At 38.9% G+C, this 576716-nt stretch overlaps 1 long non-coding RNA gene and 1 pseudogene across 1 annotated transcript; both read left to right on the forward strand.

Annotated features, from left to right (window-relative positions):
• Positions 1–9907: 9907 nt before the first annotated feature.
• Positions 9908–449312, forward strand: LOC145545350 (uncharacterized). The gene is made up of 7 exons (XR_014082017.1): positions 9908–9953; positions 21806–21923; positions 78096–78164; positions 98777–98977; positions 180502–180658; positions 372410–372502; positions 447297–449312. It is a non-coding gene; the product is annotated as an uncharacterized LOC145545350 (long non-coding RNA).
• On the forward strand, positions 124221–125719 carry LOC145544507 (E3 ubiquitin-protein ligase RNF185-like; annotated as a pseudogene).
• Positions 449313–576716: the final 127404 nt, after the last annotated feature.

The following is a 576716-nucleotide window of genomic DNA, read 5'->3' on the forward strand; positions in this document are numbered from 1 at the left end:
TCTCTATTTATAATAGTTTGTATCTGTTAATCTCAAACTCCCAATCCTTCCCTCCCCTACTCACCTTCCCCTTTGCCAACCACAAGTCTGTCCTCTATGTCTATGAAGTCTGTTTCTCTTTTGTAGGTAAGGTAGTTTATGTCATATTTTAGATTCCACATATAACTGATACTATGTGGTATTTGTGTCTCTCTTTCTGACTTACTTAGTATGATAATCTTCCTTCCATGTTGCCACAATGATGTTATTGAATTAGTTTTTCTGGCTGGGTAGTATTCCATTGTATATATGTGCCACATCATCTTTATCCATTCCTCTGTCAACAGACATTTATGTTGCTTCCGTGTCTTGGCTACTGCAAACAGTGCTGCAATGAACATAGGGATGCAAGCATCCTTTTGAATTCTAGTTTTGTTCAGATATTGCCCAGGGGTGGGATTTCAGGGTTATATGGCAACTCTATTGTTAGTTGTTTGAGGAATCTCCATACTGTTTTCCACAGTGGTTGTAACAATTTACATTCCCACCAACAGTGTGGGAGAGTCCCCTTTTCACTATACCCTCTCCAAGCATTTGAAGATTTTTTCTAATGATGGTCATTCTGACTGGTGTGAGGTGGAACTTCATTGTAGGTTTGAGTATGCATTTCTCTAGTAGTTAGCGATATTCAGCATCTTTTTATGTTAACTGCGTTACTCTTAAAAACAAATAAAAAAGACAGTAGTAGACTATTACAATCAACTTCCAATGCATGACATGCTTTGAAGCCAAAAGGCCTCTGATGACAGCTCTGAAGGAGGCTGTCGCCACTTGCAGATTCAGGAAGGCTGCATGGAATTGTAAGGATCTTGTTAGAAGGGTGGCAGAGCTACAAATGAGGCTGAATGAGTAAGCCCAGCAGGCCTTTTTGTCAGAGTCAAGGCCCTGGTTGAAAACAAGTGCGGCCCAAAAGCTTGAGATGGACCCATTTTGTAGATGTGTCTGAGAACAGTACATTCCCAGATTGTCCTGAAGCCTGCAGGATGGCAGAAGTAGCCCCTGTAGTCTGTGAAAATGACCTCACCTGAGGCGGATCCTTGAAAGAAGATGCTCATTCCCAAGATCTGCCCCTCCCACACTTGTAAATCTCCAGCTGCTAAAGTAAGGTTTTAGTACAGCCTAAAAAGGGAAGAAATAGCTTAGATACCAAAGGTATTGCAGATCTTGGAGGAACCTGTATAGGAGGGGATCTTGTGGGTGGGTGACTGCAGAGTCTGGATGGAGAGACTTTATTGACACAGGGCACTCACCTGTGCCTCTAGGCTCAATGTTCTGGCAGTAACATCTGGAATCGGTGCAGAAAGCCATGGGAACTGTCTCTGCCTCACTTCTCTTAGCACTTCCTCCTCTGATCTTACTGATAATTTCACTTGTGCCTGGAGCACCCGTTTTGCCTGATGGTCTTACATCTTAAGAATTTGCTCAGAATGCAAAGTAACCGCTGGCTGATATTTGTTCTGCCTTATTTTTGTGAGTCTGTAGGAGAGAAGGATGGTGTACGCTGTTCTGCGTTTTCTAACACATCCTCATCTCAACCCTGGCGCGTGTGCCTCCCTTCTCTGTGAACAGCCTTGGCCAGCAGCCTCAGGAGGCGTTGAGGATGTAACTCATAGCAAGCAGAATGTGGCACTGTCACGGAGGTTCAGGATTTCCAGCTGGGTATGTGACATCTCAGAAGGTGGGAAGAATTCTGTTCCAAATCTGATCTCAGGATTGGAACCAGGTTCTAGCAATCCCTTCTCACAGAGACACAGGGATGGTGAGAAAAAATAAATGAGGAATATCATGGTAAAGCAGGATGCCCTCTCTTGCTCTGGCCTAGTGCCTTAAAGGGAAAGTATACTGCTCACAGCTACCCTGTTTCCCAGCTAATGTTGGTGTGAATAATTATTACTTTCCCTCCAGTAATTGTCCTTCCAGCTCATTTACCCAGCAGTAAAGATTCTGATTCAGCATTGTCTCTTTTTTTTTTGAAACCAGCCTCTAGAATTTTTCTATTACTTTTCTTGATCGTATTAGTTTCATGCTTCAGCTGTTCATGCTTCTATAACTGCATCTGCATTTTTGTCTCCGGTCCCAGGCTGATTTCAAACAATATCATCAGTGTTAGAGCATTGGAAGGGGTAAAAAAGAAAAGCTCCAAGTAGATTGAGTGGCAAGAAAAGAATGAGACAACATCTGGGCCATCAAAAGCCCCTACTGCTCAAACCTCCTGGTTCGCAAATGAATTTATAGTGAGTTTATCCATATATTTTCATTTGAATGTGTCCCCTAACCTCATTCCTAGTTTTGGGGCAATGATAAAATATATTTTTTCCCAGCTTGGTTTTTTCCTTCCTAATGAGCTTCAATTAGAGGCTCTAAACTTCTTAGGGCTTGTTGAAAAGCTATGAACTTTGTTACCTTGAAACCTACTTGATGAGAACAAAAGAAGTTGTGCTTAACCTCTCTTAGCAGCTAATCAGTTGCTTTTATTCAAAGGTTCAGCCCTGAGTTTGGCTCTTGTAGTCAGAAAAATTCACCAGATTGGAAATACATGTTAACCTGAAGTGCCACAAATACATTCCAATCTCAAAACTATGACCATACCATTATTTTCATCTCTATTTTATGGTAATCCATGAGAAAAAGAAAGGAAGTATTCATAATGCCCGAACAGGACAATGTTCAAGTCTTCATTGTACCATTATTAGTTGTGTTATATTAAGTAAGTTATTTCACCTCTCTGAGCTTCCTTCTGTCAGGTGTAAAATCTTACTGAACTGGCGCAAGGTTAAAGTTTATTAAGCAACTCACATAGTAGGTATACAGTGTATGTGTTTATATTAGATAAGAGGACAAGTTGTGTATATGTTGATGCTTCTGCACCTAGTGTCTGCTAACTTGCAGCCTTGGATTGGGTTTGCACAGTACATCAAAAAACAGACTTTAAAAGAGCAATAAGAATTTCATGGAGAGAAAGAAAAAGCATTGGTACTATTTATTTATTACTATCAAACAAATTTGTTTTTTATATGCTGAGCAGATCCTCCTCAAGCAAAATTATCAATGAAATAGGCACACCATTAGATTAGGAGATACATCGTCAAATACAATCAACTTATTTGCCTATCACAGCTAAGTATTACACAACACACAGAAGAATACCAACTAATATTTATAGGTCACTTTATATGTTCCAAGTGCTTGATGATTAATATTTCATCTAATCCTCACAACTATCCTGGGAAGCAGGCACTGTTTACCTCCTGTGTGTTCCCAGGGAGGACCCTGAGCCTGAGAGAAGATGGATAACTGAGTCACCTGAAGCCTCACGGCCTGTGGTTGAGGAGCAGCTGTACCTCAGCCCAGGTCTCTTTGACTCAAAGTTCTTACCCAGGATGCCCTGCTGCTCCCTTCTCTGGTGTGTTATCATGGAGACCTTTAACATCAGGCAAGCACCAGTACTGCCTTAGCTGCAGCCCTACTGGGGACCCTGCAAGCCATGTTGGAGCCTGGGGCACAACGCAAATGTGTATCTCTAGATACACTGATCAAAATATCTTCCTACATTTTGAAACACTCTATTGTCAACTGTCAAAAACATGCAGAGTTGGGGACACAATGGCTCCTCTGCCTGGAAACCTTGGGCTAATTGGAAACTAGTGTTTATGTTGCAAAATAAGAGTTGTAAGCAAACAAACAACAGCAGCCTACTTTATTTAAAATTTTGATATTTTGTTCATCATAAAATTTTTCAGTATTAACTTTGATTTTTAAAAATACCACATTAAAATATTACATATCACGATTATATAGTTTTTGGTGTCTCTTCAAATTTTTGTGCTTGAGATAAGAGCCTCACACACCTCACCCTGAATCTTGGCCCTGCTTAGTTGGCATCAAATTTCAAAGAGAGAATTGTCTGTTTTTTTGTTTTTTTAAACCTAGCTGAGGGGAAGATGAGCGATGAGACTCCCGAGGGCAGAAGCAGCCAACAGTGACCACTAAATTGAGCTACAGGGCTAAGCAGGGGAATTCGATTTTGTTTTCTTTCTCTGAAAGAAAGAGGGAAAGAGAGAAGGAAGGAAGGATGGTGATACAGAGCCAGTGATGTGAAGAGCAGCTGGGCTGGGTGGGGAGCAGGGCCAGGAACACTCCCAGGTCTTACTGTGGCTGCAGACAGTTGTGAATGATGCCACAAATGGTTCCATTTGAAAAGGCATGTGTCCTTGTGGTGCGAACCATCTTTGCCTCACTGAAATCTTCACTAAATCAGATTTAACCCATATACATTTCAGGTTGTACAGATTAAAAAAGGGACTAAGTTCATCCTTCATGGGTGTTGTGGGGAACAGATCAATTTCAGCAGGAACCTGGAGGCAGAGGGCCTAGGTGAACCTGATTCCCTGGGAATTTGTACAAATTGTGGGAAAGTCTGTGTATATCCATGGAGAGAGAAAGTGGGATGAGGTTGAAAAGTCAGTCGTATAGAATTCTTGAGAGTTAGGGAATGGTGCTAGTGGTAAAGAACCTGCCTGCCAATGCAGGAGACACAGAAGATGCGAGTTCGATCCCTGAGTCGGGAAGATCCCCTGGAAGAGGGCATGGCAACCCACTCCAGTATTCTTGCCTGGAGAATCCCATGGACAGAGATGCTTGGCAGGCTATAGTCCATAGTGTTGCAAAGAGTCGGACATGACCGAAGTGACTTATCACACATCATGCAGGGAAGGCCCTAGGGCCCTGATTTTTTTCCTGAAAATAATTCAGGCATAAATTCAGTGTATGAGAATCTAGAAAGGGTTATAGCTTGGATCTAGCTGTTGGCTCACAGGATTTCAGATTTGCTAAGTATTTTTCTATTTCTCTTACATTTAGGTTCAGGAACACTTAATGCCTGGTATGTGCTTGGAGAATCAGTAGATTGTCCTGCCCTTCCTGCTCCTCTTCACTTTGATCTTACTTATCAGTGCCCCTTTGTTCTACCAAAACTTGTTCCTCCCTAACTTGGGTGAGGGGACCCTATGTGGGAGCACAGTGTTCCTCAGGACACAGGGGTCTTCTCCACACCCTTTCATTTAATTTAGTGATCCACGGAGATGCGGGGGAAGACAGCCCTGCAGCCTCTCTCTGGTGGAGTTCTGTGGGATGGTGGAAGTGGATGAATCCCTCCTCTTTCTGGAGTCTCCCTGCTGCTCTGCTCTCCGCTCAATAAAATTCACTGGACTATTAGGCAAGTTTATGAAACTTTTATTGAAGGGACAAGGAAGTCTCAGAAGAGTGGTTCTGTGGGAGCCTTATCTTACTCTGCTGCTGCTGCTGCTAAGTATCTTACTCAGAACCGCACAAATGGGGAGGCCTTTTCAGGCTGAGAACTTGGCTAGGAGAGCATTTTGTCCTTATCTCCAATCTCACTCCCACGGGACACCCCTCTTCAAGGCCCTGAGTCAGGCATGCTCCCAAGCCACACTCTGTGATGTTCAGCAGCAGCTCTGCTGTTGGGGGCTTCCTGCAACTGCAACAATGATCAGTGTCTTAGGCTTTTGCCAAGGGCTGTGGTGAGGTATGGGGTGGCCCCTGGGCCTGTACGTGAGGATCAGTGTGGGTGCTCTGAATGAGGATCTGTTTTTCTAGGAAGGCATTTCCATGGCTGATTTTCTTACTCACCTCCTTAAGAAGTAAGCCCCCTTGGCAGGGTAAGCATTCATTTTTCTTAGAAACCACACAGTTCAGTCTCACAGGGCAAGGAATGTTTTCCCTATCCAGCTTGGCTTTGGCTTTTCAGTTTTCAGAAGAGTAAGTCCCATTATTGCTGGGCTGAGAAAACATTTGGCTCTTTCCTGCCTCACCTGGGCCTGACTTGTTTTCAGAGAGAAACCATATTATCTGATCCAATCACACCTCATTAATTCCACTCATTCCTTTGCAAGTTAATATTAAAACCACACATGATTTGGGAGTGAATAACCTTTTACACCCCTTACCTGAAGTAAAAGTTCTTATAAGCACAAATATCTGGCCAGTCACTGTTTCAGTCATGAAGTAATTCTTGTCCCAAGTTGATCATTTCTTCTTGGAAATAAAATTAAATGTATAATAGAGTGACCTTGTGTTCCCCAGTTGGTCCCTTAACACTCACACATACTTCTTTTACCTGCCATACTCCAGTGGGGATATTCTATGCCAGCCAAGCCATTTTCCTTTCTGTTCCCCAAATGTGCTATTTTTATTCCTTTATAGATGAATGTAAACTTCTCTAGCAGCAGACCTACAAGCACAGTTTCCTTTACCATTCAAAGTGGATGTACGCTGTCCTCTGAAATTATTGGTTGGGATTATGTTGCTTCTCTTGCACTTATTAAACATTTCTAACCAATACCTCAAGACTCTACCCTTTCTTCTGTAAATATTTGACCATTATAGAATTGCAATAGTAACATAAATGGAGTGTTTACAATATGCCAGGCACTGAGACCAGACTTTTATGTGTTGAGAGACATCCTGATTGAATAACAATCTCTGGAGTCAGAGAGTGTAAGATTCAAGCGGAGGCCCTGCCATGTACTTTGATCACCTTGAGATAACGCTTAAACTCTTTAGTTTATGCATCTGTAAAATGAGGATTCTTACAAGTATCTTGTACAGAACATAAGACCTTCAAGATCTGGTTGCCACTTCCCCTTCTTAGTCACTCATATGCTCAAGAAGCCTCTGTTCCAACCAGTTATGTTCTTGGACACAGTAGGTTCTTCCTTTTCTCCATGGCTTTGCAGGTGCAGGTACCGTTTCCTCACTGTAGAATGTTCTTCCCTCTGTTCATGGCTGTCATGAATTCTCCAGTCGTTAGCCTAAGGGTTGTTTCCCCTAGAAAGCCTTCCCCTACCCATTGAGTCCTGTCGTCTTTCAACTTGGTTTGCAGAGTTACTGATGTTTTTCCTTGTCTGTCTGTCCTTCTAGATAGTAGGATCTTTAATACTGAGCCCTGAGTTCCAGTTTTTTTGTCCTCAGGAGTAGTCATGTATTTATATGTTTTAGGCTCAAATTGATGAACAGACAAATCACAGAAAAGGAAATCTGAGTAGTTGAATAAACTTATGAAAAGCAGCAGCCCAGCCTTACTGGTGATGAGGAAAAGTTTAAATTAAAACCACAGTTGGATGTCATTCCATACTTTTCAGAGTGACAAAAATTAAAAAGTCTGATAAAACCTTTTTTTATCTGCAAAGATATGGGCAGCAGATCCTGCCATGCACTGGTGATGGGAGTGGCAACTAGAACAATCACTTTGGAATAATTCTACAACAGAAAGTAAATATGGAGATGTGAGTGTGTTAAGATCCAACAGTTCTAGTTATAAATATTGCATAAGAAGAAAAGTACAAGTGTTTTCATTGTGGCATTATTTGCAATGATAAAAGTCAAAGATGATTTAAATGCTCATCACCAAGAGAACAGATAAAATATCATGATGTGTTCATGAAGTGGGATATTATATAGCAGAGAATATAAATAAGCTAGAGGTAAATTTATCAGCATGATAAATTTCACACACTCACCATGAGTAAAAAAATAAATTGTAAAAGATACAGTGTATCATTTACTTAAAGTTTAAATAAGCATGCAAAACAATATCAAATATTATTTAAGTACACCAGCATATGTAGAAAAAATATAAAGGGATGCTCATGAATGATAAACCAAATTAAAGTTTATGGTCATCTCTGTGAGAGAGGGAGCAAAATGAACGTAAGAGCCTAATGTATTTGAAATGTTTTATTCTTAATCTGAGTAGTGGGGACATAGATGTTCACTCTATTGTTCTTAATTACTCTGTTATCTCTGGTACTTAATTTTTTTCAAATGAACAAATCTTTCATTATTAAAATAACTTTTAAGGTCCAGGTATTGGACTTGGACTTGAATTAAAATCCTTGTTCTTCTCTTTGATATCATGACTTGACTATGTTTTAACAGGATATCTGTTAAATAGACTGAAAAGCATCGAAAGAAGAAGCAGGAAGACCAGACAGGAAACTTTTGTGGGAATCAAGGTGAATCTTAATTTCCCCATCAATAAAATGAAGATAGTAAGTCCTTATTCCACAGGGTTATGTTAAGGTCAAATGAGATTAACTTAGGTCAGGAAGATAACTCAGCATCTGGCACATATACTGAATATTCAATTAATACTACCTGTGATAAACCTATAAGACTCTTACACATTTGTTAAATTTCAAATGAAATAATGTCAATTGCTATAGGGAATCAAGGAGTGGGAGGAATGGGTAAAGGTGGTCAAAAGGTATAAACTTCCAGTTAGAAGATAAATAAGTTCTGGGGATGTAATATCTACCATAGTAACTATAGCTGACAATACAGAATTATATATTTGGAAGTTTCAAGAGAATAGATCTTAAAAATTCTCATAATTAGAAAAAAAATTATGTTCATGTGAGATGATGGATGTTGACTGGAGTTATTGTGGTGATCGTTGTACAATATATGCATATAAGTCATTACGTTGTACATCTTAAACTATACAATGTTATGTGTCAGTTATATTCACAATAAAACTGGAAGAAAAATGATATTAGTTATCAATAAAAAATATATCAGTTATATCAAATATATAATATCAAATATATCAGTTTGCTTTCTGCCCACCAGACTCCTCAAACCCTCAATCCTAAAGGTGAATGTTGCATCCAGTTTTTCAGGTTTAGAGTTTCATTATGTCTTTTCTTTAGGTCATGGCCACACAGGTCAATATTTATCTTTAAAGTTGAGTTAATGTCCCTGACTTCTTGGCTAATTTGGATAATTGAGGTGCTCTGGGCAGGGTCTATGTAAATACATGGTTTGTTCAACTCAGAGGAGAGTATTGACACATTAAATGTTCTCTCTGTTTCACCCACCTGCACACCCTTTGCAGTTCATCCTGCCCTTTGCATTACTCTTCTTGCTTTAAGTTTTTATTGGCTTTCAGGTTACTGCAAACTGAATCCCCTTAGCCCACGCCACTCTGTTGCCCATGCTAGCCTTCCTTTCCAACCTTTCTCTGCCCCAGCAAAACTGCTTCCACCGCTGCATCAACAATCAGGTGTCAGGACAGCCCTGGAACGTGCAGGTCTGTTGTCAGTCTGACCTCTCATGGAGGGATAGAAAAATCAAGGAACCAAGGAAAGATCTCCCGTGTCTGCTGCAGAGGAGAATAATATAAAGAATAGTACAGTAGTAACCAGGCAGACATCAGAAGGCTGGGTCAGGCAACATGCCGAATTTTGTAATAATTCTCTCCTACCATTTAATTGAATAATAGCTGTAAAATCAATTATGAACATCATGACTTAATTTTCTAATTAATTGAAACTACATGGAGAATCTAAAAGTCTTAGGAAACAAATCTTTCTGTGCTGCAAAGCTTGCTCAACTATTCTGGAGCTGAAATTCCAGGATTCAAATCCCAGCTCTGCCTCTACACAGAGAGGTAAGTGTTTAACTTGTGACCTTTGGTAAATCGTTTTATCTCTGTGCCTCTTTAAAATAGGGGGAATAAATACTGTCTATTTCACAGGTTTGTTGTAAAGATTAAGTAATTGATTATGTATAATTTTAAGTGATATGTGTATCTTAAATGAAGATTATATGTAAATCATATAATCCCTAATAATAGAAAGTATGCAATAATTATTAGCTATTATATTCTGCCTGCAATGTGGGAGACTCAGGTTCAGTTCCTGGGTTGGGAAGATCCCCTGGAAAAGGGCATGGCAACCCACTCCAGTATTCTTGCCTGGAGAACTCCATGGACAAAGCAGCCTGGTGAGCTACAGTCCATGAAGTCACAAAGAGTTGGACATGACCCAATGACTAACACTTCTCTTCATTGTATGCCTAATCTGATTGGACCAGAAAGTCTTTTGTGTCTTCATGTAAGTTGTTCATATTTTAAAAACACAAGCATGAACACTATGAGGCTAATCATTTTGCAATATATAAGTATATTGAATCAACCTTATACTCCTTAAAACTATACAATATTATATGTCAAATTTTATCCCAGTAAAGCTGGAAAAAAAGAGAAAAGCACAAGCATGATTTGGTTATGTTCTAACAGGATCACTGTTAAATAGACTGAAGAGTATCTAAGGAAAAAGGAAGACCAGAGGGGAGGTTTTTATGGGAATCAAGGTGAAGGATTATGGTGGTTTTGACAGGGTGTAACAATTGAGGTGGTGAGAGGTCTACACAACAGCATCTACTAAATCTGTGCTTTGTGGTACCCATCTTTATCACAAATCAAATGTCTCTCTGTGAGTGTGTGTGTGTGTGTTATATGTATGCATGTGTATGTGTATCTCTGAGCTCTATTCAGTTTATATATTTCTCGGTGAGCACCATATTATTTTTAATACTAAGGTTTTGTGAAATGCATTAATATCTGGTAGAGTAAGTACTACCTTTTTGCTCTTCTTTTTCAAAGTTAACTTAGCTGTCTATGTTCTTTTATTTTGCTATAAGTGTTTGTAGTAAATTTATCAAGTTCCTCAAGCCAAGTTTTGTTTGGGATTATACTAAGTCTGGAAGTTAATTTGGAGAAAACTGGCATCTTTAGCATGTTGCTATCACATCCATGAACATGGTTGAGCTCCTCAATTTATTCATGTCTTCTAAAAAATGTTTTTATTGAAGTATAGTTGATTTATAATCTTGTGTTAGTTTCAGGTGTACAGCTAGATGAATCATTTATACATATATCCTCTCTCTTTCTCTTTTTTTTTAACATTCTTTCCCCATCTAGGCCATTACAAAGTATTGAGTAGAGTTCCCTGTGCTAACAATAGGTCCTTATTAGTTATCTATTTTATGTATAGTAGTGTGTATATGTTAGTCCCAATCTTCCAATTTAACGCTGCCCGCCTTATCCCCTGGTAACCGTAAATTTGTTTTCTACATCTGTGACTCTACTTCTGTTTTATAAATAAGTTCATTAGTACCCCCTTTTTTTTTTAAGATTCCACACATAAGTCATATCTTATATAACTTATAATTAGAATCTTAAAATATTCTCTTTAAAGGTCTTATATGTTCTTTCTTAAGTTGATAATTCATAAATATTTTCTTGTAAAGAGTTTTTAGTAAATTTATTTTGTTTCTAGAAACCTTCTCTAGATTTCTTATTGGAGTTCATAATAGATCTTTTTATTTTCTTATGTTTTCATATTTTCTGTAATGTATTAGTTTGGAACTGAAGTTTATAGTTCTTGGCCTGAAAATTGAATTTCTAATTTTAATAAAAATGAAAAATTCAATATTCCTACTTTTCATAAGGATAAACAAGATTTACAATTCTCAGCTCAGTTCAACCGCTCAGTCGTGTCCGACTCTTTGCGACCCCATGGACTGCAGCACTCCAGGCTTCCCTGTCCATCACTGACTGCCGGAGGTTACTCAAACTCATGTCCATAGAGTCGGTGATGCCATCCAACCATCTCATCCTCTGTTGTCCCCTTCTCCTCCTGCTTTCAATCTTATGTACAATTCTAGGATCTTAGCAAAACAGCAATTAGGAATAAGCATTTATCCCATTATATTCTACCAAACCACATCCCCAAACATAGTATATTTCCTACTGTGGTGGTGTTAACAGCAGTAACAAAACAATTCTAATCTTTCAGCTTATATGTATTCTCAACATAGTAATTCAGAAGCAGATTTGAATATCTCAATTCCTTATGTGTTTAATTACACAGCAGTTAAATGTCGTATTTTTATTTTTATTCATAATACATAATTGTCTTTACTGATAATAATGTTATATTGTTTTCGATTTTGCTCATATATTGTATATATCAATTTAATGCAAGGCAAGATTTAGAATTATTTATCAACAGTAAAATTCACCAGGTTTCTAAATATTTAAACACAGTCTATGAAAGGAATCTATCTTCCATTTTATTTATTTACATATTCTCTCACATAAAAGGATACAGAAATCCATCAGTTTTTAACCAAATCAGAATTACAGTTTTTCAGATTTAAAAAGGTCACCCATTTGTGTAGATTTACAGAGAAGAATAATTGTGAATTTCTGTGAGTTATTCAAATAACAAATTATATGTCATATAACATTTTAGTAAACATAAATATTCAAACTTGGTAGTAATTTAAAAATATTTCTAACAGTACTAATTATTTTTCTGCTTAATAAAATGCCAACTGATATCATTTCTAGTTGGGGATAGTCCAATGAAAACACTGGCATAATACTTTGTTTCTAGGCCATTTATAAGAACACTTACACAGATTCATTCTCTGGGACATGATATTCTTCCATTTAGGAGTTTGAAATGTTCCAAAGGAAAGGAATACATCATATGCCAAAGATGTCTCTTGAAAAATTAGAAGCAGCATAATTAGTCAAAACCAAGGAAACAACTAATTTATGGCATGTCCACCTGATGAAATTCTGGGCAACCATTGAAATTTGAATGCTGTACAGCTTGTGAAAAAGTATCTGTGTTGCTGAGTAAAGAAGGAAAATCCATCAAAACTGAACAATTACAAGAATTTGACTATATGTCTAAAACAGCAAATTTCTTAATTGTTACTAGGTGAGGAGATCTTGGGAGACTCCTTCATTCTTCAGATTTTTTGTGGTGATGAAAGTGAAAGTGAAAAAAGGAAGCCCAAGAATACTAGAGTGGGTAGCCTATCCCTTCTCCAGTGGATCTTCCTGACCCAGGAATTGAACCAGGTTCTCCTGCATTGTGGGCGGGTTCTTTACCGACTGAGCTATTAGGGAAGCCCAAAAGTGTCTTGGGTATCTGCTTTTGTGCTGGGTGCTATACCAGACACATTATATATGTAATTTATTATCTTCACAACAACCTATCAATATTTCTCAATCTTTAGTGAGCATCAGAATACTCTGGAAGGCATCTTAAAATACAGGTTGCTGAGCTCAATCTTCAGAACTTCCAGTTTAGAAGGGTTATTGTATGGTTTAAGAATTTGCATTTGTAATAAATTCTTTAAAATGTTGGTGCTGCCTGTCCAGTGCTATGTTGTTGTTCAGTCACTAAGTTGTGTCTGACTGTTTGTGACCCTACTCTTTGTAGCGTGCTGCAGCATGCCAGGCTTCCCTTTATTATCTCCTAAAGTTTGCTCAAATTCACATCCATTGAGTTGGTGATGCCATCCAACCATCTCATCCTCTGTTACCCCTGTCTCTTCCTGTCCTTAATCTTTCCCAACATCAGGGTCTTTACCAATGAGTCGTGCTTTGCATCAGATGGCCAAAATATTGAAGCTGAAGCTTCAGCATCAGTCCTTCCAATGAATATTCAGGGTTGATTTCCTTTAGGATTGACTGATTTGATCTCCTTGCAGTCCAACGGACTCTCAAGAGTCTTCTCCAACACCACCTCTGTTCAAAAGCATCAATTCTTTGGCACTCAGCCTTCTTTATAGTACAACTCTCACATCTCTATATGACTACTGGAAAAACCACAGCTTTGACTATATGGACCTTTGTCGGCAAAGTGATGTCTCTGCTTTTTAATATGCTGTCTAGGTTTGCAATAGCTTTTCTTCCAAGGAGCAAGCGTCTTTTAATTTCATGGCTGCACTCACCATCTGCAGTGATTTTTGGAGCCCAAGAAAATAAAATCTGTCACTGTGTCCATTGTTTCCCCATCCATTTGCCATGAAGTGATGGAACTGGATGCCATGATCTTAGTTTTTGAATGTTTAATTTTAAGCCAGCTTTTTCACTCTCCTCTTTCACTTTCATCAAGAGGCTCTTTAGTTCCTGTTCACTTTCTGCCATTAGGGTGGTATCACCTGCATATCTGAGGTTGTTGGTATTTTTCCCAGCAACCTTGATTCCAGCTTATGATTCATCCAGCCCAACACTTCTCATGATGTACTCTGCATATAAGTAAAATGAGCAGGGTGACAATATACAGCCTTGTCGTCCTCCTTCCCAGTTTTGAGCCAGTCTGCTGTTCCATGTCTGGTTCTAACTGTTGCTTCTTGACCCACTTACAGGTTTCTCAGGAGACAGGTAAGGTGTTCTGGTATTCCCATCTTTTAAGAATTTGAATGTACACCTAATATTTGTATGTTAAAATCCTAATCCTCACCATGATGGTACTAGGAAGGGGGCCTTTGAGAGATGATTAGGTCATGAGAGCTGTGTCCTCATGAGTGGGATTAGCCCTAATAAAAGAGGCCTAAGAGAGTTACCTTGTCTCTTTTGCCTTGTGAAAACACAGCAGAAAGATCTGTGTGTGAAACACAGCTGTCTGTGAACTAGGACACCAAATTTACCAGTGCCTTGATCTTAGACTTCCCAGCCTCCAGAACTGTGAGAAATAAATTGCTGTTGTTTATAAGACACCCAGTCTATAGTAGTAGTCTTTTATAGCAGCCTGAGCAGACTAAGGTATCCAGGGTCTATACTTTCAGAACCACTGATTTTTTAATAAAGGTATTTCTTCTGCTTTACAAGTGAGAAAATTGACAGTCAGAGGTTAAACAACAAAGCTAGTAAGTTGTAGGGCTGAGATTTAATCACAAGTTTGTCTAACTCCAAAGTTTGTTCTTTTTCCTTTATGCTTCACTTGTTCTTTAAGTGTGATCCTATTGCTCAGCCACAAAGTGTGTCACTTATGTTGTCAGGATCATCCATCCAGGGTGCTGCACAACTAGATTATTGGTCACTCGGAGATTCCACAAGATGGCATATACTTGGAGGAATCAGAGTCTGGCTCTCTGGGCTCCAAAATTCAGAGATCTTGTTGGTATTCCTGAGTTGATTGGGCTGATGGGAGATTCTTTTCATGAAAACTCTCAACAGGCTGACATATAAAGTCTGGATACCAGCTTAATAATTTACTATGACAAATGCAATTGCCTTGGGACCAGAAATTCCTGGTTGACCTGACAGGTATGCTTTCCCTGGAGACATATTATGTGCATGAGACACAAGATTATCAGAAGGCCGCTTGTCAACTATGGAAGCAGGACTAAGGGACTTAATATGGCTCAGATAGTTCATGTTGTTAGCTCTGTTGATATGTTCCAGTGCATATATTTCCAGAAAAGAGATAACACATCAGGTGGATTAGCATTCACGTTGGATTGAGCAAGTGCTTCACTGGTCCCTGGATGCTCATCAAGTGGGTCCACACTATTGGCTGCTGGGAGTCCCCTCTCTCCCATGCTTCTAAGACCAGTTTTTCTTCTTTCCTTCATAGCTTAAATGTGACGAAAATCTGCACTTGTGAATCTATGACCATTATGAGCTGAATATTTATGCCCTTTCCAAGTTCATACATTGAATCCTAACCACCGAGTTAAGTAGGTGATGATCATGACCAAAGAGGGTTATTGGTCTTTCACACTTATGCAGAGCAGTGTATACTTAAGAGCTTGAACAATATGCATTCAAATCATTTATGAGCTGTGTGACCTTAGGCAAGTTACTTAGTCTCTCTGTGCCCAGTATCCTTATTTACACAATAGGGATAGTGAAAGTATCTAAAAGGACTGTGTAAATGTCTATTAAATAAAGTGACTAAATGATTTTGAGCTTCCTTTGTGGCTCAGATGGTAAAGTATCTGCCTGCAGTGCAGGAGACCCAGGTTCTATCCCTGGGTCGGGAAGAGCCCTTGAAGAAGGGAATGGCAACCCACGCTAGTTTTCTTACCTGGAGAATTCCATGGACAGAGGAGCCTGGTGGGCTACAGTCCACGGGGTCACAAAAAGTTGGACATGACTGAGTAACTGACACACACAAATTACTTCATTAGTAAAAGGAATAATTTTTTGAGCAGTTTAGAAAGCAACTGGAAAGGTTTGGGTAGGCTTTGGTGACTTCTCTTGGAGCTAGTCTGAAGGTATTTCCATGCTTTCTATTTTATCACCTCCTAAGGATGACTTGCCAGTGAGCACTTGATAATTTGTTGTTGTTGTTCAGTTGCTAAGTTGTATCCGACTCTCTGCAACCCCATGGACTGCAGCATGCCAGGCTTACCTGTCCTTCACCATCTCCCAGAGCTTGCTCAAACTCATCTCCATTGAGTTGGTGATGCCATCCAACCATCTCATCATCTGTTGTCCCCTTCTCCTCCTGCCTTCATTCTTTCCCAGCATCAGAGTCTAGAAGGCCACTTTCTTAGGTGTTCCTCAGAAGTTCCACTAGAGGTGACAGAACCTCAACATGGTTGGTGTAAAGCAGTAACAGTGTGTTTCAATCATTTGTCTGTGGTCGATGGTGGTTAAGAATTGCAGATTTTCCCTCAGAGAAAATACTTTCTTGGTTTGGTATGGATCAATGTAGGCATCTGTATTCTGTCTCCAGAATACTCAAAAATTACCTCTTCCTGAGAAAGGACACAGACTGATATATGTGTGACTGCTTCACTAATGCTCTTGCAATATGTGTTTGTTCAGAAAAAGTCTTCACCTTGTCAGCTCCCATTTAGAGGAACATTTAGAGCTTGAATTTCAGGACATTCCAGTTTAGAAGTTTCTTTAATTTGTTATGCTTCCCTTTATGTCTAGAACTGCATTTTTTAATATCAAGGCAGATGGTGTGTAAACTCTTAGGAACTTTACACCCACAGTTTGCTTGGTATGCTCGTAGGGCATTTCTTTAGAGTATAAACTTTCTTCATTCTTATTATGACATAACTGCTAGATTTTCATCAACCAGCTTAGCGGAATTTAGGTATATCCTACCTGTGTTTGTACCTTAAGCAGTTATTTCCAGCTCTTATTTTTTGTAACCTGATATGTATTTCTTTTTCTCTTTCAAGCAAATCCTGCAATATTTTCGATAGATATTTCATTAAGGAGGAATAGACATTGAGGTCCCGAGTGTGTGAAAAATGAACTTATGCCAAGTTATGCTCAAAGTCTTTGGATGGTAATGTGCTATGAATAATGAAATAGAGGTTTGTTTGTTTTTTTCTTTGTTACAATAGAGAAGAAGCCTGCATGGTTTCAGGTCAGGTCTTTTGTATATGAAGTTTTAAGATGAGATAGAGATTCACCCTGGCCAACCTATTGATGAAGCAGATTAGAATTTCAAAGGTTTAGTTGTTTGTTGTTTTTTGTTTTTTTACAAGTGTGAAGAATTAACTTTCTACAATCCCTGTTCTTACTGTCAGTCTTTTCAAGGACAAATATTTATTAAATACTCATTATTTACCTAGCATTGTATTTACTTTCGTGAGGAACTTAAGACTCCTCTGTCCATGGAATACTAGAGGCAAGAATACTGAAGTGGGTAGCCATTCCCTTCTCCGGGGAATCTTCCCAACCCAAGGATTGAACCCAGGCCTCCTGTGTTGCAGGCAGGTTCTTTACCATCTGAGCCACCAAGGACGCCTTAAAAATATTTATTGTTGTTGTTGTTCAGTTACTAAGCTGTGCCAACTCTCTGCAACCCTGTGAACGGCAGCATGCCAGGCTTTCTTGTCCTTCACTGTCTTCCTGAGTTTGTGCAAACTCTTGTCTATTGAGTTGGTGATGCCATCCAACAATCTTATCCTCTGTAGACTCCCCCCCCCCCCCCATTGCCTTCAATCTTTCCTACCTTCAGGGTCTTTTCCAGTGAATCAGCTCTTTGCATCAGGTGGCTAAAGTATTGGAGCTTCAGCTTCAGCATCAGTCCTTCCAATGAATATTTGGATTGATTTCCTTTAGGCTTGACTGGTTTGATCTCTTTGCAGTCCAAGGGACTCTCAAGAGTCTTCTCCAACACCCCAGTTCAAAAGCATCAATTCTTCAGTGCTCAGCTTTCTTTATGGTCCATCTATCACATCTGTACATGTCTACTGGAAAAACCATAGCTTTGACTGTATGACCTTGGTCAGCAAAGTGATGTCTCTGCTTTTTAACACACTGTATAGGGCAGACACTGAGAATCAGTTGCCAAACATAGCATGCCTTTTGAAGACATATTTGGAGGAGTCTCCTCTGGCCACTGTGGAATTGTGGGCAGATCGGCTAAACACTTCTGATCTTACTCCTCTTCAGTCAGACGTTGGAGTACAGGTTCCTGAAGACCACTACCAGCTCCTGGACAGAGCTTTTGTTAGAAAATTTGTGTCCCCAACAAGTTCCTGGAATTGTATACAATCTCATGGATTTGAATGCAAAAAAAGGGAAAATGTTTACTATCTCTAGATTAACCTTCCTGCTGGGCTTTCAAATGGATCTGAAATCTCCATTTACATGCTACAACAGTAAAAAGCTTCTCAAAGGTTATTTGAAATCTGAGCTGATTGCAAAAGGATTGATTACCAGCAAATGTGGCAAAATGACCAAGAGGGATTCAGGACAATGTCTAACACTATGATGCTCAATAAAAGGTCATTGACTAGAGATGAGATTAAGAATTTCTTAGCAGATCATGAACATTCATGTGCTTTACTGCTTTCCTGACTTCCTCTGTGCCCCAAATCTTTCCTCATTTCATGCCCAAACTAGTTACCAAATCTTGGCAGAGGAAAACTGGATTCCTGCTGTGTTTATTTTGCTTTTATTTGTTCTGGATTTAGAGTTAAAACCTTCCAGTAGATGAACTGTATCAAGGGCTTTTCATTTCATATCGTGAAGTGTGTTGTTATGCACAGTTCATTCTATTAAAAACCGAAACATGTAGACCTAAATTAAAATGCAGACTGTGGATCCCTCAGAGGGGGCTTCTGAAACATCGGGCATGAAATGTTGCATAGATTTCTTGTTAACCAGAAAATGATTTTTTAGCAAGCAACCCTTCCTGCGGCCTCGGGAAGGAGCTGGGATGTTGTGAGCCTCTGAAGCTGCAAGGTGGGTGCTGGATATTACGCACATTTATCTCGGTTGCCAGGAGCTCTACATTGCCATCTGTCTCAAGCCTCACTAGAGCTACCTGTGGTTTAAAGGCTGGAAAAGTCTGGACAACAAGGGAGCTTTGGGAAGTAATGTGGCAATAAAATATTTGCAATTTTTTGGTAAACTCTCCTCTTGACACTGTGTGAGGTGTTCAGCTCTTTCTCAGATTTCATGCTGTGAGGATACCTTCGTGATGATTTTTTTAAAAGACAGCATCAGCTTCCTATGGTGGACACAGTCATAACATGGTGTCTAGGAATACAGTTATCAGCCCTTATATTTAAGCTATTTGGTAGTCCTCTCAATGGAAAGAGGTCTGGGGAAAGGGGTCTCCGTTAGAGGAGCTGAAATTGTTCACTAACATCGGGCTCCTCTATAGCCAAAGGTAATAACAGCACTAAAACTGTCATCAGTAGAGTTCAGAAAAATCCTCCTTCAGGCTACATTTCCCGTAATTGTCTCAATGCAGTGGCATTAATACTGACACCTGCCCCTTCTGTCTTCTGCAACTGCATTCTAAAGTCACAGCTTTGGGAATCAGATTGAAAATTGTGGTTACTCAGTGAACTGTGGACCACTAAGGCCTTAACTAGGTATGTGAAAAGGAAATGGAAATTGCCCATGTAAATGAAAATGTCACAGTAAATATGTTGTGTTTTTATTTCAGCCTTAAAAACCAAAGCCTGAGTCATGCAGTATAATCTGAAAAAATGAAGCAGAAACTTGTAATGGTAATTGGCTAGCAGCTCTAAAAGATCAAGTATGGGCTAGTTACGCTGTTACTTGCTCTGTGACCTTGGTCAGGATCCTCTGTGAGTCCTCTTTCCAGATTTCTACAATGAAGAGCAGTGAGGATCCCATGACACATACTCACCAAGCCCAGGGCTTGGCACGTTGAGAGGTTCAATATTTCTACTTTTTATTTCCATCTCTTTTCCTGTCCCTCTTTTGTATTGTTTTCTGGAGACAAGGTTAAACAGTAGAAATAGCAAGGTGACATCAGAAGTCATGCTTTCATGTTTATTTAAAAACAAAAATCATAGTATTGAAGAGATTTTCCTTGATGACACCAAGTAAAGAAGTTATCCAATTATGGACAGTAACCATAATAAAAATAATTTTACTTTTTGCACGATCACATGATTTCAAGATGTTCTGTTCTGACCCTTAGCACCTTGCTTGTCCTTCTGCATTTCCTCCATGACATTCCTTGCATCCTTCATCAATAAATGCTTATTGAACATCCAATTGATTAGAAGTAGAGGTAACTTTAGGACCTTTGAAAGGCCTGGGCACTAGGAAATGGGGATACTAAGTCTCAGGGCTCCCTCTGACTTGCTGTGGTTCCTTGGGCAGCTTCAGTGAGATAATTATTATAAAAGCTGCTGTCAAAGTCCTTTTTGCACTCTCTCCTTCTAGACGGAGACATTGTGAGCCTATGTCCTTAAAGGGCTTCCGGTGTTCAGCTTGGTGATAGAAAGAGAGTAGTATTTCATGAGTTCTTGAAAGGCAGGTGTGTGGGTTAGAGGTCCCAAGCCCATGCAGTTGGGTAGGTAAATGATGGAGGGTAGGAGCCCAAGAAGAGCAGAATAGTGGAGACTCATGAGTTGGAGGGCATAGTGCTTGTAACCTTTGCTCTAAATTCTTCTGAACTTGTTTAAATGCTAACCTATAAGAATGGCATCTGTTGCTGGACTGGCTTCAGGTTGCTGGTTGACAGATTCTAGTAGGAATGGCAGGTTGGAAACTCAGGTGAACCTGAGAAAGGTGCTGACCTGCCTCTTCTGGGTATTGTTCTTTGGGGGAGGGATGGGCCCCAGTCTGAGTTGTTTTTTTTTTCCCCCTGTTTCTAAAGGTTTCAGCCTCATTAGAGCCTCTTATCCTGGGAAAGCAGCAGAATCTTAACTGCTGAAATTTCTCTGAGTCAGCATGAAATGCTGATGAGCTCCCAGTAACACCTTTGGTTTGTTTTGCAAGTCAGAATTGGGTTTCCCTGCTGTGGCTGAGGCAGTTGGCTTTGGTTATAGTGTAATAAATTCAAATAAACATTTATGAGGGTAAGTAATCATATTTTATGCAAACAAATTATTCTTCCTTAAAAGTCACTTTTAAAAAATGCATGCTATTTCTTTTCTCAGTCAGCATATCAAGCTAATAAAAGTTATTGTATCATCAAAATTCCCTCACGACTGTTTATTGTCCCATTTATGTTAAATTTAGAAGACTGGTCTCCATTTTGTTTCTCCCCTCCTTGCCTATTAAAATTTTATACTCTTACCACTTGTATAAGAAATCATGATTAGTTAATGTATCCCATAATTATGGCAAAAAACTAGATATAGCTCCTTCTGAGAGAGGACAATGTCCATTAAAAATGTACATAGTTTCCAAATTCAAGGAACATGATTTACTAGCTTATTAAAATTGAAATTCAGTTTGAGTGCCCAAGAATTTATGCTTTTGAATTGTGGTGAGGGAGAAGACTCTTGCAAGTCCCTTGGACAGCAAAGAGATCAAACCAGTCAATCTTAAAGGAAATAAACTCTGAATATTTATTGGAAGGATTGATGCTAAAGCTGAAGATTCAATATTTTGGTCACCTAATGCAAAGAGCCGACTCATTGGAAAAGACCCTGATGATGGTAAAGATTGAGGGCAGGAGGAGAAGGGAGAGATAGAGGTTGGGATGGTTGGATGTCATCACTGAATCAATGGACATGAATTTGAGCAAACTCCAGGAGACCATGAAAGACAGGATGGTGTGCTGCAGTCCACGGGGTCACAAAGAGTTGGGCACAACTTAGTGACTAAACAACAAATTAAAGCTAATGGCTTTGTGATGCCAAGTGTCTTCTTGGTCAAATGGTCTAATACTTTCTTGGCCTATTTTAGGTATCCGGTTTGCTTCCCTATGGAGGAATGCCTGGTTGTTGCTGAGGGATTTATGCAGGATGTTATGGAGAACATTCTTCAGTCCCCTCCTAGGAAGGAAGAACATAGTGAAGTTCAGGTTTGTCACCTTGATATACTCATTTGAACATGTGCATTTGAATCCTGGAAAGTGCGTCTAGGGAAGAGAGTGAGAGAAGCTTTTGTTTCTACAGGAATCTGGAAGGGAGGTTAGGAAAATGAAATTATGAAAATGAGGGATTGGGGGAAAATCTTTGTAGGGCACAACTCTTCTGAAGTATTCTGCTGGGAGGGACCTGCAGGGGAACAAAATTTGTCACCCCAAAATGTCTCTTTGGCATGGGGTTATTCCTAGCTGAAAGCAATCAAGGCTCAAAGACTCGAGAAGAACCTTTGATCTTCCTCCTGGCTGTATAAAGAATGTAGACAGAGGACCTGTTCCAGGAAGGAAGCGATCATTACACCATGACCTAGGTGTGTAGACAAGAAAGAACCCAGCAAAGTCTGTTAGAATTCCTCTCTGTGTCCCGGACACGACTGAGCACACACTGTGTCCCATTGTCTCTGCAGGGCCTGGCAAACGTTTATTTAGCAAACACTTGCTTTTTCATCTCTATGTCAATTGCCTTCCTTCCCTTCAACTCTCAAACCACTACCCCCAATATCCTCTTTAGTCTTTAGCTGAAGATGGTAGTTAAGGGGAGGTTTTCAGCCATTTTTGTAAACTACTCAATTTTCCTATGACTCTCCCATGTATTCAGTTCAGTTCAGTTCACTCAGTCATGTCCAGCTCTTTGTGACCCCTTAGACTGCAGGCTTCCCTGTCTATCACCAGCTTCCTGTCTATCACCAGCTCACAGAGCTTGCTCAAACTCATGTCCATCACGTCGCTGGTGGCATCCAACCATCTCATCCTCTGTCGTCCACTTCTCCTGCCTTCAATCTTTCCCAGCATCAGGGTCTTTTCCAAGGAGAAGTCAGTTCTTCGCATCAGGTGGCAAAATTATTGGAGTTTCAGCTTCAGCATCAGTCCTTCCAAAGAACATTCAGGATTGATTTCCTTTAGGATTGACTGGTTTGATCTCCTTGCAGTCCAAGGGACTCCCAAGAGTCTTCTCCAATACCACAGTTCAAAAGCATCAATTTTTCAGTGCTCAGCTTTCTTTATAGTCCAACTCTCACATCCATACATGACCACTGGAAAAACCATAGCTCTGACTAGACAGACCTTTGTCAGCAAAGTAATGTCTCAGCTTTTTAATATGCTGAATATGTTTCTCATAGCTTTTCTTCCAAGGAGCAAGCGTCTTTTAATTTCATGGCTGCTGTCAACATCTGCAGTGATTTTGGAGGCCAAAAACATAAAGTCTGTCACTGTTTCCATTGTTTCCCCATCTATTGTCCATGATCTTCGTTTTTTAAATGTTGAATTTTAAGCCAGCTTTTTCACTCTCCTCTTTCACTTTCATCAAGGGGCTCTTTAGTTCTTTGTTTTCTGCCATAAGGGTGGTGTCATCTGCTTTATCTGAGGTTATTGATATTTCTCCCGGCAATCTTGATTCAGGCTTGCGCTTCATCCTCCCCGTCATTTCGCATGATGGACTCTGCATCTAAGTTAAATAAGCAGGGTGACAATATACAGCCTTGACGTACTCCTTTCCCAATTTGGAACCAGTCTGCTGTTCCATGTCTGGAACTAACGGTTGCTTCTTGACCTGCATACAGATTTCTCAGGAGGCAGGTAAGGTGGTCTGGCATTCCCATCTCCTTAAGAATTTTCCATAGTTTCTTGTGATCTACACAGTCAAAGGCTTTGGCATAATCAATAAAGCAGAAGTAGATGTTTTTCTGGAATTCTCTTGCTTTTTTGATGATCCAACAGACGTTGGCAGTTTGATTTCTGGTTCCTCTGCCTTTTCTAAATCCAGCTTCAACATCTGGAATTTCATGGTTCACGTACTGTTGAAGCCTGGCTTGGAGAATTTTGAGCATTACTTTGCTAGCGTGTGAGATGAGTGCAATTGTGTGGTAGTTTGAGCATTCTTTAGCATTGCCTTTCTTTGGGACAGGAGTGAAAACTGACCTTTTCCAGTCCTGAGGCCACTGCTGAGTTTTCCAAATTTGCTGGCATATTGAGTACAGCACTTTCACAGCATTATCTTTTAGGATTAGAAATAGCTCAACTGGAATTCCATCACTTCCACTAGCTTTGTTCATAGTGATGCTTCCTAAGGCCCACTTGACTTTGAACTCCAGAATGTCTGGCTTTACGTGAGGGATCACACCATTATGGTTATCTGTGTCATGAAGATCTTTTTTGTATAGTTCCTCTGTGTATTCTTGCCATCTGTTCTTAATATCTTCTACTTCCATTAGGTTTATACCATTTCTGTCCTTTATTGTGCCCATCTTTGCATGATATGTTTCCTTGGTATCTCTAATTTTCTTGAAGAGATCTCTAGTCTTTTCCATTCTATTGTTTTCTTCTGTTTCTTTGCATTGATCACTATATACATGTTATTAAACTCTTGTTTGATTTTTTTCTCTTTATCTGTCTCATGTCAGTTTAATTCCTAGATCAGACAGAAGAACCTAGAAGAAAGACCCTAGAAGAAAGGAGGAAAATTTCTTGCTCCCTTACAGAACCTAAGCAGATAATCATGATTTATAAGTGTCCTCAGTGGGTGGTCCACTCTGTGCTACCTACTGTGTTCTCTAAGGAGCATGCAGTCTGCTGAGGGAAACATTCACAGCCATGTGAAACCACAGGCTAAACCAGACTCCCCAGAAATTGCAGTGGTGTAGAAGGCTTCTGCTGAGAACGCAGTTCTCTGAGAAGAAACCCCCTGAAACCCACTTGAGTTCAGCTTGCAACCCACATGAGTGAGTATCAGTTCAGTTCTGTCGCTCAGTCGTGTGCAACACCTTGCGACCCATTGAACTGCAGCACGCCAGGCCTCCCTGTCCATCACCAACTCCCGGAGTCCACCCAAACCCATGTCCATTGAGGCAATGATGTCATCCAACCATCTCATCCTCTGTCATCCTCTTCTCCTCCTGCCCTCAATCTTTTCCAGCATCAGGGTCTTTTGCAATGAGTCAGCACTTTGCATCAGGTGGCCAAAGAACTGGAGTTTCAGCTTCAATATCAGTCCTTCCAATGAACACTCAGGACTGACCTCCTTTAGGATGGACTGGTTGGATCTCCTTGCAGGCCAAGGGACTCTCAAGAGTCTTCTCCAACACCACAGTTCAAAAGCATCAATTCTTTGGCGCTCGAATTCTTTTTAGTCCAACTGTCACATCCATACATGACCACTGGAAAAACCATAGCCTTGACTAGATGGACCTTTGTTGGCAAAGTATAGCTCTGCTTTTTAATATGCTGTCTAGGTTGGTCATAACTTTCCTTCCAAGGAGTAAGTGTCTTTTAATTTCATTGCTGCAATCACCATCTGTAGTGATTTTGGAACCCAGAAAAATAAAGTCAGCCACTGTTTCCACTGTTAGCCCATCTATTTGCCATGAAGTGATGGGACTAGATGCCATGATCTTAGTTTTCTGAATGTTGAGTTTTAAGCCAACTTTTTCACTCTCCTCTTTCACTTTCATCAAGCAGCTCTTTAGTTCTTCTTCACTTTCTGCCATAAGGGTGGTGTCATCTGCATATATGAGTTTATTGATATTTCTCCCGGCAATCTTGATTCCAGCTTGTGCTTCCTCCAGCCCAGCATTTCTCATGATGTACTCTGCATATAAGTGAAATAAGCAGGGTGAAAATATACAGCCTTGATGTACTCCTTTTCCTATTTGGAACCAGTCTGTTGTTCCATGTCCAGTTCTAACTGGTGCTTCCTGACCTGCATATGAATTTCTCAAGAGGCAGGTCAGATGGTGTGGTATTCCCATCTCTTTAAGAATTTTCCACAGTTTGTTGTGATCCACACAGTCAAAGGCTTTGGCATAGTCAACAAAGCACAAGTAGATGTTTTTCTGGAACTCTCTTGCTCTTTCAATGATCCATCGGATGTTGGCAATTTGATCTCTGGTTCCTCTGCCTTTTCTAAAACCAGCTTGAAGATCTGGAAGTGCATGGTTCACGTACTGCTGAAGCCTGGCTTGGAGAATCTTAAGCATTACTTTACTACTGTGTGAGATGAGTGCAATTGTGTGGTAGTTTGAGCATTCTTTGGCATTGCCTTTCTTTGGGATTGCAATGAAAACTGACCTTTTCCAGTCCTGTGGCCACTGCTGAGTTTTCCATATTTGCTGGCATATTGAGTGCAGCACTTTCACAGCATCATCTTTGAGGATTTGAAATAGCTCAACTGGAATTCCATCACTCCACTAGCTTTGTTCGTAGTGATGCTTCCTAAGGCCCACTTGACTTCACATTCCAGGATGTCTGGCTCTAGGTGAGTGATCACACCATCATGATTATCTGGGTCATGAAGATCTTTTTTGTACAGTTCTTCTGTGTATTCTTGCCACCTCTTCTTAATATCTTCTGCTTCTGTTAGGTCCATACCATTTCTGTCCTTTATCGAGCCCATCTTTGCATGAAATGTTCCCTTGGTATCTCTAATTTTCTTGAAGGGATCTCTAGTCTTTCCCATTCTGTTGTTTTACTCTAGTTCTTTGCATTGATTGCTGAGGAAGGCTTTCTTATCTCTCCTTGCTATTCTTTGGAAGTCTTCATTCAAATGGGTATATCTTTCCTTTTCTCCTTTGCTTTTCACTTCCCGTCTTTTCACGGCTATTTGTAAGGCCTCCTCAGAAAGCCATTTTGCTGTTTTTGCATTTCTTTTTCTTGGGGATGGTCTTGATTCCTGTCTTCTGTACAGTGTCACAAACCTCCGTCCATAGTTCATCAGGCACTCTGTCTATCAGATCTAGTCCCTTAAATCTATTTCTCACTTCCACTGTGTAGTCATAAGGGATTTGATATAGGTCATACCTGAATGGTGCAGTAGTTTTCTCCACTTTCTTCAATTTCAGTCTGAATTTGGCAATAAGGAGTTCATGATCTGAGCCACAGTCAGCTCCCGGTCTTGTTTGTGCTGACTGTATAGAGCTTCTCCATCTTTGGCTGCAAAGAATATAATATATTTGATTTCAGTGTCAACCATCTGGTGATGTCCACGTGTAGAGTCTTCTCTTGTGTTGTTGGAAGAAGGTGTTTGTGATGGCCAGTGCATTCTCTTGGCAGAACCCTATTAGCCTTTGCCCTGCTTCATTCTGTGCTCCAAATTTGACTGTTACTCCAGGTGTTTCTTGACTTCCTATTTTTTCATTACAGTCCCCTATAATGAAAAAGACATCTTTTTTGAGGGTTAGTTCTAGAAGGTCTTCTAGGTCTTCATAGAACTGTTCAACTTCAGCTTCTTCAGCATTACTGGTCAGGGCATAGACTTGAATTACCATGATATTGAATGGTTTGCCTTGGAAACAAACAAGGGATCATTTTGTCGTTTTTGAGATTGCATCCAAGTACTGCAGTTCAGACTCTTTTGTTGACTATGGTGGCTACTCCATTTCTTCTAAGGGATTCCTGCCCACAGTAGTATATATAATGGTCATCTGAGTTAAATTCACCCATTCCAGTCCATCTTAGTTCGCTAATTCCTAGAATGTCAGTGTTCACTCTTGTCATCTCCTGTTTGACCACTTCCAATTTGCCTTGATTCATGGACCTAAGATTCCAGGTTCGTATGCAATATTGCTCTTTACAGCATCGAATCTTGCTTCTATCACCTGTCCCATTCACAACTGGGTGTTGTTTTTGCTTTGGCTCCATCCCTTCATTCTTTCTGGAGTTATTTCTCCACTGATCTCCAGTAGCATATTGGGCTACTGACCTGGGGATTTCACCTTTCAGTGTCCTATCTTTTTGCCTTTTTATACTGTTCATGGGGTTCTCAAGGCAAGAATACTGAAGTGGTTTGCCAATGCCTTCTCCAGTAGACCACGTTTTGTCAGAACTCTCCACAATGACCCGTCCATCTTGGGTGGCCCCATACGGTATGGCTTAGTTTCACTGAGTTAAACAAGGCTGTGGTCCATGTGATCAGATTGGCTAGTTGTTCGGGACTGTAGTTTCAGTCTGTCTGACCCCTGATCCCCTCTCTCAGTGCCTACTGTCTTACCTGGGTTTCTCTTACCTTGGACTCAGGGTTTCTCTACATGGCTGCTCCAGCAAAGCGCAGCCACTGCTCCTTAGCTCAGACGTGGGATAGCTCCTCTTGGCCGTGCTCATGTGCCATCGCAGTGAGTGAGTGTACAGTGTGGTTACTTCTTGGCAGTAGAACATAACTCTCTAGAGTCACTGCTTCTGTATATGACAGGTTCCATTCATAAGATGATGGCATCTTACTGGACAAAACCTTGTATACCCAGAATAAGCACCTGCATATTATCCCCCAAAAGCCTGAGATGGAGGAGATCATGTCAGAGCACAAAACGTGTTTAGGCTTGTGCCAGGTAATAGGAGTCTCATTCGTATTTGGATACTTAATGGCTCTGTGACCTTGGGCAGATCACTTAATTGTTCTGCACTTTGGTTTCCTCATCTACAAAATAGGGTTAATAGAACGTACTTTCTGGGGCTGTTGTATTAAATAAGAGAACATATGTAAAATATCCATGATGGTACTTGGAATAAAATAGGTACTCAAAAATTGTACCTTTATTACTTTTATTGTGGTGATTTCCCATAATAGTAACTCTAACATAAAACAGTTAAACTGATTTGCATGTACTACTTAGATATGCAGTTCACTCTGGTTATTTAAATCCATTTTTATTCCATATTCAGTTTGAGGTATAGTTCCTGTCATGAATATTACTTTCAGTCTTTATACCAGAAACACTCAGAAAATTATTGCTAACAATGTATAATAATTATAGTATATTTGAATTCATGTTTTAAAAAATAACCAGTCATAGTTATAAGTATCTAAGTGTAATATTTCCCTTTCTACTGAAGGGAAAATATTTTTTATTTATTGCAGTTCTACCTCTGAAAATGAACACCACAGTGTAAACATACCAGCAAGCCTGTCTTGAGTTTAAAAATCAGTGAAAATAAATTTAATTCCAGGGACAGATAATGAATGAACACCTCAAACCTCTCTTTGAGACTAGATAAATTCTAAGGGTAAAGGTGCTGAAAAGTAACTAATCAAAATTAAATGCTTTCTCAAATTCTGGCTGAAACCAGTGTGTTATCACCATCATTGTTAAGTTTGCTGGGCTTTTGTTGTTGTTGTTAAGTCACTAAGTCATATCCAACTCTTTTGCAACCACGTGGACTATAGCCTGCCACGCGTCTCTGTCCATCAGGTTTCCCAGGCAAGTATACTGGAGTGAGTTGCTGTTTTCTTCTCCAGGGGATCTTCCTGATCTAGGGGTTGAACCCACATATCCTTCATTGGCAGATAGATTCATTACCATTGAGCCATGGTGGAAGCTCTTGCTGGGCTTAATAATGTATCATAATTTGGCTTTGCCTTTCATAGAAATGAGGTCTCACCCTGCAAAAATATCAGGGGTCTTCACATTCACAAGTGGACTTTCCGGCTCAGAGAAGAACTGCTGATGCATTGATATTTGTAAGTAACTCCAGCCGGGGACTTCCCTGGTGTTCCAGTGGTTTAGAATTTGCCTTGCAATAAACAGGATTCAGGTTCAATCCCTGGTCAGGGAACTAAGATCCCACATGCTACAGAGCAACTAAACCCTTGTGCCCCAAATACTGAGCCTGTGTGCTCTGGAGACTATGTGTCACAACTAGAGAATCTGTGTACCTCTCCGAAAGATCTCTCATGATGCACTGAAGATCTCGAGTGCTGCAACTAAGACCTGATGCAGTCAAGTAAATAAATAAATATTAAAAAAGAAAGCACACCCATTTCCCACAGGACCCACAGTTTCTGATTCTGGAGACAGAGTAATTATCACTACACCTGTGTAGCTTCTACCCCTCTATCCCCAGCTGTCTCTGTTCCTGGGGTCATTCCTCCCTCTGTTCTTTCCACCAACCACCTTTTCTCCTCTATTTTGACACTGACTCCCTTGAGCTGTCCTATTTGTTGCTATGGTCCCATTATTCTTGATTTTGCTTAATTGCATTCTCCCACCTCCTATGTTGTATACTTCTTGGGTCATTGGATTCTTCGCTTCTGTCCCTGGAGACCACTGCAGTCACATTCTGAGTCACCTCTGATCTGGCCCTCAACTTACTCCACCTTTGGCCGAGCTTCAACTCCCTCCACCTGCAAGGAAATCCTTCACATGAACTGATCACCGTGTGAATTGATGATCTGTTTTGAGCCTTGCTACAATAGGGTGAGTCCATGTTGCTTATATAACCTAGAGCTAAGAGGAGTTCATTTACTCTTTTTTCTCTCTTGAATTAATCCTCTGGCTTCGGAACCCACTGCATGGGCCAGATGATGCCTCAGGTGGGCATGTGTGTGTATGTCACTGTAAGAGTTCTCTCTCTACATATGGTGGAAAAATTTTTTTGTCAGTTTAAATGCTGTTGCTTTAGGAGATTGTGTTCAAGTTACAATCTGTGATCCATTAGTGGGTCATGAAATCAACATGACAGGTTGCAGCCAAGTAGAAGTTTTTCATTAAACAATAAAGTAGAATAAAAAAAATATCAGAGAGCATCTTAATGAGGATGTAGTGTCTTTACATCTCTTTCTCTCTTCCTATCGTCTATCATGTTTGTATGTGTATATATATACTGGGTTGCCATAGAAATGTATTTCTCACTGAGGTTCCCAACGAAGAAAGTTTGAACTAGAAGAGTTCAAATTCTAATAGAATTAGAGCAGAATTTCACCAGGAAGAATATTTTCTTTTGTTTTGAAAATTAAATACCTCCTTGAGATTATGGCTTCATAAAAATTGTGATCTCTCTGTGTACCCTTTCCCCCAGCTTCATTCCAACCACAACATGACCTGCTCAGAAGAAGGCATTCAAGAGAGAAAATGACATGTGTAATAAAGTTACTACCTCCACTGCCACTATCCTAACCTCTTTCCACGGTGAAGAAAGCCCAGGGTTTGGGGTCCCTGCAAATACATAAGAGAGGAATATGGGAGACATTGCTGGAGGCTGAGGTTTGGGGGTACAGAGAACAGAAGGCCATATGGATGGAAGGATAGAAAAACATGTAAGCAAAGCTGGTATCATGAAGGTAAGAGAGCGAGGAGAACCCATATGCAAAATTTTAAGCAGTGATGGGGTTGGAGGAGGGTGGCAGTGGAGAGGAGGTGAGAGAGAGTACCTGAAAAACTTTAGCACATGGATGTACATTAGTCAGCTTTAAGTTACATGTTCTATGCTGCACTCCATTACTTTCAAATCCTCACACAAAATCTTGTTTTGCTCACAGCCTTGCATTCGTGGTGTTCTTCAGAAAGAAGTCAAAAGATAATGGTCCTAGAGCTCCTAAGGTAGAAGAACTAAGAGTACCAGTTAGCATCTAGAGAACTTCTGTGAAGCAGGATTGATCCAGGTGTGGAAGCCAGATAAACCTCTTTACCTCAAAGACACCAGGTGCCATTTGAAAAGGCAGGAAGGATAAGTACTGATATCTTGTGGTGTTGATGTCCTCTAGCCAAAGGCCACCAGGAACAGAAAAGCAGTGAAACAAGCTGAGGCTATTTCTTGTTAAACTGTGTGGCATCCCAGGGAGAGGATGTTCAGTTACAGGATTTGAGCTTGTGTTGGTGATGTGTGGGGAGGTTTTAAGGAAACAGAGCTTTGCTCTGATTGGATGCTGTCAGAAGGAGGGGTAATTCTCTGATTGGGTATCTTAACCAGACTAAAGGAGAGGCTCAAGGTGTAACTGGTAAAGAAACAGCAGTCACTTTTGTTACCAGGGATGGGGGGATGTTTCGGTGTTTTGTGGGTTGGACAATGTTCATGGTTTAATCTGTGTTTATATATATAGAGTTGTCCTGTTTCTGTCTTTACCCATCATGTCCACCGAGTGGCCTTGTCTGATATTGATGTTCCATTAAATTGTTTATGTTCAGCAGAAGAACACCCACCTGTGTGTGCCAAGCCAGTTCCTGGATTTCAGGGGCTGGTTTTCTGTTTCTCAAGGGTATTATTGTTTGAATCATTTTACTTGAGTATTAAGATAGGCTTTAAGATTGGGGACATCAAGGTGACAAACATACTTGTGTGCTTAATATGTAATGATTTTATATATACATAAAAGTTGCCTAGGTAGTTGTCATGCGTGTTAAGTACTAAGCTCCCTCCTTGAAAGGAGGGGACATTCCCCCATCCTCTCATTAATTAAAGGAAATTCCCCATCTCTCTTGTGAATCTCATTCATACCATCAAACTTGCAAATTAAAAAGCTGTGCCCCTAACTTAAAGGTTTTCTAGTGTAATTTGAGCCACAAGGTCATATGTCTTTAATGATGAATAGAACTGATTACCTCCATACATTATAATGGGATCCTGTGGCTATGGAGTTGTAGCATTCTTTACTAAAAACCAGAAACCCAGGGGATAGTCTGAAGCAGGCAGCTTCCTCGAGGCAGCTGGTGGTGCTGGGGAATGGTGCTGGCAACACAACACGTCTGCGCTAAATTCAGCTGAGCTCCATTTGAAAGACAGCTGCCTGGGCTGCAAAGGCAAACTTAGATCTATAATGAATCACTGCACAGCAGAGTGGGTTAATACAATGTTATCACCAAGAAATCATTTATAATGATGGTGGATTATACAATGCAGCAATATGCTGACTTTAATCCTAGTGCCATATGGCTTTAGGTTTAAGTTTATGCCTTTGAGGGGGTGGGATGAGATGGTTTAAGACTTTTTACATAGAGAAGATCATAAAAACATGATGTTATTCTGTTAGTAGAGTGGAAATCTCAATAAAATATAGACCCAAGACAGAAAATAAAGATGGAGGGGAATCTAGCAAATGCAAGATGACTTTTATTATTTTGTAGTCAGTAAGAACTGTGGGATATTTGTGGCTTCTTTTCATGATTCCTGAAATAGTAGGTGACTTCAGAATGCCCAGCTTCAACTGTGGGGCTGTAGCATTAAGTGCAAACCTGTCTCTGAGTACTTGGATTAGGGGTGGCATGGAATGTGTATGTCCAAATCAAGAATCTTGCTGGAGTAATGCTGAATTGAGTGATGATAATTCCAGTAATAGCTAATATTTTTGAAGTATCCAGTATCAGATACTGGGCTAAAGGTTTTCATGCATATCTGAATTAATTCTCAACACAAATCTTTAAGGTTGAAGATTGGAATATTTCCTGTCATATCAATAAACAAGGATGTTACAGTCATTAGCAATTCCAGCCCTCCAGGGCACTCAGGAAGGAGAATTCCTGTGATTGACAGCTATTAGGCTGCAGCCACTCCCTCTGGGGAGCCCTGAGGAACTCAGGATGTGAAAAACACAGGATACTGGCCCCAAATATACCTGAGATGCATATGGAAGAAATGATTTCAATGAGCCCAGACTCTTGCATCTTCCCATACATAGAAAAGCACTAAATTCCTTAACTTGGGATATCTGATTTTTTGTTGCAAGCTTCTATATAACCTAGTTCCTCCCCCTGCCTCCTTGGAGCAGTTCTCTGAAGGCTACTTGAGATGCTGCCTCCTGGGCTTAAGTCCTAAAAATTTCACTGGATAAAACATAACTCTCAACTTTTAGGTTGTGACTATTTTTTAAGTCAACAAGGTACTAATGCTCTTATTTTACAGGATGGACACACTGAGGCTTTGAATAGTTAAATCATTTGTTCAAAGTCACACAGCTAATAAATACAAGGCTTAAACTGATATAAATAGAAGAGAAAATGAAAATATTCAGTGATTGGAGTACCAAGAAGTGTTTCAGAGGTAGAAACATCTGTTTGGATTTCTTGGTTCAGTTAAGGCATTCCTTGAGGATTCACCCTGCAAGGTGTCAACATAGGCACTGGATCCCCGCTGTCCTGTAAACAAGCCACCTACATGAGTGAGAGTGCAATGAGCCTTGAGGAGCAGTGGGGGAGCCTGGACACAGAGGCCATGGGGCCCATGGCAGTAGAGACGGTTACCAAGAAAATGACAGGCTTCCATGAAGACACCTGTAGGCCACATTCCACTTTGACATATATCTTATGATTTAAAATGCTACCTACAAGTGCTTACAAAGGTTACGGGCTCCCCGTTTCTCAGAAAAGACCTTTGGAGTTGAGAGGTTTCACTCAACTTCCTTTAAGTACATGGGACAAAAAGCTGTGTCTTCTAAGTGTAAAACTCATTTTGGATCACAGCAGGTGCCGGTCAGCTGCACTGAGATAAAAGACTTCACCAGCTGCCCTTCTCTACCTCTTTTCCCTGTTCTAGCCAAATGCTCACCCCTGTGTCAGCTGTGAGCCTTGGGTCTGCCAGATGTTGGGACTGATGCCCGCATCTCCCCAGATGCTACAAACGGCAGGGCTACAAGCTCAGTTGTGTGTCATCTGGTACCTGGCTGATGACTCTGTCTAAACTCCTGGGCTCTGCTTCTACTCCTTGTTCACCCTCCTGAGCTCTGGTCTGTGGTAGCCTCTGACCTGGGATTCCTGTGTGTCCTTCAAATCCTGTCTGCTTCCTGTTCTCCATCCCAGCCACTCCACTCATCTAGGACCTGCCTCAGGTCCCAAGCCCTGTGGTTCATTATCTCTTAGCTCTCCAGGGATAAATCAGTCTTTTATTCTTAATTTGGGGAGTAGTTTATGATATAAAGAGCTACCCTGGTGGCACAGCTGGTAAAGAAGCTGCCTGCAATGCAGGAGACTTAGGTTCAATCCCTGGGTCAGGAAGATCCTCTGGAGAAGGGAATGGCTATCCACCCCAGTATTCTTGCCCAGAGAATCCCATGGACAGAGGAGCCTAGCAGGTTGCAGTCCATAGGGTCGCCAAGAGTCGATAAAATATTGACTTAATTTTTTCAAATATAAAGTTACATTAAAATATTGAATATGCTTTGAAAAATACATGTATTTCGCTACCACTAGACCCAAGACATATCTGATATACCTCTCTGAAATTTTACACTGAAGTCAGTAAAATCCTCTAGCATAGTGGTTCTGAAACTTGATGTCCCATTAGAACCTTTGGGAAGCTTGAAAGAATGTTTGTGCCCCACCACTCCGCACTCCAGAGACTTTGATTTAGCTACTCTAAAGGGTGGGCTCAGGAAACCACAGATAATTCTAACATGTAGCCAGGATTAGAAACTATTAATCTAGGACTATCAGTGTTTTTAATGTTAGGTGAAGCTTAAGATTTGCCTTAGAATGTAGGACTGCCAGATTTAGCAAATAAAAGTCCAAGACACCAAGTTGAATTTTAATTTCAGATAAATGACAAATAATTTTTATTGTAAGTATATCCCACACAATATTTAGGGCATATTTTCTCTAAAACTTATTTTTATTTCACTAGGCATCTTGCATTTTATTTGACAAACTTAATTTTAGGGAGAATCCCTATAGTTTACAAAATGTATTTTCCTTTTTCTTGTTTGGTTGATACTCAAATTAATGCTGTTTTTTGTACTCATGTTCTATTGAGAATGTGTATGAAACCAAGGGTTCCTGCTTACACTCTCGCAGAAATTTCTCCAGGAGAAAGCCTTACATATTCAAAGAAATCAGCGTTTCATCTAGTGGTAAATTTCTCACTGTCTAGTTTCCTCTCACTTTTGCATGCTCTGGTTGGTGGCTTATCCAGCCAACTTTATAATCAGACCAATATGCTAGTTTCTTTTTTGAAACAAATTAGCTCATAAGTCAATTTTCCTAGCTTAGAACAAGAAAGTATTCCAAACAGCTCTTTTTGGAAGAACTATGGGAGACCTAGGAACAAAGTGTTGTAGTTGAAGAGGGAGGAGCGTGTGATGGAATATGGAGAAAGCATGTGTTATATTGGCTTTGCCAAATGGAAGCAAAGTGATTGTAAACCAAGATTTCATCAATAATGCATCTTTGTTTTGAAGACATTAGAGGTAACTAAGTGTTTACAAGCTTTATGACAGTTCTGACATTTTAATGGACCCTTAAATGAAATGAATTATTCAAAAGCATACTTTGGATGAGGTCATGGACTCTTTAAGTTTAGGAATCAATAGAAATAGACTGTGTATGCCAATATGCTACAGCTATGCCAGTAATTTGTGCTCTCAGGTTATTATATTATAACGGAACAATGAGAACCTGCCTTCTTCCCCTTACTGCCCACCCCTCTAACATTTGTCGAGATGATCAGATACACAACAGGGATCCAATACTGAAAGCCTCATCTTTTTCAGTTCTCATTTGGAAAATATACCTATGTGTTGATTAAATCATTAGGCTGAAAATAGCAAGAATAAAAATAAAAAGAAGATAGAGATAGTATCTGTCTCTTCCTGTCTTTTTCTTAATGATCTGATTGTTTTTTGCCTGATTGCAAACATCTGGATTTTTTTCAGTTCTCATTTGGAAAATATACCTATGTGTTGATTAAATCATTAGGCTGAAAATAGCAAGAATGAAAATAAAAAGAAGATAGAGATAGTATCTGTCTTTTCCTGTGTATTTCTTAATGATCTGATTGTTTTTTTGCCTGATTGTAAACATCTGGATTGCTCCAAACATCAAGTGTTACTAGTATTTCAAAATTTAAAAAAGAAATCTTTTCTCCAAGTGGAATATTCTGTACAAGACCAATCTATATGTTATAGATAAAAAAAGCAAAGCTTTTCAATTGAAGAGGGGGCCAGAACCAAGCTCTACTTTCTCAATTTCTCCTATTTTCATCTGAGATATTTCTGCAGAACCCTTAGCATTCTATGGAGCTCATGTGCTTAGTTGCTCAGTCGTGTCCTACTCTTTGTGACCCTGTGGACTGTAGCCCGCCAGCCTCCTCTGTCCATGGGATTCTCCGGGCAAGAATACTGGAGTGGGTTGCCATGCCCTCCTCTAGGGGATCTTCCCAACCCAGAGATCAAACCCAGGTTTTCTGCATTGCAGGCAGATTCTTTACTGTCTGAACTATCAGGGAAGCCCATGGAGCTCATAGAATCTATGAAAACCACTTATATAGATCATCAAATTTATTTTAATTTGTTATTTAACTTCAAGTTGTTTGGATATTTGCAATCATTCAAATGGTTGTTAATAGGACCAACCATTGTTCATTTGTGACAGGATCTGTAGAATATGGCAGTTTAGTGCTCTTACTATCAAAATCTTGACAGAGTGCTCAATTTTCAATGTATTGTTGGAGAAAAACAGATGTCAAGAGATTTGCATTCAATGGCAGTAGCAAATGCCACTTGCCATTCATTTTAACTCATCCTTTTGAATTGGAGGCTCTGAGGGCTTAGTGTTCTGTACTTGTATCTGAGAAAGAAGGTAAGCACCCTGAGCACAAAGGCATCTGGGACATGGGAGAGAAACAGTTATGCAAACTCTTGGTGTGGTGAAAACTGAGGGAGGTTCATGGAATACCCTCTCCTAGATGTGCACTGGCTATTGAACACTTTCACAATTCAGAAATCAGGTTCTTAAACTTAAACCACATTTTCTAAATGTTATGAGAGAAATAAGTGAGCAAGGAGAAAAATAGCAAACAGGTTTTAAAATTTAGAATTCCTTCAGCTGAAAATAACAGAAAAGACATCTAAAAGTGACTTAAAAGTAGGAATATGTATTCTCTCATAGAACATGTTCTTAGGGAGGGCAGTTCTGGACTTGATTAATTCTGTGGCTCAGCATCATCTAGAACCCAAGTCTTACCATTTGTTGCTCCGCCATCTCTATCTAGTATTTTCTCTCTAACCTGTCTTCTTGTGATCACAAGGTGACCGACATGTTTCAGGCATCACATGTAGGTAACCACTTTGATGGAAAGATCTTTTTCTGTCGTTGAGAAAAACTTCTAGAGCTGCTCCCCCCTGCCCCCCCCACCGCTGCATATTTCTCCTAACATATCATTGGCCAACATGGTGAGACAAGCCCAAGCTTAAAATAATCATAGCAAAAGGAACTAATTGTCTTGGGCCAGTCATGACTAACCACCTGGAGCTGGGGAAGAGCTCAGTAACCCTAGAAGCACTTGTCTCTTCTGTGGTTATCAGGAAAGAAAGGGAAGAGATTTCAATCAGTAACATCTATCACCAGCTCCAGATTTGTTACCTTTGCCATTTTTTTGTGGAGGGACACTCAGTGATCTCTAATGAGCCCTAGAAACATTGTAAAAAATTTAAAGCTAAGCTCCTGTGAACTAATTTTAATTTAAAAATGAATAAGCTAAAGAACAATTTTTTAAAAATCTAATAGGTATATATCAAAACAAACTCCAGATGGATTTGAGGTAAATACAAGAAACAAAACAAAACATCTCTTCATAAGTTCTAAAAAACTAGAAGAAAATAGAAGATCATATCAGAGGAAAAATGTGAACTGTCTTAGCTTTGCAGCAATAGAAAGTAATAGAATAAATAACATAAAAGTATTGATACATTTGAATGTAAAAAATTATGAATTTTTGTATCATGAGAAAGCTAATAAAACTGGACAACTGGCTGGAAAAGCATTTTAATCAAAGATTTTTACAAAAGGTTAATGTTTCTCCCTAAGAAAGGCAATGCCAAAGAATGTTCAAACTACCACACAATTGCACTCATCTCACACGCTAGTGAAGTAATGCTTGAAATTTCCAAGCCAGGCTTCAACAGTACATGAACCGTGAGCGTCCAGATGTTCAAGCTGGTTTTAGAAAAGGCAGAGGAACCAGAGATCAAATTGCCAACATTTGCTGGATCATCGCAAAAGCAAGAAAAACATCTACTTCTGCTTTATTGACTATGCCAAAGCCTTTGACTGTGTGGACCACAATAAACTGTGGAAAATTCTGAAAGAGATGGAAATACCAGACCACCTGACCTGCCTCTTGAGAAATCTTTATGCAGGTCAGGAAGCACCAGTTAGAACTGGACATGGAACAACAGACTGGTTCCAAATAGGAAAAGGAGTACATCAAGGCTGTATATTGTCACCCTGCTTATTTAATTTATATTAGGAGTACATAATGAGGAATGCTGGGCTGGATGAAGCACAATCTGGAATCAAGATTGCCGGGAGAAATATCAATAACCTCATAAATGCAGATGACATCACCCTTATGGCAGAAAGTGAAGAAGAACTAATGAGCCTCTTGATGAAAGTGAAAGAGGAGAGTGAAAAGGTTGGCTTAAAGCTCAACATTCAGAAAACTAAGATCATGGCATCTAGTCCCATCACTTCATGGCAAATAGATGGAGAAACAGTGGAAATAGTGACAGACTTTTGTTTTTTGGGGGGCTCCAAAATCACTGCAGATGGTGACTGCAGCCATGAAATTAAAAGATGCTTACTCCTTGGAAGGAAAGTTACGACCAAGACAGCATTTTAAAAACCAGAGACATTACTTTGCCAATAAAGGTCCATCTAGTCAAGACTATGGTTTTTCCAGTGGTCATGTATGGATGTGAGAGTTGGACGGTGAAGAAAGCTGAGTGCAGAAGAATTAATGCTTTTGAACTGTGGTGTTGGAGCAGACTCTTGAGAGTCCCTTGGACTGCAAGGAGATCCAACCAGTCCATCCTAAAGGAAATCAGTCCTGGGTGTTCATTAGAAGGACTGATGTTGAAGTTGAAACTCCAATACTTTGGCCACCTGATGAGAAGAGCTGACTCATTTGAAAAGACCCTGATGCTGGGAAAGATTGAAGGCAAGAGGAGAAGGGGACAACATAGGATGAGATGGTTGGATGGCATCACTGACTCAATGGACATGAGTTTGAGTAAATTCTGGGAGTTGGTGATGGACAGGAAAGCCTGGCGTGCTGTGGTCCATGGGGTTGCAAAGAGTCGGACACGACTGAGCGACTGAACTGAACTGAATATTTCTAATCTTTAATTTTATATTCAAATTTATAAGAAAGGGTATACATTAAGACTAGAATAAGCATAAAATACAGGAGGAGATAATTCACAAGAGGGGAAACAAGTAATAATTAAATATGCAAAAAACTCCTACAACCTCGTTAGAAATCAAAGAAATTCAAATGAAAGCAAACTTGAGATGCAATTTTGTACTTCCCAGCAAAACTTTAAAATATTATAGTACAATCATGATTGTAGTATAGCTGATATATCTGCTCATTTTTGAGGAATTGATGTATCTTTTTGAAGAAATACATATGACAATATGTAATGATAGCCACAAAGATGGTCACAATCTTTTTATTGTAATTCAAATATAAAAAGTTAATTCTGACCAAATAAATCAAGAGAAGCAGGATGCTATATATTCAAAGATATTCACTGCAATAAAAGCTCTAGTAGGAAAAACTGGAAACAACTGAAATGTACAATACATGGAAATGGTTTAATAAGTTATGATCAAATGTTAATCAAATATTTTAAATGGTAACTTTGAAGACAATAACTAGGGAAATGTTTCTGACAAAATATGAGAAAATGGCAGAAGTCAGAATTGTATTTGCATTATGATAATTATATAAAGCATTTCCATATGGAAGTGTGAAATGGAATGCTGTGCTGTGCTAAGTCGCTTCAGTTGTGTCCGACTCTTTGTGATCCTGTAGATTGTAGCCTGCCGGGCTCCTCTGTCCATGGGATTCTCCAGGCAAGAATATTGGAGTGAGTTATCATTCCCTTCTCCAGGGGATCTTCCAGACCCAGGAATCGAGCCCTCATCTCTTACATCTCCTGCATTGGCAGGTAGGTTCTTTACCACTAGCACCACCTGGGAAGCCCATGAAATGGAATATTTACTGCAATATCAATAAACAAGGATGTAACAGCCATCAGCGATTTTGGACCTCCAAGTGTGAATGAGGGCTACCAAAAGGGAAAAGAAAGCCTGTGATCCAGCAGATGTGCCTACCCCCTCCCAGGTGATTGCTGAGTGATCAGGGGGATGTGAGAAATCAAAAAAACAGGTTGCTGGCCCTAGATAGCTGAGATCATATGAAAGGGATGACTTTAATAATCCCAGACTCCTGCATCTTCCCATACATGAAGTGGAAGTGTTTGTCACTCAGTCGTGTCTGACTCTTTGACCCCATGGACTGGAAGAGTGCTAAATTCCCTAACTTGAGATATCTGGTTTTCCTTAATTAATAGTAATCTTTGATATTCAGACTGCCTGCCTTCCTTTGTTATAAGCTTCTATATATCCTTATTCCCTCTCCTGCCTCCTCGGAGCAGTCTCTCAGGGCTACCTGAGATGCTGTATCTCAGGCTTGAATTCCTAAAATTTTCCCACCAAATAAAATAACTCTATTTTCAGACTGTGAACATATTTTAGTCAACAGAACATAATATGCAAACAGAAGATAATACGCAAAAATGAAAATAATATTGAGAGGAAGGGCTATTTGTATATATTAATTGTACAAAATATTTTTTTATTGTAGCTGTTTCAGTCATCTATTCCTATGTAATAAATTAGTGGCTTAAATAACAAGCATTTTTAATTTCTCAGTTTCTGTGATCAGAAATTTGTAAGCAGCTTGGATCAACCTGGCTCACGGTCCCTCACAAGGTTGCAGTCATTTGAGACTTGGCTGAGGTTGGAAGATCTGCTTCCAAGCTCACATATATGACCTAAGTTCCTTATTTGCATGGGTCTCTCTATAAGGTTTCTTGAGCGTCTCATGGACCTTCTCCCAGAGTGAGTGATAAGAGAAAAAGAGAGACAGAGAAAGAAAGGATGAAAGGAAGGAAGAAAGGAAGGTAAAGAGAAAGGAAGTAAGTAAGAAAGAAAGAAAGATGACAGAGGAAGAGAAGATAGTGCCTTTTATGACCTGGTCTTCCATTCTTCTACTGTCATTTCCTTTGTGTTCTATTTGTCAGAAGTGGGTCACTAAGTATAGCCCGCATTCAAAGGGAAGGGAAATAAGCTATACTTTTTGAAAGGAGGCATGTCAAAACATCTGTGAATATATTTTAGATTGCCAGAGTTATTTAGATTTCTTTCATTAGCAATATGCTGAGACAGAAAAGTAGATGACCCATTTAACATGTATGAGGTATATGTGTTGAGTTAACATGTATGAGGTTTATCTATTAACATGTATGAGATATATGTGTTGAGTGAGGGGAAGTATTAAAACAAAAAGAGGAAGTGACCTATCATGACAAAATTAAAAAGACAAAGAAAACAGACTGTACTCCCAGGTAAAGATAATGATTTCTGTACTTGTGGTGGCTGCAGCAGTGGGTATTGCTGGTTTGCCCCTCTTTAAGGTCCATAGGAATAGGTAGAGGAACAGTGTCTTGCCAGCAGATGGCAAGAAGTTTCCTTTCTTTCTAACAACACTACATAGGATAAGCATAATATTTTCTTAGCCACCTCTGAGGGGCCTTGTCTGCCTTGAAAGCTCTGTTTGTTGGGTGTACAGTTCATCTAAATGAACAATTACCTCTGAGTCATCACAATCCATTTGGAATTCAATTTTTTTTTTTAATCACAGAACATGAGTTATAGTCTGTAATTACTAAACACACATGGAAATATGAAAAGCAAATGCCAGTTAGTGCTAAAGCTACAATTGAGTAGACCAAACCATCCTGCTTAAATTCTGAACTGTTTTCATTATTTATATTCAGCTTTCAATTTTCTTTGGTACTGGGCACTAGACACCTCACTGGGCTATTTTTAAGGCTCTGGTTTCCTCCTGCTCAACTCTTGGTGACTTTAAATGTTTCTGGGTCTTCTACTTAGACAACATGTGGGAAATGTGATAATGATGATGTTGAGAGGAAAACTCCATGGTGTCTCTGAAGGGGAAGGTTGGAGAACTTTCAGTGGATTTATTTATGTATTTGGCTGTGTCCAGTCTTAGCTGAGGCATGCAGGATCTTGACTGCATCATGTAGGATCTTTCCTTGTGGTGCATGGGCTTAGTAGTTGTGGCACGCAGGCTTACTTGCTCCATTGCATGTGAGGTCTTAGTTTCTCGACCAGAGATCGAATCAGAATCACCTGAATTGCCAGGCAAATTCCCAACCACTGGACCACCAGGGAAGTCTCTTCAATGGATTTTTGAAAGGTTGTTTAATCCTAGGAGTCAATGTTATCTAGTGGACAGAGCATGGACTTTGGAACTGAAATGATCAGAATTTGATGCCTTGCTTCATCCTTTACTCATTCAGTAAAGGTTTATTGAGTCAGACATTGTGATGGATGCCAGGGATATCGCAAGGAAGAAGATGTGGCACCATTCTCAAAGAGTTTGGTCTAGAAGAGAATACAGACGAGAAAAAAGGCAGGTCAGTCCAAGGCACTAATAGGAAGCATTTACCCACTCTTGGTGGTGGGAAGTTCCAAGTCAAGAAGGATTTCACGATGCATGAGACAAATGCTCAGGGCTGGGGCAGTGGGATGACCCAGAGGGATGGGATGGGGAGGGAGGTGGGAGGGGGTTTCAGGATGGGGAACACATGTAAACCCATGGCTGATTCATGTCAATGTATGGCAAAAACTACTACCATATTGTAAAGTAATTAGCCCCCAACTAAAATAAATTAAAAAATAAATAAATAAATAAAAAAGAAGGATTTCAAAAAAAAAGGAAACATTTGCACTGAGCTGAAAAGCAGAGCAGGAAGAACAGGTACAAGATCTGGAAACAAGAGTGAGTATTGACATATTGTGCATCTGAAGTAGGTCTGGATGGTTGGATGGCAGACATTGCTGATTAGCTGACCTGAGAGCTATTTCTGTCTTCTGTTTTCTTTATCATCTTCTCTCATAGAGGCCTCTCTTGCAGCTAATGATGACTATGTGGTAAAAGTTCTGAGCAATGAGATATTAGCACAGTTTGCTGGAGGAAATCTGGAAAGTTTTTGTTTTTAGGATTAAGGAGGAAAACTTGGTTGCCATGGACTTTTGCCCTTCCTCCTCCTTCTTCCTCTGAATGCTGATAGAATGCTTGCAAGAACATCTACCATTTGTGATCCTGAAGTAACAACACAGCATATTGGAATAGTGTGAAAAAGAAAAAAAGAAGGAGCTGATATCATAGAGTTATTGTGATAGCCCTGCATTTCCTACCTGGACTTCTTAGATGAAAAAATAAATATGGTAAGCTACCATATGCTACAGTTCTAACTGACAGAGAATGTAGCATCAGTTTGAAGTTTGAGCTAAGAAAAAAGATGAGGTTGTCAACCATATTAAGAAATCTAAGCCCTGTCTCAAGGGTGATTGAAAACCTTTAGCAAACAAGTTAATTTCTCTAAGCCCCAGTTTCCTCATCTGTAGAGCAGGGAGAGTAATATTACTTGTGAAGATTAAATGGGATAATTTGTTTAAAATGCCCAATAGTGTTGGCAATTAATAGGCAACTTAATAATCTACAGTTGTTTCTGTGGTAATAACAATAATGAAGAAGAAAAAGAATTCAATTATCTGTGCAACCCCGAATTGGCAGACATAATATACAACTGCTTTGTTTTCTGTGGCTTTCTTCTTCATTTATTCATTCATTTACCAAATATAAATTAAGCAACATTTGGGTGTCAGGTACCATGTTAGGCCAAGATTGAAATGATCCTTGTGAGAGAGTCATTTCCTAGGCAGGTTGATAAGAAGTCTAGGGGTCCCCAAGGAGAGAGGGTTCTGGAATTCTGAAGGAGGAAGAAAGGACAAACTTTTTCTTTTCTCTCTACATTCCTTAGGATTATATAACAATAATGTATCCCGCCTGAGGACAGTCTCTGGATTAAACTTTCTGGCTAATTCTGTTATCTTAAAATGTAAATTATGGGAATAGGTCTGTCTTTACAAGGATTATAACAATAATATATCCTGCCTGAAGGACAGTCTCTAGATTAAACCTTCTGGCTAATCCTGTTATTTTAGAGTATATAATTCCACTGCTAACACTAGCAAGGGAGTACTCTTTCTGCTCCCTTCTGATGCCTATGTCAGAAGCTTTCTCTATCCCTTTTATACTTTAATAAACTTTATTACACAAAAGCTCTGAGCAATCAAGCCTCGTCTCTGGCCCTGGAATTCTTCTCCTCCGGAGGCCAAGAATCCCGACGTCTTTTTGTGATTCAGCAAACAACCTTTCACTTGTTCTCATAGAATTTAACAGTCTAGAGAGAAGAGACAAAAATAAGCAAGCAAACTGGGAAACAAGATAATTTCAACTACGATTAACTTGCTGTACAGGTTGTATACTAAGCTGGTTACAGAGCTTGGAAGTGGGTCTCTCATAGACAAAGAAAAGAGTTTCTAATGAGTTAAAAATACCAGAGAGTCTAAAAAGACCAAGGGAAACACATGGTAAGATAAATGTGCTTCCTTAAACAGCATTATTAGATGCTATGGAGTGTACATTGTGGAGAAAGGAAGGTTACAGAGAGGGAGAAAGAGCTGGGGGGGCCTAAGAAGCCCTCTCTTTAGGCTGTTTCTTGGGCTTTTAGTGAGGTTGCTTCTCTGTCTTGAACACAGACCAAGCCCAGTGGCACTCCCTGGTCTGGGAGTCTAACTATACCTTAGCCTGCATGAAGGAGCTAGCATTTTATAGGAAAATAGGGATAATTTTAAGGGAGTATTAGTATGGACTCTAGAATCAGACTGTCTGGGCTGAATCTGAACCCCAACCCTTTACAGCTGTGTGATTTTAAGAAAGTAACTTAATCTTGCTAACTCTTGGTTTCCTAACTATACAATGAGCAACAAGAATGCTTATTAACTGCCTAAGGTCATTTTGAAGATTGAATGAACTAACCTATTCCAAACGTTGTAAGCATTCAATAGATCTTAGTTCTTTTGTTGTTGTCAGCTTCCCCAGTGGCAGAATCTGACCTACTATCTCACCCATCAAACTCAACCATCGGTTTGGGGAATTCACAATCTCCCTCTCTGTTTTTAATTTTTTAAAAGAAGTGTTCTATTTTAATATGAATGATCTTGTCCTCTTAGATCTTATAAGGAGTCTCTAATGATTACTGGAAGTCGTTTGGTGCTCTCAGAGGAAAGTTCTCTCTGCTGGGATATAAGTCTTTCAGCCCAGGACACTTGGATTTCTCTGCTAGCCCTCCACTGGGAGTTTGTTCAGAAACCAGGATATGTCGCCATGGTATGTGAATTGTCATTTCTACCTGCTCATTTGTTTCTTCTAAATAAGCTTGAATGTGGCCAGTGTCACTTTGCAGGGGCTTTCTCTTTTTTTTTTTAAGCCAGAAAATGTGGTATACATTGATCAAATATTTATTGAGCACTTACTATGCTCTGGCAATGTTTTTTAGAGCACACAGTATCCAACTCTTCTGGTGCCTTTCTCAGACAGACCGTGGAATTTGGATGGCCACTTGATAGTTGTGTATGATCGAGGCAAGACTGCCTGTAACCAGATGAGCAGCTTGTTTGCCTGTGAATGATCATTGGGCCCTGGAGGAATGCCTGTCTTTCCTCAATTTCATCAATTGTTGAAAGATATCAGCCTTTCATTTAGTTTGGCAAATTTTTCTTCCCTCTATGAGAGACTACTCTTGCACAAACTTTACTGTTGTGACACTGTGATTTTAAGATCCACCACCTCCTTATTGGCATCTCTATGAGTCTGTTTTTATGGAGAATAACTTTTCCTTCTGTACCTGAGCCTCCTGCCACACCATGATGTTAACCAGTTGTGAAAACCATTTTTCTGTGTGTGACCAGCGGGGACCCAGGCAGGTGGACCAATGTAATTTCTCTTGTCTTGAGTTGTGAAGGTAAAACACCATTGTCATCTCTTTACGGGTTGGTCCTTCATGAGGACAAGTTCTTGTGGACCTGATGTATTATAAAACTGAAAAATAATGGATTATAAGAAAAATCCCAAATAAACAGGAAGACAATTTAAGGACCGGTGTTCCTCAAGAGAAACTGCTCCATTCTCAAAGCCATAGAAGGTGAGCAGATATTTTAAACTCAGAAATTATTTCTGTGAACAAGGGAAATCCAGACATAGGCACATTTCCCCCCTGTATCAAGCTGGCATTGTTAGCTCAGTGACTCAGTGTCAGAGCTGGCGTGTCGAAGAGTCTCTTGGCCTCTTTGTTTTTTCATAGTAGCAGAACGTCCAAGCTTATGATGCCGTATCTGTGTTCAAGGCAGGAAGAAAAGGGAGAGAAAAGGGTAGTGCCAAACACATTTTTCTCACTTACTAGAAAAGTGAAACTTTCCCCAAAGGCCCCTGCCTTAGACAAGTCATTACCACGACTGAGACACATTCCCCTCAGCACAAGAATGTCTGGAAAAGTGACAGTGGGTGGTCATGACTGATTTACACAATCAAAATTCATTCCATGGGATGGGGACGTATTTCCACCCCAATCAAAATTAAGGTTTTATTAGCCAGAAAGAGAAATACACATCGCTTAGACATGTGTGCCCACAGTTTATTTTTCCTGTCATTTTTGCCATCAGAAGCCACAGGGAATGGGCCGTGGGGAAGTACTTCAGAGCACAATTCTTCCAACATTATTCCCACTGTGATCCCAAGCACAGCACGAACCAGGAACCCCACCTGGTAAGTGGGGATATGTTCTCATGTTGCAGTTCCTGTCTTCAGGGGCACTTCCTCCTCCAGTGCACTCCTACATGGAGACCAGCAGGCTTACCTCATTCCCCAGCCTCCCTCTGAGCTCTGTTCCAAAACCTTTTGATGGCTGCAGAGTAAACAGCAGAGGCTTTCTGCCTGTGGCAGCCACACAAAACTTTTTGGGCTGATAATAGAAGGGAAAATGGGATGTCAGTAATAGGCAATTATTTCAGCCAACAGATGTTCTTTGTGTTTAAAACGAAAAGCAAAGCAAATCCCTAAACCCTCAACATTAGAGATTCAAAAATAGTGTCTGATGAAAGAATTTAAAGTTAGTATCAGAGTTCTACCCGGCAGAAGGGAAACAGATTTCATCATCCGTAGTAGGTAAGTGTAAGGGATAGTTCAGGCTGAGGCAGAAAAGAAGGAGAGATGACCTCAACGGAGGTAGGTTACCTCTATTCAAGCAAGGAGGGGTGACAGTCAGCCTAACAACCAGGCTGAGCACGAGAGGGATCATGGAGGCTTCATATTTAAAGGAAGGTTTGTGGAAGCGATAAGGGAAACGTTAGTCAGGCGGGAAGTTTTGGGTATTCTTTAGTTGAGATGGCATTTGTAGTTGAACAGGGGGTGGGAAGTTTCTGGGCAGGGGGTGATAAGTCCCTGGTGGATACAACCAGCCTGGAGCATCAGGGCAGGACCTAAAGTTCGGTTTTGTTTTCTCCAAAGTTAGATGATTCAGCAAGGGCCTTTGAGACCGTTGTTTTCTTTTCTAGGCCCCAGAGACTCCTTCAGTAAGTATAGTGTCTACACTGCTAAGTCGCTTCAGTCGTGTCTGACTCTGTGCGACCCCATAGACGGCAGCCCACCAGGCTCTGCCGTCCCTGGGATTCTCCATGCAAGAACACTGGAGTGGGTTGCCATTTCCTTCTCCAATGCATGAAAGTGAAAAGTGAAAGTGAAGTCGCTCAGTCGTGTCCGACCCTTAGTGACCCCACGGACTGAAGCCTGCCAGGCTCCTCCGTCCATGGGATTCTCCAGGCAAAAGAGTACTGGAGTGGGGTGCCATTTAATTTCAGCCTCATCTTACATTAACGTTCTCTTGTTCTAGCATGTTTCCTCCCCGGTAGCAATAAGTTAGAATTATGACCAGTTGGTTTGTCCTCCTATTTTGGGGATTGAAGGCTGGAGGTAGTTGTGAGGAGGTGGAGTAAGACAGACTGGGGATACTAAAGACACGGTTTGTCACCATGTACTTCCAAGGGCCACCTCTTCACCAGGACCACACTCACATCAGTGTGGGCGAGAGCTGCCATCTGCTGTGTGCTGCTCCTGCTTGGCTGTTTGACAGCTATAAACACTTAAATTGGCATTGACATTACCTTTCCAGAGTGGAGGTTGGCCATGCATTCAGTATGAGAAAAGCCTTCTCATGACTTACAAAGGAGTGTTAATCTTGGCCCCTTTCATGATATTTTCTCCCTCCTGCTTTGGGGGCAGCCATGTTGAACTCAACTGAAGGAGTTCTATGTAACAGGTTCTTTATTTTCCTATCTGGTCTTCTATTTTCTACTGGCTTCTGACTGAAGTTTGCAATTATATTCCAAATGTCCAGAGCGGCCCCATTACTGATGTTGTCCTGAGCGGGGGCTGGACAGTTTGACTGTGTTTCTGTCTTTGTCAGTTGTGAGCTGTTGAGGACTAGCCAGAAACATTAATGAAGCTGGGGCAGTACCCTTCTTCTCAGGATAGAAGCACATTCATCTACATGGAAATCTACGGTGAGCTGTCAGCCTTACCCTCGATGACAAAGACCCAGACTTACAGTGTTCTTCTAGAAATGAATGAAGGATTGCGGAGAAGTCCCCAGGCAAGTGATCCATTCCTCTGTTTAAAAGCAGAGGTGAAGTTTTCTTTCAGGATTTATATTTTAACTAACTCGCAATTGAGTGAAAACACAAATTCAGGCTTTTTAGTAAAGAAGCTTCGATTATTGTTATGCCTTTTATACATTTAATAGAAAGCACTAAGAAACATGGAACTTAAGCACTACTTTTGGCTGCAGGTAATTTTAAATGAAAAAATGAGGTTGGTGCTGTTTTCTTCCTTCCTTCATAATTTGCTTATAAATGTAAAAATTTTAAACTTACCACGAAGAGAATACTTGAAACAAAATGACTGAAAGACAAAAAAGACAAAAACAAAACTGCAAACATGAAACTCTAGTATCTTTCTTTTTTTCCTTTAAAAAATTTTTTTATTCTTTATTTTCTTTAAAACCAAAAACATTTTGTTTTGGGGTATAACTAATTGACAGTGTTGTGATAGTTTCAGGTGAACAGTAAAGGGACTCAGTCATACATACAATACATGTATCCATACATATACATGTAACTCAGACACACTTCTTCTCAGGATAGAAACACGTTCATTGTGTGCTCCCCCAAGCACATCCCATCTCGGATGGCACGTGCTCCCCCAAGCACATCCCATCCCGGATGGCACATAATACTGAGCAGAGTTCCATATGCTATACAATAGCTTTTTGTTGGTTATCCATTTTAAATACAACAGCGTGTACATGACCTTCCTGAAGTTCTTAACTATCCCTTCCCCCCAGCAACCATGAGTTTGTTTTCTAAGTCTGTGAGTCTCTTTCTGTTTTGTAAGTAAGTTCATTTTTATCATTTCTTTTTAAATTCCACATGTAAGAGATGTCAAATGATATTTCTCCTTCTCTGTCTGACTTACTTCAATCCGTATGACACTGTCTAGGTCCATCCATGTTGCTGAAAAAGGCCTTATTTCATTCTCTTTAATGGCTGAGTAATATATATGTACACACACACACACACACACACATACCACATCTTCTTTATCCATTTCTCTGTTGATGGACATTTAGGTTGTTTCCATGTCTTGGCCATTGTGAACAGTGCTGCAATGAACATTCAGATGCATGTATCCTTTTGTGCCATGTTTTTCTCTGGATATATGCCCAGGAATGGGATTGCAGGGTCATATGGTAGCTCTATTTTTAGTTTTTTAAGGGACGTGCATACTGTTCTCCATAGTGGCTGTATCAATTTACATTCCCACCAACAGAGCAGGAGGGTTCCCTTCTCTCCACACCTTCTCCAGAATTTGTTTGTGGATTTTTTGACGATAGCCATTATGATCGGTGTGAGATGATATCTCATTGTAGTTTTGATTTGCATTTCTCTAATAGCTAGAGATTTTGAACAATTTTTCATGTGCCTGTTGGCCATCTGTATGTCCCCTTTAGAGAATTGTCTATCGAATCTTCTGCCTATTTTTTGACTGGGTTGTTTATTTTGATGCTATTAAGTGTTATAAGTTGTTTATAAATTTTGGAGTTTAATTTCTTACCAGTCATATCATTTGCAAATATTTTCTTTCAGTCTGTGGGTTGTCTTTTTGTTTTGTTTATTGTTTCCTTTGCTGTGCAAAAGCTTTTGAGTTTAAGTAGGTCCCATTTGTTTATTTTTGCTTTTATTTCCATTATTCTGGGAAATGGATTAAAAAAGATTTTGCTGTGATTTATGTCTGAGAGTGTTCTGCCTATGTTTTCCTCTAAGAGTTTTATAGTGTCTGATCTAACATTTAGGTCTTTAATCCATTTTGAGCTTTTCTTTTATGGAGTTAATTGATGATCTAATTTCATTCTTTTACATGTGGCTGTCCAGTTTTCCCAATGCCATTTATTGAAGAGACTGTCTTCCCAGCATCATGTAGTCTTGCCTCTGTTGTCATAGATTAATTGACTATAGGTGTGTGGGCTTATTTCTGGGTTTTCCATCCTGTTCCATTGACTTGTAGCTTCTTGATTCCCATTTCTTTTGATTCCTTTAAGTTTTCCCTTATCTGCCTTGCAGGTGAAAACCCTAGAATGGCAGAAGGAAGGAATCATCTTTCAGTAATTCCAGAAAAAGCCAGTGTTTATATCCTTGATGGAATGGACCTATTTCCCACAGGAACCTGTGTGTCCCTGACTCTGCATCCCCCAGTTCCTTGTTGGGTAGGTTTGTCAGCCCCAACCCACTGCCTGAGATGATGATACTGGGACTTCGGGCCTGTTTAGTGTTTATAGGAAAGTCTGCCCTGGGGGCTTTGCGGGAAAGGATGTTGTGGGTAGAAATTGTCAGTTTTAACCTTTCTAGACTCTATTATCTTATTTCTATTGTATGTTATTTCCTGATATGAGGTTTTACAAGTATGGTTTCCAGAATCATTTTAACTTGACCTTTGCATGGATAATCACTTTCACAGGAACCTTCTGTGAGGAAGTGCCTTAAGCTTGCCGTGTGGTTTTGTCACTGTGGCATCCCAGTTCATAGATGACGAAACTGAGGTGGTCTTTTTGGGGGTATTTATCTTCATTGTAAGGGAGAACATGCAGCAAGTATGAGATGAGGCTTACTATAACCTATGCCTCTTGTTTTAGAGCTTGCTACCTTTACTCTTAATATGGTCATGAATAATAACATTTTCTCAGGAATATATTCTACTGAGCTAATTTAGGAAGAATCAAAATAATTTTTCTTTTATCTTGTAGAGTAAGAATATTGCTACTGTTTAGTACTGTTCAGTTCAGTTCAGTTCAGTCGCTCAGTCGTGTCCGACTCTTTGCGATCCCATGAAACGCAGCACGCCAGGCCTCCCTGTCTATCACCAACTCCCGGAGTTTACCCAAACCCATGTCCATCGAGTCGGTGATGCCATCCAACCATCTCATCCTCTGTCGTCCCCTTCTCCTCCTGCCTTCAATCTTTCCCAGCATAAAGGTCTTTTCCAATGAGTCAGCTCTTCGCATCAGGTGGCCAAAGGATTGGAGTTTCAGCTTCAACATCAGTCCTTCCAAAGAACACTCAGGGCTGATTTCCTTTAGGATGGACTGATTGGATCTCCTTGCAGTCCAAGGGACTCTCAAGAGTCTTCTCCAACACCACAGTTCAAAAACGTCAATTCTTTGGGGCTCAGCTTTCTTTATAGTCCAACTCTCACATCCATACATGACTACTGGAAAAACCATAGTCCTGACTAGACTGTCCTTTGTTGGCAAAGTAATGTCTCTGCTTTTTAATATGGTGTGTAGGTTGGTCATAACTTTCCTTCCAAGGAGTAAGCGTCTTTTAATTTCATGGCTGCAGCCACCATCTGCAGTGATTTTGGAGTCCCCAAAAATAAAATCTCTCACTGTTTCCATTGTTTCCCCATCTATTTGCCATGAAATGATGGGACCAGATGCCTTGATCTTAGTTTTCTGAATGTTGAGCTTTAAGCCAACTTTTTCATTCTCCTCTTTCACTTTCATCAAGAGGCTCTTTAATTCTTCTTCACTTTCTGCCATAAGCGTGGTGTCATCTGCGTATCTGAAGTTATTGATATTTCTCCCAGCAATCTTGATTCCAATCTTGAATCTTGAATCTTGCGGTTCATCCAGCCCAGTGTTTCTCATGATGTACTCTGCATATAAGTTAAATAAGCCGGGTGACAATATACAGCCTTGATGTACTCCTTTTCCTATTTGGAACCAGTCTGTTGTTCCATGTCTAATTCTAACTGTTGCTTCCTGACCTGCATACAGATTTCTCAAGAGGCAGGTCAGGTGGTCAATATAATTAAAAACCAGAACTTCTTCCAACCCAGAAAACCTCTTCACAAAAGTAGTAGAGAAATTAACCAGTTTTATTATTGAATAAGCATTAAGCCAGGATGTGATGCATATTATCAGGTAGACCACTAAGAGACTGCAAAGACAGGAAGGCATCTCATTTTTTACATAACCCAGCAGATACTACCCACTCCATACGTGTTCTGAGATAGACAATAGCTAGTCATCAAGGAAGAGGGACTTGATGGAGCCAGTTGCCACAAATAATTCATCCCAACTTTATCTGGTAACTAGGGCAACTGTCTCTGTTAGCGTCTTGGCTTGATCCAGAAGAAAACAGGCCTCATGTCTTTATGACAGGAAGTAGCTTTGCAAACTGGAGAAGCCCCCCTCCTCTGCCACACCCCCCCACCCCAATGAGTTTAGGCTCAGACTTTCCCACAGAAACTGGGAAGGAGGGGTGCTACCTCCCTAGATTTTTGCCTTTCAAAGGGATGGCTCCCAGGTCCTATGAGAAAGACATTTCTGGGTCCCAGAGCTGACAGATGGCCTATCTCATTTTCAGAAGGATGTATATACATCTCAGAAGGCGAAAGTGAAAGTGAAGTCACTCAGTCTTGTCTGACTCTTTGCGACCCCATGGACTGTAGCCACCAGGCTCCTCCATCCATGGAATTTTCCAGGCAAGAGTACTGAAGTGGGTTGCCATTTCCTTATCCAGGGGATCTTCCTGACCCAGGGATCAAACCCATGTCTCCCGCATTGCAGGCAGACGCTTTTACCATCTGAGCCACCAGGGAAGGAGAAAGTACTTAACGATTATAAATTTTCTAAAGTCAGTGTTCTAAGAAAAAGGAGGTAGGAGAGTCTCTTCTATTATTTTCTATGGGAAGAATTAGGCCTCATATTGAAAAGATTTTTGTCCTTACACTACTACTGCCTCCAGTAAAAAATGCCCTTGGCATTAGCCACAGACGAGCTAACCCTGCTAAACACAGGACAGCTTCCGAGAGGAGAAGCTGTGCCTTCCAGGCTCTAGCATGTTTTGGTCTTCCATCAGGAGGGCGTGACTGCCTGTTGGTTGATCTGAACCCAGGCAATTGGAGACTCCTCACTCCCTCCTTGGACTATATGTTCTGCCCACCATTTTCATAGCTGGAGTCATTGCAAGGATGCAACCTTCAGAAAGTAATGTGGTGTTGAGACCATCTGGATGGTATACATGACTAAACCCAGTTAAGGCCTCTATACATTCTTCTAAGATTCTGTCTCCTAAAGCAAAGGAGATAAAAAACAGAAATAAGCAAATGGGACCTAATTAAACTTAAAAGCTTTTGCACTACAAAGGAAGCCATCAACAAAACGAAGACTACCTACTGAATTGGAGAAAATATTTGCAAATAATATGACTGATAAGGGGTTACTATCCAACATATATAAATGGTTCATACAATTCAACATCAAAAATAAACAAAAACAAAAAGAAACATTTTCTGATTAAAAAATGTTCAGAAAAACTGAACTGACATTTTTTCCAAAAGGGAAATGCGGGTGGCCAACAGGCACATTAAAAGATGCTCAACATCGATAATCATGAAGGAAATGCAAATCAAAACAACAATGAGATTTCACCTCACATCTGTCAGAATGGCTTTCATCAAAAAGAATATAAATAACAAATGTTGGGGAGGATATAGAGGAAAGGAACCCTAGTGCACTGTTGGTAGGAATGTACACTGGTATAGCCACTGTGGAAAACAGTCCAGAGGTTTCTCAAAAAGCTAAAATTAGAACTACCACATGACCTAGAAATTCTACTCCTGGATATATATCTGAAAGAAACAAAAATGCTAGTTCAAAAAGATAAGTGTACCCTAATATTTGTAACAGCGTTCTTTACAATGGCCAAAACATGGAAGTAACCTAAGTGTCCATCAACAGATGAATGGATAAAAAAGATGAGGTGTATATATCAATATATACAATGGAATACTGTGTGTGTGTGCTCAGATGCTGTCTGACTCCTTTGTGACTCCATGGACTGTAGCCTGCCAAGCTCCTCTGTCCATGGGGTTTTCCAGGTGAGAATACTAGAGTGGGTGGTCATTTCCTTCTCTGGTGTATCTTCCCAATCCAGGGATCGAACCCATGTCTCCTGCCTTATCAGGCAGACAATGGAATACTACTAAGCCATAAAAAGAATGAAATTCTGCCCTTTGCAGCAACATGGAAGGCATTATGCTAAGTGAAATACATCAGAGAAATACAAATACTATATGATACCACTTATATATGGAATCTCAACAATACAACACACTAGTGAATATAACAAAAAAGAAGCTGACTCACAGATGTTGAGAACAAACTGCTGCTGTTGCTAAGTTGCTTCAGTCGTGTCCGACTCTGTGCGACTCCATAGACGGCAGCCCACCAGGCTCTACCGTCCCTGAGATTCTCCAGGCAAGAATACTGGAGTGGGTTGCCATTTCCTTCTCCAGTGCATGAAAGGGAAAAGTGAAAGTGAAGTCGCTTAGTCGTGTCCAACTCTTAGCGACCCCATGGACTATATAGCCTACCAGGCTCCTCCATCCATGGGATTTTCCAGGCAAGAGTACTGGAGTGGGGTGTCATTGCCTTCTCCAAGAGAACAATCTAGTGGTTACCAATAGGGAAAGGGAAGTCGGTAGAGGCAAGAGGTAGGGGATTAAGAGGTACAAGCAATTATGTACAAAATAAGCAACAAGGATATATTGCACAACACAGGGGATATAGCCAGTATTTTATAATAAGTATAAATAGAAAAAATTTATATATAAAATTTTAAAATTAAAATTTTAAATTTTAAAAAATATATAAAATTTATATATAAAAAACTATAAAAAAAATAGTGGATCACTGTATTGCTCACCTGTAACTTATATAATATTGTACATCAACTACATTTCGATTTTTAAAAAGAAGAGAAAGATACAGAGATTCCTTGTCTTATGGCCACTCAAGACAAACATTGCATGTGTGTTCCTTTGCTTATTAAAACTGTCACCTACCAACCTGGAGTGGTCTAGGGTCTCTTTTCATGGTCTCTCCCTGCCCTCTGTGTATGGGAGCCAGTTCCAGATTTCACTGGGAAGCTCCCATGGTTTAGAACTAATAGCCTGGAGAGGCAAGAAACTTGTCTAAACTGTAGATTCCTGAATTCTAACCTCCAGTCCCAACCCCAGAGAGTTTAAATCAGTCTGTTTGAAAAAAAGGACTCAGGAATTTGAATATTTAGTAATACCCAGAGTGAGTTTAATCCAGAAAACCCTCAGATCATAACTTCAAATAACCTTATCCAAGTGGACTGAGCTCTGGAGACAGAGGGGTCTGTCTATCCTTGGATCATTACTAGCTGAACAGGCTCAGGCAAGTTATTTCTCTGAGCATTAATACCTTTATGTACAAAGACACTTGTCAGGATGTGAGGGTGTTAAGAATGAGCATAAAATGCCTCAAACAGTGCCTGCAATGTATCATGCACTCAATAAATAGTGGCTATCATCCCTATTATTATTGCATAAGCCATTAAACATAATGTTTAGAAACAGATCTCCAACATAAAGTTGAAAGGCCACATAAACTCTGAGGTTTATGTATGTACGACTAAGGTGAACCTGACCTCATAAATACATTCGATCAGACTATTCTTTTTGCAAGTGACAGAAGAAGTGAAATTGAGCCAATATAATCAAGATAAAAGAAAATTAGTCACATTTATTATAAGGATGGTCTTCTCTGATGGCTCACTGGAAAAGTATCCACCTGCCAATGCAGAATTCATAGGTTCAATCCCTGGGTTGGGAAGATCCCCTGGAGAAGGAAATCACAACCCACACCAGTATTCTTGCCTGAAGAATCCCATGGACAGAGGAGCCTGGCAGGCTACAAACCATGGGGTTGCAAAGGGTCGGGCATGACTGAAATGACTAAATAGCAACAATTATTAGGATACTGGCTGTGGTCAGGAATGCATGCTTAGGAATCTAGTCGCTGAGTATTTGGTAGATCTGGGAGGATGAGAGCCTGTGATGGAGGTGCCTCTTGTCTCCGCTTGTGTTTGAGAAGCTGTTCCATTCTCCCTCCTCTGTAGACGCCCTTCTGCTTCAAATGTAAACCTGAGCCCCAGGATGAGGTGGGAGCCAGAACCTCTTGCTGGCAAGTAGGAAGTGACAAGCATGAAGATAAAGCCAAGGACTGGAGGGCGGAGAAGGGAAAACAGAGAGCTGGGGTTCCTGGCAGCTTGATCCAGTCACTGCATCATCTCAGGACCACCTGTGCTGATCTTCCTGTGATGAGAGGCAAATAAACTATTTCTGCTCAGGCCACCAAAAAGTGGGATTTTCTGCTACTGACGGCTGAGCACTCTCCTTACTGTGATGGGGATGTACGTAGTTAAGTCTTGTCACTGTCATTCCCAACGGCCCTGGGGCAATTGCGTTTGTTCTCCTCTGGCCACATGTTTCAGGGACATTGTGCCAGATTCAAACTCGATACTGAGTTTGTCTAGAGTCTCTCCTCCCTCAGGGGACACGTGCAGTCTGGCCTCTGTTAAGTGATTCTCTGGGTGGGCTGCAGTCAGCTCCCGAAGGTGGGCCTGCCTCTCCTCCCTGTCATGACCGAGAGGCAGTACAGAACTTTCCACAACAACAGTGTGTGTTTCTTCTCCTTAAACTGTGTCCTGCCCAGGGTCTCACCTCCCAGTTGGCTCCCCGAGACCTCTACTAAGTCTGGTTTCACTAAGGAGTGGTAATCCCCAGAGGGAACCATTTTGCCTTGTCTGGTTAACATTTCTGTTTTATAGTCTGGGCACTGGAATTGAGCTGAGGTAACCCCTGCACTGCAGAGGAGGTGTAATGGGTTTGGGGTCCCACTGTTATATTTACATCATTTGTTAAACACACATTATTTCCATTTCACCTTGATGCTGGGTGCCATTTTTGCATAGACATTTGCTTTTGCTTACTCACTGATGTTCTTGTCACCCTTCCCAAACCATCTTGTTTACACTATAACCAGGGAAGCCTTTATGAAGGATCTGGCAGAGGAATGCTCAAATTCCTGCACATATATTGGCTCACATTATCAACAGCTAGGTCCATGCCTGCTATTATGCTCTTTGGTCCTGTGTCCTGTGCAGGGTGGTGAGCTGAGTAGGAAGCTGCCTTCCCTGTCTGGGCATGGCCACCTTACTCTTTCTCTTCCTCTGAAGACTCTGTCGGGCTGTCAGTATCACTTGAACTCTGCCTTTTTGGAAGAGACCAGGAAAGACCTGCCTGTGTTAAGTCTAAACCGTGTGTTTTAGCCCAGTTTAATGAAAATCTCTGCAGTGGAATGAGGAGCACAAGTTTCCCTTATACTAATCAAATGGGTCATGTTCTCTTGTCTCATGGAGTTTATTTCCATCAAGAACATCTCAGGGGAGAGAATCCAAGATAGAATTCAGGTATCCTGAGTCCTCTAGTCAAATAGCAGTTAATAATATTCCTAAGCCATTCCAAACCCTACAACTTATTATCATTGCTAATATTACAAAGTATTATTATTATACCATCTTATTATCATGTTGATTCTTTCTGTCTAGGGAAGGGGTTACCAATCTAAGTTGATAACCTTTGGAGGCTAGGTAGGTACCATGAATGAAAAAATTATACTGTCGTGTGTCTCCCCCAGATTTCTTGTTCTCTTGTCTGTGACAGACACATGGGTTCAGAGAAACATTTCTCTCTACTGTAAGGAAAACAAGGTCAAGTTCAATGATAAATGGCAGCTGAGACTCATCCTGGTACTAGAAAGACCCAGGGGAATTTCAGAGACTGTGGCAAACTGAAAAGTGAATGCCCTGTGTAGGGAAGCTGCTCTGCTACTCATATCCAGCTGATTAAATCCATGGAAGAATACAGGCGTATTGTCACCAGAAGTTCTATATTAAAAAAAAAGCTGCAGATATTTTATTTTTGGGGGGGTACAGAAATTCCTCAATTTTAAATATTAGCTCAATGTTTTAAAAAACAAACAGTGTGTGGATTTAAACAAAAAAGAAAGAATGTCTGGGAGCCACCAGATTATGCCCTTTAGCTCAGAAGATGAAGTTCAGACCACTTCAGTTCAGTTCAGTCGCTCAGTCGTGTCCGACGCTGAGACCCCATGAATTGCAGCACACCAGGCCTCCCTGTCCATCACCAACTCCCGGAGTCTACACACACCCACGTCCATCGAGTCGGTGATGCCATCCAACCATCTCATCCTCTGTCGTCCCCTTCTCCTCCTGCCCCCAATCCTACCCAGCATTAGGGTCTTTTCCAATGAGTCAACTCTTCGCATGAGGTGGCCAAAGTATTGGAGTTTCAGCTTCAACATCAGTCCTTCCAATGAACACCCAGGATTGATCTCTTTTAGGATGGATTGATTGGATCTCCTTGCAGTCCAAGGGACTCTCAAGAGTCTTCTCCAACACCACAGTTCAAAAGCATCAATTCTACAGTGCTCAGCTTTCTTCACCGTCCAACTCTCACATCCATACCTGACCACTGGAAAAACCATAGCCTTGACTAGACGGACTTTTATTGGCAAAGTAATGTCTCTGCTTTTAAATATGCTATCTAGGTTGGCCATAACCTTCCTTCCAAGGAGTAAGCGTCTTTTAATTTCATGGCTGCAATCACCATCAGCAGAGATTTTGGAGCCCAAAAAAATAAAGTCTGACACTGTTTCCACTGTTTCCCCATCTATTTCCCATGAAGTGATGGGACCAGATGCCATGATCTTAGTTTTCTGAACGTTGAGCTTTAAGCCAACTTTTTCACTCTCCTCTTTCACTTTCATCAAGAGGCTCTTTAGTTCTTCTTCACTTTCTGCCATAAGGGTGATGTCATCTGCATATCTGAGGTTACTGATATTTCTCCTGGCAATCTTGATTCCAGCTTGTGCTTCTTCCAGCCCAGCATTTCTCATGATGTCCTCTGCATATAAGTTAAATAAGCAGGGTGACAATATACAGCCTTGACGTCCTCCTTTTCCTATTTGGAACCAGTCTGTTGTTCCATGTCCAGTTCTAACTGTTGCTTCCTGACCTGCATACAGGTTTCTCAAGAGACAGGTCAGATGGTCTGGTATTTCCATCTCTTTCAGAATGTTCCACAGTTTATTGTGATCCACACAGTCAAAGGCTTTGGCATAGTCAATAAAGCAGAAATAGATGATTTTCTGAAACTCTCGTGCTTTTTCGATGATCCAGTGGATATTGGCAATTTGATCTCTGGTTCCTCTGCCTTTTCTAAAACCAGCTTGAACAACTGGAAGTTCACGGTTCATGTATTGCTGAAGCCTGGCTTGGAAAATTTTGAGCATTACTTTACTAGCATGTGAGATGAGGGCAATTGTGCAGTAGTTTGTGCATTCTTTGGCATTGCCTTTTTTTGGGATTGGAACGAAAACTGACCTTTTCCAGTCCTGTGGCCACTGCTGAGTTTTCCAAATTTGCTGGCATATCGAGTGCAGCACTTTCACAGCATCACCTTTGAGGATTTGAAATAGCTCAACTGGAATTCCATCACTCCACTAGCTTTGTTCATAGTGATGCTTTCTAAGGCCCACTTGACTTCACATTCCAGGATGTCTGGCTCTAGGTGAGTGATCACACCATCGTGATTATCTGGGCCGTGAAGATCTTTTTTGTACAGTTCTTCTGTGTATTCTTGCCACCTCTTCTTAATATCTTCTGCTCCTGTTAGGTCCATACCATTTCTGTCCTTTATCGAGCCTATCTTTGCATGAAATGTTCCTTTGGTATCTCTAATTTTCTTGAAGAGATCTCTAGTCTTTCCCAATCTGTTGTTTTCCTCTATTTCTTTGCACTGATCACTGAGGAAGGCTTTCTTATCTCTCCTTGCTAGTCTTTGGAACTCTGCATTCAGATGGGAATATCTTTCCTTTTCTCCTTTGCTTTTTGCTTCTCTTCTCTTCCCAGCTATCTGTAAGGCCTCCTCAGACAGCCATTTTGCTTTTTTGCATTTCTTTTCCATGGGGATTGTCTTGATCCCTGTCTCCTGTACAATGTCATGAACCTCTGTCCATAGTTCATCAGGTACTCTGTCTATCAGATCTAGTCCCTTAAATCTATTTGTCATTTCTACTGTATACTCATAAGGGATTTGATGTAGGTCATACCTGAATGGACTAGTGGTTTTCCCTACTTTCTTCAATTTAAGTCTGAATTTGGCAATAAGCAGTTCATGATCTGAGCCACAGTCAGCTCCCGGTCTTGTTTTTGCTGACTGAATAGAGCTTCTCTATCTTTGGCTGTAAAGAATATAATCAATCTGATTTTGGTGTTGACCATCTGGTGATGTCCACGTGTAGAGTCTTCTCTTGTGTTGTTGGAATAGAGTGTTTGCTATGACCAGTGCGTTCTCTTGGCAAAACTCTATTAGCCTTTGCCCTGCTTCATTCTGTACTCCAAGGCCAAACTTGCCTGTTACGCCAGGTGTTTCTTGACTCCCTACTTTTGCATTCCAGTCCCCTGTAATGAAAAGGACATCTTTTTTGGGTGTTAGTTCTAGAAGGTCTTGTAGGTCTTCATAGAACCATTCAACTTCAGCTTTTTTGGTGTTTCTGGTCGGGGCATATGCCAGAGTCCAGCTCCCGCAGGTCCAGGGGCTCCCTCAGGATGGACGGCGTCGGCGATACGAATGAGAAGACACAGCGAGTCTCAGCGTTTCCAAGTGTCTTCCAACTTTATTATTTTTTTTAAGACAGCTTTTATATTTTTTGTGGTACATAGAAACAAATGTAAAGTATAGAGTCATACCAATTCAACTTAAGGGACATACCGATTCAGCTTAATGGGTATATCTTAATGGGCGTATCAAGTTAGCTCAATGGGCCAGCAGCTTCGACCCTCATCGAAGCCGTTTGCATGTCTTTAGTTACAAAAAAGCCTCATTTTGTTTACATCATCTTCTGGCCTGGTGGCCTGCTAACACCTTGTGACTCTCTATTGATAAAGGTTGATCAATTAGAACACTTTTGTATAGGGCACATCAGGAAAGAATTCATCCACAGGAAGTTTTAAGGTAAAACCTGTTTTTGGTAATTTACTCTATGCCTTGAGCTTAACAGAAAAGAATTTAGTTCCATAAAGTCAAAGAACAGCGAGCTGAAGTTCAGCTCTAAGTGAGAATCATCAGTTAAATCTACAATTGTCTTATTATTTGTATTAAAGCTAAACTTTTATTTATATAAATTTTTAACTATTATGCTTTTATTATATAGGCTGTTAAGAGTAAAAACATAGTGAGTAAATATAGACTAAGTAACAGTTTCATAAAGCAATATTTCTTATATTTCCTAACAAGCCTTTTTTCCTGCAAAGGGTTTTGTGCCCATTGGGGCTTTCTGTGCGGAGGCTCTCAATGCTGTTTTATTATTAAGGAATAGTCATGCACATTAGCTCCAAAGGCACAGGTACATTTATTAAACAAACCAATATGTTAGCAAAAGGAATTTAGATCAGCATACTCTATATCCCAGATAATTTTATTTAGGGTGCTACCGTTCAGGGGCCTTGTTGATATGAGGTTTCAGAATGATGTTTTTTAGAAGGGAATCAGGAAAGGCCTTTTACCTAAGTCATAGAAAATAAGAAGAGGTTTATTATAGCAAGCGTCAGAAAGAGAGATCTCATTTTTAAGGTGAGCGCTGAGGCAGCCTCTCGAGAATCCCTGAGGCCTGTGTTGCTCTGCTCGTCAGTCCTTCTCCTCATGACTCTGTCATGAGTGGGGATCTCGTGAGCTGGCTCCCGGCAGGCATAGACTTGGATTACTGTGATATTGAATGGTTTGCCTTGGAAACGAACAGAGATCATTCTATCATTTTTGAGACTGCATCCAAGTACTGCCTTTCAGACTCTTTTGTTGACTATGATGGCTACTCCATTTCTTCTAAGGGATTCTTGCCCACAGTAGTAGATATAATGGTCATCTGAGTTAAATTCACCCGTTCCAAACCACTTAGCTTGACTCATAACCTTCATGGTTCTACCTACACCACCTCTTGCTTCCTTTCTTACTTCTTTCTAGACGCACCACAGCCATTCAGTGCTACACTTTGCACTTTCCCCTTTCCTGGGCCTATACTTCTGCATGTGGCTTTTCCTCGGAAGGTCCTTCCCTGGCCAATTAATTCTGTAAGTAATTCACTCTTAAATGTCCATATCAAAACCATCTCCTGTTTCAAGTCTTTTATAACCTCCCTGCCACCTCCCAACCAGGCAGAGCTACAGTGTCTTATTTCTCTGGGATTTTTGAGCAAAGAAGAGTCTTCTTACAGGAACTTACCAGAGTCTCTTGTAATTATTGTGTGCATACTCATCTTTCCTGCTCAACACTGAGGCCTTGTTTATGTGTTCCTAGTACTCTGTGCCATGTTTGGCCCTGGGACATTGCTCAGTGACTAGATGTGTGAATAGATGAATAAACAAATTCATTCTGCACTGCACCTATGTTGGAGTTAATTTTCTTGCAAGATGCCTTCACATTTGTTGCAATAAAATATCTCTGTGCATGTGACATCAGTTATCACTTTACGGTGCCTGTTTTGAATGGTCTAAAACATAACTAACTTGTCTTAGGAATATTTATATGTTGCTGGCCTTTCAAGGTGATACTGCTCTTTTCCAAAGGAAGACATCTGAAGTGGTATCCTTACACCTGAGCTAAAACATTAAAATTTAATGCAATCGCTTCATCCTTTGTTAAGAGCTTATCTGATCAAGAAGGGATAAGTAAGTGAGGATGACATGGGGGACTTTTTTTTTTTATACTGCTCTTTTCCAATGCAATGGCAGAATTAATAGGGGAGTTAAAAAAAAGGATGAATATGTATGTTATATCCAGTTGGAGAAGACTCTTGAGAGTTCCTTGGACTGCAAGGAGATCAAACCAGTCAATCCTAAAGGAAATCAGTCCTGAATATTCATTGGAAGGACTGATGCTGAAGCTGAAGCTCTAATACTTTGGCCACCTGATGCGAAGAACCCACTCATTGGAAAGGACCCTGATGCTGGGAAAGATTGAAGGCGGGAGGAGAAGGGGACGACAGAGGATGAGATGGTTGGATGGCATCACTGACGTGATGCACATGAGTTTGAGTAGGCTCTGGGATTTGGTGATGGACAGGGAAGCCTGGCGTGCTGCAGTCCATGGGGTGGCAAAGAGTTGGACACGACTGAGTGACTGAACTGAGCTGAACTAATTCTAAGTACACTCTAATCCCTCCCTCTGACCATCCAAGCCACTTGACGTTTTTCTCATCTTACAGCTTGGAGGTAGGAAATTTTTAAGTGTCTCTTTTGGGCTTCCTTTGTGGCTCAGCTGGTAAAGAATCCGCCTACTATGTGGGAGACCTGGGTTTGATCCCTGGATTGGGAAGATTCCCTGGAGAAGGGAAAGGCTACCCACTCCAGTATTCTGGCCTGAAGAATTCCATGGACTAGATAATCCATGAAGTTGCAAAGAGTCAGACACGACTGAGTGAATTTCACTTTCACTTTGGTGTTAGTTTTTAAAGGAAATCATGCTAAGTACAATGGCTAAATTATAAATTTAATCAAATCTGTAATTTAAATAAGCCCCCAATAATAATAGGCTGAAAGCTTGTCAGGCTGTGTTGGGTCTGGTTTGTTTTACATCAACTATGACACTGGAACCGCAAAGCATAGCCTTTTAAGTGCTTTTACCCATTAGCTTCATCAAGTAATTGCAGGTTTGTAGCCATCAATAACAATGAAGCTTGACACCTTGGGAAGGAGAAGGGAATCTTTCCCCTTACAGATCTGACAGGAAAGAAAAGTGCCTTAAATGCATTGCAGGCATGTGAGTGTTCAGAGAAGAGAAAAAAAAGTCAGATGAGTGCATGATGCAGTAGCTGTGACCTGTTTAAATTAAGAACACTCATTTCATTCCTCCTTGGTCCCTTTGACTCATTTAGCATCCTATAGGATCTCAGTAGGCTCACTGCTGGTCATCTCAGCATGAGTAATCTTCAGAAAATGCTGTTTCTTGTAAATGTAAATTAAAAAAAACTGGTGCTGAGAGTGGGCAAACAGATAGCAAGAGATGGCTTCCTAATTCCAGTTTGTTTAAATGGGGAGGGAAAAAACCACAAAGAAATGAGAAAGTACAAAGGAAAAAAATTTCATTTATCTGAAACCAAGAATTTCTCCCCACTCCCAATTCATTTTTTAAAAAAATTTTATGTTCTTGGTTGACCCTCAGCTTGGACAGGTCATAGTTTTCTCTGATCAGAAATATTTGTTAGTGTCTCTGGAATGAACAAGTGTCTCTTTTGCTCTAAGACAAGTTTGTGTCAGTAAAAAAAGAGTCAAATATGTATCTAGGTTAACTTAGCATTAAAAAATGTTGAATTTGGGAGATTAAATTGCCAGATATTTTTCTCTTGGCTGAGATAAATTGTTGGGCACTTTCTTGATGTTATTAAAATAGGCAATTTTACTTTCAGTTCAAAATTTACTGAGGGAAACATAAGAGTTTGAGGTACCACTTAAAATTAGTTTAAGCTGGTTTGGAAGGGATGCATTTTGGAGAGAGGAGGTCATACTTAATGTCAGTTTAGTAGTTATTCTTCAAGGTTATGAAGTGTTATGGGCAGTGGATACATATGAGAATTACTCTAAAGTTTACTAATGCCCAGGCTTCCCTTAGATACTCAAATTTAATTTATAATGGCGAGAATGAAAGGAGCATTGGAGTATGTGTGTGTGTGTATATATGTGTGTGTTTAACATTCCCTCAAGTGATTCTAATGTGCGTTCAGAGTTGAGAACTTCTAGAATCATAAAGAGGAGAAGGCAATGGCACCCCACTCCAGTACTCTTGCCTGGAAAATCCCATGGTCGGAGGAGCCTGGTAGGCTGCAGTCCATGGGGTCGCTAAGAGTCGGACACGACCGAGCGACTTCACTTTCACTTTTCACTCTCATGCACTGGAGAAGGAAATGGCAACCCACTCCAGTGTTCTTGCCTGGAGAATCCCAGGGACGGCGGAGCCTGGTGGGCTGCCGTCTGTGGGGTCGCAGAGTCGGACACGACTGACGCGAGTTAGCAGCAGCAGCAGCAGCAGAATCATAAAGATGGGGTGACTTGCTATTGTGGATTAAATTATGTTTCCTCAAAAGATTTGTTGATGTCTATCCATCACAAAGCCATGGACATGAAGGTTTTTCCAGATAGATTTAACTGTTCTCAAGGGTTCAAGTAAAACCTGGCACCTTCTCTGCCACTGAAGGAGTGTCTCGGAAATTAAGTGCAAGGCATGTGTATGGTGATGAATTCCCAGGGACTTGAAAGTGACAGAAAGCCTAATCCCTACAATTGTTAGCCTTCTTGGAAATCATGCAGCCCATAAGCATATACTATTTAAAAAATAAAGGACAACAGAAACACTCCCCCCACCCCTCAATAATGACTTGAGTGGGTAGAGGAAGTGATGACTTCCTTGCCTCAATGGAGCTTTGTCTTTTGAGGGTGGGGAGACAGAATGTGGAGTGATGAGTTTCCACCACTTACTTACATGCCTCAAAAGTATATAGAATATATCCACAAGCCAGATGCCTTGTCTTCATGTTTGCAGACATCTGAGACCCTGGTTTGATTTCTGGGTTGGAAAGATCTGCTGGATAAGGGAGTCCACGGAGTTGCAAAGGGTCGGACACGACTGAGCCACTTTCAGCCCCCTTGCTAAAAACCCACTTCGTGTTTAATGTTCTTTTACGCTGACCTGCACTATCAACACTGCCCTCAAAATCTAACCACCATATAGGATATTCCATCATGTGGACTAGGTTCCTGGGAAGCTGGAAGTCATGATTCCTTTAACTTTCTAAACTGCCAGAATAGGAGGGAGAGAGAAAACATTCTTACCCTTTTGATCACCAGATCACCAGTATGAGCAGAATCTGGAACCCAGTTCAAGGATGACCTGCAGCCATTTGTGTTCACGGGATTTGACAGCTGGAAACCCAAGGTTACCCAAGGCTGCAAGGTTACCATTGTGAAGAAATGACTCAAAGGACTCCAGGTTCTCTCTTCAAGGGTTGTGATGTCTCCACAAAAAAGACTTCTTATGGATTGGGGTGGACCAGAAAGTATCCAAACATCCAGAAAAGGACATAATCAAAGCTGATCTTTTTATACTGTAGTACTTTGCTGTTAAATAACCCCAATATCATATTTGCATTTATCTTTTGTTCATCTACTTTCACTTACCAATAGTATTATGTAATAGAGGAAAATGGAAAAATGCAAATGAGCTCAACACACATACACACACATATTAGTTATTGTTGTTGAAGTTGTTTAGTCGCCAAGTTGTGTCTAACTCTTTGGCAACCCTGTGGACTGTAGCCCTCCAGGCTCCTTTATACAAGAGATTTCCCAGGCAAGAATACTTGGTTGCCAAGGGTTGCCATTTCCTTCTCCAGGAGTTCTTCCTGACCTAGGGATTCAACCTGTGTCTCCTGCATTGGCAGGTGGATTCTTCACTGCTGAGCCACCAGGGAAGTCCACATAAATGTGTGTGTGTGTGTGTGTGTATATATATATATACACACATATATATGTATATATTTATTTTTTAATGAATTATAGTTGATTTACATATTGTGTTAATTTCTGCTGTATAGCAAAGTGATTCTTCTTTTTCATATTCTTTTCCATTATGGTTTATCACAGGATATTGAATCTAGCTCCCTATTCTATATAATAGGACTTTGTCTTTTATCTATTCTATATATTATAGTGTTTAGTCACTTCAGTCATGTCCGACTCTCTGTGACCCCATGGACTGTGGCCTGCCAGACTCCTTTGTCCATGGGATTCTCCAGGCAAGAATACTGGAGTGGGTTGCCATTTCCTTCTCCAGTGAGAAAGTGTGAAGTGAGTGAAGTGAGTGAAGTGAAGTCGCTCAGCCATGTCTGACTCTTTGTGACCCCATGGACTGTAGCCTACCAGACTCCTCCGTCCATGGGATTTTCCAGGCAAGAGTTCTGGAGTGGGGTGCCATTGCCTTCTCCATTTATTATAGTTGCATCTGCTAATCCCAAACCATTCCTCCTCTACTTCCCTTCCCCCATGGCAACCACAGGTCTGTTTTTTATGTCTGCGAGTCTGCTGCTGTTTCATAGATGATTTCACTTGTGCCCTACTTTTGAATCCACATATGGGTGACATCATGTGGTATTTGTCTTCCTCTTTCTGACTTCCTTCATTTAGTATAATAAGCTCTAGGTCCATCCATGTTGCTGCAGATGGCCTTATTTCATTCTTTTTTATGGCTGAGTATGATTCCATTATATATATGTACCACATCTTCTTTATCCATCCTGCAGATATCATTAGTTAACTTAAAATGAGGTCACACTGGATTAGGGCCCTAAATCCAATATGAATGATTAGAAGAGGAGAGACACAAAGAGACATAGATACACATGAAAGATGACCATGTGAAGACAAAGGCAGAAACTGGAGTTATGCTACCATAAGCCAAGGAATACCAAGGATTGCTGGCCAGCACCAGAAGCTAGAAAACACAAGAAAGGATTGTTCCTTCATCTTTGGAGGGAAGATTTAGAACTTCTGGCCTCTTCCAGAACTCTGAGATAATACGCTCCTATTGTTTCAAGACACCTAGTTTGTGGTAATTTGTTATGGTGGCCCTAGGAAACTAGTACATCTATTGCTCTGCATCTTTTAGAAATATGGCATGAACTTGTAGGAAAGATACTAAAAGAAAATTCATCTTAATAAGATTTGTTAGATCTTAAAAGAGATTCCAGAATGAGATTCCAGGCTGTTAGCTATTAAAATAATGAGGCCAACCACACAAGTTTTCCCAGGACTAAGAAAGTTTTGGGGATGTGGAGCTTTCAGTGAGTGTAAAATTCAGAAAAGTCCCAGGAAATCCAGGACAAATTGTTCACTCCAAACAGGATGGAGGCTTGTCCAATCAGATTGTCAGAGAGTCCTGAATGACAGTAGCTAAGCCGATGTGGCTCTTAAATTGGGACAGAACTTAAGTAAACGCTTAAAGTTAAAACATGATTCTGAACTACTCTTGGGTTTGGTTTTTTATTTCTAGTATTAGTTTTCTGTGTTGAAGATCAATGTGCTGTTTTTAGACTTTTTAAACATGAAGGTTAGCAAATAACCAGATTTCTTTTAGCCAATGAACCTGTCACAGGTGAGTAGTTCTTCTGTTTCCTGTCTGTTATGAAAAGCAGGGATTAGATGTGGTTTCAGGAGAAGCCTAATGATCTGAGTCTGGCCAGATGATCCCCTTTCAAGAAACACATGGTCAGAGGAGGCAGGATGTCTATTACATGAATGAGAAATGAAAGGAGCCAGGACCCAAGGTGAGTGAGAGTACCACTCAAGGAATCGAGGAGATGAGCCACTTCTTGGTAAATCTCATTGGAGAGCCATCCTGATGCCTTTTAGGTAAAACTCCCTTATGAAAAAATTGTCTTGTCACAGGAGCCAAACCACTTGGCTGAGTTCTAAGATCCACTCTCCTCATATTGAGTCTGGTTATAGGATGAGTCATGTTACACTTTGTGTTTCTGTCTGTCACTTATGACAGTGCTTGTAAGAGTGTGCTAGGTTGGAACTATGATTCTTAAAAGAAAACAAATATGACTGTGGTGTCTTTGGAATGATGGGCCATTCATTTTCTTTGGTGGAAATTGCAAACTTTTCCCTAGTTAGCATTTTCTAATAGCAAGTAGCCCATGCATTTAGGACAAAATTTTAATTAAATATCTAGTCCAGTTAGATTATTGCCAAGAGGCGAAAGGTTTGCTTTCAAGGACACTCACATTTCAAGTGCTACCTTTGGGGAAATAGTGATATCATGTTTCATACACAGAAGTAACTGTGGGGGCCAGAATAGGACAAAGCCTATCATATTTTTAATGTTCCACGTTCCATATTGTTGTTGTTCAACGTGGACGCTCATTGGATAATGTTGATTTTGAAGAGCTATCAAGAGCATTTCATAGACTCTTTGTAGAGACTCATATTTTTAATTAAAAGTACTAAGTTTGGTCAGGACTGGGAAGAGGCAGTCTTGGGGACTAATGCTTGTCTATTCTTTGTGTAACTTTTCTATTCCTAGTCATCATCTTCTGAGATAAAATCAGAATAAAAGGATTGACTCAGCGTTTTTATTTTCAGCATATTCTGAAAATTGACCAATAGCTATAAAGCACTTTTCAACTTAGAAACAAAAAAAATTATTGATGCAGAATAGTGCTATTAACTGGAAGCATGTAACCTCAAGGCACCCAGCCACTGTGTTGGAATCTACACTCACAATCCTGTTGGTGGTTCTCTTTGTGTAATATGTAATTCCAGATTATGAATCTCTTCCTCACGTGACAAAGGCATCTCAGTCTTGGTCCTTTTTGGCCACAGTGGTAAATGGGGATGTCCTGACTGTCAGCCTTATTAGGCAGCATTCATTACTCTAGACACCTTCATTAACATTCCACTGCCCTCTGGTTCTAAGAAAGAATAATTGGTGCTATGTCAAAAGGCTACAGAATGTTCTTTAAGTTCAGTTCAGTTCAGTTGCTCAGTCGTGTCTGACTCTTTGCGACCCCATGAACTGCAGCATGCCAGGCCTCCCTGTCCATCACCAACTCCCGGAGTCCACCCAAACCTATGTCCATTGAGTCGATGATGCCATCCAACCATCTCATCCTCTGTCATCCCCTTCTTCTCCTACCCTCAATCTTTCCCAGCATCAGGGTCTTTTCAAATGAGTCAGCTCTTCTCATCAGGTGGCCAAAGTATTGGAATTTCAGCTTCAACATCAGTCTTACCAATTCACACCCAGGACTGATCTCCTTTAGGATGGACTGGTTGGATCTCCTTGTAGTCCAAGGGACTCTCAAGAGTCTTCTCCAACACCACAGTTCAAAAGCATCAATTCTTTGGCGCTCAGCTTTCTTTATAATCTAACTCTCACATCCATGTGTGACCACTGGAAAATTCAAAGCTGTTCCTTTTTCTAGGCAAGGGATGGTGGTAGAGATGGTATTTACACCTCTGATTTTCTGATTTCTATGTCATAACCAAAGTTGCCAAAGTTATTGGTTTTAGATTCCATTTGAACTTGGCTTTGTGCAATGCAAGAAAGCCTCTATATTTAAAACCCACTGCCACAAAGTAATAGATAAGTCTGAGGCAGATAATCCTCCCCTAGCACACAACTTCATAAATAAGCCATGCAACCCTCTGAATACTCACAATGATTTTTCCAATGAAATTCATTCTATTCAGTCTTTTAATTTCCCCAGTGTTCACAGCCATGCTGGCATTTTCAAGAGATAAGCCCATATACTTTTTTCCTTAGGAAAAAAAAGGTTTGACTAAAGCAAAATGTGTTCTGTGCTAAATCATTATTTTCAAGCAGTGACTTTTGTTTTCTTGTTTTTTGATATTGTCAAAGGAATGAATCTTAATCCTGTGAAGAGCATGGCTGCTGATCATGCCAAAACTGGAACTGCCTTAATGTGAACAACTGCTTTCCTCCCCCTAGTGCTGGTGAATGCCACCCAAGAGGATTTGGGGAACCCCAGAAACAAAGGGAAAGACCTGTTCAAGATTACTTTAGTAACATGCAGTTAATTGCAATACTGATTTACATAATACCCTCTCTTTTAGCAGTAATTTCACTGCTTAAACCAAGTGGTATTAAAAAAAAAAAATGTTTCCAGCTGTCTAAGCTTGGAGGCTAACTAAGGAATGATGCCCTTGTAACAAAAAGCATAACATCCCTTCTTGGCAGAGCCTCTGAAGACCTGCCTCTGGTCTAGGCAGCTAATTCATCTTTTGAGCATTCTTTTTTAAAAAATTTATTTTATTGAAGTATAGTTGATTTACAATGCTATGAGAGTTTCTGGTGTACAGCAAAGTGACTCAGCTATATATATACATATAAGCATATTTTCTTTTTTTGTTGTTTATTTTTAAAATTTTATTGGAAGTGGTTGGGATTGAGTTCTTAAAGCTGTCTTGCCAATGACAATCGAAGTTACTTATGAGAGCAGAAAGCAAGAAAGAAGAAAACATCTTAAATTATACATTATCTTTAGAATGGGCCTGTGGTTGGGGTCTGGCATGTAGTCATCAGTGGAAGAAATTGGAGGAGGTAGAAGTTTTCATGTAAAAAAATGCTCAGCAATTGCTTTTAATGTTATATCCTGTAACTACCCTGCAACTCAGCAAGCCTGCTTCTAGGTATTTACTTAAGAGAAATAAATCGTATGTTTACCAAAACAGTTGTACAAATATGTTCAGAGCAGCTTATTTTTCATAGCCTCAAACTGCAAACAGCTCAGTTGTCCATTACCAGGAGGGTAGAAAACAAACTCTGATATATTCACATAATAACCAATAAAATACAGACATGGATGAACTTTGAAAACACTGAGTGAAAGAAGCCAGATGCAAAATAGTACATACTGTATGATTCCGTTTACACGAAGCTCTAGAATAAGAAAGATTGATCTATGGTAATAGTAATTTATATTACTAATTAATTTCTATTACTAAATGAACATTAATAATAGTAATTTCTATTACTATTCCAATTTGAACCGGGGTTGCTTCTGGGTGGTAATGGTGAGATTCACTGGAATGAGCACCGGGAACTTTCTGTGGTGGTGGAAGTATTTTATATCTTAACCAGCATTATGGCTACACGGATATATACATTTATTAAAACTTATCAAATATATACCTAAAAATCTATGTGTTTTATTATTTATCAAAATAATCTCAATTCAAAAAAAGGAAAACAAAGGAAAAACTAGTTCAAACTTTCTCTTGTTCAAATTACTAACTGATTAATGTGGCAGCAGTCAGCTCATTAGCAGATCATTGCAGTGTGAAAAAAATTTTGTTCTCAACCTAATGGTTTGTTTAACTGTGCTCACCAGAAACTCTTAATCCATCAAAAGGATTTTAAGACCCTGATAATTAGTTTTAGCTCTGTAAGAGGACACACAGACGCAATTCATCTTCTTGCCAGGATTGACAGATGCTATTTTGATAAGTACAGGAACCATCAGTTCAAGTTATCTGTCATTAGACCAAGGTAGGGTTTAGATGAGTAGAATTTTTTTATTTGTTAAGAGTTGATAGGCTGACAGTCGCACACACAGTTTTTCTTTCACTCTTTGCTTGTACTAAAATTCTGAATCTAAAATTTTAGAAGAGTTAGATACATCTCCGCTGTACTGGGCATTTTGCTTCTGAAAGTCCTGTCTGAAAACTCAACTGCATTTGGCTGTAGGAATTACGCAGGGCATCTGGTCCCACCTTGAGCAGTTGTCTTCTTAGAGTCATGGGAATTAAGTAGATTCAGGAACATAAAACCAGAGGTTCCAGTGAGATCCAGCTGCTTTTAAATTCCAGATTTGTGAATCTAGAAGTCTCAGGAAGCTAAGAGACACCTGAAGATTCATATATGTTCTTTGGACATGAGCTGTAACAAATTAGAGCACCTTCTTTTTAGTACTTAGTGTTTTAATTCCTTGTTTAATATTTGGCTACAGTTGTCACTGAAATAAAGTTATATATTTGGGGACTCTGTTGGATGCTGGAAGATTTGCTAGGTTATTTTTGTTCCTGTTTATTTCATAAAACCATTCATTTGTCTGTTCAGGAGTTTCATGTGGAATTGCAGGTGTGATTTGAAAGCCAGATGTAAACTAAATCATAACATATGCAGAAGGGACCCCTTACAGATGGCAAATGCATATTTTTCAGCTGACCTGCTCCTCAAGTAATAGTTGAGCGGAGTGAAATATTTACTGGAGACCATGTAATTTCCATTTTATTATTATTTTTTTAAAGCTTCAAATTTGTAATTCAACAGCATTGATGGGATTGAGTAGCCGAGAAAGAGAAAGGGGAAGAAAAATTTGACCCAGAAACAAGTTCATTGAGGAACATGTATGAAGCTTGTGGGAACTCAGATGAGATCTTCTTGCTGGGGTAATGGGCAGGGAGAGGGGATGTGAAGACACAGGAGTTTACACTAACTGGAACACATACAAAAGCAGTCAATAGGATAAGCAGAGTGGGACTGCAGCCTCAGAAACACCAGCAGTATCCTAATAATTATACAATGGAAACATGGTGGTTGGTTGCACTACCAAACTTAACAACTTTAGGTCATTCAATATTTTTAGCAATAATTCTAGGAGATGAAAGGAATTACAATTTAAAAAGCTATACTTTAAAACATTTGAATACTTAACTCCTAAAGCTTAAAACATGACATTTTCTACAGTAATTCACAATAGAGTTAAAAAGGAGTTTATGACTCTCCTGATTGGAATTGGCCTGATCAGATTTGGGAAATTTAACCCAAGATAGCAGGTGCCAAACATATAATTTAGGGAAACAAATTATAATCCTGAAAGTCAAAAGTCCACACAGAATTTGATCCTGCAAGCTGAGAAGCTTTATTTTAATGACAACCCCTGGACACTTGTTTGGCCACTTGTCCTGAGGTGGAATCCAACTTGCCTGTTCTGAGGGCTCAGTCTGCTGTGACAAGGAAGGGAAGCTTATTTTACCTCATGCTGGGTATGGGAGTGCCCTGAGTGGTTGTCTTTCTCATGTAAAACTCACATGACCATTCTGGCTTTGGTAAATCTCCACTGACACCCTGACTGAGGGAGCTATAGACCCAGGCAGCTTCTGTGCTTCTTGAGGCTGCTAAGAGCTCTGTGTCATATTTGTTTTCTTAAGAAGTGGCCTTCCAAAGGGTGAGTCCCCAAAGCCCATGTTTCCCCTGTCATGTGGGTAAAACTTTAGGCTTTATCTTTATTTTCTAGTGCTATGACTCTTTCCATGTGTAGAATCTTCTCTTATGTTGTTGGAAGAGGGTGTTTGCTATGACCAGTGCATTCTCTTGGCAAAACTCTATTAGCCTTTGCCCTTCTTCGTTCTGTACTCCAAGGCCAAATTTGCCTGTTACTCCAGGTGTTTCTTGACTTCCTACTTTTGCATTCCAGTCCCCTATAATGAAAAGGGCATCTTTTTTGCATGTTAGTTCTAGAAGGTCTTGTAGGTCTTCATGGAACCATTCAACTTCAGCTTCTTCAGCATTACTGGTCTGGGCATAGACTTGGATTCAGTTCAGTTCAGTCACTCAGTTGTGTCCGACTCTTTGTGACCCCATGAACCGCAGCACGCCAGGCCTCCCTGTCCATCACCAACTCCCTGAGTCCACCCAAACCCATGTCCATTGAGTCAGTGATGCCATCCAGCCATCTCATCCTCTGTCGTCCCCTTCTCCTCCTGCCCTCAATCTTTCCTGGCATCAGGGTCTTTTCCAATGTGTCCACTCTTTGCATGAAGTGGCCAAAGTATTGGAGTTTCAGCTTCAACATCAGTCCTTCCAATGAACACCCAGGACTGATCTCCTTTAGGATGGACTGGTTGGATCTTCTTGCAGTCCAAGGGACTCTCAAGAGTCTTCTCCAACACCACAGTTCAAAAGCATCAATTCTTCGGTGCTCAGCTTTCTTCATAGTCCAACTCTCACATCCATACATGACCACTGGAAAAACCATAGCCTTGACTAGACAGACCTTTGTTAGCAAAGTAATGTCTCTGCTTTTTAATATGCTGTGTAGGTTGGTCATAACTTTCCTTTCAAGGAGTAAACGTCTTTCAGTTTCATGGCTGCAATCACCATCTGCAGTGATTTTGGAGCCCAGAAAAATAAAGTCAGCCACTGTATCCACTGTCTCTCCATCTATTTGCCATGATGTGATGGGACCAGATGCCATGATCTTAGTTTTCTGAATGTTGAGCTTTAAGCCAACTTTTTCACTCTCCACTTTCACTTTCATCAAGAGGCTCTTTAGTTCTTCTTCACTTTCTGCCATAAGGGTGATGTCATCTGCATATCTGAGGTTATTGATATTTCTCCTGGCAATCTTGATTCCAGCTTGTGCTTCATCCATCCCAGCGTTTCTCATGATGTACTCTGCATATAAGTTAAATGAGACTTGGATTACTGTGATAGTAAATGGTTTGCCTTGGAAACTAACAGAGGTCATTCTGTTGTTTTTGAGATTGTATCTGAGTACTCACAAAGAGTTGGACACGACTGAGCAATTGAACTGAACTGCATTTTAGACTCTTTTGTTGATTATGATGGCTACTCTATTTCTTCTAAGGGATTCTTGCCCACAGTAGTAGATATAATGGTCATCTGAGTTAAATTCACCCATTCCAGTCCATTTTAGTTTGCTGATTCCTAAAATGTTTAGGTTCACTCTTGCCATCTCCTGTTTGACCACTTCCAATTTGCCTTGATTCATGGACCTAACATTCCAGATTCCTATGCAGTATTGCTTACTTCCATTACCAGTCACACCCACAACTGGGTATTGTTTTTGCTTTGGTTCCATCTCTTCATTCTTTCTGGAGTTATTTCTCCACTGATCTCCAGTAGCATATTGGGCACCTGCTGACCTGGGGAGTTCATCTTTCAGTGTTCTATCTTTTTGCTTTTTCATACTGTTGATGGCATTCTCCAGGCAAGAATACTGAAGTGGTTTGCCACTCCCTTCTCCAGTGGACCACATTTTGCCCACCTGATGCGGAGAGCTGACTCATTTGAAAAGACCCTGATGCTGGGAAAGATTGAAGGCAGGAGGAGAAGGGGACGACAGAAGATGAGATGGTTGGATGGCATCACTGACTCAATGGACATGAGTTTGAGTAAACTCTGGGAGTTGATGATGGACAGGGAGGCCTGGTGTGCTGAAGTCCGTGGGGTCACAGACATGACTAAGCGACTGACCTGATAGAGCCACAGCTCTATCATCACCAAGACTCCTGCCAGGCCTGAGCCAGCCAGTGCTCAGCAACGTGCTGGGCAGCCCAACACAGCTGCCTCTAGATCAAGCCCCATTCAGAAGAGGAGCACAGCCAGACACTCTCCAGTGGCTCTCACCTTTGGTAAAAATTTAGCTCATTTTTGTTAAAAACGCAAACGAACTTCTTGGCCAACTCAATGGCTTCTTTTTTTTTTTCTCTCTGCTCAGAGAACTACTTTGAGTACCTTAGACCATTTCATTGTTGCCTGCAATTTTTCGGGGTTGTAGAAAACAGTTCTTCTGCCTCAATTAAGGAAATAAATGGATCTTTCTAGGTTTTTCTAATTTTATTTTATCTGCTCAGTGTTCTGAGGTATTTCGATTTCTTTCATTTTGATGAAACACTAAAGTCTCTCAAGTTCTTTTTCCTTCCAAATATGATTTTCAAATAAATTGATGTATTCCATTGCCTCCTGTCCAGATAGTCACATTCTGAACCACAATGCCATTCCTGTTGGAGATAAAATAGAAGGCTTTTGTTAGCAAAGTGGTTCCATTTTTATGAAGTGGTACTTTTCAATCAGCTGAATCAGTAGCCACAGCTTCAGGCCTGACCTAGGTAAAATTGTAAAGTGGCTGACATCCACTACTTTTTGATTCAACGTGTATTTTTCCTCCTTGAAAAGCTAACTCATGCCCACAAAAGGATCTGACACTCATTAACATTAAGCTGCAAATGTCTGTGAACCTTAACATAAAGTCTTCATGGTGCAATTGGCATTTTAACATCCATCCTGTCAGAAGATCAGTAGGATGTTGATTATCAGCCAGCATGAGTGTTTCTAGGGCAACAGGAGCTCTAGTCCCTAAAACACCTTGAGCTGTGAGGTCCTCCGAGGTCTACCTGCTTAGTTAGGGCTCCCTGTGACATTCCAGGTGTTCTGGATTTTGAAGACTTTGAGGTAAATATTCTATGAGCGCCCTTTGTGGAAAGAATCTATTTCGAGAGTTGGTTGTTTTCCTTAATGTTCATTGTTCATCTCTTGCAGATGACTGGCAAATGCAGTGTTTTTCCAGGCATGGAAGAAAACCAAGTCCTAAGTCTGACCCCAGTACAGGTACATGAGAAATAAGAATGAGGCTCTTGCCAGATTTGGGTTTCAGTCCTCACTCTTTAGCTGAGGAGATGACAGTTTTAAAGGATGGTAAGTGACAAGACAATACCCATGGAGCCATTTCTGGTTTCATTTTGTGCTTCATTTCTCACCTTAATTCTGTGCTGCTAGAAGTGAGTTGCCACAGATATCCCTCCTGCCTGGGGATTACATTCTGTGACATTTCTACAGAATCCATCCCTTTAAGAAGCTTTCCATCCCCTATCTCACATCTCAGGCCAATGCTACAGAAAGGTCATTGGTGTTCCTAATTCGTGGGAGGGGAATACCAGATATTCTGTTTTGGGGTCCAGTATGTTTCCCTTAACTATGTATTTCTTGTCAAATTAGGGTATATGTAATTTTTAAAATTACTATTGCTATTAGTGGTTAACATTGTATAGTACTTTATAGTTTTTTAAAAATAATTTTATTTGCATATTTGGCTATGCCGGGTCTTCATTGCTGTGCAGGCATTTCTCTAGTTGTGCAGAGTGGGGGCTAGTCTTTAGTTGCAGTGCATGGGCTTCTCATTGCAGTGGCTTCTCTTGTTGGGGAACACAGGCTCTAGGGTGAGTGGGCTTCAGTAGTTGTGGTGCACGGGCTTAGTTGCTCTGCTGTATGTGGGATCTTCCTGGATCAGGGATTGAACCCATGTCTCCTGCATTGGCGGGTAGACTCTTTACTACTGAATCACCAGGGAAGCCCTTGTACAGTACTTTAAACTTTCCAACTCACTTCTATATTGACTGTCTGTTGATCCCTCCAAATGGAGGAAATGAGTTTGCATATGGATCATAATGTTAGAAGATGCTGAGTATTAAAGAAAATAAAACAAGGAAAGGAGAGAAAAAGAGGAATTATGCTTTATGTTATGTTTTAACATGAATTCCCAGTATGAGAAGATTTTTAATTATTAACTTATTCTCTTGTTATAAGTCTCTTCAGATTTTCTATTTTGTATTGAGTCAGTTTAATAATTTATGTCTTTTTAGGAATTTGTGAGATTCATCTAAGTTTTCTGATTTGTGGCATCAGGTTATTTATAATATTTTCCTTGTAATATTTTTAATTTTTGCAAGGTGAGTAGCAATGCTCCTTCTTTCATTTCTTTTTTTTTCTTTGTCAATATATTAGTTTCCTGTGGCTGCTGTAACAAATCACTGCAAACTGGACGGCATGATAATATTTTATATTGACTATGTATTGAAACAATAATTTTGGTATGCAAAACACTTTATTGAAATCAATTTCACTTTTTAAATGTGGCTTCTAAAAAAGTTAACATGATATCTGTGGCTCACCTTATATTTCTATCAGAGAGCATTGCATTAGAAGGTCTATTTCTTTCTTGAGAGTCTCAAAGGAGTATGATAAAAGGAGTCTGGTTCTATGGTTAAGAGCCTCTGTGGGTGGTTTAATTATCTGACCCTGGATCAAGCCACAGGGCTAGATGCCTATATAATAGGACTAAATTATCTTGTCCACTGGAATCACTTCACTATGGGAAACTGTAGCATGTCATAATAACATTGTTGAGAATTTGTCCACTTATTCATTCATTCAGTAAATTTCCCAGATACTGTTATAGGCCCTGGGATACAGTAGTGAACAAAATAAGAAAATCTGATTCCATGAAACTCATATTCTAGTTGGTTATGGGCCTGAAGTTAAAAACAATAAACAAAATGGATATATTTTATGTTATGTTAAAAAGTGGTAGAAACTATGTAGAAAAATAAACCAGAGAATGGCAGGGTGGGGAAGGAGGAGGTAATTGCAATTTTAAGCAGAGCTGTTGGGGCCTCACTGAGACTGTGACACTTGAGGTTAAGACCTGAGGCAGTGAGGGACTGAGCCATGTGACTGACAGGGGGAGAGTATTCTGAAGAGTAGACAGTGACTACAAAGGCCTGAGGCATGAGTGGATCTGGCTCCTTTTACCTCCTGCCCCCCAAACTAGCATGTTTTTGTAATAGCAGAATAGGGTTTTGCATATGAGCATATTGTTTTTAATACTAATGCTAACTTAGAACCTGACTTCTTCTAAGAAATTGAGATCTTTTATCCTTTCTGGTGACACAAGCGTGTGTGTTACTGGGCAGATTTTCTCTTTCTTTTGGGTCTCAGGAGGTTTGGAAGCAACTCAACAGGCTGTTATGACCTATACACAATGCTTTTTCATTGTTATCCTCACCTTGTTCTAGTTTAGTTCATACTTCCCTGATTTTCATGTTTAGTCCTTTTTAATATTTTTCCGCAGTGTGTGTGTGTGTGTGTGTGTGTGTGTGTGTGTGTGTGTGTGTGTGTGTGTGTATGATGATACCAACTGCATGTTGTAAGAGGCATTGAACACTTGGGGAAGCAAGAGAGACCAGTAGCAAGATCCACAATTTAACAGTGTTGTCACCCATTCATTCAAAGCATCCAGTAAACACCTATCATGTGCCTCTCACTGTGGAATGAAAGAAGCTGCCATGTTTAAAAACAAACTCACTTGTAGATAACTGTAACTTTGAAAATGTATTTAATTTCAGGCTGACTCGCCTATGCATCTGTGTCTTTATATTATCATGGGTCAGTTAAAGGTTGTAATCTGATTGTAAACCACAATGTGAAAGCACTCTGTACCATCAACTCTTCCCCTTTATGCTTTCCACGATGGCTACATGTAAAGTCTGTAGCTGCTGCATTAGCTTTAGAGTTTGAGGCTGGCTATCTGTTCAGATGGGGCTTCCTGGCTGGCTCAGCAGTAAAAAAAATCTGTCTGCAGTACAGGAGATGCAGGTTTGATCCCTGGGTCAGGAAGATCCCCTGGAGGAAGAAATGGCAACCCACTCCAGTATTCTTGCCTGGAAAATCCCATGGACAGAGGAGCCTGGTGAGCTACAATCCATAGAGTCTCACAGAGTCAGACATGACTGAGCATGCACGCATCACATCTTATCTGTTCAGATGACCAAGTTAATACAATCCCAGTTTCTCTTTCCAAAGATGTTCAGAAATCTTTCTTAGAAATACTTGGGGCTCCTTATCATGTGCTAACACACAAAAACTTTTAATTTGTTGATTTTTCTTTGGTGGGTAGAGCAGATGGGTTGCTAAGGAGTGAGGCACATTTATGACTGTGGGTGGATATTTTCTGTGTGGACATTATGCATCTCTTGGAGATTTTGTTGTTGTTGTTTTCACTGTTGTCACCCATGCATTTTCTTCTCCTGCTCCGTGGCTCAGACATATCTTTTGTGGACAAAAGGAGAAAAAATAATGACAGTTTTGGGTTTGCAGAATGTCTGAGGTCGTTCGTACCCAGAGAGATAAGAAAGTTTGTTAAGTGTGCACCTGCTGAGGTACTAAAGAGAGGCAGAAAGTGTTTGTCCTTCATCTTTATTCATGAAGCCCTTGAGGGTGACGGGAAAGGAGACTGGCGATTAGGAGACCAGGCAGCCTCACAGACAGTCAGCCTGCGCAGACACATTCAGTTGTGTGAGTCCCGGCTGCCTCCGTTGATGTATGTACAGGGCCTTGCCAGGCTGGTTACCCTGGTGTGCTCTGCATTATTAATGCCTTCCCAGGGCACTCATTGGTATGCTGTGGGCGAAGCTGGCTTGGCACAGTCTCATCTCCACCGAACCCATCCTATTCACTGTGGTGACACCAGGGCTCCCAGAATGAGGCAGAATTGAGCAAGCACAGCTGGAAGAGAGCAGATTGTCTGGAACTGAGAAAAACACGCATTTAGTCAATTTTAGATTAAGAGGCTTTGTTTACGTTTTCTCAGTTTCTCTTACAGAGTTAGTCAAATTTTAGATTCCCTCCAAAATTAAACAAGTGTCAGGAACAGATGGCAGGTTTATTTTACTTCATTCAACCTGTTCAAGGAGTGTGAACTCAGGGACTGAGCAGCATGACACAAATTTTCATGTTAAATTGTCAAAAGAAAGCTTGATGCATGGCTCCCCTAAAGAGAACGATTTACATACATATGAGGCAGTACCTTGGGTTTAGACTGGTTTGTCGTCTAGTGTGTGGGCTTCATCCTCTTGTCCCAGGGAGCCAGGCTGGTGGGAAGGCAGCTAAATAGGAGGGTAGAAAGACAGGTTTGTACTTGGATTTCTGGCTTCTATCTATCAGGTTTCTTTTAGGGGGAAAGCTTTAGTAAATGTGAATGGCATGGCTAAAATAAAGTTTATTGATGGTGTCAATGATCTCTGTATCAGTGATCCTAACTTCGCTGCCACTTTCAAACCAATTCAGATTGTCTTGTTGCCTTAACTTTTCTGTATCGCTTCTACCCTCCATGATCACACTGGAGGGAGGAGGGGAGGGAAGCTGCTTCACTGGCTTTTTAAACATGTCCAAGACCTTGTTGCTTTGCATTTGAGTTTATATTTGGGCAAGTCTGACAATGTGTGAAAAACCTAAATAATTTAGACAAAGTTTTACTTGTGATGCCATGGCTAGAGTTCCGCCCTTTTTACTGATGTGAATAATTGTTTTGCAAGCGCTTTGAAAAACAATTAGATATAATCACATTGAAATATTTTCTTTGCTTTGGAACTTCTTGTCTCCTAAATGAGGCATTTCATTTGGGAACTAATGGTGGTAAGTGGAAAGATAATGATTTTTTAAATGGATAATTTGAGTCTCCATTCCCTACTTCCCACCCTTTCCCCTTAATAGCATATCATGAGTTTTTAAATTATCCAGGTAACTACTTCAATCCCCGACGTAACATTGGATTTGTAGAAACAACACATAATATCAGGTTTTTAGGTAAACGTTGAAATACTCTAAATCTCCCGCTTGTTTTAATCTGTTAACTAATGTAAAATGACTTCAAAAGTCAATTTCTAATTAAAAATAGAAAAACACTCAGATCAATAGATGCTCAGTTGGTTGGTATTCAGCTAGGACTTCTCGCAAAGGTTCCCATTTCTTATTGAATATGCATGGCTGATGTTCTTAGCTACTCAGCAAGGCTTCAGTCATAAAGTAATTTAATACATTGCCATATAATTCTTACATGAGGTAAACAATTATCCAGATAGCTCAAAGCTTTTTAAAATCTTGTTAGTATCTATAAGCCTGTGACAAGCACTAAAAATGTAACAGACAATGTTAAATCTTTTCATTAATAATAATAGAAAGAAAATACTGACTGTGTCTTTAAAACATACACCCAGAGAAATGTTCTCATTGCTCACTGTTGCAGATTTGCAGAGAAGTGATAAGGTAAAAAGATGTAAGACAAATGGCTGGGGAGAGAAGTTGTCTATGAAAAGACTTGCCTCCAAATATTGATGGAATAATTTGTCACAGGATGATTATGGAGGTGTGCTTTCCTAGTTATAATCAGTTGTGTGTGGCCTGCCCTCGGCCTGATACTTATCAAGGTAAAAAGAAAGTGAACTCTTGAATTCTTGTAAGAAAGAAAAGATAAAAGGTTAAGAAAAAATTAATTGGTTTGTACTTAACTTTGGAAGAGCCCAAGACATGGTAGGTATATAAAGGTTAAAGTTCAGTTTAGTCGCTCAGTCGTATCCGACTCTTTGCAACCACCTGACTGAAGCATGCCAGGCCTCCCTGTCCATCACCAATTCCCGGAGTTTACTCAAACTCATGTCCATTGAGTGGGTGATGCCATCCAACCATCTCATCCTCTGTCGTCCCCTTCTCCTCCTGTCTTCAATCTTTCCCAGCATCAGGGTCTTTTCAAATGAGTCACTTCTTCGCTTCAGGTGGCCAAAGTATTGGAGTTTCAGCTTTGGCATCAGTCCTTCCAATGAATATTCAGAACTGATTTCCTTTAGGATGGACTGGTTGGATCTCCTTGCAGTCCAAGGGGCCCTCAAGAGTCTTCTCCAGCACCACAATTCAAAAGCATCAATTCTTTGGCTCTCAACTTTCTTTATAGTCCAACTCTCACATCCATACACGACTACTTATTTGAAAGCATAAACATGAACCTGAAGCCCACCTGATTAAACATAGTTTGTTTTTCAGTTCATGAATGTAAATATACTACACTGTATATTTTCATAAGTGTTACTTCATATATTTTAAGCATTTACTGATAAACAATAGAGTTAATGATAATGGCTATCATTTTCTGAGTTGCTTACTCTGCATCAGATATTATCTTCAGTGTCTATTGATTGGATCATCACAATGACCTTGGAGGTTATCATTTTATGAGTTAAAAAAATCTAGGTTCAGAGCATTAAAGACACTTTGGTCACAGTGAAGTTCAGAACATTTGAACTCAAATCTGATTGATTTTTTTATGCTGTCTTGATAGGAATCTAATCTATGGTTGAAAACTTAAAAAAGAATTTTACTTTTCTTATAGCTAGTACTATTTTAGAATTTTATTTTTGAAACTTGCCTGTCTCCATTTAAAATTTTCTGAAGATGTCGGACTGTTTTGTCTAAGCCCTAAAACACCCAGTGACTTCTCAGCTTGTGGCAAGAGTTGAGGGAGAAACTAAAGCTTCCAACAGGAGAGTGAAAGATCTAATTATCCCAAGTATCTAAATATCCTTAGAAAAAGTGGCAAACTGAGTCAGAAATATAAAGTCCCAACAAGTTGATTGAAATATGAAGGACTAACAACTAATATGTTAAAACCAAATTATTTTTATGCAATTATTAGTTTGCAGAGTATTTGCCTTCTCCTGGGAAGTTAAAATCCAAGCATGAGGAAGTGATTATTATGGTGATTTATAAAATTACCCCACATGTTTAAAAATCTCAGCTTCCTTCCATGGTTAGGACTTACATAAAAATTTGCAAGTAGGCTTAAATTTTCCCCGTAAGGGTCTTATTATGCTTTTGTAGCAAGTTTATTAAAGAATGAAAAGGACAAAATGTTATATAGGCAAAATACTGTTCACATTGTTGTCTAGGAATTATTTCCTTTTATACCTTTGAAATCATTCAGAGTGCTGGAAAAGTAGGAGGTGAAAGATAAACAGCAAAATTAAGCTTGAGTACTTAGAACTTTTGGAGGAAATTCAGTTTTACCAAAAATAGTCATCAATTCTTTTTCTGGTAAAATTTTGAGTAATGTGAGATATTTGTATGTTCTCATTGATGGAATCTAAGGCTGAGGGAGATAGACTGTTCTCAGTATTTCAGGGAAGCTCACCATGATTAAATGTTATTTGTTATTCTGTTCATGAATGTAAATAGACTATACTATATATTTTCATAGTTGACATTTCATATATTTTAAGCATTTACCCATAAATAGAGTTAATGATAATGGCTGTCATTTTCTGATTTGCTTACTCTGCGTCAGATATTTTCTTCAGTGTCTTCAGTGTAGCCATGAAGAAAGGAATGATGATATAGGCATCAGAAAAATATACTGATTAATTCAAGGAAAATATGGGCAGTTCTCTCTACAAAGGAAGGAACTAACATAGGAAAGGAAGTATTCATTTTCAGTTGGCTCCAGATTGTGAAAGATGCTGGGGGTCAGACTGAATCTCATTTCGATTCTCCAAGGCTATTTCTTGAACATCTACCAATGAATTGGTTTTGTTTTAAGAGCTATTGGGATAAAACAGTAAGGAAAAGGGGCAAGTTGCTCCCTCAAGGATATTTGAACCCAAGTGGACATGTCAAGAGAAATATTGAAAAATTAGTGTATACACACACTTTCCTTATATGCGTAAAAATGAAAGCCAGAGATATGTGAAAGGCCACATATTTGGCAGAGAGAAAGAGGGAGAAATCAAATGACTTATCTAATCATTGAGCTTCTGCATGGACTCTGTGCCTTCCGCTCTCTTTGGAGATGGTGTTAGCTGAAGGAAACTGCCTCACTCATTCTCATGCTTCCTTTCAGACATCCCTACATCTAATAAGTGTTCGGCACTTGTTATAAAGACGTGGCTCCCTTGTTCCAATTCAGAATGACTCAGAAGGGTCCTCCTGGCTCCAGACCTCCTTGTGAGGTAGGGGGAAGGCTTTGTTGGTCCCGCATTGCAGTGTAACTTCTTCCTCTTCCCAACCGCGCCTCCTTTCCCATGCTTCTGCAGATGCTGGTGCCTAGACATCTACACGCAAGCCTCCATCTCACCATCTTCTTTCCACAGGTTGAGAAAGACAACCAATGATAGCTTCTTGGGTCTATATGTGCCACACTGCTTGTTTTCAGCCACACTGCTTGTTTCTGACTTTCTTCCCATCTGCCATTCTCCGTGTATCTGTCCTTTTCCTGTCCATTCACTTTTCACTTTTCCTCTTTGTTCTTCCTCCAAAATATAGACATAAAATAAGTATATTTTATTATATTTATCAAGTAGTGTTAATTGTATCCTGACCTTAAAAAGTACTTTTTCTAGTTCTGTTTCTTTCATATTACACTCTCCTTTCATGCCTTCTCATTTCTCGCTCTCTTTTAAAAAAATCTATAACACACTCTCCCATCAAATATAAATTAAAAAATTAGTTCAAACAACTGCATCTTACTTTTGAAATTACCTCTTGGCCCTTAACTCGGGTGATGGTATGTTCTAGTTTACATTTTTACAGCTCAATTAATAATACTGTTCCCTTTTGCTCTCAAAAGTGTCCTGTTTGAGATGAAAAATTATTTATTCACTTTATCCTTAGTAGTATTTTGTGGGTTCCTTTTGATCTGCAATTGGAAAATATTCCCCTTTCTACTTTAAGTGGACATTTATCTAATAAAAATTTAATTTCAAAGGAAATCAAAGTTGATGTGTCATTATTGCTAAACAAAACAAAACAAAACAAAATGGCTTTGATCTGACTCAGAAATAAGCCCTTGGCCTTTTAGGATTAAATTAAACACTTTAAATGGTTGGGAAGAAATTTGATTTAAAACAGTAACCCAAGTAATGACTACCAATAGTCTTTATAATAATTCGTAACATTTCCTGAAGATTCATACATGTTAACTAAACTCACAGAGGCTTTATGTTGAAGAACTGCTTCACACTTTAAACTCTGAGGACAAAATTCGTTTATTCTTGCAAAAGGCCTTGACTTAGCACTATGGCAAGGCCCTATTCTAGACATTTTGGGAGGATAGTAGTGTTTCTGCTTAATAAATAATTGCACAAGAGAAGCTCAACTTATGAATAGATCAAAGGAAAAAGTTAAACAATGATAGAAAGTAACTGGTTGATGGAATTGATAGTCAAGGAAGGTCTTACAGAGGAGGCAATATTTGAATTATGATCTGGATGATACAGTTTGGTGTATAGAGTGTTCTATGAAGAAGAAACAGTGAGAGCAAAGGCCTAGAGGTGGAGATGAGCTTCTGTATCATGGAACAGAAAGAAGACCTGGGTGTTCGGAGGGCAGTGAGTAGGTGGGAAAGATTAAGTGAGTCTGGTAGTATGGAGGATTTGCAGGATTTTATTCCAAGCAGATTAGTAAGATACTGGGATATTTTAAGCAGAGTGTGACATAATTTGACTTACACTTTTTAGAAGATTACCTTGGCTCCTGGGTGGATGATGTAGTGTAGTGGGGCAAGAGTGGAAGCTGAGAGACAGTCAGGCTGTAGCAGAGATCTCAGCAAGTGAGGATGGTGGCTTGGTTCTATGCTGGGAGTGGAGGACATGGAGTCAAGAGGTTTCCTGTTGGATTGGATGTAGGGGAGAAGAGATGATGAGTCTGTCTTCTAGGTTTCTGGCTTGAGCAGCTGGTACGTTGGATAGTAGCATCATATAATGAGTTAAGGAGGACTGGAAGAAGACTGGCTTTTTATCTGTTGATGAAGGCAGTTAAAAAAAACTCTTGGAAAAACAAAAACAAAAACAAAAACTCTTGGGCTGTGTAAAAATTAGAATGTATCTAACAAGATGTTAAATGGGATTTTTTCCTGTTGTTTTGAATTTTTAGCTGACGCTCGAAGCTGAGAACAATAGGTGACCATTGTTCCCCTTTTCTAAAGAGATGTTAGGCCCACTCTCACTTGACATCTTAAGGAGGGAGGTGGGAGGGAGGTTCTGGGAGGGGAAAACATGTACACCCATGGTGGATTCATGTCAATGTATGGCAAAACAAATACAACATTGTAAAGTTAAAAAATAGATAAATAAACTAATTAAAAAAAAAAAAGAGGTGGTCAAAACTAGTCCTGTAATCTGCCTCTAGTATCTAACACAGAGAAGAATTTTTAAAAGGTGGTTCGTGGAAGCAGAATGCTGTGGCATTTTTTGTCTCTTTTTATGAAGGAGAGAGGTATTTTCTACCTCACAAACTGACAATGGGGACCCAGAGCCCCTTAGAGAGATTGCCAAAGGGAGTACACTAGCTTGCTCCTTCTCACTGGTAAACAACTTTGCAAGTACTGTGTTCCTTTATTGCCCAAGTCTGCTAGGTTGTAGACGTGGGAGGAAAGTATCGCTTGGGCTTGTTGTGTGTTTTGTTTGTTGCCTAGGATTTTATGCACATGTACTATGAAGCATTGCTTCCTATGATGCCAGCAAAGATTTCAAATTTCACAGGTAAGACAGAAGTTCAGCTGGGTAAATTTTCTTACATCAGATCAATATTGTGGTTGAATCCAATGTCCTCAACTTTTAAATAAGGTAATGAGGGCCAAAAACATTAATTGACATGCCCTAGATTATAGTCAGTGAAAGGTATAGCCAGGACTGGCACCCAGACATCCTGCATCTTGGTGATAGTTCTTGCCTTAACTGTCGTTGTTTTATCAGAGTGGAGGAAACAAAATAAATTCTCACTATTTTGGGATTCTTTTAGACGTTGACTAGTAATGGGTTTAAGAACAGGCATTTTTTGATCTTGTCTCCTCTGCTCAGAGACACTTACTCTTCACATCTCTAAAATCTTTAAGTGTGACAATTCTTTGACATTGTAGTAGAAAAAAATAATCGAAATGCTGCTGATAACTTATTACATTTTCTCCTTCCTCCTTATACTTTTCTACTATGTCTTCTCCTCCTTTTTTCTGTTTTTCTGGCTAACTGCTGAACCTCACTGCGTTAAATACCTTCTTCCTAAACTCTTCTTTAGCTGCCCCTTGCATAGAAAGGCGAAGGAAATAACATGTGTGTTTCATCTTCACAGTGACATATTTCCCTTGGCGTTGTATTTAATTAGATTACAGTGAATGCCATGCTGTGCGGTACTATGTTTTATTAAGACCAAAATGTGGTTCCATGATAAAATATGCTGTAAGCCCTGCAGTGCAGTGCAACACGGAATTTGTAGCAACACCTGTGTAGATGGTAAATACTAACTGAAATACCTTTGTAAGGGAGAAAAAGGCCAGAGGAGATGCTATTATCCAACTGAAAACACTGTCAGCTTGAAGAATAAAAGCACCATTTATAATAGAAAATTTCAACTTTTACAATAGTGTGAGAAAGGGCTATTTCATTGTGGGTTTAGCATTGTGGTCTAGGCAGGCATTGCTGTAGAGTGAGATCAGTGAAGCACCTGAGTGTTAAACTGTTCACGTATCCATTGTTTTAGTAAATATTTATTGATCACTTGCCTTTTACATACCATGGAGGAAATGCATGGGATGGTTTCTTGCCGGAAGCCAGCACACGAGATCCCACCCATGACAAGGTCATGAGGAGAAGACCTGATGAGCAAGGCAACTCAGGCCTCAGGGATTTCGATAAGCTGCCTTGGCGCTCACCTTAAAGATGATATCTTTCTGATGCTTGCTATAATAGACTGCTCCCTAATTTCTGTGACTCAGGCAGAAGGCCTTCCCTGATCCTTTCCTAACCAGGTCAATTTAAAACTCTAATCAACATGCCCCCCGAACGGTGGCACTCTATAAGATTATCCATAAAAAAGAGTATTTTAATCTAAACTCCTCTTGCTAGCATCTTAGTTTGCTTGACAAATGTGCCTGTGCCTTTAGAACTAGTATGCATGACTACTCCTCAACAATAAACAGCATTGAGAGCCTGAACGCATAAAAGGCCCCAATGGGCACAGAGCCCTTCGAGGGGGAGAAAGCCTATTAGAAAAACACAAAAAATATTACTTTACAAAACTGTTATTCGGTCTATATTTACTTGCTATGTTTTTGCTCTTAATGCCCTGAGCCTATATAATAAAGGTATAGTAGTTAGAGACTTATAAAAATAAAGGTTTAGCCTTATAAAAATAGTAAGACAGTTGTTAATCTAGCTGGTGATTTTTGTGAAAGAACTGACCTTTGTGCTACGTTGTTTCAGCCTGCCGTACCATGACTTTTTTTTTTTTTTTTGAAATGTGGTATATATTTTTATTTTTATTTATTTATTTATTTATTTTTAATAAATTTATTTATTTTAGTTGGGGGCTAATTACTTTACAATATTGTAATAGTTTTTGCCATACATTGACATGAATCAGCCATGAGTTTACATGTGTTCCCCTTCCCGGACCCCCCACCCACCTCCCTCCCCATCCCATCCCTCTGGGTCATCCCATTGCCCTGGCCCTGAGCCTTTGTCTCATGCATCGAACATGGAATGGTGTTCTGTTTCACATATGATAATATACATGTTTCAAAGCTATTCTCCCAGAACGTCCCACCCTCACCTTCTCCCTCAGAGTCCATAAAATTGTTCTATGCATCTGTGTCTCTTATTCTGTCTCGCATATAAGGTTATCGTTACCATCTTTCAAATTCCATATATATGCATTAGTATACTGTATTGTTGTTTTTCTTTCTGGCTTACTTCACTCTGTATAATGGGCTCCAGTTTCATCCATCTCAGTAGAACCGATTCAAATGTATTTTTTTTAATGGCTGAGTAATATTCCATTGTGTATATGTACCACAGCTTCCTTATCCATTCATCTGCTGATGGACATCTAGGTTGCTTCCATGTCCTGGCTATTGTAAACAGTGCTGCGATGAACATTGGGGTACACGCGTCTCTTTCAATTCTGGTTTCTTCGGTGTGTATGCCCAGCAGTGGGATTGCTGGATCATATGGCAGTTCTATGACTTTATGGGACCACATTCTTTTCCCTTAAGCTCAAGGCAAAAGATAGATTATAAAAAACAGGTTTTACTTTGAAACTTTGAGTTAATGAATCCTTTCTTTATCATAATCCACTGTGCCTGTATTCTTTAAAAAAATGTAGCTCTGGCACGTTCTGTGCTTGATACAAAAATACTTTTAGAAAAAGTGTTCTGGCTGATCAACCCTTATCAATGAAGAGTCATAAGATGTTAGCAGGCCTCCAGGCCAGAAGATGATGTAAACAACATGAGACTTTTGTAAATAAGATATACAAAAAAGTATCCTGGTTTCGATAAAGGCCAAAAACTGCTGACCCGTTGAGCTAATTTGGCATGACTCTATGTTTTACATTTTCCTCTATGTACAACTTAAGATATAAAAGCTCCCTTCGAAAAATAAAGCTCAGACGCTGACGCTGCTTCACACCCGCCTAGTCTCACTGTGTCTTCTCTTCTCTCCGCTGACGCCGTCCATCCTGAGGGAACCCCTGGACCAGCTGGAGCAGGACTCCGGCAGTTTCTCTCTCAAGGATCTTGCATTGCTGATCCACTTGTGAGCCTTGTTTTCTGTATTACTGAAGTGAACTCTGGCCCAATGGTATGACTTTCAAGAATGAGTGTAATCCAACCAATGTTTGTTGACTGGCTATGGGACAAAAATTAGACTAGTTTCTTTCTCTGTTCTACTCAGAGCGTTGGCTGTTTTTTAAAGGTAAATATTTGCTTTTCCCCTCTTATTTTCATGTTTTTTTTTTCCTTTGGCCATGATTTGTGTTAAAGGATATGTGGACATTTTTTTATGTGAGGTTGCCTTAACCATTGGCTCTGCTTTATCTTTTTCCATGGCATAACTGGGGACTCATAGGAAAATATCCAAAGAGACAAAAAAAAATATGGCATGGGAAGAAGCCATATGTGAGAATGTGTCACTCTCTTAGTCAAAGGATGCTGTGCTGGTTGCTGGTATCCATGGAGTGTACTCTGATTTTATGTAACCTGTGTTTAGTTCCGGGCTGCACCAGCCTCTCACAATGCAAATTTGCCTGGAGTCTGATGCCGTTAAGAAGTCAGAGTGAATGCTGATGATTGGCATGTGAGAGTTTTCACTTCAGAAGCCAGAACCAGTTAGTCTAGAGGACAGATTTTACAGGAGATTTTAAAAGCAGTATGGAGACTTTTCTGGTGCCATAGTGGGTAAGAATCCTTCTCCCAATGCAGGGGACATGGTCCCTTGTCTGGGTAGGCTTATTCCACATGCCTTGGAGCAACTAAGCCCATATGCCACGACTGCTGAATCCCTGTTCTACAGCCCACGTGCCACAGCTACTGAAGCCCATGTGCCCTAGAGCCAGTCGCAACTACTGAAGCCAGTACGCCTAGAGCCTGTGTTCTGCAACAAGAGAAGCCACCGCAATAAGCCTATGCACCACAGTTAGAGAGTAGCCCCTGCTCTCCACAACTAGAGAAAGCCTGCACTCAGCAACGAAGACCCAAGGCAGCCAAAATAAATAAATAAATAATGAAATAAATAAATAAAAGCAGTATTGAAATGGACATAATGAAATCACTATTTCAGGCCTTCCCTTCTATTTGAGACCTTGAAATACGATGAAATGGGGCTGTAGTGCACCTGCCCTGCCATGGACTCTGAAAAGCTTTTGTGGGCTGTGGATTTTCCTAAGTTAGGTAGAATCCAGTTTCCTTAAAGGGGCATTGGTCTAAATCTCCTAAAATATTTCTGAGAAGGCAGCTGGTAGTCCTCTTCAGTGGGAATTACAGAAACTAGATGGTGTCACAAGACTATTTAGGGATGAGGCACCATAGCTAGGTTACTAGGACAACAGAGTTTGATCTGTCCCAGCAGTGAGCCCCATCAGGGTTAACATTGGTAGCTGAAGAGCAGCAGTTCTGGTATTCATGAAAATTTCAGCTCAAAAGATGATCTATTGCTGTGATATGGGTACCACTAGAAAGAGAAGTTACTGACAAAATATGACAAATAACACAGCTAGATTATACATGAGAAGAGGCTTAAATCTTTTGAAAGCTAATGAATAGATAACAATGATAGCTCAGTCAATGCTTATAAATAATGACAAGTTGCTGGGTAGTGTAATACAGGATTAATTTGTGCACCATTCAGCATACCAGATTTTAAAAAGCCCAAGAGTCAAGTATGTGTAGCATTAAATGTGAATGACTGGAATGAAGATGGGACGAAGTGAAATTCAAATCTGTATGTGCCATTAAATGTGAGCCCACAGTACCTAAAAGCATTTTTTTCAATCTCTTGGAGGATCAAACGGTACCCGCCTCTTAATGTGTATGTATTTTTTAAATGGGAAAAAGAGTCAATGTAAATAAAAAAGAAAACTGAAAAATGGACAGCATATTCAGAAGGAATTGCTAATGTGACTTTTGATTCTGACTGTTTGGAACAGTGTGAGCAGTATTGATATTTGGGTCTGAGAATGAAAGGCAAAGCACCGAAGAACAAAGAGCAGCTCTGGTTGGCCATGGATGAGAGTAGGATGGTAGATAACGAGGCGAGGACAGCCAGACACGCAGGGCCTTAGATCTCTGGAAGGATGACAGATGAGAAAGAGTGCAGTCAGGGCAGAGAATGTAGAATCATGATGTCTTTGATGAAACTTCTTCACATCAGCCTAGGTATGCTATAAAGCAGACAGAAAGAAATGAAAAGCACTGTCCAAAGGCCCATCTTTGAGTTCCACTAATGACTAGACGGAAGACAGAACACCTACACGTCCATATGCAGACTCTTTGAAGACACCCATGAGGAAGATGTCATTGAATCTTTTACGCATTTATGAAATCGTTTGGAATCAAGTGTTTTGGTTAGAGGCAAAGATGTATGTCTAGCTAGCGAAAAAACAAAGAGACAAACTTACTTGTCTCAATCCAGGGAAAACTAGAGTGGGGACTATCACCATGTTCTGCGGTGTGGCGTTGGTATAGGACCTTTCTTCAGACATGTAAGCTCCCCAATCCATTAAACCTTTGATATCTCTGTTGCTAACTTGGGCCCTTTCTTTGGTCTTGAAGCTGGGCAAGGAGAGACCTTGTAGGCCTGCTGGGTACACCCCAACAATTGGCAAAGCCAAACAGGAAACTGAGGAAACTCCTGTGAGCACGGAGATGTCAGGAAACACAGGACAGGAAAAGGAAAGTTGTAGGGCCTGTCCACTAGCATGGGGGCCCCACAAGTTGTGGGCATGATCCCCGTCTGACTGTCCACTAACAAGTGGTACCCCCAAATTGCAGGGGTTATCCTGAGGTGGCTGTCTACTAACATGTGGGGCCCAAAAGTTCTAGGGGTGATCCCAGAGTTATGGGGGAAACCCTGAGGTGGCCGTCTTCTAGTGGGTTGGGCATTGTGTTGACTGTCCTTAATTAACGAGAGCTGCCAAGAGGTCTGGAGAGCAATGGCCTCTAATGGCTCTGCTATTGTATCAAGTGAGCATTTTGTAATTGGTATGTCTTTTGTGCCTTTGAGATATAAATCATGATTTACCTGGGCTCTCTGGAAGTTTAATCTTATGTGATCTCTAAGTAAAGGAGAAAAATAAGCTTTTAGGTAAACTCACCTGGCCTTCCCAGGTGTGCTAGTGGTAAAGAACCTGCCTTCGAATGTGGGAGACATAGAGACATAGAGAGGTGGGTTCCCTGGATCAGGAAGATCCCCTGGAGGAGGATATGGCAATCTACTCCAGTATTCTTACCTGGAGAATCCCATGGTCAGAGGAGCCTGGAGGGCTACAGTCCATGGGGTCCCAAAGAGTTGGATATGTGTGAAGCAACTTAGCACATAGCACTACAGAAATAATTATGTTTTGGAAATGTATAAATAAAAAGTCTCTCCAGATTTTGGTAACTTGAAACCGAATTCATTGACTATCTGGGTTATTACAAGTAGGATAAAATATTGGAACATTAATTGCTGGGTGGGTCTAACTTTACCTACCTTTGCCTTCTTACGAGAGGAAGACTAAAGCATAAGTTTTCCAATCAGGAAATGCAAAATTACTTGCTTCTTGGTTTTTGCCAGACAGTAAGATTTCTAAGGGTTAAGATTATAATTGGTCATAATTTTAATTAGTGTAACCAAGTTTCTTTATTGATTACATTGTAATCAGAAGCTTAACCCTGTCTTTTAAAGTCTTACCTTTTATAGGCAGTTATTATTTGACTCTAATGCTTTTGCAAAAGAACTTCATCTTTAAAAAGATTCATGGGAAGGACGTTTTGACAGTAAAAGATCTCTGAGAAATTGCTGAACTGGATAAGAATTTAAAGAAGGCTAATGGAAGGCCTGATGGCTTCATAAAAAGTTAACAAAATATTAGTTACTGAGTGAACTGGTGCATATGGTTATAATGTTTATGAATTTTGTCTGGAATAGTACTGGTTTTGATGTATGTTTTCCTGATATAGGGAAGGCCTTCCCTTCAAGTTGGGTATAATTTATAGCAACTTTGTAGAATTAAACCATTTCCCTGTTTCTCTCTGCCTTGTCCGTCCAGAAATTGGAGACTCTTGGGCTCTAAGCAGCCTTATCAGGTGAATGGAAAACTCTGTCTCCTGGCATGTATAAGAATCTTGCTATTTGGGGGACTTCTAGATGAGAGAGATCAACCAAGATGGAGTCTGATGGCAGGCCATTGGCATGGCTTTCCTGACCTTGAGAGACCCTTTGGGAATTCAGTCTGAGACTCCTGAGTTCCCCCTTGGCCATTTTGAAGGAGCTCATATGGTCAATTGACCAGACTTATTTTGCCAACAAATTAGTTTTTGTTGGCTGTTTGGTGGAGACAAGGGTATTTTCGAGAGAACAATAATATATTTCAGTGGATGTTAAATTCTAGTTCTGTTCATTGAGGCCTGTATCTATGAAAGTTATTGTGTTTGCTATACTTTTGCCCTGATTTTCTGGAAGGAAAGAAAATCCTATATGAAGTCGCCACAGAGTATAACTAGTCATGAAGTGTGACACTGCTTGCTTTAAAAGTGAAAGTGAAAGTGTTAGTCGCTCAGTCCTGACTCTTTGAGACCCCAAGAACTGTAGTCACCAGACTCCTCTGTCCATGGAATTCTCCAGGCAATAATACTGGAGTGGCTTGCCATTACCTTCTCGAGGGGATAATCCCGATCCAGGGGATCGAACTTGGGTCTCCTGCATTACAGGCAGGTTCTTCACCATCTGAGCCACCTAAGTCTGTTGCTAAAAGCACAGGTACAATGCTTGTGTGACAATTGGGTATAATATATAGCCTATATAGTATTTCCCCATTTACATACCTCTGAACCTGTTCACGAGATGTGATTAGTTTTCTCCCAACATATATAACTAGGCAAATGTAAAGGAGGCCTAGCACTGAGAAACGTGATTTGAACCTGGGTTATGAGCCAGCACCCCAGCAGGGAGGGATGAATATTTTGATCACAAGTGCTTTCTATTGAAAGATTTGCAATCAAAAGTGGAATTGATGGAAAAATCTGCATGTACTGAGGTATGGGGAAGTCATTCTGGCTTATACATGGTTGAACTTAAATTTTACTGATCAGAGAAGCCTATTTTGTGGTCTTTCTGACATGCATTGTACATCTGCTTTGGCCATTGAGGAAAAGAATGCATTTGAAAGTCAGAATGAAGTAGCTGTGGTTCAGACATCCAAGATAAAACTAAGTGGCCATTGTATATGTAACTTTGGACACATTCCTGTATTACTGAAAATTGAGTTTCCTGAACTGTATTGCAGACCAGGACAAAGAAAAAAAATGCAGGTGTGGTATTATCTCAGAACGTGGTTACTGCTTATACTTTGCTTAATTGTCATAATCTTCCCTGTGTTGTGCCTGTTATATGTCTTACGTTTCGTCTCTAGCCTGAGAGAGGAAATCTGTTTAAGGTCTGAGGAGCCACACTGGCCTCACTGTGAGATCAATCTAATTGCTGGGTCTACAGAGAGATGCTGTTGTCCTCATCCTTAGGATTTCCATGAAAAATTGACCCAGCTATTGTGACTATGTGTGGACTACTCACCGTGGGGGAGAAAGGCTCTCACCATCTTCCTGTCCTGCATGCCAGTGCATCAGAAAGACCTTTGCTAGTAAACATTACTGTACAACTGACTGCCCATGACCCTCCCTGGGCTATGCTGTGTTGAATGGAATAGGCTGTCTTCAGGACACACAAGTCCAACTAGTGGGATTAACTGTTTTTTGTTTGGAAAGACCTAATGGGTTTACCCCTAATGGTACTCAACATAACATACAGTGACAGATCTGTACTGTGACTGCTGACTCCTGGCTAGATCACCAGAATGTTTCTTTTAAGGATGAACCTTCCCCTCCCCTTGAGTGAGGTTCTGGTTTTGTGAAAACCAGGGGTGGCCTGTCTGTATTGTATTTGTGGTATCTGGTTGCCTTGCTCCTCTACATACCTGACCACAGGGGTGTCATGGAAGAGGGGCAGACCACAACTGTGCGGGCAATGTAGGGGTGGAGTGTATGGCCAGGCCACTCAAGATGGCTGCTCTTTCATTCTCTGTACCTCCCTGCCTGACCAGTGCCTGCTTTACCTACACCTACTCACAGGTCTACAACTGACCTGTCTCCTGAGAAATCTGTAACCAGATCAAGAAGCAACAGTTAGAACTGGACATGGAACAACAGACTGGTTCCAAATTGGGAAAGTTGTATACATCAAGGCTGTATATTGTCACCCTGCTTATTTAAATTATATGCAGAGTACATCATGTAAAATGCTGGACTGGATAAAGCACAAGCTGGAATCAAGATTGCCAGGAGAAATATCAATAACCTCAGATACGCAGATGACACCACCCTTATGGCAGAAAGTGAAGAAGAACTAAAGAGCCTCTTGATGAAAGTGAAAGAGCACAGTGAAAAAGTTGGCTGGAAACAGTGAGAGACTTTATTTTTTGGGGCTCCAAAATCACTGAAGATGGTACTGCAGCCATGAAATTAAAAGATACTTGCTCCTTGGAAGAAAAGCTATAACCAACCTAGACAGCATATTAAAAAGCAGAGACATTACTTTACCAACAAAGGTCCATCTAGTCAAAGCTATGGTTTTTCCAGTAGTCATGTATGGATATGAGAGTTGGACTATGAAGAAAGCTGAGCGCTGAAGAATTGATGCTTTTGAATTGTGGTGTTGGAGAAAATTCTTGAGTCCCTTGGACTGTAAGGAGATCCAACCAGTCCATCCTAAAGAAAATCAGTCCTGAATGTTCATTGGAAAGACTGATGTTGAAGCTGAAACTCCAATACTTTGTCCACCTGATGTGAAGAACCCACTTGTTGGAAAAGAGCCTGATGCTGGGAAAGATTGAGGGCAGGAGGAGAAGAGGATGACAGAGGATGAGATGGTTGGATGGCATCACCTATGTGATGGACACGAGTTTGAATAGGCTCCAGGAGTTGGTGATGGACAGGGAAGCCAGGCGTGCTGCAGTCCATGGGGTCACAAAGAGTCGGACACAACTGAGCGACTGAACTGAACTGAATGCACAGGACTGACCTTTCTGTATGCTTTCCCCAGGTCCCAGCTGGTGATTGTTCTTATCAAAGGGGCAGTGAGAGGCGTGATCCTTTCCGTGGTAACTAAGAAGCCCACATGATGTCAATTCCTCTAAAACTACTAACCTCCCCCTCTCCCCTGGAGAGTGAACATTGCCACAATGTCCTGCCTGCCCTCTGCTACACAGGATGGGGTGTTGCTCCAGGACCTTGCTTCAGACATGTAAGCTCCCCTATCTTTTAAACCATTGATGTTTCCAAAAAAAAAAAAAAATCCAAGGAAAACTAGTTGTTCACATCTAAATAATGTGGTTGAAATAGGTCTCCCTATTTAGTCAAATAAGCAGCATTGAGCATATTTGGATACCCTTGCATCCCTCCAGACATCATCTGAAGACAGAATTTGATGAATTTTGTCTAACAGTGTGATCAGAGAGACTCTCAGGAGTTACATTAAGTATAGCAAGATGTGACCCTTGTCTGTAGGTTGTTACTGCTACTGCTTAAAAAGTAAACATTTACTTAACTATTTCTGTTCCTTGGTTTATAATTAATGAAGCAATCAGTTTGGAGGTGTTTTAAATGGAAATGGGATAGTTAGAAGTAATGACTGTTTCTACATATAGGATACCGAAGTATCCAGCTGAGAGGAGAATGATTCAATCATGCTGCCTCCTTTCTTTCTCCTTTGCCTTTTCCCACCTTTCAAGAAAGGAATCTCGGAGCCCAGAAAGCTGCCTGCCTTCCATGCCCTAAGAATCTTTCAGTAATCTGCATCTCCCTTATCTCCCATGCAAAGATCTAGAATGAGGGAAAGGTACAAGAGATCCCTCAGTTGTGTCTCTTTTCAACCCCATGGACTATACAGTTCATGGAATTCTCCAGGCCAGAATACTGACCGGAGTAGGTAGCCTTTCCCTTCTCCAGGGGATCTTCCCAACCGAGAGATCAAACCCAGGTTTCCGACATTGCAGGCAGATTCTTTACCAGCTGAGCCACAAGGGAAGCCCACAAGAGATCCTAGGTCAGAGAATACTAGTGCCTTTTACCACTCACAGTAAATCTCAACCACCTGCCTCATTAGACAAAACCAACCAACCAAATAAGCTATTTTTGTCAGCAGACAAGAGGATGTTTTTCTTTGAAAGAGTGTGTTGCTTTGTATTACCAAGATTTGTTTCCCCTGACTTCCCTGGAAAAGTTGGAAGATTATTAGAAATGGCAAGAACCACAAAAGGGTTATCTAGTTTTCCTGATATAATATATTAAAACCATATTTTAGAAACATATCATTTGCTCATATATTTGTTTATTCATTCAATTATTTATATTTCAAGGTTTTAGGGCTATAGAGTTGAGTAAAAACATGGCTTTATAGACTTTATTCTAGTTGGGGATGTAACTAGTTGTGTATGTAACTAGGAACACACATGAGGATATGAGATCACCATAATAATGAAGGTACTGGAAGCTGGGCACCAAGTTCTGTAAGCATATAAAACAAAGAAGCTGAACCTAGACTTGTGGGTTAAGTAAGCCTTGACTTGGATGCTTACGGATGAATAGAAGGTAGTTAGATGTGGTGGGGGCTTCCCTGGTAGCTCAGTGGTAAAGAATCCACCTGCCAATGCAGGAGACACAGGTTCAATCCCTGGGTTGGGGAGATCCCCTAGAGAAGAAAATGGCAACCCATGCCAATATTCTTGCCTGGAAAATTCCATGGACAAAGGAGCCTGGCTTGCTATAGTCCATGGGGTTGCAAGGAGTCGGACAGGACTGAAGTGACTAAACAAAAACAAAGATGTGATGGGTTGGGGAAGAGTGTCCAGGTAGGAGAAATCCCACAAGTTCCACCCTCTAGAGGCAGCAAGGTTTTTCTTAAAATTCTCCAGACACAGTATTTAACTAGGTTCTAGGGCTCCTTGTACCATGAAAGCTTGGTTCCATTATTTACTAAGTGAATATATGTAGTTTCCTTCTCTGAGCTTCAATTGCTGAAAGGAAGATAAAAACAGCAAAGGATAAATGATAGTAGCAAGGTCATTGGGTTGTTTTGAATGAAATGAGCTAATGGTATAAACTATTTAGAACAGTGCATAGCACATTCTAAATAATTGCTGGTTATTTTTATTAGATGTTTGCATTCTAAATTCTTACAATTTTTCGAATCAGGAAAAATCTTTTTCATGTAGCTTAAAAGTTTATCAAAGTAATACATACACTATTCTTATTACTTCAAAGTTTAACATCCTTTACTAATTTCCTAATTTTCATTTATTTTCCTCTCATATTTTCTCTCTTTTATTTCTCTCTTTTTGTAATGTTTCTTCAAAATTATTTGCTCTCCTTTCTCTTCAATTTTTCATTTCCACTGTCATAATTTTAATTTCTAAGAACTTTTTTAAAATTGTTTTTTGAATGTTTATTTGTAAAAATAGAATACCTTTCTTGTTTTATTGGTGCAACTTATTATTTTATCTTTCTGATGATTATTAATTATAAGACTTTGGGTAAGTTTTCTTCCTCATAGCCTCCAAGTTGCCTTTTGATTTGTTTTATTATAGTGTCAGACTTTTATGTAGATGCATTCTTCAAATATCTGATGATTCTTTACTGTATGTTTAAATGTGAGGTCCTAAAGAAGATTAGAAGCTTTGTTTGAGCTTGTTTGCTATGGTCTTCACCACAGGGAGACCTGGTTGGGGTATTTATCTGGGAGGCCTCTGGTATCAGTTATTAGTCTGTTCTCTGGGACTAGTCAGATATGCAGAGAGGATCTTGTATCCTTTGTGTGTGTGTGTGTGTGCATGAACGTATGTGTGTTTATGTTTATGTTTGTATATGTGCTTGGCTGTCAGCATTCAGTAACCAAATAGGGGAAGAAATCTGGGAGTGTTAATATCAGTATGATCATTCCTTGGTGTCTGTGAGAAACTAGTTCCAGGACCATACCAAACTGGTTGACCCCCATAATCAGAATCCTTGGCTGCTCAAGTCCCATATATATAAAATGGCATTAGTATTTGTATATAACTTCCCCACATCCCTCTGTGTACTTTAAAGCATCTCTAGATCAACATTCAAAAAATGAAGATCATGGCATCTGATCCCATCACTTCATGTCAAATAGGTGGGGAAACAATGGAAGCAGTGACAGACTTTATTTTCTTGGGCTCCAAAATCACTGCAGATGGTGACTACAGCCATGAAATTAAAAGACCCTTGCTCCTTGGAAGAAAAGCTATGACAAACTTAGACATCTTATTATAAAGCAGAGACATTACTTTGCAGACAAATTTGCTTGTCAAAGCTATGGTTTTTCCAGTAGTCATGTATGGATGTGAGAGTTGGACCATAAAGAAAGCTGAGTGCCAAAGAATTGATGCCTTTGAACTGTGGTGTTGGAGAAGACTCTTGAGAATCCCTTGGACTGCAAGGAGATCCAACCAGTCCATCCTAAAGGAAATCAATCCTGAATATTCATTGGAAGGACTGATGTTGAAGCTGAAACTCCAATACTTCGGCTACCTGATGCGAAGAGCTGATTCATTAGAAAAGACCCTGATGCTGGGAAAGACTGAAGGCAGGATGAGAGGGGGATGACTGAGGGTGAGATGGTTGGATGACATCACCCACTCAATGGACATGAGTTTGAGCAAGCTCGGGAGATGGTGAAGGACAGGGAGGCCTGGTGTCTGCAATCCATGGGGTCGCAAAGAGTCAGACATGACTGAGCAACTGAAAAACAAAAGATCATTTATAACACCCAATAAAATATAAATGTAAAAAGGTATGTAAGTAAGTCAGAAAGAGAAAAACAAACATAATAACGAATATATATGGAATCTAGGAAAATGTACTGATGAACCTATTTCAGGACAGGACTAGAGATGCAGGCGTATGAACAGACTTCTGGACACAGCTGGGGAAAGAGAGGGTGGGACCAACTGAGAGAGTAACATTGAAACATATATATTACCATATGTAAAATGGATAGTCAGTGGGAATTTGCTGTATGGTGCAGGGAGCTCCATACAGTGCTCTGTAACAACCTAGAGGTGTGGGATGGGATGGGGGCATGGGAGGGAGGCTCAAGAGGGGATATATGTACACTTACGGCTGATTCATGTTGTCATATGGCAGAAACCAACACAACATTGTAAAGCAATTATCTGTCAATTAAAAAAAATTTTTTTAAAGATGTGTAAATAGTTGTAAATGTAAAGTAAATGTACTGCAATAGTTTCTGACACCCAGAAAATTCAAATTTTGATATTTGGAACTTTTTGGAAATTTTTTGATCTGTGGGTGGTTGAATGTGTGGATGTGGAACCTGAGGATATGAAGGACTGACTGTATGTATATATTTATTTAACTTCCTTTATTTCAGTACAGTGTCCTTTTCTTCAACTGGGCATGGTCTCCCCCAGTCCAAGGGCTCTTAAACAGAAAATAAACCTTTAGTCCTCCACCAGAGCTGGGGAAGAGGATTCACCTGGTTGTCATTGTATTTGCTCTTAAACAGATTTCCAACCAGTCATCTCACTTTTATCTTCACCTTCACCCTTATATCAAAAGGCACTGCTATTTTCTGGGCCTCTTGGAGGGGGGTCCGCGGTATAAATTGGACTTGTTCTTTGTTCTTTTCCTGCTGGCTAAGAGAATTCAGCTTATTTAGGGCCTGCTGAGCCAGAGAACTTGAATTTACTTGCTTTCCTAACTTCCAGTTTATAAAATACATTATTGCTTTCCCCATTGTTCTTTTGAGTTTGTACCTTTAAATTCTCCTTTATTGTGATTTTAGAGAGCTTGAGGGGAAGATACATGTGTTCAGTCTACCATCTTTAGCTGAAAGTGAAGATATTCCTTGACTCTAAGTATTTTCTTATACAGGGAACACTTAACATGGTTGAAGTTTTTTTCTGCTCCTTCGCCCCCCTTAATTTATATATATTTTCATGTAGAAAAACCAAAACCAGTTTTTAGTAACATTTCAGTATAACATTTTTATTACCACCAACACCGGTAGTATGTTTTATAATATAAATTCAACATGTTCAGACTTTATGGAAAGGCAAGTTCAAATCACGTTCTTTATGTTCTTTAGTAGCTGTTGGTTGGTTTTCATAAAACTGTAATTGTAGTTGAAAGAATGATAGTTAATTCTTTCTAGCTCAGGGACTCATTGCCAATCTGGGAATTGTTTAAATTCCTTGATTTCTATTTCCTTTCTTTAATGCTACTTTGCTCAACCTTTCATTTCTCACTAAGGTCTTCCTCCATTAAATTTTTAGAAAAGATAGGAAGTACTATAAATTCCAATTACTATCTTCGGTTTAGTTCAATAAAAGTTTCTCAAATGCTTATAGTTTTGTACCAGGCACTGAAGATATGAACATAAGACTTGGTCTCTACCCAGCCTAGATCCTTAACTAATAGCTCAGTACTGAGAAAGTTGAAATTAATATATACGAGAATTAGTTTCTGGTTATCTGTGTATTTTATTTGATCTACCCTTTCTGCTCATTTAAAATTTTTTATTATAACTTTTTGGTTTAATCTTTTCAAACAGAGTCAAAACATACAAAGCACTGCCTACCTCTATACACTTTCCCTAGTAAGTTAACAAATGGCTGAAATCCACCATTAATATTCATGGTGATTGCAGCCATGAAATTAAAAGACACTTACTCCTTGGAAGGAAGGTTATGACCAATCTAGATAGCATATTTAAAAGCAGAGACATTACTTGGCCAACAAGGTCCGTCTAGTCAAGGCTATGGTTTTTCCAGTGGTCATGTATGGATGTGAGAGTTGGACGGTGAAGAAAGCTGAGCACTGAAGAATTGATTCTTTTGAACTGTGGTGTTGGAGAAGACTCTTGAGAGTCCCTTGGACTGAAAGGAGATCCAACCAGTCCATCCTAAAGGAGATCAGTCCTGAGTGTTCATTGGAAAGACTGATGTTGAAGCTGAAACTCCAATACTTTGGCCACCTCATGCGAAGAGTTGACTCATTGGAAAAGACCCTAATGCTGGGAAGGATTGGGGGCAGGAGGAGAAGGGGACGACAGAGGATGAGATGGTTGGATAGCATCACTGACTCGATGGACACGGGTTTGGGTAGACTCCGGGAGTTGGTGATGGACAGGGAGGCCTGGTGTTCTGTGATTCATGGGGTTGCAAAGAGTTGGACACGACTGAGAGACTGAACTGAACTGAACTGAACTGAAATCCACCATTAATATTCATGCCTTTATTTAAAGATCTGAACCCCATTAAAATATAAAAAAGCATGGTCCAATTCATACCTCAGTACTCTCAGATTCCTTTCTATCAATAGATTTGGCAGGCTCACAAATGGAAAGAACATGGGGCTCTTGGTCATTATAGGGGATGGTAAGAGAGATATTAGAGGGGATTAAGAGAGAACAGTACACCTGAAAAGGAAGGCTGGAGGTGCCAAAAGTAGATCACTAATTTCTCAATGTTTCTTATTCACTTTTGGATTTAAAAAAAATCTGATCTATTTTGTTTTCTTTGGATTCTAGGAAATTAACAACCCTTGAATGATCTATGTAGCAATTCTCAACTAACTAGCATATTTGATTGACCAGAACATCTTTGTTGCCAACTATTATGGACTGTTGAATGTTTATGATGGATCATTAATTCCTAGAGGGAGGAGGCCGTGTGTGTCTTTTATTTCTCATATATCCCTTCTCAGTGCCAACACCTGTCCTCCCAGCAGGAGTGGTGGTGCCTTGGCTAAGGTTGTTGATTGACTCAAGATGTACTGCCATCCTGCTTCATTCTACCCAACATGTTTCCTCTAGGCCTAAATGTTTTCAAGGCTGTCTTTTCCTATTGAGCCCTCAGATCTGTCCTTTTTTCCAGCTTATTGGCCTGGCCCTTATTACCCCTTGCAGTTGGAATTGATCCCTAGAAGCTGAAAATAGCTCCAGTTAATAGTTCATGGATCACTGAGTTGTCAGTCCCTGCAACCTGTATTGACTATCATTAAGGGGAGACAGGATGTTGAAGGGGCTGAGGAGGCTTCTAAGTGTTTAGATGAGGAGGTTATAGTGTCCCTTACCTTTGCAGAGAGGCAGAACCTCTGCTGAGAATTGCCAGGAGTTGATCCTTTAGGATAGGTTTATTGAGGAATGATAGAAAGGTCCAGATTACCCATTCTTCAGCTATTCTCTTACTAGTTAAAAAAAAATGTTTGCACCAGAGTGGCTAGTGCTCAGGCTCCAGGGTCATTCTACTTGGGTTCAAATTCAAGCTTCAATATTCTCTACTGCAGTTTTTAGAAAAGTTACTTAACCTTTTTATAACTCAGTTTTCTCGTTTGCGAAATAGGGATAATAATACTAACTACCCCGTAGGGTCACTGGGTAGGAATGAAATGAGTTAATACCGGTTAAATGCTTAGAATGTAAGTGTCTGGTGTGTGTGGGTGCTCAGTCGTTAAGTTGTGTCCAATGCTTTGTGACCCCATGGGCTGTAGCCTGTCAGTCTCCTCTGTCCGTGGGGTTTTCCAGGCAAGAATGCTGGAGTGGGTTGCCATTTCCTCCTCCAGGGGATCTTCCCGACCTGAACCCGCATCTCCTGCCTTGTAGGCGAATTCTTTACCACTGAGCCACCTGGGGAAGCCCCAAGTGTCCAGTAGATGTTAGTAATCATCATTATTATCATCCAGATGATCAGATCAAAGGTGTAGTCAAGGATTAGGGGATTTGGAAAACCCCTGACCTCCACATCCCTTTGAATTGCTTCTTGCAAGGAAGAAAATAATGATCTGTTCTGTGTAAACCCTCACTGTCACAAGCTTACTAATTAGATTTCCAACTTATCATAGCCCAGAGGGTGACAGACAAAATTAGAGTGTGGAAGAAAAGAGTTGTGCCTAAAAATAATGAGAAATTTGCTAAAATGTGTTGTTGCTATGGAAGCAGCGCTGTGTAGTGTGTGTGGAAGCAGCAGCGGACATGCCCCGGGCAGACCACTTAACCTCTTGGACCTTCTGATTTCTCTCCTGTGAAATGATAATAAGAATATTTGCCTCACAGAGCATTTTTGAGGAATAATCACACAAACGTGGGTGCATGTGCATGTGTGTGTGTGTGTGTGTGTGTGTGTTGATGTGTGTGCATGTGATGTGCCAGGTACCCTGTTAACTGCTCAATAAGTAATAGCTAATATAGCTCAATAATAATAGCTAATATTTATTGAGCAATTAATAGGGTGCCTGGTGTATAACAACATTCATAAGTGTTAGCTGTTTTTCTTCTGATGTTACATTATAAACAGGTGTATGGCTTTTTTCCTGAGTCAGCCTGGCCTAAGAATACTTTATAAGAAGGCTCTGTGTATTTGCTCCTGCTGCTGCTGCTGCTGCTGCTAAGTCGCTTCAGTCGTGTCTGACTCTGTGCGACCCCATAGATGGCAGCCCACCAGGCTCCCCCATCTCTGGGATTCTCCAGGCAAGAACACTGGAGTGGGTTGCCATTTCCTTCTCCAGCGCATGCAAGTGAAAAGTGAAAGTGAAGTCGCTCAGTCGTGTCCGACTCTTCGCGACCCCATGGACTGCAGCCTACCAGGCTCCTCCATCCATGGGATTTTCCAGGCAAGAGTACTGGAGTGGGGTGCCATTGCCTTCTCCAATTTGCTCCTGAGACTGTAAGAATTCAAGGAACAAATAAGGCAAAGCAGTGAAGAACATAGGGAATATTGTGTCTGAGGGCTCTGAGGATAAGTAGGCATGAATGACCTTGTCTGGAATATTAACCTGGTAGAAAGCCCCCTCTGACAAGGTGGATTCTACCTGAGTATTGAGTTTAGGATAATCCTAAGCACATGGGTTTCCCTGGTGGCTCAAATGGTAAAGAATCTGCCTGCAGTGCAAGAGACCCAGGTTCGATCCCTGGGTTGGGAAGATCCCCTGGAGAAGGGAATGGTCAACCCACTCCAGTATTCCTGCCTGGAGAATCTCATGGACAGAGGAGCCTGGTGGGCTGCAGTCCATGGGGGTTGCAAAGAATCAGATGCAACTGAGCGACTAACACACACAAGCACCTGGGCAGAGTACAACAAAATAAATAGTCTGTAAAGTTTTGTTATTCAGAGATATACTTCCCTTGGACAATTGAGGTATAAATAAGAAACATTTTTTGGCCTCATCCTACCCTATCAACTATTCTCTTAGTATCAAAAATTCTTCCCTTGCTTTCCTTAACAATTCTTTCCCTGCTTTCCTCTTGGCCCACAGTGAAGATGCAATGGTGGATCTCTAGCAGCCCTCTTGGACCACAAGGTGGCCTTGAGGATGGAAGCCATGTTTTAGGGTGGTGGGGCAGAAAGACAAGACCCTGCCAGCCCTCAGTTGCCTTCCTCTGAAATTATTTTATATGAGAGAGAGAATTTCTACCTTGTTTAAGCTGTTGCTATTTAGCTATGTTAGGTTTTCCTCTAATATGCTTGGCACACTTCAAGGAACACGCAGGCATGGGTGATGAGGTGGTTTATAGGAGAAGATGATGGACTGAAGTGTAGGGGCCATATTTTATTTTGTGGGCACCATCTAAGGTTCTGAGAATCTTGTACAGATGTGGGCATATGATGTAGTATGCCTTGTTGTTGATTCAGATGGAACTTTCTGCCAGACTGGGGGCTCAAAGTTAGATCCAAGTTGGCGTGAAGAATGTGATGTTTCTTGTACATGTAAGTGAGTAAAGTCAGATTCATCTTGATACAGTCCTAGATGATCTTTATTTATTTATTTATTTTTGGCTATGCTAGGTCTGTTGCTGCACAGGCTTTTCTTTAGTTGTGAGCAGGGTGACTGTGTAGTTGTGGTGTGCATGCTTCTCATTGTGGTGGCTTCTCTTGGTGCTGAGCATGGGCTCTAGGGCTCGCAGGCTTTAGTAGTTGTGGTTTCTGGGTTCTAGAGCACAGGCTTTGTGGTTGTGGCTTAGCTGCTCTGTAGCGTGTGGGATCTTAGCTGCTCTGTAGCGTGTGGGATCTTCCTGGACAAGGGATCAAACCCATGTCTCCTGCATTGGTAGGTAGCTTCATTTACCACTAAGCCACCAAGGAAACCCCATAGATGATCTTTTACATAGACATTCTATAACTTCCTTTTTTCCTCCTTAGTATATTGAGAACCCCTTTCCATGACAATAAGTGCACATGTATATAATTTCTTTTAATGAGTGCAGCATAGTCTTCTCTGCAGATGTGCTATGATATATTTAACCAATCTTTCTTCTTTACCAGTCCTTGCCAGCTAGTAACTCAGATGGCATATTGGACTGTGGCACTTGCTGTCACTCATGCATATATTGGGTGACTTGTCCCTGAATGTGGCCCCACTTTCAGTCTAATGTCATATGACTCTTGACTAGCCTCTGGTAGGCATTCTCCTGACTCTTTTTTTTAGGTTTGGCTGGTCCCATGCTGGTCCCACCCTCTGAAAGGACCTCAGACTCTTTTTTTGTGTTATGAGGTATTCATGTCCAGATATGTTCATGTCTTACCCATGTTAAGCCCAACTCAAATACCATCAACTGCTCAAAGCCTTCTCTGACCCACACACCAAATGAGAGTCATCTCTCTTCCATCCTAATTGTATAGACCCTTTCTTATGCTTCCTGTGTGACCTCACAATTTCTCATCTATCTCTTTAGGTCCTAGCCCACCTCATCTCCTCTCTCTAGGGCTTGAGTTCCTTAAATAAAAAGATTGATGTTTGATTTATTTCCCAGCCCCAGTAATCACAACGTATTTTCACAGCTAGGGCTTAGGAGATGTTTGTGGGGATGAATAGCATTTCTTTTGATTTTCCTCAGGGTATTTCCTCGTGGTATTCTTGGTATCCTTGCATCTCAGTATCATTTACAGGCTTGCCATTTTGATAAAATCTCAGAACTCTAGAGATAAATTTTGAGTGTCTGAAATTATACCTACCATCCTGCAGAAACAGGTAGCAGGAAATCAGTTTTATAAATGACATAACCGCATGGTCCTGTGTTGTTTTGATGCTTCAAGAGACATGATTAAGGCAGTAAGAGTGGTTTTCCTACTGTCTCAGCATCTGGAGATTGTCTCAGATTGCTTTCGATCTAAACTCATCCACCTGCAGAATTCTTTAGCCCTGAAATATTCAGTTAAAACATGTAATGTCTTAAAGTGATCAGGCAGCCAGACTGCCCTAAACCAAAGCTTTTCAAATGGCTGACACGCTAGGAATCTAGGGCACTGCGTTTGGATGAGGTTCCTTTCAGTGCTAAGTGGGATAGAGAAGAAGTGGATTGTTGTTGGTTTTTTTTTGCTAGGTGGGGATGTCTAGAAAGCTTAACGAGGCCATCTCTGGGCTTTGCAGTCTGCTGATGGGAGACCTGGTGTGACAGGCAGTTAATGTTTAAGGACAATGAACTGTCTTGCTGCGTGATCTCTGCAAGATGGTCTTTTATGGTCTCATTGATGAGTCATCCTCTCTGGGCAATCAATTTTTAGCTTGCTGTACTCACTCTGTTTTCCCTATGAATAAGTTTATTTATAATCTTCAATCCTCTATTCCTGTGTGGTCTCTGGTTTTGAACTTTGGCTGGGCACTGACTGGGAAACTTTAGGCTGTTTAGGTGTGAGGTATGTATTTCAAAGTCAAATTGTCTAGACATCTGTTATAGAAGCTGGTGCAACTCTGCTGAGCATGTCACTTGGGAGATGAATTTCTTTATGGCTGGCCTGGCATCGTTAATTTTAGTAAAAAGTTTTTGCATTGTAGTTTTATCCACTAATAGTCTGAAAGTGCTCTGCATTACTAATCCCACAGGCATGGAGAGATGAAAGCTTCTGACAGAGTCTATGACAGGAAAATATCACCAGTTCCAACACCTGATTACTCACTGAAGTTTCCAGTGAATCTGCCAAGGTCTGAGCCATCTGCTCCACCTAGATGTTTTTCTTTTTCCACTTCATATGAGAATGTAAATATGCCAGTAATGCTGATATACATAAAAAGCATAACAAGAGTGATGATGGTGGTAATGGTGATGGCCACCATTTATCAAGCATCAAGTACCGACCAGGCACTGGACCAGATGCTCTGTGCATATCACTAGTTCCCATGCCTGACTGCATGTGAGGACCACCAGGGGTGATAAGACAACAAAAATATGCTGGAGTCCTACCCTCTATCAATTAAACCAGAATATCCTCCAGTGTTACTCCTGGAGTTCCCTTTTTAAAAATTAACATGAATTTTACATGATTATTAAAGCAATGGATAATCTTTGTAAGATATTTGGATTGGACAATAAAAAGTAAAATTAAAATCATATATGATTCTACTACCAGGAAATCTTCTGTTAACATTTTTAAACAAGTTCATTGAGTAGAATTGAGATGCAATAAACTGCATATATTTGGAGTGTACAAATTGAAGTTCTGACACACTATTAACATTTTGATATATTTCCTTCTGAGCCCTTCCTTCTCTTTTCCTCCCTCCCCTCTTCTCCATTTCCCTCAACACATATAATTGGTATTATAAGGCATATACATTTTTGTATCCTGTTCTTTAAAAAAATTTTTTTATTTATTTGGCTGCATCAGGTCTTAGTTGCAGCATGCAGGATCTTCAGTTTCATTGCAGCATGCAGGATCTTTTAATTCCAGTATGTGAACTCTTATTGCGGCATGTGGTATCCAGTTCCCTGACCAGGAATTGAACCTGGGCCCCTGTATTGGGAGCCTGGAGTCTTAGCCACTGGACCACCAGGGAAGTCCTTCCTGTTCTTTTTTAAATTAACATTTGTCATATGTATTTTCCTGTGTGATCTTATTTTCAATAACTGAATTTAATGGCTGCACAAAATTTTAGCCTTATGGTTCTCTTATAATTAGTTTAACATTTCTTTATTGTTGAATAATTACATAATTTCTGCCTTTTCATTATTAGAAACAAAGATTCAATGAACTGTTATAAACTATTGTTGTTGGATTAGAATTCTGTATTAAAGGCCTTTGGTCAAGTTAAAAAAATCGTTGCGTCTCAGCTTTCTCATCTGCAAATGGGGGCTAATGTTAATATCTACCATAAAAGGATGTTGTGACAAGTAAATAAAATATTGCTTTAGTATAGCAATATTTAGCACAGCACTCAGCACTTTATAAGTGTTTAATTTATAGTGGCTATTATTGTTATCATCACTGACATCCAGATATCTGTGTGTATGCCCTTCCTCCCATATTAAGTGGAGCCTCTTTGAACACAATAAGATATGTTATGTGTTTTTTTTTCTTTTGGAGGTGACCCCACAGTGACAGGCACATAACTTTTAATAAAGTCACTGAATAGATCCATCAGCCAATTAACTGACCTTTTAAAATGGGTTTTCAACTTCCTCAGACTGTTACAACTCCCCTCCAGCCTGAAGAATTGACACGGACCCCACCACTTGTCTCCTCTTCTGCCATGCTCATCCTCTTTTACTGTATTTTGGCTACAGGGGACTGAGGTCACGGGAGATCTGCAGCAGGGGTGCGCAGGAGAAAGAGAGTGTTCTCTCAGTGAGCACCTCAGTTAGTTTCCCTAGAAGCAACTGAGAGGGCAGGAGATGGGAAGAAAAAGATGACAGAATAGATGCTGGAAGGTAAGGTAAGAGAAAAACTGAAATGGCGGTAGGAGTCAGTTCGTAGTACTCTCTGGCCTGATAAGAGTGGGAGTGAAGTTATATCAGTGGCAGGGAACTGGGTTAGGGATGATTGCTGGATGCATGTGTTCCCCTCTTTCTGTGGCTAATCTATGTAAGTTGGAGCAATTGTACCACAGTCTCAAGTTATTGCAAGTCTCAGGATCTACTGATGAGTGAGAGGCAGCCATGAGCAGCAGGTACCTCCCAGAATTTGCCACCACATTTGGGGGTGTATAACCATATGGGGATTGGAGCAGAGCTCTTCCAGCGTTTCAGTTACTTCATCTCCAGGCAGGATAATCATTTTGGCTTCTAACTAGTATTTGTTCTCTATTTTTTCTTCTTTCTTTTAAGCAGGTTTCTAGGCCTTTAGTGAGTCTGGGAATCAAAGATTCAGAAAATTTTGGCTGTGTGAAAATAGAAGCTGCTGAAAGTCAGTTTCTCTTTTTTGGAATAGCTAAACCGAAAAACCAGATTATACCTTGTGTTCTTAACGGGGAAGGGAGAGAGGGGGGAGAGGTTTCCAGAATCTGAGATGATTTACCTTTATTACAAACCCATGCTTGGCTTCACAGTGGCACCCTGGAAAGTTTCAGTGGCTCAGAGGGGATGCCACATAACCAGCCTGTGAGGTGGGACTCGAGGCACCAGGAACCTAAGCCCCATACATGGCATAGACTGTATGTCTATGCCATACAGTCTTTCATTGTATGAAATGAAAGAAATGTGTATTTCTTGCAAGTCCAAGATTTCATATCCACTAAGATTATAATTCTTTTTGCATCTCAGAATTGAAGATGACATTTCCCCTTGTAACATGGAGGAGGTATAGTTACTCTGAAGGTGGAAGTGGAAATGATAAGGACTGTAAGTTCTATGAGGGCAGAGATCTAATCTGTAAGTCTTCAGTAAGCAGGTATTGAATACGTGATAAGTGAATAAATAAACCAAATATAAACAGTTATTTTTGCTTAACAGGTATAGGTAGAAAAACTGGGAGATATACTGGCTCATTCTTCATGTGGGGTGGCATCACCCTCTATTTCTGTAGCTACTTTAGTCCCGATTACTTTCAGCTCACACACCCCAAAAAGGACCAGCACAGCGGACCATCCAGAGGCTGGAGAATGTCCTCTGTGGTCCGCCTAGTAACAGTCTGCCCTGACACTGGAGAATCAGAGTCAGGGAAGGCAGACACATCCAGTGGCCTTTCTTTAGCCTTGCTGACTTGTCATCAGGCCTGTTGCCTAATTTCCCTTAGGCTGCTCCAGGTTCTTAAAAAGAACCTAGACATATGATCTAGGAGTTACACACCTGCCTGATCAATAACCCCAGGTCTCAGAAAAGGTCACATCATATCCCAAGCCCCTCACCAGCGACACAGCCTGTTTTGGGCTCAGCTCCTCTGTAGCTGGCACAGAAGCAGCCTTCTATTTCTTGTTGACCGCTCCCATTTTCCAACTTCATGGTGCAGAAAGCCCTGATTTAAGCCATTTTCCCCATTAGCACTACCTGTGCATGAATGCCTCATTGCTTTCCAAATGTCAAACTCTAATGGAATAATAGGCTTTAACCTAGAGCAGATAGCAAGGCTGATCAGGTGTTAAAGAAGGATTATTAATGAAAATGAGAAAAACAACATATTTAAGAGACAGAGTCAAATGAAGAGAACAGTGGGATGGCAATTTCCTACTGCTCAAGGGAAGCAGCTGTGAAGGCACAGCGTCTGCTTTCACAACAGCCATGGGGATGCTCTGTTTTGGGGAGTAATGAAGATTGCACCTTTCATCACAGGGGGGCAGCAAATTTCCTGAACATCAGCTCCTTGCTTCTCACTGAGTCCCTGAGACAGATGTCACAGAGGGTGGGGAGATATGCTGGCAGGAAGCTGTGTTCTGGAACTACCAAGAATGTGGGCTTGAAAAGTGAAGTGGAAAGTCAGAGTGATTGCAAGTTGCTTTGGGACCAAAAAGGCCCAGAACAGACTGAGGACCATGAGAACAGAGCGGAGCAAAAAAGCCCCACTTCAGTGCTGAAAGCAAGGATAAGTGGGTTTATCTGCCATGCCGTGTGTGTGTGTGTGTGTGTGTGTGTGTGTGTGTGTGTGTGTGTGGTGGTATCTAAGGAAAATTCCTTAATCTAAGGAAAATTCTTTCCTTTTTGGTCCTGGTTTTACTGGGACAAGAGTAGCTTTCTTCCTCCCTCAGGTAGTGGCCATGACTCAGTAATTCGTGTGATGAAAGTGCTCTCAGATTGAATAGTAGATTTTATCTGTTAACATTTATTTAACAATTTACTTAGTACTTTTGCACCGTGATGTAGGAGGCACTATGTTTAAGGCAAGGATGTGTGAAACAAGTCTTTTGAATCTACATGATGACATGGTAGGGCAGGCAATAACAAATCCTCATTTAAAGAGCAATTTAAATTTAGAATTATGAGACTTCAGAGGAAGAAGAGCTCATTTCTGGCTCAAGAGCCTAGTGGAAAGCTGCCCGTGGAAATAGGGGTCAGGAAAGCTAAGAGTCAAGACTGGGCAGATAGGTGGAGGTGGCATTCAGAAATAAGGATGAGAACGACATGGAATGGAAAAGGCCAAGTAATGTTCAGAGAGTGGAGGGTACCCTACGTGTGTGGAGTGAAGGGTGCAAGTGGAGTGGGTGTAAGATGAAGCTGGAGTATGAAGAAGCAGCATGAGAATGAGGGTCAGAGAAGCCAGGCAGAGAAGTGGAAAAAGGTCCCATTTGAAGCTAATGGGAACTTTGTCAAAGGAGTCTTTTCAGTGACTTGATTTTGTTGGATGGTATAGGGTGGATTAGAGCAAAGAAAGATGTGAAAGCACTGTTAGGAGGTTCCTGGAATAATCCAAATATGATATATAAGAGCTGGACTAGGTTGATGATAAGGAAATGAAAAGTGAAAGTGAAAGTCACTCAGTCATGTCTCACTCTTTGCAACCCCATGGATTATACAGTCCATGAAATTCTGCAGGTCAGAATAACTGGGGTGGGTAGCCTATCCTTTCTCCAGGGGGGATCTTCCCAACCCAGGGATTGAACCCAGGTCTCCCACATTGCAGGCGGATCCTTCACCAGCTGAGCCACTAGGGAAGCCCACTTTTGAAAAGAAAGGAAAAAAGGTAAGGAACGGAAAGAAAGAAACCTCATCAGGTACCCATTGGATATAATGATCCAAGGAGAGAAGAAGGTTAAGAATAGGAAGGAGAGAGGTTAGGAATGAGCCTGAAGAGAGGAGCTGGAGTGGCACTCAGAGGGTCTTGGGGCCATCCTCCAGTGCCCGGCTTCATTCATCAGGTACATGGAACCTGTGAACAGTCAAGTAAGATGAAGATGGGATCCACTTTGTGATTTAGGGTTTCTGTCTAGGCTGGAGTTCAGAAAACCTGGTGGCAGAGAGAGCTGTCAAAGATTTTATAATCTATTGTTCAGATAAAAAATTATGGGATATGATCAAGGACAACAGAAAAGGAGTTAAATTAGAATGTAGAGGGGAAGAGAGAGAATCACTGAAGATGACTCAGTTTTCTATCTGGGTAAATAGGTGAATGGTGACATCTATTACTGGAAACCAGGGAAATAGGTAAGGGAATGGCTTTGTGGAGGGTGGTGAGTGGTTCAGCTTTGGACAGGCTGAGTAGGAAGTGATATTAGGACATAGAGGTAAAGATATTCACAAGGTAGTTGGAAATAAAAACCAAGAGCTTACTAGAGAGACACAGGAAATGAAAATGGATTTGTGAGCGAGCTGCAGAGGTATGTAAGTAGCAGCAGAACTTAGAATATGATAATTGGACCAAGGATGGGCTCCTGGGTTAAACTTCAGCCATTATGAAGCATTTTATAGTCTTGGTAGAGTTCTAATAGCTGCTATATCTTTTGGTCATTAGAGCTCTGCCAGGTAGGTGGTCAAAGTTGCATTATAGGCTGAGAGTTTTGGCAGGGCAATCACAAAGATGGGGAGACTCAGTGGCCTGATATCCTATTTTGTGGAGAAAATTTGTCCATTTTTCTTTATTATCTCTTTATTGCTAATGGGTCTTTGGAGGAAACATTCTACTCTCTACTCTTTGAGCTGAACTTTTTATCTGAACAGATCACCAGGAGAGAAATTTCTTTTAGAAGACAAAGGGCCATGAAGTGGATAAGATATATGTTGTATTAGTCAGGAATGCTTTCAGCTGCAGGTAACTTAAAGAGGTTAGAAAAATAGCAATTTGTGTTCCTTACATAATCAGAAGTCTTTGAATAGGGAACTGAAGGTGTTGGTTCAGTGGTTCAGTGATGTTGAATCTACTGTTTCTAACTTTCTTGGCTTTTACCTCGTGGTTGTTAAGTGGTTTCCATACTCTGAGTATCAGGTCCACTTTCAATGCGGGAGAAAGGAAGGGTGACATCTATACTGATTTATTTTTAATCAAGAAAGCAGAAACCTAATCATAAATGCTACAGATTGCTCTTACTTTTTGTTGCTCAAAACTGTGCCATGCCTTCACTTCTAGCTTCTCAGTGTTTAGGAAAGTGAGTCTTTCATTTTCCAGCCTCTATACTAGAGCCAGGCAAGAAATAAGGAACTGGGAAATGACATTTGGTTGGCCAACCATATCACCTATCATGCTGCTTTGTCTCTATCACAGTGTTTGCTATTGTTGTAAGAACTGCAACCATAAAAACAATAGAGCAGTGAAAGTAATCCCTGGTTATTTTATAGCATGTTTCACTTAAAAATTTTTTTTCACATTTTCCAAAAATGTCATTCTTTCCTTACAATTCTAGGAGGCTGGTATTCTTTGATAGAGGAGGAAGCTGAGTCCAGGTGTGGCTGAATGGCTTGCCTGTGTCATCAAGTTGGTTGGTAGCAGAGCGGGAAGCATCTGATTCTGGTCACCTGCCCATGGGAGCAGGGCAAAATTGATCAGAACAAAGACCTCAAGTCTCCTGATCCTCCCAGCCCAAAGCACTCACCATTGGACCACAAGGCATTTTGTTCAAATGCTTATTATTCCAAGTTCTGATTTCTTCATATATTTACAGATGGGTTAAAATTTGTGCTCGGAGTTTCAAGATATCCTTCAGGGCTTCCCACATTGTCCTTGGTCATAGATGTGTATGGACAGTAGGAGCTGGAGAAACACTGCTGAGTCCTTTTCCTCTTTGTGATTATAATTTTCCCTCCTACTTTCCCGTACGGCTGAATAGAATTAGGTTGAGAGATAAAAAGGACTTTATTAGTCATAAAATATAATAAAGTATCTAGGAAACTTGAAAAATAGGAAATTGTAAATAAACAGCAACAAAAAGCACACATATAACTATAGCCCAACTGCTGGTCACCCAGATGTCCTGAGAGTCTCCAGGAGGCCAGGATCACTCTGCTAATAAATGAAGCAAAAGTTGCTCAGTTGTGTCCAACTCTTTGTGACCCCATGGACTGTGTAGCACACTAGGACCCTCTGTCCATGGAATTCTCCAGGCAGGAATACTGGAGTGGGTGGCTATTCCCTTCTCCAGGGGATCTTCCTGACCCAAGGACTGAACCCAGGTTTCCTGCATTGCAGGCAAATCCTTTTTACCATTTGAGCCAATTAAATTGGTCTGCAAACCCCAGATCATGAATAGTGAGACAGTGTCCCTCTTCATATCTCCTGAAATTCCTGGGGGAGGGACATATACTTTTCCAGTGAGCTCCTGTTCTAGTTTTTCTCCTTTTGCTTACTTATTTCAGTTTATGGGCCATTTCACCAAAAACGAATATCTATATACCAAACAGTGCTGTACTTGTGCTCAGTTGCTCAGTCGTGTCTGACTCTTGCAACCCCATGGACTGTAGCCTGCCAGGCTCCTCTGTCCATAGGAATTCACTAGGCAAGATACCAGAGTGGGTTGCCATGCCCTTCTCCAAGGGATCTTCCCAACCCAGGGATCGAACCCAGGTCTCCTGCATTGCAGGCAGATTCTTTACCTTCTGAGCCACGAGGGAAGCCCATCCCAAACACTGTGTAATCATATTTTGAATCTTATCACTTTGTGCTGGTTGCTGTTCTAATTCTTTCTTTCTCTCAAAATATCACCTACATGTGGCTGTGTATGTTTCAGACTTCACTGAAGCTTCAGTGTCCTGCTGGGAATTCCCAGAGCTTGGACTAGGCGGAGGTCAGTGCTGCACAACCCTGAAATTTTGCATCCTAGGTGCCTCTCTTACCATACCCTAGTCTGGCTCTGAGGATGACATTCTATCACAGAAAAGCGAACAACTTAGGACTGAGTGATAAACATTTCTGTGCTTTAAATATCCAAGTTGTCCATCTCCAGAGCGATTATTGACTATCTCCTGTGCAGAGCCTGGGCTACCTTTCTTTTGAACCCTCTCTGTGACTCATTCCTTATTATTGTTTAGAATGCTACCCTCCCCTGCCCCCTTCCTTGCTTTGTACTTCCCTTTAGCTCTTCAAGGCTGTACAACCAAATACTTTAGCCTTCATTTGTGAGAGGCTATTGAGAGTTTTGGCTAAACAAAGACCTTGTCCTACCTAAGAATAACTCTGGTGCAATCCTTAACTGCAGACTGTCAGGCTACAGAGAAGTGGCAGATCAATATACCTGGACCGAGTCTCTGAAGGTGGTAAAAGTCTACAATCAGCTGACCACACTCTGAAGGAGACCTTCCCAGTAGGAAGTACTGCTGTGAGGTGGACAAAGTCCTGACCTTGAAGCTGACGAGCTGGGGTGGTGGAACTGGGTACATGCTTGCAACATACAGATCATGTGAATTTGAACCAGTCTCTTAACTTCCTTGAGTCTCAGTTTACTTATCTGGAAATAGTGTGGCAATTATATGAGATAATGCCTATGATGTTGTTTTTTAAAACTATACAGTACCTGAGAATGGTGTGATTATTATAACAACAATAAAAATGAAGACAGGCTCAGGAACACTTGTTAAAGCAGACTTCTTATTATCTAGACACAGCTCATAGAGCTGTGTGACATGAGGAGCTGGACTGAGGTAAGGTACCTGATGTGATGGGCAGCAAAGCCCTGCACCAGGACAGGAGCCCACCAGATTTTCTGCTCAATGACTTACTGCAGGAGGTTGCCCCTCACAGAGCTCCGCTCTCAGAAGTTTCAATTAGGAAGGGGCTGAAGAGGCAAATCCAGTTAATGACTAATTGCTCAAAGTGACAGAAGAATTTTGACCACACTCCTAATAATGACTTAAGAGACAATTTGGTACATGGACGAGGGGGTCGGAGCAGCCTGAGGAAAACACACAAAACCCTCTTCTCTCTTGAGGGTCTGTCTCTCATTCAAGGGTATTTTGAAAGCACCCCTTGATTGGGAGTCTGTTGAGACTTGGCTGCAGAAATAATATTCAGGACTCCCTCTGTGTCCTGTGTGTGAATTTAATTCTCAATGTCAGCCAAAGAACAGGGTGGAATTCTCTGCAGTATTTAGTGCTAGTGCTGGGAAAATGGTTGCCACTTGGCTCTGTTACTTTCTTTTTATTTGTGAGAGGATATCATACACTTTAAAACAAATACTTTGCCTATTGTGACATCTCTTCTTTATTGGCTGATTGAAAACATGGAAAATTATAGCTAAAAATTCTATCCTAGTAGTTCAAATCAGAGGAGCTATATCACAAAAAATTAATTCTAGGAATGAAGCAAATACATTTGTTGTGAGTTAGGGTGGGAACATAGCTTCTTGTATGATGGAGGTATTCTTCAGAACTGCACGTTCAAAGAACAATAGAAATTACTCTCACTTTCCTCTGAGATGTACAGGAGAGTCTCAGCAAGCAGTGGCTTGCTGAAACGAGGAAGAGATTTTTCCATTGTTCTAGTTTTTTTTCCAGACATTTCTAACTAGAAATAACTGGGAAAATTATTTCTGAAATAATAAAATAAGGCACACATCTTATTAATTAATAACCAATGAAAAATTTTAAATTAACAAAAATCCTGAATTAAGACAGTGAGATAAAATATTAACTTTCTAGTTGTCTTAAATTTAAAGTTTTTTAACAGTAGTAATTAAATACTATTTTATTTAATGCAGAATAATTCATTTTCTCATGTCGCTGGGAAAACCTATTGGCCTATTAGCAATGAAAAGTACTGATGTATGCTCTAAATATTCCCAGGTCCAAATGCAGTAAGGAGGAACATTCCCATTTGTTGTTCAGGACTGAATAAGTGAGGTAAAATTCCTTTATCATTCATGGGGAATTGAAGTGTAAATTTTTAAAAATCACAGTAGCAGAAGAGTCAAATACATTTTCCACGGTCAGCCCTGCTTTATAATTAGGATGCTATACTTCAGTTGCAGTACATTTTCAATAAGTGGGACTGAATTTTAGGAACTGGTACAATCTATCAGATGATGCTTGCAGCTGTGATTCAGTAAAATGTCTGCATGTAGAGGAACTGCAAATACTGCTAGAATCAAGTCCTGCTGACTTAAGAATATTAAATCATTTTGACTGTAAATGTTGATATCAGTGGTTTATGATGTCTGTAATTCACTTTAAATACTTCAGCATAGATTGGATAACATTAAGAATGTTTGAATTAGTTTAAGCCACATTTTAAAGGGAACCAGTTGACCTAATCAAAAGTTCATGTTCCAGGAGTGATTTTAGTTAAGAATTCATCAGAAAAGCCATATTCCATATGAGGCTACTGGCGCCTTCTGTGATATTTATGATTTGGTCAACTCCAGAGACTGTGCTGCTTCCATGTGCATAGAAGGGAATTAGATAACCCTCCAGCATCTAGAAAATGTTAGCTGTTCTAACCTACCAACTTAATGGTTGTGTACGTTGTTTTGGCCTGAGCCGTGATCTCGGTCATGAGCTCTCTTAGATGATGGTCACGCTCTTTCTGTGATCCACGATGGTGCTGGCATGTGGTTTGTGCTCAGTGCAGATTTGTTGAATTAGAGAATGCATCAATTTTTGCTTGGCAATTTAGTTTTAGGTGAGTTATTTCTTAGGGCTCTGATGTACTTATCATTTAGCTATCAGTGTGAAAATGGAAAGTAGTAGACATATGGCTTAACAATTATGCAAATTTATAGTATTGGTGTTAGTAATATTGTCATAAGTTTAGCACTGATGTCCAGTTAAAGTCTGCTTGATATCAGAAGTAGAAAAATGAAACAAACTATTATGAACATTGTTTACAAACTATTTTTATGTCTGACATTGCTTGATTTAGTCAGTATGACTTGGAGATAAATTTTAATTTTGGAGGTAAGCCAACCCTCATTGTGGATAATCCACTAAAGATAGTTGAGGCAATCAATTGCCGGTTGTAACTAGGAAAATGGCACTGAATCTGTCCCTCTTTTTTTCTTTTTCAGCTTTTCTTCTCTCTGCTTTCCTCTATAGCCCTTCCCATTACAATGAGTTTTCTTGTTCTAATATCTGTCTTGTCATTTGCAAATTAAGCAAATATTTTAGAAGCCACTCTTCTGTACAAAGCACTGTACTAGTTGCCTAGGAGGCACAGAGATGAAAAAGGCACAGTCCCTGGCCCCTGGGTCAGATGGAAGAAATAAGGGAAAACTTTTTCTTTTGGGGAAAATCATGGGACAATTCATTTGATCTGGACCTTTAAGGACAGGTAGGGGCTTCTTGGATGATGGTAAGAGCTTCCTGGTAGAGAGAAGTGGGTGAATTGAGAATTACAGAGGGGGAATGTTCTGGGTGTGTTTGCATAAAAGTAAATAGTCTAAAGTCAGGTCTCCAGGAGGGGGTGGTGGGTGTCATGTTCATGTATAACTGTCCATGTTTTCAGTCAATAAAGAAGAGATGCCACAGTAGGCAAAGCATTTGTTTTAAGGTATATTGATATCCTCTCACAAATAAAAGGAAAATAACAGCGCTAAGTGGCAACCCAGAACGAGCCCTGAATTCTGCATAGAACTTCATCCTATTCTTTGGCTGACACTGAGAATTAAATCCACACACAGGACACAAACAAAGGGAGTCCTGAGAATTATTTCTTTTTTAAAAAAATAATTTGATTTATTTATTTATGACTGTGCTGGGTCTTTGCTGCTACATGGGCTTTTCTCTAGTTGTGGCAAGCAGAGGCTACTCTGTAGTTGTGGTGTGCAGGCTTCTCATTGCAGTGGCTTCTCTTGTTGCGGATCACAGGTTCTAGGACACTCAGGCTTCAGTAGTTGCAGTTCCCAGGCTCTAGAGCACAGGCTGTACAGTTGTGGTGCAAGAGCTTAGTTGCTCCTCAGTGTGTGGGATCTTCACCGACCAGGGATTGAACCTGTGTCTCCTGCATTTGTAGGCGGATTCTTAGCCACTGAGCTAAGAGGGAAGTCCCCTGAGCATTATTTCTGCAGCTGTGTCTCAACAGACTCTGGGTCAAGGGGTGCTTTCAAAATGCCCTTGAATGAGAGACAGACCCTCAAGAGAGAAGAGGTTTTTGTGTGTTTTCCTTAGGCTGCTTTTACCCCCTTGACCATGTACCAAATGGTTTCTTAAGTGATCATTAGGAGTATGGTTGAAATTTGTCTATTACTTTGAACCATTAGTCATTAATTGGACTCGCCTCTTCAGCCCCTTCCCAACTGATACTCCTGAGAGTAGAGCTCTGTGAGGGGTGACCTCCTGTAGCAATTCGTTGAGCAGAAAACATGGTGGGCTTCCCTACTGGAGGAGAGCTTCAGTGCCCACCACACCTCAGGTACCTCACCTCAGTCCAGTTCTAGATTTACTGTGTCCATAGGTTTTCTTCTTCCTGTTTATTATGGCTGTGGTCACAAAGATCTGAAAAAGGGCAGTAGAAGATGAACCAGTTGAGATGGGCAGTGGTGGGTGTAATAAAGCCTCTCATGCTATGCTGAGGAACTTGACTTTCAATTTGTAGGTGAAAGGGAGCCGGTGAAGAGTTCTGCTTGCAAGATGGCAGATGCATTGCTGAGGGGCCAGTATGAACTTGGGAAACTGCTTGGCCTTGAATCCAGGCTTTACCATTTACTATGGTGTGACCTTGGCAAGTCACTTAGCCTTCCTGTGCCTTTATAAATAGTACCTCTTCCCTAAGGTTTGCTGTGAATATTAAACAAGAAAATACATGGAATTAGGCTTCCCAAGTGGCGTGAGTGGTAAAGAATCTGCCTGCCAATGCAGGAGATATAAGAGACCCAGGTTTGATCCCTGAGTCAGGAATATCCTCTGCAGAAGGTCATGGCAACCCATTCCAGTATTCTTGCCTAGAGAATCCCATGGATAGAGGAGCCTGGAAGGCTATAGTCCATGGAGCCCCAAAGAATCAGACATGATTGAGCACACACACAGGGATACACAGGATACATGGAATGAACTAGAATCCTGTCTAGCTCATAAGTGCTCAGTAAATATTAGGATCAGCATGCTTTATATACTCATGCATGTTCTTCAGTAGTGTGTATAGAGAGTCGTATATGAACACAATTTAATCCTTGTGATAACATGGGGACAGGCTGGGCCAGGGTTATGTTGCATAACTCCAGGGCCCTCTGAACAAGTAAATGATCTAAGCAGGCCTCGTGCTAAGGCCATTTGGCTCCAATACTTTTTCTATGGCATCACTGTTGCCCTAGCAACAATAAGACCTTCTCTCCTCAACGATAGCTCTAAATATTTCTGAATGATGGCATGTTCTGGCTTTTTTTTAAAGATAAATACATTAGGAGACCGTAGGGATTATATCAAAGCAAAGATTTCTTTTCAGCACCTAAGGATGGGTACTAGTCATTCAAAAGTTTTCAAGAGAGAGGCAAAGGCAAAGGTATGCATATATATATATATATCCCCAGCTCCTGTTAAAATTACCTTGAATTTTGGAAGATTTTGTTCACGTTTCAGACCTCCTTTCCCTGAGGTGCTATTCTGGATGGTCAAGTGATGAGCAGGAGGTTTCAAAAGAAAGAATGGTATGTTTCAGGTGTGCTGCTTAATGATGTTCAAAAGAAGCTATTGTAGGTGATTGGAATGTGAACCCACGGGCAGGGTGCGTTTTAATTTCCATTTAAAGTGGGGAGCAAGCCTGTGGGGAGCCAGCCTGACCTCATTTAACTGGCAAAAGGTAGGTATGTGCATAGCTAATAATGAAAGTATCTTCCATCTGTAAAGGGTTTTATGCTTTGAAAATTTCTTTGACACACTTTATTATATTTTGATCCTTCCAATAGTTCCAGGGAGGCCAGAATTATTCTCTTTTTGGATACATGGAAAATGAGACTCAGAAAAATGCAGCAATGAGCCCAGTGTCACCAGGTTGCCCAAGATCACATGGACAAAACTGAAGCTCCAGAGGTCATGTCTGGTGCTGTTTCTCTTACAGTGAATCCACCCACGAGATAAGGTGGAATTCCCCCTTTTAAAGTCAAAATTAAATCATTATTATACTAGATATCACTTCTGACTGCACTGTGAATTCATGGCCCAGACAAGCAAAACACTTCATTTCTCTGGATCTTAAAATACTCTTTTGAAGAATCTCAGAGGAGCCTGAATTTCCCCCATATGTTAAAACTGTGTGATTCGGGCTCTGCTTCCGTTAACCATAGTCTTTGTTGGTTGGGATCTGAGGTTTGGCTGGACAGACTAATCCAGGATTTCTCTGGGGAGAAATGCCACTCCAAGCTTGCTGACAGCCAAGGAAGGCGAGCAAGGGGTCCTTGGCCTATGCGTCCCCTGAGAACTTGAGTGTTGGGGGCCCAGGGGCAGCAGCAATGGTGCTGGTGAGAGCGGAGGTCAGGACAGCACTTTTGAGTGCAGCATCTGTCTGGACACAGCCATGGAGGCCACCGTCAGTCTGGACGGTCTTCTCTTCTGTTGGCCGTGTTTACATCAGTGACTGGAGACAAGACCTAACAGACAGCTGTGTCCCACTGGCAAAGCTGGCATTGGCCGCAACAAAGTCATCCTGTTCCACAGCAGGGGCAGCACTGGGCAGCAGGCCCTCTGAGAGCAGACCCCTCCTCGCTCTCAAGGACAGAGGCCAGAGCCGGAGAACAGAAAGGGATTCAAGGGTGTGGATTTGGAGATGGTGGTTTCCAGATATATTTTGAAGTTGGGGTCTTTCCCTGTGGCTTGTTTGCCACAGCATTGACCATGAATGATGGGTGGCCTCCTGCAGCTGTCCTGGGAATGCCCCAGTACGTGGATAAGCAGTTTCTGTTATGCTGCTTCCTCTTTGCAGCACCGGTGATCATGTTCCGGTTATTGATTGCCTGATGCTGGGCTCCTGGCCCACATCCACGGCAGGGCCTCTGGACTGGTGATACTTCACCCCTTGATGTTTTGCTTCCTGGCTAATCCTGACCCTTGGAAACAGTAGGGTTGGTGACATGTCAAGGAGTCTTGCTTCACCATCAGAGTTTTGGGACTTAAGACCAATTGAGGACCCTGGAGTATGGCCACTGACCCTTCTGTAATCTCAGGCCTTAGCACTGAGTCGTCCTTTACCAGTTATACAGTGAAATCCCATTCCAGTGGGCTCAGCAGGTCTTGACTCTGCACAGGGAAGAGGCAGGAGGAGAACTGTCAGTACAATTTCACCTGAAGTTAATATTACATAAACTAAGGGATGAACCAAATATGGTAACTTCCTTCCATCTCTTTATCGCTTGGTGAGTGGCCTCTGAAGTCAATTGTTGTTCGGTCGCTAAGTCATGTCTGACTCTTTGTGACCCCATGGACTGTAGCACACCCGGCTCCTCTGTCCTTCACCATCTCCTGGAGTTTGCTCAAACTTATGACTGTTGATTTAGTGATGCCATCCAACTATCTCATTCTCTGTTGCCCACTTATCCTCCTGCCCTCAATCTTTCCCAGCTTCAGAGTCTTTTCCAGTGAGTCAGCTCTTCCCATCAGGTGGCCAAAGGATTGTGGCACTCCTCATACAGAGGTTCCCCTTCCAGATCCTAGTGCTGTTCTGTCTTATTTCCTCCTCCTCCTCCTCAGAAGAGATGCAAGAAATTGCTGTTCTGTTAAGATCATAATTACAGCAGCTGGAGCTGGAGTCGAGTCATGAACTCACCAAAGACCTAAAGATCTTTCATTGCCTCTGGGCCATGCTCAGTGTCTTTGGCTCCAGAATTGTTTGAATGACCTCCTGATTTCCTGGCATAGGTTATCCCCAGAGACATGTGGTTGCCCATCAGCTTTCCCCCCAGAACTATGCACACCTGCCTCCTGCCTGAGGACATCAATGTAGGTGACTGCCCAGGTCAGAACCGACTGTGTGTTAGGAAAGACCTTCTGTCTGGACTTAGGTGGGATTCTGAGCTTGGATGCAGGAATGACTGAGCAAGCAGCCCATCCCCAAGGCTGCAGAAGCTCCTGGTGTATTCCTTTTCCAAAGGAAAATGGGGGACTTGTCAAGTCATCCCAACAGCATATGGAAGACCACCCTCCTCAGAAGTCAAATTGTCCTTAATGAAGAGGGAGGGACAGGAGAGACCTGCGCATAACTCTGATTTTTGTATGGCTCCAAGAACCCCAATTGTGTGCTGAAACCAGGGAAACACACGACTCTAGAGCAGGCAGCCCCTGGTGGTTTGTAAAGCCAGGTGCAGAGCCTGGGAGCCTCAGCACGAGGATAGAATATATTCTTCCTGTGGAAGTTCTCCCCTGGAAACTTCCATGGAAGTTTTTCTTGTCAAACCCTTGATTTGATTTTCAACTTCACAAACTTAGGGCTTCCCTGGTTGCTCAGATGGTAAAGCATCTGCCTGCAGTGCAGGAGACCCAGGTTCGATTACTGCATTGGGAAGGTCCCCTGGAGAAGGGAATGGCAATCCACTCCAGTATTCTTGTCTGGAGAATCTCATGGACAGAGGAGCCTGGCAGGCTACAGTCCATGCGGTCACAAAGAGTCAGACACGACTGAGTAACTAACACTTTCACTTTTCACAAGCTTGCAGAGTGAAGTGGGTTAAAAAGAGTAAAAACAAATATTGCATATTAAAGTGTGACTTTCCAGGTGGTGCAGCGTGGTGGTGCAGTGTTAAAGACTCTACCTGCCAATGCAGGAGAAAGGAGATGTGGGTTTGGTCCCTGGGTCAGGAAGATTCCCTGGAGAAGGAAATTGCAACCCACTCCAGTATTCTTGCCAGGGAAATCCCGTGGACAAAGGAGCATGGCAGGCTACAGGCCATGGTGTCCCAAAGAGTTGGACATGATGGAACACAAACACATACATATTAATGCATATATATGGAGTCTAGAAAAATGGTATTGATGAATCTAACTGCAGGGAAGGGATGGAGACAAGATGTAGAAAATGGACTTGTGAATACAGTGGGGGCAGGGTAGAGTGGGACAAACGGAGAAAATAGGATCAACATATATACACTATGCTATGCTATGCTAAGTCGCTTCAGTCGTGTCCGACTCTTAGCGACCCCATGGACTGCAGCCTACCAGGCTCCTCCATCCATGGGATTTTCTAGGCAAGAGTACTGGAGTGGGGTGCCATTGCCTTCTCCGATATATATACACTACCAGGTGTAAAATAGACAGTTGCTGAGTTGCTAAATAACACAGGGACCCCAGCACAGTACTCTGTGATGACCTACAGGGGTGGGAATGGGTGGGGGGAAGGAGGCTGAATAAGGAGGTGATATATATATAATTATGGCTGATTTGTATTGTATGGCAGAAACCAACACGACATTGTAAAGCAATTTTCTTCCAATTAAAAAAAAACAACAAAAACAATATTGTAACAAATTCAATAAAGACTTTAAAAATGGTACACATCAAAAAAATTTTTTTTTAATTGTATGATTCTCTCAGTCATTTGGTTTCTGGAACACTAGGTTATGTGCTTCCTTACTTAACTTCCAGGAAGGACAAGGGCATTTTATTTTGCTTCCTAGGAATGGCTGACTATTTTGTATTTTGTAAGCATATCTAAAAAATCTTAAACATGTTTTCTTTTATCCCATGGTTTGTGGGGGGAGATTAACTCAACTAATGAGGTCCATCTTTTCCCCGAATAATGTGAGTAAACTAAAGTTACGGTGCTATTAAAAATGCATTCAAATTGATTGGCAGAGATGCCTGTAGGTATAAAGAACTGAAGGAAAATTGGAAAGATGGAAGGAAGGAAGAAAGAAAAAACAGACTGTCCTGGTAGAAGTTATAAAATGCAAAATATATGTATTAGAACAGAAAAAGGCATCAACAAAGTACAGCAGCAGAGAGTAGTAGGGAAACCTTTAAAATCCACGATTCTAGCCTCTTCTCTTTATAGGCATGGACCACATACTCAGAGAAATTAGATAACTTACCCAGAGTTTATGGTGGACAATGGCAGTGCCAGGACTGCGGAAAATCAGGAGCCAATTTTTGAATGCTCATTATGCCAAGGGCTTAAAAAATGTTCTCTTCCAGTGTGATGACTTGAATTGTAACCTCCTCCCCCAATTCACAGGTTCAAGTCCTAAGCCATAATACTCCAGAATGTACTGACTTTATTTGGAGATAGAGTTTTTATAGAAATAATCAAGTTAAAATAAGCAATAGGGTCCTAATCCAGTATGATTGGTGTTCTTATGAAAAGGAGTAATTTGGACACAGATATGGAGAGAACACCATAAGAACTTGAAGATGGCCACCTACAAGCCAAGGGGAAGGGCCTGGAACAGAGCCTTCCCTCACAGCTCTTAGAAGGAACCAAGCCTGCTAATCCCTTGACCTTAGATTTTAGTCTCCAGAACTGTGGGACAATGTTTTTGTTTTTTAAGCTACCCAATTTGTGATACTTTTTAATGACAGCTCTAGAAAATGATTGATCCCAGGACTTCCCTGATGGCTCAGTGGTAAAGAATCTGCCTGCCAATGCAGGAGACGCCAGAGATGCAGGTTCGATCCTTGGGTCAGCAAGATCCCCCAGAGTAGGAAATGACAACCCGCTCCAGTATTCTTGCCTGGAAAATTCCATGAACAGAGGAGCCTGGTGGGCTGTAGTCCATGGGGTCACAAAGAGCTGGACATGACTGAGCATGCATGCACACACATCCTGAATGGTGTTAACCTGGGGATTTGGGATCACAGTCTAGGTGAGTCAGATCTGGAGGTCCTACCTCTTCTGTTATGTGAGGTGGCTCCTCTGGGAGGGTGAGTTACAACGCAAATGGGTCTCCTGTGTCCCTCCTTTGTCCCATAGTGTTTCTGCATGAAACTGCCCATTAAAAACCTCATAGCATTTAGTGACCATTCAACTTCCTTCACAGTCGAGTTATATCGTCTTCCTTTCTTTTAAAGAGAGGGTTTTTTCATCAAGTGTTGCAGCTGTGAAAATAGGTAGGCCTTGGATAGAGAGAGCTAAGCCCTCAGCTTTAGCAGTTGGAGAATTTAAACACTTCACACTCTCCAGTGGTTCATTTCACTTTGAACCCAAATGCCTACAGCTACAACTAGAAATAGTATAATCAGTCAAGTGTCAGGTCACGTCCTGCAGAAGTTAAGATGCAGCACTTCTTTTCAACAGCAGAAAGCCCACTGTGAATGGGGCTCAAATGTGAGGTTAGGAGGCCTGCCGGAGTGATATTAAACAGTGTTAAAAGCAGTTTCGGTGCAGGAGATGTGTGTCTGTACCTAGGTGGTTCCACTTCTGGAAACAGAGTTCTAACAAATAGTTTCTCTCAATGGTAGTGCATAAGCTCTGGTAGATTTCTAAACTGAGGTAACGATTTTATTGAAAAATTATGTTTTATAGAATCGTGTTTTGTTTTAATGTATTTGAAATTTTTTTTTGTTTTGAAATGTCTTAATTTCAGCTTTCTAGCTGTGAAATGTGGTAAAAGCTCCTTTATGGGATTGTTGTGAGGGTGAAATGAGATGTGTGTTGGGAGGTTTGGGAAGGTTGAAAGCCCAACTCTAAACTAAGGGGAAGTTGTAACCAGACTGTAAGTTTATCCAGGTAAACATTAAAACAGCCATAGAATTCATTGATTCAAAGTTATAGCAAAACTTCCTTCCTCCTAATTTTGAGTCTGGACTGAGTGTACTTGTGTATGGCATGTTTTGACCCTTTGGGGAAAAAGTGAATTTAAGATCTTGATAATATTAACTGGTATCAACTCATAGTTGATAAATAACTTAAAGCTACATCTAAAGGTTTTCTATTTGTCTTTGTGTTCCTGGCTCTAATGAATCAGGCATGATTTGCCCTGGTCACTGTCCAAAGTTTGAGTGAAAAAAAAAAAACGGTTAAGAAGGCAACTGTCTATGTCATACCCACAGTGCCAAACCCAGCCACATAGCACAGTGTGTTCTTTCTTCCAAGCCACCTGGATGGGTTTATGGGAGTCTGGAGGAAAGAAGAGAGAGGTTGTACGAGATTTGGAGAAACTTGATGGGAGGAGGTGACAGAAGGTGCCTGCCAAAGTAGGGGTGTGGGATCAAAGTATATGGTGGTGGTTGAGACTGGCTCTGGAGATAAGCTTTCTGGGTTTAACTCTAAGCCTTGGTCTCCTCGTCCCTAAAATGGGAATGACAGAAGTGTGCTGATGAAATGAGTTACCTTTGTAAGCCTTGAGGCCATTCTCACTGTGCTCACTGCTGGCTTTCCTTACTCTCTTCTAGTGATGATCTGTTTGTATGTCCTCTCCCCCATTAGGCTCTGAGCTCCTTGAGGAGCCTCCTGGATTCTTCTTCATCTTTTTATCTTCTTACATAAATATTGTTGAGTGGATGAGCTATCAGAGCTCTGGAGTATTGTTCACCTTCACTCGCAGCCTCAGCTGACATTCCCACCATTGAGGATAAGGTGGAACTAAGTTAGAGGGGATTTGTTCAGTCAGAAAATTGCAGAGGTTAGAATGGATAATGGCTTACATTTTTGAAACTCTATAATTCTCGATGTAGACAAGACATACAAATATAACAGATCATGGATAGCACCTCAGTGTCAGGTGCAATTGTTTTAAAAGTTAAGGCTCAATGGTGGGTAGGAACTATAGTTAATATCTTGTAATAACCTATAATGGAAAAGAATCTGAAAAAGAATACATATATATAACTGAGGGTCAAAAGAGGCATTGAAGGTTTGTTACTATTTAGAGAGTGTAGCAAGTGTCTGCTTAGAACAAAGTGGCTGAATATAAAATTTGTCTTCAAGGAGCAGCATCAAGGGTAAGGTCATTCTTTTATGATATTGAACAGTTCATTTGTCATTATGGTCCTATGCTGTCCTGCCTGTGTCTTTCTTTCCGGCCTCGAGTGGCCTTGCTTTTGTCTCCATCCCATCCTTCCTCTCTTCTCGTGTTAGGGGTGTTGGTGTCATGCCGGTATTGTCATAAGGGAAGGACCACTTGTCCTGATACTTCCCAGCTTTCACTCTTTCCTTATCTCACATTGATCAAAGCAAAGTAAGCACTCAATAGATGTTGGTCCAATTTAGTTCCTGTCTCCCTCTCTTCTGCCCTCTCTTTTCCCCAAAGCCAAACAGGCCGAAACCAGACACATGTAGCTTTGAGGCTGATGCAATTCAACACATTTTCTAGGGTCAGAAATGAATTATTAGATTAGCTCATGTGCTGTGAGTAATAGTAAATAAGCATATAATTCAGTGGGTTTTATACCCACAGTGGATTTACATTTTCCCAGTTCTCAGTTTTGAAGTCTTATTGATCTGTAAAAGGAAACATAGGGCTATTATCATAAATCCCCTAGAACACAAGGGTCCTGCAGATAGATTCAATGGCATGAGCTTGCGTGCTGTGAACTGTTGTAGGGGAGCTGGACTTGGAAGTGGAGGGGTGGGCTGTTCTGTGGGGACAGTTTCCTCTTCTGCTGTCATTATTGGATCCACCAAGAAGTGGTGAAGCTCATGATCTATGTATTTCTGTGTCTGTCTCCTCATTCCTTGTTCATGTAGGATTTATGAAAATGGTTTATTGGAGGGTAGAGTCTGATTGTCCTTTAGAAATTATATTTTTAAAATTTCTTGTATGACTTGACTTTTTGCAGAAAGATTTATAAACTTAAAATTTAAATGGTGTGTGTGTGTGTGTGTGGTGTGTGTATGTTGGCAGTGTGTACTATGAAGGGCCTAGGAATGGTTTAGAACCAGCTGGGCCAGTTCTACATTCAAGAGAAAAACAAGAAAAGAACCATTTACTCTATTAAGGAAAAGAATCTGAAAAAGAATGCGCACACACACACACACACATAAGGAAAGAAGGAAGTGTTAGTTGCTCAGTTGTGTCTGACTCTTTGTGACCTTATGGACTGTAGCCCATTAGGCTCCTCTGTCCATGGAATTCTCCAGGCAAGAATACTGGAGTGGGTTGCCATTCCCTTCTGCAGGGGATTTTCCTGACCCAGGGATTGAACCCAGGTCTCCTGCATTGCAGGCAGATTCTTTACTGTCTGAGTCACCAGGGAAATGTGTGTGTGTGTATATTAGGGGTCGAAAGGGGCATTGAAGGGTCAATGGGGCATTGAAGGTTTGTTGCTATTTAGAGGTGGAGAAGGCTCTTGAGAGTCCCTTGGACTGCAAGGAGATCCAACCAGTCCATCCTAAAGGAGATCAGTCCTGAGTGTTCATTGGAAGGACTGATGTTGAAGCTGAAACTCCAATACTTTGGCCACCTGATGTGAAGAGCTGACTCATTGGAAAAGACCCTGGTGCTGGGAAAGATTGAAGGCAGGAGGAGAAGGGGACTACAGAGGATGAGATGGTTGGATGGCATCACCGACTCAATGGACATGAGTTTGAGTAAACTCCATGAGTTGGTGATGGACAGGGAGGCCTGGCGTGCTGCAGTCCATGGGGTCACAAAGACTCAGTCACGACTGAGTGACTGAACTGAACTGAGAGGGTGTAGCAAGTATCTACTTAGAACAAAGTGGTTGAATATAAAATTTGCCTTCCAGGAGAAACATCAAGGGTAAGGTCATTTTTTACAGATATTGAGCAGCAGTTGGGAAGGGCAGTTGGGAAACCTGTGTTCTACCTCTTTGGCTCTGTTCAGTGGAGCACATGGCCTGCTTCTTTGGTGCACCGTGTCTAGTGGATTAGGTTGTAGGCATTTTCTTATTCTGCCTTGTGAACAAGCTCCCTTGGAGGCAGAGCTGTGCTAAGCAGTACTTCCTCAGCTGTGTGCGTTCTTGCACAAAGAAGGGACCATGAATATCACTTGCATATATGAGTGGACATAACACTGATGCACAGTACAACTCCATATAAGGCAGCAATCAGTCTTTAAGCTGAAGAAATGTTTTTTTTATAAGATATATTAATAGAAAGTATTCATAAAGCAGCATTTCCCAAAGTGAGTTCCACAGAAGACCAGTCTCCCTCCCCTAAAAATGCACAAAAAGGGTGGGTTTGGAGCTCTATGGTTTAATATATTTGGGAAATGGTTGTGAACTAGATCCTCCTTTTGGAAATTCACGATGTAGACTAACTCGTCACAGGCTCTGAGAAGTCCTACAGTAAAGACTCTCATCTAACTTTGATTAGTGTTTCTCAAACATAGTTTACTTTGGAATAGTTCTTTTTTGCATAATCTCAATTAACATCCTGGATAATGATGTTCCTTGTAACATGCTTTTGAAAGTGCTGAAGTACAAGCCTTAGGCCTAGCAAGGAGGGGGATTATTTTGAATTGTACTGATTTGAATTGTACTGATGCCAAAATTATTTTCTTCCTGTCAAAATATAGAGAGGTCTACAAAATGCCTTGTACTCAGTACTACACAGAAGGCAATATTTTACAGTAGGTATTGTTGCCAAATGAGCATTAGGGAAGTGATGCATCTCAGGGTTTCTGCAGTGGTACTGAATCTATGCAAAAGCAAATGAAACAAGAATTGCTTTGAGTTACAGAGCTCTGGTACTGACTGAACTCTGAGCTGTTGCATAAATAGAATCTGAGGCTTCTCTGCAGCCACTCAACTAGTATTTACTAATTACCTACTAGTCTCCAACCCTCTGCTGAGCTCTGATGATGCAACTGAGAAAGGCTCAGTTCTTGTGGACTAGTGAGGAAGACCTGAAAGGACACAGGCAAAATCATCGTACCGTAAGGCACCCTGTGAACAGGGAAGCCTAGTGGGTCATTATCTGCAAAGGAGAAACCCCTAGTCAAACCTCACTGGGGCAGCAGAGTTTGTCATAAGAAGGTGGCAGGCGTGTAGAGGTGTGACGGATGGAGCGGGCATTGGGAAGAGCATCATGGACAGAGGCAATGGCCTGTGCAAAGCCTGGGAGGAGAGCCAATACGGCACGCTTGGAGAACTTAGAGTAGATGAGTGGGGCTAGAATGCTGTGTTTGAGGAGCACGACTGACTGGTAGACAGAGTGCTGCACATGTTACTGCTGGATCATGAGGGGCCCTGACCACCATGTTGATGAGTGTTCTTTATCTTTGTGATTAGTTCAAGGGACTGGTCCAAAGAGGTGAGCATCCTGTGGGGACATCCTGGCATGTAAATCGAACAGCTGAGAAATAGGTGGAACTGGATCAGTGGATGACGTAGGACGAGACAATAAGACAAAGATCTGGGTAAGAGTCTCTCCCCTAACCCACCCATCTATGGATTTCATTGACATTCTAGTGAGCAGAAATGAGCAGTTAGGCCAGAAACCCCCGAGAGCCATGCATAGTATTGGATGCTTGGTGGTTTATGTGAGTTCACACCTCTTTCTGTGGCCATATTATTTGTTAGCATTCTGTGTGTTATTTATTACAGAGTCTGCATTAATGAATTCTCAGCTAATCTTTCTTGTTTATCTCCTCATTTATTCTACAAGTGTTTACTGAGCGTCTGGCAGGGCCAGGTGCTGAGGATATAATACATGGCAAAACAGTTACAGTCTGCCCTACAGTCTAGAGTGGGAGGCTGACGTTACTCAACGAATCTTAGTAATAAACATAAAACCACAATTGTGATAAGTGCCAGGAAGGAGAAGCACATGGCAGTGTGAGATCAGAGTCTTCAGCATCAGGAAAGCCTTCCTTGACAAGGCAGGCTATAGGCTGACAACTGAAGAATGAACAGAAGTTAACTAAGTATACAGGAGGGGGGAGCAAATAGCACCTGTAGGAGGAGCTTGGTGCATTCAAGCAACTGAAGGGAGTGTGGCCGGAGCCTGGGGAGTAACGGGTGGTGGTGGTGCAGTAGAGGCTGGGAGTTAGAGGAGTCCAGTCTCTGTGGAGCCTCAGAGTTGTGGTAAGGAATTTGCTTTTGTTCTAAGAGCAATGCACAAGCTTTGAACACTTTTAAACAGGAGGTTACATCGTCAGATTTCTGTTTTATTTTTCTTTGAATGCCAAGTATCTTCTGTTTCCTTCTATTATCATCATAATCTTTGTTTGCATCAAGATACATAGCAATGACAGCAGGTTTCTTTTTAAGCTTTCTATTAAATATTAAATATCTTTCCCCATTTTTATTTTACATTACTCTGCTGAGAAAAAAATTAAAACAAGTTACCTGAAGCCCGGACGCACTTCCATGATTAGCTGGGCTATGTAAAAGTTGGTGACTTTGTTCTTCCTGCTGTGTGAATATGTCCAGGCTCTAGAAAGATGCGATCAGATTATAATTATTTTTGAAAAGTTTGCTACAAAATGGATGACATGTTAGAAGCCAGGTTTCAAGGTAAGGATGAAGGTAAGAGAGCGATATTTTCTTTCAGAAACAAAATTTCTGAAGAGTGCCAGTCCAAAATTGGTTAGAGAAAGGGTAGAATCTCAACATGAACTTCAAACTACTGTCTCTGTGAAGGGATAGTAGTGCCTTGCCAAAGCACAGTATGGTCAAGGAGGGGGTCCGCTAAGTTTGATTGTTCCCAACTGTCTTAGCTGGGGAATGGAGGAGTTTATTGCCCAGTGGGTGTCAAATGGTTTGAAGCTTGATTGGTACTGAATTCTCTAAGAAGTTTCTTCTCAGATTTGTGATTTGAGAAGGTTATGCTGGTTACATCATGGAGAATATATTAGAGGGAGCGAGAATGGATCAGAGTGTGTAGATCTGGTTATTGTGAAAATCCAGGCTAAAGATGGTGATACCTTGGACTAAAGTGGTGGCTGTGGAGGTGGAAAGAATTAAAGCCTTCAAGAGCCATTTAGGGAGTAACATTTATGGTCATGGTGATGCATTGTGTGTAGAGCAGGGAGAGAGAATAGGTCTCCTAGACTTTGTGCAACTAAGGTAGAGATTTTAGAGAAACGATTGTACGATCAGTTTTAGTTACATGGATATGGAGCTGAGAAAAGAGTTCTAGAGATTGAGATGTAATTTGAGAGCATTGGTGTTTGAAGAGTGATTGGTTCTGTGGTACATGTGAAGAGTGTTTGGAAGAGACTGAAGACAGGAGGAATCAAGCTGAGGAAAGACTTGAGGGGACCCAGTCTTCAGAGGAGCCTTAGAAGGACCAGCCAGAGACGTAAGAGAAAAATCAGAAACATGAAGTATGAAAGAAAAGGGAAGTGATTATTTAAAAACAAAAGATGTGGTCATCAGTGTTGATTTGCCACAGAAACATCAAATATGATGAGGAATAAAAATGAAAATTGGATCTAGTAACATGGAGGTGATTGTTGACCTTAATGAGAATTGTTTTTTTAGAGAGGGAGGGCAAGGGTCTGAATGGAACATCTTTTATGCTACCAGTCATAAGGATTTCCTCATGATTCTGGGTATTTTTGCTATAAGCGTCTTTGCTGTAGACATCTTTGCCACAAGCATTTTTGCCATATAACTTATTGTCTGTAAGGCAATTTTGCTGTGAAAGATAAAGTAACTGGCTGAGAGTCTGGTTTGACAGTTTGGTTGCAACTGTTTGGAATGTGTTAGCATGTCTTTGGTTAGAGACATTATTGATGGCTTTATTGAGCTGACAGAGAGTTGAACCCACATTTCCCATAGAACTTTGGAACATCTACCAATGGACATGTGACAATATGCCAAGAACAAATAATGGGATAGAAGCTTTCACAACATGACACAAACTTCAATTACCAATATGCATCCTAGTATTTGGAAATCGAGACTCCTCTTGATGAATAAAAAGAGTGTGATGCTGAATGAAGAGATGAATCAACAAGCAAAAAAAATAAAAGATTTTGAAGATTTTACTATCAATAAAAGATTTTGAAGACAAGTGCTTAGGTACAACTCACAAAATAAAATCAGTTATTTTCACAATATTGTTATGAATCTACATGTTTTAAGTGTATTCAAATATTTTGTGTTTTGCAACAAATTCTTTTTAGTTTTCTTGTTCCTTTCTCATGTTTCATTATTTCCATTTTAATGTCCCTCTTTTTTCATTATTTTAACTTTTATGGCAAAATTGCCTTATGGCTAATTAGTTATGTGATGAAAATGTTTGCTGCAAAATATACTTGCATCAGAGATCTTTAGGGCAAAGAAACTTACTTAAAATAAGTTTAGTGAAAATATTGGACACGTCCTTATACTGCAGTCTGCTGCTGCTGCTGCTGCTGAGTCGCGTCAGTCGTGTCCGACTCTGTGCGACCCCATAGACGGCAGCCCACCAGGCTCCACGTACTGCAGTCTAGAGGCAAGTAAACTGGATGGACTCAGTAGCTGTGTGTATTCCCAGGCCTGATACTCTGAGTGTAAGGTAAACAGTATCCTTTATACAGTGGTATGGAAATAAGCCCTTTCCTCTGGACTACATGTTGAACACACACACACACACATACTGAATGTGCTTTATTTAAGTACCCCGAGGTACATGATCGGAGAAGGCAATGGCACCCCACTCCAGTACTCTTGCCTGGAAAATCCCACGGATGGACGAGCCTGGTAGGCTGCAGTCCATGGGGTTGCGAAGAGTCGGACACGACTGAGCAACTTCATTTTCACTTTTCACTTTCATGCACTGGAGAAGGAAATGGCAACCCACTCCAGTGTTCTTGCCTGGAGAATCCCAGGGACGGCGGAGCCTGATGGGCTGCCGTCTATCGGGTCGCACAGAGTGGGACACGACTGCAGCGACTTAGCAGCAGCAGCAGAAGTACATGATTACCTTCTGTCTCACTTATCTTTAACTAAAGAGTATTCAATAGACTCTTGTTAGATTATAATTGCTTTTTTGTTTAAAATTATAATTGCTTGTTTGTTTAAAAGTCTTTTAAAATACACTAAAATGCTGAAAGTGCTTCATCAAATTTTTCTGTTTTGAAATGAAGTAGAATTATTAGACTTTATGTTGTTAAAAAAAACAAAATCCTCCACTTTTATAGCCATCCCACAGAGAACCTGAAAAAAAAATAGAAATGCCCCACTTTTTTCCCAGAAGGCTGTAGCTGATTAGTTTTGGTAGATACTGAATGCCTTCAAAATTCCTGCTTAGGTCAAACTCCTTGAAAATAATTTATCCTTTGTTTATCCTCTTGGGCAATGAGAATAAGAATTTGTCTCCAACTTATATTACCCCACTTTATTGAACCACTCTGCAAAAACTGAAGTGATTTACGGTAATGTTTCATAACAGCCAGTATTAATAAAGTGGGTAAAGGTTTTGCAGGCTCTAAATTTTGTAGGAAAAAATAATATTATAGATTGCAATTTAAAAAAGAACTGGGTTAAATTCAGTTCTCAGACACAAGGGTTATCTGTCTGCTGGTTGTGTAAAAAAATGCATTAAGTACCGCACGCTTATTTAAAAGCCATTTTAATCTTATATGACCAATGATAGAATGCCATATACTTTCAGAAGGCACATCCATTTTGTCTCATCCTCTAGGGTAGTAGTTCTGCCCATGTGGTCCTGGGACCAGCAGCGGTAACATCAACTGGAGACTGTTAGATGTAAATTCTGTAGCCCCACCCAGATCTATGGGCTTCCCAGGTGGCACAGTAGTAAAGAATTCGCCTGCCAAAGCAGGAGACAAAGGAGATTTGTCTTTTGATCCCTGGGTTGGGAAGATCCCCTGGAGGAGGAAGTGGCAACCCACTGCAGTGTTTTTTGCCTGGAAAATTCCATTGGCAGAGGAGCTTGGCGGGCTCCAATCCATAGAGTCACAGAGTCAGATAAGATTGACCACATGCATGCACAGGCACACACGCGCACACACACACGCACGCACACACCCCAGACCTACAGGAAGAGAAACTCAGGGACTGAGGCCCAGGAATTCCTGTTTCAACAAGCCCTGCACATGGTGCTGATTGATGTACAAGTTTGAGAGCCGCTGATTTTGGGGAAGAAATATCTCAGTGTATGTATATGTCTGCACATGTGTGTGTGTCCATACTAAAGTAAACATATTGTATTTTTATTTTAGTAAAATGTGAATAAACATTTACACCCCAAAATAAACATCAAAAACTGTCTCAAAGGGAGAGGCGAAATCAGAATATTTTGCTCGCTCTGTGAATGTATGCTCATTTCACTTCTGGCTCTTCATGGTTATAGTGTCCTGGGTTCTCTCTGAAGCAGTGGTTGTCCCTTGGATTCATCATTCAAGGATCCCAAGAACAGGGCTGTTGATGATTCAGTCTTTGTTACACTCACCAGGGAGCACGGAAATCATTTCTTTTAAGATTCCATCTAAAGAGCACTTACCACAAGCCAGGCACTGTGCTAAGTATACTTTACATTCAATATCTTGTTTAAGCCTCAAAACAACACTTTAAGTAGGTATTTTAATCTCTACATCACAGATTAGGATACTGAAGCTCAGAGAGGCTTAAAAATGTACTTCAGCTCACTCAGATGGTCAGCAGCAGACACAGAATTTAAACCTATGTATTTAGTTATTATATCTTGCCAGTGTGGACGGTCACCATCAGTGAAAGGGCTTTCTTGTTAGCTATTCCTTTCAACTTACGCCTTGAAGCCCAGGGCTCCAGCGTTCTTTTCCCAACCATGGTTGGCTTGGAGCTTTTGAATTTGATAATACCTTATACTCAGTTAAATAAAGAATCATTAGCAGGATACCCAAAGATGCTTTTGAGAAATGTGGAGAATGGAGGAGAGATGAACATGAACATGAAGAACACTTATGAGAAGCTGGAGGAAATGGGATCTTCATTATATAGTGGTTGAAAGCCCAGCAAAATTGTATCTTGCAATTCTGTGGAAAGTGGAATTTGGAAACAATGAAGGGTCATATTTAGCTGAGGAGTTTTCCACCACAGTGTTTGTTGAACACATAGCGTGGTTTCTTGTTTGCTACTTATAGTAAGATGTGAAAGGGAAAAGACAAATTGAGGTAAGAAATTTTAAATAAAAAGGAACCAAGACGATGATTTGGGAAATTCTCAGCTTATCTGGATTGCAAAAGATGTTAAAATTCAGAGATGAGCAGACAAAAAATCGTGTTTTCAAGAAAAAACTGAGAATGTGGCTGGACAAACTTCTGCTAATACCTCAGAAAAATCAAAAGGTCAACTTTCAGTCACAGAAGAACTTCTTTGAAGAGATTAAATCTCCTCAGAGAATGATTGGGGCTGTATTAGTTTCCTGGGATCACCATTTATATTTGTAAACCAGGGATGAGAAATTTGGGTATTTTCAATTTTTTTTTGTTTGTTTGTTCGTTTGTTTTTAGTTTCACACCCTCCTCCATTGCTATACTGAAGTACATTCTCTTTAGTCAGTGGTGCGTATATGGAGGGATGGAATTGGTTGGTGGGTGTTCAGGTGGTGCGCCTCCTTTGCTGCCATGGGACCCTTTATTTCCACAAGGTACCAGAGCATGCCTGTCCCCAGAAGGGTGCCTCCTCGGCTGTACACTCTCAAAACCTTTCCTTTTGATTTGCCAGATGCCAGTCTTCCCACCTGGGACCTGTTTTTAGCATGTTTCCCCCTAGGGTGTGTTCTCTCCTTCTGGGGTTTATCCTGCCCAGTTCCTACCACTCCTAGACCTTCTCTGCCTTCCCTCCTCTCCCCGCTTATCCCCTCCCTTCTCCTCTCTTTCCTCTCTTCTCTGCCCTGACTCTCCACTCTGGATTTGGATATTTATTTCCTTATCTACAAATAATTTGAAGTTTGTAATATTTTTGGACTCATGTTATTGGTTTGGATCATGAGCAGTTGTGTTTGTTCTTCTTGTTAATGTGTATATTTTTGTAGGAGGTGGAGAGATTCACATTTAGGTGACTGCGTTATTTTATGGCAGGGATTTTAAGCCTTGGTGTATCCTTGACATTTTGGGAGAGATCACTTTCTATAGTGGGGGACTGCCTTGTGCATTCTAGGAGGTGATGACAGGTTGAAATCATAATGGAGTCATCACACTTCAGGCATACAAAATAGAGTCGGGGTGGGGCATTGAGGACCTGGTCTCAGACACAACCCTGTCCCACTGAGAACTTGAACTTCCTGTGAACTGTACCAAAGTCAAGGAGGCTACCAGCCATTTTAAAAATTAGCATCTGTTAGCTGCAAACTTGTGGTCTCAAGGTTGTTTCCTGTTTTAACTGTTCAACCATTTCAGTCTGCAACCAATCCTTGCCTAACAAGCACCCTTGCTTCTTACCTGCTCCAATTATAATTCTCGATAAACAACTCATGTAACCAACTGTGACCTTGAGCTTTCTGCCTTTATAAGCACTCTCTATTTTGTAGTCCAGAGGAGCAGAGTTTAAGTGCTTCTTAAATCTGTGTCTCCCAGGCTGCAGTTCTAACAAACCCCAAGTAAACACCTCTTTACTTCAATAAGGGCTTCATTTCTGAAATTTTGGTTAATAGATGTTTAGCAGCATCCCTGGCCTTTATTCACTACATGACAGAAACAGCCATCTCCCTGGTGTGACAACTCAAGATGCCTTTGGACATTGCTAAATGTCCCCTGAAAGGGAAAATCACCCCTCAGTTGATCACCACTGTCTATAGGGATTCCTTATGTCTCCTTTAGCTTCACTTGTATAATTTATCGGAGATTTTCTCAATTTTATTTTTCATTTCTATCATCATGATTTAATATTTGTTGTTGCTCTCAGTGTTCCTTTTAAAAAAATTAAAACTATATCTTTATTTTTTCCATGAATGCAGTATCTTTTCTTTTAAAAGCATTATTTATAGCTATTTATTATTTTTAATACTTTATATTAAAATTAATTAGTTATTTAAAATTTTGACATATGGTTGATTTACAATGTGTTAATTTGTTCTGAACAGTAAAGGGACTCAGTTATACGTATATATATTTCATATTCTTTTCTATTATGGTTTGTCACAAGATATCGAATAAAGACCTTGTTGTCTATCCATCCTCTTTAAAATAGTTTGAGTTGTTTATTGTTTTGATTGCTGCTTTGACTAGCTTTGTTTCCTCTAAGTTCTCTTGCTCTATCAGTTTATTTTGCTGTCATTCTTCTGGGAGAGTTGTTCTAATGTTTGATCACCCTTGGGTAATAATTCATACCTAAGAGTGAGGTGCTGCAACACTAGCTGGAATCTGTTTGTGTGTGCATGGGGCATATTTGCTGGTCTTCATGTAGGGTCATTGGATGATAGTGATCCCATTTCATTGAAGAATCCTTAATATCAGTATCTAGTGGTCTTTTGACCTGATTAGTTTTGCCAGAGAGGATGTGTATCATCAATTTTCTGCTGGCCAGTTTGGGTGAGGCTCAAGAGAAGGGACCAGGGGTGGAGGGTAAGGTGGTGGTGGGTTGTGGTCTCACCTTTTAGTGTGTAGATTTTTCTTTTATGTCTCTGGCTTTTCAGTAATATACTTTCCGGCCTTTGCCAGGTTCTTCTGACACCAAATCCTTCATGGTTTAATTCTTTCTGATGGTAAACATGTGATCTTCTGCTGGGATATAGAAAGAGATCTGGGGATTTGTTGCCCCAGATTTTGAACTAATTCTCCTATTTTTCAGTCCTATTCCTTATCCTTAGAGACACCTGATGCGTGCAGTTTTCAAGCGTTGCATACTTCTTTTTTCTATCACCTATTCCCAAAGGAATAGCTTTTTGTTTTCTGTGGTCTTCTAGGTCAGCTGCCTCTTACCTGTTTTTCAGCTCTTAAAACATTTTTTTAAATGGGAAAGAGTTGAGATATATACAGATACACAGCAGCCTTTTGTGCAAATAGATGAATATATTCCATCCATTGTGTTCAACTGGAATGCCAAGATCTTTAATATAGGATGTTGGCTCACAAAGTGTCCTTGGATCAGCAGCATCAACATCTCCTTGAAATGTGTTACGAAAGCAAATTCTTGAGCTTCATCCCAGACCTTAGGGATCAGAAAACCTGGGAATGGGGCCCAACAATTGGTTATTATACCCTTCCAGGTGATTCTGAAGTTTGAGGATTACATCCATCATAGATGACCATTAGAATTTTCTAAAAATCAAGTTCAGTTTAGTTCAGTCGCTCAGTCGTGTCCGACTCTTTGCGACCCCATGAATTGCAGCACGCCAGGCCTCTCTGTCCATCACTAACTCCCGGAGTCTACCCAAACCCATGTCCATCGAGTTGGTTATGCCATCCAACCATCTCATCCTCTGTTGTCCCCTTCTCCTCCCGCCCCCAATCCTACCCAGCATTAGGGTCTTTTCCAATGAGTCAACCCTTTCCATGAGGTGGCCAAAGTATTGGAGTTTCAGCTTCAACATCAGACCTTCCAATGAACACCCAGGATTGATCTCTTTTAGGATGGATTGATTGGATCTCCTTGCAGTCCAAGGGACTCTCAAGAGTCTTCTCCAACACCACAGTTCAAAAGCATCAATTCTTCAGCACTCAGCTTTCTTCACCGTCCAACTCTCACATCCATACATGACCACTGGAAAAACCATAGCCTTGACTAGATGGACTTTTGTTGGCCAAGTAATGTCTCTGCTTTTAAATATGCTATCTAGGTTGGCCATAACCTTCCTTCCAAGGAGTAAGCGTCTTTTAATTTCATGGCTGCAATCACCATCAGCAGTGATTTTGGAGCCCCAAAAAATAAAGTCTGACACTGTTTCCACTGTTTCCCCATCTATTTCCCATGGAGTGATGGGACCAGATGCCATGATCTTAGTTTTCTGAACGTTGAGCTTTAAGCCAACTTTTTCACTCTCCTCTTTCACTTTCATCAAGCGGCTCTTTAGTTCTTCTTCACTTTCTGCCATAAGGGTGGTGTCATCTGCATATCTGAGGTTATTGATATTTCTCCCGGCAATCTTGATTCCAGCTTGTGTTTCTTCCAGCCCAGCATTTCTCATGATGTACTCTGCATATAAGTTAAATAAGCAGGGTGACAATATACAGCCTTGACGTCCTCCTTTTCCTATTTGGAACCAGTCTGTTGTTCCATGTCCAGTTCTAACTGTTGCTTCCTCACCTGCATACAGGTTTCTCAAGAGACAGGTCAGATGGTCTGGTATTTCCATCTCTTTCAGAATTGTCCACAGTTTATTGTGATCCACACAGTCAAAGGCTTTGGCATAGTCAATAAAGCAGAAATAGATGTTTTTCTGGAACTCTCTTGCTTTTTTGATGATCCAGCGGATATTGGCAATTTGATCTCTGGTTCCTCTGCCTTTTCTAAAGCCAGCTTGAACATCTGGAAGTTCACGGTTCACGTATTGCTGAAGCCTGGCTTGGAGAATTTTGAGCATTACTTTACTAGCATGTGAGATGAGTGCAATTGTGCGGTAGTTTGAGCATTCTTTGGCATTGCCTTTCTTTGGGATTGGAACGAAGACTGACCTCTTCCAGTACATCTGCCTAAATAACCTATTACAAGATCTACCATTCTTTCCAATCTTTTTTTCTGTTTTAGGGAAACAGTTTAGTTTTTCAGTTGTTTGGTTCCTATGAGCTCATTTCTAAGATATCTGGGAATTGAAAGGGCATTTTAATTTTAAATATATTTGATTTTGCATATTCACTGTTTTTGTAATGTCTGCTTCTTTCCCAAGCGAATATTTTGGTATTCCCTAAAAGGCTGCTCATAATTTTAAAATCATTTTTTATTCCTGTTTTTCCTTTATACCCTATTTAACTACATTGCCCTCTGTAACCCCTTAAATGGAATTCAAATGCACTTCAATTATTTATTTCAATGTTTTTTGAATATTTTTCATTTTTGTAGTTATATATTATAGAACACTATGTATCCTAGAACTCTAATTAAAATTCCTTGTTTACCTCTATTTCTTCTCAACTCACTTTCCAAATGTCAATATCTTCAGCTTTTCTTGCCTCAATTTGAAGCTACCTAACAAGAGTAAATATTGAGATGACTTTTTTCCTTTCTGTCCTGGAATGTTTATTATTATTTTTAGAGTTACAAGAAACAGGATGGGTTAGAGAACCTTTCTCCTACTCATACTTAATGTTTACCTGTCTTTGTCCTCACCTGTCAACAGCTTGAGCCAGGAGCATAAATCTGGGTCTCAAGAATCCACAACTTGCAGTGTGATCTTAGTGATGACACTGGGCATATCAGTGCCTCCTAATAGCTGACTTCAAATGTAGGAAAAGGAACACCAGGGCACTGCTTCTCAGAATAAACTGTCTTAGCGATTACATGTGTATAAACCTATTTGCAGTTAAAAAAAAAAAATCATAGTTAATCTTAACAATTAGGGTAGGGTAGGTAGGTAAGTAGGGTCAGTTGTGTCTTTATTTTCTTTACAGATGAGGGAACAAGATAATTAGGTAACTGGGACAAGGTTTTTTATCTTAGTTTACTAGGGCCAGCATAACAAACTACTACAGGCTGGGTGGCTTATACAATAGGAATTAATTTGTAGTTCTTATAGTTCTGGAGGTTAGAAGTCTAGAACCAAAGTGTCTGCAGACTTGGTTTCTTTTGAGGCCTCTCTTTGCAGATGTCCATCTTCTGTCTGTGTCTCAGTGATCTTTTCTCTCTATACGCACATCCCTGGTTTCTCTCTCTCTCTCTCTCTGTGTCCATATTCCCTCTTTTAAGGCTATTATTCACACTGGCTTGGGGCCCACCTAATGGTCTCCTTTAACTTAATCACCCTTCTAAGGCCCTGTTTCCAAACACAGTCATATTCTGAGGTTCTGGGGGCTAGACCTTCAACATAGAAATTTTGGGAAACATAATTAAGATCATAAAAATAATAGGGATCAGTGGTTCTTCTGATCGCAAGACCGGCTCTTTCTAATTGACCGAGATGGAGGAGAAAGTACAAGATGAAATTGGAGACAGACAAGAGAAGTAGAAAAATTAAAGAAAGTCCATTTAGGACAACTGCCAGTCAAGAGGGCTTCAGGCTACTCTCCAAGGAAACTTCCTCTTGTCTCAGTCTTTCTAAATTGTTAATTTACTTTCCTGTTCTTTAAAAAATCTTTTCTGTACCTAGCAGATGTTTGTGCTTCCTCTTTAAGCTCTATTGAAAAGCTTCTAATACTGCTGTCTGGCTCAGCTTGGGCTTTTGTAAGTAGAGACAAAGTTGCTCTTTCAAACTCAAGCAAATCGGCATCTAACTATTTTTAGCTGGTCTGTCTCCTAAAAACAACATAGAGCTTGAGGAAGTCTGTGATGTTTATGGCTTTCAGGTGCTAGAAAGTCTTGAGCTCCACATAGAAGAGCACTCCTGTTCTGTTGCTAAAAGCTTCAGGGTTTGTGAATTAATATAGTACCAGATTCTCTCTCTCTGCAAATTCCCAGCCAGTTTTCCTCCTCACTATTTTAGGATTTTAACAAAATAAGATTCTTCTCTCACTGAAGACAGTGAGAAATTACCCTTCTTTCCCCCAAATTATATAATAGAATTTAAGAATGACTGAGATTCATTTTTAAACTGTGTTTTACTGAAGAAGCACAGATGTGCCAAGAAAGTAGGGTTTAGTCTCTGGGAATATGGACATTTTCAGAAACTCTGTGTCCTTAAATCTCTTTCCTATTTCTTAAACTATGCACAGGAGTCATATGAGGATCAGATTTAATGTGTGATACATTAAAGCCCAGGTTTTAAATTGGAATTTCTGAAAGTGTGGACTGGGTCACATCAGAATCCCTTGGTGTTTACACGAAAATCACTTGGTGTGTTTGTTAAAAATGCATATATTAGACATAGACTTCCTGATTCAGATTCCAGGATTCTGAATATAACAAGCACCCGGGAACTCTTCCACACCCAAGTGTTAAGAAGTACTGCTTTGAATGAGAGTCTGTTAAAATTAATTTTTTTTCCTGCCTTTTTTCTTGTTCTAAATCTGCTTTCAGTTTTGACACATGGTTGTAATAGAACCAATCCAGTCTACTATGTACCTTAAGTTTACACCTTGCACATGTGATATTTGGTAAGTGCTAATGTTGATGGACAGGGAAGCCTAGTGTGCTGCAGTCAGACCATGGGGTCTCAGAGTTGGAGTCCGACAGGAGTGAGCCACTGAACTGAACTGAGGTGTATACACCAGGCTTCCCAGGTGCCACTAGTGATAAAGAACTCTTCTGCCAATGTGGGAGATGCAGGTTTGATCCCTGGGTTGGGAAAATCCCCTGGAGGGGGAAATGGCTACCCACTCCAGTATTCTTGCCTGGAGAATTCCACAGACAGAGGAGCCTAGTGGGCTACAGTCCATGGCGTTGCAAACGTCCAACATGACTGAAGCAACTTAGCACGCTTGCATGCAGGTATATACACATGTGTGCAACCCAAGGAATGGATGTGTTAGTCATGCAGTCGTGTCCAACTCTTTGTGACCCCATGGACTGTAGCCTGCCAGGCTCCTCTGTCCATGGAATTCTCCAAGCAAGAATACTGGAGTGGGTTGCCATTCCCTTCTCCAGGGGATCTTCCCGACCCAGTGATCGAACCCAGGTCTCCTGAATTGCAGGCAGATTCTTTACTGTTTGAGCCATGGAGTGCTTTACTTGAATAGAAGAGATAAACACAATATGTGAAGGAGTCCATCTGTGCTTTAGGTTTTATCCTATCTTAGTCTTTTTCTACTGGGAACCTGAGTTTTCTTTGGTAACTCCTCTGTGCATAAATAAAGCAATAGACTAATGGCTCTTGCAAAGTTCGTGGATACCTCTGAGGCGGGCTGGCTCATGATGCGTAACTCTCTACTTAAGGATCTGCTGATTCAGTAACTGTAGTGGAAGCATGTTCTACTTCCATTTGTTCTGTGACTTCTTGAACCCCATGTTCCATAGTGGCATGTACTGGCAATTTTACCAGCAGATAATTCAGCTATACCTTCTAAAATTATAGGTATAGGCTGTGCCTACTAACAAAATGCCAATGACTTGTGTTCCTGAGATTTCATTGTTTTTGTGATTTCTACTCCTACAAAGGAAAAGCCGAAGTCTTCTTTTCTTTCCTACCCCACAAGAGTATAAATGGTCTCAGGAGCTTCTGTGTTTCAGGGATTCTACAGGCAAATGGTAAGGCAGCTCTTGGGAAAGATTTGGTTTAGGAACCCTGTTTTAACTAGTCATTCATTGGACTGATCATTGAAAGAACAGTGAAAGGTGATCCCAGGGTCTGAGTCTGGATGCCTGGATCATCCTATGAATGGCAGTCCTATGAGGGTAGGTAAGTTTTATGGAGGAAGCATCCAAGAGGAGATATCCAACAGGATGTCTAGAGAGGGGGACACAGCCTTAGATATTTGGTAAAGTTAGACTTTCAGAGTTGGGAAAAGTTTATGACAGCTGCTGAAAGGAATGAAACAATGACTAAAGAATCGTCAGCCCTATTATGGGCTTCATTGGTTTTAGATACCTTGGTTCTAGAGTGCAATCAACAGAATAATTATAGAACTATCTCTAGCTATACTCCAGGGCCAGAACACGTGAAATATGATTCTCAAGCTATTGTATCTTGATTATTCTTCTAACTGAAGCTATTGATTCTAGTCATAAATGTTCTAGGTTTTCACTCTATTATGTATTCCAAGAGCTGGTGGAATAGCTATGAATAGGGGATGAAAAGGCCTTGGATACAGTTAATTGGTACTGAAAATTATTATAAATTACTTGCCTAAATGTTATAGTAAATCACTGTGTGCGTGCATGCTCAGTCATGCCAACTCTGCGAGCCCATGGACTGTAACAAGTCAGGCTCCACTGACCATGGAATTTTCCAGGCAAGCATACTGGAGTGGTTTGCCATGTCCTCCTCCAGGGGATGTTCCCAACCCATGGATCAAACCTGTGTCTCCTGCATTGGCAGGCAGATTCTTTACTACTGAGCCACCTGGGAAGCCCCATAGTAAATCATAAATCACTACATGAACACAAGTGAGATGAAACAATGAAAGAAAATAAAAGAAAAACAAAATAAAAAAGACTAATCTTAGCATTTCCCAGTTCACTCAAAGATGTAAATAATTTTAGTTTGGGCCTTCCACAGTGAGAAAGTAGCAAAGAATATGTGTTTTCTTTTTTTTCTTTTCTTTCTAAGACAAAAAGAAAATTTTGATCAATTGACAGGTCTTTATTATCTAGAAATATCTGATTACTTTGATTTAATATACAGGGTTCAGTTCTATATTATTGAGCTGAGTGCTTCCCAATAAAATATTAGCCACATGTGCACTTAAAAATTTTTAGTAGACTCATTTAAAAACTAAAAAAAAATGAGTAAAATAAATTTTAGCTATCTATTTTATTTATTTAACCTAATATATTCTAAACATTTTCATTTCAACATGTAATAAATATAAGATAATAATTGAGGTATTTTGCATTCTTTTTCTTACTAAATCTGTGAAATCAGATATGTATTTTAAACCTATGGCACATCTCAACTTGGACTTTCCATATTTAAAGTCCTCAAGAGCCACATGTGGCTATTGGCTATTATTTCGAATCTCAGATATAGAAGAAGTGTGTATTTCATATTAATGTAAAATATTATTATGTGTTCACAAGATTGCTTGCTGAAATTTGGTAATATACTCTGGAATTTTCCCAGCTAATATCTCTTTGAAGTTTGCCTAATTAGAAGCATCTAAGCTACAATGTTTTACCTTAAGGGTTTTTAGGGATCAAGTCTAAAACCATTTTCTAAAGTGAATTTCCTTTTTGGAAGATAGGAAAATCACAAGTGTTTGAACAAATGAGTTTGTTTTTCTTTTTGTTTGACTTTAGAGACAGTAAATTTTGAATTTTAATCTAATATTTGCATGATATCTTTTTTTTCTTGTGAAACAGAAAACATTGATAATCTTTGAAGATTTGGGGAATTACAGCTAGAATTACCACTCCATGTTGGATATGTTTATGTGATTACAATACTTGCTTCAGTGTATTGGGTGTGAGCGCAGCCTCCCAGGGATTTTCTACATCCCTATTTGACATGGAAGTAGTTGGATGATATCCTTGTTCTTGAGAATGAGTTATTAACAGGAAAATCCATTGGACTGGTGCAGCTATTTGGATAGAAACAAGGGACATTTTGTGTTTGGGTTGCAGACTGAGTCAGTTCAGATAGGGGTTTCAGTAGATGCCTTCACAATTAGATGGTATTTCTTTATTATTTATTTAACAAATAATTAAATAGTGCTTACTAAGCACCAAAAGCTGTTCAAGTGCTTAATAAATATTAACTCAATCCACATGACAACCCTGGACATAAGTACTATTATTATTCCCAGCTTACAGATGAGATGACGGAGGAGCAGAAGGGTTAAGTGCCTTGCTATGGTCTCATAGCTAGTTAGTAGTGGAGCTGGGATTCAAATCCAGGCTTCTGTCTCTACATCCACACCCTTCCTTCTTGCACTCCTATCAGCTGTTCCCACCGGTTGTCAGTGAGAGCTTTTCTCCAGACCACTTGGCAGATGTCCGTGCCCCACACTTCTGAAATCCTGGGAGAGAGGTCACTGAGATTTTATTTTCACCACCTCCTCAGAAGAGGATATTGAAGCAGGAATTTTAAGTTATTAAAAATAAAATTACCACATTTAAAGACAATTTGAGTTTCATAGCTGCCACACAATTTTTCAATGTCAATAACTGGCCTCTTGAGTCTGGTTTGTCTGGATGCAGGCTCTACAGTGTTTTGGAACTCTGAAGAACAATGGGAAACCATAGAGCCACTAGATGAGAGTGAGGATTTTGGGGGCTTAGGGCAGAGAGGAGCTCCTCTTCTATCATCTCCAGTGTTACCTAGATGTGCGTGGCAGTTCTCCTTGGCTTTTCCTGTCAAAGGGCAAACAGGACAAATCGGGCAATGTCTAAACAGGAAGTTCCTTCTATTGAATATATTTTTGGAAGAGCTAAGATTGTCTATAGTGCAGTATGAAAACAAGGGTTGTATATGGGCTAGCTCAAGATGGCAAGGTTGAAAGGCTTAAAAACTTCTGCAACAATGTCAAAAGACACAGAAACATTAAAAAAAATTTCCTTTTGTATACCTTAAAAAGAAGTCATCTTTGTAGCCAAAGATGGAGAAGGCCTATACAGTCAGCAAAAACAAGACTGGGAGCTGACTGTGGCTCAGATGATGAACTTCTTATTGCCAATTTCAGACCTAAATTGAAGAAAGTGGAGAAAACCACTAGACCATTCAGGTATGACCTAAATCAAATCCCTGACGATTATACAGTGGAAGTGAGAAATAGATTTAAAGGACTAGATCTGATAGACAGAGTGCCTGATGAACTATGGACAGAGGTTCGTGACATTGTACAGGAGACAGGGAGCAAGACCATCCCCAGGAAAAAGAAATGCAAAAAAACAAAATGGCTGTCTGAGGAGGCCATACAAATAGCTGTGAAAAGAAGAGATGCCAAAACCAAAGGAGAAAAGGAAAGATATACCCATTTGAATGCAGACTTCCAAAGAATAGCAAGGAGAGATAAGAAAGGCTTCCTCAGCGATCAATGCAAAGAAATAGAGGAAAACAATAGAATGGGGGAAGATTAAAGATCCCTTCAAGAAAATTAGAGATACCAAGGGAACATTTCATAAAAAGATGGGCACAATAAAGGACAGAAATGGTATGGACCTAACAGAAGCAGAAGATATTAAGAAGAGATGGCGAGAATACACAGAAGAACTGTACAAAAAGATCTTCATGACCCAGATAATCACGATGGTGTGATCACTCACCTAGAGCCAGATATCCTGGAATGTGAAGTCAAGTGGGCCTTAGGAAGCATCACTACGAACAAAGCTAGTGATGATGGAATTCCAGTAGAGCTATTTCAAATCCTGTAAGATGATGCTGTGAAAGTGGTGACCTCAGTATGCCAGCAAATATGGAAAACTCAGCAGTGGCCACAGGACTGGAAAAGATCAGTTTTCATTCCAATCCCTAAGAAAGGCAATTCTAAAGAATGCTCAAACTACCGCACAATTGCACTCATCTCACATGCTAGCAAAGTAATGCTGAAAATTCTCCAAGCCAGGCTTCAGCAATACATGAACCGTGAACTTCCAGATGTTTAAGCTGGATTTAGAAAAGGCAGAGGAGCCAGAGATCAAATTGCCAACATCTGCTGGATCATTGAAAAGGCAAGAGAATTCCAGAAAAACATCTATTTCTGCTTAAGCCTTTGACTGTATGGATCACAATAAACTGTGGAAAATTCTTAAAGAGATGGGAATACCAGACCACCTGACCTGCCTCCTGTGAAACCTGTATGCGTGTCAGGAAGCAACAGACTGGACATGGAACTGGACATGTACATGAACTGGACATGGAACAACAGACTGGTTCCAAATAGGAAAAGGAGTACGTCAAGGCTGTATCATGTCACCCTGCTTATTTAACTTATATGCAGAGTACATCATGAGAAATGCTGGGCTGGAGGAAGCACAAGCTGGAATCAAGATTGCTGGGAGAAATATCAATAACCTCAGATATGCAGATGACACCACCCTTACGGCAGAAAGTGAAAAAGAACTAAAGAGCCTCTTAATGAAAGTGAAAGAGGAGAGTGAAAAAGTTGGCTTAAAGCTCAACATTTAGAAAACTAAGATCATAGCATCCGGTCCCATCACTTCATGGCAAATAGATGCGGAAACCGTGGAAAAAGTGAGAGACTTTATCTTTTTGGGCTCCAAAATCACTGCAGATGGTGACTGCAGCCATGAAATAAAAAGACGCTTACTCCTTGGAAGAAAATTATGACCAACCTAGACAGCATATTAAAAAGCAGAGACATTACTTTCCCTACAAAGATCGGTCTAGTCAAGGTTATGGTTTTTTCAGTAGTCATGTATGGATGTGAGAGTTGGACTATGAAGAAAGCTGAGCGCCGCAGAATTGATGCTTTTGAACTGTGGTGTTGGAGAAGACTCTTGAGAGTCCCTTGGCCTGCAAGGAGATCCAACCAGTCCATCCTAAAGGAAATCAGTCCTGGTTGTTCATTGGAAGGACTGATGTTGAAGCTGAAACTCCAATACTTTGACCACCTGATGCGAAGAACTGACTCATTTGAAAAGACCCTTATTCTGGGAAAGATTGAAGAGAGGAGGAGAAGGGGACGACAGAGGATGAGATGGTTGGATGGCATCACCGACTCGATGGATATGAGTTTGGGTAAACTCCAGCAGTTGGTGATAGACATGGAGGCCTGGTGTGCTGCGGTCCATGGGGTCGCAAAGAGTTGGACACGACTGAGTGACTGAACTGAACTGAACTGAACTGAACTGAAAACAGAAGTCATGCTGAATCACCCCAGTATTATTTTTAACTGTGGATGCTGAGTCCAGTGGCTTCTGTTGTTGCCTGATTGAGCACACAATTACTCATTTATCCCGCATTTTGTGTAGGAATTGGTTGCTCTCATGTTGAATTATTTCACACAAAGGTCCAAATGCAATGGAGTTTTCACAGTTGTTGGGGAGGGCTGCTGAGTACCTTGACCCAGCTGCCCTGTAGTGTAGTATTGTTTCCTGAAACCTTTCTTAGAATACAGCCTTATTGATAGTTTTATGTTTTTATTATAGAAAAAGGTGAAAGGACTGTACTGTTGGGAACAGTAGCTTTTAGACACATTTGTTGTTGCTGTTCAGTTGCCAAGTTGTGTCTAACTCTTCTCAACCCCACAGATTGCAGCACACCAGTCTTCCCTGTCCCTCATCACATCCTGGAGTTTGCCCAAGTTTCAATTATCTCATCATCTGTTGCCTTCTTCTTCTGCCTTCAATCTTTCCCAGCATCAGGGTCTTTTCCAGTGAGATAATTCTTTGCATCAGGTGGCCAAATTATTGGAGCTTCAGCTTCAGCATCAGTCCTTCCAATGGGTATTCAGCATTGATTTTCTTTACGACTGAGTGGTTTGATCTCCTTGCTGTTCAAGGAACTTTCAAGAGTCTTCCCTGCACCATAGTTCAATTCTTCGGCACTCTGCCTTCTTTATGGTCCAGCTCTCATATCTATACATGACTACTAGAAAGACCATAGCCTTGACTATATGGACCTTTGTTGGCAAAGTGATGTCTTTGCTTTTTAACATAGTGTATAGTTTTGTCATAGCTTTCCCGCGAAGAAGCAATTATCTTCTAATTTCATGGCTGCAGTCACCATCCACAGTGATTTTAGAGCCCCAAAAGAGGAAATCTGTCATTGCTTCCACATTTTCCCCTTCCATTTGCCCTGAAGTGATGGGACCAGATGCCATGATCTTAGTTTTTTTAATATTGAGTTTTAATCTGGCTTTTTCACTCTCCTCCTTCACCCTCATCAAGAGGTTCTGTAGTTGCTCTTTGCTTTCTGCAATTAGAGTGGTATCATCCACATATCTGAGGTTGTTGATATTTCTCCTGTCAATCTTGATTCCAGCTTGTAACTCATCCAGCCCAGCATTTCTCATGATGTGCTCCGAGTATCAGTTAAATAAATATGGTGATAATAAACTCCCTTCTCAATCCTGAACCAGTTAGTTGTTCCATGTATGTGTGTCTTAGTCACTCAGTCGTGCCCGAGTCTTTGTGACCCCATGGACTGCAGCCCACCAGTCTCCTCTGTCCATGGGATTTTCCAGCCAGGGATACTGGAGTAGGTTGCCATTCTCTTCTCCAGGGGATCTTCCTGACCCAGGGATCAAACCCACGTCTCCTGCATTGGCAGGCAGATTCTTTACTGCTGAGCCAACAAGAAGCACATATTAATACACACACACACACGCACACACACACACACACACACACACACACACACACATACATATACAGGTATGCTACTGCTGCTGCTGCTAAGTTGCTTCAGTCGTGTCCGACTCTGTGCGACCCCATAGACGGCAGCCCCCCAGGCTCCGCCGTCCCTGGGATTCTCCAGGCAAGAACACTGGAGTGGGTTGCCATTTCCTTCTCCAGTGCATGAAAGGGAAAAGTGAAAGTGAAGTTGCTCAGTCGTGTCTGACTCTTCGCGACCCCATGGACTGCAGCCCACCAGGCTCCTCCGTCCATGGGATTTTCCAGGCAAGAGTACTGGAGTGCGGTATGCACAAATTGACATATATGAAATTGATTTCCCAATCTAGTACCCAGTCTATTTTCCTATAGGTTATACATTGGGAAAAACCGAAAATAGCTATGGAATAAAAATTTGGCGTGCATTATTGAGTTTCAGGAGGGGAAACACTAGGAAATTACATCCTTATGTTCTCTTCCAGGTTTTAACCCAATCAGGATAAAGGGGTTTGATGAAGATCAAAATGTTGGCTTTGTTACTGATAGGACTATGTGAAAGAACATAGTTTAGGTGTGAGTTTCTAATTATTGAACTTGGAAATTAGAATTGTACACCTTGTCTTTGGCTACACTGGATAACAACAGTCGTGCTTCCACAGGGCAAAATCTTTCCTGCTCTGTACCATATGCCTCAGAGAGGGTGGACCAAGGCAGTGTCTTCACAAGGAGGCAGATGTGGGTGAGAGAAGGAATGAGTTCTGCACATTGAATCTCCCTGCCCCTAACTTGACCATCACCCTATGAGAGCCAGAAGCAAGAGGCTTAGCCTGAGATTTCCAATTAAGGTATTAGTTTTAGTATCCAAAGTGGAGACAGACGCTGAATGGAAGAGTTGATGCTCAAGTGTGAAAGAAACACTGGAAGCTGTTTTATCATCTTTTTATGGGAAACTAGATGAAAACCCTAGATGTCAATTTCACCTTTTTTTTCTTAGCCTGGAAAGGTAAATCTGCTTGGTGCTTTGTGTGTTTTGTCCTGGTCAGTGACATAATGTCAATCTAATGATTTATTGCGCTGCTGAAGTGCTGGAAGTGATGTGGGCTTTGTCATTTGCTCTGGTGGTGGCTTGTCACCCAGGGGCAGGGATGTCTTACATCCAACCAAGCACCCGTCAGCGGCCCAGTGCCAGAACTACAGTCATTGTTTTCAGTGTGTTCAATTCTGGTCATCTAGGTCAGTAAGCCAACTGGTGGGGACAGAGGCTTGTTTGAGTTAAGCTTAAATCAAAGCATCAGAAGCAGAAAAGGATTAAATTGCGCTAGTATTTGCTCTTCCTAACACCAGCCATTGCACAACACAGAAAAACCACTGATTTTTCTCCTTTATCATTCCCAGCTCCTTGCTTTTACTGTATAATTGGAGTGTGGGGCTACAGGAGGGGTGGAGTCATCCTCTCAAGGTCAAGTGGTTCGCTCATTCCTCCCCTCCCCTTTACACACCCAAGAATCTCAATTACCTTCAAGTAGAAAAGAGCTGGCCTCTCCGCTGGCTCAGAAAGTAAAATATTTGTCTTCAAAGCAGGAGACCTGGGTACAATACCTAGGTCAGGAAGATCCCCTGGAGAAGGGAATGGCAATCCACTCCAGTATTTTTGCCTGAAAAATCCCGTGGACCTGATTGGTTATAGTCCATGGGGTCGGAAGAGCTGAACATGACTGAAAGACCAAACCACCACCAGACAAAAGCTACAATGGAGGTTTCAGCCTTTTGGATGCCCTCAGATTCTTGGATGAGTAGATTAATATGTTTTCATCAGATTTCACCTAGAAACTTAATCCTATATAATAGTTTGTCTGATTTGTGCATTTATTTAAATAGAAAGGATTTAAAAGTCATAAGATTGCATTTGTTTTGCATTTAATGAATTGTGTTTGTTAACCTGTATTAAGTTGTTTTTTTTTTTTTCAAAAAGAATAGGAAATAGCAATGTCATGAATTGGGCAGAACTGAGGGCCCCATTATAGTTAACAGGTACTGATCAAACATCCTCAGACAACAAAGTACAGCAATATCAGGGCTTCCTCAGGATGGGACACATGTTGTGTTCCTATCAGCTTCAGATTAGCCCTGTGCCTATATTTAGCCTACTAAAATGCAGTATTTCTGGTTTTTCTTTGTAAATGTGTTCATTCAGGAAGACATTTATTGTGAATGGCAGGAAGGCTGTGTTGAGAGTCAGAGATGAGATTTCTCTTGTGTCATTTAGAAATTCACAAGGAATGGAGGTGAACAGTAGCTGAGCATTGGAAGAAATTAGAGCATTTTGAGTCTGGGGTCCTCTTAGGTAATTTATGGCAGTCACAGAGAACTGATACTAAATGCCACCTCTGTCATAGGAATATAGTACCGGAGCTTTAGGGAGGTTTGAAATTAGTTTTTGCTCAAGGGGTGTGATTTCAGAAATTCACTTTTGCCTATTTGGTTATGAATCTCAATAGTTACACTTGAAATCACTGCTGACTGAAGTATCACTGCCTGGTCCCCTGAGAATGGCTTCTCCTATTCTTTGCTGTCCTTCCACATCTTTGAAGAATCATTCACCAAATGACAATTTCCGTATGAGTAACAAGGTAGCTTCTGATTTTCTCTTTTTCCTCTTTTCTCTGATATAACACTGGAATTGATTTACCTTCATTTTCAACTTGATATTTCACCCCCAGGGCATAAATGACTCATGGCTGATCATGCTCTTTCAGTGGATTTTTAACCTTTCTTTGCTTAATATATTTATGACAAGGGTCAGAGAGACTTCACTCAAAAGCAGATGGGGGTCTGATGGTTCTGGGAGTAAAAGATTTTTCTCTTGCTTTTTAATTTAAGAAAGTTGAAGACAAGTCAGCAGTAAAAGTGAGGCTGGAGAACAGAGCAATCTAAGATTTGGCCGCAGTACTTTGTTGCTCAGCAGGGCTGAAATGATTTAGTAGAGCACAGATGATGTTAAGTAATAAATAGGCAAGGTCCAAAAGATTAATTGATGGGTTACACACATCAGACATGCAGCCCTCCTCCTGGAAATGGGTCTCCTCTCCTCTCCATCCTAATAGGGAGGGGGACATGTCATCCAGCTCTCATGCTGAAATATGCCTCTTGGTAACAACTCCAGAATGGTATTTAAATAAATGCCTGTGTGAGAACCTCTCACTTTTTTCTTCTTAGTACAGTGATTGGGAATAGAGGGTGAATTACAAGCAATAAAAAAGATGAAGAAATGACATCTTCCCCTCACATCTAGCCTTCATGCAGACTCACAGAATGGTACAGCTGTTTCACAAAGTAGAACTGAAATTCCATTAGCCTCAGAAATGAAAATACTGTGTGTTTCTGGGTATAAGTCTGAATAGTTAGTTGCTAAAGAGCTAGTCAGTACAGAAATTTCTCTTTACTGTGTATCTAACAATATAATATGGTGTATATATATTTATTATCTATGGAAAGGCTTTATGATACACTTGTTAAGAGAGAGAAAAATCCTCAAATGGAATGAGATTTGTGATTCTACTTTGTATTGAGTTGGCAAAAAAAGTTCATTTTTTTTCATAAGAAAAACCCCAATAGAAAGCATACAACCTCAAAATATTAATAGATATTAAGAGCACTTATCATTTGGTGGGATTATGAGGAGTTTTGTTTTCTTTGTATTCTAGTTTTCTAAAAGGGACACGTTTGTGTGTTAAGAATAAAACACAATTATTAAATTAAGACGAAAACTCCGAGTTAGTGAGTTGCCCATCAATGGTTCATAAACCTGAGTTTCCTTGATGAATTGCAGGCGAAGCACAGAACCTTTGCACAGAGGTTCCCTGAGGCTTTACAACTTACGCTCATCATTTCTGAAGCTGCTGCCTCCTTTAACAGCTTGAAGGGCTGAGAGCCTGAATAGGGGAAATCTTAGAAGTCTCTCAGGCCCTAGTCAGGGCTTTGACTCAACTGCTTACCATTCTGGACAAAGTAAGTCATTTTCAGAAGGGAGAAGACAGGAGCCTGGAAATTATTCTTGGTGAAGACCTTTCTACCTCCACCTGTTCAAAATGATTGAGTTCCAGTTGCTCTACTTCCTCAAAGCTTTCTTTCATGTCTCTAGAAAAGACAGAAGAAGTTTTTGTCATGTGGCTATTTTCACTGAAAACAAATAGCAAGGATGACCAACTCAGAAAAGAGGGTGTATTTGCCTATTTAAATACATTCACATCTCTATGTTTTCTAATCATTTGCCCAAGGAGGTGCCCCAGAGAGCAGGAAGTCCATTACTTTCTACTGAAGGGTCACCTATCTCTATCCTAACATCCTCACCCCAACTTCCAAGAACTCAGGCTCATTCATTCAAAAGGGAACTGACTGTCTCCACCAGAGCCAAGCAAAGGAGTCCTCCATACCTAGGTCTCTCAGAGCCACAGGGTATTGCTGTTGAAGTAGGTTCCTGAGGTTGTGGTGCCTGGTCTGTATGGGAAACAGTGTGCCCAAGCTGGGACTCCAGGATGACTGTTTTCTTAGTGTCCTCTCAAGCTTGGCCAACCCCAAAGCACAGGACATAACTGTCTGTTCTTTCCAACCAGCCCTCCCTGTCCCAAACCCTTGAACTTGAGTCTCCAGCTTAGACTTGCCAGGGAAATTGATTTCATGGAGGTTTTTGTCTTCCCGTGCCACAGGGGTCTTGGTCAGAGCCTTCCTGGTCCACTCTGGCAGGTAGCTTTGAATGTCCAAATCAGGGATGCCATGTAGGTACTTCTCATCTCCTTTCTCCCAGTGCTCAGGGATCCTCTTGTAAAAGAATCTAGTGGGAGTTTGGTCAGTGTGATTAGGCTCTCTGTGTTTGCTAATTTTTGAAAATCAAAGTTAGGTTCCTACCCTCCCTTCCATGGAGACTTCCATCTTTCTTGATGATGACATTTTAAGGGGATGGCTTTCAGATCTTTGAGTTACACATTCCTGAGTTGTAGAAATTTTACATCTTAAAGTGGAGTAGCCTGTCTAAAATTTAGTTAAGCTTAGGGGAATATTAAGGAGAAGGCAATGGCACCCCACTCCAGTACTCTTGCCTGGAAAATCCCATGGATGGAGGAGCCTGGTAGGCTGCAGTCCATGGGGTCGCTAAGAGTCGGACACGAGTGAGCGACTTCACTTTTCACTTTCATGCATTGGAGAAGGAAATGGCAACTCACTCCAGTGTTCTTGCCTGGAGAATCCCAGGGACAGGGGAGCCTAGTGGGCTGCCGTCTATGGCGTCGCACAGAGTTGGACACGACTGAAGCGACTTAGCAGCAGCAGCAGCAGCAGCAGCAGGGGAATATTAAGGTTGTTTAGGTGAATAGCAGCCTTGATGTAATGAAAAAGTTCTATCTCACCTCCCCTCACTCGCCTCCTCCAGTAGGTAACTACTGTTCTGTTACCTACAGCTCAGGGAGTTTCTGAGGGTGAGTTTTCTATGGAAGGGGCTAACAGGGTTATAGCAAATTTTGTCATAAGATCATTCACAGCATAAAGTGCTTTTCCAACTTCGTTGTAATCCATGAATGGATACTTCATATAATGCTTTGGGTACAAAGGAACTTAAGAAATTATACCTCCTTAAGGAGATGCTAAACTACAAGCTGGGGAGTCTATATTTTTGTCTTTGTGACAACATTGTAGGTTTTCTGCCGCAACCTTATAAACAAACTAGCACCAATATTCCCTCTGCACCTCCAGGTTAGTAACTCAAAGAAAATTTACTTCACCACAATGTCATTTCTTATTGTATGCAAGTTTAAGATGTGTTGTAATGTGTCTTCATTTGCTTTTATTCCATATAAAGGAGTTAGTAAAATTTATTAGGCTGATAGGTTTTTAGAGACTGTTCTGAGTTCTGTATAAATTACTATAAGATCCACATGGGGAATTACAGCCAGAATTATTAGCTCTGTTTAGATCAAGACGTAATACAGAAACATCTGTCCAATAAGGAACTCATTCTGTTGTCTCTCTCTGCCTGTCAAGTTGGGTTCTACAAACAAGACTATTTCCAGAGTACCTTCACAAGGGACATACCATGTTGTTCTGTTCATCACCAGTGAGAAGTAACTTGATGTTTTCATTGCTAATACCTCTCTTGCAAAGTGTATTGACACTTCAGTCATTTGGGAGTCAAATCAACATATAAAGAGTGTTCCTCTTCTGTGAGACCCACCCACACACTTCTTGCCTGCAAATTACTCTATATCTTAAGAGCCAAGATATAGCCGTGTGGATAGTGAGGTCATGCTGGACTGCTTATATAAATCTTAGGAATATCAGCAGAGATTTCACCTTGAGGTATGTGACTCATTACAAAACAAACTCTGAAGATATTATTTATCACAAGAGGTGAGAGGATGGAAGAACATGTACAAAATAGACCTTGTGTTTCTGACAAAGCCTGCTTTGTTTTTCTTTCAATCTCTTTTGCATAGGGTAAACCTCCTGAAAAACTCCCCATGCATATACCTATTTCTTTTTGCCTTCTTTCCTATGTTCATTCTTTACTGCAGATAAATAAATCCATTCTTTTCTAAAATGGAAGTATGGTTGGTGTACAATATTATATAAGTTACAGATGTGCATGCATGTGTGCTCAGTTGTTTCAGTCGTGTCTGACTCTTTGTGACCCCATGAACTGTAACCCACCAGGCTCCTGTGTCCATGGGATATGCCAGGCAAGAATAATGGTGTGAGCTGCCATGCCCTCTTCCAGGGAATCTTCCTGATCCATGGATTGAAGCTGAGTCTCTTTCGTCCTGCATTGCAGGTGGATTCTTTACCCACTGAGCTGCCGGGGAAGCCCAAGTTCAGGTGTACAATATAGTAATTCACAATTTTTGAAGGTTATACTCTATTATTGTTCAGTTGCTCAGTAGAGTCTGACTCTTTGCAACCCCATGCACTGTAGCATGCCAGGCTTCCCTGTCCTTCATCATCTCCCAGAGCCTGCTCAAACTCATGTCAATTGTGTCGGTGATGCCATCCATCCAACCGTCTCATTCTCTGTTGTCCCCTTCTCTTCCTGCCTTCAATCTTCCCCAGAATAAGGGTCTTTTCAAATGAGTCAGTTCTTCACATCAGGTGGCCAAAGTATTGGAGTTTCAGCTTCAACATCAGTCCTTCCAGTGAATATTCAGGACTGATCTCCTTTAGGATGAACTGGTTGGATCTCCTTGCAGTCCAAGGGACTCTCAAGAGTCTTCTCCAACACCACAGTTCAAAAGCATCAATTCTTAGGTGTTCAGCCTTCTTTGTGGTCCAACTCACATTCATACACGACTACTGGAAAAACCATAGCTTTAACTAGTCGGACCTTTGTCAGCAGAGTAATGTCTCTGCTTTTTAATACATTGTCTGGGTTTGTCATAGCTTTTCTTCCAAGGAGCAAGTGTCTTTGAATTTCATGGCTTCAGTCACCATCTGCAGTGATTTTGGAGCCCAAGAAAACAAAGTCTGTCACTGTTTTCATTGTTTCCCCATCTATTTGCCATGAAGTGATGGTACCAGATGCCACGATCTCAGTTTTCTGAATATTGAATTTTAAGCCAGCTTTGTCACTCTCCTCTTTCATCTTTATCAGAGGCTCTTTAGTTCCTCTTCACTTTCTGCCGTAAGGGTGGTGTCATCTGTATATCTGAGGTTATTGATATTTCTCCCGGCAATCTTGATTCCAGCTTGTGCTTCAACAGTATGTGAACCAAGAACTTCCAGATGTTCAAACTGGATTTAGAAAAGTATTTAGAAGAGGATTTAGAAGATGAGCCAGAGATCAAATTGCCAACATCTATTGGATCATGGAAAAAGCAAGAGAATTCCAGAAAAACATCTACTTCTGCTTCATTGACTGTGCTAAAGCCTCTGACTGTGTGGTTCACAACAAACTGTGGAAAATTCTTAAAGAGATGGGAATACCAGACCACCTTACCTGCTTCCTGTGAAACCTCTATGCAGGTAAAGAAGCAACAGTTAGAGCTGGGCATGGAACAACAGAATGTTTCCAGATTGGGAAAGGAGTACCTCAAGGCTGTATATTGTCACCCTGCTTATTTAACTTATACTCTATTATAGTTATTATAAAATATTGGTTATATTCCCTGTGTTACATACTATATTCTTATAGCTTATTTTATTTACTTTTTAAAAATCAAATCTTTTTAATCATTAAATAAATCTGTCAATATTATAAGAACATCATCTGCCTTTTTTTCAAGAAACAAACAAATTTGTAGTGACATGATACTGAGTAAGAATAAATATGATTCAAATGTTAAGATGAAGATGGAATGTAAATGTTTGCCTTGTAGCTTGTTTTATATATAATAGTTTGTACCTCTTAATCCCCTACTTCCGTATCGCCCTTCCTCTCTTTCCTTTCCCCACTGGTTTGTTCTTTGTAATCCACGAGTCTGTTTCTTTTTTGTTATATTCACTAACTTGTTGTATTCTTTTAGATTCCACTTATAAGTGGAATCATACACAGTATTTTTATTTCTCTATCTGACCTATTTCACTTAGCATAATACCTTCCAAGTTAAACAGATTCTTTCTTAAACTCACTGTCATATGTAATGTTTCTGCCTCTACACCAGTGCTCCCCTCTGAAGGAATGTCTTCACTTCAACTCTTTCCCTCTTTTGCTCCCTCTACCTTGCTAACTTCTCTTAGTTAAAATAGGTAATGAAGGTTCATCCACTGTATCCTCTGTTCAGGCTCACAGTGGATTGATTAGATGGTGCCTGCCCACATTGGGAAGGACCATTTGCTTAACTCAGTCCACCAATTCAAATGTTAATCTCTTTTGGAAATACCTTTGTAGACATACCCAGAAAGAAGGTTTACTCAGATATCTGAGCATCCCACAACCCAGTTAAGATCACACGTAAAATTGAGCATCAGAGGAAGAATCAATATAACTGAACTCAGGTTTGGCAGCTGGCTGCTCCAAAGCTAATACTCAAGAAGTGAGTGTTGGCAGAAATTTACTCTAGTCAGAAAGGCTGGCAATCTTGGGAGAAGGTGGACTCATGTCCCAAAAGCAACTCAGAAGGTCTGCTCAGGGAAAAGGGAGAAAAAAGGAGAAAAGAATCTCAGTTAATCATTGAGGCAAGAGAACAACTCTGAGTCATCTTCCATTACCTGCAGGCTGGCTGACTCCTCATGATCTTTCTTCAGATGTTATCTCATCTACAGGATTGCTAAGTGGGCTGTTGCAGGTAAAAAGCTGATCATTCTTTAACTACTTGAATCTTCATTTCCACTTCTTTTAATCTAGGAAAAGAATCTACAGGTTAGGCAAGGTATTGTGAATTTAGTAGAGCTAAGTCAGGAGTTAGGTTTATTATTAAATAGTGATCTCATTTCTATAAGGTTTAAACAGAACAGAAATAGGCAAACAGAAAGGGGCAACAGAGCTGCTCCTCACAAATCCCTACTTGTCAGACATCATTCCATTTCTATGGAATTATGGGCAAAAGTCCATCTTCCACAACTTCATGTTGACATAGGGTGTGAACATGAGACTGTGGCATCTCTTTGCTGACCATTTTAGTTGCCTGCTTACATACAGGCAGAGCAAGTTATAATTATTTTGATGCCCACAAAGATATAGATGATTATGAGCAGTAAAATTAATCCCATTCTCTTGAGACAAGTTTTTGGAATTGTGCTAGCCATAGATGTAGTCGCTTATGTCATGACTGCAGTCTGGTCAACATGCGGGTAGCCTTTTCCTTCTTGTAGCAGTTATAGTATCTGTAAAACAACTCAGGAATGTGTATCAGACACTGATCTGTGACTCTGTTATCCTAGTCATTAGCTGCTTGAGCCTCCTCCTTTGTGACTCAGGGAGGGCTGAGAGATTTCAGTTTTTCTACAAATAAAAAGGCAGGGGGCATGGTGGAGCCTCTGTACTTGGAGTGGGGATGCAGGGTTCTCCTCCGTTTCATTAGCATCTTATAGATATTGTTAAAAATAAAAATTCTTGGACCACATCCCATACCTACTAAAGCCTCATCTCTGGAAGTGGGGCCCAGGAAACTATGTTCTAATTTGCTGTCCAGGTGATCCTCATGTACATGTACATGTTTGAAAAATACTGTGTTTAAATGTTCTGCTCTGTCCTCTTGATGGGGTATCTCTGTCCTCAGGCTTTAAAACTCTCTGTCCTGAGTCTGTTTCTGGAGCTTATATGGGTCTCTCCCCCAGGTCCATTGAAGGGCAATTTGCGGGGGGAGCTTTGGATGAACATGGACATGTGAAGGTGTCCACACACACGTATGCCAAGCCCCTTGATGGGCAGCATGGAGTTGAGGGCAGGAAGAGAAAGGCAGTGAGACACAGGCTAGGGGCTGGTTTTTCTGTTCTAGTTCTAGATTTGAGCCTACTTTCTGGGTTGTTTTGAAGTTAAATTTATTAAGATAGCTGTAGAGAACATGCTTTACTTGGTTTTTTGCTAGCTTGATATATGCACTTTCCCTGTGGCTCAGTGGTAAAGAATCTGCTTACCAATGCAGGAGATACAAGTTTGATCCCTGGGTTGGGAAGATCTCCTAGAGAAGGAAATGGCAATCCATTCCAGTATTCTTGCCTGGAGAATCCCATGGATCGAGGAGCCTGGAAGGCTACAGTCCATGGGGTCACAAAAGAGTCAGACATGACTTAGCAACTAAACAACAAAACAAGCTTGATATATACCATTTTGATATTTAGGTACATGGTATGAGGGCTTCTATTTGTACTCTCTGCCTGGGCCTGCAAATATTAAGGTGGAGTCTGAAGTAAAGTTTTAATATTAGTTTTCGTTTTGTGTCTTCCCCTGGACTGGAACTCCTCAGGGATAAGGACTCAGTTTTATTTGATCCTAACTCCCGCCTCCTGCTGTGCTGGGCATAAGTGACTTAGTGAATGTGTGCCAAATGGTGAATAAATAAATGAATGCCTTTGTGAAAACTGAGGCTGTTGGGGAAAGTTTGCTGGGGAGGTGCTGGGCCCACATGATGTTTGTTCCTTGATTAGAACCAATGAGACCACAGCAGGCAGATGGAGTGTCCTCAAGCAGGCAACACTCTCTGCTGTTAACACATAAATTGTTAGAATTAGGGAAAATAAAGGGGGTATAACAGTGACATGATGGCACCTGATGGAACTGATTTCTCAGACCAAACAAAACTAAGTGGATCTTAAAGTCCAAGCAAGGTGGCAAAGAGAACCAAATGCCACAGATTAATTATAAGTAATGAAAACAGCTGTCAAACTAGTCTGAAATCTTGGCCTATTACAATTAAGTGTTCAATACAAACTAATTAAATTAGCAGTTCCCAGGTGTTGGCTTTACAGACTGTATAAATTATTCATTGAGTCAAGAAGCTCTGTCTATACCAGGGCCTTATTTTGATGGTTCTTTTTGTTCTATGGTTTTCTGTGTGGCATTTGTTCCTTATTTTTTAAATTGAAGCATAGTTGATGTACAATACAATATTATGTTAGCTTCTGGTGTACTACATGATTTGACATTTGCATACCTTATGAAATGATCATCACACTAAGTCTAGTAACCATCTGTCCCTATACAAAGTTGTTATAATGTAATTGACCATATTCCTCAGATGGTATATTGCATCATTGTGGCTTGTTTATTATATAGCTGGAGTTTTGTATCTCTTAATCTCCTTCTCCTATTTCCACTACTTCAGCCCTGCTCCCTTCTGACAAGCACATTTGTTCTCTGTGTCTATGAATCTGTTTTTCCTGTCTTGTTTGTTATGCTTTTTAGGCTCCATGACTAAGTGAGATCATGCAGTACTGGTATTCTCTTTCTGACTTACTTCACTTAGCAAAATATACTTTAGATACATCCACACTGTTGCAATTGGCAAGATTTTGTTTTTTATGGCTGAGTAAATTCCATTTTGTGTATGTGTGTATCACATCTTCTGTATCCATTCGTGTATTAATGGACACTTTCATATCTTGGCTATTGCATGAACATTGGAATGTATATATCTGTTTAAATTAGTGTTTTTGTTTTCTTTGGGTAAGTACTCAGAAGTGAAATTGCTGGATTGTGTGACAGTTCTATTTTTAATTTTTTGAGATCCTCCATAGTATTTTCTATAGTTGCTGCACCAATTTATGATCCTACTAATAGAGCATCAGAGTTCCCTTTTCTCCATATCCTTTGCAACACTTGTTATTTCTTCTTTTTTTGATAGTAGCCATTCTGACAGATATGAGGTGTCATCTCAGAGTGGTTTGATTTGTGTTTCTCTGTTGATTAGTGATGTTAAACATCTTTTCATGTGTCTGTTGGCCATCTGTCATCTTTGGGAGAATATTTATTCAGGTCCTCTGCCCATTTTTTAATCATGTTGTCTGGTTGTTTTTTGTTTTTTTTTGGTGTTGACTTGTATTAATTCATTGTGTGCTTTGAATATTAACTCCATACTGGATTATTGCTTGCAAGTATCTTTTTCTATTCAGTAGATGGCCTTTTCATTTTGTTGATAGTTTCCTTCACTGTGCAAAGCTTATTAGTTTGATGTAGTCTCATTTGATTATTTTTGCTTTTATTTCCCTTGTCTGAAGAGACAGATCAAAAAAATATTACTAAGCAAATATTTTCTTCTAGAAGTTTTATGGTTGATTCTTTTGCATATAGCTGTCCTGTTTTTTTCAATGCCATTTATTAAACAGGTGATCTTTTCACCATTGTATAGTCTTGTCTCCTTTGTTGTAGATTTACCGTAGAAGAGTGGGTTTGTTTCTGGGCTCTCTGTTCTGTTCCATTGATCCACGTGTCTGTTTTTGTGTTACTACCATACTGTTTTGGTGATTGATCTTTGTAGCATAGTTTGAAACCAGGGAGCATGATACCTATAGCTCTGTTTTTCTTTCCGAAAAATTGTTCTGGCTATTTGGAATCTTTTGTGTTTCCATGAAGATTTTAGAATTATTTATTCTAGTTTTGTGGAAAATGCCATTGGTATTTTGATAGGGATTACATCATATCTGCAGATTGCCTTGGGTAGCACGGTCATTTTAACAACATCAGCTACATGAGCATGGTATATCTTTGCATTTATTTGTGTCATAGTCAATTTCTTCCACCAATGTCTTATAGTTTTCTGAGTATAGTTTTTTTTTACCTCCTTGGTTAGATTTACTCCTAAATCTAGGAGTAAATCCTAGTAACTCCTACATATCTTATTCTTTTTGATGCAATTATAAATGTTTTTTTCTTAATTTCTCTTTCTGATAGTTTGTTGCTAGTGCATAGAAATGGATCAAATTTCTGTATATTAATTTTGTATCCTTTGAATTTGCTGCTGCTGCTGCTAAGTCACTTCAGTCGTGTCCGACTCTGTGTGACCCCATAGATGGCAGCCCACCAGACTCCTCTGTCCCTGGGATTCTCCAGGCAAGAACACTGGAGTGAATTGCCATTTCCTTCTCCAATGCATGAAAGTGAAAAGTGAAAAGTGAAAGTGAAGTCGCTCAGTCGTGTCTGACTCTTCGTGACCCCATGGACTGCATCCTATCAGGCTCCTCCGTCCATGGGATTTTCCAGGCAAGAGTGCTGGAGTGGGGTGCCATTGCCTTCTCTAATCCTTTGAATTTACTGAATTTATTAATTTTGATAGCTTTTTGGGTTGCATTTTTAGAATTTTCTTAATGTGGTATCATTCATCTGCACAGTGATATTTTTACTTTCTTTCCAATTTGCATTACTTCTATTTCCTTTTCTTGTCTGATTGCTGTGACTAGGACTTGCAATGCTGTGTTGAATAATAATGGTGAGCGTGGATATCATTGTGTTAGTTCCAATCTTAGAGAAAAATGCTTTTAGTTTCATACTATTGAGTATGATGTTCGCTTTGGTCCTTTTATGTTGAGTTATATTTCCTCTATATACACTTTATTGAGAGTTTTAATCATAAATAAAACTTTTTTGACAAAATTTTGAATTTTGTCAAAAGTTTTCCTGCATCTATTGAGATGATCATGTGGTTATCTTTCTTTTTGTTAATGTGGTATATCATGTTAATTGGTTTGCAGATGTTGAACCATCCTTGCATCCCTGGGATAAATCCCATTTGGTCATCATAGTATATTATCTTTTTATTGTATTATTGAATTCAGTTTGCTAATATTATGGATATTTTTCACTTTGCTGATCAGAGATATTGGCCTGTAGTTTTCTTTTTTTGCAGTGTATTTGTCCGGTTTTAGTATCAGGGTAAGGATGGCCTCATAAGATGAGTTTGAAAGTGTTCTTCCTCTTCAATATTTTGGAATTGTTTTGAGAAGGATAAACATTAACTCTTAATTGTTTGGTAGTAACTCTTAAATGTTTCCTCTGTGAAGTCATCTGGTCCTAGACTTTTGTTTATTGGGAGTTTTAAAATTACTGATTCAATTTTATTATTGGTAATTGGTCTGTTGATATTTTCTATTTCTTCCTGATTCAGACTTGGGAGATTGTATGTTTCTAATTTGCTGTTAATTCTTTTAGTATATTTTTCATTTCAGTTACTTTATTCTTCAGTTCTGAGTAGTTCTTTTCTATATTTTCCAGTTCTTTATTGTTGAAGTTCTTACAGTGTTCCTTCATTCTTTTGCTGAGTTCAGTGAGCATTTTTATGACCATTGCTTTGCATTCTTTATTAGGTCAGTTATTTAGTTTTCATTTCATTAGTGGTTTTTCCCTGAGGTTTCATCTTGTTCCTTCATTTGGAACATATTCTTCTGTCTTCTCTCTCTTTTACTTTCTCTGTTTATCTCTATGAAATTAGGTGAAGCAGTTACTTATCCTGGTCTTGCAGATGTGTCCTTGTGTGGGCATGTCCCTGTGTACTCTCTGTGTGCCCAGTGGCTTTGATGGGAGAGTTGAATCTGAATTGAGTGTAGGCTGGGACTTTTTCCACCATGCACTGGGGCATTGCCTTATCAGAGTGGGATTGAGACAGAGGGAAAAGGCTAGAGCTGGAGTTTGGCATGGGCTAGACTTCTCCTGGGATACACAGGTAGCTGCAGCCTGGCCAGGGGTAGACTGGAGCCAGAAGGGCTAGAACCAGAGCTCAGTGTGAGCCACAGCTTCTCTCAGGGCATACTGGCAGTTGCTGCCTTGGCAAAGGATAGGATGGAGCTACAGGAGCTGGAGAAACAGCCTGGTGCAAGCCATGGCTGCTTCTGGGGTGTGATGATGGTTGCCTTTTTCATGGGGCATGGGGCTGGAGCCATGTGATGATGGTCACTGCTTTGGTGGGGGATGGGGCAGGAGCTGGATGGGGGGGCTGTGAGCTGTGGTTTCTCCTGGAGTTTATTGGCAACCAGAGCCCAGTGTACGTTGGGGACAAGCTGGGGTGGTCTGGGCAGATTGGTCAGAGAACAAGGCACTTTTTAATCTGCTGCCTCTGTGTTGGGACTGAAAGTGAGCAGTTTTGTATACACACCCTTTAAGAGTGGAGTTTCAGTTTCCCACAGCCGTGTAATAAGCCCACTGGTTTTCTAAACCAGCCTGGGGGGCTCATTTTCTCAGTGTTGATCTCCTGTGCTGGGATGTCCAATGTGGGGTTTGAACCCCTTGCTCGTTAGTGAGGATTCCTAACTTTGTGATATCCCCCTCCTCTTTGGGGTGACCCACCAGGCTTGGGACTTCCAAAGTGGTGCTAGTGGTAAAGAACCTTCCTACCAATGCAGGAGACGTAACAGAGGTGGGTTCAATGCCTAAGTCGGGAAGATCCCCTGGAGGAGGGCATGGCAGCCCACTCCAGTATTCTTGCCTGGAGAATCCCATGGACAGAGAAACCTGGCAGTCTGCAGTCCATAGGGCTGCACGGTCTTGGACACGACTGAAGCCACTTAGCATGCACACACACACCAGTCTTGTAGGTTCTGACTAGACCACTTTTCTTTTCCTCCTACCTGTCTCAGTGTGGTGTTTTCCTTATATCCTTGGTTGTAAAACTGTTCTGATAGTCTTCAGCTCATTCTATGTATTGCTCTCTATATTGTCCTATATGTTCTATATAACATGTAAGTTATAAGTTCTATGTTTCCTATATAACATTCTATATTTGCCCTATATATTGTTGTAGTTTTGGTGTGTTCATGGAAGGTGAGTCCAGGGTCTTCCTACTCTGCCATCTTGATCCTACCTTTTGTTTTTGTTGTTACTATTGTTCTGCTTGGGTATTTTTCACTACTCTCTCTTCCAGTTCATAGATCTATTCCTCTGTATCATTTGACCTGCTGTTGATTGCTTCTAGTATATCTTTATTTTACTTATTATATTTAGCTCTGTTTGGTTCTTCTTTATATTTTCTAAATTTTTGCTAAAATTCTCAGTGTGTTCATCTATTCTTGAGTTCATCGAGTATCTTTATGATCATTATCTTGAACTCTTTTTTAGCTAGATTGCTTATCTCCACTTCATTTATATTTTTTTCTGAAATTTTGTCTTGTTCCTTCATTTGGAACATATTCCTCACTGCGCCTAATTCTTTGTGTTTATTTCTGTATATTCAGTAGGCTGGTTACCTTTCCTGATCTTGGAGAAGTGGCCTTATGTCAGAGAAGTCCTAGGGGGCCCAGCAGCTTATATGCTCTAAGAGTGCCCCCTATGTGAGCTGCATGGGCTCTTTCGTTATGGCAGAGCCACCTACTGCGAGTGTGCTGGTAGGTGGGGCTGGCCCCAGCCCAGCTGATTGCCAGGCTCTGCCTGATGTAGTGGTTGCTGGTCTACTGGTCAGGCAAGGCCAGGTCCTGGGATGACTGGCTGCAGGGCCTGTGGGTGCTCAGGGCTAGTGTCAGCCCACTGGTGGGTGGATAAGACCCCCAGGGCTAATAGGCTGGCGAGAGCACTCCAAAATGGCACTTACCAGCATCAGTGTCCTTGTGGTAGAACGAGCTCCCCCAAATGGCTGCTACCCAGATCCCTAGGGGGATCCCAAATGCATGAGTGGATCTGACCCAGGCTTTTTCAAATTACTACTTCTGTCCTGGAACTTGAAGCCTGTGAGCTTTTGTATTGTGCTCTTAAAGATCAGTGTCACTGTTTTCCACAGCCCTCTGGATCTCCCATACATAGGGACTGTGGCTCACCAGGCTGCTCCATCCATGGGGTTTTCCAGGCAAGAATACTGGAGTGGGTTGCCATGCCCTTCTCCAGGAGATCTTCCTGACCCAGGGATCAAACCCTCGTCTCCTGTATTGCAGGCAGACTCTTTACCATCTGAGCCACCAGGAAAGTCCCCATACACAAGCCCTTCAGAGACTAGTCTTTTCAGGGCAGCTTCCCTGGGCTGGGCTCCTGATTGTAGCTTGGATCCCTTGCTCCTTGGGATTGTTGTTGTTTAGTCGCTAAGTTGTGTCTGACTCTTTGTGACCCCGTGGACTGTAACCCACCAAGCTCGTCTGTCCATGAGATTTCCTAGGCAAGAACACTGGAGTGGGTTGTCATTTTCTTCTTGAGAGGATCTTTCTGACCCAGGGATCGAACCTGCATCTCCTGCATTGCAGGCGGATTCTTTTATCACTGAGCCACTGGGGAAGCCCATGCTCCTTGGGAAAACCTCTGCAATTGTGCTGATTCTCCCGTTTGTGGATTGCCTACCTGGAAGTGTGGGTCTTGACTGTACCCCATATCTCTACCCCTCCTACCCATCTTGTTTGGTCCCTTCTTTATACCTTCTGTTGTGGAAAATCTTTTCCATTGGTATTCAAGTCATTCTCATAGATAATTGCTCTCTAAGTAGTTGTAATTTGGGTGTGCCAGTGGGAGGAGGTGAGTTTAGGGTCTTCCTACACTGTCTTCTTGGCATGTGCCCTGTTTCTGGTTTTATTATAATGCTTCATGTCAGATATACCCCCAAATAGCAGCATAATTGGACAATTAGGCGTGGATGCTGAATATTTAATAAATTCATACTCTTTCTTTGAAATTCTTCTTTTTCCTCTCTAAACATTTTACCTGAGTCTCTTAATAAATGATGGTTTGTATAATTCAGCCAACCCACCGATATTCATTAAAAATCTACTTTGTGTGCGAGGCCCTGGGCCAGGCTGGGAGGAAACTGTGGAGTGAAGGCTGTTCTGTTCCACAGAGAGCTGAGGGTGCAATTGAGAAGTTAGGACACATGTGCAAACAGTGAATCACGAGTCATGTGTGCCAAGTGCCAATTATATTGTGCAAAGCAGGCAGTCTTTTCAGGGTGAAATCCCTTCCAGCTGAGGAGATAACGGGTGTCCATGAGGGGTGTCCAGTGTCACTCCAACATCCCTTTGAGCAGTGTTTTTCCAACTGTATTGACCTTGAGTTGTAAGTAAAGTGAAGTGACCTTGACAGTAAGTGAAGTCTTTGATCTCAGAACCAAACAAATATGTGGGCATGAATCACTGAACTGAAGTTTCACTGACAATACTTAACCCTTTCTATGTGTTGCACACTTTCACCTATTCTATTTTTTAATACTCTTTTCTATAAAAAATATTCTCCCTTATGGAAAATAATGCAGGTTGTCCTCTCAATAAACTGTTAAATGCCCCACTAATTAGCTATCATCCACAACCTGAAAGACACTGCTTTAGAGACCTGACTTAAAACCTTTCTGCTTCTGTGTGGTCAGGCCATTCAAGATGGCTGTTCTCTTGTTTTCGTATGTCCCTTTTCCACCAGTGCCTCCTTCATCTGCGCCTGACTGACCTTCCTACATATTGGCTTGACCAACATGCTTGTTTGGGTTTTTTCCTAACATCTTATGGAAAAATCCAAACAAACGTTTTGGCCAACACAATACTTGCTGGAGGCAGGCCCCAGCTGGTGACTGTGCTCTTCAAAAAGGCAGTGAGGGGCGTGACCCTGTGCTGGTTTCCCTGGTAACTAACAAGCCCACCTGACATCAATTCCTTTATACTAACCTCCTGGTCGGGTGGAGTGCAGAGTGGGAGTGAAAACTGCGGCCTGGAAGTGCCCACTGTCTGCTATGCACAGTGAGGTGTTGCTCTAGGACCATGCTTCAGACAGGTAAGTTCCCTTGTCCATTAAACCGCTGAGTCTGTGTTGCTGACTCTGGGTTTTTTCCTTTGGTCCTAAAGCTGGGCAAGTGCAGGTCTCAGTTTGTAGGCCCACGGGCAGAAGCCCAACTGCTTCCTACTGTGCCATTTACTCTCCTCTCCTCTTTATACCCTTCGGTGATATGAAGCTTATGAAATCACCAGTATCTCTGCAGTGGACTAGCTGGTGGTAATTCTTTGTGTCTGCATAGGATAGGAGGTCCCTCTACAGCAGTTTGAGGACTTAACTTCTCCTCCTTTCCTCCCCACCCCACCAGGTCAGGTTGGGGCCGCTTGTGTGGAGTACACAATAAAGGAGAACTGTGGAACCCCTTTGCCAAGTTGACCCACATCCAGTTATTTGTTTCATGCCTTTTTGATCAGTTTCCAGATGGTTTTCAGGAGGGAGTAGTAGGATGTGTGAAGAAATAAGTTTGGGATGTGGGAGGAGGGTTTTTAACAATATTTGCTTGCCCTTGAGGGATTCCTTCTCATTGAAGATTAAGGTGATTATTCCTAGAGTCAATTGAATATTAATCTGTCTTCAGGAAAGCTTTTTTCTGGGCAAATTTATATAATGATAGTTGCTTTTAGCATATCACCAGGTATTTGAATGGAAGAATGCTTCATTAAATGTTATCATCTGTTTATACATCTGTTATCATCTGTTTATATCATCTGTTTATACTTAAACATTTGTGAAGAATCTTATGTTCCTAGCCCTCTATTTATTCTGGATTACTATTGTGCCAGGTTATCCTGGCACATGAAAGCTTCAGAGTCTGGGGTGAGAGATAGACATGTAAACTCAATCCCATGAAAGCTCTGTGTAGAAGTTTATGCAGGAGACCATGGGCCACAGGAGATGCAACCCTCAAGTTCCCATGAAGATCAGGGCAATGTTTTGGAGAAAGTAACATTATGAGGGAGGAGGTGGAGTTTGCCAGGAAAGAGGCTGAACTTTCCAGGGGGAGGGAAGAGCATGTGTGCTGCTGCTGCTGCTACTGCTGCTGCTAAGTCGCGTCAGTCGTGTCCGACTCTGTGCGACCCCATAGATGGCAGCCCACCAGGCTCCTCCGTCTCTGGGATTCTCCAGGCAAGAATGCTGGAGTGGGTTGCCATTTCCTCCTCCAGTGCATGAAAGGGAAAAGTGAAAGTGAAGTCGCTCAGTCGTGTCCGACTCTTGGCAACCCCGTGGGCTACAGCCTACCAGGCTCCTCCGTCCATGGGGTTTCCCAGGCAAGAGTACTGGAGTGGGGTGCCATTGCCTTCAAATACATGAAAGAGCCCAGAGCTGCAAGAAGCTTGCTGAGGGTGGTGGAGAGGAGAGAGATGGGAGAGATGTGCAGAGGTGAGATGAGGAAGGAGCTTTCATGCCATGCCTACATGTGTGGAGTTTAGTCAGTGAGACTTGGGGAGAGATGCATTTAAGGATTATTAGTAGAAGAGTGATGTAAGTAGAATTTACATTTTTGGGAAGATTACTCTGGTAAACAGCATATTTCTAAGGAATTAAATTGCTCCCAAAGGCCTTACATAAAGACCATGCAATCTTAGAGTGGAAAAGAGGAGGATAGATTAGTGTTTCTCAACCTTGAAAATGCATCACCTGGAAGGCTTGTTAAACCAGGTTGCTGGAACCCACTCACAGAGCTTTTTCTTCAGTAGATCCAGGGTGGGCCCTCAGAATTTGCTTTTCTAACAAGTTCACAGGTGATGCTGATGTTGCTGGTCCAGGGATCACACTTTGTTCATTGAATGATATTTTAGGAAAAACAGTGACCCCCAAAGATGTCTATCCTGATCCTTGGATTCATCACTTTATTATGCTGGCTGGAAAAAGGAAGTTAGGGTTTTGGACAGAATTAATTTATAATTAAGCTATTAATCAGTAAAGTAAGATTGCAAGAGAGCTGACCTGAAAATAGGGAAAGTAGCCTGGGTTATTCAGGTGGGTCCAATGTAATCACAAGGGTGCTTAAAATTGTAAGAGATACAGAAGAGTCGAGTCAGAGGGAGATGTGACATTGCTGGCTATGAGGATGGAGGAAGGTGGCTGTGAGTCAAGAAATGGGAGCTGCCTCTAGAAGTTGGAAAAGGTTAAAAGATAAATTCTCACTTAGAGTCTCCAGAAGAAACACGGCCTGCTGACACTTGATTGCAGCTGTCAGACTTTTAATCTGCAGAACTGTTGCATAGTACAGTTGCACTGTTTTAAGCCAGCTTCCCTGGTTTTTGCCCTCACGTCCAACTCAGGGCCAACAGAAAAAGCCAAATATGCTTCCAAAACAATCACATGAGGTGCCCTGCCTCCAGCTTCCTCATGTCAACAACTGCTCACCAGAGCACTGCTGAAACCTTCCTTTTTTTTTCTCCTCTTTTTTTCTCTATAAAGCCTTTCACTACCCTGCCAGTCTCTGAGTCTCTGCCAATTATAGAGGATGGGGCTGACTCCCTTGCTGTAGCAAGTTCTGAATAAATAGCCTCTGTTTGTTCTCATTTGGGTGGTCTGCACTGATTTCCATGAGAGATAGTGCTCTATTCTGCCCCCCTCCTTTTTTTTTACTCACTGATTATTCTAATGCAGGAATTTTCAGTGGAGGGGAGTTTTGTCCCTCATCCACCTCCCCAAACAAGGGACATTTAGCTATGTCTGCAGACGATTTGAGTTGTCACAGTTGGGGAATACTACCAGCATCTAGAGGGTAGAAGCCATTATAGGAAATCTGCTAAACATTGACTATGTATAGGAATGTCTCCAACAGAGAGTTCTCTGACAAAATGCAAATAGTTCTGATCTAATGACAGAAATTTCTAGTCCCTGTGCAGTAGAGAGGTGTTGTGTTGAGGTGTCTTTTTATATGAGTGAGACAGTGATACTAAAATAAGACAGATGTGGCCAGCAATCTGTGTGTTTATTCTGACTAGGCTTGGTCTTGTAACATAGATAGTCTTCATTTTTGCTTCCAAAAAAGAATATGACCTCCCTTACCCTGAAGGAGCAGGAAAGTCTAGCATTTAATTTTGCTCCTCTCCTTAGTAACTCCTAGAGATTTATAGTATATGTAAAAATATGCCAATATATTTGCATCTATTTATCTTTATAGATACACATAAAATATGACTATAACATGAAATTTCCATGTATGAGTTGTGGAAATGATCTCTTTACTTCATTGCTATATCATACACACAGACACATACATAAATTTGTTTCTAGTGGATTCTATTTGCAAAGCTACTTTCCTATTTCTCTCTGCGCACTGGTGCCCCAGTCCAATGGTGCAGTGCTTCATTTGACCTTTGTGTATCTTAGACTCTCTCATCTATGGATTTTCAGAGCTGATTTGGAATGCATGCTATCGAAGCCTTCACATCCTTCATGCATTTAAAATAGAGCTGTAGTTGGAGATTTCTTCCACAGATCAACCTCTAGTGTTTCCGACTGACATGCTCAGGAAGGAAGAGGTGAGGTAAGCTGTTAGCTGTGGAGCGAGGCATTTTCAATTCTTTTGCTCTGACATTTTTCAAGCTCACAGGCTAATTAATCAATTTCATTAAAAAAAAAGAGAGCATGTTGCCATGGTATCATGAGGCATGTTTATACTGCCACAGTAAGATTTCAAAGTATTTTTAATCTTTAATTACCTATTTCCATTTTTTTTTTGAATTGGTTAAGTCCTTAAAATTTTTTTCCCTTTTGATTATGTGATTTTTCTGGCAGTGTTTTCTGATATTGAGATACTAATTGAAACAGAGCTGCCTCTCTGAGAAGAAATAAGATCACCTCTGGAACCCTGGTTGTGTGCAAAATTTGATTAAAAAGTTCCACAGAGGGCATTGTACCAGCTGGCCTTCAGTGCCCGTGCTCATACACAAGAAACCACTCATTTATCTCCAGAGACATGACCTAGAAGGAGTTTTATCTATAATGGATGTAACATATGCTTGTAAGGATTCAGAATATTTCTAGAAACATATTCAATTCTAGCTTTTTCTTTCCCTATAGGATCACAGAAATGTTTAGTGTTCATGATAAAACAGGTAACTTTTTGCCTTTACAAATAATCTTCTGGGAATGTCAAGAGAATATGCCCAGATTCATTTAAAAAAGCTGTTAACTACTTGAAGTAACAAGTAACCCTGATTTAAAGAGCCCTTTTCTAACTCCTAGTCATTAAAGGGATGAGTGAAGTTATGGAGAGGATGCCATGGAGATTTTGAATTAGATCAGGCTGAAACTTTCTTATTAAAGTATACCAAGAATAACATAGCAAAAACAAGTCAGACAAAAACACTCTCCTGTATCTTATGAAGGATGTGAAAATGTATGCAGTAATTCTTTTCTTTTTCTTTTTGATTTACTATAAAGTGTCTGTGCTTAGGGGGCTTTGGAATCTTACTCAAAAATGAATACATGGAAAATATAAATGTGCATCTGTCTCTTATTAGGGGCAATCTAACTAGTCTGTCCTCCCCTGGGCCTTTTTTATGCATTGCTATTAATGTTTAATCTGTGGCTTGAATTGTAATGTTCGTTTATAAGGTGTGCCCATTTATAAGATCTACATTTCTGAAGCTGACACCTTAGATTTTTCATGAAGCTCAGCACCATTAGTGGTGCTTTTGTAAGAAGCCACTTCTTCAGGGACAAAGGTAGTATCCCAGCAAAGTGGTCTATAAAGACCATTTCAGAAACAGTGTCTTTCAGTGTGGAGGGGCTTCCCTGGTGGCTCAGATGGTAAAGAATCGATCCCTGGATCAGGAAGGTCCCCTGGAGAAGGGAATAGCAACCCACTCCAGTATTCTTGCCTGGAGAATTCTATGGACAAAGGAGCCTGGTGAGCTATAGGCCATGGGGTCCCAAAGAGCCAGATATGACTGAGCGACTAAAACTTTCAGGATGGAAGCCTCAGACACTATCACCAGAAATTCTTGTTTCTATTTGCAGACTGGCTTATGAGTTTCTGTGTGACCTGGGCTGGCCACTCTTAAGCTTGTGATGACTCTGTCATTTTAGATTCCATATGAGAACAACAACTGGAATTGCCTGATAGGATTACTAGACAGCCAGTCTAGTTGGTTGAGCTCTGTAGTATAAAAAGTGCTTTATTTTCAGCTATGTCCTGTGTTAAAAAAAAAAATCACACATTGAAAAAAGTACTAAAAAGCTGTCAACACATTTCTTCATGGAACATTTTAAGTATGATTGCTGCTTCTAGTAGCTTTTGAGAAAGGATAAAGGTATTATTACAAATTGGACTTTTGGCTAGAATGATCCATCTAGGTAAAATCGACGTCTAATATTGCATTTTGATCATATAGCAGTGACCTTTAGCTGTGACTCCAAAGACAATACAAATTCCGAACCCTCTGCAATCTAACAATATTAATTAAACTAGTATTGAGTGTCTCTTAAATGTCAGGGCGTGTGTTAGGGCTGGAGATGCTACTAAAAGGTAAGATATTGTTCCTGCTTTCAAGATATTAGACTCCTTGATAAGATGGACAAAAGGACACACATAAGAGAAGTAATTGAGGTACAGTGTTCATATAGCTAGCTTTTTTGACTTTGGTTTGCAGTTTTAGTGTTTATTGCACATCTATTCCAATTTGCAGTTTACAATAGGAAGTTCTCCTGGGAAGTGAGTATTTAGTTCCTCTCTCAGGACTTTTAGGAACATATTGGAGAGTTGATCTAGTTCAGCCCCTTGCCCTGTGACATCCTGAAGGGCAGGTTGGTATTAGTGTTGAAGGGTTGGGTTTGAGGGAGAAGAGGTATTGAGATGAAGGCTGGGACAGGCTGGCTTGGGGGGAGCTCTGCCCAGGTTGTACATTTGTCAAATGGGAGAGTGACATGGGGTTAAGAATCTCCTGTCTGTTGATTTACACAGGCAGAGGCTCTCCCCAGAGTGGCTCGGCTGCATGCAATGTACATGAACTCTGGACTGGGATCAGTAAGCTGAATGGTGGCAGACCAGCACACTTGGCTGAGTGAGTCCCTGTGGATTATGGACAGGGAGAAACCGTGAGCAGTCTTCGTTCAAGAAGGTAGGAGACATAGTGGGTGTCTGAGGCTGGCTGGCTGGCTCTGAAGCCAGATTTTGCTGTTGCTAAATGACCTTCCATGGAAGTCATGCATGGTCATTTTTTTTTTTTTTTGGTCTCCCAATTTAAGATTTATGTGTTAAACATAATCACATAATCCCAGTTCTATTGCTCACTTTCAAAGCAATTAGAAATCTTCAGCTAATGTTGTTCTAGGTGAGCCATAAATACACCTGAAGGTCAGCTTTCATCCCACTTTGGAGGAAGGTATATATGAGAAAGTGTGACGAGGACTCAGGAAGCTAGGGAAACTGACAAAACAGTTTACCCTTCACTTGTGTAGTTGGCAGAGTTACTATTCAGAGAAAGTGGTGATTTTTTTTTTCCTTGGCAATTACGTTTTACCTTCCTATAAAGAAAAATGATGCCAAGCCTGGGTGTGGTGCTGTCTGCACTCTGGGGTTTTGTGTAGGCATTTAACCCAGGCCCTTGGCAGTGTGCCAGGAGTTAGCATGCTGGCCTGTGGCTGGGGGCCAGTGTGTTTTGATACAGAGCCCTGTGATAGGAGTGCCAGTGGGGACAGAGGACCCAGTGTTTCCACAAGGACAGGTGCCTTCTCCCTGTGGGAGGCAGCAGTTCTGAGTGAGACAGCACTGGCTGGCGAGGAGCCAGACTCGGGAGTTGGCATCTCAGCCCAGGTGCAGTTATCTGATGGGTTGTCATTTAATCTCCTCGCCTCAGTTCGCTTCTTCTCTCATTGTTAAGACTGAGTGAGTAATAGCTGCCCGTCCCTCATTACAGGACGTTATAAGTTCCAATAGGATGGTGATTTAAGGTACTCAAAAAATGTAAGGTGAATCAGCACACATAAATACGTATAGTCACATTGTGGCATCGGGGTTCTATCAATTATTTTTACAGATAATTGAATATTATAAATAATTCAAGCAATTAAAAGTTACCATCCTTTAATTAAAAAAAAGAAAAACCTTTCAAAATATATGGCACTTTTTATAGCCATTAAAACTCAGATGACACTGAACCTGAGAGTAAACAAGGAGTTGGTAAGTATTTTTCTATAAAAGGCCAGACAGTAAATAATTTATGCTTTGTGGGCCATACAGTCTCTGTCAAAAGTACTCACCTCTGTTGTTGTAGCACTAAAGTAGCCATAGAAGCTTTGTCACCCAGGGAATGGGGTTGTGCTTCAAAAAACTTTATTTACACAAAGAGGCATTGAGTTGAATTTGGCTCATATGGGCTGTAGTTAGCTACCTCTTGGCCTAGTCTAACTTTAAGTGGATGCAGAAATGGTTTGGGAGAAGCACTGAAATATTTGTGAAGAAGATGTTTAGCTGATTGCGAGCAAGTCTGGGAGAGACAGCAGGTACAGGATTGCCAGTCTGGAGTTTTTGGAGGTGGTGATTATTAATGGGATATAACGGATGAGGATTAGGGAAATACCGTGTTTTTAGAGGAGTGATTATTTAAATGCTAAGCTGGGTTACCTAGAGAATGAGGAGGTAAGAGAGTGAGAGTGGTGAACATTGTTGGGATCAGTGGGTTGGTGTTTTTAATGAAATCAAGCAGTCTTGCAGTGGGAATAATACGAATACACTGGAAGGATAAATGATGGTGGTCGGTGGGCAGGAACTGAAAATTCCTGCAAGTGGTTCCACTAAGATTGGTGGGAGGGGGAGAGGTGAGATGAGATAGGGAAAAAAAAAAGCAAACTTGCTAGAGGTGAGGAGGTCAAGAAACAGAGAGGCTGTGATGGTGAACGGCTCATCCTTGGAGATATTGAAGATGTCAAGATTGATAGAGAAGTAGAGAGACAATAAACTAGGTGCTAAATCCACTGGTAAATGAAGGGGAGTTCCTGAGAGGCTTATAGGGGTGTGAGAAAGTCTGCAGCTAATGACTCGAAGTGTTTTGGACTGAAGGAAGAAAGATGACAAATGATCTGGAAGCAATTACTGTGACAAACACTACCTAGATAGGCACCGATCCTGGTAGTGCTTCTCCCCGGGCATACAAACAATATTTCTTAGCCTTCTCTGTCATTAAGAGTGGTCACGTGATGTAGTTCTGGTCCACAGAGTTAGAATGGAACTATGCTAAGCACTTCCAGTCCTGTCCCATAGAATCTCCTGTGTGCAAAGCCCCATTCTCTCCCTTCTCCTGTCTGCTTGATGGAGACAGAGGATCCTGGAGGACTCTCAGAACCTGGGGGATGAGCAGTCACTGAATGGAGGGATCCTGGGGTCCTGAATATCTGCTGCTTTTGGTTGCTAGTTTGGACTTTACAGGAGCAAGAAAAAAAACTTACATTGTGTTAAGTCCCTAGCATTACTCTCACACACATACCCTAACTTTCGCTTCTGAAGTACATGGAGTATGAGAAAAAAATTTAAAAAATCATAACAACCTAAACCTTAAGAGGGTTTTAAGGAAGGTGGTATCATCTGGAGACAACCAGATGCATAATTATAATATTATTGACTCCAACAATAACAGCAGCAGTGACAATTCCACCATCATCTATTTGACTGCAGGATGTAGGATGTGAGAACTCTGTCCTCGGTACTAGGGATACAGTTGGAAATAGTGATGGCTTTTGGTTTCGAATCTGTCGGCTCATTTCCTGTGAAGACCCAGACATTTTTCACTGGGACTTCTGTTTTTCCTTGTCTCTTTCATTTCCTGCTGGCTTAGTTGTGATTTTTCAGATTCCAAATGCAAACCCATTTGGTATTCTACTTGCTACCTCAGTTTCCCCAGAGATCACCATGGACTTGGCCTTCTCTTCTGCTATTCTCTTCATAATCTCCTTAAACTTTGGCTTCCTTACTTGTGAAAAAGAAATAATAACCAATACCTCAAAGAGCTAGTACCAGGAATAAATAACATGATTTCTGTGAGTAAATCACTTAGCACTTTCTGTCTAGCACATAGTAAATCCTTGATAAATGTCAAGTATTATTGCTATTGACGAGTCAAGAATTAAATTTATCCAAGCCAAGAAAAGAAAATTATTTCGTGCAGTTCTCGAAGTGTGGTCCCCAGACTAGCAGCATCAGTACCAAAATTCTTGGGCTCCACCCCAGTCCTTCTGAAAGAAACTCTGGAGCTGGGGCCCAGCAATCTGTGATTTAAGAAGCCCTCCAGGTAGTTCTGATGCTCACTGGAGTTTGAGAACCATTTTTTTTTTTTTTTTTTTTACAGATTTTGGCACTGTTATTTTCATTTGAGAACAGTTCTTCTGAAGAGAGTCCATTTAATTCCTTAAGCTGTTAAGAATAGGAGCAGAGAACATCCTTGAGACCATTAAACATTACTGCCTTCAGCTGAGAGCAGGGAGTGGTGGATTGTATGGGAGAGAATGAGACCCTGAGATCTGACCCTGGGTCTTGGACCACACATTGACCTCTGTAGTTTGCCTTGTTTTCACCAACACTACAGAATGTATTTCACAGGCCAGTGACCATGCAGTGTAAATGCCAGCAATGCCAGGGTGCTGGCAGGTTTATAGCTATAACCCCTCACTACAAAGGGGATGGTCAGATGGAATTATTTTGCCATTTGAAGTGGAGACGCTGGTTTAAAAGCAGCTGAACTCTTGGAGACATCCTCTTAAATTTCTTGGTGGATGGCTCAGAATCTGGGGCCGAGATCCAGAATGGCTTGTCTGAGACCTTTTTGGATCGATGTCCCATTTGTGCGTTCTGTCTGGCTGTCTTCTGCCTTTCGGCTAGATTAGGTCTTGAGATGTAATTTTTTTTTTAAAGCCACAAATACACACTGGTCAGTCTGAATCTTACTGGTCCTGATGTCGTATTTCTTTCCTCTCTTTGTGCCTTGGTGAGCACTGGAGCTTGGAAAGGAGGCGGGGCCTTCTAGCCTGACTTTCTTACTCCACAAAAGGGGAAACATGTCCTGAAATGTGAAATGACTCCTCCCAAGGCCACACAGTAGTTCTCATTTCCAGGATTATAAGCTGTCCTTTTGTATCTCCTCTCTCCATCCTTTCTTAGTTGATTTCTTCATGCACCTTATTTTGGCATGGATATTCCCCTTGGGAATGTGATTGTGTTGTTGAGTAATGATTTTTTTTCTACAGGAGTCAAAATGACTGTTTTCAGTCTACTGGTTTCGCTGGCGGCAAGAATTTGTGTCTGCAGAATTGGGTCAGATACTTGTGACTCAAATGTTCAGGTTTCAAACACTTTTTTCTTTAGAGTTGGGTTACTTTCCTTCTGTGAAGTTATGATTGGTTCCAGAGAGGCAACTTCATTGCTGGGGGAGAGCTGGTTGCTCCAATGGATTTTCTGACATTTAGAGACTTTCAGTGTGACCCACAGGTTGCAAGCCTGGTCTTCCAGGCTGTCCAGCTGGGCAGCGTTCCCACTGAACAGGTCTGAACCCTAAAATGGAGTTTCAAAGTTGGCTGCTAGAGCTGTTCTGGAATCAGGGTAGGTGGTAGATTTCCAGCTTCCTTTAACAGAACCTCTTTATCTCTCACTTGTGCTCTTTTCCCATTTATTTTCATGATTACTTCATCCCAGTTTAACTTATCAACTCCAAGGTTCAAGAAAGAGTTCTCACAGACTCTTTGTGTCTCCCTAAAATTCATATGTTGAAACCTAATTCCCAATATGATGATAATAGAAGGTGGGGTATTGGGAGGTGATGAGGTCATAGGGTAGACCCCTTATGAATGAGCTTCATGCCCTTACAAAAGAGACATGAGAGAGATCTAGTCATCTGAGGATACAGTGAGAAGACAGCCATCCATAAACTAGGAAGTGGGCATTCACCAGACGGCAGATCTCCAGACTTTCCAGCTTCCAAAACTGTGAGAAATACATTTCTGTTGTTTACAAGCCACCCAGTCTATGGTATTCTGTTAAAGCAGCCCAAATACAGTAAGGCAGAGTGATTTCAAAATCTATGTGCATTCTTAGTGAATGGGCTCTTGAAGGTTCAAAGGATTGAAGCTGTAGAGGTAAAATGACAGACACCATGTTTAAAATTTTTCCAGGATGAACTCAAGAGTGTGTGCTAAATAGGTGATCTCCATCATCTAAAGTACATCTCCTGTTATTATCCCCTGTGGTAATATACTCTGCCTTTGGGACCAGTGACCACTGTGATTCCTGTGTGAGAAGGAGAGTTTCAAATAGTCTGGGATGGGTAACACATTTGTATTTGTCTCATCAGAACATCAACCCAATTATAATGCATGGTCTGTGTGAAGTTCTGGTTTGTGTGAATGGGTTATGAGTACTTGTGCACTGGCTGCCAAGTGTTAGAATTAAAAACTGATTAAAGTTAAAGAAAATGAAGAGAAAGATGGAGTGAGATGGGGCAAAAGAGTGTGTGAGAAAGCCCTACAACTCAATGGCAAAAAATCCCTAAAAACCAAATTAAAAATTGGGCTAAGAACTTGAACAGACATTTCTCCAAAGAAGACATACAAATGGTCAATATGTATATGAAATAATGCTCAAGGTAACTAGTCATCAGGAACCTACAAATCAAAACCACAATGAGATACCATCTTCTACCTGTCAGCTCATATCAAAGAAATAAAACACAAGTGTTGGCAAGCACGCGGAGAAATTAGAACCCTTGGCCACTTTGATGGGAATGCAAAATGATGCAGCTGTTATGGAGGATAGAGGTGCATCAAAAAAATCAAAAATAGAACTAACATATGATCCATCAATCTCACTTCGGGGTGTTTATCCAAAAAGACAGAAATCAGAATCTCAAAGAGATAATTAGCCCTCCCAAATTCATTAAAGTAATATTCACAAGGGCCAAGATGTGAAAACAACCTATATGTCCATTGTCAGGTGAATGGATAAAGAAAATAATAGAAAAATATTTGGCCTTAAAAAAGGAGATTTTGCAATATGTAACAACATGGATGAATCTTGAGGTATGTTAACTGCAATAAGCTAGTCACAGAAAGACAAGTACTATATGATTCCATTTATAGGAGGTCTCTGAAATAGTCAAATTCATAGAAATAAATAGTGGAATGTTGATTGCCAAGGGTGGGGGGGGAGGGGGAAATGGGGAGTTATTAATACTAGGCAATGAGCATGAAGTTTCAGTTAAGCAAGATGAATACTTTCTAGAAATCTGCTATACAACATTGTACCTATAATCAATAATACTGTATTGCACATTAAACATGAGATCTACCCTCTTAATTTTAAAATTTATTGAAGTATAGTTGATTTACAGTGTTTTAATTTCTGCTGTACAGGAGAGTGACTCAGTTATATATATATATGTATTAAAACATTGTAAATGTATTAGCATTAATCCCAATCTCCCTTCCTTCCCCCTTGGCAACCACAAATCTGTTCTCTATGTCTGTGAGTCTGTTTCTATTTTGTAGATATGTTCATTTGTTTCATATTTTAAATTCCACATATAAGTGATATCATATGGTATTTGTCTTTCTCTTTCTGACTCACTTTGCTTAGTGTGATAATCTTTAGGTCCATCTATGTTGCTGCAAATTGCATTATTTCATTTTAAAATGGCTGCTTAATTTAGTGTGTATGTGTGTATATATGTTTGTGTATACACGCACACACACACACACATACACACCACATCTTCTTTACCCATTCATCTGTCCATGGATGTTGAGGTTGTTTTCATGTCTTGGCTATTGTAAATAGTGCTGCTGTGAACATAGAAGTACACGTATCATTTCCAATTAAAGTTTTGTCTGGGTATGTGCCCAGGAATGGGATTGTAGGATCATATGGCAACTCTGTTTTTAGTTTTTTGAGGAACCTCCATACTGTCTTTAGTAGTGGCTTAACCAATTTATAGTCCCACCAACACTGTAAAAGGGTTTCTTTTTCTCTACACCCTTTTTTGCGTTTATTATTTGTAGGTTTTTTAATGATAGCCATTCTGACCTGTGTAAAGTGGTACCTCATTGTAGTTTTGATTTGTATTTCTTTAATAATTAGTGATGATAAGCATCTTTACATGTAGCCATTGACCACTGGGAGAAATGCCTATTTATATCTTCTGCTCATTTTTCAGTTGGTTTTTTTTAAAAAAAATTATTGTATGAGCTGTTTGTATATTTTGGAAATTAAGACCTTGTGGGTCACTTGCAAATATTTTCGCTCAGATTGTCTTTTCATTTTGTTGATGCTTTCCTTTGCTATGCAAATGCTTATAATTTAGATTAGATCCCATTTGTTTATTTTTGCTTTTATTTCTATTACCTTGGGAGACTGACCTAAAACATTGGTACAATTTATGTCAGAGAATGTTTTGCCTATATTTTCTTCTAGGAGTTTTGTCGTTTCTTGCCTCACATTTAGGCCTTTAAGCCACTTTTATGTTTTTGTATGTGTGTGTGTATGAAGGTGTGTTCTAGCTTCATTGATTAACATGCAGCTGCCCAACTTTTCCCATCACCACTTGCTGAAGAGACTGTCTTTTGCCCATTGTATATTCTTGCCTCCTTTGTCAAAGGTTAATTGTCCATAAGTGTATGGATTTATTTATGAAGTCTCTACTTTGTTCTGTTGGTCCATATATTTGTTTTTGTGCCAATTCCATGCTGTTTAGATTACTGTAGTTTTATAGTATTGTTTGAAGTCTGGGAGGGTTATGCCTCCTGCTTTGTTCTTTTTCTCATTTGCTTTGGTAATTCTAGATCTTTTAGTTCCATATAAATTTTAGAATTATTTGTTCTAGTTCTGTGAAAATGTCATGGGTAATTTGAGAGGGACCTTGCTTTGTTGGTTTTACAGTGTTCTTACCACAGTGGAATTTAAAAAAATTAAATAAGTTGAAAATGCAAAGAAAGCATATGCTACCCTCAAAGCCAGAAAAAAAAGAGTCCATGCAATTCTACTTATATAAAAAATCTTAGAAAATGCATATTAGTCTCTAGTGACTGAGAGCAGATAATGTTTGCTTGAAAGTGGGCAGAGAGGGAAGGAGGGAGCACAAGAAGACCTGAGGACACTTTTGGCAGTGATGGATATGTTCATTATCTTGCTTGTGGTGATGGTTTCATGATTTGTACATATGTCAGAACATCAAGTTGTGCATCTCACAGAATCTCAGTTATATTTTAATAAAGCTCTGATAAGTATTTGCTATTTTTACTCTGTGACTAAATCTAGGAAAGCACATTTGTTCAAATGACAACCACATCCTCAGCCCAGGCCATTCCTTTATTCTCTAGGTACCACTTGTGTGATAGAGATAGATGAAAAGTGAGACAGAAATCTAGTAGGTTTTGTATCTTTGCTCCCCATCCCTCTCTCCCTTCTCTCTTTTTTCAGTCCCTTCTCATCCCTCCACTTTTTTCTTCCCAACCCTCCCCAAAGTCACCAGAATGTGAAAGGCTACATCTGTTTCTGCAAAGCTCTTTTGCAGTGCAATTAAGCATCCCTCACCTTAGCTCCCCAGGAAGCTAGAGACTTGTGCGATCACTGGCATAATGGATGGTACCCAAAGCCCTGGCCCAGGTGTGTGGAGGCAGCACACACATCCATTGGGTGAGAGGATGCAGCTTTCTGGTGCATGACGTAAGGCTGCCACTCCCCTCCGCGAGTCTCTTCAGAACTCAGAGCAGCTGCTACCCTCTAGGTGACCGACAAGTCCTGCCATTGTTCACCTGCACAGGCCAGCTGACGAACGGAGCTGGTGCATTGGAGCCTGAATAAATAGTCCTGTAGCCATCTCTGGTTTCAGGTTGAGGGAAGAGATGAACAAGATCAATGATCTGATGGAATTCTTTCAGTCTGGAGAGAAAAACTGTTTAGAATTTATATCCATGCTCTTTTCCTTTCAGAAAACTTGAATGGCTCCTAGATATTTTTCTGATATATGGTACCCATTTCCCCATCTGGATATAACAATGGCTAGAGTATCCAAATCCTTTGCAGATAATTATTTAGTTTCTGTTATTTTAGTTACTAAAAATAATGCATATATGTCTATAATCTAAAGGAATATTAAGCATAAATCAGCAATAAGTAGCTAATAAGTAGTGCATTAATTAGTTCAGTCTGACCATTCTGTTGCTTTTCAAAATGAATTAATGATAAAATAGGGATACAGTTAGAATTTTGGGTATTGAGTCCACATTGAACATTTTGAAACAACTATGTTCTCATCTGACTGGCTTGCCTGAACATTATACTATCTGAGACCTCAATTTTGTTCTCTAATGAATACCTCTATAAGAGGAGAAATTATATAGACTAACTTTCTTTATATGCTTCCAGCTTAATTATACAACTGTATTGTTACAAATTGACTGAAACAGCCTATTTCATTTTTTTTTCCCCTCCAAAACCAGCTTTGAATAGATGAACAGAAATAGCTCTCTTCATGTCAGAAACTTTAATTAAACCATTCTGAAAATAAGCATGTGGAAGTACTGGCAGGACCTTAATTTAATCACATTTCCTGCTCAAATGTTCCTGTTGCTTCCTTGAAGGGTTGAAGGTTAGGCTTAGTTCTGCCCCCATTGTTGGGGAAGTGGACAAGCAAAGTTTGTGAGATTCAGGAGATTGTGACTTTTGGTCTTTTGGTCTCTCACACTAAATTAAAATCAGGGTCAGAGGAAGGCTTATGGCTGATGAAATATTCTAAGAAATATTCATATGACTGGGTCACATGAAATTAATTGATCCCTATTTACATATTCATCTCATAAATCTTTTAATTTCTTCGATTTCATTTTATTGTTTAATAAAAGTTTATGTCATCATATATTTGCAAGGACTGCTTTAGGCACTTAAATAGTTACTCATTTAAATCTTATAACAGTCTATGAGGTAGAGCCTTTTGCTATTCTCATTTTATGTGTGGAGGCTTAAATAACTTTGTTGATAATTTTAGCTGGATTTGAACCCGAAAAACCAGTCTCCAGAATCTGGGTTGGTCAGCACTATTTCCTTCATCAAGAAGGAGTGCCTACTTGGCAGGAACCAGCTGCTGCTTCATGTCTTTGCTTATGCACTGGTGTTACCCCAGCATCCTGCCTTCAAAATAAATTTCTCCAGTGTAACTTTCCTAACTCAACCCACTGGCTGCCCATGTGCTGATTTCTAGATTGCGTGCAACATTCAATTTTCCTGTATATTTCTTCCAGAATTGTCTCGCTTTCTTGGCTTTAAAAAAATTTTTTTCCCTGTTTCCTAAGTATTAACTCTTGGGCTTCTCTGCCCTTTCTTCCCCAACTCTCCAGCAGTCACTTCTTCTGGAATAGTATAACTGTGCCCTTTCACAAGTCATTCAGGTAGGAGAATGAACGCAGATGTGAAATACAAAAAAAAAACAAAAACATAATAATATCATATTAGAGGATTATTTTTTTTTAAATCCCCGCACACATAAATAGCTTTCTAGCAAGAGATACCACATTCTTGAGAAGAAGGGGACGACAGAGGATGAGATGGTTGGATGACATCACCAACGCAATGAAAATGAGTTTGAGTAGGCTCTGGGAGTTGGTGACGGGCAGGGAAGCCTGGGGTGCTGCAGTCCATGGGTTCGCAAAGAGTCAGACACGACTTAGCAACTGAACTGAACCATATTCTTGTCCACATATATATTAAATGTTAGGTGGTATGTAGCTTTGAGATTTTACATTTTTTTCAATTGAAAAATAATGACACTTTCATGGTGGGATCAATACTTCCATTAGAAAAATAATCAATATTAAAGAACTTGTAATACAAAAATCAAATGCAGTGAAAAGCCAGGGAGAAAGTTTTTCAATATAACTGAATTTAATTAGCTTATAAACTGTCCTACTGGCATATGAAGCCTTGTTCACAGAGTGACACTAAAATAATTTGGGGTGTCGGATATACATTGACAAAGATCAGAATGCTCACAAGATTTATTGAATTACAGCGATTCCTCTGTGCTGTTATTCCCTTCTGTTCCCAGTGAACGCAAAGTTAGTTTAAATCAGAGTGAAGGTCATTAAACCATAGAATCTATTTTTTTTAAGATAGTTTGTTGGATTTTTCTGAAAAACACCTTCTGTAGGGAGCGATTCATTTATATGGCTCTGCAAGTCTAGGCCATCCATCTTGTTTTTTCTTAACCATCTGTGGTTATTTCACAGGAGTTCAAGTTGAGCCACTTCCTTAGACCTCTTTAAAATAGTGTGATGAGTTGCTTATAAAGAATCTAAGTTTCTGTAAGAGATTTTGGCTATTAAAAGCCCTACCTTTAAATAACTGTTGATCAATATGCCTTTTAAAAAAATGTTGGAGAAGGTTTGGCAGCATTGAATTAATTTACTCACTTATCTTTACTTAAAATAATGGGGGGAAACCCAAACCAGGAATGGCATCAGTCTGTATACTGTGGTTGAATTTTTCAGCAAGACCTTGCACAAAGTGTTGTGCTATGAGGGGTGTATGGGTCAGCCAGGTGGCTTCTCTCTGCTCCCCAGGAGTCCAGACCACCCTAGGACCCTCCCACCTTCCCTGTTTCCCTCAGCTTTGCAGTCGTTTGGGCCAGAGTTTCTCCTGCCTCCCAGGGCTCAACAGTGTCCCCTGGCTGCGTCTTCAACTGTAGGCACTACTGTCATAGTAGGTGCAAGTGTTTGGAGGAGTTTCTCTATCAAGTAATTTGTATTTAAATAGAGATTTCAAGACTCTGCCCTTACAACTGTCTTAACGTTTTTTTGTTAAATTTTATATTGTAGTTGATTTACAATGTTGTGTTAGTTTCAGGTGTACAGCAAACATTTTTAGTTATACATTTGCCTGTATCTATTTTTTTTCATTCTTTTCCCATATAGGTTATTACAAAATATTGAGTAGAGTTCCCTGTGTTATACAATAGGTCCTCGTTGACTATTTTATATATAGTGGTACATATATGTTAATCCCAACTTTCCTCTTTGGTAACCATAGTTTGTTTTTGAAGTCTGAGTCTGTTTCTATTTGGTAAATAAGTTCATTTGTATCCATTTTTAAGATTTTACATATAAGTGATGTAATATGATATTTATCTTTTTCTGTTTGACTCACTTCACTAGTATGACAATCTCTATGTCCATCTATGTTGCTACAAATGGCATTATTTCATTCTTTTTATGGCTGAGTAATATTCCCTCATATATGTACTATATCTTCTTTATCCATTCTTCTGTCAACAGACATTTAGGTTGTTTCCATATCTTGTAGTGTTCTCTGGATATGTGCCTGAGAATGGGATTGTTGGATCATAAGGTAGTTCTACTTTTAGTTTTTTTAAGGGACCCACATACTCTTCCCCATAATGATTGTACCAACTTATATTCCCACCCACAGTGTAGGAGGGGAACCCTTTTCTCCACACCCTCTCAAGCATTTGTTATTTGTAGACTTTTTGACAACTGGCCATTCTGACTGGTGTGAGGTGCTACCTCATTATAGTTTTGATTTACAAGCTGTAATAATTCGTGATGCTGAGCATCTTTTTGTGTACTTTTTGGCCATCTGTATGTCTTAAAACTGTCTTTTAATGTTGGGAACTTTAACTTCTTACATATTGGGTTCTTCATTTCTGTGATTTTTCATCAGGACAGCTATTGTCTTGAGCTTCCTGAGTGATGCCCATCATCTAGCTGTCATCCTGACCTTCTACCTGATCACTTCTTCAGAAGTAAAGAGCTGAAGACTGATCAGGGTAGTCCCCAGTACCCAGCTTGGGTCATTTGGTCAGCATCCCCTCTAACTAGTTGCTGAGCTATGTTGTTTTGTTTAGTTGTTTAGTCATGTGTGACTCTTTGAGACCTCATAGACTGTAGCCCACCAGGCTCCTCTGTGGGATTTCCCAGGCAAGAATACTGAAGTGGGTTGCCATTTCCTTCTCCAGGGTTATCTTCCCAATCCAGGGATTAAACCCACATCTCCTGCATTGGCAGGTAGATTCTTTACCTCTGAGCCACCAGGGAACCAACATTGGGTGTTAACTCTTTTGAATTTTTTTTTAATTAGTTTATTTATCTATTTTTTTAACTTTACAATATTGTATTTGTTTTGCCATACATTGACATGAATCCACCATGGGTGTACATGTTTTCCCCTTCCAGAACCCCCCTCCCACCTCCCTCCCCATCCCATCCCTCTGGGTCATCCTGGAAGATAACCCTGTATGTGAAACTCTTTTGAATTTTGACCCTGCTGATAGGAAGCTAACTTAAGGTGGAACTGGCTTTGGGGGAGCCAATCAGTGATCAGTGCAGATAGACACAAATTTGAAGATCAAACCACAGTGAAAGTTATATGACTTAGAAATATTCTAAGAAGCATTGTGAGAGTAACAACAAACTTCATAGCAGTCTTCTTTCTGGAGAGAGGAGTTAAACATGAGACATTTATTTGAAAGAGAATAGGCTGCTCCAAAGAGGAAGAGAATGGGCTTACCTGGTAGCTCAGTTGGTAAAGAATCTGCCTGCAGTGCAGGAGACCCAGGTTCAATCCCTGGGTCAGCAAGATCTCCTGGAGAAAGAAATGGCAAACCACTCCAGTATTTTTGCCTGGAAAATCCCATGGACAGCAGAGCCTGGTGGACTACAGTCCATGGGGTCGCAAGAGTTGAACATGACTTAGCAACTAAACACACTCTTCTCAATTGTCAGCTGTTTTTTGTTCTCTCATACTGTATGAAAGTGTGGAAAGTTCTGTCCTGAATATAGATGAGGATGAAGCAAGCATTAGCAGTTTATGTCTTAATAAAGTGATTCTTACTGATGTGTAGGTAGCTGATGATTCAGAATGAGGCCTTGTCTTAGCTACAAAAAATAGTAGGTCAAATTCATGGCAGGTTGGAAGTTTTCAAAGAGAATTGTCATATTTCAGGTATAGAGATCACCTAAGATGATATTATATATCTATCTATGAGAACATGAATATAGGGTAAAGCACTCATATTTATACCTTTAATATATGACACAGATTTTGATTTAGACACAAATGTGAGGAAAGGGGTCCTTATTACCTTGCCAGTCATGTGGAGGAAGTTGGAGGTTCAAGTCAATGATTTAAATAATGTATCACATACAGCCCAGCTACAGTTGCAGACATTTTCACATTCTCTCATTGATATTTCTAGTGATACTGTTAAGTAAGTATTGTTAATTTATTAATTTGAGAGATGAAGCTCAGAGAGGTTATGTGATTAGATGTTCAAGGTCCTTTACACAGCAAATGTCTTGAAGCATCTGCTGTGTGTGTGTCTATGTGCATCCATGTTGTAAAGATGAGTAAGTCACATCCTTTGCTCTTAGTAAGCTTCTCTGTTAACTCCTATTACCCATTTGGTCTTTGTTTTTTATTAAATGGATGTCTCAGCTCCATGTAAAGCAGAAATATTTGCTAAAGTGATCTACCATGATGTATATTGCGTGGGATTAGGAAGAGATTAGGAGTGGATTCAAGATGTGAAGGATATTGAGTTCAGGAGGCTGAACTCTCTAGGTCAAAGGAAATTCCTTGGGTTCTATCTGTCCTTATAGATCGAAAGCTAAGAGCAGAAAGATTTAAAAATCTTTATTGAAAAGTCTGTTCTCTATGTCTGCATCTGCACAGCTGCCCTGCAAAGAGGATAATTAGTACCATCTTTCTGGATTCCATGAATGAATGAAAGTTGCTCAGTCATATCTGACTCTTTGCGACCCCATGGACTACACAGTCCATGGAATTCTCTACTAGAATATTGGAATGGGTAGCCGTTCCCTTCTCTAGGAGATCTTCCCAACCCAGGGATTGAACCAGGGTCTTCTGCATTGCAGGCGGATTCTTTACTAACTGAACTATTAGCGAAGCCCATACACAGGCTTCCATATATGTGGATTCCATACACAGGTGTTAACATACAGTATTTGTCTTCTTCTTTCTAACTTGCTTCACTCTGTGCAATAGGCTCTGGGTTCATCTGTGGCTGATTCATGTTGATGGATGGCAGAAACCAGCACACTACTGTAAAGCAACTATCTTCCAATTAAAACAAAATAAAAATAAAATTTTGTTGAATGAATGTTCATTATCGATAGGTTCCTTTACATGTAATTTCCTATCCAATGCTTGAAACAACTCTATGAGAAAGTTAACCTTGTTTTCCTGATGAGGTGCCTGGAGCTGTGTGATGCTGTATAGATTGTATGGCTAATATTTGAAGAGATATGGGTTCAGTTTCAAAACTGCATCCTACCACAGCAGTTATATGAAATATTTCACTTTTGCAGATATGAAAAACTGAGGGGAAAGTTTTGACTGGAGATCTGTTCTTTCCAGTTTCCAATTAAATTTAGTACTGAGAGAAGAGTATTGGATTTGTAAACATTAATAGTTCATTTCATTGAAGTCAATAAGCAACTATGGTGCCAAGGTGTTTATCATATCATATTTTAAAGGTCTCTTATAATGTGAATACACTGTCAAAATTTCTAATGCTGGAGAAAAGTATGTTAAGATAAAGCAATTGAAAAATAATTGAAGCTGTTATTAAGCATAGAGCCCTATATCTGTGAGATAATATGCTGAGAACAAATACTCTACAAATTAAAAAATTTTCATTTATAAATAAATTACATGTGTAAGTTTCATAGCTAGACAGTAAGTTTTTTAACTCATTCTAGCCCAAGGTCCTAGTGAACACAGTTGATTGCATTGACCGCCTATAAGCAGCTGATTTTTGCAAAGCACTAACTCCGACAGGAACTTTCAAGCAGTTCTAATGCAGAGGTCACCGCTGCAAGGTGATTCATTAGCTCTTTAATCATACATATATGGCCAAAGCCACACTCCCCTGATGCACATAATGGGTATGGCAAACGTGTTCTGCCTGTGCCACCGTGGCTGACCTTTGAAAGAACTCTGCTACCCTTATAGGGTGAAGCTGCTTTTTTTTTTTTTTTTTTGAGTTTTCTATATTCTAGTGACCTTGACTCCCCAGTGTGATACCTCCATTAAATACTACTTTTATTCTAGTTGCTTAGTGTTGAGTTGCAGGCATTAGAGACAACTGGACGAGTCTTGCAAATTGTTTAAATAAGATGTAAAAATGTGAGCCTGCAGAATTTACATGGGCTTTGTCCACACTTCTACTAAATTTCTCAACTTTCACTGAGTCCTTTCAACGGCTAGAGAAACAGGAGATTCACAGAGTCCCTCTTTTAAAAAGAGTTATAGGCCCATGATGAGTAGGGTCCACAAGCCTAATGTATCCTCTTGCATGTGGCCATGGAGATACATTCATGCCTGCACACAGCCACAAAGAATTAGTAAGTTGGGGTCTGTTTCCTATTCTGTCTTGTCAAAGGGACACACCTCTTTGTTACTAAAATCACTTGAAATTCAGGAACTGATAATACTTCTGCAGAGTATTTTCTAAGTGGTTTTCCATACTAATAGCATCTGTCCATTTGCATCTCCTTTTCTGCTCTCTGAATTTTCTTTAACTGCTGTCTCTTCCTTTGTTAGATATAGAATTAGTGAGAAGAGTTGGAAGAAAGTTCTCAGAGTTTCAGGGGTAGGAGGAGTAACAGAACAGTGGAAGACCTGTCCCTCCTCCAAATAAGTGTTTGCTGTCTTAACACGTCTGCTATGTGACTGGGGTTACACATAAGAGGTGCGGTAGAACACAATGTGACATGAGTACTGTAGAGGTGGCATTAGCCTCATTAGCAGCAAGCCATGGAGGCAACATAAGAGGTCTGCCATAGAGTTACAGGATTCTTCTTCCCACAAAAACATCCAGAGTTATAATCCGAACTCTGCATAAAATAAAATAGGGGCTGCCAGTTTTCCACTTCTCTGAGGTCTGCTCCCAGGGTTTAACAGCTCTGTACACTGAGGGTTACTGTCTTTCTGGGAAACAGGAGCACAGAACTTGTCATCTGTAGTCAGTGTCTGTCCAAAAGAAGCTATACATTCTTCACTACCTAAGTAAAACGCAAAGTCAGGAGCATTCACTATTGCAGGAGGAAAGCGAACAGTTCTGTTTTCATGCAACAACCAAGGGAGTAAACATAGAAGTATGTTTTGCTTAGGATTATCTTTGATGGTTTAATGAGTCTTTATGAAATTTCAGGTGTATTCCCAATTCTCAGATTGGCCCATAAACTGCATGTTTTAATTACTTTGGAGCATAGAGGGAGGTTTTGTTAATCTTTAGCTGTAAGATGCTTGAGTGATTTGAATACTTCAGCCCCTTGGTCAGTAGCATGCATATTCTATATGGAGGCCGCATTAACTATGCAAGAAGCCAAATGAGGACCTGTGAGAATGGTTTCAAAACATGGTCTCAGCAAAAGGGATCTATTGTTGATAAAACTGCACCACAAACTCTCAATGAAGCCCACAGCCTCCTATACTCTCAGACCAAATATTCATGGCTAAGTCTCTCAGGATGGAAGCGTCACTACTGATAAGTTTTGAGGCATATTTTTTATTAAGTTTATCTTATTAAAAGTTGCAGAAAGAGACTGACATAAATTTATTATAGAAGTGTCATTCACTGGGGTCTTTTATCTGTGAAAGATCAAAATTTGCATCTTGAATCCAATTAAAGACATTACCTTGGAATTCAATTCTCCTGAAATGTTTTGGTGACCCTTTTGCTATCCCCACCATCATTTTTGCTTGGATTTGAAAGATTATTCATATTAGTAGGAGATAGGGGTGTGAATGTGGCTTCCCAGTTTATGCTAGTGGTAAAGAACCCGCTTGCCAGTGCATGAGACATAAGAGATGCGGGTTCAATCCCTGGGTGGGGCATATCCCTTGGTGGAGGGCATGGCAACCTACTCCAGTATTCTTGCCTGGAGAATTCCATGGACAGAGAGGCCTGACAGACTTCAGTCCATAGGGTCGCAAAGAGTTGGACACGACTGAAGCGATTTAGTGAGCACGTGTTCACACACACACACATGCACACAGAGGTGAGAATGCTTAAAAAGGGAGTTTAGAAATTAACACCTTAAGCTCTTTGCAAAAGTGATTGTCTACCTAATTCACATTGTTCTCCAGCAGAGTTAATTGGAAACCTGCTTTCCAATTCCACTGATACTGTCAGAGTTACCGTGTTTCTGGAACTCTCCTTTGGAAATGTCTGTAAATGTCAGTTTATAAGCCCCACAAGCCTTCTTCAGTTATTTATTTACATTAACTCTTTTTTGAAAACTCTATTTTTACCTTATTTACCAAATTTTATTTCAAATAATGTTTGGCTATTCAAAAAAAGCCAAAAATATTTAAATATGTTTTTTAAAAAATAATGTATTAGTTCATTAATTGTAACAAAAGTAAATATTGTACTAGTTTAGAATGTTGATAACAGAAACTGGGTGTAGGGCATCTGAAAATTCTCTAAAGTAACTTTGTCATTGTTCTGTAAGTGTGAAAGTATTCCAAAATAAAAGGACAGCTCTAATACCTGAGAAATGTTGCCTTTTCCTGATATTGACTCTCCTCATTGAGAAAAGAGGAAATGAAGAATAAGAGTAAAGAAACTGACCTTTTCTGAGTATCTCTTATGTTCCAGAATCTTACGTATATGTTCTCATTTACTTCTTGTGATAATCCAATGCCAATAGTTATTATTACAATCTTATATGAAAAGAAGAAGGATGCCTAGAAAGGTTAAATGATTTGGCTGAGGACAAATAGCTATAATGCATGGTAAACTTGAGAATTCAAGCCCATTTTACCTAAGTCTTACTTTTCTCCATCACATAACCATATTTGTTCTTTAAAAAATGTGTCATAGGCTTTGAAATTAATTTCCAAGAGCAATTTCTAAAACAATGTCAAGTACAAATCCCCCACAACTAATCACCTTGAACAGGGTAACAGTAGATAAAAAGTTTCTGGTATGTATATTCTTCAAAACTAGTCATTGTTTTATAATTAAAGTTGTTACTTTTCTGATGGTGTCCATGAGAGCAGCAGATCTTCCTCATTTGAGGGAATTGAGCTTTCACTTCAGGGACAGTGGATCTCTTAGACCAAGCCCCTCTCTGAACTTGTCATCAGGCCAAAGCCTCCATTTGGTAGAAAGGCCCAATGTGTGAGAAAATGAGGTTGGCTCTAGGAAACATAGGCCGAATAAGTGCTTCTGTGTTAATGGAAGGTTTGGGGCTTTTGCCAACATTATAGCTTATTCAGGTTACCGTGGAGAAATAGAGGATTCTGCTGATGAGGCCAAAGAATGACCTGCTGGCAGTGGGTTTTCACACCTGTGTGGCGCTGCCCAGGTGCTCCACTCTTCCAGCTGCTAGCTCACAGGTAGGTGCCTCCCCAGGAACTGCCCTCTGATGAAGGGAGCTGCCTTACCCAAATTTTGTACCTCCTTTGGGCTGCTGCTGCTGCTGCTGCTAAGTCGCTTCAGTCGTGTCCGACTCTGTGCAACCCCATAGACGGCAGCCCACCAGGCGCCCCCGTCCCTGGGATTCTCCAGGCAAGAACACTGGAGTGGGTTGCCATACCTGGTTCTAATACAGATAGATGTTGGGTTGCAAAGACCCAATCTCCTTGCCTCAGTATGAAGCGTCTTTGAAGGGCCTCCCCAGCCTCAGGACTCCCTTTGGGATTGGCTGACGCCTCTTTTTCAGCTCCCTCACACTTCTAACGTCACCCTTGCTTCAGGACTACTTCTTTTGCCCGAGTACAGGTATTGATCCAAGGGAGCCTTGAGAGCCATAATCTCAGAGCCAATTTCCTGGAGAGAATAATCTATGCCACTATCTCAATGTGTTGTTGTCCTATCTCCTTATGGGAAGAATCCAGTACTTTAAAATGCTCTCTTAAAAATATAGACATCACTCTTTCCAGGAGACCTCTTCTCACTAGGTTAGTGCCCTCTTAGCAGGTCCTTCAATCTTAGTTAGGTACCTGCCCCAGTAGAACATTTTTGTCACCAAATTGTAATTGAATTGTACTTAATTATGCCAAACTAGTCAAGCCCCCTTAAAGAATTTATATTGGTTTTGCTCCAAAGATAATTTGTCACATAACCACAAGCATTGGTGGGGTAAATCCTGGAAACTTTATTTCTTGCTTTTTCAATGCCAGTTATTTCTTTAAAAAACGGGCAAAGAATTGAAATGATTGACATCCTGAAGAGAGAAATCCAGAAAGAAAGCCTGGAAACAGATTTGCCTAGAGATAACATTTTTTCCTGTTTTATATGTGATTCTGAAACAGAGATGTATATACCACAGAATATTGATTCAGAATTCATGATGTTTCCTTCCAACCATGAAATGTCTACTTTAAACTGGAGGAAATCATACTGTGCTCCACATAATGTAACTATTTTTACAGATGGTGGAATTAGCACCTGTGAGTTAATGCTCCTAATGGCATCTTCTCAGATCCTTCCAGCTCATGGTCCCAATCCTTTTTGCTGACTCTCCATTGTCTGCTTTGTTTGTGCCACCTATTAAGAGTTAAACACAGATGGGCATTGAATACATTTGCAGAGGTACCTGTATTCAGAGACTCTGGCCTTGAATAAAGGACTAACTCAAACTAGACCGTAAATACTCCCCAACAGAAAACGTCCCTGTGGTTTCCCACATAGAGGTAAAGCCTAAGTGAAGATATGGATTTCATAAGCTCACTGTTTTTCAGTCTCTCAATTGTGTCTGACTCTTTGTGACCCCATGAACTGCCGTACACCAGGCTTCCCTGTCCTTCACTATCTTCTGGAGTTTAATCAAACTCATGTCCATTGAGTTGATCATGCCATCCAATTATCGGCTCATAGGGCCTTAATTTATGAGCTTTCCAGGAGCTTCCTACCATGGTCGGTGGTCTGGGAGTCAATCCCTTAATATCGGTATTGTTTTTCTCTCATGAAAGGTGTTTTATCTTGCCTCCTCCCTGTGAGAACACTCTTATTCCTCATTTATTTACTGTCCCAATTTTGCTTACTGCTTTACTTACTAATCTAGATTGTTGTGGTTTTCCTCATTATAGTCACCCTATAACCCAAGCACAAGAGAAGAACTGATTCTAATGATGGACTGCAGCCAGCCACACAGTCAATTCCTCTTGAAGATTTCACTTATTTTCAGAGCTAGGTAGATCTTGTTGAAGTTGCTGGTCTGCTTTAACTCTGGAGAGTCTTAAATCCCCATTCATCCCTCTATGCTAGCGATGCTCTCTTCATTACTGGAATTGTTTGAGCTAATAAAGAGAAGCAAGTAGTTTGTGTTTTAACACAAAGCCAATTTTCTTACTGCTAATCATTCTCATGAAACTTTATACTCAGTCCCATAACCACTTGTCTGTTGCATTGAATACCAATGACTCTCTTTTATTGATGTTTAACTCCTCACATATGTCTCTTGTCTCCTTAGTTAGAATAAGTGCTCACTGAGGGAAAGGTTCTTGCCTTGTATATTTTTTAATCTTTCAAGAAGCTTAGAATTCTGCTTTGTGTATTACTTGTTGGGCTAAATATACTTTATTATACTTAGCATTCACTTCCACTTCCTTTTTATCCCTCCAACCAATTCATGTAAAAGGGGTTAGGAGACTAAAAATGACATTTCTTAGACTCCTTTTTTTAAATTTTTGGATGGATGTGATTTATATTCATGCAATGAGATATCAATGCATGGGATTGTAAGGGAGGTGGAGGATTTCTTTCTTCAGAGGTGTCAGCTGACATGCAGACTCCTAAGGATGGAGACGTTTTCAGCATCCAGATGCCACGTTCTACTCTGGTCATCAGCTTGCGAGTGTGGAGCACACGGATGGGCACAGGAGTAGTTCAGTAACCTCTGGGTCACAGCTGAGGGGACATGATTTTGAAGCAAAAAAAAAAAGAAAATCCAGCCTGTGGCAGCATCCTGACTTTTCTTCTTTTCCAGTCCTTCCAACAATTTTGAAAATACCAAATTCCCTATTAAATCCTCCTCTTACTGAAACACCTAGAGTCTTCTCTGTTTCTTGCATTGAATCCCGACCTACATAATTGCTCCACATCATTTGTTGGTGTGTTAAAAATTTCTCATGCCTGTCCAGATTACACACAAAGAGCTTCTGCATGATAATTCTATTTCCTTTTATGTTTTTGATTTCTGATGGATTTCTGAGGGCTTTCAAAATGCTAGGGACTCACCTATATTCCTTTATTCACTTTAAGGGTGGCAAAATCAGCCCTTGCATTCTTCAAAACAAGTGCAAACACATTTAGTCGGTCAGTAACAGAATTATAGCAAATGGGATAATAAAGATAGAAGTTTTGAGTTTAAAAACCCAATTAATTATTGGCAGGTGAATCTTTTCGGAATCTGAAATTATTTACTCAATGCCCCAGTTTAACAGTGAACAATTTATTTCATTGGTCGCTAGTTTTATTTAAGTCTTGACTAAATCTCACATGAGTGCTTTTGATTGTGTGGTACAAATCCACATTCTAAATTGAATATTGTGGACTATTCAATTTTCTGAATGTAATTTTGCATATAACAGGCTTATCACAGAAAGAGCTCAAAACACATTGAAAGATGAGGATTAATGAGGCATGAATCCTAAATCATTTGGCTTGGCCCAAATTGCACTTCTGGTTGTAGAGTTAGGACCATATCCCAGTTGTCTTGATTCTAGTCTGCTGTGTTCTCCCCTGGCCTTCCTTTTGTCAGAGGTCTTTTGGGTCTGTGATTACTGAATCCTTTAATTTGAGCTTTCAGTCATTTTTTCTCATGCATATCTTCCCTTTGGGTCTGTAAATGAGAACTCCATCCATTGGCTTGGCAACCTGAGCTCTTGTGAGTACAACGATGACCGCTTTTATATACATATATATATATATACACATATGTATATATATATATGGGGGTTCTGACTTCTGATATTTTTATCTTTTTATTTTATATTGTGGTATAGCTGATTAACAATGTTGTGATAATTTCAGGTGGACAGAAAAGGCACTCAGCCACATATATACATGTATCCATTCTCCTCTAAACTCCTCTCCCATCTAGGCTGCCACATAACATTGAACACAGTTTGATGGGTGCTAATATTAACATGGCATTTTATAAAAATGCCTTTCACAAATTTTAGTTATTTGAGCCTCTCAAAACCTTATAAGTAAGTAAGGCAGGCAGGTATTATTACATTAACCTTGTTTTATAGACAAGGAGAGAATTTCTCGGAGAATCTATCTCTGAGAAAGATACAAATATTTTAAAATGAAGGACGGAATCAGTTTGGATTAAAAAACTACTTCAGTAGTACTTCTGTAGTTTAAAAATGCTTGTAGACATTTGAACCATGTGCCCCAGAATTTTAAGTCAATAGTATTAAAATGCCTAAGCCTCAAGCTAGTCTGTGGTAACAGTGACAGGGTCTTTCATTAACTGACTTCTGCAAGTTAGCATAGTTTACAAGCCAGAGAAGAGCTAAGAAAGATACTTTGCAGGCGAATTTGTGAGCTTTTGGCAATTTTAGCAGTCTAGATTTTGATTCCAAGGCAAAGGGATTCTTCCAGCCTCTAGTTTACTTTCCTTCCAGTCTCTAGTTTCCTGGTCCACTAGCTATGAATGACTCAAGGGCAAAAAGATCATGCTTTATTCATTTGTAAACCAAATTTCTTGAACACTGCAGAGAACACAGTCAAATGTCCACAGCTATGCTAGTGGCTCTTATTTCAAAGTTCCTCTGAATTAATTCATTATCTTTTAAAGTATCGTGTTTAATGCATAGCCTCAAATGCTAATGTGAATCTCCAGCCCTTCATTTGATATTCTTTCCTAGTATGAAGCAATCAATTTTATTGTCATGATGACTCTTTATAAATGCTTGCTATTTATTGCATCTGCTTCCATTCTCTCTCCTTCCACATTTAATTCACTCTTCTACTTTATTTCCCTTTTGTTAGATGCCGTTGGTAAATCACAAAGTACAGATAGAATATGAGTGGAACATGTCCCCACTCTGTTCTAGACAAATGCTCTTTAACCAGAACATTGTAAAAATTAAATTGAGATGAATAGATGGAACACTGAGTTATTTTCCAGGGCTTTGAGAAGACCCAGTGTTGTGGCAAGGGCTCCACTTTCCCCTCTGCACCTGTCACAGTTGTGTTCACATTGAGGTATAACAGAGTACTGACTGCCTTGGCTCTTCCAGTGAACTGAAATGGTTGACAACTGGTCGACAATTCTTCTGTGAGGACTTCCAAGGAACAAGCGTATCTGAGGCTGGCTCTGTCATCATCCAGTTGGTGTTCCGTTTTCATGCACTGCCTTCTCCTCTAAGAAAAAAAAGACTTTTTTTTCAAGAGTTTTACCCAGAATAGAATTCCTTTTTGATACGTAAGTTATAGGGCTTCCCAGGTGGCTCAGGTGGGTAAAAAACCTGCCTGTAATGCAGGAGACACAGGAGATGCTGGTTTGATCCCTGGTTTGGGAAGATCCCCTGGAGGAGGGCATGGCGATCCATTCCAGTATTCTTGCCTGTAGAATCTCATGAACTGAGGAGCCTGGGGGGCTGCAGTTCACCATGTTCCAGTTCCCAATGAAGTGACTGAGCATGCACTTAAGTTACGAGTATTCAAAAAGAAAAAAAAACTCCTCCTACCACATCCTCCCAAAGTCTAAGAGGAACTGACTTGGCAGTAAGTATAGCATTTATTTGCTTCTCCATTTACTAAGAAATTCCCAGAGGACCCTTTGCTCAGAAATACAAGCTTGAATTGTGCCCAGTCCTTGTTACTAATGCTCACTAAGAGAGAGAGTAATACTAAAGCAAGCAGCTATTACCAATGGCATTTGGGCTGTGAGTGGTTTGCAAATGCTGAGGGTGAAACATTTCAAAATGGAACTGAATGGAAAAGCCAATAAGGAGGCTGTACATGTGCTTCATTTAACTTCAGACAGACTTTTGACTACTTGTGTCATATGCAAATATGTACAACAATGCTTGAAATTGGATTTCCATTTTACTTAATTAGATTAGTGCAAGACCTGCATAATAATCAAGAGTAGTAACAGGGCTACTGCTGGGGTTCACAATCTCAAAATGATTGCTAGGTTTGAAATTTGGTCTGTCTTCTCGGAATGAGGTTAGTTGGTTGATTTTTGGCGTAGCTAAGGTTGGCTTTAGGCTTCCCTGTGGCTCAGTGGAAAAGAATCTGCCTGCCGAGCAGGAGACATAGGTTTGATTCCTGGGTCAGGAAGATCCCCTGAATAAGGAAATGTCAACCTACTCCAGTAATCTTGCTGGGAAATCCCATGGACAGAAAATCCTACAGTCCATGGGTTCACAAAAGAGTCAGACACAACTTAGTGACTAAACAACAACAAAGGCTGGTTTTACTTGTATTTGTGTGGTTCAACTAAAAGACCTCAATTTTCTTTAACTTGAGTAGATAGATAAAAATAGAATGTTTTAAAAATTCTGAAGAAGCAATTAAGGATTTTTTAAAAAAATTAGACTGCCTGCTCTAACAAAAATAAGTTCAAGTACTATTTTTTTCTAAGTTTTAAATGAAATGGGTAATGAAACCTCACTGCATGTTTTCTCTCCAACATGAATAATAGGAATTTGAAATCCATTATAATTGCAATTAGGGTGTTTTCTCTCCAGGTTTTAGATATCTACAGTGTGTGGCCTGCAAAGAGAACAGCTTTACATAATTACAAAAGACAAGGAAGATTGGTTTCAGAAAAGCCAATAGTGGAACAGACGATTACACATAAAATTCTGGGCAAGAAGACAATGACAATACCAAGAGAGAGAGCGCGCTCAAGAGAGCGATACTAAGAAACCATTCAGAAATCAAGAAAACCCAAATAGCATTTATCCAAGCAGAGAGCAGCTCTGCAGTGTTCTATTAAGCAAAAGGAAGGCAGATGTTCCATCTTGTCCCTATTGGGAAGATTTTCATTTGTAGCTGGGTGATGTTTTTAAATAAGACTTTCCTAAGTACTGCTTTGTAGAAGGAAATCGAATTTCATGACAGACAAGAGGAATTTGGGGCCACTCTGGTAGCTCTCAGATGTGCAGTTCAAACTTTGACTTAAAAAGCACATGTAGGAATGGAAAAAGTTTAAGCCTTAGAGTTAAGGACCTTATGCCTGCCTTCGCCATTAAGTCAGGCTATCTGCCTTTTCATGCTCCAGTTTCTTCATTGGCTGAGCAGATTATAATAACACACTGTGACTGTGAAATTGGTTGGTACACCTCTTAACTTCCTTGAATCTCAGTGGTTTTATCTACAAAGTGAGATCATTTATGACTTTAGAGAATTTCAAGGTAAGGGGCCTTCATTTTTCTTGTAAGCTAATTTTCAATTAACTCCATATTTCTCATATTCTGTGGCCCTGCTATTTGCCTTTTATGTTTCATGGAGTGTTTATGAAGATGAAATGAGACCATGTATAGGTCAGTGCTTTAAAGACTATAAGGGGCTACTTAAAAATCAAAGTGGGACTTATTGTTAATATAAAAGCAGATTTTGAAACAAGTTCCAATTTTTGGTCAAAAATGTTTATAAATCATATACCCAGTCTGGGGCAGAACGTTTAGGGGAAATTTCTTACCCTAATATTAGTAAGCATAGGGGATAGAATTTGGACCCTGGTCAGACTGACCTAAGTCTATGTGCCTGATGACTATCTATATTGATAGGTAGGTGACTGTTGTTAAAAGCTAAACTGTAGCGTATTAAAAATATTAAGAGTTTATTTGAGCAAGAATCTATTTGAATCAGGCAATGTTCAATCTAGCAGATAGAAAGGAGCTCTGAAGAGCTTTATAAAATGAAAGACTTTTATAGCGAGAAAGGAATGGGAATGAGGAAGTTATACTAAGCAAAATAGTGGGATGGTTATTGCAAGGTTACTTTCCTTTAGGGAATGACAGGGGTGCATCAGGCACATTGCTGCTGCTGCTGCTGCTAAGTCGCTTCAGTTGTGGGTGACTCTGTGCGACCCCATAGACGGCAGCCCACCAGGCTCCCCCATCCCTAGGATTCTCCAGGCAAGAACACTGGAGTGGGTTGCCATTTCCTTCTCCAATGTATGAAAGTGAAAAGTGAAAGTGAAGTTGCTCAGTCATGTCCGACTCTTTGCGACCCCATGGACTGCAGCCTACCAGGCTCCTCCATCCATGGGATTTTGCAGGCAAGGGTACTGGAGTGGGGTGCCATCACCTTCTCCATCAGGCACACTGCCTAACTGTTAATCAGATGATTCCTGGTTGACTGGCTTAAGATTCCATTTATGAGAGCTATAAGTGTAATTTAGTCTTGGTTTGGTGACTCAGCTGGTAAGGAATCTGCCTGCAATGAGGGAGACCTGGGTTCAACCCCTAGGTTGGGAAGAACCCTAGAGAAGGGAAAGGCTACCCACTCCAGTATTCTGGCCTGGAGAATTCCATGGACTGTTTAGTCCATGGAGTCACAAAGAGTTGGATACAACTGAGTGACTTTCACTTTCTTTTCTTTCTTTTGGTGACATGGGGCTTAGCCTGATGAACTCTATTTTGGGGCCTGTTGTCTTTTTTTTTTTTTTTTTAAAGCAGACAAACATTATCTATAATGGTGAGAATGTCCACTACTAAAACTGGTTTAAGGGAAGTGATGAAAAAGGGGTTTGAAACTTCTTCATCCATTTTCTTTGGGTTCTTAAAGGGTTTAGAAAGTCCCCAAAGCACTTTATTGCTTCTTTCAATGGCCTCCACAACATCAATAGAGGCTTCCCTGGTGGCTCAGATGGTAAAGAATCCACTTGCAATGCAGGAGACCTGAGTTTGATCCCTGGGTCAGGAAGATCCCTTGGAGAAGGGAATGGCAACCCACTCCAGTATCCTTGCCTGGGAAATCCCATGGATAGAGGAGCTTGGTGTGCTGCTATCCACGGTGGGGGGCGGGGGGGGGGTGTCACAAAAGAGTCAGACATGACTCAGTAACTAAACAACAACGGCATATCCCAATATGCCATACTATAATGGAATGGTTTGTTTAATTTTGGTCACCATCCTCTAAAATTACCAGCTTTAGGAGAGCAGGGACTCAGGGACTCTTGTTTACTTTGCACCTCTGGAATCACTGAGATTGCCTGGCACACAGTAGGAGCTCCAAAAATACTTCTTGAAAGAAAAAGTAGGCTCATAGAGACCTAAAGTTACAGCTGTCATGTAGAAATGCAGGAGGACCCAATTTTGGTTGGAAAATGAAAGAAAGATTATACACTAAGACTTTGTAACAGGAAACTTGAGGCTGCTTTTTGTGATTAGAAAATGTTTAAAGAAGACAAATAGCAAACCAATTTGTCTTCCAGAAAGGATAATTTAGAATATTAATGGTGCTGCTGATGTTAGTCAAGAAAATTAAGGATGCAGTCACAGTGTTTGTGCAGGTAAAGATTGATGACAAGAGAGCTGGTTTGGAGAGACATCACTGTGTCTGAAAATCAGCCAGGCTGTGACTTGGTTTCCATGGGCGTAGTGATCTCTCCTGTGTACTCAAGGTGGTTATAAGTGGTAGATCAGGCTTGATTTCTTAAAGTGCTTTTTCAAGAAAGGTCTCTAAAATTCAAAAAAATTAAAGATTAGAACAGAGAACTTATCTGAACTGATAAAATGAAGAGAATGAAGATACTGAACTCACTAGAACTTGAAATTAAGTCATTTTAGAGAAAATGAAATTTTCAGAATGATATAACTAAAATTAGAAGAAATTATTTAAAGATACATGGATATATATGAAAAACCCAGTTTAACATAACATTTTTTTATTGCAGAGTTTTTAAAAGATACAACTTAGTCGTGTATTAAGACCTTACAAGTTTTCCTCTTGGATTCTCAAAAGGTCCAGCTGGCTCACGGACTTCCTAAAAGTGCAACTTTGCACACTGGAAAGTTGCATTGATGTATAGGACCCCATCTGAGGTGGCCATTGCGTGGTGCTAGACAAATATCTGTGATGTGGTTTGAAGTCCAGGAGGAAAACGCTGGGTTTCTGTTCAAGTGATGAGCTTGCCAACATAATCTGTATTTAAAGCTTTTTTTCCTAAAACACCAATGACTGCCCTCAGGGCTCTTTGTTTGCAAGCAACACATACCAATTCTGACCAATTTACAACAAAATGGAATTTCTTGAAGGGTGAGAGTGAACACACAGGTTTGGAGAGAAGGTCCAATCATCAGGTGTGGAGCAGACAAGAACCAAGCAGGTCCAGGTAGTCTTGGTAGCAGAAATGTCTGAATAGGTTGAGCTCTCAAATTAATTTTCTCTAGCTGTTTTCAGCATTTGCATCATGATTCAATTCTTAAAAAGGATTGTCTGATTTGTCTAGCTTGATTAAGGAAGGATAAGACCTCTGATCCAGTGGTGAGGAGTTTATTTTCCTCAAAGAAATCAAGAATGTGAAATAGATAGTGGGCAATGAGAAAGTAACAAATATGCCCAAACCCTGTGGATTAAGAGAGAACTAAAAGCTAAGTAAACTGCTATGCCCTGTATGTACCATAGCAGTTTAATTTCTGTTCCTGACATTTAATTTTGAACACTTCCAGTTTCTTGATATTATTTTCTTCCCTAGTTTATCAGAGTGCTGGTAGACCATTAGTTGACTGTTTTTTTTTTGGTATCTCATGTGATGATATTATGGGCTCTGTAAAGTTTCAGTTTCCTAATCTGTGTCCTATAGGTGAATGAGAACAGAATTTGGAGTAAAACAATTTAGGTAAGAAGTTATTAAACAGTGTTCTAGAATTACCACTTCCAGTGGTTTTAATGTTGTAGCTTTATTGGTATATTTTCATCATGATACTTCATAGTGGGATATCTGCTTTCAGCTTGGTCCATATTGAGGAAGAGACTTCCTATCATAAGAATTTTTGTTGTTGTTAGTTTTGCTATAAGAACGCTGTGTATGTGTTAGTCACAGTCAAGTCTGACTCTTTGTAACTCCATGGACTGCAGCCCACCAGGCTCCTTGGTGCATGGAATTCTCCAGGCAAGAGTACTGGAGTAGGTAGCCATTCCCTTCTCTAGAATAATGCTGTGTAACTCCCCAAATTGCAGTGGCTAGCAACAAAATCTATTTCTCACTCCTTGGTTTGAAGGTCCAGGGACTCTGATGGGCTCTGCTATACTTGGTTGGGCTTAGCTGAGACAGGCCGAGTTTGGCTCCAGGCTGCACTTTGGGTTTAAATCTGGTCTAAAATTGTCCCTCTTTGAAACCAGTGGTTACGCAGAGTATCCTCTTCTCGTAGTGGATACAAGAATGCAAGGGGCTGGTGAAACTTGCTAGGACTCTTAAGCTCTCAGGTTGGAAGTGACATGTATCAGTTCTGCCCATGTTCCATTGGCCAAAGCAAGTCAGGTGACTAAGCTGAGTGGCAGAAAAACAATACTAGGGGTAGAGAGCAAAGAATAAACTGTAAACAAATCATACAGTCCTTCACAGGATTTAGAAATGCCTTGTTGTTTTCATGCAGCTGCACAGGGATCGCTGCAGAAGACAGCTGGCTGAATGTCCTGATTATAAAGAGAATAGAAAGCTGTGGTATCACACAGGCAGCATTAGCTGTGGTATGGGAAGGAAGAAAAGCTTTATATAGAAATCAATCATTCAAAAGTTTTGTATTTAAGTACACTAAACAAGTGTCTAGGCAGGGATCACGTACTCAGCAATTAACAACAGACATTTTGTAGATGGCAGAGGACCTGAGCAGCATGAAGTGAAGAAAAGAGGGGTTCAGATCAGACTCAAAGAAAACAGAGGCTATTCTTTTGGCCAAGCTGGTCAGATTTTAATCACACCCTGTGAAAAGGAATTAAAGATTTGTTTCAAGACCAATCATTTACCTTGTATGGTTTATACATAAACTTGTATTTTAAATTATTTGATTTAGAGAAAGTTGCAAAAATCTTTGACACAAAGCAGTGTCCACATGACAGCATATTCTCCAATATCTTTCAAATTCAGTATTTGTTTTCAGGGTAGCTCATTCAGTCATTTGCAATAAAAGTTTTGATTACCTTTTTGAAGCCCTTGATTGTAGTTACCACATGGCTGGATAGACACTGTTCAATCTTTTATTTTAACTTCTCATTTTGTATTTGGGTATAGCTGATTAACAATGTTGTGATAATTTCAGGTGAACAGCAAAGGGACTAAGCTATACATATACATGTATCCATTCTCTCCTAAACACCCGTCCCATCCAGGCTGCCGCATAACACTGAGCAGAGTTTCATGTGTTATGAAGTAGGTCCTAGTTGGCTATCCATTTAAAATATGTCAGTGTGTACATGTCTATCCCAAACTCCCTAACTATCCCTTTCCCCCAACCTTCCCCCAGCAGCCATAAGTTTGTTCTCTAAGTCTGGGGTACTGGTTAATTTTTTTTACAGAATAACATATGTATGTTTTTATGAATAACATTTTATTCTTTTATATTTCCAAGAATTGAAGTGCAGACACTCCAAATAAAATCAATTTATTTTAAATACAAAGTTAATAAGCAATATATATAGATATCAACCTAAATATTTGAGCACAAATGGCATGAAATTAATTCCTAAGTAATGTCCAAATAATACTCTAATCCAGTCAGACCTCATTTTAACTTGATCACATTTGGAAGACCTTCTGTTCAAATCAGCTCATATTCATAGGGATTAGAATTTAAACATATCTTTTTGGAAGATATAATTCAGCCCACTACAGATGTATATCAGAGTGAAGTGATAAGATGACAATCTCCTTAGTTGACAAGATGTTACCAACAGATCAGCAATACCCTGAAGCTGATCACTGCTCACTCCTTATAAATGGTGTAGTGGAAGCGTTACACTTCTAAATATTTTCAAAACAGTGAAAGATGCTGCTGATCAGGTTTGGAAGAATAAGGCGAACTGATTGTGAGTAGTCATAGCCTCCTTATTGTTTTCAGATAATAATTGAAAATTCAACTTACAAATAAAAGCAAAACAGTAAGACTAGGGTCAATAAACCCACTGAGAGAAAACAAATCAAATGATCATACAGCATACTAATTAGCAGTGGGATTACTATATAAAAACCTTTGAATTATCACCCTGCAGTATCCCTCCTTTTAAAAGAAGAAATTGATTAGGACAGAGATGGTGCAGAAGGAGAGAATACTATAAATAAGAAATAATGTTATCATGTAAGCTATCTGAGTTGACAGGTTTGCATTTAGACCTACAGCTATAAGAAAATCGATCCATTTCAGATGGTAGCCACAATAGAATGAAATTCTGTCATGGTTTGACTTAACGTGGTGAAAAATGCAGAAATCTTTTTACAATGTTCATAAGATTTTTAGCTAGTTCAGTAGGCAGTTTCATCTTCCATCCTAATTAACAATGAAATATTTCCAATAAATGCAAGGGAGGTTATTTCAGAGCTTCCGTTCAAATCGTAGAGCTGTTGTAATTTTACCACTTACAGTGTCCGTCTAGCTGAAGATGGTGTTTTAGAATATCATATATGCATGATGGCAGGGTTTTTATAAAGCATCATCTACATGCAGTCTGTATTCAGAGAGTAATGGACTCTGCAATGAAGCTGAAAATGTGTTAGTACAATGAGTTGTTAGAAATTTAAGGATTCCATGGTTTGGTTTAGCTTGACAGCCCCACCCTCTTATGGGTGGTGTGATGGTTAAATTTTATGTGTCAACCTAACTAGTCTATGTGCCTATTTGTGTGGTCAATCATTAGTCTAGATGTTGTTGTGACAGTACTTTGTAGATGTGATTGATATCTATATCTGACAACATGAAGGAGTTGCTGTGTTGTGCTCAGTCACAAGTAAAGGAGGTTACACTCCAAAATGAAGGTGGGCCTCATTTAATCAGTTGGAAATCTTAAGAGCAAAACTGGAGGTTTCCCAGAGGAGAAAGAATTCTGTCTCAAGACTGTAGCATAGGAATTCTGCCTGTGTTTCTCATCTATTGGCCTGGCCTACAAATTTTAGACTTGCCAAATGTTTCCTATTGTTTGTGTATCTCTCAAGAATCCTGACCAATGCAGTTGCTTTAGACTGCTACTGAGCATCTACTTGTGGTAATGGCTGCAAATGTGACAACAGGTACTCTGATCCCCACATCCACTGTGGGATAGTATACAGAGTGCTCAATCCCAAGTAGGAGCAAGTTTATTTGAACACCCTTTTGTAAGCAGTACCAGAATCTTGAAGGCCATTTCAGTTCTGTCCTTTCAGCTCAGCTGTCTTCTCTTCAGCAGTATTGAAGAGTTTCTTGATATTTAAGCTTTTTTAAAAAAAAAAAATTTAGGGCTTTATAATGATAACAAAAGAATACATTGAGAGTAATACTCCACGCTCCAGTATATGGTTACATATAAAATACACATATATTATTCACATGTAAAATAAGCATGATCACATATATAATAAACTACTATTTTGTGGTTCTAATATCTATCTTCCAACTTGGTAATGCAATCAATTAATAAAGCCCTACTAGGTGAGAATTCTTTCACTTCTGGTTCTGTCCACACCATCACTTTCATTGTCTTGGTTCTGTATGTAGACTGATTAGCTCTTGATTCTTGATGATCTTCTGTAGTATTCAGTCTCTGTATTGGCAGGGTTACCTCCTTATACATTAAGGTTCTTATACTAAATGTAGATAATTCTCAATATAAGTCTATAATTTCTTAAGGAAGTAAAGAGTTTACATCAGCTGTATTCTTTCTCTTACTCTCTTGCTATCCTTGAATGGTAATTTACCAAGACATATTTCTCAAATGCCTATGCTGGGTAGCATGCAAGATAGTGGATGAATAAAATACATGTGGTTTCTTGCACTTTTCACTTTCACAGCTCCTCCATAAATAAAGGCCCTGCTGAAACAGAAGTCATATCAGTCTTCCTCACTATGCCACCTTCCAAATGCCTGGGAATCGCTTGAGAAAGGATCTCTCTATGCATGGGCATCTCTTCTCCGCTTTGGAGGGCTTGGGATGGGGAAAAAGTCCTCCTTTCTTAAGAAGTTTGTTTGGGACATTAATGAGATTCTTTTGGTTGGTTTGGGATAGGTGATTGTTTATAGTTTAAATATTTCGTATGTGCCTGTGTAGAGTAGAATTCCTTTTTCATCTCTGAACTAAAACACTGTTTATAAGTGGACTCTTAAAAAACCTTATAAATCCTCATATTGAAAGGAAGATGTCTTTTTGAGAAGCAGTTGACCCTTGATAAATGTGGATGTTAGGATTGCCCACCCTCCATGCAGCTGAAAATCCACAGATAATTTATAGTCACTTTCTGTATATCCTGTGTAGTTCTTTCTGTATAGACTATTGCTCTGCATCTGCTGATTCAACCAACTGCCTATTGTTTAGTATTTACTGTTAAAAAAATCTGTGAAGTGAGCCTATGCATTTCAAACTTGTGTTGCTCAAGAGTCAGTGTACTATGTCCTAGGCTGTCAACTATATTTTGACTTTCTCCTCTGTGCTTGAGTCCAGATTACCAGGTGGAAGAACGATAGGGTAGTTAATTGAAATTCTTTTAAAGGAAAATAAAGCCCATGTGCAACCACTAGACTATTAAAATGTGTTCCTGTTAAGGAAGGAGTATTTGAATAAAAATTCAACTTACTTTTTTAAAAAGCCAAATTAGAAAAATTGAAGGTAAAATGAAAGGATATCTTAAAAAATATTCTGGAAGTTTCTAGTTACAATATTCCAAATTGATGATGTTAATATTCTAAAAAAATAATACCTACATGGTTTATTATTCTCCAGGGATACCTAGTCATTGGAGTTATGCTATTTATTGGTTAGATAGTGTTGGGGAAGTGAAAAAGAGGTGCTGACAGAGAAATTCATGAGTTGCTGAATTTTCCCTGAGGTTTCCAAGTGTATGTATACATAATGATTTTAGTTGCTTATTCTTTTTTCTTTCCACATTATTGCCAATGTCTACTTTGTTTTTGTACAAATTTTTGTATCTCAAGAAAAATTTCCAAACAATATCATTATTTCTCCAAACTTCTCTTAAAACCTTTTGTTTTAGTTTCCATTATGCATGATTTCATTTTTCTTTTGTCACTGCCAAGTATCTTAATTGAAATTTTAATAATCTCTTAGCTTTTCACTGTTCACCAGTTTACTGTCCTAAAAAATATGGATTTGATCCCTGGTGCTTTACAGAAACTACAATTGATTATTCTATTGCCTCAGAAAATAAACTTAACCTTTTTTTCAATAGAATTCTATTAATTATCTATTATTGCTTAACAAGTTATTACAAACTTAGTGGCTTAAACTATATACAATTTATTACACCAACATTTCTGTGGGCCAGGAATTTTGAGCACTGCCTAGCCATGGTCTTTGCTTTAGGGTGTCTCAGAAGGCTGCAATGAAATCATTAGCCAAGGTTTGGATCTCATCTGAAGGTTCAACTGGGGAAAGAGCTACTTCTGAGTTTGCATAGTTATTGGCAGGAGCTACTCCATCATCTTTGCCATATTCAATTGATTGGAAGCTAGTTGCTAGGCCAAGTGACTTTCAAGGGAAGGAGATTACACAAGGGCATAAATAGCAGGAGATGGAGGTCACTGGGGCCCATCTTAGAGCCTGTCTGCCACAGGGATTGTTTATTTGGGGGGGGGTATTTTTTATCTGACACTGATGTCATTATTTTCAAAGTTGTTCTGGCCTAAAACTTGAGAGTTCTTTATGATTTTGGTTTTTCTCTCTCTTTGTCTTACATTTTTCATCTATTTCTGGATTTGTGCCATAGTGGAAACAATAGAAAATCAAGTTATAGTCCTAGGAATTATAGGAATCTCTGGGAAGTCTCTTAAATTGTCCTGGCTACAGTTTGCTCATCTGTAAAATGAGGTCTAGTACTAAGATACAATTCTTATCAGTTATAACATTCTTTGATCTCAGATATCTTGAGTTTTCCTATGTGAATCTGTTTCTTTCTTTTCTTTTTCCATTTCACTCCACCCAGACCATCATTCCATTTTCATTTTGCCATTTGCCAACCCAGGACTTTATGGTAACTTTCAGTTGCTTATAGGATAAAAGCTAACTTGATCTACTGTTAAAGGCTGTCTTCATTCTAACAGAAATTATATCCTCAACTTTACCTTGCATCCTACTCCTTCATGGGCTTTCTACATATGGCTTCACTAAGCCATCCACTCATCACACCTTAATTTTCTTCTCTTTATTTTTTCACATTATACTCCTTGTCTGATTGTCCTTCATACTTTCCCTCTGCTTGTGTATTTCCTACCTATTCTTTGGAGTCCATCTGAACTCTCATCTTTATAACATAGATATTAGTATATTGGTTTTGAATTTAGAAAGACTAGGGTTCAAATTCTGGCATTTTATATATAAGCTTTGTTAATTAGGCATGTTTAAACACTTTGACGGAGAAGGCAATGGCACCCCACTCCAGTACTCTTGCCTGGAAAATCCCATGGACAGAGGAGCCTGGTAGGCTACAGTCCATGGGGTTGCTAAGAGTCGGACACGACTGAGCGACTTCGCTTTCACTTTTCCCTTTCATGCGCTGGAGAAGGAAATGGCAACCCACCCCAGTATTCTTGCCTGGAGAATCCCAGAGACGGGGGAGCCTGGTGGGCTGCCGTCAATGGGGTCGCACAGAGTCGGACACGACTGACGCGACTTAGCAGCAGCAGCAGCAAACACTTTGAGTCTCATCTTTAAAATGACTATTAATACCTTGCTCATTAGTTATTGTAAAGATTAGGTAAGATAACACATCAGGTGCTTAATACAGTCCCTAGTACATGACAAGGGACACGGAAATTATTATTGTCCCTTCTGATTTCTTCTAGTCTGTTTTAACTTTTCTTAATGTAATTTATGGCATGTTGTTGGTTGCTCTTACTCATTTAACACACTTTTTAAAATGCCTCTCATGGTTAGTTGACTATTTTTCTTTGGTACAAGTTTTATTATACCCTAAATTGTGCATTTCTAAATGGCAATGACCATGCTTTATACCCCTTTATATTCTCTTATCATCTAGAACAGTGATTTGCAGCACATTGATTACCTTCTCCTAAATATGTCACCCATGTTTATGCTGCTGTGACCGTGTACTTTTTCATCAGCTCTTCTTTTCATTCTCACCCTATCAATTTTTTTCATTTTTTTTGGCTCAGCCTTGAGCATCTCAATTATTCATTCAACAGATATTTATTGAGAGCTCATTACATGCTTGCCTGGAAAATCCCATGGACAGAGGAGCCTGGTAGGCTGCAGTCCATGGGGTTGCGAAGAGTCAGACACGACTGAGTGACTTCACTTTCACTTTTCACTTTCATGCATTGGAGAAGGAAATAGCAACCCACTCCAGTGTTCTTGCCTGGAGAATCCCAGGGACAGGGGAGCCTGGTGGGCTTCTGTCTGTGGGGTCGCACAGAGTCGGACACGACTAAAATGACTTGGCAGCAGCATTACATGCTAGCCACAGTGCTCTGCTCTGAGGGGATGTACTGAGGAGCTAAAACCAGCATCTTGTTTGACTTATGGAACATACAGTCTAGTTGGCAGAAAACTGACATTTATCAATATTCATGGCTCCATAAGAAAACTGACCTATTATCAAATAATCATACAAAGTTGCATGGCTTGATGAGTTACTCGGATAGGGATATTTGATAACTGAAGAATGAATAAATTCATCTGGATGAAGAGCTGATGGAAGAGCATCATGTAGAGGGAACATGGTTACAAAGATAGAGGGCAGTAGGTGAGGTGACATGGAAGAGCCACTTTTTGGTCACCTCCATTACACATATTATGATCCTGGCTTATTATGCTTTCTCTCATTGTAATCTTAATAGTTGTTGATTCTAAAATATCGAAGCAGTTGAGAAGCTACTACCTATTTTGGAGAATGTATTCTGCAATCACACGATCTGCTGCCTCCAAGTCCAGTTTTGAGCAACAGGAACTGAAAGACCAGTGTAGGGAGATGTCAGAGAGTATATGGGACCTCGGGAATAAATAGGCTTGGAGGGATAGCAGGGACTAGGTCACATAGGAAATTATATACCAGGTTAAGGAGATGTGTCCAAAAGGAAATCATATGACAGTTTTTTTCTTAAGCTTTTTTTTTTTTTTCCCTTTTTGGCTGCAGCATGTGGGATCTTAGTTCCCAAACCAGGAATCCAACTTGTACTCCCTGCCTTAGGAGCACAGAGTCTTAACCACTGCACTGCCAGGGAAGTCCCCATAGGATAGTTTTAAGCTGGGGAGTTATGTGATCAGGTTTGCATTTTGAAAGAGAAACTTTGGCTACTATGTGGGAGCAGAGGACTTCCCTGAATCACATTTTGTGGCTTGACTGTGTGTGAAAGGATGTTACTGTATAATTATACAATTAATGTTTATTTTAGTTTACATTGCATTATAGAATTATCCCCTACTCAACTGTATGTTACAATAAGTAGGATTTGATTTGCTGTTAGTAACAGAAGCTTAAACAAATAGCAGCTTAAATACGCAGAGTTTTTCTCTCATATAAAGGAACCTGGAAGTAGGCATTCCAGGATGGGTATGGAAGCTTAAGAATCATCAAGGAACAGTGACACCCTTTACTCCTCAACCATCTCAGTGTATACTGCCTCATGGCCCAAGAGGGCCATTTGAATTCCAGACATCACAGTGGTTTAGCAAAAAAGAGAAAGAATTGATGAAAGACAAGTCTTCTCCCTTTAAGGACATTTAATGGAAATTATACACAATGTTTTCATCTTCTAGAATTTAGTTACATGCCAGCACCCAGTTCTAAGGAATGCTGGGGTATACAGCAAATTTTCTATGGTGCCATGTGGCTAACTAAAAGTGAATTATTATATACCTATGGAAGAAGGGGAACATGAGTGTTTGGGACAAATTTGGATTCCATATTTTTGGCCACACTTTCTTCTTAGGGAAGTAGGGACAAATCCTATTAATCTTCTAAATCCAGGATCTGTGGAACATAGGCAAACCTATCCATCAGGTCTGGATATGAATCCTTATATTCTGGTGACCCAAAAACTAAAACTCATGTTGTCTTCCATAAGCACCTCCAATATTCAATAATGGAGAAGTAGCAGGCTAATTTCAATAAAATCTCCCATTTAGAAACGAGGAGAATCGGAAACACCCATCAGTCACCAGTTCTTAGAAATTCCAAATTCCCTATGGGCTGGAACAGTACAGGATAAGTTCCTTGAGTACCTGGACCCCTGGTTCTTTGGGAGGAACTCCCTTGTCCATTATACTCTGTGGTTCTGGCTTTGTTCCTGGTAAGTTTTTCATTTCCCTTTACCTTCAAGGACACCTCTGAGGACAATCATGGGTAGTAAACCCTTATTGAGGGCCTTGAAAGTTTTTCAGATTATGTACTGTTCTTGCTGTCTTTTGGGATGAGGAGCTCAGGAATTGTATTTTGGAGGCTAGACCACTATAGACTTGTATTTTCCAAAGTAAAGTGAAGTTGCTTAGTCGTGTTCTACTCTTAGCAACCTCATGGACTGTAGCCCACCAGGCTCCTCCATCTATGGAATTTTCCAGGCAAGAGTACTGGAGTGGGTTGCCATTGCCTTCTCCAGGGGATCTTCCTGACTCAGGGATTGAACCTGGGTTTCCCGCATTGCAGGCAGATGCTTTACCATCTGAGCCAACAGGCAAGCCCATTGTATTTTCCAAAGATGACTGTAATAATACCTCTCAGTACACCAATTCTTCTTAAAACCTTCCTATTAATTCCCCATCAAGAAATAGTCTGTGTCCTCTTCTCCATGAAACTTGGAACTTTTGGAGTGCCTCAAACAACAGTGTAGGGAAGAATGGTACCATGTGACTTCCAAAGCTAGGTCATAGATGATACAACTTCTGCCTGATTCACTGATAAACTTGCTCCCTGGAAACCAGCCACCAAATTAAAAGGAAGGCCAGGTCACATGGAGAGGCAGCAACATCCACTGTCTGGTTGCAACTACGTGAACAACTCTAAGTGTAAACCACCTAACTGAGCACAGCCATCTCCCAAAACTGTGAGGGGTAACTATAATAGCAATTAAAGTATTGTAGTTTCATACCACTAAGTTTAGTTCAGTTCAGTTGCTCAGTTGTGTCCATCTATTTGTGACCCCATGCACTGTAGCATGCTAGGCTTCCCTGTCCATCACCAACTCCCAGAGCTTGCTCAAACTGATGTCCATTGACTTGGTGATGCCATCCAACCATCTCATCCTCTGTTGTCCCCTCTCCTCCTGCCTTCAATCTTTCCCAGCATCAGAGTCTTTTCCAGTGAGTCAGTTTTTCGCACCAGGTGGCCAAAGTATTGGAGTTTCAGCTTCAACATCAGTCCTTCCAATGAACACCCAGGACTGATCTCCTTTAGGATGGACTGATTGGATCTCCTCGCTGCCCAAGGGACTCTCAAGAGTCTTCTCCAACTCCACAGTTCAAAAACATCGATTCTCTGATGCCCATCTTTTATAGTCCAGCTCTCAGCCACTAACTTAGGGGTTGTTTATTAGGCAGATGATTAATACAAGGCATATGCAGACTAGACATGAACATTTTGCCAATACAATTCTCTGACACAAAATAAAACAAAAAAGCAGCCTTTCAATGTGTTCGGTTTTGGTCAATTCATGTATAAATGACCACAGTCAAAGTTCTTGAATAAATCTAGTTTTTAAGACTGTGAATTTTAAGACTTTTAAAACTTTTAAGACTCCCCTTCCCCACCCCTCATGTTATTGGTGACTCTGCATCAGAGGTGAAGGAAACACCTATAATACCATCTTTGCCAGTATGTTCCATCTTTGTAGGGTGGGCTTAAATGTAATTTGCTGAACTCTTCAACCTCTCAGCTACTCCACCTCCCAATCTCCCCCTACTGCTTCAAAATAGTTAAACTGTAACATTCAAGATACTGAAGATGTAAAATTTTTCAACCTAGCAATGTTCTGAATCATTGAACTCTCCATAAACCTACATTTCAGGAGGTAGGTAGAGGGTGCCTCCCTTAGCAAAGTGATGAATTACCTTCCATCTCTGCTTGCATGCTGGCTGGCTCCAGCCTGAGTTTAACTTTTTATTGTAGGTCTCTGTTAAAAGTGGAAAACAGTAGCCAACAATCACCAGTCAGCATTCTGAAACTTTCCTATCATTTCCCCTAGAGCGGCAGCCTTGTTGAGCGTGTTATCTGCCTTGCAAGGTGAACAAGTTTCAGTTTGACTAAGAATTTAGACTGCCCTAAAAGCTGTGCTGTCATAAAACAGGGGTCACTCAGTTTTTGCTCTGCGGTAACTATATCCTTATTGCACCAGATGTCTACCACATCCATTAAATCAATGACTTTTTTTTTTTTTAAGTTCAGCACCTACTTCCAAGAACCTACCTTCTCAATCATTTTGGATTAGATACAGTTATGAGTAATTGATAAATCAAAATGAAAGTGCCCTACACAAGACAGAATTCTTTTTCTGCGTAACACAGTCAATGCAGGATTTGTGTTTTAGCTCCCTGGCTATCAAGATTCACTTCCTTCTACCTTGACACTCTGACATTCTTAACCTGCTGCCTCATGATCCAGAATAGCTGCTGGAGCTCTAATCATCACACCCACTTTCTAGCTCATAGTAAGGAAGAAGGGAGCAAAGAAGGGTATGACTTTTCCTTTGATGTTTGTTACTAGAAGCTGCACACAAAGCAACCACTTATATTCCATTTGTTAGCATTTAGTCACCTGACTGTACTTAACTGCGAAGGAAGAGGAGAAATGTCTTTATTGTGGGACTTTCCTGTAGTTCAGTTGGTAAAGAATCTGCCTGCCATGCAGGAGTAGTGAAGTAGTGAAAGTCACTCAGTCGTGTCTGACTCTTGCGACCTCATGGACTGTAGCCCGCCAGGCTCCTCTGTCCATGGGATACTCCAGGCAAGCATACTGGAGTGGGTTGCCATTTTCTTCTCCAGGGGATCTTCATGACCTGGGAACTGAACCCAAGTCTCCTGCATTGCAGGCAGTTTCTTTACCAACTGAGCTATGAGGGAAGCCCCACAATGCGGGAGACCCGAGTTCAATTCCTGGGTTGGGAAGATCCTCTGGAGAAGGGAATGGCAATCCACTCCAGTATTCTTGCCTGGAGAATCCCATGGACAGAGGATCCTGGTGGACTACAGTCCATGGGGTCTCAAAGAGTCACAACCAAGTGACTAACACCACCACCACCACCACCACCACCACCACCACCACCACCACCACTACTACTACTATGTACCCAGAGTAGCTCTTACATTCATTCTCTTTAAAATCACTGAACTCTGTTTTGTACTTCCTTTACTAGTTTTCTCATGCAGTTAAACTTTTAAATGAACTGTGCTATGAAAGGAAAACATTACTGGGAATTTTTCATCCCCAAATGCTTCCTTTCTGATTAAGCTAAGAAAATCAAGCCTTGCCTGTGTCTTTGGGATCCAGACTCCCAGGACTTCCCTCACCCCTGTTAACTAAATCCCCCAAACTGACCCTCATTAGCCATTCTCAAAGAAAGCACTGGTCCTCCCAGAAGGATTTATTATTTAAGTTTTGTGAAGGCAATTAGAAGTTTATAGTAAGATTTAAATTTGATAGGAACCCCAGTGGCCTTTTCTACATATCAGCTAAATAACCTGACCCAGGTTTCTCCCCCTCCGCCCCCAGAGTTTAACAAACTTTGTTGAATCTGACACTAGAAGAAGAAATTCTGTTTGCTCCAGTGAAAGCTTCTTTTTGTTTATCAACAGTAAGTTGATGGGAGATAATGACTTTTCTCTTATTGTATCTAAGAGGAAGATTAATGAGGTATTTAGGTGATAAAAGCTCACCAACTTCATTTGAAAATGTTAACTGATAGCTTACTATGTAACAGTGCTAGCTGTTGGGGCTAGAGTGATAAACAGAGCAGACCCTATCTTGACTACGGTAGGCTGAATAGTGGCCCACAGAGGGGATTCAAGTCCTAATCCAAGGAGCCTGTGAATATGTTACTGTACATGGCAGAAGAGATTTTGAAAATGTGATAAGTTAAGGATCTTGAGATAGGAGATGATTCTGGATTATTTGAGTGGTCTCTAAATGCAATTACAAGGGTCCTTTATAAGAGGGAGGCAGAGGGAGGTATGAGAGAAGGAGAAGGTAGTGTGCCGATGGAAGCTGGGATAGGAAAGGCAACCTGACGCAGAGCCATGAACCTAGGAGGGAGCAGCTTTCAGAGGTGTGGAAAAAGAATGAGAAGCATTCTCCTCTAGAGCCTCCAGTCTTCCATTGTTGTAAACCACTATGCTTGTGGCCATTTATTATGGCCACAGGGAACAAGCACTCTGCCTTTAAGAGAACTGACAATTTAGTTGGTTAAAAGGCAATTAAAATTAACTATGAAATAATACTTAATCATAGCCTTATGAAAGCAATATGAGTTAGCCTGGGAAAGACAGTGGTGGTAGTTTAATCACTCAGTCATGTCTGACTCTTGTGACCCCATGGACTGTAGTCCACCAGGTTCCTCTGTCCATGGGATTTTGCAGGCAAGGATACTGGAGTGGATAGCCATTCCCTTCTCCAGGGGATCTTCCCAACCCAGGAATGGAACCATGATCTCCTGAATTGCAGGTGGATTCTTCACTGTCTGAGCCACCAGGGAAGAAGCAAAATCAGAAAGAGACTGAAGCTCTGTGTTTCTAAAAATCATTCAGTCTCTTTGAAATGAAGAACACTTTATGAAAGTGATGGATAGTGGCAAGAAATGAGGCTGAATGAACCATTAAGCAGATGCTACATGATGAATACACAAGTCATACTAAGGAGTTTCTGCTTCCTTCTAAGACTTGGGGAGACATTAAAGAGTTCTGAGCACAGTTATGGCATAATTAGGCCTACATTAAAAAAAAAAAGTGCAAAACAACAACAACAAAAACCCCAAAGAAACCAAAAATCCAAACAACTTCTTAGCTATAGGGTTGAAGTATAGGTCTCAAGTATAGCTATATACTTGAGAGTTCCTAATTCCATATTATTATTTGCAGAACCCATTCTTGGACCATTGAGGTTCATATACATCAGACAATTTATATTTTTATTTGTCTCTTTTCCTAACAATTAAAATTCAATTGCAAATCTCTTGGTTTTACATATCTACCCTTCTACAATCTCTTGCTTGCTTCTTCTTCTCCTGAACTCAAGACATATATCTATATGTTTACTCAACATTGCTACTTGGATAGTAATACTGTTGTTGTTGTCAGTCACTAAACAGTGTACAATTCTTTGTGACCTCAAGAACTGTAGCATGCAAGGCTGCTCTGTCCTCCGCCATTTCAGAGTTTGCTCAGATTCATGTCCATTGAGTTGGTGATGCTATATAACCATCTCATCCTCTGCTGTCCCCTTTCCTTCCTTCCCTCACTCTTTCCCAGCATCAGGGTCTTTTCCAATAGGTCAGCTCTTCCCATCAGGTGGCCAAGGTGTTGGAGCTTCAGCAACAATACTTCCAATGAATATTCAGGGTTTATTTCCCTTAGGATTGACTAGTTTGATGTCCTTGCTGTCCCAGGAACTTTCAATAGTCTCCCCAGCACAATTTGAAAGCAACAATTCTTTGTTGCTCAGCTTTCTTTGTAGTCCAACTCTTACCTCCATACATGACTACTGGGAAAACCATAGCTTTGACTAGATGGACTTTGTTGGCAAAATGGTGTCTCTGCTTTTTAGTATGCTGTCTGGGTTTGTCATAGCTTTCCTTCAAAGGAGCAAGCATCTTTGAATTTCATGGCTGCAGTCATCATACACAGTGATTTTGGAGCCCAAGAAAGTAAAATCTGTCACTGCTTCCACTTTTCCCCTTTCTTTTTGCCATGAAGTGATGGGACCAAATGCTGTGATCTTAGTTTTTTGAATGTTGAGTTTCAAGCTTTTTCACTCTCTTCTTTCACCCTCAGCAAGAGGCTCTTTAGTTCCTCTTCATTTTCTGCCATTAGGGGAACAACAGACTGGTTCCGAATAGGAAAAGGAGTACGTCAAGGCTGTATATTGTCACCCTGCTTGTTTAACTTATATGCAGAGTACATCATGAGAAACGCTGGGCTAGAGGAAGCACAAGCTGGAATCAAGACTGCCGGGAGAAATATCAATAACCTCAGATACGCAGATGACACCACCTTTACGGCAGAAAGTGAAGAAGAACTAAAGAGCCTCTTGATGAAAGTGAAAGAGGAGAGTGCAAAAGTTGGCTTAAAGCTCAACATTCAGAAAACTAAGATCATGGCATCCAGTCCCATCACTTCATGGCAAATAGATGGGGAAACAGTGGAAACAGTGGCTGACTTTATTTTTCTGGCCTCCAAGATCACTGCTGATGGTGACTGCAGCCATGAAATTAAAAGATGCTTGCTCCTTGGAAGGAAAGTTATGACCAACCTAGACAGCATATTAAAAAGCAGAGACATTACTTTGCCAACAAAGGTCTGTCTAGTCAAGGCTATGTTTTTTCCAGTGGTCATGTATGGATGTGAGAGTTGGAGTATAAAGAAAGCTGAGTGCCGAAGAATTGATGGTTTTGAACTGTGATGTTGGAGAAGACTCTTGAGAGTCCCTTAGACTGCAAGGAGATCCAACCAGTCCATCCTAAAGGAGATCAGTCCTGAGTGTTCATTGGAAGGACTGATGTTGAAGCTGAAACTCCAATACTTTGGCCACCTCATGCGAAGAGTTGACTCATGTGAAAAGACCCTGATGCTGGGAAAGATTGAGGGCAGGAGGAGAAGGGGATGACAGAGGATGAGATGGTTGGATGACATCATCGACTTGATGGACATGGGTTTGGGTGGACTCAGGGAGTTGGTGATGGACAGGGAGGCCTGGCGTGCTATGGCTCATGGGGTCTCAAAGAGTTGGAAACGACTGAGCGGCTGAACTGAACTGAATCTGCATATCTGAGGTTGTTGATATTTCTCCTGACAGTCTTGATTCCAGCTTATGCTTAATCCAGCACGGCATTTCGCATGATGTACTCTGCATATAAGTTAAATAACAGAGTGACCACATACAGCTGTGTTGTACTCCTTTCCCAATTTTGAACCAGTCTGTTGTTCTGTGTTAGGTTCTAACTGTTGCTTCTTGACCCACGTACAGGCTTCTCAGGAGGCAGGTAATGTAGTCTGGTATTCTCATCCCCATAATTCTCCACAGTTTTGTTGGGATCCAAACAGTCAAAAGCTTTCCGATAGTCAGTGAAGCAGACATAGATGTTTCTTCCTGGAATTCCTTGCTTTCTCCACCATCCAGTTAATGCTGACAATTTGACCTCTTCTTCCTCTTTGAAACCCAGCTTGTATCATCTGGAAGTTCTTGGTTCACATACTGCAGAAGTCTAGCTTGAAGGATTTCGAGTGTAACCTTGCCAACATGTGAAATGAATGTGGTTGTACAGTAGTTTGAACATTCTTTGGTATTGCCCTTTTTTGATACTGGAATGAAAACTGACCTTTCCCAGTCCTGTGGCCACTGCTGACTTTTCACACTTGTTGATATGTTGAGTGCAACACTTTAACAGCATCATCTTTGAAGACTTTCAATAGCTCACCTGTAGTTCTGTCATTTCCACTAGCTTTGTTGGTAGTAATGCTTCCTATAGTCCACTGGACTTCACACTCCAGTATGTCCAGCTCTAAGTGAGTGGTCATACCATCGTGGTTATCCAGGTCAGTAAGACCTTTTTATACAGTTCTCCTGGGTATTCTTGCCACCTCTTCTTAATCGTTTCTGCTTCTGTTAGGTCCTTACCGTTTCTGTCCCTTATCGTGTCCATCCTTGCATGAAATGTTCCCTGATGTCTCCAGTTTTCTTGAAGAAATCTCCAGTCTTTCCCATTCTATTGTTTTCCTCTATTTCTTTGCATTGTTCATTTAAGAAGGCTTTCTTATCTCTCCTTGCTCTTCTCTGGAACTCTGCATTCAGTTCGGTATATCTTTTCGTTTCTCTCTTGCTTTTCACTTCTCTTCTTTCCTCAGCTATTTGTAAAACCTCCTCAGAAAACCACTTTGCCTTCTTGAATTTCTTTTCCTTTTGGGATGGTTTTGATGACTGCCTCTTGTACACTGTTACAAATCTCTATCTACAGTTACTCAGGCACTCTGTCTACCAGATCTAATCTCTTGAATCTATTTGTCACCTCCACTGTAAAGAGATTTGACTTAGGTCATACCTGAATGGCCTACTGATTTTCTCTACTTTCTTCAATTTAAGCTTGAATTTTGCAATAAACAACTCATGAACAGAGCCACAGTCAGCTCTAAGTCTTGTTTTTACTGACTGTATAGAGCTTCTCCATCTTTGGCTGCAAAGAACATAATCAGTCTGATTTTGGATATTGACTGTCTGGTGATGTTCATGTGTACAGTTGTCTCTTGTGTTTTTGGTAATGAGTGATTGTTATGACTAGTGTGTTCTCTTGACAAAACTCTGTTAGCCTTTGCCCTGCTTCATTTTGTACTCCAAGATCAAACTTGCAGCCCTGCCATGGCAAAGGGGCTTGGGTAACTCAATGAAGCTGTGAACCATGCCCTGCAGGGCTACCCAAGATGGGTGAGTCATAGTGAAGAGTTCTGACAAAATGTGGTCCATTGGAGGAGGAAATGGCAACACTCCAGTATTCTTATCTGGATAACCTCCCATGGAAAGTATGAAAAGGCAAAAAGGAATGATGCCAGAAAATAACCCCCTCAGGTTGGAAGGTGTCCGATATGCCTCTGGGAAAGAGCAGAGGGCAGTTACTAATATCTCTAGAAAGAATGAGCTTTCCTGGTGGCTCAGAAGATAAAGAATCTGCCTGCTGTGTAGGAAACCTGGGTTCGATCCCTGGGTTGGGAAGATCCCCTGGAGAAGAAAACGGCAACCCACTCCAGTATTCTTTCCTGGAGAATCCCATGGACCAAGGAGCCTGGTAGGTTATAGTCCATGGAGTCACAAAGAGTCAGACATGACTACGTGACTAACACACTAGAAAGAATGAAGCAACTGGCTAACGTGGAAATGATGCTCAGTTGTGGATGTGTCTGGTGGTGAAAGTAAAGTCCAATACTGTAAACAGCAATATTGCATAGAAACCTGGATTATTAGGTCCATGAATCAAAGTAAATTGGATGTGATCAATTAGGAGATGGCAAGAGTGAACATCAACATCTTAGGAATCAGTGAACTAAAATGGACAGGAATGGGTTAATTTAATTCAGATGACCGTTATAACTACTACTGTGTACAAGAATCCCTTGAAGAAATGGAATAGCTCACAGACTCAACACGAGAGCCCAAAATGCAGTACTTGGGTGCAACCTCAAAAACGACAGAATGATCTTGGTTTGTTTCCAAGGCAAAACCTTCAACATCACAGTAATCCAAGTCTATGCCCCAACCACTAATGCTGAAGAAGCTGAAGTTGAACAGTTCTATGAGACCTAGAACACATTCTAGAATTAATACCAAAAAAAATGTCCTTTTCATCATAGGGGATTGGAATTGATAGTAATCCATTTCTCAAATTTACCATTCCAAAACTCTTCATGTCCCTGCCCACTCTCCAGGAATTGCTAATCTTTTTACTATCTCTGTAGTTTTGCCTTTCTCAAAGTGTCATATATTTGGAATCATACAGTAAGCAGACTTTTCATACTGGCTTCTTTCACTTAGTAATATGCATTTAAGTTTTCTCCATGTCTTTTCACGGTTTGATGGCTCATTTCTTTTTAGGACTAAATAATATTCCATTGCCACCGCTAATCCATTCACCTATTGCAGGACAACTTTGTTTCCAGCCCTGTCATGGCAAAGGGGCTTGGCTAACTCAGTGAAGCTATGAGCCATGCTGACCAAGCTATGTCAAATTGCCGAATAAAGCTGATATAAATATCCATGTGCAGGTTTTTATGTGAACATGAGTTTTTAACTCATTTGGATAAATACCAAAGAGGGCATTTGCTGGAGTATATGGTAAGAGTATGTTTAGTTTTGTATGAAACCATTGAACTGCCTTCCAAAGTGGCTGTACCATTTTGCATTTCCACCAGCAATGTATGAGAATTCTTGTCGCTCCACATCCTCACCAGCATCTAATGTTGTCAGTGTTCCAGATTTTAGCCCTTGTAATAGGTCTGAGTAATATCTTATTTACTGCTTTAATTTGAAATTCCTTGATGACATATGATATTGAACATCTTTTCATGAGTTTATTTGCTCTCTGTATATAGTCTTTAATGAGGTGTCAGTTAAAGTGTTTGAGTCATTTTTTAGATCAGGTTGTTTGAATTTTACTATTGTTGGGTTTTAAGAATTCTTTGTTATTTTGAGTAACAGTTCTTTATCATATGTCTTTTGAAAATATTTCCCCCTACTCTGTGGCTTGTCCTCTAATTCTCTTGATTTTAACTTTTATAGAACAGAATTTTTTAATTTTAATGAAGTATAGTTCATGAATTTTTTTTTTTCTTAAGTTTTAAATTTTATATTGGAGTATAGTGGATTAACCATGTTGTGATAGCTTCAGGTGTACAGCAGAATGACTTAGCCTTTCATAAATATATGTATCCATTCACTCCAAACTCCCCACTCATCTAAACTGCCATATAACATTGAGCAGAGTTCCCTGTGCTACACAGGGAGTCCTTGTTGGTTTTCCATTTAAAATATAACAGTGTTTACATGTTGGTCTCAAACTCCCAAGCTATCCCTTCCTTCTTTCCTTCTCACCTAGTAATCATTAGTTCATTCTCGAAGTCTGTGAGTCTATTTCTGTTGTGTAAATAAGTTCATTTGTATCATTTCTTTTTAGATTCTGCATGTAAGGGATATCATGTGATATTTCTCTCTCTGACTTACTTCACTCAGTATGACACTCTCTAGGTCCATTCATGTTGCGGCAAATGGCATTACTCATTCTTTTCAATGGCTGAGTAATATTCCATTGTATACATGTACCCACATCTTCCTTATCCATTCTTCTGTCAATGGACATTTAGATTGCTCCCATTTCTTGGCTGTTGTAAACAGTGCTGCAATGAATATTGGGGTGCATATATCCTTTTGGACATGTTTTTGTCCAGACATATGCACAGGAGTGGGATTGCAGGGTCATATGGTAGCTCTGTTTTTAGGTTTTTAAGGAACCTCCATACTGTTCTCTACAATGGCTGTCCCAATTTACATTTCCACCAACATTATAGAGTTCCCTTCTCTCCACATCCTCTCCAGCATTTATTGTTGGTGGATTTTGGTGGCAGCTATTTTTACTGGTGTGAAGTGATACCTCATTGTATATTTGAATTATTTCTTTCATAGATCATGTCTTTAGTGTTATATGTAAAAAGTCATCACCATATTGCAGGTCATCTAGATTTTCTTGTTATCTTCTAGGTCTTTATAGTTTTGTGCTTTACATTAGATCTATGATACATTCTGAGTTATTTTTTGTGAAAAATGTCTGTTTATAGATTTTTGTTGTTGTTGTTATTTGGTTGTCCAGTAGCTCCAGCACCATTTGTTGAAGAGAGAGTACTGTCCCATCATGTTGCCTTTGTGCCTTTGTCAAAGACCAGTTGACTATATCTTTGGGGTTCTCTATTCTGTTCATTGGTCTGGTTGTGTATTCTTTCATGAATATTACACTGTCATGATTACTGTAGCTTTATAGTTAGTCTTGAAGTTGTGTGTCAGTTTTCCAATTTTGTTCAGTAGGCAACTACTTTTGCAATTGGTCAAGTCAAATACCTTGAAGTTGCCTTTGTCTCCTCCACTTTTCTCATATATATACAGTCCGACAGGAGAGTTTAGATAGAAAAGAGACCCAGAATCTGATCACTTCTTGCCATCTACACTATTACTTTCACGGTCCAAGCCATTGTTACTTCTCAGCTATGTTACTGCAGCTGCCTCTGAATTAAATAGTCTCTTCAATCCTACCTTGCCTCCTTATGGTTTATTCTTAATGCATCAAGTAGAATGATTCTGTCAAAACTTATCTCTCTCCTTAATATCCTCCAGTGGATCTCTAGCTCATGTAGAGTAGAGGTCAGTAGTCTATTGGGTTTTACATGATCTACTTTCCCTACTCTACTTGTGGATGTAACTTCATCCTCTACTGCTTCAGTCTCATCACATTAGCTTCCCTGGTGATTGTGAAAAATGCCAGGCATACTCTCATCACAGGGCCTTTCTGGTTCCTCTGTCTGTAATGATCTCTTCCAGCCTTGATACTCATGTGTCTGGCTTCCTCAGGCCCATCAAGTCTTTGCTCAAACATAATCTTCTCAGTGGGGCCTTCTCTGACCACTGTGTTTAAAATTGTAAACTCCCCCAAATTTCCTTCACTCTAGCACTCTTTCACGAAGAGTCGGACACGACTGAGCGACTTCACTTTCACTTTTCACTTTCGTGTACGGAGAAGGAAATGGCAACCCACTCCAGTATTCTTGCCTGGAGAATCCCAGGGACGGGGGAACCGGGTGGGCTGCCGTCTATGGGGTCGCACAGAGTCGGACACGACTGAAGCGACTTAGCAGCAGCAGCAGAAGCACTCTTTCTGTTTTGTTTGCTCCATAGCACACTTAATACTATGTAACTTCTTTCTTTATTATTATTTTAAAGATATATCTCTCCTCCACTCCCTTGGAAAGTAACTTCTATGAGGGAAGACATTTTGTCTGTTTTGTTCATTACTTTGTTTCTAGTTCCTGAAACATTTTCTGGCACATAGTAGGTGCTTACAAGTGAATGAATGAGTGAATGCTGTGTCCATGACAGCTTTATCTGGAGATATTTCTGTGTTTCTCATTCAGGTGTGGAAGCTCATTTGACATTCACAATATGCAACTAAGAACCAATTAGGTCTGCTGCCCTATTCCATTTTAGACAAAAGAAAGATGTGACACGGAAAGGCTGGTGTATAAGCAGTGAGCATCAGTATGTCTAAATATACACTGACAAAATAAACTTATATGACACATCTATTTAAAATAATTGTGTTTACTCCCTTATCCTGGAGCTTCTTACCGGGTTTGCCATGCATGCAGATACTGATCCCTTCATCCCCTAGGAAGCCTTGGTGACTAGAACTCCCAAGCAGCTCTCTCTAAAGGGAGCAATCTTGTCTGGGGCTTCTCAGAGTGGGGGTCAAGAGCAGAGAGTCTGGAGCATAGTCCCTGAATGTGCTGGGGATGGTAAAGGACCTCAGATACTCATCTGGCCTGGCTTCTGTACTGGGGCAGCCTATTGCTTCAACATCTCCTCCATCAAACTGCTGCAGAGCATTCTGCTGCCTCTCATACAAAGACATCCATGCACTACTGGGTGGTCTTATGCTCTAGGTATACTGGCCAAGGGTTCAGTTTAAGGTGATGCCTGTTGGGGGTGGGGAGGGTCACTGGGGTTCCTCATGACTGCACTTTTAGACAGGAATCCAAAAACTCCTTCTTGTCAAATACTAGACATTTCTGTCCATTCTTCTTAGATGGGTCCTATTAGTGTGTCCAAACTAGCTGGAGGGTGCTGTTTCACTAATATATGTGTTCTGCAAATCAGGGCTTCATCATTATTTTGAAATACTTGATATGAAAAGTTCAGTTGGATTTAAAATCTCTTCATGTTATTAAAAGAAATTGTACAGTTATATTTGTCAAGGGAAGAGCTCTTAAATTCTTTAAATATAATTTCAGCTGTTGTAAAATTTTGAATGGTTGCATAACAAGATTTATATTTTAAAAAATCATCTGCTAGTAAGAATAAAGTTTCTCTCTGGGCTGCCCATCAAAAATTTATAGAGACCATCATTAAAATGTCTTGAACAGGAATTGAATGAAACCATTTGAACTATAGCCATGCACATAACTTGTTAATCCAGGTTTTTTTCCCCCCAATGGTTAAAAGAGCTTCATTAAAAATGTTGAAAGATTTTAATTGGAAGTTCCATAAAAATTCTATGCTTAATACCCTCCCTGCCTTTTTGCATTTTATTTTTCTTACCCAATAATATGAGGAAAAGGTAATGACTTTTTAACCAGCTCATGTAGAGGTCTGTCAGTCTCCTTCAATTTACTTCAGTGTGTTGAACAAATATTACCATTTTCTGATGGTCTTTGGCATGAAAAAAGTTGGTGGGGGGGTGTACTACTGAGAGGCTAATAGGCAGGAAGGCCAGGGGTCTCCAAACGGAGGAAATAGGCTGCAAGTGTCAGGCATTTTTTATCTCTCTCTCAAGGGGCAGGAGGAAACAAACTAGTGTTGTATTTTTTCCCCTTCTCTATACAAATCTAAAAAGAGGTTTCTCTTAAAATTCTGTGTTGCCATAATGACGCCTGGTTCCACCTGAACTTTACTTTTCTCAAACCTTGAGCTAACCAATGCATTTTTTTAATGGAAATGTTTGTCTTAAGCTATGTTAATGTACTATGCATTTACCCCAGACTCTGTCTTCAAGTTGGTTCCCCTAATGGCTCAGAACTGACTTGACAAACCAGTATGTTATACTCATACATTGTTCTCTTAATCTATGTTAATGAAACTATATATTTGTATGGGAATCTGCCTTTCTTCAAGATTCATGTCAATTGTTTTATGGCCCGGGATGACTCACCTGGGGCCAAGATTATCTCAAAATGCATCTTGTGGGTGAGGGGACTGGGGCCATTCTCTGAGTTTTGAGACATTTCCTTTCTTTAATTAACAGACTGCTAGTAGCTTTATAACATCCAGCTAAAGACTAGCAGGGGGGTATTCTTTCTGCCCCCTTCTGATGTCTGTGTCAGAAGCTTTCTCTATCTCTTTTGTACTTTAATAAAACTCTATTACACAAAAGCTCTGAGCGATCAAGCCTCCTCTCTGGTCCTGGATTGAACTCTTCTCCTCTGGAGGCCAAGAATCCCGGCGTCTTTCATGGTTCAGCAACAACCTTTCACTACCCTATGCTGTCTGTTCCTTCTTTTCTTGATCAGGTAGACTTCTGACTTCAACAAGTAGCAATACAACTCAGCCTGTGAAAACCACCAGGAGAGGTGGCCCTGCCATTTCTGGGTCAGAGGTGCAGGTAGGCAGGACAGACAAAGCCATTTAAACTCATAAACTCTTGGATTATTCATACTATTAACAGGCTGCTAATGGGAGGCATGCACCCTGCCCCAAAGTCTCAAAATTCACCGGGCACAACCCATCCTTTTAAGTCTTCTGATTGACAATGCAACTCTTTCCTTATATGATCCTGGTAGTTGTCCTCTGTATTAGCGTATCCTCCATACTTATTTTTTCACTTGTGATTACAAGGATGTCAGAACTGAACACTTGCTTCCTTTTTTCATGTCTAATTCCCCTTGAGAATGTATTGACCAAGACACTTGTTCTTCTATAGGCTCGAATCATGCTTATCTAATTCTACAGATAGAAAACATCAAAATTTTGTAAAAGAAACGTGCGCTCTATTTCCAAATGTGCATTGTCTTATAACTATGCCTTTTATTTTTAAAATAATTTAATTTATTTATTGGCTGTGCTGGGTCTTCATTGCTGTGTGGTCTTTCTCTAGTTGTAGAGAGAGGGGGCTACTCTCTAGTTGTGGTGTGTGGGCTTCTCATTGTGGTGGCTTCACTTGTTGCAGACCACAGGCTCTAGGGCAACCAGGCTTCAGTAGTTCCAGTGCCTGGGGTCAGTAGTTGCAGCTCCCAGGCTTGAGAGCACAGGTTCAATAGTTGTGGCGCATGGGTTAGTTGCTCCGAGGCATGTGGGATCTTCCCATATCAGGGATTGAACCTGTGTCTGCTGCATTGGCAGATGGATTGTTTACCACTGTGCTACCATGGAAGCCCTGCCTTTTCTTTTAAAGACTCTAATCAAACACATTTTATACATTCATTATTTAATCCAATACATTTCCGCTTTCCTTGATCAGTACATTTCCCTTTGGCTATTGCCAATCAGACTATCTTTAGGCCTGGGGAGGGAGAAATCTGGTTCCTGGTAATGTTCAGAAGTCTGGTGTATCATTTCTGATTTAAAAATGTGTTATGAACTTGATAATTCCAATCAAAAGAGAAACCAAGGCAGTAGATATGCAAACAATTTAGGCAATGTGTAGTTAGTAAATGTTTTCAAATTCAAAAATAATTTCAATTATTCTCCTTTGGGTCTTTTTTTTGTTTGTTTTCTAGCTACTGTATTGCTTTATATAGATCTCATTCTTTTTGACTAGACTGACATTCCTTTTCATAAAGTAGCCTTTCTCTAATTACACCTAAATGCTTGACAAGATTAGAATACATTCTCTCTCCTCATTACCCATCTAAGAGAGAAACTCGCTTTGTGAAGATGTAATTTAATTTTTCCTTTTGAGGGGCAAATGAAGATTCACTGAAATGTGAGGAGTGGCAGCATCACTTTCTGTTTTGTTGTCTGCACAGCATTTGCAACAAATGAATTTTTGGATAAATTTTATTCATGAAGGAGACTATAGCTCACTTTTCACATTTTTAGGATATGATATGCCATGGCTGTTCCCCAATGCATTGTTAAAGGAATGCCTGCAAGATCCAATTCGTTTAGTCAGATCCTCACACTAAGAACTGTTCTCTGTGGAGGAGGCCCTTTGCCGTGTAGTTTGGATGTCGGAAAACAGCTGGTTGGTGACAGAATAGAGCTTGGATGTGGCAATTCTGCTTCCTAGAGGTTCGGCTCTCTTCCAAATATTATGCTAGTCTGAGCAGAGCTGATTTATAGGAAGCAATTCAGTTGGACGCATGTTGCATCAAATTTGAGTGTTCATCTCACTGCAGTCTATGGACCATGCTATCAGAATCACCAGGCGTGATTAAACACGCAGATTTCAAAATCCCGTTCCCGACTGAGTGACTGAGTCTCTTTGGAAGTGGGATAGGGAATCCGAACTTGCTGTTTGTATCCTCTCCCACTTTTCCAATGGCAACTAACATCTTGCAAGACTTTAGTATATTATGATAACCAGGATATTGATACTGATACAGTCAAGACAGAAAAGTTGAAAATCCTTCAAACTGACCTTTTTATAGCCACACCCACTTCCCTTCCATCTCCAACCTTCCTCTACCTCTTGGATCCACTTATCTACCTTCCATTCTATAATTTTATCATTTCAAACATTTTATATAAAAGAAATCATACACTATGTATCCTTTTGAGATTGACTTTTTAATTCAGGATAATTCTCTGTAGATTCAACCTGCTTATTGCATGCAGCGGTTGCTTCCTTTTTGTTACTGAGAAGTATTCTGTGGTATGGAGATCATCACAGTCTTAATCATTAGGTTTAATGATTAAGTTAGTTTTAACCATTCATTGACCACTGAAGTGCATTTCCAGTTTTTAGCTATTATGAATAAAGCTGCTGTAACATTTGTGTAAGGTTTTATGTGTGAATAACAGTCTTTTTTCTCTGAAATGAATACTCAGTCATGCAATTGCTGCGCTGCGTAGTATGGTAGTCGCAACTTTAGTTTTTTTTTTTTAAACTTGCCAGTCTTTCCCATAGCAGTTGTACTAATTTTAGATTGCCACCAGCAGTGTATGAGTGATCCACTTTCTTTGCGTCCTTGCCATCATGAGATATTGTCAGTATGTTTTATTTTAGCCATTTTGATAGGCAGATAATGGCCTTTCACTGTGGTTTTAACTTGCATTCCCGAATAGCTCCATGTTGAACCTCTTTTTTATGTGTTTGTCACCTGCATATTCTCTTTGGTGAAATATCCATTAATGTCTTTTGCCTGTTTTCTAACTAGAGTTTTTAAGACTTTTTTTAAAATGTGAAATGTAACATTAATAGCAAAATTGAAGGGAAAGTACAGAAACTTCGCTTGTACTCTCCAGGCAAGCAGAGCCTCCCCTATTATTAGCATCCCCCCTATACAAGGGTGTTAAATTTGTTACAAGTGATGATCCTACATTGATACATAATCATCACCCAAAGTCCATGCTTTGCATTATGGTTCACTCCTGTTATGAGATATTCTGTAGATTTGGACAAATATACAGTGACGTATATCCATCATTATATCACACAGTATTTTCAACACTCTAAAACCTTCTGTACTTCCCTGTTTATCCTTCTCACCCCTAACCTCTAGCAACCACTGATTTTTTTTTTTTTTTTTTTTTTGCTTTCTATGCTTTAGCCTTTTCTAGAATGTTACATAGTTGGATGATATAGTATGTAGTCTTTTCAGATTGGTTTCTTTTATTTAGTCATGTGTATTGTTTCCTCCATGTCTTTTCAAGACTTAATTTCTTGTTAACACTGAATAGTATTTCATCATCTGGATGCACAACAGTTTGTCCATTCACCTACAGAAGGGCATCTTGTTTGTTTCCAAGGTTTGGCAGTAAGCATAAAGCTGCCGTAAATATCTGTGTTCAGATTTTTGTGTGGACATAAGTGGCTCATCTGGGTGAATACCAAGGAGTGCAATCGATGAATTGTACCAGTGAGAGTGTGTTTACCCTTCTCCAGAGGATCTTCCTCAGCAATTGATCTGGGGTCTCCTGCATTGCAGGCGAATTCTTTACCAGCTGAGCTACCAGGGAAGCCCTTAGTTTTGTAAGAAACCACCAAATTGCCTTCCAAAGTGGCTGTACCATTTTGCAGTCTCACCAGTAACCTATTAGAATTCCTGTTGCTCCGCATCCTCACCAGTATTTGTTGTCATCCTTATCCTGGATTTTGACCATTCCAATATGTGAGTAATGCTATGTTGTTTTAATCTGCATTTCCTTGATGACATATGATATAGAACATGTTTTCATATGCTTATTTGCCATCTGTATGTCTTCTTTAATGAGCTTTCTTTGAGTATTTTTTTCCTGTTGAGATTTGAAAGTTCTCTCTATATTTTATACAGTAGTTTTTTTTTTTTGATATGTGGTTTGCCCATATTTTCTTCCAGGCTGTACCTTGTCTTTTCATTCTTTTTCTAAGTTCTTTCACAGAGTAAATATTTTTATTTTGATGAAGTTGAACTTGTCAGCTTTTCTCTGTATGGAATGTATTCTTGGTGTTAAGTTGAAAGAAATCAGCCTAGCTCTAGGTTCCTAACTTTTTCTCCTATATTTTTTTTTCTAAATGCCATGTAGTTGTATTTTTTATACTTGATTCTGTGATCCATCATGAGTTAATGTTTGCACAAGGGAAGAGACTTAGGTCAAGTTTTATTTTTGTTTTTGCCTTTGAATTCCCCTTTTGTTATGAAAAAGCTGTTTTCTACATTGAATTACTTTTGCATCTTTGTCAACAATCAGTTGGATATATTTGAGTGGGTCTGCTTCTGGGTTTTCTGTTTTGTTGCATTGATCTGTATCTGTCCTACTGGCAATACCACATTGTCTGATTTTGTGTAGCTATGTGATGTCTTAAAATCTGTTGGAGAGATTTCTTTCATTTTATTCTCTTTTCAAAGTAGTTTTAGTAATTCTAGTTCCTTTGCCTTTCTATATACATTTTAAAATAACCTTGTCTAGATCTACAAAATATTTGCCGAGATTTTTTTTTAAAGGAATTGCATTAAACCTGTGTACTAGTTTGGAGAAAATAGACATCTTTATTATTTTGAGTTTTCTGATTCATGAAGGGGGCTTCCCTGGTGGCTCAGTGGTAAAGAATCTGTCTGCCAATGCAGGAGATGCAAGTTTGATCCCTGGGTCAGGAAGATGCCCTGAGAAGGAAATGGCAACCCACTCCAGTATTCTTGCCTGGGAAATCATATGGACAGACGAGCCTGGTAGGCTACAGTCCATGGGGTCACAAAGAGTTTGACACGGATGGGAAACTAAACAACAACAATCCATGAACACATCTCTGTTTGTTTATATATTCTTTGAGTTCTTTTGTCATCATTTAGTAATTTTCAGCATATTTAATTGGATTTATACCTAGCTTATTATTACGTTTCTGGTGATTGGTAGTATTACATTTAATTTTGTTGTCCACATGTCCATTCTTAAAATATAGACATCCTCTTGATTTTTGTGTGTTTATCTTATATCCTGTTGTCTTAATGAATTCACTTATTTGTTCTAGGAGGTAGTTTTTTTGTTTCTGGTTTTTGTTTTGTCAATTACTTGGAATTCTCAACCTAGATAATCATGTCATCTGCAAGCAGGGGTAGTTTTATTTCTTCCTTTCTAATATGTATGCCTTTTATTTCCCTAATATAATAATTAGAAATTCACTATTTCTAGTCATGTGAAGAGGAGCAATGAGAGTGGGCATCCTTACCTTGTTCCCAATCTTAGCAGAAAAGCATTTAAATCTTGTGCTGTTATGTGTAATACTTACTCTAGGCTTTTTGTAGCTTATCATCATCAGTTGAGGATGTTACTCTCTGTTCTTATTTTTCTGCAGGTCTTTATTATTGTGAGTGAGTCACTCAGTTATTGTGAGATATTATTATTATTATTGTGAGGTAGTCACTCAGTCGTGACCAACTCTTTGTGACCCCATGGACTGTAGCCTGCCAGGCTCCTCTGTCTATGAAATTCTCTAGGCAAGAGTATTGGAGTGGGTTGCCATTTTCTTCTCTGGGGTATCTTCCTGACCCAGGGATCAAACATGGGTCTCCTGCATTGCTCGCATATTCTTTACCATCTGAGCCACCAGGGCAGCCTACTATTAAGAGACGTTTCTTAATGGGTGTTAAATTTTGTCAAATGTTTTTACTCTTTCTCTTTTCCTCAGTTTAGATATAATTGAATTATATATCATATTTTTTCTTCACTGAATATAGAATTGTGTTTTTTCTTCTTTAGCATGTTTATATGGTAGGTTACATTGATTAGTTTTCAATATTGAATTAGCCTTGCATTCCCCTATAATGCCCACTTGGTCTTGGTGTTAAACTCTTTCTATAGTTTTTGTTACATTATATTTGCTAATATTATGTTAGCCAGTCTCCTCTGTTCATAGAATTTTCCCGGAAAGGATACTGGAATAGGTTGCCATTTCCTAATCCAGGGGATCTACCTGACTCAGGGATCGAACCTGTGTCTCTTGTGCCTCTTGCATTGGCAGGTGGATTCTATTACTACTGTGCCACCTAGGAAGCCCTTCTAGTCTGTGTATTTAGTATAGAAATTTTGCTTTAGTACTGCTTTAATGGTGCACCACAAACTATAATACATTCAATTTTCTTTTTCATTCATTTTAATGTATGTTTTCAGTTCCCTTAAAACTTCCTTTTTTCTAATGGATTATTTATAAATGTCTTCATTAATTTCCAGTCATCTTTCTCTTACTGATTTCTAATTTGACTTAATTGTGGTCAGGGAGCACATTTTGTATGATTTCAATTGTTTTAAATTTGTTAAAGGTTGTTTTTTGGCCAGGTATATGGTCTATCTTGGGCTATATTTACTGAAAAATAATGTGTATTCACCTTTGGTTGGGTGGGATGTTCTATAAATATTGATTAGGTATTATTGGTTGGTGATGTTGAAGTCTGATATTTTAATTTTTGTTTTCTGTTTGTTATTTGTTTTTGTTTTTTTCCCCTTATTTTTGTGCCTCACATGGTTTACTTGAACATTTTTGGAGTTCCATTCTTATTCATCTATAATGTTTTTTAAATTGAAGTATAATTGATGTATGGAGAAGGCAATGGCACCCCACTCCAGTACTCTTGCCTGGAAAATCCCATGGACAGAGGAGCCTGGTAGGGCTAAGGGGTCGCTAGGAGTCGGACACGACTGAGCGACTTCACTTTCACTTTTCACTTCCATGCATTGGAGAAGGAAATGGCAACCCACTCCAGTGTTCTTACCTGGAGAATCCCAGGGATGGAGGAGCCTGGTGGGTTTCCATCAATGGGGTTGCACAGAGTCAGACACGACTGTAGTGACTTAGTAGCAGCATAGTTGATGTATGATATTATTTGTTACAGGTATACAATATGATGATTCACAATTTTTAAAGGTTATACTCCATTTATAGTTATTACAGAATATTGGCTATATTCCTTGCATTGTACAATATATCCTTGTAGCTTATTTTATACGTAATTGCTTGTACCTCTCAACCCCTACCCCTGTATAACCCCTCCCTCCTTCCTCCTATACACTGGGAACCAATCATTTCTTTTCTGTTTCTGTGAGTCTGTTTCTTTTTTGTTATATTCACTAATTTGTTGTCTTTTTTAGATTCCACATGTACATGCTATTATATGCCATTTGTCCTTCTTTATCTGACTTATTTCACTTAGCATAATACCATCCAAGTTGATTTATTTCAAACGGCAAAATTTCACCCTTTTTATAGTCGAGTAGTATTCCATTGTGTATACATATACATTTATATGTAAATATATACATACCACATCCTCTTATCCATTCATCTGTTGGTGGACACTGAAGTTGCTTCCATATCTTGGCAGTTGTAAATAATACTGCTATAAATATTGGGATGCACATATATCTTTTTGAATTCGTGTTTTTGTTTCTTTTCAATTTATATTGGAAGTGGAATCGATGAGTCATATGATAGTTAATGACTCATCAATTAATTTTTTAATTTAATTAGAATTAAATTGAATTGAATTTTAATTAATTTTTGGAGAAATCGCCATACTATTTTCCACAGCAGCTCCACCACTTTACACTGCCACTAATGGTACACAAGAATTCCTTTTTTCCCATGTCCTTGCCAATATTTGTTACTTGTGCTCTTTTTGATGATAGCTATCCAGATGTGAGGTGATACTGTGATTCTGAGTTGCATTTCCCTAATGATTCACAATATTGAGCACCTTTTCATGTGCCTGTTGGCCATCTATCTGTGTCCTCTTTGGGAAAATCTCTATTCATCTCTTCTGCCCATTTTTTTAATTGTTGTTTTTTTGTTGTTGTTGTTGAGTTGTATGAGCTATTTATATATCAGAAAGAGACATTAAGGAAGAATCCCATTGACCATTGTATCAAAAAGAACAAAATACCTAGGAGTAAAACTACCTAAGGAGGTAAAAGAGTAATACTCAGAAAACTATAAGACACTGATGAAAGAAGTTGGAGATGACCTAAACAGATGGACAGAGAAGGCAATGGCAACCCACTCCAGTACTCTTGCCTGGAAAATCCCATGGAGAGAGGAGCCTGGTGGGCTGCAGTCCATGGAGTCGCGAAGAGTCGGACACGACTGAGTGACTTCACTTTCACTTTTCACTTTCATGCATTGGAGAAGGAAATGGCAACCCACTCCAGTGTTCTTGCCTGGAGAATCCCAGGGACCAGGGAGCCTGGTGGGCTGCCGTCTATGGGGTCTCGCAGGGTTGGACTTGACTGAAGTGGCTTAGCTGCAGCAGCAAACAGTTGGAAATATATGCCATGTTCGTGGATTGAAAGAATTATTATTAAAGTGATTATTATTAAAGTGATTTTAGAGCCCATGAAAATTAAGTCTGTCACTGTTTCCATCTTTTCCCCATCTATTTACCATGAAATGATGGGACCAGATGCCATGATCTTACTTTTTTAAATTTTGGAGTTTTAAGCCAACTTTTTCACTCTCCTCTTTCATCTTCATCAAGAGGCTCTTTAGTTCTTCTTCACTTTCTGCCATTAAAGTGGTATCATCTGTATAACTGAGGTTGTTGATATTTCTTCTGGCAATCTTGATTCCAGGTTGTGATTCATCCAGCCCAGCATTTTGCATATTGTACATTGTACCCTGCATAGAAGTTAAATAGGTAGGGTGACAATATGCAGCCTTGATATACTCCTTTCCCAATTTTGAACCAGTCGTTTGTTCCATGTCCAGTTCTAATTGTCGCTTCTTGACCCACATACAGATTTCTCAAGAGGCAGGTCAGGTGGTCTGTTGTTCCCATCTCTTGAAGAATTTTCCAGTTTGTTGTGATCCACACAGTCAAAGGCTTTGGGATAGTCAATAAAGCAGAAGTAGATGTTTTTCTGGAACTCTTACTTTTTCTATGATCCAACAGATGTTGGCAATTTGATCTCTTGCTCCTCTGCCTTTTCTAAATCCAGCTTTTATATCTGGAAGTTCTTGGGTCACATAGTATGAAGCCTAACTTGAAGGATTTTGAGCATGACCTTGCTAATATGTGAGATGAATGCAGTTGTGCAGTTGTTTGAACATTCTTTGGCACTGCCCTTTTTTGGGATTGGAATGAATTAACTGACCTTTTCCAGTCCTGTGACCACTGATGAGTTTTCCAAATTTGCTGGCATATTAAGTGCACCACTTTAACAGGATCATCTTTTAGGATTTGAAATAGGTCAACTGGAATTCCATCACCTCCATTAGCTTTGTTCATAGTAATGCTTCCTAAGGCCCATTTGACTTCACACACCAGAATGTCTGGCTCTAGGCGAGAAATCACACCATCATGGTTATCCAGATGATTAACACTTTTTTGTATAGTTCTTCTATTTATTCTTGCCACCTCTTCTTAATCTCTTCTGCTTCTGTTAGGTTCATACCATTCCTGTCCTTTATTGTGCCCATCTTTGCATGAAATGTTCCCTTGCTGTCTCTAATTTGCTTGAAGAGATCTGTAGTCTTTCTCATGCTATTGTTCCCTCTATTTCTTTGCATTGTTCACTTAAGAAGCCTTTCTTATCTCTCCTTGCTATTCTATGGAACTAGATTCAGTGCAATCTCCAGCAAAATACCAATGGCATTTTTTTCACAGAAGTAACACATAATTTTAAAATTTGTGTGGAAACACAAAACACCATCTTGAGAAAGAAGAACAGAGCTGGAAGAATCATACTCCCTGATTTCAGACAATACTACAAAGCTACATTAGTCAAAGCAGAATGGCAGTGGCACAAAAACAGACACATGGATCAACACATAAAACAGGATAGAAAGCTCCAAAATAAACTCATGCATTCATGGTCAATTAATCTACAACAAAGGAGGCAAGAAGATACATTGGAGAAAGAGTCTTCAATAAATGACACAGGAAAACAGTATAGCTACATGTAAATGAAATTATACAACGTTCTCTAACACCATACACAAAAATAAACTCAAAATGGATTACAGACCAAAATGTAAGACCAGAAATTGTAAACTCCTAGAGGAAAATATAGACAGAATGCTCACTGATATAAATTGTAGTAATAATTTTTTAGATCTGTCTCCTAAGACAAAGGAAATAGAAATATTAAATGGGACCTAATGAAACTTAAAAGCCTTTGCACAGCAAAGGAAACCATTAACAAAATAAAAAGACAACCTACAGAATGTGAATAATATGACCAATAAGAGATTAATATCCAAAATATATCAATATGTATAGTGTTTTTGAGTATATCTCTTTATATAGTTCTTTTGTGGTTGCTCTAGATATAACATTACACATACAAAATGTTATAAGAACCTACTGGTGTAATCACTTTACCAGTTCAAGTGCCATATAGAAACCTTACTTCCCTTTACATTTTGTTTCTCCTCCCTTGTTTATAAATATATAAAAACAATTATGGTATCTGTTAACTTACCATATATGTTTATAATAAAATTATCTTATTCTTTTATATACATTTAGAACATCATTTAGAACATCAGATAGTTATATTTTTTTTCAACCATCAAACATAATTTAGAACTTTAGAGAAGAAGGAAAGTCGATTGTATTTATCCATATTTCTGCTTATCAAATTATTTATTCCTTATTTTTTCTTTCCACTTGCTGTTGGAATAAATCACCACAAATGCACTGGAATAAAACAACGCAAATTTATTTTCTTATATTTCTAGAGATCAGAAGTTTGAAATAAATTTCTCTGGATTAAAAGCTGAGGTATCAAGAAGGCTGCATTTTTTTTCTGAAGGCTCTTGGGGAGGATCTGTTTCCTTGACTTTTCCAGCTTTTAGAGGCCACCTGCATTTCTTGGCTCATTTTGTCTTTCTAATCTGGCGAGATTCAACCTTAATATCTTGTTGTTTTCCCCAGCCAAAGTTAGGATCTGTGGTGCTGGCTAATAAGTTCCCAGGTGGAGATATCCATGAATCTTACTTTAACTTTCCCTGGAAATCTTGTTTTCACTTTCCTTGGAATTTAGTCCCTCCAGTTATGATCAATGATACTTCATCACTTTCTCCTGAGACATAGCTTATCTCTATGTATTCTAATTCCTAAAATAAGATTTCTTTTTTTGTTTGTTTGTTTTTAGTACTGCTTCCCAGTTTTTCTCTAGCTACAACACAGGCTGATACATTTGGATGCATCTCTCTGATACCTGTCTGTTGCTTGGACTCCTGGTTATGTCTAGTCTTGATGTCATATCTTGGCACTGTATCCAACTTCTGGGAGTCTAGTATTCCCTTGAAATACTGCAGGCTTTAATACTGAACATGACTTTAACCCTGAACATGACTGAGCTTCTTGTGTCCTTTGAACATTTCCTTACTCCCACTGTCTAGGCATTATTTTGCTCTCATAGTTGAGTTTCATTTAACATAGAATTTTAACATTCAGTGAAAATGGAAAAAAATCTTGGAAAGAAACCTATCCCAAGAATGGCTAATTCAGCTCCATCAACTTTTTATACACCAAATTCTTCTTTTTAAAATTTGTAGTGGCCTAGCCACGACACATTCTTTAGTACAGTGGCTCTGGGATCTTGTGCAATTCTGTGCCTATGCTCATTAATTATTTCACATTTTGGTTTTAGAGGTTCACGTTTCAGTTTAGAGTTTGAGATGATAATTTTCACTGCTGATAGTCACTGTGCTATTTACTCAGGAGGCCATAGACTATAAGGCAAAATAAAACTCCAGTCTGGAGTCAGACGTCTTGGGTTGAAGCTTGCTTCCATCAATTACTAATGGTGTCAACTTTGGCAGTGATTTCACTTCTCTAAGAATATTTATTATTATAATCGGGAGTAACAATAATAATGAAATTTGTATATTAGATTTTTAATTAAGATTAAATCAAATGCTAGGCATTAAGATAAGTTGCACAGTTCCTGGCATGCAATGGCTTCTCAATAGATGCTATGATTTTTTATTACATATTTATAGCAAAAATGCAAACTTAGAATTCTGACTAAGCTTAACATTAAGATTAACTGTTAATCTTACCAATGATTAAAGTTTGATTAGAGTTACATATGGGCTTCTCTGGTGGCTCAGTGGTAAAGAATCCGCCTGCCAGTGCAGCATACATGGGCTCAATCCCTGGGTCAGAATGGGAGAAGGAAATGGCAACCCACTCCAGTGTTCTTGCCTGGGAAATCCCATGGACAGAGGAGCCTGGTGGGCTACAGTCAGTGGGGTCACAAAAGAGTTGGGTTCAGCTTAGCAACTAAACAACAGCAACAACAATTTTACATTTAGCAAATAACCAAAGAGATTTGTCTGTTAACTGTCTACCACACACTTGAAGGATAGTCCTCTATCAACAATGAATCCACTTATTGTTTATAAATAGCACATGGAAATTTGTAACTTCACTTCCAAAACCAGGCATAGATGTGGTTCACAGAGTGCATTGCCAGTGAAGGTAATTGAAATGCAAGTTCTTGGGCCACTCTCTTGAGTACTGAATCAGAAGCTTGGGTGTGTAGGTGTAGGGTTGGAGGTGGGCTTGAGGTTCACTAAGCTACGCTTCACAAGCCCTGCGGGGGATCCTGACACACAGTCAAGTTCAAGAACGGCATTTAGATGAAGGTTGAGCTGCTCTGTTCTGTTCCTGTCTCATTACTGTTGCTGTGGCGTTCACTGTTCTTCCTTTTGTCATGCTCATCATATACCAGTAGCTGATCAAAAAAACCAAAAGGCCTGCATAGAATTAAATGTTTATGTTAGATTTAGGGGAAAACTACTTTTTATCTAAAGATAGCTAATTTCTGAGCCAAGCAGTCACCTCTCCTGTGAACAGTCACTCGAAATGCCTTATTTCATTTGATTATCTGCTTTTCTGTTCAATAGCAACAGCCAAGGCCTCAGAATCTTCTCCTGAGAATGGATTTGCTAGTGTCTATGACTGTCTTGGGGATTGTTATTTTAAGGAGACTCTTAATTTAATCTTAGTATAATCCACTTTTTCTTTTTGTGTTAGTGTTTCAGTGCTTATTTCAACACATGAATAAACTTAGAGCGACTGCTTAAAAGCATTTTGGGCTGCTTAAAAGCATTTTTGGTACAGCCTGGGCAGTTGTAAATATAATTTCATTTATTTTCAACAGGTAATTTCTGGATAAACAGTAATTCAGTTGCTAAAAGCTATCATTGTCATGTTTTTACATTTTCTAAGCATGCAAAGTGAAGCATAAATATTACATAGAATTGAGAGTGGTGATATTGGGCTTATGTAAATTGAGTATATGAATTCTCAAGAAATAGCATGTTCTTTCTATTTACTTTACGGGAATCCTAATATATTCGGAAAGTTGAGAGAATTAGCTTTAGAGCAGACAAAGCTGCACAACATCAGCTCTGCCACCTCCTTCATGAGGAGTTTGGATAAGTTTTTTAATATCCCAAAACTCTGACTCCTCTTATTTAAAATCAAGGCAAGAAGGCCAATTTCAGAGGTGTTTGAGGATTAAATGAAATAATACAGGTAAAGCATCTGACGTAGGGTAAACGTTCAAAACATATTACCAGTATGTCTGAGGCTTTTTATACATTAGGTATTGTTTTGATTTGCATTTAGTAATCTTTGTATTTAATGCTGCTGCTGCTAAGTCACTCCAGTCGTGTCTGACTCCGTGCGACCCCATAGACTGCAGCCCACCAGGCTCCCCTGTCCCTGGGATTCTCCAGGCAAGAACACTGGAATGGGTTGCCATTTCCTTCTCCAATGCATGAAAGTGAAAAGTGAAAGTGAAATCGCTCAGTCATGTCCGACTCTTCGCGACCCCATGGACTGCAGCCTACCAGGCTCCTCCGTCCATGGGATTTTCCAGGCAAGAGTGCTGGAGTGGGTTGCCATTGCCTTCTCCGTGTATTTGATGAGGCAGTTTATATATCTTTCATTTTTGGTTCCTTGCTTGAGTTTTCAGTTTTTCTGAGTTATATAGGATAGATCTCTTTATTAGTTTCTTTTTTTTTTTTTTGCATAAGTGTTTAATGACACTGATTGCCAGATTTGACATTGCTCCATGAAACGTTAAATCAGACCCAGGAGTGGCTGATCTTGGAGGCTATCCATTAATAATTCAAGGTACCTCTTTAACAAGGTATCTGAGGCCCTGACAGAGGAAATGACATACCCAAGGCCTCAAAGCTAGTTGTAGGCATAATGCTATCTGTTCCTTATTAGCTGGTAACTTGTTAGGTGGCAGGGAGAAATGGATCTTTTTCCACATCTTTCCAGCTTTGTCTTGACCATTTTCTATCTCACACATCATGATTCTGCAATATGTATAATACTGAGGGTTTTCTTGATTCCAGTTCTGCTGATGTTATCTTCTTTGCCTGAAAGACCCTTTCTACTCTTTCCTATTTCCAACTCATTTCTAACTGTGATTCACAGAATAAGAGCTCTGGAAGCTCCCACAGTCCTGTCCCCATTCCTCACCCCGTCCACCCCACACAAGACCTCCCAGGGTGTGAGAGACCACACTGTGTTGTAATGATAAACTGATATATCTGTCTCACTATATTACAAAACTCTCAAGTGCTGGGAACGTGTCTTATTTATTTCTCTATTTTCAATATCTAGTGTAGGGTCTGGCACGTTTTATAAGCTCAGCTGATGCTTGTCGAACTGAGCTGTTGTTTGGCTTCTGTAAGTTGTATTTTGGATTATCTTTATGTATCATTGTGATCTTCTCCAGTCTAATACTTTCAGATCTTAGTTTTCATGACTCAAGGTTTATTTCTTAATTTTGTAGCCCATTAACTAGCTACAAAAATGGGCCCTGTGGTCTAGAGACCTGAGTTCTTTAGCTTTGTCACTTATAAGTTATGTGAAGACAGAAAACTTATAAGGTTTCAGTGCCTCGGTTTCTTTCTTTCAATATTTTTTTGTTCTGGTGGTAAAAAAAAAAATAACAGAAAAATGCATAACACATAGATTTACCCTTAACAGATTGTTATAATACAAATACCCCTGTCTCCACCACAGAGATTGGGAATCAGAACATCGCCAGCCTGCCAGAAGCTACTTTCGGTCCTTTCCTGATCACAACCCCTCTCTCCACACTAAAGCTAACCTGATTTTGACCTTATTGATAATTATTTCTGTAGTTTTCCTTCTTTCTTTCTTTCAAATATATATTCTTAAATATTTTAGATCAGTTTTGCCTCTCTTTGTACTTTATATAAATGGAGATATATGTTGAAAGTTACTTAGTGTATGACGTATTTAGAAATATAATTGACATTTTTTTATTGTGGTGAAAGACATGGAATTTACCATCTCAACCATTTTTATGTGTACAATTTAGCAGTGTTAAGTACACACATAATTGTGAAACACATCTCCAGAACTTTTTCATCTTCCAAATCTGAAACTTGATGTCCACTAAACAGTTCCCCTTTCCCTCCTCCCTCAGCCCCTGACAACCACCATTCTTGTTTCTGTGAATCTGACTACTTTAGATGCCTCATATAAGTGGAATTTTATAGTATTTACCTTTTTGTGCCTGGCTTATTTCATTTAGCATAACGTCCTCATCCATTTTGTAGCAAGTGACAGAATTTCCTTCCTATTAAAGGCTGAATGATACTCTACTGTATGTACATGCCATATTTTGCTTATCAATGCTTCTGTGGATGGACATTTGTGTTGCTTCTACCTCCTGCCTATTGTGAATGGTGCTGCTATAAACATTAGTAAGCAACTAATTCTTTGAGACTCTGCTTTCAATTTTTTGGTTAAACATCCAGAAGTGGAAACTTTAATCATTTTCTTGGTATGATTTAGTTTTGTAGTTCCTGTAGAAGTAAATATTACAGATAAAAATAACACTGACTACGAATTTACTGATCAGTCTGATCTACTTGCTAGCAATTGCGATGGGATGAAGTTAACTATTAGATAAATTTCAGGCAGCAGAGAAGCTAGGATTGGCTGCCATCACTTTCAACCTTGATAGGCTTTGTAGATAGACAAGAGAGATACTAGGAGAAACTGAGGGGATTTGAAGTCAGGAATCGTTTGAAGAACAGAAGGGCTAGAACAGCTGTTCCTAAATTGTAGTCCACAAAACCTGGGGTCTCTGAGATCCTTTGATAAGATGTTATCTGTTATTTTTACTGAACTGATATTTATACAATGGTGCAAAAGGAATGACAAAACTGTTGATACCTTAATTGTAAATCAAAGCTGTAGCTTTAAACTGCATTCTCCACCACCATACATGCAGTATTATTTAAAAAAAAAAAGATTGTTCTCAACAAAGCAGTAATAAATATTTTATTAAAATTTGGTCCCTGAGTACATGTCTTTTTAATATTTTATATTAAAAATAGAATACATACATGAAGCACACCAAAATATGTGAATTGTCTTTAGAAGAAGCATTTGTATGATTGAGTTGCCAGCTGCAATAGCCACTTATTGAACACCATTTTTGAAATACAGACAGGAAAACTATCAAACTTGTACATTTAGTCAGCTATTTTCATGAGACTAAATGAAATGAGGCTGTTTCTTCCATAAACAATACTCACCAGTGATGAAATTTGAGGCTTCAAGTGAAAATTAGAATTTTGGAAAACTTGTATTTGTCATTGTAAGGTTGATCAGTTCAGTTCAGTCACTCAGTCGTGTCCGACTCTTTCTGACCCCATGAACCACAGCATGCCAGGTCTTCCTGTCCATCACCAACTCCCTGAGTCCACCCAAACCCATGTCCATCGAGTCGATGATGCCATACAACCATCTCATCCTCTGTCGTCCATTTCTCCTCCTGCCCTCAATCTTTCCCAGCATCAGGGTCTTTTCACATGAGTCAACTCTTCACATGAGGTGGCCAAAGTATTGGAGTTTCAGCTTCAACATCAGTCCTTCCAATGAACACTCAGGACTGATCTCCTTTAGGATGGACTGGTTGGATCTCCTTGCAGTCCAAGGGACTCTCAAGAGTCTTCTCCAGCAACACAGTTCAAAACCATCAATTCTTCAGAGCTCAGCTTTCTTTATAGTCCAACTCTCATATCCATACATTACCACTGGAAAACCATAGCCTTGACTAGATGGACCTTTGTTGGCAAAGTAATGTCTCTGCTTTTAAATATGCTATCTAGGTTGGTCATAACTTTTCTTCCAAGGAGCAAGCGTCTTTTAATTTCATGGCTGCAGTCACCATCTGCAGTGATTTTGGAGCCCTCAAAAATAAAGTCAGCCACTGTTTCCACTGTTTCCCCATCTATCTGCCATGAAGTGATGGGACCGAATGCCATGATCTTAGTTTTCTGAATGTTGAGCTTTAAGCCAACTTTTTCACTCTCCTCTTTCACTTTCATCAAGAGGTTCTTTAGTTCTTCTTCACTTTCTGCCATAAGGGTGGTGTCATCTACATATCTGAGGTTATTGATATTTCTCCCAGCAATCTTGATTCCAGCTTGTGCTTCCTCCAGCCCAGCATTTCTCATGATGTACTCTGCATATAAGTTAAACAAGCAGGGTGACAATATACAGCCTTGACGGACTCCTTTTCCTATTTGGAACCAGTCTGTTGTTCCATGTCCAGTTCTAACTGTTGCTTCCTGACCTGCATACAGGTTTCTCAAGAGGCAGGTCTGGTGGTCTGGTATTCCCATCTCTTTCAGAATTTTCCACAGTTTATTGTGGTCCACACAGTCAAAGGCTTTGGCATAGTCAATAAAGCAGAAGTAGATGTTTTTCTGGAACTCTCTTGCTTTTTCGATGATCCAGCAGATGTTGGCAATTTGATCTCTGGTTCCTCTGCCTTTTTTAAAACCAGCTTAAACATCTGGAAGTTCACAGTTCACGTGTTGCTGAAGCCTGGCTTGGAGAATTTTGAGCATTACTTTACTAGCGTGTGAGATGAGTGCAATTGTGCGGTAGTTTGAGCATTCTTTGAAGTTGCCTTTCTTAGGGATTGGAATGAAAACTGATCTTTTCCAGTCCTGTGGCCACTGCTGAGTTTTCCATATTTGCTGGCATATTGAGTGCAGCACTTTCACAGCGTCATCTTTCAGGATTTGAAATAGCTCAACTGGAATTCCATCATCTCCACTAGCTTTGTTCGTAGTGATGCTTCCTAAGCCCCACTTCACTTCACATTCCAGGATGTCTGGTTCTAGGTGAGTGATCACACCATCGTGGTTGTCTGGGTCATGAAGAACTTTTTTGTACAATTCGTCTGTGTATTCTTGCCACCTGTTCTTAATATTTTCTGCTTCTGTTAGGTCCCTACCATTTTTGTCCTTTATTGAGCCCATCTTTCCATGAAATGTTCCCTTGGTAACTCTAATTTTCTTGAAGAGATCTCTAGTCTTTCCCATTCTATTGTTTTCCTCTATTTCTTTGCATTGATCGCTGAGGAAGGCTTTCTTATCTCTCCTTGCTGTTCTTTGGAACTCTGCACTCAAATGGGTATATCTTTCCTTTTCTCCTTTGCTTTTCGCTTTCCATCTTTTCACAGCTATTTGTAAGGCATCCTTAGACAGCCATTTTGCATTTTTGCATTTAGCTTCCCAATAATTGAAGATTTTTTGATGAGTTTGGTGATGTATTAATGAATTTGATTTTTATATTATTTGATAGAAGGTACCAGAAAGTGAAGAGGAACTGAAGAACCTCTTGATAAAGGTGATAAAGGAGAGTGAAAAAGCTGGCTTAAAACTCAGCATTTAAAAGACTAATATCATGGCATCTGGTCCCATCACTTTATGGCAAATAAATGGGGAAAACATGGGAAGTGTCAGATTTCATTTTCTTGGGTTACGAAATCAATGTGGATGGTGACTGCAGTCATGAAGTTAAAAGAAGCTTGCTCCTTGGAAGAATAGCTATGACAAACCTAGACAGTGTATTAAAAAGCAGAGCCATCACTTCGCCGACAAAGGTCTGTATAGTCAAAGCTACGATTTTTCCAGTAGTCAGGTATGGATATGGAAGTTGGACCATAAAGAATGCTGAGTGCTGAAGAATTGACGCTTACGAACTGTGGTGCTGGAGAAGACTCTTGAGAGTCCCTTGGACAGCAAGGACATCAAACCAGTCAATCCTAAAGGAATTCAACCCTGAGTATTCATGGTAAGGACTGGTGCTGAAGCTGAAACTCCAGTACTTTGGCCACCTGATGTGAAGATCTGACTCATTGGAAAAGACCCTGATGCTGGGAAAGACTGAAGGCAGGAGGAGAAGGGGATGATAGAGGATGAGATGGTTGGATGGCATCACTGACTCTATGGACATGAGTTTGAGCAAACTCGGGGAGATATTGATGGATGGTGAAGACTGGCTTGCTGCAATTCATGGGGTTGCAAAGAGTAGTGATGGACAGCGAAGCCTGTCGTGCTGCAGTTCATGGGGTTGCAAAGAATTGGACATGAATTAGCGACTGAACAACAACAACAACCAACATTTGGGAGGTTTGCATAACTCATGAACCAATATTTTCCAAATAAGCAAAGCTGACATTCATAATCATGCATAAGGATCCATTTGAAATACAAGCTAGATAAGTGATTTTAACATAAGTATGAATATACAAAATTCATTGACATAGTTACACATTTCACATTGCAGCTAAACTTTAAGAAACTGCTATTTGTTTACTTTGGACTTAGTATGCATATGTAATATCCAAAATTATCTGAAAATGCTATTAAAAGACTCCCCCTTTAAACTAACCTTTCTTCATGTCTTTTAAACAAAAGAACATAGTGCAATAGAGAATTCAGTAGTCTTCTATTGAGCCTATTAAAAGATATTTGCAAAGCTGTAAGTCAATACCTTTCTGCTCACTACTTTTATGTTTTAAAAATAAAGCCACTTTTTATTAAAAAATGTGTTTTAACCTGTCATTGGTTATTATGGCTATTTCCATATAAATTACTAAATAAATATATTTAAAACTTCTAATATATTAATAGTAAACATCAATACATATCACCTACAAAACCAAGGTTCTTTTTGGTTGTTAATAATTGTTAATAATGTAACGTGGTCCAGACACATTAACTTCTGTTCTGAGAAAAGCAATATATTTCTGTTCCTTATTTCTTTCCAGATGTTTCCACTTGATTTTCTAAGTGGCTTGATCTCATATCAGTAATTTTATACATTTATACAAACAACAATGTCTGTTTTCAAGTTTAAAAACAATTAAAATTTTTTTAAAATTTTTATTTATTAAAATTATTTTTATTGAAGGACGATTGCTTTACAGAATTTTGTTTTCTGTCAAACCTCAACATGAATAACCCATTAGTATACATATATCCCCTCCCTCTTGAACCTCCTTCCCATCTCCCTCCCTGTCCCACCCCTCTAGGTTGATACACAACCCTTGCTTGAGTTTCCTGAGCCATACAGAAAATTCCCATTGGCTATCTGTTTTACATATGGTAATATAAGTTTCCATGTTACTCTCTCCATACATCTTCCCCTCTCTTCCCCTCTCCCCATGTCCATAAGTCTATTATCTATGTCTGTTTCTCCATTATTACCCTGTAAATAAATTCTCCAGTTCCATTTTTCTAGATTCCGTATATATGAGTTAGAATATGATACTTATCTTTCTCTTTCTGACTTACTTCACTCTGTATAATAGGTTCTAGGTTCATCCACCTAATTAGAACTGACTCAAATGCATTCCTTTTTATGGCCGAGTAATATTCCATTGTGTATATGTACCGCAACTTCTTCATTCATTCATCTGTCCATGGACATCTAGGTTGTTTCCATGTTCTAGCTATTGCAAATAGTGCTGCACTGAACAATAGGATACATATGTCTCTTTCAATTTTGGTTTCCTCAGGGTATATGCCTAGGAGTGGGATTGCTAGGTCATATGGTAGTTTTTTTCCTAGTTTTTAAAGGAATCTCCATACTGTCTTCCATATTGACTGTATCAATTTACATTCCCACCAACAGTGCAAGAGCATTCCCTTTTCTCCACACCCTCTCCAGAATTTATTGTTTGTAGACTTTTTGATGATGGCCGTTCTGACCAGTGTGAGGTGATACTGCATTGTAGTTTTGATTTGCATTTCTCTAATAATGAGTGATGTTGAGCATCTTTTCATGTGTTTGTTAGCCATCTATATGTCTTCTTTGGAGAAATGTCTGTTTAGGTCTTTTGCCCACTTTTTGATTGGGTTGTTTGTTTTTCTGGTATTGAGTTGTATGATCTGCTTGTATATTTTAGAAATTAATCTTTTGTCAATTCTTTCATTTGCTATTATTTTCTCCCATTCTGAGGGTTGTCTTTTCACCTTGTTTATAGTATCCTTTGCTATGCAAAAGGTTTTAAGTTTAGTCAGGTCCCACTTGTTTACCTTTGTTTTTATTTCTGTTATTCTAAGACATGGGTCATAGAGGATCTTGCTTTGATTTATGTCATCAAGTGTTCTGCCTATGTTTTCCCTAAGAGTTTTATAGTTTGTGCTCTTACATGTAGGTCTTTAATCCATTTTGAGTTTATCTTTGTGTATGGTGATAGGAAGTGTTCTAATTTCATTCTTCTACATATAGCTGTCCAGTTTTCCCCAGCACCATTTATTGAAGAGGTTATCTTTGCCCTCTTGTATATTCTTGCCTCCTTTGTCAAAAATAAGGTATCCATAGGGGCATGGGTTTATTTCTGGGCTTTCTATCTTGTTCCATGGGTCTATATTTCTGTTTTGTGCCAGTACCATACTCTTTTGATGACTGTAGCTTTGTAGTATAATCTGAAGTCAGGAAAGTTGATTCTTCCAGCTCGATTCTTCTTTCTCAAGACTACTTTAGCTACCCGGGGTCTTTTATGTTTCCATATGAGTTGTGAAATTTTTTGTTCTAGTTCTGTGAAAAATGCCATTGGTAGTTTGATAGGGATCACACTAAATCTGTAGATTGCATTTGGTAGTATGGTCATTTTCACAATATTGATTCTTCCTACCCAGGAACATGGAATATCTCTCCATCTGTTTATGTCTTCTTTGATTTCTTTCATTAGTGTCTTATAATTTTTTGTGTACAGTTCTTTTGTCTCCTTAGGTAAGTTTATTCCTAGATATTTAATTCTTTTTGTTGCAATGGGATTGATTCCTTAATTTCTCATTCTGATTTTTCATTGTTAGTATATAGAAATGCAAGTGATTTCTGTGTATTGATTTTGTATCCTGCAACTTTGCTAAATTCACTGATTAGCTCTAGTAATTTTCTGATACTATCTTTAGAGTTTTCTATGTACAGTATCATGTCATCTGCAAACAGTGAGAGCTTTTCTTCTTCCAATTTGGATTCCTTTTATTTCTTTTTCTTCTCTGATTGCTATAGCTAGGACTTCCAGAACTATGTTGAATAATAGTGGTGAAAGTGGGCACCCTTGTCTTGCTCCTGATATTAGGGGGAATGCTTTCAGTTTTTCAACACTGAGAATAATGTTTGCTGTAGGCTTATCATATATGGCCTTTACTGTGTTGAGGTAGGTTCCTTCTATGCCTATTTTTGAAGAGTTTAAATGATAACTGGGTGCTGAATTTTGTCAAAGGCTTTTCCTACGTCTATTGAGATGATCATATGTTTTTTATTTTTCAGTTGTTAATATGGTGTATCATGTTGATTGATTTGCATATATTGAAGAATCCTTGCATCCCTGGAATAAACCCAACTTGATCATGGTGTATGAGCTTTTTGACGTGTTGCTGAATTCTGTTTGCTAAAATTTTGTTGAGGATTTTTTGCATATATGTTCATCAGTGATATTGGCCTGTAGTTTTCTTTCTTTGTGTTGTCTTTGTCTGATTTTGGTATCAGGGTGATGGTGGCCTCATAGAATGAGGTTGGAAGTATTCCTTCCTCTGCAATTTTTTGAAAGAGTTTTAGAAGGATAGGCATTAGCTCTTCTTTAAATGTTTGATGGAATTCTCCTGTGAAGCCATCTGGTCCTGGGTTTTTGCTTTTTGGGAGATTTTTGATCACAGCTTCAATTTCAGTGCTTGTGATTGGGTTGTCCATAATTTCTATTTCTTCCTGGTTCAGTCTTGGAAGATTGAACTTTTCTAAGAACCTGTCCACTTCTTCCAGGTTATCCACTTTATTGCCATATAGTTGTTCATAATAGTCTCTTATAATTCTTTGCATTTCTGCATTGTCTGTTGTAACCTCTCCTTTTTCATTTCTAATTTGTTGATTTGATTCTTCTCTCCTTTTTTCTTGATGAGTCTGGCTAAAGACTTCTCAATTTTGTTTATCTTCTCAAAGAACTGCTTTTAGTTTTTTTTAATCTTATTACCAATATCCACTGGATCATCAAAAAAGCAAGAGAGTTCTAGAAAAACATCTATTTCTGCTTTATTGACTATGCCAAAGCCTTTGACTGTGTGGACCACAATAAACTGTGGAAAATTCTGAAAGAGATGGGAATACCAGACCATCTGACCTGCCTCTTGAGAAACCTGTATGCAGGTCAGGAAGCAACAGTTAGAACTGGACATGGAACAACAGACTGGTTCCAAATAGGAAAAGGAGTCCGTCAAGGCTGTATATTGTCACCCTGCTTATTTAACTTATATGCAGAGTACATCATGAGAAACGCTGGGCTGGAAGAAGCACAAGCTGGAATCAAGATTGCTGGGAGAAATATCAATAACCTCAGATATGTAGATGACACCACCCTTATGGCAGAAAGTGAAGAAGAACTAAAGAGCCTCTTGATGAAAGTGAAAGAGGAGAGTGAAAAAGTTGGCTTAAAGCTCAACATTCAGAAAACTAAGATCATGGCATCTGGTCCCATCACTTCATGGGAAATAGATGGGGAAACAGTGGAAACAGTGTCAGACTTTATTTTTGGGGGCTCCAGAATCACTGCTGATGGTGATTGCAGCCATGAAATTAAAAGACGCTTACTCCTTGGAAGGAAGGTTATGACCAACCTAGATAGCATATTTAAAAGCAGAGACATTACTTTGCCAACAAAAGTCCGTCTAGTCAAGGCTATGGGATTTCCAGTGGTCATGTATGGATGTGAGAGTTGGACAGTGAAGAAAGCTGAGCGCCGAAGAATTGATGCTTTTGAACTGTGGTGTTGGAGAAGACTCTTGAGAGTCCCTTGGACTGCAAGGAGATCCAATCAATCCATCCTAAAGGAGATCAATCCTGGGTGTTCACTGGAGATCTGATGTTGAAGCTGAAACTCCAATACTTTGGCCACCTCATGGAAAGGGTTGACTCATTGGAAAAGACCCTAATGCTGGGTAGGATTGGGGGCAGGAGGAGAAGGGGATGACAGAGGATGAGATGATCGGATGGCATCACTGACTCGATGGACATGGGTTTGGGTAGACTCCGGGAGGTGGTGATGGACAGAGAGGCTTGGCGTGCTGCAATTCATGGCGTCGCAAAGAGTCGGACACGACTGAGCGACTGAACTGAACTGAAAAATTAACTGCAATGGGGAAAGAACAGTAGGAAAGGCAAACCAAGGAACAAATGTAGAAAAATATAATAGGTTTAAAAAATTAAAGTTATAAAAAAGAGAAAAGAAATAAACAGTAAGAAATAAAAAAGAAAAAAAAAAAAGGAAAACTCCACAGACTTGCAAAAGCCCAATGTAGAGGCAGAGGTGTATAACAACAACAAAAAGTGTGACTGAATATACACATATACATATACACCCAGAAGAAAAATCAAAACAGTCGAAGAAAAATAAAGTACAGTAGATTGACCCAGTGAACAAAGGAAACCAAAAATTATATCTACCAGAACAAAACTAACTAAAGAATAAACTGGAAAACAAAACTATAGCAAGGTGCCAATTGGGGAATAAAGCAATGAAAATGAAACTAACAAATATGTTGAGAGGAAAAGAGAGAAAGAAAAGAAAGAAAAAATAGTTATGTAAAGTTAAATAGAGGTAGATAAAGAATATTTATATACATTAAAGATTAACTGCAAGGGGAAAAGAACAGGAGGAGAAGCAAACAAAGGACTAAATGTCGAAAAAATAATATTAGGTTTAAAAAATTAAAAATTAAAGAGAAAAGAAAAAAAAAAGAAAAAGGAAAACTCCATAGGACTGCAAAAGTCCAATGTAGAGGCAGAGGTTTATAACAAAATAAGAAATGTGACTGAGGAGAAAAAAAAAGCTCAAATGCTTATTTAGATTTCATAGTGCCAATAAAATTGACAACTACAACGGGGTGGGGGGGGGAAGAAAAAAAAAAAAAACATCCAAAAGAATCTATAGAACAAGTCAAAATATAAGAATAGTAAATGTTTTTCTTGAGTCACTGCTGTCAGATCCCTTTCCCTTGCTGAGTCACAATCCACCTTACCTCCCTAGGATGCCCTCTGACACTGTGCTGATCTCTGGACCTGCTGTGGTGGCAGCTCAGATTCTAATCTGGTTATACTCCTGTGTGTTCTTGCCGCCAGTGTTCACAGCTATCAGAACTAGTGCCTTTTCTTTTGTGGGAGCTCTCAATGATCCGTTATATATTCCATAAACACAGAGTCTGCCTAATTGATTGTGTGGATTTAATCTGCAGCTTGTACAGCTGGTGGGAAGGTTTTGGGTCTTCTTCCTTAGTCACACTGTCCCTGGGTTTCAATTGTAGTTTTATTTCCACCGCTACATGTGAATCATCCACTGTGGTTTGCTCCTGAGGCTGCCCTGGAGGACTTGGGTTTGCTCCTGTGAGGGCCAGGTGTGGAGGTGGTGCAACTGCTTGGGTCGCAGGGGTTCTGGCAGCACTGGGTACTCAGGGGAGTTGGTGGCTAGGGCAGCAGGAAATATAGTGTTCTAGAAGGGTATGGCAACCAGTATTGGCCAATATGCTCCAGTATTCTTGCCTGGAGACCCACCCCCACTCCGTGACAGAGAAGCCTGGCAGGCCACAGTCTACAGGGTTGCGAAGTGTTGGACACGACCGAAGCGACCCTGCATGAGTAGATGCAAGACTTTTTTGCCTGTGGCAACTCTGCCCTAGTGAGAGTTGAGTGTGAAGGTGATGCAGTTGCTTGGCTTGCGGGGGTCCTGGCGGCACCTAGTGTGCAGGGACACGGACTGCCTCCACTGCAGGAGTTATGGCCCTATATGAGTCTTTTTTCAAGCCTCTTGTAAACTGGCGATCAGAAGACCTCTTTGGCCAGTCTTTTTCTGTAGCTCCACCTGTTCAGGCACTTAGAGGGCTCCATTGCCTGGGGTCCTTCTCTGTAGTTCGTTGTGTCAGGCACATAGAGGGGCCCCCCTGGCTGGGGTCCTACTCTGTAGTTCAGTGCTTCAGGCATTTGATGGGCCAGCCTCTCTATTGTTCAGCTGCTGATGCTGGTGTGTGGCGAGAGAGAGGCTGTGGTGATGGCTCCACCCCCTACACTAGACTCGGCAGAATCGCCTTGCTTCCATAGCTGCCTGGCTTTCCTCCACTGGCATTTGCCACCAGGATCTCCTCCCTCACATCCTCTCTATCCATCTCTCCACAGTCAACAGCAGCCCTCACCCTGGAATCACTCCACACTCCTCAAACTCCAGCTCCCAGCTGCTGCCCCTTCCAGGGGACCAGCGTTCCTGTCTGGGTCGTGTATGGCTGTGGCAAAGACTGATTCTCATTCCATTTAGGCTGCCACAGATCAGCTGTTTCACTCTCAGCCTTAAATGTTTCTCCTCTGACTCAGAGAGTTGCTCTGATGTGGGGATCAGACCCCTGCTTCAGTTCCCCCACCCACTGAGGGCAGGTCCAGTCCTACTAACACTCCTCTTTTCCCCCCTAGTTCCTTCATCCTACCAAGTTTTGCGTGTTTCTATGTGTTCTTTTCCACTTGTCAGGTACTCCTGTCCGCTCTCAGCTGGTGTTCTACATGCACTTCTGGGTCTGAAGGTATATTCCTGATGTATCCATGGAGAGAGATATACTCCATATCCACCTACTCCTCCACCATCGAGTTGTTTTTTTTTAATTTTTGTGTGGGTGGGTATTTTGCATCATGCTAAAGTGGTTCTCAGTGTTAATCAAATAGGTGGCATCATCTCAAATATTCAGGAAAATTCTATCTTTTTTCCTTGGCTTTCAGATTTCAGAGCAACTGGACAGAGATTTGACCTTTCATTCTTTTGCCTCAGGAGTTGTGATTTTGTGTTCAACTATCTTTCAGGCAAGGACTATTTTTGCTTAGGGTGAAGATATTTTTAGATGCATCCCAAAGAAAATCTGGAATATTTCATGAGTATTAGTCAGATGAATCATTCTCTTTATTTCTTGACTACATAAAAATGTGATAAAACTAAATATGATGTAGTTCTATCCTAAATTTGAATATTGATGAGATAGTAACTAGGACATTGATAATGAATCTCACAATTCTACTCATAGACTCCCTTAAAGGGTCTATGTCTGGATTATTATTTAAGATATATGTTAAGTTTAAATTCTCCCTCTGGCTTTTTCTGACAGCTTTCCTGATATATCAGGCTATACATTTCTGTAGCTAACACTCATAATCTCATAGAAAGGACCTTGGAGAAATGAATGAGAAATACAATTAGTGTGTGAATGAAATATTGGTGTAAATAAACACAGGATATGTCTATTGTTCACAATTGTCTGAGATTTAAAGCAGAAGCTTTGAAGTGATATACTCCAAAGCATGTCACTAAAAATGCTTAATTCAGAGTTAACTGTGTAGGTTTTGGGCTTCTCTGGTGGCTCAGAAGGTAAAGAATTCCCCTGTAATGCCGGAGACCTGGTTTCAATCCCTGGGTTGGAAAGATCGCCTGGAGAAGAGAATAGCTACCCACTCCATACTTTTGCCTGGAGAATTCCATGGACAGAGGTACCTGGTGCACTACCGTCCACGGGGTCACAAAGGGTCGGACACGTGTTAGTTTGAGAAAATTGAAACTGCCAATCTAATTATGTGCTTATCAGTACAAGTTGTTGAAATTGTTACCTACCTGCAAGTTTAAAACATAGACTTTAAAAGAAATTTCTACACTTAAAACCTCTATTTTGAGGAGCATAATTTCTGCATCTAACACCTACGTTTCTTGTGCCTATAAGGCCTTTCACAGGAACCCAGGTAAATCTTTAAATCTTTCAATTATTTTAAAATATTTTAACCATGTTGCATGCAGCCTTTATGAAATGTCCTGTCCATCCCTCTGGTGTCATCTTTCCTCATTTCTCCAGGTGTATGCAATATTCCAGCCACGCTGAACTCTTTGAAATGTCCTAAACACACCATTCTTTCCTTCGTATAAAAATCTGCTTTATACGTATTGCTCCTTCTGCCCACTATGCCCCATACATTTTTCTTTCTAGATGATATGTAATCAATTTTCAAAATAATAGTCATAGCACCTTATATATTTTGTGCTTATATTTTCCAGAAGGGGGGTTCCTTCCAGGGACTGCTGGTGGGCTCTTGTTAAACTTAGAAAGGAATTGTCCGAGGAGACACATATATAAGAAAGCAAAAGACTTCTTTGGGATGGGGTGCCTGGGCAGACAGCAGCAGGGTAAGGAAGCCCAGAACTGCTCGGCCATGTGACTTGAAGTCTCAGGGTTTAACACGGTGGAGTTAGCCTTCTCGGTTTTCTCTGGCCAATCATCTTGCCTATGCCCATACATGGTTTGATTCAATTGCTGTCCTGGAGGTGTGCCGTCTCTCGGTCAAGATGGTTTCTAGCATGAGGGTTTCTGAGAGGTTGGCAGGAGATGTTAGGGGTTGGTGTCTCCTCCCTTCTTTTGACCCCTCCAGAATTCTCCTGGTTAGTTTTCTGCAGCACTATGTTCCTTATTGGAGAAGGAAATGGCAACCCACTCCAGTACTCTTGCCTGGAAAATCCCATGGATGGAGGAGCCTGGTGGGCTGCAGTCCATGGGGTCGAGAAGAGTCGGACATGACTGAGTGACTTCACTTTCACTTTTCTCTTTCATGCACTGGAGAAGGAAATGGCAACCCACTCCAGTGTTCTTGCCTGGAGAATCCCAGGGACGGCAGAGCCTGGTGGGCTGCCATCTATGGGGTCGCACAGAGTCGGACACGACTGAAGCACCTTAGCAGCAACATGTTCCTTACTGAGACCTGTTGTTGTGCGACAGATCACAAAGTGGTTATTACTGTGCCTGGCCAGGGTGGACAGTTTTGGTCAATGGTTTCCTAATATGCTTATTATGAACAAGGTACTTTTCTAAGTGCTCAAACATTTTGATTCATTTGATCATCACACTGTTCTGTGAGGTAAGTACTGTTATTGCCCCATTTTAAAGAAGAGAAAACTGAGGCACAGAGAGTTTAAATGACATTTCAAGGACACTGAGCTCATAATGGTAAAATAATAATGTGAACCCAGGCTGTATGGCTCCAGAGTCCACATTTTAAATCATTATATAATGCTACTACCATTTCTAGAAAGACTTCCATGATGTATCTGGGAAGAGAAAAGCTTTTACCTTTGTTCCTCATTCATACCTTGGTTATAGCACTTACATTGGTGCCATGATTTGTTCAATTCTCTTCCTTTACATTAGTGAAACTATGAAGAGCAGGAAGTGTGACTTATTCAACTTTGTATCCTTAATAGATTACCTGGAGGAATGCTTGTTGACCACATGAAGTGGCCACTTGGAAGAAAAACATTATAAATGGCTTTCCTACTTTGAAATTTGCCCCTAGAGTTCTAAATACTTTTACAGATTAACTGTTTGTAGATTTCTTTTTGCTAACATCACTTCTTTTTAATAGTAAAGCTCCACTTGCCTGCTCTGTGCAGATTGATTAGCAGAGCTGAAGGTGACTGGACGTCCATCACAGTTTGTGAGCATTAGAATGATAGAGTAAGAAGTGACCTCATAGAGCAGAGCGACCGTCACTCTTCCTCTTCTCCCTCCTTTCCTCCTTTCTTTCCTTTCCTGAGCCCAGTAAAGAAACTTTCTCTTAGAATCTGGTCTTCCTGATCCCCGGAGTGACTTTTCCAGCAGAAAATGTGAAACTTCTTTCTTAAGTTCTACATTTGTAAGTTACATTAATATTCTCAGTTTCTGTGCTCAGGGAATGTTTGAGCTCTACAGTGAATGCCGTATGTGCATTTTTAGACAGTAGTTCTGAAGGATTGGATATTTCTTTACAGGTCAAACCTGCTTTGTTAAAATTTTCCCTTCTGTCAAACAAGTTCCACATTTACAAATGAATTTCTTTTTGATTACACAGAAGTGCTTCCATGCTATCTCATTAAAGATGAATTTTTCTCCCTTTAAATTTAAATGTAACTGGAAGAAGAGCTACCAAAAATATGAAATACTGTTACAGAAGCAGTTTTCTTTAAATTCAGGGTAAAATAGAAAGGGATCCTCTTTTTAAAAAATCTTTTATTCAAGTTACCATTTATAATTAATTTTTATTAAAGTCTTCGCTAATGGGAATACTTTTGGCAGCTAAAATATTTTCTTAAGAATGTGTAAAGAGTAGAAGGAAACTGGGAGTGGAAAGCGAGGAAAGCCTGTGAAAGCTTTCTGTCAGTAGTAAAAGGAAAAGTATAGGAACAAATTGTAAATTTAGTCAGAGCATGGATTAAAACATTATTTGAAAAGCTATATTTACTTGCCATCTTTGAAGGCCATGATCAATGCAATGGCTACAGTGGTTCAAGGCAACTTGATTAAAATTGGAAAGGTATAATTTCAAAGAATTAACATATTCAAGTGCTGTGAAAATACGATGAGAATGGGTTCACAGTGGGCTTCCCAGGTGTCCCAGTGGTAAAGAATCTGCCTGCCAGTGCATGAGACATAAGAGACCTGGGTTCCATCCTTGGGTCAGGAAGATCCCTTGGAGTAGGAAATGGCAACCCACTCCAGTATTTTTGCTTGGAAAATTACATGGACAGAGAAGCCTGGCAGGCTATATAGTCCATGAGGTGGCAAAGAGCTGGATGCAACTGAGTGACTGACACACATATGGGCTCACGGTGGACTCATGGTACAACTCCTCTTCTTACCATTTACAGTGATCCCAAAGACTTAACCTTAAAAGTCTGTTAGGTTTTGATGCAATGGGAGAACCACTTCTCAAAGGCTAAAATATCTGAAGAGTATTAAGCTTCCTTAAAAATTAAATCTGTTAGTATTAAATCAAAGAAGAGAATAAGGTCAATTGTAAATCCAAATTTTTATGCACATATGCATATATTCCAGATTCAGTGAAGTGTGAGCTCCCCCCACCCCCACTTCCTTCCAAGCTCTTCTCAACTATCAACTCTTCCGTATAAGGAGGTAAAAACACTTTCCTTTTGTATTCATTAAAATGGCACCTTTGTTTGAAGACACAACCATTCCAAGTGGAAATCTACTTTAATTAGAACTTGCAGTAGGTAAGATCTCTTTTTCAATTAAATTACTTAATGCTGTGGATTTTTAAGAGCTTTTCCCCTCTATCTCTTTAATTTCTATTTTCAGAGGTAGATAGAACTGGAGTCCATTTTGGGACAAATCTGGTCTGTTTTAATGGTGAGTCTGCTATGGAAATTATTACTCCAAACTGTTTGGAGAAGTCAAGAGTGTAGTTTCAGTGTAGTCGCATTGCCTAGGGATAAGAGACGATGTTTTAAAAAATGTTTTTGAAAGATGCTGTTTGAAGGAAGGATTGAGGTTTTCTTCAGGTACTGTACTCTGTAAAAAGGCATGGCTTCTTGCTGTTTTAGATGAATATCCCTAGAATAGGCAGAAATAAAGAACAATTAAAGATATTCCTATAGAGACACACAGACAATAGGCAAAAGAGAATGAATCTTGCTGATTACATGAATAATTCAAATTCACTTGTATTTATTGAGTTCAGTTCTTTCACTCAGTCGTGTCTGACTCTTTGCGACCCCATGGACTGCAGCACACCAGGCTTCCCTGTCCATCACCAACTCTGGAGCTTGCTCAAACTTATGTCCATCGAGTCGGTGATGCCATCCAAACATCTCATCCTCCTTCATCCCCTCCTCTGCCTGCCTTCAGTCTTTCCCAGCATCAGGATCTTTTCCAAAGAGTCAGCTCATCACATCAGGTAGCCAAAGTATTGGAGCTTCAACTTCAGCATCAGTCCTTCCAATGAATATTCAGGACTGATTTCCTTTAGGATTAGCTGGTTTGAACTCCTTGCAGTCCAAGGGACTCTCAAGAGTCTTCTCCAACACCACAGTTCAAAAGCATCAGTTCTTTGGTACTCAGCCTTCATGGTCCAACTCTCATATGCATACAGGACTACTGGAAAAACCATAGCTTTGGCTAGACAGACCTTTGTCGGCAAAGTAATGTCTCTGCTTTTTAGTATGCTGTCTATGTTGGTCATAACTTTTCTTCCAAGGAGCAAGGGTCTTTTAATCTCATGACTGCAGTCACCATCTGCAGTGATTTTGGAGCCCCCCAAAAATAAAGTCTCTCACTGTATCCATTGCTTCCCCATCTATTTGCCATGCAGTTATGGGACCTGTCATGATATTCAGTTCAGTTCAGTCGCTGAGTCGTGTCCAACTCTTTGCGACCCCATGAATTGCAGCACGCCAGGCCTCTCTGTCCATCACCAACTCCCGGAGTCTACCCAAACCCATGTCCATTGAGTCGGTGATACCATCCAACCATCTCATCCTCTGTCGTCCCCTTCTCCTCCCGCCCCCAATCCAACCGAACATTAGGGTCTTTTCCAATGAGTCAACCCTTCGCATGAGGTGCCCAAAGTATTGGAGTTTCAGCTTCAACATCAGACCTTCCAACGAACACCCAGGATTGATCTCCTTTAGGATGGATTGATTGGATCTCCTTGCAGTCCAAGGGACTCTCAAGAGTCTTCTCCAACACCACAGTTCAAAAGCATCAATTCTGCGGCGCTCAGCTTTCTTCACCGTCCAACTCTCACATCCATACATGACTACTGGAAAAACCATAGCCTTGACTAGACAGACTTTTGTTGGCAAAGTAATGTCTCTGCTTTTAAATATGCTATCTAGGTTGGCCATAACCTTCCTTCCAAGGAGTAAGCGTCTTTTAATTTCATGGCTGCAATCACCATCAGCAGTGATTCTGGAGCCCAAAAAAATAAAGTCTGACACTGCTTCCACTGTTTCCCCATCTATTTCCCATGAAGTGATGGGACCAGATGCCATGATCTTAGTTTTCTGAATGTTGAGCTTTAAGCCAACTTTTTCACTCTCCTCTTTCACCTTCATCAAGAGGCTCTTTAGTTCTTCTTCACTTTCTGCCATAAGGGTGGTGTCATCCGCATATCTGAGATTATTGATATTTCTCCCGGCAATCTTGATTCCAGCTTGTGTTTCTTCCAGCCCAGCATTTCTCATGATGTACTCTGCATAGAAGTTAAATAAGCAGGGTGACAATATACAGCCTTGACGGACTCCTTTTCCTATTTGGAACCAGTCTGTTGTTCCATGTCCAGTTCTAACTGTTGCTTCCTGACCTGCATACAGGTTTCTCAAGAGACAGGTCAGATGGTCTGGTATTCCCATCTCTTTCAGAATTTTCCACAGTTTATTGTGATCCACACAGTCAAAGGCTTTGGCATAGTCAATAAAGCAGAAATAGATGTTTTTCTGGAACTCTCTTGCTTTTTCGATGATCCAGCGGATATTGGCAATTTGATCTCTGGTTCCTCTGCCTTTTCTAAAGCCAGCTTGAACATCTGGAAGTTCATGGTTCACGTATTGCTGAAGCCTGGCTTGGAGAATTTTGAGCATTACTTTACTAGCATGTGAGATGAGTGCAATTGTGCGGTAGTTTGAGCATTCTTTGGCATTGCCTTTCTTTGGGATTAGAACGAAGACTGACCTCTTCCAGTCCTGTGGCCACTGCTGAGTTTTCCAGATTTGCTGGCATATCGAGTGCAGCACTTTCACAGCATCACCTTTGAGGATTTGAAATAGCTCAACTGGAATTCCATCACCTCCACTAGCTTTGTTCGTAGTGATGCTTTCTAAGGCCCACTTGACTTCACATTTCAGGATGTCTGGCTCTAGGTGAGTGATCACACCATCGTGATTATCTGGGTCGTGAAGATCATTTTTGTACAGTTCTTCTGTGTATTCTTGCCACCTCTTCTTAATATCTTCTGCTTCTGTTAGGTCCATACCATTTCTGTCCTTTATCGAGCCCATCTTTGCATGAAATGTTCCTTTGGTATCTCTAATTTTCTTGAAGAGATCTCTAGTCTTTCCCAATCTGTTGTTTTCCTCTATTTGTTTGCACTGATCACTGAGGAAGGCTTTCTTATCTCTCCTTGCTATTCTTTGAAACTCTGCATTCAGATGGGACTATCTTTCCTTTTCTCCTTTGCTTTTCGCTTCTCTTCTCTTCCAAGCTATCTGCAAGGCCTCCTCAGACAGCCATTTTGCTTTTTTGCATTTCTTTTCCATGGGGATTTTCTTGATCCCTGTCTCCTGTACAATGTCACGAACCTCTGTCCATAGTTCATCAGGCACTCAGTCTGTCAGGTCTAGACCCTTAAATCTATTTGTCACTTCCACGGTATACTCATAAGGGATTTGATCTAGGTCATACCTGAATGGTCTAGTGGTTTTCCCTACTTTCTTCAATTTAAGTCTGAATTTGGCAATAAGCAGTTCATGATCCGAACCACAGTCTGCTCCCAGTCTTGTTTTTGCTGACTGTATAGAGCTTCTCCATCTTTGGCTGCAAAGAATATAATCAATCTGATTTCAGTGTTGACCATCTGGTGATGTCCACATGTAGAGTCTTCTCTTGTGTTGTTGGAATAGGGTGTTTGCTATTACCAGTGCGTTCTCGTGGCAAAACTCTATTAGCCTTTGCCCTGCTTCATTCTGTACTCCAAAGCCAAACTTGCCTGTTACGCCAGGTGTTTCTTGACTTCCTACTTTTGCAATCCAGTCCCCTATAATGAAAAGGACATCTTTTTTGGGTGTTAGTTCTAAAAGGTCTTGTAGGTCTTCATAGAATCGTTCAACTTCAGCTTCTTCGGCATTACTGGTTGGGGCATAGACTTGGATTACCGTGATATTGAATGTTTGCCTTGGAAACGAACAGAGATCATTCTATCATTTTTGAGATTGCATCCAAGTACTGCAGTTCAGACTCTTTTGTTGACCATGATGGCTACTCCATTTCTTCTAAGGGATTCCTGCCCACAGTAGTAGATATAATGGTCATCTGAGTTAAATTCACCCATTCCAGTCCATCTTAGTTCGCTGATTCCTAGAATGTCGACGTTCACTCCTGCCATCTCCTGTTTGACCACTTCCAATTTGCCTTGATTCATGGACCTAACATTCCAGGTTCCTATGCAATATTGCTCTTTACAGCATCGGACTTTGCATCTGTCACAAGTCACATCCACAGTTGGGTATCATTTTTGCTTTGGCTCCATCCCATCATTCTTTCTGAAGTTATTTCTCCACTGATCTCCATTAGTATATTGGGCACCTACTGACCTGGTGAGTTCATCTTTCAGTGTCCTATATTTTTGCCTTTTCATACTGTTCATGGGGTTCTCAAGGCAAGAATACTGAAGTGGTTTGCCATGCCCATTGTCGTGATATTAGTTTTTTGAATATTGAGTTTTAAGCCAGCTTTTTCACTCTCCTCTTTCACTTTCATCAAGAGGCTCTTGATTTATTGAATGGTTTCTATCAAAACATTAAATTGGATATTTTAACCCCAAATGGTCTGCATTGAGTCAGAGAGATAATGGGAATCAAAATGAGGGATAGCAATGTGGGAACCAAAGGAAGAAAAAAGAATCAAACTAGGAATAGATACATAGTGTTACAAAACAAAATTCAACCAAGTAAATTTTAAAAATCAAGTTGACTTCATTGAGAAATTCATGAATCAGATAGCATCCCATCAAGTAATTTGAAGTCTACAGAAAGGGATAGGTTTTTAAAGGGACGATACTGATCCAGACTTGTGTTTGAGTGTCTCCTGTGGAGGCACGGGTCAGCAGTAGCCAGCTGCGGGGACGGGGCTCTGGCTGCAGCAGACCTGGGAGGCACGGCATGTGGCATAAGTCCTCTTGGAGGAGGTTGCCATTAGCGCCACTGTAGAACCGCCGAGCAGATGACTCACAAACTGGAGAACAATTCTACCAAAGAAGTTCTCGCACTTGTTCCTAAAGTTCTAGGGCCCACAACAGATTTCCCAACCTGGGAATCTGGCAAAAGGACTGAGAAGCCCCAGGGAAACAGACTCTTGGAGGGCACAACAAAACGTTGTGTGCTCCCCAGAACCCAGGAGAGAGGAGCAGTGACCCCAAAAGAGACTGAGCCAGACTTGCTTCTGAGAGTTCAGGGGTCTCCGGTGTGGGTGTGGGTCGACAGTGGCTTGCTGTGGGGTCAGGGGCACTGACTACAACAGTCCTGGGAGTCGAAGTGTGCTGGTAAAAGTCCTTTTGAAGGAGGTCACCATTACCCCTACCCTATTGGCCTCAGGCCAAACTACAGGGAGGGAACACAGTCCCTCCCATCAGCAAAAAATTGAATTAAAGATTTACTGAGCATAGCCCTGCCCACCTGAGCAAGATCCAGTTTTACCCACAGCTAGTCCTTCCTACCTGGAAGCTTCCACAAGCCTCTTACCCTCATCCCTCAGAGGGCAGACAGAATGAAAACCACAATCACAGAAAGAGGAAGACAGAGAAGCCATGACCAAGCAAGAGATTTTTTCATTTTAGGCCATCTGCTTCTGGGGATAAAATGTTCTTTTAGATGGGTTACCTCATCATCCTTTGGATGGGGAATGGAAATGTTCCCATGTGACAGATTATCTCATTAATGTTGATCAGAAAATTCTGATTGACCACTTATGACTACATCCCTTGGGGAGATTGAAGCATCAATTAGGTTGGATATTAAGCTCCAGTTGGTGGCACAGCCTAGCATAAGTGATTCCATTTGTGGCTTGTTTATTTATTTTTTGATGGTGGGGGAGTGGTAACCAAAAAAAAAAAAAAAAAAGTAGTGAAAAGGAGCAAGGATATTGGAGTTTTAATTCTTCTTTTCTCTGTTACTACCTGTATGACTTTAAATCTGTGTCTGAGAAGTGTAGATGGCCATACTTAAGCTACTCATGTAATGGGAATACAGTAAGGATAATGGTTCACTTCAGTCACTCAGCCATGTCCGACTCTTTGCGACCCCATGAACCACAGCACACCAGGCCTCCCTGTCCATCACCAACTCCTGTTTACCCAAATTCCTGTCCATTGAGTCAGTGTTGCCATCCAACCATCTCATCCTTTGTTGTCCCCTTCTTCTCCTGCCTTCCATCTTTCCCAGCATCAGGGTCTTTTCAAATGAGCCAGCTCTTCGCATCAGGTGGCTAAAGTATTGGAGTTTCAGCTTCAACATCAGTCCTTCCAGTGAACACTTAGGACTGATCTCCTTTAGGATAGAATGGTTGGATCTCCTTGCAGTCCAAGGGACTCTCAAGTGTCTTCTCCAACGCCACAGATCAAAAGCGTCAATTGTTTGGCGCTCAGCTTTCTTTATAGTCCAACTCTCACATCCATACATGGCCACTAGAAAAACCATAGCCTTGACTAGATGGACCTTTGTTGGCAAAGTAATGTCTCTGGTTTTTAATATGCTGTCTATGTTGGTCATAACTTTCCTTCCAAGGAATAAGTGTCTTTTAATTTCAAGCCTGCAGTCACCATTTGCTGTGATTTTGGAGCCCCCCAAAATAAAGTCAGCCACTGTTTCCACTGTTTCCCCATCTTTTTGCCATGAAGTGATGGGACCAGAGGCCATGATCTTAGTTTTCTGAATGTTGAGCTTTAAGCCAACTTTTTCACTCTCCTCTTTCACTTTCTTCAAGAGGCTCTATAGTTCTTCTTCACTTTCTGCCATAAGGGTGGTGTCATCTGCATATCTGAGGTTATTGATATCTCTCCCGGAAATCTTGATTCCAGCTTGTGTTTCTTCCAGCCCAGCGTTTCTCATGATGTACTCTGCATATAAGTTAAATAAGCACGGTGACAATATACAGCCTTGATGTACTCCTTTTCCTATTTGGAACCAGCCTGTTGTTCCCTGTCCAGTTCTAACTGTTGCTTCCTGACCTGCATACAGATTTCTCAAGAGGCAGGTCAGATGGTCTGGTATATCCACATCTTTCAGAATTTTCCTGAACATTAAAACAAACTAAGGTCATGGCATCTGGTCCCATCACTTCATAGCATATAGAAGGGGAACAAGAGGAAGCAGTGACAGGTTTTATTTTATTTGGTGGTGACTGCAGCCAAGAAATTAAAAGATGCTTGCTCCTTGGAAAGAAAGCTATGACAAACCCAGACAGCATATTAAAAAGCAGAGACATCACTATGGAGACAAAGGTCTGTGTAGTCAAAACCATGGTTTTTCCAGTAGTCATGTATTGATGTGAGACCTGGACCATAAAGAAGTCTGAGTGCTGAAGAACTGATGTTTTCCAATTGTGGTGCTAGAGAAGACTCTTGAGAGTCCCTTGGAGATTCTCAAGGAGTCTGCATGGAGATCAAATCAATCAGTCCTAAATGAAATCAGCCCTGAATGTTCATTGGAAGGACTGATGCTGAAGCAGAAGTGGCAGTACTTTGGCCACCTGGTGTGAGGAGCCAACTCATTGGAAAAGACCCTGATACTGGGAGAGATTAAAGGCAAGAGGAGAAGGAGGCAGCAGAGGATGAGATGGTTAAATAGCATCACTGACTCAATGGACATGAATTTAAGCAAACCCTGCAAGATAGAGGAGGATAGAAGAGTCTGGCACGCCACAGTCCATGGGGTGACAAGGAGTCAGACATAAGTTAGTGACCAAACAACAACAAAAAAGGGTAACAAAAATAGAGACACCTTGAAAAATGAATGATGAAGGGTAAATATGCTCTTCTTATGTATTAGCTAGACTTTTTTCTTTAACTTTCAGTGATTCAAAGAGCAGAAAAGTCAGATCCTATTTCATTAGCCCTTTGAACAATTGAAGATTTCCAATGCCTCAATAATGATCTATGACATAATTCCAGAGGAACCTTATTTTGACAGAATTTGAGCTGTAAAAGCAAAAGTGTACTGCACTCAAGAACAGGCAAGTTTCACTAAGTTCAGTTCTGTGGTTGAGATGGACATGTTTCCTTCACTTCATCTGTTCTATGCCTGTCTATTTCAGGACATGATAAATGTGCGAAAGATTTCAGAAACTTCAGCTTTTCATGCCTTATGTCTTTGTTTCAAACTGACCTTGTTGTTTAATCAAAGCCACACATTAAAGTTGCTTCTGTCTTAGGAAGCAATAAAAGTTAGGATCATCATTCTTTAGGGATTCTGAACTGTTATATTTTTTTTTAAAAAATGTAGAGCAAGTAACCCATTGTGCTTTTTTATAGCCCAGAGCTAGACCACTTCTTGTTGATCTGATATGAAGTAGAATCTCTTTTCTGCCTTTGAATCTGTTTAGATTTTAAGCATTTATACCATGTGGAATTACTCAGAAGAGATATTTTAAAAAACATATAAATACTTGAAAAGAGAGAAATTGAAAAAATGAAACATTCTTGAGAGAGTTCTATATACATCTTGCTATCATTAAACTCATCCTCTCTGATAGAGCAACTTAAAGTCAAATTATCTAGACAAGCATATAGTTTCTGAGAGCCAATGATGTAAAGTTATGAAGAAGAGGAGGAAATATGTTACACTCTTAGATGGAGTAAGCTTAATGTGTCTTCATAATACATAATCTCTTCTTAATAATTTTGTAGATTTCTCTTAAGAGAAATACACATAAAAGACAGACTCAGGATCAATGGCATGAACCCTAGATTTAGGCGTTTTGGATGACTAGAAAGGAGGGCTGGAAAGAGAAAATTCTGACTGCTAAAATCAATTCAAATAGATTGTACAGCATGTCTTTCTCTATGTGCCACCTCGCTAACTAGCTCTATTAATGCTTTTAGGCTTCCCTTGTAGCTCAGTGGTAAAGAACCTGTCTGCCAATGCAGGAAATGTGGTTTCCATCCCTGGGTCGGGAAAATCCTTTGGAGAAGGAAATGGCAACCTATTCCAGTATTCTTGCCTGGGAAATCCCATGGACAGAGGAGCCTGGTGGGCTATAGTCCATGGGGTTGCAAAAGAGTTGGACACAACTTAGCAACTAAACAACAACACCATTAATGCTTTTGTGAAGTCAAGTAGTACAGCCAAAGCACATTAGTACCAAGGATGAATTTGGAATGAGAGTACTAACACACCAGATTGGAAGAATTAGTGCTTCTTCAGGTTTTTCAGTCCCTTTTTCTATGTAGCTTCCTTTGTAAACTCAAGTTGCTTCATCTGTAAAATGGGAATGAAAGCGCTTCACTTTTCTTAATTTAGCAGGAAGCTGCTTCATATGATGTCTTCAAGATAATGACTTTCATCTCTATGATCTATTCCATGTCTAGATCTGAGTAAAAGGTGATTTTTTAATGATAAAATTAAATAAAAAATATTGATAACTTTCCGCCTACCTAGTCTGAGTAGAACTTGAGTAATTGGTCCTAACTATAATGAAGCTGAGGAAGATTTTCCAAGAGTTCATTTTAATCTAGCTGAAACATATCAGGCCCCTCCAGCTGATACAGGACTTGTCTTTAATTATGCACTTATGGAATGTGGTTCTTTAGGTTATCGATTCCCAGATGTTTTGTGGTTAAGACATAGCCTAGTCTGACATTGTTTTTAAAACTCCCAACTACAGATTTGTTAATATGCTTATACTTCTTTGATATATCTTGAGCTATTTGAAACTTCAAAAAACCACAAAGATGATTACTACTCTGATTAGATGTGTGCTACTCTTTACTCTTAACAGAACATAGTCAGCCTATTCATTCTTAAATGAATTATGCACAAAATATAGAAGTCTTGTTTAAGCTCAGTAGTTAACCAAGAAAATTGTGTATCTTTTTAACCTTCACCATTTGATAAAATCTACTATTTTGATTACTTTTTACTGTAGCATTTTCTTACAGTAACGTAGTGTTTCAGCATCATCTCTTTATTGACTTATTGAATTAAGGCAGGATTCTTATCTTTATTTCCTTATTAATTAACACATTTTTCTTCATTTTGGTCTTCCCTTGGTCAAATAATTTTTTAAAAGAATGACAAATTCAAAAGAATAATTGTTTTGATAAATTTAGGTTGGGGGAGTTCATTTCTGAAAGGTTTGATCCTTTACATTTTGGACTTTCAGTGTAGACTGTAAGAAGCAGAAAACTGACAGCCCTTAACCCAGCTGGATAGTGCTGGTGTGGAGATGGAGAGAGGTGGTACTCTGTGGTTCAGGTTTATTTCCTGTTTTACAAATATGCTTAGTTGGTTAAATTTATTTTTTAGAATGGTTTTATTGTCAGTCTGTATTACATAGAATTGGTTCATTTTGCTTATTGTGTAAAAAAGTAATGAGTACATTCTTGTTAAAAATTATGATCCTCCCTTATGCTTTCCTTACCAACCTAGAATAACAGTGATTTGGTCTATATCATTCCAACTGATTTATATATTATGTATTGTACTACATAAATCATTTTATATATACATATGTATGCATATTTATGGAGGAGGAAATGGCAACCCACTCCAGTATTCTTGCCTAGAGAATCCCGTGGACAGAGGAGCCTGGTGGGCTGCAGTCTATGGGGTTGCACAGAGTTGGACACGACTGAAGAGACTTAGTGGCAGCAGCATGCATATTTATGTATAAATTGTGTATCTTAACAAAGAATGCATCATGACTTGTCCTTTTTAATGATGAATAGAGGAACTTGGAAACATTTCCGTCTTAAAAACATATATATAGATGGTAGTTCGTTTTTTTCTTTTTTTAATTAAAAACATAGTCATGTTGTATACACTGCACAGATACCTGTTATTTTGGTTCAGGTAATATATCAAGCATATCTCTCAGATTAACGCATATAAAATGCAGGTCTCGTAATTTATGTAGCCATTCACCAAGTTGATATTTTCAGTTTTTACTCTTATAAAATACACAGTGACAACCTTTTTACATGCATCTTTGTTATCAGATGGAGTAATGTTTTAGTGTAGATAACTATACATAGAAAATAAAGGACCAAAGGTGTGAACGTTATAAACTGTGTTAGTTAATGCCATATTATTCTGAGATGGGCATTACCAATTTACATACTCACCTATAAGGCATGAGACTGCTTGATTCCCCAAATTCTCACAATTACTAGATAGTGTTGTTAATCATCTTAATTTTTGTCAACCTGATAGAAATGATATCTTATTGTTTTAATTTTCCTTCCCATAATTGCCGGAATTTGATACTGTTACTCTTTTATTTCTTCTATGTATTACCTGTTCATAATATCCCCTTATCTTTTCTATTTAATTATCAATTTTCCTTTTTTTTTTCTTTTTTCCATAGTAGCTGTACAATTTATATTCCTATCCATACTATACAAGTGTTCCAGTTTCCCCACCTCCTTTCTAATACTTGTAATTTTTCTTCTTTATTTTTCTTTATTTTTATTTTTATTTATTTTTTTAATAAATTTATTTATTTTAGTTGGGGGCTAATTACTTTACAATATTGTAATAGTTTTTGCCATACATTGACATGAATCAGCCATGGGTTTACATGTGTTCCCCTTCCTGGACCGCCCACCCACCTCCCTCCCCATCCCATCCCTCTGGGTCATCCCATTGCCCCGGCCCTGAGCCCTTGTCTCATGCATCGAACAAGGAATGGTGTTGTTTCACATATGATAATATACATGTTTCAATGCTATTCTCCCAGAACGTCCCACCCTCACCTTCTCCCTCAGAGTCCATAAAATTGTTCTATGCATCTGTGTCTCTTATTCTGTCTCGCATATAGGGTTATCGTTACCATCTTTCAAATTCCATATATATGCATTAGTATACTGTATTGTTGTTTTTCTTTCTGGCTTACTTCACTCTGTATAATGGGCTCCAGTTTCATCCATCTCATCAATTTTCATCATTTCATCCATTTCATCAATTTTCCTTTTGATTTGGAGAAGTTCTTAATATAATCCACATCAGTTTGTCATTTGTTTTTAGTTTTACAGATAGTGTCTTGTTTATTATTTAAAAATTGGGATGTAGTTGCTTTATAATACTGTGCTGGGATTCCCTGCTGGCTCAGACAGTAAGAGTTTGCCTGCAGTGTGAGAAACCTGGGTTTGATCCCTGGGTTGGGAAGATCCCCTGGAGGAGGGCACGCCAACCTACTCCAGTATTGTTTCCTGGAGAATCCACATGGACAGAGGACCTGGTGGGCTACAGTCCATGGGGTCTCAAAGAGTCAGACACGTCTGAGCAAATAAGCACACTGTGCTAGCTTCTGCTGTACAACAAAGTGAACCAGCCACATGCATATATATGTCCCCTCCTTCTTGGACCTTTCTCCCGCCCCCCATTCCACCCATCTAGATCACCACAGAGGATTGAGCTGAGCTCCCTGTGCTATATAGCAGGTTCTCATTAGCTATTTTACACATGGTAGTGTGTACACATCAATTCCAACCTCCCAATTCATCCTACCTTCTCTTCCTCCATCCCCTGTGTCCACATATCTCTATTCTCCATGTCTGTGTCTATATTCCTAACCTCCAAATATAGGTTCATCTGTACCATTTTTCTAGATTCCATGTATATGCATCAATATACAATATTTTGTTTTTCTGACATACTTCACTCAGAAGTATGGTCCATTCATAACTGTACAAATGACCCAGTTTTGTTCCTTTGAATGACTAATATTCTATTGTATATGTTTCACATCTTCTTTATCCATTCATCTGTCATTGAACAGTTTGGTTGATTCCATGTCCTGGCTATTGCAAACAGTGCTGCAGTGAACACTGGGGTGCATGCATCTTTTTGAAATTATGGTTTTCTTAGTGTATGCCTAGAAGTGGAATTGTTTGGTCATATGGTAGTTCTATTTTTAGATTTTTTAAAGGAACATTTATATTGTTCTCCATAGTGGCTGTATCAATTTAAATGTCCACCAATAGCACAGGAGGGTTCCCTTTTCTGCACAACCTCTCCAGCATTTATTGCTTGTAGATTTTTTGATGATGACCATTCTGAAAGGTATGAGGTGATACCTCACTGTAGTTTTGATTTGCATTTCTCTAATTATTAGTGATATTAAGCATCTTTTCATGGCCTCTTGGCCCTCTTTTAAATATCAAATAGTCATCCTTTTTTTCCCCTGCAGTTTGTTTTTGTGTACAGCATGAGAGGTCTAGATAAAGATATTATTTTTAGATGTGAGTGTTAGTAAGTATGCTATACTTTGTCCTCAGGTTGAATCTAAAAATTATAATCCAATAAGTAGGTTTTACAATAGTATAAGTATGTCATTGTTGTTCCCTGTAAAACCAAGTAGTACGTTTGGGCCCTTAGAAAAGAAACAGAATCTATTGCCATTAATTTCATGCCTCTCAAAGGAACACGATGTCAAGGATCAATTTTTTCTTTTTTTTAAACACTTGAACACTTGCTCAAAAATGGTACCACAATTTTAGTTTGCTTCATATTTAGACCATTAATTTTTCTTCAGTTTTTATTGTTTAGGTGTTTTTACTCATCTCTCATATGAAAGCTTTATTCTGGTTACCAGTGGGGTAGAAAGGAATGCCAATAGTAAAAAGTAATGCAAATTTAACTTTGAGATACCTGATTTTAATTTTTATATGCCTATGAATAAGACTGAATTTGCAGATGTGTATGATGTATTTCACTTACTAACATGCTAAAGATTTTGGATTTGGAGTCACACATGGGACTAGCATGGTTAAAAGCAGGCCAGCATCCTCAGTTCTTCTTGGCCTCATTTCAAAGCGTTATCTTCACTTCTGGATCTTTCCACATGAGCACATCATTAGTAAGTCCTGAAATCTGGGGTTCAGGTAGAAACTAAGTCCGGCATTCTCATCGAGAGTTCTAAAATGGGGTGGGATCCCACAGAAGCTGTTTGTTTCTTAGGAGGGTAATGAGGAAAAGGAGCTGGGAAATGTACATTTTCCTTAGGTGACTCAGAGAAATGTTGAAGAGGTTTTGGAGAAAGCCATTAAATCTCTGGAAATGCTTGTTATCAATACAGCAACATGACTATTATGTGACACAGAATAATGTACAGTAAGGCCTTTTAAAATCATACAGTTGCCACAGTTAGAGTTATTTTAAGACACTGAAGGCTTTCTGAGGTTTTGCTCAATGCATCATTATTTTTTAAATGATAGATTACATGTTTAGAATAGGGGCAGGTGAGAAGAGAAATGGGGATGCCAGCTTTAGAGCATATACTTAGTAGAAAAGTATTTCTAAAAGTTTTGCCTTGAATGATGAAATTAACTAACATGCTGGTTGGCTCATTTACTGCAATTTTCTCCTCTAGTTTCCTGTTACTAAATGGTCCACTAATCCTCTTTACCTCTGGATTAGAGATTCTTGCCAATATTCCAACAGAAGAATTGATGCTCATCTTATTTACCTCCCTTCCTTGTTTAAAAAAATATGCAAAAAAAAAAAAGAAACACCAAAAAATCCCTGAATTGAAATTCATTGTCTTTTGGTTGGGTTGGGAATCCCATGTCATGTGACCATGACAGAAATTCATCCATCTAGCTCTAGCATCAATGTCTACTCAGAATAAAATATGAATTCCAACCTTAATATTGGTATGTTGTAACTCAGCATGATTGTTATCATCCTCTATTAAATAAATCTGCAAGCCATGCTGAGGCCTGGATGTATGTAAATAGCAGTCATAAAAATGATATTTTATGAGGCTGGAGTGATTGTCATGATTTTCTAAGTTTATGTGCTTATCAAGTCCTAGACAAGCCACCAGTAACTGTGCAGCACTGTATTTATTTTGAAGTAACACCAAATGACTAATCTGGGGGGGAGTGGATATGGTTGATAACATACTTAAGTTATTAAATAGCTTATTTTAGCATGTCCTTTGAGTTTAAATACTTGGGGTTGACTGTGACTGAGGTTACACAGCAGCAGGAGTGAAAATATTTTCTGTAAAAAATGAGTGGCTGAGACCATTAAAATTATTTTTATGAGAGAAGAATGTGTATTCTCTCACAGAGCCCACAATTGATCACTTTAAGGACAGCCTGAATAATGGAGTAACTTGTCAAATTTTTATGAGTTGACATTTAGGAGTATTTTTGATTTAAGAGTGACAATTGAAAGGTGGTTTAATGCCATGTTAGAAAAAATGGAGCTGCTGATTTTATTATATACACAATTATGATTATGGAAAAGAAGATGACTTGAAATTATAAATCAAATTATGTTTGCTTTCAGACGCTCTCTGGGGGCAGGGAGCAAGTGCTGGAATTGATAGGTTTGAAAAATTAACAACTAGTGTGAAAATTAAAATGACAAATTGCTATATATTTCTACATATAACTTCCTGATATGATTTTTGTCCCTTTAAAATGTTTAAAGATATCTCCCGGGCTTCCCTGGTGGCTCAGATGGTGAAGAATCTGCCTGCAATGTGGGAGACCTGGGTTTGATCCCTGAGTTGGAAAGATCCCCTGGAGAAGGGACCAGCTACCCACTCCAGTATTCTGGCCTGGAGAATTCCATGGACCATATAGCTGCCCATGGGGTCGCAAACAGTAGGACAAAAATGAGCGACTTTCACTTTCACAGGCTTAACATGATATCAGAATTTATTTGGCCTAAAATAATTAAATGTCATTGTAGCTGTTTATAGTATAGAGTATTTGTGTGGCTGTTAAAAAAATGGTCACCTCTACAGTATACATACTCATTATGGCTCCTGTGACCTCCTCTTTGGGGTTCCTAGGTTCAACCTGTGTAGTCGTATATATGGTCTTCCCTCCCTGATAGATACTTATGTGAAATAACTCACCTCTGGACTTTGGCTGTGATTGTTTGCTGGGTTGATGCCTGGAGTGATGGCAGCCACACTGTTATCTTGATCTGACAAACTTGAAAGAAACACTTTGAAGATGACAAAATGGAGAGAGAGCACTCAGGTCTTTGATTATGCCATTGTGTCACAGAATTAACCAACTGGACCAGTCTCTTTCCAGATTCTTTTTAAGTGACATAATAAATGCCTTTATCCTTTAAGACCTATGTAGTTATGTATTTTGTTGCTTAATACTGAAGACATTCTAACTGGCATAGTGAGCATGTTCTTTGTCTTTGGACTTTTCTTCTCAGCTAGGTAAATATTTGTCTTATATGTAGTTATGGTTTGGACCAATCACTGGCATGCCTTGAAGCTTTTTTTTTCATTTGAAATTGGTTTCATGCATTTTTTCATGTTTAATATATATTTTTTTGAATACTTGTGCTTAATGCATGTCTTTGTTTTTCTTTTTTTAAATTTATTTATTTTAATTGGAGACTAATTACTTTACAATATTGTGGTGGTTTTTGCTATACATTCACATGAATCAGCCATGGGTGTACATGTGTTCCCCATCCTGAACCCCCCTCCCACCTCCCTCCCCATCCTATCCCTCAGGGTCATCCCAGTGCACCAGCCCTGAGCACCCTGTCTCATGCATCGAACCTGGACTGACGATCTATTTCATATATGATAATATACATGTTTCAATGCTATTCTCTCAAATCATCTCACCCTCGCCTTCTCCCACAAAGTTCAAAAGTCTGTTCTTTACATCTGTGTCTCTTTTGCTGTCTCGCATATAGGGTCATATTTACCATCTTTCTAAATTCCATATATATGCATTAATATACTGTATTGGCATTTTTCTTTCTGACTTACTTTGCTCTATATAATAGGCTCCAGTTTCATCCATCTCATTAGAACTGATTCAAATACATTCTTTCTAATAGCTGAATAATATTCCATTGTGTATATGTACCACAACTTTCTTATCCATTTATTTGCCAATGGACATCTAGGTTGCTCCATGTCCTGGCTCTTGTAAACAGTGCTGCGATGAACATTGGGGTACACGTGTCCCTTTCAATTCTGGTTTCCTTGGTGTGTATGCCCAGCAGTGGGATTGCTAGGTTGTATGGCAGTTCTATTTCCAGTTTTTTAGGAATCTCCACACTGTTCTCCATAGTGCCTGTACTAGTTTGCATTCCCACAAACATTGTAAGAGGGTCCCTTTTTCTCCACACCCTCACCAGCATTTATTGTTTGTAGACTTTTTGATAGCAGCCATTCTGACCAGCGTGAGATGGTACCTCATTGTGGTTTTGATTTGCATTTCTCTGATGATGAGTGATGTTGAGCATCTTTTCATGTCTTTGTTAGCCATCTGTATGTCTTCTTTGGAGAAGTGTCTGTTTAGTTCTTTGGCCCATTTTTTTGATTGGGTGGCTTACTTTTCTGCAATTGAGCTGCAGGAGCTACTTGTGTATTTTTGAGATTAATTCTTTGTCAGTTGCTTTGTTTGCTATTATTTTCTCCCATTCTGAAGGCTGTCTTTTCACCTTGCTTATAGTTTCATTTGTTGTGCAAAAGCTTTTAAGTTTAATTGGTCCCATTTGTTTATTTTTGCTTTTATTTCCATTACTCTGGGAGGTGGGTCATAGAGGATCCTGCTATGATTTATGTTGGAGAGTGTTTTATCTATGTTTTCCTCTAGGAGTTTTATAGTTTCTAGTCTTACATTTAGATCTTTAATCCATTTTGAGTTTCTTTTTGTGTATGGTGTTAGAAAGTGTTCTAGTTTCATTACTTTACAGGTGGTTGACCAGTTTTCCCATCACCTCTTGTTAAAGAGATTGTCTTTTCTCCATTGTATATTCTTGCCTCTTTTCTCAAAGATAAGGTGTTCATAGGTGTGTGGACTTATCTCTGGGCTTTCCATTTTGTTCCATTGATCTATATTTCTGCCTTTGTGCCAGTACCATACTGTCTTGATAACTGTAGCTTTGTAGTATAGCCTGAAGTCAGGCAGGTTAATTCCTCCAGTTCCATTCTTCTTTCTCAAGATTGTTTTGGCTACTCGAGGCTTTTTGTATTTCCATACAAATTGTGAAATTATTTGTTCTAGTTCTGTGAAAAATACCGTTGGTAGCTTGATACGGATTGCATTGAATCTGTAGATTTCTTTGAGTAGTATACTCATTTTCACTGTATTGATTCTTCTCATCCATGAACATGGTATATTTCTCCATCTATTTGTGTCCTCTTTGATTTCTTTCATCAGTGTTTTATAGTTTTCTATATATAGGTTGTTTTTTTCTTTAAGTAGCTTTATTCCTAAGTATTTTATCCTTTTCATCGCAGTGTTGAATGGGATTATCTCCTTAATTTCTCTTTCTGTTTTCTCATTGTTAGTGTATAGGAATGCAAGGGATTTCTGTGTGTTAATTTTATATCCTGTAACTTTACTATATTTATTGATTAGCTCTAGTAATTTTCTGTTGGGATCTTTAGGGTTTTCTATGTAGAGGATCATGTCATCTGCAAACAGTGAGAGTTTTACTTCTTCATTTCCAATCTGGATTCCTTTTATTTCCTTTTCTTCTCTGATTGCTGTGGCTAAAACTTCCAAAACTATGTTGAATAGTAGTGGTGAGATTGGGCATCCTTGTCTTGTTCCTGACTTTAGGGGAAATGCTTTCGATTTTTCACCATTGAGGATAGTGTTTGCTGTGGGTTTATCATATATGGCTTTTATTATGTAGAGGTATGTTCCTTCTATGCCTGCTTTCTGGAGGGTTTTTTTCATAATTGGATGTTGAATTTTGTCAAAGGCTTTCTCTGCATCTATTGAGATAATCATATGGTTTTTATCTTTCAATTTGTTAATGTGGTGTATCACATCGATTGATTTGTGAATACTGAAGAATCCTTGCATCCCTGGGATAAAGCCCACTTGGTCATGATGTATGGTCTTTTTAATATGTTGCTGGATTCTGTTTGTTAGAATTTTGTTAAGGATTTTTGTGTCTATGTTCATCAGTGATTTTGGTTGTAGTTATATATATATATATTTTTTAGCACCTTTGTCAGGTTTTGGTATTAGCATGATGGTGCCCTCATAGAATGAGTTTGGAAGTTTATCTTCCTCTGAAATTTTCTGGAAGAGTTTGAGTAGGATAGTTGTTAGCTCTTCTCTAAATTTTTGGTAGAATTCAGCTGTGAAGCCATCTGGTCCTGGGCTTTTGTTTGTTGGAAGATTTCTGATTACAGTTTCAATTTCTGTGCTTGTGATGGATCTGTTAAGATTTTCTATTTTTTTCCTGGTTCAGTTTTGGAAAGTTGTACTTTTCTAAGAATTTGTCCATTTCTTCCAAGTTGTCCATTTTATTGGCACATATTGCTGATAGTAGTCTCTTATGATCCTTTGTGTTTCTGTGTTGTCTTTTGTGATTTCTCCATTTTCATTTCTAATTTTGTTCATTTGATTCTTCTCTGTTTTTTTCTTGATGAGTCTGGCTAATGGTTTGTCCATTTTATTTATCTTCTCAAAGAACCAGCTTTTAGCTTTTTTGATTTTTGCTATGGTCTCTTTTGTTTCTTTTGCATTTATTTCTGCCCTAATTTATATGATTTCTTCTACTAACCCCGGGGTTCTTCCTTTCTTTTTCTAGTTGCTTTAGGTGTAGAGTTACATTATTTATTTGATTTTTTTCTCCTGTTTCTGGAGGTAGACTTGTATTGCTATGAACCTTCCCCTTAGCACTGCTTTTACTGACTCCCATAGGTTTTGGGTTGCTGTGTTTTCATTTTCATTCGTTTCTATGCATATTTTGATTTCTTTTTTGATTTCTTCTGTGATTTGTTGGTTATTCAGAAGTGTGTTGTCTAGCCTCCACATGTTTGTATTTTTAATAGTTTTTTTCCTGTAGTTGACATCTAATCTTACCGCATTGTGATCAGAAAAGATGCTTGAGATGATTTCAACTTTTTTGAAGTTACCAAGGCTAAGTTTATGGCCCAGGATGTGATCTCTCCTGGAGAAGGTTCCATGTGCACTTGAGGAAAAGGTGAAATTCATTGTTTTGGGGTAAAACGTCCTATAGATATCAATTAGGTTTAACTGATCCGTTGTATCATTTAAAGTTTGTGTTTCCTTGCTAATTTTCTGTTTAGTTGATCTATCCATAGGTGTGAGTGGGATATTAAAGTCTCCCACTATTATTGTTTTACTGTTAATTTCCCCTTTCATGCTTGTTAGCATTTGCCTTACATATTGCAGTGCTCCTAATTTGGGTGCTTATATATTTATAATTGTTATATCTTCTTCTTGGATTGACCCTTTGATCATTATGTAGTGTCCTTCTTTGTCACTTTTCATGGCCTTTATTTCAAAGGCTATTTTATCTGATATGAGTATTGCTACTCCTGCTTTGGTCTCCATTTGTGTGAAATATCTTTTTCTAGTCCTTCACTTTCAGTCATGATCAACCTAGACAGCATATTAAAAAGCAGAGACATTACTTTACCAACAAAGGTCCGTCTAGTCAAGGCTATGGTTTTTGCAGTAGTCCATGTATAGATGTGAGAGTTGTATTGTGAAGAAAGCTGAGTCCCGAAGAATTGATGCTTTTGAATTGTGGTGTTGGAGAAGACTCTTGAGAGTCCCTTGGACTGCAAGGAGATCCAACCAGTCCATCCTAAAGGAGATCAGTCCTGGGTGTTCATTGGAAGGACTGATGTTGAAGCTGAAACTGCAATACTTTGGCCACCTGATACAAAGAGTTGACTCATTGGAAAAGACCCTAATGCTGGGAAGGATTAGGAGCAGGAGAAGAAGGGAACAACAGAGGATGAGATGGCTGGATGGCATCACCGACTCAATGGACATGAGTTTGGCTAAACTCTGGGGGTTGGTGATGGACAGGGAGGCCTGGTGTGCTGCGATTCACGGGGTTGCAAAGAGTAGTACACGACTTAGTGACTGAACTGAACTGAAAGAACTTAAATATAAAAAATTTTAAAAATTTAAAAATGATAATAATAAAAGTATATCTAGGAATTTCTCTGGAGCTGTTGCGGGCAGTGTGGGGTCAGTTCAGTTTCAGATAGTTCCTTGTTACAGCTTATGCTTCTTCTCAAGATCTATAGGCCCCTTCCAATGTAGTAGGTGCTGACTACAGGGTTTTAATCTGTTGCACCTTTCACTTCCAAAGCGATTCCCTCTTCTTTATTTTGGCTTCCTCTGTGTGCAAGTCTCTTCAGTGTCTAATTTTTGCCCTGACACAAGGAGGCAAAGGTGGTCATTTATTTAGGCTCACTTGTTCAATTGCACTGCAGGGAGGGAGGAACACCTCAAACAAACATCACTGGCATGTGTAGGGAGTGCTCACAATGTCTGGGCCACACTGGGTTTGCCCCCGCTCATGGCATGTGTTGCTTGCCTGGTCTACACTGCTCAGGCTCCAGGTTGCACTGCAGGGGAACTGTCTAAAGTGGGCGCTGGGTTGCATGCACTTCCCAGGTCTAAGCTGCTCAGGTTCAGGTCCTCGTGTACTCCACAAAGGCACAGACTCAGTTGGGCCTGCGTTTTGTGCCCTTCCTGGGTCGGAGCAGCTCAGGTGACCAGATGCTTGGCAAGCACACTCCCCCCGGGGGGGTGGTGCATCTCATCACCTCCCGTCCTAGCCGCTCGGTTTCCTGGGTGCGCAGTGGGAGCACCGTCTCAGGTGTGCTGTGTGTCTCCTCTGGGTAGCTGATCTCTGGCTGCGACCCTCCTGGTGGATGTCAACCGTCCAGGATCCCAGGAAGACTTGGTTAGCAACTGGGAGCCTGCTTGCAGTTTGGTAGAGGATGTCGTCTCTGGGGCCGAGTTTGCCCCTCGCCTTCTGGCTCTGGCTGTTGCCCGCCCGCCTCCCTGCCTCTGGCGGGGGCTGGTCTGGTCTGCTGCCGGCTAGCTCTCCTCTGGTATTCGCTCAGTCCTTTGTTCTGTGATCGGCCAGGCAGTGCTTTGGGCTAGAGCCTTTCATGGAATGTTCTCTCTCTCTCTCTGGCTATCCCACAGTCTGGGTTGCTATCTCAGGTTAGCTCCCTCAGATTGTCCTCAGGGCATTCAGGCCCAGTCCTTACCCTAAGCAACGCACCCCATGCCTCCCTGTTCAGCCCCTGCTTGCTGGTGGCAGATGCCAGCGTCTGGGCAACTTTTCTGCTGGGAGTTGCAGTCAGGCGCGTAATCTGTGGGGTTTGTTTATTTATTTTTTCCTCCCAGTTATGTTGCCCTCTGAGATTCTAAAACTCCCCACAGACCCGCCGGTGAGAGGGTTTCCTGGTGTTTGGAAACTTCTCTTTTACGACTCCCTCCCTGGGACGGGTCTCCATCCCTAACTCTTTTGTCTCTCTTTTTATCTTTTATATTTTGTCCTACCTCCTTTGGAAGATAATGGGCTGCCTTTCTAGATGCCTGGTGTCCTCCACCAGCGTTCAGAAGTTGTTTTGTGGTATTTGCTCAGCATTCAAATGATCTTTACATGAATTTGTGGGGGAGAAAGTGGTCTTCCCACCCTATTCCTCTGCCATCTTAGGACCGCCCCCATGTTTAATATTTTTTTAACTTTATTTTATAATGGAGTATAACTGATTGGTAATGTTGTGATAATTTCAGGTGAATAGCAAAGGTGTTATTTTTTTCTTTGTAAATTTGCTGATTTTTAATACTAACAGAAGCAGACTTGGTTTATACTTAGTTCCTTAAAATATGTCTGAACAGATAAGGCTTTCCCCACTTTACGGCATAATTAATGAGTCCAGAAAAACAGAGGATCAGGGACAAAAATTACAGGCCTAATAAATGATTTCTTCTTAGATGCTGAAGAGTCTCCTACCTTACAAACTTTAGCTTGTGTCCTTCCCTTTAAAGTGGACAGGACTTGTAGGCCAGCAAGATAGGTAAGTTTGTTTCTGTTCTGCATCTTTGGAAATAATTTAAAGCGTACATCGTCTCTTAAGGTCTTAGAATATCTTTTTCCAAAAAGCACCCTAAAGCTGCTAAGGAGGCAACCTGTTTAAGCAGCTCCTGAAAGGAAAGGGAAGAAAACAAGAGGACAGATGATTGGTTTAAAATGATCACAGTCTTTTCATAAGATGAGAGGTTGTCCTGATCACGGGAACGTGATTCAAGAGAGACTTTAGAGTTGTTGAAGGAGCAGGTCTACTCAGCCATACATATGCATGTATCCATTCTCCCCCAAATTACCCTCCCATCCAGGCTGCCACATAACATTGAGCAAAGTTCCCTGTGCTGCATAGTAGGTCCTTGTTGGTTATTCATTTTAAATATAGCGGTGTGTACATATCCATCCCAAACTCCCTAACTATCCCTTCCCCCGTTCTTCTTCCCTGCCTTGTTTCATGCATTTGAGGTGAGAAGGTAGTAGCACTGGTGGTGCTTGAAAATATTGCCACATGGAATTCGTAGAATGTGTGTTCTAATTTATGTTGAATAAAGGCAGCTTTGGCCCAAATGCCAGTTTTTAGGATACAATTTTCTTCCCTGAGCTGCACACATGCCATGAGAGCTGATGGCAAGGATATATCTGACATTTTGAAATTTTCCTTGGAACACCCACATGAAGTCACTGAGCTCTATGAACTCAAGGGGTTCTTTCACCTATTTTTCCAACTGGATAATGTCTTCATTAACCAGAGCAGTTCAGACTGTGTATGATGGAAGGTCAAAACCAAAATGATTTCATTTTTCTTCCTTCCATGTTGCTTTTCAAACAAATTTGTATATAATCTTTTTTTTTTAGTTTAATATGTTTTAATTTAGTTTTTGACTTATCAGGAATAAATAGGTCAGTTGAATTCAGTCACTCAGTTGTGTCTGACTATTTGTGACCTCATGGACTGCAGCATACCAGGCTTCCCTGTCCATCACCAACTCCTGGAGCTTGCTCAAACTCATGTCCATCGAGTCGGTTTGCTATCCAACAATCTCATCCTCTGTCATCCCCTTCACCTCCCACCTTCGACCTTTCCCAGCGTGAGGTTCTTTTCCAATGAGTCAGTTCTTTGCATCAGGTGGCCAAAGTATTGAAGTTTCAGCTTCAGCATCAGTCCTTCCAATGAATATTCAGGACAGATTTCCTTAAGGATTAACTGGTTGGATCTCCTTGCAATCCAAGGGACTCTCAAGAGTCTCCTCAACACCACAGTTCAAAAGCATCAATTCTTCTGCACTCAGTTTTCTTTATAGTCCAACTCTCACATCCATACATGAGTACTGGAAAAACCATAGCTTTGACTAGATGGACCTTTGTTGGCAAAGTAATGTCTCTGCTTTTCAAGTGATGTCTATGTTGGCCATAGCTTTTCTTCCAAGGAGCAAGTGTCTTTTAATTTTATGGCTGCAGTAACCATCTGCAGTGATTTTGGAGCCCAAGAAAATAAAGTCTGTCACTGTTTCCATTGTTCCCCCATCTATTTGCCATGCAGTGATGGGACCGGATGCCATGATCTTAGTTTTCTGAATGTTGAGTTTTAGGTCAACTCTCTGACTCTCCTTTTTCACTTTCATCAAGAGGCTCTTTAGTTCTTCTTCACTTTCTGCCATAAGGGTGGTGTCATCTGTGTATCTGAGGTTATTGATATTTCTCCTGGCAATCTTGATTCCAGCTTGTGTTCATCCAGCCTGGCATTTCAAATGATGTCCTCTGTATATAGGTTAAAAAAGCAGGGTGACAGTATACAACCTTGACATACTCCTTTCACAATTTGGAACCAGTCCATTGTTCCTTGTCTGGTTCTAACTGTTGCTTCTTGACCTGCATACAGATTTCTCAGGAGGCAGGTAAGGTGGTCTGATATTCCCATCTTTTGAAGAATTTTCCACAGTTTGTTGTGATCTGCACAGTCAAATGCTTTGGCATAGTCAATAAAGCAGAAGTAGATTTTGGGGGGGGGATTTTAATATGTTTTAATTTAGTTTTTGACTTCTCAGGAATAAATAGGTACTCATAGACTTATAGATTCTGAAGTTGACTATGACAGTAGAGCATGGCTTATATAGCCAGTTGTCATCTAATTGCAATGAAATTCTTAGATGTATGTTATAATGGCAAACTTATATTTGTTTCCTTTTGTTATCTAAAATTTTTGTTATTCTTGGTCAAGTTAAGATTTAGTTACTCAGTTAAAAAATATTTATTCTTCACTCTGTTGAGTTAATAAACTAAATAGGCAGGAACCATCAGCTCCATTAAATACTCTACCTCCAATATCAGGAATAATCCTTTATTAAATGTGATCTTTCATTCTCTGAAGTCCATGTTCTCTCTACCAAGGGATGTTCTCCTGTGCTAGGTTCAGTTGGAAATGTCATATTCATCCTTCGTGTCTCAGTTTAAGATACTGTCTTTTAGATAAAATTCTTCAATTTTTTCTTTCTCTGTTTTCTAAGAGTGATTTCACTAATAGGAGTGGCAAATAGTATATGTTCCATAATAGTTCCTCTGCTCCAGATAGACTTACTCATGTTGATGATGGGAATATAGTCTTATTCATTGATTTTTAGTATGTACATTATTTAAAAATTAAAAAAATATATAAATATTTGTTGAATGAGTTAAGAAAAAATGATCCTGTCCAATCTGAATTCTTGCAAAATATTATGCAAAATCATTATAGTGAATCGAACTATCATGTGCCCAGTTGTACACACACCATCCTCTTAAGCCAAGCAGTAGTACATCTTCTGAACTCGTGGAGAGTGAACCATTTGGGACCTTAGTGAACACAGTCTCTCATTAAGAGACAGAGAAAATATGGCAAAACAACAAAAACAACCATTTCAGAACTATGGAAATTAACCAAAGACAAAGAAAAAACTATAAGGCATCTGCACAAGAGAAAGATGAAAGGATCTTTAATGTTTTAACTGGGGGCTAGTCTCATCCTCTTTGTTTTCCCTGAACAATGAGGACTGACATCTTTTGGAGCTCCATTAAATGTTCTATCCCCAGACAGTACATTTCCCACCACCACCCCCCACCCCCACAATTTGCAACTTCCTGGAAAATCTCTATTTCCAGGGTGATATGGCTATCTGATTACACTTAGAACTGAGTTCAGTGGAAATGTCCTGCCCCCCCCTCCCCCAGGATGTTACTGAAAATAGTAGTAGTATCACAGTTACCTAAGGCTTTGATTTCAGTTTGGATGAACAAATCCTGAGTGGAAACTTAAAAGGATTGCACTCCATGGCCAAGTGGTACTTATCCCATTAATGCAAGGTTGGTTTAAGAAAACCAAACAGGAAAAACGGATAGAAAGTACATAAAAGTCATCTCAATAGATGGAGAAAAAGCATACGCTAAAAATTTTTTTTTCAGGATTAAAAAAACCTCAAACTAGATATACAAGGAAATTTACTTCATCTGATAAAGGATATCTGCAATAAACCCACAATCAACACCATGCTTCATGTTGAAAGTCTGAATGCTTTCCCTGCTAAGATCAGAAATAAGACATGATGTTCCCTCCCTTCACTTCTGTTCAATGTTGTATCATAGATCCTAGCCACAGAAATTTGCAACAAAAGAAATAAAAGATATCCAAATTGGGAAACAAAAAGAATTAAAACTAGGAGATCAAACCAGTCAGTCCTAAAGAAAATTAACCCTTAATATTCTTTGGAAGGACTGAACTGAAGCTGAAGCTCCAATACTTTGGCCACCTGATGCCGACTCATTGGAAAAGGCCCTGAGGCTGAGAAAGATTGAGGGGAAAAGGAGAAAGGAGTGACAGAGGATGAGATAGTTGGATGGTATCATCAACTCAATGGACATAAGTTTGAGCAAACTTGGGGAGATGGTGAAGGACAGGGAAGCCTGGTATGACGCAGTCCATGAGGTGAGAAGAGTCAGACATGATTGAGCAACTGAACAACAACTTTTTTAGATTCTTTTTCCATATAAATCATTATATTGAGTGGAGTTCCTGTGCTATACAGTAGGTTCTTTCTTATTAATTATCTATTTTATATATAGTAGTATGTATATGTCAATCCCAGTCTCCCAACTTATCTCCCCTTGATCTCCTTGGTAACCATAAGTTTGTTTTCTGCATCTGTGACTCTATTTCTATTTTGTAAATAAGTTCATTTGTACCACTTTTTTTAGATTCCAGATATAGGTGATATCATATGACATTTGTCTTTATCTGACTTACTTCACTCAGTATGACACTCTGTAGGTCCATGTATGTTTCTGTAAATGGCATTATTTCATGCATTTTACGTCTGAGTAATATTGCATTGTATATATGTGCCACATCTTCTTTATCCATTCACCTATCAGTGGTCATTTAGGTTGCTTCTATGTCCCGCTTATTGTCAACAGTGCTGCAGTGAACACTGGGATGCATGTATCTTTTCAAGTGATCATTTTCTTCAGATATATGCCTAGGAATAGGATTGCCTGATCATATGTAGTTCTATTTTTTGTTGTTTTTTTTAAAGAACGCTCTCTAGCATTTATTGTTTGTAGATTTTTTGATAATGGCCATTCTGACCAGTGTGAGGTGATACCTCATTGTAGTTTTGATTCGTAGCTCTCTAATAATTAGTGATGTTGAGAATCTTTCCATGTGCTTTTGGCCATTCATATGTCTTCTTTGGAAAAATGTCTATTTAGATTTTATGCCCCATTTTTTGACTGGGTTGTTTGGTTTTTTTTAATATTAAGCTGCATGAGCTGTTTGTATGTTTTGGAGGTTAATCCCTTGTCAGTCACTTTGTTTGCCTCAGTTAACTTTAAAATCTTATTTTGCAGAAAAGCAATTTTAAGCTCCAGATAATGTTTGTAAGCCTCAAAACACCAATAGGCCTACCATCCAGTTATGGAAATTTTTGAGCTATTGTAATACAAATTGATTTTAAGAGAATTAAGTTTGGGGATTTAAAAATTCCCCATAATGGCCATTGATATTCTAAATTACCTTTGGTCAGGTAGGCCTATTTAGTTAGAAATGCAGATGAGAAAGGACCGTGGTATTTAAACACAAAATCAGCCAGAGTCCCTAAGGGTGGGCTCTCTCAAAATATTTAGATAGCTAGGATCCCAATTCTCAGAGGTTTTTTCCTAGAGTAAAAGGACAATTTTCAATCAGCTTGTACAGCTTCCAATTCAAATAGCTTGCAACTCAGCTTATAAGGTAATACCAGCCAGTTTCAAGGAAATAGGTAAATCAACTATTCTAGGGTTGAATTTTCATTTACATCATGATTATAATATGGGAGTAATAAGCAATCTCACAATGTTGTAGTGAGAATTATGTAACATGCCTGATAGAGTACTTTACACACCCTCAGTAATTGTAGCTATTATTACTATAAACATTATTTTTTTAACAAGAGATGGCTTAGGGACTCAATATTTACCATTATACTTTCAAACCTTACAGGTAACTCAGGGTGAAAGACTCAGGAACTTGAACGACATAATTTAGAAAGAAGGTGTAACTGTTTAACATGAGGCTTATCATCAGTACCATTAGTTAAGGGCCATGTATATGCGTAATCAGGGGCCTCCGTGGTAGCTCAGCAGTAAAGAATCTGTCTCTCAATGCAGGAGACTTGCGTTTGATCCTGGGTCAAAAAGATCCCCTGGAGAAGGAAATGGCAACCCAGTCTAATATTCTTGCCTGGGAAATCTCACAGATAGAGGAGCCTGGGGGACTATGGTTCTGGGATCGCAGAAGAGTCAAACACAAGTTAGTGACTAAACAACAACAACAGAAGTAATTATAAAACTTCTTGATTCCTGTAATAAAATTGCCCATTTATAAGAAGTCATTCATTTCTGTTGATCATTGCTTTATAAGGTACTGCCAGCTCCTAGAGGAATATTAGTCTCGGGGCAGCAGAAATGTGCACTTTAAAAAATGATGTCCTCATCAAGTTGTTAATCTAATTCATAAAATTTACATATGTTCCCTGAATCCTGAATATTCACCACTTTCCCCAGACTTTAGATGAAGCAAGTGCTTTGAGAAACTTATTGTAGCACATATTCAGGCCTCTTAGATTTTCAAGAGTTCTTTATGAATTTGCTTCATGATAGAATAAAAGCATATGTAATTCAAGAAGGGGCTAACACTAAGCCTTTGAATATGTCTCAAAGCAGCAATTTGATACATTAAGTCAGAATCTGCAATGAAGTGTTTAAGTATTTAAGAGGGTTTATACTGCTGGCGGGTACAGTCCAAAGGGTCATGGAGAGTTGGACTTGACCAGGCCACTCACACATATACTGCTGTTGTTGTCCTGTTACTTAAAATTTTTTTGAAGAGAATATGTATTGCACTAACACTATCAAAAATATAGTAATAAATTTAAAATGAATTTATTCACCAACAGATCAACATTTATATTTTTAATAATATTTACAACTTTTGCACACTACTCTATGTAACATTTAGATAATATAATTATAGGGTAGACACTGTTTTGTATTTTCTTGTGATACAGTATTATTTTTAATTATCGTGTGGCCCTTTCTCTATTGTGAAAGAAGCCTTATCAAAAAAAGGTATCTCATCCTCACCACCAGAAAATGTCATGTGTCATTTCAATGACCAGCTAGATTTTCAACACAGTGGTAAAGAATCTGCCTGCCAATGTAGGAGATGCAAGAGATGTGGGTTCAATCCCTGTGTTAGGAAGATCCCTTTGAGTAGGAAATAGCAACCTACTCCAGCATTCTTCCCTGGAAAAATCCCATGGACATAGTAACCTGGCAGGCTACAGTCCACAGGGTCACAAAGAGTTGGACATAACTGGGTGACTAAGCACAGATTTTCAACAACTTCCCTGCATTGAAACAAATGACTGGATCCCATAAATCTCTGTAAAATAAAACTAGGTCTCTTGTACTCACACAAATGACAAAACAAAGCAATGCTAAATGGCTGTCTCAAGGAACACAGCTATCAACTTTATAGCATAGTGTATTTTGCGTGCAAATATGCTTCCAGGCATTGCTGTTGAGGAAATCAGGAAAAAGTGCTTTTTTTTTTTCTTTTTTAAACAATCAGCTGTTTCCTAGAATATTGATTGAGTATGGTAAGATTTAAAGTGCAACAGGGGAGAAGAAATGGTTTCCCTTTCCCATCTATTTTCCTATCCCAACTGGCAGTGTTTAATGCTAGGTGCATCTCCTGCTGCTGCTGCTAAGTCGCTTCAGTCATGTCCGACTCGGTGCGACCCCGTAGACAGCAGCTCACCAGGATCCCCCGTCCCTGGGATTCTCCAGGCAAGAACACTGGAGTAGGTGCATCTAGGAAAGGCTTAAAACCCTGTCAAAACAACCAATTGTCCAGTCCTACACAGCAGTAATGGCTGGGGTATATAGTAGTAATAATAAAGATAAAAGAACAAGCTAGTAATCTCTGTGTGAACCCTGGAGGCTGAGCAACAGTGCTCTTCCAGTAATGGCCCCTTTGAGTCATAGCAGCTGAGGGCAAACTCAGTGCATGCTGTTGGCATATCTCTTCTCCATCATTTCCTGTTTCCATATCTAAGGACTTATGATTTTAGCTTCTTTTGACCTCAAATACATTGTTCAAAGTTGTACTGAACGTCTGTTTCGTATTTCTGGAATCCTTGTAAGCTGTTTGACTCAGTAATTCCCACTGAGTAGAGCAAAGCCTTCACACTAATTATTATTCCTTGGATATAGAGAAAGGTTCCCCTTTATTGGCTTCCAATTTAATATCATTTCTTCTTATATAAACAACTAGGAAAGATCTTAATAAATTTCTTGTCCATCATTTTACAATGAATTTTTTCATGTTACCAACTCTTTAGCTTTTGTGATTAAACAATCATTAATTGTTTTTAGTAAATCATTCATTACCATATTTTCTTGAAAACAATATATTTCTCTATAAGGTATCTATTGCTACAAAGCAAGCTACCCCAAAACTTTGTAACTTAACACAATGATGTTTCTGTAGGTTGGCAGTTTAGGCTGGACTCAGCTGGTGGTTCTTGTCTGGGCCTTGTTTGGCTGTGCTCAGCTGGTCTGGTTTGTGAGTTTGAGTTCAGCTGCTGGGGAGGTTGGGCTAGCTGGTTTAGGAACCTCAGCTAGGATGGGAGGGCCTCTATATGTACTGTCATTCTCCACTAGGCTTATTTCATGGGGACCATTATAAGCACGAGAGAACAGAAATGGGAGAGCAGAAGCTGCACATTGTCTTGATGCTGAAGGGACCCATCCCACCAAAACGATATAAAGGTGACTCTAAAATGAAGATGTTGGAGATACAGCAGATAAAGGAAGAAACCTTTGCTGAGTCTCTCTTATCTGATTAAAGCCAGAGCTTTTTGAGAATGAATTTGTTATAAATCCCCTTTCTGTAGGAGCTACCAGTGAGAAAGGAGACTACCCATTAGCACTGGGATGAGAAATTTCAAAATATACTTTATCAGAAACTTCCATATCTTCCAGTTTTTCCTCCTGGAAGCCTATATGTTTTCCAAAGAAGCTCTCTCTCCCTCTTTCCCCTGTTAAGCTGGTATACAAGCCTTTATTCCTAGCTATCAGAGAAGGCAATGGCACCCCACTCCAGTACTCTTGCCTGGAAAATCCCATGGACGGAGGAGCCTAGTAGGCTACAGTAGTCCATGGGGTCGCTAAGAGTCGGACACGACTGAGCGACTTCACTTTCACTTTACCCTTTCATGCAATGGAGAAGGAAATGGCAACCCACTCCAGTATTCTTGCCTGGAGAATCCCAGGGACGGCGGAGCCTGGTGGGCTGCCGTCTATGGGGTCGCACAGAGTCGGACACGACTGAAGCGACTTAGCAGCATTCCTAGCTATTTGGTGATCCATTTCTTATGAGATGATCTCACATGCCTGTGAATTAAATTCTTTTCTTGTTAACCTGTCTGTTGTCAATTAATTTGCAGGTCCCTAAGTTGGTAGAGGAAACATTTTCTTCCTGGTAAGGCCTAGATTCAGCACTGATATAATGTACCTTTGCCACCTTGTGTTGGTGAAAGCAGGTCACAAGGCCAGCGAGAGTCAAGGGATGAGAAAATAGACAAGCTTTTGATAAGAGGAGCTGCAAAATGTGGTTACCATTTTCCCAAACCACTATCATGTTTTTAGTGTAGGTGAAAAAAAGAAACAAAGTTGCTTGAAAAAAGAAGCTTCTGTACTCCTTTTACCCAGAATTCATGATGATTAACATCATTTTTCATTCCTTAAGTTTCTATCAGACATTTTCATGTCATTTTCTTATTTATAAAAGATAGGCTCATGTGATTACCATTTTAATAATATATTGTGAAAATGTTCAACATAAAAATTTACCTGCAGCTTCATATTTAGTACTGGTATTCACTAACATGTGTCAGGACATACATTGAACTAATCTATTTCTGAGCATTTTGATTACTTTCTGTTTCCTATTATAATAAGCAATCCTATAATCAACATAGCTGTAGGTATACTCTTGTGTTTGCCTTTGATTTATTTTTCCCTGAGATAACTTTCAGGAAGTGGACATGAGCCTTAAAGATCCTGTGTGTCAATACAGACCTTTTAAAAAATTACTAAATTTATAGTTTGCAGCTCAAATAAGTATATAATTCTACTTCTCTCAAGGCTCATTCCACACAATTATACAATTTTAGGTGTTTCATCTTTATGGCTTTCCTGATTACACCTATGTTAATATGTTTCTATTTCTTGAGTTTTTAATTATTCGATTTCTATGAGGACGTCAATATTTTCAACATAAATTCCTGAAAGGAACTCTAAAACATCTTTATTATGGTCAGAAACATCAGAAAATCTGTTATAACTTTTTCTTGCACACATTCTGCCTGGAGATTTCTCTAGGCTTTGTATATATCATTACCATTTGTTATCTTAGGAATCATTTTTGCTTTGAGCTTGAATCCCTGTTTCCTAGACCCTATGTTTTTATCTTTATTGATTTAGTAAATTTTTTGAGTGGAACATATTTTTCAGTAGTTTCCCAAGAAATAACTCAGAGAAGACAAAGTTTTGAAAATCTTTCACAATTGAAAATGTTTTATATTCTATCACATTTGACAGCTGGCTTGGTTTGGTATGAGAATGTGTTGGAAATACTCTTTTCTTCACAAATTTGAAGTTGTTTTTCCATTGTCTTCTAACTTCCAATGTTCTTGCTAAAATTTCTTTTGCCATTTTAATTCATAATGCTTTGTATGTCCTCTTTAACTTCTTCCTAGAAGTTTTTAAGCTTCCCAGGTGGCACTAATGGTAAAGAACCCATCTGACAATGAAGAAGACTTAAGAGACGCAGGTTTGATCCCTGGGTGGAGAAGAGCCCCAGGTGAAGGAAATGGCAATCCACTAGAAACCCATGGACAGAGGAGCCTGGTGGGCTACAGTCCATGGGGTCCCACAGAGTTGGACAAGACTGAAGGAAATTAGCACCAGAAGCTTTTAGGATATTCTGTTTCTTCTTGGTGTCTTGATATTTTGTGATTACATGCCCTGATAGAGGTCTTTTGAATTTAAATTTTGGATCTCTCTGTGGGTTATTTCAGTTTATATATTCATGATTTTGTTACCTGAGAAACTCTCTTGAATTTTTTCCTTGGTAAATTCTTCCCCTATTTTTTATTCTGTTCTCTCTATAACTCCTGTTATTCAAAAGTCAGACTACCTTGCAAAATCCTTTTATATTCACATCTTTTCACCATTATTTCCAATACACTGTCTTTATATTCTTCTTTACTGAAGATTTTTCTCAGTAATATTTAAATCTTTATTAATGCTGTCTTATAATTGTCTGCCATCATATTTTTAAATTTATCAAGTTTGTGTGTGTGTGTATGTGTGTGTATCTTTGAATCTCCTCTCCTCCCTATCTCACTCTGTCTTTGTCTCATTTAGTAACATTTTCATCTCTTCCTGGCTATAAGAATGATTTTGTCTATAGGAACAGTTTTGTCTTTCAGGTTACTTCTTCTTTCATTGCCTCTATGTTATATGCATTCCTGTGTTGTTTGCTTTAGTCTCTGCCTTCTGTGAGAGGTGTGCTTCAAGGGTGTGGCAACTCTTGCCTCCATCTGTTCTTGGCATGGAAAGCTCACTGGGCAGGGCTGTGTCTCTCATAGACTGAGTCAGATGGGGCAGGGTAATCAACCTATTTTGTCAGGTGCTCTCCAAATTTTAATTTCAACATCTTTTCTTGTAGGTTAGTCATCTTCCCAAAGAAGAAACTCCAGTCTCCTCTCTGGGATAATATAAACTTTGCAAACAAGTTCCTAGGGTTCAAAAGGATCAGGGAACTGGAGGGTTCATTTTTATGAATGCAGACTCTGGATTGTTACCTTCTTTTCAGTAAGGAGCCTCATTTCTAACCCCAGCTGTATTCTTTGTCCCCCAGTTCAGAAAAACTGCGATTGAATCCCTCCAGAACAGTTCACATTTTTATTGTTTAAACTAGAGATACCCTTTTGGTTTGAGGATTCATAGAGCTATTGCATACATAAATGTTTTCATGCAAAATATTGAGGTCAGCCACGTAAAGAAGCATTTTTAGAGGATGTGCTAATTTGCTTCAGTCGTGTCCAACTCAGTGTGACCGTATGGACTGTAGCCTGCTGGGCTCCTCTGTCCATGGTTCTCCAGGAGAGAATACTGGAGTGGGTATCCTTTCCCATCTCCAGGAATCTTCCTGACCCAGGGATCGAACTTGTGTCTTCTGTGTTTCCTTCACTGCAGGCAGATAGTTTACCACTGAGCAACCGGGGAAGCCCATTTTTAAGGGATACCTTTCCCATTACAGAGTCCAATGTTATAGTTTTGATGCTTAGACAGTGACAGATTTTCTAAATTTAGATCATTCAGGTTCTATCGCCTTTGAATCTGGCAGTATAGAAATGTAATATTACATAAAAATTGTTGCATTTAATGTAATGATTCATTTACATGTAAAGTAGAAATCAAAGTAAATGGGAAATTTCCACTTCAGTTGCCCTCCTTTTGTTCTATTTAAAACAAGAGCAATTATTCTCTTAGCATATTTATAACTGTCTTGCTATTATCAGATTGTCAGTTGGTAGAGTTCATTATAAGCATGAGTCCTAGTTTGAACATATGAATGAGAGACTTATTTTGAAACTATATAGTGCATATGAGTTTGAACTAAAATGGGTAATCTGACTGGAACACTCAGGAGTTGCATGCTTTGGTCTCCATTGGCTGTACCATGGCCACAGACTCATCCATTTTCTAAGCCGGTAGTAGTGGTCTGAGTCAGGTTGAGAAAGAAGTTGCTACTTCTTTTTGTTTTGTTCCTTTATTTGTGAGCAGAGTTAGGAAGGAAATACATGGAAAGTTCATTATTTATTTCAGATTATTTAACCTAAATTTGTTAGGATCTAATATGTTTTGATCAAAATGAACAATAATTTGGAGCTAATCCAAATTTACATCTGTGGCTTATTATTTATTTTTGACATGAGAAAATGAGAGTGAAGTCTCAGGTTTTGAGAAGCTTGCTTTACTGGAAGTCTGCTCTGTACCATTCAGGGGAGCATAGTCAAGTCAATAACCTCAGATACACAGATGACACCATCCTTATGGCAGAAAGTGAAGAAGAACTAAAGAGCCTCTTGATGAAAGTGAAAGAGGAGAGTGAAAAAGTTGGCTTAAAGCTCAATGTTCAGAAAACTAAGATCATGGCATCTGGTCCCATCACTTCATGGGAAATAGATGGGGAAACAGTGGAAACAGTGTCAGACTTTATTTTTTGGGGCTCTAAAATCACTGCTGATGGTGATTGCAGCCATGAAATTAAAAGACGTTTACTCCTTGGAAGGAAGGTTATGGCCAACCTAGATAGCATATTTAAAAGCAGAGACATTACTTTGCCAACAAAAGTCCGTCTAGTCAAGGCTATGGTTTTTCCAGTGGTCATGTATGGATGTGAGAGTTGGACGGTGAAGAAAGCTGAGCACCACAGAATTGATGCTTTTGAACTGTGGTGTTGGAGAAGACTCTTGAGAGTCCCTTGGACTGAAAGGAGATCCAACCAGTCCATCCTAAAGGAGATCAGTCCTGGTTGTTCATTGGAAGGACTGATGTTGAAGCTGAAACTCCAATACTTTGGCCACCTCATGCGAAGGGTTGACTCATTGGAAAAGACCCTAATGCTGGGTAGGATTGGGGGCAGGAGGAGAAGGGGATGACAGAGGATGAGACGGTTGGATGGCATCACCGACTCGATGAACATGGGTTTGGGTAGACTCCGGGAGTTGGTGATGGACAGGGAGGCCTGGCGTGCTGCAATTCATGGGGTCGCAAAGAGTTGGACACGACTGAGCGACTGAACTGAACTGAACTGAATGCTTTTAATAATAAGATGGACAGGATAACACTTTCAGAAATAATCAAATCTGGAAATAAAATATTTTTTTTGGATTAGCTCAGCCCAGCTTGAGAATCTGGGCTATTTGTAGTCGGGATAAAACCTTTTGGCTGGGCTATTAGGAGAGATATTACAGGTGGTTTAGTGGTAAAGAACCCGTTTGCTAAAGCAGGAGTCTCAGGAGACTCAGGTTCGATCTCTGGGTTGAGATTTCCTGGAGCAGGAAGCGGCAACCTGCTCCAGTATTCTTGCCTGGAAAATTCCATGAGCAGAGGAACCTGATGGGTTACAGTCCATGGGGTTGCAAAGAGTCAGACATGACTGAGCTACTGAGCACTCACTCATGTACTATTAAAAAAGTAACAGGGTAAGATTGTAATCTAAGCTATAGTTGAATCATATATATAAATGTGATCAAGTATGTTAAACATTTAACCAGCAAAATTAACTCAGCATTGTTTGGTCAATCCTATATATGGTATGTTTGGCTTGTACCACTATGCTGTTTTCCATGTTTCTGTGGCCTTATTTTCATTCAGTTGGAAACACCATTTTAATCTTCAAGGACCAGTGTAGTATAAAAAGGTAACAATCATTTACCAAAGGTGAAGTTCACAATATACCTCTTTTAAGAAAGTGCTGGCTTTCTAAGAGAGGATAAATTCCTATTTAAGCAAGTTATAGAGGAGCTTTGTTAGTGTTTTGTTGGCAGTGTTATTATGTTGACTTCATGAAGAAAAGAAAGTATCTGTTGGCTGGGTTATAGGTTTGTATGGGAATCTTTGCAATGGACTGCAAATGTCCACATTTCTCTAATATGGCAATTTATGGCAACGTGAGTTGTTGGGAACACTTGGTATGATCTGATTCAAGGATGGTCAAATCACATCTCATACATGTTCCTTGATTTGGATTCAGTATTTAGGTTAGGGTTGGGGACTTTGCTAAGTGTGACTTTGCAAAGGCAGATATGGCTGATAAATGATAAAACAAAGCAGTATTTTTAAGAGCTTGACAATATAAAGTGCTATTATTATCAGATAACTGTTATGGAATGTTTTTCAGTAGATGCAAGTAACCTCTTAGGCCTGCTATAATTATTTGATGAGACAATTTAGTTTTCCAATTTGATGTGGCCCTTGAGGTCACTAAATTTGGGTAAATCAAATATTCAGACCAAGTTATACTTGTCAGAAAATTTAGACAATTTTCTCATTAAAATACTGATTTTTTTTTCTCTCAACTGCTCCTGCAATGTGAGGATGATGTAGATCATGCAGGAATTTTTATATAAGAAAGAAATGACTTGTTTGTTTTTTAATCTGAGCTGTGAGATTGTTCACAATAAAAAAAATAAAAGCAGGCAATCCTGTTGTTATTGCAATAAAATCAACTCTTCTGTTAGGGTGGGTTTCTATAAATCTAGAAATCATACATACCATCATCAGATAATAGTCATATCAGTTTACCTTGAAATATTGAATTAAAACTATTTATAAATTTAGAAAAGGTCTCAGCTACTTATATTTGTCATAATTCTTATCACCTTTTTTCTTATATCATGAACTTGACAGACCAGGCATATGAAAAGACAGTCTTTAGCTGTTTTTAAAAATTGGAGGCAAATCAATATATCATACCTGACTTATTATCTCAGGTGGCGCTAGTGGTAAAGAACCTGCCTGCCAATACAGGAGACATAAGAGACGTGGGTTTGAACCCTGGGTTAGGAAGATCCCTTGAAGGAGGAAATGGCCACCCACTCCAATATTCTTACCTGGAGAACCCCATGAACAGAGGAGCCTGGTGGGCTACAGTCCACGAGGTCGCAAAGAGTTGGACACTACTGAGCGACTGACGCTTGCCTATCTGAGACATAGAGTACATGAACAAGATGTGGAAGAAAAGTCTGAGAAGAAATGAGGCTATTATCTTGGAGTTTCCACAGATTTTCAACTTTGAAAAATGCTCTGGAGAACTCTAGACCAGTCTTCCCCAAGAAACTCTCAAAAGAGCACCTAAGATTACTAAGGGTTACATTACTAAAGGTTACATCCTTCATTATCAGAAAGCTGATGATTCAACTTCTTCTTCCAGGATCATACCAATTTAGTTTCAATCCAGAAATTAGAAAGTGACAGGCAAACCGATGGCTACAGGAAAATCTTGCCTTAGATACAATCTAGACATCACCCTCTAAACAACAGCAACAAAGAAATCAGCCTCTACTATTTGCATCAAGAAAACTCTCATACTCCCTCTTCCAAAATATCCTAATTCCCAAAGCATTTCATAAAAATTTATCTGATTCCATCACCTCCACTAGCTTTATTGACAGCAGTGCTTCCTAAGGCCTACTTGATTTCACACTCTAGAATGTCTGGCTCTGAGTGACCACACCATCATGGTTATCTGGGTCATCAAGATATTTTGTGTACAATTCTTCTGTGTTCCTTCCATCTCTTCGTGATCTCTTCTGCTTCTATTAGGTCTTTACCATTTCTGTCCTTTATTGTGCCTATCTTTGGATGAAATGTTCCTTTGATATTTCCAATTTTCTTGAAGAGATCTCTAGTCTTTCCCCTTCTGTTGTTTGCCTCTATTTCTTTGCATTGTTCATTGAAGGAAGCCTTCTTGTCTCTCCTTGCTATCCTTTGGAACTCTGCATTTAGTTGGAAGTACTTTCCCCACTCTCCCTTGATTTTTTCTTCTTTCCTTAGCTACTTGTAAAGCCTCCTCAGACAGGTACTTTTGCCTTCTTGTTTTTCTTTTTCTTTGGGACAGTTTTGTTCACTGCCTCCTGTACCATATTACAGATCTCTGTCCATAATTTTTCAGACATTCTGTTTACTAGCTCTAATCCCTTGAATCTATTCATCACCTCTGCTGTATATTCATAGGGAATTTTATTTAAATTGCACCTGGCTCGCCTAGTGGTTTTCCCTGCTTTCTTTAGTTTAAGCCTGAATTATGCTATGAGAAACTGACAGTCTGAGTCACAGTCTGCTCCAGGTCTTGTTTTTGCTGGCTGTATATGGCTTATCCATCTTTGGCTACAAAAAATGTAATCAATCTGATCTTGGACTTGAGCATTTGTTGATGTCCATGTGTAACGTTGTCTCTTATGTTGTTGAAAAAGGGTGTTTGCTATGACCAGTGCCTTCTCTTGGCAGAATTCTGTTAGTCTTTACCCTGCTTCATTTTGTACTCTAAGGCCAAACTTGCCTGTTACTCCAGGTATCTCTTGACTTCCTACTTTGGCATTCCAACCCCCTACGGTGAAAAGGACATCTTTTTTTTGGTGTTAGTTCTAGGTGGTCTTCTAGATCTTCATAGAACTGATCAACTTCAGTTTCTTCGGCATTGGTGGTTTGCGCATAGACTTGAATTGCTGTGATGTTGAATGGTTTGCCTTGGAAATGAACTGAGATCATTCTGTCATTTTTGAGGTTGTACCCAAGTCCTGTATTTCGGACTCTTCTGTTGTTTGTGAGGGCTACTCTGTTTCTTCTATGGGACTCTTACCCACAGTAGAAAATATAATGGTCATCTGAATTAAATCTGCCCATTCCCATCCATTTTAGTTCACTGATTCCTAAAATGTCCATTTTTACTCTTTTGTCTCCTGCTTGACCATGTCCAATTTACTTTGATTCATGGACCTAACATTCCAGGTTCCTATGCAAGACTGTTCTTTATAGCATGAGATTTTACTTTCATCACCAGACACATCCACAGCTGAGCATCATTTCCGCTTTGGCCCAGCTGCTTCATTCTTTCTCAAGCTATTAGTAGTTGTCCTCCACTCTTCCCCAGTAGCATATTGGACACCTTCTGACCCGGGGGACTCATCTTTCAGTGTCATGTCTTCCTGCCTTTTTATACAGTTCATGGGGTTTTCACAGCAAGTATACTGAGGTGGTTTGCCGTTGCCTCCTCCAGTGAATCACATTTTGTCAGAACTCTCTACTGTGACCCATCCGTCTTGGGTGGCCCTGCATGCCATGGCTCATAGCTTCCTTGAGTTATGCAAGTCCTTTTGCCGTGACAAGGCAGTGATCCATGAAGGGGATATAATCATTTAGGATGAGACTAATTTTTGCCTGGAGTCATTTTCCAGATTTGGAATAGGGAAGTAATGACCAAACAGAGGTTAGTTATCTCAATAAGCTGAAGAGACAAAAATCAGAGTCAGAGAAAATGAGGCATTGGAATTTATGGGGCATAATGCCAGACAAGAGGGAACTGCTTAGTGAAGGAACTGGAAATCTGTGCTGAATTGCTTTGGGTCTTTAGGAAAATATCATATTAATATTATGCAAACTCCTTCAGAAAACAGAAGAGGGGGGATACTTCCTAACAGACATTAAAAAGCCCAGCTCAACCCTGATGCCAGTAATACAAAAGATCATTACAAGAAAAGAAAATTACAGATCCATACCCTCATGGACATAGATGCAAAAGTCCTTAAAGTAGTCATATTGAAGGAATAATACTAAGAGGGATAAGACTATTAAACCTTCATGACTAAAAGGATTTAATATGATGAATTCATGGTTGGTTTAATATTTAAAAATTAATAAAATTCACCATGTTTAAAGAATATAGGAGTAAAATCATATGATCATCTCAATATATTGATAGTTAAAGAAAGCACGTGACAAAAGTCAACATGGAAAAAAATTAACAACTGTAATCTCATCCTATTTATAAGAGTTAATTTGATGTGAATTATAAACCTAAATATAAGTTAAAAAACTATAAAACTTACAAAATAAAACTTCAGCTGACATTTTACTGATCTTAGGAATTTCCTTGATAGGACTCAGAAAGCACTAACCTTAAAAGATAAAGATGATAAATTGGACATTATCAATATTAAAAAATTTTGCTTATCAAAAATCTTTAAGAAAATGAACATGAAAGAAAAAACTTAGGAATAAGTATGCAAAATAGAAAAATTTGACTTTGTATCTTGAATGTTTTAAAAAAAAACTCCTATAATTCAATGCTTATAATATTTATAACCAGATTAAAAATGGGAAAAAGATTTGAACATACACTTCACAAAGAATATTATACAAATGGCCAGTGAGCCTGTTAAAAAGGTTCAACATTGTTGATCATCAGGGAAATTCAGATAAAAACTGTGACAAGACATCACTGGAATGACTAACAGTAACAAAAAAGACAATAGCAGATACTAGTGAGTATATGAAATAGCTAGACCTCTCATATTTTGAAGCTTTTAAATATTTATCCAAGAGAAATGAATACATATGCCCAGACATAAACTTGTACAGATACACACCTAGCATCTAAATGAAAGAAAAAAGTAAAATTATCTCTATTTGAAGATGATTTGAAAGTATATATAGAATATCCTAACTAAAAATCTCAAGAGAAATGAAAAGATAGGTAGGTCCACACAAAAACTTGTATACAAATGTTCGTCGCAGCATTGTTCATGATAGCCAAAAATTAGAATAAAAAATTCGTCAACTGATGAATGGATAAATACATTTTCTGTGGTTATTTTATTAACATTTTGTACATCTGTATCATCTGTAGTTATGCTCCCTTTTTCATTTCTGATACTACTTCTCTTTTGACTTGGTCAATCTTTTCAGATATTTGTCAATTTTATTAGCCTCTTTATAGAGCTAACTTTTCAGCTTTGTCTTCTTGATAATATTTTTGTTTTCTATTTCATTAGTTTCCACTTATAGCCCATTATTTTCTTCTGGTTTCTTTGGTATATAATTTTTCTTCTACTTTTTAATAGAGATGCTTAGCTCATTGCATTTTAAAAACCATATATGTATATTAACTATATTTTGTCTCTGAATTTTGCTTTAGATATATCCACAACTATTAATATGTATATCAACTATTAATATATCCACAACTATTAATATTTTGTTCCATTCCATTTAGAATATGTTCTCTTTTCTGTTCTTTTTTGACTCATTTTAAATTTCAAAACATGGGAGTTTCTACAATCTCTTTGTTATTTTATCTTCAAATTAATGCATATGTGGTAAGAAAATTCTTTTAGATTTTAATTCTTTAACAATTTTTGAAATTGCTTTACTGGTCATTTTGTAGTAAGTTTCTGTAAATATTTTAGATGTGCACAAAATGAATGTGTGCTTGAAATCTTTGGGGTGGGGTGTTCAATATTTGCCAATTAGCTGATATTTAAACACTGTTGTGTTGTATCACTAATATTTTGTCAGGTTGTTCTATTAATTCTCAAAGAAATGTGGTAAAATCTTCTGTTACAATTTGTGTATTTATTGTTTTAGTTCTATAAATATTCTTTTCTCATATATTTTGAGAATACTGTTTTTTAAACGTTTTATCTCCACTAGATCTAAAGTATAAATTGTAATCTTTTAGGTATTAGCTAGGTTTTCAAATTAATTTACATTAGTTCTTCAAAGTAGATTTTGTGATTAAAAATAATTTTTTTGTGTTTAGTTATTTACTTCTTTACAATAATTTTTAAATCCCCTTCATGTGTGTTTTCTGTTTTTAAAAATTGATTTATGGTCATTTATTTTGTTGATTCTTTTGAATACTTGTCTACCTCACTGACATCTCTTTTTGGTTTCTCTTTTCTATTTCTTTAACCTACTTTTAGTTTGCTCTGTTATTTCTTGTCTTTTTTGAGTTGAGAATTTAATTTATGTTTTTATTATTTTATTTTTATTGAGGTAAATAAGATTGTGAACTTTCATCTGATCACTCTTTTGTTTCCTGTAAATTAAAGAAATTCTGCAGTTGCAATGTGATTTTTTTTCTTTAACTGAAGCATGATATAGAGAGCTTTTGAATTTCTGATGGAAGGGCCTCTTTTACAACATTTTTGTTGATTTTTATTCTATTTTATTGCTCTGTTGTCAGATAAAATTATTTGCTTTATTTATGTGATACGGAATTTGTTGAGGTTAATGTTTATGTATGTTTGAAAAGAGGATGCATTCTTTGTTATCGAGTGCAAAGTTTCATATATATCTGTGAAATCTATCTTACTGATACAATTATTTTTCTACTTGACCTTGTAATGTGAGTGGTGTGTTAGAGTCTCTGACTATTGGTCTATTTATGTGTCTCTGTACTGATTTATTTTTGCTTTATGAAGGTGGTTTATTATTTGGTATATATTCTTATGTATTCATTAATGTTATATCTTCATTGTAGACATGACCTTTATAATATTTAACACTATACAGTGCCCTTCTGTGTCTCATTTATTGCTTTTGGGCCAGGATTCTACTTTGTTTAATATAAAATCAAAACCTTTGTTTTCATACTCTTTCTATTTGCCTAGTATGTCTTTGCCTATCCCTTTCTTTAGTTTTGGAAAATCACATCACTTAGAATATTTTAATGTACAGCACAGAGTTGAATTTTGCTTTGCAAAATGATTCTAAAATCTTTCCCCTTAAATAAGAAAATAAAGACAATTCACATTTATTGATATGACTGCTCTTTTGAGTCTTAACTCTGTCATAATATTCTATATGATATTTAATGTGCTTTTCAAAATGTTTTTGATATTCAAAAGGTATGTAATTTTTATATGAGACTTTTATTTATATTAATATTTTTATATTGCTCTTAGTCCCTTTCTTCTTAGGATTGTAATTGTTTTGCCTCTTTAAATCATTTTATTGTGTTTTATCCTATCACTTACTTTGCAATCAATAGCTCATTCTTCTTTTCACTTTTCGTCTTAGAGTTTCTATTTCTCCTTTCCCTGAATCTGTATCATTTATATGGTATTTTGCTATGTGTATGTGTGTGTTAGTTGCTTAGTCGTGTCCAACTCTTAGTGACCCCACATACTGTAGCCCGCCAGGCTCTTCTGTCCATGGGATTCTCCAGGCAAGAATATTGGAGTGGGTTGCCATACCCTTCTCTATTGTATTCTGCTACCTATATCCATAGCTTTATTTTGGTCTTATAGTTAATATCTAATGTTGTAAATGTTCTCCATCAACTGTTTTGCAGAAGTGTCCCCACTAAAATTGTGGTTGGGTGAATCTTATTTCAAGGAGTTTCTTTAGAAAGGAGTTGTGAATACAATTTTCTTCGCATTATTGTATGTTTAATGAGTTGTCTGTGATATTAACAGTTGAACAGCAGCTTGATTTGATATAAAATCCTTGGCTCATGATTCCTTGAGTTTTTTGAAAGTCTTGTTATATTATTGTCTTTTTTTAATATGTTGCTACCAGCAGGCTTTTTAAAATGTAAAAGTAACATGATCATTTTATTTAGCCCAGAAGATATTTTTAAAATTAATATTTAAAGTTTAATAGTTTCTGTGCAATACGTTTTGGGGTTGACCATCTTTGTTCATTTTCCCAGGAACAAGATGAACTCTTTTAATATGTTGATTCCGGTCACATTTCATTTCTGGCAGTTTCTTAGCTTATAGGTTTAGATAGTAATTCTATTCTTTTGCTTCTTTCTTTTTCATAAATATATCTATTTCTATACATGTTGGGTCATCTTTTTTGTCTTCTATGTGTATTTCAGTTCCTTTTATTTGCACCTCTATTTTTATGTCATTTTTAAATTCTGGAATCTCTTTCATTTTTATCCTTTGTCTCTTACCATACCCTCAATGTTTATCTATTATCCCTAAGGAATTTTGTCATTTAGTTTTAATTTTTGAACTGATTTTGTATTTTCTTCTATCTATTTCTGGTGTTTGATCAGCTCTCTAAAAACTCTATTTTCTATTTTCCTGTCTGTTTCTATTCTGTGTCTAAATTTGGGATTTTCTTTTTTAAAATACATTCTATAGTTTATTGACATTTACATGGGAGAAAGTTTTCCTGTGGGATGTGTGTATGTGTGTGTTAGTTAATGGGTTAACTGTGGTCTGTACCAGTTCCTCCCACCCCCAGGAATCCCTGAGGCACCCCATGAATGCCTCAGAAGACCTTAGGTTAACTTCTTGCCACACTGTTTCTGGAACTGTACCAGGTTAATATATATTTAAAATGTTAATAGTATCAGGACCTGGTTATCTGGTTATTGCTTTTGCTTAATGTACAATGTAAAGAATCTGCCTGCACTGCAGAAGACTCAGGTTCGATCCCTGGGTTGGGAAGATTCCCTGGAGGAGGAAATGGCAACCCACTCCAGTATTCTTGCCTGGGGATTCCCATGGACAGAGGAACCTGGCGGACTATAGTCCATGGTGTCTCAAGGTGTCAGACATGACTGAGTGACTAAAACACAATGTACAACTCCTGATTTATGGACTGTCACAGAATTGCACTGCTGTGAATTGACATAGACCCTGCTATGCTGCATAACTAGGGTTGATAAAAAACAGGAACATAGTTGGCAGATTTTCACATGGAGCTGGTCCACCTGTGTTGACCTTCCTTCTCTCAACCTACTGTTCCCATCCAGGGCTGCAGTCAAAGACTTCTTGATAAAAAATACCAATGATTTGCATGATAAACTCAGTGTTTGGCTAAACCTATTTATCCTGTGACTCTTATTTTCATATCAACTCTTAGTTCAGTGTTGATTGCCATTTATGAAGGATTTCATTATCTCAAAAGTTTTGATTCTTTTTTGTTTGTTTGTTTGTTTTTCTTATATTAAACACACATGGATGTTAGATATCTTTTTCTGTTTATTATATAGGGTGTTGTATTTTCTTGGACCAGCAATAACATATGTGAGGTTTTAAGGGTTTGGGTTTACCCTATTTCTTAGTTCAAGTTACCTCTTGGTTGTGTTCCAGATACTATGGCATCAGAACTAACTGCTGAAATTTATGCTAGATTTGGTAGAGATAGCTCATTTTGGTTTCATTTTATGTTAGTTGAGGCAGCTCAAAAGTCACGGGCTAAAATCATCTAAAGCCTTGCTTAATCACAAGCCTAGTGTCTGATGACAATTACTGCTTGGTGTCTCAGAGCCTCCCTATGTGGGTTTCTGTGAGGTCTTTCTACATGTGCTTCTTTGGACTTGCTCAGAGAATGGTGCATGGGTTCTAAAAGCAAGTGTCCTCAAAGTAAAAGACAGATGAAAGCCAAATAGTCTCTTGTGACCTAGCCCTGGAAGTCATGTAGCATTATTCACAACACATTTTATTTAATGAAGCAGTTAAAAAAAATACTAATCAGGTTTAAGAAGTAGAGATATAGGCTATACCTCTTTGATGGGGAGTAGCATAGTTCTAGAAAAGCATGTGAGACTAGAAATTTGAGCAGTCATTTCACCGTCCTGAAAATTGCCACACTAGTAATTTCTTCCAAAAGGAATTAACCAGTTTGGTTGGAATTATAAAATTGGCTTAGAATATAGAATAATAGTTCCAAAACTTCTGCCATCCACAGACTATCTAATGATTTGTTTGAATACACAAACTACTGATTTTAGATAAGTCAAAAATAAGTTTATAGCAATACAAATACAAGAATAGTATTTATAGAATTGACTTTTATTTGTGCCGTTGCTAGGTTGATATTATTTTAGCTTTTGAATAATGTATATATTATCAAATTACATCTGAAGCTGTAGATCATATCTCATAACCAGATGGTTTCTTCTCTTACTTCTTATGCATTTATATCAGAAAACACCAACTATTAGAGATCATTGAAAAAGGCAAATGTCCTACTTGTGTTTGGATGGAATATAAATATGGAAATTATGGGGAGGTCTTTCAGCAAAGATTTCAGCTTTTGGTTAAATGCTCAAAGGAGGATACTGCCCTTGAAAGCATTGAAAGCAGGAAGAGTGAATGTTTCTTAGAATAAATGGTGAATGATATTCAGCTTTGGTTTCATTCAGCTTTGAAAAGCATTACATTCTTTTGAAATATTTGGTTTAATCTAAAAAAATGTATCCAATAGTCATTATCATCTACTTTCCTCAGAGAGTGAAAAAAATCAAGTATTAGGAAAGAATAAAATTATCTTAGATTGAGTCATTCATATCACAGTCTGGTCTTTTTAAGACAGCCTGATATCTTACTCTCAACATGTAAAAAATCATAATATTTTAGAACTTTTAGATTCAAGCTAGTAAATATTCTAAATATATTACTGAGGTATTCTACTTTAGTTATATAAAATAATAGAATTATTCTTTAGCTATTAATGTCATGAAGAAATATTATCTTTAATTTAAAAACACATATAAGCATCTTTCTACTAAATAGCATAATCCAGTGTTAATCAGCAGAGTTGTGTATTCAGGCTCATATTTTTCCCAGAGCCCATTGAAATGTCATATGCTCAGTGGCTTCAATTAGACTGTATCTGTCTCTATGCTATTTTCTCTAACACTGACTTAAGAATCACTGACACAACCTGTTCTTTGAAAAGGTCATGAGTGAAATGACACTCAGGAAAAACTACTTATTCTCTTAGTAATGTTCTTCCTTGCTGTGTACATAACTAATGCTGATTTGTACTGGTCCCAATGTATCTTTCTTAAGTCTACAATTCATCTTATAGATTTTCAGCATTAAAGCAAAATGTTATTGGCACATCTCCCTTGTGTATAAATTATACTATGTCAATAACAGATTCATATTCTGAACATCATTGGTTTTGTTCAACTCTAGATTAGATGTGCAATGGAATATCAGTGTGATAGTAACTTAGCTCTTATATTGTATATATATTGTATTAATTTCCTATGGCTGCTGCTGCTGCTGCTAAGTTGCTTCAGTCGTGTCCAACTCTGTGCGACCCCATAGACGGCAGCCCACCAGGCTCCCCCGTCCCTGGGATTCTCCAGGCAAGAACACTGGAGTGGGTTGCCATTTCCTTCTCCAATGCACAAAAGTGAAAAGTGAAAGTGAAGTCGCTCAGTCGTGTCCGACTCTTAGCGACCCCATGGACTGAAGCCTGCCAGGCTCCTCCGTCCATGGGATTTTCCAGGCAAGAGTACTGGAGTGGGGTGCCATTGCCTTCTCCTTCCTATGGCTACTGTAACATATTACCACAAACTTGGTGGATTAAAGTGGCACACGTTTGTTTTCTCACAGTAGACAGAATTCCAAAGTCAGCTTCAGGCTGAAATCAACCTGTTGTCAAGGAATTTGCTCTCTTCAGAGGCTCTCTGGGAGAATCCATTTTCTTAACTTTTCCAACTTTCTTGGATTGTGGCCTTTCTTTCATTTCAAAGCCAGCCATGTAGCACTTTGCTTTAACACAAATATGAGGGACACTGCACCATATTTTACTGATGGATGGATCATCCTTTGTATTGGGAAAAAGATGAAAAGTATAGGTCTGATGCAGATAGGTTGATGTATTTGGTCAGAAGAACTTGTAATTTTTCTTTTAATTCTGTTTTTGTTATTGAGGGGGCAGAGTTGTCAGTTCAGTTCAGTTCAGTCTCTCAGTTGTGTCTGACTCTTTGCGAGCTCATGAACTGCAGCACACCAGGCCTCCCTGTCCATCACCAACCCCCGGAGTCCACCCAAACCCATGTCCATCGAGTCGATGATGCCATCCAACCATCTCATCCTCTGTCGTCCCCTTCTCCTCCTGCCCTCAATCTTTCCCAGCATCAAGGTCTTTTCAAATGAGTCATCTCTCCACATCAGGTGGCCAAAGTATTGGAGTTTCAGCTTCAACATCAGTCCTTCCAATGAACACCCAGGACTGATCTCCTTTAGGATGGACTGGATGGATCTCCTTGCAGTCCAAGGGACTCTCAAGAGTCTTCTCCAACACCACAGTTTTGTTATTGAAGAGGCAGAGTTGTCAGTGGGAAAGGAGTATTAAAGTTTGAAGGGGGAGGAAAGATGAAAAAGAGAAATGACTAGGAAAACATAGCAGCATGGAGACTTGTTGACTTTTGGTCATGAATTCAGGGTAAGACCAGTCAACACAGTTGTGTGTTTTTCTTATTTATTTATTTATTCCATTTTGTTTACTATTTGCAATTTTTTTTAATTGAAGTATAGCTGATTTACAATGTTGTGCCAATCTCTGCTATACAGCAAAGTAATTCAGTTAAACACACATATATATATATTCTTATTTTATATTCTTTTCCATTATAATTTATCACAGAATATTTAATATAGTCCCCTGAGTTATATACTAGGTTCTTGTTGTTTATCCATTCTAAATAGAATAGTTTGCATCTAACAGCCCCAAACTCCCAGTCCAATCTCTCTGCTTCTACCTTTCCCCTTGGCAACCACAAGTCTGTTCTCTGTGTCTATGAACTTGTTTCTATTTTTTAGATAGGTTCATCTGTGCCATATTTTAGATCCACATATAAGTGATATCATATGGTATTTGTCTTTCTCTTTATGACTTCACTTAGTATGATAATCTCTAGTTGTATCCCTTTTGCTGAAAATGGCATTATTTTATTCTTTTTATGGCTGGGTAGTATTCCATTGTGTATATGCATCACTTTTTTATCCATTCACCTGTTGATGGACATTTAGGTTGCTTCCATGTTTTGTCTATTGTGAATTATAGATCATAGATCTAGATCATGTGATAATTCTATTTTTAGTTTTCTGAGGGCCCACAATATTGTTTTCCATAGTGGCTGCACAATTTACATTCCCATCAACAGTACAAAAGGGTTCCCTTTTCTAGTGGTATGTTTCTTAGTAACATGTAACTCCTTGGAACACAGGGAGGGTACGGTCATAGAGGGTAGACAAAAAGAATAATGATAACAATAGGCCATGGGATCTAAGCCAATTTAGAAGGAAAATGGGGACTTCAGATGTGATAGTGAAAAGTTCGTAGGACCAGTGGATTGTCATTCTCACTGAATAGTTTGGGAAGTCCCTCCTTGAAGTACGTAGTGATTGATAGGAGAAGCTGGTCACAGTGTGGGGTTTTGAAATTGAGGTTGTAGAGGGTGTTTGGTTATGAGTTTAACAGTTCAGTTCAGTCGCTCAGTCATGTCCGACTCCTTGTGACCCCATGAATCGCAGACGCCAGGCCTCCCTGTCCATCACCAACTCCCGGAGTCTACGCAAACCCATGTCCATCGAGTTGAGGATGCCATCCAGCCATCTCATCCTCTGTCGTCCCCTTCTCCTCCTGCCTTCAATCCTTCCCAGCATAAGGGTCTTTTCCAATGAGTCAACTCTTCACATGAGGTGGCCAAAGTATTGGAGTTTCAGCTTCAACATCAGTCCTTCCAATGAACACCCAGGACTGATCTCCTATAGGATGGACTGGTTGCAACTTCTTGCAGTCCAAGGGACTCTCAAGAGTCTTCTCCAACACCACAGTTCAAAAGCATCAAATCTTTGGTGCTCAGCTTTTTTCACTGTTCAACTCTCACATCCATACATGACCACTGGAAAAACCAGAGCATTGACTAGACGGACCTTAATTGGCAAAGTAATGTCTCTGCTTTTAAATATGCTATCTAGTTTGGTCATAAATTTCCTTCCAAGGAGTAAGCGTCTTTTAATTTCTTGGCTGCAATCACCATCAGCAGTGATTTTGGAACCCCCCCAAAATAAAGTCTGACACTGTTTCCACTGTTTCCCCGTCTATTTCCCATGAAGTGATGGGACCAGATGCCATGATCTTAGTTTTCTGAGTGTTGAGCTTTAAGCCAACTTTATCACTCTCCTCTTTCACTTTCATCAAGAGGCTCTTAGTTCTTCTTTGCTTTCTGCCAGAAGGGTGGTGTCCTCTGCATATCTGAGGTTATTGATATTTCTCCCGGAAATCTTGATTCCAGCATGTGTTTCTTCCAGCCCAGCATTTCTCATGATGTATTCTGCATAGAAGTTAAATAAGCAGGGTGACAATATACAGCCTTGACGTACTCCTTTTCCTATTTGGAACCAGTCTTGTATTCCATGTCCAGTTCTAACTGTTGCATCCTGACCTGCATACAGGTTTCTCAAGAGACAGGTCAGATGGTCTGGTATTCCCATCTCTTTAAGAATTTTCCACAGTTTATTGTGATCCACACAGTCAAAGGCTTTGTGGTAGTCAATAAAGCAGAAACACATGTTTTTCTGGAACTCTCTTGCTTTTTCAATGATCCAGCGGAGGTTGGCAATTGATCTCTGGTTCCTCTGCCTTTTCTAAAACCAGCTTGAACATCTGGAAGTTCACTGTTCACATATTGCTGAATCCTGCCTTGGAGAATTTTGAGCATTACTTTACTAGTGTGAGATGAGTGCAATTGTGTGGTAGTTTGAGCATTCTTTGGCATTGCCTTTCTTTGGGATTGGAATGAAAACTGACTTTTTCCAGTCCTGTGGCCACTGCTGAGTTTTCCAGATTTGCCGGCATATTGAGTGTAGCACTTTCACAGCATCATCTTTGAGGATTTGAAATAGCTCAACTGGAATTCCATCACCTCCACTAGCTCTGTTCATAGTGATGCACTCTAAGGCCCACTTGACTTCACATTCCAGGATGTCTGGCTCTAGGTGAGTGTGAGTGATCACACCATCATGATTATCTGGTTGTGAAGATCTTTTTTGTCCAGTTCTTCTGTGTATTCTTGCCACCTCTTCTTAATATCTTCTGCTTCTGTTGGGTCCATACCATTTCTGTCCTTTATCGAGCCCATCTTTGCATGAAATGTTCCCTTGGTATCTCTAATTTTCTTGAAAAGATCTCTAGTCTTTCCCATTCTGTTGTTTTCCTCTATTTGTTTACACTGATCGCTGAGAAAGGCTCTCATCTCTCCTTGTTATTCTTTGGAACTCTGCATTCAGATGGGAATATCTTTCCTTTTCTCCTTTGCTTTTCACTTCTCTTCGTTTCCCAGCTATTTGTAAGGGCTCCTGAGACAGCCATTTTGCTTTTTTGCATTTCTTTTCCATGGGGTTGGTCTTGATCCCTGTCTCCTCTACAGTGTCATGAACCTCTGTCCATAGTTCATGAGACACTCTGTCTATCAGATCTAGTCCCTTAAATCTTATTTGTCACTTCCACTGTATAATCATAAGGGATTTGATTTAGGTCATACCTGAATGGTCTAGTGGTTTTCCCTACTTTCATCAATTTACGTCTGAATTTGTCAGTAAGGAGTTCATGATCTGAGCCACAGTCAGCTCCCGGTCTTGTTTTTGCTGACTGTATAGAGCTTCTCCATCTTTGGCTGCAAAGAATGTAATCAATCGGATTTCGGTGTTGACCATCTGGTGATGTCCATGTGTAGAGTCTTCTCTTGTGTTATTGGAAGAGGGTGTTTGCTATGACCAGTGCATTCTCTTGGCAAAACTCTATTAACCTTTGCCCTTCTTCATTCTGTTCTCCAAGGCCAAATTTGGCTATTACACCAGGTGTTTCCTGACTTCTTACTTTTGCATTCCAGTCCCCTATAATGAAAAGGACATCTTTTTTGGGTGTTAGTTCTAGAAGGTCTTGTAGGTCTTCATAGAACCATTCAACTTCAGCTTCTTCTGCGTTACTGGTCGGGGCATAGACCTGGATTACTGTCATATTGAATGGTTTGCCTTGGAAACGAACAGAGATCATTCTGTCGTTTTTCAGATTGCATCCAAGTACTGCCTTTCGGACTCTTGTTGACCATGATGGCTACTCCATTTCTTCTAAGGGATTCCTGCCCATGGTAGTAGATATAATGATCATCTGAGTTAAATTCACCCATTCCAGTCCATTTTAGTTTGCTGATTCCTAGAATGTTGATGTTCACTCTTGCCATCTCCTGGTTGACCGCTTCCAATTTGCCTTGGTTCATGGGCCTAACATTCCAGGTTCCTATGCAATATTGCTCTTTACAGCATCGGACTTTGCTTGCATCACCAGTCACATCCACAGCTGGTTATTGTTTTTGCTTTGGCTCCATCCCATCATTCTTTCTGGAGTTATTTCTCCACTGATCTCTAGTAGCATATTGGGCCTCTACCGACCTGGGGAGTTCATCTTTCAGTGTCCTATCTTTTTGCCTTTTCATACTGTTCATGGGGTTCTCAAGGCAAGAATACTGAAGTGGTTTGCCATACCCTTCTCCAGTGGACCACATTCTGTCAGACCTCTCCACCATGACCCGTCTGTCTTGGGTGGCCCCACACGGCATGGCTTAGTTTCATTGACTTAGACAAGACTGTGGGCCGTGTGATCAGATTGGCTAGGTTTTGGGATTATAGTTTCAGTGTGTCTGCCCTCTGATGCCTTCTCACAACACCTACCATCTTATTTGGGTTTCTCTTACTTTGGACATGGGGTATCTCTTCACAGCTGCTCCAGCACAGCACAGCCGCTGCTCCTTATCTTGGACAAAGGGTATCTCCTCACGGCCGCCCCTCCTGACCTTGAACATGGAGTAGCTCCTCTCAGCCCTCCTGTGCCCACACAGCCGCTGCTCCTTGGACGTGTGGTAACTCCTCTCGGCCACCCCCCTGGCCTCGGGCGCGGGGTAGCTCCTCTCGACCACGCTTCTGCGTGGTCCGTCGCAGCCGCTGCATTAGGTTCAAGTTATAATCATAGAGAGTAGGTGACTGAGGTGGAGTTTAGGACAGGCTTATTGAAAGAAGGAGGCCAGTGAACTTAGAGGGCAGCATGTTACTAGGAGAACTTATGGATTCAGAAATAATCAAGACAGAAGTAATGGTAGAGAGAGTGAGAGTCAAGAGCTAAATCTTCTGGGAAGGAAGGAGGGTGACTCTAAGGTCTTTAGTTAATGGCAGTAATGAAGGCTTTATGGTATTATGATCTGATGGCATGAGCTTCTAGGAGGACTTCTGAAGATTTTAGGAAACTTTGAGAACCCCATGTCTTTGAGTTTGGAAAAAAATAGCAACTATTACATGTAATAATGACTAAGTAAGGTGTTTAAAAGACAGCAAGATTTTGTTTGGAACCAGAAAGAGAAGCAAATATTTGGAGTGAAAGGTTATGGTAGAAGACATTTTACTGATGGCAGATGATTACTCTGAAGGTCAAGAAAATTGTTTTTTTTTTTATGTTAGATTGGTGGCTGGTCCATATCAGGCAGAGTACAGAGCTGTGTGGTGGTGAGGGTTCAGGAGAAGAGGGATGGCCTGGGACTCAGGTGTTCTTGGTGGCCAAGCAAATAGGTACATAAGGCATGATGTTAGGTGCATGGGAAGGTTCATGGCTGTGGCAGCATCGGCAAGAGCCCAGATTCTTGTGTAGTGTGACCTTATTAACGGAAACTACTCTGTCTTACATTTCATGGTTCCATGTGGAGAAATCTTCCTGGCCTTTCCCATTATACTGCTCTTACTCCCAGTCCTGTTGGAAGGAGAAGACCATGTGATTTGTGAACTCAGAAGAAGGCAGTGGGTATGCTCAGCTCAGCTGTGTCTTCTGTTCTTCATGTCAGCCTATCTATGAGAGAGCTGCACTCTGCCATGCTCCTGCCTCACAGGAATGGTCTTACCTCTGTCAGGGGAGATATGTGACTGTCCTGCTGTGGAATAAGAGGGGTGATAAATCTAATTCAAGGAGACTGCTCTGTCCAGAGCCACCACCCACAACTCAGCTTTTTCAATAATAACTGGCAATTTGTTCCCCACGTCTCTGACTCAGGTAGGGAAGCAGAGTGTTGTTGCCAGCCTTTGTGCTAATAGAGAACTCTCAGAGATGCTTTGTTTCCTGCCCATTTCCAAATCTGGTTCCTCAGCCTTGCACTGATTCTGTACTATGCCCTTAATTGTTCTTCAAATAAATCCTTATTTGCTTACTATAGCTAGAGTCAGTTTCAGTTGCTTTGAACCAAGCACTGTAACCAGTACAATCATTTAGTCCTTGTTCTGGACAAACTTCATTGGTTTGCCAGAAAGGTGGTTATGCTTTGCTTGGAAATGGCTAAAATGGCTGCATGTTACTCTTTGACATTTCATTATAGACAGCCACTGGAGAATGAATCACCAGTCTGGGAAAGTCCAATTTTCAGATAATTGTCATTGTACTTTTATTCCACTCTGCTGTTTTGACTGCTTGTGCTAAATTCTTAGAGATTCACTTGACTGAACATGTAAAGATTCACTTTCTGTGGTCTTTTTGGAGTCAAGTTCAAATGTGTTTATGACATTCCCATGAGTTGTACTTTTTACATTATAATTTTCAAAATTATATTTATTCATCCGTGCACAAGATTAGAGCCATTGTTCCATTTTGAGGGAATGGTGGCATAATGATAGACTGTAATACACACAAAAATATAATTTAACAACTGTTAACAATTACACAGAAATGTTAATGCACTGACTTGGACTGACTACATGCTGTCAACATCAGCCAAAGTAAACAGACCTATGCTGTCTTTGAAGTACTTTTGTGACCTTTACAGAGTTAATCATTAGTAAGAATCTCACAGGGATTCTGTGAAAATCATTGCTAATCTTATTGTTCTGGTTATCTCTTGCTGTGTAACAAACTACCCCAAAACTCATTGCCGGAAAACAAGACCATGCTACATCTCAGTTCTGTGGGCTGGTTGGGCAGGGCTTGGCTGGTTGATTTTCCTTCTCTGCTTGGGATTGAGTGGGATGACTCACTTGTGTTAAGTGATGATGGCTAGGCTGGCTGGGGGCTCTAAGATGTTTCACTTGCATGCCTGGTGTTTATGTGAATCACTGGAGGTCTGTGGTCATCTGGGCACACTCCTCTCTCCAGGTAGTCAAGGGGTCTTTCTCTGTGGTATGTTAAAAAGGGATGATGAGTTTCTAACACAGTAGTTTGGGGATCTGGTAAAGACTGTCCCAGAAGATGCAGGCAGAAGCTTTAAGGTTTTTTAGCAACACAGACTTGATGGTTCAAGAAAGCCACTTTTACATTTATATGATGTGAATTGCTAAGACCAAGCTGGCTTCAGTGGAAGGGAATTATCCTTGCTGTTGTTGTTCAGTTGCTAAGTCATGTCCAGCTCTGTGGGTCTGACTCATTTGACCTCATGGACTGCAGCACGAGTCCTATCCTATCTCTTCTTAATGACAGAAATGTCATTTCTTTTATCCACACTGTAAATTTTAAGTGAATGTGAACAACATTGTTCCATTGCTTTTGTTTCTGAAATAAAGTGCCTGAGGTCTGCTTGACTCTTGGAACAACCAGTGCTCCATGCATCATTTTGAGAAAAGATTTGTCTAGAAGATAATGGTGGTCCTAAAAAACCTTTAAATTCCTGATTGCAAGTGCTAATTAAAAATATGTAATATGATCTCCAGCCCTATTGGGCAAGTAATATTGTATAATAGTTTCTATGGTCTCTGGAGGTAGACTGCCTGGAGTTCAAAGCCAGATGCTAAGACTTATTAGCTATACCATGTGAACAAATGTCTTAATTTGTCTGTTTTATATTTCTCATTTTCTTCCTCTCTATCTGGAGATATCTCCCATGTCACTAGGTTTTTTTGAAATTAAATGAGAAAATGGAGGTAAAGAATTTAGTACAGTGCCTGGCACTGACATCACTCAATAACATGTATATTAGTGATTAATATTGATAAATGTATTTAGGCCCCTGAGTCTCACTGGATACTTCCTTAAGAACAACAGATATTTAGAGAATGTGATATTAAAAAATCTATAATCTGTGCTTTCCATTGATTCTTTTTTAAAGCTAGTAAGACATTGTCCTGATTTCTATAACAGAAAATTAAGGATCAAGAGACAGTTAAGGTTTCAAGGACTCTTGGACTGATAGAATACAATGGGAAGGTGGAAATAATACATCAATATATTGAGAAACAAAAAACTGAACCCAAACTAAACCTTATTCTAATGTTTCTGGCAGATTCTATATATGCTCTTTTCTGACCTGAGCTGAATCACTCCTTTTTAGGTGACCTCAGGAGGCAATCCCCACTCTCAAGAGGTCAGCATATTGATGGCAGACAGTGGACATAGTGCATTATAGCCCAGAACTCCTGGACCCAAGTAATCTTCTAGCCTCAGTCTTCTGAGTAACTGGTATGACAAGGGCATGCCTGGCTAAGACCTTCTTTTCTTATTTCAACACGAATTCAGTCACAGATTTTTTTTTTTTTCTATTTGAATACTTTGAACATAGCATGGGTTGTTGTTGTTCAGTTGCTAATTCCAGTCCGACTCTGAGACCCCATGAATTGTAGCATGCCAGGCTCCTCTGTCCTTCACTATCTCCCGGAGTTTGCTCAAACCTCATGTTATGTCCACTGAGTTGGTGATGCCATCCAACCATCTTATCCTCTACCACTCCCTTCTCCTCCTGCCCTCAATCTTTCCCGGTATCAGGATCTTTTGCAATGAGTTGGCTTTTCGCACTGGGTGGCCAAATTACTAGAACTTCAGCTTCAGCATCAGTCCTTCCAATGAATATTCAGGATTGATCTCGTTTAAAATTGAGTGGTTTGATTTCCTTGCAGTCAAAGGGACTCTCAAGTGTCTTCCCAAGCACCACAATTCGAAAACATTAGTTCTTTGGCACTTAGCCTTCTTTATGGTCCAACTCTCATGTTTGTACGTGACTACTGCAGAAACAATTGCTTTGACTATGTGGACCTTTATTAACAAAGTGATGTTTCTTCTTTTTAATATGATTTCTAAGTTTCTTATAGCTTTTCTTTCAAGAGGCAAGCATCCTTTAATTGTGTGTCTGCAGTCACCATCTGTAGTGATTTTGGAGACAAAGATAATAAAATCTGCTATTTCCACTTTTTCCCTATCTATTTACCATGAAGTGATGGGACCAGATCCCATGATCTTAGTTTTTTGAATGTTGAGTTTTAAGCCAACTTTTTCACTCTCCTTTTTTACCTACATCAAGAGGCTCTTTAGTTCTTCTTTGCTTTCTGACATTAGTGTGGTATCATCTGCATATCTGAGGTTGTTGATATTTTTCCCAGAAATCTAGATTCCAGCTTGTGATTCAACCAGCCCAACATTTCACATGATGTACTCTACATAGAAGTTCAATAGGCAGGGTGACAATATACATCCTTGACATACTCCTTTCCCAATTTGAAGCAGTCCATTGTTCCATGTTTGGTTCTAAACTTGGTGGTGTTGCTTCTTGTCCTGCTTACAGGTTTCTCAGGAGACAGGTAAGGTGGTCTGGTATTCCCGTCTCTTTAAGCATTTTCCAGTTTGCTGTGATCCATACGGTCAAAGTGTTTAGTATAGTCAATGAAGTAGAAGTAATGAGCAGTAAAAAAAAAAAAAAAAAAAAAAAAATCCCATATTGAGATCTCAAAGCTTTCATTCTAGAGTTTCCTGTATCATTTGGGTTGAGATTTGGCTCTGCATGTGACATAAGTCTAGGCAAATACTGACTTAAGCAAGATAGAAAGTTCTTTCTCTGTCATATAGAGTGTGGAAACAGGCAGTTCAGAACTGATATGGCAGCCTGTAGTTTGTGGACCTGGGTTCCTTTCATTCTGTGACTCTGTGACTCTGTCATGTGTAACTTTCATTTCTAAGGACAGGGTCCAGGATGACTTCTGGAGCTCCAGCCATTATATATGCTTTCCTGCCATCAGCAGAGAGGAAAGAGGAGAGAAAAGTATTCCTCCCCATTTTCAGGACACTTTCTGGAGAATCCAAACGACACTTTTTCTTTTACACCCTCTAAGATTCTTTCTGACACCAAATATGAGATGTCTTTCCACAACAATTCCCTAATTACTGGACACTGAGTATCTTACAAGTTAATTCAGTTCTGACAATATCCACCTGGTGTTAGTGTCCGACTCCATAAAACTGTCAGATCCTACTTCATATACCAGCTGTAAATGGTCTAGGTTACCCACACTTTTGTTTGGCTGACCACAAATTCAGGCATTCCCATGATCCCCTCTCAGATTTGAAAATTAGTTAGAATGACTCATAGAACCCAGAAAAACATTTTGCTTACATTTAGTGTTTTATTATAAAGGATCCAAATGGATAGCCAGATGAAGAACTCTGTAAAGGTCTTGAATGCAGGGGCCTCTGTCTCATGGAGCTGGGGCACACCTTCTTCCTGGCTTGCAGATGGGTTAGCCAAACCCAAAGCTCCCTAGTCTTACTGTTGAAGAGTTTTGTAAGAGCTCAATCTTTACCCCCTCCCCAGAGATCTCAATGACACTGCAAGTTTTAACACTCTAATGACAGATTTGGTTTTTTTGGAGACTAGCCCCAACCTGAGGGCTCCAGGGGCCCCACCCTAAGTCACGGTATTAGCATAAATAAGCTCACAAGTGATCTACTGGGGCTTGTAATGAATAACAAAAGACACTTCCATCATTCAGGAGATTGCAAGAGTTTTAGGAGCTCTGGGCCAGGTATTTGGGATAAAGAGCAAATGTTTATTTTTTATTTTAACAGCAAGTTTACTGACCATAATTTAGTTGTGGAAATTGGGAAGTGTTAGTCATTCAGTCATGTCCGACTCTTTGCAATCCCATGGACAGAGCCCACTGGTCTTCTCTTGCTGCAGAAACCAGTAATCTAGAAACCAAGCACCACATTCGGAGAGTTGGAGAACTCAGGTTTATTATGCCGGCGGGCCCAGAGGAGTTAACATCCAAACTCTGAGCCCTGAACAAAGGAGTGACAGAGTTTTTTACATATGGACATGCATGATTAAGCAGGTTTGCGGGTTTTCAGGGGCTAGGGCGATTGCAATGGGCAGGACAAGGGTGAGTGAGATAAGCTCCAGTTCCTAATATTGTGAGTCCCCACTTTCTGAGACCTATGTGATCTAGACTTTGCAAGGAGCAAGCTGGGTTACAGAGGCAGAAGGAGCAGGAGGTTATGTAAAGTTTCAACTTTTCCTCTTCATTACTTCCCTCTTGATGCTTCTATCACTCATTGTAGAAAGCATAATCTCATGTTTTGGTAGGGCATTCAGAGCTTCCCATCGTTTAGGGGGATATATTGAGCTGTTACCTTTTGCAACTTTATGGATTTAATCCGAGAGATTATGAACTGGTAATTACATTGAGAATACAAGGGCCAAACAAGAGCACTGCAAAGAGCAGGAAGAGAACTGTTAAAGGGAGAAGTCACGATGCCCAGCTCCAGATATTGTTCTAATTACCCCAGGAATTAGCTACTTTCTCTCTCCTTTTTATGATTTGTTCCCTTAGCTGTTGAGCCATGTCCCTGACTATTTCTGATAGGTTTACATAAAAGCAGCATTCTTCATTTAAGAAGAGACAGAGTCCTCTCTTTTCAGTTGTCAGTAGGTCTAGCCCTCTCCTGTTCTGTAAAACCACCTCAGCCAGGGAGTCTAGTTGGTCCTGTAAGGCCACTAAAGATTTGACTGCTCTCTCAATGTCGTTTGTGAAGTCCTTTGATAGTGTATGGTAAAAGGTGGTTGATGAAGTAATTCCTCCTATTCCTGTACCTATCCCAGCCGTGATTCCCAGACCAACTAGCAGGGGTATAAACTGGATGGCTCTCTTTGACCATGTATGTGCTGCCAGAGGTATGTTGCGACTCTGGTTGTTAGGGACAATATTCATCTGGGGAGTGAGGAAAGCTAATGTGCAGATACCCATCCAATTGACAGGTAGACATAAGTAAGCATCTGTCCCACAAAGAAAAGGCCTTGATGGGGGTGGTACCATCTGTTAGAGCAAGGGACACCAAAAAGCTGCAAAGCAGCCTGCACATAACAGATAACTGAACACTAGCAAAAGATTTGGAGAAGGCAATGGCACACCACTCCAGTACTCTTGCCTGGAAAATCCCGTGGACGGAGAAGCCTGGTAGGCTACAGTCCATGGGGTCTCTAAGAGTCGGACACGACTGAGCGACTTCACTTTCACTTTTCCCTTTCATGCACTGGAGAAGGAAATGGCAACCCACTCCAGTGTTCTTGCCTGGAGAATCCCAGGGACGGCGGAGCCTGGTGGGCTGCCGTCTACGGGGTCGCACAGAGTCGGACACGACTGAAGTGACTTAGCAGCAGTAGCAAAAGATTTTCTCCCCATCTTTGGGCTGTCACGGCTTCAGCAACTGAGCCTATTGTAAAGGGTGGGGGAGTGGTCAGCTATACTGTGGAGCGATTTAGTTAGTAGGGAGAATCGATCATAAGAGACATCTAATAAGAATGAGGCTTCCCACTACAGTGAGATAACAGATAGCTAACCACAGCTTCTGACCCAAATCCCAGTCCTGGGGTGTGACTGAAGCTAGTCCTGTAGTGAAGAGCACAGCAATAATACCAATCAGGGATAGAGGCCAGGGCTGACAATGAAAATTCTTTGATATTTGGATCCTCAAGCTTCCACTGTGTGTTGACCAGCCAGCTGCTGGAGTGTGGCTTGAGCAAGGCTGAAGAATCCTCAAGCTTCTGCCATTCATTGACCAGTCAGCGTCCGGAGTGTCTAGAGCAGGACTCAGCCTCCTTCGTGGGTGAGGGTTGTTGTTTTTGGAAACAGACCTTGAGGGAGTTTTTGGGGTCCCAAAGTGTTTTCTAGGTGTCCTCATCACAGGAACCTGCTGCCTTCTTGACTCTTGTGTTGTGGATCCAAGGGATGATGCCTGTGACTCATCTCCTGGCTGATAGGGATGAACCCAATTGCCCAAAGTAATGGGTGTCCTTTCTAAGGTTTCTTGGGCAATATGGCCGAAGACTTCCAGGGTCCGGAGGTTTTGGGAAATCTCCAGGTCACCTTGTCATTGGTGGTCTCTGTTGAGGTTTTCTATTACTAGGGTGCTCTCCCATATAAGATCTCAAGGGGATAATAGCCTGAGGATCTTGGCGTACATTTACGGAGGGAGATGAGAGTCCACAGAATGATAAGGCAACTTGTTCTAGCATTGTCTGGGTGTTGGTTAGGGGATAGTCTTATCGTCCTACTACTTGGAAAAACAAACTTAATAAGAAAGTTTAAGATATTTGGCCCAAAGATTAATAGAAGTAGGAAAGCTGCTGAGGGGCTAGCCAGGAGAACCAGGTCCAGATATTGATTTGTGACATTAGTGTTTCTCTAGGTATGAGAAGATGCAAGAATTTGGACTCATAAAAATCTTTACCTGAAACATCTGACTATCTGAAGGCCTGTTTTTCTGGGTTTTTCCCAGAACTCAGAGTGCCCCCTGAAGTCCTTTCAGGGGGATGTTGAAGGTCAGCATCTTGTAGTGGTCATGATTTAATCTGTGTAGAGGCAGCTGGCAAGGGCCAACTTTCACTCAGCAGGGCCCCTTCATAGCCATATATTTGACCATATTTTGGGGGCATTTCATGGTCATTGTGTCCCGCGGTGCTGGGAAGGCTCATTCCTAGGTATAACAAAGATTCCATTGACAGGCCACTCAATGTGTTGTCACTAGCCTGGCCTTGTAAGTAGCAAAAGTCTCTGGACCATACCTGTCTAACTAGCCTCTTAGTCCAGGAAAATATTTCCTCTTGTTGCCTCTTCCCATATCTAGAGTTCAGTTCAGTTCAGTCGCTCAGTCGTGTTTGACTCTTTGCGACCCCATGAATCACACAGCACACCAGGCCTCCCTGTCCATCACCAACTCTCAGAGTTTACCCAAATCCATGTCCATTGAGTTAGTGATGCCATCCAACCATCTCATCCTCTGTCATCACCTTTTCCTCCTGCCCCCAATCCTTCCCAGCATTAGGGTCTTTTCCAGTGAGTCAACTCTTCACATGAGGTGGCCAAAGTATTGGAATTTCAGTTTCAACATCAGTCCTTCCAGTGGACACCCAGGACTGATCTCCATTAGGATGGACTGGTTGGATCTCCTTGCAGTCCAAGGGACTCTCAAGAGTCTTCTCCAACACCACAGCTCAAAAGCATCAATTCTTCAGTGCTCAGCTTTCTTCACTGTCCAACTCTCACATCCATACATGACCACTGGAAAAACCATAGCCTTGACTAGATGGACTTTTGTTGGCGAAGTAATGTCTCTGCTTTTAAATATGCTATCTAGGTTGGTCATAACCTTCCTTCCAAGGAGTAAGCATCTTTTAATTTCATGGCTGCAATCACCATCTGCTTTGATTTTGGAGCCCGAAATAATAAAGTCTGACACTGTTTCCCCATCTATTTCTCATGAAGTGATGGGACAGATGCCATGATCTTAGTTTTCTGAACTTGGAGCTTTAAGCCAACTTTTTCACTCTTCTCTTTCACTTTCATCAAGAGCCTCCTTAGTTCTTCTTCACTTTCTGCCATAAGGGTGGTGTTATCTGCATATCTGAGGTTATCGATATTTCTCCCAGCAATCTTGATTCTAGCTTGTGCTTCTTCCAGCCCAGCGTTTCTCATGATGTACTCTGCATGTAAGTTAAATAAGCAGGGTGACAATATACAGCCTTGACGTACTCCTTTTCCTATTTGGGACCAGTCTGTTGTGCCAGTTCTAACTGTTGCTTCCTGACCTGCATACAGGTTTCTCAAGAGACAGGTCAGATGGTCTGGTATTTCCATCTCTTTAAGAATTTTCCACAGTTTATTGGGATCCACATAGTCAAAGGCTTTGTGGTAGTCAATAAAGCAGAAACACATGTTTTTCTGGAACTCTCTTGCTTTTTCAATGATCCAGCGGAGGTTGGCAATTGATTTCTGGTTCCTCTGCCTTTTCTAAAAACAGCTTGAACATCTGGAAGTTCACTGTTCACATATTGTTGAATCCTGGCTTGGAGAATTTTGAGCATTACTTTACTAGTGTGTGGGATGAGTGCAATTGTGTGGTAGTTTGAGCATTCTTTGGCATTGCCTTTCTTTGGGATTGGAGTGAAAACTGACTTTTTCCAGTCCTGTGGCTACTGCTGAGTTTTCCAGATTTGCTGGCATATCGAGTTCAGCACATTCACAGCATCATCTTTGAGGATTTGAAATAGCTCAACTGGAATTCCATCACCTCCACTAGCTTTGTTCGTAGTGATGCTTTCTAAGGCCCACTTGACTTCACATTCCAAGATGTCTGGCTCTAGGTGAGTAATCATACCATCGTGATTATCTGGGTCGTGAAGGTATTTTTTGTGCAGTTCTTCTGTGTATTCTTGCCACCTCTTCTTAATATCTTCTGCTTCTGTTAGGTCCATACCATTTCTATCCTTTATCAAGGCCATCTTTGCATGAAATGTTCCCTTGGTATCTCTAATTTTCTTGAAGAGATCTCTAGTCTTTCCCAATCTGTTGTTTTCCTCTATTTCTTTGCATTGATCGCTGAGGAAGGCTTTCTTATCTCTCCTTGCTATTCTTTGGAATTCTGCATTCAGATGGGAATATCTTTCCTTTTCTCCTTTGCTTTTCACTTCTCTTCTTTTCACAGCTCTTTGTAAGGCCTCCTCAGACAGCCATTTTGCTTTTTTGCATTTCTTTTCCATGGGGATTTTCTTGATCCCTGTCTCCTGTACAATGTCACGAACCTCTGTCCATAGTTCCTCAGGCACTCTGTCTATCAGATCTAGTCCCTTAAATCTTATTTGTCACTTCCACTGTATAATCATAAGGGATGTGATTTAGGTCATACCTGAATGGTGTAATGGTTTTCCCTACTTTCTTCAATTTAAGTCTGAATTTGGCAGTAAGGAGTTCATGATCTGAGCCACAGTCTGCTCCTGTTCTTGTTTTTGCTGACTGTATAGAGCTTCTCCATCTTTGGCTGCAAAGAATATAATCAATCGGATTTCGGTGTTGACCATCTGGTGATGTCCATGTGTAGAGTCTTCTCTTGTGTTGTTGGAAGAGGGTGTTTGCTATGACCAGTGTGTTCTCTTGGCAAAACTCTATTGGCCTTTGCCCTGCTTTATTCTGTACTCCAAGGCCAAAGTTGCCTGTTACTCCAGGTGTTTCCTGACTTCCTAGTTTTGCATTCCAGTCCCTTATAATGAAAAGGACATCTGTTTTGGGTGTTAGTTACATTATTACAATTATTGATCTCCGATGGAACTACATATCAACATTTTATCACAGGTTCAGTCACACATTTGTTAAAGTAAGAAATAATCTTCTGAAACAAGCTACAAAGAAAATAATATAGCTAGCAGTTAATAGTAAGGTCACAAGCAAGAATTTAAGTCAAGAACTTTCATTGGGTATAGCCAGGTATACCCCAGGTCATCTGACTCAGTTAAATGATTATAGCCAAGTGTACATCATGGAGCATCTGACCTTTACCCAAACATTGGTTACTGAGATAAGCTTTAGAAACAATCTTAGAGTGTCCTTTTTAATAACTTAATTAAATCTTTTAGCCATATGACATAGCAGGGAACTATTTCAGAAGTGAGTCTTAGTAAGCACAGACCTTAATTAACAAAACTAGAACTTAATATTCAGTGAAACATAAGTCATTTTGCGGGGGAGAACTCACTGTGAGGGCATTAACACTGTAGCCAGGGAAGGCTTTAACCCATCAGATAAAAATGAGGTCTGTCAGGAAGCTGGAAAAAGCCAAGGGGCCGTCTTGGATTTCCCACAGCCCTGGCTTTTTGACTTTTAGCTGTTGTTTATCCATTTTTAATTTCCTGATTTAGGAGCAGACTATTGCCATGTTTTAAGGATAGCAAAATGGTATCAGGATAGCAAAAGTCTAACCGTGAGGGGTTATTTTTTTGTAGAAGCAGAATGAGCTTTGTCTACATGTACCATAATCTTAAATAATGTTTATTTACTTTACCAAAGTAACAAAAGATTTTAAAAACAAATATAAATCATTTAAAGGCAAAGAAATTCATAATCTGTTATCAAAAGTTGTATTCTAAGAACACTTTTTTCTGTAATCAGAGATAAGACCAAATTCTAGTCTGGCACCAGCTTACTGTTCATAACAAAATTTGTTTGTCTGCTTAATCTTAGAAAGTCTTTTTCATGAAACTTGAAGAACTAATAGTATTCTTCTAAAGGTATGAGAGTAAAACCATAGACGACATGTTTAAAATCGGATTCTATTGCAATTGACAAAGAAACCTGGTCATAACACTTTAATATGATAATAAGAACTATAATTGACCATATATTATCAGAGTATATCAGATCTATATGAATTTCACATAATTTTAGGATATCTATATTAGTAACATCAACCATATAGTATAACCTGAAAAGATATTTTTTTCACCCCTTTAACAGTACTTCCCTTGTAATTTAACATGTCCAGTGAACCCAAGTAGCTTAATAGCTCATTGGGATGGCTCAGGGGCCCTCTGAAGCATCCCAAAGTTAGCTAGAGATCAAGTTATTTAGGAAGTTTTGTTGATAAATATCAAAAGGGTTTATAACACTCAGTCAGGTAGGGTCATATAAGTTACTGTGAATTCATAGTTATTCACTTAGCCAAAGCTAACAAAAGATTTCAAAGGTAAATATATAACAGATCAATTAAGAGGTAAAGAGTCTTAAATCTGTTATTAAAAACAGTTCAACATCTGAAGAAAGTATGTCCTCTTAACAGAGAGAAAGGCCGAATTCAAGTTTTGTGCCAGCGTACTTTAAACTCATTTAGGTAAACTTAATTAGATTTATTTTAAACTTTGTCAGTCCTTTGACCATGCACAAAACTTTTTTTTTCAGAGTCCACTTTCCACAAAATTTCTAGTCACTTTTTGTAACAGTCATCTGTAAATCAGACCTACTTTCTTTTCCCTTAATAAAATGTGATTTTATTTTTTTATATCTTCTTTATTAAAAACATACATCCTACTTTCTTATTCGATTAGCAAGCAAACATTAATACTAGATATTTAATAATTGAATATTTCCCAGTTCACGTGAATCTGAAATTTATTTAGGTTAATTTTTCTTGTATTTAGAATTGTTTGATTTGTAAGCGCTTACTTTTCTTTAGGCCAATTAAATTAGAACTCATTTACAACTTGAATAATATTATCAGAAAAAAAGACATACACTGAGACATACATAAATCCAGACAGACAGACTGACAGAGATCTTACAGTTTTCTGTTTGAAACTTAAAATATCTCTTTGACTCCTTTGTTTTTTCTTCACTTGAAGTTCTAATTTGGCAAGGCTGAGGTCTCAGGCAAAGCTGGCTGTGTATTTCAAAGATTTGGAAAGGGTTAACTTCAAGCTTTTCCTTGGGCAGGACTTTTAACAAGCTAGTTATTTTTAATTGCTTTTTTTTTTTTGCATATGCATAATTTTTTTTTTTTTGCATTGCATAATGTTTTTAATTGCAAACAGAATTGGTTTTGCAGTTTCCAAAAAGAAAAATTTCTCTCACTCCGTTCAATCAGCAATCACTCACTCACCATCATTCAGAGGCTATCACAATGCCTCCCTTCTCCTGAGTCCCCAGGTCTGCTTAACTGCTGCTCCCTTCCTGGGAGCTCCGGGAGGTGATCAGTCTCCTCTTCTACCTGTTGGGGTAGGTTCTGCCTGGGGACTAGCCCCAGGTCCTTACCTTATCCTGTGACCCTTCCTGGTGAGTTGGTCCGTCCCTCCAATGAGTCCAGTTGGGGCTCGGCTGTCTAGAGAGTCAGAACACCGGTCCAAAAGAGGACTGGGAATACCGTCAGGTGGCGGGCCTCCTCGTTCATCTCGGGGTTCCTTCGCTCCAGCCTGGCCGAGCCACCAGTCTGGTGGCTCAAAGGGATGGAGTGGTTGGAATCTCTCTCAGCCTCCAGAAATGTTGCAGAAGCCAGTAATTGAGAAACCAAGTACCACACTCAGAGAGTTGGAGAACTCAGGTTTATTATCCCATCAGGCCCGGAGAAGTTAACACTCCAAGCTCTGAGCCTCAAACAAAGAGGCTACAGAGTTTTTTATACATGGACAGGCATGATTAAGCAGGTTTGTGGATTATAGAGCCTAGGGCGATTGCAAAGAGCAGGACAAGGGTGAGATAAGTTCCTGTTCCTAGTTTTGTGAGTCCCCACTTTCTGAGACCTATAGATCTAGACTGAGCAAGCTGGGTTACAGAGGCAGAAGGAGCAGGAGGTTATGTAAAATTTTAACTTTTCCTCTTCACTCTGTCCATGGGATTTCCAGGCAAGAATACTGGAGTGGGTTGCCATTTCCTTCTCCAGGGGACCTTCCCGACCCAAGGATCAAACTTCAGTCTCCTGCATTGCAGGCAGATTCTTTACTGTCTGAGCCACCAGGGAAGCCCATAATTTAGTTATGTGACCTCATCTAGCTGTAATAGAGTCTTAGAGATATGGTCAATGATGATATTATTATAAAGAGGGAAAGAAAGGAAGAGTGGATAATGGGGGGCAACTTCCCTGCTCCTTCATGAATGAGTTTTCTATGCATTGATGGAAGCTTCTGGGCTGTAGGCCTTTATGCTTTGGTGTAGGCTTGGGTTCCACTGAAATGATTTCCCCACTGCTGGCATTAGCCTCACTCATGCTGTAGTTCTGAACATTGTTCGTTGGTCTGGACTTTAATCTGGGACTTTAATCATAGTTAGACTATGACCCTACTTGCCCATATGTCAGTTCCGACTTCATTCAGTTTGGTTTTTTAGACTGTAAGTCTTATGGATAGGAACCATGTATAGTTCTAAAGGTTTTGCCTACTTTCTTGACATTTTTATTGAATATGCATTTATCTGAACACTTACCAAAATATTCAGCATTACTCATAATAAAATAATTCCTCTTGATCCCCTACTTTAAGTAACTGAAATGAATTTATTACTTTTGGAGAACTCTCCTTCAACTTGTAACACCTTTTGCCTTGTCTTTGAATTTTACTTTTTATCTCTGTTACTTCTTTACTTCTGATATGCTTTTTTATCTTTTAAACCAATGATAAATTTGTTGCAGAAATTCAGAAATATCTGGAAGTTCAGAAATAACACACCAATTTATTTGTTTCCTCTGAAGAACTTTATCAAAAGCCCACTGAGAGTGTAACTTCATTTAAACCAGGCATTCTTGTCAGTTTCTCTGCAATCTCCTTATCTCTTAGATTTTCCTGGAAAGTCTTAAGAGGTGATCTACCTCAAGATTTTCCTCAAAGGTTCACAGTTCAGACTTTGTATTTTTGGCTTTTGTTCCTCAAATGAATTTCGTGTTCATTGCTCTCAGTTTTACCAGTGAGAGAACGTATCATTTTATGTGAGCCTGGGATGACCTTTCAACAGTCTTTCAATTATTATTGAACACTGTCAATGTGAAATAGAGGAAAACAGTAGAATGGGAAATGCTAGAGATCTCTTCTAGAGAATTAGAGATACCAAGGGAACACTTCATGCAAAGGTGGGCACAATAAAAGACAGAAACAGTAAGGACCTAACAGAAGCAGAAGAGATTAAGAAGAGGTGGCAAGAATACATAGAAGAACAGTACAAAAAAGGTCTTAATGACCTGGATAACCACGATGGTGTGGTCGCTCACCTAGAACCATATATTCTGGAATGTGAAGTCAAGAGGGCCTTAGGAAATATTACTACAAGCAAAGCTAGAGGAGGTGATGGAATTCTAGCTGAGCTATTTCAAATCCTAAAAGATGATGCTGTTAAAGTCCTCCACTCAGTATGCAAATTTGGAAACCTCAGCAGTGACTACAGGACTGGAAAAGGTCAGTTTTCATTCCAATCCCAAAGAAAGGCAATGCCAAGAATGTTCAAACTACTATACAATTGGATTCATTTCACATGCTAGCAAGGTAATGCTCAAAATCCTTCAAGCTAGGCTTAAGCAGTACATGAACTGAGCATGTCCAGACATACAAGCAAGATTTAGAAAAGGCAGAGAGGAACCAGAGATCAAATTGCAAATATCCACTGGATCATAAAAAAAGCATGAGAATTCCAGAAAAGCATCTCGTTCACTGACTATGCTAAAGCCTTTGTGTGGATCACAATAAACTGTGGAAAATTCCTAAAGAGATGACAATACCAGACCACCTGACCTGCCTCCTGAGAAATCTGTTTGCAAGTCAAGAAGCAACAGTTAGAGCTGGACATGGAACAACAGACTGGTTTAAATTGGGAAAGGAGTATGTCAAGGCTGTATATTATCACCCTGCTTATTTAACTCTATGCAGAATACATCATGAGAAATGCTGGGCTGGATGAAGCACAGGTTGAAATCAAGATTGCCGGGAGAAATATCAATAACCTCAGATATGCAGATCACATCACCCTAATGGCAGAAAATGAAGAGGATCTAAATAACCTCTTGATGAAGGTAAAAGAAGAGAGTGAAAAAGCTGGCTTAAAACTCAATATTCAAAAAAACCAAGATCATGGGATCTGGTCCCATCACTTCATGGGAAATAGATGGGGAATAATGGAAACAGTGACAGATTTTATTTTCTTGGGCTCCCAAATCACATAGAAGTATCATTTGTGGTATATTTCAGAAAGATTAACCTATTGTATGATGTTGAGATGTATTATGGTGGAAGTTCTTACATGCTGTTACATTGAGATTCACAAAGCCCATTAGAAGGACAGCAGAAGTCCAATGGGGTCAGCACAAAATTTGTGTCTGAACACCTGAATTACTGGGAGAATTTAATGGGCAGCTGTGTGTAAAGTTATTTTGGGGAGCTTCAGAATGTTGTAAAGTGCAACAAATGTTTTCTGGAAACCCATGGTGACTGTGGTGTTTTGCACATGCTTGCAAGAAGCACTCAGTCTAATGTGGGAGATCAGTTCGCAGGCATCACTAGCTATTGGATAGTCAACTTCTGTGTATTGCTGAGTCTGGAGACACAAACAAAGGTCTTCAATAACACATGTCCTAGCTCTCAGAAACATTAGTCCTGATTTTTCCTTTGCAATTGTTCATATATTTCAGTTTTACTATTTAAAACTGAATTTCAGTGCCTCCATTCCTTTATATCAGTAAAATGCACTACTGTGATTGCCAGATTGGAAGGAACCCTGGAGGCCTGTTTCCTTCTTAGCAGGACTGGTGATCTCCTCTGATATAATAGCTTACCAAGTCAGCATGATCAATTTAATTCAGTCTTTCATTAGTCACTTTAGACAGTTTAACCAAATTAACTAATTCTCCAGAGAGCATAATGTGAAATTATGTATTCAAATATGACGTCCTTTAAAAAGTGTTACAGACAAGTCACAAATAATAATTTTCTTTGTAAGATGAAAATATGCCAACCAACCCATGTTTTTGAACCCAAGATTTTTTGCCTAATTATTTCTTATGTAATAACAGCAATGCAATTCTGTATTTCTAGTGACTTTCTTTAACTTCAAATCCCTTAACTGGCTATATCTTGTTTATTCTTATGTGTTACTTGAGCCTTAGGGTAATGCAAATCCCAGTTTGAGTTCAAGCCAAGTTTAATCATATCTTGACATAACTGGAAAACTGTTGGATTGGTTGACTGATTTATTCATTCTATCAATATTTTCTGAGTGCTTGTTATGTGCCAGACACTTGCCTAGGCATTTGAAATAAAGCAGTGACCAAAACAGAAAAAAAAAAATTCCTACCTTCATGGAGTTTACAGTTTTGCAGTGTGGGATGTAGAAGGGACAGTTAATAGTTTCTGGTGCTATATTTGTATTGGGCTCTATACAGACTGCAAACAGATAACTCTTCCTAAAGGACAGAGGAGCCGTTTACCAGCTAAACACCTGACATAATCAGAAAACTTTAGCCATTAGAGGGGAGGGGCTGTCTTTGGATTCTTCTCAAGACTGTCTGACAATGAACTCCTGACTCAGTATGTGGTGAGTGGTAGTGTTTGTGTGTGAAGGTGTGTGAGAGAAAGAGAAAGGCGTAGGAGGATAGAAGGGAAGGAAAGAGAAAGTTTAAAGTGTTTCTGAAAGTAAAAAAGGGAAAGAGTTCATTCTACAATTTATGAGGGAATGGTTTCCATGTATTTATAAACACAAGTAAAAGAATATACTCAGAAATACGGGAGTACTTGGCTCAAGAGCAGTATTCTATGTGAGAAAGGGGAAGAGGCACCATTCCTGTTAATAGACCTGAAGGCTGATGTCTTTTCCTAGAGATTTCTTCCTGACCTGCAGCTGGGCTTACTGCTATAACTCGTTTATGTCTCAGTAGAAGCAAAATCTTTTCTGAGAAAGGGGAGTTAATATGTCTCTTTTTTTGTTCCCATTGTACTGTGTCCTACCGTGGCATCTCTTGTGTTGGCCAAAAAGTTCATTTGGGTTTTCCTAAAATACTACAGAAAAACCCAAATGAACTTTTTTTTTGGCCAATCCAGTATTATCCCATGTTGCAGTTGTATGTTGTTTTCACCTAGACTGTAAGCACTAAAAGGCCAGGACCATTTCCTCTGTATTCAGTTCGGGCACAGCTGAGTGCCTGCCATATAAGTAAGAGCTTAGTGAATACTTACTGAATAATTTTATATTCTTGATCTATACTCTTCTGCTACTCCATTTCCTTGTCATTTTTATATGATTGTAGAAGATAAAAAGTGTTTTTCAGGAAGTTTGCTCAAACTATTGCACATGACTATGAAAGAAATAAGTACTAATTACTGTATTCAGAGTATTGCTTTTTTCTTCTTAATGTAATGCTTTCCACATATTTTCTTCAGTTCTCATAAAAAGCCCATGAGGTTAAACTGCTTTTGAGATCTTCTGTGTGAGTTGGAGGAATTAAGGATTCAGTCTTTTTCTTTTTTTGGAAGAAATTTTTATTATTGATAAATCATTGAAATAGAGTATCGAGTAGATGTTTTAAAAGGCTTGTGGGTGTGTTTCTTTTTTTCTTTAATTGAAGTACAGTTGATTTACAATGTTGTGCTAATCTCTGCTGAATAGGAAAGTGACTCAGTTTGGATATAGTTTCCTCTGCTATACGGTGGGACCTTGTTCCTTATCCATTCTAAACATAATAGTTGTATCTACCAACCCCAAATTCCCAGTCTACCCCTCTCTCTTCTTCCCTTCCCCTTGGTAACCACAGTCTGATCTCTGAGACCCTTTGCATTTTTAAACTTGATTACAGTTTATGAAAAATTAAATGTGATCATAAACAAATTTACTGATACTCAGAATATTTATATTAAATAATACATGTATTTTAAAAACCATAGTTGTTTTCTGTGTAAAAACTAGAAAATACAGGTGAGCAAAGACAATCAGAGAGTAACACTGCTAACCAATTGTTTTTGTGTGTAAACATAAAGTACTGAAACTGGACTGTGCTCAGTCGCTTCAGTCGTGTCCGACTCTCTGTGACCTATGGACTGTAGTCTGCCAGGCTCCTCTGTCCATGGGATTCTCCAGGCAAGAATACTAGAGTGGGTTGCTGTGCCATCCTCCAGGGGATTGGCCTAACCCAGGAATCAAACCCATACCTCTGGCATCTCCTACATTGCAGGAAGGTTCTTTACCTACTGAGCCACTTGGAAGCCCCAAACTGGACTGGCTTCTCTCAAACAATGTCATGTTGTAGTTTTATTGATAACATGTTTTATTTCTCAGTGATACCTAGAATAGTGATGCACCTTACATTTTTTGGATTCTTAGATTTGATGAAATAATATGTACGCACGTACGAATGTAACTATAACAGAAGAGTAACTGAAGACAATTCCAGCTACCTAGTTTCCTGCATTGCAAATTTCATCCCCAATCACACAGAACAGCAAGAAAACACCTAAAACCACACAACAAACACTCAACACAACTTGAAGACAGAGAAAGCCCAAATTTCAAAATAACTGTAAGTAAAAAGAAAAATGAAAAAAAAAAGAAACATCAAATCCCAGTAAGTGATCTCTTTACGTTCCTATCCTCCTGTAAGGCATCCTGACAAAGACAGGCTACAGGGAAGAGAAGAGAGGAACTGGAAACTGGTCTAAGTTTGGGCTAAAGTTACTGACAGAAAGAGTAAGTCCACAGTAAGTCCAAAAATGAAAAAAGTGTTTTGGGCATATCAGGGCGTGGTCTACAAGGAAATAACTAAAGGTATGTGATTTGCTTTTTTGCTTCATTTTTCTGCTTTCTTCTGAGTTGTTGAAAAATGCAACTACTTCTTCAATCCAAAATTGAGAAATTCTTTGAAAGACAGATACCTTGTTCTTTGTTAAAACACTTAATTGATAAAGGCAACTTCAAGTAAATGCTTTCATGAGTATAAATAGGTCAGGAAAACGGGGTAAGGGCATAACTCTCATACAGAGGGTTGGTAAGCTGAAAGCACTTAAAATTAAGTCTGGTGAGAAAGAAGCAAATTTCAAAAAGAATGAGGATGTGTATTTTTGGCAAATTGAGCTACCTGGAATCAGTTAAAAAAGCTAAGTTTTGATAAAATGTGGATAGCCAAACAAAAGAAAAATCCTCTATCTTATATTAGAAGGGGATTGTGAGACATATTCTCAGTAATTTTCAAGTGTACAATACAGTTGTTAACTATAGTCACCACCCTGTAAGATCTCCAGAACTTATGCATCATATAGCTAAAGTTTGTACCTTTTGACCTTCTTCACACATCCTTCTCACCTCCATCCCTGCCAGCTACCATCTGTGAGCTCTATTTTTAGATTCCACATATAAGTGTGAGATCATCGAGTATTTATCTTTTTCTGTCTTGTATCACTCTGTATAATGCCTTCAACTTTCATCTACGTTGTTCCAAATGACAGGATTTCCTTCTTTTTTAATGTCTGAGTAATATTCCATTGTATATACATATGTGTATGTGTGCATGAGTATAAAATAGGTTTTATTCTTTATCCATTTTTCTGTCAACAGACACTTAGATTTTTTCTGTATATTGACTGTCATAAGCAATGCTATAGTGAATATGGGAGTGCAGATAGCGTTTTGAGATAGTGGTTTCGTTTCCTTAGGATATGTATTCAGAAGTGGAATTGCTGGATCACATGGCAGTTCTATTTTTTTAGCTTTCTTCTCTTTTTTGATGAGAAATATTTGTTTCTTTTACACTGTCCTTGTCCTCTCACTGTGTTTTAGTTATATGGTCAACAGATAATTTGTTCTTTTTCTGAATCAAGAGAAGTTATGTTTATATTTGATGTTGAGATTGTCATGAGATTCTTAACTTTATTCCTCAGATCTTGACCGCTTAGGACTTTTACGTATTTGAATTAGAGAAAAGCTTGATCTTTTAGATGCTGAAAGGAAGTCCTCAAATATTTATGACTAAGATGATGGATTGTTGTAGATTGTATTATTGACTTCAGTTATTTACTGATGTCCTTGAAATTTACATATCCCCCATATGCCATGAAACTTGTAGTGACTCAATTTTGTGGTGCCTTCTATGGAAGGTATATGTTTTTCCATCTCATTGATGTCAAGTTCTTTTCAGTGAGACTTTCTTTAGTTGTAGCATGTAAATTTAGGAGAGTTTAGAGAAAAAAATCAGAGAAGCCACTGACTTGCAGGTGACATTTCACATCAGTGAAAATGAACCTTTGTTATTATAATCCACTGAAATTTTGGATTGTTTGTTGCTGTAGCATAACATAGCAAAAGCTGACTAACACATATGATTTGATTTATGTTCTTGAATAAACACTCAGGGTTTCCATGTGGGAAATGAATTAAAGGGATAAAAGAGTGACATTGGAAAAAGTTAGAAAACCGTATCAGTATTCTGAGAGAGATGATCAGTGTCTTGGATTTGAGTAATAGTGACAAAATCAGGGAATGAGAATAAACAGGACTGGATGATTGCTTACATATGATGATATGAGAAATCTGTCAGAAATTTAAGGTTTGGGTGGAAATACCTGGGTGGATGTTGATAAGATAGACAGCAATGAAAGAAAAATAAATATGGGGCAGAGAAAGCAGTTATGAAGACATAAGTTTAGTTTCAGATTTCTATAGGGTTCTTAATGCAGAAGTTGAGTAGCAAGTTGCATATATTTCAGAGAAGATGTCTCAATTAAAGAGACACAATTGATATTTATCAGCATTTAGATGGAGGCCATAGGAGGGCCTGAGACATCTGAGGAAGAGAATGTAGAATGAGAATTTATGATAGTCTACAGAAAGTCTGCCTCAAACTGTAACATCTGAAGATAAGTGACTCCTAAAAGTAAGCAAGAATAAAAGGAGAAGTACCTTGGGGAAGTGGCTGCTTCTAGGAAATGTAGGAAACATACAAGGTTAGCAAGGAGAATTTTGTAATGTCATAAAGTAAGAATAACATAAAAGAAAAAAAGCTCCAAATGCTGGAAATAGGACAGATGTACAGAGGAGTCAATTGAAAGAGCTCCTAATGCCCAAAGCTGGAAATTTGAGCAACAAATACAGCAGTATGGGATTATAATCTGAGGTATAAAATAAATACCTTTGAGTCTAGACTAATGTAAGCAAATGATTAAATAAATGGGGAAGAAGAGAACTTCCTTATGCAGAAGAATTCCAAATAATTTATGTAGGTACTCTGCCATCAAAAATGAAGAACACAGGCTTCCCTGGTAATTTAGTGGTTAAGAATTTACTTGCAATGAAGGCAACACTGGTTTGATCCCTGGTCCAGGAAGATCCCACATGCTTTAGGGCAACTAAGCCTGTGACCACAATTACTGAGCCTGCATTCTAGAGCCTGGGAGCCACAGCTACTGAAGCCCATGTGTCCTAGAGCCTGTGCTCCACAAGAAGAGGAGCCACCACAATGAGAAGCCTGTGCGCAACAGTGAAGACCCAGTGCAGCCAAAAAAGATGAGAATGAAATTCTCTACCGCATTAGTGTGGACTCTGCAAAAGAAGATTGGAAAGAGAGTAAAAAGAATAATTTAACAATAGAGAAACTTGACAAATACTAGTTTAGCCAGGTGATCAAGGTCAACATCAACAGTGATGAGTCATGTTGACAGCATGTATATTTGTTACAATGTGATAAAAATGTCACTTTAATTCTGTGGTGTTCCTTCCCACAAACACCTACTCCAGTCTAATTATGAGAAAACATCAGGAAAGTCCCAGTAGAGGGGCATTCTGAAAATTATTCACCAATAATCTTTAAAACTGTTAAGGTCATAAAAAAAGGGAAGTCTGATAAACTGTCCCAGGCTAGAGACACCTAAGGAGACTTGATGACTAAACGTATGTGGCATCCTGATAAAAAAGAAGGACCTTAGGTGAAAACTGAGAAAATCTGAATTAAGGATGAACTGTAGTTATTGCTAATGTGTCAATATAGGTTTATTAGTTATAACAAACATACCTTGATAAGAGTAAGGGAAATTGTGTATGTGACATATGAGATATCTCTGTACTGCCTTTACAACTTTTCTGTAAATCTAAAACTGTTATAAAATTTATTCTTTAAAAGCTGCAAAGATTAAAGCCAAGAGGTGGAAGACAGTGAAGAGAGTGGCCTTGAAAGTTGCACGTGATAGGTTTGCTGCCTACGACTCTCAGTGATCAAGTAAGTTGATAGAAAATTGTTCTTTGGATTTAGTAACATGGTCATCTATCCCCAGAACAAGAGTAGTTTCAGTGGTAGAAGGATGGGAGTAGAAGCCAGATTGAAGTAGATGAAGAGTAAATGTGATTTGAAGGGAAAGGAGTGTTATGTGGAGACATTGTCAAGAAAGGTAGCAGAGAAGTGTAGGAAAAAAGATAGAAGGAAGGTTTGAGGATTCAGGAATGATGAATGTTCTTGTAAACTTGAGATGAATGGGAAAGCAGATGAAAAGTATTCAGCAAGAAGGCAATTATTGAAAATATAGGAGAGTGGAAGTTTAATTAATTGAGTAATGAGGTGTGGGATCAAGAGCACACCTGGATAGACCAGCTTTTATTAGAAGGCTGGGCATGCCCTCCATTGAAACAGAAGACAGGAATGAAGGATAGATGCTGAAAGAGGGATGTTAGTGGAGATAACTCTAGGTTAAGGGAGTGTCTCTGTTATGGGTTGAATTGTATCCCCCATACAGAATGTTGAAGCCCTAATCCCCAGTATCTGTGAATGTGACTTTATTTGGACACAGGGTCTTTGCAGATGATTAAATTAATATGAAATCATTGGGGTGAACCCTAATCTCATATGATTGTGTCTTTATAAAAGGGGACATTTGAACACAGAGACTTGAAGAATGCCATAGAGATGACTGAAATTGTGGTGCTGTGTCTATAGGCCAAGGAACACTAAAGATTGCCAGCAAACTACCAGAAACCAGGAGAGAGGCATAGAACAGAATCTTTCTCACAGTCCTCAGAAAGAACTAACTTGATCTCAGACTTCTCACACCTTCATCTCAGACTTCTGTCCTCCCAAACTGTGAGACAATAAATTTCAGTTAGTAAGCCACCCAATTTGTGGTCCACTGGTATGGGAGCCCTAGCAAATTGATACAGCCATACCTCATTTTATTGCACTTCACTTTATTGTGCTTCATATATATTGTATTTTTTTTTTTTTTTACAAATTGAAGTTTTGTGGTAACCCTGAACTGAACAAGTCTGTTGGTGCTATTTTTCTAACAACAATTGCCCACTTTGTGTCTCCGTGTCACACAGTTTGGTAATTCTCACAGTGTGAAAAATCCTCCACCAGCAAAAAGTTACAGCCTGCTGAAAGCTCAGATGATGGTTACCATGTTTAGCAATAAGGCATTTTAAAATTGAAGTATGCACATTTTTTCAGACCTAACATGATTGTATACTTAGTGTACTATAGTATTAATATAAACTTTTATGCATTGGGAAACCAAAATATTTGAATGACTGACTTTATTGCAATATTCTCTTTATTGTGGACCTCTCTGAGGTGTACTTGTACACTGTTTGATAATTATCATTTTCACTGTGAAATATTTGGCAAAGCATCCTCTGAAAGTAAAGAGGATGGGGGTGGTGGTGGGGTTGGAGTTGGAGGTTAAAAGACAGAGAGGAGAGGATATGTAGGAAATTCAGTTTTATAACTCTTTAATAAAGTGTTTGCATAAGACTTTTCACTAATTCAGATTGAACTTTCTCCTAAGGATTAATGGGATTTTGGGAAATTTTCAATGAATTTTTTATAATAATACTTTAAAAAATTATTTTGTTTTTGGCTGCACTGGCTCTTGTTGCGGGCAGGCTTTCTCTATTGCAGCGAGTGGGGGCTCCTCTCTAGTTGCAGTGCATGGGCTTCTCACTGCAGTGGTTTCTCATGTGGAGCACAGGCTCTAGAACATGGGCTTCAGTAGTTGTGTCTCATGGGCTTAGTTCTCCCATGGCATATGGAATCTTCCTGGATCAGGGATCAAACCAGTGTCACTTGCATTGCATAGTGGATTCTTAACCACTGGACCACCAGGCAAGCCCTCAATTAATATTTTATATCACTCTAATATTTATATCCTATTGTAACAATGTAAGACTTAATTTTAAAAACTTTAAAAAGATAAATATTGTATGATTTACTTTTCGAGGAATCTAAACAAACAAACAAAAAACCCAAATTAAACAAAACAAAGACTTATAGTTGCAGAGAAAAAAATATGTGGTTGCCAGATGGGAAGGGATGGGGGAATGAATGAAATAAATGAAGGGAATTAAGAGGTAAAAACTGTCAGATATGAAATAAATAAATCATGGGAGATATTGCACAGCATAAGGAATATCATCAGTATCAACAGATGGTTACTAGATTTATTGTAATGATAATTTTGTAATGTGTTTAAAATGTGAAATCACTATGTTGTGTACCTGAAATTAATGTATAACCATATTTTAGTAATAGAAAAGCAGCTCATTGTCAGTGATTAATTGTGTTGCCATATCTTCATTATGATTCCTTTTCATTTCCTAGAAAGGAAATTTTTAATAGTTGAACATAGCCTACAGGCTTCCCTGGTGGCTCAGACAGTAAAGCATCTGCATGCAATGCAGAAGACCTGGGTTTGATCCCCGGGTCAGGAAGATCCCCTGGAGAAGGAAATGGCAACCCACTCTAGTACTCTTGCCTGGGAAATTCCATGGATGGAGGCGCCTGGTAGGCTACAGTCCATGGGTTCGCAAAGCGTCATACACGACTGAGCTACTTCATCTATACCCTACAATAGGCTTGTGCAATAGAACTTTCTGCAGTAATGGATATACTTGATATCTGTTCTGTCCAATATGGTGGCCACTAGTCCTGTGGGGTTACTGAGCCCTTGGAATGTACCTGTTGTAACTGAGAAGAAACTAAATTTTAAAATTTAATTAAATTTAAATGGCCACATGTAGCTAGTGACTACCATACAGAATAGTGCTGGCCTATAAACTAGCTCTAGTTTTATCTCCTAAAGGAAAGATAGACATATGCTTACTCCCTAATTCTCAATTATAAGTGTTAATAATATGGATGAGTATAAATAACTTGGCCTTCTGGGATTCATTCATTTCTTCTTTCTTTTAGTAAGCATTTATTGGGTACTGAGTATGTAAGCTGGTGGCTGGCTACACAGATCATTTTATTTGGAGAAGTAAAAGTACTTAGGAAGAGTAAAATTTTAAAACATGCTGATTATCTAGTTAAATGAAATGCAAGATATTCTATTCAATATCATCAAAATCTTGATGAAGACAGAAAACTTGTTCATGAGTTCGTTCCACATATATCAATTATTCTTTTTACAGAGTCTATAACTTTTCTCCATATGAGTGAAACTTTTACTTTCCCAACAGCAACACTGGTAATCAGACCTTTGTTTCTGCACATAAATTGCTTTAAGATAATCAAAAGCCACCAGGAATCCACATACGTTCAGTCTAAAATGCATTCAGTCTAAGTAACTCTGTTGATTTCTATCATCGTTTAATAGATATATAAAACTCTACAAGTAATCACTCTACGAACAGATTTACCTTCTCTTCTAGTAGGCAATTATAGTATATAAAATCTGAGGCTCTGTCAAAGCTGTGGCCTCAGTAGATGATATAAATTTGCTATAGTGAATGGAACTTCTGCAGTGAGACATTTATTAAGAAAAAACTTCTTAGTAGTCTAGACAAAAAACTTGACAGACCTTAGCTATGAGTTCTAACCAGACTTACACTCTTTTTGTTACACTTGAAAAATCTTTCTGACTCTGAGTTTTCTCTTTTCAAGAATAACTTTATCCAGAAATCCCTCGTAAGAGTCTTCAGCATAAGGAGAGAACCACATATGAGGAAAATGTAATTTTAGGGTGTAGGATTTCATAGCAGCCCCACATGCATATATTATCAAAAATTGCAAATAACTTACATGTCCCTGAAATGTTATGCTTCTTTTAAAATAAACTGTGTATTGTCACAGAAAGGAACTCATGACAAATTGTTGACTGAAAAAAAAAGAGTAGGCCATAAAGAGTGTGGATAGAGAGAGAACATTCCAAAAAGATGCTCATCAAAATATAGTAATTACGTACCACATCTTCTTTATCCATTCCTCTGCTGATGGACATTTAGGTTGCTTCCATGTCCTGGCTATTGTAAATAGTGCTGAAATAAACATTGGCATGCATATGTCTTTTTGAATTATTTTTTTTCTTCTGGGTACAAGGGTACAAGTGGTATTGCTAGGCCATATGATCTATTCTAGAGAGTGTCATAGAGACAGAAGTGAGTCAGAAAGAGAAATACAAATATCATGTATTAACACATATATTTGGAATCTAGAAAAATGGTATAGATGATCTCTTTTGCAAAGTAGAACTGGACACACAGATGTAGACAACAAATATATGAATACCAAAGGGGAAGAGGGCAGTTGAAGGAACTGGGAGATTGGGACTGACATATATACACTATTGATACTGCGTATAAAATGGATAACTGATGAGAATATGCTGTAGAGCACAGGGAACTCTACTTGATGCACTGTAGTGACCTGAATGGGAAGAAAGTCCAAACGGGAGGGGTTATATGTATATGAACACATATGGCTGATGCACTTTGCTATACAGTAGAAACTAGCACAACATTGTAAAGCAACTATACTCTGATAAAATTTAATTTAAAAATACACTAATGGAGTTTAACACAGGGTCATGATACTTGTGGGGGCTTTTACACTTTGCTTTTACTTCTCTGTATTATTTGAATTTTTTACCTAGTGTAAGTAGTTTTCTTCAAAAATTGTAATACTATGTTTACAAATAATAAAGATTGAAACACATTTTTGGGTTGTATTAGGCAGGGTGTTTTAAAAGAAACAGAACCAACAGGATATGTGGAGAGCGAAAGAGACAGAGTGCCTTGAGGGAGGGAGGAAAAGAGGAAAAAAGAGAGATAATGACTTATTTTAAGGAATCAGCTCATATACTTGTGGAGACTTGGTAATCCAAAATCTGCAGAGTAGACCAGCAGGTTGTAGACCCAGGAAATAGTTGCAGGTCGAATCCAAAGGCCATAGCTAGTGGAATTTCTTCCTGCTCAGGGGAAATCAATCTTGGTTCTACCAAGACCCCCAACTGATTGTTTGAGGCTCACCCACATTATGAATTGTAATCTACTTTATTCAAAGCCAAAAATTTAAATATTAATCTGATCCAAAAAATATTTTCACAGAAACATCCAAAATAATGTTTCACCAAATATCTGTACACTGTCACCCAGTCAAGCTGACACATAAAATTAACTATATATATATGTATATATATACACACACATACACATATATAATATATATCACATCTCTATCTTTTTGTCTGTTGATGGACAGCTAGATTGCTATCATATCTTGGCTGTTGTACATAGCAATTCAATGAACATAGACATGCATGTATCTTTACAACCTAGTGTTTTTGTTTTCTTCAGGTAAATACCCTGAAATGGAATTGCTGGGTCATGGTAGTTCTATTTTCATTTACAATTCTATGGCCAGTACACAAGGGTTCCTTTTTCTCCACGTTCTCACCAACAACTTATCATTTATTTTCTTTTTGATGATAACCATTTTGATAAGTGTTAGGTGATATCTCATTGTTTTGATTTGCACTTCCCTGATGAACAATATATTGACATATTTTCAAGTGCTTGTTGGCCAAATCTATATATTCTTTGAAAAAGTGTCTAGTCGGGTCTTCTGACTACTTTTTGATATTGAGTTCTTGACATATTTTGGACATAACCCCTTATCAAATATATTGTTTTGCAAATATCTTTTTTCATTCCATAGACTTGCTTTCTGTTTTTGTTGATGGTTTCCTTTGCTGTGCAAAAGTTTTATTTTGATGTAGCTCTACTTATTTATTTTTTCTTTCATTTTCCTTGCTGGATGAACAGATTCAAAATAATATTGCTAAGACCAATGTCATAGAGGTTACTGCCTATGTATTCTTCTAGGAGTTTTATGGCTTCAAGTCTTACATTTTAGTATTTGATCCATTTTGAATTTAGTTTTGCATGTGATATATGAAAGTGGTCCACTTTTTTTTGCATGTAGCTGTCCAGTTTTTGCAAAATTATTTATTGAAGAAGCTGTCTTTTTCCTGTTGTATATTCTTGGCTCTTTTGTCACAGAGTAATTGAGCATATAAGCATGCATTTATTTCTGAACTCTATTCTGTTTCATGATCTATGCTTTTTTTTTTTTTTTTGCCAATATAGTGTTTCAATTACTGTAGCTTCCTAGTATAGCTTGAAATCAGGGAGAGTAATACCTCTAGCTTTGTCCATCTTTCACAAGATTGCTTTGGCTATTTTGGTGTCTTTTGCATTTCTACACACATTTTAGGATTGTTTGTTCTAGTTCTGTCACAAATATTGTTGGTATTTTGAAAGGGATTGCATTGAAGCTGTATATTGCCTTGGGTAATATGGACATTTTAGCAATATTCTTTCAATCCACGAGCATTCTTTTTATTTGTTTGGGTCATCTTCAGTTACTTTCATTAATGTCTTACAGTTTTTAGAGTATGGATTTTTACCTTCTTCTTTGTTAGGCTTCCATAGTGGCTAAAACTGTAAAGAATTTGCCTGCAATGCAGGAGTCCCAGGTTTGATCCCTGGAGAAGGAAATGGCAACCCATTCCAGTATTCTTGCCTGGAGAATTACAAGGACAGAGGAACCTGGTGGGTTACAGTCCATGAGGTCTCAAAGAGTTGGACACGACTGAACGACTTTCACTTTCACTTTTCACTTTCATGCATTGGAGAAGGAAATCACAACCCATTCCAGTATTCTTGCCTGGAGAATCCCAGGGACGGGGGAGCCTGGTGGGCTGCCATCTATGGAGTCACACAGAGTCGGACACAACTGAAGCGACTTAGCAGCAGCAGCAGCAGCATATCCACCTTGTTCAAAGTTTTTATTATAAATGGATGCTAAATTTTGTCAAAAGCTTTTTCTGCTTCTATTGAGACAATCATATAATTTTTATCCTTTTTTTTTCTGGTTTGTGTTTGTTTTAAGAATTAAAATTATTTACTATTATTTGTGTTTGACTGTTTGGGGTCTTTTTTGCTGTGCGCAGTCTCTCTTGTTGCAACAAGCAGGGGGCTATTCCCTAGTTGTTGTGTGTGGGCTTCTCCTTGTGGTAGCTTCTCTTGTTGTGGAACACGGGCTCTAGGGTACCTGGGCTTCAGTAGTTGCTGCGTGAGGGCTTAGCCTCCCCACAGCATGTGGAATGTTCCCTGGCCAGGATCGAACCAGTGTTCCCTGCATTAGCAGGCAGATTCTCAACCACTGAACCATCAGAGAAGTCCTTATTTTGCTAATGTGGTGTCACATTGATTGATTAATGATTTTCGAATTATCCTTGAATCCCTGGAATGAATTCTTCTTGATCATGGTGTATGGTCCTTTTAATGTATTTTTGAATTTCGTTTACTAACATTGCATTGATGCTTTTTGCATCTATGTTTATCACTGATACTGGCCTGGGATTTCTTTTTTTTTGTGATGTCTTTGATTTTGGCATCAGGATGATGCCATCCTTGTCGATGACTTTGGAAGTGTTCCTTCCTCTGCGATTTTTTTGGGATAGTTTGAGAAGCATAGGTGTTATCTCTTCTTTAAATGTTTCTTAGAATTCATCTGTGAAGACATTTGGCTCTGGGCTTTTTTGGGAGTTTTCTGATTACTGATTCAATTTCATGACTTGTAATTGGTCTGTTAAGATTTTTAATTTCTTCCTGATTCAGTCTTGGTAGGTTGTATGTTCCTAGGAATCCACCTGCTTCTAGATATTTTTTTTATTATTATTTAAAAATTTTTAAGCTGCTATTGCTGAGGAGGCTGTAGATGTTTACACATTAATTACCTTTATTTTGGAAAATTTTCATTTACTTTCCCCAATTTATGTCATATCTACCTGCACTTGTTACTATTTTTCTCTTTTATCTAGCCAGTCTTTCCCTAAACATCTGTTTACAGTGAGCACCCTTCAAATTCTGTTGCCAAACCTAAAAGAGTCCAGTATAATCACAGAAGAGGCTGAATTCTTTAAATATCATGGGAATCCAGAATATTCAGAAGACCCATCCTAATCCTCTAAGTTTTTTTTTCATGTGCCCCTTTAAAGTTACTGAATTTGAAATGTAAGTTATTTATGCAAGTATAGAAAATAATCTCTCCGTATCCTGGAAGATTTAAATCATAATTGGCATAGTCAAGAAAGATTCAAAAATCTAAGTTTATTTGGCAGAGAATTTGTTCCTAATTATAGGTATGAAGAAGCACTGAGCTCTAAACAGATCCCAGCATACTCACTGTATCTAGTTAGGCAGACACTGTCTTCTTTGTCTAAGACTGCATCTTCTTTATTTTTCTTCCTCATATAAAGAGAAAGACACAGTTATAGTATTAAAACCAAATTATGATCAAATTCTCAGTTCATAAAAGAAAGCAAAATTGAAAAATGCCTTTAATTAATTTGAAAAAGAGTTCATGTTTTATAGCTGACATGTTTTTGCCCTTTTTCAAAATTTTCAGCACAAAGAGGTCATTCATACTAAATGTATAAAGAGAAACTATTTTAATTCATTTTTAGACTTTATGTTTTGTCTGTGCTCAAACAAAACACAAGCCATTTTTCAAGGGATTAAAAAGGCAGGGAAATTAAAATTAGCTTGCATGGTAAGCAAGTAGTATTAAAAAACTTTGCCTGAATTATTTGTACTTTTAAATGTTGAAATTGTCTTTCAGCTATTCACATTCCCTTGTGCAGTTTTTCAGAAAGCAAACTAGGAAAAGTGTTAACGAATTTAAGAAGGCTCTGTCTTTAGTGAGAAGCTTTTTATTTTGTTGCCAGATTTATTTTCCAGTTTGAATTAGAGATGACCAAAATGAATCTTGATATGGCCACTGATTTCACCAAAGTCATTTGTTAGAACTACTTTCCTTTTGGGGCCTGAGCTTATTTCCTGTATAATGTTCCAAGTGAAATGAGGGAAAGAGCAAAATGAGGGAAAGAGTGAATGTGTTTTGTTTTGTGTTTTTTTCATCCTAAATTTGTCTCTTTGCTTATACAAAGAGGAATTGGATATGTGTGAACAGGCATTGATTTCTGATGATACTCTTTGCAACACTCCACCTTTCACAATGGATAAACTGTAGCCTCTGAACAGAAACTTGTTTTAGCTTTTTATTGGCTATTCAGCCTTGAATAAATTATTTAATTTCTCTGAGCTTCATTTCTCTTGTCTCTAAAACAGGGATGGTATATTTACCTTTGTAGGCCTGGTAAGAGAATTCTCATAGTGCATCTGAACAGCTCCTGGCCAATAGAATGTGCTCAGTAAAGAAATGTTGCTATTTTTAAAGAGATTAAATTTATACAGCAACATTGAGTCTACAATAGTACAAAAGATTACATCCCCCCCCCCCCCCCCCGCCCTCCAAAGGTTTCTTTTCCAAAATTTGAAATGCTCTCGTTATGGTAGATGGATGAATGCCTGAGGAACACAGGGATGTCATTTCTCCTTGTCTCTTTCCAAGTATCTGAAGATAATATTTAAGCTGGAAAGAATAATTAATGATAATGCCTCAGGAGGCTGTTTACACATTTATGTGGAAAACACCAATTTGTTAATTTAATTGAGATTCTGTGTAGTGATTACAATTGTTCTCACATGAAAATACTGACTGATTCTAGGTCCTGGCTAACAAGTGAAATTAGGATAAATTAATATAAATTGATGACCACTGAGACTGAATAAAAAATGCAACAGTGTTACTTAAATGATGAAAGCTGATGAGCAAAGTGTAAATAGAATACTAATGAAGGTATTTGCTGGTCATTTAAACTTACAGCTATTGGCTTTTAGCTCTGTTCTAGCTCTTTGGAAAGTACATTTTAGGTACAGGTTAACAGTTTTGAAACAGTACACATATACTGAACTTGAACAATTAAGAAAGTGACTGGTTTCTCTTGGTTGGAGTGGGAGACTGCAGATAATCAATGGGAAATAGGCTAGAATGATCCAGGTGGTAATGGATTAGAATTAGAGACACTGAAACGAACTCGTGTCTTGCTTGCTGTAGATAGATTTGGACAGATATTTATATGTATGTGTATGTGCATGGTTTAATATACACACATCTGCTTCCTGTTCTGTTGGCTAAGAGGCCAGAGGAGCGATGACACCCCAGTAGTTTCCAGCACACCTAGAGCCCAGCCCTTGGCTCAAATACCATTGTCCTATACAAGGGCTCCTTGGAGGAAACAGCTATTCTATGGCCACTAAAGGAATATATAAGATGAGCCTAGAGAAATTTGTAGTAACATAAAGTAAAATGAAAGTTTTAGTTACTCAGTCATGTCCCACTCTTTGAGACCCCACCTGGCTCTTCTGTCCATGGAATTCTCCAGGCAAGAATACTGGAATGGGTAGCCAGCCCCCTCTCCAGGAGATCTTCCCGACCCAGGGATCCAGCCTGGGTCTCTTGCATTGCAGGCAGATTCTTTACTATCTGAGCCCCTAGGGAAGCTCAAACATATAGTCAGGAATGCTCAGAGAACAAAGCAAAACAAACAGAAAGCAAAAGCACACAGATGGAAGCATGTCAAGGGGTCATAGGAGGTGTTTGAATGAGCTCCCAATGGCCAAAGCTGAAAAAAATTGAGCAAAAAATAAAAAGTAGTAGTGGATTATATCCCAAAGTATAAGTATTTCTGGGTCCATACTAATATAAATAAATGGTTGAATAAATGAAAAGAATAATTGACAAATCTCCTGTATCCAATCAATCCATCCTAAAGGAGATCAATCCTGGGTGTTCATTGGAAGGTCTGATGTTGAAGCTGAAGCTCCAATACTTTGGCCACCTCATGCGAAGGGTTGACTCATTGGAAAAGACCCTAATGCTGGGTAGGATTGGGGGCGGGAGGAGAAGGGGACGATGGAGGATGAGATGGTTGGATGGCATCACCGACTCGATGGACATGGGTTTGGGTAGACTCCGGGAGTTGGTGATGGACAGAGAGGCCTGGCGGGCTGCAGTTCATGGGGTCGCAAAGAGTTGGACATGACTGAGTGACTGAACTGACTGACTAACTGACCTGTGTATAAAAATTCTTAGCATTTTATAAAAGTAGCTGTTCTCAAGATGTGAACCATAACTCTATAAGCATAGATTGTGCATGGTGACTTCCTTCCCAAAAACACACTAAAGAAAAGATAGAGAGAGTACCTTTACAGTAGAGAAGCAGGTAGATATATACCACCTCAGCCAGGTGCCCAAGATGAACATCACCAGTGATAAATCATGTTGATAGTATGTCTGCTTGATATGATATGATATGATGTAAATGTTTGGTGCTTAATCTCTGAGGCCATCCACCTCTAAATCCATAACTCCAGTTTAATTAGGAGAAACATCAGACAAATCCAATCAGAGGTATATTCTACAAAATTCTCACCTGTACTCCTCAAAGCTGTCAAGGTCACCAAAAACAAAGAAAAGTTCTGAGAAATTGTCCCAGATGAGATGGCTGGATGGCATCACGGACTCGATGGACACGGGTTTGGGTGGACTTAGGGAGTTAGTGATGGACAGGGAGGCCTGGCGTGCTGCGGTTCATGGGGTTGCAAAGAGTCAGACACGACTGAGCAACTGAACTGAAGAGGAGGTTAAGGAGACATGATGAATAAATGCAATGCTGTATCCTAAATAGGATCCTAATATGGGAAAGGGATATTGGGCAAAAACTAAAGTATGAATAAAATGTGATCTTTATTTAATGATAATCTATGGATTTAATAAATAATGATGTATCAGAGCCAGCTCACTAGCACCTCAGTCATATCAGGTAACTAGTGGCCGGATGGAGGGTGTAAATTGCATACTTGAACTGGTAACTTTCATTGATATAAGGCATTATGTAATATTTTTCTTAAAGTATCTTGTTATTGTCTTCAGAATTTTTTTAAACTTCGGAAAGACTACTCTGTTGTTTTTTGGTTCTAAATAATTTAAAGCAAACCACACTGATCTTGTTTGTTAATGTTTTCATGAAATTTTATGTTTGCAAAATGAATGGAAACAAATTCTTTTCAAAATCCTATGAACATTCTAGTAACTTTATTACCCTATGCTTTCTTTATAGTTACTGTTATGTATTGTAGCAAATTAAACACAAACTGAATGTTTGTGTCGCCTCCCCCTCAAATTCATATGTTGGAACCTAATCCCCAGTGTAATAGTATTTGGAGGTTGGGGCCTTTGGAAAGGGATTAGGTCATAAGGGTGGAGCACTTATGAATGGCATTAGTGTCCTCATAGAAGAGACTCCAGAGAACTCCCTCATCTCTTCCACCATATGAGGGTATAGGGCAATGGCAGTACTCTATGAACCAGGAAGCAGTTTCTTACCAGACTCTGAATATCCTGGTACCTTGATTTTGAACTTCTTGCCATCTAGAACTGTGAGACACAAATTCCTATTGTTAATAAGCCTTCCAGTCTATGGAATTATGGTATAAAAACTCAAACCAACTGACACCAGCTATCCTAGGTGTTCCATTTCAAAGTATTTTCCAGCCAATAAGTTTCATTTAAAAAAAAAATGTTTTCCCCTCTTTTGGCATTATTTAAAATATTCATTTAATTGGATAATCTAAATTGCCTTGAAGAAGAACAAGAAGGAATTCAACTGCAGTGTTGCAGTAAATAACCTGAATTTAATTCAGGAAAATTTATTAAACACATACAATACTAGGCATTTGATATGGCACAGTGAGCAGGACAGAATTAGTCCATTTTCTCATAGAGCTTCTATAATAATTGAGAGTAAGACTTTGAAAAACCAATTACAATTCATACAAGTGTTGTGGGTAAGAATGACTGGATGTCAAGAGAGCCCAAGAGCTGAGGGGTGGGGGTAGGGACAGGATCTAAACCAGGCTTAAGAAGGTAAGTAATGATGTTTAATCTGAGAATAATAGGCATGAACCAGGTAAGTGGTTCTCACCATGGCTGTTTGGAAATCTGTGGGAGTGTTTTAAGTTGTCACAATAATGGGGATTGCTACTAGTGTTTAGTGTCTGGGTCCAAGGATGACAGATGTATTGCAGTGTGTGAGATGGTTCCACACATCTAAGAATTAACTCCTTGAGTTTATATGACTTCATAATGCTACACTGTTAGAAAGATTGTGGTTTGTCTGCAAGAATACCATATTACCTCATTTTTTCTGCTTTGATAATCTATAATTAGTCTTGACTTGTTATTTGTTTTTTGATTGTTTTGTTCTATAAATAAGTTTACTCTGTTATGATTTACCTAATTCAGGTTTTTATCTGAATGTTTACCCTTATCTTTGCCCTTTGATTTTCTGTACTTTCCCTACAAGTGATCTTTTAGGTTCAAACTTACTCATCACTGGTAGGAGAAAATATCAGATTAGATCATGATGGCTTCCAACATAGCCATGCTTGAGCATTCACATATATAAATATGATATTTTATTATAAAGTACTTTCCTTTTGTCTTGCCTTCACATTAGGCCTCAGCCATTCATACTGTATTGAATTTTTGAAATTTATGTGTGTAAGGAGGTGTGTATGATCTATGACTTTTGTTCTAGGAGTACAATGGGAACATCATGAACTACTTGTTATATAAAAGGAAGATTAGCTCTGATAGAGTTTAGGTTTGTCACTATAATTGGGGGTGCTTCTAGCATCTACTGGTGTTGAGTGCCAGGGATGAAGAATATCTTGGCATGCACGGGTCAGTTCTGCTCATTAAAGAAAAATTCTGCACTCCACACAGATTTTAAAAATGTCATTGGACTTTCATGGAGGCCCAATGGTTCTATGCCATAATACCATCCTTGCTCATTCTTTCCTTTTGACAACCTATAAATTTGCTTTTCATTTTATTTCTATGTCAGTTAAGAGTATTTGGCTCCTTTTATCATAGACAAATAAGTCTGGTGTTATAACTCATTCTACTAGACTTTTACTCTCATGCCTCCTGCTACCCATGTATTTTCATTTTTCTATTTTTCAAAGTATAGAATAGCTTTTGATTTCCTTCCCTTAATTCAAATTTACTAATTAAACCAAGTTTAAGCATCTGAGAGTACTTCATTGCATCTTCCAGGAGATATGCACAAGCATTTGTGTAACTTGAAATATACATTAGTTTTAGTTAATTTTATTTGTACTCTGTGTGAATCTTTCAGTTAATATATTTTTGAAATTAAAATGAAATATATATTTTTATTTTAAAATATCTAAACCTTTTGGTAGTGTGGAAAAAATGTCTCCAGCAATCTCAAGGAAGAATACTTTGGAACCTCAAATGAGAGAAATAGCAAGTCATTCACTTGGCTTGAATTCAAAGAACTTAGAAAGTCAACTTTTACAAACAATTCAGTAAGTTATAAAAGTTAATATATCTGTCTCTAGAACTTCACCTTGTCCACCCTAGGGTAACTGAGGTTCACTCCTCAATTCTGTCTCATTGATAACAAAGATCATGTCTACACCCACTTATAACTCAATTTATGGCAGTCTTGGACCCAATAGGAAATTCTGATGTTTTCAGCATATGGCCACCATGCTAACAATCTTAACAGCTGCTACCTAGACAAAATTCTACAACATCATCTCTTGCTCAGCGATATATGTATGCATAAATATGCATCATGCTGTAAGAGTCTTCATTTCATCTGTCCTGTGGAGGGGAATTAGATTTGGAAAGAACCTTGGGAAGGTGTTTGCATTAGCACCATATTCTCCAGATGAGAGGACTGAGGCTTAGCAAGGAAACCAGTTTTCCTGCTGTGCCTAGTCTTCCTAATTCCTAAATCCCTTTTTCTTTCAACACAGTTACTTCATGAAAGTGTTACTTTAGAAAATGATTGCAAGAGGTATAAATTATTTTTTCCAACAAAATTGTATGTAATTTAAAAAGTATTTTATGCTCATTGAGATAAGTTTCGACGAGTTACAATAAAAAATAAAAATAAAACGTAAATGGCTCCTTTGAGCCTCTCAACCAATTATTAACATTTACTACTATTTTTTTCTAAGTTTTCATATATGTCATACTTTAGATGAATATATTCACTGATTATGCACTAGGCACTCTTCCAGGTATTGGGAAGATGTTGGGGCTAAAACTATCAACGTTTCTGCTGTCATGGGGCTCAACCTTGAGTTAAGGAATGAACAGTGAGTAATCAAATAAATATTATCATTGCAGGTGGAGATTAGCCTTGTTAGCAAAATAAAATGGGGTAATAAGACAAACAGCTTTGGGCAGTAGGCTGGATGTAGGGGGCAAGGATAGGTTAAAGGAAGGAAACAGGCTTTTTTGAGGAGGTGATATTTGATCTAAGGCCTATAAAGGAAACAGCAGAGTCATCCTCAAGCGGGAACAAGCCAGCTGGGCATGCTAAAACACTAGAAGAAAGGTTGGATTCAGTTTAGTTCAGTTACTCACTTATGTCCAACTCTTTGTACCCCCATGGACTGCAGCATGCCAGGCCTCCCTGTCCATCACCAACTCCTGGAGTTTACTCAAACTCATGTCCATTGAGTCAGTGATGCTCATCCTCTGTTGTCCCCTTCTCCTCTCACCTTCAATCTTTCCCAGCATCAGGGTCTGTTCAAATGAGTCAGCTCTTTGCATCAGGTGGCCAAAATATTGGAGTTTCAGATTCAACATCAGTCCTTCCAATGAATATTCAGGACTGATTTCCTTTAGGACTGATTGTTTGATCTCCTTGTAGTCCAAGGGACTCTCAAGAGTCTTCTCCAACACCACAGTTCAAAAAGCATCAAAAGCATCAATTCTTCAGTGCTCAGCTTTCTTTATAGTCCAACTCTCACATGCATACATGACTACTGCAAAAACCATAGCCTTGACTAGACAGACCTTTGTTGGCAAAGTAATATCTCTGGTTTTTAATATGCTGTCTAGGTTAGTCATAGCTTTCCTTCCAAGGAGTAAGTGTCTTTTAATTTCATGGCTGCAATCACCACCTGCAGTGATTTTGGAGCCCCCAAAAATAAAGTCAGCCACTGTTGCCACACTTTCTCCATCTATTTGCCAGGAAGTGATGGGACCGAATGCCATGATCTTAGTTTTCTGAATGTTGAGCTTTAAGCCAACTTTTTCACTCTCCTCTTTCACTTTCATCAAGAGGCTCTTTAGTTCTTCTTCACTTTCTGCCATAAGGGTGGTGTCATCTGCATATCTGAGGTTATTGATATTTCTGCCGGCAATCTCAATTCCAGCTTGCGCTTCCTCCAGTCCAGCGTTTCTCATGAGGTACTCTGCATATAAGTTAAATAAGCAGGGTGACAATATACAGCCTTGACGTACTCCTTTCCCTATTTGGAACCAGTCTGTTGTTCCATGTCCAGTTCTAACTGTTGCTTCCTGACCTGCATACAGGTTTCTCAAAAGGCAGGTCAGGTGGTCTGGTATTCCCATCTCTTTAAGAATTTCCCACAGTTTATTGTGATTCACACAGTCAAAGGCTTTGGCATAGTCAATAAAGCAGAAATAGATGTTTTTCTGGAGCTTCGTTACTTTTTCAATGATCCAACGGATGTTGGCAGTTTGATCTCTGGTTCCTCTGCCTTTTCTAAATCCATCTTGCACATCTGGAAGTTTACAGTTCACGTATTGCTGAAGCCTGGCTTGGAGAATTTTGAGCATTACTTTACTAGTGTGTGAGATGAGTGCAATTGTGCAGTAGTTTGAACATTCTTTGGCATTGCCTTTCTTAGGGTTTGGAATGAAAACTGATCTTTTCCAGTCCTGTGGCCACTGCTGAGTTTTCCAAATTTGCTGGCATATTGAGTGTAGCACTTTCACAGCATCATCTTTCAGGATTTGAAATAGCTCAACTGGAATTCTATCACCTCCACTAGCTTTGTTAGTAGTGATGCTTTCTAAGGCCCACTTGACTTCACATTCCAAGATGTCTGGCTCTAGGTGAATGTGACTGATCACACCATCGTGATTATCTGGGTCATGAAGATCTTTTTTGTACAGTTCTTCTCTGTATTCTTGCCACCTCTTCTTAATATCTTCTGCTTATGTTAGGTCCATACCATTTCTGTCCTTTATGGAGCCCATCTTTGCATGAAATGTTCCCTTGGTATCTCTAATTTTCTTGAAGAGGTCTAGAGACCTCTTTCCCATTCCATTGTTTTCTTCTATTTCTTTGCATTGATCACTGAGGAAGGCTTTCTTATCTCTCCTTGCTATTCTTGGGAACTCTGCATTCAAGTGGGTATATCTTTCCTTTTCTCCTTTGCTTTTCACTTCTCTTCTTTTCACAGCTATTTGTAAGCCTCCTCAGACAGCCATTTGGCTTTTTTGCATTTCTTTTTCTTGGGGATGGTCTTGCTGCCTGTGTCCTGTATAATGTCATGAACTTCCCTCCATAGTTCATTAGGCACTCTATCAGACCTAGTCCCTTAAATCTATTTCTCACTTCTACTGTATAATCGTTAGGCATTTGATTTAGGTCATACCTGAATGGTCTAGTGGTTTTCCCCACTTTCTTCAATTTAAGTCTGAATTTGGCAATAAGGAGTTCATGATCTGAGCCCCAATCAACTCCCAGTCTTGTTTTTGCTTTCTGTATAGAGCTTCTCCATCTTTCGCTGCAAAGAGAATAATCAGTCTGATTTTGGTGTTTGCCATCTGGTGATGTCCATGTGTAGAGTCTTCTCTTGTGTTGTTGGAAGAAGATGTTTGCTATGACCAGTGTGTTCTCTTGGCAAAACTCTATTAGCCTTTGTCCTGCTTCGTTCTGTACTCCACGGCCAAATTTACTTTTGCATTCCAGTCCCCTATAAGGAAAATGACATCTTTTTTTGTGTTAATTTTAGAAGGCCTTTAGGTCTTCACAGAACTGTTCAACAAAATGTAATCCACTGCAGAAGGGAACGGCAAACCACTGCATTATTCTTGCCTTGAGAACTCCATGAACAGTATGAAAAGGTTGGATTATAGTGAGTGAAATGGAGGGGATAAAACTGAAAAGGTAGACAGGCGTGAGATTTTGTAGGGTCTTGTGGACCTGGAAGGAATTTGGATTTGAATTGTGATGGTAATGTATTGGGAGATGGTGTGGTTTGATTTCTTTTTAAAGAGGTTCATCTTAATTGTTCTGTAGGAATGGAATGTAGAACACCAAGAAAAAGCATATTAGTCAGGACAGGATAATGGTTGTAAAAAGTAGCTCCCATATCTCAGTGGCTTAGCATAATGAAGTTGTTGCTTCCTCACTTCACAGGTCAGTATAGCTGGTGGGATAAGGCCTTACTCCATACTGTCTTTTAGGGACTCTGTCTCCTTTTATTATGTGATGCTACCATCGTAATTTAACACATGACCTCTGGGGTTGTTGCAGAAGGAGGAAGAGACTGAATGGGAGTTCAGCAGGGGGCCTGGAAGTGGACTGCAAATGGCCATGTACTATCGGCCAAAATTCAGTCACAGGGTTTAAATTTACATTCAAGGCAACTAGGAAGTGGCGTCTTCCTTTCCATGTCTTTCCTTGTCTCTGCAACACAGAAAACAAGCTAAGAGACTGTTGCAACAGTCTAGGTAAGAAGCTATAATTATTTGGGCTACTGGTTCATTAAATAAATATTTACTGAGCAACTTATATAGGCTAAGCTGTTCTGGGTGCTGAAAACATAGTGGAGAATTAGACAACATTTCCATCCTCATGGAGTTTATGCTTTAGTGGTAGAGCTGAAACTACAGCAACAATGATGATGACAAACCACACACACACACACATACACACTATATTAGGAAGTAACTGTAATGAATAAAGTAAGATAAGATGATAGTGAGTAAGATAAAATACATTTTGTGTGTCTATACATTTGTGTATATATATATATATATATATATATTTCCGTGTGTGTGTGTGTGTATATATATATATAAATTTATAAAAGTTAAATCACACTTTATGGGTCTAGTGTTTTTATTAAGATTTCTCTAGTATGTGTATTAATCAGTATATGTTCATTTCTAATAGCAAAATACTCAGAATCCTGTTTCCCTTTAAATAGATGTAAAAAAGATATGATCTTATGGAGAAGATAACACTTTTGTTAGTTTTGCCTGGTTGTCCACCTTCTGCTATTTTTTAGAATTTTACCCTGGGTGCTGAGTCTCTGGGGCCCTCAGGTCACTCTCTAGGGGAATGCCTTGGGAACTTTTCTCTTGAGACCCATATTCAGCCTCACAACAGAGAGAGCCCCCCAAATACACACCTTCTCCCCAAATGCCCACTTCTCCCAATCTCAGTTTCCTATCATTGACATTTTAATATGTATGGCTTTACTTCTAAATATCTTTTTGAGAGTGATAAGATACTCAGTTTTATATGCACCAGTGATAATACAAATAAAAGGGGATATTGAAGTTTGGAAGAAAACAAGGTTTTAAGTGTCTGACAGAGCAGATGTAAGGTTTTTGTAATGAAGTCTTAGAAGAGATAAAGATACAGAAAGGAACAGAGACCCAAGCCTTAAACTTGTGATCCTGCAACTGCTAGAAGGGAGGCTCCAGCTGTGTTCTTGAAGTACGTCCACTGAAACTAGTGACAGGCAGGGTCATCTACTTTAACACAGTTTCTTTTAAACCAAATTCCCAAAGCATTGAACTTTGAATTGAGAAACAGGAGAAAGAAAGGGATATTATATTTGTTGTTGTTGTTGTTCAGTCGTTCAGTCACTCAGTCTGGTGTGATTCTTTGCGACCCCATGGACTACAGCACATCAGGCCTCCCTGTCCTTCACCATCTCCTGGAGCTTGCTCAAACTCATGTCCATTGTGTTGGTTATGCCATCAAACCATCTCATGCTCTGTCGTCCCCTTCTCCTCCTGCCTTCAATCTTTTCCAGCATCAGGGTCTTTTCTAATGAGTCAGCTCTTCACATCAGGTGGCCAAAGTATTGAAGTTTCAGCTTCAGCATTAGTCCTTCCAGTGAATATTCAGGACTGATTTCCTTTAGGATTGACTGGTTTGATCTCCTTGCAGTCCAAGTGACTTTCAAGAGTCTTCTGCAACACTGCAGTTCATAAACTTCTGTTCTTCAGTGCTCAGTTTTCTTTATGGTCCAACTCTCACATCCATACATGACTACTGGGAAAACCATACGTTTGACTATATGGACCTTTGTTGGTAAAGTAATGTCTCTGCTCTTTAATATGCTGTCTAATTTTGTCATAGCTTTTCTTCCTAGGAGAAAGGGCCTTGATGTACTCCTTTCCCAATTTTGAACCAGTCTGTTGTTCCATGTCCAGTTCTAACTGTTGCTTCTTGAGCTGCATACAGGCTTCTCAGGAGGCAGGTAAGGTGGTCTGGTATTCCCATCTCTTTCAGAATTTTCCACAGTTTGTTGTGATCCACACAGTCAAAGGCTTTAGCATAGACATCGAAGCAGATGTTTTTCTGGAATTCTCTTGCTTTTTCTATGATGCAATGATATTGGCAATTTGATCTCTGGTTCCTCTGCCTTTTCTAAATCCAGCTTGAACATCTGGAAGTTCTTGGTTCACGTACTATTGAAGCCCAGCTTGGAGAATTTTGAGCACTACTTTGCTAGCATGTGAAATGAGTGCAATTGTGCAGTAGTTTGGACATTCGTTGGCATTGCCTTTCTTTGGGTTTGGAATGAAAACTGAATTAACTGAATGAAAAGTAAATTAATTGCAAACATGTAATTAAAATGTGACAAAAAAAATCCTGATAACTTTGGGAAATTCAAAGAATGACAAATGGAAGTTTATTGTGAACTTCCCATCATTTCTGTTTTAAATGGCATACAAAGTTGTTCAGTTGGATGGCATACAAAGTTGTTCAGTTGGATGGTGGTATTGATTTATTTTAGAGACTAGAAAAACATATGAATGTTTTCATTATTTCTTTTGTTATCTTGCTCCTCACTTCTGTATCCCCCCAAATATCTTTCATTTAAAAACAATTAACTTCTATTGTAGTATAGTTGCTTTTCAATGTTTTGTTAGGTTTAGTTTCTCCTGTATAACAAAACGAATTAGCCATACACTTACATATCTCTTCTCTCTTTTGGATTTTTAACTGCCAATTTTCTACCACAGAAATTCTCAGGACACTAACTCTTAGGTTTAGGAATAAGTAATTATCTATACAGTTTATTGATGGAGTCACAAAAAGCTGAATCATACTCTCAAAGTTTAGGTAATAGCCAGATATATAGTTGGAAATAAGCATAGATGTGTTTGAATTAAGATAGCAAATCAAATCCTAGTCAAACTTAAATTACCCATTTAATATCTACTGAGTAGATAGTATACATTTGAAAATTTGGAATAAACAAGAAAAGGAAAAAGAGAAACATGAGCTCCTGATCCCCTCACAGGTCCCTCGAAAAATCCTGAAATGGAGGTTCTTTCAAATATCCTCCCACCTTCCTTCTGTACTTCTCTTCCATTCCCTAATATTGCTCACTCCGGGTGCCCTGAACTTAGTATGCCGATGTTGCTTCATGTTTTCCACTGAGGTGTTTGGTTGAGGGAGGCTACCTTGCCCTACCAAGAGCAATAAATGGTGGTCCAGAGTTATCTTCCTCATGTTCTAGTCCCCTCCCTCCTCCTTTCACACAACTTACCTTAATTTGCTAGACAGTTTGAGTGGACAATAAAGGCTCAACTCTTTGAGAAGTGTTTGCATTTTAAAAAGAAGGTGTTTGATAACTCAAATGCATATCCATTTAGTAGAAGTTTAGATCAATAAACTAAATGAGACAATACACGTGAAGTACTGAGCATAGTGCCAGGAACTTCCTACAAGTTAGTTCTCATCCAATTCCTAGTCAAAGTGAAAATACAAAAAAAATTTGCCTTGTGGAGAAGATACTATGATTCATCGTGGTGGTGTTGCCATTTAACACCTCATGAGGAGTGCAGATTAGGGTGGGGGAAATGGCCGTGTGTGGGGGAAAGGGAGTCTCAGGTAATTTGAATATAGTAGTTTTCTTAGATTTCTTCGCAAGTTGGACTTGACTAATAATCTTTGTTTCTATTTTCCTTGAAGATATAGAGCCATGTATTACATGACCGTTTTATGTTTCTGACAATTTTTTTCTTGTGTGTGTGTTTTTGGAACATTATGCTAGAATGTTAGCTGAGGTTTCTAGATCACTGGTATTCTTCCACATTTTACTTATTCATTGAAATTTACTACAAGCTTTAAACTTCTTCCTATCTTCATTGAAACCTATAGAGTTTAGATTCCAGACTCTTTGGTGGTCACTGATAGATTAAATGAAGATGGAAGGACTAATTTTATGAGTTGTATCTAAGTTAGAAATGCCTTACATATTTTGCTTTTGTGGTTTTGTTTGTTTTCTCATGCATGTTAAAAAAATCTCTAAATACCCAGGAAGAGTGTAACATGTAAACTTAGACCAGCTTATGAAAAAATATGTAAGAACTGAGGGGAAGAAGTGATGCATGTATTTTCATGCTATGCACAGTATACCCAGTATATGAAGGGCTGTTTTTTTCTTTTGGTCATGATTCTACCTTTTGATTTCTTTAGAGAATACTCCAATGTCTCTAGATAAGTTGCATTTTCTTCTGTACAAGATTCTTTTATGGATCTTAAGATGTTTTCAATGTATTATTAATAAGTAGCACAATTCAATATTTATGTGTTCACCACATTATGCAAGTCAGAGTGCATATTCTTTGTATTTTCAGTTTTATAAGAGATGATTCTAATTTTTCTATTTCACTTATGGTTTCTCAATTGCTCATTGAAAGTTGGGCTATTCTATTAAGCTTCATTCAATTTTCTATGATAAATCTCACTTCTCTTCAAAAGCCTTCCTCCAAAGTCCATCATTTCTCATGGACTTATTGCTCTTTCTACAGACACTCATCAATATTTGAAAGCTTCTATGTTATGAATTTTGGCTGCCTGAGCTCTCCAACTTAGATACCAAATCAGTCTGTTTCTAGTTATAATTGCATCTGACCCTCTGACTTTTCAACAGTCTGGATAAGGGGAAATCTTGTATTAGTTTCATAAACACTGCTTTACTTTTTTTTTTTTTTTCTCAAAATGAAGAGAGAACCTCAAATACTTTATTCAGCAGATTGTTGTGTTTATCCTTTGGTGGTAATGGTGATGGTGAGAAGAAATCTACTTTATTCCATATTTTATAATATGAACAGGAAACCTTTTTTTCTGAAAAGTTTAAAAATAGTTATTAATTTAGGTTCATTATACTAAAAGTCATACCAGAATGGTCTAGTGGTTTTCCCTACTTTCTTCAATTTAAGTCTGAATTTGGCAATAAGGAATTCATGATCTGAGCCACAGTCAGCTCCTGGACTTGTTTTTGCTGACTGTATAGAGCTTCTCCATCTTAGGCTGCAAAGAATTTAATCAATCTGATTTCGGTGTTGACCATCTGGTGATGTCCATGTGTAGAGGCTTCTCTTGCGTTGTTGGAAGAGGGTGTTTGCTATGACCAGTGCATTCTCTTGGCAAAACTCTATTAGTGTTTGTCCTGCTTCATTCTGTACTCCAAGGCCAAATTTGCCTGTTGCTCCAGGCAAATGACTTCCTACTTTTGCATTCCAGTTCTCTATAATGAAAAGGACATCTTTTTTGGGTGTTAGTTCTAAACGGTCTTGTAGGTCTTCATAGAACTGTTCAACTTCAGCTTCTTCAGCGTAAATCAACCTAATTTGAAGAAACTTCAGCTTCTTCAACCTAAATCAAATCCCTTATGATTATACAGTGGAAGTGAGAAATAGATTTAAGGGGCTAGATCTGATAGACAGAGTGCCTGAAGAACTATGGACGGAGGTTTGTGACATTGTACAGGAGACAGGGATCAAGACCATCCCCATGGAAAGGAATGCAAAAAAGCAAAATGGCTGTCTGAGGAGGCCTTACAAATAGCTGTGAAAAGAAGAGAAGTGAAAAGCAAAGGAGGAAAGGCAAGATACTCCCATTTGAATGCAGAGTTCCCAAGAATAGCAAGGAGAGATAAGAAAGGCTTCCTCAGTGATCAGTGCAAAGAAGTGGAGGAAATAAACAGAATGGGAAAGACTAGAGATCTCTTCAAGAAAATTAGAGATAGCAAGGGAACATTTCATGCAAAGATGGGCTCGATAAAGACAGAAATGGTATGGACCTAACAGAAGCAGAAGATATTAAAAACAGGTGGCAAGAATACACAGAAGAACTGTAGAAAAAAGATCTTCTTGACCTAGATAATCATGATGGTGTGATCACTCACCTAGAGCCAGACATCCTGGAATGTGAAATCAAGTGGGCCTTAGGAAGCATCACTATGAACAAAGCTAGTGGAGGTGATGGAATTCCAGTTGAGCTATTTCAAATCCTGAAAGATGATGCTGTGAAAGTGCTGCATTCAATATGCCAACAAATTTGTAAAACTCAGCAGTGGCCACAGGACTGGAAAAGGTCAGTTTTCATTCCAGTCCCAAAGAAAGCCAATGCCAAAGAATGCTCAAACTGCCGCACAATTGCACTCATCTCACACACTAGCAAAGTAATGCTCAAAATTCTCTAAGCCAGGCTTCAGCAATGTGTGAACCATGAACTTCCAGATGTTCAAGCTGTTTTTAGAAAAGGCAGAGGAACCAGAGATCAAATCATGGAAAAAGCAAGGGAGTTCCAGAAAAACATCTATTTCTGTTTTATTGACTATGCCAAAGTCTTTGACTGTGTGGAACACAATAAACTGTGGAAAATTCTGAAAGAGCTGGGAATACCAGACCACCTGACCTGCCTCTTGAGAAACCTGTATGCAGGTCAGGAAGCAACAGTTAGAACAGGACATGGAACAGCAGACTGGTTCCAAATAGGAAAAGGAGTACATCTGTATATAAGGCCGTATATTGTCACCCTGTTTATTTAACTTATATGCAGAGTACATCATGAGAAACGCTGGGCTGGAGGAAGCACAAGCTGGAATTAAGATTGCCGGGAGAAATATCAGTAACCTCAGACATGCAGATGACACCACCCTTATGGCAAAAAGTGAAGAAGAACTAAAAAGCCTCTTGATAAAAGTGAGGAGAGTGAAAAAGTTGGCTTAAAGCTCAACATTCAGAAAACTAAGATCATGGCATCTGGTCCCATCACTTCATGGAAAATAGATGGGGAAACAGTGGAAACAGTGTCAGACTTTATTTTTCTGGGCTCCAAAATCACTGCAGATGGTGATTGCAGCCATGAAATTAAAAGACGCTTACTCCTTGGAAGGAAAGTTATGACCAACCTAGATAGCATATTGAAAAGCAGAGAGAAAAACAAACAAACAAACAAAAAACAAACAAACAAACAAAAAAAGCATAGACATTACTTCGCCAACAAAGGTCTGTCTAGTCAAGGCTATTGTTTTTCCAGTAGTCATGTATGGATGTGAGAGTTGGACTGTTAAGAAAGCTGAGCACTGAAGAATTGATGCTTTTTGAATTGTGGTGTTGGAGAAGACTCTTGAGTCCTTTGAACTGCAAGGAGATCCAACCAGTCCATCCTAAAGGAGATCAGTCCTGGGTGTTCACTGGAAGGACTGATGTTGAAGCTGAAACTCCAATACTTTGGCCACCTCATGCGAAGAGTTGACTCATTGGAAAAGACCCTGATGCTGGGAAGGATTGGGGGCAGGAGGAGAAGGGGACGACAGAGGATGAGATGGTTGGATGGCATCACTGACTCAATGGACATGAGTTTGTGTAAACTCTGGGGGTTGGTGATGGACAGGGAGGCCTGGCATGCTGCGATTCATGGGGTTGCAAAGAGAAGGACATGACTAAGCGACTGAACTGAACAAAAACAAAACTAAGAAAATGTAAAGTACCATTTCCTTTTCTTTTTTAAAAGAATTTATTTGTTTATTTTAATTGGAGGATTATTACTTTCCATTCCCTTTTCAAATAAATAATAGTTTTTAAAATTGGAGTGTAATCATCCAAAATTTTACAGACATATGTATTTTTCTTTAAAATATTAAATCTTATTGTAAAGGGCAGTCTTTTTAAATTCTGAAGTCCATCACTATTGGAATTTGAAGCATAGAATGTTCTCTAAATTTCTAAGATGAAAATGACATCAAAAAAATCAATTAGGAATTTAATTAGAGTCTAAATATATGGTGTTAGTGCGTTTAGAATCTATTACAACTCTGTTATGCTTCAGGGTGTCAAAAAAAAAGGTTCACCTTTTAGTGGGGGTCTTTGGTCTTGATGTAATCTGTAGTGAAACAGAATGTGTATCTAGAAAAGATGGGATATATAGGGAAGATGGGCATTGTGCCCATATGTCTGGGTTTGTAGGCTTGAGCTGGATACTTTGAAGGTGGCATGAAGGAAAGCGTTTATTGGTAAGAGTATCACTGAAGAAGGTACTGGGGCAGTGCATTAACATATTTATTCTGTCTGATTTTATTCAGAGGGTATCTTCACTAAATTCTATTCAGTTTAAACAATCCTATGTGTTCCTCTTATTACTATTGGAATTCCTTACTACTGGAGTTCTGAAGAACACTTTGTTCACACACAACATTTTTTATGGAAGTCTAAATTAGTTTTTATCATTTGCTTAGATTTTGCCAATTAAGGAAATTGTACAACTTCATGAAAGATGAAGATTATATCTTTTCCCATTAGAGATATATTTTATAGAGAAAAGAGGAAATGAACACAATTAAGCATGTTTCATGCCTGTAAACCCTTTTTCTGTAATAGCATAAATTGCCAAATTTATTTTTGTTTTCATGATTGTTAAATCTGATGCTTATTATAGTCATATCATCAGAATGAATTCATGGTAATATAATTTATTAATTCTTAAGTGCTTCATGAGAAAAACTCCCCTATTAGATAAGAATGGGGCTAACATGAAGCAAAATCATTTTTAAAATTCCAATTCTATAAGATTCTACAGTGGTGATTAAATATCTCAAGACAACTTTACAGATAAAACACTAGGGTGGTGACTGACTGAAATGAACTTAATTTCCACTCAGCATTTATCTTCTAATTGTTTAATAGTTCACCAGCAGTGTCCTTTGCATATAGCATAATTTTTGGAAAACAGTACAGAGCTCAATATAAATAAACTACTGAATTTTTTTCTTAGCTAAAATGCTTCTGAAATTTTTGGAAACTGAGAAAATATTGTAAGAGAATCAACGTAAAATTAGAAAGTATTAGTAAATAACAAAGGCAACAAGTTAATGGTGAAATTAGAAAATTCCTTAGATAAAGTGAATTTACTAAAATATGAAATTAACCATTTTCCATTTTAATGTTTGAAAGTCAGGAGAGTTTACCTGCTTTCTTTTAATATATGGAAGGAAAAACTGGACTTTGTCATTAACATATTTGTACCATTTTTAAGATTTAATGGAGTTTCAGTTTTCAAGAGATTATCAGTTACTAAGATCTGTAAAGACTTCAGATGGCATGGTTTTCTTGTCTGTTTTTTAAGGTTATGGAATGTACAGTCACTTCTGAACTTCTGTCTTGAGTACTTATTGAGTACTGTGTAGTTGTCAACTCAGGGCAGATTTTATATCCGTAAACCTTTGCCTTGAATAGTCCTCAGGTTAGACAGTTGGCTCTTGTGATCTTGAAAGATTATTGGAAGAAGAGGATTTCTTGAGGAAAGGCTTGGGCCAGGAAAACTTATGCTTTCACAGTTAGACAGTTGGCTCAGGTTAGACAGTTGGCTCTTGTGATCTTGAAAGATTATTGGAAGAAGAGGATTTCTTGAGGAAAGGCTTGGGCCAGGAAAACTTATGCTTTCACAGTTTTTAAGCTTGTAGATAAGATAGGTAAGACCTATTTGTGTATATAGCATTAATAGAATATGAGAGAATAAATTCTTACGTAGGTTGTTAACAAGTCTGGGATCCCTGAGGAGGAGACAGGGGTCTGGGGCTCTTGAGGAGGAGACAGGGATATGGAGTTCTCAAGGAGGAGAAAAGGACAAACTTTTTTTCTACATTGCTTTGTCTTAGTCAGTATAACAATGTATCTTGCTTGAGGACATGTTTCTCCTTCTTAACAGAACCTTCTGACTAATCCTGTCATCTTAAAAATGTATGTTGTGGGAGTGGGTCTGGCAAGACCTTTACAACCTTGAGACAAAAAAGCAGAGACATTACTTTGCCAACAAAGGTCCATCTAGTCAAAGCTGTGATTTTTCCAGTAGTCACGTACAGATGTGAGAGTTGGACTATAAAGAAATCTGAGCACCAAAGAATTGATGCTTTTGAACTGTCGTGTTGGAGAAGACTCTAGAGAGTCCCTTGGATTACATGGAGATCCAATTAGTCCATCCTAAGGAAATCAGTCCTGAATATTCATTGGAAGGACTGATACTGAAGCTGAAGCCGCAATACTTTGGCCACCAGATGCGAAGGGCTGACTCACTGGAAAAGACCCTGATGCTGGAAAAGATTGAAGGCAGGAGGAGAAGGGGATGACAGAGGATAAGATGGTTGGATGGCATCACCGACTCAATGGACATGAGTTTGAGTAAACTCCGGAGTTGGTGACAGACAGGGATGCCTGGTGTGCTGCAGTCCATGGGGTCACAAAGATTTGGACACCACTGAGTGACTGAACTGAACTGAACTGTAATAATCAATTGAAAAAGTATATAGCTCCCTTGCTAAGACTAGTGGGTGGGGCACTCTCCATCCCACTTCTGATGTCTATGTAAGAAGCTTTCTCTTTCCCTTTTTATACTTCAATAAAACTCTGCTACACAAAAGCTCTTGAATGATTAAGCCTATTCCCTGGTCCTGAAGCTAAATATTCTTCAGAGATCATGACTCCGATATCGTTCACTGTAAGCTATCAAATATGTCATTTACTGGAAACCTTATAGATCAATTTTGTTCTACAAATAACACCTTGAAGTAAATATTTTGTAGATGAGCAGATGCTCAGAGTGATTAAATGCATTCTTTATGATTTCACAGATAGAAAGTAACAGAATTGGGATCAAGTCCAGGTTGAACTGAGGCCAAGGCCCATGTGTATTTCCACGCTACCTGTACTTGTGAAGTAAGGAGGTATGCAGATTGCAATAGGAAATGCCCAGGATGAATATCACAATAAAATAGGCTTCCTGTTGGGAGGCTAGACTGACTGTGAATATGTGTGCACCACCAAAGATACTGTTAAATGAAAGCATGGGTTTGTATTTCTGTGTAAAGAAGATCCTTAGACACCAACACATCTGCCAACCAGGCCATGGTTTATGAGTTGATGCCCATTCCATTCTGAGGCAGAGACGGATACCATAATTTGACAGTCTGACACCTAGATTATGTTTCATTCTAAAAAAGGTGTCCTAGTTTGTCTAATTTGCCTAATATTTCCTAACTTATTTCTGTAAAGTGATTTTAGACTTGACAGATAATACAGATACCCATGCTTTGCAAATGTCACTGTGAAAGCTTTTCTTTAGACTTTTTATTCACCAAAGGTTTATTATTCTAATCTTGCAATTGCACATTAGCAAATCCTCTAAAGAGATGGATAGAACTGTTTAGACATAGTCAATCTATTTTTAAAAATTGTTAGAGACCGAGACAGTTTCAAAAAAGAAGTTGACTCAGGGGTTCATTTTTGGGTAGTTGCACAGTCAGCTGCGAGCTCTGCCACACAGACCAAGAGCACAGTTCTTGTTGATGCCAGTTCTGCCTTGAAACTCAAGCTTCTGCTTGGAGATGAGCCTGGGTATGGATCAGATAGCCATTCAGTTCAATTCAATTGTCTTTCACTCTGCAGGTCTTAACCTAATTTCATTCTCCTTTGGAAGGGGATTCTGGTATGGGCACTTTTGTAACTTCACTGAAGTGTCTGGCAGGAGAAATTTCCATCCCTAGACTGAGGAAGAAGGTCAAGAGGGCCATGGTCACTTAGTTCAGAAGAGATATATTACATGCTTGCTTTCATGGGGAATAGATTCCATCATTCAGTGTGTAGCAAGACAAGTGGGTGAGCATCACCTCTGCCCTCTCTTATGCATATAGGGCTTCCCTTGTGGCTCAGCTGGTAAAGAATCCACCTGCAGTGCAGGAGACCTGGGTTTAATCCCTGGGTTGGGAAGATCCCTGGGAGAAGTGAAAGGCTACCCACTCCAGTATTCTGGCCTGGAGAATTCCATGACTATATAGTGCATAGGGTCATAAAGAGTTGGACATGACTGAGTAACTTTCACTTTCACTGGAATAAGAATTTAGAGGGCTTTCCAGGTAGCATTAGTGGTAAAGAATCCACCTGCTAGTGCAGGAGATGCAAGAGATGTGGGTTCAATCCCTATGTTGGGAAGACCCCCTGTAGTAGGAAATGGCACCCCACTCCAGTATTCTTGCCTGGAAAATTCCATAGATGAACTTGGCAGGCTATAGTCCACGGAGTCACAAAGAGTCAGACATGACTGAGTGACTGAGCACACACAAGAATTTAGACTTTATGTGTCTTCCTGATTAAAGAGTGATTTTTAAATGACACACTCAAATTCTCCATAGACATTAATTAACTTAGAACCCTTCTGCCAAAAATGCTTGCAGTTTTAGTTTTATTCCAAAAAACAAAACTTTAAAACCAAAAGAATACTTCTGTGAATGTTCCAGAATTTTTAGCAGCATTTTCTTATGTATCATACATGGCAAGTGTTTCCCACTCATAAAAAGTAAATTTGTTGTTGCAGATAAGAAATATCAGCCATTGTCTAAATTTCCTTTTTTTAACATACTTTATAGGGGATAATTTTTTAGTCAGTTCCTGAATAGTTTGAATTTCTGATATTTAGAAAACTCTATGTGGTTCTCGAGCAGATAGTACACACCTGTGTATGGGCTGGTTCTTGCCTTCCTTGCAATGTGGGAGAAATGGGTAGGGGTTGCCAGTCTCCATCAGGAGAGGAGTACAACTGACCTCAATTTGCCTCTTTCCTGTTCTTTACTCTACTCCTTACAACTTACCTATGTGCTCATAAGTTATAGAATGGGGAAAATGCTTATATTAGAAGATACATATATTAATTTAGTTATGAAGCTGAAATAATTTTAATGCTCTGGGGTTGGATGCAGTAGTTCACTTCTCTTTTGCATTTCATGTTCCTGCAGGGCTGTTAGGAGGTCTGAGTCCCACTATATTGCTTGGTGACCTAGGCTTCAGCACTTCTGGGTGCCCATCTAGAACCTTCAGGCTGCCTAGTTTCTTAGTCTCCATTCTAGGGAAGGAGAGTGTTGTAGAATCTCCTGTGAGTTTTCATTGCCTTGAACTGGAAGCAGCACATGTCAATGTCACTGCCACTTCACTGGAAAGAAATAGTTGCATGACTTCATCTTATTGCAAGGAGACCAGGAAACGTAGGGGGAAAAGGGGACAATGGAATATTTGTCTGCTGTAAAATTCTATTTCCAAGCCTCAATAACAGGATAATATCTTTAAAGACAAGGACAAGAGAATGCAGATGGTTTGAGATAGGTAGTAACTGGAGCATTAGTATTTTGTAAGTTTAATGTGAAGACAGGTGTTGCTATTATAAGATGTTATTATAATATTTGGAAATTTTGTTAGAGGATTAATTGTGAACTTTGACTCCAAGGGTAGAGACTGCCTGCAATATGGAAGAACCAGGTTCAATCCCTGAGCTGGGAAGATCCCCTGGGGAAGGAAATGGCAACCCACTCCAGTGTTCTTGCCAGGAAAAATCCCGTGGATAGAGGAGCCTGACAGGCTACAGTCTGTGGGTTTGCCAAGAGTCGGGCATGACTGAGTGACTAACACTTTCACTTACAGGTTTAAATCCCTAGAAGTGGAGTTGATAGAAACATTATGGCAAAGATGCTCCATATTTTATAAAATAAATTCCTGTTTTTCTTAGGGTGAGGGCCTATAGATACTTTATTTTGATTTACTTATTTTGATTTCCATTGAAATGAGTCTTAAGATCTCATCACTACTCATATTCATCTTATCTATTTAAATTTAAATCACCCCATGTTAAGTATCAATATATAATTTTATCTACACAGGCCCTTGTCAATAGTACTGTAATTTCATTAATTCTTCAGATTATGAAATAATGAACATGGGCCATTTATCTTGTAAAAATTTCTGTTCAGCCTTATGTCACAAGTTCAAGAAACCTTTAAGCCTCAAGAAAATGAAAGCCTGGAGGTATCAAGTGCCTTGTCCGATGTTTAATTATTTTCTGCTTTGTAACAACACTCTTCTAACAGTTAACAGATGGGATTGTCAGGCATAGACATAAGGCAAGGGATAGTTGTGACACTTGAGGATTTCATTTTATGGCAGTGGCTCCTGAACTTTCCTCTCTATAATAATCCCCTGGACTTCTTGTTAGGAACATAGTTTCAGAGGTTTCTGCACTGATTTGGGTTTAGTGAGTCTGGGGATCTACATTTGGACAAGCATTTTCCTCATGACTATGGTGCAGATGACCTACAGACGTGTGGCTAACTACTGGCTCATATCACAGATCGTACACAGCCATCCTAGTGTCTCCCCTCCCTCCTCTCTCCTCTGTTCTGCTCTACTGAGGGGGAAAACTGAGAAGAATTGATTACGTTGAAATGTTTACTTCTATATCAGGGCTCTTGTGCACAGTGGTGTCGGACTCTGTGTGACCCCGTAGACTGTAGCCTGCCAGGCTCCTCTGTCCGTGGAAGTTTCCAGGCAAGAGTACTAGAGTGGGTTGTCATTTCCTCCTCCAGGCAGAGCTTTTAGTTGCAAACAGGAAACATTACTCTACTCTGGCTGTTTGAAGCAGAAAAGGGATTTATTAATGGAGATGAGACAGTTCGAGTACCTCTGGAAAGGCTGGAGAACTAAGCATAGAGATAAGCTACCAGGAAAAATGCCTAAAATTACCTCAGAGCAGTTCCAGAGGATAAACCATTGTTGCATGTCTGGGCAATGAAGCTGCGGCTTATCCAGACGATGCTTCCAACTCTGAGCACTAAATACTACCATCAGAAGCGCCACACCGGCTCCCCTAGCCATGTCCAGAAACTGCTTGGAGCTGCCACTGCTTTCACTAGGAAGGACATATGTGGTGCTTGCTTTACTGGGCTGATTCAAAGAGGAGCTCATCTCATCTGATTGGCAGAGCTTGGTCACAGTCTGCATCTGGCACCAAGCAAGACAGGCTGGGAAAGAAATACCTAGCTTTTGTGGTGGGAGGTGCCCTCTGTCTTCCACCAAGAGTTATGAGGTGATGATGCTCCAAGGTACTATGTTGTCTGAAAGAGCAATACCACACTTAGTACAGTTGAATTTGGGAACATACACAATTTTCTCCTTTTGCCTTGCTGATTATTAGATTATGATGTTGAATTAATTAATGGTCCTGTGTTTGTAAATCAGGTTTTATTTCATGTAAATTTCAGCATACATTTTATAAAGTTCTGTTTTCAAAGAAATGTTTAGTTTCATATCCTTCTGATTTAGGAATATTTTGTTTAAAGACTAATATCTATGTTGATTGAAAAAAATTCTCTTTTCCATCTCAGGGAAAATTGAGAAAAGAAAGGAAATCTTTTCTTAGAGTTTTGTGGGAGAAATTAATGTTTTACAATGTGAAACAGGTGAAAAAAATTCTCTTCCTCTAGAGGAAAAATATTGTTGAGCAATGAAAGGTTTTCTATTGTGAGAGAATATCTTGGATGATTCGGGATATATGTAATTCTGTTTTCTCAGTGTATTTCTTACATAAGAGTAGATAGGAGGCTCTTGATTTCTTTGGACAGGATGTGCTCCGCAGGTAGGTTTTCTTCTTCGCCTTTCAGCTTCTTTATTGCCAGGCACTGTGTTAGGAAGTGTACTGGGGAAAGAAATTCTCAATTTGGTTACTTTAAAACAGGAAAAATGCAACAATAGTTGAAAAATGCTTCATTTGTTCATTTGGCAAATGTTTATTGACTTCCTATTCTACAAAAGTGTAATCCCATGGTCACTACTCCCAAGAAGCTCACAGATAAGTGGAAACTGACCAATAATTGAATTATAAACATTGGATACTGTGAGAGTAGAGAGAAGACATATTTAACTTAAACTGGAAGGGTGTCAAAGCTGGCTTTCTAGAATCAATAATGCCTTTCAGTATCTTAACGATTAAGATAGAGTTAGACAAGCAGTGGCTATGGGAGGTATAACAGGGAACACAGCATGGGTCAGAGGCAGTCACATGGCTCAGAGGTATTAAGGGGCATTTAACAAAACTTCAGAGACCATGATTCAGAACTAAGAGAGCTAAAACTGATGGGACAGGTTAAGTCCCAGGGGGCAAGTCTCCCCTCAGGACAATGGAGAAGTTAGTATACATTCCTGTTAGTATACATTTCTGATCACAGGTGGATGGCTCAGAGAGTAAAGAATCTGCCTGCAATGCAGAAAACCGTGGTTCAGTCCCTGGGTTGGGAAGATCCCCTGGAGAAGGGAATGGCAACTCACTTGTATTCTTTCCAGGAGAATTTCATGAACAGGGGAGCCTGGTGGGCTATAATTGTCCATGGGGTCACAAAGAGTCAGACATGACTGAGTGACTTTGACTTTCACATTCCCGAGGAGGTCAGCAGGAAAGATAATCCAGAGCACAAGTGAAAGGTTGGCTTTGCTCAGGCAGTGGTTTCTCATCTATGAATATGGAGACGTAGGAGTGTTGGGAAGATCCCCTGGAGGGCGACATGGCAACCCACTTGAGTATTCTTGCCTGAAGAATTCCATGGGCAGAGGAGCCAGGTGGGCTACAATCCTTAGGTTTGCAAAGAGTCACACATGTCTAAAGCAACTAAGCTCACAACACAGGAGGAAGTAAGCAGATGCAACTAGGTTTGTGTAACAGAGGCTTCCTAGAGGTGGGGGAGGAGGGGAGGCAGCTGCTGTGCCATTTCCTGAGACCTCAGAGGGGGCAGGTGTAATAAGGAGCCTAAAGGGACTATGAAGGCTTGAAATCAAAATCCAATGGGACATATGTTCATTTGTTCCCATTTTTAAAGATTCCACATGTAAATGATATCATATATTTTGTGTTTCTGTGTCTTATACTTCATGCACTGTGACTATCTCTAGGTCCGTCTATGTTGCTCCGAATGGCATTATTTTATTCTTTTTTATGGCTAGTGGATAGGAGGTGGAGGAGGGATAAATTAAGAGATTGGGATTGACATATATATACTACTATGTATAAAATGGGGCCTCCCAGGTGGTTCAAATGGTAAAAAATCCACCTGCCAATGCAGGAGACACAGAGTAGGAAATGGCAACCCACTCCAATATTGTTGTCTGGAAAATTCCATGGACAGAGGAGTGTGGTGAACTATAGTCCATGGGGTTGCAAAGAGTTGAACATTACAGAGTATACACATGCTCTGGTGTATGCTCAGCATACACACATGTATAAAATAGATAACTAATAAGAACCTGCTGTATTGCACAAGGAATTCTACTCAATAATCTGTAATGGCCTATATGGGAGAAGAATCTAAAAGAAAAAAGAGTGGATATAAATATATGTATAACTGATTCACTTTGTTCTCTACCTGAAACTAACACAACATTGTAAAGCAACTATACTCCAATAAAATTTTTAAAAAGAAACCAATGGGACAAAAAAATCAACAAAGGGCCATTTCATAGCTTACTTTCTTTTCTAAAAATCTAGCTTGGCTTTACATTTTTTAAATGGAAATATATTCAACATAAAACATTGTGTAAGTTTAAGTTGTACAACATGTTGATTTGATACATCTATGTATTGCAATGTGATTACCACTGTAGTATTAACTAGCCCCTCTAATCATGTCGCATATTTGTCATTTCTCATTGTGATGGGAATCAGTAAGATCTAATCTCTTATTAAGTGTGATGATTGTAATGCAATATTGACTCTAAACCCTGTACTGTGCATTAGATCTTCAGGATTTATTTATCTATTAATACTAGTTGCAAGTTAGCCTTACTTTATTATGTTTCACAGGAGTTTGGGGAGAGACTGGGAGGGAGAGATGTGATCACCCACATTCACAACCAAGTGAAGCTAGAAATCTCGGGCTCTCACATTCAGTGTCCCCAAACTATTCTTCCAGATGCCAGGTAGGGGGGAGGCCAGTAGGATGGGATGGCTGTACTCCTGCCTTGCTGTTTCTTTTTTTGCCTTCCATGATCAAATTCCTGGAACCATTACTCTGGGTGTTTGGCTTTCTCCCTAAAACTTAGTATCTCTAATGTGTGATGTGAATTCACCTTGCTGCCTTCATGTAGCTGCTAAGACTCTTGGTACCTTAGCAGATAACCCATCTCAGACCCAGGTGCATCATATCTAGTGCTTAGACTATGGCAAACTGTATCTTGCACCAGTGGTTCAGACAGTATAGTTACTAAATGTGATGTGTTTTGCATCCCAAGATGCTGGAATTTTTATGAATTCTTTAATGCTCCATAGAGAAAACAAGGTGGAATATTTGAAATAGATGTCATGTTGGGACGTCCAGGAAAAGGTAGCCATAAAGGCAACCACCTGCTTCACTTTCTTGCATGAATGACTTTAGAATATTTTGCCCCTCTTATTTGAGTTTCTGAAATGCTCATGGTACTCACCTCTATCTACAGCCCTACCCCAAAGGGATGTTGAATGTTTTTATTTGCATCTCTAAATTCCTGCAAAAGTTTTAATTTTATTTTACCCACCAGTAAATGTAATAAACAGTGATACTCAGAGAGTACAGATTTAAGCTTGCCTTTCCTCTCTGCATAAAAGTGCATGCTAATGGTTGCTGGATAATTAAAATTAAACCAAGTTTAATAGATAAACAAATTAAAGCAGAGCAAAATGTGCATGCTTCCCTAAGCAGCACACACATTATCAGAGAGTGTGACTCTAATTATTCAAAGATATAGCAAGAGCTATCGAAGGAGCTATTGATTTTTTAAGATAAGAAAGTGTTTTCAGTATTAATGAATTGTTTTTGTTTACAAGCCAAATTGTAATACTGTAGAAATTAAAAAGGAATTGGACTAAAGCTATCCAAACCTCACATGCTAATCAAGACTTATCAATTAATGGGTCATGATCTGCTGGTATTACTTTTAATATTTACTTTAAATTACAAGGTAACACATGAATTTATTTTCTTTATAAAATATTATAATATTTCTGACCATCCCCAGGTTTCTATTCCTTTCTGAGAGGTAACACTTGACATCAGTTTGGTGTGGATACTTCCAGATGATTTCTAATGCATTTTAAATACATTTATCTATATATATTCATTCATACATGTTTTACAATGTTGAACTTTGGATTTTTTGTTGAATTATTCTTTGGTTTCCAGAATAAATGAGATAATTCTCTATGCACCTTTCTCTAAAATGCATTTATCATTCAATCATATGTCTTAGAGATGTCTTTGATGATACATAACAAATCTACTTCAATATTTCCCCTTATTTCATTTTTTTCCTCATTATATATTTGTGTCAAAGCAATAAATGCCCCTGATTGAAAAATCAAAAAGGACAAGAAAGGCTAATGTTAAGATGCAACAATTTCTGCTTCATGGCCACCAGCCCCACTTCTCATGGGCAACAAGTCTGAGTATGTGCCTGTTGGTATTACACCCAGGTGTCAAAATAATCTATGCCCATATCATTATTAATGAATTTCAATTGCAGACAGTATAGTGACTTCCTCCTTGATGACTTATGATTCTGCTTACTTATATAGTTGCTACTTCCCTTCTCATTTTCCTCCAATATGATCCTAACATTGTATGTAGTTTCTCTATTGGCAATTATATTACAGTTAAAATATTTAAATGTTTATTTCTTATCAATCACATATAGATATATGGATGCTAATTTTATATGATTGATGCTACCTTTTCTTTCTGATTCCCTTTCCTTTTCACCCTTCCAATTTATTTTATAGTCAATACCCTTTAGAGTGTTAACTGGGATTAGGTGCTTTGTTAAGTTGAATCTAAAAGTTAGTTGAAAATCAACAAATGGCATTTACATTCTTGTAACTATGTAGTTAAGACATCACAAAGAATATATGCTATCTATGATTTTTCAGTGTATAGTTTTCATTTTTTGTTTGATGGCATTTTCTCACATTATTTCCCTTTATCATATTATTTTCAAACTCCTTTCAGTAAACCATGGACTCTTCCTTTCCAGAGATCTTCTCAGGGCCATCATTCAATTGTTCCCATTCAGACTATTCTCTAGGCCTGTTCCCCAGCTTTTATCCTCACTGCTTCTCTAGAATGTTAGTCTCATTTCTTATTTCCATGTCTTTTTTGATTTAGGGTTTTCTCAAGCAACTTACTAGGAAAAGCTATCTGAGGGGTAAATTTTTGTGCATGATGAACATATTTTTTTCTCCCTTAAAACTTGATTGATAACATGGTTGAATAAGGATTAAAGTTTCAAGGTTATTTCTCCTTACAATAATCAGTTCAGTTCAGTTGCTCAGTCATGTCCGACTCTTTGCGACCCCATGAATTGCAGCACGCCAGGCCTCCCTGTCCATCACCAACACCCAGAGTCTACCCAAACCCATGTCCATCGAGTCAGTGATGCCATCCAACCATCTCATCCTCTGTCGTCCCCTTCTCCTCCTGCCCCCAATCCTTCCCAGCATTAGGGTCTTTTCAAATGAGTCAACTCTTCGCACGAGGTGGCCAAAGTATTGGAGTTTCAGCTTCAATATCAGTCCTTCCAATGAAAACCCAGGATTGATCTCTTTTAGGATGGATTGATTGGATCTGCTTGCAGTCCAAGGGACTCTCAAGAGTCTTCTCCAACACCACAGTTCAAAAACATCAATTCTTCGGCGCTCAGCTTTCTTCACTGTCCAACTCTCACATCCATACACGACCACTGGAAAAACCATAGCCTTGACTAGACGGACTTTTGTTGGCAAAGTAATGACTCTGCTTTTAAATATGCTATCTAGGTTGGCCATAACCTTTCTTCCAAGGAGTAAGCATCTTTTAATTTCATGGCTGCAATCACCATCAGCAGTGATTTTGGAGCCCCAAAAAATAAAGTCTGACACTGTTTCCACTGTTTCCCCATCTATTTCCCATGAAGTGATAGGACCAGATGCCATGATTACAATAACGAAGGCATCTAATATTATTGTGAGCAGTCTGAAGGTGATCAACTGGTTATTTCTGTGTATATGACCTTGTTTTTTTTTTTTTTTTGTCTCATCTGAAAGCTTTCAACATGTTTATTCTTAGCACTGTAAAACTTTCCAGCTATTTCCCTGACTGTGGGTCGTCTTCTTTTAAAGTAGGTCTTTTATTTTGGAATCTCATGTCTTTCACTCATGGAAACAACATTACATAATTTTTCTCTTTCATTATCTCTATCTCTTTCTAGAGTTCTTATTAGAATGAAATGTCTGATGCTTGGGTCATGCAGATTAATTCTTCATTTATATTTTTAAATTCTCTTCTTTTTATTCTCCTTCTTAGTATGTTTAACTTTATTTCCAAATTGTCCTTTGGTTTTTTAAAACTTAATATACTTTCAGCATGTAAGCATTTCTGTTTTTTCTTTGACTCTTCCTCTTTAAATGATCTCTTATTTTTCTACAGAAAAATAGCATCTTGGGATTTCTGAAGATAGGAGTTAGAGGTTTTTAAATGTTTCATTCCCCCAAATTATCCTTTCCCTCTGGCATCACTTTTTTTTTTCTTTTTAGATCTTTATCTGTGTCCTCCCTTTGGAATTTTTGTTCAAATGTTAGGTGATTGTAATGTTAAGGTCTTCTTTCATCATTTTAGGATGAGGCTGTAAAAAGCCATTTGGGGAGCTGTGTGCGGGGTTGGGGGTAGGCCTTGTCCTCCGGAGGCCTCTGCTCCAGGACAGTTGCTCACAGAACTCAAAGGCCAGAATGGATGTCTTCTGTTTGTGGTTGTTCCGTGAGGGGAGAAATGACTGTGCAGCTTCTCAGAAGCCTTCACTCAGAAGGACCCCACTTTTGGCTTAAGGCTCTGTGTTTCCTATCTTGAAATTAGTAGTGATCTTATCTTTGAACCTGTTTTCTAAGTCAAATTTAACAGGACAGTGCAGCATGTGTGGAGGTTTTTAGCTCAAGGAGTCCCACCTCCTCCACATAACAGGTTTGCTGTCTCCGCGCTATGCCCTCTGGATCCCTAGCTACTCCAGCATTGCCTAGCCCATGATCTGGTGATCCTTGGGGTGTGCCACTCGGGGCAGTGACTGGGCTGTGTGTGTGTTTCTGTGAGCTTGTGTCTGTGTGTGTAGTGGGATTGGTAGGGGAGAGAGGGGGTTGTGTTTCACTGTTGTCCACCACTGCCTGGTCACAGATGGGGGTGGGCTGAGCTTGGGTGCTAGTCCCACAGGGCCACAGTACCTGTGGGGCAGCTCTGCAGGGGTCACTCAGTGGAGGCTCCTCACCTTTCCAGGTCTAGGAATTGAACCCATCTTACAGTTTTCAGAGTCATCTCTCCTTTGTGGCCCTTCCCTGCCCTCAGGTTTGCGTTTGTAATTTGCACTGGGTCTCTTAAATTACACAGTCTACTCTGAGTGGAGATAATAAGAATTGGGATCACTTTGTCATCTATGTGTGCCTTTCAATTTAAATGAGTACATTGACCTGGCTCTCCAAAGTGGTTGCCCTTGCATTACTATTACTAGAATTTCCCTATACTCTCACCTCAGTTTTTAACATTATTATTTTTTAATTTGGCCATTCTTGTGATTGACAGATGGTCTCCCACTGTTTTTTATATTACCCTGCTTATTAGTGAAGTTGACTACTTTTTCATCCATTGTTTCATATTAATCTTTTCATACACTTAACCTTTTTCTATGTCTAATCTTGTCATGTAATTAATTATTTATATTTCCTTTTGGTGAATATTTTGTGTTCAAGCCTTTGTTTTTTTGTCTTTTTCTTTTTGACTTATGTAGTTGTCTATATGGGCTTCCCAGGTGGCACTAGCAGTAGAGAATCCGCCTGCCAATGCAGGAGATACACGAGCTGTGGATTCGATCACTGGGCCAGGAAGATTCCCTGGAGGAGAGCACAGCAACCCACTCCAGTATTCTTGCCTGTAGAATCCCATGGGCAAAGGGCTCCAGTCCTGGTGGGCTCCAGTCCATAGGGTTGCAAGGAATCAGACATGACTGAAACAACTTAGCATGCAGCACACACAGTTGTATGTATATATATACATACGTATATATATATACACTTAGTATTTGCCACGTACTATTCTAAATTTATATATAACCTCATTTAATTACAACAATACTTCAAGGTAGTTTACTTTTATTATCTTCATTTTACATATTAAAAAATTATGGCACTGAGAGGCTAAGTACTATGAAGGAGCTGACACAGTTAGCAATCCTTTGTTATATCTATTGTAAATATTTTCTCCCTGTTTTTTAGTTTATAGGGTCTTTTGTCTCCTGGAAAATTTAAAATTTGATCTTATAAAATTCATCAAACTTTTAAAAAGTCTTTTGGCTTTTCATGTCTTGTTTAAAAAATTATCCCTATCTCAACTTCATATGCATTGATGCTTAGATTTTTAAGTATAGCTATTTAATCTGCTGTTTATATTGAGATTTTTCTCATTTTTCTTGCCTTTTTTGTGTGAAAAATTTTACTTAAAAAATATGAATTGCCAATTGTTCCAACAGTTCATCTTTTTTGAATAGTCTTTTACCCATTGATTTAGGTGACACCATGTCATACTCTAGATTCACATATATTCTTTGTTTTGTTTGGGTTCTTTTTTCCTTTCTAGTTTACATTCTTAGTTATTATAGTTTGTGATATGTTTGGATATGAGGTAGGCATTTGCCCTTTATTTTTCTTCTCCAAAATTGTCTTGCATATTATCATGTATTTAGTTTTCTCCATGAAGTTGAGAATCAGTTTATCAGGTTGGTGAAAAGTCCACTTGTCGATTCTGTATGGATAGCATTGAAATTGCCATATTGTTTGGAGACAGTTAACATTTTTATTTTAATTATAATGGTATATCACTGTATTTATTCATCTTTTTTAACATCTAGAAAATATATTTTAGAGGTTTTTTAGAAATGAAAATCTTGCATGTATTTGTATAGTCTTATTCTTATCGAAGTATTTCCTAGTAGTTGCTATGGTAAGTGGCATTTTTTTTCTGTTATGTTTTCTTGTTGGTTATAGGTAATATAGAAGAAAACTATGGATTTTTCTACACTGCTCTAGTATCTGATCATTTTCCTTTTTGTACATCAATTAATTTTTAAGCTAATCCTCTTGTTGCTAGGTTTTCAAGTAGTGTTGCTAACTAGGTCTTCCTTTTCAATGATTTGCCATGATTTCCATTGAAAGACAGCAAATCCTTCTGAGCCTTATTGTCATGAGAATTGCTTCTCAAGGATTTCATGGTCAACGTACCCACCCTTACCCCCAAACTCATTCCCAATGTACTTTACCCAGAGGCTGGTTTTGTCAGTATACTAAAATGATGAAAGTAACTCAATTCCTAAATTATATTTTGGAATAGTTAGTGCATCCTGCCAAAAGATGCTTGAAAAACCAGGTGTTTTCCATGGCTCTTGACAATTTACATTGGCCCAATGTTTCTGTTTAAATTTGGAAATTTGGTCTATGTGGGCTCAAAAACAGGGCTTAGTTTTGGACAAGCGGAAAAATACCTTTAAAATAGCTTCAAAAGGATTTATGTGAAGTTTATTTTGGTTAGCTCCTTTGATGACTTGGCTCTGGGAACAGGGTTGCCTAATAGAATATAGGCTGCCTAGTTATATTTGAATGTCAGATGCTGCTGCTGCTGCTGCTGCTGCTAAGTCGCTTCAGTCATGTCCAACTCTGTGCAACCCCATGGACGGTAGCCCACCAGGCTCTGCCGTCCCTGGGATTCTCCAGGCAAGAACACTGGAGTGGGTTGCCATTTCCTTCTCCAATGCAGGAAAGTGAAAAGTGAAAGTGAAGTCACTCAGTCATGTCCAACTCTTAGCGACCCCATGGACTGAAGCCTGCCAGGCTCCTCCGTCATGGGATTTTAAAGGCAAAAGAGTACTGGAGTGGGGTGCCGTTGCCTTCTCCAAATGTCAGATAAACAACAAATAATTTTTAGTGTACATTCTATGTAATATTTGACACATATTTATTCCATGCAATATTGGGGACATACTTATAGTAAAAAAAATTGTTGTTTATCTAAATTTATATTTAATTGGGTGATTTCTGTTTTTCATTGACATCTATTGACACTATCTGGGAAGGCATTGTGAGCAGACATAGATATTGCAGAATGTAGACACCAAGAGTAACAGTATGACCATCTGTTCTGATACAGGAAGTAGCAAAAAGAATAAATGAAGTCACTTTCACACAAAAAGACTTTGAAGACTATTCATTTACCTTAGTCTGTTCAGGGTTGGGAATGATGAATCTTTCAGCTTCTTTCTTCAGCTTAAGACCCTGTTGTGAAAGTAGCAAAGGAGTCATAAGTTACATGGAAATTATTTTAAGATTTCTGTCACTTTTTGAGTTACACGTTTGGATTAGTTCATTACAATTTTATTCACTTAATCACTTAATTTACCTTTTATTTTACAGTGGTGTATAGTTGATTAACAATGCTGTGTTAGTTTCAAATGTACAGCAAAGTCATTCCATTATACATATACATGTGTCTATTGTTTTTCAAATTCCTTTTCCACTTAGGTTGTCATATAATATTGAGCAGAGTTCTCTGTTCTGTGCAATAGATCATTGTTGGTTACCCATTTTAAACATAGCAGTGAGTACATGTCAATCCCAAACTCCTTAATTATCCCACAGCCCACCTCCCCACCCCGGTAAGCATAAGTTCTCCAAGTCTGTTTCTGTTTTGTAAGTTTATTTGTATTATTTATTTTTAAGATTCTACATATAAGTGATATCATACAATATTTATCTTTCTCTGCCTGACTTAGTTCACTCAGTATGACAATCTCTATATCCATTCATGTCATGCAAATGACATTGTTTCATTCTTTTTAATGGCTCAGGAATATTCCATTGTATATGTGTACCATATCTTCTTTATCCATTCCTCTGTTGATGGATTTCTATGTTGCACCAATGTCCTGGCTATTGCAAATAGTGCTGCAATCAACATTGGGGTGCTTGTATCCTTTCACACCTTGTTTTTCTCTCAGTATATCCCCAGGAGTGGAATTGCAGGGTCATGTGTTAGCTCTATTTTTAGTTTTTTAAGGAGCCTGCATACTGTTCACTACAGTGGCTGTACCAATTTACACTCCCACCAACGGTGTAGGAGGATTCCTTTCTCTCCACACCCTCTCTAGAATTTGTTGTTTGTGGATATTTTTTTTTTTTTATGATATCCATTCTTACTGGTATGAGGTGGTACCTCATTATATCTTTGATATGCATTTCTCTAATTATTAGTGATGTTGAACATCTTTTCATGTGCCTCTTGGCCATCTTGGTATGTCTTCTTTGGAGAAATGTCTGTTTAGGTCTTCTGCTTATTTTTTGATTGAGTTATTTGTTTTGATGATATTAAGTTGCCTGAGGAAGGCCTTCTTATCTCTCCATGTTATCCTTTGGAACTCTGCATTCAAATGGGTATATTTTTCCTTTCTCCCCTGTATTTCGCTTCTCTTCTTTTCACAGCTATTTGTAAGGCCTCCTCAGACAGCCACTGCTTTTTTGCATTTCTTTTTCTTGGGGATTGTCTTGATCGCTGTCTCCTGTACAATGTCATGAACCTCCATCCATAGTTCATCAGGCACTCTATCAGATCTAGTCCCTTAAATCTAGTTCTCACTTCCACTGTATAATCATAAAGGATTTGATTTAGGTCATACCTGAATGGTCTAGTGGTTTTCCCCACTTTCTTAAATGTAAGTCTGAATTTGGCAATAAGGAGTTCATGATCTAAGCCACGTCAGCTCCTGGTCTTGTTTTTGCTAACTGTACAGAGTTTCTCCATCTTTGGCTGCAAAGAATATAATCAATCTGATTTCGGTGTTGGCCATCTGGTGATGTCCATGTGTAGACTCTTCTTTTCTTGTGTTGCTGGAAGTGGGTGTTTGCTGTGACCAGTGCGTTCTCTTGGCAAAACTCTATTAGCCTTTGCCATTCTTCATTCTGTACTCCAAGGCCAAATTTGCCTGTTAGTCCACATGTTTCCTGACTTCCTACTTTGCATTCCAGTCCCCTATAATGAAAAGGACATCTTTTTGGGGTTTTAGTTCTAAAAGGTCATGTAGGTCTTCATAGAACTGTTCAAGTTCAGCTTCTTTAGCGTTATTGGTTGGAGCATAGACTTGGATTACTGTGATATTGAATGGTTTGCCTTGGAAATGAAAAGAGATCATTCTGTTGTTTTTGAGATTGCATCCAAGTCCTGCATTTTGGACTCTTTTGTTGACTATGATGGCTACTCCATTTTTTCTAAGGGATTCCTGTCCACGGTAGTAGATATAATGGTCATCTGAGTTAAATTCACCCATTCCAGTCCATTTTCGTTTGCTGATTCCTAGAATGTCGATGTTCACTCTTGCCATCTCCTGGTTGACCACTTCCAATTTGCCTTGATTCATGCACCTAACATTCCAGGTTCCTATGAATACTGCTCTTTACAGCTGTTTACATCCTTGCTTCTATCACCAGTCACAAAGATGGGCTCAATAAAGGACAGAAATGGTATGGACCTAACAGAGCAGAAGATATTAAGAAGAGGTGGCAAGAATACACAGAAGAAGTGTACAATAAAGATCTTCATGACCCAGATAATCACGATGGTGTGATCACTCACTTAAAGCCAGACATCCTGGAATGTAAAGTCATTTGGGCCTTAGGAAGCATCACTATGAACAAAGCTAGTGGAGATGATGGAATTCCAGTTGAACTATTTCAAATCCTCAAAGATGATGCTGTGAAAGTGCTGCACTCAATATGCCAGCAAATCTGGAAAACTCAGCAGTGGCCACAGGACTGGAAAATGTCAGTTTTCATTCCAATCCCAAATAAAGGCAATGCCAAAGAATGCTCAAACTACTGCACAATTGCACTCATCTCACACGCTGGTAAAGTAATGCTCAAAATTCTCCAAGCCAGGCTTCAGCACTATGTGAACCGTGAACTTCCAGATGTTCAAGCTGGTTTTGAAAAGGCAGAGGAACCAGAGATCAAATTGCCAATATCCATTGTATCATCAAAAAAGCAAGAGAGTTCCAGTAAAACATCTATTTCTGCTTTATTGACTATGCCAAAGCCTTTGATTGTGTGGATCACAATAAACTGTGGAAAATTCTGAAAGAGATGGGAATACCAGACTACCTGACCTGCTTCTTGAGAAACCTGTATGCAGGTCAGGAAGCAACAGAACTGGACATGGAACACTAGACTGGTTCCAAATAGGAAAAGGAGTACGTCAAGGCTATATATTGTCACCCTGCTTATTTAACTTATATGCAGAGTACATCATGAGAAACCCTGGCCTAATGAAGAACAAGCTGCAATCAAGATTGCTGGGAGAAATATCAGTAACCTCAGATATGCAGATGACACCACCCTTATGGCAGAAAGTGAAGAAGAACTAAAGAGCCTCTTGATGAAAGTGAAAGAGGAGAGTGAAAAAGTTGGCTTAAAGCTCCACATTCAGAAAACTAATATCATGGCAACTGGTCCCATCTCTTCATGGCAAGTAGATGGGGAAACAGTGGAAACAGTGTCAGACTTTATTTTTCTGGGCTCCAAAATCACTGCAGATGGTGATTGCAGCCATGAAATTAAAAGATGCTTACTCCTTGGAAGGAAAGTTATGACCAACCTGGACAGCATATTAAAAAGCAGAGACATTACTTTGTCAAGAAAGTTCCATCTAGTGAAGGCTATTGCTTTTCCAATAATCATGTATGGATGTGAGAGTTGGACTATAAAGAAAGCTGAGCACTGAAGAATTGATTTTTTTGAACTGTGGTGTTGGAGAAGACTCTTGAGAGTTCCTTGGACTGCAAGGAGATCCAACCAGTCCATCCTAATGGAGATCAGTCCTGGGTGTTCATTTTAAGGACTGATGTTGAAGCTAAAACTCCAATCCTTTGGCCACCTGATGCAAAGAGCTGACTCATTGGAAAAGATCCTGATGCTGGGAAAGATTGAAGACAGGAGCAGAAGGGGATGGCAGAGGATGAGATGGTTGAATGGCATCACCGACTCAATGGACATGAGTTTGGGTATACTCTGGGAGTTGGTGATGGACAGAGATGCCTGGCGTGCTGCAGCTCATGGGGTCACAAAGAGTCGGACATGACTAAGCGACTGAACTGAACTGAACTGAGGTTGCCTGAGCTGTTTGTAAATTTTGGAGACTAAGCTATTGTTGGTCACATCAATTGAAAATGTTTTCTCCCATTGTTTCGGTTGTCTTTTCATTGTGTTTATTGTTTCTTTTGCTGTACAAAAGCTTTTAAGTTTAACTAGGTCTCATTTGTTTATTTTTATTTCCATTAATGTCAGAGACAGATGGGGAAATATACTGCTTTGATTTATGTCAGTGTTCAGTCTATGTTTTCCTTCAAGAGTTTTATTTTATACTGTCTCACATTTAGGCCTTTAATCCATTTTAAGTTAATTTTTTTTGTATTGTGTTGAAGAATGTTCTAATTTTATCTTTTTAAGAAGTAGCTGTCCCGTTTACCCACCACCATTTATTGAAGAGACTGTCTTTCCTCATTATATAGTCTTGTCTCCTGTGTCATAAATTAATTGAACATAGGTGCATGTGTTTATTTCCAGGCTTTCTCTCCAGGTCTGTTGGTCTATATTTCTGTTTTTGTGCCAGTACCATACTGTTTTCATGACTATAGGTTTGTAGTATAGTCTGAAGTCAGGCAGCCTGATTGCTCCAGCTCTGTTTTTCTTTCTCAAGATTGCTTTGGCTATTTAGGGTCTTATGTGTCTTCATACAAATTTTAATATTTTTTGGTTCTAGTTCTGTGAAACATGCCATTGGTAATATGATAGGGATTGCATTGAATCTGTCGATTGTCTTGGGTGGTATCATCATTTTCATAATATCGATTATTTCAATCCAAGAATGTGGTATATTGTTCCATCTGTTTGTGTCATCTTCATTTTCTTTCGTTAATGTCTTACAGTTTTTGGAGTACAGGTCTTTCATCTCCTTAGGTAGTTTGATTCCTAGGTATTTTATTCTTTTTGATGTGATGGCAAGTGGGGTTGTTTATTTAATTTCTCTTTCTGATCATTTGTTGTTAGTGTATAAAAATGCACAATGAGAAAATACCTATGGGCTGTAGCAAAATCAGTTCTAAGAGGGAGGTTCATAACAATATGATTTTATCTCAAGAAAGAAGAATCTCAAATAAGCTACTTAAACTTACTCCTAAAGCAACTAGAGAAAAAAGAACAAACAAAACTTAAAGTTAGTAGAAGGAAATAAATCATAAGTAGCAGAAATAAATGAAATAGAGAAGAAGAAAATAATAGCAAAGATCAATGAATCTAAAATCTAGTTCTTTGGAAAGATAAAATTGTTAAACTGTTAGCCAGATTCATCAAGAAAAAAAGGGAGAGTGCTCAAATCAATAAAATTAGAAATGAAAAAGAAGAAATTACAATTGAGATCATGGAAAAACAAAAGATCATAAGAAGCTGCTACAAGCAACTTTATACCAATAAAATGGGCAACCTAGAAGAAAAAGGATAAATTCTTTGAAAGGTATAATCTTCCAAGACTGAACCAAGAAGAAACAGAAAATATGAAGAGACCAGTCACAAGTAATGAATTGAAACTGTGATTTAAAAATTCCCAACAAACAAACATCCAGGACCAGATGGCTTCACAGGCAAATTCTATTAAACATTTAGAGAAGAGCAAATACCTATCCTTCTGAAACTATTCCAAAAAATTGTAGAGGAAGAAACACTCCCAAACTCATTTTATGAGGGCACCATCACCCTGATACTAAAACTAGACAAAAATGCTACAAAAAAAAGAGAAAATTACAGGCCAATATCACTGATGAACATAGATACAGAAATCCTCAACAATGTATAACAAATCAAATTCAACAATACATTAAAAGGATTATACACCATGATCAAGTGAAATTTATCCCAGGGATGCAAGGATTTTTCAATATTTGCAAATTAATCAGCATGATAAACATTAACAGACTGAATAAAAAGCCATATGATCATCTCAATAGATGCTGAAAACATTTTTGACAAAATTTAGCATCCATTTATGATAAAAAAAACCTCTCCAGAAAGTGAGTATAGAGAGAACCAACATCAACATATTAAAGGCCATATATGACAAACTAACATCAAACATCATACTCAATGGGAGAAGCTGAAGACATTTCTTCTAAGATCATTACAGTTTTAAAAAGATAATTGAAGTTATGAAAAACCAGGAGTCAGGGCTATGATTTTCAATAGTATCTCAGTGGGTCTGTAACTCTGTGACTGTAGCAGACATTAAATAAGGGCTGTTCATAAATACACTGGGCTTCCCTGGTGGCTCAGGGGTAAAAGAATACACCTGCAATGCAGAAAACACAGAGATGTGAGTTCCATCCCTGGGTCAGGAAGATCCCCTGGAGAATGAAATGCCACCCAACCCCAGTAATCTTGCCTAGAAAATCCCATGGACAGATGAGCTTGTGGGCTATAGCACATGGGGTTGCAAAAGAGTCCGACATGACTGGGTGACTAAACAACAACAACAATAAATGTACTGTTTCTCCTTGTTACAGGAATATGGTGGGATTGCATGCCTCAGTCTCAAAGGCTCGTGACTTGGTTTGGTTAATAAAATATGATTTGAAACTTTAAAAGTCAAAGTTTATTTACTATGTCCTTTCTCTTGCCATAGTGATCTTGGAACCATGTGTTAAGATGGAACTTCAGATTGCTTGAGTCCCTGAGTGACCATGATGAGCAAAGCTTATCCCTCAGACACACACTGAATATGTAGTATGAATGAGAAATGGTTTAAAAGGCTTTTAATAGTTTAAAAGGTCCTAAGGCTGCTTGTTACTGTAGTGTAACATAGCCCACACTGACAGATATGCGTGCTTGTGCTCAGTCACGAAGTTGTGTCCGATTCATTAAGACCCTATGGACTGTAGCCCACCAGGCTCCTCTGTCCAGGGGATTTCCCAGGCAAGAAAACTGGAATGAGTTTCCATTTCCTTCTCCAGACAGATACATGTGGTATTGGCTTGTTGGTTGGGTGCTGGCTGGCAGAAAACTGTTATTAAAGATGAAACAAATGGTGAGCCGTCTCCTGTGATAACTGGGGAAGGGAGTTAATGTTCTTAACCCCTGGAATAGGACATGGCAACCCACTTCAATATTCTTGCCATGATAATCCCATGGACACATGAGCTATAGACTATGGGACTGCAAAGAGTTGGACATAAATGAGTGACTGAGAACAATGTACTTTCCAAATTTTTATCTCTAGAAGAGGTAGAAATAGAATGTTAGCAGTTTGTGCATTGATGTTTACTTGACAAAGAAACTGAAGAAAGGTGAATCCAGATGAAAGTTGGCCAGATTTACAAGCGGGAACAAACTGATGGAGTCCACAAATTCAAATAATTGTAGGGTTGTAAGAGGCTACCCAATATCAAGGAGGAAAAAATAAAGTTGAGATAGATTTTGGTTAAGAAAGACTGATTAGACTCAAATGTATGGTCATTACATGTATTGTTAAATCCTCTTGAACAGATAAAGTATCTCCTTCAATGCCCAACTAAAGGTATGGCAGCCAGTAAATCTTGCTATTAGACAAACTCACTCAGAAATTAAAGATTAATGTGAACAGAGCCCTCTGTTAACCTTTGTTGCACTCATAGTAAGACCAAGAAATGAATATTATTTTTTTCTAAGTCACAGAGCTCTTGGATTCTAAGACTGAGATGTCAACTTTAACTTCTTATGTTTTTCTGTAAAATGGGATTAATTATATGTACCCTGAACAACACTGTAAAGCAACTATACTTCAATTTAAAATGGGTCCTAAGGAAACTTTTAGAGGTGATCCATATGTTCATTGTCATAATTTTGGCCATGGTATCAATTATATATATGTCAAAACATATCAAAATGTACACTTTAAGAATGTTCAGTTTAATGTATCTCAATAAATTTGTTAAATATGCTTACTTGTCCTGTATACACCAGAAGAGAATTGTGAGATCCATGGATTTGTTAAGTGGCACACATATTTATTGGACATCTTTCACATGCTTAGCTTGTGCTAGGCTTTAGGAATCCAGACCTGATTTTTTCTTATAGAGTCAGAAAATTTAAAATACTATATAATCATTAAGCACAGTGGGCTTTAGCTCACAAAGAAAGCTCAGCTCTCTCAGTGTTAGACATAAAGCTGTCAAAGAATTCCTAGAGGAGATAGAGTGCACTAAATTTTAAATGCCTGAGATTTGTGTCTAGGCAGAGACCATATCAATAATAATGGGAGAAGGTACAAAATTGGGAATCAATAAGTATTTTGGGGGGTAGTGGTACTGGGTATGATTGGAGGAGTAGGAAAAAAGATAGATCATTAGTCTCTTGTGTGTTAAGTCAAGAAATTGGACCATTTCTTAATCAAATCCTGAATCATCAAACTTTTTTAAATATGGAGGGAAATAGAACAAAAGCTGCCTTTTTAGAAATACTATGGCAACAGTCAAAGGAAGTTTGAAAGGACAGAAAGTACTGGGTAGGTTTATTGAGGTAATACAAAATACTGCAGTGGCATTTGGGTGGAGAGAAGGGGAAACATTTGACAGATATTTAGGAATGTCTAGGAATTATTATGATTTGGGTAATGACTGACTCTGAGACCTCTGGCGTAAGTGGGGGTAGATGAGAATGCAATATAAAAAAGAGAAGATTTTTGAGGGAAATCTAGTGTGTTCAATGTTCTCAATGTAGAGTTTGCTATTTGTCTGTGTGTTGTATGAGAAGAAAAGTTAAAAATACATAATTGGTTTTATAGAACTTGTTCGTAGACCTAAGGTCTGAGCAAAAAGCATGGATATAAAAGTTATTATCATCTAGGAAATGATGAAGCTTGGGTTTTGTTGAGATTAGCTAGAGAGAGGGATAAGGGCAGAAAGCTAAGTGTGAAGTCATAGCTTAATCATATATGACAACTCCCTTTTACTGAGTACCTACCATGAACCAAGCACTGTATAGAGAGATTTACATGGATTATTGTATTTAATTTTAATCACATTCTATAAGACAGTTATTGCTGTTACATTTGCTTTATGGAGGAGAAAACAAAACCTCAGAGAGACAGCTTGCCCAAGGTCATGGAGCTAGTGAGTGATAGAATTGGACTCAAAATCAAGTGATGTGAGAGTTAGCAGGCTTAATCACTGCATTTTGGTAGTGATGAAAACAACCAGGAAGGTGTGACCCAGGCATTAGAAAGGAATTTGGATGACAGGTATACCTGGGAGAAAAAACTAGGGAGAAAAGATTTTCGAAGAAAACTCAATGAGTGAAGAATTATGTAGTGAAAGGTTCTCAACGTTATGGAAACATCAAGGAAAGTAACATGGCTGTTCTTGATGTTTGAGGCAATGTTAGCGACTATGGCAAGAATGAAAGAAAATAGTTAGTGATTTGAGTAGAAACTAGAGAGAAGACTCATGGCCAGGGATGACCTGTTATTTGGCGGTGGGGGGGGTGGGGGTGGATTTTTGATTTTTTAAATTGGAATATAATTGCTTTACAATGTTGTTAGTTTCTGCTGTACAACAGTCTGAATCAGCTATATGTGTACATATACATATCTCCTCTTCCTCTTGAGTCTCCCTCCCCCTCTCCATTCCACCCTTCTAGGTCATCACAGAGCACTGGGTTGAGCTCCCTGTGCTATTCAGCAACTTCCCACTAGCTATGTATTTTACACATGGTAGTGTATATATGTCAATGCTACTCTCTCAGTTTGCCTCCCACTTCCCCTCTGTGTCCACAAATCCATTCTCTACACCTGCATCTTTATTCCTGCCCTGAAAATAGGTTCATCAGCACCATTTTTCTAGGTTCCATATATATGCATTAATATACAATATTTATTTTTCTCTTTCTTAATTCACTCCATCTGATAAGGCTCTAGGTTCATCTATATCACTACAACTGACTCAGTTTAGTTTCTTTTAATGACCGAGTAGTATTCCATTGTATGTATGTACCACATCTTTTTTATACGTTTCTCTGTCGATGGACATATAGGTTGCTTCCATGTCCTGGCTATTGTAAATAGTGCTACGATAAACATTGGGGTACATGTGTTTTTTTGAGTTACGGTTTTCTCAGGGTATATGCCCAGTAGAGGGGCAGGAAAGATGTGATCATGTTTAGAGGCTAAATAGAATCAGTAGGGTAAAGAGGAAAGAGATAGACGATTGAAATTGGGAACATGGGTCAAGGAAGCAAGAAGAAAGCTAACTTCAATAGATGAAAGAGCACTTTTATTACAAAAAGAATGAAAGAATTAAGGAAGATTCATAGTCAGCAAGTTTGCAGGGAAAGGGGAGAAAGTTGATATCTATAGGTATTTCTTTTACAGACATAAAAACACTTTGGGAGAGGCAAGTACTGTGCATATACAAATTAAACTTTTTAAGCATCGATAATATGAACATTTTCTCAAGTTACTTAATAGGATTAAAGCAAGCAAGTCTTAAAAGTATGTCTTTCAATCTAGAAAGGATGTCCAGATTTGTCTTTTTCTTTTTAGTCTGTATTAGCATTTTTGCTTGGTGGCTAAAGGACAGTCACTTTAATATGAGCTTAGTTATATTCAAGAGGAATTGCATTGGCTGATGAAGTCAACAGAAGTTTTCAAAGATTAGATTCCATGTATCCCCTGTGGAAAAGTAAATGACCCCCATGTCTGTCACTCTGCCTGCCCTGGATGTTTCCATGTTGACCTGATGCCTGACACAGGAAACTCTATATCTTAGTCAGCTCCAGCTGCCACAGCAAAATATCACAGAATATTTTGTCTTAAAGAACAGACATTTGTATCTTACAGTTCTGGAGGTGGGAAGTCCAAGATCAGAGTGCTTAGAATGTTTTGATTCTGGGAGAGCCTTCTATTTGGCTTGCATATGGTTGCCTTCTTGCTGTGTCCTCTCATGGCAGAGAAAGAGAGAGAGAAAGAAAGAAATAGAGACGGAGAGAGAGAGAAATCAAGTGAGTTCTCTGGCTGATCTTGTGATCTCAACATGAGGACCTTACCCTTATGAGCTCATAGAAACCTAGTTAGCTCTCCAAAGCTCGATCTCCAACTTATCTTTGCACTGGAGTTGGGGTTTCAACATAGGTATTTGGAGGGGACACAACCATCCACTCCATAATACTCTGTGGTCCTGAAAGGCTTGTTTCCTTAGATAATCCCTGTTCCTTCTACTTTTATATTATCAGTTAAATCAGAATCTTGCTGATCTTTGTTTACTTAAAAGGATTCAGTTGGTGTTATACTTAAAATATATATATATATATGTATACACATATTATACTTTATTTGCTAAATCAATGTGAAAACTCATTTGTCTTTTAAAATCACCAAGTCTCCTGTCTCTGACCTATAAAAAGCATCATAGAATGCATACTTGTGAATGCTTAGCAGAACACATGACACATAACATAATAAATATATGCCTTTTTAACTTCTAAGATTTCTGAATCTGTCTTTTATAAACTTTACGCAGGATTTTTGTTGTTGTTGTTGAGATTTTTGCTATGCACTCATGGGGATTTTTGTTTTGTTCAAGCAGAATTTCCTGAAATCAGAAGCAAGGCCTTTAGTGGATACTGCCTGCCTGTTATTTCTTTAGAAAGCTGTTTTCCAATCTGCTGTTGGGTATCAAAACAGCATTCTAAACAGATGAATTATTGAAATGTTTGAGGATGACAAGGGAGCTGAGAAAGGTCCCCCACAGAGGTTGGGTTTGCATTTGGGAGAGAAATGCCTCGGGCTACCTAGTGACAGACAAGGTAGCTCTGAATGAGGGATGTTTTCCAAGCTTATTGCTGGCAAATACATAACATCTGAGTGATCAGTGATTAGTGCGCTCATGTCTTGAGATGACAAGGCATCAAGATGATGGTACCTAAGAATCTGCTTGTGCTATTTGATAGAGAAAAAGCCATGTTGGGAGAGGATTTTGAATTGTGTTTTTCTCTCTTGCTCCCTCCTCTCCTCTCTTTCTTTCTCCTTTTCTTCCTCCACCCCCTGCTCTGTATTGCTTTAATTGAGCTGTTTCTTGTTCCAGTATGATGTGTACTTTGCAAATGTATCTCATTTAGGTCCCTCAAAATGCTGGAAGGTAGGTCATGTTATGTCCTTTTTAGATTTGACAAGATTAAACAGTTCAGTTCAGTCGCTCAGTTATGTCCGACTCTTTGCGACCCCATGAACTGCAGCACGCCAGGCCTCTCTGTCCATCACCAACTCCCGGAGTCTACGCAAACCCATGTCCATCGAGTCGGTGATGCCATCCAACCATCTCATCCTCTGTTGTCCCCTTCTCCTCCTGCCCCCAATCCTACCCAGCATCAGGGTCTTTTCCAATGAGTCAACTCTTCGCATGAGGTGGCCAAAGTATTGGAGTTTCAGCATCAACATCAGTCCTTCCAATGAACACCCAGGACTGATCCCTTTTAGGATGGATTGATTGGATCTCCTTGCAGTCCAAGGGACTCTCAAGAGTCTTCTCCAACACCACAGTTCAAAAGCATCAATTCTGCGGCGCTCAGCTTTCTTCACTGTCCAACTCTCACATCCATACATGACCACTGGAAAAACCATAGCCTTGACTAGACGGACTTTTGTTGGCAAAGTAATGTCTCTGCTTTTAAATATGCTATCTAGGTTGGCCATAACCTTCCTTCCAAGGAGTAAGCATCTTTTAATTTCATGGCTGCAATCACCATCAGCAGTGATTTTGAAGCCCCCGAAAATAAAGTCTGACACTGTTTCCACTGTTTCCCCATCTGCTTGCCATGGAGTGATGGGACCAGATGCCATGATCTTAGTTTTTTGAACGTTGAGCTTTAAGCCAACTTTTTCACTCTTCTCTTTCACCTTCATCAAGAGGCTCTTTAGTTCTTCTTCACTTTCTGACATAAGGGTGGTGTCATCTGCATATCTGAGGTTATTGATATTTCTCCTGGCAATCTTGATTCCAGCTTGTGCTTCTTCCAGCCCAGCGTTTCTCATGATGTACTCTGCATATAAGTTAAATAAGCAGGGTGACAATATACAGCCTTGACGTACTCCTTTTCCTATTTCGAACCAGTCTGTTGATCCATGTCCAGGTAAGTGGATGCAAATTATTTTGGAATAGTTTATGTAGCAAATACCATCTCTTCTGAAATCCCCAGTAAATCTAGCATTAATCACTAGTATTTTATAGAAGTGGAGTTTTGGGAGGTGGCTTGAAAAGGAGTTTTAGAACTCTACTGAAATGTAGGTTATGCTGCTGCTGCTAAGTCATTTCAGTTGTGTCCGACTCTGTACGACCCCATAGACGGCAGCCCACCAGGCTCCTCTGTCCCTGGGTTTCTCCAGACAAGAACACTGGAGTGGGTTGCCATTTCCTTCTCTGAATGTAGGTTATACATTGAATGAATATCTAACTTAAAGTGAGGGAAGCAACTCAGATTGCTTCTAGGAAGAGGTATGATTTGAACAGACTTATCAGAATAGGATTCTGCCAAAAGCATGTTGTAAGTAGGATATAAGGTATATCAGAGAGAGAGAGGAGCACATACTAAGGCTGAGAGTCAAGAGCAACTACAGCATGTTTGAAGAGCTGTCAGTTGTTTACTTTTGCTACATGAGGGTTGTAAATAATAAAGAATATCACATAGGAATACGTTTCAGTTTCTTTCTTCCTGTCTTTACTTAATCATGGGTCCCCTTAGGGTTATACTAACAGTCAACATTCTGAATAAGCATAAAATGTATAGAATATCACAAAGCAGCTACTTCTGTAAAAAAATTAAAAAGTGTTCATGAAGGAGAGATTCAAATATCATAGGCTATTTTAAATGATTAGCCAAGGAGATCCAATCATTGTATTAAATGTGTTTGTTCTAGTATTGTGCTATATCTACCACTGCTGCCTTTATTTTTTGGTATGTATATTTCAAGATTTTGGCAAGTTCACATTTTTATTTTATTCTCCCTTCTCTAGCCTCATATACTTCTTTTTAAAAATATATTTTCCTTTAAAATTTTATTGGAGTTTGGTTGATTTGAAATGTAGTGTTAGTTTCAGGTGTACAGCAAAGTAAATCAATTATAAATATACTTGTATATGCTATTTTTTAGATTCTTATTTCCATATAAGTCATTACAGATTATTGAGTAGAGTTCCCTCTGCTATACAGTAGGTTCTTGTTAGTTAACCTACTTTATATATAGTAGTGTGTATATGTCAATCCCAGTCTCCCAATTAATGCCCTCCTTTTCCGCCCTTGTGACTATAAGTTTGTTTTCTGTGACTCTATTTCCGTTTTGTAAATAAGTTCATTTATAACACTTTTTTTAATTCTGCATAAATTAATATTATATGATATTTGTCTTTCTGTGTGTGACTTACTTCACTCAGTATGACAATCTCTAGGACCATACATGTTGCTGCAAATGCCATTATTTCATTCTTTTTTCATGGCTGAGTAATATTCCATTGCATATATGTACCACATCTTCTTTATCCATTTATGGACATTTAAGTAGCTTCCATGTCCTGGCCATTTCTAAATAGTGCTGCAGTGAACATTGGGCTGCATGTGTCTTTTCAAATTATGCTTTTCTCTGAATGTATGGTTTTCTCAGGAGTGGGGTTGCTAGATCATATGGCAGCTCTGTTTTTGGTTTTTAAAGGAAACTCCATACTGTTTTCCATAGTGACTGTACCAATTACATTTCTACCAATAGTGTAGGACTCCACACCCTCTCCAGAATTTATTTGTAGATTTTTTGATGATGGTCATTCTGATTGGTGTGAGATGATCCTGCATTGTCATTTTGATTTGCGGTTCCCTAATAATTAGTGATGTTGAGCATCTTTTCTGGTGTTTCTTAACCATCTATATGTCTTCTTTTGAGAAATGTCTATTTAGATCTGCCCATTTTTTGATTGAATTTTTTGTTTTTTTGATATTAAGTTGCATGAAACATTTGTATATTTTGGAGATTTGTAGATAACATTATTTGCAAATATTTTCTCCCATTTTTGGGTTCTCTTCTTGTTTTGTTTATGGTATCCTTTTTTGTGCAAAAACTTCTAAGTTTAATTAGGTCACTTTTTTTTTTTTTAATTTTCATTACTGAAGGAGCTGAATCAAAAAACATCTTGCTGTGATTTATGTCAGTAGGTTTTTAATCCATACTGAGTTTTTGTTAGGGAGTGTTCTAATCTCATTCTTTTATATGTAGCTATCCAGTTTTCCCAGAACCACTTATTAAAGAGATTTTCTTTTCTCCATTGAATATTCTTGCCTCCTTTAAAATAAAATTGCCCTGTTAGTTATTGTTAAGGTTTATTCTATATATTTTTTTTAAGTATTGAAGTAAAACAGACTTATAATATTATATTACTTTCAGGTGTATAACACAGTGGTTTTTATAGATGCAAAGTTATCACACACGATGCAAAGTTATCAAGTATTGACTATATTCCCTATACTGTACAATACATCCCTATGAATTACTTATCTTATAATTAGTAGTTTGTACCTCTTAATATCTATCACCTCTTTTGCCTCTCCCCTTCCCCCCAAGTTTGTTCTCTGTATCTGCAATTATATTTCTGTTTAATTTGTTCATTTGTTTTTTGATTCCATGTATAAATGAAAACATACATTATCTGTCTTTCTCTTTCTTACTTTACCAAGTATAATACCCTCCACGTCCATCAATGTTGACACAAAGGGACAAGTTCAGTTCAGTTCAGTTGCTCAGTCGTGTCTGACTCTTTGCGACCCCATAAACCACAGCATGCCAGGCCTCCCTGTCTATCACCAACTCCCAGAGTCCACCCAAACCCATGTCCATTGAGTCGGTGATGCCATCCAGCCATCTCATCTTCTGTCGTCCCCTTCTCCTCCTGCCCTCAATCTTTCCCGGCATCAGGGTCTTTTCAAATGAGTCAGTTCTTTGCATCAGGTGGCCAAAGTATTGGAGTTTCAGCTTCAACATCAGTCCTTCCAATGAACACCCAGGACTGATCCCTTTTAGGATGGATTGATTGGATCTCCTTGCAGTCCAAGGGACTCTCAAGAGTCTTCTCCAACACCACAGTTCAAAAGCATCAAATTTTTGGTGTTCAGCTTTCTTTATAGTCCAACTCTCACATCTATACATGACCACTGGAAAAACCGTAACCTTGATTAGACGGACCTTTGTTGGCAAAGTAACGTCTCTGCTTTTTAATATGCTGTCTAGGTTGGTCATAACTTTCCTTCCAAGGAGTAAGCGTCTTTTAATTTCATGGCTTCAATCACCATCTGCAGTGATTTTTGAGCCCAGAAAAATAAATTCAGCCACTGTTTCCATTGTTTCCCCATCTATTTTCCATGAAGTGATGGGACCAGATGCCATGATCTTAGTTTTTGCAATGTTGAGTTTTAAGCCAACTTTTTCACTTTCATCAAGAGGTTCTTTAGTTCTTCTTCACTTTATCCATTCATCTGTTGATGGAGACATGTTATTTCCGTATCTTATGAGGTCAGGGTTTTCCTACTCACTGTCTTTATCCTGCCTCTGAGCTGCCTTTTCACCTTCAGAATTAAATTGTTGCATTTATTTCAGAAGCAGACATTTTCCACCTCAATTGAGACTGCTTTAGCTTATTTCACTGTGATAAATACTTAAAAAGTTATGGTCATGCATTATCCCTGCCTCTTGGCCTAACATGTTTTGCAGTCTCAGTATTTAAATGTGCCCTGGGATCCACTTGTGGCTCAGTATGATGGTAAGAAAAGACTTGGAGGAGAAAGCCAGTGCACTAGCATTTGTGTGTAACTGTGCCACTAACTAGCTTGAGACCTGGCACAAGTAATTTAGTCTATCTGGATCTCAGTCTTTTCCTCTATGGAAAAAGAAATTGGATTAGGTAATATTAAAAGTTGCCTCCTTGATGTAGAGTTTTGTGATTTATGCACACTTGAGGTAAGTGAAGGAAATTTTACATGAAACCAGAAAACTTATTATTATGCATTTTAGCAAGAAATGACATGAAGTGAACAAAAGTGATCTTTTAAGTTAACAGGAAGCTTAAATTTGTTTTCCAAAAGATTAACTATGGCAAGGAGAACTAACTCAGGGGACCTAGTGTATTATATTGATTTTCTTCTGGCATGCCACATGTGGCCAATGGATCATACAGGGAAGTATATAGTGGCATTAGGTGACCAAGAAGTACCAATCTTTTATCTTCATTCAGAAAATATTTTTTCATTTTGTTCTCTTGTAAAGTTAACTTAGGGTCCCTAAAAAGCTCTAAAGTTACTCTAAAGTTAAAACTTCAGCAAACTAGTACATATCCAACATTACGCTGTATATGTTGTTATTTTAAAGTAAATTATAGGAATTGTTAAACCAACTTAGTAATGTATCATACAGTGGGATTGTATTAAAAAATCCTTTCAAAAGCTAATCTTGGCTCCATATGGATTTATTCTCTTGAAATGGGGTGGACATCTATTAAGATTAATCATTTGTTAGGCTCCTTAGCTATTCCAAGAGGATGCCAGCCATACTTCAGATGTTACGTATTTTGAAATCTTTGGACTTTTAGACAACTGGAGGCATTTAATAGTTTTTCAAGGGATCACAATACCAACCTTATCATCATTGTATGAAATAAAGTATAATGTAGAAGTTAGTAGCACCAACCCTGGAGTTAGATTTTCTGAATTCTGTTGCCACCCCTTACTGAGGGAACTTGACAAGTCACTTCTTTTCCACAGTTTCCTCATTTGAAAATTAGAGATAATGGTAAGGATTAAATGAATGAATGTATTGTAATAAATCAGTATGTTAATATATGGAAAAGTTTAGAATAAATAATTCCTGGCACATGTGATATCCAAGCTTTAGCTATTACTATACTATCTTCATTATCATCATCTCTAGGATTTTTTAAACACACAATTGAACAAAATAATATTGAGGGAGGACTGTGTGGAAGATTTAAAATCTATGTATTCTTCTAGATATTCCAGACTGTGCCCAGATGGTCAAATCATGTCTACAAGAAGTGGAATTTTGAACCTGTACTGATGTTTGTTGTTTTAGTCAGGGAAATTACACACTAAAGTTTTGTTCTTTGCTTATGTCACGGCCTAATTCAGATTGTATGGTTCTTCATGGAGACACTCCTCTGAGCTAAGGATATAGGCCCCTTCTATAGTGTGGAACTGCCATCTTAAATATGGTCCTTCAAGGTCACTGTGGAAGAAGAAAGTGAGGGGGTGTTATGCCCAGGCCTCGACAGAGGGCACATCATCGTACACTGGCCAGAATCCAGTCTCGTGGCCCCAACCTGACCTCACGTGGCTGGGAAATGGAGAGTTTCAGTGTGGATAGGAAGAAAAAGTGAGGTTAAGGCAGTTTCTGTTACATATGCCCCTGCAGAGTCCCTTTTTACAAGGCTTTGATCAAGTCAGTATAAGAAACAGTTCAATGCCACATCATCTTGTTTTTATTGAATATTGTCATCTTTATGTTAATCCCCGGTGGAGTACTGGGTCTGATCTTAGTTTAAGAATAGTTGTATCTGTTTTAGGAAAATTGTTAATATTTTTCATATGGAAGCTGAACTGAGATTGTATTTCTCTTTTCCAGTTAGCAGACTGCTCAAATGTTTAGAACCAAATTTGTGGCCCATCCGGATAAAATACATTTCTTGCTCAGTTTTATGCCCCATAGACTTGGTTTTCTTACACTGTTTCTTTCACAACTAGTTCATATTAGTTTTTTGTTGTATTTTATAAATCTTATAAATCATAGCAAATATTTTTTTGGAGTAAACAAGATGGTTAATAAGTATACGTAAAGAAATTCCTTTATATAGATGTATATATCATGGGAATAGTTATCACTGAGTTAATTGCTTGACAAAGATTCTCTTCCTTAAACCTCTTGAGAAATAAGACACACCCACTAGTAACCATGGGTCAATTTGGTAGTGATTCTCAACTCAGGAGGTAGGAATAGATCCTGTAGGAAAGTTTATCAGAATGTTGAGTGGGGAGGGAGGAAGGTGAGATTTATCCCCCTGTATATACACCTCAGTATAACTGGTACAGACAGACATTTAAATAGTAAAGCTCTCCTTCACTGCAGTAATACAGCTCTATCCTTCCTTCATAGTTCTGATAAAATGCTTTATATTTATCTCATACGTAAATCTCTATCTAGGAGAAGGGAAAGTCCTTTCTCAGAGGACCAGGGGACCTTACCACAATTCAAGTTCAGCTCAATAGTTGCTTTTGGGCTAAGGTAGATAGATAGCTTCCTGGCCAGAGAGAAGCGAGGTGCAACCTATTGTGGACAGGATCTCTTTTCTTCTGAGAAAAACTCGGTTTGTTTGAATTATCCTTTCCTTAAATTCTCATTAACTTAAAAAGGTTTTATTTCCTTCACTGTGGCCATTTCTCCCAAAGGAAAACAGATTCATACTCTCCAGTGAAGGGCAGAGTGCCAGAGAGGAAATGTACATTGAAATGCTAGCACTTTGAAAGGAATTGTGTGTCTTTCTTACCACACTGTATGTTTGATAATTTGAATTAGATATTTGGTAAAGGCTCACTGGCTTAGCTAATGCTGTTATGCATACTTTGCAAGTAGAAAGAGGACACAGATTTACCTTAAAGATACAACAGACCAAGCTGGAAAAAGATGGCATATTTATGATTAGTTTGCTCTGTGCTTGATGTCACCAGCTGAGCCTCTAGCTGTTTCTGTGTTTGGCTAGTATACTATCTTGTAGGCTTCTTGTAAGTTAGATGATGTGGTGACCAGCCTCCTTGATGACAACTGATGTTGGCTACCTTCTGATAGTCATAAGTTTCTGTAGCCCTCTCCCACACTGTACCAGGATTGGTCTGTGTGCACAATAGCATAGAACAGAAATGATGGTATTTCTCTTCTGAGATGAGCATATACACAATTGCAATTTGGGTGCTCTCTCTCTTGGATATTTTGCTCTAAAGGAAGTAGGCTGCCATGTTGTGAGAAGTCCGATTCAGAAGCCCATAGAGTAAGGAACTGAAGACTCTGACCAACAGCCAGTGAGAAAGGACCAACTGTCGACAACCACATAGGTGAGGTTGGGAGCAGATTATCTGGACTCAGTCGAATATTGAGATGACTATAATTCTAGCTGACAGCTTCACTGCGACCTAGTGAGAAAGCCAGAGCCAAACTACCTAGTTAAGCTCCTCCCAGGTTCTTGATGATTAGGAACTCTTGGAGATAATAAATGATTTGTTTTGGTCTGAGGAATTTGGGATAATTTGTTATATGGGGATAGATAACTAATACAGTTACTTTACTAGTGTGTGAGATGAGTACAATTGTGCAGTAGTTTGAGCATTCTTTGGCATTGCCTTTCTTTGGGATTGGAATGAAAACTGACCTTTTCCAGTCCTGTGGCCACTGCTGAGTTTTCCAGATTTGCTGGCATATCGAGTGTAGCACTTTCACAGCATCATCTTTCAGGATTTGAAATAGCTCAACTGGAATTCCATCACCTCCACTAGCTTTGCTTGTAGTGATGCTTTCTAAGGCCCACTTGACTTCCCATTCCAGGATGTCTGGCTCTAGGTGAGTGATCACACCATCGTGATTACCTGGGTCATGAAGATCTTTTTTGTATAGTTCTTCTGTGTATTCTTGCCACCTCTTCTAGTATCTTCTGCTTCTGTTAGGTCCATACCATTTCTGTCCTTTATTGAGCCCATCTTTGCATGAAATATTCCCTTGGTATCTCTAATTTTCTTGAAGAGATCTCTAGTCTTTCCCATTCTGTTGTTTTCCTCTATTTCTTTGCATTGATCGCTGAGGAAGGCTTTCTTATCTCTCCTTGCTATTCTTTGGAACTCAGCATTCAAATGGGAATATCTTTCCTTCTCTCCTTTACTTTTGGCTTCTCTTCTTTTCACAGCTATTTGTAAGGTCTCCTCAGACAGCCATTTTGCTTTTTTGCATTTCTTTTCCATGGGGATGGACTTGATCCCTGTCTCCTGTACAACGTCATGAACCTCTGTTCATAGTTCATTAGGCACTCTGTCTATCAGATCTAGTCCCTTAAATCTATTTGTCACTTCCACTGTATAATCATAAGGGATTTGATTTAGGTCATACCTGAATGGTCTAGTGGTGTCCCCTACTTTCTCCATTTTAAGTCTGAATTTGTCAATAAGGAGTTCATGATCTGAGCCACAGTCAGCTCCTGGTCTTGTTTTTGCTGACTGTATAGAGCTTCTCCATCTTTGGCTACAAAGAATATAATCAATCTGATTTTGGTGCTGACCATCTGGTGATGTTCATGTGTAGAGGCTTTACTTGTGTTGGAAGATTGTGTTTGCTATGACCAGTGTGTTCTCTTGGCAAAACTCTATTAGCCTTTATCCTGTTTCATTCTGTACTCCAAGGCCAAATTTGCCTGTTACTCCAGGTGTTTCCTGACTTCCTACTTTTGCATGCCAGTCCCCTATAATGAAAAGGACATCTTTTTTGGGTGTTAGTTCTAAAAGGTCTTGTAGGTCTTCATAGAACCGTTCAACTTCAGTTTCTTCAGCGTTACTGGTTAAGTACTGGTAAAGTAATGCTCAAAATTCTCCAAACCGGGCTTCAGCAATATGTGAACTATGAACTTCCAGATGTTCAAGCTGGTTTTAGAAAAGGCAGAGGAACCAGAGATCAAACTACCATCATCTGCTGGATTATCGAAAAAGCAATAGAGTTTCAGAAAAACATCTATTTCTGTTTTATTGATGATGCCAAAGCCTTTGACTGTGTGGATCACAATAAACTGTGGAAAATCCTGAAAGAGATGGGAATATCAGACCATCTGACCTGTCTCTTGAGAAACCTGTATGCAGGTCAGGAAGCAACAGTTACAACTGGACATGGAACAACAGACTGGTTCCAAATAGGAAAAGGAGTACGTCAAGGCTGTACATTGTCACCCTGCTTATTTAACTTCTATGCAGAGTACATCATGAGAAACGCTGGACTGGAGGAAGCACAAGCTGGAATCAACATTGCCAGGAGAAATATCAATAACCTCAGATATGCAGATGATACCACCCTTATGGCGGAAAGTGAAGAGGAACTAAAAAGCCTCTTGATAGAAGTGAAAGAGGAGAGTGAAAAAGTTGGCTTAAAGCTCAACATTCAGGAAACTAAGATCATGGCATCTGGTCCCATCACTACATGGGAAATATATAGGGAAACAGTGGAAACAGTGTCAGACTATTTTTTTGGGCTCCAAAATCACTGCAGTTCGTGATTGCAGCCATGAAATTAAAAGACGCTTACTCCTTGAAAGGAAAGTTATGAGCTACCTAGATAGCAAATAAAAAGCAGAGACATTACTTTGTCAACAGAGGTCCGTCTAGTCAAGGGTATGGTTTTTCCAGTGGTCATGTATGGATGTGAGAGTTGGACTGTGAAGAAAGCTGAGTGCTGAAGAACTGATGCTTTTGAACTGTGGTGTTGGAGAAGACTCTTGAGAGTTCCTTGGACTGCAAGGAGATCCAACCAGTCCATCCTAACGGAGATCAGTCCTGGGAGTTCATTGGAAGGACTGATGTTGAAGCTGAAACTCCAATACTTTGGCTACCTCATGCGAAGAGTTGACTCATTGGAAAGGACCCTGATGCTGGGAAGGATTGGGGGCAGGAGGAGAAGGGGACGACAGAGGATGAGATGGTTGGATGGCATCACCAACTCGATGGACATAAGTTTGGATAAGCTCCGGGAGTTGGTGATGGAGAGGGAGGCCTGGAGTGCTGCGATTCATGGGGTCACAAAGAGTCGGACACGACTGAGCGAGTGAACTGTACTGAACTAATATAGTTAAGATAGAATGAATATAAATATTTCCTCCCAAATACCAGAAAATAAATCTTTGGGTTTTCTTGAACGTTGAAAGATACCTGACTTTTATTTCTACTTCAAATTCTTTCCTCCTTTATAAATACACTTATCACTTGACACTGCAAAGGAAATTAGATTCTCTACTAATGTTGAAACCCATTTGACAGTATCTTGGAGTGGTGATTGAAGAGATGAAATTGCTCTCAATGCTTAGTGTAAAGTGAATTCCCTCCAACAAATCTTGCAGTAATGGTCGTTATTAATTATCATCTAGGCAGCTTCCTCTCTTTTCTCTGTTCTTTTGGAGATTCAGAAAAACATCTCCTGTGTTTGGAAATAAAGTAATCGATTAAGACAGAATCAGTTTCTGGTCAGAGGTTAGCTTTTTCTCTCTATGTGTTCTCTTCTCCTTTAGTATTTAAGATAATGGACAGAGAACACATTTCAGTAGCCAGATATTATGCCTTAAATTTTTCCATGAAATCCTGCAAAGCATCATGGAACAGATCCTTCTTTGACATAAAAGAGCTGAGTGGGGAAACTCCTTCAGACAACTGGTATCAGGTATCTATGTTAATGTTTTATTTAAATGAAAAGTGCTTAGTATTTTACTAATGTTTTAATTCATAATACAACTTTCTTGGTAAAGTATAATAAACACAGTTTTACTTCCATTATCTCAGAGATTCAGATGATATTTACCCTAATTTAATGAGGGCTTCCCTCAAAGCTCAGTTGGTAAAGAGTCCGCCTGCAATGCAGGAGACGCCGGTTCGATTCTTGGGTCTGTAAGATCCCCTGGAGAAGGGATAAGCTAGCCACTCCAGTATTCTTGGGCTTCCCCTGTGGCTCAGCTGGTAAAGAATCTGCCTGCAGTGTGGGAGACTTGGATTGGATCCTCGGGTTGGGAAAGTGAGACTAAAGGGTTCTGTGATTTGTCCAAAGCCCATTAGATATTCAGTAGCATTCATGACTAGAACCTCCATTTCCTACCTTCATTGCAGGCCTTTCTTTAAAACACAAGAATAGGCAGTTAGTTGAATTCAAAGAAATTTCCTGTGTATTCAAAGAATAGCTTTTGTACAGAAGGATGGCCCAAGATAGAGAGGTCCTGGGAAGTTTCTTAAATGGGACTCATTAATTCTCTGAGATAGTGGGTATGGGATTTTTTTTATTTTTCTCTTCCTCTCTCTCTCTCTATTTTTAGTTTTGTTTTCTTGTCTTGGTTTTGTGTATATGTTTTAAACAGCTTGGAACAGTTTGGACAAGAGTATACAATTTTTTATTACTACTTAATCACATTAATTTTGATTAAAATAATACTAATGCTAAAATTGAATGGTACTTGTTTTTCTTGGATAACACAGAATTGTATAATATGACAAAAATATTCAGAATATGTTTGAGATTCAGCCATGCTGTATAAATAAAACATACCCCAGAAGAATCACTTTTACTTGAATCTGCCTAAATTTGCTTATCTATCTTTGCTGCACTTTGGCTGAAGTGTGTGGACACACACTTATTCACTTATTCACAGGGCTGCCAGATATAAGCAGAGACTACTTCCCATCCAAAGCATGGTTAAAAGTAGAGTTAATCTTCATCTGGAGTGAGCGTTATTTCTGTTCTTTTGTCCATGGAGGACATAAATCAGTGCTTCCTTGGAAACAGTGTTCTTGTATATGAGTTAAAATTATAATGAATCTAAAGAGAGGCAGATAAATAGGTCAAAAAATAGATTCCTGTTGAGCAGAATTCATACTCCTCTCCCTTGGACACAATGCTCCTGTTTGTCTCTATAGCAGTCAAGAACATGGAGTTTTGTAAGGGCTCTGTCCCTTGCCTAAATGCACACATGGGCATACCCAAGACCCAGGACCATTAGTCTCTTGTGCAAAGCAGCTAAACTGCCAGATTCCAGTTGTTCAGCACCCTTTGGATTTTCCTAACGTTAATTTCTATATGAGCCAAGGCAAATGAACAACTGGGAAACCCAATTATTCTTCCCAAGGCTTTCTCTGTGGACTATCTCATTTCTCCCCAGTGAGAGGACTGTTATACAATTCTGCTGTGTGAATACTAAACATCCATTTATTATCTTAAAATAAGGAAGTATTCCTAAATAACATCACATAAATCCCAATTAGATAATTTCAGTTTTAATCATTATGCAAATCTAATGAGCCACCTTTGATTTTTGTTGCTCTTGAATATCTTTCAAAAATATTAAAAAAAAATCATTATTACAAAATACCCACAGAAGTATAGAATAGATTTAAAGAAGGCTGACCAGATAGGTATTAAATAACTTGAATGCCATCATTTATGAATAAACACAACTTGGAACTGTGTGTAATGTTTGAATTGAAAGTTTGCCAAGGTCATTAATGTCATCATTGATATGGTTAGTATATGCTCTAACAGAGGGATTTTGATGTCTGGTGTTCTAATATATTCATTGGAAGTTATGCACCATGACTATTTAGGTACATGAACCCTGTGCTGCTGGTAAGGACATTGCCTTTCTGGTTGCTGATCCCAGCAAGATGCCCAGGCCTCTGTGAAGGTCTCAAGAACTGTTTTCCTCCAGATGTAGCCAGGTCCTAGGGGTTCACTCCACTCCTTATGTGTAGGTTCTCCCTGGACTTTCGAGGGGCAGCAGGAAACTCAGTCAATTTTTGTCAAATGAAGGACTGAATTTTGCAGAACAAAGTTGGAGAAAAAGAAGTGAACATTTTCCCAAATCTAATTCTTCAAATAAACACTTTCTGCTTTCTTGTGAGAGTTCTATCACTTTAGTGACATGGCTTCTTCTGAGTCTTCCTGAGCCCTCCATTGTATCCTTGTCTTTCAGAGTGGCTCTTTCATAGAAAAGACCTGGGAAGAGACAAAGTCTTGAGATCTTCTCAGAGCCTGGGTATTTAAATGGACCAGGGATAACTATGAAACAGGCGGAGCCCATGAGTGGACTTTGGGGCGTTTGTGAGTCCCCTGAGATACCATGCAAATTTTAAATATTTATCTGTTTTCGTATATGTGATTTTGTGTGTGTGGGGAGTGTGTGGAAAGAGAATCCATAGCTTTTATCAGATGCTCAAAGGGTGTGGACTCCCAAAGCATGAGAGGGTATCAGCAGTAATTACAGACAGACTTTGTAATGTAATTGCTAATGCTACCAGTATCCTAAGTGCTGGGGTCTTAAAAATGCAATTATGAAAGTGATTCTTTAGAAATAGTTTGCTGGGAGACACACAAAATGCTATTTGAATAAAAAGCCATGTTATCCAAATAATCACGACTTTGAGGAATGCTTCATTGTTCAAACTTAAACTCAGAGCTGACTGATTTTTTCAGATATCTAAGTTCTTCCCTTGTTCAGCTCTCATAGACTCTGGAACAGAAGTTGAGTGATAATGGAGCATTTGCAAATTATATCTTTCAGTACAACAGAAATGGAAGCTTCATTTTTCATTCTTTTCAGTCTAGTAGAGCTCTGATCTCTCATGCCTGAAATATATATATTTTTTGGAATCTATCTTTTTACTGGCTAAGTATTCAAGATGAAAAGGAACCTTCTAGAAGCAGAATAAGTTGAGCACTTTGTGTTTTATCTTTATGATGAAATGCCGACTTCCCATTAAAAGGCAAATCCTTCTTTTGAAAAAGTTAAATAGGCCGTTATAAAAAGAGACGGATAAAATTTGAAGGTCTAAGAAAAACCTGTAAAATTTATTCAATCATAGATATATTTCTATTTATTTTTAATTAGTCCTGATACATACATACACACATATGTATATATACCCACACATATATATGCCTGTGTGCTAAGTCTCTTCAGTTGGGTCCAACTCTGTGTGACCCTGTGGACTGTAGCCTGCCAGGCTTCTCTGTCCATGGGATTCTCCAAGCAAGAATACTGTATTGGGTAGCTATGCTTTCTTCCAGGAGATCTTCCTGAACGAGGGATTGTATTCGCATCTCTTGTGTCTCCTGCCTTGGCAAGTGGATTCTTTACCATTACTGTCACCTGGGAAACCCATATATATGTATGTATATGTATGTATGAGACTTGGTAATTAAACAGCAATACGTATGCATATACACACACACAATAGTGAAAAAGAGAACAGAATGGTAGGCCACCGAGTGTTTGTATGGAACTTAATAAGCAGTCTTGTTTCACTGAAGAAAATTTTAATCAATAAGTAGCAAGCTTTCAGTCACTTGTTTATTCATTCATTTATTCAGCAGACATTTGAGGTTTATAAGGTGCTAGTGCTTTTTTTAATCTCTGATGTGAAAATATGAACAAGAAGTGCTCTCCTTGAAAGCCAGCCTTTAAGTCAGACAGACTCAACACAACCCAATATGCTCAGGGTCAGTATTGTCAGTCCAAGTGGGTCATAGGGAGGTATTTTACTGTGAGATCTCCTGGGAGTAAACTTGCTGCTATTACATGTTAGCCTTGTGACCATGGTCAGTCAATGTACCACTGAAGACCTCAGATTCTTTATTTTTAAATTAAGTAGCACCACCTCATAGAGTTGTCATGGGTATGTAAAAGTGTGAGTGGAATGACAATAAATCCTACATAACTATTAATTGTTGTGATTAATTTTTAAAGTAAACAAAGTACTTGGGAACAGAGGTAGGAGCTTTGGAAAATACCTAGAAAGGTTCTGGAAAGATAATACAGAGAATATATTCTCTGAGCTGAGTGGGTTTGGGATGAGAAAGATCTTCAAAGGAATAAAGTGTGAAGTCGCTCAGTTGTGTCCAACTCTTTGCGACCCCATGGACTGTAGCCTACCAGGCTCCTCGGTCCATGGTATTTTCCAGGCAAGAATACTGGAGTGGGTTGCCATTTCAAAGGAATAGATAACATGTAAATACAGAGGTGCTTGGTGGAGGAGGGTTAAAGCTATGAAGAAAGGGACTTTCTAGGATGCTTATATTGTTTTTCCTTCATATGTTCAACTTAGTTTTTTACTGAAGTATAGTTAGTTTCAGGTGTACTTCATTAGTGATTCCATTATTTTTTCTGATTATATTCCATTGTAGATTATTATAAAATGTCAAACATGATTCCCGGTGCTACATAGCAAAATCTTATTGTTTATCTATTTTATATATAGTAGTTTGTATCTGTTATTCTCATACTCCTAATTTGCCCATTCCCATCTCACTTTCCCCTTTGGTAGCCGTAAGTTTGTTTTCTATGTCTGTGAATATGTTTGTGTATATAGATAAGTTTGTATTATTTTTTAGATTCCCCATATAAGGAATATCATGTATTAGTCTTTCTTTTTTTGACTTACAGAAGTATAGTATTCTCTAGGTTCATCCATGTTGCTGAAATGGCAGTATTTCACTTTTTTGAATTGCCTGGAGAATCCCAGGGATGGCGGGGCCTGGTGGGCTGCCGTCTATGGGGTTGCACAGAGTTGGACATGACTGAAGCAACTTAGCAGCAGCAGCAGCACTCTTTTTAATGGCTGTGTGGAATGGCAACCCACTCTAGTATTCTTGCCTGGAGAATTCCATGGACAGAGGATCCTGGTGGGCTACAGTCCATGGGATCACACAGTGTCAGACATGACTGAGCAACTAACACACACACACACAATATCTCAACTTAGTTTTTTATCTCTCTTATAAAAGTACAACTTGCCTTTTAAAGACTTTCTCTTCTTGATATGAAAAAGTAACTTAGGTCTAACGAGAAATTGTCACTTTAGGGTTTCTTTATTTCCAGGTAGCTAGTTTCTCAATGTGGATTTATTAAATCCATAATTTAACTAATAAATATAGATTTTCAAATATAACTATATTTAATTTAAAGGCTAAGGTTTTTAATTTTTTCTTTATTTCATATATTCATTTCTAAAATATTCCTATTCTTTATCAACCATCTTTTACTGAGAATTCTTTGTTTTATACAATGTGTTGTTTCATTCATGGTTTAGTACTAAATTCTCTTTTTTTATTTGCTGTTTTAACTAATACTGCCTATCTCATTCTGTCACTCCACCCTAAGCAAGAGCTTTTGGAATTTACATATGATTCTGTGTGCATGTGTGTACATATATGTATCTTACCAATTTGTAAATGTAATTAACACACATTTTCCTAACTCCTTGAATATTTTATGAGAATGTACTGAGAAAAGCGGAGTACAGAAATAGAAATACGGCAATGACTGACTGACAAGATGAGAAAAGTGCTCTATTTCTTCAGTTGTTAAAAATGCCCTATCAGTTTCATTAAAGTGTATTTATCAGTGATTGTCTTTATTTTAAATTTAGCCTGAACTCAAGGTCTTGAACCTATGATACTTGAATCCATACAGATGGTGCATCCAGTATGGCAAATAACAGTTTGTTATGGGGTTGCAAAGAGTCGGGCATGACTGAGTGACTAACACTTACTTGTTGTTTAGTTGTTAAGTCGTGTCTGACTCTTTTGTGACCCTTTGAACTGTAGCCCACCAAGCTCTTCTGTCCATGGAATTCTCCGGGCAAGAGTACTAGAGTGGGTTGACCTTTCCTTCTCCAGGGGATCTTCCAGCACCAGGGACTGAACTGGTTGGCAGGTGGATTCTTTACCACTGAGCCACCAGGAGAGCCCGAATAACAGTTTACTTGTTACTTTGAGGGATACATACATTTTGAACAGACTTAGAATTCAAAAAATAATCCATATCAGTTAATGTTTTCAAAATCAATGCATATTGTCAGTGCATGCAAATGCTTTTAGAGAATATAGTACCTTCTCTGCACACAAAGGTACTCAATGACTGGTAGCCTTAATTTTCAGATGTATTAGATCAGGGTACTTGGAATACTATTATTTTAGCAATACCTATTCTCATGTTTAATAAAATTCTTATCTATGAAAATGCCTGCAAAGAATTCAGTGCTATTAATCTAATTGAAACTATTTGATTACACTGAGGTGAATGTTAAAATGACTAATATTTTTTGGCAACAAATTTAATTTGCTCTTAAGTACTATAGCAAATGACATTCTTCTAGATCTGTGAATGGTATTGATGTTTATGTGTTCAGGTGTTGCACAAATTAAGGAACTAAATCACTTTCATAGGTAGGAGTTAAATGCAGTAGAGAATCCATTAAAGTAATTTACAGCTGATGATACGTCAAAGCAGTTTCCTATGAAATCTTACAGAGATGGGAGGGAGTATGAATCATTGAGAATTAAAGATTTTCATCTCTAATTACTTTAGCTCTCTTAGGAACCACACATAAATTTTTAATGTAAAAAATAAAGACAACAAACACCAGAGAAGGAACGTTATACTTAATGCTGGCTCACTCTTTTTTTTGTTTTTGTTTTTCAAGACCAGAATTCGGGGATCAGGCTCAATCTGTATATTTGATTTTGAGTGCCTTCTCTCTTCATTGCCTCTAAAACAACATCAGTAACAAATTGTTCATGAGGCCTGTGAGATTTCATTTATTTGTCCTATTGTTTGACTAAAATGAGTGGAGAATGCTTAGAAAGTTTGCTGTCAGTCTGTTTTACTTTTAATGCAAGCTAAATCCTTAGACTTAAAAATAATTTTAGGTACCCTTAAATTTGTATATGAAGCGCAAGTGTGTTAATTGCCATTATTTAACTTAATTAAAATTGCAGTAGGCATCTATTGTTTGCATCATGTAACATCCATTCACTGTTTTTTGGATAAATCACCTCAGTTTTCTTTTGGGAAATCCTCATCTATTCTCCATGCATGGGGCAAGGGTGTGTGTGGCTGGTATGTGCCTCAGATCTCCCCATCAGAACATCATATTCCTACAGCCACTGTGGTTGGCTCAAGGATGAATATATGAGCAGAGCTCTTTTGTCACCTTGAGAATGAAGGACCTTGAGAATAAAGTTAATATGAAAGAAAGTAGAATAAAATAACAGGGAGAGGCCAAGTGTCAGTGACTTTTGGACCCTTGGAAAAAATACCTAGATGTTTTAGCTTTTTCATCTAAGAAGTTCCCCTTTTCATTTATGCTGGTTTGAATTGGGTTTTCTGTTACTCGCAACTGAAAGAATCCTAACCAAAACACACACAGAAATTTTGAGCTGGAAATCAATGAGTTGCAAGGGTAGGAGGGGGTAAAATGTAGTATAGCTTCATTCCTGTAGCCAATTTCAGAGGCAGGGATTTGTTTTCTCTCTAAGTATCATTTCTTTCCAAATAAGATTGCTAAAACTTATGCCTAGATATAGGCATGTATAAAGAATCAATCTGGCAGTTTTGAAGTAAAAATCCTGACAAAGTAATCCAAGTTCTTTTATGTTTTCTGAGATAAATGATCTTTTCCTACATTGTGCCTCTGAGATGAAGACAAATCTAGGTTTCAATTTTTCAATAGTCCTAAGGGGAATGTGGCAGCATCCACACCTGCTGTGCCCAATGCCTGAGGCAGCAGAGAATGGCCTGAAGGCTGACCTTGACCCTGCAGGATTTGAGGCACAGAGCTGGGCAAGCTGTGCCCAGGTGCCTGCCTTGAACTCAGCATTGGGCCAGCATGACCAGAGAAGATGCGCAGAAATGTGGTGACATGGAGGTCTGCATGCAAGCCTTGCATGGAGAACCTCAGGAAAGACTGGCTCACCTGGCCTTGTAGAATCAGCTTTCTGGAGACTTTTGCAGGAATACCCACTAATGAACCATCTTACTTAGGCTGCTTAGTGCTTTGTACTCAGTCCCTCTATATGTTATGCCTTGTTTGGATTATGCTTTTAAATGTCCATTATATTTTCCCCATCATTTATTTGTAGTTTCAATAAGATCAAGGTATCTATTAGCTCAGTCTACCATGTTGATGTAACCTGAAGTCTGCAATAAGGTTTTAAGAATTAAATTCCCCTAGTAGTCATCATTGTGCTGGGGTCATTATAGGGTTGTCAGGTGATTGCAGACTGTGTGTGAAATGTTTAGCTTAGAGCCTGACCCAGATAAGTGGTTATATGCAAGTTGGTGTGAGCAGTAGAAGAGATGGACATATGTGTAGTCCAACATGTGTCTACCTGGCCAAAATTAAAATATTCTGAAAAGAAAAGGGTGAATTTTCCCTACTGTTTGGAGGCAGCTCTGGTAGCCTCTATCCCTTGGTCCCATCAGATCTTCATCACTGATAAATACTCTCAGACAACTGAGACACTGAGCTAAGGGAAAATACCAGTTAATTGAGTTTTGTATCTAACCAAACACTCTTTCAAGAGTGAGGGCAAAAAGAAAAAAAAAAAAAAAGTCCAATGAAGACTTGGAGAATTTACTAAACCATGGTGCTTTATAAAGGAAATAAATATAATTCAGCAAAAAAAAAAAAAAGTGAACCCAGAGGGAAGGTATGAATTACAAAAAATATAATAGAAATTTCAAGAAAAGGTAATGAAATTTTACCATTGATGGTGCTTTCCCCCAATGCCAATAAGATAAAAGTTCAGTGCAATAGTAAGATATATTGTAAAGTTCAAGGGTGAATAAATCATATTATTAAGAAGAGTATATAAAGTTGAAGAAATTTGACTTTTAGAAAAATTCACGTATTAAGAGATACCTTAACACTTTAAGAAAGAGTTTAAAAGGAAATTTTTAATCTTTAGCTTTCAAACAAAGATATAAGAAGTTTTTTTTTAATCAGTCTAATCAAAGACAGGAAAAAATGAGGCCAAGAAATGAATAGTAAGTAGAAACTACAAAATAAGATGGTATAAATAACTGTAAATGCATAAATATTCAGAAGAACTGTTGTCTAACATAATTATTGTAAGTTACAAGCAATTTTGCCAAGTTACAATATCATGTTGACTTCAGGTTACAGAAATACATTTGTCGTTTTCAGTCACTAAGTTGTGTCTGACTCTGCGACCTCAAGAACTGTAGCATGCCAAGCTTCTCTATCCTCCACTATCTCCTGGAGTTTGCTTAAATTCATGTCCATTGAGTCATGATGCTATCTAACCATCTCCTCCTCTGCCATCCTCTTCTCCTTTGCCTTCGATCTTTCCCACCATCAGTATCTTTTCCAATGAGTTGGCTCGTTACATCAGATCGTCAAAGTATTGGAGCTTCAGTTTCAGCAACAGTCCTTCCAATGAATATTCAGGGTTGATTTCCTTTAAGACGAACTGGTTTTATCTTCTTGCAGTCCAAAGGACACTCAGGAGTCTTTACCAGTATCACAATTTGAAGACATCATTTCTTTGACACTCAGCCTGCTTTATGTCCAACTCTCACACCCATACATGACTACTGGAAAAATCACAGCTTTGACTATGCAGACCTTTGTCAGCAAAGTGCTGTCTCTCCTTTTTTTATGCTGCTTAGGTTTATAATACCTTTTCTTCCAAGGAACATGTGTCTTTTAATTTCATGACTGTAGTCACCGTCTACAGTGATTTTGGAGCCAAGAAAATAAACCCTGTCATTTCTTCCACTTTTGTTCCATCTATTTGCCATGAAGTGATGAGACCAGATGCCATGATCTTTGTTTTTTGAATGTTGCATTTCAAGCCAACTTTTTCACTCTTCTCTTTCACTCTCATCAAGAGGACTTTTAGTTCCTATTCACAATGCAAGATTTCTGCCATTAGAGTGGTATCACTGCATATCTGAGGTTATCGGTATTTCTCTTGGCAATCTTGATTCCAGCTTATGATTCATACAGCCCAGCATTTCACATGATGTATTCTGCATATAAGCTAAATAAGCAAGGTGACAATGTATAGCCTTGTCATACTCCTTTCCCAATTTTGAACCAGTCAGTTGTTCAATGTCTGGTTCTGTTGCTTCTTGACCTGCATACAGATTTCTCAGGAGATGAGTATGGTGGTCTGGTACTCCCATCTTTTTAAGAATTTTCCAGTTTGCTGTGACCACACAGTCAAAGGCTTTAGCATAGTCAATGAAGCAGAAGTAGATGTTTTTCTGGAACTTCCTTGCTTTCTCCATAATCCAACAAATGCTGGCAATTTGATCTCTGATTCCTTCGCCTCTTTGAAACTCAGCTTGCATGTTTGGAAGTTCTTGGTTCACATGCTACTGAAACCCAGCTTGAAGAACTTTTTGAAAAATAGTTTAAAAAATATTTAAATTTTTTTTTAAATTGAAGGATAATTGCTTTCTAGAATTGTGTTGGTTTCCGCCAAACATTAACATGAATCAGCCATAGGTGTACGTATGTCCCCTCCCTTTTGAATCTCCCTCCCATATTCCTCCTCATTCCACCCCTCTAGATTGTCATAGAGCTCAAGTTTGAGTTTCCTAAGTCATACATCAAATTCCCCTTGGCTCTCTATTTTACATATGGCAATGTAAATTTCCATGTTACTCTCTCCATAACATCCCACCCTCTGCATTCTCCCCCAACCCCCTCATGTCCATATTGAAGGATTTTGAGAATAACCTTGTTAGCAAATGAAATGAGTTCAATTTTATGGTAGTTGGAACATTCTTTGGCATTGCCCTTCTTTGAAATTGAAATAAAAACTGACCTTTCCCAGTCCTGTGGCCGCTGCTGAGTTTTCCAAATTTGCTGGCATATCAAGTGCAGCACTTTAACAGCATCATCTTTTAGGATTTTTAATAGCTTTGCTGGAATTCCATCACCTCCACTAGCTTTGTTCGTAAGGATGCTTCCTAAGGCCCACTTGACTTCACACTCTAGGATGTATGGCTCTAGATGAGTGACCACACCATCATGGTTATCTGGGTCCTGAAGACTACTTTTAGTTCTTCTATGTTCTTGCCACCTCTTCTTAATCTTTTCTGATTCTGTTCAGTTCAGTTCAGTTCAGTCACTCAGTCATGTCCAACTCTTTGCGACCCCATGGAATGCAGCATGCCAGGTCTCCCTGTCCATCACCAATTCCCAGAGTTTACTTAAACTCATGTCCATTGAGTCAGTGATGCCTTCCAACCATCTCATCCTCTGTCGTCCCCTTCTCCTCCTGCTCTAAATCTTCCCCAGCATCAGGGTCTTTTCCAATGAGTCAGTTCTTCGCATCAGATGGTCAAAGTATTGGAGTTTCAGCTTCAGTGTCAGTCCTTCCAATGAACACCCAGGACTGATCTCCTTTAGGATGGACTGGTTGGATCTCCTTGCAGTCCAAGGGACTCTCAAGAGTCTTCTCCAACACCACAGTTCAAAAGCATCAATTCTTTGGCACTCAACTTTCTTTATAGTCCAACTCTCACATCCATACATGACTATAGGAAAAAACATAGCTTTGACTAGATGCACCTTTGTTGGCAAAGTAATGTCTCTGCTTTTTAATATGCTGTCTAGGTTGGTCATAACTTTTCTTTTAAGGAGCAAGCATCTTTTAATTTCATGACTGCAGTCACCATCTGCAGTGATTTTGGAGCCAAAGAAAATAAAGTTTGTCACTGTTTCCCCATCTATTTGCCATGGAGAGTCTTCTGTTAGGTCCTTATTGTTTCTGTCCTTTATTCTGCTCATCCTTGCATGAAATCTTGATATTTCCAATTTTCTTGAAGAGACCTTTAGTCTTTCCCATTCTATTGTTTACCTTTATTTCTTTGCATTGTTCATTTAAGAAGACCTCTTATCTCTCCTTGCTGTTCTCTGAAACTCTGCCTTCAGTTGGGTATATCTTTTCCTTTCTTCCTTGCTTTTCACTTCTCTTCTTTCCTCAGCTATTTGTAATGCCTCCTTAACAGCCAGTTTGCCTCCTTGCATTTCTTTTCCTTTGGGGTGTTTTTGATCACTGCCTTCTGTAGTGTTAGAAACCTCTGTACATAATTCTTCAGGAAAGCTGTCTACCAGATCTAACTCCTTGAATCTACTCATCACCTCCATTGTATAATCATAAGGGATTTTATTTAGGTCATACTTGAATGGCCTAGTGGTTTTCCCTACTTTCTTCAATTTAAGCCTGAATTTTACAATAAGGAGCTCATGAGCCACAGTCATCTCCTGGTCTTGTTTTTGCTGACTGTATAGAGCTTCTCCATCTTCAGCTGCAAAGAATATAATCAATCTGATTTTGGTATTGATCATCTGATTATGTCCTTGTGTATAATCATCTCTTGGGGCATTGGAAAAGGGTATTTTCTATGACCAGTGTATTCTTTTTAAAAAACTCAGTTAGCCTTTGCCCTGCTTCGTTTTGTACTCCAAGGGCAAACTTGCCTGTTATTCCAGGTGTCTCTTGACTTTTGCATTTCAGTCTCCTATAATGTAAATGACATTTGTTTGTGTGTGTCTGTGTGTGTTAGTTCTAGAAGGTCTTGTAAGTCTTCAGAGAACTGTTCGACTTCAGCTTCACTGACATCAGCAGTTGGGGCATAGACTAGGGCAATGGTTTGCCTTGGAAACAAACCAAGATCATTCTGTTGTTTCTGAGATTGCACCCAAGTACTGCATTTTGGATTCTTTTGTTAACTATGAGGGCTACTCCATTTCTTCTAAGGGATTCTTGCCCACAGTAGTAGATATAATGGTCATCTGATTTAAATTTGCCCATTTCTGTCCATTTTAGTTCACTGATTCCAAAGATGTTGATGTTCACTCTTGCCATCTCCTGCTCAACCACATCTAATTTACTTTGATTCATGAACCTAACATTCTAGGTCCCTATGCAATATTGTTTACAGCATTGAACTTTACTTTCACCATCAGACATATCCACAACTACTGTTGTTTCCTCTCTGGCCCAGACACTACATTCTTTCTGGAGCTGTTAGTAATTGCCCTCTGCTCTTCCCCAGTGGCATATCTAGTGTCATATCTTTTTGCATTTTATACTGTAATAAGAACATTCGATGCTAAACTGCTTACAATGGTAAAAAACTGAAAACAGTAAATATTCACTAGAGGAAAATTAATAAACAAATTATAACATATTCGTATAACATCTATAAAAAATCAAAATGATTATGTGCTCCAAGTATCATCATGAGGTATAATGTTGAGTAAAAAAAAGAAAAAGAAGTTTGTGAAGTTAAATAATAGCAATAACTTTTTTTTAAGGTTTAAATATGCAAACCAATACTGTACAAGAAAGAAAGTGAGCATGGATATGAAGCTTATTTGAAATGATTATATTTTTAAAAAATGTGAAACAAGTTTAGTAAAAAGAGAATATTATTAAAAAGTTACATCATAGTTACATGACATATTTTGGTTTTATTTTTTAAAACATTTACATGCATGAGTAGTTTATAATAAAAATATTTTTAAAAATAGGAAGGCAAAGATGATATAATCAGAATAAAAAAGGAAAAAAGGGCAAAAGATGTCAATAGTAATTAAAGAGGAAATCTGAATGACCAATATATATACTCAGTTGCAGTTGTAACCAGGTAAATGAAACTAAAGCAAAAATACAAGTTCACTCTACCCAAATAGGCAAAAATTAAAAAAAAAATTAAAAATACCAAATTGGTGAAGGTGTAGGTTAAGATGACCTCTGATGGAAATGTAACATACTATAATTCCTTTGTAAAATAACTTATAACTTTGAAGATAAGCATCTCTTATGGATAAAGTATAATTTTATTTTAGAAATCCCTTCATGCAAGTGCACAACATCTATGTTCATCTATCTGATGAACAAAAGTGTTCATCAGACCATGTATGAGTGGAAAACTGAGGACCAACCTAAATATACATAGAAGACTGAAAAAATGAAGGTCTATTCATATGATGAAATATTGCATTGATTAAAATGAAAAAACAAACTAAGTCTGAATGTATCAACATATCAACATTAATCAATAAAGAAATAAATGTTTAATAAATTGTCAAATGTTGCATGGATCATTGTACTAATTATGCAGATTAAAAACATATAGACTCTTTATTTTGCTTTTTGATTTGTTTGCCACCACATCAAGAGCACAGTACCCTAATTACTATTGTTTTAGAATAGATCTTGATATGTGTAGCCACATCTATCTACCTTGATCATTACCAATAATATTTTCTCTATTCCTGGTCTTTTATTCTTTCAAATAAATTTCCAAAGTAGTTTGTCAAATTTAATTGAGACATGTTGATATTTTGTTTGAATGACATCAAGTCCATTACTCTGATAATTTAGAGTAATTGATACCTTTATGACACTGAGTCTCTCTACTCATAAAAATGATACTTTCAGTTTTAAATTTTCTTCACCAATATTTCAATGTTATACTTTCTCCAAAAATATATTGTGTATCATTCAGCATTGTGTTAGTTAGTTGCTAAGTCTTGTCCCACTCTTTTGCAAGTTGGGCAAAAGAGTAGCCTACCAGGCTTCTCTGTCTATGGGATTTTCCAGGCAAGAATACTGGAATGGGTTGCCATTTCCCTCTCCAGAGTATCTTTCCGACCCAGGGATTGAACCTGCATCTCCTGCATTGCAGGCAGATTCTTTATTGCTGAGCCACCTGGGAAGCCCATTTTTTTGGCATTCTGGATAGCTTATATATTTGTTGTCTGCCTGTTATCTCTGCTTTCTCCCACGTTTGCCACCTCCCCAGTTAAAAACTGTAAAATACTTTAAAAAATGAATGCAGCACTTATTTTTTAGAAATGAAAAATATTCTATTTCCTAATGTGTCCTTATTATTAATGAAGTTGTGGGTGAGTAGAGGGCCATTAATATATGCCAGATTCTACCATGAATGCTAGTCAGAAATTAAGGGAAAATTAATTGCAAAGAATATACTACTGTGGCAAATATGTCAGAAGGTATGATTTACTAACTGTGTCTAGACTGTCTGATCCAGACAGTGGTTGGCAGGGCAGCCTGAATTATGACAGATGTGGCTGACCGATCATCATATACGGGCAGCATTAATAATGTACTTCAAGAGAATGTAAATGTAAAGTGGAAGATTGTTTTTACGAGTAGGGGAGTTGGAGCTATTGCCCAATTTTGTTCTTTATCTTCACTAATCTGCTTACATATTAGCCATTCTAATGTTATGGTTCAGAATCAGCCAGTTTCTGGGAATATTTTTTCACTATTAAACTTATCTCAAACAACAGTAAGAACTTCTCTTAGTAAAATACATCCCAAAGAGCATTTATTTCTTACAGTTACCTATGTGGCCTTTGCTGTCATCTTTGAGTCTGTCTATAAATTTAGAATCAAGCATTTAAAAATAAATTATTACTGTTGTACCTCAAATGGAGGTTAAAGCCAGCTGTATTTAGGAAGTAGGATAGTCCAGTTGCTACTTGTATTGAGAAACAAGCCAATAGTAATTAATAAGTAGTTTTAACAAAGCTTTGAATCTGGATCCATTGCCTACTTGCTGATGTGGGGAAGACCATTCAGTACCCTGTGGAGCATTTCCAGAGTGCTTCTGCCCATTTGTATCACTAGGGCCTTTGGGTGATTTCAAGACTGATGAAATAACACTCTATGTAGAAATGTTTATTGATCCCAGTTCAGCTCTATACTTCATATCAGATAGTAATGAGTTTGGAGACATTTTTGGCTTCTGGTTATAATTTCTGAAGCAAAACTTAGTGCTTATCTATTTAAAAATATATAGCTCTTTGACTTTCTCCTTGGAGAATTGTAGTAATCAAGAGCAAACAAATCTTAAGAGTGAATTGTTCACCTACCTAGTATGAATTTATTCAACTGTATGTTTACATATTGGCTTACATATTCCTTTATGTTCCCTGAATGCATCTTATGGTTTGTGTGCCTTGGGTTGTAATTTTCAAGAGGACTGCATCCATTGTGGTTAAATGTTGAGTGCCACATTATAAGCAAATAGTTGCATAACAGGTGCCATTTAAAGATTGTAGTGGTTGTGGTGGTGGCTCTATATACACCTGTCTTCAGCATTAGCATGATGGACCTGATTTGGAGCTAGATGTAATTGGTTTGCATGTAAATCTGGATGTGTGTTAGCATCTTTCTATAAAATCAAAGAATTGGTTTCCAGCTTGACTGCCAAACAGGAAACCATTCTTACCACAGAGGAGCAGGAAAAACCTCTGGCAGAGTTTTTAGAGTGTGAGAGGATGCACAGAAAGAACCACAGTCTGAGGATTCAGGATAAGAGGCATGGCTGCCACGCCAGCTGGCATCACTAGATGTGCCTCCACCTTTTAGAGCTTCCTGAAGAAAAGCCAAAGCTCCTTAGCCAGGACTTTGAGGAAGACTCTTACTTTAAAAGGAATTTTATGCAAGAGCTCAAGACCAAGAACCTTGGTGAGAACAGTAGTAGGATGAAAACTTTGTCCTAGCACATCAAAATAAAAGATGGAAAAAACTAAGGTATCAGAAAAAGGTACACATCAGATATGTTTAGAAGATAGGGAAAGTTAATCATGGAAAAATGACTCAGTGTGCAGGGAGGATGGGATGGGTCTACTTGACACCTGGGACATATGGATTCCTGAATCCTTGGGAGGATGTGTGGGAGGCTGGGAGGTCAGAATGGAAAGGAATGTATCTGTGAGAGTCAGCTGTCTGGCATGGAAATTGGATCTTTTGTGGTTAAGCCCTCCCTGAGGTGGCTTTCACTGGCAGGGAACAGCAGAGGCAAGAACAGGTGTGTTTATCCATCTGCCACGCAGTGTCTTATTTGTTCTCCTTGCTCAAGGCCCTTGTATGAGTGAAATTATCCTAGGCAGATGTGGTTGCCATGGCAGCAAGAGTGGCATCTGTTACTTTCAGCAGTGACAAGATCCGTGGGGCCTGCAGAGATGGCCAGTTAGTGATGACAGTCACAGGCATGTAGGAACTGGCAGAGCAGATATGAGATACCTCAGAAATCTTTATTCCACCACCTGAGTCAAAGAAGAGGGAAACCAAAGGTCAGACTCAGCAGATTCCTCAGTGTCAGCAGGACGGAAGTCAGGGAGCTTCCCAAGAAATTGTGATCTGTAGCCCATGTTCTCTCCGCCATACGTCAGAGCATCACTTGGTCCCTCATTCAGCTTAACAACTTGGTTCCACATTTTTTTGTCCCTTTAAATTTGGTCCCCCACTTCTGAACATCCACAGAATCTTGGTTCCATGCACAAAACAGTATAATGAGGATCTTGGAAGTCTTGGGAGTGTTTTGTGGCTGCTGCCATTGAACAGAACCAATGGAATAAGGATTTTAACTTTTGGACTAAGGGAAACTAATCAAGTTTGCTCTTGCAGGTTGCTGACATATAATTCCAGTTGAGTTCAAATATTAAACATGTCTATAAGATAGTGAGAACACTGGCTGTTGCAAATATTGTGGTGAGGTGGAACAAATATTATTGATGGTTGCTTTGTGTCAGATGCTGTGATGAGAATCTTACAATCCAGGTGGGGTTATTAGGCACACATAATGGTGGCGAGAGGTCATCGGTGGTGCTAGTGGTGAAGAATCTGCCTTTCAATGCAGAAGATATAAGAGATGCAGGTTTGATCCCTGGGTCAGGAGGATCCCCTAGAGGAGGGCATGACAACCCACTTCAGTATTCTTGCCTGGAGAATCCCATGGACAGAGGAGCCTGTTGGGCTACAGTCCATAGTGTCAGAAAGAGCTGGACATGACTGAAGCAACTGAGCACACAGCACAGTGATTGCCAAATAAATGCAATGGACGTTCAAGGCCAAGGGAGATCAGGGAGAGAGAAAGTCACAGCTGAGTTGGAGAAATCATAGAATGCTTTGGATTAGGAATTAGGGGGATGTGGGTATGGAGTCAGTACATACTTGCCTCTTATACTGGAGTAAGTCACACAAACTTGCTGGAATGCCTGAGTTCTTTTCGGTTTAAAAAAAAAAAAGGAGTTTGGTCACAAATGATTTTCAGAATTCCCTTATTGTTCTAGCCTTAATGGTTTCAGGGTCTCCCTAAAATTAAGAATTGAATCAAACTTGAGGAATTTAGGATCTTGTTATGAGAATGAAGGCACAGGACTTTTCAGGAGCTGGAAATACATGAGCCAAAGTGTGGGACAAGACAGTGTAAGGTTCCTGTTTAGGGATACATAATGGTTTGTCCTAAATATTACAAATAAAATGTCAGAAGACAGATATTTGAAATTTAAACTAATCAATACTACATGGTGGAGGAAGGGGGCAGTATAAATGGATCTAGGCTCATAGTGAAAGGTGTTGATTTCAATTTATTCTTTCTTAACTGTGGCTCACTTGAATCTTTCAAGTTTCTTCTTGTGGCTTTTTGTCAATATCATCCTTCAAACTTTAGCAAAAAACACACATTAAAGAATGATTCTATGTTCCTATATTTTTAACATTAAAGGAAATGGGGCTACATCTTTGATTTCCTATCCTAGAGACCTGTAGTCTGTTAACAAGACATCACCACCCTCCTTGTCCAGTCCCCTGAGAACATGTGATAATGGAGAACGTGGGTCCATATCATGAATTTTTGGAGCATGTACATTTAGAAGCAGTGTATCTGTTACACGATATTCAGTGTCACCAACATGACAAATAAACAAAAACTTGTAAATTTTCTCAGATTCTGTGGGAAATGGAGAGTGACACTCCAGTATTCTCAGATTTACGTAGTTCTAATTTAAGCAAATTTAGCAGCAGGACTGTTTTAGGGGGTTAACAGCTTTTGTGCAGAAATGATGCCAAGTTTGTTTTGGTTTTGATACATCATCCTCACAAGGTTGCAGTCTTCTTATTAGCTGCCTTTTTATTTCCAAGGCTATAAGATAGTATTAAAGGGATTATTTTGATTAGATACTAGATAGTTGCTTTCTATTTATAGTTTTAATCAAGTTCCTAAATGATTCATATTTGGTATTAAATTCAATAGAACAATGAGTATTGAATATTTCCATATTGAAGCTACCGGCATGGCTCTTCTTGTTTGCTTTCACAGAAATATTTCTAAGGATAATTGGAATTGTGTGTAAATAATCACACTGTAAATATTTAAGTGTCACTTTCCCTTTTCAAAGCAAGGATCTTATCAGTGAAAATGTAATTAGATTGCTAGCAGCAGTGCTTGAATTAACAGCTCTAGTAAAGAGAATATTATTTCCATTATACTTCTCAGGACAAGTAAGATAAATGAAGAGTGGTATGAGTTATCATAGTAATTTGTTACTTCACTGGGGAGTAACAAACTAGCCTTATATGCTTACTTGACAATGGAGACAAGTTACCAAAGAACTATGCTTAAGATTTCGTATTAACTCATTAACCACTCTTATTTGTAATTGAATAATAGACTAGGTAGAGGAGAAAGGTCCACACAGTTTAGGTAGATTACATGAAGTTTTAACCTGTACTAGTTAGACTTCTCTCAAGTCCTCATTAACATTGTGAGTGCTCTCTATTCCACTCATCCACCCACCTATCAGCTTGGCAATATGGAATACACTGGCTTGTCATACAAGACATGGTAATCAGAAGATGCATCTAGATGTTGCAGTTAATGGGTAGTCAAATTGTCTTGAAGTCATTATCAATGGAAGCACTGTAATACTCAAGAAGCTTCTGTATCACTGCCTCTCATATGTGGAGATGTTAGTTTTTCCATTATTGAGTAGTATGGTTGGGAATGATTTCTAATATTGTCTATGGATATGTGATCAAGTGAATATAATTGAAGCATATATAGTTATAATGAATTTGATTTTGGATGTGAACCAAACAGGAAAATACCAACTATATGAACTGTAGAGAAAAAGATGGACGTATGTTATGGATGATGCTTAGGAGAACTAGTGGCTCGGGGAACAGGTTTGTTGAGTCTAACATGCTACAGAGGCAAAAGAAAGATAATAAATTACCTTAGTCAAGATGTCTAGAGATACTGTAGAAGTAGAGACACAGAAGGGAACAGCCTTGCTCCCTAGTAGTTGTAAATGAGGATAACTTATGAAGATGCCTTGATCTTTGTATGAAAGATTACTTACTTAATCAGGTTTTAATTGAGTGCCTTATGTTCTAGGCCAACATCTAGGCAACTAGAAATATTTAATAGAACAAAACTGTCTCTCACTGTGAAATTTACATTCTAGTGAGGCTACACAGGTGACAAACAAACAAATATATAATTTCTTTCTCCATAGTATAATAAGCACTATGGAGAAAAATGAAGTAGGATAGGTAGAATAAGGAGTGACAGGGAGAGAGAGGTTTTATTGCTGTTTTATAAAGCTGGAGCAGTTGGGATACCAGTTCCTTTTTGAATGGGATATTACAGCAGGTGGATTTTCATAGGAATGATCTAAAAGGGAGGGGATAGAGGGAAATATCATGAGGTGAGCTACTGACTAAGGATGGAGTATGGGGTCAAGTATAAGAGTGGAGCCTTGGATGTAGATTGAAGCCTGAATAAGTGTGATGAGGGGGTGCAGAGGGAGGTGAGAGGGGGGTTCTGGGTGGGGAAAACATGTGCGCCCGTGGCTGATTCATGTTGATGTATGGCAAAAATCACTACAATATTGTAAACTAATTAGCCTTCAATTAAAATTAATTAATTAATTAAAAAAACCACTTAGGTTAGTGAAGAGGTACAGTTATTAGTGGTGCCATGATCTGGCTGTGGGAATAGGTGCTGAGCTTTAGGTCAAGGACAAGGTCATTGGGGAGGAGAAATTAAAGGAATGAGTCAGTTCAGTTCAGTCGCCCGGTCGTGTCTGACTCTGCGACCCCACGAACCGCAGCACGCCAGGCCTCCCTGTCCATCAGCAACTCCCAGAGTCCACCCAAACCCATGTCCATTGAGTCGTTGATGCCATCCAACAATTTCATCCTCTGTTGTCCCCTTCTCCTCCTGCCCTCAATCTTTCTCAGCATCAGGGTCTTTTCAAATGAGTCAGCTCTTCGCATCAGATGGCCAAAGTATTGGAGTTTCATCTTCAACATCAGTCCTTCCAATGAACACCCAGGACTGATCTCCTTTAGGATGGACTTGTTGGATCTCCTTGCAGTCCAAGGGACTCTCAAGAGTCTTCTCCAACACCATAGTTCAAAAGCATCAATCCTTTGGCGCTCAGCTTTCTTTATAGTCCAACTCTCCCATCCATACATGACCAGTGGAAAAACCATAGCCTTGACTAGATGGACCTTTGTTGACAAAGTAATGTCTCTGCTTTTTAATATGCTATCTAGGTTGGTCATAACTTTCCTTCCAAGGAGTAAGCGTCTTTTAATTTCATGGTGGCAATCACCATCTCCAGTGATTTTGGAGCCTAGAAAAATAAAGTCAGCCCCTGTTTCCACATCTATTTCCCATGAAGTGATGGGACCAGATGCCATGATCTTAGTTTTCTGAATGTCAAGCTTTAAGCCCACTTTTGCACTTTGAGTAACAAGGGTATTATTGGATAGCTATCTGGTGGATATTGAAATCAACAAAAATTATGACAGGAGGGGTATTGAAGGGAGTTACAGTGAACCAAGGGCTAAATTCTTCAAGGGATAAGTGACATGATCCAGAGGTTTTTAGATGGCAGTAACAGTATTAAAATACATAAATATAAAACTTTTACCACTTGGAGAGAGATGCTTCTGTCTGAGCCCTCCTCCCTGACCAGAAGACTGGAGAGCAGTTCTGGTATGCATTGGCCCAGTGGGACTATCCTCAGAAGGTATACAAAATTGATATTTAAATGTCATCAGTCAAATCAATCAACTGAAGAAATTGGTATGATTGGGTCATCAAAATGAGGTAGTGCTTGGGCAAAGTAAGAGACATGAGGACCAGGAAGAGGAGAGCATAGGAATATATGGGGGTCAGATAACTGGAAGGTGACTTAGAGATGGGAAGGACAGAACAGTGATGCAGAAAGTGGTTGTTATATGTGGGCCTTTTAGAGGTCCCTAAAGTGAATGTGGGCCTCCCTGGTGGCTCAGATGGTAAAGCAAATGTGACAGAATTTGTCCAGCTTTACTTAAGTTAAAGGACCAAGACCAGAATAGATCACACTCAAGTACCAAAGAATATTGTCTTTTTTGTATAATGACTTTTTTACAATTATGACCACCCCAACCAGTCCAAAATCCCATCTCTCCATTCTGACCATTGCTTATCAAAGTTGATAAGTTCATCAGCCTCTTTTATTTGAGCATATTGGTGCAGGAAAATTGAGAAGCATTTTTCTTGAATTAAGAATGTTAAATCGGTTTTACTGGAAGGACTGAGGGTTTTCATTTGAGATTACCCCACTGGAGGACATTGGGAACAGCAAGGCAGCATTTGCTGATGACTTCAGGGTGGATGAGCAGCAATTAATATAAATAGGGTAGGCTGAGGTGTAGCAAGGTCCTGTTTACCCCACTGATGCTCTTGGGACCCTAGTGGCTGCTGTCTTTTATACTGACATTTAAAATTCTCCTTTTTCCATCATGTGGTCTGCTTTTCTTATTGAGTTTCTTTATGTTCACAGCCTGTGTAGGATTTTCTCCTAACTAAAAAAGCTGCTCAAAATGCAGAACCTTGCTTCCCATCTCCTCTTTTTACTTCCTGCTGCTGTTCTTGAAAATAATTGCTGTATATAGTCAATCCACAAAACTTGAGAATAGGTAGAACCTTTACAGATTCTACGTTATAAATTTAAGATGGCAATCTCTTCATTTTCACAAATGCCAAAGATGGGGGTCTCTTCTTTCATTTCTTTCCTGCCAAAAATGCCTAAGTTTAGTTTACTTTTTTATCATCCAGACATTAATTTTGCAAAGCCAAGGAGCTTTTCCAGTTGGACCTTAAAAAGATAATATATCTGAACCCTAAAGCCCCAAATCAGAGGTAATACTTTAGGGACTTTTTCTGGGAGTAAGGATTTTTTTCACATTCCTATTTATCATTTAGTAGATTTCCTCTCTATATGCAAAAATATGGTGTGAGAATATGCATTCATCTGTATTTTCTATTAAGGTAAAACAGGCATATATCTTCAGTATTATACCATATTGTACAGGTTATAAATGAACCCTTAGAATTTTGACTTTCAGTCTTGACATAAACATACTTTCCTTAATTTATGCTATTTGGTTGTGAGATAAATGAGTTGATTAGAAATAGACTTCTGAAGTTTGAATGTTTTTGGGGAGGACAGTCATTTTGAGTTGGTGCGTTATAAAACTCTGGACATGGCCATAAAGTTATTGCCATGTATCTCCTTAACTCCTTAGTAAATTTTCCAGTTACTGTTCCAAACCTTTTTCATACATATCCAGCTTTTACCTTTCCATCATACTTTAGGTAACCTTGCTTTACTTTAGTTGGAGATTTAGAAGCATCTTTGAAACCCTTTGGCTGCCTCAGTTTTCTCCTACATTAAACTCACTTTATCTTTCAAGATAAACCACAGTGCTATAACATGGCCATGGTTTTCTAATTGATTCTTGTCCAAGCTGTTTTCAGGGCCCTTCAGCTGCAGTTGGTGCTTTTGAGGGATCAATCTAAGAAGAATCTGTATAATAAACTTGTTTAATCTAGATTCTGTTTATACCCAACGAGTGCTTCCTATGAAGCATTTTAACATACTTTTTACATTCTGAGTTTTTAACTTTGATTCACTTTTTTCAGATAGCCTATAAAGGACACATAGGTGTTGTATTTCCTAGTACACTTGAGAATGTGTATAAAGTTGCAGATTAGAAGTATCCTAATACCAAGATTTAAAATGAGGATTTTATATGATTCTTTTATAATCTGTATAGCTGGTGGAACACTGAAGATGTATAACTGGGATGAAATCTTAGTGGTATTAACTAGAAATTTAGTTCACAGTTATCCCGGGAGCAAAGTACTGATTCATTTGTTAATTAATTCCACAAATATTTATTGACCACCTGCTGTGTGCCAAGCATTATAATATAGGCACGGGGAATATAGCAGTGAAAAAAATGAAATAAAAATTTTTGCCCTCAATGAACTCATTCTCCTCTACAATAAACTTCATTAATAAATAAAATACAGGGTGATAAGTGCTAGGAGAAAGAAAGAAAGAAGGAAAGGAAATACAGTTGTTGGTTTGGAGACTGAAACAGTAGATTGGTGAGGGAAGTACTCATTAAGGAGGTGATTCTTAAGCAAAGACGTGGTTTATGAAGAAGGAAGATATCTTGCCTTTTAAAGTGAAGGCAAGTGAAGGAGCAACACTCTTTATGACTACGTAAACACAGACTGGTGCTTTCTTTATCCTGTGTTTTAATGAGTTAGAGGTGGAAATCAGAGCAGGGTGAGATCTTTCTAGCAGATCTTGAGCCAGTGGAGCAAACTGTGTGTCCAGGTTTGAGTGTTGTATGTGTTTTATGACTTAGGTGACTGGGGACCTAGAAATTAATGTCAAAGTTGGAAATGACTCCTAGAAACAATCTGGCTTAACCCTTTCACTGTATGATGAGAAAATGGAATAGCCCCCTAAATGCTTGTTAAGCTAAATTGACCAAAATACTATTTGTGAAGACCCAGCACTAAACCACATATTTCTTTCCTGGTAGAGTGTTTATTCATAACACTGTTATCAAGGCTGTTGCCCCAGAATCATACCCCTGACCCTCCATCCAACATAAACTATTTACAGTACTCCTATGTAAGTTTCAGGAGGAAGCTGCAAAGAGTTAAAAACCGGTTAGAACTAGCCAGGCCCAAGATGGTAGAAGATTTGACTTCCAGCAGGCCTTGAGTCTCATTATATGCTCATTGTAATACCTTAGCTTGCTAAATGACACACCTATTGGCATCTTGACAGTTGATGATTGCCATGACAACAACCAGACAAAAGCGTACCAAGACTGAAAAGAAGAGTTGCATCAGTTCTGGGTCCAAACCACACCCGTATTCTAAAATAAGTCATATGTATTCCTTCCACTCTTTCCAATCCTCTTGATTTTTACCTGGACTCTCCTATGTATATAGTGCCTCCATTGAAACTGGGTTGAAAAGTTGATTTGCAAACTAAGTTCCCACTTCCCCATTCTTTAGCCACTGAATAAAGCTTGGGCTGTTCCAGCCTCAGCATTGGTTTTCTTACTGGATGCATGAATCTGACTAGAGAAAGCACCTCCCTGGCTGAGACAAAGGGTGTTGGCCCAGATTAGGATGCTGGCGCTGGTCCAGTTGATCTATTCAGTAATAGTATTTCACTTTCTTGCTGCACCACCACTGCCATGATGGTCATTATGAACAATTTTAACTCAGTTTATATAAGATGTGACTCGGAAACTTGGGAAAATAATCCCCAATGAGTTCCCTTCTCTATCATTTCTCTCCTTTAAAAGCAATGAACATTGTCATGTCACTGATTTCTGAGACATTGACAACATCACAAGAAGTCTATAATGGAAGCTCTGGGTCTCCCATTTCAGTTCACAAGACTTTCAAGTTTTATTTTTTCTTTCTCTTCTCTCTTCAAATGGGCACAGCAGTTGGTTCTCTCTGAGCTACTGATTAGGATTTGATTGCAGTGATTGTTTAGTTCTTTGTGCATCATTCAGCTCAAATCTGCCCCACTCCACAAAAGACATTTGTGGGTGAATGAAGGTGTGCACATGTACTTCGTCAGGGACCTGTTTAAAGCACAATGCATCCTGGAAGCTCTTCTATTTAATGCAAAATATCCCCTAAACTTTGTAATTATGAATTTGAATTTTTAATCTTTTGTATACCTAATTTTATGGTTCCCTAGATACTGAAGTTGAGATTTGTAGCATTTTGGGTTGGTGAGCAGGTTGTTTATGAAGTAAGCCTAAATTAATGCAAAAGCTGCTTCCTTTCTCTTATACGCCCATTGCATTAGAGAGATGACTTCTACAATGTGTAATCATAGAGGACATCTTCAGATACTGCTTTTTTTCTAGGCCCACTGAAAATTAAGGATGTTTGTGAGATCACAGTTGTATAACTAGAACGTATCTACTAGCTAGACATTTTCTTCTATTAGCTAGACATCTTAAGCTACTTAAGATTTTTTTTACATGACCAACCTTAGAGAAAGAATGTTCTTGATCATTAATGTATTTAATACATTAAATATATTTAATTATTTCAGATAATGCAAACTGTTACTTACCTGGACTGAAATCAAGGAAATATTTCTAGCAGTCGTGGTCTTCAAAAGATGCTGCACACATACCTAAGCTATATAAACAGGTATAGGTTATATGACCATGGATACTGCCAATTCTTTAAATTTGTTTAAAAAATTGTCCAAGTGTGCATGCTTGCAGAGTGCAACAAGTACTTATTATGAGTCCATAATGACTTGGTGGTGGTGGTTTAGTTGCTAAGTCATGTCCGACTCTTACGACCTCATGGACTGTAGCCCACCAGGCAAGAATACTGGAGTGGGTTGCCATTTCCTTCTCCAGGGGATCTTCCCTATCTGGGAATTGAACCTGGGTCTCCTGCATTGCAGGCAGATTCTTTCCCAACTGAGCTATAAGGGAAACCCCCATAATGCCTTAGATTCTGGGTATACAATAGTGAACAAGACAGTTTTATCCCTCAAGGAATTTATCCCTTACAATGGATGATAAGGTAACTTCTAAGGCCATTTTGTTGAATTATATATGTTATGTTAAGCATCCTGAATGCATTGCCCTGTGCATGATACTAACAATACAGGGAAGATTAATGAAGTACTCTTGCCCTCAGGGAACTTACAGACTAATTAGAGAGCAAGATGTAAGCACATGACTGAATAACTAGCAGTGTAAAGCCTTGTACAGTGACAGATGAGTGATGTTCATTTGATCCTTTCCTCTGTGTTCCAAACACATGACTGTCACTCTCCTATAACCGTAGAGGGAGTTCCCAGCTGCCTCCAGTGACTTTAATTTCTGAATTTAGAATCCTTTCCTGTTTTACTTTGATCTTTGATTTTTAAGCTTCTTTCTCATAATCTATGCTAGTTTCAAAGGGAAAATATCTAGTCACTCTCTTCTCATAGAATCCTTTCTGCTTGGAAGAATAATAATTCAGCACAGGGGCTGGATTTTTCAGGTATATTATCTCCATTGAACCATTTAAATCCCTTTTTGCTCTCAGTTTTTGATGATTTCAGATTGCATCTGCCGAAGACCCCATTACTGCCACAAACTCTTTAATCAACTCAGTCACCGTCATCAAACTGTAGGCAAAGATCTAGAGAGGTAATTTTAGCAGAAGTGAATCCTACATGTTTGATTTGATGAAGGGATAAAATCACTCCATTCAACCTAAGTGACCCTATTTGGACTTTTTATTTAACAAAATCCTGGATTAGCTTAGATTGTCAGTGACCATCCTTGCATGAGATAAAATATAATTACAAGACAATGTTAACCTCTTCAAATTGGTTTTAAAAGGGAAAGAGATACAATTTGGTAGAAAGAAAAGGAGAGAGAAAAGGAGAGAAGGCTTTAGAGTAGATTGAGTAGATTTTTTTTAAGATTCTTTATTGCAGATGCTAAATTCAGATTTCTAAATGTGAATACAGCATGTCAGACTGCTTTGTCATGGTGCAGACTGCATCATTTATTCTGTAGATGACTGAGCAGAAGAATGCTCTCAGGTTTTATGACTAAACCAGAAATACATTTCCTTTCTTGTAGATGCCTAAATAATACATACTCCATAAAGCCTCTAAATATTTCTTTTATGGAAAAGGGGTATAATCTTATAAAAAGACTGGTTGTTTTGGTCTATGTTTATATACAGAGATATATTTGGTTCTTTCTTGTTTTGACTGTTGGAGCTGACTTTTCACTGATATCACTGCCTACAATTTCTCTCTATTCCAGTCAGTTTTGTATTCTGTTATTGAATTAATCTTTGGGAAATGCTTATATCCCTCTTCTGCTCTGAACTTTGGCCTCATGTTGTTTCTCTAACAAAGCTCAAATATTTTATCCTCTTATTCTAAACAATCAGTTCATTTTTTAAAATGTTATTTATGAGTGTTTCAAGCAAATGAAACTACTGCTATTTGTCATATTCAACACAAACTTTTCTATTTCTAAGCCTTTTCCTTAAATGTACTCTCTGTTTTCTTAAAATATGTTTCTCTGATCTCCTTACACCTAAAGCTTTTCTATATTTTGAGACTGAAAGGCCACTACTTTTACAAGGTTTCCCAGGATCTCCGCTACCATAGGTCATCTTTCTGTGGTTTAAACTCCCAGTAAGTTTTATTTGTGTATTTTGATTGTCTAATACTTCTTATCATAATCCATGTTATGTATACGTATATCTGTGTAGATACACACACAGTTTATATCTATATCTTATTTACTTTGCTAGACTAACCTACTAAAGAAAATAATGATATAATCTTCATTGTGCCATATTTTGGTGTACTGTCTTCCACACAATAGGCATCTAATAAGTGTTCCTAATTTAGAATTTGATATGAGGCTTATCTGTTTTAATCTACAGCCAAAGATGTAGAATTATGGAAATGCAGAAGTAAAAAGATCCTAAACATAAATAATTTTACTGTGGAGAACAATGAAAGTGATTGTTTCATGATGAAACTATATAAGAGGGTATGTGGTAGCCCATCGATGTCAGTCAGAATTTCTGTCAAGGGAATAGAAGGACCATGAAAATAGCTTGTGTAGTTAATTCACATACTGCAGAACATTAAAATGTGATGCAATTGAAATATTATAATATATTCAAAGAGGAAGAGTAACAGCATGTTTTAGACTACAGTATTTGGTCCTGGTACCAATAAAGAGGAACAATAGGGTCAGAAATCAAAGGCTACACACAGCTTAGCAGCTATAAATGCTTGATTCAGAGAGGTGGCTCTCATTTTTCATGGCATTCAGCTAAAGAATTGAGTGGGTTGGGATTAATATTTAAGATGCAGGGAACACCTATTTGCCGCCTCTGGAAAAGGAAAGCAAAAGTGGGATAGAATGAATGTTTAAAACCATATTCAAGAAAATGTATTGATATAAATGAAGATCTGAATCTACATATTAAGAGGGCCATTTGTGTATGTAAAAATGAACCCAGGATATTATCTCTGAAACAGCAAAGAAAGAAGTCAGAGTCATTTATAAAGGAAAGGAAGTAGGTTGACATTGACTTTCTTAATAAATGTTCAAAACAATAAGTAAAGGAATAATATCTTCAAGATACTTAAGAAAACAGATAATGGATGTTATTCCATTCAAGTTGTACTTTAAATTTGTGAAGGTTATAGGAAAAATATGGGACATTCAAGAATTCAGGAGATATTGTCCCTAGGAAACTACTACAAATAAAAAAATTTACAAAGTGGTATGGGGGACTTTGACAGAGATCAGTGGTGAATACTTTATATATCTAACTATAGGTTGAAGATCTTAAAGTTGTAGACAATGGTTAAAGAAGCGTTTGTTAGTGGTAAATGTAATGTCAAAGTAAAAATTACACAGAGAAAGGTTGGAGGGAGGAAATTAAATGATTTCTTTGGATATTATCTAAAGCTGACAAATAATAGAAGCTTTAATATATTTAAGCGTACAAAGATTAGGTACTTGAGAAAGATATGAATATTGACTAAAAGTACATGATGAAGAAGAAAGGGTGGAAAAGATGCTATAAATGAATTTTATTGTGATATAATCATGAAACAGTACATATTGTCTGGAGGAAAAGAGGGGCTATTACTAAAAATATTAATAAAAAGACAACCGACATAATAAAACTTCAACTTCTTTGATGCCGGAAGAATACAGACACAAAACAAAATTTAGTGGCATATAGTCTGATAATGAAAAGAAGTCCAAGTAAATCTTAAATATCATTCATTGATGTTGTTATTAACATTGACATTGACATTGATATTTTGTGTTTTCTTATATATTACAGAATCAGCCAATAATTAAACCGAGATTTTTCCAGTGTATGAAAAACAGAACTAGTATTGAATCAAAGAAATTAAGTGAAAATCCTGTAATGTTAAATTTATTTCATGGTAATATGATATATATCCTGTTTCTGTCCAGTGGAAGGACATGAGAGCAATGGCACTCTATCTGGAATCATCATTGTAATGCCCAAATTTTGTTTTCTAAATACCGTTCACAGAAAGGAATCAGGATTCTTTGGAGAAATGGCTGATTGTGAACTTGGAGGAAGGAAAATTCATGGTGAATTTAGGACACCTTATTGTGCTAGAAAGCAAGGAAACCCTTACAGATTGATGGGTTGAGTCAAAGAGTCAGAGGGACAAGCATTAAGAGGTTCTCATTGCCCAAATTTGGCACATTTTGTACATCTGAAAGAATATGACTATAGTTGATTGAAACACATAAGTATCCATGGGTCCATAAAGATATAAAAGAATAAAAAGTTTTTAAAAAAATGAGTTATTTGCCACTCTTGGAGACAACCATTAAGTTGAATCCTGCTGAAAATTGGTATTTAAAGACACATTATTATACACTTATCTTAGTTCTTCAGTGGGGACTATAGTTGTGGCAAACTAAATACACTAATTCATGAACCAAAGTTTTCTCTGTGGAAGATTATTATCTAATAAATACAGAACAAGTGAAAAAATTAAAAAATGCACAAACAATATTGATATATGTTATGTATTTCTATGTATGTTTATATATATATGTATATATATGTATATATATATATACACACACACATACACACATACATGTATATATCCAGGAAAACCTATAATTTTATACAAAAGTTTCCTGTTATTTTTTTTGTTGAAAAGCATTCATTCATTCAGCAGTCATTTGAGGACCTAGCATCTACCTTTCTCCACTGATCTCCAGTAGCATATTGGGCACCTACCAACCTGTCTAACTCATAGTTTCATTGAGTTAGAAAAGGCTGCACTCATCTCACATGCTAGCAAAGTAATGCTCAAAATTCTCTAAGCCAGGCTTCAACAGTACATGAATCGTGAACTTCCAGATGTTCAAGCTGTGTTAGGAAAAGGCAGAGGAACCAGAGATCAAATTGCCAACATCCGCTGGATCATTGAAAAAGCAAGGGAGTTCCAGAAAAACATCTACTTCTGTTTTATTGACTATGCCAAAGCCTTTGACTGTGTGGATCACAACAAACTGTGGAAAATTCTGAAAGAGATGGGAATACCAGACCACCTGACCTGCCTCCTGAGAAATCTGTATGCAAGTCAAGAGACAACAGTTAGAACTGGACACGGAACAAAAGACTGGTTCCAAATTGGGAAAGGGGTACATCAAGGCTGTATATTGTCACCCTGCTTATTTAACTTCTATGCAGAGTACAGCATGAGAAATGCCAGGCTGGATGAAGCACAAGCTGGAATCAAGATTGCCAGGAGAAATATCAATAACTTCAGATATGCAGATGACACCACCCTTATGGCAGAAAGTGAAGAAGAACTAAAGAGCCTCTTGATGAAAGTGAAAGAAGAGAGTGAAAAAGTTGGCTTGAAGCTCAACATTCAGAAAACTAAGATCATGGCATCTGGTCCCATCACTTAATGGCAAATAGATGGGACACAGTGGTAATAGTGAGAGACTTTTATTTTTTTGAGCACTAAAATCACTGCAGATTGTGACTGCAGCCATGAAATTAAAAGACGCTTGCTCCTTGGAAGAAAAGCTATGGCCAACCTAGACAGCAGTTTTTAAAAAGCAGAGACATTACTTTGCCAACTAAGGTTCGTCTAGTCAGTGCTATAGTTTTTCCAGTAGTCATGTATGGATGTGAGATTTGGACCATAAAGAAAGCTGAGTGCTGAAGAATTGATGCTTTTGAATTGTGGTGTTGGAGAAGATGCTTGAAAGTCCCTTGGACTCCAAGGAGATCCAACCAGTCCATCCTAAAGGAAATCAGTCCTGAATATTCTTTGAAAGGACTGATGCCGAAGTTGAAACTCCGATACTTTGGCCACCTGATGTGAACAAATGACTCATTTGAAAAGAGCCTGATGCTGGGAAAGATTTAAGGTAGGAGAAGTGGACGACAGAGGATGAGATGGTTGGATGGCATCACTGACTCAATGGACATGAGTTTGAGTAAGCTCCAGGAGCTCATGATGGACAGGGAAGCCTGGCCTACTGCAGTCCACGAGGTGGCAGAGTCAGACACGACTGAACGACTGAACTGAACTGATGTGCCTTTGGAAGAAAAATGATGTCTACTGATACTTTTGCATTAGGTTTTCAGTCAGGTCATTTAAAATAAGCATTATAATTTGTATTTATCTAAAAATTACTGATGTTGATCATCTTTTCATGTGCAAATCAAAATTGCAATGAGGTATCACTTCACACCAGCCAGAATGGTCACCATCAAAAAAATCTACAAGCAATAAATTCTTGAAGAGGATGTAGAGAAAAGGGAACCCTTGAGCACTGTTCATGGGAATGTAAACTGATACAGCCACTATGGTGAACAGTATGGAAGTTTCTTAAAAAACTAAAAATAGAACTACATTATATTCCAGTAATTCTACTCCTGAGCATATATGCTGAAAAAACCATAATTCAAAAAGACACATATACCCCAATGTTCATTGCAGAATTATTTGTAATAGTCAGGACATGGAATCAACCTAAATATCCATCGACAGATGAATTGATAAAGGAGATGTGGTCAGTTCAGTTCAGTCATTCAGTAGTACCTGACCCCTGCAACCCCATGGACTGCAGCATGCCAGGCCTCCCTGTCCATCACCAACTCATGGAGCTTGCTCAGACTCATGTCCATTGAGTTGGTGATGCCATCCAACCATCTCATCCTCTGTCGTCCCCTTTTCCTCCTGCCTTCGATCTTTTGCAGCATCAGGTTCTTTTCCAATGAATCAGTTCTTTGCATCAGGTGGCCAAAGTATTGGAGTTTCAGCTTCAACATCAGTCTTTCCAATGAATATTCAGGACTGATTTCCTTTAGGATTGACTGGTTTGATCTCCTTGCAATCCAGTGGACTCTCAAGAGTCTTCTCCAATACCATGGTACAAAAGCATCAATTCCTTGGCACTCAGCTTTCTTTATGGTCCAACTCTCACATCCATATATGCTGCTGCTGCTAAGTCGCTTCAGTCGTGTCCGACTCTGTGCGACCCCATAGACGGCAGCCCACCAGGCTCCTCCGTCCCCGGGATTCTCCAGGCAAGAATACTGGAGTGGGTTGCCGTTTCCTTCTCCAGTGCATGAAAGGGAAAAGTGAAAGTGAAGTCGCTCAGTCATGTCCGACTCTTAGCGACCCCATGGACTGTAGCCTACCAGGCTCCTCCGTCCATGAGATTTTTCCAGGCAAGAGTACTGGAGTGGGGTGCCATTGCCTTCTCCACATCCATATATGACTACTGGAAAAACCATAGCTTTGACTGGATGAAAATTTGTCAACAAAGTAATGTCTCTGCTTTTTAATATGCTGTCTAGGTTGGTCATAGCTGTTCTTCCAAGAAGTAAGCATCTTTTAATATAATGGCTGCAGTCACCATCTGCAATGATTTTGGAGCTCAAGAAAATAAAGTCTGTCACTGCTTCCACAGTTTCCCCATCCGTTTGCTATGAAATGATGGGACCAGATGCCATGATCTTAGTTTTCTGAAGGTTGAGCTTTAAGCCAACTTTTTCACTCTCCTCTTTCAATTTCATCAAGAGGTTGGTTAGTTAACTTCTTCCTTTCTGCCATAAAGGTGGTGTCATCTGCATATCTGAAGTTATTGATATTGCTCCTGGCAATCTTGATTCCAGCTTGTGCTTCATCTAGCCTGGCATTTCATATGGTGTACTCTGCATAGAAGTTAAATAAGCAGAGTGTTACTATACAGCCTTGACATACTTCTTTCCTAATTTGGAACCAGTCTGTTGTACCATGACTGGTTCTAACTGTTGCTTCTTGACCTGCATACAGATATCTCAGGAATCAGGTCAGGTAGTCTGCTATTCCCATCTCTTGAAGAATTTTCCAGTTTGTTGTGATCCACACTGTCAAAGGCTTTGGCATAGCCAATAAGGCAGAAGTAGATGTTCTTCTGAAACTCGCTTGCTTTTTTGATGATCCGACAGACGTTGGCAATTTGATCTCTGTTCCTCTGCCTTTTCTAAATCCAGCTTGAACATCTGGAAGTTCATGGTTGATGTACTGTTGAAGCCTGGCTTGGAGAATTGTGAGCATTACTTTGATAGTGTGTGTGATGAGTGCAATTGTGTAGTAGTTTGAACATCGTTTTGCATTACTTTTCTTTGGGATTGAAATGAAAACTGTTCTTTTCCAGACCTGTGGCCACTGTTGAGTTTTCCAAATTTGCTGGCATATTGAGTGTAGCACTTTAACAGTATCATCTTCTAGGATTTGGAGTAGCTCAACTGGAATTCCATCACCTCCACTAGCTCTGTTTGTAGTGATGCTTCCTAAGGCCCACTTGACTTCACATTCTACGATGTCTGACTTTATGTTAGTGTTCATACCATTGTGGTTATCTGGGTCATGAAGATCTTTTTTGTATAGTTCTTCTGTGTATTCTTGCCACCTCTTCTTAATATCTTCTGCTTCTCTTATGTCCATACCATTTCTTTCCTTTATTGTGCTCATCTTTGCATGAAATATTCCCTTGGTATCTCTAATTTTCTTGAAGAGATCTCTAGCCTTTGCCATTCTATTATTTTCCTCTATTTCTTTGCATTGATTGCTGAGGAATGCTTTCTTATCTCTCCTTGCTATTCTTTGGAACTCTGCATTCAGATGGGTATATCTTTCCTTTTCTCCTTTGCCTTTAGCTTCTCTTCTTTTCTCAGCTATTTGTAAGGAGATGTGGTAAATATACACAATAGAATATTACACAGCCTTTGAAGGAAACAAAATTGGGTCATTGTAGATACATGGATGGAGCTAGAGACTGTTAAACAGAGTGAAATCAGTCAGAAAGAGAAAAACAAATGTCATGTATTAATGCATATATGTGGAATCTAGAAAAATGGTACAGATGAACTTATTTGCAAAGCAGTAATAGAGATACAAATATAGAGAACAAATATATGCACACCAAGGGGGGAAAGGGGCATGGAATAAATTGGGAGATTGAGATTGACATGTATACATTGCTATGCATTAAATAGATAACTAGTGAATGCCTGCTGTGTGGCATAGGGAACTCTACTTGGTGCTCTGTGATGTCCTAGGTGGGAGGAAAATCCAGAAGAGAGGGATATGTGTTTACATATGACTGATCCTCTGATTTGCTGTACAGCAGAAATTAGCACAATGTTGTGAAGCAACTATACCCCAATAAATAAAAATAAATAAAAAATAAGAGTTATGAATGCCATTAAACTATATAATTTCAGAACTGGAAGGACCAAATCATTCAGTCTCTCCCTAATCCACACCCCTTCTCATTTTCTAAACAGGAATCACATTATCCACACTTATAACATGGATACTTTATGAATGGTATCAGTAACTGAGGAAAGAGAAAGAAACTGACAAACTTCTAAGTAGGTAAAAAATCATTGCACCATATGAATGTTTAGCATATATTTTTAAAATACTAAGCACGTCTTTCATGAATTTGTTTTTACCTTCAGAAAATTAGAACACACAGATGGCCAATCTAGGTCGTTATGATGTTTTTCTTTTTTTGACCAAATTGATATCAGGACTAGATTGATATCAGGCTTGAGCTGTGACTGAGGCAGTAGTTCAGGGACCAGGGCATGCAAGTGCCCTCTCCACTCAATAACCAGCAAACGAATCTGATGTTCCTATTGACTTGAATCTGTTTGCTTTATATCTTGAGCCTATGAGTGTGTGACCTCTTCTGCAGAGATCTGCTGCTTCTGGGCATTTTGTAAAGTGCTGAAATTGTCTGGAAAACTGCTCTCTGTGCTTTGCAAAATAACAGAAAGGGAGTATTTTCTATCTGCCTCCTGCAGCGATTGCCCAATAATAAAATTGAAGATGTATGTTTTAATTTTATTTCCATTTAGTTCTGAGAAAAATCTTGAGGTAGTTTGGTTCCTAACTACGACTCCTTATCTGTCATCTTTTCTGATTAATTGTGTTTCCTAGCTGTAATTTCTTTTTGACTCTTCATAAAAAACAGTTCCATATTTTCCTGAGTCATTTTCCTTTTTTGAAACAGAGTAGATATACAGAGGAGAATATTTGGCCAGAATCTCAATCTTGAAACTCCGTCTTGAAACTCTAATGTGTTTTCCAACTCGGCAATTAAGAAACCAGCCTTCCCTTTCATCATCTCAGGACATTAGAGAGATTCTCTTCATGGTTAAATTGCATTTCTGAAAACAATTGAGAGGACTTTTTGTAATTTATGCTGAAATTTTGTTTTCTTTGAACTTCTGTGTGTATATTGGTCACTTAAGAAACAAGGAACTTAATTTTCTCCTTTTCCTTTCTTATGCTTACTTTTGTAATTGTCCTTTTGAAATCTTGTGTGTGTGTGGGGGGGCAGTGGTGGCAAATGAGCTATTTCAATGTACAGGCAACTCTGCTTTTGTTTTAGCCATTATAATAACAAAGCATGTTATTTTATGGAGGTTATAAAGCAATTTAATAATTTGTTTTTGTGCTCACACAGCATCAGGCTTTCCCTGGGGGCCTTGAAACACTTTCTGGATATATTTATTTCCCCAGGTCCTGGGTCTTTATAGACAAGAAGAAATCTAAAATGGCTTAGGTAGGAAATAAACTTTGTCCTGGGATTTGCGCTCATGTCACTGTCCTCTTTTTGTCAGGACTGTTGTTTCTGATTCCCTGACTGAACTCTGAGACCTTGGATCTGCCTGGATTATCTTGCCCTGTCAGATGTTTTCCCTAATGAAACTCCCTCTCCAGACTCCTGCTCACCCTGGCCTCAGGCTCCCGGTAAGTTTTTTTGCTAAGGCTATGATGTCATTGCAGGCTGGCATCCCTTCTTCTTCATTCCTGTATCCTCTAACTTAGCATCTTGCCCAGAGTGGGAACTTGATAAACAGAGACTGAATGATGGCATTGATTGCAGCACACAGTGACTTGGTCAGAGGTAAGTTGGAGATACTGGGCTGCTGAGAATTGTGTGGAATCTTCATGTGAGAAAGCCAAAAAGGATGGAGTGGGTCCTGAATTACTTACTTGTACACATCTCTTCTTCCTCTTCTGTATTTATTCACATTGAACTGAAACAAGTTGATCAGTGCAGGACTGGAAATAGACCATCCTCCGAGTCATATTCTCATTGACTACCTGATTTTTCCATGCCTCCTGTCAGAATGATATGAATCCCTTTTACCTGAGTAATAGTGGAGGGAGGGAATCATAACCATCCTCATTTCAAAGGTAAAGTGTAATGTCTACATGACTCTGGGAGAGAGGGAGAAATTTGGATTGCAAGAAGTTCAAAGCTCAATGAAAGTAAAAAAAAGAAACACTTAAATCTGAACTTCTTTGATGGGGCAAAATGTTTTAGGAGGATCAAGAGGCAAGAAACATATAAGTTGTGCCTTCTGTGAACAGCAGGAGCATAGGGGTCAGGGAAGAAAAGAGACGAGAGAAATGCTCTGAAGATTTGGAGGCCTTGGTATGCTGGGCTCCTGACCACAGGCAGCTGTTCAGCTGTAAGTGTCCTATGAGAAAGCCAAGACTTTCTTGAAGTCTTGAGTAACTGGTGCCTTAAACCTGAGCTTTTGTGCCTGTCCTCTTGGAACAGGGTTCCCTGTAAAAGCATGTATGCACTTCATTGACTGTTCAGATAATGGACAGAACTCTGCCTTCTGTTACTTTGGTTATCTTCTACCAGCCTCCTTCAGGAGCCAGGAAATGTCTTTCTTTTTATACTTTCAACTTAAATGCATCATATGGATTCGTATGGCTGCTTTAAGATAGAGATTTGTTTTATTTTTTTTTTCCTTTTCTTTCCTACACCTTATCTTGCCGTTAACCTTAGACTAGGAAAATGAAAACCCTGGGGGCACTTTGGAGCTTCAGCCGCCCAGACAGCAGAGGCTGAAGGGCTCTCTCCTCTCTGTGTTTTTATGTCCTTTCAAAATGTCAGTTAGTACTTTTAAAATAAAGTCTGCCATCAAAGACATGCACTTCTCCTCCCTGTCTGGTGTGCCAAAGATAGACATTACTCTGTCTGCTTTAGTTCTCAGGTTCCTGTCATGTTTGGCAAAAATTTAATTGCCTCTCCTTTCAGAACAACTTTTATTTGTTTTCTTTGCTTCAGTATTTCCTCTAAAGGAGAGTTCTTGCAGCAGGGGAATGCAGACAGCTTTTGTTTTTGCCGCTCCGTGATTGGCTTCCCAGTGTCTTTTAAAATGAAATTTTGTGCCCAGAAAAGATGCCATGGAAGCCAGGCAGTGTTGGTTTATCCAAGAGTGAGAGTTCATGTAGGGAGCCAAGTGTACTCAGGTTTAATTGCAGGCTGGGGCTCAAAGTAGACAGTGGCATTTCTTTCCTGCCTTCGAGTACTGTTCTCATCCTGCCTTTGCAAACCGAATTAGGTAATAATGTTAACAACAATAATACTCCCTCTCAGTCAGCTTCTCTTACCCCAAACTTAACGTTCTTTCTCTTTAGAGGGTCCTTGCTTTCCATCCTGGTGATTTTAGGCTAATCCTTCAAAACCTGGCTCTCATGTCGTAAGGAATTAACACACTTTCTGCTCTGTTGCCATAGCATTTTTCACATCTATTGTGTATTGACTCCCTGCAGGGTTAAATGATTCATTGAACATGAACCTAACAGCTTAGCACTCTCATTGCTCCCACCCAAGACTGTGAGATGTTTAAGGTTAAGGAATAACAAGGTTTCTTATACATTCTCAAATCCCCAACTTTTAGCTCAAGGTCTGATACATAATAAAAGATATTTATTATTAAATCTTAAATGAGACAAAAATGCAAATGGTACTTTTGCATATAGATCTCCCCATCCTTGTCCCATTGGATGCAAGTTGATGTTCCCGACAGAAACATGGCTTTAAAGGGAACTGATGTTTTAAGTATTCACGTGGGATCCAAGGATAAAGGAAAAAAGAAAAGTGTTGAAAATGAGTAAAGAAAAGTGACTAGCTGTCTCCTTTGGATTTTTGCAAGAAGTCAGAATCTCTTGAGATTCATAAACAAAGGGAATGGTAAGGCTTTACAACTGAGGAAACGAAAGAATATATTCACAAGGGTGATATGAACCAACATGAACAAGAAGACATTCTGAGAGGGGATGAGGAGTTCAAGCTTTCCAGGTGAAAAGTTTTGAAGCAGAGTTGAGGACACTACCATGGGTCTTGAACAGAAAGGAGGAGTGACCCCAAGTGTGAATTCCATTTGGGGGACAAAACATTAGGAGAGGTTGCAACCAGAACTGGGGACTCTGGAGTCTCAAAGAGAAAGTGTGTTGGAAATCCAGGTGAGGGATGAACTATGTGTGGACTGTGTTGTTAATACCCTCCCAGACAACAAGGAGAGGATCTCCAAATTCATGACTCAGTCATGTGTCTTTCACCATTACTTAATGAGGCAGTGTGTTATGACAGGAGAAGCTCTTTCAGGGGAAAGCAGGCAGGTGGCATGAGTTGTCATTTCTTTCCTCTCACACATCAGCTACATAACCTGAAGGAAGTCACTAACCCTCACTGGTTCTCAGTTGATTTATTTGTAATACAGTAATAACTGCATTTTATCTGTGTAAAAGGAAATTATTACATGGAATGATTGAGCTCTTCAACTACTATAAAATCCATTGTATCTCCCTGTTAATCCTACACTGTGTCACTTAACATGGCTATTCTTAAGTGTCTGTTGTGTAAATTAGTTGATTATGTTCACAATGGGTAGTTGTCACACAGCACATTTGGGTCATGTGACCCTAAGCAGGACTATCTTGGAAAGGACTTTGTAGTGTTGAAAATCTACATTTAAGAGAGATGAACTTTATATTTTAATAAGAGGATTAAATGTTAAAAGTTGATTTTTCCTTAAGATCTGAGATGTGTAGGGTTGAAGTGATATTTGAATATTACATAGCAGTAGAACTCTCGGAAAAACATAACTTTCTTTTAACTTGAATAGATCTTGGCACTTTGAACTCATCAAAGATATGTCTAGCTTTCTGAAGAATTAGAAGTTCCAGAAGGTTAAGACTATTTCTTAAAATGATTTTTTTATTTCTTAACAGAAGAAATAACATTTAATCAGGTAAATAATCTCTTTTCGTTTCCACCCAGCTCTCAAATACTGTATAAACATGTTTTTTAAAATATTTTTAATGACAAGATAACATACATATTTATTGTAAGAAAAATGAAAATGAAAAAGAGCCTAAAGAAGAAAATTAAAATTATTCTTAGAAATAACTATAGTGAATATTAACATCTATCTTTCAATGTATCTGTATGTATCTATCTTCTATTGTTTGTGTGTGTCTGTTTATGTGTATGGAATCACACATACACATATATATATACAGACTTATACATAATACATATGCAAACATGGATACCATTTTATAACTTGCTTTATTGTTTAATAGATTATCATTTCAGAGTCACTCAAATTATTTTTAAATTTTAGAAAAATGTAAATAATAAAGAAAATAATCAGAGCATAATAAAAAATTAAAATTTTCTTTATATTTCTCTTTTGAAATTCTGCTCTCCATAGATTACTGCTTTCAGCTATTTCAGCTTCAGATTTTCTAATTAATAAACTTAAGTGTCTGTTTCTTGATTTTATCCCAATAGCTATTACTCCTTGCTATAGAAGTTGAGAAACCAGGACTAAATTCCTACCTTTCTTTTTCTTCCCTGTACTTCCTCATTTTAAAAGTTATTTTATCACTGTGTTTTGTCTTTTGGTGGGTTTACTTATATCTATGACTTATAGTCTGAAAAGTACATTCTATAATGAACCTACTTTGGAAAATATACCACAGCTCTTTTCTATGTAAGATGAAGAAAAAACATAATTCATTTTCTTTCAGTCTTACATCAACAAGGTGTATAACACTAATCCTTTGATCTGTAGTTATAATTATGCTTCCTATGTTTCATTTCAAAGTTAACTATAAAAATTGAAGACCTAATGAACTAATGTAGCTGGTAAAAGCACACTCTACCACATGGCTTCAAAGTCTAGTTCTGCCACTGTCCGTCCGGCCTTTTCAGTTGTGGATATATTTCTTAACTTCTCTGTGCCTTCATCTCCTCTTATGTAAGATGATCACAAAATAGTACCTACCTGATAGTGTTGCTGTGAACATTATGTAAGAGAGTACTTATCAAGTTCCCAGAATAATGCCTGGCACATAGTAAGTGCTTAGTAATATCATTTTAAGAGGAGCCCCACGTTCCTTGGAAGAAAAGCTATGATAAACTTAGACAGCATATTAAAAAGCAGAGACATTTATTTTGCCAGCAAAGGTCCATATAAGTCAAAGCTATGGTTTTTCCAGTAGTCGTGTATGGATGTGAGAGTTGGACCATAAAGAAGACTGAGTGCTGAAGAATTGATGCTTTTGAAATGTGGTGTTGGAGAAGACTCTTGAAAGTCTCGTGGACTGCAAGGAGATCCAACCAGTTGATCCTAAAGGAGATCAACCCTGAATATTCACTTGGAAGGACTGATGCTAAAGCTGAAGCTCCAATCCTTTGGCCACTTGATGTGAAGAGCTGACTCATTCGAAAAGACCCTGATGCTGGGAAACATTGAAAGAAGGAGGAGAAGGGGACAACAGAGGATGAGATGGTTGGATGGCATCACTGACTCAATGGACATGAGTTTGAGTAAGCTTGGGAGATTGCGAAGGACAGGGAAACTTGGCTTGCTACAATCCACAGGGTTGCAAAGAATGGGACATGACTGAGTGACTGAACAACATGTTATATGAATGACTCTGTGTCACTGAATCTGTGCTGCTCAAGGGATTATGTTCTAGGAATAAAGGTGAAATGGTTTACTTCTGTGCATTTCATCGATTATTCAAAATCCTGTGATGTAGTAGTTTACTTCACATTTGGTCTATGACTTTCTTGTACAACGTTTTGTTTTGCTTAGAATTTCTGATTGTTTTTCATTTCTTTTCTGCTAATGAAAGAGAAAAGTGCCCATATCACATTATCACATTGTTAACCTCTTCAGGAACCTATTTATTACATTCATTTAAATAGAGATTGAAAATAAAGCAGCAACTAAAAGAGGCTTCATTTTTGTAGATTGTTGAATTTGATTTGATGTCTGTCATGAGGCCTTTTAAGTATGAGATTAGATTCTCTGTTTGACCTCAAAGACCAGCTCAACATAGGAATTGCAGGTATAATTGTTTGACTTTTTTTTTTCCTCTGTGGTACTTTCTCCATTTCTTTTATTCTGATTTAATGTGTCAGATAGGACAGCTGTATGTAACCCTGACTTTTCAAGAGTTTAGTTCCTATGGAAACATTTCTTAAAGAAATAAACTAGGTTCCCCCCTCGCCCTTCAGGTCAGTGCTTCACCTTCTTTTCTCTGCACTATCTCTCTAGTACTTTATTTAAGGCCAGGTCTCTTAGACTGAAGTTTGAAATTGTCCAAATAGCCTTAGTGATTCACTTCCCTGAAAGGAGCTGTGCAGGAAAGCCTTGTTCAGAGCCATCCACGTTTGGATAACTATCTATGTTAGGGGAACGAGAAACAGTTCAGCATGTCTGCAGTTAAGGGAGTGTCTGAGGGAGTAATAAGGATAAGGCTGTATAGGTAGACAGGGGTAATGGTGGGAGAGATTATGAAGGATGTAGAACAATTTGCAAAGGAATTTAAATTTGCTCTGTCCTGTAGGGAGGGAATGATGGAAAATATTTTAGGAGAGAAGTGCAATGATCAGACTTGTGTGTCAGAAAACAAATGTTCGATGGAAGTTTTGAAGCTGATTACAAGGAGAGCCTGAAAGGAGAGAGAACCAATTGGAGGCTACTGCATTTAAATTTTTGGTAGTGGAATTTTAACATCAAAACACTTTTTGATAGAATTAATCATATGTAGTATTCAGTTAGATATGACAGATCAAAAGCAGAGCCGAAGACTGTGTTATACTGTGAGAATAAGAGTAGTTTTAGAGGAGAAAGCAAAGAATCCCGTTTTAGGTGTTTGCATGCCTGTGGAATATGCAGATAGAGATGTTTAGTTGGTAAGTGGAAATCAACAGAGAGGAAATACGGATACTTGGATCTAAGAATTATCCATGTACAGACTGTAGCCTGTGAATTGGGTATGTTCCTTTTGGGAGATTCTTTGCATAAGAAGGCTGAAGACAGGAAAATCCCAGGGACCACAAGTGTTTAAGGGATGATTGGAGGAAAAGGAGTCGGTGTTAGGGAATCCATATTGTTCATCTGTGTGTACCCAGTATCCAGCACAGTCTTTCACAGAAATGCTTAATGGTGGATTCTATGGGACTGAAAAGAGACTTTAGGAATGAAGACATGATAACAGGAGTAACAGTGACCTGAAAAGCAAAGACAGAGATATATTTAAGCAAGAAGGAGACATTAAATAAGATGAGGAATGTCCTTTGGATTTGACAGTTAGGAGGTCATATTCTACACTAGGTAGGTGGTTTAGTGGAATGGTGGGGCCAGAGCCATATTGCAATGACTTGAGGGATGTGTGCTAGACAAAGAGGAGACAGAAGCTATATTAGTCTTTGAAGAGGTTGGATTGTGAAAGGAAAAGAAAGGTGGCATTTATAAGATAAAGGGCTGGGGCAATGGGATGACCCAGAGGGATGGGATGGGGAGGGAGGTGGGAGGGGGGTCCAGGATGGGGAACACATGTAAACCCATGGCTGATTCATGTCAATGTATGGCAAAAACTACTACAATATTGTAAAGTAATTAGCCCCCAACTAAAATAAATAAATTTATTAAAAAAAAAAAGATAAAGGGTAAGAATCTTATTGACTAACAAGCATTCATATTTGATATTTTTGTCGAGGATAAAGGGATATGAGAAAGGACAGACTATAGTATGGAGAGCAGAGGAATGACCTCTTATTTGATACTGAACATTTATTCTCAAATATTGGTTACTTGTGTGTGTGTGTAATTTACCTCCAAGAAGACCATCATTCACTGAGACAGGAGTCTCACCCTATATTTCTGTTCTTCCTCAAACAATTAATGCATGGTGTCTTTATTACTGCTTGAGTTATAGCCATTCCATATCACTGTATGAGGAAATATTTGAAGGCAAGTCTCTGGATAATTCCTTACTTATTTGTTTTAAAAAGTAGACTCAGTGTTGAAACAGAGCCACAGGTCTCTCAGCGGTCAGCTGCAGGCCTCTTGCTGCATGGGTCAATGTGTAGTTGTACACTCGAATTGGCCCATTTAGTTTTGGCAGATTTGAACACTGTCACCTCTCTCTCAATAGTAAAATTGGCTCTCTTTTGGTCAGATCACAGAGTTGCTAACTCTATAATTTGGATCAGGAAAGTATGTTTTCTCTCCAAAAACAAAAAAAACCTAGTGTGATATTATCCCCATTTCTTTCCATTTCACCTGTTCTGAAACTTTCTTTTTGGAGGGCAAGGATTTTATAAGAGCTCTGGGACCACAAGGCTTCTTCTATGAAGGACTGGCTTTTCAATTTCCTACATGTCTTTGCACATTCACCTCTCTGCCTGTATTCAAGTGAAAGAGGAGACATGTTTTACAGTGATGCCTTGAACTTGGTGATACCAGTAGATGTCACTCTGGACAGCAGGATGGAGCATCCCTGTTCATAGCTGTGGTTCAGAATGAGCTGTGGTATTTCTGCTCCTAACCACTCTGAGCATCTTAGGACTGACACGTCTGAATTACGACATTCTCTGCATTGCCAGTTTTACTTCTAGGTTGTGAAATAAGAGGGCTGGGAGAGCTGCCATTTCATCTCGTTCTCTATTCAGCTAGAATGCCAAATGCTTACATAGTTATACCAGTTGACTAGGCAAGAAGAAAATGGTTCAGGGAAAAAATGGAGGAAATATTGTAAAGCTGCTGCTGCTGCTGCTAAGTCACTTCAGTCGTGTCTGACTCTGTGTGACCGCATAGACGGCAGCTCATCAGGCTCCGCCGTCCCTAGGATTCTCCAGGCAAGAATACTGGAGTGGGTTGCCATTTCCTTCTCCAGTGCATGAAAGGGAAAAGTGAAAGTGAAGTCGCTCAGTCGTGTCCGACTCTTAGCAACCACATGGACTGTAGCCTACCAGGCTCCTCTGTCCATGGGATTTTCCAAGCAAGAGTACTGGATTGTAAAGCAGTGTATCTGAATTCACTGTTCAGACACATTAAATTCCGCTGAGACTTAAGGCATGGGGCACACAATAAATAATTTCCTGAGTGTATGTGGCTGGACCCAGACTAAACTGACCTCTTCCCATCTATATAGTATTACTTTCTACTCTTGCTCTAATCAGTGATTCTCAATAAAGCTTCTGAAATAGGGAAAAAGAAGAATCTTCCTAAAATTCTCAGAAAACAATAAAGTTCATAGATAAACTTTCCTTAAATCATTTTTTCCTCCCATGCATCATCCCCTCTCCACAACTTTTGAAATCTGCTTTAGCACCTGACAAGATCCATGAGCAATTGCAAACAGGAAATGTTGGGGAAAATGAGTCTAGTTGGACAGATTTATATTTTGTAGGCATATGTTAATGGTTGTCATGGTGTATACAGTTGTATATCATCATACTTTCTTTTAAAATTTCTTCCATTGAGGACATAGTAAATAATATATGTGAGATGGTATATGTCAGTTTGATAGTCTGTCACCTGAACAAGAGCAAGGACTGTGCCTCTCATGAATCACCCCCACAATGAGTCTTTGATACTCCTTTTACCTTGTGTAACCCCTGCCCAGTTCTGGGTCAAAGTTCTTGGTTGAGCTTTAATGCTTGACTTGGAATTCCCTTCTATCTCCCTTATCAAATGTATACAATCCAGTCAACACTCGGGACCCATCTCAAATTTCACCTCCCCTCCCCCCTAGCAAAGTATTGGTCAGGCAATAGGGTTATGAAGAAAGTGAGGAACAGGACAGTAAATGCAGGAAAAAAAGGACGTTTCCTTAGGAAGTAAACATGTGACAGATTTGGGGGTTAGATATGAGGGCTCTGGAAGTTCATGTAAGGGAAGATCACTTCCAGGAGGTGTGATGGGGCACATTTGTTGAGGAGGAGATTTAACATTCATCTCCTTGAAGGCTGAGAAGTGTGTGACTGGCTGGCAAAGAGTGAGGAAGAAAGTCCTATAAGAAGAGAAGATAATATAAAGAAAAATACAGAGATGGGCAAGGCTGAAGGGGGACTGGTGGCTCTAAGCCACTAGGGAAGCATGGGTCCCTAATAACTAGAATTAATAGGGATCAGGCTGGTAAGACTTCCTACCCGCATTCCCTCTCTTTACTGAGACTGAAGACCAAGGGAGCCATAATAAATATTTTCCCGAGCATGTGTGGCTCTCTTCCTTTTTTCTGTCAGCTGTGATTTCCTATCAATCCCATCTTCCATATTTTCTTTATAATATCTTCTTGAATGGGAATCAATGTGAAGATGCATGTTTAATAATGTGTGTGAAAGTCACTCAGTCATGTCTGACTTTTTGCGACCCCACGGGCTGTAGCCCACCAGGCTCCTCTGTCCATGGAATTCTCCAGGCCAGAATACTGGAGTGGGTAGCCGTTCCCTTCTCCAGGGGATCTTCCCAACCCAGGGACTGAACCCAGGTTTCCTGCATTGCAGGAAGATTCTTTATCATCTGAGACAACAAAAGACAATACTTGGCTTCTCTCTGTATTTTGTCAAGGTTTGAGAACCTCGGACTCCTACTGATTACTGGTGTGGTGTTACCTCAAAATATGTTATGAAAGACAGGTATATAGAACTTAAAGGCAAAAATCTCTTAGATAAAGATGTAATACTCTTATTGAGCAGGAGGAGAAAGAGACACAGACAATGCTGCTTTAATTAAGAGTCTTCTTAATATTTCCACTATAATTTCCTTCTTGCAGGGTTACATAGCTGTTGAATATATGACATTGTATTGAATAAGTGAATACTTTTCAATTCTAAAAACGGTTTTCTCCCTAATAACTATATTTTCAAAATGCTATGTTAATGCCTTTGTTTTTTTCAGAGGTTAAGGATGACCCCAGCATTTTATAAAATGAGAATAGGTGTGCTTCCAGGGGCTTTCTTTAAAATTTCATATTATTTTATTCTCAGAAATTAATATATTTCCTTACTTGGAAAATAACCTACAAAGTAACCTACAATTTAGATCATCAGGGAAAGAAAAGGATGACATCCCATTATGTGAAAAGTTTTATGCTAAATCATCTATATCCAATCCTTTTTATTTACCATTCAGCTATATAATGCAGTGAGCTATTGGATTTTCCTATAAGGTATAAAATTTTTATTAATTAAAATGTGTTGGTACAAAGGAGAGGATTGGTTGCTCTGAAAACTAAGGCAAGGGCATAAAGAAGAGAAAAAAAATATTAAATAGCATAATATTTCATTCAGTTTAGAATTAATGAACATAGAGATCACCTTATTTGAATTCCTGACATCTGTCATTTTATCAAAAATCATTATGTACATAAAAGCTACAGAGATTTCAGATCTATTTGTTGTGGACCTCGATGACTCAAGAAAATTGGCATTAACTTTTAGAAACTTTGTAATAAGGATTCTATGATGTCATTTAAATTAGGGTACACGGTTAATATCTTTTAGCCTTGGCTTGTATAGTATTTGGGGCTTACCTGATAACTCAGTTGGTAAAGAATCTGCCTGCAATGCAGAAGACACCGGTTTGATTCCTGGGTCGGGAAGATCTGCTGGAGAGGGGATAGGCTAACCACTCCAGTATTCTTGGGCTTCCCTGTAAAGCTGGTAAAGAACCCACCTGCAATGTGGGAGACCTGGGTTGGGAAGATCCCCTGGAGAAGGGAAAGGCTACCCACTCCAGTATTCTGGCCTGGAGAATTCTATAGGTTGTACAGTCCATAGGGTCTCAAAGAGTCTGACATGACTATATAGTATTTACTTGGCTGTAATATAAAGTTTCAAAAGGATTTCACTTCCAGTGTTAGGGTAAATATGGTCACCCTTTTTCAGAGCTTTCCATTTTACAGAAGAGCTTTCTTCTCTTAGACTCATAGTACTTAGGACTTCTTACAGTACATTACATCTGCCGCCTAATATGTGAGAACAAAGACCATACTTTTTCCACCTTCCTATCACTGACAGAATCAAAGCGAATTGAACTTAAAATGGGTAAATAAATATCTATGAGTAAATGTCACAGCCCACTGCAAAGTCCAGTGTTTAAAACCAAAATGCTAAACATAAAATTACAATTTGGTTAAAAGAAACGAGAATCATGTTGGTGCTACATCCTTTGTATTGTAGTTTAAGCCTTTTGGCTCCAACTCTTATCATGAAATGTTGAAACAAGCACATGAAAGAACGTAGACACTTTTTGTTTCCATTGCTTTACATGTCAGTAAATTTCTTTCTTCCTGCAAAAGTAGCACCTGAATACAAACCTACTGCTATGGTTCTGATTCAAATCTGAAATAGTTTTCTAAGATGCAAATGCATAGGAGAATTCCAATATTATATTATAGATATAGGAAGGGAAAAAAGTCATCTATAAATTATCTCCACTTAATCTAAATTTATAAGCTTCCCAGGTGGTGCTAGTGGTAAAGAACCTGCCTGACAGTGCAGGACTCTTAAGAGATGCGTGTTTGATCCCTGGGTCGGGAAGATCCCCTGCAGAAGTAAATGGAAACCCACTCCAGTATTCTTGTCTGGAGAATCCCATGGACAGAGGAGTCTGGTGGACTACGGTCCATGGGGTCCCTTAGAGTCAGACAAGACTTAAGGGACTTAGCACCAATCTAAATTATGTTCATTTTTGTCAGTGATTTTCTTCATATAAGGCTTTAGATTGCAAACTTCTTGTCATGACTATCCAGGAGCAAAACTTCAGTCTTTCCAGACAAAGATTAATTTCTCAAATAACTTTCTCTATAGGGCTCAGTAGTATAAACTAGAGAGGCCTTGGCAGGTACCAACTTGGAACGCTGATTATTCTCTTTAATGGAAGACACATCTATCAAGAATATTAATGTTCACTCTGCTATGCTAGATGTATTTCTGAGGTTAATAATACCAATATTAATATATTACTAGGATAACAATAATACTAATAGCACTTGAGTGCTATTTAGGTTCAAGGCACTGTTCTTATCTCTTAACAGATATTACATCATTATAGCAAACCAATGAGCTAAGGAACTGTGTTATCTCATTCTCTTGATGAGAACAATAAGGCATATATCATTCAAGTTATTGCTTCATGCCCTTTGTGAAAAGCATGTGTAGCAACTAATTATCCTGGCTAAGGCTAACCTAGGAGTCATAAGTCAGGGCCTATACTCATATATCAATAGGATAGACACATTTGAGTTTGAGAAAAATGGAGAAATTTTACTCTATTTCCTAAGGATGCTAACTAATGGTATGAGTTCTTAAAATCTCAAAGTAATTTTGCTCTTTAATCCAAACTGTAAAATAGGTTTAGGGTTGTTAAACACTCCAGTCAGCTAGCAATCTTTTGCTGTAGGTTATAAACCAGAATGTTATGTTCAGTACTTAGGTCTGCCCTTTAACATTACTAATTTTTTAAAGAAAATGTGTTGCATGAATATGGTTATTGGGCATATTTTTAACAATTCTGAATCTGTCTGAATAATGTACACTTTGATTTTGTGGGAAAATTAGCTTTAGTTTGAGCTTCTCACAAATGTACAGTAAATGCCAATCTGTAAGCTTGGTAGAAATGCTTCAGTTTTGTTTATCTGTTTGCCACCAGAGTCGGTGGAAATTTGAAGCTATTTATGGCATGTATCACTCAGATGTTTCTCATTAAAAAATTAGAATCTATCGGAATAAAGGAAAACTGAAGTAGGAAACAGATTTGAAGCTGAGATTTCCTCTAAGATGAAGGTTGCATATAGCTAGCTTTTGGTTAGACAATGAGACCTCCTGATGGTTCTTTGTGCAAGGGCATTTTGCTCTTAAAATTTTGGAAATCCAGAGTCCTGAGTTCTATTTTTGTCTGTACCATGACTCTGGGCAAGTTACACTATCTGTGTTTGTTTCCTCAACCACAAAATGAAGAAAGGAATGATTGGATTACATCATCTTCAAGACCCTTTCCAACAACACGTGCATTGTTTTATCCTGTTCTAAACAGAAAATGGCACAGATAAGCTTTACCCCAGTTTGAAGGGGAGCCAACCAATCTAAAATGACAGTAATAAAAAATGGTTAATATTTATTGAGCACTCACTGTGGGCCAACTACTGTGCTGAGGGATTAGCATATATTCACTGATTTTCCTTGTACAACACTGGGTTATTGAAATTAACGATCAGGGTTCTTGGTCCTCTTAATCAATAGGAATTGATCAGAGGCCAGACTTGAAATTCAGGCAAGGTTTTATTGGAGTCCCTGCTGCAGCAGTGGGGAGCAAGAACAAGCCACAGGGTCCCTTGCTTGCTTGCTTACCAAGAGGCAGTTGAGCTGGTTCCTTACATGGGGTGAGGGTAGGGGTGTGTTCAGGGGTGCCTCAGGTAGTTTGCCCACCCCTTTGGTAGTAGTGTGTGCAAGGGGCATGTGCAATACCCAGCTTTTGCTCCCAACCTCCTGCTTTTGCTTCTGGCTCTTCAGAAGTGGCAGTTGGGCTCTTTTGGTCTCTTTGTATCTTGTTGTCCACAATTTGTCCCAACTGTGCACTGCATGCAGTTATTTTTAGTCCCTTACAATTTCTTTGTATTTTGTTGCTGGAGGAGACATTTGTCCAGGTACAAGCATTTGCAGCAAAATGTCCCAGTTTCAGGCCTGTCTCAAGACCTCCCACTTAAAAAGGAGGAGGCAGAGGCATAGAGACACAGGCAAACTTGAAGAAGGTCTTGCAGCTAGTAAAATGTAGAGCAGAAATCCCAATCCAGTGAGCAGGACTTAAGGACCCAGAGCCTGAGACAATAGTATGCCATCCTAGAGGGATTAGAATACTTCTGTGTAGAATTGTTTCTTCCCTGTGTTCTCATCCCCAGCTGGGATAACGGAAAAGATGGAGAAATACTTAATAGCTGGAAAATCTACTCTAAATCTCTTTGGGGACTACTTTATCACTTTGAATGATTTCCAGAACATTCTTCTTTCATGCTTAAGCAAGATGCTGATAGAGTGTTATGTTGGCAGAGGTTGTAAAGTGTCTGTCAGGCTGGCATTATAGTGCTACCTTGGGCTTTTTCAATGTCCAGCTCAAAGCAATATTTATATGAGAGACCACAGAGGCTGAATTGCAAAGCCTTTCTCATTTGGGCCTTGCTGGTGGCACTTGAGTGTGTCAATTTTAAGCAGCCATGGGCTCTGGTGAATAGTTGGGGAAACAGAAGACATGCTGCATACATGTGCTCCTCTCTGATGGAATTAAAATGATAATGACACAGTTCTCCAAAACATTTTGTGGGAGGCATGTCTATGCATTATAAGTGTTGTCTTAGCTGTAGACTATTTGTTACATAATTATATTCTTAAAATTAATTTATTTTTGGCCACACTGAGTCTTCCTTGCAGTGTGTGAGGGCTTTCTCTAGTTGTATTGTGTGGACTTATTGTGGTGCTTCTTTTATGCAGAGCTCATTGCCCAGGTTTTTAGAATCATGAGGATAGAATGGCCCTTGGATACATGGGAGAATATGATAGCTGTGTTGATAATTCTATGAGCTGGAAGGGAATTGAAACTCTAAGGTGCATGGGCTTCAATAGTTGCAGCACATAGGCCCAGTAGCTGTGGTTAGCGGGCTCCAGAGTGCAGGCTCAGCAGTTGTAGTGCACGGACTTAGTTGCCCTTTGCCATGTGTTATCTTCCTGGACAAGGGATCAAACCCATTCCCCCTGCACTGGCAGATGGATTCTTAACTACTGGACCACTAGGGAAGTCCAAGTTTTCTTTATTGTAGAGATTTCCTGGTATTTGTTCATTCATGTTTACAGTTTATGAACTGTTTTTGGAGTCACATGGATTAAAAATTGCTAGAGAAACTTATGGCCAATGTGTTAGTCAAAATCACACAGAAGTGAGAGTGAAGCATGGCCCCACCCAATTTTAATGTAGTTTTTCATTTCATTTGGAGGACCTCACATAATGTGTGAAGAGAAGTCTATCTCCACTGCACTAACAGGCCAGAGAATCTGATTTTCGGTGACATTTTCAAAAAATATTCTAGTTCAGATAGTGGTAAAAGTTTATTCTATTAAATTAGACCTTTCAAGTACCTGTGGTGGGCAGATCCAGCACTCTACTGTGTTTTAATCTCCTTTACTTTACCCCACTGGTGAAACAGGAATTCCCACCCTATGGTTATGGAGGTGACCAAACATATAGTACTCAACACGAGACAAATGAGACTGACAACAGTTCATTAATCCCATTACTCATTGCCCAGATTTTTAGACTCACAAGGATAGAATGGCCCTTGGATCCATGGAGAATGTGATAGCTGTGTTGATAATTTTATGAGCTGGAAGGGAATTGAAACTCACTACTCAGGGATAGCCAGGAACTGTGCCTGGTTGCTTTGATAAGGAAATTTGTTTGGCTATGAATCTGATCTGTGAGAGTGGAGTGGGATTGGAACTTGCAGTTAGGTCATTTGAGGTATTCCTGGTTTGACCAGATGTCAAGGCCCATAATCTTGGGTCTTAACTTTAGGCCTTACACCAGACACTGCTAAATTCAACCATTGCTTTTAGTGTCTAGATCTTCCTTCTGTGTTAATCCGTTTGGGATACTATTAAACACACACACACATATACTGGGTGACTTAAATAAATGGAAATTAATTTTTTCACAGTTCTGGAGTCTAAAAGTCCATGATCAAGGTGGCAATAAATTCAGTGTCTGCCGAGGACACGCTTCCATTCTTGTAGATGACTGATGTTCTGTTTCTTGGTGTGTGTACATAGGAGGAGAGAGAGAGAGAGAGAGGAAAGGAGAGGGAGAGAGAGGAAGGGAGAAGGGGAGAAGGGGAGAGAGGGAGGGAAAGAGAGTTTCCATTGTGTTTCTTCTTTTAAGGATACTGGTCCGATAAGATCAGGGCTGCACCCTTACAACCTCATTTAACCTTAATTACTTTCTTAGAGGTCCCATCTCTAAATACAGTCACATTGGGGCTTATAGCTTCAACACATGAATTTGGGGAGAATGCATTCAGTCCATAACACCCCCCCACCTCCCTCATATTTTTCAGTACTCCTCAGACTTTTCATAATCAGTTAATATCTATTCCTTTTCTGATAGATTGAATCTTGAAATGTTTCTAGTTCCTACCATGGTCTCCCCCACAAAATAGATGCTCTACAATTTGTTGAATCAAGAGAGGAATTTGGGTTTTGTTTAATATACTCAAAACATATCCAACTTTCTTCAAAATTAATTTCTGAATATCATTAGTTAAGGAAATAAGAGATTTGGTCAGCATATTATATTTTTCTTTTTGTCTTCACTGTTTGAAGGAGTACCGATCATGGTTTTAGTTTTGATTCCTAGATCTGCTGATACCTAATATTTGTCACATTTTTGGGCTTTATCTGTAATATGGAATCAATGATACCTATCCTATCTCTCTGTCTGTGATGATAAAATGAAAGCATGAATATGAAAGTTCTGTATAAGTTACAAATAACCATACAAAAGCAAGATAGGATCTAAGAACACATTGCACATACTACAACAGCATTACTTTGACTAGATTTTTAAAGAGCCTGAGTTGCTGTTAAAAATGTCAGTTCCATTCTCCTACATTGGATTTACTGAGTTATTGTATCTGATAGGGCCCAGAAATTTGAATTTTAGCAAAACTCCAGGTGATTTTAATGCATATTAAAATTTGCAAGCCAATGTACTCTGTTACAGTTAGTTGAAATGAATTAAATAAAAACATCCTCAAGTTCACAAGGAGATATTAGTTTTTAATCAAAAACAAGCAAATAGTGAAATTGAGTAACTTCCCCTAAACAGTGGCTTCCCTAGTGGCTCAGTTAGTAAAGAATCTGCAGGGAAGATCCCCTGGAGGAGTGACTGGCAACCCACTCCAGTATTCTTGCCTGGAGAATTCCATGGACAGAGGAGCTGGGCTGGCTACAGTCCATGGGATCTCAAAGAGTTGGACACGACTGTGAGACTAACTTTCAGCCTTTCAGCCCTTAAACAGCAGGAAGGGAATGGGTTTACCTGGTTTCTATTGAATATTTGCTCCAGATTCAGAACTGTGAATTTAGTGATTCCCAACCCTGATTGATTTCAGAAACACGTGGAAACTTTATATCAATTCCTGACCCCATTTCAGGAGAATTTGATTCAGTAAGTCAATGGCAGGATCAGGAAATCTGTTTCTCAAATGTGCATATGATGGTTAGATTGGGGGCAAGCCATTGAATTATAGTAAAACTGATTGTAAAGCCAATAAAATTCACAATTTCTTTACTTAACAAACTTCATATGTACCAATAGCAGTGTTGACTTATGTGATAATGACATTCATTAGTCCTGATACACACATAGTTTTAAAAAAGGTGACAAAACTTACTATAGGCCTTGCATCTTTTTGTTCAGTATTGGATTGTGTATCTACTTGGAATAGAGTCACTTTTTTTTGATTGTTTAAGATGTGCAATTGAAAGCTGGAAACTCTGACAGAGCCTAGCTATTCTGACAGAATGAGTTTTAACTTTCATAGTCTTATGATTTCTATTTACCGTCTTCTCTATGATCCCAAGGTTTGAAATGGAATCTGAACACAAAACCTATCACAAACCTATCTGAACACAAAACCTATAGTGAGTCTTAAACACTTCTTTCAGTTCATTTCATTTCAGTCACTCAGTTGTGTCTGACTCTTTGCAACCCCATGAACCACAGGCCTCCCTGTCCATCACCAACTCCCAGAGTCCACCCAAACCCATGCCCATTGAGTCGGTGATGCCATCCAACCATCTCATTCTCTGTCATCCCCTTCTCCTCCTGCCCTCAATCTTACCCAGCATCAGGGTCTTTTCAAATGAGTCAGCTCTTTGCATCAGGTGGCCAAAGGATTGGAGTTTCAGCTTCAACATCAGTCCTTCCAATGAACACCCAGGGCTGATCTCCTTTAGGATGGATTGGTTGGATCTCCTTGCAGTCCAAGGGACTCTGAAGAGTCTTCTCCAACACCACAGTTCAAAAGCATCAATTCTTTGGCACTCAGCTTTCTTTGTAGTCCAGCTTTCACATCCATACATGACCACTGGAAAAACCATAGCCTTGACTAGATGGACCTTTGTTGACAAAGTAATGTCTCTGCTTTTTAATATGCTGTCTAGGTTGGTCATAACTTTCCTTCCAAGGAGTAAGCGTCTTTTAATTTCATGGCTGCAGTCACCACCTGCAGTGATTTTGGAGCCCCCAAAAATAAAGTCAGCCACTGTTTCCACTGTTTTCCCATCTATTTGCCATGAAGTGATGGGACCAGATGCCATGATCTTAGTTTTCTGAATGTTGAGCTTTAAGCCAACTTTTTCACTCTTGTCTTTCACTTTCATCAAGAGGCTCTTTAGTTCTTCTTCACTTTCTGCCATAAGGGTGGTGTCATCTGCATATCTGAGGTTATTGATATTTCTCCTGGCAATCTTGATTCCAGCTTGTGTTTCTTCCAGCCCAGCGTTTCTCATGATGTACTCTGCGTATAAGTGAAATAAGCAGGGTGACAATATACAGCCTTGACGGACTCCTTTTCCTATTTGGAACCAGTTTTTTGTTCCATGTCGAGTTCTAACTGTTGCTTCCTGACCTGCATACAGGTTTCTCAAGAGACAGGTCAGATGGTCTGGTATTCCCATCTCTTTCAGAATTTTCCACAGTTTATTGTGATCCACACAGTCAAAGGCTTTGGCATAGTCAGTAAAGCAGAAATAGATGTTTTTCTGGAACTCTCTTGCTTTTTCGATGATCCATCAGATGTTGGCAATTTGGTCTCTGGTTCCTCTGCCCTTTCTAAATCCAGTTTGAACATCTGGAAGTTCACGGTTCACGTATTGCTTAAGACTGGCTTGGAGAATTTTGAGCATTACTTTACTAGCGTGTGAGATGAGTGCAATTGTGCGAGAGTTTGAGCATTCTTTGGCATTGCCTTTCTTAGGGACACACTTCTTTAAACTTCACTTACCCAAATGCTTGCATGCTAAGTTGCTTTAGTCATGTCCAACTCTTTGTGATCCTATGGGTAGCCCGCCAGGCTCCTCTGTCTGTGGGATTCCCCAAGCAGGAATACTGGAATGGGTTTCCGTTTTCTCCTCCAGAGGATCTTCTCAACTCAGGGATAGAACCTGAATCTCTTATATCTCCTGCATTGGCTGATGGGTTATTTACCACTAGTGCCACCTAATTTTATGTTTATACTCATAAATAATATAAAAGATATTAAATTATTTGTCCATGGCGTACCCAAGGAATACAATAATTAACCTTGTGGATTAGGGATACGACTTACTTACCTCAACACTGGTACGTGTGCATGGGGAGACATTTTGAAGTTGATTGAAGCAACCCAAATATTAGTTGAAAAATCAGCCTGGTGAAATAGTCTTTTAAAATAGTGTTGCGAATTGTTATATGACTTATGATTGTATCTTCAGAGGCTTTCAGATATTCTCTTGATTCTTAGTGAAGTGAAAGTTGCTCAGTTGTGTCTGACTCTGTGACCCCATGGTCTATACAGTCCATGGAATTCTCCAGGACAGAATATTGAAGTGGGTAGCTTTCCCCTTCTTCAGGGCATATTCCCAACCCAGGGATCAAACCCAGGTCTCCTGCATTGCAGATGGATTCTTAGCCAGCTGAGCCACAAGGGAAGCCCTTTGATTCTTAGTGAGTGAAGTGAAGTCATTCAGTCATGTCCAACTCTTTGTGACTCCATGGACTGTAGCCTACCAGGTTCCTCTGTCGATAGGACTTTCCAGGCAAGAGTACTGGCGTGGATTGCCATTTCCTTCTCCAGGGGATCTTCCCGACCCAGGGATCGAACCCAGGTCTCCTTCATTGCAGGCAGATGCTTTACCGTCTGAGTTACTAGGAAAGCCCAGCACCCCCAGTGCTGATAAGCCTCCCCCACCCCCAGGCCCTGAGTGATCCCCATCACACCTGTCTCTGCAGGACCTGTCACTGAGTCTGATCTCCTTCCCTCCTTTCTCACCCAGTTCCTCAGGTAAGGTGGTGCTCAGGCCCCGTATTCTTTCTGCTGTCGATCAATTAGGTGATTCTTAAAAGAAGCCTAATGCTGAAAAAGCTCTGTGTCACTACCCTCCTTTGAGAGAAGAAGAAAGAGAGATGAAATGGCTAACCTATCATGGGCCGTGGGCTTAATTAGTTGTCAGAAACTGTGCTAAAATGCAAGTCTTCTGGGCATAGTTCACTTCTTACTGAATCAGTTCAGTTCAGTTCAGTCACTCAGTCGTGTCCGACTCTTTGTGACCCCATGAATTGCAGCATGCCAGGCCTCTCTGTCCATCACCAACTCCCAGAATCTACCCAAACCCATGTCCATCGAGTCAATGATGCCATCCAACCATCTCATCCTCTGTCGTCCCTTCTCCTCCCGCCCCCAATCCTACCCAGCATCAGGGTCTTTTCCAATGAGTCAACCCTTCGCATGAGGTGGCCAAAGTATTGGAGTTTCAGCTTCAACATTACTGAATCAGGTGGGCAAAATACATCCCATCCATATATGAAAAGAATGCTATTGTTGCATGGCATGAAAGTGAGTTTAAATGGATGTGGATCTTGTCAACATCAGGCATCAAATAATTTTTCTACCTTCCCTTATTGTACTTCCAGTATTCAGAAATTATTGGGGGCAAGAAAAGATTATGCTACTCCTGCCTTGTGTATCTGCTTCTCAAAACTGCAGCCCATAATTCTTCTTCCCAGTCAACTTCTGGAAACATGATTTATAGTTTTCCAAGAACAGAAGTAATTTAAAGGCTCTAAATTCTATTAGAGATTAATTTTAGATAAGGGCCAGAAAGTATTTGACACATTAATGGAATTAAGTTCATGGAATCATCTAGATACTTATAATGCTTTCTTGATATGTACTCATTAAAAAACAAAGTAGAACACTGAAGCATAGGCAATGATTATTTTGAGAGCTCTGGATAATTAAAGATCAATCTCAGGTTATTATCATACAAGTCTTTAAATTCATCTTATCTTTGTTACTGATTATGCTATATTATAAAATTTTTCTTTTAAAGGAAAATAAGGGCTATCTTAAGTCACAGATACTTCAAAAGACCCTTCAGCTGAGATGTAGTAAGAGAATTAGAGAAAGGAATTAACTCTAACGAAATCTTTGTATTTTGCCAGAACCAATACTCTTTAAGTATCTCCAGTCTGTAGTGTTTGTTACAGCAACCCAAGCAAGCTAATACAATTATATACATGTGGATATATATCCTCTTAACGTCTTCTCACCTTGTCAGGGTCTGGAAATATCTTGAAATTGTATGTAAAATATTTTTAGAAGCAGGGCTGGCTACATACTTTCTGGGTTTTCTTGCAAAATGAAAACATGGGCCCTTTGTTCAAAAATAACAAGAAAGTACCTTTCTATTTTATAACTATAATACCTTAAAAGTACTAAAATACAATGTTTTTTTATTTCCTCCATGGCTTGTCTTTCAACTTGCCATTCTTAATTTCCCAATAAAGAAAAATGAAAATATTTAAAAGTATTAGTCTGCATTTTACCATTTATATTTATTGTGTATTGCAAGTTTGAAAGGCAAATAGTTTTACTAAAGAAGCATTTAACTTGTACCCAGAATCACCAAATTTGTATAGTTCTTATTTTGTAGTTTGTACATATATATTTTGTTCTTACCAGAACAGTAGAAACACCGCACATAGCTAACTCAACTGTTTTTACCATTTCTTGGTACACATACGGTCTATCAACACTCAATACTGATGGCTTTCCCACATGTAAAGGACTTAAACGAACTATGGGTTGCCTTGTCTTTTCCTTCTGCATCATTGTTTTCAGCGTAGGGCGTTGGCTAATGCAGGGAAGGGACAGAAACAAGAAAGGATACAATAGGGCTCCTTGGTCATTAGTTTTCTTTCTGTATTTGAAGCAAAAGTTCTGATTTGATTTGAAAGAGTGGCCTCTTGGGGCTGTTAGTGCCCTGCTTACTTGTTAGTAGATGCTCATGTTTGCCTTGTCCTTGTTTTGAGTCTTAGTGAACGCCCACATATTGGGGGTTCACTGAATTCTGTGCTCATGGGTGTTGCAAATTCTATATGCAGATGGAGTGGCAAGGACAGGGGACATGTGTATTTTCCATTCTCCTCTGCTCATGTTCCATCATCCCACTGAACTTCTCTTACAATGCATACATTCAAAGGTAACATCATTAAGAATTCAAGATAGTGACATCAGAGTATTAAAACAAGCATGAGAACCTTCTGAACAAGGGACCCTTTGTGACTGCACAGGTCGCATGCGTATGAAGTCAGCATGTGTAGGGGTGTGTGTGCACTCATGAACATCCAATAGTATTTTCCTAGCAAGAAGATGAAGACTCTTTTTCATACTTTCAAATGAATGTCTGGCCTCACAAAATGAAGAGAAGATACTGTTTTAGAAGGATTGTGTTTCAGAACAGAACTTTGTCACTCTGCAAGGGAGGTGGTCATTCTTATTTTCCTCCTCTGGAGAGGACTGATGCTAGTAGATTTGCTGGTACCACTAGCAAGGCACTAATTGAGCCATTAAGTTTGGAGCTACCCCTCCAAAACTTTTACTGAAAGGAAATATGGGTGTTCCAATCACAAAGCATCTGAACTAGGGTATCTATCAACTTCATTTTTATATATAAGAAAGAGAGACTCTAGAAAGGAGCTTTCCCGAGGAGCTTGTAACTGCTTAAAAGTATGTCCTGAGCTTTGTCCTTTAGGACTACACATAAAGCTAGGGGAAAGAGGGGCTCTCGGATGGCCAAAGAAAGGCTGCTTGCTAAGTCACTTCAGTCGTGGCCGACTCTGTGCGACCCCATGGACGGCAGCTCACCAGGCTCCGCCGTCCCTAGAATTCTCCAGGCAAGAATACTGGAGTGGGTTGCCATTTCCCTCTCCAGTGCATGAAAGGGAAAAGTGAAAGTGAAGTCGCTCAGTCGTGTCCGACTCTTAGCGACCCCATGGACTGTAGCCTACCAGGCTCTTCCGTCCATGGGATTTTCCAGGCAAGAGTACTGGAGTGGAGTGCCATTGCCTTCTCCAAAAGAAAGGCTGAGACTTTCTTAAATATTTGAAAATAATGCTTTTGGCAAAAACAGTTGCTGTTCAGTGGTGAGTAACATCTTGGGTCACATGTGGCTGGCCAAATAAATTGCCTGCATCCTGCCTCATCACCTCTGTTAGACATTGGTATCACACAGTGTAAAAATGAGTGTTTTATGCAGGGAAAGACACTAACATTTGTGTGCACCATTCTGGAGTCTTTGCTGCTGGTGAATGCTGTGATAATTACACACAAATATTCATTCAGTCTGCCAACCATTTCTTTGTAATTGACAGTTCCTAACTCCTGGGCTCACTGGAGAATTGTATACTTGATGCAGCCCCATAAAAGCCAGGAAAGGGTTTGTATACATTACTCTGTCAAGCAGAGTTCTGGGATGTTGGAGTCGTTCATTACAGCCTCTGCTGCATCATCCCACACATCTCCAGCCAGGATTTAGTCACTTGAAGGATTGTTTTCAAGCTTTTAAAGTAAGATGGTTTGTACTCTGAGATAAAAACTAAGAGCACTATGAATTTATGGTTCTAGCAATACTTTTCTTAGCCATTTAACAACATGGAGTGGAGAATTTTTAAAATGTTTATTAATCAATACTTACAGGTTGGAACAACTTATTTCCTTCTTAGATTTTGCCAACTAGAAATAGAAATCATTTGAAAAAGATAGTATAGAAACAGTAGGTGGTAAAATGCAAATGGTTTCTGTCTCTGAAACAGGAATGGCAAGGGTAGGCATATTCAGAGGTTTCTTTTTCCCCTTCTAGTTTCAAACTCAATATAATGTCAGAAATAGTCAACATAATGTATCATTGCTATTCAACAAATGAAGCAGTCCCTGTTTACAATAAAAACATATGGTAATTTAGAAACAGCAAACACATGCTATAAACATTCTGGCACTGAAATATTTACCTAAAGGCTTGGCTGATCAGTTGCATTCTATGTGCTTTATCAGAGATGCCTATTCCTTAAGTGTCAGGAAAAAAAGGCGAAGGAATGCATGCCATCAGTGTCAGGGAAAGAGAAAGTTGACTGACACATGGAACACATGATTTCTATACGCGCTTTGCTTCCTCTTAAAAAATGTGGGTAAATGAAAACTCTGAGGTCCTTACACGTATCTCATTTTCTGATAAGGGTTATTAATTTTTTTCCTTTATTACTTGGTTATGATTTCAATCTTATTTCTTCATTTGTTTCTAGACAAAATTCTCAAAATGCATGCCTGTCATGAATCCTCTTTCCAAGCATGCAGGATGAGTTTGAATAAAAGGCCCAGGAACTGTTGTTGGCAATAATTTTTTTCCTTATAGGGCTTGCCACTTCTGCTCTGTTTTTGTCATAAACTGTCAAGTTCCCTTTGAACAAGGTAACCATTGTTCACAAAACCATTGCTATTTATTCCAGCTAAGAGCATTCACCTTCTGGGCCAGGAGACCTGCCCTGACTCCTGCCTTTTCTTCCCCTCCCCAAACATCAGGATCTCAGCAATAAAAGGGTGTTAATATTCCATATTTCATACCTTACAGGATTATGAGCATGACATGAGTTAACATACATACTTGGTACCAGACTTGCTTAACATTATTGACATTTCTATTGTATTAGAAAAAGAAAGCAAGTTCTAATTAAAAAAAAAAAAAATGTATAGACTGTTTAAAAAGTTACCCAAAGCCTTCAATTGGTCCTCTGTATACTGTCACCTGATTTTAAAATATCTATATCTTTCTTGCTACTTCTAAAATTAGCCCTTGGCTTCTTTTCTTCCTTATCTTTCTGCCTCTTGTTCTGTTTCTTCCGTAAGGAAAGCTTCTTTTCTTCTCCTAATGTACTAAATGATTTTGTGAAGGCAGTTCAAGACTGGGCCCTTCAATGAGTTTGCACTGGTTGTTCCATTTGGCAGTCACCACCTCTGACTTTTGTGTCCATAGCTCTTTCCTATGTAATCTGTTGCTTTTTATGTGCTTATGTGTTATAGCTTTCTCTGATACGCTTATTTAGATAAATTCCAAAGTACTACTTTTTTCTACATCATACTTGTTAAAGCAGTGCCAAATATCTATCTTTCTTTCTATCTATCTCTCCATACACACAAAGGATACTTAATAAATGCTTGCTAAACAAATAAACTATCATCAGCATGCCTCATCTAGGAGTTACAATGAAAGAATTTCAATTTGGAAATCTAGTTTTTATTGTGCATTGTTATCCTAGCTCTGTGCCTCAGTGTTTCCATATATACCATTTAGAATATTTTCAGTTATGGCTACATAAAAATGCATTTGAGGATGTTTTACATTTTTTAAAAAATATTTTAATACTAATACATAAACATTACACTGTTGATGATTCTTCTGGTATCAAACCTCAGGGGACAGCAAATATTTTCTTTTAAAAGTTAGGGTCACACCTCCCAGAATATTGGAAATAAAAGCAAAAATAAACAAATGGGACCTAATTAAAATTAAAAGCTTTTGCACAACAAAGGAAACTATAAGCAAGGTGAAAAGACAGCCTTCAGAATGGGAGAAAATAATAGCAAACGAAGCAACAGACAAACAATTAATCTCAAAAATATACAAGCAACTCCTGCAGCTGAATTCCAGAAAAATAAACGACCCAATCAAAAAATGGGCCAAAGAACTAAACAGACATTTCTCCAAAGAAGAAATACAGATGGCTAACAAACACATGAAAAGATGCTCAACATCACTCATTATTAGAGAAATGCAAATCAAAACCACAATGAGGTATCATTTCACACCAGTCAGAATGGCTGCTATCCAAAAGTCTACAAGCAATAAATGCTGGAGAGGGTGTGGAGAAAAGGGAACCCTCTTACATTGTTGGTGGGAATGCAAACTAGTACAGCCACTATGGAGCACAGTGTGGAGATTCCTTAAAAAACTGGGAATAGAACTGCCATATGACCCAGCAATCCCACTGCTGGGCATACACACCGAGGAAACCAGAATTGAAAGAGACGCGTGTACCCCAATGTTCATCGCAGCACTGTTTACAATAGCCAGGACATGGAAGCAACCTAGATGTCCATCAGCAGACGAATGGATAAGGAAGCTGTGGTACATATACACAATGGAATATTACTCAGCCATTAAAAAAATACATTTGAATCGGTTCTACTGAGATGGATGAAACTGGAGCCCATTATACCGAGTGAAGTAAGCCAGAAAGAAAAACAACAATACAGTATACTAATGCATATATATGGAATTTGAAAGATGGTAACGATAACCCTATATGCGAGACAGAATAAGAGACACAGATGCATAGAACAATTTTATGGACTCTGAGGGAGAAGGTGAGGGTGGGACGTTCTGGGAGAATAGCATTGAAACATGTATATTATCATATGTGAAACAGAACACCATTCCATGTTCGATACATGAGACAAGGGCTCAGGGCTGGGGCAATGGGATGACCCAGAGGGATGGGATGGAGAGGGAGGTGGGTGGGGGGTCCAGGAAGGGGAACACATGTAAACCCATGGCTGATTCATGTCAATGTATGGCAAAAACTATTACAATATTGTAAAGTAATTAGCCCCCAACTAAAATAAATAAATTTATTAAAAAAAAAAAAAGTTAGGGTCAGATAGTAAATATTTTAGACATTGGCTACACACAGCCTTCAGTGACATATATTCCTTAATATTTTTCTTTTAGTTTTAACAACGCTAACAACATTCAAACCATTTTTAGCTTACTGGACAAACACCAAAATGCTGCAGACCATGGTATGTGGCTACTGATCTACAGCTCTGAACTTCAACTCTTGATGGTTCCATTGCACAGAACTTTCAGTGCATTCCTCCTACTGTACTCTATGCAATTTTTAAAGAGTGTATTTTCCTTGTGGAATTATTTAAGAAGAGCTGCAAAGATGAAGTATGATCAGTAAGGAACCAGAGGAGTGCTCCTTCAGTATCAAGTTCTCTTACTGTCATTGCTGGCTTCACAGCAATCCTGTTAACTCTAACAACTTGTGACAGCTGGCTAATTCATGGAAGCCTCACCAATTAACCTGTGCAATGTCTCCATAGGCCCAGAATAATTGTGTTTGGACTAAATATTCCAGGTGGTGTCTTGACATGCCTTTAGGGACACTTCTAACACCCTGGGGGAGATTCCAGGCATAACACCTATGGGCTCGACCACGGAAATTTTCCTTAGAGGACAACTCAAATGCCATGTTTTTCAGAAAGCTTTTCTTACTCCCAAGATCTCATAATTTTCTGAGCCCCACGACACCTGATTGTCACTTTCGTGTCTTTTAATACCTTTTCCTGACTTCAACTGTAGCTATTCGGATCCTGTTTTTATCCTCTGTGTTATGGCTTATGCACAAAGGTTTGTTTTTTTTTTCCTTATGTGTTTACAAGGCCTCTCTCGTGGTAGATGTTCAAAAACATTGAACTGAATTCAAAACCTACTGATACCCAATTAAGTGATATTTTTCCTGCACCTTCTGTTGGCTTTTAAAGAGATGAAGAACAATCCTACTAAATGATTTATTGAGAGTCTTTTTCCATCAAACAGAGCCTAAGGAGAAATGGTTTCCCCATAATATATTTTTCTAGGAGTCTATTCCCTGGCGGTCTTGTCAAATTTGATACATTTAATCATTTCTGAGTCTATGATGAATTCTGGAAGACTGGCACTTAAGTTTTTAGTAGTTATTTTTAGTCAAACTGTGTCCAAAAAACCCAAAAACTGACTTGGACTTTTTTCCCCTTTGGGGTCAGTTTCCCACATCTTTTCTTTCTCTTTCTGTTCTGAGAACATATTCCAGGGAAGTCAGTTCTGTTCCAACACTAGAGCACCTGTTAATAGCCACTTAACCATCCCAAGAAGGCATAGATCTTCATCCTGGGCCTGTCTGTCATAGTAGGTAAGGAGAAAGCTGGCCTAGTCAAAGGCTTACTCACCAAACTGGAATATGATCTGACTGCTTGCAGAGGCATCTATGCAAGCAGGCAACAGCTTTCCTAAATTCAACTAAAAAGGAAGGGGAAAACATATCCTACTGAAGACTCATGCCTTGAAATGTCTTTGGAGAGCACAACCGAGTCTTCATATAAACGAAGTTCTTACCTGGTGTATTTGCTAGCAATAGTTGGTGGAGGCATAGAGAGAAGGAGGAGAAATACCTGAATAAAATGTCTGCTCTGGCAAACTACTGTGAGAGCAAGTTCTTATTTGACCATCTGGACAATAAGTTATTTGCTGGTGGTCATTCAGAGAAAGTAAAAATTGTCCATTTGATGTGTGAAATGTATTTTCTTTAGTCTTTTGCTTCCCCTGTGATAAACCCTAAGATGTTCAGCTGTACTGTGGGGATTAAATATCGATTCTAACCTTGTAAATGGGGTAGAATGTGAAGCAGGCTGAGGGGGCCCCCTGGGGAAGGACACTATGTTTTAGGTCTTTCCTTTATAGAAAACCTAGAGATAAGTTCCTCCATTTCAAAGAATGAAAGTAGACAGACAAGGAAGACAGCCCTTTTCTTAATCAAATTAATATGAACAGGCTGCCTATGGTATGATGAGTACAAAGAAAAAAAATGTGGCCTATACCTGCCTTTTTGGTTGAGAGTGTCCAAAGTGCTGTCTGCATAAGTGACAATGAGTATACTGTATTTTAGAATGTGCAGTGTGCCAGAGATTATGAGCGAGAATTCTTCCTGTCAGTTGGACCCTTTTGTATCTTGGGTTCATTGTTAAGTCAGTTCACTTGTGGCCTGTTTCCTCTGTAATTGGGCTTAAAGTTGAGAGCAAAGATAAAATCAGCTTAGAGAGGAAGTTGACAATCTGGTAAATAGCTGTGGCTTTTCTGTTTTAGGCAATAGGTGAGATAACCAAGGATCAAAGCAGTGAATAATATTTCTTTAGGAAATAAGTTTTCTGCTGCTGTCAGATGGTCTTGAATATTCAAAATTGCCCACCAGATAGGCTGACCTACAAATATATAGGGAGACTCCAGGAGGACTGACCTCCCTACCTGCCTGAGATTCTTGGCAGCAGTACACAGACTTCTCTGGCCTAGGTGGCAGCAAGGTTTAGTGTGTGGATGGAGACCAGTGTATGCTGTTCTTTGTGTTTTCTTTTTATGGAAAGCCTGGGTTGGCGGGGGGAGGGGGGGGTCTTTTCTCCTTTCATGGGAAATCTATCTTACAAGAGGAGATGAATAGAGTAGAAAAGATAGACCTTTACATGTAAACAAAGTGGTGTATGGATAGAGAGAGCAAAAGACTGATTCTTATGTATTGTTTCTTTAATTAAATAGCATGATGTTTTTCTTTGGACCTCCTTATTATTCTAGTAATTGGCCTATTTTATACATTTCACATTATTTTGCACAGAATGACATTGTATAAATTTAATTTTTAAAAGTCCTCCTCTTAAATAGTGTCAATCACAACTAGTTTGGTTCTATTAATGAATCAACTAATTAACTTACTGATATTTTAAAAAATTATTGGAATACTATATGCCAGTCATTGTACTATGTACTGTCAGACAAGAACCAGCAAACTTTTCTACACTAAATCCTTGTACTTTTTAAGCCATAATCATGTGATTTTTAGTTTTTATTTTGTTTGCAATTGTACTATACATACCATTTGCCTAGTAAAACTGCATTTTAATTTCTGAACAGCAATTAGTGTTTAATACTTTTATTAAATGTCCTACGATACCTAAAACAGAGTAAAGCATATACTACTCAGTTCATTTCTTTTGACTGTCCTCTTTGGTCAAGTTTGAGAGTGCTCTTTATATATGGAGAAACAATGACTGTTTCTGTACCCACTGGCTGAATTTTTTCTGTGCTGTCTCTTCCCTCTCAACCTGAACTTTGATTATAACTTTATGTGGGAAAAATATCAAATCCGACGTGCCTTGAGAGGTGGGAAATTTGAGAAAGCCCATCCTGGGTCGGGAAGATCCCTGGAGAAAGAAATGACAACCCACTCCAGTACTCTTGCCTGGAAAATTCCATGTACAGAGGAGCCTGGTAGGCTACAGTCCATGGAGTTGCAAAGAGTCAGACATGACTGAGCAACTTTGCTTTACGTCAGATAAATATGTAAGAAAAAAAGACCTGAGGCAAATTTGAGCTAACATCATGAGAAATGGAGCACAAATGAAGGGGTACAGGTATGTGAACAGTATCCTCTTCAGCTCCTTGTCCTTCTCTGTACCATCTTAATAAGTGGTAATCCTGGAATCGTTCTTTGATTCTTCTCATTTACTCTCACTCTATGGCCAACATTTTATCGGGTCCTGTCAACACTACTTCCTGAATCATATCCCCAAACCAACCATTGAATACGACCACTTTGGTTCAAACCACCATTTGTCATCTGGACTTTTGCAGTAGTCTCCCACACAATAGCTACTTGACTTTCAAAAATAGAAACCGTTTGATGCTACTTCTGTGCTCGAACCTCTGTTTTGTGGCAAAATAACAGTAAAAATAAAATGCCCAGTTTAAGCATGAAGTTTGGTCTATAAGGCGCAATAAGAACTGGTCCTTGTCTATCAAAGCAATTGTCTTCTGACGTCCTTTCCACCTCTTCCACTCCAGCTACACTGTTTTCCTGCTGTTCCTTGAGCTTGCTGATCTTATTCACATATCTGGGCTTTTGGGCTTGCTATTTCCTCTGCTCCAAATGTTTACCTTTGATTTTTTAAACGGCTCTATCGCTCCCTTCATTTAATTTTTGATTCAAATTTTACCTTCTTTGATAGGCCTTGTTTATTTTAGTATTTGAACATAGGCCTAATCGTTCTCTTTACTCTGTTTCTTTTAAAATTTATTTGTAGCACTTTTCATTATCTGAGATCATATTCTTTTTTTACTTAGTGTCCTTTTTTTCTACCATAATGTAAACTAGATGAAACTGGAGAGTTTTTTTCCTATCCCATGAGTAATGCTGGAACACGTAGGTACAAAGTAAGATTTACTGAATAAATTAATAAAGGGAGTAATGAGTGCTATAGCTATTAATGGGGGTATGTGTTCAGTGCTGGTACAATGACCTTGATTTGCTTCGTGCCATTTCTGTTTGTTGAACCTGACCTGGTGTTAGTAATTTGTTAAAGAGTCAATCTCTTCTTTGGATCACCTCTGTATTAGGCATGAGGGCCGCAAGCCATGCAGAGCAGGACAGAAATAAAGAAACTGCCAAGTCACAAGGTAGAATGTCATAGAATCATTGCCAAAACAGTCTTAATTGTCTCAGTTTGTAAGTGACAAAATGAGGATCCATAAAAATAGTAGCTGGAAATACTTGCATGTTCTTGGTTGTTCATCCAGGATTTTTAAGTGTGTTAAGTTATTTGATCAGTACTTCTATGATGTAGGTATTATTATGCTTTATACTTGATGGATGAGGAATGAAGTTTCAGGCACAGATGCCCAGTGTCTCCCAACTATCAGTAAAACTGGATTCAAACCGAGGTCTCATAATTACCACTTAAGTAATATTTAATGTTTTTATTCCCAAGGGACAAAATGTTCTAGTCTAAAGAAATGGTTTTGCAGAAAAATCCCAATCAGCTCGCCTAATTACTGTCTGAATATATTTCTTATATTCTAAGAACCATAGTTTTAACTTTAGTGTATATATGTGTGTGTGTGTTTCTATCTATCCATCTATCTATCTATCCATCTATGTATATATCAGGCTTCACTGGTGCCTCATATGGTAAAGAATTTGCCTGCAATGCAGGAGACCTGGGTTCAGTCCCTGGGTTCAGAAGATCCCCTGGAGAAGGGAATGGCAACCCACTCCACTATTCTTGCCTGGAGAAGTCCATGGACAGAGGAACCTGGTTGGCTATAGTCCATGGAGTCACAAAGACTTGGATATGACTGAGCGACTAACACTTTCACACTTTTTTTCATAGTAGTTATTACGCTACCCACATCATATCATTGAGAGAAGTGATTAATCATGTAGTATGTGCTCAGTACAATGCCTGGCACATGTAAATGCTATTAATAAATAAAGTATTAACTACTTTCACTCAACCCTTTGGTACTATTTATGGGTATTGCATTATCATGGTTACCTTCTTCCTAGAAGAAAAACATTTCACAGACATCTGGAAATCCAAGGCACTGTAGAGTCATCTTACCCTTACTACTAGGTGGTATATAAGCATGGTTTTTAAATCAAATTTGTTTCTTACAAAGCACTGTGGATGTTAATGGAAGATATATTTCACCAGTGGATAAGGACATGGCAACCCACTCCAGTACTCTTACCTGGAAAATCCCATGGGTGGAGAGGCCTGGTGGCTACAGTCCATGAGGTCGCGAAGAGTCAGACTTGACTGAGCAACTTCACTTTCACTTTTCCCTTTCATGCATTGGAGCAGGAAATGGCAACCCACTCCAGTATTCTTGCCTGGAGAATCCCAGGGACAGAGGAGCCTGGTGGGCTGCCGTCTACGGGGTCGCACAGAGTCGGACACGACTGAAGCGACTTAGCAGCAGCAGCGTATTTCACCAGTTTTGGCACAAGTCACTCTCCAATTGGTATCAAAAGTCCAATGAATCATTCAACACACTTTATTTTCAATAGAACCACTGAAGAGAAAATGGAAACTTGTCATTTTCCCTTTAAGGCCATGCGCATTACTGAGTTTTCCATGGGCTTGCTGTGCACACATGACTTTTAAAACGAAAATACTATTCATGTGAAGAGGATGATCAAGGTAGACTGCAACGGATTGTCACTGCAGTAGTTTGGGATGTCAGTAATTCTTAAGCTAAACGGAATGCTTTCATGATTCAAGAAGTTGCCTCTAATTTTACATTAGTTGTCTTTAATTTGTTTTCCTATTTTGGAAATGTTTACCAACTGCACTTATCAGGCGGCTTCTGATTCCTATGGAAGAATGGTCTGTCTTAAAATTTGTGATCCAAGAGGAAGATAGGAGACATTTGTATTTTGATTTCAAAGTATTTTAAATATTTGATCGTGTATCTGCTGTGAGCTTTTGTGTTTCATTATTATAGGCAGCACACAGAAAAGGCTACTTTGTGTATTTTTTTTTCTGAGAACGTTGATCAATGAAGCAAGCTTAAAGTACTTTTCCAAAAGAAATAATCACATGTAATTAATATAAAGAAATCAATTGGATCTATTTATTCTCCTCTCCTTGTTACAAGAATATATTTAACCTTAGAAGTAAGAACAAGAAGTTTCAGTGTTATTACTTCACATGGCAGAATCACTCAGCTGTATTTGAGGTATGATTAGCTGTGTCTTTGGTAGCTGCTGTAACTATCATGCCCCTTGGGTACCCTTCAAGGAAGTTGGAGTAGGACTTTTCAACTAGAGAACAATGATACGATCCTTGGATGCATGGTCCTAGAATATTATCCTTTGGTTGATTTCTGAACTTTATAAAGTTGTGAAAGTCGCTCAGTCGTGTCCGACTCTTTGTAACCCCATGGACTATACAGCCCGTGGAATTCTCCAGGCCAGAATACTGGAGTGGGTAGCCTTTCCCTTCTCCAGGGGATCTTCCCAATCCAGGGATCGAACCCAGGTCTCCCGCATTGCAGGAGGATTCTTTACCATCTGAGCCACTTAGACTATTGTATTTATATAAAATGAAAGTGCAGATGAATTCTTTTATCAGCTTGTTCTAAATGACTGGAAACTGCTATCAATAGGCCAATTGATTATATCTGAAATCCTCAAGGTAAAAAAATTTCTGCTTAATAAGGGACTGATACACCTGTCCCCATTTGCCAGAATCCCATGAAAACATGGCCCAAAGGAGGGAAATTCACTTTCAAACTCCTGGGAAGTAAGAAGCATGAAAAATCAAGTATAGAAGGGACATTTTAGAAACTTCAAAGGACAAGAAGAATAAACAATATAGTAATGTGATGTGAACAAAAATTTCAGTGGGGGAAACAAAGGACTGTTCTTATTAAACTGTCATTTGTGGCTTGGTCTTGCCACGCTTCTGAGTGGACTTCACAGAAAAAAAGAAAAAAAATCATCTCTTCTATCTGTGATTCTTTTGACTGGTGCTTTCTGAAGTTCTTGGGAGGTGGATCACACTGGGAAAATTGAATCAATTCATTCACTCTCAAAACATAAAACTCTTCATTATTCATCTTTGCTGAGCTGGGCTATAATTCTGATTCCAATGAAAATTTCTTGGCTTGGGAGAAGACATCTGTGTCACTAAGGCAGTAAGATATACCATCCAATGAATTCAGGGCTTTCTTTCATCAAAGTATAGCACTGAGGGTAAATTATAATAATCAAGATTTGGCCCTTAACAGAAGCCAATCTGCAAGCAGATCTGAAATGAAAACCCTTGAAATCTGTTATTTAAGGCACCTTAAATCTCCTAGGAATCCTTGGACTAGGAAAGCCCCAGGTATAGCACTCCAAGTTTCTACGAATATTCTCTCTGTACAAAAGCATGCTTTTTACAAGTACTATGCCATTGAAGAATAGCAGGAAGCCATAGAGTTGCAGTGACACATACTATTGTCATTCATACTAGCCATTCTGCAGACTTTATGTCACCAGTCATTTTCCTTCCCTGCTAATTTGCATGGTTGCTTCTTCATTGGGTGGTTTTCTGTGTGTTAAGCTTTGAGTAATTCATTCTTATACCACTCTCCTCCCCTTCCTTGTTTATTTATCACAGAGCCTATAAAGCTCAGTGACATTTGACTTTGCTGTGTTGCTGACTGGATCATGGAATGCAGAAAGCGTGTATGTATCATTGAGTGTATCTCTGAGTGATGGTCTCAGCATCATGTCAAATCACAGGGTCAGCCTCTCTCATCATGTCACATCACATCATGCTTGATGTAGACACATGGCTCAATTGTAAGTATCCACATGTAATTGGGAAGTGAGCCTTCACAGCAGTTTGAGCAGTGCTTTCAGATAAGAGGAAATAGAGCAGATTGACCTCTCCATTTTTACCACTGCAGTTATAATGAACCCTGTTAGAAGTTGTACATATATATATATATTCACATCTCATTGATAAAACAAAATTATCTGTACAAGACAGGCGTTTTCTTTCTGAATTCTTCTCATAATGATGAGGCAATGCCCCTCCTGGGTTTATTATTGCGGTGATAAGATCTAATTCCTGGAACCAGCTATTAATCTAAAGGATTCTACTGACAGAATGAGCTACATGATAGTTATTAGGGATTTGCAATGTGACAATCAAACTAAGGCTATTTAAAAAAAAGTTAGACTAGGCCATTGAGAGATTATTTCTGCAAAATGTCTCCACTATAAAATCAATTCAACCTGATACATTAGGCTTCTGTTGCTTGATAAATCAGGGGTATGAATATATTAACCAGTAACAATGAGTACTTCCAATTTTAAATTTTGCCTTGATTAAGAACTCTAAGGCACTGAATATTAGTCCTCGAAACTCCTTTGCCTTTAATCCTCCATCCTTAAGTCTTTTCCATATTAGGAGCTAATAAAAACTAATCTGAATAAAACAAGATTCTTGAAAATTAATGAATGAAGTAATTAATGAATAATAAGTTGATGAACCTATATTGTTCATATTTGTTGTGTTCCAAAAATCCCAAGGATCTACAATAGAGAGAGACGGGCATGTTTCTGAAGCTTTCACCAGTGGAGAAGTAGGTTGTTCTTTCAAGAATGTGGAAGTTGTCATCTGCTTGCCTATGAACTCAAGAGTGTTAGATGGAGGTATTACCCTGGTCAGCAGAAGCATTAACTTTCATAAGCACTGGTGGTCCAATGAGGCTTTCCTTAGTGCTCTCAGTCTCCTGTTCCACAGCCCTTCTGCTCATTTTACTCTAGATATTTAGTTTTCTCCATTATGCTTCTCTTTCATTCTCTATCAAAGCTTCCTCTCCTAGCTATGCCTGACAACTTAATGTGCTATTCTTCTCAAGCAGTTTAATAAGAATCAAAATCTTATGTGCAGAAATGAAGTAATGATTACTGGAGAAGTGAGGGGTGTTTAGGAAACAGTAGACTGAATTGGTTAACCCTGAAATGATAAACATGGTTAAAAAAAACTATGCTCTATTTTTATGTAAATTTATCTTTGGTCTATAACATTACTCTAAAGTATTTACATTGCCATCAGCTAATATTATTTATCACAGACTCACTGGTATGTTGTGTTTTAATATGCTATTGTGAAAAAGACTTCCTCATTTCAGTTGATTGTAGATTCAGCATGCATATGTTATCACTTCTCAGAAAGCTAATGAAAACTTTGGTTACATTCATAATGTATTGTGTCCTGATCAAGGGCAGTAATACTCTCTTTGTTCTCTGTGCTGATCCTGCTGCATCTGGAATACTGAATTCACTTCCAGATGCCTTATGATTGTCTGTTGGACCATTCCAGTCGGATTACAAATAAAATATCAAATGTATACATGTATTGATATAAAAAGACATATTGTTTGCTTAAATTTAAGGATATTGAACAGCCTTTCTGATGTGGGGTAAGAGTGAAGTTGAGTTAAGATTGGATCAGGGTTAGAATGAGGTGAAAAATGGGCTGGGAGTGAGCACAGAGTGTGCCTGGGGTGATATTGGGTACAAGTTGAGCTTTAGGCAAATTTAGAGTGTTGGGGGGATGGGAAGAAGCCCGTGAGTGAGTCTAGAGAGGACCAAGGAACACTTTCAAGCTTGCATAGCAGACTGATACATTCTAGTGGATTTAGGGCACATGTCAGGCTTACCAACATAATACCTTTAGACAGGGTCAACCTAACAATGGACAAAATCAACCTTAGCAGACTGCTCCTGAACTTTTTCACCATCTTTATTATATTCAGTCATCTGAGCATCTCTCATGTCTGCTGCATCTGCTGCTATTTAGTTGCTAAAACGTGTCTGACTCTTTGCAACTCCATGGACTTAAGTCTGCAAAGCTCCTCTGTCCATGGGATTTCCCAGGCAAGAATACCAGAATGGGTTGACATTTTCTCCTCCAGGGGATCTTCCCAACCCAGGGACTGAGCCTGCGTCTCCTGCATTGCAGGTAGATTCATTAGTGCTGAGCCACCAGTTCTTATGCCTGAAAGTATGTGTAAGTGTTAGTTGCTCAGTCATGTTCAACTCTTTGTGATCCCATGGACAGGTAGACTGTAGCCCACCAAGCTCCTCTGTCCATGGAATTCTCCAGGGAAGAATACTGGAGTGGGTAGCCATTCCTTTCTCGAGGGGGATCTTCCTGACTCAGGGATCGAACCCAGCTCTCCTGAATTGCAGGCAGATTCATTACCATCTGAGCAGGAAAGCCCTTATGCTCTTATGCTTGTGTGTGTGTGTTAGTTGCTCAGTCATGTCTAATTCTTTGTGACCCCATGGACTGTAACCCACTAGGCTCCTCTGTCCATGGAATTCTCCATTCAAGAATACTGGAGAGGGTTGCCATTCCCACCCACCCAGGTCTCCTGCATTGCAGGCAGATTCTTTACCGTCTGGGCTACCAGAGAAGCTCAAATGATCCTCAAATATGGAAAGGGAATTGATGAAGATATTAAAGATTAAGAGTTACCCCAGGCTTAATTGTGTAAGTTGGGAGTTTGTCAAGAAAAATAATTGGGAAGCCATAGTTCTTATCACCTAATAACTGAAATGAGGGGCATAATGTGAAATGAATAGCTCTCTTGGCCTTGAGCTTATCAGATGGCAGAGTTTAAATGGGTACCTGGAGTTTTGTGGGAGATATTTGAGGAAAGCTTTCTAATAATAAGGGCTATGAAGTGATGGTATGAACACCCTTATAATCAGGGGGTTACCCATTTCTACACATGTGCAAGAAGAGGCTGGTGAACTTTGCCTTGAATTGGAAATGTTATTGGAGCTTCTCAAAGGTCTTTTCTGAGACTGTGGTTCTGAGAGGCTTTGAATTCTTCAACCATGAGTTTCAAGATTTTCCTGTTTCAAAATCTTCCCTGAATCTGAAAATCAGATCACTATATTTTCTTCTTGAGGTAAAAGCAGAAGTAAAGGAGATAATGTCTCTAAAGCATCTAGCACATACCCCTTTTTCCTAATCACTGTCTTCCTTTGAGTCTTAAAGAAAACATATCAGAAGAAAATTGAGTAATTGAATAGGATGTGCTGTCTAACACAGAAGCATTTCTGTTGGATGAGAAATAGCAATAAGGCAATGGAAGATTTATGGTGTGACTTGCAAACACAATTTATTGAATGCTTTCATTTTAGGCTCCCCAAACTGTTGCTGACCACCAGTTCTTTGTACTTCTATTTTTGTTCATTTTTAAAAAGCAGTTTGAAGCTCCAGCTGCTAAGCCAGGAATGCTCTTTTTCACTGGCAGCACTTTCCTCTATTGGCAGAATCCACAGGCACTTGCTTTGATGCTTTTTGGAGTTACATTTGGTCTCTGTCATATTCATGCAAAGATAAGCTGATTGGGTTGTCTGGTTGGTCCCAGATGCTTTTGGCTTTAATGCCCCATCAATTCTCTTTGAAAATGAAGTCCTGGGCCAATCTTGGGTCTCAGGAGACACTTGCAGATGACTTGTTCATGATCAAAAGGCAACATAATTTCCTGATGTCCATATGCTTTCTCTGGAACTTCTTTTGGTGTCCTCAAAAGTGATGATTCTTATAAGTGGATGAAAGATCATCATTTAGAAAAGGTATCTAAGCTTCATAAGTGTTTCCTCAAGTGTTCCTGCAAGTGAGAGTGATGAGGGCTGAACTGGTTTCTCAGAACTCCAGGGAGTGGGTTCTAGAATCTAAAGCCATAAAATCACCGCCCACAGAAATAAAAAACTGGGTTTATTGTTTACTTTTGCATCATGATTATCTTAAGAGGGGATTTGTAGAGTAGAAATTATCCTCATTTTTCAGTCTTACATTGATATCTGATTCATATAATTCCTCCTAGACAGTTACTTGCAAATCATTTTGTTATAAAGAAATTCAAGGGGCTAGGTAAACCAGTGGTATGATCATGTACAACATAGATTTGCTGGAGCTAAGGCTTTAAAGATTGACGGAAAACCATCCAAGTGGCATCTTTGAACTCCATCTGACATTCTGTATGTTTATTTTTTAATGGGCAAAAGATTTAAACATACATTTCACCAACAAATATATACTGGTGGTAAATACGAACACAAAGAAATACTCAACATCTTTACTCACTAGGGTTATATAAAATCACAGTGGGGTACAAATATGCTCTAAAATTGGCAAAAATTAAATTAACTGACCAAAGTAAGTTTTGGCAAGGATGTGGAGGAAGGAGAACTTTCATGCACTGCTTGTGGGAATGAAAACTGTACAAACATTCTGGAAAACTATTTGACAATTTCTTAAATATTTAAACATGCACTTCCTGTATAGTCTAGCCATTCCATTCTTAAATATTTACTCAAAAGAAAAAAAAAAAACAACTCAGCACTGTCCATGTATATGCAAATGTTCATAGCATCTTAATTTGTAATAGCCAAAAACTGGAAGTGACTTAATGTCCTTCAATGACTGAATTGATAAAACGAATTGTGATACATCCATCCATGAATTACTACTCAGCAATAAATTTTAAATGATTAAAATATATGTGTATGAGAGTGTATGACACTTTATATGTTACACACTTCTGCATCTCTTTAGGAGCAAGCATGGAAGGCAGATAAAGATCCCTCTGTTTTCTACATTTGTTTTCCAAGAAGGACACATCCAACTAGAGGAGAGGATGCCAAGGCTGAGCAGCAGGATTGCTCTAAGGGCCAGAGTCTGTGCTCTTTGTGGTCTCAGAGGGACACTGTGGCACTTAAATAATGGGCTTATTCAAGTTGAGCTTCTGAGTCTCATTTTTCTTTCCCCAACAAATAATCCCCCTTTAAAACTGTTTTTTTTGGCGGGGGGAAGAGATGTTTGGACTAGCTCTGTGTACAGTCCTGATTGAAATGGTTCCCACCTTGCATGTAACAGAGGAGGAATGATAAAATCCCTAATTAGAAAAATTTAGGAAAACCATATAAACCTCTGAAATAATGCTTTCATTTGTGTAAGGGAGAAAAATGAAGATGACAGTGCAAATTTATAAAGTTTTGGGGTGGTGTCAAGGAGCAAATCATTTCCACTTTAAATAAAACGGTTGGAGTCCTACAAACAGCTCAGAAATAGAAACAGTGAGATCAAAGCCATCTGTCATCTACCTGTTCTTATCACTCATCTTAACCTTTGCCCTTCAGGGTTGTGAGCATTCCAGAGACTGTTTGAAAGATATGTGTGTCTCACAAGCAGCCGTTATCAGGACGCAAACTACTGAACTGAAATCCTGAACTTGTCAACAATGATTAAAGTTAGATAGTATTTTTAGAAAGGGGAAGGCTCTGTGCTGGTACTTTATGCAAGTGATTTGAAATATTTATTTCAGCAAACCTAAGTTTGAAATTATACTACCCTTACTCTACAAATTGAGGCTGTATAAATTGCCCAAGCTCATATAGCAATCCCATGGACAGAGGAGCCTAGTGGGCTACAAACCATGGGGTAGCAAAGAGTCAGACATGATTGAATTGACTTAGCACCCACACACTCATACAGCTGGTAAAAGTTGAGCTGAGATTTGTCTCTATTGGACCTCAACCTTACTTTAAAATCTCACTCTTTCCAGGGTCTCTGTTTTCTTTCTTGTAGACAAGATAAGTTGCTTTCTAGACATTGTAATTGTTCTCTCTCTCAGCAAGTTCCTTTTATATTTGACTTTGTATTATTTAAATATGAACTTGAAGGACCTTCCTAACAGTTACCTATCTCTACTTCCCAGAAACATATCATCACAGAGATAATTTAAAATCTTCAGATGCATGAAAATTTGGTGTTACTTTCATATATCTAATTGTCTATAGGCATGTAGGTCTGGATATTCTAGGGGCACCTGAATTCAAGAAATCAAAACCTGAAGATTATCTTTCACACTGATATTTCTGTTTTCTTTTTTTCAGTTTCTGTGAATGTCCTAAGCCTCCACCCAAACTGCTAATCTCTGAACCCGGGTTTTATCCTAAATGTCCTCTCTTTAGCTTTCTCTTATCTGTTTCCCCTTCACATTCCTTCAACTAGTGCTTCATTTCAAGTCCTTTACCTTTTCTCACCCGCATTATTCAATATTGCATTGCCAATCCTCCTGCATGAAGCCTAGTACCTCCCAGATCCGAATTCTCCACTACCATTAGAGAGAGAGCGCGCTTTTGAAAAATAAGTAATGTGATGTTTTATTCCCCTTCAAGACTCCAGACTTTTTAGGGCATCAGAGAAGGCCATCCATGGTTTTATCTTCTTTACTATTTCCAGATTTCCATTGTGTCATGTTCTTCTGGCATTTCATCCCAAAGGCAGATACATCTACTTGAAATTTTCCAATTTTGTTTTTTGTCATACAGCTCATTCTGGTACATCGTTCCCATTCTCCCCATTTATTTACATGGTAGGAGGTACCTATTTATCTTTCGATACTCAGCTCAACAATGAATACCTTTCCAAAGCCATTCTAACATGTTTCTATAGATAGATAGATATCTCCAGCTAAGCATTCTCTTCTCTGTTTCCTTTCTGCATTCAGATGTCTGTTGTTGCAAGCACAAGTTATTTCCTTCTTTACTTTTCTATCTTCCGTGACTGTAAGTTCCTGATGGCAAGATCTTTGGCACCAGGATCTAGCCAGGGCATGGCTCAGTCAGTTCGCAGAAGCTTTGGGGAAATAAATAAATTGAGAGTGAAACCAAGATCTCAAATCTAAAGACTCTAAAAGACAGCATTCTGGCAGTGGTCTAAAGGAATAGATCAATAATGAACTGAATAGTCTGGATCTTACATATTTTACACTTATATTAGTTAAGCTTGTAAGAGAATCCATAAATTAGTCTAAAAAACATTCTCTGAAGTTCTCTTTCTTAGTATCTATACATGAATTGTCATTTTTCTTTAAACGTGTTTCAATATGGGTCTAGAAGAAAATGAGTTAGCCTAAAACAGTGTCAAAAATAACGACTTCATCCCTAATAAAGTGGATGAGTGTTTTATCTTAACAAGATGTTGGGTCTAATTAATGTTGATAAAATAAAATATTTTCTCATGCCCATTATGAAATTGCATAAAGTAGCCAATGTAATGGCAAGCACCTCAGAAAATTAGAAATGATTCACTAAATAAATGAGATACAATTAAAGAAAACATTTTAGAAAAATCAAATATCAAAAAACTGATAAGCTAAATTGTCTATATTTACATATATTCATAATTTATTTTCCCCAATTCTCTGTATTTAGCTCATTTGGAAGTCATCTACAAGTTGCAGCTGTTGCTTAAGTCATAAGTGTTTCTATATTCTGAGATAATAAGAATCAATTTAGATTCCAGTGCCTCAAAACATAATCAACTTCCATATAAACTTCACTGCTTAAGGGCAGTGCAGAAATTGAGAATGTATGGTCTTAACAACTTGGGGTTCTAAGAAATGCAAGTTATTCTCTTTTCCTTTGTTTCTGCTTAAACCATTCTGTTTTGAGTGCACCTTTTGCAGTTCACTATTGGATGATTTATTTTTGTTTTCTTCAATTTCATGTCATTTGGTTAGAATAAAAAGCATAGAGGCTCACAAATAAAAATTTTTAACTGGGAGAAAATAGCTTAAATAAAACCAGGGTGTAGGCACCAAAGACCTTATGGCTTTTCATGGGAGTTTGGAACGGGGTACCAACAACTGAAGAACACTTGCCTCCATGGTGAGGGCCCATGAGTTCTGACACTCAAGTGTACAGCCAGCTGCCTTAACTCACATTCATGTGAATGTGAACAAGTTGTTTTAGTTTGGTAAATAGTTCTTAGTCATTGTTAGAAGCATACTTATGCAGGTCAATCTTTCAAATTATAATTGATCTGGTCTACATTTGCTAACATTTACTCATGGTAGTGACACTGTCCCAGTGGTTTGTAGTTGGTACTTTAATTGTTCCACGTGTGTATGTGTATACTCAGCACAGTCAGAGTTACTGAGTAACTCTTCTTTTTTGCCTCTCTTTATTTTTCATTTCTTCATCTTTTAGTTATTTTTTGCCTCTTCCTGCATTCACTCACTCACTCAAGTCCCCTCTGAATATTAACCAGTACTGAGTTCCTCAGTTCTGGGCTTGTAATCTATGCCTTTTCTTCAAGAAAGGCAGCTGTGTCCTCGATAAAAATCCTTTCTCCTCACACTTCCTCCTCTTTCCTTCATGCTGCCACTCCATCCTCCCCTCTCTGAAGTTGTGCATGCTATCATTTATTGGGTAGATATTGCGTGTCAGGTCCTGTATGGTCACTGCATATATATTATTGCAACACTTCACACAACCACCTATGAAGGAAAACCAATTACCTCATATTTCATCCAAGAGGAAAACAGAGCCCAGTGTAAATTGCCTCAAAGTTTAGAGTTAGTGAGTAGATAGGCCATGAACAAAATCCAGTTGTGTCTGACTCAAAAGTCCATTCTCTTCTATTGCTTCGTTTTTACTTCTTTAATAGATTTTTAACTTAACTTACAACTTCTAAAAGTCTTAGAAATCAAGACACTGAACTTGTTACGAGGGCTTTTTTATGGCTATGACATCTATAATGTTGGTTTGGCTTTCAGAGAGATTACTTTTCAAAATGAATTTGTAGAAAAGTGGGGAGTGTATGTACATGGAAGAGTGATTATTTTAAAAATTCAATTGAATGCTTACACTTTTATTACTAAAACAGTAATTGGAACATAAAATATTTTGACAGCACTTAGTTTTTATTTTAGAGCAACAGGTCATTTAATAAAGGATCTGTTTAAAGGAGACCTTTACAAATTGAACAAATGCAGAGCTCTCTCTCCCAGTCTGACAAGAAAGTCAGCCATCTGCCCTCAGAATTTGAATGATGGGGCTGTCATTCAGGTTGGTATCTGAAATCAAACTATTGCTATGAATTTCTAAATTACAAAGTGAAGAGAGGATGGTTGGTTTATCAGAATGATATGGAAATTATCTTCAAATTCTTTCCCCTAAATATCCCAGTTTAGAAGCCACGAAGTATTGTCTCTGGTATGGGCAATAGTAGACCACCTCTCAATCCGATTAAAAAAATAAAATTATTTCCCGTTTTAAATCAGTAACTATTTCCTCAGATTCCAGTGTGCATTTAACATTGTGCTCGATATTATGGATAATATAAATATACTTTGAGATATGATACTTGAGCCCAATCTAAAGCATTTGGGCTTGCAGTACAGTTGTTGAAATAAATATTTACAAGTTCCAAGAGATTTTGAAGATCAAGAAGAAGAATAAACTCCATTAGTGAAGTTCTTTACTCTGTGGAAAATTTTTGTTAGGGTATTTTTGTTTGATTAGAGCAACACACTCACATCCTCAAATAGAATACAAACTGACATAATGATAATAGTTTCCACTTCCAGTGTGCGATACCAACTTATCAAATAGTCTAGGTTGCAATAATACAGAGACATTTATATCTAGGAGAAAACTAAAAGGTTCTTGGTATAGTAAACGTGCTTTCTAAGTGGGGAGGTACATCAAATATCATTTTAGCATTCTTAGTACTGTGGCAGAATATATCGGCATGTTGGAGGGGCAGTATGTGTGGAGCAGAAAACACAAATGAGATGGGGATGAACTTATAGAGATACGCGCAAGAAGTCTCTCAACACTATGTCATTAAAGACAATAAGCAGTGTCACCTTCTAATCTTTCATCTTAAAACTGCATAGATTCATAATTAGAATTAGATTTTGGATTTTTCACCTTTCCTCTAGTTATGAGGTAAAGCCACATTAGCTTGGTGGTTGCCTTACCTGTTGATGCTAGATATTGGACAAAGCCCTAAGATATTGTTGTTATGGTGATAAGAAGGGAAAGGGAATTATACATTCTTTTGTAATGTGTGGGGTATTTGAATCACAAAGCCATCTGGTGAAAGCCTTTTAATGTGGGATTGATGTGTCATACTGCCCACTCCATCATGCTGGCATGAATGATGAGGTCAATAAATGTTCCATATAGCTGGTAAGTCAGAGTGGTCTCTATCCTTAGTACTTGAGGGGAGAAGAACTAAGGGACCATTTATTCTTATGTAAATGAAATGTATTAGTAATTATAGTTTTCCATTCAGTCAAGTTCAGTTAGGCCTATGGGTGCAGCTTTGGCATAATTTTGTAAAAAATGAAAAATTTTGGAGCAGATTTGCAATGAAACTGTATTTTACTTTATATGTGTTAACTCTGTGCTTGGAATTTGAATGAACCTGATTTTTTTTTCATGGCTTTGGAAAAGAGGGAACATTATGTGATATATGACATCTTGGTTTTTGCTGACTACATAAAACTTTCTCTTTGAAATCTGGTTAATGCTTTCCTGATTTTCCATGTTATACACATTAAAGATCAGTTGACTAGGCAGATTATGAATACCAGTCTCATTTTTTATTACAAATAAATTAGGTAAATTTATCAGTAGACTAGGTAGCCTTTAAAAAAAACCACAGTTTTATTTGTTTAGCTAACCCAGTTACTATTATTTTCCTAGAAAAATGTGTTATGTGGTTATATCCAACTCCAAATGTAATGATTTGGGACTGTAATTCCAAAATTATTACATCTAACTATAATTTCAAAGGTTTATAACTTTTAGGATTTTATGTAAATGTAGGAAAAAGACCACAGTGTATAATCAAAACAGTTGTAGTAGAAAAAATTTGAGTCAATCCATTTTCAAGATAGAATATGATAATTATAATGATCATGGATATGGGTAAATTGGATTTGTTAAAATAACAATTTTTTCCTAATCTCATTTTCCTCTCTTTATTTTTAAGTCCTGAACAGCAATTTAATTCTTTTTGCCTCCTTTTTCCCTTTCATTTTATATCCCCACTATCCAAGTCAATCAGGAATTAATTCCTCTTATCTCCTTGCAACATTTTTGAATCTTATCTTACCATTTTCTTTCCTTTGCTACCAATCATATCTAGGCCTTTACTTCCTCATACTTAGATTATTGCTTTGTTCTCTCAAATAGTTTCTCTCCCACTAATACTGTTTCCCAAAAGGTCACATTTTTATATAGTTTTTGGATTAATCTTCTAAATGGAGAATTTTCATTAAGTATTTCATTCAAGCAAAACTCTTTTACACTCACTTTACAATTTTCACCTTTATGATGAAGGCCCACTTCATGTCCTAGTGTATGTGATATTCCCTCATTCCCCTACATCTGCATTCCCAACCCTATCCTTGCTTTAATCCTCCTCTGGATTCTATGCTAAGCCAGAATGGTTTAACAGCTGCAACATCCTGCCTTCTAATGTGTTCATTCACTCTATCCCAAGCACTCCAATGGGTACTGTCTTCATTTAATTCCATCAAAACCTAAGATACAATACAAGTTTTACCTCCTTGATAAGAAAAATAATTGATAAAACTACCCTGCAATGCTTCTGTCTACTTCTGAGCTTTCATAGCACTCATATCTATACACCTTCATGGTGACCTGAAGAATGCATGTGTTTGTATATGTGTATTTATATATGTACATACATATGCATTCATACACATACATCTCTTTCTCAAACATCAGTTCAGTTCAGTTGCTCAGTCATGTCTGACTCTTTGTGACCCCATGGACTTCAGCATGCAAGGCCTCCCTGTCCATCACCAACTCCTGGAGTTTACTCAGGCTCATGTCCATTGAGTGGGTGATGCCATCCAACCATTTCATCCTCTGTTGTCCCCTTTGCCTCCTGCCTTCAATCTTTCCCAGCATCAGGGTCTTTTCCAAAGAGTCAGTTCTTCACATCAGGGGGCCAAAGTATTGGAGTTTCAGCTTCAGCATCAGTCCTTCCAATGAACACCCAGGACTGATCTCCTTTAGGATGGACTGGTTGGATCTTTTTGCTTTCCAAGGGACTCTCAAGAGTCTTCTCCAACATGACAGTTCAAAAGCATCAATTCTTTGGTGCTCAGCTTTCTTTATACTTCAACTCTCACATGCATATATGACTACTGGAAAGATCATAGCTTTGACTAGATGGACCTGTGTTGGCAAGTAATGTCTCTGCTTTTTAATAAGCTATGGATGTTGGTCATAACTTTTCTTCTGAGGAGTAAGCATCTTTTAATTTCATGGCTGCAGTCACCATCTGCAGTGACTTTGGAGTCCCCCAAAATAAAGTCTGACACTGTTTCCACTGTTTCCCCATCTATTTCACATGAAGTGATGGGGCCAGATGCCATGATCTTATTTTTCTGAATGTTGAGCTTTAAGCCAACTGTTTCACTCTCCTCTTTCACTTTCATCAATAGGCTCTTTAGTTCTTCTCTTTCTGCCATAAGGGTGGTGTCATCTGCGTATCTGAGGTTATTGATATTTCTCCCAGCAATCTTGATTCCAGCCTATGCTTCCTCCAGCCCAGCGTTTCTCATGATGTACTCTGCATATAAGTTAAATAAGCAGGTGACAATACACAGCCTTGACGTACTCCTTTCCTGATTTGGAACCAGTCTGTTTTTCCACGTCCAGTTCAAACTGTTGCTTCTTGACCTGCGTACAGATTTCTCAGGAGGTAGGTCAGGTGGCCTGGTATTTCAGTCTCATTCAGAACTTTCCACAGTTTGTTGTGATTCATACAGTCAAAGGCTTTGGCGTAGTCAATAAAGCAGAAGTAGATGTTTTCCTGGAACTCTCTTGCTTTTTCGATGATCCAACGGACGTTGGCAATTTGATCTCTGGTTCCTATGCCTTTTCTAAATCCAGCTTGAACATCTGGAAGCTCACTGTTCATATGCTGTTGACGCCTGGCTTGGAGAATTTTGATCATTACTTTGCTAGCGTGTGAGATGAGTGCAATTGTGCGGTAGTTTGAGCATTCTTTGGCATTGGCTTTCTTTGGGATTAGAATGAAAACTGACCTTTTCCAGTCTTGTGGCCACTGCTGAGTTTTCCAAATTTGCTGGCATATTGAGTGCAGCAATTGCAAAGCATCATCTTTTAGGATTTGAAATAGCTCAACTGGAATTCCATCATCTCCACTAGCTTTGTTTGCAGGCCCACTTGAATTCGGACTCCAGGATGTCGTGGCTCTAGGTGAGTGATCATACCAGTGTGATTATCTGGGTCATGGAGATCTTTTTTGTATAGTTCTTCTTCTGTGTATTCTTGCCACCTCTTCTTAATATCTTCTGCTTCTGGTTGGTCCATACCATTTCTGTCCTTTATTGTGCCCATCTTTGCATGAAATGTCCCCTTTGTATCTCTAATTTTCTTGAAGAGATCTCTAGTATTTCCCATTCTGTTGTTTTTCTCTATATCTTTGCATTGGTCACTGAGGAAGGCTTTCTTATCTCTCCTTCCTATTCTTTGGAACTCTGCATTCAAATGGTTATATCTTTCCTTTTCTCCTTTGCCTTTCACTGTCTTCTTTTCACAGCTGTTTGTAAGGCCTCCTCAGACAACCATTTTGCCTTTTTGCATTTCTTTTTCTTGGGTATGGTCTTGACCACTGCCCCCTGAACAATGTCAGGAACTTCTGTTCTTAGTTCTTCAGGCACTCTATCAAATTTAATCCCTTGAAGCTATTTTTTACTTCCACTGTATAGTCCTAAGGGATTTGCTTTAGATCATACCTGAATGGTCTAGTGGTTTTCCTTACTTTCTTCAGTTTAATTCTGAATTTGGCAATAAGAAGTTCATGATCTGAGCCACAGTCAGCTCCTGGTCTTGTTTTTGCTGACTGTACAGAGCTTCTCCATCTTTGGCTGCAAAGAATGTAATCAGTCTGATTTTGATATTGACCATCTGGTGATGTCCATGTGTAGAGTCTTCTCTTGTGTTGTTGGAAGAGGGTGTTTGCTATAACCAGTGAGTTTTCTTGGCAAAACTCTATTAGCCTTTGTCCTGCTTCATTCTGTACTCCAAGGCCAAATTTGGCTGTTGCTCCAGGTATTTCTTGACTTCCTACTTTTGCATTCCAGTGTCTTATGATGAAAAGGACATCTTTTTGGGGTGTTAGTGCTAGAAGGTCTGGTACGTCTTCATAGAACCATTCAACTGTAGCTTGTTTAGTATTAATGGTTGGGGCACAGACTTGGATAACTGTGATGTTGAGTGGTTTGCCTTGGAAATGAACAGAGATCATTCTGTCGGTTTTGAGATTGCATCCAAGTACTGCACTTTGGAGTCTTTGTTGACTATGACTACTCCATTTCTTCTAAGGTATTCTTGCCCACAGTAGTAGATATAATGATCATCTGAGTTAAATTCACCTGTTCCAGTCCCTTTTAGTTCGCTGATTCCTAAAATTTTGACATTCACTCTTGCCATCTCCTGTTTGACCACTTCCAATTTGCCTTGATTCATGGACCTAACATTCCAGGTTTCTATGCAATATTGCTCTTTACAGCATTGGACTTATTTCCATGTCACATACATATACATAAATATCTGAGTTTGGGGTCAAGCTTTCTTAGTTTTCATTCTTGTCTTGGTGGTTACAGCTATATGATCTTGGATAAATTACCACAATTTCCTTAAATTATGTATTTCCATATATAAAGCAGGATAACAAAGAGTACTTTCCTTATTAGTTTTCTTGGGCTGCTAGAACATGGCACCACAAACTTAGTGACTTTAAACAATGGAAATTTATTCTCTCAGAGTTCTGGAAGCAACAAGTCATAATTCAAGGCATTGGCAATTTCATGCTCTATGAAGACTCCAGGGGAAGAAATCTTCTCACCTCTGGAAGCTTCCTAGCCAGGAGCCTGTGGTTGATGGAAATCCTTAGCCTCCTTGGCTTTTGGACTCCTCACTCCAGTCTCTGCCTTTGTTTTCATGTGACATCCTCTCTGTGCTATCTTCTGATTAGGGAGCCAGTCATAGGTTTAGGGCCCATCCTTATCCAATGTGACCTCATCTTCAATAATTATGCCTGTAAAGTCTATTTCAAAATAAGGTCACATTCTGAGATTCATAGTAGACATGAATTTTGAGGGTATACTACTTAATCCAGTGTGCTACTTTAGGACTGTTTTAAGGATTTAATGAAATAATTCATGTAAAGTGTTTGGTGAAATGCATTGATACATGATGAGTGCTCATAAAGTTAGATATTGGTATTGCTATTACTACTACCCGACAGATATCCTTGATATCATCAAAGGATCATTTATATGAAATCAGAGACTTTGGTCATTTGATCATGCTGTTAAAGATGTTTTTAAAATCCAAAGCTCAAATATTTAATAAAGAGATAAGCCATTCTCTGTAAATATAAGCTACTTTAAAGCTATTAGAAGTTATTGAGGGAGCACGTGATTATAAAAATATAGGCATAAAAGACATAAAAGGGATAACATTTCAGAGGTATGATTAGGATACTTTTAATCTAGTGGAGACAAGAAAGGGAATTAAGGAAAGAATAAGGATATCACTGGAGGAAGATGCTCTACTGTGCAGAGATGTTTTGCTGTTGTTTAGTCTCTAAGTCCTGTCTAACTTTTTTGCCACCCTATGGATGTAACCCTCCAGGCTCCTCAGTCCATGGGATTTCCCAGGCAAGAATACTGGAGTGGGTTTCCATTTCCTTTTCCAGGGAATCTTCCTGACCCAGGATCAAACTCATGACTCCTGCATTGGCAGGCAGATTCTTTACCATTTAGCCACCAGGGAAGCCCTGTAGAGATGTTAGAAAGCTTAATTACTCAGTCTCTGTTATCCTTTGTTCTTCTTTATCAAGGAAAATAAATTACAAACTGACAAGTAGAGTGTAAATAAACATAAGTAAGGGAAAGTGGAAGCTCCAGCCAGATAACTGTGGGTAACTTGCTCTTTTGAATCAATTCAGTTCTTCAGAACTAAGGGAATACTTTTGGGATGGAGGTTGAACAAAGATGCAGAGGTGGGAAAGCTGCCACTGTTTTTAATTTTCAAGACTTGCAGAAAATAGGAGAGGTGCTAGCAAACAAAGCCTTGCAGAATTCCTGGCTTAGATATGGTATTTGCCAGACTGTTTTTCTTTTTAAGTGGACTGATAAAGTTGGTATTGCCCCAAGCAAATTTTAGAAAACTGATCGCTGAATTCACTAAGCATAACTAGGTCAAACTTTTCCTTTTATAGTAAATGATACAGAGATGAAATAATACAGGTATTTGAATCTCAGCAGAACATTGGACAGTTTTTTATGATGTTCTCAGTAACAAGTATAATAAATATTGGTATAACAATATCCCAGTTTGGGAAATTTGTAACTGGCAACATAACTCTACCCAAGGAATTTTACATGCATATAAAGCTTAGAAAAATATGATAGGTAGGAGGGTGGGGTCACCTTTCAAAATTATCATAATATGGATTTCTGGTCAAGATAGGACCATGAGTTAATGCTGTAATTCATATTCTCTGCTTCAAATACATAGATAAACTATGACAAGGCAAGATAAAAGTTACACTGCTATGCTAAAATACAAAACAAAACAAAATCATAAACAAAAAGAATATCCATGGATCTGACTCAGATGAAAAACAAAAAAATGATGACTGTAGATGGACTACACAATTTCTGACCCTTGACCTCAGCAGAAAGTTATGGTTTCATTCGACCCTTTGGGGACAAAAGAAATTTAAGTACGTTATGGGGGATGGGACCCTGAAGAAGACTCCTTGATTGTATCCAGGGACTGCTCAAAAAGCTTATGAAAGTAAACTGAGAGAAAAATAAAACCTTGCCATTATACGGGGTATTGGATGTAAGCAAGCAGCTGAACTGAGATTTGCATGCTCCTACATAATCTCCCAACCAGGTCTGAACTAAGCTGTGCCCTGGATCACTAATTGGATCTGTAATTTTTTCAGCACCACAATGGGCACGAGTCCTCAATTTCCATTAGAGTCTTGAGGGTTTGGAAAGTGACAACTGCAAAACCTTTCAATGTGGAAGGAAGAACACAGAGAAAGATGGAAAGACAAAATAATAACAGAAACAAAAACTATATATTCAAAATGAACACTCAAACCAAAATTAAAAAACACATAAGTAATCGTAATCCCGAAAGACAGACCATCAACACTCAGAACATGGATTTATTCCCAAAGAAACTAACCATAAGAATGGTAGCACAAGGGATTTTAAATATTTGTCTAGAATACTTAAGACAATTTTTATGAAAGAGCATAATGTTATAAAATATATAAGCATAAATAAATCAAGGAAGGACAGATGGTTGTGTAAAAGGAACATTAATAATGAAAAATAAAGTCATTAAAATATTTTTAAATGGAACAAATTAGGTGAACTCTAGATTATACCTGGTGAATGAGTTTTTGAACCAGAACATGATGGTAAGAAATTCACTCAAACTGGCACACTGAGACAAAGAATATGAATGAGTAGTTAGTAGATATAAAAGGAAGACTTAAAAGTTCCAACATATACCTAAAAGACACTTACTTCTTGGAAGGAAAGTTAAGACCAACCTAGATAGCATATTAAAAAGCAGAGACATAACTTTGCCAACAAAGGTCCGTCTAGTCAAGGCTATGGTTTTTTCAGTGGTCATGTATGGATGTGAGAGTTGGACTATAAAGAAAGCTGAGCGCCAAAGAATTGATGCTTTTGAACTGTGGTGTTGGAGAAGACTCTTGAGAGTCCCTTGGACTGCAAGGAGATCCAACCAGTCTATCCTAAAGGAGATCAGTCCTGGGTGTTCATTGGAAAGACTGATGTTGAAGCTGAAACTCCAATATTTTGGCCACCTCATGCGAAGAGTTGACTCATTTGAAAAGACCCTAATGCTGGGAAGGATTGGGGGCAGGAGGAGACAGGGACGACAGAGGATGAGATGGCTGGAGAGACTCTGTTGCTAATTTTGCTAATTAGCCACTGTTGCTTGTTTTAAAGAATTGCAGAAAATGGAAGAAATGCTAGATAAAAAGGCCTTGCAGAATTCCTGTCTTAGATACAGTATTTGCAATACTGTTTTTCTTTTTAAGTGGGCTAATAAAGTTGATATCTCCCCCAAGAAAATTTTAGAAAACTGATCATTGAATTCACTAGGAGTAACTAGCTCAAACTTTTCCTTTTATAGTAAATCATACATAGATGAAATAATACAGGTATTTGAATATCAGCAAAACATCTGACAAACCAGTAAGACAAGATAGGTTTCTCTCAAAGGAATAACACTTCATTGGAGAACTGACTTCTCTACACAAGTATATACTAGAAAATAGTAGAACAGTGGTTTCAAAGTGCTGCAATCAGATGATATTCACCCTAAAATTGTTTAGCAATCAGGAGTTTTCCCCCCAGACCTATGTCAGTTGAGCTTTTAAATGTTAAAATTATTAAATACTTTAGGAGAAAAGTTTTTAGCACAGAAGTTAAAACCATGTAAAATGTGTACTGACTACAAAACAGCATTTAAAAAGATAAATATAAACCATTGGACAAGAATTAAAGGAGACAGGAGGATGATTTTCAGTGGGTAATGGAACTGTAGATTTGAGACATATTTGGGATGAGATGGAAATTTAACATAACTTTTGCTTTTTTATAATAATTTATAGCTCAATGTGTTACAAATATAAGGACAGTTACACCTATGGCTACTATTAAAAAAAAAATCAACAGTTGGAAAGGACATGGAGAAATTGGGACATTTGTGCCCTTTTGGTGGGAACATTAGCTGGTGCAGCTGCTATGTAAAACAGTATGGAGGTTCCTTCACAAATTAAAAACAGACTTACCATGTGATCCAGTGATTCTACTTCTGGGTATATATCTAAAAAAAAAAAATTAAAAGAGAGTCTTAGATATATTTGCACACTCAAAGGCAGACACAATTCAAATGTTCATTTACAGATGAATGTATAAGCAAAATGTGGGATATACATTCACTAGAATATTATTCATCTTTAAAAAGGAAATAAATTCTGACACATGCTACAACATGGATGAACCTTACTAAAGGAAATAAGTCAATCACAAAATGGTAAATACTATGTGATTCTACTTATAAGAGTTGCCTAGAGTAGTCAAATTCACAAAGACAGAAAGCAGAATGGTGGTTGCCAGGGGCTGGAAGGAGGGAGGGTAGATGGCTATGGTTTAATAGGTATAGAGTCACAGTTTTGCAAGACAAAATAATTCTGGAGATGAATGGTGGTAGTGGTTTCCTAACAATGTGAATGTGTTTTATACCACTGAACTATGTACATCTAAAATAGTTAACATGGTCAATTTCAGTGTTTTTTTTTAAACCACAATAAAAAATTAGAAATGTTAATTACTGAAAGAATAGATATATAATCTGTGACACATACCAGCAAAGGGAAAATATAATACCTTATCAATTCCAATAAAGGAAATAAAAAGGGAAAATAAACCCAAAAGACAGGTTAATACATAGAAGAAAATTAGGATGATAGAAGTCAGTGTGATCAATCTCAACAGATTATCATATATTCAAATATCCTGCCTTATGATGATACTTGGAGTACAAAATGAAGCAAGGCAAAGGCTAACTGAATTCTGCCAAGAGAATGCACTGGTCATAGCAAACACCCTTTTTCAACAACACAAGAGATGACTTTACACATGGACATCACCAAATGGTCAATAATGAAATCAAATTGATTACATTCTTTGTGGCCGAAGATGGAGAAACTGTATACAGACAGCAAAAACAAGACCTGGAGCCGATTGTGGCTCAAATCATCAGCATCTCATAGCAAAATTCAGGCTTACACTAAAGAAAGCAGGGACTACCACTAGCCAGGTGTGACTTAAATCAAGTCTGCTATGAATATGCAGTGGAGGTAATGAATAGATTCAAGGGATTAGATCTAGTAAACAGTGTGCCTGAACTATGAATGGAGGTCCAAAATATTGTAAAGGAAGCAGCAAATAAACCATCCCAAAGAAAAAGAAAAGCAAAAAGGCAAAGTGGTTATCTGAGGAGGCTTTACAAATAGCTGAAGAAAGAAGAGAAGTGAAAAGCAAGGGAGAAAGGGAAAGGTACACCCAACTAAATACAGAGTTCCAAGGAAAAGCAAGAGACAAGAATGCCTTCTTCAAAGAACAATGCATGAAAACAACTGAAGGGGAAAGACTAGAGATCTCTTTGGGAAAATCAGAAATATCAAAGGAACATCTGCCTCAAAGATGGGGACAATAAAAGACAAACAGTAGAGACCTAGTAGAAGCAGAAACGATCAAGAAGAGATGGAAAGAGTATATGGAAGAATTGAACAAAAAAATCTTAATGAACCGGATAACCAAGATGGAGTGGTCAATCATCCAGAGCCAGATATTCTGGAGTGTGAAGTCAAGAGAGCCTTAGGAAGCACTGCTATCAGTAAAGCTAGTGGATGTGATGGGATTCCATTAAAGCTATTCAAAACCCTAAAAGATGATGATATCAAAGTGTTCCAGTCAATATGTCAGCAAATCTGGAAGACCTAGCAGTGGCCACAGGACTGGAAAAGGTCAATCCTCATCCCAATTCCTAAGAAGAGCAGTACTAAAGACTGTTCAAACCATTGGGCAGTTGCACTCATCTTCCATGCTACTAAGGTCATGCTTAAAATCTTGCATGCTAGGCTTTAGCATTATACGAACTGAGAACTTCCAGATGTCTAAGTGCTGGGTTTAGAAAAGATAGGGGAGCCAAAGATAAAATTGCCAACATTCCCTGGATCACAGAGAAAGCAATGCAATTCCAAAAAAACCCGGCTACCTCTGTTTAATTGAGTACACTAAAGCCTTTGACTGTGTGGATCATAACAAACTGTGGAAAGCTGTTAAAGAGACGTGTATACCGCTGCTGGAGTGGCAGCTGCGCAGCGCTGGAACAACTGTGAGGTGATACCCCACGTCCAAGGGCAGAGAAGCCCCAGCAAGATAGAGTGGTGGCTGCGCAGTGCTGGAGCGATATTGAGGAGATATCCTAAGTCCAAGGGCAAAGGAAAGCCCCAGCAAGATGGTAGGAGGGGCGATATCATGTTTAGAATCAAACCCCATACCCGCCTGAGATGCTCAGAGGGCTCAAACATACCTTGTGCACAGCAGGACCCAGAGACCCCACAGAGACTGAGACAGAACTGTCTCCTGAGGAGGTATGGGTCAGCAGTGGACTACTGCAGGGGCAGGGGCTCTGTGTGCAGTAGACTTGGGTGTGACATAAGCCCTCTTGGAGATGGTCACCATTAACCCACCATAGAGCTGCAAGTGTTTACACAGGACTGGGGAAGCAGATTCTGAGAGGGCACAAACAGAACTTTGTGCACACCAGGACCCAGGAGAAAGGAGCAGTGACCCCACAAGAGACTGACCCAGACTTGCCAATGAGTGTCCAGGAGTTTCTGGCAGAGGTGTGGGTCAGCAGTGGCCTGCTGCAGGGTTGGGAGTATAGGGGGTAGCAGTGCCTGCATGGGACCTTTTGAAGGAGGTCACCATTATCTTCATTACCTCCACCACAGTTTGGCCTCAAGTCAAATAACAAGGAGGGAACACAGGCCCACTCTTCAACAGAAAATTGTATTAAAGATGTACAGAGCATGGCCCCACCCATCAGAACAAGACCCAGTTTCCCCCTCAGTCAGTCTCTCCCATCAGGACGCTTCCATAACCCTCTTATCCTTCTCCATCAGAGGGCAGACAGACTGAAAACCACAATCGCAGAAAACTCACCAATCTGATCACATGGACCACAGCCTTGTCTAACTCAATGAAACTATGAGCCAAGCTATGTAGGGCCTTCCAAGACAGCAGGTCATAGTGGAGAATTTTGAAAAAATGTGGTCCACTAGAGAAGGGAATGGCAAATCACTTCAGTATTCTTGCCTTGAGAACCCCATGAACAGTATGAAAAGGCAAAAAGAGATAGGACACTGAAAGAGGAACTCCCCAGGTCGGTATGTGCCCAATATGCTACCGAGGATCAGTGGAGAAATAACTCCAGAAAGAATGAAGAGACAGAGCCAAAGCAAAAACAACACCCAGTTGTGGATGTGACCGGTGATGGAAGCAAGGTCCGATGCTGTAAAGAGCAGTATTGCATAGGAATCTGGAATGTTAGGTCCATGAATCAAGGCAAATTGAAAGTGGTCAAACAGGAGATGGCAAGAGTGAACGTCAAAATTTTAGAAATCAGCAAACTAAAATGGACTGGAACAGGTGAATTTAACTCAGATGACCATTATATCTACCACTGTGGCAAGAATCCCATAGAAGAAATGAAGTAACCATCATAGTCAACAAAAGAATCCAAAATGCAGTACTTGGATGCAGTCTCAAAAATGACCGAATGATCTCTGTTCATTTCCAAGGCAAACCATTCAACATCACAGTTATCCAAGTCTATGCTGCGACCAGTAATGCTAAAGAAGCTGGAGTTGAATGGTTCTATGAAGACCTACAAGACCTTCTAGAACTAACACCACAAAAGATTTCCTTTTCATCATAAGACACTGGAATGCAAAAGTAGGAAGTCAAGAAATACCTGGAATAACAGCCAAATTTGGCCTTGGAGTACAGAATGAAGCAGGGCAAAGGCTAATAGAGTTTTGCCAAGAGAACGCACTGATCATAGCAAACACCCTCTTCCAACAACGCAAGAGAAGACTCTACACATGGACATCACCAGATGGTCAATACCAAAATCAGACTGATTACATTCTTTGCAGCCAAAGATGGCGAAGCTCTATACAGTCAGCAAAAACAAGACCAGGAGCTGACTGTGGCTCAGATCATGAACTTATTGCCAAATTCAGAATTAAACTGAAGAAAGTAAGGAAAACCACTAGACCATTCAGGTATAACCTAAATCAAATCTGTTAGGACTATACAGTGGAAGTAAAAAATAGCTTCAAGGGATTAAATCTGATAGACAGAGTGCCTGAAGAACTATGGACAGAAGTTTGTGACATTGTACAGGGGGCGGTGATCAAGACCATCGCTAAGAAAAAGAAATGTAAAAAGGCAAAATGGTTGTCTGAGGAGGCCTTACAAACAGCTGTGAAAAGAAGAGAAGCAAAAGGCAAAGGAGGAAAGGAAAGATGTACCCATTTGAATGCAGAGTTCCTAGGAATAGGAAGGAGAGATAAGAAAGCCTCCCTCAGTGACCAATGCAAAAAAGTAGAGAAAAACAACAGAATGGGAAATACTAGCGATCTCTTCAAGAAAATTAGAGATACCAAGGGAACTTTTCATGCAAAGATGGGCACAATAAAGGACAGAAATGGTGTGGACCTACCAGAAGCAGAAGATATTAAGAAGAGGTGGCAAGAATACACAGAACAACTGTACAAAAAAGATCTTCATGACCCAGATAATCACAATGGTGTGATTACTCAGAGAGCCAGATATCCTGGAATGCAAAGTCACTTGGGCCTTAGGAAGCATCACAACGAACAAAGCTAGTGGAGGTGATGGAATTCCAGTTGAGCTATTTCAAATCCTGAAAGATGATGCTGTGAAAGTGCTGCACTGAATATGCCAGCAAATTTGGAAAACTCAGCAGTGGCCACAAGACTGGAAAAGGTCAGTTTTCATTCTAATCCCAAAGAAAGCCAATGCCAAAAAATGCTCAAACTACCGCACAATTGCACTCATCTCACACGCTAGCAAAGTAATGATCAGTTCTCCAAGCCAGGCGTCAACAGCATATGAACCGTGAACTTCCAGACGTTCAAGCTGGATTTAGAAAAGGCAGAAGAACCAGAGATCAAATTGCCAACGTCCGTTGGATCATCGAAAAAGCAGGAGAGTTCCAGGAAAACATCTGTTTCAGCTTTATTGACTATGCCAGAGCCTTTGACTGTGTAGAAGGCTTAAAAATTCTTAAAAATATGGGAATACCCGACCACCCGACCTGCCTCCTGAGAAATCTGTTTGCAGGTCAGAAGCAACAGTTAGAACTGGACATGGACCAACAGACTGGTTCATATAGGAAAAGGAGTACATCAAGGCTGTATATTGTCACCCTGCTTATTTAACTTATATGCAGCGTACATTATGAGAAATGCTGGGCTGCATGAAGCACAAACTGGTATCAAGAATCCTGGGAGAAATATTAATAACCTCAGATATGCAGATGACACCTCCGTTATGGCAGAAAGTGAAGAGGAGCTAAAGAGCCTCTTGATGAAAGTGAAAGAGGAGAGTGAAAAAGTTGATTTAAAACTCAACATTCAGAAAACTAAGATCATGGCATCTGGTCCCATCACTTAATGGCAAATATATGGGGAAACAGTGACAGACTTTATTTTTTGGGCTCCAGAATCACTGCAGATGGTGACTGCAGGCATGAAATTAAAAGACTCTTGCTCCTTGGAAGAAAGGTTATGACCAACCTAGACAGCATATTAAAAAGCTGAGACATTAATTTGCCAGCAAATATCTGTCTAGTCAAAGCTAAGGTTTTTCCAGTAGTCATACATGGATGTGAGATTTGGATCATAAAGAAAGTTGAGTGCCAAAGAATTGATGCTTTGAACTGTGATGTTGGAAAAGAATCTTAAGAGCCCCTTGGACAGTAAGGTGGTCCAACCAGTCCATCCTAAAGGAAATCAGTCCTGAATATTCATTGGAAGGACTGATGTTGAAGCTGAAATTCCCATACTTTGGCCACCTGATGTGAAGAATTGATTCATTTGAAATGACCCTGATGCTGGCAAAGATTGAAGATGAGAGGAGAAGGAAACAACATAGGATGAGTTGGTTGGATGGCATCACTGACTCAATGGACTTGAATTTGAATAATCTTCAGGAGTTGATGATGGACAGGGAGGCCTAGAGTGCTGCAGTCCATGAGGGCTCAAGAGTTGGACACGATTGAGCGACTGAATGGAACTGAATACCAGATTATCTTACCTGTCTCCTGAGAAAGCTGTATGTGTGTCAAGATACAATAGTTAGGACTCTGTATGGAACAACTGACTGGTTCAGGATTGAGAAAGGAGTAGGACAGGGCAGTCTGCTGTCACCCTGTTTGTTTAACCTATGCACTGAGCACATCATGCTGAGGTGCATGAGTTATAAGCAGGAATCAAGATAGGCGGGAGAAACATCAACAACCTCAAATATGTGGATGATACCACTCTAATGGCCCAAAGAGAAGAGAAAGTAAAGACCGTCTTAATGAGCATGAATGAAGAGAGTGAAAAAGCCAGCTTAAATGTAAGTACTTAAAAAAACTAAGATCATGGCACCTGGCCCCATTACTTCATGGCAAATAGAAGGAGAAAAGGTGGAAGTTGTGACAGATTTCTTCTTCTTGGGCTCTAAAATCACTGTGGATGGTGACTGCAACCATGAAATCAGAAGATGATTGCTTCTTGGCAGGAAATCTATAGCAAACCTAGACAGTGTGTTGAAAAGCAGTGACATCACCTGCTGACAAATGTCCATATAGTCGAGGCTATGGTCTTCTCAATGGTCACATACAATTGTGAGAACTGGACCATGAAGAAAGCAGAGCACCAAAGAATTGATGACTTCGAACTGTGGTGCTGGAGAGGACTTCTGAAAGTCCCTTGGACAGCAAGCAGTTCAAACCAATCAATCTTAAGGAAATCAACCCTGAATACTCACTGGAAGGACTGATGCTGAAGTTCTAGCATTTTGGTCACCTGATGTGAACAGCCAACTCATTGGAAAAGTTCCTGATGCTGGGAATGATTGAGAGCAGAAGGAGAAGGGGGCATCAGAGGATGAGATGTCTGGATGGCATCGCCATGCAATGGACATGAGCTGGGGCAAACTTCAGGAGATGGTGAGGGACAGGAAGTCTTGCCATGCTGCAGTCCACGGGGTCGCAGAGTCGGACATGACTGGGTGACTGAACAGCAACAACATGATGATACTAACAACAGAAAGACCTAGAGGAAAACCATGTGGAATATTTGAACATAAAGGGATAAAAAAGAATTTATCAGACAAATGTGAATTAAAAGAAAGCTGCTGTATCAAAATTAATATTAGAAAAGATAAAATTTAAGGCAAAAATCATGTATAAGAGTAAATAGAGTTACTATATATTAATCAAAATTAATTCACCAAGAATATGAAAAAGTTATATACTTGGCACCATTCTGGTTACTGCGCGGGGAGGGTGGGGCGCGGGGAGAAAGTGAACAAAGAGGTAAAAATTCTGGTCCTCGTGGACAGAACACAGGCAAATTTGAAAAAATATATAGTCATAGCAAGAGATTTTATCACACCTCTTTGGAGCTGAGGGGAAAAAATTTAGAAGGATTTAGAATGTTTAAATAAGAAAACTAGTGAGCCTGATCTAAAATATATTTAAAATTATATATGCCATTTGTAAAGATATATATTATTTTCAAGTGCCCATAGACCTAAAAACTAAATAACTAGGAATAAATTTAACAAAAGTACTTAAGGATCTTATTGAGAAAAATATAAGATACTATTGAAGAAGTTTTTAAAAATCTGATTAAATAGAAAGATATAAAATTGCCATGTATGTGGTTACTTAATGTGAAAAATATCACTTAATCTATACATTTAATTCAGCTTCTAGTTAAATCCTAATAGGAACTTTCCTGGACAAACTGATCACTAAAACGTACATTGAAGAGCATAAAGTCAAGTATAATTAAGGCAGTTTTGAAGAGAAGTGTATTCGAGTTCTCCAGAGAAACAGAACCAATAGGATGTATTCATAGGAAGAGATTTGTTATAAGGATTTGGGTTATGCAATTATGGAGGCTGAGAAATCCCATGATCTGCCATGTGCAAGCTGGAGACTCAGGAAAGCTGGTGGTTCAATTTCAGTACAAGTTCAAAGGCCTGAGAATCAGGGGAGTTGATGGTATAAATTCCAATCCAGGGGGGATGAGACTCATATTTTAGTTCAAACAGGGAGATAGGAAGTAAAAGGGGCAAATTTCTTTTTCCTCTATCTTTTGTTCTATTCAGGCCCTCAGCAGATTGAATGGTACCTACTCACCCTGGGGATGTGAACTACTTGAGTAAATCCATCGATTCAGATCCTTATCTCATTGTGAAACACTCTCCCAGACACAGCAGAAATAATGTTTAATCTTGTCACCTCTTGACCCAGTCAAGTTGACACATAAAATTAACCATTGCTGAGAGGCTTCCCTACAAGACACCAAGGCTAATTATAAATTAGAGCGATTAAAATAGTGTAGGGGGAAATGTGGCATTATTTCAGAGAGTAAATCGAATGATGGAAAAGAATAGAGAATCCCGAAATGAACCATTAAAATACAAAATATGCCAAATGACAGAGATGACATTATAAATCAAGGGGAAAAGACTAGAGCAGTTAGTAAATGGTACTGGGACAAAGCTTATCTCTGTGGATAAAAAATAACATCAAGTTTTATCCCATAGACACAAGGATATGACCCAGGAAGATGAAAAACAGAAATGTGAAAGCCAGAATTTTAAAACTTTTAAAAGAAAATGTATGTTATTTTTATGATCCTGTGGAAAGAGTGAAATTTGTTTAGACTGGACACAGTAAGCACAAACGATAAAGAATCATATTCACAAATTTGATTGTGTTAGTGATATAAAAATATCTGTATAGCTATAAATAAAAGTCACACATTAGAGAGACTTGAATGATTTATATCAGAATATATAAAGTAAAAAGAAAAAAGAGAGACCAGTAACTCAGAAGAAAAAAAAAAGTACATAAAAAAGCAATTCTTGAACAAAGAAAGCTAGATAGTCAAACATTATAAGCAAAGACACTTTAGCCTTGTTGGTAATTAGAGAAATGCAAATAAAACAACAATGAAATAGGATTCCCATCAGATTAGCATAAAGTATCAAGTCTTAAAATACCAACTATTGTCAAGATAGTGGAGGAGTAAGCTACTGGTGTGTGTCTAAATTGGTTTAATCCCAATTAAACAGTGCTCCTTTTTACTATAGCCAAGTAATTTCATGTCTAGGTTTATACCATACAGAAACTCTTCCACAAGTGCTTAAGGACACACATTTTTGCAGTATTTAATTTTTTATTTTGGTTATTCAGAAGTTAAAAAGAATTGACTGGAGCTATATGTATCAACCCAGATAAATCTCAGAAGTTAAAAAGCAAGCTTTAGAATGTGACATATGTTTACTTGACTCTTAAACAACATAGACTGCCAAGCCTCTGTGTGGTGGAAAATCTGCATATAACTTGTAGTGTGTGCTAAGTCACTTCAGTCGTGTCTCACTCTTTGAGACCCTACGGGCCCTAGCCCACCAGGCTCCTCTGTCCATGGAATTCTCTAGGCAAGAATACTGGAGTGGGTGACATGCCCTCCTCCAGGGGATCTTCCTGACCCAGGGATCGAACCTGAGTCTGTTATGTCTGCCTGCATTGGTAGATGTGGTTTACCACTAGCACCACCTGGGAAGCCCCATATAACTTATAGTAGCCCCTCTGTATCCAAGGTGACTCCATATCTGTGGTTTCACACCCCTTGATTTAACCAACAGAAGATTGTGTAGTACCACTGTTTACTATTGACAAAAATCCACCTTAAAGGGACCTGTGCAGCTCAAACCCCAGTTGTTCCAGGGTCAGTTGTGTGTGTATATCTGTCTGTCTGCCTACCTATCTACCTATATGTCTATTGAGAGAGTGATATCATTTATGCAGAATTTAAAATATATTAAATATTTATATATTGTTTATAGGATATGTACATATGAGCAGTGAGCAAAACCATAAAATGCAGAGAAGTGATTTGAGGCAAATTCAGTATGGTGGTAAGTTCTTGGGAAAAAGAAAAGGAGTTAGGTTTTGGGAGGATCACACAGAATGATTCAACCATGTTGTGAAATTGTTGGTTGTTGTTTGATTTACTTTGTTCTGATTTGCTTTAATATTTAAAATAAACATGGCCAAACATGAAAACTGTGAAAAGTTAGTTGGTATGTAAGCATTATTGTTTTAGGTTTTTCTGTGTGTTTAAAACATTTCACAGTAAAAGTATATTGTAAATTTATTTAATATTGACCTAAAATAACATGGAGAACAAGGCAAACTTTCAAGCTAGTTTCTAAAATTAGATCCAAGAGACTGGCTGACTTAAGTCCAGGAAGGGGAACACATGTAAACCCATGGCTGATTCATGTCAATGTATGGCAAAAACTATTACAATATTGTAAAGTAATTAGCCCCCAACTAAAATAAATAAATTTATAAAAAAAAAAAAAAAGAGTTCATGCGAAAATGTCTCATAGCCCTTAGTTAACTGTAACTCCTTAGAGATCAAAAGTAAAATAAACGCAGTCAACTCATTGGATATATATTTGGGGTGAAAAAGAAAGAATTCAGTTGTCCAAATTGGACAGACGAATGGCAGGGAGTAACCTCCTTTTTCTTGGAGAGTTTTCAAACAGAACCAGTGACCACAGTCAGTTTGATATTGATGGGGGTAGTAATTTGGGTGTAAGAGTCAGTGAGATAAGTACTAAGGTCTCTTTGTACAATTGTTGCTAAATATGATCATTTTTTTTTTCCTTTGTCAGTTAAACAGGCACTTCTTACAGGTTTTTAAGGTCATCTCTTTTCACATGAACAGTCATTATCCTGTGACCATGCACACATTTTTACATTCTTATTTTAGGTGATCTCAACTTTGGATCAGGCTTTGTAGTAGCTAAAATTATTCTCTTTTATGAGCAAATTTTTCATTAAAAATGTCAAGTGAAATCATCACTATTCAGTAGCATTTAATAACCACTTACTTAATGCTACTCTCTAAGCTTTGTCTGTCATTTCCTTAGATTAGAAAGAATTTTAAAAAGTCTAACAAATTCAGTTTCTATCCATGTACACTATTCTCCAATTATTGAAATCAAGTTATTCAACGGTATTAAAAATCAACGGTATCAATATTATTGCATTGTTTTAGAGGTAGAAGTACAACATCTAACATTGTTTGTAGCTTAACCTGCAATTTATTTTCCTATTTGTGTTAGAAGTAGAGAAACCGACCTTGGCCTCTGTCTGTGGAGATTACTTGAGAGAAACAGAGGCATGTTTTTCTAGGGTCACCCTAAAAACCAGTTAAAAATTTATTAAAGACTTGAGTTAGTAGTAGGCAGATGGAAAATATAAGTATCCAAATAGAAAATAGATGTGGTGGTGCAGCAGGAAACATAGGTATATAGCCATGAAAAATCAATGGAACTAACTAAAAAAGGTAATAAATCTCTCTTAAAGAATATTGTCATATTTTCTGAGCCAGCAACTATAGCCTACGTTAAACTTTTTATCTGATGAGTTAAAAGTTCCTTGCACTTTCTTATCTAGTAACAAATTAAGGATGTTTTCTTCAGTGATTGAGTGGTGGGATAGAGAAATTTTTTCTGGAAAAAAAATAATCTCTTGAAGCCTTGTGCAATTATTCTGATAGGATCTTTGCTGCAGAAGAAAACAAGAAACTATATAATTGGTTTCTAGTTTTTATGAGCAAGAATATAGTGGTGTGACCCAGTTGGTCATTTCCTGAATCCTGAAGGAATGTCTGTTCGACAGCCCATGTCTCCAGATCACAGATGCATAATTTGTCCAGTATTAGCTGCCTGTTTGAAGCAAAATATATATAAAATGATGGTAATGGAAGGTGGGGTGGATGTCACGTTTATAGAAGAGTGACCGCTAAATAAGAAAGAGAAGTAATTTTTAGAATGCCTGCAAATTTTGTTCTTTTACTCAGAAAGTCCCAGAAAAGATCTAGTCATGTTGCTTGAAGGCATTGGTGGGCATTTTTCAAGCCAGAGACTGAGAACAATGTTTCTGCTCCAAACAATTTTAGAATTTGTGCCTAAATGAGCAACTGAAACCTTCAGGAACGGGTGGTCCCTCATGCTGCCTGGACTGTTTGCATAGTGTTTGTGTCTGTCAATTCTTGCTACTTGCCTTCCCTGTGATGACACCTATTCAGAGAGCTCTTATGGGAAGGACTTTTTCTTAGTGAGTTAAACATTTATAAAGTGTGATATCTCACGAGAACTCACCACTGCAGAGACATACTCCATGGCTAACATTTCCAGGTGGGTTAGAGGCATTTCTAAATTGCTCTGGATCACATTGACTTGGTGGCTTTGAAAGTAATGGAGTGAAACCTTTGAAATAGTTTGACAAAATTGGCAGTGCTTCAGAAAGAGGAGAACTAAATGGAAATGTCCCAGTGGAAAATGTACTGCTCAGACGGTTGTAATAGAGTGGATTATGACAGGACAATGCATATCATGTTTTTCTCATGTATCAAGGCCAGATAGAAACATATTCTGTTTTTGTTTCTCTTTTGTTATGAACCAAGCTTTCACTGCATACTGACAGCTCTAATTTTGTTACAAGGACATAATAGATTCATTACTATCTTAGTATCCTAGTATGAAAATAACCGAGATATTTTCCTTTCAATATTATTTTGAAGAAGGTTGCTTATGAATAAAAGATGTACTGGCTTTATGTGTTATAGGTTGTTTTGGCAAACATAGTTATGGTCCTCAGCTGAGATTTTGACATAGAAACATAGTAACTATATTTCTATTGTGTGCAGAAGTTATTCTAGACAAGCAAATGTAATAAAAAGGTACTTTCTAGTCTATCAATTTATGACAGAAAATTTATCAAAGTTTTGTTATTGTATATTGTGTTTCGGCATGTAATTTTTAAGAAATCTTTTTCTTGGTTGATCTTAATATCATGAAAGGTGAGATAGATTGACAGGTTATCTTATGGTGTATAATATATCCTTTATGACTTGCTTTTTGGATAGCAGAATTGCCAATTCCTTTTCTTAACCTTCATATTTAAGGGGAAAACAAAATACCACCTTTGTTTCGATTCTTCAACAGCCCAGGGAAGTAAAATAAATGATATCGTGGTCTGGAATTGAATTTCTAGCACTAAAATGAAATTTGTAGAAATTTAACATCTTCTGCTTCGGAGGCTAGACAAATTCCATTCTAGTATATAAAGTGCCTCATTTGTGTCTATAAATTTTTTTTTTTTTTTGGCAGGAGAAGGAAAGAAGTATGAAGGTGACAGCAGAGGATAGATTTGATTTGACTTTGTCCCCACATGGCCAAAGTGATTCTCTAGGAAATCTTAGGGAAAATTGGGAAAGGGTTGATGGCCTCTGTATCTGAAGAGAAGTAAGCGTGAGACAGATACATGATTTTTGTCCTATTATTTGATCTTGTTTACTTTTCTGAATTATATTTTTTCTTGTATACTATTGTATACTGGACTTCACTATTTTGCATACTATTGTATATTGTATACTATTGTATACAATGTTGTATACACTATATTGTATACTATTGTATACTGGACTTCATTATTTTGTATACACTATTTTATATGCTTCACTATATCGTATAGTGGACTTCACTATTCCCTTTGGTGGATATAGAAAAAGATGTACTCCATGAAAGCTTTCTTTTCACAAATTTTTTATTTTATTTTATTTTATTTATTTATTTTTTTTTTAAACTTATTTTTTTATTGAAGGATAATTTCTCTACAGAACTTTGTTGTTTTCTGTCAAAGCTCAACATGAATCAGCCATAGGTATACGTATACCCCCTCCCTTTTGAACTTCCCTCCCAATCCTACTCCTCTAGGTTGATACAGAGCCCCTGTTTGAGTTTCTTAGCCATACAACAAATTCCCGTTGGCTATCTATTTTATATATGGTAATGTAAGTTTCCACGTTACCCTGTCCATACATCTCATCCTCTGCTCCCCTTTCCCCATGTCCACACGTCTATTCTCTATCTGTTTCTCCATTGCTGCCCTGTAAGTAAGTTCTTCAGTACCATTCTTCTAGATTCTATATATATGCGTTAGAATATGATATTTATCTTTCTCTTTCTGACTCACTTCACTCCGTATAATAGGTTCTATGTTCATCCACCTCACTAGAACTGACTCAGATGCGTTTCTTATATGTACCACAACTTCTTTACCCATTCATCTGTTGATGGACATCTAGGTTGCTTCCATGTTCTAGCTGTTGTAAACAGTGCTGCAATGAACAATGGGATACATGTGTCTTTTTCAATTTTGGTTTCCTCAGGGTATATGCCTAGGAGTGGGATTGCTGGGTCATATGGTGGTTTTACTCCTAGTTTTTTAAGGAATCTCCATAACGTCTTTCATAGTGACTGTATCAATTTACATTCCCACCAACAGTGTAAGAGCATTCCCTTTTCTCCACACCCTCTCCAGCATTTATTGTTTGTAGACTTTTTGATAATGGCCATTCTGACTGGTGTGAGGTGATATCTCATTGTAGTTTTGATTTGCATTTCTCTAATAATGAGCGATGTTGAACATCTTTTCATGTATTTGTTAGCCACCTGTATGTCTTCTTTGGAGAAATATCTGTTTAGGTCATTTTCCCACTTTGTGTTTGGGTTGTTTGTTTTTTTGGCATTGAGTTGTATAAGCTGCTTTATATTTTGGAAATTAATCCTTTGTCAGTTGTTTCATTTGCTATTATTTTCTGCCATTCTGAGGGTTGTCTTTTCACCTTGCTTATAGTTTCCTTTGTTGTGCAGAAGCTTTTGAAAGTTTAATCAGGTCCCAATTGTTTACTTTTGTTTTTATTTACATTACTCTAGGAGGTGGATCATAGAGGATCTTGCTTTGATTTATGTCAGCAAGTGTTCTGCCTGTGTATTCCTCTAAGAGTTTAAAAAAAAAAAAAAAAAGAACTGTACATAGAAAATTATAAGACACTAACGAAAGAAATCAAAGATGACATAAACAGATGGAGACATATTCCATGTTCCTGGGTAGGAAGAATCAATATTGTGAAAATGACTGTACTACCAAACACAATCTACAGATTCAATGTGATCCCTATCAAATTACCAATGACATTTTTCACAGAACTAGAACAAAAAAATTTCACAATTCATATGGAAACACAAAAGACCCTGGACAGCCAAAGCAGTCTTGAGAAAGAAGAATGAAGCTGGAGGAATCAACCTTCCTGACTTCAGATTATACTACAAAGCCACAGTCATCAAGACAGTATGGTACTGGCACAAAAAGAGAAGCATAGACCAATGGAACAAGATAGAAAGCCCAGAAATAAACCCATGTACCTGTGGGTACCTTATATTTGACAAAGGAGGCAAGAGCAGCCTCTTGGACAAAGACAGCCTCTTCAATAAATGGTGCTGGGAAAACTGGACAGCTACATGTAAAAGAATGAAATCAGTACACTTCCTAATACCATACACAAAGATAAACTCAAAATGGATTAAAGATCTAAATTTAAGACTAAAAACTACAAATTTTTTATTTTAAAGAGAGAGTTATACACACATCACAAACCATCCCCCCCAACACACATATTTGTGCACACTAAATGCTATAAGAATGCTTATAATAGATGTATAATCTGCTTCATGAGTTCCCAATTCTAATCTCAGAGCTTCAGAGCCGCTGATTTATAGCTGTTTCTAATTTCCTTTGCTGGTCATTTTCTTCTCATCAATAAACACTTATATATGTATTTTTGGATTTAGACATTAAACTTCTTAATATGCCAAAGATTTGGCTTTAACTATACTCTCTATCAGATAGAAAAGTATCTAACTATAACTTTTTCCTCCATTTTGTGGCATACTTAGAACACTTTTCAGTTTCTGTTGGTTGTTTTTATATCTTCAAATATTAATAATTAAACCTCTATATCTTGTTTCATTATCTACATGAAGTATGTATCTTTTAATGTATGTTTATTTTTATAGTCACAGTTGACTTGTTATCTAAGGTCAAAAGGGAAAGTTTGAAACCGACTTACGTGGCAAACTTCCCTGGGAATGCCTTGTGTAACATAGCAGCCTTATCAATGCACTTGTTTTCACATCGTGCTCTGTAGATCACTAGGAGTATCTTCAGGTGTTTCACTATCAATGATCTTTCTCTTCTGCTATTCTGCAGATCATCTGTCTTTTTGTTTTTCTGTGTCCTATGTTTTGATTTTTATTTTAAAGTGAGACTGGTTTCCAGGAGACATGGATTCTAGCCTGGCTCTTCTAACTTGCTCTAACTTGTTACTTTGACTAGTCCTTTGGGCTCTCAACAGCAGGACCAAGCAACAAGAAGATGGGATTGTATTGGTCTGCTCAGGCTGCCATTACAGAGTATCATAGACTGGGTGGCTTAAACAACAAAAATTTACTTTATCATAGATCTGGAGGCTAGAAGTCCAAAACCAAGGTTTCAGCAGGGTTGAATTTTTCTGAGGCTTCTCTCAGCTTGTGGATGGTAATCTTTTTTTTTTTTCTTTTTAAGAATTTTAAAACTTTTTTTTTTAACATTGAAGGCTTAAATGGCTCAACTCAATTTTTTTTCTTTTTTAAAATGTATTTATTTTAATTGAAGGATAATTGCTTTACAGAATTTTGTTGTTTTCTATCAAACCTCAACATGAATCAGCCTTAGGTATACATATATCCCCTTCCTCTTCAACCTTTTTCTTTTTTAACATTTTATTTTATATTGGAGTATAGCTGATTCACAACGTTGTGATAGTTTTAGGTAGACAGCAAAGGGATTCAGCCATACGTATACATGTATCCATTCTCCCCCAAACTCCCCTCCTTCCCATCCAGGCTGCCATATAACATTGAGCAAAGTACCCTGTGCTATATAGTATTTCCTTGTTGATTGTTGTTGCTTAGTTGCTAAGTCGTGTCTGACTCTTTTGTGACCCCTTCGGCTATAATCTGCCAGGTTCCTCTCTCCAAGGGATTTTCCAGGCAAGAATACTGGAGTGAGCTGCCATTCCCTTCTTCAGGGAATCTTCCCAACCCAGGGATCAAATCTGTGTCTCCTGCGTTTGAGACAGATTCTTTACCACTGAGCCACATGGGACTCCCCCTTGCTGGTTATCCATTTTAAATGTAGCAGTGGCTAGGTTTATATTGTGTCCTCAGATGGTCTTCTCTCTGTCTGTTTCTGTTTTTTAATAAGGGCACCAGTCATTTTGGATTATATCACACACCGTTGACCTCATTTTAACTTAATTATTTCTTTAAAAATCTTATATCCAAATACAGTCACATTCTGAGACTTCTAGCATATGAATTTGGTGGTGAGGGGGCACAATTTAACCAACAGCAAGATTGGTAATCTCCAATTCTATTTGACTCTAAAATTAAATGAATATTGCTAACCAAGAAGCAGGGACTTGTTCACATTTAAGATTTATTATTTAATTTGTAGGTAAAGACAGTATGATGCAGAAAACAAGCACTGGTCTTTTCACTGTGTCTTATACAATTTTACAATAGATATTTCTGCCTCTAAGTTTTTCCCTCTGATTTCGATTCTGACTGGTAATCAAAAATTTTCATTCCTGGGTCACCACAAAGGGCTACATATAATGTTGGGTGTTAAAAAAAAACAAACAAACATGAACCAGAAACAGTTAAAAAACCCAGCCCAGGTTTATCCAATAGGAAGGTAAGTCTTGGAACAAACATCTGGGAGGGCCAATTGATCATAATTTCTTACTGTAAATATAAGCAAGTGATTAAAAGCCAATTTGGTGGCTGAGTGGTAAAAAGAATCCACCTGCCAACGCAGCAGACACTGGTTCAGCCTCTGGACTGGGAAGTTTCCCTGGAGAAGGAAATGGCAATCCACTCCAGTATTCTTGCCTGGGAAATCCCATGGACAGAGGAGACTGGCGGCCTAGGGTCCATAGGGTTGCAAAAGAGACGGACATGACTTAATGACTAAACATTAACAACAAAAGCTGATTTACCAAATTTAACTCTGCAGATCGAGACTACTGCTACTGCTGCTAAGTCACTTCAGTCGTGTCCGACTCTGTGCGACCCCATAGATGGCAGCCCACCAGGCTCCGCCGTCCCTGGGATTCTCCAGGCAAGACTAGAGTGGGTTGCCATTTCCTTCTCCAGGCAGATCGAGAGGATGGTTCCAAATATTACTCTAGTTCTAGCTGCAAGAAAGGTGAATGCTAATATCCTCTACTCAGAATTAAAGAGCTTGTTATCTTTTGGATATACCCTGACAATATAAGATAAAACCAGTTGTCTATTTAATACATGTTTGGAGCATGGATCTTTTGCTATAGCTGCATACCCAGTGTGAAGAGAGGTCAGGTATACACAGGATATCTTTCCCCAGCATTTTATTTTCAATGTCTTTTGTATTTACCTTTAAAATCTTGTTTTTCCTTTAGTCTGATAATTTTAAGGGAGGTACTTAGACAATTATCCTTTGATATAATTTTTAATATAATGTAGTTATATTTAAATCTACTGTTTTTCTATTTATTTTCTGTTTATCCCAATGGTTGTTCCATTCCCTAGGGTTAGCCAAATAACCTATTGAATTTAGTATTCAATATTGAATATGGAGTAATAAAAATAGTTTAATCTTTTGGCTTTACCTTTTCATATTTTTTGAAAAAGTCACTCTAACAGTATCATGACTTATTTTAAATTAATATTATACTACTTGGTGTCTAATATAGTCAACTTAAATAGTATAATTTCATTCATCCCCTCCCAATCTTTGTGCTGTTAGATTTTTTTCAGCTCTAGATTTGTTTACTTTATAGGGTAATAGTCACAAGTCATAGAAAGTAGGGCTCAGATGTACCCTTGGGAGGCCCCCATTCAGCTCTATTCTACCACTTCTCTATTTAAAATCCTCCAATTTCTTCATCTATCACTCAGTTAAAGACCAAGTCTTAAAAATGGACTGCAAGTTCTTATACAAGACTCCCTGTCTTTGACCTCGTATCTAACTAATTTTCTTTTTTCTCTTTTTACTCCAGGAACTCTGTCATCCTTTAGTTTTGAAGCATAGCAGTCATGTACTCCTCAGGGCAATAAACTTAATGGAACACTTTTGCTCTAAATTCCAAGCTCTCACTCCCTCATTTTAGGGCTTTGATCTGAAGTTTCCTTCTTACTGAGGCTTTTCTGGACTTTCTGTTTAAAATTGTAATTCTTCCAAACATCCTTTCCTATTTCCCACAGTCAGTCATTGTCTTTTATTTTTTTCCCCACAACATATCACGTATCTCTAATGTATACTCTATTTATTATTTTGCTTACTGTCAGCCTCCAACCATTAAAATGAGAGTGCTATGAAGGCAGAAGTTTTTGTTTATTTTGTTTGCTATATTGAACATAACACAATAGTAGAGGGAACTATATTCGGTACTCTGTAATAATCTCTATGGGAAAAGAATCTTAAAAAAAAATGTGGATATATGTATAACTGATTCACTTTGCTGTACTGCAGAAACTAACACAACATTATAAAACAACTATAGTTGAATAAAAATTAACTTTAAAAAACACATAGTAAATAGTAAGTATTTCTTGAATAAATGAATATATGTTTTGAGACTTCCATTTTCACTACTGAGAAATCTGTCTGGTTATTTTTATTTTGTGGATAAAAATACTTTCTCTCTGACTACTTTAATGATATTCTTATAGAGTCTCTGGTTTCATGGCACAGTAGCTATGTACACATTTATTTTTATGTATTCTGCTTAATGTAGGTTATATTTCTGTGCCTTGGATTCATTTCTTTCTTAAGCTCTGGAAAATTTGTAGCAGTGATGCTTTAAATGTAACTTCTCTTCTATCTCTTCTCACCTATGGGACTCTGATTATCTTCTTTTTTTCATTATTTTTTCATAACACCCACCATAACTACATTCTACTACATAACTACTATCTACTACATATCTAGTACATATCCAGTATCATGGATACTACATATCTACCACATGACTACTATGTACTACATAACTACATAACTATTATCTACCTCCTACTTGATTTGGATCTTTTTTCCCTCACCTTTTTCCTTCAGGGAGTAGAAAGTGCCTAATATACAATTGATGCTTAATGAAACCTTATTGAATGTTTATAGAATGGGTGAATAAATAAATATTAGCTGTTTTCTTTCTATTCTCAATATTTAACTTCTCTTTCAAATTTTCCATCTGCTTTTCTCTCTGTGCTACATATGAAATAATTTCTTCAATGATGTCTCTGAATTCATCTTTTCAGTTTTGCTTATTCTGTTATTTAATCTATCTATTAATATTTTTATTTCAACCATTTTTTAATTTCTTTTTTAAAGCAGATGTATTAAAGTTAATTGATGTACAATAAACTACACATATTTAATGTATACAGTTTGATGAGTTTGCTCACAATGTAATCAAGGCAATAGCCATATTCAGTTCAGTCACTCAGTCGTGTCTGACTCCTTGAGACCCCATGGACCACAGCACGCCAGGCCTCCCTGTCCATCACCAACTCCTGGAGTTTATCCAAACTCATGCCCATTGAGTCAATGATGCCATCCAACCATCTCATCCTCTGTTGTCCACTTCTCCTTCCACAGTCAATCATTCCCAGCATCAGGGTCTTTTCAATGAGCCAATTTTTTTGCATCAGGTGGCCAAAGTATTGGAGTTTCAGCTTCAGCATCAGTCCTTCCAATGAATATTCAGGACTGATTTTCTCTAGGATGGACTGGTTGGATATCCTTACTCTCAAGAGTCTTCTCCAAAACTACACTGCAAAAGCATCAATTCTTTGGCGCTCAGCTTTCTTTCAGTCCAACTCTCACATCCATACATGACTATAGGAAAAACCAAAGCTTTGACTAGATGGACCTTTGTTGGCAAAGTAATGTCTTTGGTTTTTAATATGCTGTCTATGTTGATCATAACTTTTCTTCCAAGGAGGAAGCATCTTTTAATTTCATGGCTGCAATCACCATCTGCAGTGATTTTTAAGCCCCCAAAAATAAAATCTGACACTGTTTCCACTGTTTCCCCATCTATTTGCCGTGAAGCGATGGGACCAGATGCCATAATCTTAGTTTTCTGAAAGTTGAGCTTTAAGCCAACTTTTTCACTCTCCTCATTCACTTTCATCAAGAGGCTCTTTAATTCTTCTTCACTTTCTGCCATAAGTGTGATGTCATCTGCATATCTGAGGTTGTTGATATTTCTCCCAGCAATCTTGTTTCCAGCTTGTGCTTCATCCAGCCCAGCATTTCTCATGATGTACTCGGCATATAAGTTAAATAAGCAGGGTGATAATATATAGCCTTGACACACTCCTTTCCTGATTTGGAACCAGTCTGTTGTTCCATGTCCAGTTCTAACTGTTGCTTCCTGACCTGCATACAGGTTTCTCAAGAGGCAGGTCATGTGGTCTGGTATTCCCATCTCTTTCAGAATTTTCCACAGTTTGTCCTGATTCACACAGTCAAAGGCTTTGGCATAGTCAATAAAGCAGAAATAGATGTTTTCCTGGAACTCTCTTGCTTTATTGATGATTCAATGGATGTTGGCAATTTGATCTCTGGTTCCTCTGCCTTTTCTAAATCCAGCTTGAACATCTGGAAGTTTATGATTCATGTATGTTGAAGCCTGGCTTGAAGAATTTTGAGCATTGCTTTGCTAGCATGTGAGATGATTGCAATTGTGCGGTAGTTTGAGCATTCTTTGGCACTGGCTTTCTTTGGGATTGGAATGAAAATCGACCTTTTCCAGTCCTGTGGCCACTGCTGAGTTTTCCAGATTTGTTGGCATATCGAGTGCAGCACTTTCACAGCATCACCTTTGAGGATTTGAAATAGCTCAACTGGAATTCCATCACCTCCACTAGCTTTGTTCGTAGTGATGCTTTCTAAGGCCCACTTGACTTCACATTCCAGGATGTCTGGCTCTAGGCGAGTGTTCACACCATCGTGATTATCTGGGCCATGAAGATCTTTTTTGTATTGAATTCAGCTCTACCTTTTTACTCTTTGCCAAGACTAAATGTCTTATTGCAGTGCTGTTACTGACACTTGTCTTCAAAGCAACATGACTTTCATATTTGCTTACTGCTTTCTCATTTTAATTTCTGGTTTTCCTTTTCCTTTTTTTTTTTTTTTAATATCTCCTTCATGTATCCCTTACCCCCTCGAAGTACGACAATGTAATAAGCATTATGGATGAATATGTTCTTATCTCTATCTACCTATATGTATATTTGTACGTGTATATATATAGTTTTTTTCCCCATGAGCTTTCATTTAATCTAGAGTATCTTGGTTTGTTTTCTCTACTTTTAATTGAATTTCTTGTAGAATTGTGAGAATTCTACTAAAAGGATACCAATACTTGGGTAAATAATCTATTGTTAACAAATGTGGAAGCATTACTCTGTAAGTCTATCAGTTGTTTGCATCGTTAACAGTAAACATCTATGTGCTCATAATGTCAGGTGTACCACATTATAATTATATAACATTATAATTCTGTTTATATGGAAAGTTAAAGTGAAAGTTGCTCAGTCGTGTCCAACCCCATGAACTATACAATCCATGGAGTTCTCTAGGCCAGAATACTGGAGTGGGTAGCCTTCCCCTTTTCCCGGGGATCTTCCCAACCCAGGGATATAACCCACGTCTCCTGCATTGCAGGCAGATTCTTTACCAGCTGATCTACAAGGGAAGCCCTTTGTATACCTACAGAATATTCTTGACAGATAAATTAGAACTGATTTTTCTGCTAATCTCCTTTAGTGAGATGTTTTTAATGATTTTCCTTTGATAGGAAAAAATAAATTACCATTATATCCCTTTGCAAACAACTTTGGAACTGACAATTATTGTTGCTTTTTGTTGGTGTAAAAACATGAACCTGTAAATTTAATATTATTCCTCCATGTATCTGTTTTTCTGTCTTTTATCTGAAAACACATCCTAATTTAGTAGCACTCAAAAACCTGGTACAGATTTTAGACTTGGGAAGAACTTTGGGATAAATACTTGCTACGAAATAGTATAATGTTTTAAGACCTTTAGAGGAAGTCAGTGTTTTTTTTGTTTTTTTTTTCTTAATGGAAAACTGTGCCTCCTATTTAAAATACAGGCACTAGTGGTTTCTGTTGATATAGCAGTCATGGGCATTATGGCAATTTTTTATGAGACATTTTGCATAGTTTTGGAAGAAATCATGCTGATAGGTTTCCTGACCTAAAATTGATCTCTCTTTCATCATCTAAGAAGTTCACTGACATTTAATATTATTTTTATTAAAATAGAGTTAGAAATTATTTTATTAAAAGAGTTAGCAATTATTTAGGATGTAGTATAAGTATCTTTAGAAACTTTTTAAGCTTTACCCATAAAAACCTTTGATTTGTGAGTTCTTACTGCTAGACTTCAAATCCTTCCTTTTTCTCTGTGTTACACTTTCAGACCAGAGCAATTAGAAGTGTGGAATTTAGAGATCAGAGAGGGTAGAAGAACAGGAAAGAAGGAAGGGAGGAAAGGACAGTAAAATGTCATATTGAAAAAAGAAGAAACTGTGTTCTGCTTTAAACAATGCAAAAACTATCTGGGGTGCTCAAGCCTCCACATACAAAAAAATCCGGTTAAAATGATGAAATGAATGACCAAATATTACTCCAGTTTTTAGACTGATGGGCTGTGTGTTTAAGTGAACATCTTAGTTTTTATTTAAAACTGTTGAACTGTGTTATCATCAAAATCTTTGAGGTAACACATTTAAAGAAATAAGCGTGCGTGCTAAGTTGTGTCAGTCATGTTCAGCTCTGCGACCCCATGGACTGTAGTTTGCCAGCCTCTTCTGTCCATGGGATTCTCTAGGCAAGAATACTGGAGTGGGTTGCCGTGCCCTCTTCCAGGGGATTTTCCCAACCCAGGGGTGGAACCTGCTGTCTCTTATGTCTCCTGTATTGGCAGATGGGTTCTTTAGCACTAGCGCCACCTGCGAAGTCCTTAAATAAATATGTTTACTTTTAAATTATGAACGTTTTGCTCTCTTGCTTAAGACTTTCATTTCTCAATGTGATATCTAAAGTCAGTCCACAGTGTACAACTTCAGATGCTAACTTTTGCCTTTCTGTATGGCTTCTATTGTTGTCACCCAGAAAGAGGAATCTCATTTTCCCATGTGGAGAGGAACTCAAGGAAGCTGATTAACAGCATGAGAAAAGAAATTAAAAATGATTATCTTCCTTTTAATAGTGATGAAAAAATACCTATTCTCTTTCTGTAATTCAAAAGTTAATAGCACTTTTGGATTGTAGAAAATGTAAAATCATCAGAGAGAAGGCTAAGACCTACAGCCCATTATAAGGGAACTCTGTTCTGTTTGGAATGCCAAAGGCAAATTTTATCTAGTTAATCTGAGCCTATCAATTCATATTTATTTATCTATTACTTGCACAAAAGTAACTAATATTCTCAATTTATGCTTCTAATCCTGAATTATGACCCTTTTCTAACCTCTTGAAAACATTGCCAAACCTTGTCCTCTTTTCACCATGTCTTCCCATTTCCTTTTCCTTCATCTAGACTTTTGTTTTCTTCTAATATTACTTATGACTTGGAGGTTGTGGTCAAAGGCAGAAAAATAGCAAGCAATGAAAGGAAAGAACTCTTTCATATTCTTTCTCCTTCTCTCTCTCTCTTTAATCCTGAAGGAACACTGATGAATTCACATTTATTTCCGTGGCTCCAGGATCTGAGCTAGTGCAATGACTCTGCCCCCACCAACATTACAGTTTCTTCCCTCGCCCAGGTTAGCTCTAATGATGTGATCTTTGAGTAATCTTTGCCAATTTTTGTTAAAGTATTCAAGAAATAATGAGATCTATATGAATATGTGAATTTCACAGGTAATACCTTTACCTGTGAAGTAAAGCTTTAATCCCCAATTTGATTCCTGGGTCAGGAAGATCCCCTGAAGAAGGGATAGGCTGCCCACTCCAGTATTCTTGGGCTTCCCTGGTGGCTCAGCTGGTAAAGAATCCGCCTGCAATGTGGGAGACCTAGGTTCGATCCCTGGGTTGGGAAGATCTCCTGGAGAAGGGAATGGGTACCCACTCCAGTATTCTGGCCTGGGAATTTCATGGACTGTATAGTCTATGGGGTCGCAAAGAGTTGGACACGACTGAGTGACTTTCACTTCACTTCACTTCAAAGCTATTGAAGGTGTTGCACAAAGCGTGTCTTCATACAAGACGATAATCAAAGTTTTCCTTTACTTCAAGTAAAATCTCTGTATTACTCCATTTCTGCAGCATGTGAATAGGCCTATCTTGGATATGAAAGAAACATACTATGGAAATATACGAAAACCAACTTTCTCTCTCTCTTTTTGTAATCCAAAATAAAACTGAGGTGGAAATTTGAATATTTGAGGCAGATTGGTAGAATACCTTATAGAGGAATAATTAGGGTATTAAAATAGTTGTAGGTTTTGCTCTTCTGTTTGGCAAGAACATACAATTGCATTTTTTAACCTAGGTGGCTTCATTTTGATTCAAATTTAGGGGGGCATCCTCTGGTAAGAACGGGGTCAGTTAGGACCCAAAGACCATTTCTTAGGATCTTCTTTGAAATGAAAGAACACTACAAGAATACAGTGAAGCTGAGAACAAGAGGGAAAGTAGGAGCTCCAGAACTTGGAAGGTTTACCGATATATATATCTTGAAAATATATTTTTTCCTCCCTCATTGCATGAGAACAAAACTACCAAAGTACTACTAGAACTTTGGTTAAAACCAAAATTATGAGTCTCAACTTCCTGAGTATCCTCTAATGCTTAAAGTAATATACTAGTTTATTATTTTAAGAATTAGAGTTATTTAAGTACTTAGCTATTAAAATGTCATTGTCTTTGTAGTCAGAACTGGGTGAACTTAATTTTCATCTTTATGAATGAACTTCCTGAATAAGATAGTTTTCATCTTTCTACCTTAGTTTGTCATCTTTAAAATCAGGATGTAAATCCCCAGTTTAGAAAATTTTTGTGGATATTAAGTGAAAATAAGTATTTACCACACACATTTGTTGTTGTTGTTCAGTCACTTGGTCACGTCTGACTCTTTGCGACCCATGGACTGCGGCACTCCAGTCTTCCCTGTCCTTCACCATTTCCTGGAGTTTGGTCAAACTCACGTCCATTGAGTCAGTGATGCTATCCAAAGCCATTTAATGATTTAGTTTTACCATTCTTAAGTAGGGTGAACAAAGTTACAAAATGTAATTCCTTTTATTTTAGAATCCCTCATTTTAGATAGGGAACATTTTATTTTGTTTTAGCTCTGAGAATGTAGTTATGTGACCGTAATCATGTTAGTGATACTGAATAGAAGTATGCATGAGTTAGTCTGCTTAGATCTCCTTAAGCTTAAATGTACTTTGTATCTGTGTGCATATAGAGCCCAGTGTCTAGCTAAAAATGTGAAACAATTTAGTGAAAGCACTGTGTATTTACAAAGTTTAGATATTGGGATAATAAAGTAATAGACCTTTTGCCTGACTTGTCTTTCATCTGGAGGTGTCTTATGATCACAGCTGAGGTCCTGTCTACCCAAAGGAGGGACAACACAGTGGTAATTTTTTGAATTAGTATGTTTCTAAATCTTTGAACTTGCCTAATTTCTTAATGGGAGAATATTTTAATCTGTGTTTAATTGAAAGAAAAAAATCTATATGTTTGCTTTTTCTTTTTTTGGTGATACACTTGATAGACATTTAAACTCTGAGTGTTCTTTTTAATGTAAAAACTTATTTGCCTTTTCATGTACTTAAAAAAAATCCAAGCTAAAATATAAAATTTCTTGCCTCATTTGTTGACAGTGTTAGTCCTTTTATAGAAGTCTCCCAGACTTGCTAAAAGTTCAAAATGACTGAAATTAACTTTATATATTGAAAATTCCCTTTAGAAATATAATTTTACTGAGAAAAAATGTCAAATCTCATGCCAACAATAAATTAGAGGTGGAAAGAACCTACTAAGTTATTACCTCTATCCAAGTAGCAAGAAATTTTCCGTCTCTGACAGAAAATTATTTTGATATATAATTTATCTCATAGCAACACTTGGAAGAACTTCCAAAACTTCTGCAAAATTGCCATGTGTCAGGGTGACTTATTTTAAATTCTTATAGCACTTATCTAAAGTGAAGAGTGTGAATGTATAAATTAGTCAATCTGAGTTGACACATGTAGAGTGAAAGGGAAAGAGTACTGGGGCAGAGACAACAGGCCTAGAGGTTTATAGGTATTCAATTACATACTCTGCCACTTAATAATCTTTCTAATATAGATGAAAGTGCTGAGCTCATAACAGATCATTAATACAACTCCTGGTATTTACTTATCAGGTATTTCAGTGATTTTAATCAAAATCTACATTTAATAACTTACATATATATAGACACATATATATTTGGTAAGGTATATAATAGTGCAGCAGGACAATCTGTTAGAAGTGTTAAAAATTTTGCTTCTAAATTATTTATAGAAGTATTAAGATATTATTGTTTCTTTGAACTTTAATAACATCTCCAAAGGGTAAATATAATCTGGCTCCTGATTCTCTAGTAGTTTCTTGCAGGTAGATTTTTTTCTTTTTATCTTCCACAATACCTCTGATGCAGTACTGAAAAGACACCTTAAAGTTTTTTCTTTTAAAACACTATTTCTGTCTCAGTATTGAAAACACACAATGCTTAGAGTTGTTGAAGAAAAGAATTTTAAGGTAAGAAATGGCTCTAATAGGGAATTTAAAAATGTCTGGAGGCCTATTAGTTGACCTGAGCACCCTGTCTTCTATCTTTGAACTATGAATCTACTCCCCACTCTTCTCTCTGGGCCAGAAAGAATTGCAGGAGGCTCTACAGTCGTCAGGCTTCCCAGATGACTCAGCGGTGGTGAATCCGCCAGCAATGCAGGAGACTTGGGTTGATACCTGGGTTGGGAGGATCCCCTGGAGAAGGAAATGGCAACCCACTTCAGTATTCTTGCCTGGGAAATCCCATGGACAGAGGAGCCCATCAGGTTATAGTCCTTGGGGTCACAGAAGAGTCGGACATGACTTGGTGACTAAATAACAGCAAACATCTATAGTTGTCTTTCTCTCCTATAGCTGTGTTTTGAACTTAAGGTAGCTACTTGTTCCTAGCCAGGGTATCTATAAGGTTCCTGCTTCAGTTTCAGAGGAATTCTGTCATGCTCTGAATGAGAATATGCATGCTATTTTTAGGGTCAGACATCTCTGAGGGGAAATCACTAATGTAAATCTGTCACTCCAACTTCCCATCTCCCATTAGCAACAATTTCCTTTTGCCCCCTTTATGTGTTTTGCTCATTACCACCTGTCATTTTTTAGGATCTTCTGGTTTCCAGATAACATACTAAGTTCTTGAAGATGTGACAAGTGAATGAAATATGCTGACTGCCTTTAAGTCACTAATAGTCAATCTCTTTGAATCATTTCTTCCTCTAAGCTTCTGTACCTGTTTTTAAATGACATCTTGTTCTCCTATTAGATTTCTGTCTTCCACCGTCTCTCTCTACCACACCTTTGAGATGTCATTGGTCTCATGACTGTACACTGACTAATCTCAAGTGTACATTGCTGACCTCTTATTTGCACTGAGCTCCAGTTCCTGTATGCAACTTACTACTCCCTACTCATTGTCTCAAAATTAAATCATCCTGAAATAAACACGTGATTCCATTTCCTCCAAACTTGCTCTTTCCACACTTCTCTCCATCTCAGAAAATGGGCTTTTGTTTTCTGAGGTCTAAGCAGAAAACCTTGGAGTTGATCCTAACTGTGGTTGTTGTAGTAGTTATTAAATCTTGTTGCCTCTAATACTTTCAGCTCTAATTCTTACAGCTGTAATACTTTTAAACCACCTCTATCACCCTAACCTGAACCGCTGTTGTGTTCGTTTTCTGTGCTACATAACAAATGGCCATACATTCACAGTTTAAACCAATATATTAACATATTAATACATTTATTATCCCACAGTTTGTAGGTCAGAAGTCTGGGTGTAGTTTTACTGGGTGTAGTCTTTGTTCTCTGGTTTGGAGTTGTACTTCCTCAGGGTCTGGTCCAGATGTTGGTCTAATTGGCAATCTCATCCGAGGCGTGACTGGGGAAAGGTTAGCTTCAAAGTGCCAATAGGTGATTGTCAAAACCTGTTTCCTTGTGGCTGCATAACCAAAGCTTCAGTTTCTTGCTGGAGGCTGCCATAGTGATTCAAAACCTTCTGTTGATTTTTGATCCAAGTGCTTCTCAGACATACATTGTGGAAGTACGCTAGTAAGAGGAAATTTCTCCACTGGCTTTGCAAGCAAGATGAAGATTTAAGGTAATCATGGTGATAGCATCCCATCATCTTGACCGTTTTTTATTGGTTAGAAACAAACAGGTCCCATACCCAGAGGAGGGGATTATCCAAGGGTGTAGACACCAGGAGGCAAGGATCATTGAAAGTCACCCTAGGGGTTGTCTGCTAAAACTGTCATCTCTTGCCTAGATTTTTGAAATTGCCTCTTAACTCCTTCCTGGTTCTTCCCTCTCCCAACCTCATTAAATAGTTAGTATGATCTTTAAAAAATATGTATAATAATAAGCCACATCACATCATTCCTGGACTCAAAGCCTTAAAAGTGTTTCATTTCATACACAGTAAAAGCCCAAGTCTTTGTAAGGCTTATCGGATCTGAACATTTACCTCTCTGATCTTACCTTCACAGGGAACTGACTGCTGTTCTGAAGTGCTTTTCTTGGTTATCCATATTATTCTCCATATTATTCTCTTACCTCTTTCAAGTCTTTGCTTTAAAATTATCCTTTAAGTGAGGCATTACTAGGATACCTACCTACTATTTAAAAGTGTGACATTCAGCTATTCTTCTTTGCTCTGTTTTCTTTCTTAGTATTTGTTACCATCTGATAGCATATATAGTTTTACTTTTTAAATTTATACTGCCCACTGTCCCCCCTTGAATATAAAATTCATAAAATATGACTCCACGAGACTGTTCTAATTCCTGCTGTCTTTCTAGCATTTATCTAGAGGACACACAACAAATATATGTTGAATAGATTAATGATACATCTCAATTAGGCCTTGTTTTCTTAATATAGATTTCTTATTATCCAAATCCATGGAAATACCTTCCCTGGTGGCTCAGAGGGTAAAGTGTCTGCCTGCAATGTGGGAGACCTTGGTTCAATCCCTGAGTTGGGAAGATCCTCTGGAGAAGAAAATGGCAACCCACCCCAGTACTCTTGCTTGGACTGTGCCACGGACTGAGGAGCCTCATATGCTACAGTCAATGGGATCGCAAAGAGTCATACACGACTGAGCAACTTCACTTCTTCTATTTGGTTATCACACAAAAACTAGGTTACTTCAATCTGGGCTTTCGGAGTTTTACTTAGGACTCTCATTGGGCTTGTGATCAAGAGTTTTAGCTACTATATGGCAGTTAAGGAATGGTCAAATAAGGTTCTATCTTAAAGATAAGATTTTATTTTAAAAATCTCAAAACAATAAGCAATGAAGGCTTTGCAGGAAAATATTCTTTTTTATTTTTAAAATAACTTTATTGAGGTATAATTGATATATAGTAAACTTCACTTGTTTAAAATGAATAGGTTTTTTTTTTTTTTCATTTTTGACCTCTATATCCATGAAATTTTACCTTAGTCAAGATAGTAAACATATCCATTGCCCTCAAAGGTTTCCTTATGGCTCAATAATTCTTCCGTATCAATAATTCTTCTATCCTCCCTTAAATGTCCTGCTGCTCAGTGGTTCCCCAGAAACCATTTCTGAAAGAAATGAAGATTCTTCTTTCTGTTACTACAGATTCATTCACATTATATGGGACTTTGTGTAAATGGAATCATACAGTATGTGATTTTCTGTCTTATTTACTCAGCAAAATTATTTTGAGATTTACCCCTGTTGTGTGTTCATCAGCCCCTTCTATTGCCGAGGAGTATTCCATTGTATAAATATGCTATAATTTTATTTTTTACATTCACTTTTTGATGGACATTTGAGTGGTTTCTAGTTTTTTTTCCATTATATCTACTACTGTGGGCAAGAATCCCTTAGAAGAAATGGAGTAGCCATCATGGTCAACAAAAGAGTCCAAAATGCAGTACTTGGATGCAATCTCAAAAATGACAGGATGATCTCTGTTCGTTTCCAAGGCAAACCATTCAATATCATGGTAATCCAAGCCTATGCCCCAACCAGTAATGCCAAAGAAGCTGAAGCTGAACAGTTCTATGAAGACCTACAAGACCTTCTAGAACTAACACCCAAAAAAGATGTCCTTTTAATTATAGGGGACTGGAATGCAAAAGTAGGAAGTCAAGAAACACCTGGTGTAACAGGCAAGTTTGGCCTTGGAGTACAGAATGAAGCAGGGCAAAGGCTAATAGAGTTTTGCCACGAGAACGCACTGGTAATAGCATACACCCTATTCCAACAAAACAAGAGAAGACTCTACACGTGGACATCACCGGATGGTCAACACCGAAATCAGATTGATTATATTCTTTGCAGCCAAAGATGGAGAAGCTCTATACAGTCAGCAAAAACAAGACCAGGGGCAGACTGTGGCTCAGATCATGAACTGCTTATTGCCAAATTCAGACTTAAATTGAAGAAAGTAGGGAAAACCACCAGACCATTCAGGTATGACCTAGATCAAATCCCTTATGAGTATACAGTGGAAGTGACAAATAGATTTAAGGGACTAGACCTGATAGACAGAGTGCCTGATGAACTATGGACAGAGGTTCGTGACGTTGTACAGGAGACAGGGATCAAGAAAATCCCCATGGAAAAGAAATGCAAAAAAGCAAAATGGCTGTCTGAGGAGGCCTTACAGATAGCTGGGAAGAGAAGAGAAGCGAAAAGCAAGGGAGAAAAGAAAAGATATTCCCATCTGAATGCAGAGTTCCAAAGAATAGCAAGGAGAGATAAGAAAGCCTTCCTCAGCGATCAGTGCAAACAAATAGAGGAAAACAACAGATTGGGAAAGACTAGAGACCTCTTCAAGAAAATTAGAGATACCAAAGGAACATTTCATGCAAAGATAGGCTCGATAAAGGACAGAAATGGTATGGACCTAACAGAAGCAGAAGATATTAAGAAGAGGTGGCAAGAATACACAGAAGAACTGTACAAAAAAGATCTTCACGACACAGATAATCACGATGGTGTGATCACTCACCTAGAGCCAAACATCCTGGAATGTGAAGTCAAGTGGGCCTTAGAAAGCATCACTACGAACAAAGCTAGTGGAGGTGATGGAATTCCAGTTGAGCTACTTCAAATCCTCAAAGGTGATGCTGTGAAAGTACTGCACTCGATATGCTAGCAAATTTGGAAAACTCAGCAGTGGCCACAGGACGGGAAAAGGTCAGTTTTCGTTCCAATCCCAAAGAAAGGCAATGCCAAAGATTGCTCAATCTACTGCACAATTGCACTCATCTCACATGCTAGTAAAGTAATGCTCAAAATTCTCCAAGCCAGGCTTCAGCAATACGTGAACCATGAACTTCCAGATGTTCAAGCTGGTTTTAGAAAAGGCAGAGGAACCAGAGATCAAATTGCCAATATCCGCTGGATCATCGAAAAAGCAAGAGAGTTCCAGAAAAACATCTATTTCTGCTTTATTGACTATGCCAAAGCCTTTGACTGTGTGGGTCACAATAAACTGTGGAAAATTGTGAAAGAGATGGGAGTACCAGACCATCTGACCTGTCTCTTGAGAAACCTGTATGCAGGTCAGGAAGCGACAGTTAGAACTGGACATGGAACAACAGACTGGTTCCAAATAGGAAAAGGAGTACGTCAAGGCTGTATATTGTCACCCTGCTTATTTAACTTATATGCAGGGTACATCATGAGAAACGCTGGGCTGGGAGAAACACAAGCTGGAATCAAGATTGCCGGGAGAAATATCAATAACCTCAGATATGCAGATGACACCACCCTTATGGCAGAAAGTGAAGAAGAACTAAAGAGCCTCTTGATGAAGGTGAAGGAGGAGAGTGAAAAAGTTGGCTTAAAGCTCAACGTTCAGAAAACTAAGATTATGGCATCTGGTCCCATCACTCCATGGGAAATAGATGGGGAAACAGTGGAAACAGTGTCAGACTTTACTTTTTTGGGCTCCAGAATCACTGCTGATGGTGATTGCAGCCATGAAATTAAAAGACGCTTACTCCTTGGAAGGAAGGTTATGGCCAACCTAGATAGCATGTTTAAAAGCAGAGACATTACTTTGCCAACAAAAGTACGTCTAGTCAAGGCTATGGTTTTTCCAGTGGTCATGTATGGATGTGAGAGTTGGACGGTGAAGAAAGCTGAGCGCCGAAGAATTGATGCTTTTGAAGTGTGGTGTTGGAGAAGACTCTTGAGAGTCCCTTGGACTGCAAGGAGATCCAATCAATCCATCCTAAAAGAGATCAATCCTGGGTGTTCATTGGAAGGTCTGATGTTGAGGCTGAAGCTCCAATACTTTGGCCACCTCATGCGAAGAGTTGACTCATTGGAAAAGACTCTAATGCTGGGTGGGATTGGGGGCAGGAGGAGAAGGGGACGACAGAGGATGAGATGGTTGGATGGCATCACCGACTCGATGAACATGGGTTTGGGTGGACTCCGGGAGTTGGTGATGGACAGAGAAGCCTGGTGTGGTGCAGTTCATGGGGTTGCAGAGAGTCGGACACGACTGAGCGACTGAACTGAACTGAGTTTTTTTTTCACTTTTGTAAATAAATATCCTATGTATATCTCTGTCCAAGTATTTGTGTAGGTACGCATCATATTGTTTTCCAGAGTTGTTGGGATTTCCCAGCAACAACATGTGAAAGTTCTAATTGCTCCACATCCTACATATCTACTGTATAGGGTCAGTCTTTTGATTTTAGACATTGTAAATGGTGTCAAGTGGTATCACATTATGATCTTAATTTTCTTGTCCCTGATTACTAAAGATATTGACATCTTTTCATGTGCTTATTTGATATCTATATATCTTCTTTGGTGAACTGTCTTTTCACATCTTTTGCAGAATTGTAATAGAATTTTTTCTCTTATTGAATTTTGAGAGTTCTTTACTCTGGATAAAGTTCTTTATAAGACATATGTTTTTTCATATTTTCTTCTAGTTTATTTATGGATTATACTTTAATTTTCTTAATAGTGTCCTTTTGTTAATAGTGTCTTTTGATGAGAAGTTTTATTTTTGATAAGGTACCATATATCAATTAATTTTTTTTCTAGATCAAGATTTTGGTATTTTATCAGAACAATATTTAAAATCTTAAAATGGCATGATGAATTAAGAAGCCCTGACTTCTTTAAGATATACTTTAATATAGAAATAACATACAAATCCAGAAGTAAACTATAGCCCAGTAGGTTTTTATATGCTTTGACCTATAACAAAATCTCATTGAACTTAATGTATTGTGTTTCTAACTTTAACTTTTCATCTGCCTATCATTTATACACATGGGTATTTCCCTAGGCTTGAGTTTCTTAACCTTGATGCTATTGATATTCAGTTCAGTTCAGTCACTCAGTCATGTCTGACTCTTTGCGACCCCATGAATCACAGCACGCCAGGCCTCCCTGTCCATCACTAACTACCGGAGTCCACCCAAACCCATGTCCATCGAGTCGGTGATGCCATCCAGCCATCTCATCCTCTGTCATCCCCTTCTCCTCCTGCCCCCAATCCTTCCCAGCATTAGGGTCTTTTCCAATGAGTCAACTCTTCACATGAGGTGGCCAAACTATTGGAGTTTCAGCTTCAACATCAGTCCTTCCAATGAACACCCAGGACTGATCTCCTTAAAGATGGACTGATTGGATCTCCTTGCAGTCCAAGGGACTCTCAAGAGTCTTCTCCAACACCACAGTTCAAAAGCATCAATTCTTCAGCGCTCAGCTTTCTTCACTGTCCAACTCTCACATCCATACATGGAAAAACCATAGCCTTGACTGGACGGACTTTTGTTGGCAAAGTAATGTCTCTGCTTTTAAATATGCTATCTAGGTTGGCCATAACCTTTCTTCCAAGGAGTAAGCGTCTTTTAATTTCATGGCTTCAATGATCATCAGCAGTGATTTTGGAGCCCAGAAAAATAAAGTCTGACACTGTTTCCACTGTTTCCCCATCTATTTCCCATGAAGTGATGGGACCAGATGCCATGATCTTAGTTTTCTGAATGTTGAGCTTTAAGCCAACTTTTTCACTCTCCTCTTTCACTTTCATCAAGAGGCTCTAGTTCTTCTTCACTTTCTGCCATAAGGGTGGTGTCATCTGCATATCTGAGGTTATTGATATTTCTCCTGGCAATCTTGATTCCAGCTTGTGTTTCTCCCAGTCCAGCGTTTCTAATGATGTACTCTGCATATAAGTTAAATAAGCAGGGTGACAATATACAGCTTTGACGTACTCCTTTTCCTATTTGGAACCAGTCTGTTGTTCCATGTCCATTTCTAACTGTTGCTTCCTCACCTGCATACAGGTTTCTCAAGAGATGGGTCAGATGGTCTGGTATTCCCATCTCTTTCAGAATTTTCCACAGTTTCTTGTGAGCCACATAGTCAAAGGCTTTGGCATAGTCAATAAAGCAGAAATAGATGTTTTTCGGGAACTCGCTTGCTTTTTCCATGACCCAGTGGATGTTGGCAGTTTGATCTCTGATTCCTCTGCGTTTTCTAAAACCAGCTTGAACATCTGGAAGTTCACGATTCACGTATTGTTGAAGCCTGGCTTGGAGAATTTTAAGCATTAATTTACTAGCGTGTGAGATGAATGCAATTGTGCAGTAATTTGAGCATTCTTTGGCATTGCCTTTCTTTGGGATTGGAATGAAAACTGACCTTTTCCAGTCCTGTGGCCACTGCTGAGTTTTCCAGATTTGCTGGCATATTGAGTGCAGCATTTTCACAACATCAGCGGCAGCTGCGTTGGACCCCGCAGAAGCGCAGCGGCTGCGTCGGACCGCGCAGAAGCGTGGCCGAGAGGAGCTGCCCCACGCCCGAGGCCAGGGGCAGCGGCTGAGAGGAGCTACCTCATGTCCAAGGAGCGGCAGCTGCGTGGGCACAGGGGGGCCGAGAGGAGTTACTCCACATTCAAGGTCAGGAGGAGCCGCCGTGAGTAGATACTCCTTGTCCAAGGTAAGGGGCAGTGGCTGCACTTTACTGGAGCAGCCATGAAGATATACCCACGTCCAAGGTAAGAGAAACCCAAATAGGACGGTAGGTGTTGCAAGAGGGCATCAGAGGGCAGAAACACTGAAACTATAATCACAGAAAACTAGCCAGTCTGATCACACAGCCCACAGCCTTGTCTATCTCAGAAACTAAGCCATGCCGTGTGGGGCCTCCCAAGATGGACGGGTCATGGTGGAGAGGTCTGACAGAATGTGGTCCACTGGAGAAGGGCATGGCAAACCACTTCAGTATTCTTGCCTTGAGAACCCCATGAACAGTATGAAAAGGCAAAAAGATAGGACACTGAAAGATGAACTCCCCAGGTCAGTAGATGCCCAATATGCTACTAGAGATCAGTGGAGAAATAACTCCAGAAAGAATGATGGGATGGAGCCAAAGCAAAACCGATACCCAGCTGTGGATGTGACTGGTGATAGAAGCAAAATCCAATGCTGTAAAGAGCAATATGGCATAGGAACTTGGAATGTTAAGTCCATGAATCAAGGCAAATTGGAAGTGGTCAAACAGGAGATGGCAAGAGTGAACGTCGACATTCTAGGAATCAGCGAACTAAGATGGACTGGAATGGGTGAATTTAACTCAGATGACTATTATATCTGCTACTGTGGGCAGGAATCCCTTAGAAGAAATGGTGTAGCCATCATGGTCAACAAAAGAGTCCGAAAGGCAGTACTTGGATGCAGTCTCAAAAATGACAGAATGATCTCTGTTCGTTTCCAAGGCAAACTATTCAATATTGATGTTCAGGGACAGATAATTCTTCATGGTGGAGGATAATATCCTGTGTATTTTAGGATGTTAGCAGTATCCTTGGCCTGTATCCACTAGTTTCCATGGAAACCTCCAACTGTGTTGATCAATAATGTCTGCAGATATTGCTAATTATCCCCTGGTGGGCGGAATCACCCTTGGCTAAGGATTATTCTAGTCTATTGTACTGATGGGCCTAATTCTGGTTCTCCCTGTCCCAGGCTACCTAATTTAATACTTTAAGTCAGATGATGAATCCAGGAAAATATAGTTGTTCCTTTCTTCCTTGATTTGGCTGCCAGTTATATTAAGAGAGAGAGAGACATCCCTTGCTGAATCCATATCCATGTAAGTAGGCCCTAAATGGTACATGAAATTGTTCTTCAGTGGAATCCAATTCCATTTTCTATTTTAATGTAAGTGGACACAGGAAAACAATTTGAGTCCTTTTCTTGTGATGGACACAAAGAATTCTAGGTGTCCTGTTATTTCTACTTCTAGAGGTGGTGATTTTCTACTTCATAAGAGTTACTCAATGCTCCTCTTTTCCATCAACAGATGATACTAACTTGTATATGACTTTTTCTGATAGCTTACTTCAGATAGAGAATGTATTAGTCACCAGTTAAACTGACTCCTAGTTGATAGCCTTTGTACAATTTTAGCTCAAAATATAAATAACTTTATCTAAATTAAACAGAAGTAATACAGAAAATTTTGAGGGCAAGAGAAGGAAGAAAATACTTGCAAAATAATCACTACCTTCAGTTCAGTTCAGTCGCTCAGTAATGTCCGACTCTTTGCAACCCCATGGACTGCAGCACACCAGACCACCCTGTCTATCACCAACTCTTGGAGTTTACTCAAGCTCATGTCCATTGAGTCAGTGATGCCATCTAACCATTTCATCCTCTGTTGTCCCCTTCTCCTCCCACCTTCAATCTTTACCAGCATCAGGGTCTATTCAAATAAGTCAGCTCTTTGCATCAGGTGGCCAAAGGTTGGAGTTTCAGCTTCAGCGTCACTCCTTCCAATGAATATTCAGGACTGATTTCCTTTAGGATGGGCTGGTTGGATCTCCTTGCTGTCCAAGAGACTCTCAAGAGTCTTCTCCAACACCACAATTCAAATCACTACCTTATATATCACTTAATGTTATTCTTTTCAGTTTTATAATACCAATGGGCTTAATTTTTTCCAAAGTATCCACTCCCTATTTCAGACCATTTGTAAGTTTTAAAACATAATTTGGGATATTAAAGCATTTTAATTTCTCCTTTGCTGGGGTTCCCTTGGAAAAGATTGGGAATATCTTCTCACATGACAGAGAGATGGTATTTCTACTATTCTATAGGTTTCAGAAAACAGTCGAGCTTCTTGTCTTCCTCACAGAAATATAAGATTTGAATTTCATTTTTTCCTTTGGGAATGCATATTTACAAATGACACAGGATGAAGTTTGAAAACAAGACAAATGCCAATGACAGTAGGAAATTTCTTGTAATGAGTCTGCAGGAAATTGTTGGCTAAAACTGAACGTTTAAGAGACTGTTAGCATAATTAAAGGAGCTCAAAAGGAAGATGATAAGAGATGCTGATGAAATTCATTTTGTTTTGAAAGCTGACACCAAGTATTATGATGTCAGTATTAGCAGAACTACCCTGTGCTGTGGTGACTCAAATAGTGATAGTTAGGTCCTTCTGAAATAATAAATTTGTGGTAAATCATTTATTTTCAGAGCAGGGAAACAAGTGAATGATGCTTTGAAGCCTTTAGGTCACCAATAGACATCACATTATTTTACTGGGTGAGCCAGTTGTCATTCACCCAAATAACAAGGCAAGTTGCTGGAAAGCAGCTTTATATTGTAACATTATGCTGAATGTGGGATGTCATTTTTTCAATTCAGGCTGAGAAAGTTAGAGAAGAATGGTGATTAAATGCTAGGAGTCACTGAGAGTTTGATCTGATTCCACAAACTGGCAGAATTCAGAGTGGAAATTCCTGTTACCACCCTTTCTGTGGCAGGGTGGAATGATTGCTAGGTTGGAAGGATCTTCCCCCTCCCTCCCTCACTTTTCCCTTCCATTTCTTTCTTTCTTCCCTCCTTCCTTTTCCTATTCAAGACGTCAAGGAATGGGAATTCTGTTTTAAAATCTTATTTTCTCTCATTAAACTTATTTTTTTTCTCTTCGTTTTTGCCTTTTTATTACCCCCCTTTCCACTTTTTCTCTCCTAGTCTTTTTCTCTCAATCACCTTGATCTTCCTTATGTGATTTCTTGTCCTTTCATAATTGCAGTTTGTGATAAATACTAACAAGGAGCTACTGTATAGCAGGGAACTCTTCTCAGTACTCTTTATTGGCCTACATGGGGAAAGAATCTAAAAAGGAGTGGATATATATATAACTGATTCATTTATCTGTGTAGCAGAAACTAGCACAACATTGTAAATCAAGTATATTCCAATAAAAGTTAATTTAAAAAAGATATGAGGAACACAAAGGAATTAGCCAACTATATCTCAGAAGCAGCATTGACTGTTTCTTTCTCTGGTTAGCTGTTTTGTGCTTTTGTTTCCAATTGGTTTCAAAACCAGTCCTGCTTATGCCCCTGGGGTTCACTGTCATAAAAGTAAAATCATTAGTCACATATTACCATGGAAATCCAAAAACAAAAGTGTATTACTTCTCAATTCTTATTTAGGAAATGGGGAATCACATTATATTTTGGGATAAATAGGTCATATGGCTCAGTAGAGCATGTTTTATGTACCAAATTATTTAGTAAGCAAGGATGCTACTATATTTCAGTAAACTTGTGTACAGTAAAAAATAAAAAAGGTACCTATTTGTCTTACTAAAAGGAGGCAGTATAATAGGCTTCTCCTAGCTCTGTGACCCTGGGCACATGATTGAACTTCTTCAGGGCTCATTTTTCTTGTAGAAGATAGAAATAATAGTTCCTTCCTTGCAACTTCATAAGATTAAATGCACGTAAGGCAGACTATTCTAAAAGCTCCAGAATCAGAACTGTATTTATTTTTTGCTCTGTCATTTGTGATTGTGGTAATATTTAACCTTTGTCTGATAATCATCTGTTATATGGAGGTTGTTTTCAAGAGTGAATAAGATAATACATATCGGGCACTTAGGCTTCTGTAACAGCTGTGATTATAAATGTGATTACATAACAATGTTTTCCTTTTGAAAAACCACTTTTACTATAAAATATAGCATATATATAAAAATTAGATGCATAAGATCTTCCAAAAAGTGTTTTTTTCTGCATATGGCTTTTTTGTTCAACATCATGTTTGTGAGATTTCTCCTTATTTTTACATATAAGTATTGTCTATGCATTGCTGTTACAGTGTTCTATTGAATGAAGATAATTAAATCATCCCATCAATTGTACCTGGACATTTAGGTTGAGTCCAGCTTTTGACTGTTAATAATGAAGCTGCTATGAAAATTCTTTATCTCTTGGTATATATGAATGAATTTTGTTGGAGTCAATACACAGGAATGAAATTGCTAAGTTATAGAGGGTGAGTGGCTTCTGCTTCTATAGATAACACCAAACTTTATGAATGTACCTGTTTCTCCTCATCCTTGCAAGCACATACATTGTCACTCTTTTTAATATTGAATATTCTGGTGGGTGTATGTGATATATCACGATGGTTTTAATTTGCCTTTCTCTGATGATTAATGAGAGTCCCTTGGACTGCAAGGAGATCAAACCAGTCAATCCTAAAGGAAATCAGTCCTGAATATTGATTGGAAGACTGATGCTGAAGCTGAAACTCTAATACTTTGGCCACCTGATGCGAATAACTGACTCATTGGAAAAGACCCTGATGCTGGAAAGGATTGAGGGCAGGAGGAGAAGGGGATGACAGAGGATGAGATGGTTGGATGGCATCACCGACTTGATGGACATGAGTTTGAGCAAGCTCCAGGAGCTGGTGATGGACGGGGAAGCCTGGCCTTCTGTGGTCCATGGGGTCACAAAGAGTTGGACACGACTGTGTATGTGTGTTAGCTGCTCAGCCGTGTCCGACTCTTTGCAACCCCACGGACTGTAGCCCGCCAGCCTTCTCTGTCCATAGAATTCTCCAGGCAAGAATACTGGACTGGATTGCCATTCCCTTCTCCAGAGGAACTTCCCAATCCAGGGATCGAACCCTGGTCTCCTGCATCACAGATAAGTTCTTTATCATTTAAGCTACAGGGAAGTCCTTATTAATGATTATTAATGAAGAGGACAAACTTTTCATTTGATGGTGGGCAATTTGAATATATCCTACTGTGTGGTGTCTATATTCTGCATTTATACTTCCTTTATTGATTTGATGGCAAACTCCAATTTAATTCTATGACTTGCCTTCAAATTCTTGACAATTGTAGGAAAAAAGAATTTAATTTTAATGCAGTCAAAATACCAGTCTTCAAATCTGTGGTCATGCTTTTGATGTACACCCATGGTGGATTCATGTCAATGTATGGCAAAACAAAAAAAACAAAAATATTTTCTTTCCCTGAGGATTTTATGATATTCTTCTCTATTCCTCTAAAAGTTTCATTGTTTTAGTTTAAAATCCACTGGGAGTTGATTTTTTTGTATGGTAGAAAGGAGGAGTAGTTTGTTTTCTTCTTACATGGATGTCTAATTATCCCAGCATCATTTATTGAAGATCATCCTTTCCTTGTGGCTTTATAGTTCACTTTTGTGATCTGTCAGTAGAGGTTCCATATATCTATATATCTGTTCTAGAATCTTGATTTTGTTCCATTGGTCTATTTTTTCTATTTCTGCCAACACTGTACTGTTATGTTAATTGCTACTTTATAATAAATCGACCAGATTATCACTTCTTAGTCACTTTATTTTAAAATTTTCTTGACCAGTGCTTCCTAAAGTTGTGTGTGAGTCCCTAAGATCCTCTTAGAGGGTACCTGATCCAATCTTTTCTAGTTATGAGTGAGGCTGGATATTCTTTACATACTTCAACCAAACAGCATATGCAATAGATTTAATTCTGAAGAAGATTTGAGAAAGTGGTAGAAGTTAGCAAACATGCAAAACAGGTTTTGTCTCTTCATATCTGACTTATTTCACCTCCAGATCATCTGTGTTGTTGCAAAAGGCACAATTTCATTCTTTTTTTATGGGTAAGTAACATTCTATTGTGTCTATATACCGTATCTTCTCTACTGTAAATAGTGCTGCCATAAACCTAAAGAGTGCATATATCTCTTCAATTTAGTGTTTTTATTTTCTTTGGATAAATATCCAGAAGTGGAATTTTTAGATCATATATTAGTTCTGTTTTTAATTTTTTTGAGGAAGCTCCAACTGTCTTCCACTGTGGCTGTACAGATTTACATTTCCATCAACCGGGCACAAGGATTCCTTTTTATCTGCATCTGTGCCAACATTTGTTATTTTTGTCTTTTTGATAGTCGACATTCTAGTAGATGTGAGGTAGGTGATTTCTCATCATGGTTTTGGTTTCCATATCCCTGGTGACTAGTGTTGCCAAGTATCTTTTCATGTACCCGTTAGCAATATGTAAGTCTTAGAAAAAATGTCTCTTCATACCCTTTGCCTATTTTTCAGTTGGATTGTTTTTTTGCTATTGAGTTATATGAATTCTTTATATATTTTAAGTGTTAACCCCTTATCAAATATACCATCTGCAAATATGTTCTCCCATTCAGTAGGTTGTCTTATCACTTTGTTGATTGTTTCTTTTGCTATGCAATAACTTTTTAGCTTGCTGTAGTCCCACTTACTTATTTTTGCTATTGTTGTCTTTGTTTTTGGAGTTAGATCCAAAAAATCACCACCAAGACCTATGTCAAGGAGCTTACTGCCTATGTTTTTATCTAGGAGTTTTATGACTTCAGGTCTTACATATTCAGATCTTTAGCCCATTTTGAGTTAATTTTGTGTATGTAATACACAAATAGAATAGTAAAATGGTATAAAATAGTGGTTCAGTTTTATTCTTTTGCATGTGGCTGTCAAGTTTTTCCACTATCACTTAGACTGTCCTTTCTGGATTGTATATTCTGGGTATACTTTTGTCATAAATTAATTGACTTTTGTTGTTGTTGTTTAGTCACTAAGTCATGTCCAACTCTGTGACCCCCATGGACTGCAACAGGCCAGGCTGTGAATTAACTTCTAGGCTCTCTATTCTGTTTCGTTGATCTATGTGTCTGCTTTTATGAGTTCTAGCTATTCTTGATCTTTGCGTTTTCATATAAATTATAGAAACGTCTTGTCAAGTGTAAAAAGAAAATGAAAAATCCTTTGCTGCTTTCAGTGTGACTGCATTGAGCCTTTAGCTCAATTTGAAGAGACAATTGTTTAATGTTAAGTCTTTTGATCATTAAAATCTTACATCTTAATTTATGTTTTGTTACATTTCTATCAACAATGTTTTGTAGAGTTTTGTGTAGGGACCTTACATATTTTAGTTTGATATTTTTTGTGCTACTATAAATAGAATTTTCTTTCTTTTCTTTTTTGTTTTTGTTGCTTATATACAGAAATACTGTTGAATTGTGTATATGGATCACTAATTAAGACTTTTCCTGCATTTTCTTTTGGATTTTCTACTTATATACTCTTAAGTCCCCTGATAATAAAGGAAGTTTATTTATTTATTCATTTCCAATTCTTATACTTTCATTTCTTGCCAATTTTTCTTGCTGGATCCTCTAGTACAGGGTTGAATAGGAATGGTCATTGCAGACATACTTTTCTTGAACCCAATTTCAATGGGAAAGTTTTCAACTGTCAGTGTTAAATGAAAGGAGCTTTATGTACCGTAGGTTTCCTGTAATTATCCATTCTTGTATTAGGAGAAGAGTGAAAGTCACTTAGTCATGTTCAACTCTTTGCAACCAGGCCAGAATACCAGAGTGGGTAGCCTTTCCCTTCTCCACGGGATCTTCCCAACCTAGGGATCGAATCCAGGTCTCCTGCATTGCAGATTCTATACCAGCTGAGCCACAAGGGAAGCCCAAGAATACTGGAGTGAGTAGCCTATCCCTTCTCCAGCAGATCTTCCTGACCCAGGAGTTGAACCAGGGTCTCCTGCATTGCAGGTAGATTCTTTACCAACTGAGCTATGAGGAAAGCCCTTATATTAAGGAGGTTTCTTTCTATTTCTAGTTTACTAAGAGTTATAATCATGAATGGATGTTAAATATTGTTTAATTCTTTATCTGCATCTATTGAGATGATTATATAATTTAAAATGTTTTTCTTTAGTAAATATGGCATACCACATGGATTGATTTTAAACATTAGTCCGATATTTTATTCTTGAAATAAATGTATCTTTGTTGTTTCTTTTATATACTTCTGAATTAGTTTTCCAGTACTTTGTGAAGACTTTGGTATCTATTTTTATGAGTGAGATTGACTGGTAAGTTATCCTTCTTAAAATGTCCTTACAATATCTGGATATTCTAGTTGAGCTGATTGTAAATGTTTGGTAGAACCCTTGAGGCTCCTGGGGCTGATTTTCCCTGTAGGAACATTTTAAACCATGTGTTCAGTTTCTTTCAAAGTTATAAGACTCGTTATATCTTGGTAAATTTATATTTATTGACATGACATTTTTAATAATACACATTATATATGTACAGAATGTCTAGTGGATCTTTGCTGGTGTTCTGTTTTCTTTTCCTGAATTTGATATTTTTTAAACATTTGCCTTATTTCTTTTCTGAAAATTTACCTTAGAAATTTATTACTTTTATAACTCTCTTCAATAAACCAAATTCTGGCTTTCCAGTTGTTTCTATTGTATATTAATTTTTTATTGTGTTCTTATTGTTATTTCTTATTGTTCTTATTTCTTATTGTTATTTCTTTTAAATATATTTTTAAATCACTTCCCTAATATTTTTATGGATTCATAATTTATTAATTTTTCAGTTCTATCCCTTTCATAATTTCATGTATGAAATTAAGGCTACAATTTCCTGAGAAGTACAGCTTCAACTATTCCTTATAAGTTTCATATGTAGAATTTTAGCCAACTTTTATATGAACCTTTGTTGACAAAGTAATGTCTCTGCTTTTTAATATACTGTCTTGGTTTGTCATAGCTTTTCTTCCAAGGAGCAAGCATCTTTTAATTTCAAGGCTGCAGTCATCATCTGCAGTGATTTTGGACCCCAAGACAATAAAGTCTCTCACTGTTTCCATTGTTCCCCATCTATTTGCCATGAAGGGGTGGAACTGTATGCCACGATCTTAGTTTTCTGAAGCTGAGTTTTAAGCCAGCTTTTTCACTCTTCTCTTTCACTTTCATCAAGAGGCTCTTTAGTTCTTTGCTTTCTCTACCTACTATGGTGGGCAAGAATCCCAAGAAGAAATGGAATAGCCATCATAGTCAACAAAAGAGTCCAAAATGCAGTTCTTGGGTGCAGTCTCAAAAAATGACAGAATGATCTCTGTTCGTTACCAAGGCAAACAATTCAATATCACAGTTATCCAAGTCTATGCCCCAACCAGGAATGCTGAAGATGCTGAAGTTGAATGGTTCTATGAAGACCTACAAGACCTTCTAGAAGTAACAACCAAAAAGATATCCTTTTCATTATAGGGAACTATAATGCAAAAGTAGGAAGTCAAGAAATACCTGGAGTAACAGGCAAATTTGGCCTTGGAATACAAAATGAAGCAGGGCAAAGGCTAACAAAGTTTTGCCAAGAGAACACTCTGGTCATAGCAAACAACACATTCCAACAACACAAGAGAAGACTCTACACATGGACATCACTGGATGGTAAACACCGAAATCAGATTGATTATTTTCTTTGCAGTCAAAGATGGAGAAGCTCTATACAGGCAGAAAAAACAAGACTGGGAGCTGACTGTGGCTCAGATCGTGACCTCCTTATTGCCAAATTCAGACCTAAATTGAAGAAAGTAGGGAAAACCACTAGACCATTTAGGTACAATCTAAATCAAATACCTTATAATTATACCATGGAAGTAACAAATAGATTCAAGGGATTAGATCTGATAGACAGAGTGCCTGAAGAACTATGGATGGAGGTTCATGCCATTGTATAGGAGGCAGTGATCAAGTCCATCCCCAAGAAAAAGAAATGCAAAAAGGCAAATTGGTTGTCTGAGGAGGCCTTACAGATAGCTGATAAAAGAAGAGAAGCTAAAGGCAAAGGAGAAAAGGAAAGATATACCCATTTGAATGAAGAGTTCAAAAAAATAGGAAGGAGAGATAAGAAAGCCTTGCTCAGTGATCAATGCAAAGAAATAGGGGATAACAATAGAATGGGAAAGACTAGAGATCTCTTCAAGCAAATTAGAGACAGTAAGGGGACATTTCATGCAAAGATGGGCACAATAAAGGACAGAAACAGTATGGAACTAGCAGAAGATATTAAGAAGAGGTGGCAAAAATACACCAAAGATCTGTACAAAAAAAGATCTTCATGACCCAGATAACCACGATGGATCACCCACTTAGAGTCAGATGTCCTGGAATGCAAAGTCAAGTGGGCCTTAGGAAGCATTGCTACAAACAAAGCTAGGGGAGGTGATGGAATTCCAGTTGAGTTATTTCAAATCCTAAAAGATGATGCTGTGAAAGTGCTGCACTCAATAAGCCAGCATATTTGGAAGTCTCAGCAGTAGCCACAGGACTGGAAAAGGTCAGTTTTCATTCCAATGCCAAAAAATGTTCAAACTACTGCACAGTTGCACTCATGTCACATGCTAGCAAAGTAATGCTCAAAATTCTCCAAGCCAGGCTTCAACAGTATGTGAACCATGAACTTCCAGATGTTCAAGCTGGATTTAGAAAAGGCAGAGGAACCAGAGATCAAATTGCCAACATCCACTGGATCATCGAAAAAGCAAGAGAGTTCCAGCAAAACATCTACGTCTGCTTTATTGACTATACCAGAGCCTTTGACTGTGTGGATCATAACAAACTGTGGAATATTCTTCAAGGGATGGGAGTACCAGGCCACCTGACCTTCCTCCTGAGAAATCTGTATGCAGGTCAAGAAACAACAGTTAGAACTGGACATGGAACAACAGATTGGTTCCAAATAGGAAAAGGAGTCTGTCAAGGCTGTATATTGTCACCATGCCAGGGTGAGTGCAACAGGGTAAGGAAATCCTGGAGAACTGCTCTGCCAGGAGGCCCACAGTCTCAGGTGTTATGGTAATACAGTTAGTTTCTGTGCTGTCTCTGGCCAATCATTCTAATTCCAGATCCTTCCTGGGGGTGAATTCATCACTCAGCCAAGATGGATTCCAGCAGGACATATGCAATGGGACTCCTCTCTCATATTTACCTTTCCCTAATTCTTCTGGTTGGTGGTAGCATGTTAGTTCCTCATTCCTTACCAGGCAGGACCTCCCACTGTAAGGTCACTAATGCAAGTGGTTACTGTCTGGCCTGGCTAGGGTAGGTGATTTCAGTTACTGATTCTCCTAACAAAATGATGCTGTGATTTCCTATGTACAATATTTAGATGTTCTAGAATATAATTTACTGGTCAAGTGGTAGTATCAATTTTTTTCAACTTAATTTTAAATGTAAGAGCCAAGAAGTATTTTCATCTGAATTTAATTGACATTGAATTCTTTATGATAGCATTGGGAAGATTTTATTTAAGCCATTTCTAGTTGATGATATTGAGGCCATATTGACTCAAATGGTAAAGAATCTGTCTGCAATGTAGGAGACCTGGGTTTGATCCCTGAGTTGGGAAGATCCCCTGGAGAAGGAAATGGTAACCCACTCCAGTATTTTTGCCTGGAGAATCACATGGACAGAAGAGCATGGTGGGCTACAGTCCATGTGACTGCAAATAGTTGGACAGGACTGAGCGACCAACACTTTCACTTTCATTAACTGTAAAGAAGATTATAGTCTGATCTATCAGCCCTTGTATACAAGTCATATAAAACTTAGATCAGGGTTTCTAATTGTGTACCCTCTACACTAGAGAGGTTATATACTGTAGTGATAAGAATGTGAGTATTGGAATATCAAGAGTGGCTTTAAGTCATGACTTACTAGCTATGTGACATTAGACATATTACTTAACCTCTCTAAGCCTATTTTCTAGGTTGTTAAATGGAGATGGACAGTCCCTATCTCATGAAATTGACATGAAAATTAAATGAGATTATGTGTATAAACTACTTAACACATTGCCTAGCACTCTGAATACTTGATAGATATTCACTGTTCATTTTACTTTGAGGACTGAGTGTTGCAGTTGGCCTTCTGTATCCATGGTTTCCACATCTGTGGATTTAACCAAAGTCAAGTGGAAAATCAGTGCCCACGGATACAGAGTATCAACCCCACTGGGACATTTTGTATGAGGTACTTGAGCATCTGTAGATATTGGTATCTGCTGGGGTCCTGGACCCAATCCCCCAAAGATTCTGAGGGATGACTATACTGTATTTCATTTAATTTTATTAAGGAGGACCTCATAGTCTCTGACCTCCTTTAAGTGGTATTCATTTAAAAACATGTAAGTAGATATATAACAACCTATAGTTCAAACTGCTCTTGACTGTAATTTTCACAAAAATTACTTTCAAGGAGTGCTCCTCTGACTGTGTATAAGTGCAGTTGTTTTGGAGCTCACTGCAAAGCTTACATTTATACATGTTCAATTTTATGTATTTAGATTCTGTTTATAATATATCTACCTTTTGTTCATTTATCTTATGATAGTTATCATGTTTGACCACAAATAACAGTGTTCATTCAGGCCATTGATGAAAATGTTAAACTCATTGGAACCAAGGTGATACTGAAGTAAATTATGTGTAATATAAGATAACTTGAAAATCTTAATGCATCTTCCTCAAAAAGAAAAAAATTTAATTTATATGAGCCCTCACTCTGGTGGTTCATACAGATCACTATAGTCTTTTCTAAGAGTGAATAGACTTTCATGTTTTGTGATATCTCCAGATTTTTCGTGGACATCAAGTCAATAAGTTAGCTTATAGTTTTCATAATTTAAAGCCTAGAACATAATTTAAAAAAATTTGATACCAGAATTTTACTGGAATTTCCCCACAGATTATTGCCATGAGATCACTTTTACACTTCCCACAATATGATCATTTGTGGAGAAAACTGCACTTATTTGAAGGAATCACTTGCTTTTTCTTACACTTTTCATGAATAAGCCAAAGCTCAGTCTTCATTCTTAAAAATAGCCAATACTTTTACTATATTTTTAATTGCTAAGAACTTTTCATAATTTGGAAGTCTATTTTTCTTGATGCTATTGCATACCTACTTATATATTTCATTATCGTCTGATTAAGCTGACATCATCTCTCTCTCTCCCTTTGTGTGGCAATAACTTATTCTGATGGTGAGAAATAATAGGTCTGCAGTGTGTGTGTGTGTTTGAGTGTGTATGATTCTTTCACTAGATTGTAATATTGTTCTCTTTAGTAGAGCAGTTAAGCTGTAAGTGTTCTTATGAAGGCAAGGTAGAATTAAGTGCATTAAAAACCATCAGGAGAATGTTAAGATTATAATATATGCTGGCTTTAAATATATATTAATCCATTAAATAAGCACATATATAAATTGCCAAGTCAAATAATTGAATAAGATGACTACTTTTCAAAAACCATTATTTCATCAGCTTGTTACAGAGTTACCTACAGAATACTATAATTTTATAAGTACAAAGAACATTAGCAAGCACAGAATTAAGAATTTTTATTTTTCAGTGGACAGAACAGAGGCCAAGAGGGGAAATAACTTGCCCTCAATCACATGTTTTGGTGGTGAGTGGGACCACATTCATGTCTCTTGATTTCCAGTATGCTTTGACCATTTGCTCTTATAATCTAACAGTCTGCCACATGGTAGGAATGGATTTCCTTTCATAGGAGAAGATTTAGTGTGTACTGTTCAGTCTTATTGTGGGAGGAAAAAACGGCAAAGTGGAGCTTGTGTGAACTAATTGCTACAATAAGAAAAAGAATCCACTAGTTTCTCCTTTACTTTGATGTTTGAATTTGTAGAAGTGACCTTTGGGAGCAAAGAAATAAAAGATATATTCCAGGATCATCATGTGTGGAGGAGGCAGGATCAGGCTTGTGGCAATAATATGAGGTTCTAAGACCTTAAAGGCTTCTTCATTAATTATCTTTGAAAAGTTCTGTTTTTTGTTCTGAGCAAAAATGAAACCACGGGCTTCGGGAACAGAATAAAAATATCTAATTCTTGAGGCCTATTCAAGATATTCCTCATAACCTTTACACTGGGCACAGAAAAATGTAACACATTTCATGGGTAGACGTTTGACCTTTCTTCTCTGTTGAGACCATCTTTGGAGTCTCTAGTCTCTGTTTTCGTGTCTCTGTCTCTTTCTCTTACCTGTTCGATACCTCTTGAAAATCCATCTCTTACTTCTCTTCTGCGTTACCGTGATCCCCTTACTCATGCTTTGTCTGTTCCCTTCTCCAAAGACCTTGCCTCAAAGTTAATTTCTCACAATTCCTCCTGAGAAACTCTTTCTCTAGTAGCTTGCTATTTGAGAGGAACAGGGAGAGGATTTGGGGGCATCCGAGAGCTGTGTCACTGCTCTCAAGTATCTTTCTCTCCTGGAATGTTCATCCTCTCATTTTTCTAAGTGGCAAGTGAGAAAAATGCACTTTTAAGTCAACTAAAAGGTTCTATGATGTATGTTATGTTGTTTAAAAAAATCCTGTTTCCTAAGGTATCATATAAAATGAACAATCTTTATATCCTCATTAGCAAATTGGTAGTAAAATTTCAAGGTGATTGTATCTATATGCAAATATATCAAGAGTGTTTCGTTTGAAATCTGTTTCAGAAGTAATTATATTTGGAATGCTGAGTGTATATACCCCCTTTTTACATATATATTATCCTTAAATAGCATTGGCAATGGCACTGAGGTTATAGGTAAGCGGCCCAAGTGTTTTTTTCCCCTTTCTTTTTTGGCATGCTTAGCAAAATAGTAACACTGAATATATTGAAAATGGCAATATGTTAATCATACATGTTTTTCTCATACCTATGTGGTTGCATAATTATTAATGCCTCTATGACTCATATTTTTTGTAGAAATATGTCTTTCATTTATCACTTACATAACTACAGCCTTCCTGAATGGAAGAACATAAAGCACATAATCAGTAGATTTTATTTTTTGTGTCTCTCATCAGTTGCCTATTTATGTATACAAAAATGAATTCCATTTTAGTTTATATACATGTTCCTTTGCCCAGTTGGGAAATAAATTCACTATAAAATGACAGTGATTAAAAACATCACTCCCAGATAATATTTTCCACTTTGACAAGAGTTTTTAATATCTTGATACAATGGAGCAATCCAAATTTGTTCCGCTTCTGGGGTCAAAATGCTGCTTTTTTATGACTTGTTTTCCTGGAGTGCCTCCGCAGTACAGCAAATACAGTCATCTGTTTTGTCTGTAACAACGGTTAAACTGACAGGTCCTTTCCAGAATATCCAAGTCCAGCTGCCATGTAATCATAGGCTATCTGGCCCCTTTCTGAACTTTTGGGGAGAGAAAATTCACTGCTTTATGAGGAGACTATTTTTCTCAGTTTATTGAGATGTTATTGATATATTACATTGGGTAAGTTTAAGGTATACATTGTGATGATTTAATACATATATATTGCAGAATGATCACCACCATAAGATTAATTAATGTATTCATCTCCTCACATAATGACCTTTTTTTTTTTGGTAAGAACACTTTAAGATTTAGTCTTCTAACAAATTTCAAGCATTTAATATAGTTTTAACAACAGTCACTATGTGGTTCATTGGATCCCCAGAAATAGATTTCTCTATAACTGGAAGTTCTTACCTTTTGACCAACATCTCCACATCTCTCCCACCCCCCTAGCCTCTGACAGTCACTAATCTACTCTTTGTTTCTATGAATTTGACTTATTTTAGATTCCAAATTTAAGTGAGCTTGTATGGCATTTGTCTTTCTCTGTTTGGCTTATTTAATTTAGCATAATGCTCTCAAGGTTCATCCATGTTGTCACATATTGCAGAATTTCTTTCTTTATCCATTTATCTATTGTTGGACACTTAAGTTTTTTTTTTTTTTCTTCATCTTTTCCGCATTGCAGGCAGATTCTTTACCAGCTGAAACACAATGGAAGCCCTTTCATCTCTTAGCTATTGTGAATAATGCTTTAGTAAACATGATGGAATACGGATATCTTTTCAAGATAGTGATTTCATTTCCGTCAGATATATATCCAGAAGTGGGATTGCTAGATCATATGATAGCTCCATTTTTGATTTTCAGGAAATTTCTATACCGCTTTCCATAATGGCTGCATCACTTTACCTTCCCACCAACATTGTACAGTGTTCCTTTTTTGAGGAGACTATTTTAAATTCTAGACAGTTTTAGGTAAAAAATTGCTTACTGTTTTAATCCAAGTAGCTTTGTCTCTGTAATGTCTCCATTCCTTCTTGTTGTTCCCTACTGAGCCACAAAACCCTGGTTTAAACTGTGTGATCTTAGGCTTGAAAACAGCTCACTTTGCTCCTCAACATGCCGTCTCCTCCCTGAGCCCAGAACTCTCCTTTCACTAAGGTACCACTCTAGCACCCCACTTCCAACCTTACCAGCTAGTCTTGGCTCTCCCTTAAATGCAGTCAAGAATGTTGAGGTTTCCTCTGAAATGACAGAAAGAAGGTGGCATAGGAAGAGAAACAGAGAGGAAGATAGGGACAGAAAGATATGCAAGGATGCCTGTAGAGAAACAAAGAAAGAGACAGCAGAAGGCAGATGTTCCAGAAAGGCAGAGGGTGACCAGGGGCTGGGTTGGCACAAGAATACATTCCCATAGGCTTCTGAGTCTTAACATTGTACTTTTAATGAAGCCCTGGGCAGGGTATTAAGTATTTCAGCAGTCTGCTAATACTTTTGATTCGCATAGAGATGTCAGCTGAAACACCCCCTCTTCTTCTTCTTTTGTTTTAACAAACACAATACTATTTAGCATTCATCACCACCTGATTCTGTGTCTGAATAAACTTTAGATGCATTGAATCCTACAACATTCATAAAAGATCATACCGTGTTTATTAAATCTGTTTTACAGATGGAGAAACTGAAACACAAATAGGTTAGGCAACTTGTTCCTGTGTCTACAGTGAGTAAATGGCATACCAAACATTCCAGGCTATCCCATGCTTATGCTTGCACAACTTTGATTAAATGTACTTTTAATAAAATCCAGACTGAACTTCTCTGTTGGCTCAGTGATAAAGAACCACCTGCTAATGCAGGAGATGGGGGTTTGATCCCTGGGTCAGGAAGATCTCTTGGAAAAGGAAATGGTAACCAACTCTAGTATTCTTGCCTGGGAAATCCCAAGGACAGAGGAGTCTGACAGGCTACAGTACATCGGGTTGCAAAAGAGCTGGACACGGCTAGGTGGCTAAACAACAACGTTTAATAAAATCCAGGCTGCATTTCACTATATTCATTTGCTTTTTTGATAAATTTTGCCTATTGTTTCTTCCTATCATTTTTAACCTTAATTCACTTTTTGTGTCGGCCTTTTCTCCGTTTCTCTTAATAAGCAAATAACGAGCATATTACCTTTCCTCATCCAAAGCATTCATGGACTTGATAAGCAGAATGGTCAAGGATGGAATACAGTTGTATGTGCCATGAGCCTTTTTTTCCAAGTGATATTGATTCATGTGGCTATACCTTTTAGATCAAGATACTTACTTATTTTAATGTAATCTAGAATTAATTGGTATCCAGTTATATTTTTCCATCTTATCCAGGATATTATAATAGTCTAATACTTGGCTATGCTCATTTATACCAACTGTTTCCATTCTAATGGTTTACCAGAAGCCTTATCAAACTATTTGAGTAAAATTATGTACACTTGAATATTTCCCAAGTAGTTTCAATAAGACAATTTTTCAAGGCAATTGATGCTTCAATGATTTTGAATTATGTAAAATAGTTTTCTACAATTAGAGAGTTTTCATCTACTCCTTAAAATATAGATATAAGTATATAGTTAAAGATCAGTGTGTCTGTGTATGTATACATGTGTAGATGTGTTCATTTATAAAATTTTTAGATGTATACACTTAAGCCAACTTTATAAAATTTTAATTTCAGAAAAAAGAAATTTGACTGTTTATAGTCTTAGTTATAGTTATAATCCTGGAAAATTTTCAGAGCTCAAGTAGTGAAAGTAGCTTAAGTAGTGAAGAAAAGTATTTCTGTCACTCTTTTGCCTTCTAGAATCATCCAAGTTCTAATTTTATATCATAGTGAATACATAAACCTTTTGAATTTGAGGGAATCTCGGGTAGCAAGGTAGTGTGTTGAATTTCTAAATCAAAGCATAGACTGTTTTAATTTTCTGCATTCACCTCTCAGTTTCTCTCCAAATGGACTGTTAGAAAATAGAATTAAAAATTATGCATATTGCAGCAATACTGAATCCCTGGCTTTCTGTAGGGGTACTTGGAAAACTTATTGTCAGTTAGGTATTAAACTTTGCCTGAGCATTTTATTAAGTGCTGGGCCATGACAAGTACTCAGTGAGAAATGCTTGAACAAATGGTGCCAGGTTGATGTCCACTGGCAATGGCATACATTGTCCAACTTCCTTATCTTTGTTTCTGCAGCTTCACTTCCTTATCAAAGAGAGAGAGAAGCCCAACCATTTTACAAACAGAAGATGGTCAGAGGGTAAAACATAATTAGCATGTACGTCAGTAATTGCTCAATCATCTCCCCCCGCAAAATCATTGCAAATGACTCTTTTTCTTTGTAGGAATAATTGTGCACCTGCTTTTCAAAACACAAAAGCTGGTTTTGCCTTTGTGCATAAAATGTGATTTGGAGAGTTTGGAGATCATGCAAACCACATATTTACATAATCAAATGGCAAACTGCAATTTATTTTAAGCTCATGGATTCTTTGTTCTTCCTTACCCAACAATCATGTAAATAATGCCAAAAGAACTGGTGCCTGTCTGACACTTGGGAGGTTAGGTTTAGTTTGTATAACTCTGTATCAAGGACACACGGCAGAGTAATGAATACGTATGATTTTAGGACATTCTACTGAAAATACCTCCTATTTTTCTGGTACATGCCAAAGCCATTTTTAGAATCTTTTCCCATCTACTCACCTTGTGCATATTACAATTTTTGTTCCCCAGGGAGAAAAGAAGTAAAAGGTTTCTTGTTGATGATCCAAGAAATGTGAATAAAGTTGTTGGCAGATGGTTCGCACATTTCATTCTGAAATATCTTATAGTGACAAATAACAAAGTGTATATAATTAGCTCTATGCAGATGGCATGCCAAGTGTTGATATTCATCTCTGCAGACTTTTTACAAAGACACTATTTTAAGAGTCAAGATTCAGAGACAGCCCATGAACCGTCTAGAAGTAGGCAGGGTTTTACAAAAAAAGATCATGGATATCAAGTAAGACTTTCCTAGGCCAAGTTTCCAGTCCTATATCCATTTTGTACTCCAGGAGTCATGTGCCAGTGAATTTAGGAGTCTGGGTTTATTGCATTAAACTATAGAACTCTTCTTTCTTTTCCTCCATCTAGCCAAGCCTCTAAACTTACTGTTGTTTTTACCAAGAATGCTCTGCTCTCAGATCATTTCATGGCTGGAGCCTCTTATCAATCAGATTTTAGCTTAAATGTCACCTCTTCAAAAACTCTTTCCCTGATGATCTACACACTTCCTATTCTTTCGCATGACTACTTTCTCTCATGTTATCCTGGTTTATTTTTCTTTTAGCTTTATTGTTATATTTGAGATAAGTGATAAGTGAGGACCTTGACAATCTGTTTGATGACCATATCCACAGCCTCAGTTATGGTCCATGGCCTGTGCAAGTTCTTACATATTATTTACAAGAATGACTTTTGTAACTCACTCCTCACTGATCAAAGTAATTAAGATGTTTAAGCTAATATCCTTTCTGTATTTATCCAATGTTAGTATATACAGCCAAAGTTAACACACTGAGCCAGTATTATCTGTGCTATAAAGATTTTATTACATTTTTTCCCAATATTTTCTTTCGTTTAAGTTTTATAGCTACATATGGTAGGCAGAGAATGTGGAAGCAGACCAGGACTGAATATAAATAGAACGTAGAGTTTGACTTACTTGCTTATTTTCTTTTATAGTTTTCTAGTAAATGGGTATCATGTCAGTTTAACTTATTTATGTATTGTCTACCTTGAGGCCAGGTGCCTAACAGATACTATGTGGTATTAATGACATACAGGATATGTTGGAAAAGAAAGCATTGTCTTACTGAAGGAATTGGATTTCATTTCCATTTTGCTTCCTTCATAAATTTATTATTATGATTAAAAATATTCTGTGCCTGGGTTCAATAATCTATATATAAGAAAATATTTATAATATGCTTCTGAATTTGGTGGGGCTAATGAAAAGAGTGAAATCCAAAGAAATAGAAGTAGACATTATTTTGCTCTTATTTTGAATTAATCATTTAAAGAATAGCATTCCTGAGTTTCCATTTTGGAATCACTGTATTTTCTCATAAATTTTCTGCTCTTTCATGGGACTCACTGCTTAAATGATTTTTTTCAATCTCAGTCCACTGAACTTTTGAGATTTCTGTTTCTTTAAGGCAATTTGAGTGTTTGTCTTGATTCATAGTCTGTTGCAGCTCTCATTATTTGCACCTCTGGTTTTAAGCAGGAACAGTTGAATATTTTGAGAACTTACTCAGTGAAACATAAACAGCAGGTTTAAAATGGAACGTTACCTTCTTCCCCAGTGTCTTTTTAATTGTTAAATTTAAATGCTTTAGACTGAGTATCCATAAAGTGCAATGATTGCCTCAGCTGGGACTCTGCTGTTTTCCGGTTTCTTTACATATTTTTAAAAAATGCAACTCTTTTGTTTGTAAAGATGTTATAGGTTCTATGTATTTTCTCTCTTCTCTAAGCTTTTAGTGCACAAGAGGATCCTTATAATAGCCTTGTTTTCAACTCTCATTGCAAAAGTTGGGCACATTAAAGTCAACAAATCTCTAAACTGTTAATGTACGAGGATTCCCATGGGCCTCAAACTGCTGTGAATGGAGAACAGCTGGTCCTAATTGCTCCCTAATGGAAAGGCATCGTGGAAAGCAGGTTTCTACATGGTAACACTTCAGAAGCCATGTTATTGTTCAGTCACTCAGTCGCATCCAACTCTTTGCGACCCCATGGACTACAGCATGCTAGGCTTTCCTGTCCTTCACTATTTCCCAGAGTTTGTGCAAACTCATGTCCAGTGAGCCGATGATGTGGAGCCCAGCAAGTGGAGGTAAAAACCATACCATCACATGTGAAGTCTCATGTGCAAATCCGTTTCCAGGTCACAGGTCACTTTGGGTTCTAATCATGATCAAAGCTGTGTATTCCAACTTGATAAAAGACACACACACACACACACACACACGCATGCACACTAGACTAGAACTTAACAACAAATGTTCTTCTTTAAGCAAATGAAAGAAAACTTGAGTGAATTACTAATTTCTTCTCCTAGCTCTACAGATATCCAATTTAATTCATAAATTCACTTTCTCCTTATTTCTGTCATAAATTCCAGCCCAACTTTAGGGTCATTGTCTCCTTGAAATCTTCTAAGCCAATCATGACTAGCATAAGATGAATTTAAATAGTCTGTTTGTCTTCTTCCATTGATGAGCTTAGAAATTAATATTAATAGAGGCTTCAGAGGATGCATTTGAGTGATACAGAGACTGTCATTCATTTTTCACTAGGTAAATGAAGCTTCTGAAACATAGATTTCATATTTTTTTCTGACATGAAGTCTAACTGGCTATTCTTTTCCTATATGGATAGAGGGCTATGTGATGACAGGTACAGAAGACACCTCCTCTTCTCAGATAAATTTATTTCAATTAGAAAAGATTTAGGTCTAATGTTATGGTATTGACCCTAAGTGCAATATGGGTACAGAGAAAGAAGAGACTAATGTGGTTTCAAATAGATCTAGGAGACTCAGAGAAGACAATGGCCTTTGAGTAGAATACATAGAAAACACAGCTCATCATTTCAATTGTGAGGAGCCATCAGACAAGCCCACATTGAGGGGCATTCTTCAAAAAATAACTGTCCTCTACTCTTTGAGAGTACCAATAACATGAAAGATCAAGAGAGGAGGAATTTTATAGATTAAAGAAGACTTAAAAGATGAGAATTGAGTAGTCCAGGATTATCTTTTGCTTATAAGGGATATTACTGGGACAGCTAGTGAACTTGGAATAATATCTACAGACTAGATACTACATTGTATCAATGTGAATTTTCTGATTTTGATAAGTACATTGTGATTGTGTAAGAAATGTCCTGTTGTTAGGAAATTTACACCAAAGTGTTTAGATGGAAATGGGTAAGATGCCTGCAACTTACTCTCAAATGGTTCAGGAAAAAAAAAAATGTGTGTAGACAGGGAAAGCAGAAAGAAGATAGAGGGAGAGAGATAAAACAAGTTTGGGGAAAAAATGCTAAAAGTAATGATAAAGGCTACAGTACAAGGATGCTATGTGAACTATTCAGTAACTTTTCTGTGAGTTTGAAACTCTTTCAAAATAGAAAGTTGAAGACCTGGCCCTATGTTCTGAATCCTTCTCTTAGAGCTGAACCACAAAGGAAAGGGCTGGCTTCTCTGGTGAGTGTTATGCCCGACCCACCTGATCTCTCTTTCGAACTGTGGCAGTTCTTCTAAACCTTTCTTAAACATTGAAAAGAAGTGCACTTTCAATCTGCAATCTCTTTGGTTAATGACCTCTCTCAATTTATTTACAACACCTAGCATTTCAGAGGTGCTAGGATTTGTATATTATTTTTCTACATTTATACTCAAGAGGTTGTGCTTTTTATTTTAAAAATTTATGTCTATATACCCTTCCAATATTCCCAAAACATTTATGGTGACTTACCATCAAGAGTAGACAAGAGAAGATTTAGGAGGTAAATTATCTCAATGTTGTTTCCATGGTGTGTTAGGCACTATACTGAACATTGTTTATAAATTGATTTCTCGTAACAGTGCATTGAGATATTATAAGTATTTCTAATGAGAAAAGAGGCTCAAAGAGGTTATGAAATTTTCTCAAGTTCACACAGCTAGTGAATGGTAGAGGCAGAATTTGAACCTATGGTTGTCTAATTTCAAGTTCAGTCTCTTTTTACTGCTGTGCTGCTCTCCACATATCACATATCTCTACATAAGTTAAAGATCAGAGTTCCTTTGGGGAAGATAGAATGGGAAGAAAATTATATATAAGTATTGTATAGGTTAGTGATATAATTGCAATAAAAGATAAGTTCTTTTCACTGGTGCAAAAATGGAAAGATAACAGTATATCAGGGGAGATAAACAATTGACTGGAATCAAATTCTAAGAGTGTTCAAGATTTAGGTGTTCTCTATCTCTAAAATTTCAGGACTTAGAGAACACTCTGGTCTTCAAATACTTTCTGAATTAAACTACCACTGAAAATTACTTTAGTTCAGAATTTTACCAGATATCTTGGAAAACATACACTTACAGGGCACTTACCCATCTCTTTCACAACTGGAAAATAATGATCTAGAAATTCATAAGACTCTTAAAGGAGAAAATTTTAAACAATTTATGTTAAGCCAAACCTAAACATCATTTTTGAGAGGGCCAAGAAAGAACTGTAATAAGGGACAGAAATGGGGATCCAGACATTATTTCTTTGTGTCTCCTCAGTTCAGACACGTAAGGTATTTTCTTGACTCTCTTGAACCTGTCCCATTCACATCCATGATTTCATGAGTCAATTAATCATAAGTATGCACTCTGCATGTTTATTGAGCACTTACTGTCTTAGAGGCTTAGTTGTAGTTACTGAGGTTATGTAAATGAGCAAGACAGACAAACATTTTTAGGACTTGTGTTCTAATGGGTGAGAAAAGCAATAAAGGAGTAAAATAAATAAACTCTTGGAGAAGGTCATGTCATATTTTGGCAAGTGGGATACAGAGAATATATGTGTGGCATATGATGCTGAACAATGTGAAAGGACTACGGATAGTTAGGAATGGCCTCCCCAAGTTAGGTGATGGTTGTTGTAAGACTTGACACACTGTGGGTTCCATCTAAGTAGTGGAATAACCAAGTTCAGCAGGTGAAATTGTAGGTGCAAAAACCATGAGAAGAGTAAGTGTTTGATATATTCTAGGAAGAGAAAGAAAGCCAATCAAGCAGTTATATTGAATGAAGAGAAAAATAGAAAATTATGTCAGCAAATTAGGAACATGATAGGCTTTTTTAAGAAGTTTGAATTGTGTCCTAAACATGATGGGCAGTCACTGGAGGATATTCAACTGCAGTATTATATGATCTGGTGAACATTTTAAAGTTATTTTTTTGACTGCTCTTTGGGAATTGGATTATAGAAATGCAGGAGTAGAATGTCTGAGAGGATGTGGATGGTTATGACAATAATCTGGATAAGGATTAGGGAACTAGCCATTACAGTGGAAATGAGGGGACAGATTTACATTTTGGGGGTAGAGCAGTCAGCTAAGACAGACTAACTACTGGATTGGAAGTGAAATCAGGAAGTCAAGGATGACCATCTAAATGTTTGGCTTAAATAACTGGCTTAAATAACTTAAATAGCTTGTGCCATTATGGAAGAAAATTTTATTTTAGAAATGAAATTACTTCCCACAGTATAGACTACTCTATAAATATAGGTACTAGAAAAATGACCTTATTAAGGTGTTAGTTTTTTTCTCCTCGACTCCATTGGGTCATTTTTATAGCAAACATTTTCAAGAGTATCAAATGACCTTTTTTCTTAGCACATATATTTCTTCAAAAAATCAGACGTCAGGCTTTTATATTATTTTATGAATAAAAGAAAAAAAGCGTTCATGCCTATTTTTAGAGGCTTAGCTGACAACAAATTAAAGATGATATGAAGAATTAATTTTAGAACTTTCTAAGTACATCAATCACAGACAAATGTTGACCATTAGATGAACAAATATTGATGACTATCCAATGTCCAAAACTGTCTGGTAGATAATTACTGTTTAATAAAGGTTTTTTAATAAATGCATTTATTGAATTAAGCTATGAAATACTTCCCAAGAAATGTGCTTTGAAATCTGCATGGCTCCATGATGTGGTCTTTGAGTAACTATTGCAAAGTGGCCAGAAAGAAGAAAATCCATTTCTTAGAAACACTAGGTTAAGGGTCAAGGCTCTTGAAGTGAAATATTTCATTTTCCTGCTATAGGAACAGATAGAGCAACATCTCTTCCTTAAGTATTGATAGGCACTGTTTTGTCAGAAGTGCACCAGGATCAACAAGATTCTACTGAGATTGTTTTGAAGACTGGCAGGATTACAGAGAATGCTCAGAGCACCAGGTGTTCTCATTGGACCCTGTGACTCAACTCTGTATTTTGGGTTGAGTTAGTCTCAACAGCTGTCTGAGTTCTGATCAGCTTCACTGAGCTTTCAATACTGATTTACTTTGTTATCCTTGAATTTGTAAACAAATGAAACTTTGCATAAAGTTATTAGACCATGGTCTTTCTATAATTAAGCCCAGTCCTTGTCTAAGTTTTACACAAATAGATTACTTTACATGGTAAATACTTAGACTGAGTATTTTATGTAAGGTCATTAGACCTTTAGGTTTGAAAGTATGCCATTTGGTATTTTTTTGTTGTTGTTGTTATTGTTTAACCATTAACCTATTTATTTTCTTGCTGCTTAATTTGCTTTTGCTGTTATCTGTGTATATGTACAACCTTGTTTTATATATTTTTTATGTTTCCTGGGTTTTATAATGTATAAGAGTATCTTTCTTAGGTAGTAAGTGGAAAAATAAGTCAAAAAAGTCTCAGTATATAATGCAAGACATATCTGAGGGCTAATGGTTTGTTAGGCTGGTGACCAATTCATGAAAAGTTAATTGGTCAAACTTTGCCCTGGGTGACCTAAAAGTCTTTCATGTGAGGTCTCCTGTTTTGGCCAATTTGTGAAAGAAGTTTCCTTTGTTCAGATTGCATTCCAGCATTAACACCATCAGATTGTTGATCTACAGCTCTTTCCTAGACGCTGCTTGGTTTGGGAACCCAAGACATTATTTGTAAGCACATACTGTTCACCAGTCTTAATGGCCTTTTAATTCTTGTCTGTTCTTGGTTTGTCTGTGTTAAGAGTCACAAGCTCCTATTGGAAGAACTTTGTTCACCAAATCACTAAATAAAATCAGCAGTCTGTTGTTCTTGATCAGCATAGCTCTCTTTTATTATAAAAAATCATTAATTTGTCTTTCTATCTCAGATATTGAGAGGTGTTCTCATTATCCTTGGACAATTCTGGGTTTGTCACTATTTGGAATTTAAGACAAAGATAAATTTATGGCTTACTAGAGTCAGGCAGAATTGTGTTGGTCAGGCACAATCCACCCAGTGAAAGAAGCCTGTTAATTTTATACATAGTTTTGAGTAGCATGGGATTTAGGGACAGAGGTGCAAATGGTTTGCTCACATCTATGTATGTGTGGTAACTGTTGATTGGTTGGCCTTGAGAACTGTATTCACTGGAAAGAATTCATTCCTGATTGTCTGACATCCAAAACCAAAAAGCTGTCACTGATTGTTTGGATTGTAAAAGTGTATTCACAGAGACAGATTTTCAGTGATTGATCAGTGGGTTTAAAACTAGTTCTGGTGGCTACTTGTTAACATAGTTGTGGGACAATCAGTCATTTCCTAGGAGTGTGGGAACCTCTCTTTGTTTTCCGGCCCCTATTTTCTTTCTCACTCAGCCAAAACTGCTTCTATCAAGAGATGGGCTTCTTAACCTCAATATGATTGATATTTTGAGTCAGATAATTCTTTCTTGTGTGTGTTTATGGTGGAGAGGCTGTTCTGTGCTTTGTAGGATATTTAACAGTGTTTTTGGTCTCTCCCTAATTAATAGACGCCAGTGCAGCCATCTTTCCCCCAATCATGGCAACCAATAATGGGCTCCAGACTTGCCAAATGTCCCTTTAGGGGTTGGAGACTCAAGGCAAAATCACCCAGATAAAAAATATGGGTGTAGAGAGATGAGTGTCTCTAGTGAAGCCTAGACTTAGGAAAGGAACCACAATAGGCTAAATTGGAAGGGTCAGATCTTAAAACAACGAGGAAAAATATGAAGGCAAGAATAGGCCAGTGTGGGTAAAGGACTGTGGGATATAGGAGAATCTTGTTCTGATCGTTTTGTGAGGAAGCTGTCTACTTTGTGTCATCAGCTTGTTGCAAGGATCTTTAGTAAGTAATAAATTTCCTGAGAATGTCTGTATCTAAAGGGAGTAACTTTCAAGTTCTAACACAAGGTCTCTTCCATTTTTTTCCCCAGAGAATTGGGTCTGATAAGGACAGTAATGTTTAAGTAAGAGGCAAAGTATGCATAATTCAAATCTGTGAATAAATGTACCGGTTAAATATGTCCTGATATCAGTGATAAATATGTTGGAATGTTTTAGGTAGAGAACACAAATCTAATAGGCTTTTGTTTTTGCCACTATGAATATTGTGAATTTTTATAGGGACATAATTCAACCAGTGTAGAAGCTCAATAATAGATACATGTTTATAAACAATGGATAGAAGCAATAAATAAACAAAATTAAATAGAATCTATTAAATTAAATAAAATCCATTTGGAGATACTTAGAGGATCCTTTGTAGCATGGTTCTAATCCTTGTTGCACTTTTATCAATATATAAAATTGTATAAAACTATATAAAAGTTATAAAAGATCAAAGTTATCTAAGGTTCTGCTACTCAGATGAAAGACCTGCTGACACTGGTAATAATTCTTTCTGTCCTTGCTCTCTGTTTACACACTTACATACATGCATTATATTATACATAGATGGAGCCATATATTTTGGACAACCTCTCTTGTCAATAAGTGTATTGTGTCCGTGTATGTATAATAACTTTATGATATGTAAACATTTCTCCATTGTATATTTGTACCATAATTTAAATGGTTAGTTATCTGTTGATGGGCATGCAAGTTTATAATTTCTTTACTGAAACAAATTATAATACAATAAAAATACATTTATTTATATATTTTTATAGATATTACTGGAAGACCAAAATTTCTATGCTTTGACATTTTGATTCATATTGCCAATATGGCCTGCAGAATTCCCTAACACTTGATCTGAGTGAATACTCTAAAAAGATGCAAGTTGATAAACTTTTGCCATGGGTGATTAAGGACAGTTTGATTTACTCAGAGGCATTTATATTTTCCAGGAAGACACCTGGAGAATGGAATGATTTAATTCAAAAGGAAAGAAATATTTAAAATATGATTTGTAGGAAATTGTTCTAAAGTCCCACAACAGAAACCATTTATGCCAATTAAGTAAGTGATACATTTATAAGGCCTGAGAAACACAGAATTAATTTAAAGTTGGAAAGATTAGGTAATCCTTTTCTTTTTAACTTGTATGCTTTCCTCAAGGAATTGGTTAGGACCTTTGATTACTAGCTTCCATTTTAATTACAGGGGTAATAAGTGGATATAAAATGATTTAGGCATTCAAAATACACAGAATCCTTTTTGAAACAATAATTTACATATTTAATCTTTTAATTTTACCTTGACATAATGCTTGTATAGCTAGACACCTCCTGATTGGCCTCTGGAGGAAATTCAAAAAAAGAAAAACAGAAACTATGATTAGGAGGTGAGTAGACAGAAAGGAGAGGGTGAAGAGAGAGTTGATTTCTGTGGGTGTGAGGTAAAAGGGTAGAAAGGATTCAAATAAGGAGAAAGAGTACTTGATGGATTTTCCTGGAAGGAAGTTACACATTAAATACAGAAAAGAGAATGAAAAATTGGAATTTGACACTCTGATCACTGTAATTATCAGTAATGGTCAACTGTAATTATTATCATTTAGAAAAATGAAGGAATCTGGCTGGCACTCAGGCATTTAATTACCATGTTATGACCACACCATTTGGAAAGCCTTCATTTGCATTCATGGAGATGAATAATTTCCTTTTGATTTAATGAGAAGAAAGCAAATTTGCTCTGCTTTACTTATATCTTACAATCTGCTGGAGAAACTTCTCACTCAGATTCCATTTATGCAAATGATCTGCATTATGAGCAGAGAAGTATAGCAACTTTTTCTTTCCTTTGTTGTAAGCTCTTCTCTTTTGAGAAAAGCATTTACAGTTCTCAGTGCCCTATACCTCACCACTGAATAGTGTGTTCTAGTTGGAAAGCACTCCCTAAAGTGGAACAACTCATTGGTTGAAACCTTATAATATTTCTGTTCGCATTTATAGGTGACTTTATACTCTTATTCTGACACGAACTTTCATATTCCTTGTGTCTCAGCTTTACTGTGAGTTTATGTATCATTATTTTTCAGAGATTAGATCTGAGCTAGAGAATTTTTTGCTTATTTCTTTCCTCAATTTTTGCTTATTCTGATATTCATTTCTATGATGTGAGGCAAGGGTTTGAATTAATTTTCTTAGAGACTATTTGTTACACCAGTGACATGTTAAATAAGTCATATTTCCTCTTAGAATAGAAATATCAGTTTAATCATACATTAATTTCTCCTATGCATTTATATCCATACATACACATACATATATGCATGTATTTTTTATGGACTCTCTATCCATCCTAAGGGAGATCAGTCCTGGGTGTTCATTGGAAGGACTGATGTTGAAGCTGAAACTCCAATACTTTGGCCACCTGATCCGAAGAGCTGACTCATTTGAAAAGACCCTGATGCTGGGAAAGATTGAGGGCAGGAGGAGAAGTGGACAACAGAGAATGAGATGGTTGGATGGCATCACTGACTCAATGGACATGGGTTTGGGTGGACTCAGAGTTGGTGATGGACAGGGAGGCCTGGCGTGCTGCAGTTCATGGGGCCACAAAGAGTTGGATACAACTGAGTGACAGAACTGAACTGAACTATTTGTACTCTTTTTTTCAACATCATACACTTTTGATCACAGCAAATACCACATAAGTCATATTTTTCTAACCCAATGATATAAAATAGAAGAATCTCTGAAGAACAGTATAAAATTTTTAAAAATTCAATAGATAATAGATTAAGTATATAAACTGATAATTCACAGAGGAAGAACTGCCATAACCCCAGTAACAGTGAAAAAAATGAACCAACTGTGAATTGAAATTCATTGAGACTGTGATTTCTACACATTAATGAAGGAATTAAGAAGTAAATTAGAATTAAGAAAAGAAAAAGAGCAGAATGGTGGCAAAGGAATTCCTAGTGACTATCCCCTCCCTGGAAACATCAATTTGAACAACTACCCATGTAAGAAAATACCTTCAGAAGAGCCAAGGATTCCAGGTGAGGGAATATAGAATATGGGTGAAGCATAGAAATAAGAAAAGATGTACTGAGGAGGGTAGGAAAGGTAGTTTCTCATGTCTCTCCCATCCCTCCCTAAGCCCAGGTAGCCTAGTACAGAGATACCCTCTCCCTATGGAAGAGGACTGAGGTCAGCAGCCTGCTTCACCTGAGACCCCAGAGGTGGCTCACTTAGCACCAGGCCTACTCATGTGGCCCTAGATGGCTCCCTGCAAGTTCCTTCATAAGCCCAGAGGTCTTGCTTACTCCAGCACTTGCTGATTCAGTATTCAGAATCCTCCCAACAAAGAAAAGCCCAGGACCAGATGGTTTCATTCTACCAAATGTTTAAAAATAGAAAGTATTAACAGCAATCCTTCTCAAAATCTTCCAAAAATTTGGAGAACATTTCTAAACTCATTTTATGAGACCAGCATTACCTTTTTCAAAGCTGAAAAAGGACAGTACAGGGAAACAAGACTATATGGTCCAGTATCCTTGATAAATATAGATACAAAAATTTTCAACAAGTAATTAGCAAGCCAAAGTTAAAAAAGCATTTAAAAGGATAATACATCCAAGTTAGTTTTTTCCTGGGATGCAAGTTTGCTTCAACATATGCGATCCAGTAATGTGCTGCTCCACATTAATAGAATGAATGATAAAAATCATATGGTCACTTCAACAGATGCAAGAAAATCATTTGACAAAATTCAGCATCTTTTCATGATAAAAACAACAAATTGGATATAGAAGGAACATATCTCAATGTAATCAAGGCCAAACTCACAGCTAACATATACTCAATGGTGAAAGACTAAAAACTTTTCTGCTAAAATTGGAAACAAAACATGTATGCCCACTCTCACCACTGCTAATCAACATAGTGCTGTAAGCCCTAGCCAGAGCAGCTAAGCGCCAAAAAGAAATAAAATGCATCTGAATTAGAAAAAAAAGTTACAGTTGTCTCCGTTTTCAGATGACATGATTTTGTATATGGAAAGTCCTAAAACTTCACCCCAAAATGTTAGATTTGATTAGACTTCAATAAAGATTCAGGGTACAAAATCAACATATAAAAATCAGTTGCATTTCTATAAACTAATAATGAAATATCTGAAAGAGAAATAAAGAAAACAATTCCATCCATGATATCATAAAAATAATAAAATACTTATAAATAAACTTAACTAAAGAGGTAAAAGATTTGCACACTGAAAGACTTCATGAAAGGTATTGAGGAAGACACTTTCCAAATAAATGGAAAGATATTCTATGTAGATGGATTGAAAGAATTAATACAGTATTGTTGAAATGTTAAAACTACCCAAAGCCGTCTATATTGAATCTATATTCAATGCAATTCTGATAAAAAAAATTCCAATGGCTTTTTTTAATACAATTAGAAAACACACCTAAAATTCGTTGTGATAAAACAAAAACAACCCTGAATAGCCAAAGCAATCTTGAGAAAGAAGAAAAAAGCTGGAGGCATCACACTTCGTGATTTCAAACTATACTACCAAGCTAGAATAATCAAATCTTTACATTACTGATATAAAAACAAACATGTATACCAACAGAATAGAATCAAGAGCCCCAAAATAAACCCACATATATGTGGTCAACAGGTATTTTATAAGGGAACCAAGGTAGTCAATGAGGAAACCATAATCTATTTAATGATGTTAGGAAAACTGGACAGCTACGTGCAAAAGAATGAAATTGGACCTCTATCTTACACCACTCAGAAATATTAAATCAAAATATATTAAAGACATAAATATAATAACCCAAAATATAAAGCTAATAGAAGAAAGCGGGTTAAAAGTTCTTTGATATTGATCTTAGTAACAATGTTTGTTTTATTTGACACCAGAAGTACAAGCAAGAAAGCAAATATAAACAAGTGGGACTACATCAAACAAAAAGCTTCTTCACAGCAAGATAAACAATCACCAAATGCAAAGGTGACCTATAGAATGGGATAAAATATTTGCAAATCATCTTTTGATAAGGGTTTAATATCCAAAATGGGCTTCCCAGGTGGCGCTAGTGGTAAAGAACCTACATGCCAGTGAAGGAGACTAAGAGACCCAGGTTTGATCCTGGGTTGGGAAGATCCCCTGGAGAAGGGCATGGCAATTCACTCCAGTTTTCTTGCCTGGAGGATGCCATGGACAGAGGAGATGGGCTAAGGTCCATAGGGTCGGAAAGGGTTGAACACAACTGAAGTGACTTAGCATGCATGCAATATCCAAAATATAGGAGTCCATGCAACTGAATAACACAGAAGTAAACAATCCAATTTTAAAAATTGGAAAATGACTTAAGTAGACTTTTTTTGAAAAATGGCATATAGATGGCCAACTGATATATGAAAAGATTTAATCATCAGGGAAATGCAAATCAAAATCCTAATGAGGTACACCTCACAACTCTTAGAATGATTATTATCAAAAAAAAGAAGAAATTATGAATGTTGGCAAGAATGTGGAGTAAAGGGACACATTGTGTGGTGTTGGTGGGATTGTAAATCGGAGCAGCCAGTACAGAAAACAGTACAGAGGTTCCTCAAAAAAATTAAAAATGAAATCACTGTGTGATTCAGCAGTCCAACTTCTGGGTGTATTTCGGAAGGAAATGAAATTACTATCTCTAGAGTTAACTATACCCCCATGTCCATTGCACATTATTCACAATAGTCAAGGCAATGAAATAAACTCAGTGTCTTTAGATTGTTTAAGAATAAATAAAATTTTAAATATATATACACATACATGTGTATATATATTTAAAATTTATATTCCTTTACATTTATATAGGAATATATATATGTGTATAATAATACAATTATATTCCTTTACATAATTTGGCCATATGAAAGAAGGAAATCTTGCCCTTTGTGACAACATGGATGGACCTTGAGGGCATTATACTAAGTGAAATTTCAGAGGTAACAAATACTGTATGTTTTTACTTTAATGTGGAATCTAAAAGAGCTGCACATTAGAAATAGAGATTTGAATTCTAGTTGTCATGGCCTCTGGGTTGGGGAAAGGTAGAGATGATGGTCAAAGAGTATAAACTTCCAGCTATAAGACCGGGAGCGGACTGTGGCTCAGATCATGACCTCCTTATTGCCAAATTCAGACTTAAAATGGAGAAAGTAGGGAAAACCACTAGACCATTCAGATATGACCTAAATCAAATCCCTTATATTTATACAGTGGAAGTGACAAATAGATTTAAGGGACTAGATCTGATAGACAGAGTGCCTGAGGAACTATGGACAGAGGTTCATGACACTGTACAGGAGACAGGGATCAAGACCATCCCTATGGAAAAGAAATGCAAAAAACCAATATGGCTGTCTGAGGAGGCCTTACAAATAGCTGTGAAAAGAAGAGAAGTGAAAAGCAAAGGAGAAAAGGAAAGATATTCCCATCTGAATGCAGAATTCCAAAGAATAGCAAGGAGAGATAAGAAAGCCTTCCTCAGTGATCAATGCAAAGAAATAGAGGAAAACAACAGATTGGGAAAGACTAGAGATCTCTTCAAGAAAATTAGAGATACCAAGGGAACATTTCATGCAAAGATGGGCTCAATAAAGGACAGAAATGGTATGGACCTAACAGAAACAGAAGATATTAAGAAGAGGTGGCAAGAATACACAGAAGAACTGTACAAAAAAGATCTTCATGACCCAGATAATCATGATGGTGTGATCACTCACCTAGAGCCAGATATCCTGGAATGTGAAGTCATGTGGGCCTTAGAAAGCATCACTACAAACAAAGGCTAGTGGAGGTGATGGAATTCCAGTTAAGCTATTTCTTTCCTTTTTTTTTTTTTTAGTTCTACTAGTTTATTGCTACCAACCCATCTCCCTCCACCCTCATGCATGCGTGCTCAGTCATGTAACCCCATGGACTGCAGCCCACCAGGCTCCTCTGTCCATGGACTTTTCCAGGCAAGAATACTGGAGTGGGTTGCCATTTCCTTCTCCACCAGTTGAGCTATTTCAAATCCTAAAAGATGATGCTGTTAAAGTGCTGCACTCGATATGCCAGCAAATCTGGAAAACTCAGCAGTGGCCACAGGACTGGAAAAGGTCAGTTTTCATTCCAATCCCAAAGAAAGGCAATGCCAAAGAATGCTCGAACTACTGCACAATTGCACTCATCTCACAAGCTAGTAAAGTAATGCTCAAAATTCTCCAAGCCAGGCTTTAGCAATATGTGAACCATGAACTTCCAGATGTTCAAGCTGGTTTTAGAAAACGCAGAGGAACCAGAGATCAAATTGCCAATATCCACTGGATCATTGAAAAAGCAAGAGAGTTCCAGAAAAACATCTATTTCTGCTTTATTGACTATGTCAAAGCCTTTGACTGTGTGGATCACAATAAACTGTGGAAAATTCTGAAAGAGATGGGAATACCAGACCATCTGACCTGTCTCTTGAGAAACCTGTATGCAGGTCAGGAAGCAACAGTTAGAACTGGACATGGAACAACAGACTGGTTCCAAATAGGAAAAGGAGTACATCAAGGCTGTATATTGTCACCCTGCTTATTTAACTTATATGCAGAGTACATCATTAGAAACGCTGGTCTGGAAGAAACACAAGCTGGAATCAAGATTGCTGGGAGAATATCAATAACCTCAGATATGCAGATGACACCACCCTTATGGCAGAAAGCGAAGAAGAACTAAAGAGCCTCTTGATGAAAGTGAAAGAGAAGAGTGAAAAAGTTGGCTTAAAGCTCAACATTCAGAAAACTAAGATCATGGTATCTGGTCCCATCACTTCATAGCAAATAGATGGGGAAACAGTGTCAGACTTTATTTTTTTGGGCTCCAAAATCACTGCAGATGGTGATTGCAGCCATGAAATTAAAAGACTCTTGCTCCTTGGAAGGAAAGTTATGACCAACCTAGATAGCATATTTAAAAGCAGAGACATTACTTTGCCAGCAAAGGTCTGTCTAGTCAAGGCTATGGTTTTTCCAGTAGTCATGTATGGATGTGAGAGTTGGACGGTGAGGAAAGCTGAGCGCCGAAGAATTGATGCTTTTGAACTGTGGTGTTGGAGAAGACTCTTGAGAGTCCCTTGGACTACAAGAATATCCAACTAGTCCATCCTAAAGGAGATCAGTCCTGGGTGTTCATTGGAAGGACTAATGCTAAAGCTGAAACTCCAATACTTTGGCCACCTCAGGCAAAGTGTTGACTCATTGGAAAAGACCCTAATGCTGGGAAGGATTGGGGGCAGGAGGAGAAGGGGACGACGGAGGAGCAGATGGCTGGATGGCATCACCGACTTGATGGACATGGGTTTGGGTAAACTCTGGGATTTGGTGATGGACAGGGAGGCCTGGCGTGCTGTGATTCATGGGGTCACCAAGAGTCAGACATGACTGAGCAACTGAACTGAACTATACTGAACTGATAAGATGAATTATTTCTGGGGATCTGATGTATAGCATGGTGACTATTGTAACTTACCACACATATAAAAGTGGTAACTGAGTTAATGGATGTTTTAACATTCTTACTATGGTAACCCTGCAATGTATATGGGTGTACCAAATCATCACATTGTATACTTAAAACTTACATATTTTTTGCGTGAATAGTAGCTTAATGAAACTGGATAAAAAGAGAAATTCATTAGATTATATATATTTGAAGCAGAAATAAAAATGGAAATGAGATTATCTTTCTATTATTTTTACCTTAAAAATATACAGGTATTATTTTTGCAGATAAAAATTGAGTACAATGATAATTTTAAAAAATGCAATTTGTGAACACCTAGAGAATCAGAAATGTTAACATGGTTTCAGAATATGAACTGTCCTCATTACATGTCTTAGTTTGGATTCTCCAAAATCAGACATTGAAATAAGGATGTATGTTCAAGTAGTTTACTGGGAGAGGTTACTAAAAAATTCTTGACTGTGGGAAAGAACACAGGGAAGGGATGGCAGTTAATACGTGTTTGTGCTTAGTCACTCAGTCATGTCCAACTCTTTGGGACCCCATGACTCTTTATCCCACCAGGCTCTTCTGTCCGTGGGGATTCTCCAGACAAGAATACTGGAGTGGGTTGCCATGCCCTCCTCCAGGGAATCTTCCCAGCCCTGGAATTGAATCGTGGTCTCCTGTATTGCAGGAGGATTCTTTACCAGCTGAGCTACCAGGGAAGCCCCACCTAGGGTATGTTATTGAATATTTGGCCACTGTGAGTTGTTATTGGGCTTCCTAGGTGGCACTGGTGGTAAAGAACCCACCTGCCAATACAGGAGATAAGAGACACAAGTTCGATCCCTAGATTGGGAAGACCCCCTGGAGAAGGGAGTTATTCTGGCCAAGGGGTAAAAGAAATAAGGTATGTACATAAAATCATATAGATATTAAGTTGTGAAGGAGACATTAACTTTAATTTTTTGAAAGTTGTTCAAATCAGGATATTGCATCACTTTAAATAGAGTCTTATCTGCAATTTGTGGACATGTAGTTGTGTGTGTGGGTTTGTGTGTGTGTGTTTGTGTGTGTGCTTGTGTACATGTTCTGCCTATTATTAGAGTGAAATTTAACTGGCAATCTGTAGTTAAAAGATGAACCTAAAGGCAGACAGACTGCAATTTCTTATATATACCTTTGTCTCTGTCTTTATACCCAATAACTGTCATGTACATAATCTTGTATGTTTATATCAGTTTCTCTCTTTAAAAGAATCTTTTTCCTAGATATAGTCATTTTATTATTAGGCACAATGTGTACAATGTTATGGAACTTCAAAGACACTTCACATTTTAAGAGTTGTTTTCTGTTAATTATTTTCAGAGTAGACCATTAACATTTGAAAGCTGGAGATACCTCTCTCAAATATGTGAGGTTATCTTATTATCCAGTCTTTGTAAATGAGTTGCAAATAGATTAATTTTTAGCAATAAATATACTCAATTAAATTCTCATTTAAATTTTGGTGGCTTTGTTGTTGAATGAAAGGGGAAATCTTCGTATGAATTTATTTGATCAAGCTTTCTGTGCACTTGCCACATTCCTTGCTGGCCATTGACTTGACATCCAGCTGACTTCAAAATGACTGAGCAACAAGCTGATTTCTCTCTTCTTTCTGTCTCTTTCATAGTCAACCTTGTTTAGAGCCTGTTTATTGATTTTTTTTTCCCATTGTAATACAATATGAAGTTGTTTTTATAGTACTGTTCCTGCTGCTGCTGCTGCTAAGTCGCTTCAGTCGTGTCCGACTCTGTGCGACCCCAGAGACGGCAGCCCACCAGGCTCCGCCGTCCCTAGGATTCTCCAGGCAAGAATACTGGAGTGGGTTGCCATTTCCTTCTCCAGTGCATGAAAGGGAAAAGTGAAAGTGAAGTCGCTCAGTTGTGTCCAACTCTTAGCGACCCCATGGACTGTAGCCTACCAGGCTCCTCCGTCCATGGGATTTTCCAGGCAAGAGTACTGGAGTGGGGTGCCATTGCCTTCTCCGAGTACTGTTCCAGTGGGTTATTATTTACTTAGATTTGTAGAAGGATTAATGATAAAGATACCTGTAAGTAGCTAAAATAGAATTTGTAAATATATGGAAAATGGCAGTAGTTAATATGAGGGTAGGGTTCAAAGACAATTTTACTTTTTTAAAATTTGAAAATGGCTGGAGCAAAGCTGTATATACAACAATAAACACTGCTAGTCTCTTCAGGCAAAAAATAATTAAAGCCTTTTTCCCTCTGTAGCTCTAGCAGAATCAAAGCCCACAAATCTCTTAGGTATTCCAAATTGTAAATCTCATTTCTGAAAATGGTTCTGGAGATGATATCATGATTAGAAAACAAACTAAAAGGCAATTATTAGCAATTGATTGTGTGAATTACAGCCATTGCTGGTAATCTCTGAGTTTAAGAGAAAAACTTCCTTTCAATTTCTTCTGTGTCTATACTTTACCAGTTATGAACCTTAATGACCTAGTTTTGTCATATGTTTCATTTCCCCAAGGAAAAAAAACAAAAGCTTAAGTGAACTTCACCTTTCCAGTATTCACTTTAATCCACATCAATATTTTAAAGAGGGTTAATGGCCGAGCCCTTATCCTGCTGTGTAGAGTTCTGTAAATAGCCAGACTAGGGCCTTTACCTGGAGGAGACTTT

The sequence above is a fragment of the Giraffa tippelskirchi genome, chromosome 4, assembly GCF_054371585.1.
Source record: "Giraffa tippelskirchi isolate mGirTip1 chromosome 4, T2T-mGirTip1v1.2.pri, whole genome shotgun sequence".
Lineage (NCBI taxonomy): Eukaryota > Metazoa > Chordata > Mammalia > Artiodactyla > Giraffidae > Giraffa > Giraffa tippelskirchi.